The sequence below is a fragment of the Epinephelus fuscoguttatus genome, linkage group LG20 (genome assembly GCF_011397635.1).
Source record: "Epinephelus fuscoguttatus linkage group LG20, E.fuscoguttatus.final_Chr_v1".
Lineage (NCBI taxonomy): Eukaryota > Metazoa > Chordata > Actinopteri > Perciformes > Serranidae > Epinephelus > Epinephelus fuscoguttatus.
This window is the reverse complement of record NC_064771.1, coordinates 4860070-5347656: the sequence shown is the minus strand read 5'-3', so window position 1 is coordinate 5347656 and position 487587 is coordinate 4860070. Positions and strand designations below refer to the sequence as shown.

General features: G+C 40.5%; 6 protein-coding genes, 1 long non-coding RNA gene and 1 pseudogene across 12 annotated transcripts; 3 read left to right on the top strand and 5 right to left on the bottom strand.

Annotated features, from left to right (window-relative positions):
* Positions 1–1054: 1054 nt before the first annotated feature.
* On the bottom strand, positions 1055–255976 carry ryr2a (ryanodine receptor 2a (cardiac)). Its single transcript, XM_049562736.1, has 115 exons — positions 255668–255976; positions 183751–183870; positions 182279–182383; positions 164227–164301; positions 162602–162680; positions 160321–160433; positions 156277–156376; positions 155701–155797; positions 154084–154158; positions 151440–151596; positions 149525–149689; positions 147952–148073; positions 143071–143254; positions 139713–139848; positions 139348–139443; positions 137640–137758; positions 137144–137277; positions 136695–136936; positions 135205–135397; positions 132945–133149; positions 131883–131987; positions 128780–128883; positions 128439–128522; positions 126589–126748; positions 124987–125134; positions 124735–124838; positions 123561–123665; positions 123281–123455; positions 122665–122873; positions 122228–122404; positions 118401–118546; positions 118172–118286; positions 117735–117895; positions 116430–116589; positions 115869–115955; positions 114633–114764; positions 113820–113914; positions 113525–113700; positions 110307–110959; positions 107591–107791; positions 107070–107175; positions 106231–106374; positions 105396–105523; positions 104777–104922; positions 102448–102562; positions 101958–102090; positions 100425–100528; positions 99886–100021; positions 98419–98605; positions 97541–97652; positions 97313–97433; positions 96938–97107; positions 96559–96779; positions 95997–96087; positions 94512–94652; positions 93643–93806; positions 93376–93454; positions 92805–92894; positions 92221–92358; positions 92021–92098; positions 90779–90854; positions 90176–90299; positions 88424–88539; positions 87608–87672; positions 86510–86631; positions 86199–86248; positions 83172–83232; positions 80584–80822; positions 80191–80272; positions 78328–78458; positions 77620–77747; positions 77158–77350; positions 76831–76913; positions 75530–75687; positions 74021–74108; positions 71958–72050; positions 70465–70635; positions 70096–70155; positions 69698–69832; positions 69263–69375; positions 68748–68844; positions 68501–68607; positions 67040–67091; positions 65773–65823; positions 65567–65666; positions 64181–64260; positions 63423–63499; positions 60097–60170; positions 54243–54260; positions 45388–45468; positions 44994–45082; positions 43607–43735; positions 43069–43173; positions 36566–36647; positions 33011–33169; positions 32719–32873; positions 30674–30889; positions 30252–30524; positions 28549–28755; positions 28136–28447; positions 25092–25159; positions 24379–24529; positions 21537–21623; positions 19555–19824; positions 19197–19327; positions 18750–18792; positions 15204–15337; positions 13870–13930; positions 13146–13292; positions 12046–12180; positions 8761–8917; positions 6838–6902; positions 6572–6672; positions 5008–5059; positions 1055–3831 (listed from the first exon to the last, which is right to left on the bottom strand). Exons 1-115 carry the CDS (start codon positions 255713–255715, stop codon positions 3736–3738), a joined length of 14916 nt encoding a protein of 4971 aa, XP_049418693.1. The 5' UTR covers positions 255716–255976; the 3' UTR covers positions 1055–3735.
* On the top strand, positions 41629–42426 carry LOC125880368 (high choriolytic enzyme 1-like; annotated as a pseudogene).
* Positions 255977–260681: 4705 nt separating the features above from the next.
* mtr (5-methyltetrahydrofolate-homocysteine methyltransferase) lies at positions 260682–303262 on the bottom strand. The gene is made up of 33 exons (XM_049563569.1): positions 303098–303262; positions 298800–299011; positions 298407–298496; positions 296390–296459; positions 296184–296276; positions 295702–295808; positions 294006–294065; positions 293582–293676; positions 293225–293325; positions 292044–292105; positions 289810–289877; positions 289628–289707; positions 287661–287773; positions 287375–287515; positions 285984–286169; positions 285725–285904; positions 285115–285231; positions 283954–284094; positions 283776–283865; positions 282297–282449; positions 281793–281900; positions 280559–280659; positions 280208–280275; positions 279111–279231; positions 276406–276487; positions 275309–275407; positions 274196–274271; positions 273423–273578; positions 272368–272567; positions 271191–271391; positions 270871–271063; positions 265155–265267; positions 260682–263614 (listed from the first exon to the last, which is right to left on the bottom strand). The coding sequence occupies exons 1-33, from the start codon at positions 303135–303137 to the stop codon at positions 263525–263527; spliced, it is 3807 nt and encodes a 1268-aa protein (XP_049419526.1). The 5' UTR covers positions 303138–303262; the 3' UTR covers positions 260682–263524.
* Positions 303263–308779: 5517 nt separating this feature from the next.
* LOC125881230 (uncharacterized) lies at positions 308780–316312 on the bottom strand. 2 transcript variants are annotated; one of them, XM_049564309.1, is made up of 4 exons: positions 315755–316312; positions 312983–313115; positions 310476–310767; positions 308780–310376 (listed from the first exon to the last, which is right to left on the bottom strand). In XM_049564309.1, exons 1-4 carry the CDS (start codon positions 316108–316110, stop codon positions 310024–310026), a joined length of 1134 nt encoding a protein of 377 aa, XP_049420266.1. In that variant the 5' UTR covers positions 316111–316312; the 3' UTR covers positions 308780–310023. The 2 variants fall into 2 exon arrangements, with proteins under 2 accessions (XP_049420266.1, XP_049420264.1); XM_049564307.1 differs by having other exon boundaries at positions 308780–310767.
* A 2632-nt stretch (positions 316313–318944) lies between these two features.
* LOC125881035 (uncharacterized) lies at positions 318945–339431 on the top strand. The gene is made up of 3 exons (XR_007448188.1): positions 318945–319049; positions 319213–319256; positions 339405–339431. It is a non-coding gene; the product is annotated as an uncharacterized LOC125881035 (long non-coding RNA).
* Positions 339432–342908: 3477 nt separating this feature from the next.
* On the bottom strand, positions 342909–375047 carry bms1 (BMS1 ribosome biogenesis factor). 5 transcript variants are annotated; one of them, XM_049563864.1, is made up of 23 exons: positions 374949–375047; positions 371803–371983; positions 371359–371549; positions 369155–369234; positions 368126–368314; positions 367844–367986; positions 364530–364651; positions 364188–364381; positions 363903–364045; positions 362882–363414; positions 360685–360786; positions 359089–359240; positions 358683–358764; positions 357346–357425; positions 351511–351702; positions 351141–351329; positions 349507–349687; positions 348043–348101; positions 347625–347750; positions 345675–345822; positions 345327–345502; positions 343592–343753; positions 342909–343334 (listed from the first exon to the last, which is right to left on the bottom strand). In XM_049563864.1, the coding sequence occupies exons 2-23, from the start codon at positions 371973–371975 to the stop codon at positions 343107–343109; spliced, it is 3645 nt and encodes a 1214-aa protein (XP_049419821.1). In that variant the 5' UTR covers positions 371976–371983; positions 374949–375047; the 3' UTR covers positions 342909–343106. The 5 variants fall into 5 exon arrangements, with proteins under 5 accessions (XP_049419821.1, XP_049419822.1, XP_049419823.1 ...); XM_049563865.1 differs by having other exon boundaries at positions 371803–371980; positions 374949–375035; XM_049563866.1 differs by lacking the exon at positions 374949–375047 and having other exon boundaries at positions 347625–347747; positions 371803–371980.
* Positions 375048–423200: 48153 nt separating this feature from the next.
* On the top strand, positions 423201–430064 carry adoa (2-aminoethanethiol (cysteamine) dioxygenase a). Its single transcript, XM_049563935.1, has 2 exons — positions 423201–423793; positions 427250–430064. The coding sequence occupies exons 1-2, from the start codon at positions 423458–423460 to the stop codon at positions 427706–427708; spliced, it is 795 nt and encodes a 264-aa protein (XP_049419892.1). The 5' UTR covers positions 423201–423457; the 3' UTR covers positions 427709–430064.
* A 14430-nt stretch (positions 430065–444494) lies between these two features.
* On the bottom strand, positions 444495–447253 carry egr2b (early growth response 2b). The gene is made up of 2 exons (XM_049563913.1): positions 446905–447253; positions 444495–446587 (listed from the first exon to the last, which is right to left on the bottom strand). The coding sequence occupies exons 1-2, from the start codon at positions 447065–447067 to the stop codon at positions 445422–445424; spliced, it is 1329 nt and encodes a 442-aa protein (XP_049419870.1). The 5' UTR covers positions 447068–447253; the 3' UTR covers positions 444495–445421.
* Positions 447254–487587: the final 40334 nt, after the last annotated feature.

Here is a 487587-nt window from a genome sequence, read left to right as displayed (position 1 = left end):
ATCTGGCTGAAACTTATGCAATCTAGCAACCCAGCAATACAACTTACTATAGGCTATTGTTTGCCTGTTTATACTCAGAAGTGTTTCTGATATTTTGTACTCCCCATTTATATAAATTATTAGTAGTTGATTAAATACTATAAACACCTCAAGCACCACAAAACAGTTGAATCAACACATCTCTTAAACTGTATTAGTACAATTTGGTGAACCAAATAAACTGACAACTGTAAGTGTATATGGAGCCATCCAAAGGAACTGAATGCTTCTGTTAAAATGAAAAAGCCATTTGCACAGGACAAGTTGCTTGTTAAAAATCTCCACTCAATTTACAGTATGAAGTATGACCTCATTTGCTGCAGTCATTTCAGCCCAGATGCCAGGATAAATGTTGGTGCTGTACATTTCTGAAAACCACAGATTTCTGAATTTGTACATCTCATACACATCGTAAACATTTCTTAAGTGATGTAGTGGGATTACATGCACATGAGCTGAGTTTCTCATCAAGGGAGGAGGGGGAGGGGATGGTGTGACACCTAGAGAAGATGTCTGCCAGGCAGCAGACAGCACCAGACCACTTTTCAAGACTAACACAAGTGTTTTTTGTTTTTTTTTACACAAGTTTGGGATATTTCCAACCATGTTTGTTGTGACCAAACCTGGTATTTTTTAACATGGGTTAGGATAATGTTTGTAGCAACAGAAGCAGGTATTTCTAAACCAGAGCTTAACATGTCCAGTCATGTTTGTAACGTCAAAAGTGGGTATTTTTTAATGTGGGTTTGGGTAATGTTCAGCTGTGTTTTTAGCACCATTTTTTGAATGGAAATGGGATATTTCCAACCATGTCTGTAGTGACCAAACCAGATATTGTTTAACAAGGGTTTGGGTAACATCCAGTCATGTTTATAACATCATAGTAGTTATTTTTTGGCGAGAGTTTGGGACATGTCCAGCCTTGTTTGCAGTGACATGTCCAGTGTTTGTAGTGTCAGATGCGGTTGTTTTTAACAAGGATTTGGGGCATTTCCAGCCTTGTTTGTGGCGACCAAACCTGATATTTTTTAACAAAGATTTCCATAATGTTCAATCGTGTTTGTAGCAACAGAGGCAGGTATTTTAAAACCAGAATTGTGGACTTAGGCAGCTTTGTTTGTAGCGAGAAAAGAAGGTATTTTCAAACAAGTTTGGGACATTTCCCACCATGTTTGTAGCATTAGGAGGTTAGGGTTAGAGGATAACGGTTAACCCCAACCCTCTGGCAAAACCAGTTGTTTTCCTGAACCTAAACAAGTGGGGTTTTTTTGTACCAAAACCTAACCACACATTAACCACAGTGTTGTTATAACATAAAATTGTAACGTAAAGTTTTAACATATCTGCTACATATGAAACTTACAAAGATAACTGTGGTTTGCAGACACGTACAATGTCAACATGTATTTTGGCGATTGGAATGGTCATTTCAAGCTGAAACCTGACATCCCATAACTTTACAAGACAACTTAATCATCTGATAGTAATGTATAATTAAACAGAATTGATTAAAACATATCTTAAATAAAATTGTAACACCCCTTTTTCACTGCATAAAGCTATAATGCAAGCACAACTGAAAATTTAAGTTATTTTTAATGTGGATATTTATACTAAGGTCTGCACCAAATAGCGTAAGAACCAGTGAGAAATGCTATATTTGTGTTATATTATACATGTATAACAAATATAACACGTGTTATACATGTTATATTTGTAATAACAAAATCCTGAGGGCATTTCTCTCCCTGTCCTTCTTCCGTCTGAATTTCTACTTTCCTATAGTGCTCACATGTGGTATGTTTCTGTCTTTCATAAACATGCCATCACCCAGCTCTTGGTCTTATCCTCAGTCTCTACATCATATTCTCTGACATTCCTCTCTCCTCCTCCAGCTTGCATAACTCACCCCTGGCTTAGTAAGGCACTGTATCCTCCTGTCTCCACTCCTTCTGCTTTCATCCAAACATTGATCATCATCTGTCTTTAGCCTGTCCTCCTGATCTAACTGATAGGTTGCTCCAGCCCGGTTGATTATTTATCTTAGCTAATAAGCATGCGCTAACTTTGTCGGCAGCTATAAAGTCTGAAACAGACAAATCACTTTTTTGCTGCTTTGGTATTGCTTTCATAAAACTACATTGTTTGATTAACAAATGTACGGAGCAAGCCCTAATTAAGTAGCATTAATTGAAAAAAGACAGTCTAAAGCTCCGATAGGGACACCTAGAGGCTATGATGTTTCTTACACACCAAAATACTGTTGGACAGAACAAACATGCAGAATTTAGTTATTCTTAGAGCCTTGACCTGTAGCGGGGCTAAACAGTTGTCTGAATGGTGATGTTAAATGATGTGGTCAGTAAATTCCATGGCAATCTGACCAGTAGTTTCCCACATATATTGATCTGAACCAGCTTGTTGGACACTATCCTAAAACCATGATGCTACTGGGGCAAAAGATCAAATAAAAGAAAAAAAATTAGTAAACATTATGTCAACAATGGATTCAACCGTTTTGCAAGCATAGTTTTCGGGACATATATTTACTTCTGTTGTCTTAAAAAAAGATGATAACTTGCAAGCTGATGGAGAATCATGACTTGTTGACGTCCGTATGTTGGCTGGGTTTCCAGCTCACTCAGCTCCACTGGAACAAATGGACTGCTGATTATGTTGCTAATGATGTGAACACTTAGTTAAGGAGCCCTTCACACACAGTGTTGGCATGTACAGGGTGTGGACACGATATTAACATCTGTAAACTATATTTTAAGTCAATCCAGTACAACGGCTCTATTTGTAAGGATCAGGATGTTCAGTGTTTGTGACATTGTCATAGAGGTGTTGATTCGACTCTGTGGTAATTGTGTAGTTCGGTGGTGTGCTGGATTAGATTATGTAGAGGCACCTCACATCTTCCTGCTTGGCATGTACCACAAACTAAAAAAAGAATACCTCAGAGTTTAATCCCGCACCCCTTTGACAGTCTTAACAAAGCAGACCCATAGGCTTCTCAAAGGTCGCATTTATTGCAGAACTGTTGTGTTGGATTACAGCAGGGTTGTAGGTGTTCCTTCTTTGTGTCCACCCCCTGTACCTACATGCAACGTGCATTGTACACATGAAAAGTCGTAAACATCATCATACTAATGTTTGCTCTTTGTGTATCGATCATTGTCCTGAAAGTCTTTCAGGAAAAATTCTCTCTTCATTTTCTCTCCACTCTCCTTCTCTGTCCATCTTTGGGTCCTTCCTTTTGCTCTTGCTCCATTATTCCTTTATATTTTTTGCTTGTTACTGTGAATGTAGAATAAGATGAAGCAAAGAAGTCATCATCTGAGCCAAAAACCTTGACGTGCCACCAGTCACATATTGTACAGCATATACTCTGATATTTTCTATGTACAAAGTCAGAGTTAGAAGCATTCCAAACAAAGTGTGCTGGAAGTTGGGGCAGAGCTGGCGAGTTGAGTGTCTGGATGAGGAAGAGCTGGGAGGAAGGCTTAGGGCGGGGCCTGTAGAGGACGCTGGAGATTCCTCCTGGACTGGGAGCCGAGTATAGAACCCATCGTTCACTGGAACAGGGACTCCTTAGAGAGCAGTAAGAAAGGTTTGAGGGATAAGCAAAGGGAAGATGTCTGTAGAGGGCCTTGAACAGGTTACAGTATGAAAGCTTGTTGCCCCAAGAACAGATCAGTTGAGCTGATCTTCGTACTGTTTCCGGAAACAGTCACCTGCAGGGAAAAACTCCCAGCAACGCTCCTGGTACATCTTCCATACGTAAGACTCCTTTAAGACAGACAGATGGGAGGAGGTAGAAAGGGATTACATTATATACAACATATTTAGAGTCACCTACTGAGGTTAGTAACAGCAGTGTGAGCTTCAAACACTGAGCCACCAATGGCCCCAGTATGTGTTCAAACAAATTGTTGTAGGACCAGGGCAGAAGTGTTTCTACCTGTTCCAAATAGCCAAACTCTGTCAGTATGTTCACATGCACAGTTAAGTCAAGCTATGGTTATAGCTCAACTAGCCCATTTAACTGAACTACTGTCACGGGAGGGGAACGGATTTATTGACCCCTTTCAGCTTGTTAGTACTGGACCTTTTTTCAGTTGACCTACTACGTCTCAGACCAAACAATCGGCAAAGTTAGCTATGGGTAGCTAGTGGCAAACTGGTACCATGGTGAAAAACGTCACAGCCCTGTACATTTTGTCCGTCCAGAAATGCACAGCTCTGATGTAGATTTTGCCATTTTGTTATCGGCTACTTCTTCCTCTGTTACACATTTAATGCGATGTGACTCGGGTCAAAGCCTGGGGTGGAAACTGTGGAGCATGCACAGAACGCCTAGGCCAGTTTGGGTCTGACTGACTGTATACATGCAGGAGTAATTTGACTCTCAAGTCACATTATCTGAGTGTGTTAGTCCAACTTTGAGAAATTCAATTTAGTATGATTTCAGTGGGACTAGCATGTTTACATGTGTTTTTGGAAGTCTGGTTTTAGTTGGACTAACACAACAGGACTGACAGGATTTATTTTATTTGGAATATAATGGACAAGCAAAAGTCACCTACATTTCTTTATAAATCTATAAAGAACGATGATGTCTTTACATAGCCTGCCTTTCAGTTGTTTTTAAGGTCAATAAACACAGACAATATTTGACTGGAATCTCTCCTATTTGTCCAGGACACTATCAGGACATGTAGCAGCACCATTTTTTTTTCTACAGGAAACCATACAGAGGGGTGAGATTCCACTATTGGACATGGGTTTCAGATGCTGTTAGAGGATCTGACAGGCACTTTGTTTGAAGCATACCGAGGCTTTAACCATGCAAACAGCAAGGATCAGAAACACTGGAGGAGAATTTGAAGTTGAGCTGTACTAACTACATTACAATATCATAGTAATGTATATTTCATAAGACCAAAAGAAAAAAAGCTGTTTTACCTGGCCTGTGTGCTCTGTTTCATCTTTGTTGATGAGATACATCACAAAGAATCTGAAACACACACACGCACATACATTAGAAGAACATATCCACTGACAATATTGTCACACATACACCCACATGCACAAACATACACCAACAGAACCTGATGTTAAAGGGTAAATTTGGTGTTTTTCAACCTAGACCCTATTTTTCCATGTTAATGTGAATAGTGGGGACAACAATTTTATTAATTGGTCCAGTATTGAGGGAGATTGCTGCAGCCCAATGTAATCACTCAGGGCATGTTTGCACTGTCAATTAATGTCCACTCTGTTTGTTTTTGTCAAGAGCCTCAGGCTCAGGTTGTCATTCTAAATGTCTGACAACATTATGAAAAGGATCCCTACAGTGCTAAACTTTTTGTTAAAGAGTAAGATCCTTTTTGTTTTACCAGAAACACCCCTGAAATCCCTATCACCAAACCCGACAGACTCCATTAAAATAAACAGCTTAAAACACACTTCATTCAAAGTTGCCAGAAACAAAAAAAAAAAAAAAAAAAGCAACTGACAAAACCATTTTGGTTCATCTTTACCCTGCTCTGAAAATCATTAACTCTGGTTTTGTTGAAATAAACCCTTAATTTACCTAGTTAGAAGTGAAAATATACTGGCTCAATACTCGATACAAATTTATGTTTATTTAAATGAAGTCTGGTGGGTTTGGCGATAGTGGGGCTGTTTCTGGTTAAACAAAAAGGATCTTACTGCTAAAAAGGTCTATCTCTGTAGGGATCCTTTACATAATATTGTCAGACACTTAGAATAACAATTTGAGCCTGTCAGTTTATTATTGTTTATTGTTTATTTGGATCCCCATTAGTCTTCATGGAAATGAAGACTATTCTTCCTGGGGTCCACATTAGTGGCAAAAACAAACACTTTCAGTGGACGTACATTGATAGTGCGAACATGCCCTGAGTGGTAACACTGCAGCACGCTACGCTTACACTCAATACAGGACCAGTTCCAAAAATTGTTGTTCCCATTAATGTTGTAGACATAAAAACATGGAAAAACAGGGTCCATGTTGAAAATGACCAAAAAACGCCAGCACTTACTACTACAACTACTGGTTGTGCAGAGGAAGGTTTGAAACATGTCTAAAATCATACAGCTGAGAACTGTGTCCACTGTTTTGTTGTTTGTTGAGTTTGAACATTATACATTCAGTAACAAAGTGTTCTGACATAAATAACAGCACACACAACAGATTAGCCACATGTTGTAATGGGGGACATGTAGCGGAGTAGCATTCAGGATTGTGGGGGCCAGCTCCCAGAATCTTTACTGCGTACAAGGACCCTCAAACAACCACACTGGTGTTTAAATGATTTGTGTCACTGCTCGAAACATTCCCAGTTATAAATTGGAGGCAAAGACCAATGAGAACACAACATTTGTTGAGTCTTTCAATCAGGTGCATTGCACAAGGCAGGCATGATTATAAAATACCAGGTTACACTTCGTTAGAGGTACATGTACACACATACAAACACACAGAAACTCCAGATGTACTCACAGGTAGTTGGCTAGGTTGTGCTCCTGTAGCGTGTGCGTTTCAAAGCCATGTGGCACTGTGTCAAAGTAGTCATTACCTATTCCACAGATAAAACATTTTGTCTGGAAGAGAAAGATGGATGTTACGTGATTCTCGTTATACAAAACCTTTAACTGACACTCTTTACTTGTAACCATATTGGCTGTTAAAGTGCAACCAGCCAGTCACGTGCTGTATAATACTGCATTGTTTTAGGTGGTAGAGAATGTATGAGTGTGTCTTTTCACCTCCATGTCTTCTTTCACTTGTTCCTGCTGGTCCCTCAGCTCTCCAAAAGCATCAATGATCAACCCTTGAATGTTCAGACCACAGACGGTGGAGAAATTAACTAACCAGACCACAACCAACAGCATAAGCCCTTTGTTTTACTCAATAATCTTTAATAGTACTTCATGTAACAGTCTTCATATTACTGTCATACAATGATCACAACTTTATTTGGGTTTGTGGGAATCTAAAACAAAATGTTAAAAACAGCTTTAAAACAATGCCACTACAACGTTTAACATGTAAAATGTGACGCTTATGATATCATATTTGACTGATATAATCATCTGCTTGTAATTCTGGAATGAAAGAGAAAAAAATAAAGACAATTCATGCCCAAAACATGTCACTGCAGAAAAACACAGGTGGTTCTAATTAATGCTATTATTTTCACTTGTGTCTGCTGTGAAAAAGTCCTGCTACTTGTAGCTGCAATATGATGCTGCAATATGGCCAACTTTACAGCAGAAGTAAATATGCTTACAGCCTGGTACAAAAAACAGTTACGACCTCGATAGCTAATTTCCCCTGCTCCTGAAAACTGTATGGGGGTAAAGGGGTGCATTTTTATGACACACCCCTTTAAATGTTATTGAGGTGTAAAGTTACACAAAGGGCATGACTGCTTTGAGTGACAGGTATGAGCTGTTCACTGACAATTTGCTACCACGGTGACAATGTTGGTAAGGTTATGCAACCATAGCATAACCCCAGAGTCAGTATAGTATAAGTGCAGCCATTGCTGTCACTATTTTAATGTTTTGTCAGTTCATGACAGTAACATTTTAGTCCCCTAAAAAAGTGTTATTCAGCATTTGGTTGAACTAAAAGATGTTCAGTTTTTCTCGTATATGTACATCTAATTGGTTAATGGTTTTAAGTCTGTTTTTCCGCTAGCAAAGCTGACGTTAGCATTATTACTGTTAACCTTAGATGCACCATGCTAACCAAGCTAGAGGCCAGCATTAGCTCCACTCTCTTGTCCAAACATGGACACCTCAGGCTCCAAAAAAAACATACAAGATGGCGACCGTCAAAACACCAAACTCAAGGCTTCAAAATGGAAATCCACAAACCAGTGGCGTGACGTCACAGTGGCTACATCAGGTAGTTTCTACTGTCTACAGTATGGCTCTTTAATGTGGGCGTGTGTGGTTGTGCTGCTGCCGTGGTCCTGCCTGATGCCTCCTGCTGCTGCTGTTATCATTAGTCATACTTCTGATGTTATTATACACATATGATTATTGTCACATACGTATACTATCAGATATATTAATTATAATATTATTACTTTCATTACTGCTGTTGTAAGCTACTGTCACTACTGTCTGTCCTGCATCTCTCCCTCTCTGTCTCATTGTGTCATACAGTTTACTGTTAATTTATAATGCTGATCTGTTCTGTACGACATCAATTGTACGTCTGTCCGTCCTGGAAGAGGGATCCCTCCTCAGTTGCTCTTCCTGAGGTTTCTACCGTTTTTTTTCCCTGTTAAAGGGTTTTTGGGGGAGTTTTTCCTTATCCGCTGTAAGGGTCCTAAGGACAGAGGGATGTCGTATGCTGTAAAGCCCTGTGAGGCAAATTGTGATTTGTGATATTGGGCTTTATAAATAAAATTGATTGATTGATTGATTGATTGATTGACTGATTGATTAAACAAATGCCGGCATGACCCAGACTATGATGTAGGCTCCGGACTTGAGTAAATTCCACAGACCCCTTTGATAATTCTAACAAAGCAGCTTAAAACAAAAGGGAGTCATCTTCATGGGTTTGCACCCTTCTTTACTGATGGGGCAATGTGTGTGTGTGTGTGTGTGTGTGTGTGTGTGTGTGTGTGTGTGTGCGCGCGTGCACACACATGTATGGGTTGGACCTCTCACCCTGGATGATGGCCAGGAGGATAACGATGACAAAGAAGAAGAAGGTAATGTCAAAGATGATGCGATAGATCTCATACTCGTCACCTGCTGGGTCCTCAATCTGGTCACCAATCCCTCCACCTGCTCGTACACCAACATACATGTGGAACATGTAGCACTGTGAGAGGGTGAGAGAGAGAGAGAGAGAGAGAGAGAGAGAGAGAATTAACATGCTGGATTTGAAATGAGGACTAGTTATGATTTTTACAACTCACTGAAAGGTGCACACCTTTTTTTCCTTATTTTGCACTAAATTAAAGTAATATTTTTTTTTTTAAAAAAAGTGCGGGTCAGGATGACAGAAATGGGACTGACTAAAGAACTCTTTGACAACTACGTTTCAGTAAAAGGAAAATAAGTCTTTAAAAGTCAGTCAGTCTTCATCCGTGGAATGATTTTATTGTGTCAAATCTGGGTTATATGGTCTCTGACCCAGTACATTCAACAATGTTTCCACAATGAACATTTGCAGTATGACCACCATAATTTGAGCAACAAAGTACTATAACAATAATGACTTTAAAATGAAGTTAAAAGTAAGGGAATAATGTGTTAATGGGAAAACAGGAAAGAGAAGAAATCTTAAATCAGACATACTGTGTATATAAAAGGAACAAGAGTGCAGTGAGGAACTAACAAAAGGAGAAAGAGGAAAGAAGATTGTAAAACCCTAGTACACTGAGAGAAAGATGGAGGCTAAGAGAGGAACAAGTGGAACAGAAAAGAAGAGATCAGCTCAGATCCTCTCATCCTGCTGGGAGTGTTATTGTAAGAGATTTAATCACATAAAGGGAGGAGAGGAAAGAGCAAAAACCTGCCTGGGGCAGTGGCCCTTCATCAGTCTATCCCTCCATCCCACTAAGCCCCTGTCACCTTCCTGTACACCAGTTAAAACTGCCACCCGCGGCCCCTTAATAGGAAATAGAAGAGCTCTATGGAATGCTATGGGTGAGTGACTATAGGGGATTAGAGTGTGTGTCCTGAAATTTCCGGGTGACAGAAGGCCCCCTCCCACCCCCAGAAAACACACACCATAGAGCCCTTATATAGTATTTCTTTCAGAAGGCTCTGTAGCAGAGAACAGCCTCATTATAGCAGTGATTCACTCTGTCTTTACCTGCTTCCTCCCTTCATCAGACAAGATGTGTCTAGATATTTGATTTGACACGTTTATGCTTCCTACCTGATTAAGCTAATATGCATTAAAGGCACAGACCTTTTTGTAAATGTTTAGACTACTAGTAGGTAGTTTACACTACCAAAGATTAAAATGCACGATAAACCTATTAGCACTGTACCATGGCCTCTAGCATGAAGTCAGTGCCAGTATCGCTATCCTGTACCACATAGCTGGGTCACTTTTAACCCTCATACCTACTTCCTTTTCCTTTTCATATCCAATTATCCTGGGCTATCACTGGTACTGTACCCAAGGAGCCTCAAACTGAGCTTGCATCATAGAAAACAAACCCAGGTTAGTAACAATTAAAAGTCATCTTTCTTATGGTCACACGCACTGTTGCTATTCCTACAAAGCTAACAGATGCCTGGAAAAGAAACTGACAAAAGAAAGCATGTAATCTTACAGCATTTCAGCTGAACCACAGACAGAGCCTGAGGGTGAACACTGTCAGACTAAAAGCTCTGACCCATGACTTTCTGACCATAAATGGAGCTGGACCCTCTTTACAGACAGGCTCCTCAGGATGCTTCCTACTTTCAGTGAGGCAGGCTTTACTGATATTAGCAGCGAGAACAGCAGTGAGCCACGGCCCAGAGCAATGAGACTAAATAGTTGTGAAGAGACAAAATCATGGTCTCAAAAGGTAACTTCTGTGTCTTCAACCTGGACCCTATTTCCCATGTTTTTGTGTCTAAATGACTAATGGTAAAAGAATGTTTTTGACATTGGTCTAGTATTGTGTGAGAGTGCTGCAACCAGTAGCACCGAAACAGGCTGCAACGTAACCACTTGAGGCATGTTTGCACCGTCAATTCATGTCCACTAATAGTGCATGGTTTTGCTACTGACAGGCTCAGATTATAGGCTTGGGTGACATCATGGTATTAGGGTATACCAGGGTATTTAGAAGTTACGATGGTAAGATTTTCAATAACGTCAAAACTACAGATGCTCATCTTTCAGTAGCTGCATTGAGGATGATATATGTAGTGCACATTATGCACCACCAGAGGTCAGTGTTTTATTGGTGGAACATTACAGACTGGAGCTTTAGGGGTGGGTTAGCCCTGCAGACAAATGCAGTCATATACCACATACCCTGGTAGAATTTCAGGAAGGCATGAAAAAATAGATACCACCCAGCCAATCAGATTATTATAAGTGTCTGACAGCATCTCAGAAAGGATCCCTGGAGAGACAGACCTTTATGTGAAAGAGTAAGGTCCTTTTTGTTTAACCAGAAACTCTTACTCTTTAATAAAAAGGTCTATCTCTGTAGAGATCCTTTCCATAATGTTGTCAGACAGAATGGAAAATTGAGCCTGTCAGTGCCAAATACAAGCACTTTTAGTAAATGTAAATCGATGGTGTGAACATGCCCCAAGTGGTTACATTGCAGCTGGTTTTGCTGAGGCCGGCTTCAGGACTCTCACTCAGCACTGGAACAATATCAAAAATTGTTGAACCCATGAGTCACTTCAAACACAAAAACATGGGAAAATAGGGTCCAGGTTGAAAAATTCTGAAGTTACCCTTTGACATTTGACAACACCCAACTGCACAGATGTGAGAAATATATATATTCAACAAAAGCAATGGGCAGATTTTAGTTTCAGATTATTTCTTGAAAAGTCAGAAATGATCCAGGTCAGGATAGCCGTTGGTCCACATCACCGTTTTATATCCAACACTACTGCCTGTCACCAGTGCCACGTACACATTCATTCATATAACAGGACTGCTTCCCAGTGTCCATACATCTAACTGCTACCTGCTGAAAAACAGTATAAACCAACTTACCCTTCATCTACATGTTATGAATTTCAAGTTCATTCATTAACCTCTTGTCTTGTTACGTGTTACATCAGATATTTGTTCCTGTCCTCATTTAAAATGCTGTCATTATGTTCACAGCTAACACTGACCAACAAAGTAATGCCTAGATGCTGCCTTGAGCCATTAGACCTAAGGCAACTGTAGTTGCCATTCTAGTAAAGCACAATATGTTGGCAAAGTGTCGGACTGCACTACAGCACAGAAAGCTATACACATGTCACACTCACTGTCAGCATGTCGTCACACTTCATGTCTGGCAGTTCTCCATCTTCACTCTTGTTGTAGAACTTCCTGAAGAAGTTGAAGGCCACTACTGTGTATAGGTACACCACCACTGCTAACAGGCCAACTGTTAACACCAGCTGGAAGACAGGAGAGAAGACAAGGCTGCTCTGATGCACAACAGTCTGGGTACAGAAAAAATACAACAACATGGGCAACTAAAATAACAACATGTTTGTATGCTTTAAAAAATGTGAGATGGTCTCTAAAATACTTTATAAAATGGTGGTTAGTGGTTGATCTGGACACTTTGAATGTACTATTTCTGTGCTGGTGTTATTTAAGGTACTTTAAAACCCCCTTGTGGACAACAGTAGAAAAAACCTCTATTTGGCAGCAGGGTGGCTTTAACAAGCATGCAGGCGATCACTTTGCTTTCTTCCCTCAAGTTTGGATGTATGTACAGCAGAAATAGTCTGCAACACACTGGGAAGATACATTTTATTAAAGATAATCTGTCTTTAGTAGTTTTTATGGAGAATCGTTGAATGAGTTATTTGACAAGCTTTACATGTCAGCTACAATATGGATACAGTATATTAGGGGTAGTATAATACAGAGTGCTAAAAGGTGGTAACATTTAAATATATGATTGGAATGTATTTATGTAACATTTTTCATACTGTGTTGATGCCATAGGAGTAGGGAAAAAGAGTTGTTATATGTGCTGGTATGTAAAAGGCAGAGAGTGAGTGGGGGAAAATGCATTTAATTCCAGGGGCAGTGAGGCTGGAGATAGAATAGTGGCATCAAAGGCCGCCGCGTGTCCTGGAGCAGCATTTCTAGTTGCCGCCGGAGTGGGGTTGTACACTGAAAATAATGGGGGCGTATTTTTTGATGCGCGGCATTCACTGCCAGTTTGTTTTGGCCTTTACTGGACTCTGTTAGCTGTTTGTCAAGTCTGACAATGCAACATCAGACAAGGATTCTATGTTACTATGTTTAACACAGTAGTTGCAGGAAGGTGTTTAAGTACAGACATGCAAATGCTGTAATATGTGTGCATTTTTTCGACCATAGTGTAGCTGGGTATGTCGTAGTTTACCTGTTTGCCATTGTGTGTGACTGAGGACAGGATGGTTCGGAGTGTCTTGAAGCCCATGGCAATATCGAGCAGATGGGCAGCAAAGAAGAAGTTGTTATAGTGACCCAGGATGGACATGGTCATATACCAGGCCAGATACAGGAAGGACTGTATGGTGCGAGGGACAGTGAGGTTAGTTAATACAGTTACATAAGGACAATATCAATGTTCAGTTTCTGGCTGCATTTACATGGCTTTTCAATTTTGGCACAGATTAGTGTATCAGTTCATGAAAATATCACATGAAGTGACTGTTAATGATCCCAGAATTTGACGGGACCAAAACTTTGCATAAATGAGACAACAGTACGTTAGAAAAAGCCAGAGGTAAGCTAGTACTATATTTCCGTATATGTTGTTGATATGCTTCAATATCTGCATACTGCAACCTTCAGTGAAAGGCAATATAGTGTAATATATCGAAAGTGCAGTTAATTTGAATCAGAAATCGGAAAATGTCTGCAAAGATGGCAAATCAAGCCTCAGTTTGACATTTTATTATCATTCATTAACAGTTTTTTAATTTTTATTATTGATTAAATACCTCTGGAATGCCTGCTGACATCATGATAATATTTAAATTCTTAAATGTAAAGAGGCAATGTTTTTGAAACCCTGTTACTTCCAATCCACATAATGGAGCCAGACATGGCTGCTAAATGATTTTGTGCCTCTACATACTTACATTGTCTGTGAACACAACCCCCAGCTTCCAGATCTGGTACTTGACATCAATGGAGTTCAGCCTGAAAACAGATGGAGAAGAGGCTCACAGAGGACGATCATGTGTGAGACCATATGACCAACAGAGGACCCTGAGCCTCTGAAGAAGACCCAGCTTTCAGGGTGAATAAAAGTCCTGCTTGTAAAACCTGATACTATTAACTCCAAATCCCATTTCAAGTGTGTACAGATCAGCCTACTGGAAATGATTCATACCAATAAAGGAAAACAGGTCTATCTGTTCTCAGATTAGAGCTGCTATTCTGCCTCTTCATATTGTAACAGGTTGGTGGGCTGCTTTGAAAGAAGAAAATTTTGTCCAGTGTGTGATCTGAGATAAACAAAAAAATGAGTTTAATTTTGCTTTTTACTGCCCTTTATACTGTAAATTGTACCGTGAACTTTTAATAATGACATACAGGGCACGGGCGGCCGTGGCTCAGAGGTAGGGTGGGTCGTCCACCAATCGAAAGATCATCAGTTCGATCCCGGGCTCCTCCAGGCTGCAGATCGAAGTATCCTTGAGCAAGGTACTGAACCCCAAATTGCTCCCGATGGCTGTTTCATCGGTGTGTGAGTGTGTTAAAACTGAGTAGCAGGTGGCACCTTGTATGGTAGCCTCGGCCGCCAGTGTATGAATGTGTGTGTGAATGGGTGAATGTGACTCGTAGCGTAAAAAGCGCTTTGAGTGGTCAGTAGATGACTAGAAAGGTGCTATACAAATGCAGGTCCATTTACCATTTACAGAACACAAGTGGATATGAATGACTCAAGTCATCTGAAATGGTTATTTAAATATGTGTTCAATTGAACTGTCCCATTTTTCATGTATGGGAGGTCAGGATGACCTTGTATTAGTAAGCAGTGTATGGTAACTATGGTCGCTGTTTTCCTGAATTATATATTTATTTCTTGTTAAATAAAATTTAGTTTTCATTTATTCATAAGTAGTATTTATTGCTATGTATGTGCATTGACTTGAACAGCATAAAATTGACCTTTCTTTAATCATACAAAGAAAACTGATTAAGAATATAGATGTGGATGCACTTTGACTAAGTTTGTCCTGGCAGTGTACGATAACTATGGTCAGCCTACCGTGAAATGCTGCAGCCATTGTTAACATTATTACGCTTTGGTGTAAAATATTTTGTAAGATTCATGATTTAAAATCAAGCTTTAGTGTGCAGGTATGTATTATTACATATTTGTGTCTCATAAACACATAAACGCACACACGCACACATACACACATACACACACACACACACACACACACACACACAGAGTACTCACACAGCAGCCAATGAGCTGTCTCTCCTGGGCTTTCTCTTTTTGTGAGAGTCGCTGAAGTCCAGAGCAGCCTTGTCCATTCCCAGCAGCTCACTGATGCGGTCATGGCCGTAGAACTCTCCATATTTATCCATCACCTGAGGAGAAGCAGGGAGAAAACACTTTCCAGTAGGACAACATCTCAGGTAGAATAGACTGTATTTTTCGCATTGAACGTCATTCATACAAGGACAGATGACAAGATGTCATCTGTCAACAATACAACTACTATCCTCATTTTATGGCAACCAGTACATACACTGTGCTTTACTAGAGACACACAGGGTTTAGCCTTATTAATCTTCAATTTAATCCTTCCAGGATTACAGCAGTAATGTAAGTCATTTACAAAAGGAAAAAAAAGACACCTTATCTCGTTATGATGAGTTACTATCTCATAAGCACGACATCAGGATCTTGTGTTTATGAGAGAAGTTCTCATAGTTATGGAAGACTGTTAACGTATGAGGTTATATCCAATAAGTATCTTTCCATTTTTTCCATCAATTTTGTGTAACCTCTTATCCTTTGACATTGGGTGAGAGGTGATATACATCCTGAATGTGTCACCAGACTTTCACAGGGCTGACACACAGAGACAGACAATCCCTCATACTCACATTAACATCTGGCGGCAATTTAAAGTCACCAGTTAACCTAACCTGCATGTCTGTGGGCTGTAGGAGTAAGCAGGAGAACCCATGGAAACCATTCATTGTCCCCTGTCTTATCCTCTAGCCAAGATTAGCTGTGACTGAAACTATCTTTTCTCATAATTCAGAAAACATTTTTTTCTTTTGTGAATGCAGTGTGTTTTCATATAAATCACCAAAGAGGCAGGAATAGAAATGAAAGAGCAACTGGCTGCTTTTGTGGGTTTACTGAACAGCTGATCAGGCAGGAGAGGGCCTCACTGAAATGTGGCATAAATAATCATAACATGTAACATGTATGACATAACTGTACAGAGAAAAGAGAGATGGAGTGAGAGAGACTTTGTGTGTGTCTGTGCGTGTGTGTGAGTGTGAGTGTGAGTGTGAGAGAGGGAGAGGAGTTAGATCATGTCTGTCAGAGAGAAAGGTAAATGTGGCACACCTCTGTCACAATAAACTTTAATGTAGTTTGTGATCAGTGATGTGCAATTATTTTGTAATCTTGTTACCGGTTACAGAGAAGAAATTCAGTAAAATGTATCTACATTGGTGTGATACAACCAGCTGTATAATGACTCCTATGGTCTAAACCCAACCTAAATATAACAGTCAGTGAATATACAAAAAATCTAATGAACATCTTCCAACACCTGTCCTGAGTCTATGGTAGCTCAGTTATACGTGCTCCCTGTTCCACAGTTAAAAACTGAGTGGATGAGTCGAACCTTATCTGGGGTTGTATTCACAAGACATCCTGAATCTAAAAGAAGCTCAGAGAAGGTTGAGTTTGGAGAAACTCCTGAGAATAAGAGCAGCATCACAGTCCTAACTTTGGAACTCTTAAGTTTTTGGTCTATGAGTTATTCACAAAGCATGTTAATGCTAAAAGTAGTTCCCTCAGAGAACTGACCTCACAATGTGCCTTGTCAGCTGTGTAGATGTGAGAAAGGAGCCAGAGTTTGAACTTCTCATCAAGCTCTCTTTTTTCACTCTTGACACAACTATTTCTGTCTCTCTCCATGTGAACAACTGAGTGCAATATGTCTTTCAGGAGAGACTGTCTGAAAATGTGCGCCACTTTTTAAATGATTTCACTTCTCCCCCTCTTTAGAAATGCTGGCTTTTTGCCCTGTTGTTCGAATCACGTATAAACTTTTGAATTCCAAACTAGTTGGGCAACACGCTGTATGAACCACTTCTTTTCTAGAATAACCTGGCCCTAAGACCTGCCCACAGTCAGTGATGTACTGCAGGTAAGGTGCCTCATCAAATCAGTGCTTTCTAAAAACAGGGATAATGAATTTCTAATCCATATTTGCAAAAAATGTGGACAATACAGTAGAGCCTGACCAATATATCAGTATCGGTGTATATGTTGTGCCATATGCACTGATATGAACGTTTATGTTTTCTTTAATATATTTTAAGAAAAAGATGCTGATTTGTAATTATTAAATCCCCAAAGAAGTTGACTGTTATAGTACAATGATGTCATTTTTAACAGTAAGAGTTACTGTAAAACCTAGTTTAGATTAATGATTCACTATGAGACAAAACTGTTTTAGAACGTTGCAAAGAAAAGTTGCAGTGGTGTGAACTGGCCGGTCTGAGCTCGACTCAAGCCAGCTGATGGTGTCAACTGCAACTCAGGTGGTCAATTTGCTGACGGCTTGTTTTAGAACGTAAGCATGTCACCTGTTTCAACAGCCAATTGGCTTGCAGCGAAGTCTGCTGTGCAAGTCAAAACAATTGCAAACAGTGTGTTTGCTTGCTGCAGCAGGTGCTCCTCCCCCACTGAGCCCTCTGTTTCTGTCTTCATGGTGTACCAGTGTCAAATGGTGGGTCGCTGCTGCTGCTTGCTGTATGCGCTTATGCCTCCCTCACACACATTCTCATTTACTGCTTACTTGGTGCTTGTTATATATATTAGTGTGACGTATTTATTAATGATACAGTCCATCTGATGCTCGTTTTCTTTATGTTTTTCGCTGTTTCATCACTACTACAAATGCAACTGTGGCTCACTTTCACTATCCTCATTCATATTTTAACAAATTATATTCAGTCATATAATAAGCCTGAAAAGCTGGAATTCAGAACAAAAGTACAGAGAGTTGTTGCATAGAGATGATACACAATCCCATCTAGTTGCACTGGTGTGAACCAGCAGGTTTTTAGTTGCAGAAGGGCACATTGCATGTAGTTGCCTGTTTCAAGCCGTATCATCGTGAATCTTTGGTCGGGACTGGGAGTTGCCTGTTTCAAGCCGTATCATCGTGAATCTTTGGTCGGGACTGGGCTTTAAACTGTATAATATCCTGCCTCTATTACTATCACACGGCCAATAAATAAAGTATTGGTAGAGCTCTAAAATAGAGTTTCAGAAGTATTTATCTAACAAACAATCAGTCAATCAATCAATCAATCAATCCATCCATCCATCCATCCATCCATCCATCCATCCATCCATCAATCAATCAGTCTATCAGCCAATCAGTCCATAAATCAATCAATCAATCCATCCGTCTGTCTGTCCGTCCATTTAGATTTTCTCTGCTCTTCACATTTCTCTATATTGAGGAAAATGTTATTTCACATTCATTGACAAACAGGCAACTCATCAAACACTGAGGACACAGTGAAGAAGTTCAGGAAAGAAACATGATGTCATCCAACGCGGTCAACTCCGCCCCCTCTCGTAGCTTAGTCTTTGTTCTTCAGTAAAAGTGTCTCTCAGCAGCTTTGTGAATAGCTCTGAAGACGAAACTCTTAGCTGGAAACTTTGGGAGGACACCTGGTGGTAAGATAAGAACCTTTGTGAATATGGCCACAGGTCTACAAAAACAATGACTCCTACCTTCCTCTTCACAAACTTATCCCAGTAGTTGTTGGGGAAAGATCTGAAAATCAGAGGAGAACAGGCTCATGAGTCACATAAGATGGATAATTATGAAAATGTTTACAAAAAACACAAGAGAAATGCATTTGCTCAAACTTTCACTGTTGGTTTTCTCAGAGTTTGTCATGGACATGGTAATAGTTATTGTAATCATAATGTCCCCTCTGCCCTCTCTCCTTGTCGCTGCTAACTCTGTATATTGGAATGCACAAGGTACCTCTAATCTTTGTTTGCACTGCTGTGCCTGCAATGGGTTTTCTCAAACCTCATCTCGTGTTCTTGTTCTTCCTCCTGGTTCTTCAGACATCTTCCACTTAATGGCACTTGTCTTTTTAATGGATGTTGTAGCATATACTGTGCAACGTAAACTACACACTCTCAAACACACACACAGGGTGTACTCACTGTGTGTTGATTACCAGTCTGTCCCACTGTCCTTTGATGTCATCCTCAGATGGTTGTTCTGTGATATAAAGACCATCAAATTCCAGCTTCCTGGCCACCTCCTTTTCACGCTTAAAGATCACCAGTGGCACCTACACACACAGACACACACATGCACACCAATATAGTTGTAAAATAACAAACAATGTAATGTAATTACCGAAAATTCAAATCCTTGAATATGAAATGTCTGAAAATATCTAGGAAAACATTAAATAGGTAACTTTTTAGGATTTAGCTGGTTAAGGTTCTTATTAACAGCAGATACAGATTCCAACTATGTAAATGACTTCTGCTGGATCAACAGTCAGTGTCCTGCCTTGAGACAGTAGTATCCGATGATGCAGAAGAAGGAGATGACAGTGTGCAGGACAGCCAGGATCCGTAACATGGGCTCCATGTATCCACTGCTCTCCTCCAGGACAAAACGAACTGTGACAGGCTTCAGCAGCTCTCTAGCCTCATCCACCACGTCCTCCTTTGTCTCCAATGCTTCTCCTCCGAGAGGATCCCACTGAACGCCGCTGTCTGGTTGGCTGCTGGTGTACACCACCTCCCTTTCCTCAACCACAGACGAGGATGTAGAAACCTGGTAGGGGACAATTTATCAGTCTTAAAATAATAAATCAAGCTGAGTGTGTGAGAATAAAATGATGTAACTGATAACAGAATCACAAGCGGGATATAAAACGTGTAATATTATACTTTAGCCTCACAATAAAATATACTACCTTATAGAGCTAAGAATATTTAAGGGTTTTGTTTGATTGTCAGAGACGGCTTCATTGCCTTATAATGAATGGAGAGCATCTAAAGTGATGTAAAGTGATCCAACACAATTGTTCTTCCCCACATACAGCTTTTTAAAACTCCTTATGTTGTGTTTTGTTGAGACTTTGTCCTGCAGGAGCTGATTTGCTATTTTTTTTTTAAGATTTTTGCCCATATTTTGTGTTGCATTATTTTGCACAGTAGTGACTGTGTCCAACCCCTACGAATTGTGAGGGGTGAAAATAAACCGACTACAGTCCCAACCCAAGCTAATTTAATTGATTTTTTTCACCATTTGTAGGCAGGAGAGCCAGCTGTAAGTGCAGTATTATCATCATATAGAATTGATACTGCACATCCAAATTCTGTTTTGAGTTTGTTTTGGCTTGTGTGAGAGCTGTCAAGTGAACCCTGACAAAACAACTGTATTGAGATTGCCTGAAAAGTGGGCCTTAGTGCGGTTCGTTTGTGGTGTGAAAGCAAATGAACAACCCACAGGATTTTACGATAGCATATATGTGATCTTAACATAATTTCAAAACCCTTAACTACAAATAAATCCATCAGCTAATTGTGAAATCTGTCTGTGATCTTATAACTGATATTTATAAGGCTAAGTCACATTTTTTTTATATGGCCAAGTATATAACCTATTTATACAAATCATTTGGTAACCATGGTAACATGTATGGACCTCAGTGAGGATATTTACCCTGATTAAAAACCTGTGAAAACTGCTGTGCGTGTATCTGACTCTATTCCTTTTTGTTCATTTATTTATTATGTTAAAAAGTGCGTGACAGCAGTCCCACAGTGATGAGCCCTAAATCATTATTGTACGGGACACCTCCTTTTCATTTTGTCTCTTCCTGTTAGTCATTATTCAACATGTGGCTGACTTGCAGTCTAATAAAATAATCATACTCATAAGCACTTATTTCTTTGTGAGCTCTCTGTGACACCGAAGAACATAGGAACACACATCAGAGGCACTCAATGAGCTATCAGTCACCACTGATATCAGTCACTGAACACAGCTGCGTGGAAACATCGCTGATGAGAGCAGTGAGACTAAACCAAAACAGTTAAATTGTGGGCTGTAAAATGAAAACAGTGAGCTGAAAGAAGCTCTGTAGAACTGAGAGGAACGGCAGAGTTGGGTGATCGTTCTCTGTGGGTCCATTACTGTAAGCAACAACTTCCACTTTACATGTAGTCATCTGACTCACATATAAAAATACTGATAAATGCAACTTAAAAAATTTGTACTCCAAAATTTTCGTCTACATCTTCTAATCTCTCCCACTTGTACTGTCACTGTGGCAAAAATAAAATCCACGCAATGACATCAGGTGGAATATCCAATAGCATGAACAGTTATCAGCTGTCCTTTAGCTCATGACCATCACAATATCTTGCAAGTCCTCCATTTGGAAGTTATGAGCCTCTTTGTTAAAGGCTATTCCCACTAACCCCCCCTTTTGCCGCCCAATCTCTAACCTCATAACAACATCCCTGCTACGCCATTACCTTATAGAACAGGAGGATGAAATTGATTGCAAAGGCAACAAACAGCGCCAGCATCCTCATGTTGTAGAAATTCCTGGCAAAGTAGTTCTGCAGGGGAGAAAGGGAGAAGAGCTTTTAATGTGTTTTATATGTTGGACAACTAAGCAACTGCATATTAAGGCTACTTTTGGTTGCTGTAATCATTCCTCCTGTCCATATTGGCAATGATGAGATTCCTTCCGAACCAGATTCCAATGTAAGTGGTGGGGATCAAAATATAGTGTCTTCTTTCTGTGTAAAAATGACTTCTAGGGCTCACAGAAGTTAAGATGAGGCTTCAGCAGTCTGAGTTGGTGCAAATAAGTGGGTATCTATTAAGTCAAAACACACCGGCTGTGAATGGTACGCATCGAATAATATCCCCCAATTATTTCAAATGTACAACCACACACCAGCTGTGGCTAGACGCGTGTTGGCGCTCCTTGACGCGCTGCCGCACTTCATGCCACTGTCCTATTTCCAGCCCCGCCCCCTCGGAATAAAATGCACTTTCTCCCCTACTTGCACTCTGCTTATACATACCGACCCCCCTTGCAACTCTTTTTCTCTGCCCCTATTGCAGCTCAACAGCTGAGGTCAAGAAATATCTCAAGCTGAACAACTCGCAAACAGGACATTATAAAAACCATGGTCAAAAAGATATTGTCTGGCATAGTTCTTGTGATTGGCACCTCAGGTAAGAAATCAACATTCATTGGGGGTGTCAACATATGATTTTGAGCTAATGCAGAGAATAAAGAGGTACAGATCTTTACGTAAAAGAAGTAATAACTCACTAGTAATTTATCTTATTAATGTAATTTATGTGCACTTGTTTAATTTCAGCTCAGTGTGAGAGTCTTTACTGTGTTTTGCTGTCATTTATGGTTGCGCTATTTTCTCTCCACACTGTTTTGAAAAGGGCGGGACTCTGCTCTGCTCCCTCCACACACTACGGAGCAAAGTACAGGAGAGGAGAAACAGGTGAATTGAACGTTACTCGAATTAACAACATTTTGTCACAGGACATGATAAAAGCCATCATTGTTTGCTAACACAATACTATTAGCTACCACTTGTGAAATGTAAACACAATGCAGTGACACACGTCTACAGGCGATGTGTGCACGTGGTCATAATGTCAAGAACTGGAATTTAAATTTAAAATTTTTTACTTTTCTGCACTGAGACATAATCTTTCAAGAGAGAATAAGGATGTGTCTAAAATTTTATTTTTTTTCTCCAGCCCTGGTATCTTCCAAAGATTCCCTGGATGATGTTCCCATGCTAAGCTGCTGCGAGGGGATGGTAAAACAGAGAGGGTGCCCTGCTGCTTTTCCCGTTTCTATTTTTCATTTTATATTTTATTTTTTAAGTTTGGCCCATGGTATCAATTCTCAATTGAAAACGTGATGCATTTGAGTTTAATTCTGTGAGACTGCAGGAGCCTCTGCCCATCCCTCTTCTATTTCCCTTGTTGTCAGCCAAAACAGTTAACGCACACAAACCAAGGGCCCTGCAGAGCAGCATCCACGTGTCCCTGACCTGCCCTCATGGACAGCCAGGTAACAATAGTGTTTGCCCTAAGCCTCAGAATTGTTTGTCACTGCTGTGAAATTTAAAAAAAAAAAAAAAAAAAAAAAAAAAATCTCAATACAGCCACACTAATTTAGGCAATAACCCACCATAAAGCTTAACACCAATCGAGCCAATCTCCCTTCTCTGACTAATTCTGGTTCACCAACTTCCCATTGTGAGTGGAGACAGCTGTGTAACTACTTTCCCACTTCTATGTGTTTCTATAAACCTGAACTTAACATAAAATAATGTTTGTGCCTCTCACATTGCAGCTCTGATAATTAATTTAAGAAATCTGGCGTGGTCTGATGCTGCAACTGCTGCAGTTGTCTATTCTCTGGGATTCTTTAAGAATATTTAAAGCTGATTTAGAGGATAATTATAAGAATTAGTCGCGGGGGGGCTGGAGCCTATCCCAGCTACATCGGGCGAGAGGCAGGGTACACCCTGGACAGGTCGCCAGACTATCGCAGGGCTGACACATAGAGACAGACAACCATTCACGCTCACATTCACACCTATGGACAATTTAGAGTCTCCAATTAACCTAGTCCCCAATCTGCATGTCTTTGGACTGTGGGAGGAAGCCGGAGTGCCCGGAGAGAACCCACGCTGACACGGGGAGAACATGCAAACTCCACACAGAAGGGCTCGAACCGGCAACCCTCTTGCTGTGAGGCGAGAGTGCTAACCACCACACCACCGTGCCGCCCCAGTTTTCTTTTATACAAAACATTATTGTTTATCATTTTTAAAGCGGTGGATTGAATTTAAAAAATGTGAATTAATTTCATTTATGAGCCAACAGGAAAAAATATAAAAACAAGCCCTGCAATAACGCATGTATAGGCTGAAGTTAATGTCAATGAACCAAACTTTCCCTCAAAAGACTATTTTTCTTTTCAGCAATCTGGATTTCATATCTAACTGAAGAACTTTGATATAGAAATCATCAGAGTGTGTCTGTGTGTCAGAGCAACATCAAGACATTTCCACCGCAAACTGATGCAGGAAAATTCAGCAGAATGCAGAAAATTAAGTGGTTGATGATCAGATAATCCTGGACACTGGTCCTCACCACATTAGAATCACATTATGAAGGGGACCTATTTCTGGCCTGTATGAACAGGAGCAGTGACTTCAGCAACCAAAAACTATAAAACTGTGTGAATATGTTTATGACTGGAAAATTCTGAGTTAGCAGAGACAGTTGACCACTACCACTAAATAAATGGAAAAGTTGTACCAGTAGTTTCCTCTGGTAGGCTATGATCTTCTTCAAGAAGGCAGACTCCTGTAGATCTGGTTCATCAGACTTTGAGGTGTGGTGTCTTCTGACTTTTGGCTTCATCTTCTCATTCTTCTGTTGTTTCTCTTGTTTCTCTACATGTCCACTCCTGGAATCACGAGACAAATGACACTTACACACAGCTAACAATAAAATGCTGATTCACTGTGGCTTCCTTTGGAAGGCTCAGTAAATAGACTGGCCAATAAATGATTTTTACAATAATGGTCTTCAAACAAAAACTAAATAGTAAAGGTGTGTACATTTATAAGTCGCTACATCTAACTCCACATATTCCCACTGATCATCATGTTTCCTTTCAACAGAAAGCATGTGGCAAATGACAAGGTTGAAGTATTCAGAATGTACAATTGTTTTGTTTGTGGACAACATTATCTACAAAACACATTTGCTTTTGAATTCTTAACTCGCTCTAAAATGTGGTTGAAAGCTCTGGAAAAAAAAAATAGAAAGTGGATTGAGGATTATCTTTTCTTTTTTTTTTTGTTTTGGTCAAAATATTCTGCACAGTGAGTGTAGACTGGTTTTGGCTACGACTGTTATCTTTCACTCTAATGACCAACCTAACATGTAGTGGTGACAGGTTGTACCTCTTCTGTAACTGGTTACTATTGTAGTAATCAGATTACATAACAAAAATATGTACATACTCTGTTTTCTCAGGTTCACATTCTGTTTCTGCTGTTGCTTCCTTCTCCTCTGAGGTAGAGCTCTTTGACTGCAACAGAAAATATCATTAGACAGACCAGACAATTTTTATTTGTATTTATATACATACAAGCTGCGAAATTTCGGTTTATTTCAACCCGTCTCCTATCATCCTAAATTTGTTTCAAGTCACTAGTGACATAGAAATAATAGTTAGCATGTTAGCCGTTAGCCTAGATACAGTCGTAGCGTCAGACCTTTTAAAACTTGATTGAATGAGCATCCTTTCAAGTGCAAAGTTAGTCCACTAAACGAGCTTTTTCTCCACAAAGACCGCCTCATATCGTTAGAATAAATGTCAGAGAACATATAGAAAATGACATGTAAACATGTTGTCTTACCTTACCGGTGTGGTGCCATGTTTGTTGTTTACCATTTAGCTAAGGCTGCAACTGGTCCCATTCCTTGCAACAGAGGTATTCCTCTTCTGTGGGCACTGGGGCACAGCATTGACAGGTAACGTTACACCACCGATCTCCAGAGCTAAATCCTTCCAGCAGCCATTCCTCCTCTGTCGTCCTCTACCTGTTGCGCCTCTCTCTCTCTCCTCCTCCATTCTTCAGTTTCACGAAGCTCTTTGTCAGTGTATTCTGGCTCAAATAAATAAGGGTGGCCATCGCCTCTCGATGTGGAAAGCCTATATACTAACATTCCACATTTAGGTGGTCTTCAGAGTTGTTGTCTTACCTTACTGTGTGTTTACCGTTTACCTCTGCTTCCCAAAGCGCGGCCGAAATATCGTGAGAACAAGCAGCGATCTCATACCGTGCCTGAAATCTCGTGAGAACACGCCATAGCAGCTGCAAGGCAGAACTGGACAGTAGCCTGAAAGGTTCATTCATTTATTTTATGAAAGATTTATAGAATAATGGCTGACTTTTTGCCAGACTTTGACTTTGTGGAGGAGGAATTTGATTTTGCATTGTTTTATGGCCGCCCTTATTTATTAGAGCCAGAATATACTGACGAAGAGCTTCGTGAAATTGAAGAACGGAGGAGGAGAGAGAGAGAGGCGCAACAGGTAGAGGACGACAGAGGAAGAATGGCTGCTGGAAGGATTTAGTTCTGGAGATCGGTGGTGTAACGTTACCTGTGAATGCTGTACCCCAATGCCCACAGAAGAGGAATACCTCTGTTGCAAGGAATGGGACTGGTTGCAGCCTTAGCTAAATGGTAAACAACAAACATGGCACCACACCGGTAAGGTAAGACAACACGTTTACATGTCGTTTTCTATATGTTCTCTGACATTTATCCTAACGATATGAGGCGGTCTTTGTGGAGAAAAAGCTCGTTTAGTGGACTAACTTTGCACTTGCCCGTTCAATCAAGTTTTAACAGGTCTGACGCTACAGCTGTATCTAGGCTAACGGCTAACATGCTAACTATTATTTCTATGTCACTAGTCACTTGAAACAAATTTAGGACGATAGGAGACAGGTTGAAATGAACCCAAATTTCCCTTTAAAAGCCCTGAAAACCTATTTTCTCAATCAGCTTCTTCTTGTGGCTGATAGTATCCTTCATGAACACAAAATTGTTTGCCAAAGTTAGAATTATTTAGACAATCTGAGGCAGGACATTTATGTTCCTCTTCTTTATCTGTGTTTATGAGACTGCTTGGAAGTGGGTGGAACTTGAAAATTGGAAAAACATGTCACATAATTTGATGCACTAATCAGGATTTAGCAACATCTGAATCAAATTTGAAGACACTGATCTGCACACATAGTCCTAAAGATGCAGATTACAAGGGTTTACCATCATACCTAAGGGCATTTTGTTCCCTGGACTTTAAATGTGATTGTTTCTTATTTAGTCATGATTGTCAATGTCTGTCTTACGGTCGGTCTACCACTTTGGTTCAGACTGAAATGCCTCAACAATGACCGCATAGATTGTCATAAAATTTAGCACACACATTCATGTTCCCCTCAGGATGAACCGAAATAACATTTTTGATTCTCTTACTTTTCCTCATGTGCCATCATCAGGTCAACATTTTAATTTGTCCAGTAATTTGGTTTATGATTTGGTTTATGGCCAAATTACTGCAAACCTGATGACACTCCCATCAGCGTCATCTGTATTTTATGTTTAGTGCTAACAAGCAAATGTTAGCTTACACAAACACTAAACTACAGAAGTAAACATGGCAAAGATCACTCCTGCTCAACCTCAGCATGTCAGCATGCTGACTTAAGCATTTTGCTCGGAACACCGCTGTGCCTAAGTACAGTTTCCCAGAGCTGCTGCCACATTTGTGAGGAACATATTATCAGTTTGGTTTTCTAGCACCCAATATTGTACGACAAACACCACAACAACCAAACAAGGACAATATATGGGTTAAGACTGACCAACAGGTAACGTGATATGTTGGTCCCAGAGCAAGGCTAACCACAACAGCTAGCACTTGGAGTCCAATTTGTTTATGTATTGTGTAGTTAATGTTAGCTTCTTAGATATTCTTTTTCCGGATGGGTTTGTGTGGCAAGGACATTCACTGGGCCTCATTCATGAAATGTCCAGAACCTGGAACACATCAACGCTGATAATTAGCACAGGACCCAGTATGCACAGTTGTCACGCAGAAAATTTGCATCCAGAATTTTTCCTTTTCCTGAAAATGATTTTTGTCTACAGGTTGTATTTCTGTATGATTGACCACATCAGTCAATTTTTGAGAGACCAGTTGAAAATGACAGGAATTTAAGAAAGACTGAAAGAAAGAAAGAACGTCTGTCCGTCCTGGAAGAGGGATCCCTCCTCAGTTGCTGTTCTTGAGGTTTCTACCATTCCCCGTTCAAGGCTTTTTTTTTTGGGGGGGGGGGGGATTTCCTTATCCGCTGTGAGGATGGATATTGTATGCTGTAAAACCCTCTGAGGCAAATTGTGATTTGTGATATTGGGCTTTATGAATAAAATTGACTGATTGATTGATTGATTGATTGATAAGATTATGAAAAAATAACTGAAGACTTACGTGATGCCTCCGTCTGAGCTCAGGTGCTGCTGTGGGTGGGGTTGGGGGGGTTGGGGAAGGAACTGGGGAGTTGAGCAGTTCGGTCAGGCTGGCATTAGGGTTATGTGGGGTGATCTTGTATTGGCCTCCCTCTCTTCTTAAGTCAAGGCCAAAAATGTCTGACAGCAGCTCTGTCTCACTGGTGTTCACTGCCAGGTCAGCCAGGTCCTCTTTTGGGGAGCTGCGGTCAGAGGTTCTCCTCTCTCTGTCCTCCCCTTCACCCCTCACCTCATCCTGGGTGGGGTCAGGCATGTTGGCCAGCAGCTCTGACACCTGGAATAGGCAGTTATGTATTTAAGAACAGCTCTTATTGTGTTTAGTTTCAATGACCTGTGCATACACTGCTGTATTGTTTTAGAATTATGTGTAGTAACCTTTATAGTCTTGGCCCCCTCCACCAGATTGCCTCCCATGAAGGTATTGTAGAAGATTCTGCAAAATCCTCGGGCCACACTGAATGCCACATGGAGGAGGCCCAGCAGCACTGACCAGTAGAAGGACACCAGGGTGGTCACCATGTCCTTCACTGTCATGTTCTTTATCTTCTTCATCTGCTTCTTCAAACTCTTCATGGACAGGACCTGAAAAAAGAGAAAAGGTATAGCTGGTCCATTTAGTGGTACATAACTACTTACTGCTGAGTAGTGACAAGGACTGTTCAATGCCCAGCATTTACACATTGAACCGGTGAATGGTCAAGCTCCAAAAATAGAAATCAATACATGGCGGCAGATACTGTCATTGTTGACGGGCCACCACAACTAAATGAATGTGTGGGAATCTGTGCACATAAACATTTAAAAAAAACTCTCTTTCATACTTTTTGCTAGAGTGCCATTAGTTCATACTGCATGCCAATGGTGGCACTGGTGCCCAAGGTTGCCGACTCCTAGCTTAGCATAAGACTGGAAGCAGGGGGGGGGACAGCAAGCTTGGCATTGTCCAATCCTCAAATACACCTCTAAAGCTTACTTCCGAACACAGTTATCTTTTTTGTAGCCTATAACTTGTACAGAAAACAGAATTGTAAAAGCGAAAATTTGTGTTCAAAAGTTATGTGCTGGAACTATAACCAATATTTAAAGCTGGAGTAGGCAGATTTATTTTGGCTTTAATGGGCAAAAATTCCACATTAAACATTGACCATATTGTAATTCAGTTCCTCTTGGTTCTGTTTTTAGGCTTCAGAAAATCTAGCCCCTGATATGAGACCTTGGCCAAACACAGGTCATTTCAGAGAGAAAGTTGCTATTCCAGCACTGGCAACAGCTGTATACACTGCAAAGTTACTTTAAAAAAGGAAGACAGACTTATCAAACAGTTTAAAAGAAAGTCAGACAATGAACACAAGAAAACGTGTCAATATCGGCAAAGTATTTCAAAGATGGAGAGAAAATTGCTGCTAATAGTTTAGTCTTTTGCTAACTGGAGCCAAAGGGTCATGGCTGCTGTTAATCTAAGTTTATATTTATGTAGGTAACGTTAGCTTAAATCTTGAATCACAGTTTGCCCTTCAACTCATTCCACAGCAAACTTTCTGTTGCTGCTGTAACAAACGTTAGAACTGGTACTTCCACTGGCCACCAGTCACCAACCAATGATTCGTGTCCAGAGCTGCTGTCTGCTCTCTTGCGAAGCAGTCCACAGTGGTGGGGAGTGAGATGTAGGGACTGTAGGGTGGCTAGCAGCTAATTCTTGTGTCATTTGTGGTCTGATAGAAAGACAGAGTGGAGCAAGGAGGGGTTGAGCAAATGTGCTGTGTGCAACTGTTCAGTGATATAACATTAGATAAATCAATGTATGGGAAACACTGGGTTACTATGAAGCATGTGTAAATGCCCATGGTCTTCTGGTGGGAGGGGCTTAGGATACAGAGAGGAGAGCAGCAGCAGGAGGGTGCATTTCCAAATTCTGCCTTTTTTTTTTTTTTTCCTTTTCTAGATTTCTGCCAACCCCAGCTTTAACACACAGGCATGAGATTCTATCAATCTTCTCACCCCACCCGTGAAAAAAAAAAAAACAACAATCTTATTTTCAAAAATCTGTTAGCTGTGTTTGGGGCTGTGTGTGCTCTCACCTTTATCAGCAGCATGACGTTGTATCTCAGAGCCAACAGAGCCATGCGGACAGTGGTAACAGAGAAGAAGCCCATCTCAGGGTTCTCCTCGTCTGGCTTCTCTCGCTCACTCTCCTCTTTCACTGCTGAGCGCTCACCAGCATCAGACATCTGAGCCGCCAGCTGCATTTCAAAGATGGTATCCTCACAGAAGTTCACAAACAGCTCCATCTTTTCCTTCTCCCCTCCTTCATTCACCACATCAAAGATGAATTGACGCTTGGATTCTTTGACCTGGGCACAAGATATATTAGTGAAAACAAGGAGCTGGAAGGAAATTTGCAGATTTCTAGTCACTTTTCAGTCCTGTAACCAAATGGAGTGGTGTGACAATCAAATGACAAGTGTCATATTAATTGTTTGATGTGCTTTGCCATCTTTACCTGAGGTTTCTCCCACTGTGTGCGACTGGACTCGCTGATCTCAAAGTAGACCCTCTCAATACGCTTGGCACTGCCCATGATCTCGATCCGGCCCAGGTAGGGTTGGAAGTAGTTGAGGACACTATCTGCAAGCTCCAGGAAGGTCTGCAGCCGCGTGTCATGAGGCATGTGCTCCGATAGGTTGGTCAGCAAAACCGCCACATTGAAGCCAATATCCTTTTAAATCACAGTTCAAAGTGTTTTTTTTTCTCATTTGCATAAAAGCTTGTTTTTTCAGCACTCAACCTCTGGAAATCTTTAATAAAAGAACAGTTTACCCTAAAATCAAAAATACATATTCAAATTCTTACCTGTGGTGCTACATATAAATCTAGATTGTTTTGGTGTGAGTTGCTGAGTGTTGGAGATATCAGCCGTAGAGATGTCTGCCTTCTCACCAATATGCAGTAATGGAACTAGATGGCACTCGGCTTGTGGTGCTCAAAGTGCCAAAAAAATACATTTAAAAAATCCAACAACAATATCTCTTTCCAGAATTCATGACTGAGTTACTCAAGATAATCCACAAACCTTGATTTCAGCAGTTTCAGTTGCATCTACTCATGGATGAGAGGCTTGTGCTTGTGACAGCTTAAAATGTAAACATTAATAGCGTCCTCAGCTGAGCTGTAACGTTAGCTAGCTCAGTGGTGCTAGGTGAGCATCAGTACATGCATGCTTCCTTCTGCGTGGTGATACGGTTGACAGGTGTAGTTCAGTAGTAAGAAAATAGTTCCTGAATGAAACTGCTCACAACAAGGTTTGTGGATTATCTGGAGAAACTAGGTCATGACTTCTGGAAAAAGACATTGCTGTTGAGTTTTTCAAATGTACTTTTTGGCACTTTCAGCACCACAAGCCCAGTGTCATCTTGCTCCATCATGCTGGAGAAAAGGCAGACATCTCTATGGTAGATATCGCCAACACTCATCAGCTCACACCAAAACAAAGATGAATAGCACTGCAGGTAGGAGGAAAATAACTGTCTCTTGAAGCATTCTGATGTGATTCAAGAAACTGAAAAGTTGTTGCAGTATAAATTTAAACTACAGTATGTTGTTAATCTCTCCATAATGAGTGCTGTCCCACTTGAGCTCAGAAACTAATTCAATACTAAGCCTTTCTTATCCCACCTCACTGTAATTCAAGCAAGTAGAGCCATTGTATGATCCCCGGAACCAACAAAACAAAGGGGCTAATTAGTGTCTGATTAAGCTGCTAATACAGAAGCTCAAGAACAGGGGATGCCCCATGTTGGGTTCCCCATACAGTGTGTGTGCCACACTTGTGAGAAATACTAACTCGGAATCACCAGACCTCTCAGTGCATTTCTTGGCCTTATTAATAGGCGCAGACCAAAATACCAAAAACCAAAATAGACTTATGACCAATCAGAGCAACAAAATGTGACCTACAATCAGTCAGAGCAATGAAACCCTTTTCTGCAAACATTTGAGGGGAGAAATAGACAATGCAGAGACAGAATCTTGATTCATAATTGATCAGCGCTGCCTTGTTTGACACTTTGATCTGAGTTTTGTGAGCATGGTGCATATCACTGCACAGAGCAGAGACCAATGAGGCTCCTCTGTCAATCATTATATCAGTATTAGATAGATAGTTGTGATTGACCTGCCCAGGATCTGGCCAGTGTTTGAATGGGACGGGGACCAGACGCATCTGCCAGAGCAACTGAAACATGACCTCACTTTGTCTGGTTCTCAGGCTGAAGAAATACAAAAATTCTACAAATTACTGATTCTACTCTGATATTGCTAGAAAAAATATCCTCAACTCCTTTATCCAGTCCAACAAAGAGATAGAAAAAAGGAGACAGAAATAGAAATAAGCAGAGAGCTCTCCTACTAAACCCCCTCTGAGATGTTGAAACCATTCTCTAAGAATAGATTTTAATAACTGATTTAAAGGGCTTATAGTTGGACAATATAAGGCCTTTTAAGACTTTCTTAGAGATCTTTAAGATCTGTAAACATCAAGGCTGTTACCTTGGCTGGCTCATGAAAACGCTCCACAAATTCTTCATAGTCCAGGAGTTCATTCTCATCAGTCTCAGCACACGAGAGTAGGAACTCTGTCTCAGACTGAGTGTAGTGTTTGTGGCTCTCCATGGCCTTATGGAAGTCCCTCTTGGAGATGACACCTGTGAGTTCAATCATAAATCTATAAATCATCATCAGCTTTCTCCAAGTAACTTTGGAAATCACTGTACATTCATATAATTCTGATGCTTCCCCCCTGACAAACATGATTAAAGAAAATGTGTTTTTAGAGCCTTGCCTTTTCCATCAGGGTCATACTCCTTGAAGGCATCTGAAGAGGTCAGGTCTTTCAGCTTGAGGAACATGTCAAAAAACTTGAGGATCATCTCCACATTGTTGGAGGACTCTACTAACATGTCCACCATCTGCTTCCCAATGGTGCCATTCACCACGTTACCTGCCAAACACATTTCCCATAAAAGAAGTACCTTGACACCACAACATGCCAGATTTTGAACTATACACAGCAGAAAATACCTTGATCAAAGTGTTTGCAATGAGCATTTTGAGGTTTAAAAGGTGTTTAAAATGGTGATGGTGAAAAGAATAGGTTAAAAAGTAAGTTCTTTTTACAGACTATTTTAAGATGTTGATTGAACAGTTACATTTAGACCATATTTCATATTGATTTTCAACTGAGAAATTTGGATGTGCTTTCTTAGTAAGGCCCCAAAATGATGATAGGGTATTATTTGCACACTATAGAGGATGAAAAATCTCCTTATTGCAAATCTCGGTGAAATATGTTCTAAATGTGAATGTTCAATCAACAACTTTAAATAGTCGGTGGAAAAACTTTCACTTTTGAACTGGTTCTGAATGTCTTTTTCACTGGCGACCAACAGAAAAAGTTCACTGGGTTAATCATGTTTTCAGAACTCAATATTTGATGCCTGTTTGCTTATGACACTGCTCATTTTGTCGTAGGACACTGACAACATGACAGTCAACTGAATTAACAGTGACCTGCCACACTAGTTTAACAGAACAAGTTTCAGTTTGTCCGACAAGACATCCATCCAGAACAATGCATGGTAGTGGGCAAAATTTTAGGATGTGCTTAATGAGATGATTCAAAGCATGACATCAATTTAAGAAGTATCATTGTTTCATTTATCCTTGGAATGCAATGTCTTTTACTATGCAATATGAAAGTAGACAGATACGTCTGTTTCCTTTGTCACTGGCCTATCTAGCGCTATAGATAAAGCCCTCTGATAGCCATATGTGCTTTTTTGAGAGACGATCAAGACTTTGCAATAGTAAACTTAAAGTTCCCCTCCAAACACGTCTTATGCTGGGTTCACACTACATGACATTTTTGTCTGTTCCGACAGTCATAACAGATTAGGCGATTGTGGAGTCATAAAATCGTGCCCTGACTTGGCCGACAGACATGACAGACTGCAAAATGGTCCACGACCAATCATCCCTGGTTGTTTTTTTTACGTGTGATGTCAATACCATTATTTCAGTCACTGTGTCTGTTCATGTGCCAGCTGAAATATTATTGTAGTAACATAGAAAGCGCCACCAAATGGGAGGAGCTACATTTGAAGTACCATATGACAATTATGCGAGTTACCGAATCCTTCCTTCATGTTTCACAATAAAAGCCTGTTTTGAAAATGAAGGGATTCTCTCAACTGAATTATAAGGGGCTTTTAATTTTAAACAGATACAAGAGGTGTTAAGTTTAAAATTATGGCGTGACGCATTAACTTTATCAAGGCAAATGGGAGCGGATTAAAAGTAGAAGTAGAAAAATACAGAGGGAATGAGAAATAAAGACCAGTTTCTAATGTAGTCTGTTTCAAATGAAGGTGGTATCCTCTGCAGTTGTGGTACATAAAAGCCCAAACACTATTTGTGAATTGTATTACTTTACATCCCTTTCCACTAAGAAGAAATAACATTCTTTGCTAGCCTAATGCTAATGGCAGTACTAACTGGGTTGCTGAAGTGCCTCTGTTGTTTTACACCATCACTTTTCTTTTTTACTCTGTTGTGGTAACGTCCCTAAAGGAAATATCAAAAAGGCTGGAGTGTTGCTGACTTACAGTTGTCCATGGCAGCAGATCTCTCTGTGTTTCTATTGGTCAAAGTGACGGCTGTGACGGGAGATGTCGGGAACGACAAAAAGAAAATCAAACATGCTAGACTTTCTGTCGGGACGCTGTAAGGTGTCCCATACACTGCACCGGTTGTTGTCCACTATGACACACCACACGATATGAAACAATGGGTTATCCTGTACGATACTCATTGTTGTTCACGACCTGAGCCAACACCGTACGACGTAATGTCGGGCTATAATCGGGCTGATGTTGTGTATTGTGAACCCTGCATTAAAGAAACCTACGTAAAAATACTCTACTATGATTCATATTTTTTTTAACATGGCTTTCCCACATAAAAAGAAAAGAAAAAACTCTGAAAAGGAGCTGGAAGCACATCTACTCTTTCTCCCTCAATGAGAAATTTTGGAACCAGCCTACACCCTTGCCCACCACTGCAGCTTGCAGTAGGTGTCTCTTTCAGTTTCCACTTTCTCCAGCATTTAAACAGTGATACTGAGGGTGTCATCACAAGTTTCATCATAATACAATATTATGGATTCTTGGGAAAATATTTGCTGATTTCACAAAGTCTCAATTTCACAAATGATTTTATTTCGATTTAACTCAGGGGCCTGTGATCTATATGAGACAGTATCAGGAAATACCCCCCTTATCTTTTTCTTGGCTGCTTGCCATTATTTGCCTAGTGCTATGCTGCTGGCACTGTCAGTGTTTAGGGAGGAGGTGCAGTTGGATGGAAATGGTGACAGAAACGTGCAATAGGAACTCAACATAAAGGTATATTTTAAAGACGACAACATGTAGCAATGTTTTCACTTTTCAAAGATGATATTGGCTCGTTGATCATTTAATCGATACATTAATCCAGATCGATGTTTTGTTACACATGTAAGCATACTAGTGCTAGGTTAACTGGTGACAGAGCAGCCTTGGAGGAAACAGTCACAGCCAGACTCAGATGAGGAGTCTGTTGGACAACAAAATCAGAGACTACCAGATGTATCAGAATGTCAAGTGTAGTTGCACCTTGTATTTGTGTATGCTGCTTGTTAGCTTGTAGTTTACTGGTAGTGGCTTACAGAGCATTAGTTGTGAAACATACGATATCTGCCATGATGTTACATTGTGTTCACTTTGGTCCAGTTTACACTGGTCCAGAAACTATTCACTCCACCATGTTTGCTGTCAAAACTTTCACTACGCTAATGCTTTCTGTACTGACAGTTTGCTCTGTGCTGGAGGTGTGTCAAAGACTGTTTCCCCGTCCTTATGTGTTTCCTGTATTACACAGCCATTGGCTTTCATATCAGTGATGTACCTGCAGTAATCTAGCAATCTAGTAATCTAGTAATCTACTAATCTAGTGTTTGAATGTCATATTCTGAAGAAGTGAACAGACATCCTCCCCTTCAGTAAAGCAATGTGGAAACAATTCTCCGGTGACAAACTTTGCACAGATACAAGATTCAGTAAGGTGGTCAGACATTTTAGGGGACATAAATAGAAGAAAAACACATTTTTGAGTGGAGGGAGGCTTACAAAAACACTGCCAAGACTGATTTCACAAATTTCAGTAAACTGGGCAAATACCCTTGTGATGACCTCATGATCTTGTGCTCATGATCTTCTGTTTCTGTCATGGTGTCAGCTCTGTCAATAAGCCACAACTGCTTCAATATTTAGTACAGGAGTACTCATGGAAGCAAACTTACCCTCCAGCATAGAGAGCAGCATGACCACCATATCTTTCTGAAGATCCATTAGTTCCTTCAGTAACTCAATCTGACTGGAGTCCTGAGGTAAAAAAGGGAGAGAAAGAAAGAGATGGTTAAAGAAAGAGGGGGAAAGAGAACTCAATTTCTACCGTAGTTACTTTCTATAGAGAATTTGACCAATTTAGCCAATATTTATCAAGATATTACATTAGTGGCATGCTTTCCATAAGTCATCAGTCTAAAAAAATAACTTTTCACACTGTCTATTCTAAGCCCTTTTTACACACCCCCCACTTTTTTTTTTTTATTTTAAACGTACCTAAACCCAGGGCTATGTGATTCACACTGCACTTCTACCGGCCCTGGGTTAAATGTCCATTTAAACATGTAACTGATGTTTACATTGTAAAATAAAGAAACTACATCAGCAATGCTAAGATGTTGCATCAGCAGGGCTTAATGTAAGAGTGGTGCTGAAACATCAAAAGAAGATTATAGCTGCTCTGCAGCGATGGGTCGGGTATGGGCAATTAGGAAATTCTGAGCAACAAGCAGAAGAATTGGAAGACATTTAGAAATTTAGCAACACAATCTGCCTTTTGCATCAGCTGAGGCTTGAACTCACAACCTCTGAGGCTAAGAATCAATTTCTATCTCACTGAGCTAATTAGTCAGTGACAATTTCATATGTAGCTTCACAAATTGACTGAGCCAGACGTGCAGGTTTAGCAGCCGTCCATGCATGGAAAAGCAGATTGCAAACCACTGTAAAAAAAAATCAGTTATCGAAACAAAAATCTGAAAATACATACAGTGGTGGAAAAAAGTTTTCGGACACTCTTAAAATTTTACACAATCTCATATATTATCTCAAATATTATCATGAAATATTTATATATATATATATATATATATATATATATTATCATCATAATATATTTTTTGTGTTTCAAAAGGTGTGGCTGCATTAGACAGATACAAACAAATACAAATTATATTTTTTTGTTTATTGTTTACAAGAAAAACTAACAAAACTAAATTCTTGACAATTTCAATATGTCAGTTCTCAACATTGTCGGTATCAAAGTCAACAAATAACAGAGAATGTGTTCAAAACTGAACAAAAAATAAATAAACCATCACATCATCAAATTAATATTTAGTAGTCCTGCCATTGGCATGTAGTAGAGCTCTAATCCTGGCTGGCATGTTCCCCACGAGCCTTTCACACTGTTGAGGGGTAATCTTGTCCCATTCTTCTTGAATTACTGCTTTTAATTCTTCTAAATTCTTTGGTTTATGCTTTGAAACAGACCTTTAGATAATCCACCACAGATTTTCAATGGGGCTCATGTCCGGTGATTGAGCTGGCCACTCTAAGACCTGGATACTGTGCTCCTGCAGCCAAGTTCTACTGGCCTTGGATGTGTGGCAAGGGGCATTATCTTGTTGAAACATCCAGTTTTTACCTCGACAGAACAGTGCACGCGCAGAAGGGAGCATGTGGGTTTCGATAATGGCACAATACTTGGTAGAGTTCAATGTGCCATCACAGACAGTGAGATGACCAACACCAGCAGCACTCATGCATCCCCAAACCATGATACTGCCTCCACCATGCTTGACAGTAGGTACTGTACATGCTGGAGATAATGCTTCGCCTGGCCTTCTGCGTACCCTCACATTAGTAGGAGGAAGATAAAGCTGGAAACTGGACTCATCTGACCACAAAATCTTCTTCCAATTCCTGGCTGTCCAGTTCTTGTGTGCCTGGGCCCAACGACGCTAACCTCTGTCTCTCATTGATCAGGGGCTTCTTGATAGCCTTGTAGGACCTTAAGCCATGATCTAAAAGTCGGCCACGACAGTGCGGGTGGAACACTGGACACCAGTTTGGTTTGACCACTGCTGCTGAAGCTCCTGTGATGTCATTTGGCGGTTTTGCCTGCACATGCGGATCAGGATGCGGTCATTTCTTGCTGAAGAAACCCTTGGACGCCCAGATCTTGGTTTGTCTTCCAAGCTGTTGGTTCGTCTGTATTTCTGCAGAGTGTATCCAACTGCTGAAGGACTGCATCTGCACTTCCTGGCTATCTGGCGGCAGCTGTACCCTTCCTGGCTGAGAATCTTTATCTTCAGGCGTGTTTCCTGCGTTAGGTTCCTTGTTTTAGCCATTTTTGTGTCTGAAGAACTTTCAGATGTGCTGGCTTTATGTAGACATGAAGCTTGGCAACAAAAATTGTGTCTTTTAATAAAAAGAACGACCTTCATCACTGGTACCAAAATGACCCAATACTCAAAATTTCTTATGTATTTTTATGGAACCAATCAATTTTAAGTTTTTAATGGCTTTTTTAGGATTTATTTAGTATTTTGGCTGTGACTGTACTAAAAGAAATTGCACTTGAAGACCTAAGAGTGATTCTTAATGCAATATTTCACAAAGGCATGGGGTGTCCGAAAACTTTTTTCCACCACTGTATATTGCATCTAGACAGCATGGAGATGTTGGTAATTTATTTTAACAATGATTGATTTGCTTCATAAGTGAAAAACTGATGTTTAATTAGTTGAGCCATGTGCAAAGTAAGAAGCCTCAGATGGTTTCACACTGAAGTATTGACACTGGATCTTTGTGCAAAGTTTGGTTTATTTTCAAGCATGAGAAGGCAGATTTTCTCACAGAAAAAAAAAACTTGAAGATGCTGCACAGTGATCAGTCACGCTCAGGTAATTTTAAGCAATAAGCTGGAGCACAAGAACATGTTTACATTACAATGTGGATTCTGCACAAGTTGAGGCTCGAATCCGCAACCTCTGGAACCTAAGACGGTCATCTACCGCTCTGAGCTAATTGGCAAGTAGCAACTCAACAGTGGCTTCACAAACTGAGTAAGCCATTCACTGTTGTGTAGGAAAGCAGCCATCCGTGCATGGAAAGGCAGATTTCAAACCACTGTAAAAAATTCAGTTATCGAAACAAAAATCTGAAAATACACATATTGCATCTAGACAGCATGGAGATGTTGGTAATTTATTTTAACAATGATTGATTTCCTCCATAAGTGAAAAACTGATGTTTAAAATTGCCATTTTTACATTGACTCCAATTGTTCACATTAGAGCAAAATTCAAAATGCTGTCCAAAATTCAGTTTTTGAGATAAAATTCTGAAATTTGCCACGCATCATCTACCATGACTCTAGAATGTTGTCATTTTTTTCATGAACATTGAAGATTTATTTAGCAAGAATTTGCGTGTATATGTTTACAGTACCGTTTACATTTTGATGCACTGTAGGCTCAATTTTTGATAAATCAAAAATCTGAGAAACGTAGTTTTTGTAGGACAGTCTGAAGATGCTCTGTCGCAAGTTTGGTGTCAATTGAGCAAAAATTGTGGGAGGAGATAGGTTTAAGAAGTTTTACAGTTTTTGAAAAAAAAAAACAGAGTGATGAACTTCATAATTTTTAATAGGTTTACAAAAGTTTCTTCAGTATTGGGGCTACAGTTTGATGAAAGTTGTGAAGTTGTAGCACATATGGTTGATTTGTTATGAATTTTCAAAGTTTTGAACTTTAGACGCTTGCTGTAGTGCCACCATCAGGACTACTGGCTTGAGTTTACAGCTGAGGATATCTGGCATGAGACTGGACCTTTGTGCAAAGTTTGGTGAGTTTTCACCCATGGGAAGTATGATTTCCTCGGAAGAAGAAGAAGAAGAAGAAGAAGAAGAAAGAATAAGAAGAAGAATACCTAGGATTACAATAGTGTCCTGGCAGCTTAGCTACCCGGACCCTAATGAACAGCAGAGAAAGGAAAGATTGAAAAGAAGATGTCTGTTGTTTCACCTTTGAGCAAGTCTCTTCCTGAGATATTGTTGGTTTGGTTAGTAGTAGTTGGCATGGTTACAACATAAACATAAAGTACACTGATGACATGACCAAGAAGTTGTGTGATTGGCAACAAAAAAGGGACGCTAATTCCCTTAGGTAAATTTCACATTAGCAACTTAAACTCTCATGTTCAGTCAATTTGCAGGAGATAACCCCGCAAATTAAAAGCTAACCCTGCTCTAGAGGAGGGTCAGCAAGCCCTAGGTTAAAATTGGGATTAGCCAACTTGGAATGTGTCAGGATTGTACTAGTGTAAAAAAGCTTTATTTGCCTCAGGCTAACAGCTGCCTTAGCCTGGAGCTAAGTGCAGTGTGAAAAGGGTTAAATATTATAATGACATTCAAAAGCTTATTTTTTATTGAACAGCTGCATACTTGGCCAGCAGTGTTAAATTTGTTAATTAAAACTATGAGGAAAATTATTTGTCAGTGACCTTTTATTCCATGACAAAGACGAGACATCGAACAGCTAAAAATAGATCTCGATGATTAACACTTAGACAAAATCTATGTATAATTTTCATTGACAAGATGGGATGAAAATATTAATGGTGGACTATCAGGCTAAATGTTTTAAACTAGAGAGATGTTAAATGCTGTACTTGCAATTATCTCTTAATGCCCTATGAGCAGTATGAGATGGGAGGGCCAACTGGCTGTAAACTCCAAAATTACTTATTTGTAGTGTCAAAGTTTTTGAGACTATAAATTAAGAGATGTTAAGATTTTCAAATGATGTACAGTGCAGCTGAGAACATTTCTACACACAATTTCCACATCATCAAGTCATTGTTCAGCTCTGCTTATCTCACTTTGCAAAATAAGAAAATAAAATAAAAAGTTGGTTTCACATCTATGTGTAGTCTTTTTGGTTGAAAACAATTTAAGATGTCTAGTCAAACATGTCCACCCAGTAACCCCTCTGTGTTCATCCATCAAATGACCAGAGTTAACAAACCATGTTGAAACAATAGGTTTGTCTGTGGAGTCCTCCCTGAACAGATTTATTTAGGCCTAGCAGTGAGGACCCCAACCCATAATCCTCCTGCAGACACACCTGTAGAGGAGAGTATAAAGAGTCTGGACTAAACTGAGTCAAACATCGAGCTTCAAGGAGTCTCTCCGCAGCAGACTCTCCACAGAAGCTCCACAGCCACCCTGAAGATGACTCTCTCTGCCAGCCTGCTGCTGCTGCTCCTGCTCGGCCTCTCTCAGGCTCATTCTCTCACAGAGGAAGGAAGTGGAGCAGAGGTCCAAGTGGACAAAGAAGACACTGTCGACATCAGCACCAGGATCCTGACAACCAACAACGCCACGGATGAGATCTTGCTGGAAGGAGACTTGCTGGCTCCCAAATCAAGAAATGCTATAATGTGCTGGTCCCAGATCTGCCTGTGGAGGAAAGCCTCCAATGGCCTGGCGATGATCCCCTTCACCGTGAGCAGTGAGTTCACCAGCTAGGAGAGGCAGAAGATCGACAACGCCATGAAGGCCTTCCACAGCAGCACCTGCCTCCACTTCGTCCCCCGTCAGAATGAGTACGACTTCATCAGCATCGAGAACAGAGCCGGACGTTTCTCGGCTCTGGGCAGACAGGGAGGCAGACAGGTGCTCTCTCTCAATAAGCAGGGCTGCCTCTACCATGGCATCATCCAGCACGAGATCAACCACGCTCTGGGTTTCCGGCACAAGCAGACCAGGAGTGACCGCGACTACTACGTCAGGATTAACTGGGAGAACATCAACCCACAGATGGCTTACAACTTCTACAAACAGAACACCAACAACCTGAACACTCCCTACGACTACTCCTCCATCATGCACTATGGAAGAACAGCTTTTTCCATCCAGTATGGCAGGGACAGCATCACCCCCATCCCCGACCCCAACGTCCAGATCGGCCAGAGGCAGGGCTTGTCCTACTGGGACATCATGAGGATCAACCTGCTTTATGGTTGCTAACGACAAAACTTCCTATCCATTCTAATCCAAAGTCCTCATTCAGCATAACAATAAAAACAGTTTTCCACTTATCTATCCAGTTATTTATCAAAAACTACTAGAGCCTGTGATCATCATCAGCTATGGATTTCACTTTCTGTGACATCATTTTGTTCCTCATGTCTAAAATACCTGCTATAAAGCTGAATGCAAACTAAATAAAAATAATGTTGGGCAGCAGCATTAATCTGTCTTCATTCCCTCTTTCATTCTGCCATCTGTCCTTCTTCCTTTCCCCCACATCTTTAATTCACTGCACTCAAATTCATTCACTCTCTGCATGTAAATTAACTTCCAACAACAGTAGTGACTGAGTAAGCTATGGTGGAGCCTATGACGTAAGCGGTTTAACTAACATGGGTGTGATAAGCAAGTGAGGCCACATGCTCTCATGCACAGCCTGAATGACAGGCACACAGAGAGGGCTGGTACAGAGACAGACTTTAACACACAGATCAGGAGTAGCTGGGACCCACAGGATCCAAATGCAGCCCTCTATTAGCTAGTTTACAGTGGAAATGTGAAATCAGGGAATAAGGGTAAAGAGAGGGTGTAAGACAGGTCCATCGATCAAACTGGCAAGACATAATGACTTTAACTCACCTGAGACAATTTCATCTGCATATGAGCGAAGACATGCAGGAACCCAACCACAGCGTCCCACAGTCGACTATGGGCCAGACTCTGCTGGTTGCCAGTACACGGACCCTATAACATCATCAGCAACAATCACAATCACATCACAACCAACAAATACCTTTACTCAGTAGCTTTCCTACATTCAAATGAGCCACAGTTACAGCCTACACATACTGTAGAATATCAGTGTTATGTTGCTTTTTAGAGCTGCCCATTATCCTACAAAGTAGGATCACTAATTTCTTATCCAACTTAAAAACAGATGGTCATGGCTAACATAATAATTTTCTTATTATAACTGTGACTTTAAACATTTCCCCAAATTATGATCTGAAGTAAAAAAAAAAAAAACAAAAACAAAAAAAAACCTAATGACTAATCATGACTTTTAAACAACTTCACTTTGGATTATTAAAGACCTTTTCATCAACATTTGAGAATACTAGTTCATTCTACAGTATATAACAGTATTAACAATGACAAATACAGTTTTTTCTCATACCTGGATGTACTCTGTGAGTGTATTGAACACCTGCTTGGCCACATTAATTGCCTTGGAGAAATTCCTCTGGCCCTGCTCATCAATTACATCTTTCCCTGAATAATACCAATAGAAATCACTGATAGATTCCTAGAGGAGGGTCAGGAGGCAGCAGGGGAGGGGCAGTCAGACAAGGAGAAGAAAAGAAGACAAAAATTAGACAGATTAACTATTAATAAATTATTTGAAGACAGAGTTTCAACAGTTTTGATTATGATAATCCCTAGTATAGTGGTAACAGTAGCAGTAGAAGCAGCAGTATACCAATGTGGAGCAGAATGTATCAAAGTGTAATTTACATTTAAAAAGCAATCTCAGTAAAACAACCAAAAGAGAAACAAATAAAAGTCAGCCTGTTAAAAAAATTGTTTTGACTACCTTTTTTTTCATCAGGGTTGCTTTAGCCCAGGGGATTTTCTATCCAGTAAAACAAGTAACACACTGTCAGTTTGACTATTTTGTATCCCATGTCTTTGGAGAATAAAGGGAACAATAAACTGTGTTGCTCCAAAGAACAGTTTACCCTTAAATCAAAAATCCATCCACCCACAAACCTAGTTAGCTCAGTAGTTTGGTAGAAAGAAAATAGTTCCTACATGAAACTGCTCACAACAAGGTCTGTAACTCAGCAGCCATCTTTGATGTGGCCAACCCCTTTGTAGCCCCTGTTGTCAGCCATTTGCCTTTGGCTTTGTGTTCATACTCATAACTACACACACCTCTTTAGCTACCAGTTAAGATTTGTGTATTTTGTTTCTCGTTTGGTTATAGTTATTAATTTAATTATTAAACAGAGTTCCAAACTGATTGTTTAGTGTATTTTATGAAACAGATTTCATTAATTGGCTCTCATTTTTTCCTTCTTGGGAATGGTGCCACACAAAGTGATTTAATGTAAATTAAATCACATTATTTGACATAATTAATCATTTTTACCAATTCTGATTCTGATTCTATTTCTGATTGCCATTTTGATACTTTGAACCGTAAGATCCCAACAGTTACAATACAAGATTTCTTCCAGAAAGGGCTTTTAGGAGAGGCTTTCTGACTGAAAGCCCTGAGGGTGAACTTATCCCATGTGCTGTTTGTGTATGTTAGTGGAATCAGTTTAAAATAAACATTAAAACATTTAACCAGTTTCTATTATCTAAAATTACTGTTTTGTTTTTTTGGTGGCAAAAAGTAAAAAAGGGGGCCCCTGAATTAAAGTGAAATTGTATTGTGCCAGACATTGTGATGTCGGCAATAACCAATACAATATCATATTGTGATGAAACTAATGATTTCCACCCCTAAAAAATACATTCATATTAGAAAGTAGCAGGAGTGAACAAAAGGAGCTAACCTGTACTCTGAGGAGGTAGTCGACAGTAGAGATTATGATGTTGACCGTCGTGTTGTTGCCTGTTTGCGTCCTCAAGTAATTCTGGAAGTCTGAAACATGATATTGCAAAAGATTGCAATTTTGCGCTTGTAAAAAGTGTGGAAATTAATCAATAAAGTAGACGTAACATTTCTGTAAATTATTGCGTGACATTTTATGTAATGCCTCAGACGTCTGAATGAAATCCACACAGAGGAAAGCTTATAGAATCAAAAATATAAGGGATCATCTTCTTAGTAAATCTGCATCATTCAGTGGGTTAAAAAAGACACTGAAAAAAGTTTTGACATGTTGGTTGAAGAAACAAATTTTCCATCAGTTTTTTTTCAATGAATAACAGAACCTGCATACACACCTGAGTTGTGTCCTTCACAGAGCAGCTGCAGGAAGCGGAAAAGGTCACAGGTGAACTCATCATCCTGCATGACCTTCTCACCTGGCCGGAGAGAAGAAACACACCCATACACATACATGCACACACACGGACACCCACGCACACACATGCAGACACACATATGCACGAGCACATACATAGGTATGCACAAACGTACACACGAGAACACGGGCAAGTGCAAACACACACACATGAATGTACACACACATTCATATAAACAGACACACAAACACATAAAGAAAGTCAGAGAAAAGGGGAGACAGAAGCAGACGACATATAGGAGAGGGATAGACATACAAGAAGATGGAGAGTGAAGAAGTATTAAAAAGAGATGGTGCTATGCGAGGAAATCCCCCATGTTTTCTTTCAGTCAGTGAAAGGTGTAGGGTCATAATACACCATTCTGACCTAACGCACAAACACACACACACTCTTGGATGAACAGTGGGCAGCCACAGCACTTGGTGGTGGACTGAAGTGGGTTGGTTTTTAAACTGCAGCATTTTACAGTCAGGACTGGGTTTAGTTTATTTTTATGTTGTGTCAAAGCAGTTTTGATTAAACAAAAATAGATGTTGCTTACTGCTCGCCATTGTAGATTCTGCATAGATTACAAATACACTGGGAACAGCTGCTCTGACTGTGCTAAAATGCTGCTTCAAACCAAGGAATGCAAAAGGAAAAGAGGGGCAGAGAAGTGAAGATGAGACACGATACAATAACAGAAACATTAACAGAACACATCCATACAATATGACAACAAACTGGACTGGGCTGGGGGAGGAAAATCTGTAGGTCTGAAACAAGGCTGAAAGTGCAGTTTTCTTTTTTCTTTCAATGCAGGCAGTTTAGTGGAAGTACAACATATTAAAGACCCGCCCCACTAGAATGTCAGAGGTTTAGCTTTACTAATGGCACAAAATGTCTGAATTCGTGCTGACATTTGCTGAAGTAAGAATTTCCAAACCGGTTTGATATTAAACCAATTACTGGACCAGTACACCAAATTTTACCAATAGGTGTCGCACTTAACTCAGCTGCTGCTCCCAAGTATAACAGCAACAGCAAATAAGCGTCTGACTATCTCGTTGCATCGCATAATATTGGAGCTCTTTGTCCACACTAAATCCAATAAATATGCCCCTCTGTTACGTCATGTAAACAAACCACGTACCTATCAGCTGTGCACTCAAGATCAGACTGGAGACGTAAGGTGGGTGAGTATTTTCTATCTTCCTACCGTTGTAACTTCTTAAACAGAAAACACACAATTTTTATTTTGATATTTACTGGAAATATCCAAGTGGCAGTTCATAGAATGGCCACTTGAGGCTGACTCCAAGTGTGACAGTCTCTATAGATCCCCATGTTAAAATGCTGGCAGAAATAAACATGTTTACAGCTGGTACAGAAAACAGTTTGAGTGTCTATGGCCCTGTTTATACCTCATATTACCATGCGTCTCAGGTGATCAGATCAAAATTAGACAGTGCTAAATACACATGTAAATGGACACCAAAAAGATCTGTGAGCTGATTACTCAAACCACATGCCAAGGTGGTCTGGGACACAGCTGACCACATCTTCTGTAAACGCTGATGCTGTCCTGATGCGTCCCCTGACAAGGACTACATCATCAGTGCAGGATGTGGTGGTTGTTTAGGTGACTGTGCGCTAATGCTCTATTCTGTCATTGGACAAAGTGATGTGTGACTAGGCTATCTGTGAGGGGTACCTATTGTCTATGAGTCAGATCCAACCTTCGATCCTCCACAGCTCCAGCCTCTAGTCCAAGTATAGTCACTTCCGACTGCAAAAACCAAGATGGCCAAAACACTAAACTCAAGTGTTACACCCGCAAACGTAATAACAGCCCACAAACGTAATAAACCGCAAACGTAATACAAATCTGCAGCTTTGAATGTAACAATCCTGCAAAGGTAATAAATTTCCCACAAACGTAATAGCAGCTGCCTACTACAAACGTAACACACAATTTTCCGCAAATGTAATAACTATTATATTTGTAGGAAATTATTACCTATGTGGGAAGGTGAAAATCTAAACTGTAATAACTTCCCACAAATGTAATATGAGACTGAATAATGATCTTTGTGGTTGTTGTTGTTTGTTTGTTTACTTATACACCTACCAATAGTGATGCGTGTGTTGACAAGCAACCCGCAGGTTGGGTGGGGCAGGTCAGAAAGTGACAGAGCAGCGTTCTGAGTAAGTTAGAAATAACTTACAGACACACACACACACACACACACACACACACACACACACACACACACACACACACGGGTCATTCCTTGTCAGTTCACAGAATTACTCTGTGGCAGCAAATATGTCATTTAATTGGATTTATTTTATTTTCTTCTGCCTCTTGTTAATATGTATTTCTCTGCAGCATCTGGCCTGCAGTACATGTTCAGCACCTCGGACAGCGGCGCTGCGGGATGGGTTGGCTCTCATAGGGGGTCAGGTGCAGGTTCTAAGGTTTTAAAACCATGGTTTACAATAACTTAATTCTCCTCCACTCAAAAATGTGTTTTCTTCTTGTTCCTACAGATGAATGTTTGAGCCTCACTGTGCAGAATGATGTATGTGCAGAGCTTGACACTCAAAGGCTGTTTTCACATTTATCTGCTGAAAATGCTCATAGGATTTTAAGGGCTAGGGCTATGAGCCTATGTTGGTGGCTTATGTAGCCTATGTTTGAACCATTTAATTAAAATATGTCTGCATATCAAAAGCCAAAAACTTGAATATGTCGTTCATCCTTTGGAAGGGCTACAAGCATGATTTGTGACATCACAAATATTTTAGAAGCCAGTCATGGTCCAATGTTCAACTTACACAAGTGTGATGTGGAAACTTGAAGCCTCCAGTGCACATACACTGAGAATGGACTTAACAGTGAAACCTTTGGGATGAAGAATAAAATCGGCATATTGATAGATTCTAGCATTTTTAATAAGGGAGAAGGTGTAGATGTCATTTTAAGGATTTTAACAAGATAATTGAATTTTTTGTGGAAAAACTATATCATACATTATTATTCAAAGAGTGGGCGGCACGGCGGTGTGGTGGTTAGCACTCTCGCCTCACAGCAAGAGGGTTGCCGGTTCGCACTCCGGCTTCCTCCCACAGTCCAAAGACATGCAGATTGGGGACTAGGTTAATTGGTAACTCTAAATTGTCCGTAGGTGTGAATGTGAGCGTGAATGGTTGTTTGTCTCTATGTGTCAGCCCTGCGATAGTCTGGCGACCTGTCCAGGGTGTACCCTGCCTCTCGCCCGATGTCAGCTGGGATAGGCTCCAGCCCCCCCGCGACCCTCAAGAGGATGAAGCGTTTAGAAGATGAATGAATGAATTATTCAAAGAGAAACAGTTATATACGTTAAAACATGTCTTGAAGGAATCTTTAATGATTAAATTATCATTTATTTTCATAAAAAAAGATAATTGTGATAATAATCACAATTATTTTAATCATTATTATTATTACTATTATTATTATTATTTTTCTTTTAATTATTTCTTCCCCATATACACACATATACAAAATCACACATACAGTAATATAACTTGAACACACATGTACGCCCACAAACAGAGCAAGTTTTAACAGTACTATGCTACTCTTTTCTTGTTTTAATTCATGAAATTCATTAATTTTTGTTGAATTGATTCTTGATGCTTTGGCAATATTGTTGTTATGATATTTACACCAATAAAGCAAATTTGAATCTAATTGAATGAATAAACCACGAAGACTAAAAATCTGCAGCTTATACAAGTTGCTAACTAACGAGGTGCTGAACAGGTACTGCAGGCCAGATGCTGCAGAGAAATCCATATTAACAAGAGGCAGAAGAAAATAAAATAAATCCAATTGCTGCCACAGAGTAATTCTGTGAACTGACAAGGACTGACCTGTGAGTGTGTGTGAGTGAGAGTGTGTGTGTGTGTGTGTGTGTGTGTGTGTGTGTGTGTGTTTCTGTAAGTTATTTCTAAATTACTCAGAACGCTGCTCTGTCACTTTCTGACCCGCCCCACCCGACCTGCGGGTTGCTTGTCAACACACGCATCACTATTGGCAGGTGTATAAGTCAACAAACAAACAACAACAACCACAACGATCATTATTCAGTCTCATATTACATTTGTGGGAAGTTATAACAGTTTAGATTTTCACCTTCCCACATATGTAATAATTTCCTGCAAATGTAATAGTTATTACATTTGCAGGAAATTGTGTGTTACGTTTGTAGTAGGCAGCTGCTATTACGTTTGTGGGAAATTTATTACATTTGCAGGATTATTACATTCAAAGCTGCAGATTTGTATTACGTTTGTGGTTTATTACGTTTGTGGGCTGTTATTACGATTGCGGGTGTAACACACTTCGAAACGGCTGACTGCAAACCAGTGGGTTACCTCTTTCTTTGGCTTCAAATCCAAAATGTTGCCATTGCCATATTGGAGCAATTTTAGTATTCTTGAGCTCCCAAAAACATATGAACTTTCTAGTAAACCTACACAACGAGAGTTGCTTTTAACCACAAGTTCCTGAAAATGTTCCTTCCACTGCCAAACAATATCGCAGCTCACCTGCCCTGCTAACAATTGTCTGGGCCTCCCCTCTGGCAAATTTGCAAATCCTAGTAGAGCAAAGAAATGACCCTCCCTACTCTCACTCTGACTGGCTAGTGCTTCTTGCTTCGTTGGTTGGATTGGTTAGGTTTAGGCAAGAGAAGTGAGTTTGGTTAGGGTTAGAATGTCAGGGTAAGCCAATCAGAGGCAGGTTAAGGTGGGCAATTCCTTTGCTTTCCTTGGATTTGCAAATTCGCTCCTTCTGAGGAACATTTAGAATTTGCATCCCTCTGCTGATTTTCTGGGACCTTTCAGAGGTAAACCTAAAGTCCTTCTCTTCTGCACTTTCAGGCTTATTCCCGACACGGCAATAAACCAGATGAGGGGAATATATTTTTCACAGTTGAAAAAAATGATGAGACCATACAAACTTTTTATTCTTAATATCTTAACAAGGATTATAAATAGGATTCTAAAATATGGCAAGCTAAGGATGTGGTGTACAATAAATGCACATAAAATTTCCTCTAGTCAATCTGTCCAATATGTAAGGTTATAACACTATACACAGTATAATGCACGACTACAACTGCAACCAAATCATGAATTTAAAAAACAATACTGGGGTGAAAATAAGTCAAAACATAAAATCATATAAAACGGACAGGTTATTCAAATTAATGTTTTTCACTTAAGCAAAACAGTCATGAAGGACATGTACACTGACTACAGACCACAGCTCAGCCAGTAAACAGAGAGAAGAAGGTAGGAAGGAAGGAGAAAAAGATCAGATTTCACACCCCTTCCACGCACAGAGCAGCATGGCCAAAAACAGCCATTTTAAAGTCCAAAGTGCAACACTTACAAAGAAAAAGAGGAGGGATAGACCAAACAGAACGGATGATAAGGTGAGATGAAAAATAAGCAGGGCTGCAACCATCGCCAATTTCTATTTTTTTTTGTTTTGTTTTTTTTGTGGCTGTATCTATAAATTACTTAAAAATCTTTTTTTAAAGTTACACTGTTCTGAAATCTGTTAAAAACACTTGTCAAATGTCACTTTGAACAAATGCTCAATGTCCTCATCTTGTCTTCTCGTCCAACCTAACATAAGGTCAACTATAATGTAACAGTAAATAAATTATATTTATATCATTTTGTTCACCCATTCACATCAATGAGGCTATAACACCTCTCTGTATAATGCAAGACAGTTTAACAGCACCACAAACTACATCTTCCAAAAACCAACACCTATCTAAAACAATTATAAACCGAACATTACAACCTTTGTGAAGGGAGGATTTGGACTGTTGGATTAGACTGCACTAGTTTTAGGTAGGTAACATAATTCGGGCATTGCATTACATCATAAACTTATTGTGTGTGCTGACAGAAAGTTCCCAATTACAGCATTCAGTTGTGTTTTTGTCCACCAGATGAATGTACAATGACCAATAAATAAATAAATGCAACACCTTGTATTGCTCCCATTTTTTATCAGCTGAAATAAAAGATAATAGACTCTTTCTATGCAAACAATTGGTGTAGTTCTCTTGAACCTTATTGATGAATTCTTTAAATTTGTGTTAGTGAGCACTTTACCAGCAAAATTCATAATCCATCCACCTGACAGTGTGGCATATCTAGATGCTGATTAAACAGCATCTACAGATGTACCTTAGGCTGTTCACTATAAAAGGCCAATCTAAAAGGTGCAGTGTATCACAACATAATGCCACAGATGTTGTAAATGTTGAGGGAGCATGCCATTGGGATGGTGAATTGCCTTTTCAATTCACTACCATAAACCGTCTCCAGTGTCGTTTCTGTGAATTTGGCAGTACATACAACTGATCTAGATGGCCAGTCAAGGACCTCCACATCTGGCTTCTTCACGTGCAAGATGGTCTGCAGCCACAGAGATGGGCCTCTGGTACCAACAGTAGACCGCGGTAGTTAAACACCACAGTACTCATGATACCATAATGTTGGAGTACCGTAGTACTACAGTACCTCATGGTACCACTACTGTGGGATAAGTTTAGAGTCCAATCGCAAGAGGGTGAGTGTCCAATAACGGCACGCGCTGGCCATCTGGCACTCAATATGCTGCTGCAGTTGTTTGTTTTCCAGTGACATTTCAGGTATTAGCTGAGCTATTGAGTATCTTTAAACAGTGAAAGTTATTATTTATTTCGTTTTAACTTGTAGGCTAGATTTGTTTATATTGCTACAGTGAGCAAAAGAAAACATTCAGGAGCATGCTGTGCGAGTACAGATTTCAACCAGCAGCAGAAACGAAAGGCAAATCCTGCCGGTTGTGGGTTGAACAGGGGTCACAGACAGGAATACGGTGGAGCGCCACGACCACTGCAAGATAACGGTTTACCGGTGACCGAGAAGCCTGGCTCCAGGTCCAATAATTTCCTCTTCGTTGGTGTCATGACTGCCCAGAGGTACCTGAACAGTCGAGCTGTGGAGGCACACAGGTATGCAACGTGTCAGAGAAGAAACGAGCCATTCACATTTCTCTCTCTGTGGCAGGTAACGGCCCACAAACCTCACCGCACTTAAGGGACTGTTCTTTACTTGTCAGGGGAGGAGGGTGGCTGGTTGCTTTTTATTTTATTTATTTATTTTATTTTGATCCCCCCTATGTTAATCACTTATTGATGCTGTTTTTGAAGTATGAATAAGTCAATAAGTAATTCATTCCATTGAAATATCATTGATGTATTATAGAAAAGTGATTTATCTTTTTATAAATGACAAAAGGCAAATCGTACCGTGGGTCCCAATTTTGGTACCGTGACGATACCAGTTGGATTTACTGCCAAATTTTCACATTTAATTCAGTTAACAGACAATAGCTCTGGTGGATATTCCTGCAGTCAGCATGCCAATGACACGCTCCCGCAAAACTTGTGACATCTGTGGCATTGTGTAATGTGATGAAACTGCACGTTTTAGAGTGGCTTTTTAGTGTGACCATCCCAAGGCACACCTGTGTAATAATTATGTTGTTTAAACAGCATCTTGATATGTCATGCCTGTCAGTTGAATAGTTTCTGGACTCTGTTGGCAAATTGCTCATTAACACTGATTTAAACAATTCTGTGAACAATGAGAGGAGTGAGCCTTTTGTGTGCAGAGAAAAAATTACAGTATTAGAACCCTATTTAAACTCATGAGAAATGGGATTGTAACTCAAATATTTACTCTGATTTTAGCTGTGGTTTGGTCTCCTTAACCCCTGAGGGAAATATGTGGTGCTTTAGCTGCTAGAGTGTATAGTGTGTTTATCAGAGCTTTTTCCACTGTAAACAGCTGCCTGCTGCTGCTGGAAAACAGGTAGATGAGAGTGCTAAGGCGAACCAAAACAGTAAAGCTGCAGACCGTAAAAACCAAAGCGATGAGTTGAAAGACACTAAAATGCACAATACTGCAGAGAGTGCAGCTTAAATGGAGACTTGATCTAACATTTTTGTTGGCTTATTGTGGTCTTTTTGTATTCATTGCAGCCCTAAGAGAGTGAGTCAGAAAAGGGCAGAGATAGAGGCCGAGAACACAGATGGGATTGTACACTTCACAACAGATAACAACCAGCACAATAACCATCTCCAATACTAAGACAAAACAACCAGCTGACTTGAGGTTGACTACATGACCGAGAGGGTGGGGTGGAGGATGGTAAATATTAGTAATATTTAGAATGTGCCAGATACTGTACAAATCCTGAGAGGAAGGCATACATGGGTTTTGTTTTAGACAGCAGGTTGAGACACAAGCTACACTTTTACTTCTGCCTGGACATGTCTGGATTTTTAAATCTTAACATCTATATGGTATATTCCAAAAGAAGTCATCGTAATATCTGTTTGCTTATTATGAAAGAGGAAGATGTGACACATTTTACGTCATAATTCAGAAGTGGACTAAGACTTTAAACAGTATTAAAAGACCAACTACAAAACCAACCAGAGAGTGAGTTATAATTGGCCTAGTTAAATAAAAAAGGGGAAAAGAAGAGATTAGAATGGTGACGGTAAGGCAGAGAAGTAGCTATAAGCACAGAGCAGGTAAGGACGGGGTTTGAAGGTCTACACTCAGGACCTGGACAGAACTGACACAACAACTAACCAACCGTTGTGAAAGAGAGAGCGAGAGAGAGACAAACCAACACACAAGGAAATGGCAGAAGGCATAATTACCACGCTCATGAGTGATGACTGAGGAAGGGAAGAAAGTGCAGTAAACCAAAATGAGAAAAGGAAAACAGGGGGAAGAAAGAAAGAGAGAAAGAAAGTAAGAAACAAAGAAAGAAACAAAGAAAAAGATTACATATAGGGAAAAGAGCTTTAAAAATTCCGAATTAAGTTGTTTGGTCAACATGGGGAAAAAAATAATGTGTTGAGAGAAAACCTGTACAGCTTTGTAAAACTCAATGTGAGTCATCTTAAAGAAAATTTTAAAAAAATGTATACATCAAGACCTTTTTCTTTTTTTCTTTTTGAATGTGGATGGGCACTCAAAGTGAACCTGCTTAGTTATTAGGGCCTTTTAAAAAGCTGGTTAGAGTGATTACTTTGTGTTTGCAAGACAATGATGAGGAAATTATGAGTATAAACCCGTTATCAGCTGTGCCATGACTTTATGCTATAATAGGTGCAGTAATGATTGATACAAAGTCAGTTTAAGTAATCACTGGTTTAGGAAGGGTTATATCTTCATTCATTGCATACAGGGCTAAACAAAGATGACAACACCTGCTGTACAATAATTCAGTACAACTGGATGAACACCTCAGTAGCTGTCCCTTTCACCTCACAGTGTCTTTGCATCAGGTCTCTGTGTAGCACTGGGGAGGTCCCTCATAGTTTTGAAAACTTTGCCTCATATTATGTAGCAATCATTAAAATAAAGTGTTAATAATCTTTTTATCTTATCTAATTATTAAGTACTAAGAACCAGTAATCAACTAGTGCAGAGACTCTGTAGTCTAAAACTTCAACAAAAAATCCAGGGTACATAAAATGAACAAAGACTGTCAATTAAACATTTCTTTATTAAATCAGGAATTTATCCAAGGAGAATATAAAGTATATTTCGAAGTAATACTTCAGTTATTAGGTTATAACTAAGTTTATCAACAAGTTCTCAAACCCATACCGCCACATAGATCATTTGTTCCTACACACTAATATGACCCACAGGAGTGTTTTCTAAAATGCCACCCCTAGCGGTGGCAGGACATCAACATGTCCTCATACCTAATCAGAAGTTTTAGACACATGGTTAATGTTTAAGCAAGCAGGTTTAAGCAATGACACTGCTTGGTTTGGTTTTAGAAAAAAAGATCATGAACTACAATATTTCTTCAATCTGACTGAAATTATTCTGATTAGAAATACCAAGTTAACTGTTTACATGGACGCTAAATAAAATGACCCAGTGTTTACATGCGCCAAAGCATGCACTCAGAATACAACTTTTTTGACTTGTGCAAAGTGGTTCTGCTCATTGTTTCAAAATCAAAATACATTTATTAATCAGAGCACTCACATATGCCTCTAGCCGAGCGCTACATTTTTTTAAATTCATGAAAACCTCTGTCAAAATCAGCAGATGAAAGCTCAGAGAAACAGCTTTTGTGTCTGGTGCATGTACCCTCTCTGTCATCTAATGTTACCTCCATGTGGGGCAAATATACGCAGCAAGAATATATCTATTTTAATTGGAGGGAAATTATAGGATTAAGCATTTACATGGTTATTAGGTGCCTATGTTTTCCTATTGCATGGATTAACAAAGGTTTATACCAACCCTTTTAGCTCAGTTAAAAATTCCTTTTGACCAGGCTGCATCTGGCCAGTCTCTTCTAACTGAGGTAGTTACATGAGATTTTTTTTATCCTGATTGGGCTATTATTCTGATAAGTAGTGGAATAGGGTCCATATAAATGTACTCACGGTTTTGGTTCAAATAAATATGTTTGTTACGTAACTTAAAGGGTAACTTTGTAATTTTATCAGCGTAAAACACACTTCATTCAAAGTCAACAGAAACAAATCATAAAAGCCATCTTGCGTCGTCTTTTCATTGTTCCAACAATCTCCAATTGTTATTTGTTTGCAATAAACTCATAGTTGTCCAAGTTAGATGTGAAACATATGCTTGCACTCGATACACACTTAAATGACTGTTTATTGAAATAGAGAGTGGTGGGTTTTGCGATGGTGATTTCGGGGCTGTTTCTGGTTAAACAAAAAGGATCTTACTCTTAAACAGATGGTCCATCTCTGTCAGCATGATTTCCATAATGCTGTTACACACTTAACAATCTGAGCCTGTCAGTGGCAAAAACAATCACTTCTATTGAACATAAATTGATGGTGCGCTCATGGCCTGGGTGGTTACACTGCAGCCTGTTTCACCGTTGCCAGCTGCAGCACTCTCATGCAATTCATGACCAATTTCAAAAACTGACACAAAAACATGGGAAAACAGGGTCCTTGTTGAACTGAAATAACTGCCTCGCAGTTGTATGCCTTCGCAAACCAGTTAAGTCACAGTTACAGTTTACATCCATGTCTGTCCAGACTTATTTGTAGCCATGACAGTTGACAATTCATTAAATATTATATGTTGCTGCAAAGAAGCTACATAATCTAAAACATGGATACTTCACATACATCTTTATTCCAGCAGCTCAGAAGATCTATACAATCAGCAAAGCTTCAGGGTGGACAACCAAGATGAGTGTCACCAATTCAGTATCTGACCAAACATGTCCCCTAACCTTCATCACTTCATTTTATTCCATTAGAGATATGTGTGAAATTTTGTCATATTTAGCAGATGAATTCTTCAGTTATGGCCAAAAACAGGGTCACAGTGACCTTGACCTTTAAACACCATTCTTATCATTTCATTGCTGAGTCCAGGTGAACTAAATTCAGAGAAATTCCCTCAGGGAGGTCTTGAAATACTGCATTCACGAGAGTGGAACGGATGGACGGACAACCTGAAAACACATTGCCTCTGGTCATGGCTGTCACTGGCAGGCAGGCAAAAAAATACAGAAGTTACCCAATAACTTATGTATGTACATAGGCAGCTACGTTGAAATAACTCAGCAGAGTCCTGTGTTTGTTTGACCCATCCGTCCACCCCAGCCTTTGCCCCTCACAGGCTTTGTCGCTCATTACACTACATCTGTTGATCTGCTGGAACCCACAGGTAAGTTGTTGATTTGTGTAGCTTAAACAGGCATTAAATGTAACCACAGCTCACTCAACATGGCTTCTAAAGTCTTTTTTTTCTGTAGACAAAGAACAGCAGTCAAACTCAGTTTCCCATGGCCCTCCAGATTTTCACACCACTATGTGAAACCCTACCTATGGAGCCAAGTTCAGTCACCATTGGTCGCTGTGTCATGTGATCCACAACATCATGAGGCCAACAATACCTCAGCTTCTTTGTTTAATGCTTGTTTTTCTCCATGGACCTCCCAAAGGAGGGTAACTACTGCAGGAGGACCTGCCTGCCCCTCCTCCACTTTTCCTCACCTCTCTTCTGCCAGAGCAGCAGAAAAGACTCTCCACCATGGCTCCCCGATCACCACATGACCTGCTAAAAGCAGACACACAATTCTTAGTAGGACCTGACACTAGACAGGTTGGCGCCAGCCGCTACAGCTAAGTCTGTAGGCTAACTTTACGAGCAACAAGGAGCAACAAAGCTTCAAAGCATTGCTCATTCACAATGGACAAGATCGTCGGCTAATAAAGTATCACACCAAAACAGCAGTTTCCCCCCCCCCTAAATTCATGTACTGGGAATGTAACTACTAAGCATAGCAGTAGTACAACTTTACACAGCTAAGCACAACACTGTGTACCTTTTGTCAATATATATGTTAAGTCATTGATTTGATCCAACTGTGTTCACTGAGGTCACTGTTCATTTTATGTTATTATATTATTTACTTTACCATTTTGTAGTCTGGTTAATGGGTACCTGCTTTGCCAAAGCTAAGCTGATGTTATCAAACTTATGCTTCACATGGACCCAGGGTCTTCCATGCAACGAAACATCCTTTGTATTAACCTGCCATCTATATTCTACACAGACCATGCAAATATTCTGTAATTCGGCTTTTAGTCATAGTCTAACACACACAGAGGAGACCCAAAGTTTCCTATCATACATTTCCTTGATTCTATTTTTCATCTGACCGATCATCTGGCCATCTTTTCAGTTTTCAACTAGTCAGCTACTTCGTTTTGTAGGCCACACAGCCTTGGTCTCAACCCCCCAGCCACACACTTACTCTCTGTTAGTTAGGTTTATTTAGTTTAGTATGTATTTGTTTTGTATGTGTTATGTGTTTTGCCTTTTGCTTTGTTTTTTAATAAATGTTTTTTAGTAATACACATGCTGTCTGTTTAATATTACAGACCGAATGCTGCCTACTTCTGCTGTGTCGAGAAGTCCAAATCCTCCAGTCTTTACTAATGATATGGTTATATTGGTTGTAGTTGTTATCTTAATTATTAATCAAAGTTCAGTATAGATAGTTTAGTATATTTTATGAGCCTGAGATAATTAATTAGCTGCCATTTCCCTTTTTCTAAAGTTTGTTTCCCAGTTGGTGATTTAATGTAAATTAAATAATATTATTTAATATAATAAATAATCATTTTTAATAATCATTAATTATTTCTGATAGCCATTTTATTACTTCGAAACCACACCCCAGCCTTTGTTCCTTTCATAATTACACAGCCTATGGAGGTTGCCACCTAACAAACATAGATATGGGTCATAATAAGCTGCTTATACAAAACCTTATGTGGTCCTGTTTTGAACTTAATATACTTGAAAGTCCTCATGCCTAAAAAGTTTGTGCTCCCAGCAATTAAAAATGACCTCTTCCCTTACAGGTTTAATGGTGGTATGATAACATCACCCTGCTCCCATCTTTGCGACGTCAGAGGAAACAGTCATTACAGTAAATGCACAACTGCCAAGGGGTGCTTGTCAGGATAATGCTAAGATACAGTGAGTCATTTTAAGCATTTAAACACCCAAGGAAATTATTTTATGCAATATGGATGATTTGTTCTATATTCAATGTAAGTACACATGAAGGGACCCCATGCTGTCCTAAAGTGGAGATTAAAATCTTCATGTATAAGTGAGGTGAGAGGAAAGAGTGAAAGGAAGTCAGAAATGTCATTACTGTTACAGAATAACTACAGGTATTTGCCTTTTTTAAACCAGAAATTACTTAAAACAAACTCCTATATAATCGCTGCACCTATTGTAACATGATAACAACTTCTGCACCAAATAATGCAGTATCAATACCTCATAATTACCTATTATTATCCAGTGGTCAGTTTGCTGGTCATGACTGTATTTTAAAGTCTAGTACTACAAAATAGTAAAACAGAGGAGGATTTTGATTTGAGAATTTGAGATTTGAATTCTAAAAGTACCAGTATGCGATCTAAAGGATGATTGTCAACATTTGTAACACATGTATACACACAGAAGATGTAACAGGCAAATCAAAGGCACATACACATGTACACTAGGAAATCATACTTGATAATGCATATGAAAAACGGGTAGTATTGCATTACCACTTGGTAAAAATCAACAAATCGCTCAACCAAAGTGATGACAGGGTAAGTGGGACAAAGCAAAATAAAGAATGATGATCTAGAGGGTAAAAAAATAACCTTCATGTATTAAAAATAACATGTTTTGGAATGTTAACGCTTTAAAAATCTCAACAATGATATTTTCAGTTGGGGGTTTTTGCTTATCATTCCTCTATGAAACCAAGTGGCCTCTGGGTTTTTATAGGTAGCTTTAAATGTACCATCCTTAAGTTAACTCAAGTGACATTTATGAATTTTACCTGCACCTGGTGAAGAAAAGCATTTTAATATCAACCAATTATCTGTAAATCAGAAAAAGAGCTTTTCCTTCTTTTGCTGTAACCATTCAAAAATATAAACCAATGAGGTGTTAACATACTATGGGGAGGCTTACCTGATCCTTCCTCTGTCACCATCCCCAGTCCTTCTGCTTTGTTCTGCCGCTCAAATGCATTTAGATCCAGAACACTGAAACAAAGATAAGTTGTGAATCTCTTATTAGGGTCCAGGCAGCTAAGCTGCCAGAACACTATTGTAATTTTATCCTCTCTTTGCTGACCTTCCTCCCCCCTGCAAACTTGACCAGTGGCTGAGCACTGTCCTGAATACACCTTTGTCCAAAGTACCATCTGAAGGCTGCAATTTACATTTTAATGTGAAAAAAAGTCTTCTCTGATGATCTTGAAGTTTTTGCCAAATTTTACAAAAAATACTGCATTCTAATCACATTGACCTTGCCTTTACTGATAAAAAGAATAGCTAATGAAAATTTTAACTGCACCAAGATAGTCAGGGATGGTCAAAGACACAACACTGTAAGATCATTATAGTGTCTGACACTTACTTATTTAAGGAAGTCCTGATGTTTTATTTCTGTTTGGGGGATAATCATGCCCTAATTTCCCACAGTGCTTTGGATGATGTAAACAGGAATTGTAATGTTGACATGGATTCAGTGAATTACACTGTGGGCCTTGAGCCCTATTGTTACAAACAATTAAAGTATGCCAAATTAACAACTGGCAGTTCCAGTTTGCAATGTACCCAGTGGAGCCACAACCTATACATTACTGTCTTAATTTATCGATCAGTTTTTTGGTCTATAAAATGTCAGAAAATTTTAAAAAATGTCAATCATTGTTTCACAAAGCCCAAGATGACATCCTTTAATATCTTCTTTTGTCCATAACCCAAAGATAATCAGTTTTCTGTCACAGAGGAGTAAAGAAACCAGGAAATGTTCACATTTAAGAAACTGGAATCAGCACAGTTTCAAGGTGGACACTCAAGATTAGTGTCACCAATTCACTATCTGACCACATGTCTCCCCTTCTGCTCCTCAGTTATGAAGTCGAGTAATGGCCAGACAAGTATTTTTCAAGAACAATAACATCTCAAAATGAAGGTGACCTTTGACCTTTTGGAAATAAAACATCATTACTTCAAAATTTTATCCTATTAGACATTTCTGTGAAATTTTGTCATAATTAGTGTCACAGTGACCTTGACCTTTGACCACCAAAATCTATTCAGTTCATCCTTTAGTCCATTGACCGTATGTGCCGACTATGAAGAAATTCCATAAAGGTGTATTTTTTGAAGATTATTTTTTAGGCGTTTTCCCTTTAATAAAATAGCACAGCTTAAGATAGGAAAGGTGGACGAGAGAGAGGGGATGACACGCAGCAAAGGGCTTCAAGTCAGAACTGACTACAAAGGCCTCAGCCTGTATTGGGCACACACTCTACCAGGTGAGCTAGAGGTTGCCCCCATAAAGGTGTTCTTGAAATATCACATTCACCAGAATGAGATGGATGAGGTCACAGTGACCCCGACCTACCAAAATCTAATCAGTTTATCCTTGTGTCCAAGTGAACAGTTGTGCCAAATTTGCAACAAATTCCCTCAAGGCATTCTTGAGATATAACATTCACAAGAACGGTATGTACAGACGGACAGACAATGTGAAAAACATAAAGGCTCTGGCCATGGCTATCCCAGGCACAGAGACATATAAAAAAACTAAAAATAATGTTAAGTTTCTGAGGTTAGTTATGTAAACAGATTTATGGAGATTCATTCACAATGGACAAACTAATAATATCCCCATAAAGTACGAGACAGACTGAATCTAGACACATGTTTTTGTGCTCAGATTTTACCACATCAGGACTCAGAGAAGAGGGGCAATTTTGACACAGTCTGGCTCTAATTGTGTTTAGGTACCTGGATTGCCTCCATGAGCTGTGTATCACAGCCGCTGCTGCAGCTCCAACTGCTGAACAGTCTAATCAGCTGTGCAAATTTCAATTAATAGCCTCAACGTTTGTTTGCTTCAGTCACTGGACTCAACTGGTGTATATTTGGGACAGGCATCAACATGAGATGGGCCTTTAATGCCCAATCACACAAAACTCTTGCGCAGCAAAGATGGTATATAATAGTATAGTATACTGATAGTTTATTTAAGCCATTATGAATATTGGGGCGTCGGTGGCTTAGTGGTAGAGCAGGTGCCCCATGTACAAGGCTGTTGCCGCAGCGGCCTGGGTTCAACTCCAGCCTGTGGCCCTTTGCTGCAAGTCACTCCCCCACTCTCCCCCTTCACGCTCATCTGTCTTATCAATTAAAGGCTTAAAAATGCCCAGAAAAATATCTTAAAAAAAAAAAGCCATTATAAATATTACTTGTATAAGAATTAGGCTAGCAAATAACATATCAATTATGAATCTTTCTCGGGATGCATGATGCAAAGGTAGCATCTACATACCCTGACACATTAGGTGGTGGTATACACCCTGCCAATAAACACAGAAAGTAAGAAAAAAAAAAAAAAGCTTGCACAGCACGCTGACTAGAGATCCATTTTTTCAGTTTCAGAGGAGGACAACATGATTGCATCCTGGGGTCTAATTCCTGACCACCGGATTCCCCACCAAATCCGCAAAATTCCTGCTGCTGTTTAACAGGTTAGACGCTGGGTTGAAGGATATATATATATATATATATATATATATATATATATATATATATATATCTATATATATATATATATATATATATGTATATATAGTGTAATATTTAAATAGACTAGAAAAAAATAAATTAACATTTGAAGAGTCAGAACTGTTCTTTGTGTTTGTTGTGTTAACAGTGGTGATGTCAGTTAGATTTAGATGGATCAGGGCTATAGAATATCAAAATATCTATATTTTCTGAGCACATCTTAGCCTCTCTTACCTCCAGGTGTGTGCAAACTGCAGATTATAAGCTTCTTTTTAAAATACAGAAATATGAATAATTGGCTAACTTATCTGAATTTACAATGAGAGGCAGGTAATTATGGGTATCGGCTGGAAATAATCCATATTGTGCATCCCTAAATCTTTTATTTGATCTAGCTCCAAGAGACAACACATCTATGCTCATCTCATGTAGAGAGAGAGAACTCTCCTGCCCTTCTTCGGGGAGGGGTTGCCTCACAGTATGAATTGAAACATGGATACAAAGGAGAAGGTCCATGAAGAGCTCAAGGAATCTGACCCTCATTATTGGCCATTACTTTGTTTCTTTTACATTTAGTTATTAAGCACCCTTGAGTTAAACATGGTTGACTGCTCTTGGATTGAGCCTGTCAAACACCACACAGTCAGAACCCATCAACCAACCCACCTGTGGTATTTGTTTCAGTCTTGAAGCAGGAAGAGTTTGTAGAGTTACCTGCATGACTGCATCAGACCAGCCAGACTCTGAAAAAAGCCCACATCCTTTTTGTCTTTCAGATAATCCAACATTTTCTGTCCAAGAGATGGAGAGAGACCACAGAGAACAATGGAACAGCTGTATTATAAATTTGAGACCACATTCTGCTTTAAACAAGTACAGGAGGTGGACACGATAATATGAATACACTATGGTCTTAATCTCTCATGAAGAACAGCACCTCTGACAGAGTCTAAACAAACAATACACTTCACAAGAATACTGCTTGGTCTGCATATTTCATTCATATGTTCCTGCTGTTCAGTCCAACACAACCGCCCTGCCATTGCATCGACCTTTACGAAGCTCAAAATACTCTGTTTTTGTTGACATTGTCAAAAGTATTTACATTCAATTATATGTTCATTATAAAGGTCATATTTAAAGGTGGTGTTTAAAGGTTGTATTTACACACACAAAGGTGGCAGAGTATTAGGAATACAGTCCAGTATAACATCATCGCTTACTATGAGCTCAATACTGAAACAGATAATTTTGCTGAAACACATAATTTTATTAACAGTTTTTGATATGGACATTAGAAACATAAAAACTATAATAGAACAGCTGTTTTGGATTTACAAATTTACAGGTGTACCTAATAAGATGACCACTGAGTGTGTAGGGTTTTTTTTAAATACATTGCAAACAGTAACAAATATAAAATCACAATAAATGTGTATGATAGAAAAAGAAGTGACTGAACAGTGAAATACCTGCTGTACAGTAGAGTTTCCTCCATTAAGAATAGCTATGCCCAGCTTCAGAGTAGAGGCCACCATAGGACCCATCTCACCTGTGAAAAGGAACCACACACACAGAGGACACTAATTAGTCCTTTATCTGCCAGGGCCATTCAAAAGTCCATGTCTCACCCAACAATGAATCAGTGCACTTTAACTTTTAATTGAATATTATAGACTGTATATGAATGTCACCTGTTACCCACTGCTTTTTAGACACCTGCTTTGAAGCCTCAAATTTGGCATTTTGGCCATTTTGCATAACTTTAAGCCTTAATAAAATATAAATGGGTGAGTTATATAAAAATTCACCCCCCTACAGTTGTCATTAATTTTGAAATAAGCTATAGGGAATAAAACTGTTTTTCCTAACCAGGCTGTGAACATGTTTATTTCTACTGTAAAGTTGGGTATTTTAACATAGGGGTCTATGGGGAATAACTGGCTTTAGAGCCAGCCTCAAGTGGCCATTAGAGGAACTGCGGTTTTTGGCACTTCTTTGTTGGCCTTAATTTTTAAGGCTTAAAGTTGTGCATATTGCAACCTTGGTTATGTGATGTTTTGATGGCGTAACCTCAGATACACACTGTATGGCTGCTGCCACGGCTGTTGCTATTTTAGTGTTTTTTTTTTGTTTTGTTTTTTCAGTTTAGTGAAAGTCAAAAGACCAAATTAAAAGTGGACATCACAGTTACGTCACAGCAGTTGTGCACGCATACTAGTGGCAGAAAAACAGCAGACACCCGGAATAAAAATGTCTTCATGTGCCGCTAGCTGTCATAATAGGAATACAAAAAAAAAGATAACCTTAATATTTTTCACCGTTTGAAGCTAATCAAAGACCTTTATGGTTGCTAGAACAAAAATTAGTTGTCAAATCTTGGTAATAAACATTCTGGATGTGACTGCAAAGCACAAAACTGTATGCATTAAGAGATTTGTATGTCTTAGTTAATAATAATAGTAATTAAAAAATAGTAATAGTCTCTACGTTAATATAAACACAACTGCCTAAAAAAGTCATGTTCAGTGTTTGATTGTATTTTAAGACAAGTTTTTCCAGAAAGTACATATTGTGTTAATGGTTTGTCTGTTTTCATTCATTCATCTTCTAACCGCTTCATCCTCTTGAGGGTCGCGGGGGTGCTGGAGCCTATCCCAGCTGACATCGGGCGAGAGGCAGGGTACACCCTGGACAGGTCGCCAGACTATCGCAGGGCTGACACATAGAGACAAACAACCATTCACGCTCACATTCACACCTATGGACAATTTAGAGTTACCAATTAACCTAGTCCCCAATCTGCATGTCTTTGGACTGTGGGAGGAAGCCGGAGTGCCGGAGTAGGTATAACCAACCTTTGCTAGCGCTGATGGTTTGAAGCACCATCTCAGCAGCTCCACGGTCATGCAACCGAGCCTGCTGATACAACAGCTTCTGCTTCTCCATCTCCTTCTCCTATTTATGTAAACAAGATACATGTTGTGTATGCACATATACATGTTCACAGCCAAAACCATCATGGAGACTGACAGACAGACATGGAGAATGACTGATCACCTACTTCAAAACTCTTCACTTCCTCTCCATCCTCATCTTCTTCATCATGGCAACTCTGAGGGAGCAAAGATGAGAGTTAAATGTGGACAGCAAAGGGATGATATCTTGCAAAACAGATAATGTTCATATTTTGTGGAGTATTTTTAAAATATCCTTACTGTATATTTTTCTATCTCCATATTTATGTTTCTTGACTTTTCTCTTACTATCTTCTTACTATATAATGACGAAAACTCTGTCTGTGTGTGGGTGTGTCTGTTCTACATTTTTCTTCTCACTGACTTGGTCAATCCATGTGAAATTTGGCACAGTGGTAGAGGGTCATGGGAGGATGTGAATGAAGCAATCAATCCATCAATTGGCCAAAGGGGGGCGCTATAGCAACCGACTGAAATTGCAAACTTTGAATGGGCATATCTCATGTCCCGTATGTCGTAGAGACATGAAACTTTGCACAGAGATGCCTCTCCTCATGAGGAACAAATTTGCCTCAAGAACCCATAACTCCCAGTTATATAGATTTTCCGCCATTTTGAATTTTTTGAAAAACACTTAAAATTGATCTCTTCCTAGGAAGTTTGACCGAGCTGCATGAAACTTGGTGAACATAATCTAGGGACCAATATTTAAAGTTCTTACTTGGCAAAAGTTGGAAAACTAACTAAAACTGAGCTTCTATAAGGCAATGAATATTGCGGAGGGCGTGGCTCATCACGTAAAGGTGTATAACATCTCAAGGGTTTCACCGATTACCATGCAACTTTGTAGGCATATGACCACACATAATCTGAGGGGACCCGTCCATTATTGACCCGATCAAACAAAATGGGGGCGCTAGAGAGCTAATTTCTTATCTAGGCCTAACCGCCATATCGATTTTTACCAAACTTGGTAGATATGTAGAACAGGACATTTGTTTTTTTTTTCTAATTTTTGGTATGACTAAGTCATGGTATGGTATGCTGTACATTATCACGGAAACTGTCAATGTGTCATTCTGTCAGTCAGTCATTCTGTCTGTTCCATGTTTTTCTACACGCTGACGTGGTCAATCTATGTCAAACTGCACATAGGCATTGAGGATTGGCATAGGTAGAAGGTGACAAAGCTACTAATGGATATGGACTGGTACTTCTTTACTTTTCTCTTTACTGTTATGCATCAAACCACCTAAGCAAATTACTAGTATGTGAAAACCTACTTGGCAATACACCAGATTCTGATTCTTAGTAATGAAAAGGTTTCTAGTACTAGTATTAAGCAGCTGGTACCTTAGCCATGATGTCAGCATAGGCCATGTAGAGATTATCCTCATCCAGTTTACTGCAACAGGAAATACAAGCACACACATTAGCACAAGTTGAATGGCTACAAATACTTGGCACACATAACTCAACAGGTTTTATTATGTAGCTGCTTTTAAGAGGATAGTTAACCCTAAAATAAAACTATACATATTTTCCCCCTTACCTGTAGTGCTATTTATCAGTTGAGTTGAGCTGTTGCGCTCTGAAAAATAGGTGCTTGGGAATGCATGCATGCCGCGACGGCAACGTTCTGACGTTTGAGCACGTCTGCCATGTGTCTACATTGAAAACAATGAATCTGAGGGTGCAAAAAAGGTGGCATGTGTATGGCCCCTAATTGCGTCCTTGGCTGAGCTGTAACGTTAGCTAGCTCAGTGGTGCTTGGTGAGCTAGCATTGGATGCACGCATCATTCTGTGCAGTGATACGGTAACAGGTGTAGTTCAATAGAAAGAAAATAGTATCAACATGAATCTGCTCACAACAAGGTTTGTGAATTATCTTAAGTTACTGCATCATGACTTCTGGAAAGAGACACTGCTGCTGAGTTTCTCATTTTTTAATCTAGACTGATAATTAACACTATAGGTAAGAGGGACTAGAGCTACCGCCTTGCAGTTGTATGCCTCCAGTCAAGTTGCACTTACAATTTATATTCATGTCTGTAAAAACATGAATGCTTCACACACATCTTTACCCTAACCCCTAGTATTTTTTGTAAAATTTGTCATAATTTGTGTGTGAATTCTTCAGTTATGGCCAAAAAAAAAAAATTTGTGAGGTTACAGTGTCTGATCAGTTCATCGCTGGGTCTACGGGGATGTTTGTGCAAATTTTAAGAAATTCCTTTAGGGTGTTCTTGAGATATTGTGTTCACCAGAATGAAACAAATGGACAGCCTGAAAACATAATGCCACAGCTGTTGACAGCATGGAGGCATAAAATATTTTTGATTTTGGAGAAATGTCCCTTAAGCTTTTTTATGCAGCATTGACTCATATGACTATATGGCTATGCAAGGTACTGGTACTGTTGATCCAACTAAGAATCAAGCAGTGCTGAAAACAGCTTTTAGCTATTTTGAGCTAATGTTTTTGAATCAGTGCCGGCTGAAAACAATCAATGAGCAACCTCTCCCTGTGCGGCAGACTGTACCCACCTGATGTGAAACAGCAAAGACTAGAGAGATAAACACGTGACTGTTGAAGGGAGTTGAACATCAGTCAACAGTCAGACTGATCCAGATGCTTTTTTCAGGTGGTGGCAAGGATAAAACACCAGTAAATGCATAGCTTGAAATGGCCAGATAAAGACAGCCCTTCTTTTACTAGCCCTTGTAACTGTTAACATATTGACTGTAACTAATGCTGGAACAGAAACACTTGGTAGAACCTTGCACCTTACACATATATACATGGGAACCCACCACTTCTCTGTGAGGGCTGTTCTGCTGAACAGCTGAATGAGCTGATGCAACGGATCAATGTGTTTCACCCCCTCCTCTTCCTCAGATGGCTCCTGGTCTCCTGGTTTCTGAGATAAAAACACATTATCAATCACAGGCGACATTACAATACACTGAGAATAGCCTTCAATAGCCTCAGAGTACAAGAAATTCTGCCGGGGGTCAAAATAATGCAATTTGTCTTACATTTGTATTAAAATTAACTTACAGCGAGATCCTCTATGAGTTTATCTTCAAAGTAATGTTCCTCTGCCTCAATCCAGGACTTCTCATAGCCCTGCAGGAACAGGTTTACAGCCCGATGCCTAGTTTGGGGGAAAATGGGTAAGAATAAAAACTTCCTCACAAGATAGACCAGACCTACAGTTTACACACATGCACACTCTGTATATTAGAATTGCGGGATTTTTTAAATATTTCCAGCCGGCCACCGTCAGCCCAACAACCAGTGCTGATATGTGTGTTCTGTCCAGTTATTTTGATTTAAATGAGTAATGAGTTACCCCCACTTAAAAGGACAGACTATCACAGACTATTTTTGTGCACGCAGAATAAAAGGTTACATTGTTCTTGGAATGAAGAAAACAGTAGACGTGTTAAAAGAGAATATATAAAACAAATGACGATGAATTTGGCCAACTGCCTGTTGCCGATCTATTTTGTTCAACTGCCAGACCCTAGTGTATGAGTGCGTTAACTAAAAAACTACATATGTAACTGTACCTGGGCAAGTTATAGAGCGGCGCCATCCTGAAGCAAGCAACTACTGCTCTCTTCCTCTGTTTGGACAGCAGTTTGTGCCACACAGCCTTCTTACTGCGCTGAGGATGTTCAACCTAAACACACAAACTCAACCAATAACTATGGCAGTCTTTCTCCTAACACAGCTCACCATCAGACGTGCTTTTGTTTATTTTTGGCCTTAGAGGACCTTATCATTATTAAAGTTTCCCTCAGAGGTGGCTGCAAGAGGAGCACAAATATACAGTTCATCAACCCAAACGTGATTATATAGAGCTGTAGATATTATATGGGTAGTTCCAATTATTGAAATGCGATGTTGCAAATGTCTTCTGACCTGGGTCATCTTTTATTCTTCTAATAACACACACACACACACACACACACACACACACACACACACACACACACAAACACCTGGTCTAGGTGGAAGAGGACATGAGCGATCTCCAGGACTCTCTCCACAGTCTTCTCTGGGTCAGAGGTGTCCTCATAGTGATTGGGGAGGTCTCTGTACAGAGCCATCTGCCAACGAATAGCTGGGTCCTCCAGCTGTGCAAGACACACATACAGTCACAAACACATGCGTTACAATGTGTGTCAAAGATGTGGACCACTATGAACTTTTAGATCGATTAAATGTGGTAGATTTGAGCTACAAATGTTGTAGCTGTTACCATTTAGTCTATCCACTATAAAACATTTTTATTTCTCTTGTGTAATATAAAGCATAGAGTTACGTTCAGTTTATACCAAATATATATATCTACTTGCAGTACATACACTCTTAATTCTCAAGCTTAAAGTATTCCTACCTTTCCCTGTAAATGGAGATTATTCCTGATGATCTCTCGAACTTCTTCCTCCGTATCTTTCTGTGAACAGAGAAAATGCATGATTTTTTTGTGACACAAAGCCAACCATTAAATAATAGGCCTTGAATGACATAAAACAATTGTAATGAAATCATAAGCAAAAAATACATATGGCAAATTAAACATGTATGTGTTGGTGGTATGATGTAACTTGAACTATTTGACCTAAAGTAAATGTGAGGGATGTTCTTATTAATCTATGAAGTTGTATAAATTCATCAACTCAAACTCATACAGCCCCTTGTCCCATACATATCAGAAAAAAAACAGCAATTTTCACAGTCTAGTAGACAAGTGATGTTTTCCTACCTGGGTAAAGCGGTTCTTGGCCAGTGCGATGAGCTCTTGCTCTCCGGGGGCACAGATGTTGAGTCCAACAGGCAGCAGGCGCTTCAGAGTGGCAACTATAAGACTTGTCTGCATCGAGTATCGATCCCCCTTCCGCTTCATCTTCTTCCTCTCCTGGTCTGACACTATTCCCTGAGACAAAGTCAAACATCAGAAGACAATAAATGCATACACTGGTCTATTAAGTGTTGTGTTATCTTTTCCATTATTTTCATATACTTCACCCCCCAAATAACCATTTGTATATCATTTGTTTGAAATTTGATCATGTTTGACATTGTCGCCCATATTTAATGTTTAATAAACTAAACTTTACAGCACTTCACTGAAACCCCACCTCCAACTAGTGTTTTGGAGCTGTTGAGAAAGGAGAACTGTTGTGCAGCTGCATATTTTCAGGGGAATCACTGTTTTTGCATTTTATTTTGATAACAGTCTATTTTTATGATACTGCTTGTGACATCTCAAATGTGGCTTTGACTTGCAACTGAAAACATGTTTCCATTTCATAGAAAATACCGAGACATATATTGTGTATCGCCAGACAGCCTGTAAATACAGAGATATGAATTTTGTCCTTAATGCCCAGCCCTTCAGTGTGAGCAAAGAATCCAAAAACTGAGAAGATTATTGATGAATTGAAGTCATTGGGTTCACATGTAACAACAGCAAAATATACCAAAACACCAGTTTACAAACTCTCACACAAGTGGTGCAGTATAATCAAAGTCTCATTTTTACAGACTTATGCTAAGTACTTCCCAACAGACAGTCCTTTCTGATGGGGAAAACTTATCTATGCTTTCCTCAAAGCCAGACTCCATTGACAGAAACTGTAATTTTACCTTACTAAGCTGAGCTTCTGGACTGCCACTGCCTCCATCAGTTTGTGTTTGTTTTATTGTGTGAATTTGGTGAATCTGAACTAACCCTTTAAAACACCAAAGTCACACAACAACACAAACAAACTAACTGATTGAGGCAGCAGTAGTCCAGCGACTCCTGTGTTTAAATTACTGCTTTTGTCAGTGGAGTCTGGCTTTGAAGAAAGCATAGACAAATTTTACTTTCAGTTTAGTTTTTAAGAGTAAAGTTTTAGCAAACGTGCATGTGTTTGGGAGGTACTGAGCATACACCTGGATAAAGACAATGGATTATACTACACCAGTTGTTTAAGAGTTTGTAAACTGATGTTTTGATATAGTTTCTCTGTTGTAAAACATGGAGTTGTAGGACTTCAATCCATCAAGAATTTTTGATTTCTTCATTCACCATGGAGGCATGCAAGAAAATAAGGGTTTCTTCCAGAACACAGGGTGAGTAATTGATATACCATTAGTCATTTGGAGGGTGAACTATTCCTTTAAATGTGCACTGACACAACACAGAAGTGACAAGCAACAAACTTCTGACATGTAAACCTTGATTCATCCCTTCTATCCATGTGTCCATACCTTGGACATCTTACACTTGGTGTCAGTGATGAGGAAGGACATGTTGTTGATTTCATTCTGGACCACAAAGTTCTGCTCTTCTCTCTTGAAGTTCTGCAGAAAGATGACAACATTCATCACTCCAAGGTCTTACTGTTGTGCTGTCTGATGCTGTATAAGCTTCAGACTCTTGGGTTAAAAACAAGGTCACACACACACACACACACACACACACACATATATATGTATATATATATATATATATATATATATATATATATATATATATATATATATATATATACATATATGTATATACATACATATATGTATATACATACAGTACAGGCCAAAAGTTTGGACACACCTTCTCATTCAATGCGTTTTCTTTATTTTCATGACTATTTACATTGTAGATTCTCACTGAAGGCATCAAAACTATGAATGAACACATGTGGAGTTATGTACTTAACAAAAAAGGTGAAATAACTGAAAACATGTTTTATATTCTAGTTTCTTCAAAATAGCCACCCTTTGCTCTGATTACTGCTTTGCACACTCTTGGCATTCTCTCCATGAGCTTCAAGAGGTAGTCACCTGAAATGGTTTTCCAACAGTCTTGAAGGAGTTCCCAGAGGTGTTTAGCACTTGTTGGCCCCTTTGCCTTCACTCTGCGGTCCAGCTCACCCCAAACCATCTCGATTGGGTTCAGGTCCGGTGACTGTGGAGGCCAGGTCATCTGCCGCAGCACTCCATCACTCTCCTTCTTGGTCAAATAGCCCTTACACAGCCTGGAGGTGTGTTTGGGGTCATTGTCCTGTTGAAAAATAAATGATCGTCCAACTAAACGCAAACCAGATGGGATGGCATGTCGCTGCAGGATGCTGTGGTAGCCATGCTGGTTCAGTGTGCCTTCAATTTTGAATAAATCCCCAACAGTGTCACCAGCAAAACACCCCCACACCATCACACCTCCTCCTCCATGCTTCACAGTGGGAACCAGGCATGTGGAATCCATCCGTTCACCTTTTCTGCGTCTCACAAAGACACGGTTGGAACCAAAGATCTCAAATTTGGACTCATCAGACCAAAGCACAGATTTCCACTGGTCTAATGTCCATTCCTTGTGTTTCTTGGCCCAAACAAATCTCTTCTGCTTGTTGCCTCTCCTTAGCAGTGGTTTCCTAGCAGCTATTTGACCATGAAGGCCTGAGTCGCGCAGTCTCCTCTTAACAGTTGTTCTAGAGATGGGTCTGCCGCTAGAACTCTGTGTGGCATTCATCTGGTCTCTGATCTGAGCTGCTGTTAACTTGCGATTTCTGAGGCTGGTGACTCGGATGAACTTATCCTCAGAAGCAGAGGTGACTCTTGGTCTTCCTTTCCTGGGTCGGTCCTCATGTGTGCCAGTTTCCTTGTAGCGCTTGATGGTTTTTGCGACTCCACTTGGGGACACATTTAAAGTTTTTGCAATTTTCCGGACTGACCTTCATTTCTTAAAGTAATGATGGCCACTGGTTTTTCTTTAGTTAGCTGATTGGTTCTTGCCATAATATGAATTTTAACAGTTGTCCAATAGGGCTGTCGGCTGTGTATTAACCTGACTTCTGCACAACACAACTGATGGTCCCAACCCCATTGATAAAGCAAGAAATTCCACTAATTAACCCTGATAAGGCACACCTGTGAAGTGGAAAACCATTTCAGGTGACTACCTCTTGAAGCTCATGGAGAGAATGCCAAGAGTGTGCAAAGCAGTAATCAGAGCAAAGGGTGGCTATTTTGAAGAAACTAGAATATAAAACATGTTTTCAGTTATTTCACCTTTTTTTTGTTAAGTACATAACTCCACATGTGTTCATTCATAGTTTTGATGCCTTCAGTGAGAATCTACAATGTAAATAGTCATGAAAATAAAGAAAACGCATTGAATGAGAAGGTGTGTCCAAACTTTTGGCCTGTACTGTATATATATAGCATTAAGCAGGGACTTTGTAACAGCTCTATAGTGCAATCACTGTTGAAAACATTTTAAATCAGCTGCATGTTATTGTGTTTCTTTGTAACCCCCTGAGTGACTTTCTTACATGAGACTTGGCCCAGAAGATGAAAACCTCGGCCACCATGCGAAACAGCTCTTCAGCCTCTGGGTTGGACTCTTTCAGCCACCTGGCCCTGTCAGTATATCAAGACAGTTTAATTCATAGTGGCAATACTTAAAGGTTCCCTGTGGAGTTTAGACCTGTTATGTGCCAATGGTTTAACACTATACACTGATCAACAGGTAGCGATGACAAAGACAGGGAAGAGGAAGACTGGAAGCTAATAAACATGGATGTAAACACTGCTGGATTTAAAATACTTAAATCACAAATGTTTAATGGCGAAGGAAATACACTCAACATGTTTGCTTAACATGCTCAAGGATACACACAGTCTCATTCATGAAATGTTTGTAAATATGTGCGTAGATTTGCACATAAAAAACATTGGTTCTAAAAACCTACACCGCCTTCATGAGCCCTGTGAAAACCCAGACTTGATCATGGGCATGTGTGTATGTTCATGAATACCAATCAATTTTAAACTGATAGTGTACTCCTGCTAGTCAGTAATTAGCATACATCCCCACCCATGATCACCAGTGACCACCATATATGTAGGTGATAATTACTATGGATAGGTGCATCCTGTCAACCTGCGAACACAGAGCATACAAAGGAGAGATAAAGAAAGAAAAACGTTTCCGACCTTGAGATTGAAATTATTATTATTTTTTTAAAATATATTTTATAGGGCATTTTGCCTTTATTGTACAGGACAGGTAAGTGTGGGGGGGGACATGCAGCAAAGGGCCACAGGCTGGATTTGAACCCGGGCCGCTGCGGCAACAGCCTTGTACATGGGGTGCCTGCTCTGCCACTGAGCCACCAATGCCCCGGGATTTAAATCATTTTCTCTCTCCTGATTGATACAGGTTGGAAAGGGATGCCAGAAATGTAGAAAACACATGTATTAAGTCAATTTAAATAACTCATTCACATTTTTAATCTTTTGTCATGTTTTACTTACATGTTTCAAAGGCATTTATGTACTGTGAACATAACAGAGCACAATACAAATTAAAATTGTAATTTTTAATAATGCCAGGCAATATTCCTTATTTACACAAGCACTTCAAGCACTCAGAAGCATTCAGAAGCAGGTGTAGATTTTGTAAATACCTATGAAAAGATAAGAGCTACTAACATATTGATGAATTGCCAAAATACACGCTAATTTCCTTCTGCAAACAGTTTACACACAAATTCATTCTGCTTACATTTCATGAATGAGACCCAGTGTGTTCTGGTGAGTAACATTGAATTTAAACATAACTTCTATTTGTTTACAGAAAAACTCCACAGGGTCCCTTTACTGTAAGAAAAACAAAGTCCTTATATTGTAGACACAGACTACTAGTCCCCATATCCCTCATTCTTTCTTCAAAATAAATTAAACATGCAGCTTATCATTATTTATACAGAGCATCTACAGGACAAAAACATACAGGCAAGTATCACATTACAGTAAGTGATGTAATAAGCGCACTGTACCTGTTGTAGTCAACAAATCTTATGAGGAGAGGGTAGAAGGCGTACAGGTCTCTAACCAGTATGGTGAATTGGTCCATGATGAGAAGCTCTGTCTCTGACATCTCCCCCCTCCCCTCTGCCTTGCTGTGTTCCTCATCCATCAGCACAACTGCTGCTTTCTACAGGACACAGTAACACACAGCTTTCTCTCCATTTCAACAACAAATATACTGTCATCCTAGTGGTAGTATTAGGAGTAGTATTACAGTCCTACTTTGCAAAAACATTGCATTAGACTTACAAACTTACTGTTACATTATTTAAAGCTGGGGTAGGCAGTTTCATTTTTGGTGTCATTAGGCAAACATTCTATAATAAACTTAGTATAATGTAATTCAAATCGACTGAAAGAAAAACTGGACCTCTGCACCTCCTCATGACTCTTATTTTCCAGGCTTTAGAAAATCTAGACTGTGGCAGGAGACCCTGGCCAATCACAGGTCATTTCAGAGAGAGGGAGCTCCTATTGGCTGTCCTACAAATGCAGATGCAAATGCGCATCCCTTCTGTGAAAACCTGATTTAATGGTATAGAATCCTGCAGAGAAAGTTGCTATTTGCAAGAGCCTAAAATCACAGTGTGTCCTCTGCCTCTGTCTCTGTCGCTGCAGATCAACTCACTGGGAGGACAGCTGGCAGCAGTTCCGGAGACTGACCCCTAGTCAGCAGCCACAGCAACCCGACTGCAGCCAATGCAAACCCCACATCCTGGGGACTGGACAGCCCTGACTCCTCATCAGATCAGCAAGCTTTCTGTTGCTGTCATTACACAGGTTAGACCCAATGCTGCCACTGACCATCAGCCCACTGTGAAACCTGGCACTGAGGGGTTTGTGCCAGCAGAAATGGAGTTGCTGCAGCTGCTGATGAAAGTTCCAGTTTCAGAACTGCTGTCCACTGTCCTCTAAGGCAAGTAGTTCACAGTGGCAGGGAGCAACTGCTGTACAAGTGAAAGATTAAGTAAATCAGTGTATGGAAAAAGCCTAAACTACCATATGAAGTGTGTGCATTTGCACATGGTCGTCTGGTGGGAGGGGCTTAGGACACAGAGTGGAAAGCTGTACAGGGTGGGTATATTTTGCCAGGTTTTTTTGCCTTTCCAGATTTTTGCCTACCCCAGCTTTAAGTCACTGCTTGCACATCTCTGATAGCTTAAGATGGTATCAAATGAACATATGTATATACTGTGTGTGTTTTTTAAGTCCACCAATATTCTAATGAGCTAAATAACAATCTTTAACATAATAAAATGACAGGACTCACTTTTTTGAGTTTCTCCATCAGAGGCAGAAAATGGGTCTTGAGCAGCTGGGCTTTGGCCTTGCTGATGATTGGCTGAGAGAAGACTTTGAAGCAGGAAAAAGAGACAGGGTTTAATGACTAAGCATAAAAAAGAATTGTGTATATGTGTGTCGAGGTGACTGATGCGGTGTGGCAATTCAAACCTTTTCATGCCACCTGGAATTATATTTAAGACAATTATATAGAAAAAAAAAACCTGACAACATTACGTAAAAAATATGTCATTATCACTCACACACACACACACACACACACACACACACACACACACACGCACACAGAGTTTACCAGCTAGCCTTTTCATCCAGGCTCCTTCATCTATTCCCAGGTTGTTGTAGATGATCTTGAGGATGTTTCCCAGCAGAGTGTTCATGTGTTCAGATGTCACCGAGGTGCAACAGCTGTCAGCTTTGTCTGGATTGCTCTCTGGTCCATGCTCCCACCAATGAGACATGTAGCTGCACAACATCGGCAACACCACCTAGAGAAAATGGAAAAAAAACATGCTACAATCATAAGGTTTATGTTGAGTTTTGTTAACCTCTGTGGGGAAATCAATCTTCTGCATTAACCCACTGAGCTATTTAGTAGCAGTGGTCAGCCAATGGGCACCTCAGGTGTGGCAGCTCGGGTTTAGTGGTATGACAAAAAACAGAGCACCTTGAGGGAAACAAACTCATGTGGATAGGGGTACAACAGATAAAAAGTTGATGTGTATTTTCAAGTTTGTTAGTTAGTTATATGTCCCACCTCCATAACATGGGGCATCTGAGTGTATCGCATGCCAGACTCTGCCAGCTCCATGATCTCCTCCAGGCACTTGTCTAAGTTTGGGATCAGAGGACAAACCTCCCCCACCTGCCCTGGAAGACCTAGAGCTGAGAGGTGGAAAGACAATGTACTTAAACAATGAATATACACATCAATATATAGCTCAATAATTACACACACACTCACACACACACACACACACACACACACACACACACACACACACACACATACGCACAATTAACTTTGCATTTCAAGCAGAAGCTACGTAGCGTGCCTGCTAACACTATCACTGGTTTCCACAAGATGTTACTTTCTGCTCATGCCATATCAACACCTGCTGAGTAATTTCTGAACAGTCAATGCTGTGTTTGTCCTCCATTAGAAAGGAAGAGATCTATCTGGACTTATCAGTCTTTTATGGTTGTGGTGATGGTAAATGACCAGACTGCCATAACTAACAGCAACTGATGGTCGTGATATCTAAGTGCTTTAGACGTTTCTCTGTCATTTGAATCTCACAGTAACACACGATGAGCTCAGTTACTAAGACACTGTAATTCTCAGAGGATACAACTACCTCAAGACTTGTATTCATTGACTTGATGTTATTCCATCCTCTCATATTTGTAGAATTCAAGTGCACAGAGTGGCTAACATTGAAATACATATCATACTCATGCGTACCTGTTCTGTCTTTAGTTCCTTTGCTGTTGTAGATAGAGAAGCTGTTGAACTTGTTGATGTGAGGCTCAAGGAATGCAACAGGAAAGGCTCCTGAGAAGGCAGCTAAACACTTCCCTAATGCTGGACGCTGTCTGGAGAGGAGGATAGGATAAGATAGGATGGGATGGGATGGGATGGGATAGGATGGGATGGGGTAGGGTAGAGTAGGGTAGGGTAGGGTAGGGTAGGATAGGATAGGATAGGATAGGATAGGATAGGATAGGGTGGGGTGGGGTAGGACAGGAAGAAAGGAGACAAGAGGAAACAGCAAAGGAGAGGAGATAAATATTTTTTTCATTATTATTATTTCCATATCAATCATATATTGCTTTTGTTCATAAACTGTAATAATATGCAAGATTGCCTATTTTTTGTTAACATGCTAAAAACCATAAACTATTCAGACAGGCAGCTTTGTAATATTGTTTCGTAATATTACATTTGGTGATATTGTTTAATAAGTTTAGATTAGCCTTTCCTTTCTCTTGTCTTATACATTTAGGAAACTCAAAATTGTGAATTTGTAACTAAACCAGTGTTAACTGTGTTGGTCTTTCGTCAGCTATTAGAAATACCATGGATTGTTAATTGCCTCTGTTTCATCTTACTTAATCTGCTTCCTGTGTTTAAATTTCAACATCTTTATCTCCTGGTTCAGACACTGGGTTTGAAAACTGTTTGCCAGTGTTTTCCTCAAACTGAAAAGATGCCGTTAGGGACCATATGCTGACTCCTGTCATTTGCAATGCAAAGACTATTACAGGAGGAACATTTGTGCAGTGTGAAATTCAGATGAACTGAACACAAATAAACTGCAGGTAAACCAGATATAGTGCAGGAGGAGGCATTTGGATTTTATGAAGCTCAGCACTGGGTGTGTTTTTTACAAGGTAATAGTGAATTAGCAGTGATAATGTGTTTGTTACAAGTTTTACAGTCACAGCTGTAGCACATCTGCAATGTTAAATTAATTCATTCCTCTCATTCTGCCATAAGTATTTTACACACAATGAAATACTGAGCTTGCTGGGTAAAGAAGTAGAAGTACATCAGCACATTAATGGGGTTCTTATGCTGGTCTCTTTTCTCTTTTTAACACACATTTGGTTTCTTATTGGTTCAAACAGTTTATGGCTGTGCGATTTCTCTGTCACAATTACGCTGGGTCTGCTCCATTTCAGTATGCCTGTGCACCACTTAACGTGTAATGGTGATGGCCGATAAGTGCTTAAATGGAATGTAATCTGTCAGCCAGCAGCAACCATGTAACTGTCAGCTGACAAAACAAACATTAATGTCAGCCTACAGGGCAAAAACCATGGTAGCTTTCCCTGCTGACCAATAATTGCCTGTATGGATAGTAATGTTCACAGTATGATTTTATGTAACCTGGATGACATTCATCAGTTCTCTGTTTTATCAATCTCTCTTGACTTGTTTGTGTTTGCATGGGCTACGTGGTCATGGTGACATATATGCTGCGCTCGCCGCTAAAATTTAGTGGAGTGGATTACCTGTCAAATGGTGTGCAGACTCCACCTACTCAGCACAAAGCAGGCGTACACTGGCGTGGTAATGGTGCGGAATCACAGCATGCAAAGTTTGGGTGTTGTCATAGTAACATAAGATGTGGCTTTGTAGCTTTGCTATTTTCGCAGATGTTATGTTGGTATGCTGATTTTGAGTTGTATTCGATGCCCTCTGTAAACTCAAATACTCTTCACAGTACATGTAAACTTCCATACAAATGTGGAACAAACGTGATTATATGACAGGTTATTGTACCTTCAATATGGTACATGTGTACTGTAGGGTTTACTGTACCTCTCTACATAGATGCTTTTGTTGGTTCCCAGAAAATAGAGGCTGTTGAGGATTCTGTAGCAGGAAACCTGGACATCATCCACTGAGAGAAAGAGAGGTGAACAAAAAAAGATGTTTGCAGTTTACATTTCAGGGAGTTCTCTTCTTTGATTTTAATGAAAAATAAAAATAAAAACATTTTTCCTGTAAATGACCAACTATTACATTTTTCATCAGAACTGAACATGAAATTTCATGCTGGAAATGTGATATTACCCATTAGATACAATTTTTAACCGATATGTAAATACATGAATTTGTTCTTTAAGAAGAAAACATTTGAAACATTCACTGTTTGGATTTCACCGTCGATGCCTCAAGCCAACATAATGAGTAGCACAAGTCAATACGCACATATGAGGTCTTCTCCAAACATGTTTTGTCCAATGTGTTCGAACAGAGAGGAGAGGACGGGCAGCAGAGCGAAGGTGGTGTAGTTGATAATCTGAGTGACACCTCGTGGCTGCTCTCTGCTGTGGGTGAACTGGCCCAACTTCAGGTTCTCCTGTGTCTTCTCCAGATCTTCTGCTGCACTGTCAAAGTACAACCGTAATGCTGCCTTCACTGACTCCAGACCAGTCTTCATCACTGTCCTGATAAATGGGGAGAGATAGGTTTCACATTATCTTTACAAGACTGACATCTTCCAACCTGATGTATTCTACAGATCCTGATAGGGGCCGAATGGGCGTTTGCCCAGGCGCCATAGGGGGGTGTCGCCCAGGGCGCCATTTAGGCTAGAACTGCCACTGCTGGAAACTGTCGGGAAACTGTTCGACTTCACTGTGGCTTTTTGTCACCGCCTCCTGCTGCAGCAGCCTGATATTGTCCACTTTCCAGTTCATCTCGGACAAGCGCCCTGAAACTCATTCAAAGCTCTGGCTCATCACTGTGAGTTATACTCACATACGGTTAGAATACGGGTAGGATGGCCTGCTCTGGCCACCCACTCTCTCATTAGTACACCTTTTTATATGAGGCAATTCTTGAGCTGCTCCCAAATTACCTGTGTGTCAATGCAGAAAAGTGCCAGATAATCCTCTTTGCTTTCTCAGGACTTTTTTATGTACAAAACCGGAAAAAGTCCATTCGTGTATTTTGCACCCTTGGCTGCAAAATGACTTGAAACTCAATGAGTTAATCTAGCTAAATGCCTTTAAATACAGAATGAAAGAATCAGAGGCAGATTCCATAGAGGCCCATTTATGCTCAACGTTAAATACGGATCCGGATACGGACGGAGCCTTCTGTGTGTGCTCTGCATTCATTTCGTCCATATTTCTGCCCGTTTCTATCAAGCTTACGGATACGGGCCAAACGGAGCAGTACCACCGGAAACCGTGGGGGCAGTGTTGCTGTCACTATCCAATATGTAGCTCTCTCTCTCTCTCTCTCTCTCTCTCTCTCGTATTCTATTACTGCATCTTGCTAACTCAGCCATTCTGGATGTCACTAACTCGGCTTCTTCTCCGGAGCCTTTGTGCTCCACTGTCTCTCAGATTAACTCATATCGCAGCGGTGCCTGGACAGCGTGACGTGTGTGGTTGTGCTGCTGTCGTGGTCCTGCCAGATGCCTCCTGCTGCTGCTGCCATCATTAGTCATTAGTCATACTTCTACTGTTATTATACACATATGACTATTGTCACACATGTATACTGCCAGATACTAATATATACTTTCAACATATTGTACCACAGTAGCCAGAACTATAACTATAATATTATTACTTTCAATAATGTTGTTGTAAGCTACTGTCATTACCTGCATCTCTCTCTCTCTCTCTCTCTCTCTTTCTCTGTCTCATTGTGTCATGTGGATAACTGTTAATTTGTTATGCTGATTTGTTCTGTACGACATCTATTGCACGTCTGTCCGTCCTGGAAGAGGGATCCCTCCTCAGTTGCTCTTCCTGAGGTTTCTACTGGTTTTTTTCCCCGTTAAAGGGTTTTTTTGGGGGAGTTTTTCCTTATCTGCTGCGAGGGTCATAAGGACAGAGGGATGTCGTATGCTGTAAAGCCCTGTGAGGCAAATTGTGATTTGTGATATTGGGCTTTATAAATAAAATTGAATTGAATTGAATTGAAATAACAATTCAATTTCTCTCATCGGCAGCACTAGAGAAAAGAATTCTCCGTCCTCCAGTCGCGATGTATTTAACGGCCTCACCAACCACTGCCTCCTACAACGCTGCCTCTGTTTTTGTCTTTTATGCAAGAGGTACATTATCAATATCTCCTCCTCAGTCGCCATGTTTGTTTTTGAGTTTGTTGTTGTCATAAACTTTTGATGCTGGGCTGCCTCCTGGTGGATATATTGGTTAACATCCATGCCAACGTAAAGGGTGCATGGAAGTATGTGGGCAGTGACGGTAACATCGTTTGAAACGGACGTATACATTTTTGTACGTAAAGGGAGCATAAATGAGCCTTAAGATGTCAGTGTTTTTAATAGAGATGCATCTATTAGTCTACTGGTGACCAGAATCAGGCAATTTTCAGCTTGACCAGCAATGACCCCTGAGTGGTCTGTCAGTCTCAAAATTGTGTGCCGATTAAATTTACATGCATACCGCACAGCAGTTCTCGTGGCAGGCACAGCAGCACAGAAAGTAACTGTGCTGCTGCTAGCTGCAGTAGTGGGGATTAATGCACCATAGACTTGGTTAAGACTTCACCATGCTAACCAGGCTAGCAGCTAGCATAAGGGTTAGCTCCACCCTCTCTTACAAACATGGTCACTTCTGGCTCCAAAAATCCAAGATGGCATTGACCAAAATGCCAAACTCAATGCTTCAAACTAAGAGTCCACAAACCAATGGGTGATGTCACAATGGCTAAGTTAGTTATACAGTCGGTCCTTCAGCATCATCCCTGTTGTAATGACAAGGGGCAAACACACACACAGACATATAGGCTACAACTTAGTTAATGTCTTTCCTCACCTGGCATCCAGGCTTTGTCCCAGTATCTGCAGACAGTTGACGATGGATGTAGCATTGTTACCTGAAAAGTAGACAGGATCACTTAATACAGAGAGTGTGCACATACTGGGTAGGGTTTGAGGTTCCTGTCTGTCAGGTATGTGAAGAGTCAAACACTACAGAGCACTAACACAACAAAACAACAGCCCTGTTCAAACCAACACGTAAGAGTTGTCTGTCTGATGGAATACACATCTGAAGAACACATCTGTCATGTATGTTCTTCAGATAATAATACAGCAGAACATCATGTTCAAAGCAAAAATATGTTCTTTTAAAAAGTGATGATATTACAAGCTTATTAATTCCAGGCTTTTTTGCTGTCAACAGTACTGGAAGCAAAATCCTGACAGCCTGATAAATATCAATAAAAAACTATTTTTTTTTCCCACAAATGTGTCTGTCTGTTTCCAGTTGTATCAAAGGTAGAACATCTTTTTACTTTGAGGAGAATGACACGGTGAAATGCTCTCAGCACATGATATGGTATAACAAGTTTCACTACACACCACACACAGCTGCTGAGCAGAGGACGAGTATACACACAACTATGGTATCATGCATGCATGTGCACACACACACACACACACACACACACACACACACACACACACATACACACACTCCTGTACACACTATTTAAGGATGTTCTAGAGCTTTTTCATGTTCATCCTCTATCTGTTTCTCCCAAACACACTGCTGTCATTTATGATCACAGTTTAATATCAACAATAGATGCAGGATAACTTATTCTATAAACTGTCTCACATGGAAGAAGTTTCAGCGTGTAGTATGTTTAGATCTTTGCACAGTCCTCAGTACAGATCACACAAATATATATTGGTTTAACCAACTGTTAAAAATATAGTACTGAGTTATATTCAGTTTCTGAGGTCTGATTTTAACCTTTAAAGGTAAACTGTGGCGCTTTTGAATACCAGTAGCACTAAGTATCCATGTCCATACATGAGGGTCCCTGTTTCGTTTTTTCTTATGCACACAGCCAAGAAACACAGCAACGTGCCAAAAAAGGCAGGGAAGAAGAAGTCTGCTATCAAGTAAATATGGATGCAAACAATGCAGATTTCAAACTTCTTTAGAAAGTCAGCTTGTTTAAAGTTTTATGAGGGAAAAAATGCATTCAGCATGCTTGGTAGTCCTCAAAGGCACACGGGATGTAAACAAAAAGACTTACAAGACCTGAAGACCATGATAGCTTACAGTATGAATTTCGTCTTAAACAAGTGATGGATACACAATGGTAAATACGAACCTGATTAATAGTACTGCTCTATCATTAAAAACATAGCAAGAAAAAGTTCTGCTTATGCTTGGCTTCCATTATTTATACCTTGTTTAGTGCTGAGGTGCTTGACTATGATAAACACCAGGATTGAAAGTTTTTAAACAACACTCAGCCCTACCAGTGACAGATGACCAGCTGAATGCAAATATATGGAAAATACGAAATGACATGATGGTTCATGGACTTACATGATGACAAGAGGTACCAGAATGCACCCAATATCACTGGTCACTTTACACCAGCAATCACTTAATCAGCAGCATATGGGAGACTATGATGTAACGACTTACAAACTGCAATAACTGTTTTTTGTCCACTTGGGGCAGCGTAAACAAGCTGTAAACAAGTAATAACCAGTAACAAGAATGAGTAAAACCACATAGACGCCCATCATAACCCCAGATTTTTTCATTTTTTTCATGTTTTCAGTTCATGAAAGTTCATTTTTGGATCATCTAAAAAAGCCTTGATCAGCCTTTGGCTTTACTAAAAGACATAGTTTTCTGCCAGGTATATCTGTTTTAATGGTTTTAAGGCTGTTTTCTGCAAGTGAAAATACGAATTAGCATTATCATGGTTAACTATAGCTCTAAATGCAGTGTGTTACCTAAGCTAGCAGCTGGCATTGGTGTTTGCTATACTCTCTAACTTCACTTTTGGCTCCAAAAATCCAAGTTGTGATGGCCAAAATGCCAAACCCAGGGCTCAAAATGGGAGTCCACAAATCAGTGGGTGATGTCATGGTGGCTGTGTCCATTATTTTATACTGTCTAGTTTACATTACCTAACATTTTAGCTGTCCAAAAAAAAAAAAAAAAAAAAAGTTCAGTGTTTGGTTGTACTAAAAGACCCTCTAAGGAGTCAGGTATTCTGTTTTGCCAGTAAGTAAATTTGGTTTCAGTGATTTTAAGCCTGTGTTTTGCTAGTAAAATTTAGCATTAGCATTATCACAGTTAACCATAGAATGTAAATGGCCCATGCATTACATATGCACAATTCATTATGCTCTGCATTTCATCAGGGTTCCCTTCATTCACTTACCCTTGGCCCTTGGTATTATGTAACAGCTTGCATCAAACAGAGGCCTTCAGTTTTTCAGACAAATGGAATGATACTTATGATGGCAGCTGGGATTCCTCCAAGGGCAAGTGTCAAGGGGAAGTCAACAAGGGCATGTTGATCAACTAATGGAACGCAGCCATGATCACTTATGGCTCCAAAAATCCAAGACAGCAACAGCCAAAATGCCAAAGTCAAGGCTTCAAAACCAGAGTCCACAAACTGATAACTGACGTGACAGTGGCTACGTCCATCTTTTTATACAGTCTATGGTTGTGACTCAACACTGACATATCACCTTTTAAGTTGTAACGCCTAACATGTGGAGTGTAGATAATGGCATTTTTCTCTGAGACCAGGAACAGCTAGAGATAATGTGTCATTTGTTTTACTACAAATTGCAAAAAATAATTATAATAAATAAATATTAATATTATAATAACAACAATAATAATAAAGAGACTTCCCTATAAATCTTACTTTTTCTCTCAAGGACACATCTATAGCAAACACAGTACTCTGGGGCCAACATAATATGTAACCACTCGTACTGCAGTCATATTCACTCAGAACCACAGCAGAGAAGGAGCAGAAGTTGAAGCAGTAGGCATGAACGTCCTTACCAAATAAGGATATCCTATGTCTGACAAGAACTCCTAGTTTGCAGAAAAGACTGAAAAGATTTGATGAAAGGAGAGAAGAGGTAGAGAGGGAAGCAGAGGACGAGATAAAATAGTGTGAGACAATCAACCAAGAGAAAGACAAAGAGAGAGCAGGAGAGATATAAAGGCACACAGCCTGTCATACACAGGGAGTACATTAAATATAGCAGTCTCCAACATACATATTAATCAACAATAAAACATAAGTGCAAGCTACACCCTGCAATGCTGGCATGTTTGGATGTCTAATTTATGTCATTTGTCACACATACCTGGTCACCATCTCTTTCTCCTTGTTGGAGGCGTGGCCTCCGCTGCTGATTGGATGGATGGCTGTGGACAGGAAGTACAGCCTATGGTTTTTAAAGTACTGATCCACCAATGGCAAAACGACCTGAGGGTAAAATAACATAAATACAGAGAGTAATTACCCATCTGTCTGTCTTTTAAATACTAAACAATAGGTCTTAGGAATGGACTTTCCATGCAAAGAATTTGATTTCATCTCTAGGAAAATATTGATCAATACAACATACATACATTAAAAGATGTGATTTGAATAAAAGCAAATTAGATTAATTGAGATTATTTTAAATTTGATTGGTCAGAACCCAGCATTAGAATTAGCAGCAGTTTCCATAAGCCCTATGAGATCATCGGAAGGACTGTTACAACACATTCTCACTCTGATCTAGTTACATATCGACGTTTGGTCATGGACTTTCTACATCAACTTATGAGGTACAAGGTACCTTGGGTGCGTTGGTTGTTGACATCCTGGGATGCTGCATCAATTTCAGCATTTTCAGCATTATATGCATTGTCTGATTTCAACATACATGTTTTCACAGGAAATGTACAGTTTGCATACAGTCTCATTCAAAATAAACACACTATGTCAGTACAACACTGCGAGTTGATGTTTTTTTTTTCCTCAACAACAAATGCATGTGGTTACAAGTAGCAAACACACGCTTTTAGGGGGGAAAAAAGAGGGTTTGGCTGTACAGTCTTAAAGATAGCAAAAACATGGCCTCCCGGGTGAAAGTCCGTAGTTGTTGGACCCATCCACCACCCTTCCCACCCATTCTACTTGGACTTGCACCCCCTTAACTTATGTTGTCCCCTTTTTATCTTTTTTCGTTTATCTGACACCAAAAGTCATTGACCAAGTGCTGTTATTTGACAACTTCAGAGTGAGACTGGGTTGACTGCTAAAGACAGGCTTGATGATTACTGCTGGATAACAGTTTTTATATTGCACATCATCAAGCACATTGTTACAAAAAAAAAAAAAACCTCCAAGATTATAATAAACATACCCAAATACCTAACTGATTTATAAATCAAGTGAAATGATGAGTTCTGACCTTTCCAAAGAACTTAATCTGTTGTTCATGAGGAATCTTCTCTCCCTTTGGCTTTGTTCCCAGGTCTAAATGACAGAGAAATCACAATCAAAGACAATAAAGTCTGAACAGATTTGCATGGTGACATTCATCTGACACATTGCCTCGGGTGGTTGATCTAGGAGCAAGATTTTTATTTCATTATCAAAAATATTTAATTTGTGCTGCAAAGAGTCCATTGAAAATAGTAAAATAGTATAAGTGTGGCAGCCAATAACCCTTAAAGAGCGAGAGTTCTTCAGTTTTTAAACTGCACCCAGGGGAAGTACACTCAAAAAGTAAAATGTCTTTTCTTGTGCCATTTTCACACGGGACTGGGTACACCATGTGATATAGGAATTTATCCCGCACATTTCTTTTTGTATGTTTGTGAATGTAAGGCAGATGATTTCTGCAGGTATAATCACAAAAGAAGTAAACATAATATAGTACGTAAGTCCTGCACAATCTCTGCACTACCTTTCAAAAGATGCTCCTTACTATTAATGCCGTCAAGTGCAAACTGTATGTTACAAAAATTTGCATGGCCTTGGCTAAAAGACATGGTATATGTAGGCAAATTAAACGACAATAAATTGTGGGTATTGTATGACTACCAGGTAGTCACCAGCTTTGCACTCTGCTGTTATTTTGGTGACATGACACCTTCCTCTGCACCAGCCTTAATGGATCTAGACCAGAGTTCAGTTACACACAGCATTTGACATGAACACTGCACTACATTAATATAAGAACTGTCATTTGTTTATTATTGAATGAGTAACAGAAAAGTCTTACCAAACTCCATCATGTGTTGGTGTGCCTGGTCTACATATGTGATGAGCTGCTGCAGGAAGGTGTAGGCAAATCGTTTCTCTATAGCTGGAGTGTCCAACTCCTGTGACTTCACACCTCTGGAAACAACATACACACGCTTAAAGGAATGAGCTGCCACTGTGCAAAATACTCTGCCAGCTTAGCTCTATCAAAGGTGAAAACATACCTTCCAACAGCTGGAAAGCTGTCCTATCTAACAGTTGTGTCTTGTTTATCTAACATGTTTAGATACTTATAACTATATAATAACCAACAACAGCAAAGTGCACTGAATGCACACAAAATCTTAAAAGTCTGTAGTTGCTATTTATCATGATATAACATGGTATAACATACCTATTGATTTGTCTGAAGGTATTATTATTTAACTGGCTAGACCAGCATTTCCCTCTTCTTACACTCTCAGTGGTATGTTAAGCTAAACACATCCAAAACCTTTCACACACACAGATGAAATTGAGTTCACTCTAGGTCAGACATTACAGCAAACAAACACATTTCCTAAAATGTCAGCCTGTTCCATTAAATGTGTGAAAGAATACCCAGTAGAGATACACACTGTTATGCACACACTCTGTATGTCATCAGGCAAACCTTAATGCACACAGTGGGGGAAATAAGTTTTCAAGACATCAACATTTTTTTCATTAAACATATTTCCAATGCAACTTTTCACATAAAATTTAGACCTGTCATTGGAATTAACTCAATATAACCACAAGATAAAGGAAATGTAACATTCCAATCTGTAAAAAATGGTTATGTCCAATTAAGTGGAATGACACAGATAAAAAGTACTGCTGGAAGGTCCATCTGTGTCTCATCCTCACCGTCCTGGTGGACGGCAACAGATTCGTATCAAGAAGTGGGCACCCATGATTAGTGTCACCAATTCAGTATCTGACCAATTATGTTTTATGCTGAACATTATATCGCAGTGAATTTGACCTTTGACCTTTTGGATATGAAATGTCATCAATGACTTATGGCCAAAAACATATTTTGTGCAGTCACAGTGACCTTGACCTTCAACCACAAAATTCAAATCAGTTTATTTTTCAGTCCAAATGGACATTTGTGTCAAATTTAAAGAAATTCAATCAATTACAACATCAAAAGGAAGATGAATGTTGCCGTGTACCAGGAAATTCTTAAGAATCTGTCGCCATCCACCAAGACAATGAGGATACGGTAAGGGTGGACTTCCCAGCAGGACAATGGTCCACAACATACTGCAAAGAGATTGTCAGTTGGTTTAAGAGGAAGGAAAAAATGGCCCAGTGCTTGAATGGCCCAGTAAATCATCAGACTTAAAACCAGTAGAAGATTCGTGGAAGGAACTGAAGATTAAGGTTTACAGAATCTTCTAGATTTAAAGACTATCTGTGTGAATGTGACAAAATCCATCCTGAACAGATATTGACATTGCAAACAAAGATTTCTCCACCAAGTATCAAATAGATATCAGTTAGTGGGTTCAGTACTTTTTCTAGGGCAGATTTATTGATTTAATATCAATGTCTGGGTTAAATTTGCTGAAAACAGCTGCAGTGGAAATATGTTTAATAAAAAATGTTGACATGTTGAATACTTATTTCCTTCACTGTGTGTAGGAAACTTACCTAAATTCAACTAATCAATCACATTCAAAATTCAAATGCACATTAGAGTAACTGCACACTGTGTGTGTAAAGTTTTTAGTCTACTTCCTACCTGGACACAGTATAACCGTTGATCTGGAGGAACTTGAGAATGTCTTGTGCTTTTTCTCTGTCTTTGGATTTCTCTTTAGCAGTCAGTGTATCATAGGGAACCAGCAGAGGATGGTTCCCTCCACCTGGAGACAAGAGCAACACAGCAGGATGGAAAATAAAAACAGAACAGGATGACACAAAGAGGACTCTTGTTTATCTAAGCACCTCTTGTTAGTAAAGCTACAGGAACCTTAAAAGCATAATTATAGCTCACTGTATTAGTGGCACTGCCATCAGCTCAGGAAGTTGGCATTTTTCTGATGACTGACTGATCAGTAGATTCTGATTTTAATGCAGTTTTGAGCAGTGTTGAATTGTTTTGTTCAGACAAATATGTCCACAACCCTGATGCATTTTTTTGTTTCAACAGAATATAACAGAAACAAAATAAAGTCATTGATGACTGATAGCAGAAAAGGAAAATGTTTCGGGAAATGCAGTGCACACCTGTGTGTGTATGTGTGTGTGTGTGTGTGTGTGTGTGTGTGTGTGTGTGTGTGTGTGTGTGTGTGTGTGTGTGTGTGTGTGTGTGTGTGTGTGCATGTGCGTGTGTCATATTCACCTTTGGCTTCCAGCTCCATTTTCTTTTTTCTGGCCCAGATATTATGATAATTCTCTGCCAGCAGCTCTGCCATAGACTGGATAAACACAATGTTACATGTACAAGACTCTGTTTCACTGTGCTTATCAATTCATCTATCAACCCACAATATCTTTTAGGTTTTATACTAATATCATTAATCTTCATTAGTGCTACAGCAGCCCAGTTAAACTCAGGGATCAAACACATTTTTAATTTACTTGTTTGTATATATATTGTTTTATCTTTCTGTGTATAGCCTAGGGCTTTATAGCTCAGGTTGGTTGGTCCATTGTTTGGTCGTTTGCTCTTGTCCCACCAAATTCTCACTGGTCAGATAATTGCGGCAGTTACTTTAATAAGGCCGTGTTTCCACCAAAGCGTTGCTTTACCCAGCTGAAAAAAGAAATCTGTTGTTGTTGAGTGCTTGTATTTGTCCTCTGTGATGATTGGTCTATGCTGTATTTGTCCCACCCCTTCTCCACTGTGATTGGACAGCTGGTGACAATGAGGAGTGAAGCATTTCACTCAAAGTTAAACATATTTCAACTTTCGTTTTTAATCAGAAAAACTGATAACATTTCACAGAAGAAATTCAGTGTTTGACTTATCATTATGGATTTATTTTACTCAGTCTCAAAAAAGTCACAGCAGTTCAAGGCGGGATTATAAAGCTTCTGAAAGCCATATGATCACATCGGAACCCTTGTTGTAGAAGCAGGATGGCTAACGTTAGCCTCTGGGCTAAAACTAGTGAGTCTCTGCCTTGCATGCAGCATTACAGATATATTTAATGTTAGTAACATTATGCTGTGTATGACACTGGCAACCCCAAATTTAACTTGTAAAGTGACCAGTATGATAGATCTTTCTCATTAGTTCTGTTCAGCGTTTTGGTGGTGAGATAAACTTGTGCACAGCAGATCAGGTGGAAAAGTGTTAAATGTGCACATTTTTTTCCACTTCAGGCATTCACTTGCCCGAGTTAACTTGCTCGGGGCAAGTGTTAATGTCGAGCTTTGTGACAGAAAAAAAAGGCTTTTGGTGTACACACAACGCCACCAGTAGAGTGCACTTGGTGCAATGTGGTAATTTAGATAACCTAAAGATAACCCGTTCAGAATTTTAACCCCATCAGCAAACCAATTGGTCGAAGAGTCGGTGGAATTTTAGTCAACCAAGATTTTCTTTAGTTGATTACAGCTGTAGTGCACAGTAACCTACCTGCATGTCTCTGGACAGTGTAACATTGCTCATGTCGATTGGTCTCGGGCTGAAAGCTGGAGCTCCCTCAAAAGACAACTGTGAAAAGACAGGATAAACTGTATGTTGATGTCACTTTTCATGTGGTTTTCTATTTTTTATAAACATGAAGTAAATTTGTATTTGCAAATGTGTAACTGTGTGTGCCTATTTGTGTATACCTGGCTGGCCTGTGATATCCTCCTGGACTTATTGTGGAGGCTGGCAGGGTCGCCCTCTCTGATCCTGTCGATGCTCCAGCCCCACGACAGCATGGTCTTCAGAGACTCTCTGACTGACCAGCAATACGCCTCCTTATCCTGCAAAATGACAACCAATCTTTAGACAAAACCTGACAGTGAGTTAGTACCTCTCCAAAATATTTCACCTACAAAACTGCAATACACCACAAGATACTGTAACCTCAAGTGTCAAAGATACAGTATTTCCTTGCCATTGATCCTGAATGGTTTCCAAAAATAATGCTAAGAAATCCAGACTCATGTCAGGCTAGTGATAAATGGCACACTAGAATCAGGATTCCACGAGCTGACACTGTTTCAAAGCTGGCACTCATAGAATCTACCCAAATCCTGCAGCCATTTGTTGGGCCAGATCTGGCTCACATTTGGTTAACAGTGTGCTGTGACACAGTTGAGTGCTTTAACACTTACAGTAGGTACCTGGCTAGGTTAAGTCAAAATATTGCAATTTAGCTTAACAATGAGAACAGAAAGTGAGACTCAGACAGCTGCATGCAGACTACCTTCTCGGAGAGGCCTTTGTATGGTTTTAGTAAAGGGTGGCTCTTGGAGATTTCACAGATCTGGTCCCCATATGACCAGCCATTGGAAAACTATAAAACATACATATGAAACATTTTAAACTTCATTCAGTTTTCATGCAGAATGTAACTACTGAGACGTCAGTTTAGTGTTCCCTAAGTCAGTGTTTCCCAACTGGTCCAGCCAGGGGGCCAGATTTGTCCTCAGTCATTAGTTCTAGGTCCACATAGTTTAATACATTTAGCATCATACCTGCATTTGTCCAAGCTGTTGAGCTAGTTGGCTGTCTCTGTTAAGTAGCTGTCTGTTAGTCACTCACTTTACACAAGGTAACAGCACTTCAAGACAAAAGCTCTGTGCCAGAATTTCACTGTACTTAAAAATAAAGTGTGTTTTTTACAAACTTGACACCTGTCACTTGGGTTTCATTCAGAATGGACCCGTGACCCTCTTTTGGACCATGACCCACCAGTTGGGAAGCACTGCCTTAAAACATACCAGTAGCAGGACCACCACTTTTCATGTTGACTAGTGAACATTATGCGTCCTTACCCTTTCTATACACCACTTCTCATGGTTGTGCTCGGCATATCTGGTTACGAAATAGTCCAGTTTCTCTGGGACAGTCACACTGATAGGGAAGGATAGAAAAACAAAACGCAACAGAATTTAAATCTGATGACAGGACTTCTTTGGATGTTTTTGCTTTGATAAATTCCCCACTGTATCTTCATAAGAATCTGAATATGGATCCGCCCTAAAAAAATAACTTCAGAAACTGAACTTATTTAGCAAAGAAGAAATAAATCAGCTGTATACTTGGTAGTGTCTGCAGGCTGTGGAGTGAAATTTCCCTCTGAGTCCATGGATGACTGTTTCTCCATCATGGCCATGTAGTTGGACTCCATGTAGTCTGGAGGCAGAGCTCCAGCCACAGCACTGAGACATGGTAAGGCCAGCTTGAACAGTTCCTGGTCATAGCGCTACGTAAAAAAAACATATACACAGCTTTAAACATCACAAGATAGCACTGTTGTGCTTACACCACACTTCCTGTCCTTTTATGTTACTTTTCTTTTTTGCATTATTGCATGTACAGATACAATATGCAGCAAATCAATGATGCACTGATGGAAAAGGTCAGCCACAGAATTTGACGGTACCCTATGAGCAACCACAGCTATAAAAACAAAGAAATGACCTGTACTAATGTTATCATCACCACAGTATTCAGGTTTTTGAATGTTTATCAAATACTAATTTTACACTCTTTTTGACATTGAAGTTTGTCTGCCTGTGAAAACTGTTGTAATGTCACCTGTGTCTCTCGAGGAGTTTTGTCAAGTCTGAAACCCTTCTGATATCATAGTGATGTCAGCAAGGTTTTCAAAGCTTCAGCTTTGAGAATACATACTTACAACAAAAATATTGATTTAAAAACTGGGAGATGTGGGGTTTGAAAGATGTGTTATCTCAGATGGGACAAAACAATCATGATATCTTAGCCTCGATTGCTCAGATTTAGATTTTTTTTTTTTTTTTTATTAAATCTGTCTGTGTCTAAACTTTGAGGAAGTGTAACACAAAATTATGAGTACCCCCTCAACACATTTGCTTATTTAATTTTTCACCTAGTTTGCTTTATTTTCATTTCATGTTCCACAAACAGGCCTAGACTAGAACCTTACCTTTCGGGACAGAGCATCAAATATTCCCCAGAACAGTTTTCTGGAGAGATGAAGCTCTTCATCTGATGCAGCTCCAAAGCTGCCCCAGCCTCCAGCCAGGCAGTAATACTTCCAACAACGCTCATAGTGATTGGTCAACAGCTGGGGAAAGTCAAGAGAATATTCATCAACCATCTGGCTGGATTTAAGAACCAATTTCAATTCAACAGTGTAGCCCATGGTACACATTATCAGTACAAGATCACACAGAGATACTGATGCAAAGAAAAAGGATTGTGTTGTTGACAACTGTATGAGAATAAATATGTTTTCTGAATGTGTTGTAGAATGCAATTTTTATTAACCTCCTATATTACAATGACACATAATCACAATTTCATGTTGGAGTGGAGAATCTTGCTCTTTGTGAATGTTGTCTGAGCTGAGGTAAAAGAGTAGAAACGTGCATGTTGCAGATTGTAGTGTAAAATAAATATTCTTATTACAAGGGGTGTGTTATATCATAGTATTTACAATAATATCAGCATAATTTTTAAATATGATATGAAAACCATGATCCTCGCAATATTTCAACTTGTTGACATTTTGATGTCATACTGTTACACATGGTGACAACAGGCATGGCTGAAAGCAAAATTATTACCGACTCTGTGGTAGTTCCAAAAAGAGCAGCTTTAGTAGTGTGGAATAAACTGTGGTGTCCTAAATGTTTTATGAACAGCCCCGGACTTCATAGACTCTTTTAGTGAGTTACTGCTCAGAGGGAACTCATTCAGCCGCTCCTCTGGCAGCAGCACAGTGTCTCTCCCTCTCCTCTCTCACTGGAGTTGGTGTTGTCAACTGATTTTGTCATAAACCTTCGGTAATGTAAACCTACTGAGTCACGCTCACGGCTCGACAAAAAACTACACATATATGACTGCGAGATAGTTATTATAGTATAACAGTCTGTCACAGGTTACAGTGTGATGATTACAGGAGAAATGGCAGAGCATAAAGGTCCAGGTGGGAAAAAAGAAAAACAACTCAATCATTTAGGATTTTGCTAAAAGAAGGAAATCGCCTGTTGATTTATATACATAGATCCCAGGGTACATTTTTTTGTATTTGGGAACTGTTTAAATGTGTTATTTGTGGTAGATTTTATTTTGTTGTACTGTTGATATTGTATACAGAATCTGAATCTCACTCTGAGTTACTGTTGTTGTTTACAAACTAAAGAAATGAGAGACCATTTTTGTTTAGTTTTTACTGAATATTTGAAGTAAAATTGACTATAGCACTTATTTTGCAGCAATTCTATGTTCTTAAATTAATAATAAAAGTTTTTTTTTTACTAATTTCTCCTATCATCAAATTATCGATATTGCAAAAATACCCTGGAATATTGTGATATGATTTATGAGCCATAGTCCCCGTAGATTCAATTGAAAACCTCTGATTGTCCCTGACTGGGCAGAGATATAAGTGAAATTTGTTTCTCACCTTTAGAGGCATCTTGGTGTGTTCATTAAGCAGAGGAACGTCAAACACCAGCCTCCTCAGCAGATGCTGCATCATTGAAGGCCTCAGCTTACTGTACATGATCCAAATGACACACATTAGTTGGTTATTTTCACCGGCACACAGAAACAGTATTAAAAGAGTGGAACCAGAACAGATCTTTGGACAAATCAAAACAAGAAAGACAAATGGAAATTTAATACTCACAAAACACATAGGAAATGCTTCATAAAGATACATTAATGGAAATGAGTAGGGAATTTAAATGAGAATGTGGTTATTAGTTTAATCTTTTAGTTTAAATGGCTAAACTCAAAATATTACAGTGTGGCTGAGGTGTGTTCTAAACTGAAGTTTAAATATGGATTACTTGCACCATATTTAGTTTTATTTTAGTTTAACTATTTTAGATACCAAATCAAAAGCACATGTCAGAATCTTGCAGTGCTTTCCTGAAAGCTCCTCCTATGTGTTTTAACAATCATTTAAACTGAAGGATTCTGATGACTCTCACACATGTACATCAGTTTTGTCTCTGTCTTACCCACAAACAGCCAGTAGACACTCCTCTATAGCATCCCTCTGGGCCTTGGTAAGGCAGCAGCCTTTGGACAGGCGGTAAACCGTGTGGAGAAGGGAGTCGATCAGCGAGGCAAATGGCTCCGTTCCCGCAAACAGTGGCGCGCATTTGGTCAAGAGAGGCAACACGGCTGTGCACAGATACCTGTTGAGGGCGAGTGCCATGTCTGTGGCACTGAGAGCAACCTGACCCAAACACAGTGACAGAAGAAGAGAGAAAAAGGTAGAGAGAAGACTATAGTTGAGTGTGCCATTGGATTTGCTCTGGGAAAACTGTGCACTCTAAGGGCAGTGAGTGTGTTGGTGAGTAGAAATGACCACTAGTGACACAAACACACACTTACAGTGTCTAGGGAGGCAGCAGCTCTCAGGTCTGGTAAGAAGCCTACTTCCAGGAGGTGTAGCAGGAAGTTTTGGTCTTCTATACCGTAGACTCTGTCCAGGAACAGAACCATGGCCGCTTTATGATCTGGACAGAAGCCAGCTGACATGTCTGGCTCCACCACCAACCCATCTATGCATGTCGAGGCATCCCATAATACACATACACAAAAACACAAACAAACAAGACTGAAGTCAAGATTTAACCATCAACCAAATCACTGCTTTTATTGCGCTTTTAATTTCCGTCTTTGATCCCATCCTCGACCTGTTTAATATCAGGATTACTGTGAAATGCATGTCATGCAGAAAGTGTGGGTACTGGACAGTTTGCTTACCTTTATTCAGGCTGGGCATGGAGAATGGAATGCTGATGACTCCCACCAGGTCTTCAATAGGAATCAGAGACCTCAGAATGGCTCTGATACGGATCGCTTCACCTTTACCAGCATGGATTAACTGATAGAAAAAGGGTTGGGTTAGTGTATGTGTATCTATGAGTCTCTCTCTGTGTTTTTGTGTGCGTGTGTGTGTGTGTGTGTGTGTGTGTGTGTGTGGTCACTCACATGCATCTCTGGAGCACAGCGACCCAGCAGGTCAATGAGAGCAGCATAGAAGGTCATGATGGCATTTCCCATGTGGATGGTATCATCTTCCTCTTCCTCCAGCATGTCACTGCTACACACACACACACACACACACACACACACACACACACACACACACACACACACACAAGTTATTGATGCTACTAAATACTTCAGACCACTTTTATCTCAAACAGGGCAGGTTCTATAATTCCTCACTGAAGCAACAAAAGACCTACAGTGTGGATGAACAACTGATTTCTCTCCATTCAGTGAATGTAGATACACAGATCTGGGATGGATACTACTCGCCATTGTGGATTTTTGGAGCCAGAGGGTAGAGATATCCCAAACGCTAGCTGCTAGCTTGGTTAGTTTGTGGCTTTTACAGCTATGATTACCTGTAGTATTGCCTTTGCTAATTTCTGCTAGCAAAAAACAAGCTTACAACCATTAAAACAAAATGTACTGTATTACACATAACATTTAAACAGTCAACTGTCAACATGTTTATTTCTGCTGTAAAGTTAGACCTTTTAACATGGGGGTCTATGGGGACTGACTCACTCTTGGAGCAAACCCCAAGTGGCCATTAGAGGAACTGCAATTTTTGGCACTTCCCACAGTGGCTTCATTTTTTCAGCCCAAGAGGTTGTTGCCTGGGATATAACATGTGTTTTGTTTGGAATAGATAGTGTGTATTGTGGTTAGGGTTACAACAGCACTGATCTACTAAACTGTAAATGACACTGTAAAAAACAAGGCACAATTTAACTGTAAATGAGACTTTTTTTCCTAAAATCTCATTATCTAATATTGTAAGAGCAGATGAATGAGTGGTAAGGATGTTGTCTTACAGTGTCTTGCTGCTCTCAGATGTAGGAGAGGGACCATCTCTGGAGAGATCCTGAGAGATCTTGATGGCCTCCTCCATCGCTGCCAACAACCCATCACCACCTTCACCCCGGAGGGCCGGGCCAAAACATTCTGGTCGGCGAATCAGCAGCCTCACCACAACATTGGCATTCTCCTCCACACTTTCACCTGGCCACAGAATGGAAGTGTTCATGACAACATGCTGGGTGCCAAATATGTACATGCATTTAATTTTAAACCCTAAGCCTATTTTATAGGTATCTGCTTGAAAATTGCATACCCATAATGAAATGAAATATCTTTGCAACCACAAGGTCAATTTGAATACTTGTGTGGTGGTGTCATAGTAAAGGAAACACTTGTGAGATTTGTTAAGATGAGTAAATATCATTACATGTGTTATATGTGAAGAGTAGATAAAAATGGCACACAGCACAAATGAGACATTTTGAGGTTCGCCTAAAAAAAAAAAAAAGCATTTTCAGGATGAGTATCCCTTTGGAATGATGCAGTTGCAGCTCTAAACCTCTATCACATCATAGTACAATATGTGAACATTAACTCTGCAAAGGTTCATTCTGATAAAGTGAAGCAGAACAATATTAGACTTAGGACAGACAGAAAATCCAGACAAGCTCTCCAAAATTGCACCATGTTTGCATGTGATTTTTGTCATGTACAATCCTATATCTTTCATTTTTTTGTTTCTGTAAATCCCTAATCATGTATAGGATATACACATACAACTGTCCGTTTCATTTTTTGTTTTTTGTTCATCTATTTCCCACTTCAAACTGACCAATACACACCTACTACATTTGAAACTGAGTTTCTATTCTGAGCTTTGGAGGCCCGTATCTCTGTGACGGCTTGGTCGATTTGAATGATTGACACCTCGTTTGATTCCTTACAGCCAATAGAATGACGCTATACCCACCAAAACGAGATTGACAGCACTGTAACCCAATCAGAGTCAGCACAACGCATTGTGGGGAGATGTCGGCTGCTGTGAGTGGTCACTGTTGCTTATCCCCGGAACCTCTGGCCAACAAGTTTTCCGCTCAGATTCATTTGAATGACGGACAACATGTCAGTCAATGGGAATGAAGCGTGATTTAAAGGCAGAATGAGCTTTTCACGGCAAAAACAAGGTAAGAGAAATATTACAAATATATTTTGGCAAAAAGATTTCTGTTGTTGTTGTTCTTTGGCCTCTATCTCTCTGAAGCTTTGGTGTAGAGTTCTTTGGCACATATGTGTGGAAACAGCGGAGTCTCAGCTTTCATTTGAGATTAACGCCGTGTGTTTTGACTAATGTGTGATCGAGTTAGAGTCCGAAATATACCGAGTGACTAGTGAGGAAAAGAGACAACAGTTTCTTTTTGAAAAGAACAGCTTTGACTCTGAGGAAAAGGGACTTTTGAACTGAGACAGTTTCAATTTTTTACCGTTACAGAAGACAGCAAAGCGCAGGAAGTCGAGGTAGCGTTCACCCTCCACAGGGTTCCAACCAATGTCAGGGTATCCTTTACGCACCAGCATCACACAGCTCTGCAGCCCACAGCCAGCCAGGTACTGGACCACCTGCACAGGCAGACAAAGTGACACATTTTTACACTGCATGATTCACTACATCATCTCATCAAATAATATAAAAACTCTAACCACATATGAATGAGTAACAGGTTTATTATTGGGGAAAAAAAGACCAAAAAAAGCCATACAAGTGAATTTATTTTTTCGTTGTGTGTGTGTGTGTGGGGTGGGGTGGGGTGGGGTGGGGGGGGTCTGATAGACATGACTGGTATATACCATACATAGATTCTAATATGAAGTCCACTTCCATTTACTGTATATAGCTGGTGTACACTTACTGTAAGAAACAATACAAGTCAGCATCAGCACAAACTGTTGCCGAAAAAATAACAACATTTAATCAACAACTCTCTAACAAAGCTTCAGCAAAAGCTGGGTTAAGGTTTGTCACCTTCTCCAGGTCAGGCTCTCTTAAAGCCAGGGCCAGTTCATTATTATCCATGACTGATGCTGCAGCCACATCCAGAGGAGTAGATCCTCGCATGGAAGGAGATGCTGAGGAGAGGAGGAAAGAGAAGGAGAGGAAAGGGGAGGAAAACATAATTAATACAAGTACACCTAAGAGGAAAGGAGTCTATTACCAATAAAACAACAGAGGTGTATCTGTAGTTGCTTCATGGATGCTGCCGTTACCTCAGCCATTAACTTGATACACATTTGCTTGGTGAAAGTGTTGTTTTTCCTACCAGCCTCACTGAGCGACTGACAAAGTGTTGTGGTCTGTCTGTGTGTCTCAAATCTCATGCTTCTGTCCTAAACACTTAATATTTTGAGTGCAAAAGTGACACTGCATATGCAGAGTACTTCTGGTGCACTCAAAACGGCCCAAAAGTTGAGTGTGGAATGATGGAGGCTTCGGCTTCTAAACCTCAACAGTCGCCATCTTTGAGATGTAGTGAAAGCCTCTTTTCAACTTTTGACATAGTGGCTGGAGACAACAAGGAGCCTGAGCTGCCTACAGTGAACACCACCACATTATACAGATTTAAGTTACATGTTTTTTTGCACTAAGTACCAATAGTGTTGTCGAATAGAAGCCATCAGTAATGTTTGTTGGATCTGTAATGATTTGGCACCATGAACAACAATGTGGGTGCTATCGTTAGATTGTTAGCTAATGTTAGCATTCACTAGCTATCTAACTTGCTCCTAGCGGGGTCATCCCTATGTTTCCTGGGTTCTATGTTCCCTGCTTACCACCCAAAAAGGTTCTGTGTTTCCCGGGTTCTATGTTCCCCGTTCAACCAAAAAGGGTTCTATGTTTCCCGCTTGGTTGAGCAGGGAACATAGAACCCGGGTAACATAGAACCATTTTTGTGTAAGTGGGGAATATAGAACCTTTTTTGCAGAGTTAAGTGGGGAACATAGAACCCGGGAAACATAGATACGCTCCCCTCCTAGCTACGGTGACACATTTTAAGCAGCACTGATATTGTGGTGTGAGTTTTGTTTATGTGTGGGCAGAGATAGCAGTCAAATGTTGGTAATAATGCTCCGCTGTCTCTTTGCAATTTGCTGTTTACCAAGAAGACAAAGAAGAAGAGGCAGTTAAATAATAAAAAGACATAATTACTTCCAGTGAGTGCAAAACAACAGGGCGCAATTTGAGATAAGGTACTCTCCCAGCACAAGTGTTCAGTAATTGGTTGAACACATGAGCCAATGCAGGACCAGCAAATGCCATATTTAAAAACCTTTTAGCTGTGTAAATAACAGACAAGACCAAACACAAACAACAGCTCATAACAACAAAAATGTAAGAAAACACGGACAAACGGAATGACAGTGATGTCAAGGCTTTACTGTGCGTACATGAGACAGGGGAAATCCAATGCAGTATGACTTCTACACCAGCCACAGAGAGCTCAAGGGAGAAGTAAAAATGACAGAAGCAGAAGGTGCACTATAAATCACACATACTCACCAAGGCCAACACTGCTGTTCTCCAGCAGGTAGCTGAGGTGGTCAAACATAGCTTTCTGGTTCTGACGGCTGATTCGACAGAAGTAACAAAGAAAACGACAGCAGTTGGCCACCATTTTAGGAAAGGTGATTTCCTGCAAAAGAGACTTAATGTCAGACAAATTTGGGCAGCAATATCATATTTTCATCATAAATGGTATATTGTCCATAAAGTTCTATCACTTTATGTATTCATTTAAATATCTTTGCACTCTCAGTAAAATTTTACAAGTTCTAAACAATCCAGTTTTGAGACATCCAGACATCTATTTTTAGACAACGCTGATACTTAATGCTAAAAACAAGAGATAAACCACATGTACACAAAATGTATGAGAGCCACATTTGTGATTCAGTTAAGCTGTTTCTGGTCCTGGTTTCTTTCGACATCCTGATCCAGCTTCAGTACTTCAGTATATTTTCTGTCCCTTCAGCTTATACATACTTCATACCTTGGAGTCTCCTCCACTGAGTACATTGACCATGACCTCCATGACAGTCTCATGCATCCCCAGAGCTCTCATCAGGTTAGGATGTTGGTAGAACACCTTGTTGTTCATGATATCACTGTGGAGGAAGAGGGGGATGTCAGAGAGAAGTGAAAGGTCAGCTTAGTTTTTTTTTTTTTTTTTAAATCAAGACTCTAACAAGGTTTACAGTACAAACACTGACTGAGCATGTTATACATAGTACATTACACTTAAAGTAGAACAGAGTGACTTAACATAGCATATTAGGGTTGTGCTACATCTTAATCCAACAATTTTTGCTTTTGTCTTTGTATTTTTGCAATGCTAAGTATTTAAATTAATTCCAGTGTTACAAAACTGGTTGGTATTTTGTATCTCTCATGTTTTGCATGTATGGATCACAGGGATTTCTCCTTAATGACAATTTACAACAAAAAACATTGATCACAGAATTCCTCACATTCATTGATTCCTAACAGTGGAGTATCTGTCAATGTTTTTTTGGGGTATTTCAGATCTAATTGTTTCATTTTTTTAAAGATGCCAGACAACTGGTTCAAAATATAAACCATATCCTCTTCATTGTTTTTCATTATCTTTCACACTTGTAATTCAGTCAGTTTGGTACAGACTTAGGGAAAAAATCCATAGTTGCCTAGCACCCTGTATGTATTGGCAAAAAGGAACTGCAGCACCTTCTCTAGAAAAGGGAAACCGGGGACCCCTCCTGGAGCCAGACCTGGGAGGGGAGCTCGCTGGTGAGTGTCTGGTGGCTAGGCCATGACCCCTGTGGCTTGACTAGGCACAGCCCAAAATAACTACATGGAGCTGCTGTCCTGTGGGCCGACCACTCGCAGGGATAGGTTTTGGGATTGGGTGCATGGTAGGCAGCAGGCAATCACAGACTGGCTCACCTCTCTGGTAGAGCAAGAACTGGAATTGATTCGGGAGGTGGAGCAGTACCAATGAGATATACAGTAGTTGGGCTCACTTCTACCCATGGCACTGGGTCTGGCACTAAACTCCTGGAATGGTGCTGGATTCTCACCTTTTCCGGAGTGCCCAAAGTGAGAGGCGCTGGGCAACTGTGGGGATACTCATAAACCCCCGGCTGAGCACTGCTGTGTTAGAGTTTTCCATGGGGAATTATAGGGTCGCCCCTATGCCATTGCAAGTCACTGAGAGGAAGTCTGTGACTGTTGTTTGTGCTTATGCACTAAAAATCAGCTCAGGGTACCCAGACTTTTTTGAGTCTCCAGGTGGCATCTTGGAAAGGCAAACCTCTGGGAACTCAAGTAGTCTAGTGTACTCTAGTCTAGTATACTCAAGTATAGTTCTACTAAGGGACTTCAACGCTTGCATGGGTAACGATGAAGAAACCTGTAGGGAGTGATTGGGAGGAAGGGACTAAAACTGAGTGGTGTTTTGGTATTGGGCCTCTTTTCTAGTCATGGATTGGCCCTAACGAACACCATATTCGAGCATAGGGTGATTCATAAGTGTACTAGGCACTTTGACCACCCTAGGCCAAAGATCGACGATTGACATTGTGGTCGTATCATCAGATCTGCAGTCGTATGTCTTGGAAATTCAGGTGAAGAGAGGAGCAGAGATCTTGATTAATTGCCTCCTGGTAGTAAGTTGGATTATTGGGCAGAGGGTGTGCTCCAATTATCAATCACATTGCTTATTCTCCCTGGAAAAGTTTATTTTGAGGCACTTAAAGGAGGCTCTAGCCAAATGTTGAAACCCCAGATTCAAGGGAGCTATGGGAGATTGCCCATCCGGTCTATATGTGTTTTTGTGAACTTGGAGAAGGCTTAAGACCAAGTCTTTCATGGAGTCCTGTGAGGGTTAGGGGGTTGCTCTTGTATGAGCCATGTGGTTCTTATATAACCAAAGCAAGAGCTGTGTCCATATTCTTGGCACAGTGTCAAACACACTGTCAGTGGGTGTTGGCCTCTGCCAGGGTTGTCCCTTGTCATGATTCTGTTTTTGATATTCATGGAGAAGATCTCAAGGTGCAGCCAGAGGGAGGAGACTGTGTTTCGCAATTGTGCTGATCACTTATGTGTTATTAGACTAAACTGCATTTTACTACACGCTGTGCTGACACATACATGAAACATTTCTTAACATAACATGAACATATTTCAATTACTTATTGGTTTTATGATAGGTCAGTATAGACATCTGTCTGGGTGTTCTAACCAATAGAAAATCACTTGAAATATACTTTCAACAAGACAGAAGAGTGGACCAAAGAATATCAATCAGTGTTCAGGAGCTTGGCAGATGAGTGTGTTCTCACCCTAGCCCTCTGATCATCAGTTTCTCCTCCTCTCTTCCCATACGCACACTCAGCAGAGATCTAATCTGACCCAGAGCAGCCAACAAGTTGATGGTGTCCTCAATCGATACTGAATTTATAGTGTAGGTCTTCGGAAGGGCCCGCACCTGGACAAATAGAGACAGATTCATATCTTTTAAAACTTATTGCTAAGGTCGACACATTTCCTTTACTGTCAGAGACTTTATATTAATGTGAGAAGCTGTAGAGACTGCAGAGTGAGTAGGACTATTCTATTCACAGTGATCATACTTAAAGAGAGACCATGCAACAGAGTGAATTCTTCTTACAGTTACTATGATTTACTGTAACCAGTTACACTGTTCCTTTAAAGTCATATGTTAGTGTTACACATACTTGTTGAGAACATTTCTTTAATAATTGTCTCACATCTGTCTAAAAGATATAACATTTTCCTTTCCTTCCTTCTTGGATGTTGCTGTTATGTGGTACTGTATGTGCCTTGACCATCAGGCCCTGGGACATCCAATGTATGTAATTTTCTAATGTAACAGTGTAAACAGGGTATTCAGTGCTATGGTGTTTCTACTAAAAGGAATACACACAGATACAAACCTACCTGTCCCCCAATGCCATCATACTGGCGGTGCAGCAGGACAAACATGGCTCTGACAAGCTCTGGATCCTCAATAACTGACTCCTGAGCCCAGCGGACCATCGTATCTGAAATCAACTGCTGTAACGTACCTGCAGAAACAGAAACACATCTTTTTTTTTTTTTTTGCATATTTTTCACTTCACTGGGACTTATGAACAGCTCATACACAACACAAGTTGGAAATAACGGACTAACTAGAAGAAATTATATATTTATAAGGCTGCAGGTGCATGAAGAACATATAGACACAAATGATGTTTTTTTTTTCTTTGAGAGAGGGAGAGAGAGAGAGAGAGAGAGAGAGAGAGAGAGAGAGAGAGAGAGAGAGAGATGGGAAGATAGATAATGAGCAAACATACCAGGTCAGTAAGTACTCTTGGAAGACAATTTTTTGAAGACAAAAGAAGACTCCTCCAACAAATTTTTCCAAATTCTTTGACTTAATGTTACCAATGGGAATCCTGTTCATCCATATAAGAAAACCCTTTAAGTGCTGGTGGAGTCAGTTATATTTGTAACCTTCCACAATCAGGGAGTGTCTGATTTAAGATGTAAAAGTTGTCCAGCTGTAGGTAATGCTAGAAGAAAGGTCATGGGGTCATTCAATTTAAAAGGATTCTTCCATCAGTCATCTGAATGTACTCACCACATTTCATGGACATCTGATGATTTCCATGACAATTTATGAGACATCATCTGTGTGATGCCAGTTTTTTTTCCCTGAACCTAAATTGTCAGATGTTCACATGTACACCACCTCTGTCTGTCTGTGTATCAGGTGGTGCAGAAGACTTACTGGGTTTCCTGTCTTTTTTCTCCTTTGGCAGGTTAGCCATCTTCTTCTTCAGGTAAGCCACTTTCTCCACCAATGAAATGAGTCGACCTCGGATGGTGAAGTCACTGTCACCATCTATCCCTCTCTCCTCATCCAACTCTATACCTGGCCAAATGGAAAAATCAGTCCACAGCGCATACTGTATTTTTGCAGTTAATGAATATACAGTAGAGATGCACCCATCACTTGGCTGGTGACCTGAACAGGCAGATTTTCAGCTTCATCAGACATGACCGCTGACCAGTCACTGTAAGATATAGCTGATCCTGTGCACAACAAACTTAAATGCATGCCCCGCACGACAGCTTTCATTGTGGGCATAGCAGCACAGACAGTAACTGACTGTTGTCACAACCCATTCTCATTCCCATCAAATACCTATGCTTTGTCAGGCCCCTCATTAGTGACTTAATTTTTTAAAGCAACTAATGCACTCAAGTGACTTTTTTGTTTCTTTTAGATTTTTTTTTTTATTGGCTTTTTGCATTTATTTGATAGAACAGCTTACGACTGACAGGAAAGGGGGAGAGAGGGGAATGACATGCAGCAAAGAGCTACAGGTTGGAATCAATCCCAGGCCGCTGCAGTAGGGACACAGCTTTGGTACACGGGATACCTGCTCTACCAGGTGAGCTAGTGGGTGCCCCATTAAGCTACTTATTAAACTAACAATTGAATTTTCCAATGAAGAAAATCAGAATGGGCCCAAATTGGATTTGGCAGGTCAGACTTTTAAAAAATCTGAATTATTTTAGTTAATGTTTGGTTAGCTGTGTAGGTGAAGCTGAATGGTAGTTTACCACAGTGTCTCATTAGATCCTCATGAAAGTCGAGGAGCTGTTCCCGGATGTATTCGGGACAGGGACAATCCTGCTTCTCATCCTTAAAGTTCAGCAGCATGTTGATCTGCAGAAACACATGCGGGTGTGATTGTGATACAATTCTTGCTCATTAAATTCTTGAACAACAAACGCTACAATTACATCACAGAAATCCAACATACATCTCTTCATAGATTTGGATGTTGGGAGCATGTTCCAGCAAGTGTGTAGGAAAGATGCTATTTGACTTGGGGTCTACATTGTGTTTCAGTATTCATGTCTCCACCAACACTAGGAGCCAAAGCAACACAGAGTGGAAAGTTGTTGAGTCTGTTCCATGTAAAATGTCTTTAAAGTCTCAGCTTTCATTTCGCTTGATTGTCCGCTGTTCTTGAATACACATTGTTATTCTCCAATCAGCCCCAGTCTCTTGTACAACCAGTTTCTCTGCATGGTTCTGTCCTCAACCCAGACCCTCTCTCCTTCAGTGTTGTTCCTACCTGTTCCTGTGGAGGAGATCTAAACTCTTTGGTCTTCTTGGCAGTGAGGGCTGCAGACATATTCAGTGCCAGCATCACCTCATTGTAGCGGAAGCGCTGGTTGTCTTGGAGACAGGCCACAAAGTCATCAGAGAAGGCCACTACCGCCTCGATACGATGACGCACTTGGCAGTCACACAGGTACTGCAGCACATGGCACATCTGCACACACACAGATCACAAACATATGTTCGGTCAACTACATATTAACGATGGCAACAACTCTTTAAGATACATTGCATCCCTATGTCATCAAGCTTTGGTGTCACTGTCATTGCATTTCCTTACAGATTTAAAATTATTTGTAATTGCTCACCCTAAAGAGAAAATGTTGACATGCTACTTGGCTTCAAAGCAAGGACTACTGCAGGACAATTGTGCATCTAGCTGATATTTCAACATACACACACGACACAGTTCATTTCACTGGGTGTCCACACTTTGCAGGCTCACAAAAGGACAACCAATTGCATCTATCAAAAGAATGCATTATATCTAGCAAAGGGGTCAACCACACCTCTTCACTAAGGTCAAAGTTTCTGACCCTTCCTCCCTCAGAGTTCCTCTCAGAGCTTTCCTACATCACTCCTAAACTTGGACTCCTTACTTGAAATTTTTAAGACAAGTTAGGAGCTCTTGAAGTTCTCTGAATGTTTGTGAATACATCCCAAGATGTACTGTGATTTTTGAGTTATTTGTTGTTTTCTGTAACTTTAAATGCTTTGCATAGTTCATCACATGTATGACTTAAAGGGAAGATTTGTCAACTTTGATGTGGATGTCCAATCAGTTTTGATGGTAAATGTATTTAATTGAAGCAATAAATTCCTCAGTGTGTGCTTAATTGACTGTGAAAGCCAAGTTAACATCCTGCGCCGCCATTAGTTACAGCAGTGACATAGTTGGAAGCAGGAAGAACTACAGACTGGATTTCACCTCTGGGCAGCCAGGGGCTGTGCTCTCTAGATGATGCTTGTTCTCTTCACAAACTACCTTTGTTACCAACAGCAACAATGGGATCCCAAAATGTATATGCAGAAGATGTTATGGCCAGTGGGGACTCTCCAGAACCTAAGCTGCCAAGAGAAAAAAACAACTGGTTGGGCCTTTGTTCAAATTGCCCTCAGATGCCAACAGAAACTGAATCATCATTCTGCTGTATTGAATTTCAGCGTGGGCACATTTTTATTGAAAGCTTGTTGCCGACGCCAGGAGAGCCCCAAGAGAGCCTGTGTGTGCATTTTTATGCATAAAAAATTTGTTCCTCCCTTGAACAGAGGTGTTGGAAACCATCTTCAGGATCCCAATTAAAAACTGCAAAAGACAACTAAGACCAGCAGGGCATACAGGGCAGAAGACAATGGAGTATTTTTGTCACTTAACGCAGCATGTGTCCTATGTTGTTTTGCTATATTTGTGTGTTGTTTGGGCATCAGAAGCTAGGGCATTCATATTTGTGAACTTTTAAAAAAGGAGAAGTCTGCACACTCTTGTAGCTCCTCAAATGTTTATTGTAAGGATCAACGTTTCGATCAACATAGATCTTTGTCTATGTTGATCGAAACGTTGATCCTTACAATAAACATTTGAGGAGCTATAACAGTGTGCGGACTCCACCTTTTTTAAAAGTCTGCTTGCTTGTTGGTCCCGCACCTGTGATACTTTGGATGTGCGTACTCTACCCTACTTTGTATTCATATTTGTGAAAACATGGATGCTTCACACACATCAGCACAGAAGATCTATACAATCAGCACAGTTTCAAGGTGGACACCCACGATTAGTGCCACCAATTCGGTATCTGACCAAATGTTTTATGAACATTATGATGTTGGAGAAGTTGACCTTTGACCTTTTGGATATAAAATGTCATCACTTCATGTTATCCTATTAGACATTTGTGTGGAAATTTGTCATAATTAGCATATGAATTCTTGAGTTATGGCAAAAAAAAAAACATGTTTTGTGAGGTCACAGTGACCTCAACCTGAGACCTCCAAATTTGATTCAGTTTATCGTTGAGTCTAATTAAACGTTTGTGCCAAATTTGGAAAAATTCCCTCAAGGCCTTCTTGTGACATCGACTTCACCAAATGAGACAGGGGTAAGGTCACAGTAAGCCTGATCTTTGACCAACAAATTCTAATCAGTTGATTGTTGAGTCCAAGTAGATATTTGTGCCATATTTGAAGAAATTATCTTAGGGTGTTCTTGACATATTGCTTTCATGAGATTACAGCAGATGAGGTCACAGTATGCTTGACCTTTGACCAACAAATTCTTATCAATTCATCCTTGACTCAAAGTGGATTTTGTGCCAAATTTTAAGAAATCCTTTCAAGGCATACTTGAGATATTGTGTTCCCAATAGTACAACAGACAAGGTCACAGAAACCTTTTACCTATGACCAGTTCATCCCTGAGTCCATTCAAGAATAGGACGGATTTATAAGCTGAAAACATAATGCCTCCAGCCACAGCTATCACTGGCACGGAGGACTAGTGAGACACATTAGACTACAGTGAATTCTACAAATAATTTCTATCATCAAACTTGTGGCTTGCTTTGACATTGAAAATGATTTTAAAAAAGCACTGTGTCAGTAAATAAACCAGTGATCTGATATAATAAACAAATGTAGCAGCATCAACAAACACAAGGTTTAATGAGCGTCACCTGGAGTTTTACAGGCTCTGGTAGCTTCATCTGTAACAATCCTTCTTTAGGCATATTCCTCCCTCCATCCTCTCCTCGTCCCTCAGTCTCCCCCTCCTTCACCACCTCCAGCTCCATGTACGTGTCCTCCTGCCCTTCCCGTCTTTCAGAGAACACAGATGGTTCAATCAGTCTTAGGATGTTCTTTAGATCTCCACTTTGGAAAACTCCCATGATAAGCAGAGTGTAGAACAGCTTGATGAGGGGGACAAAGAGAAACTCAGTGCTGCCTCCTATTGGATCCCGTACGTGCATGCTTCCCTCCCGCACTGCCTCTGTTAGCATCTCAATGGTTTTCATTTTCAGTATATCTAAGGGGAATTCAGGGCTGTACTGGAAACAGTCTCCTGATCCGTTGTTGCCGTTATTGCGATATGATGGTCCGGTCCCACACACAAAACTTGGGGATGAGAAGTGCATTCTGGGTCTTAGGGAGGTGCTGAGGCCAATGCCTGGCAGGCCATGTTTCTTCTTCTCATCTGGAAACAGGGTGATGCTCTTGGTTTCTTCTGTCATGGGTACAATGTACTCATTGTTCATCATGAGACGAGCCGTGGTGTAGCTGCTCAGGTGGATGTCAATAAGGAGGTCATAGTAGCCTGCACGCAGCAAACCTGTGGATGAGGCAGAAACATAATTAAATATCAACATTCAACAAAAACATTTACCTTAAAACATTCTATTATCTATCTATCTATATGGAAATATATCTTTATCTACTACCAAGTATTGTGCGTGTACAGCAACCTCCAGGGCTGTAAAGTGAAGTCAATGCGGAGGTCCCAAAAAATGGCCACTTACCGCCATTTCCAAAAGTCAGTTAATCTCCACAAACCCCCATGTTAAAATGCCCAACCTTACAGCAGAATTAAACATGTTTACAGCCTGTTGCAAAAAAAACAAACAAAAAAAACCAAAACAGTATTACTCCCTACAGCTAATTTTCCCATTCATGTCAACTGTTCACAGGTGAATTTTTATTTAATTCACTTGCTTAAATCTTATTAAGGCTTAAAGTTACGCACAAGGGCGTGGCCACTTTGAGTTACAGGTCTGTTAACAAGTGTCTACCATGGCAACAATACTGGTTATGTAATGTGACCATGAACTAACTCAAGGTTTTAAGTTTTAAGTTATTGTAATATTTTGGTCACCCAAAAAAGTCTAAAAATGCTAAACACAAACCAGTCCACAGAGTCCACAAACCAGTGGGTGACTTCACGATGGCCAGTGGTCTACGTGTGTCTGTCAAAGCCTGATATATCTTTCTCCTCTTTGCCATAGAGTTGGACTTTCCTCCAAAAACTATTAAAAACACATCACTGAGCCACAATGTTGCACTAGTTCATTGGCATGAACACACATATTTTATTACATACAAGTACTCACTACAGCACCAAATGCTGATGAATCTGTGATTGAAAATAGTCCTGAACACACAATATAGTTCCTCCTGTTTGAGTAACAATTGTTAAAATTACCGTGTTTAGATGTTTAAGGAAATTATTGAGCCTTTAAATGGAATCATATTAGGGATAGACCGATGTGGATTTTTTTAGGGCCGATACCGATACCGATTTTTTTCCATCACCCTTAGCCGATGAGCGATTATGGACTGCCGATTTTCTTGAGCCGATATTTGGGGCCGATACTGCTTTGCTCCCTCAATTTACATAAAAAAAAATGACACAATGATAACAAATATTACAGGTCTCAAGTTTAAAATAAGAAACATTTATTGAACAGTAAAAAATACTAAAACAAGATGGAAAGTTGAGGTAGAACAGGTAGAATATTATTATTATTATTATTATTATCATTATTATCATTATTATTATTATTATACATTCAAATAAAAAAGAGTTCAGTGCTCTTAAATCTTCCAGTAATGTCTTTATAAAATAAACAAATATTTAAGCTGAAGCATAAATAAAACAACAACTACTGTACACAGTAGGATTCAACAGCTTTGTTCAACTTAACCACATACTTTCAAATGAAAAAAAGTGCCAGGGAAAAATAAATCTGCGAACCCACGCGCGTATCGGCCGATGCCGATACAAGTAAAAAACTCAAATATTGGCCCGATATATCGGCCGGCCGATGTATCGGTCTATCCTTAAATCATATATTCATAAGCCATTTTTAAAGATTCATGTCTTCAGTAAGAACCAATGGGCACGGTGCTGAGAGCCACAGACTGAATAGGGAAGTTGGTAAGTTTTGAGAACAGTTGAACACATTTCGGCTTGAGTCATGTGGGATTTGTTTACAATATAAAGTACAGAATAATGTGAACTTTATCCTTTAAGTATGTTTTCCTCTCATTTAAAGAGACTTTCTAGTGTTGTGTCTTTACATTGTAGAATTACCAAAAGGATCCTAATACTTCTTTCAGCTCTTCCTTCAACTGTGCCACACTACATTTGAGGTGTAAATCACAAGTTTCATCACAAAATGAGATCATATATTGATACTTTAGACATATTTGTTGATATCAAAAAGTCTACCATCATACAATTTCATTTCAGTTCAGTTCAGGGGCCTGTGATCAATATGAGACGATATCAGTAAATATCTTAATTGTCTTCTTCACAGCTGCTTGCAATCATCGGCCTGGCGCTAGGCTGTTAGCACTGATTGAATGTTTAGGAGAGAGGTGTGCTTGGATAAAATTGGTCCACTTTGCATCTATAATATTGGACCATTGATTAGTGAATCGATATATTGATCCAGACAGATGTATTGTTACATCTCTACACTACACCATGCAATAATGATCCATAAGTGACTGAAATCTCAGTTTACTATAGAGTAAACCAAGGATATTCAACTTGCTTTGGCTGGGGGCCAATGTATGTATGTTAAAAGTACAAACACAATTCCCAGTGTGAATCATTTATTTTTATTATGAATTAGAAAATGGTTTGGGAACCACCCGGCACTCTATCAAGCACCATATTTGTCCCGCAAGTTGAGTATCATTAGAGTGTGAAATTTTTAGGGAATAGTAAATGAGTGAACAAAAGAGAGTGTTTGGAAAAAGTCTTGGTCTATCCCAAGATAACACCTGTGACCTATGGGCAGGCCCTGAGTATTACCTGACCTCTACTTAATATTCTGGGACAGACTTTAATACATTACATGGATTTATTCTTTCTATATGCTGTGTGTGTTACCTGGCATGTATTTATTCTCTATAGCCTGCAGGAGCTGTGCTTCGTCTACGTGGGAGCAGAGGGCATGTGCCACCCGGTTGTTTCCCAGAGCACAGATTGCTGAATACAGTCTGAGGGTATGGTAGTGAAACTTCAATAAGCCTCTCTGTTCTGATAGCTCCAGGATATCCACCGACCTGGACAACAAACAGAAACCACATGAGACACGAGAGCAGGAGGTGTGTGTGTGTGTGTGTGTGTGTGTGTGTGTGTGTGTGTGTGTGTGTGAGAGTGTGTGTGGCTGTGGGTACTTCACTTGTTCTCCTCAGGTATGTGCAGAGACATAAACTGCAGAGGTTCGTTACACTGGACCAGCCAGCCGTGTCTGTCATTCACTCTAGATGCTGATACCTGAAAAAAAAAAAAAAAAAAACCTGTTAGCACTTCTTAGACAGCATACACTACATTAAATGTTGCTTTCCACCCACTCTGTGGCAGTTCACCCAGTATACTGCCCACACAGTATGGAACAGTCACTGCGCTGTCTATCAGAAAAGCATCAGGTGGGCTTGCACAGTAAACTGGAAGCCATCGAACTAGAATTTCCACCTTGTTGTATACAAAGTGCCATCACTTTATCCTTTTTGATATTTGTGTGAAATTTTGTCATACCTACCTCATGAATTCCTGAGTTAATACCAAAGACATGTTTTGTGAAGCCATAATAAACTTTGATCACCAACTTAAAATCCATTCATCTTTGAGTCCAAGTGCTAAATTTAAAGTAATTCCCCTGTGATGCTTCTGAGAAATTGCATTCACAAGAGTGGGACATACAGCCTGAAAGCACATTGCCTCGGTACCCAATTGTTCTGGCGCACAGGCATAGAATAGAAGGTGGAAGTTGTCCCAGTTATGACATATATATATATATATATATATATATGTGTGTGTGTGTGTGTGTGTGTGTGTGTGTGTGTATATACGTATACAATTATTGATTTACACATTCTGCTCAGAAGCCACTTGCATTTCTCTTTTATATCCCTAATGTCATCAGCCAGATCAAGACCACAAAGAAGCCAGAAAATGCAGACCTACTGTAAATAGGGAAGAATTGTTACTGTACCTTAAGGAAGTGGTTGGGGACACGACTCCATAATACAGGAGTGAGAAACTGGACATGTAGCCGTGGAGGACACTGAGGCACTGGGTTCTTCCTCTCACTCTTAAACAGACCAGCTGACAGAGGCATCACATTCTGACAGGAAACAGGCATATTACTACATACTACATCACACATGACAAAGCTGGACAGACCAAAGAGGTGGTCATATGGAGGCAGCACAAAGTGTCACTAAGCCAACATCAAACCAGAAAGATGTTGCAAATCTTAATAACAAATTAACAGGAGGATTTAACTAGAAATACCACTTTGCAGTTGTATGCCTCTGTAAACCAGTCAAGTTGCACTTACAGTTTACATCCACGTCTGTGAAAACATGGATGCTTCACATACATATCCCCCCCGGCAGCACAATAGATCTATACAACCAGTGCAGTTTTAAGGTGGACACCCTAGATGTCACCAATTATGTATTTAACCAGATATTTCCCCTTCTGTTCCTGAGTTATGATGTTGAATAATGGCCAGAAGAGTGTTTTTGCAGAACATTATAATGTCACAGTGAGGTTGAGCTTTGACCTTTTGGATATAAATGTCATCACTGCATAATTTTACCCTATTTACCCTATTTGTGTGAAATTTTGTCATAATTATATCAATTCTTGAGTCACAGCACAGTGGTCACAGTGACCTTGACCTTTAATCACCAAATTCATTTTTCAATCTAACTGGACTATTTTACCAAATTTGAGGAAACTCCCTCAAGGCCTTCTTGAGATATTGTGTTCACAAGAATGAAAAGAAAAAGAAAGAAAAAGAAAGAATGACAGATGCAAGGTCACTGTGACCTTTAACCACCAAAATCTTATCACTTCATTGTTGAATCCAAGTAGATATTTGTGCCAAATTGGAAGATTCCCTGAGGGCGTTCTTGAGATATTGCTTTCACAAGAATGGCACGGATGGCGTATGTACAGATGGATGGACGACCCAAAAACATAATGCTTCAGACCACGGCTATTGCCAGCACAGAGGCATAAAAACAAGTCTCAACAAGCAATTCTAATTTTGTTGTGTTTCTTGTGTATGTTTTTCTTAAAACTTTAGAATTTCAATACCTTTATTATGAAGCAGCAACACAAAATCCAGGTAATGTGTCACTGAGATTAAAAGCTCCAAAAGCTGTATGGGTGTGTGTGTGTGTGTGTGTGTGTGTGTGTGTGTGTGTGTCCGTCTCACCTTAATACGCCCCAGTTCAAACTGGAAGACATTGGGGCTGGTGGCCTTGGCAAAGACTGCTGGGAACAGCTTAGTACTGGGCTCCACCTGCGGAAACGTGGAGGTGCTTAGCAAGTTACTTACGTCCAAGTGACATTTAGTAATCTAGCCTGCAAAATGCAAGATGTGTTCATAAAGAAGGTTAATGAAAATATAGGTGGTTACATCAGGAAACCAAAGAATGTTTCCCTTTTGTTTGAGTTTTTCTTAAAGGAGAACATAGCCATATGGTGACCAGAGCACATGTATGCTGTTGCTGTAGAAAAACAAAGGGGCAGTTTGGTTTCTGCTGGACTAAGACATATTGACTAAGATGGGAATATTGTTTCAATATAGCTAGTGCCAGGGTGTAGGAGTGAGAGGGACTAACCTGAGAAGTAAACAAAAAACAGGAAAACAAACACAAAGCAAGGCAGAAATGAAGGAGGCAACTTCTGGTTTAATAAAGCAAAATGAAAGAAATGAAGAAAAGAAAACAGGAATAAAGGCCCAATCACCCGTAAAACAATATCAAAGATTTACCTGGTAGTATGTGCTGAGCTCTTTGCCGTTGGCTGTGAATGTCAGCAATCCATTTGTTGTGTCAACCAGACAGCCAATCTCTAAGCCGTTGTTGTTCCTCCCCTGACCAGGACTGCTGCTCTCTCCAGCCCACACCATGTAGCAATTACTGCGCTTTATACTGGAAAACACACACACACACACACACACACACACACACACACACACACCATGTAACAGTTACTGCGCTTCATACTAGAAAACACACACAGAGACCATGTAACAGTTACTGAACTTTATACTGGAAAACACACACATGTAAGAGTTACAGTGCTTTAAAGACCCTTTTACTGTTAGTAAACAATATGAGGGTTTTTGGTGGGCCCGGCTTCCCTGGAGGCAAAAGCAATTCTCCACAGACATTAGCTAGCACTAGCCCAACAACAAATTATGTTGGCTTGTTCCAGACAATGGAGGAAGATGATGCAAGTGGTGCATTCTGAAATACTCATTCTGAGTGCCGGAGTGCACTCTGGAACAAACTGCACTGTTTGTAAATTTGGAGCGCTGTCAGAATACATCGTTCGGTTATCCAGAGCACTCTCATTTTAGTGTGGAGCATCAGACTGAATTTATGAATGCATCACATCAGGTCATTCACTCTCTGTGACCGCAAGTGTTACTTGAAAAGGTAAACACTGACCAATGGGACCAGACTGGTTGCCCATATGCTCTCACTCTTATCTGTGGATGGATGATTTGACAGAATTGGGATGGCTGGCTTTGTGATTGATTACTATGACAATCTTACAAAGGAGGATGACACTTCAACGGTTTCCTCCAATTTGTTTTGCTACCAAAGCTAACATTAAGTAATGCCCTAAGAAGTTAGCATCCAATATTCCTCGTAATACCTCCCAAATTTCTGATTAGGTGGACATGATAACCCTATACAAATTATTTTTGTTGACGGGCAGTGGCGGCTGGTATGCAATAAAATTGAAGTTTTGAGCCATGACTCCTTCTGTTCTGGTTCCCAGTAACACAACAAGACGGCATTTTGTCTTTGTAGCCCACAGCACCGTGGTGCCAAGTTGTGTTTTGCCTCCAGCTAATAAAATGAGGCCATTGTGACGTTAGTCCCAACACACACCATGTAACAGTCACTGTGCTTTACACTAGAAAACACACACACACACACACACACACACACACACTACATATATATATATATATATATATATATATATATATATATATATATATATATATATATATAGTGTGTTTTCTATGGGCAAGCTATGGGCTGGCTGCAACTCGACTAACCTCTCATGAACTTTGCCCTTCTCATCTCCCAGGGTAACAGTGACAGTTCGGACGTTGTGCAGCTCAAAGCCTGGGTCATACTGATGAAAGTCAGAGGTTACCCAGCCCACCCAAACACTGCTGGGCTCCTGACCAGGGAAGATCCGCACAGAATAGTAGTGCTGTACAAAAAGAAGGGTGCAATCTTTCGTCACAACACCTGTATTATGAAACACTAATTCAATGCATGTAATTAAGACCCCTCGGGTAAACACCTCTTTCAGGTACAGGGAATAAACATAATTTGCCAAAATATTATTTTATTAATTCCACAATCATCTTGTGCATTTTTAGTGTTATGTGCGCTCTTAGAGTGGGGAGCTACTTGCCATCAGTAACATGTACATTACATCATGTGAGTTTTTTGTAATTTTTATTTTGTGTATCTATTATCTTACAGTAGAAGCTTGCATGAGGAATTCATATTCATCTCTGTCATCAGCCATCACTTCCTCTGACACGCGAGCAGATGATGGACAGCTGTTATCTGGCTTGTTTCTCTTTAACATGAACCTGGTGGATTAGATGGTTGATTAAGCCACATCAAGCTCAAAAACACAATATACAATGACAAAAAGGTACAAAATACTAAAGTGCAAAAGCTGCGTTGAGAAATCAGAGGGTTACCGTTGCTTGAGCTTGGAGGGCTTCTCCTGGTTATAATCTTTGTGGTTGTTGAATTCATCTCTCTCAGGTCCATTGGGACCATTGTGACCGTGAGAAGACTTCATCAGGACCTCAAAGTCTGACACAGTTTCAAAGTCCTCCAGCTCCTGCTAGAAACAGACAGTGAACACACCACACATATTTTCAATCATAAACACAACAGTACAGTTAACACCTTCAGCTGAATGTGAGCGGTAAATGGTGATGTGGAGAGGTTCCCAATTGTTGTGAATTGCAGAGATATATGAAATCAGCAAACTTGTTGACTGCTGGTGTCATTTTAGCTGTCATCTAAAGGTTTAAAGATATATAGTTAAAAACGGTGCTCCAACCTATGGGATATTTCTGTTGTGCTTATTTCATGGACTGCTGCATTGCTGGGTCTTTGATAAACCAAATCTATCTATCAACAGTCATAAAACATTATCGATGTGACTTATAGTGAATTACAAGTGACAAGTGTCAATGTTCTGGCTAGTTACACTAGAGGTTGATTGATGGGGCTTCTAATGCATTATGAATATCTCTACACATCAATCAATAATCAACTGTTGCAAGGACTCATAATATGTAATAATAGTCCATGCAGTATCATAAGTTATCACTGTAAGTGTTAAATGAAGTGAAGATGCACCTATAATAACGCATGCTTCATCTTAACATTTCACTGTTGGTGGTAAAGTGTAATGCATTTTCATGCATAAAGAATTAATGCTGCATAATAACCGATTAATGCCTATCATATATTGGGATAGTTTTAAAAGACTTTTGAAAAAACTTTCAAGTCTGGCACTTTTCACAATTGAAGACAATTTGTTAGCAAGTTAGCAAGCTTCTAGTCACAGAATCAGATTTTGCAAAGACTGGGCATCCTGCAGGGTCACTATTTCCAAGATTGCCAACTTACAAATGGAATAAAGTGGAGAGAAACTGTTGCAGCCCTCAAAATCCCCAGTAAGGATGCCATATGCTGTAACTAGCTAGCAAGCTAACCACTGTTCCCATCCCAAACAGGGTTACTTCTTAGCTAACTTCTTAGCAACTGGAATGCGTGCTATTAGTCCATGACCTAACTGTACATTTCAGCTAAAGACTTCTAGCTATATCCATCTATATCTCTACATAGTTATATGATAACGTGTGATTTTTGAAGCTAGCAGTCTACTAGCAAACATTCCAGTAGCTAATGCTAGCTTACAAGTAGCCCCTACAGCGGTTCGCTAGCTAGCTATAACATACTTACCAGGGATTTTGAGAGTTGTCCACTTTCTTCCTTCTTCACGCTTTCATGGTACAAATGGGAGGACATTTCAAAGAGGCAGTCTTGTTCACTCCACAGCTCCTTCTTTTCCACAGTAACTTTACATGTCACAATTCACAGTTAAAAACAGGACTCACATTCAGTATGCCAGGCAGGCAGGTAAAATCAACAAAAAGAGAGCTTTAATGAAATAAAACTGATACCAGACAAAGACAAAAACAGGCAGGCAACAAAACGAGAGAAACAGCAGGACCATAAACAAACCTGTAACAGTGGAACAAGGAACACAAAGAGGGAATTCAACAAGGGACCAACACAGACAGACTGACAAAAGAAAAAGGGAGCACAAGGACTAAATATATAAGGAGAGCAAAGATATAACGAGGGACAGGTGATAGCAGCGTTGATGATTAACAGGTAAAACAAATCAGGGCCTGGCAGACAATAATCACAAAGGCAGAGGCGGGAAGTAAAACCAGACACTACACATGAGGAATGAAGCTACAAAATAAAACAGGAGGTCAAACATGAATGAACAACACCAAAACACAACAAACAGAAACTCAAAACCCAGAAAACAAAGATAAATGACTACCAATAAAAACTACAAACAAAAACCCCGGACCGTGACAGTTCAAGAGAAATGTGGCTAAATCATAGACTGTATCCACCTTGATCCTGAGGGCGCTACTGTAGAAATGATTACGGGTGCAACTTCTGGCAAGATAATGTCCGTCACACCCATAAATCACGCAAGATATCATGATGGCACTTCAACCAAAGTAAAAAAAAAAAAAAAAACACACATGACAGTACAGTTGTATCAGCCAGTCGCAGTTCAGTAGGACAGGACATGCTTGGGAAACTGACTGTACATGTGACTTTGTCTATTTTCTTGTACTGTTGAAAAGGAGGAGAAAGAAGTTGTACAAGGCTGCCTCTTTGACCTGTCCTCCCATTTGTTGTTTAAGCCAACACATAAAATTTTTGTTTGTCAACTGATTTGGTAGATCCTGTTACCCCGCATCCTAACAGATTTTGGGGCCCCTGCTGGAGATGGATAGGGCCTAATACCTTACATACAAATACCATACAGAGAGAGACATGGTGGTATAGCGGGGGTCTGGTGGTCCTCCCCCAGAAAATTTTGGATGGGGTAGATGTGATATCCTGCATTATGGTGGGTTTAGGGGTAGCATTCTGGAGATGGGCATTCATTCAAAGTCACCCTGACTTGCAGGGCCTTCACAAGTGAACCTGCATTCAGCTCAGAGTGACTGCACTAGTGAAAACCACAAACTAGGACTTGCCTATGTGGCATATAGTCTATTACTTTGTAGACACAAGGCCCATTTTGGATTTAAAGCAAAATTCATGGTTGAAATGGTTGAATATATTTTGATTACGATCTAAACAAAATATTATTTTGGGAATAATAATATATTTTGTGTATTATTGTAGTCTAAAGAGCATTTCATGATATATTTCTAGACTATGCAAGTCTAAGAGTGCCTAAAACTAAGCCATTTCATTTCATTTTTGACATTTACAAGTCTTTTCAAAGTATTTAATGCATAGTAGGCATGAATAACTTATGATGCACCACAGATTCTTTTAAGTGCATGAAAATGCGTTACACCTTATTTACCAGGCCAACAAAGAAACATCATAATGAAGCATGCAGGATTACAGATGCAATGTACTTCACCTACTTGTATTTACTCATAATACTGCATGGACTATTATAGCATTCTATGAGGCCTTGATTGTTTAGGTGAGTATAGGCATTCATAATGCATCATAAGCCCCATCAGTCAACTTTTAGTTAATGACTAGCCAAGAGCATCCATTACACACTTGATGCTCTTGAATTTACTGTCACATCTACAATGTTTTATGACTGTTGATATAGAGCATTAGTAAGCCTAATGTATGTTAATAGCCATAGTGCAGCCATAAAGCAATATGAATGCATTATATTTCACCATGAATGCTCTCATAATGTACTATAGATGAGTTCTTCATTAATAGTGTTAGTGATTTTTTTTTTCTCCAATTTACTTTACATGCTAACTGATTGAGGCAGTGGTAGATTAGCACCTCCCATGATCTGCAAAATAAAATAAAGTTTTCTGAGTGGAAACTGGTGACTTTAAGATAATGGCTTGAGTTCCCCACCAGGAAGAGCTGTCTGACTGCAAGGTAAAGCAATGAAAATATTTTAACTATGATGTAAACTTAAACTGACTGACTTTTAAGTGGCTAAAAACTAGCCAATTGAGACAGCGTTTGCTCAGTGCTGTTTCATTTTATGTACTGGGCATGGGGGGTTTGAAACTTTGTGTTTCAGTCTATACAATGAATTTCACTGGGGCAGTGGAGGAAACAGATGGATTGTATTTAGGACTTGTTTTAGACACAAAGTTACCTGTCTGTCAGTGTCAACATACACACACACACACACACACACACACACATACACACACACACATATGAGTACATGTCAGTGTGTTTGTGGCACTGTTACCCTCTTTGGTGAGAAGAGGCTATCATTCGTTGGGGATCTGGAGAAGGATTCTGCACACTCTATGGGCATGCTCAGTCTGTAGAAAGTAATGTCAGTGTAACTGTTCTGTGAGCCAAATGACCTCTGGGTGACCTTTAGGCAAGGACATGACTCCACTGTCCCATCTATCCTTGTCACCTAAGAACAGAGGAAAAAATAAAACAACATTAGTTTTGTCTGTACTCTCATTTTTCAGCAGTCTATTGAACAGTTTTGGAGGAAAAAGCATACAAGACAAAAACATATTTAGAAATGTCTTACAATGTGTCTGAAGGGATTGCATGTCAGTCCATGTCTCAGGTCAATGCCATCTGAAATTCTACCAAAAAAACCCAGCAGATTCTACCAGGTGCTAGCTAAATGGGATGTGAGGGTGTACCACAGATGACTCCCCTCACCTCTATGTGCTGGTGGTTGGGTGGTACAGGAACAAACTGAGGAAGCCTCTTGCTGAGCCACATGGTGACATCTCGGTTCATATTGACAGCAAACGGTTCGTAGCCTTCCTGCAGGCCACAGATGGTGAAGTACTTCAGGGTGCTCACGTCTTTACCAAAGTTCATTCTTCCCACTTGACATGAACCAAGACTGCACACTGGGATAAAACCTGGAGACCAACAGAAAAAATCAAATACTAAGATGACGCTTTTTGTGCATTACTACCTGTGACACTATGTATAGAGGAACCTTTTAATGGATCATTTGTGCAACTCAGTATTCACCTAATCAATTGAGAAATTGATATATCCAGAGATATCCTCTGAGATATCCTTTGAGGTTGAGAGGTTGTCAGCTGGTGTGAAGATACATACTAAGCTTCAACACTTATAATAACAAGCACATAGTGACCTGTTTCTATAATTGACATTTGCCTTGTTTTAAAGGGTTTTTAAAAGAAGCAGAGGAAGAGGTTCCAACTGTTCTTCAGTATGATGGGGATCATTGTTAGGGCTACAAGGCTACAAAGCAGTGCAGTGTTAAAGTTGTGTGTGTCGTCAACAACGCAGCACTGACCTTCACCCACTTCAAAGTCCTTGAAGGCCAGCTCAGATCCAGAGTCATCCAGCAGCACTTCTCCATTAAGTGTGAACATCATGGTGTGTTCGTTAAGATCCACCATGCAACCCACCACGTCCCCTGTCTGCCAGGCACGCCCAAAATGCTCATTACCCTGGTGCCAACGCTGGACCTAAAAATAACGTTTTAAAAAATCCAATTTATGACTAATTTGGACCACTGCAGTGCTAAGAAACTGAACAAATGGAGTGTGTACAGCACAGGAAAACCCAGCCACCTTGAAACCATCAAAGACAAAGGCCTGGTCATCAGATCCCAGCTCCTGGTCTGGGAGGCATCCGGGCCTGGCCCAGCCCACCCTCATCTCTCCTGCTGTTAACACCTGAAAGAGAAGCATGAATGGGGTAATATCAAGTTTAGAAACAGTAAAACAACAGTAAAAGCTTGGTGTGAGAGCAATAGCCACACCCTGTAGTCTGTTGGACTTTTGTCATATTTGACACTAAACAAGATATATTGTCTTTGTGACCAAGAAACAAGTGAGAAATAGTAACAACAACTGATGAAAGGTTTTAATCGCCGATCCATGCCATAGTACTACCCAGTACACTTAAGATCAAAATAGGGCATGTGAAGGGTCTTAGGTTAAGCCAAATACTTTGTCACATCCTAATACTTAACATCATAACATACAGTACTGTTCAAAGTTTGGAATCACTTGCTATGTTGATGTTTTTCTTTTTTCCTTTAGAAATAGCTCTTTTAACAGATACAATTGTACAATCAAACGCCAAATTTAAAAAGTACATTTAAAATAGTTTTACCCCCCCAAAAGAAGAATTAAATAATTCAAATAATGATTTAGTTGATGTTCCCTCAGGATTGTATGACAGGGGAAAATACTGCCCAAATACCCTTCAATTTTGAATTTGTTTGCTGGTCCAGAAAAGCACAAGTGACCCTGGGTATTTTTGTGAGCCCATTTTTCTTTGGGCCCTCTGCAGTCTACTTAGTGTTTGGAATGAATAAGTTCAAGCTGTGAATTGTCAGTCTGTAGTATGTTCAGTTGATATTCTAATAGTTCTAAGCCAAGACTAACCTTTTTATTTTGAAGTTTGAAGAAGAGCTTTGTGAAAGCAACACCTGGCGTGTTAATTCCAGCTTGCTGTAGGCATTATTGTGCACTTGACACTGACACAAGAACCTCCTCCTATTCAAATCTACACACATTTTGATGCTAAGCTTCCAGAACCCTTCATACAAATAATATTCATTTGTAGGGAGGACTTTCTACAACCTAAAAGCACAAAAGACCACTCAGAAATGTAGAATGTTCCTTTCTTCAGCCATCTCTCTGAACCCAGTCAGGCTTTCTGGCAGGAGATTCCAAACTTTTTAACGGTAATGTATATTTCAGAGCAATACTACCATAGCTCTGATCATCTTCTTACCTCCAGCTCAAAGTACCACTTTCCTGCATTAACACAGTAGGTTTTTTCTGCTCTGAAAATACGGAACCTCTCAGCAGATACGTTGTTGTGGTCAGATTGAGCTGCTGGATAAAAAGAAGGTTGGGGGGGTTGGGGGGGTGTAGACAATGTAATCAGCAATCTCATGGGTACATTATCACTCAAAGAGTAAAATATACAAATACCCCTAAAAACTCATAGAATGAAGCCTTTCAATAAAGGCATGTATTGTACCATGGTCCTGGTCAGGAGCCTCCAGGTTGTATCCATATCCAAGCAAAGTCCTAACAGCCTCTCTCAGACTGTCTTTGTTGGACTTCTTGGTTCTCTCATCCAGCAGGATATAGGGGACCAGACGAGGGTTTCTACGATTCTTCACATCCTAAAGGGAGACAAAGGCCAGGAGAATATAAAGTCAATAACCAATTACTTAAGGAAAGCAGTGCTGGGTGGGGAAAGTGAAACAGTAGTGCTTACCCCTCCCTTATCACCATCACTGAGGTGCCTATGGGCAAGACAAGTTAATCCCTTAAAGTTGATCTTGGTCTCGAGACCACCTTTTGAACCTTTTAGTCTTATCTTGGAATCAACTGCATTTTTACTTGGTCTTGTTTTGATCTCAGACAGAGAGGACTCTGGATTTTATTTCAAGCCTGGACAAGACCACAACTGTGGGGATATTACTAAATTCCCTCTGCATCATTTGATTTAATTGTTAAGATCATGACTGCTTCAGATGCAACAAATAACTTGACTCATTTCTGGTTTTTAATTTTTGTTACTGTTAAGGGCTCTCCCCTTCCCACATACTCCAAGAAAGTGAATGCAGGACAAAGGAGAAAAAGCTGTGGCTGTCTGGGAGGAGATGTTAGCCACATCTCTGGCAATTTTTTTTTTGGCTTGGCTCAATTTGAGAAGTGTCTATGGTTTGCATGTTGCCCATTTTAACTTGTTAAATGCAATACAGGACGAACTGGTCTGGACTTGGTCTCAACTTGGTCTCAACCTGCCTTGGTCTTGATCTTAACTTAGTCTCAACTCCTCAAAGTCTTGGTCTTGTCTCAGTGTCGACACGCTGAGAGTATTATCAAATGGGGATATTGCCTCTGAAAGAAAAAAAAGCAACCTATGTATATTCTGGGCTACCTGTTTAAAGATGCAGCTGTCAGTGTCATCTTACAACTGATATGCCTTTTTGTTGCTACTGTTTTTTTCCCCTCTTAGTTTAACGTAGTGCACCTCAGTTTGACTTTTCAGGCTCAGGGTTCCTCCCTACTAAGATGGCATGGCTCATTCCTAAAAAAGGAGGGCGTATTTTCAAACTGTGCTGGACTTGACCTTTTCCAGACATCTGCCCACCACAACTTTAATGTTGTTACAGGTTGAGGTGAAGCTGATTTTAGGTGCTTTATAAACTGCTGAGTCATATAGTCCAAAACATTTCATCACTTGTCAAAATGTTGTGTCAAAAATGTAGTGGAGTAAAAAGTACAATATTTCCCTGTAAAATAAAGTTGAGTATAAAAGCAAGAGACACAAGCAACTAAAAGTGGTACTTGGTCTCGGGTAGACATACTTAGTTACATTTCAGTACTGCAAGTAAGACTTTAGACTTTACTCCTTTATGGTCTTCAGACTTGACTCAAACTCAGTCATAATGAATGACGAACTGTGCGACCTGTCATTGACCTTATGAATTAACACAACAACAACACTAACATACAGGACAGCTAGGGATTTATTGACAGTAGCAAAGGAGACCACATTGCTCCGTGTCAACACATTAAAAAACCCACACACAGAGCCAAGTATTTAATATGCATCACAGTCTCCTACCTGTTGGATGCCATAGGTCCAGCCCTGGCGGATGCGATCTCTTGCCCAGACGTTGTGTGCATTCTCAGCCAGTTTGTCCACCATGGCCTCCTGGGTGGAGGTCAGTTTGATGTGACTCAGGTCCAAAGGAGCAGGTTTATAACCACCGGACAACTCATAGCTGCACAGACAGATGTGAATCACTGAATTGTTAGCTAGCCAGCTGCTCAATAACCTTCATGTATTCATGTATAAGAGCCCTTCAAGACCATTTTTTCCAGTTTCTGCCTTATTCATCACCTTATAAAATGTTCCTTGTCTCAATCATCTTATCACTACGTCATGTAAGTATTATTCCACATCCTGTGCATTATTTACAGCTGTATGCAAAAATTTGGGCACCTCTGTTCAAAATTTTGTTTACTGTAAGTAGTTAACTGAGTAGAGGATAAATTGATTTCCAAAAGGCATAAAATTAGAGATGACACATTTCATCATCTTTTGCTTTGCTTCTAATCTTTTTTAGTTTCAAAACAACAAAAAAGGAAAAGGGCATGAAGCATGGTCAGTATTTAGTAGCACCCCCTTTGGCAAGTATCACAGGTTTTAATGCTTTTTGTAACCAGCTAAGAGTCTTTCAATTCTTATTTGGGGGATTTTTGCCCATTCTTCCTGCAGAAGGCTTCTAGTTCTGTGAGATTCTTGGGCTGTCTTGCATGTCCTGTTGTAGAAGCCATCCTCTATTCATCTTCAGTATTTTTACAGATGCTGTGATGTTTGCTTTCAGAATTTGCTGGAATTTAACAGAATCCATTCTTCCCTCTACCTGTGAAATGTCCCCGTGCCACTGGCTGCAACACAAGCCCAAAGCATGATCAATCCACCCCCATGTTTAACAGTTGGACAGGTTCTTTTTATGAAATTATACACCCTTTTTCTCTCCAAACACACCTTCCCTTACTGCCTTTAAAAGGTTCGTTTTTAACTTGACCAGTCCAAAGGACCTGTGTCCAAACAACATCAAGCTTGTTTAGATGTTCCTTTGCAAACTTCTGACGCTGAGTTTTGTGGTGAGGACACAGGAAAGGTTTTCCTCTGATAACTCTTCCATGAAGATCATATTTGTACAGGTGTCACTGCACAGTAGAACAGTGCACCACCACTCCAGAGTCTGCTAAATCTTCCTGCAGGTCTTTTGCAAACAAACGGGAGTTTTGATTAGCCTTTCTAACAATCCTACGAGCAGCTGTCACGGAAAGTCAACTTGGTCTTCCAGATCTAAACTTGACCTCCACAGTTCCTGTTAACTGCCATTTCTTAATTACATTACAAACTGAAGAAACAGCTACCTGAAAACACTTTGCTATCTTCTTATAGCCTTCTCCTGTTTTGTGGGCATCAGTTATTTTAGTTTTCAGAGTGTTTGGCAGCTGTTTAGAGGAGCCCATGGCTGCTGATTGATGGGACAGGGTTTCAGGAGTCAGAATATTTATAAAGCTCTGAAATTTGCATCACCTGACCTTTCCTAATGATGATTGTGAACAAGCCAGAGTTCTAACAATCTAATGAAGGTCTGAGACCCTGGTAAAAGTTGTCTAAGAGCTCAAATGTCAAAGTGGTTCAAATGTGCCCAAACGTTTGCATGGTGCTCCTTTCCTTTATTCACTCTAAAATTGTACGTAACAAAAATAATACACTGATCTTGCTTACAATGTTGAAAAATATATTCTATTTCTAACTTCACGCCTTTTGCAGATATGTTCATCTTCCACGTACTTAACTACTCACAGTAAATGGCATTTTGACCATGGGTGCCCAAACTTTTGCACGCCACTCTATTTTTTATAATAATGATAGTTGAGGTGACTTACGTTGGTGACAGTTTCATGCTCTTGACTTTCTCCACAGCATGCTCATCTGCTAGGCCAACATGGCAGCCTAAGGCCAGGAGAGTTCTGCAACACACACACAAACACAAATGACCAAACATGCAATCTGTTGTTCAGGTGTGTGATATTGACCCAAACATGTTACCATCACCCATACTCCAACATACTACATGGAGACTTACTTGGTGAGTTTACTGCCTTGTCAACAGAAAGAATCTTAGAGTTCGGTCATGTACAGTATGAACACAGGGCTTAATGGTGTCACAGATAAATATTTGCTCTAAATGCCATTTAATATGTTGCTCACTGCGCTAAAGCATTACTTGAGAGTCTCCAGAGACATCTGTAAGTTGTAGCTTCGTTCTTGTTCAGGAAGCTTGGAGAACTCCACCAGACAGGGGTGTTGCCGCTTGTTATCATCTCGCACCTGAAACACACATAGACGCACGTATAAAAAAGCAAAGGTTAGAACAGTTACAGAGCCTGTTGCTTGGCCCCCTTTAATCTCAGGACACAGAACAATGGGACACTTGGATGCATGTAGTTACACAACTGGAGTTACATCCACATCACTTCAACGTCTGTAGTGCTCCACTCTCCACAAGATTTCAGCACTGACTGCTTGGGATGTGTTGTGTAGTGTCTGAACTTATTGTGAGAAGTACCAGGCCCAGCATTTGACTGGGCAACAAGTGAGAACCCTTCTGGGGCTGTGGCTGTGCTGGTGTATCAGTCTGAGCCAGACAGCAGCAGCTGCACTGAGCACTGAGTGAGCCACTGAGTTGGATATGACTGACTGCCTGGATTTGGTGTAGATGTGACTGCAGAGCCTGGAGAATTCTGGATTTAAAGGAAGATGTAATGACCTTGAGTTGGAGGGCTGAAGCTCTGCCAGATAAGCATGCAGCCTCAGCCTGTTGGGAAGGTGTCGTGGTGGATAATAAAAATGAACTGAATCTCACAGAGGCAACTGTGACAATTCTAAAAGGTGATGTCGCCCAGTGTCAGGATTTGAGAGGTTCCTCCTCATGAGCTATTACTGCTGCTTTGGTGATAAACACGTCAAATAAGCTGGACTAGTCTGCTATAAAGTCATGGACTGGTGAGCAAGCGACTCAAGTGGGTGTGTTTGGCCCATTCAATGCAGTTCATATCCCATTACAACTTGTCTTCTTTTCCTTTCAAGTATGTCATCATTACATGGTGTTAGAAAGGACAGTCTTTTGTATTATGTTATTTAGGCTTGGTGATATATGACAAGGGACGGCACGGCGGTGTGGTGGTTAGCACTGTCGCCTCACAGCAAGAGGGTTCCTGGTTTGATCCCGGGTGTGGGAGGCCCTCTGTGGAGTTTGCATGTTCTTCCCATGTCAGCGTGGGTTTTCTCCGGGTACTCCGGCTTCCTCCCACAGTCCAGAGACATGCAGACTGGGGACTAGGTTAATTGGTGACTCTAAATTGTCTGTAGGTGTGAATGTGAGTGTGAATGGTTGTCTGTCTCTACATGTCAGCCCTGTCTGGTGACCTGTCCAAGGTGTACCCTGCAACCCTCAAGAGGATAAGCAGTTAGAAAATGGATGGATGGATATATAACAAAGATCAAATGCAACACTTGTTTTTTGCTCCCATTTTTCAAAGGTTGGAGTTAAAGATGCAAGACTTTTGATGCACTGTATAGATACATTTCTCTCAAATTCTGAAAAAAAGGTGTTAAATTCAGTGTTAGTGAGCACTTCTCCTTTTTCAAGATAATCCATCCACCTGACAAGGGTGGCATATCAACATGCTGAATAAAAAACATCATTAGTACACAGGTGTGCCTTGAGATGGTTAGTAATTCTTAGATCGTTCACTTGAACCTATGGAAAATGGGAGCAAAAACAAAAGTTTCTGTTTAAATTTTTGTTCAGTATATTTTGAGGCAATTAATAATTGTACAGTGTTGTATTAGGAAGGCCAACCCTTTTGCACCGTCTTATATATTGATATAGTTTTATTTTAAGGCAGTTATAGTCTACTGCAGTGCTGTCGTGATTCTCCTATTGAACTTGTTTTGTGCTGATATATGGGAACATGTAAGGTTTAACATTATATTATTGTTACATTGCAAGTACCTATGTGACAGTGCTTCTCAGGTTATGTTGCAGAGTAACACAAAAGTCATGTAACGAGTAGTAACAAATTATTTTCTACAGGGAGAAAAAGCAAAGTTAAGTGTTACTTTTTTAAAGTAACAAGTACTGTACTTTTTTGAGTTACAATAATAACACTGGTTGTCACAGACAGCTCTGTTATCCCATTCAGACATGACAGCACATTTAGGAACAAGATGCATTTGGCACCTGTTGTGATGTTACTGCTGGAAAACAGTAAGGCTGGATTGACAGATGTCCCAACCTATTTTTCTGTCGAGGCCCTCATTTTTATTAATTAATAAAATCAAATATAGGCACAGCCTATCCCAGCTGAGAGACAGACAACCATCCACACTCATTCACACCTATAGCCAATTTAGAGTCACCAGTGAACCTAGCCTGCATGTCTTTGGACGGTGGGAGAAAGCTGGAGTACCCAAAGAAAACCTACACTGACACGGGGTAGAACATGCACAACTCCACACATGGGAGGGGACCCACCTCCAGTTCAAACCAGGAAGCCTCTTGTTGTGAGGCGACAATGCAAACCATTGCATCCCTGTACCAGACCTTTGTTTTAATGAATCCTAATTTCAAATCCATTTTCTCTGCATTTTAATCATGTTAGAAAAATAATTATGTTGAGTTCTTTGAAAGGCACTGAAGCACTGAATGACAGGATGTTAAGTTGGACTTGTTAAGTCTTATTGGCTCACAAGCTGTATGTAAAGTGCTTAGCTTGATATTCATTTAGTCATCCACAAAGTTAGCATAAAAGGAAAGAGACAGTGGGTCTGATTATTCCTGTGGCTAAACAAACTGCTTTTTTCTTTTTACTTCTTTAGTGGGCATAGTGAACAGGAAAAAGGATTTATATAGACTGATCGGACATGAGAGGAATCTCACTAATTAGCTCAATCACATATTTCATTGTTTAACTTATCTTTTTTTCTTTGAGCATAGGATTACACTCTCATAAGCAAGTTAAAACAGCTCTTAATTAGTGGAACAAGACACGCATTTAATTTCTATCTCTGCATGTTCAACCTCTTGCAGCTTTAACATTAATCTGATGGCATTCAGTTCAGAGTTGTGCGTTGAAAGTGACCCGAAAATGTTACAAGTCCGACCTGCCAACTGTGATGACTTTTACATATAAGCATTTGGGGCACTTATTCAAACAGAGGAACATGTTAAATTGCCATCAGGTCAATGTTAAGCGGAACATGCCTGAAAGGGACTTAGAATCAATGTTTTATACATAGTATTGATCTGTTTGTCTGATACTCACCACACCGTAGGTCCAGCCCAATTCTATCTTGTTCATCACCCACAGTTCATGGATGTTTTCTGCAAGCTTCTCCCTGATCCTCTCCAAGTGAGGTGGCAGCACAATCTACACACACAGAGAAAAACAAGCTATGTAATCATTTTGGCCATCACTCTTCTGTTGCTTCAGTCTGGCTCTGCTCTGTTTGGTTTGATTGACAGAAAACACAATATCATGAACACTGGCATGGAAAAAACATTCAGTGGGTACAATCCGCACTAAAACAGATTCTGGAAAGGATACTGGAAGAAAACTGCCATTTCTTAAATTACATTGCGACCTGATGAAACAGCTACCTGAGAACACCTTGCTGTCTTCTTATAGCCTTCTCCTGCTTTGTGGGCATCAGATATTTTAGTTTTCAGAGTGCTAGGCAGCTGTTTAGAGGAGCCCATGGTTGCTGATTGATGGAACGAGATTTCAGGAGTCAGTATTTATAAAGCTTTTAAATTTGCATCACCTGGCCTTTTCCTAAAGATGATTGTGAACAAGGCATAGCCCTAACAAGCTAATTATGGTCTGAGACCCTGGTAAAAGCTGTCTGAGAGCTCAAATGTCTTGGGGTGCCCAAACTTTTGCATGGTGCTCCTTTCATTTTTTCACTCTAAAATTGTACAAAACAAAAATAATACAGTAATCTTGCTTAAAATGTTGACAGTCATGTTAAATCTTTAACTTCATGCCTTTTGAACATCACCTAATTAACTATTCACAGTAAAAGAAATTTTGACCATGGGTGCCCAAACTTTTGCATGCCACTGTAAAGGTGAATGAATTTACAAACTGATAAACCTAAATCAAAATGATCCTAAGTTCTAACTCCTAACTCCTAACTAATAAAGCAGGATTAAATAATATAATTCACACTAAAGAAATATTTAAAATATTATAGAAGATTTTGTCACTATTTGATTGTCTCATTATCTATTTATGTCTGTATTTATTCGTATGATTATTTATTTCATAATGTCTTATGTATATTGCACACTCTATGCTGCTAACAGGTGTGGCAGTGGTGTGTACCTGGCTGGTGTCCACAGGTGTGGGGGTGAATGCTGCCTGGCTCAAGGTGACAGTGGGTCCCAGCAGGTCTCTGGCTGCAGTCTGGTCCTGACTGGCCTCCAGTTTCAGTTTCTCCCTGGGTAACACTGCCTCATAGCAGGGAGCGTAACCTGGAGGGGGGAGGAACTTAAACTCCCCATGACGACCCCCGAGGAGGAAGCGCACCCTGCAGGGCGACAGATGACACGAGAAGGAATCAAGGAGGAGAAGTTATGTTTTGAAGGGTGTGATTACAACAACGCAACATTTTTTAATTTTCCAAAAATCAAAGGAAACAGTCTGTACAACCACCAAACCCAGTGAGTTAATTAAATAACTTTAGAACTTTTTTGTGAGTATGGCTGGTCAGATTCCAGCATTTTTGACAATTTGCAAACAAGTATATTAATAGAGGTATAAGCTATATGGGTAAAAATACATCTAAATAGCAGTAGGCAATACCACAAAATTTGGTTTTGATCCAACAGAAGTAATACAGGGCCAGAATCGATACCGATATGATACTTTTTATTACTGAATTTCAATTTATTTATTTTTTTAATGTGGGGGAAAGCGGTACGCCATCATTGATGTAGTACTTAAGTAACAGCAAGTGATGATCAACTGCAGTTTGAAAATGTAACATTACCAATGCTGAAGATCTGATTTGACTAAAATATTAATTTCACTAGGCTACTATATATTTGGATATTCTTTCAGCCTCTCTGAAAAGACTCCCAGTGAACTCAGAGGTCTGGATGCTGAGGCGTTTCCCTCCTTCTCCCCACTTTTCAGTTCTCTTTCTCAGGCTTTTTCCTCTTTCGTTAAGCCATCACTGCTATAATGTGTGTATGATAAAACTAGTCAGACTCGCACATACTATCCACATTGAATGTCTGGGGACAGTTACGGTCACACGGATGTGCATGCAGTTCTATTTATAGTACAACTAAGTGTATGCGTCAGCCCACAGCAGTAAACAGGAGGGCTGGGAGGTGAGCTTACCATCCTACTGCTGACATTGGTAAAAAGTGAAACAAAGAAGATGTTGCTGGATCCCAAGTAAGTTGATTGAGTGCAGACAACACAAAAGCGGAGAAGTAGATGTGTGCACGACAACGGAAAGTTGTTTGCACATACAGTTTTTCTCTTAAAATACAAATATGTACAGTGTAGAAGAGAGAAATAAATCCCTTTTTGGTATCGATCCTATTGACGCTAAGATCAATCTTCAAAATGAAAACATGTTATTTAGAGTATAGATATTTGAGGATCAATTCGCTACTAACTTTTAAATAGCCACAAATTCTATAAATCACGTACAGTATTGTAATAAATGCATTTTCTATTGGTGTAAGGTCAAAAAGAGTCCTATAGATGTGTATTTTTTGCCTTACCAATTCTAGCATTTTTTTACCACTGTATTATTCTTGTTGCCTTTCTATTTTTGTAGACTTACTTTTAATTAGTTTTTCAATAAACACTGTAAAATATGTTACTTAACTGTGTGAAACTGAACTTTAATTCTGAAAAGTATTATACAAATAATGTACAGTATATATTCTAATTAAAGCTGTAGGTTTTTTTTGTTGTTTTTTTTAATAAAAATAACTCTTGTCTTTGATGAAACTATCACTACAGACAGTAGCACATGAGACAGATAATGTGAAAAAATTCTGTTCTTCCTCCTTCTCCTAGTGCTTCTTATGGCATTTGCAAGAATGTACAATGCCTGAACAAAAACAGCCAATCAGAGCTGAGGAGTCTTTGTCATGATTGACATGACTGACAGCTACGTTACAGAGTCCTCGGCTCTGAATGTTTTCATTTAGGTGCGGGAGATTCTAGCAGTTGCCATTAGGAACACTAGCAGTTTCATGGACTGTCACATGTACTACTATCAGGATAAAATGACAATTTGAGCAAATATAAAAACATATGTTTTTAATATGCAAGTGTACCTCTACTGTAGGTAGAGGAAAATGACATCCTGTGTGTTTTAGCTGTAAATAAGCTAATTCATTTCACACCTGACCAGTCAGTCAAATAGGCTGCTTTATCACTTCAGTGTAACTTGAACTACACAAATATGGAGACCTGTAGCCTTTTTTGGCTTCACGGTGAAAGTGAGTCTCTGTTCTGCAGGTCATTTACCACCTTCATGAAGAATTTACAGTTTGATGGGGGGCAGACAAAAACTAAATTTCCATTTGGTGTAAACTGTTTGCAGTAAAGCACTGACTTGACTCCTGCGGAGAAGCTGGCCACAGGGAAGAAGAGGCCGTCAGAGTTGAAGTTCTCAAACATGCCTTGAACCGGCTGGCCGTTGATCCTGAAGGAGATGCTGGGCACACTGAGGTCCAGGCAGCAGCTCACCACATCCTCTGCTCTCAGAAGATGCTGATTAGGTGAGCTGACAGTCCGCGCAATGCAGCCTGCACAGTGAGGACACGGTTGAGTTTTAGTCTGCAATATGGGAGCATCTGAATTTTGAATCTGCCATCTGGAACAATCTGACTCCATATTCATAGAGCTGGGAGGTCATTTTATCTGAGTTCATCCAGTTTGCTTCCATATTTCATTAATAGCATTAAATTATTATCAAGTACTTGAGTACTAGCAGAAAAAAAAATAAAATAAAAAAACCTTACAAAGGAATAGAGTCCAAAATGAACACCTAAGCAAAATTGTGGGAAGGGATTGGGACTCAGTGCTGCACAGAATATAGAGAATAGCTGTGTAAACACAAGTTTAAGGTTACATAGCTAAAACTGCATACTCAGTTTATTCCGTTGAAATACTTCAAAACATCACTTGCCATTCTGCCTTTAACGTTAGATTGGGTGATATCTGAATGAAAACACTGAATGTTGTCATTTTTACTATTTGGATCTGTGCAGATATTCATAGATAGCAGTTTATGCACTGCATCCTAAGCAAAAATTGTAAACTTTTCATAAAGAACATGATGTGGCTGGGGGCAACATGTTTTTAGTTTAACCATCCGCACATCCCATTCTCATGAACGCTATATCTCAAGAACATCTAAAGGGATTTTTTTTTTTCCAAAGTTGGTACAAACATCTACTCTGACTTAACAATGAATTGATGAGAATTTGGTTATCAAAGGTCAAAAGGTCAAGGTCACTGTGACCACATCAGTGACAACAATGAACTGATTAAAATTTGTTGATCAAAGGTTAAGGTCACTGTACCCTCATAAAACATATCTTGGGCTATAACCCAATAATTCATATGCTAATTATGACAAATTTCATACAGATATCTAATAGCATAAAATGATGAAGTGAACATTTAATAATCAAAAGGTCAATGTTTAACTTCATCATAATGTTCTGCAAAAACCCTTTTCTGGCCATTATTTAATATCATATCTCAGGAACCAAAGGGAATATACTGAATTGGTGACACTAATCTTGGATGCCCACTTTGAAACCAGAATGTATAGTTTTTTATGCCTCTGTGCTGTGGCAACAGTCATGGCCTGAGGCCTGGGGAAAGATGTGTGTGAAGCATCCATGTTTTAACAGACATGGATGTAATCTGTAACTGCAACTTGACAGGTTTGCGGAGGCATACAGTAAAACCACTAGGCGGTAATTGTAATTCATATATGTTTTCTGTTACTTAGCCCAAAAAAAAAGCAATTACTCTATACGTTGTCCTAATACTTATTTCTAAATCAAGTACACACACACACACAGACCTCACCTGACCAAAGATGGAGTCCATCAAAGCCGTAGGAGTAGAGGTCATCACCCACCCCGTTGCCGCCCCACCCCTCACCCCCACTGGGGTAGGGTGCATAGCCACTGGTGTTAGCCCAGCCCACCCTGAGGTGAGAAGCCTCTGCTGTGACGAACGGCAGTGCCTGATCCACGATCAGCTCGTAGTACCACTTCCTATACTGAGCAGAGCCATCACTGACTCCCAGGAAGATGTTGGGACGCATGCTGTTGGGAAGATGAAACAGAGCAGAGACTGTTAATGGTCTGTCGGAAAATAACCTTCCACTGGGTTAGAATGGCAACTACTGTGTTGCCACTGAATTTTTTTATATGTCATGTTTCGATCCAGTAAATACTGCAAATTGTGTGTGTGTGTGTGTGTGTGTGTGTGTGTGTGTGTGTGTGTGTGTTTGTGTGTGTGTGTGTGTATACCTGCTTACGTGGTTGATCAGGCGGGTCTGCAGCAGCAGATCTCTTCCTGGCAGCAGGTTGTCACAGATCAGGTGCTGGTTGGAGCGCACTGCCACGCCGTGACACACACACAGTGAACACAACACATCCAGAACCTAAATGGTACACACAAACCACATAATATGTCAGTGTTGTAAACTATTGTCAAAGCATCAACACAGACATACAAAGAGACTGAACTGTAGGATTCCTGACAGATGTTATTTGGACAGGCTACAGCTCCATGTCACATGCTGTCTTCTTTGCCGTGAGAAATGTTTTGTTGCTCTATCATCCTGTTCAGTGAGTGCTCCCCTGGGACTGTTATTCCACGTGGGATTTTAAACAAAAATAATTTGAGAAAGGTGCCTAACTTTTGGTTTCAAAGTGTATTATGGAAGCCTTTTTGTTAAACTTAAATACATATAAATGAACAAATGTCTATGTATATCACTAACAATAAAGTAAGTGACCATACCTTGTGGTTGCGTCCATGCTTGTCCAGCAGGGATATGATGGATTTGATGTGCCCCTCTTTGATTATGTTCAGTGCCTCAGGACTCTCCACCAGCACACAGTGAAGCACCTCCAGTATACCTACAAATACAAAATATGTGTAGTATAAATTATTACGTGTACAGAAAGCATTCAAAACCAGGGGCCGTATTCAGAAATCACCTAAGGCTAAAAGTACACTCTGTTCTAAGAATAAGTCAGAAAGCATTTTAGTGGCTCCTGAATCACTGAGACCTGCTCACAAGTCAGCTGTGCGCCTAACTGGGCCTCATGCAGGAAGCTATTTTTGAACATTTTTTCTTCTCTTCTTTTTTTCCACAATTTGTTCTTATTTTGTTAGTGCGCATTGATTTCTGGGATCGACCAGTGTTAGCTTTTCTATTTGAAGAGAGAAAATTATGCAAGTGCTTGAGAGCACTCTTACCAAGATAGAAAAACATCTAATTTTCACAGTTTGTCCAGTGTAAATTTAATTGTTATATTTGGGGAACATTTTTAAAATGCATGAATATCCTATCATCAAATTTAGATTATAATGTATTTTAGAGTCATTATAATAATTGGATTATTGTCCCCTGGAGACCATCGAGGAGGTGGGTGAGAGGAGGATGTTAGCAAAGCTGATATCCATCATGGACAACACCTCTCACTCCCTGCATGAGACTGTCCGTGCACTGAGCAGCTCATCCAGCAGCAGACTGCTGCACCCACCTTGCACGAAAGAGCGCTACCACAGGTCATTCATCCCATCAGCTGTCAGACTCTTTAACAGCAACATCTGATGTAATGTAGCACTGTCAAGTCTGCTGCATAACACTGTATAAAATCATCGCTGCTAAGACCCTGTGCTTTTTACATACTCACTGCAATATTCCGCATCCATTGTGTATATAGTGTAAATAATCTTGTGTGTGCAGTTCATTCATTGTAGTGCCTTACTTTTTTTTATATATATATTTTTATATTTTAAATCCAGAAAGATTACAGTTATGTTACAGCGCAGCCAGGCAGCATTGGCTCTCTGCCAAGTTTTCCAGCGCATCCGCTTGAATACCAAACTGTATTTTGTGAATACAAACTATATGCTGATGTTGTAAATAGTACAGGCTATAAACAGTAAGCAACATCTAAAATGATCCTCACTAATAACAAATAATGAATTATAATGTATAGCCTAATAAATCTATACAGTGCGACTACAAGATGACTGCCGGCTGCTATCCAGTCCAGTACACAAGACACACTGGTCTCTGTGAGCTCGTACATCATCTCCAGGTAGAACAACTACTGTAAAACACTTGCGGATATTTTAGTCTTATGTCCTTGGATGTCCACACTTCCAAGGATTTGATTTGAAGGTTGTTGTGTGTTGTCATTCATTATACACAATATACACATTATACACGACATTATGGAAGGGTGGTAGTGATTGGCATGTCTGGGTCCTGCTGTACTGTGAGTTATAATTTTCAGTGTGTTTCTATTAATACACCTGCAACATCTACACCGTATCCCATTCTGCCTGTGCATCCTAAAACTGCCTTTCCCCTGCTGTTATCGCTTGACAAAACAGAAACTGGACCATCTGATTTCAATACTATCGCTTGATCATCATCCAATGGTGATAAGTATCAAATGTATATAGTGACCATCTCAATGAAGACACCTACCAGAAGAGGCCTCCAGTCTCTCCAGTCTGCTAATGAGCCAGTCCAGTGAACCGGAAAACTGAGCACAGTTCTTCCTGTTACCTCTGATCAGTGCAGCTGGGAGGAGACAGAAAAGGACAGACATGACTCAAGAGGTGTTGCTATTATGTGATAATGGTAACCCACAATCCTGCACACACATTTCTGTCCTCTGATTGCAACATTTTCTATTTTGACCTAATCTCTTTAAATAATATGAATAGCAATTTAATTTAATTCAATTTAATTACTTTCTGTAGAGCTCTTCATAAAATTCTACCAAAGATAATGAAATTTGTTGTAATTATATAATCCATCATGTTAATGCCATGCATGTGTGTGTATACCCAGTAGTTGGTAGAGGGAGTTGAGGATGGAGCTCCAGGCCTCTCCTGCCTCCCTTCCTACTGCTTCAGCAAAATGAGCTGCACTGCTGTAGACGTGAAGACGATCAATACACTCCAATACGAGGCTGATCATTCCCTACAAACATAGAAGTCATTGGTTTTAGTGGTTTATTCAGCTGGATTCACATCAGTATAATCAAATGAAGTGGACAAGAGAGAGACAGTGCATAGCAGGAGGCTTTAATTGTTAACACTGTGAAGACCCAGCTTCAGATAAAGGACAGATTCCTACTTGTCACATCCGCAGCTTTAAATACTTTAACAAGGCCACCCTTAAGGCAGATTTATAGCATTGGCTCTGAGCAGAGCCTAAGTACGTTCAAAGCACTGCAGTTTTTGTCACTTCCGTGTTGGCTTCATTTTTCAGGCTCTGAGTTTGCCGCTTGTTCAAAACACACCTAAAACACACTTTAAAAATGGCTTTGTAGCTACAATTTCAAACACAGGTACACTAGGGTGACCATATTTTGATTTCCAAAAAAGAGGACACTCGGCCGGCCACGACATGGCCTACTTAAATGATACTCGCAGTTTACTCAAAGATGCCTTATAATTTTAACATATTTAAAATTTATATGTATGGATAGAAAATTCAGTTATATTAGAAAATAATATCTCTCAAAGACAGAAATTCAGATAGGCCCCTATAGGGGACACATACACACACTAGAGTGTGGTGATCCGAGCCCGACAGTACCCGATGGGTCGGCCAGGGTTGGTCAAAAATGTAGCTATAAATTGTATTCAGGCTCGGGTCGGATTCGGTCAGCTTTCAGTGAAAATGTAGTGTAAAAATAAATAAAATCCTATTGTCTGTCCTGTTTATTGCTTGGGCACTGTTATTTACAGGACAACACCTGAACATAACACACACAGACACACATTGGCTGTTTGTTTCTACCGCTCCCCTCTCTGGAAGTCTCGGACCTCCAGCCGCCCGCCTCCGCCTTGATTAAACACTGAAAATAAAGTAAAAGAGGGAGACAGGTTTTTCCTATTTTATCTTATTTTGTTATATTTCTCCCTCTCGTCTCGCTGGAAGCGTCGGACCTCCCGCTCCCGTCTCAAACACGGAGGTCTCCCTCTCCGCTGAGCACGCCCAGCCTGTTAAATAGCCTGTAACCGTAACAACTGTGTGACACAAACTCAGTGCTTTGGTCATTAAATAATGTTGGGCTCGGGTCGGGTTCGGACAGAAATATGTGGCCCGTGCCGCACTCTAACACACACACACAAACACACGGAAAACCGGACATTATCATCAGTTTATAAAAACCCCCCGGATGGGACGTGAAAAGTGGACATGTCCGGGCAAAAGAGGACGTTTGGTCAGCCTAAGGTACACGAATCGGCTCCTAACTCAGAGGATTCACAGACACACTGACAAAATACTCGTCTTTTTCTGGATACATTTTCCCCACAAATACCATATGCTAATGTTATTAGTAGAAGGCTATGGCATTTTACATTGCATAAATTGGCCTCATGGCTCGCGGAGTTCTCCTTTAACCGTTAGTGAGGTACTGTTAAGTTAACACACATTAAACATGGCCTAATAGTGACAATTTCAATTCCAAGTACATAAATTGGCCTTAAATAACTCGCAGGATTCACAGACAAAGCACTTGTCTTTTGCTGGACACATTTTACTCACAAATACAACATGCTAATGTTATTAGCACAAGCCTATGGCATTTGACATTGTATAAATTAGCCAAGCCACTAACGGACTTTTTCACTACTCACAAGGTTCACCGACAAAATAACTGTTATACTGAACACGTTTTCCAAACAAATATAACATGCTAACATTATTAGTACAAGCCTATAGCATTTTATATTGTATATATTAGCCTAGCACCTAGCAGAGATATCCTCTACTCATATGAAGCCAGGATAAATCAATCACACACAAGACTTAAAACGCTATTTTGTGGAGGCCTTATCATCTTCACATTTTATTGTTTCTTATCTGTGAAATAAAAGTAAATAAAAACTTCATTTCCACTGAGGGGAATGGTTTCAGCTTACAAAAATAGACAGGATGTCTGTGTTGACGTGACTTGTAGTCATATTTCTGGGGAGGTGCAAGTCAGGCTACAGTGAAGGGTCACAGGATTCATCAACAAAACAATTGTCTTAATAATCTTTTTTTTTTTTTTTTTTTCTTTTCAAATTTGCTTTAAAAAATCACTAAATAAAAAACTCACTGGTGACGGACTTATAAATAAACTGATTACACAGCACTGTGAAGGAAGAGTTAAACGGCAAAGACCTTAAAATTAAAAACTGAGACATACAAGACATTTTTCTCAGTTTTGGTTGTGTGATAAATGTTTATTTTTATCTATACTGTTAAAAATTACTATATCTGAACTATACTGTACATGAAGATGGTGAAAATGGTGATAAAGAGATACCAGGGAACAAATCATATGGCTTAGAGGTAGCATGCGCACAGGAGATAAATTGATGCAGGAGTGAAATATAACTGGTGAGTGTGATGAAATATAATCATAGGTTAACAGCCATCATATATGACTTTCCCTTAAATTGCCACAAGGGACTTCTGTCGGCATTATAGAAACAAAATGAGTGGAACAGACATCAATCATACAACAGGATGGTCAGAGTAGCGGCCATTTCTATGTGAGTCGTTGCCATTGCAGCTATTGTTATTGCAACCAATGTAGCAGCAATGTAACCTCCAATTAAACAAACCAACTAAGGGCAAGTCACAAACTCACTGAGGTGGTTTTACAGTAATGACCAACTGAGCAGCCGAGTAGTGTGAAGCCTGAAGAGGCGTCTTTTGTGCACTTTCTCTGTTGCCTTGCTGTTTGAGAGGAATTGAGGATTGATGGGTTTAATTACTTCATATTTTATTGGTAACTGATCAAACCCTATTCCATAAATGAAATCATCAGCTTATTGTATACTTTAGGCAGAGAGTAAATAGAGTTGTCAGCCTAATGAGTGTGACATACTTAATGGCCCCACTGATGTGTGTTGTCACCATGACAACAAATCACAATTGCCATTTTCTGTTGAACTAATTTAGGTATGTGACCACAGCAAACAGTTAAATGTCATCTCTATCCATTCTATTTCTATGGTTGGCATAATCCTTTCATTTTAGCTTTTCTTTTTTAAATCTACCTTAGAAATTCATTTGTAAAATTATAAAACAGATTCTACTGCCACTTCATGACCTTGTTAAACAAGAGGCGAACACACACACACACACACACACACACATACACACACACACACACACACACACACAGACTCTCCCTACCTCTTCCTGAAAGAGGTTCTGCCGGTTCTTCAGAGCTCTGAGTCGGTTCTGCTTGTCTTCATGTTCCAGGTGATCTCCAGGTGGTTGGAAATAGCCAATCAGATCCTGCAGACTCAGACTGACTGAATCTATTGGTAGATCTAAGGTGGAGCTCTTCCCTTTTTTCCTTAGTGTGTCCAGACCCCTGGAGCATACAGAGCAGAGGACGCCGTCACAAACTGGCTCAGTGAATGTGACCAGTAAGGAGTTCACACAAAAGATTGAGTTAAAACAAACAGAACTTGTGTCAGGTGTGCTGTGTAGGTGTTGAAGGTGCAAAACCAAAAGGCAAGGATGCAGGGTGGACATCTGATGTAGGAAGGGAGAGAGCAAATTAACAACTGGGGCAGCTTTTATAGCATGGGAAGGCCCAGGTGAGCTTAATCAAGGCAGTGACCCTCCCATGTCAGCCAACTGCCTGATGAGGTTAGCCAGGACATCCTCCAAGACAGTTGGAGGGGTGTATGGGGGGGTCAGAATGACAATCAATGGTCACTGCTGCTATAATACTGGTGTCTACTACCTGATTATGTTGACTGAGACCTAAAATTTTAGTGCATTAGGATTTTTTATTCCTTTGTTGAAAGCTAATTTATATGCAAATGTTTAGCCAGTCAGTGTAATGAGTAGTTGGAAAAAAATAACATATTTTATTTCTGCAGTGTGTTTTTGCTCAGAACGACTGTGAGGATGTCGGCTCTCACTGTGTTCAGACTGAGTTTGCAGTTGGAGCTGATTGTTTATGCACACCTCCCTGCTGCTCTGCTTTGGTTTGATGTATGGATGTGATGATTACCCCGTCCACACTATTGTGCCAGACTTAATGTTTAAGATAAAGTTACATCAATTTAAATGGCTTATATAGGCCAAAAGACAGGAGTGAATTTTCTAAAAATAAACAAATAAATAAATAAAATTTAAAAAAAAATCAGCGCACTGCTGGTCCCAGCTGTGTTTCTCTTATATTTTCAGGATTCTTCCTCAGAAGGCCCTGCTCCTCACGTAACAGAAGACACACACAAACACCTACAGTCAGGTCCATAATTATTTGGACAATGATACAGTTGTCGTCATTTTGGCTCTGTACACCACCACAATGGGGTTTAAATGAAACAATGAATACCTGCTTAAAGTGCAGACTCTCAGCTTTCATTTAAGGCTTTTTTCAAAAATGTAGTATGAACCGTGTAGGAATGACAACCATTTCTTCACACAGTCCCCCAGCTTTAAGGGCTCATAAGTATTTGGACAAACTAACATAATCATCAATTAAACAGTCAGTTTTAGTACTTGGTTGCAAATCCTTTACAGTCAATGACTGCCTGAAGTGTTGGACACATAGGCATCACCAGATGCTGGGTTTCTTCCCTGGTGATGCTCTGCCAGCCCTTTACTGTAGCCGTCTGCACTTCCTGCTTGTGTTTTGGGTGTTTTGCCCTCAGTTTTGGCTTCAGCAAGAGAAACGCATGCTCAATTGGATTCAGGTCAGATGATATGACTTGGCCATTGCAGAACATTCCACTTCTTTGCCTTAAAAATGTCTTTGGTTGCTTTTGCAGTATGCTTCAGGTCATTGTCCAACTGCACTGTGAAGCATCGTCCAATGAGTTTTTGAAGCATTTGGTTGAATCTGAGCAGATAATGTAGCCCCAAACACTTCAGCTTTCTGAATGAAAGCTGAGAGTCTGCACTTTAAGCAGGTATTCATTGTTTCATTTAAAACCCATTGTGGTGGTGTACAGAGCCAAAATGATGACAACTGTATCATTGTCCAAATAATTATGGACCTGACTGTATCTGTGAGAGAGTTTTAGACATCTTGATGCTCTAACATGTTGGCTTAACCCTGTTCATTTATCATTTAGCATAGCATTTCCTATTCTCTCACAAAATAAATTACAGCAGTGACTACATGTGTGCTCACTCCTCAGACTCTCATTGACATGTCAGAACATCGGTTCACTGGAGATATCTTCAATTGGGACATTCTGCATGTTCTTTTTAATAAAATAACTACTTCTGTTGTCTTTAAAGAGGAGAATCTTTTTGTGACATTTTTTATATGTAGCGTTTATGAGAGGAGAGATTTATCTCTCTGTTTGCAGTGTGATGTAATACATGAAAGAAGTTGTTTTCAGACAAATGTTTCACAGCTGCAGTGGTATCTGGGCACATTTGACACTCATGTCGCAATTGACCTTTAGCTAAACCCCATCCCTTTGTGATGGTGCTTCAAGCTGTCGGAGTAAGCGTGGAGCCCACACTGTAACTAACTGCTCTCCCTGAAGAAATATTATCATATTTTGGAATAATGAAAAAGCAGTTCCAGAGAGAAGCAGACAGAGGGGTCTACAAAGTGCGCTTGAAGGAAATACCCAGGATGTCAAACTAACTCAGCAGCAACAACAGGTTAAAAAGACAAAGATAGTTAGAAGCTAAAGCCGAACTACAGGCTACAGATCACAGTGTAAATGCGACCCACCACATCACGGCTGATCGCCACAGAAAACAATGAATATAAAGGGAAACTTCGCTAATATTCAACCAGCTGTGTGGCATTGCTGTGTGTGCAAATGAACCATGTTTAACTTCACCCCCATGCCACTGCCAGCACCCTGACCTCTGCCCCTGGATGGGCAGGGAGACACAACGATAAACAATGATCATCTGAGCACAATGGGATGACACAAAGCTGGCTGAATATCAGCAGAGTTTTCCTGCTTCCTTTTACTGGTTCCTGTACAGCAGTATCATAATTATTAAAAGGCAAAAGCAGCATGTTTATACATTCCGAGGGTTCGATTTTGGTTTTGGAACAAGAGAGTAACGTATATCTTTTTCCAGCCTCTCCAGGTAACGAGAATCATTAATACACAACGTGCCCCAGGCACAACATTTAGCTCCGAATCCACAAAAACAGCCTGAAAATGAAAGAAAACTGAAACAATTGGAATATAGTCAATGCAGCACAGCTGTGTTGTTGTTGGACCCCGGTCTGAGCCAACCTGATGCTACATTATGATTGGCCAGTTTGCATTTGGGGGTAGGACTTAGCAAAGGGTCAGTTAACAGAATGGTACTGCACAGGGGCTGAAATGAGTTACATTTATTTGAATGGGCTTCGTGAGTTGGAACTGCAACATCAGAACTCAACAATAAGGATTGCCCAGTTGCCCAAGACAAGTAAAATGCCACAAGGGGCTAGTATATCTAGCAACTCCCGATCAGGCATGTGGTAAAAAAGAATTAAATAGATAATTTTTTCAGGAGCTGATGAAGCTCTGGAGTGAGCCATCTCGTGTCCTTCTCATTTCTGTTGAGAGATATATGTGTGCAGTACCTATAAGGCACTGGTAAGACATTGGCAGCAGGTAAAAAATAGTTTATGAGCTGAAGTGCAAGCGAGCATTCTAGTGATCCTGGAAACAGGACTGTAGTTGAGTGGCATTGCAGGATATAGGCAAACCTCCAATTATAGTACGCAGTGTGCCGCAAGTTTGAGAGCAAGATGGATAAAATGGGGTTGTTATTCATGATACTTACCTTTAATCTTTGTGGTTATTTGATAACTGCTAATAAATAAAACAATTTGTATAGGGGCAAGAAACAATTGACTTTGGGCAAGTAGATTTCTGATCCTTTTGCTGGACCGAGAAAGTGAAAGAAAAAAACATTAACACTGAACCCTGAACATGCTTCTTCCTAAGTCTGCAATATCTCACTGTGTGCAGCGATATGTTTGCTGCACACAGTGAGAGCAGCTGCTGAGACTTCAAACAGGACTACAGTGGCTTGTTGCTTTACATAAAAAAGGCACCCAGCAAACAAGCTGCGGGATCCTGCCACAGTTTCACTGAAGGAGCCAGTTCCAGTTCTCTCCTCAAATTAAAAGACACTAAAGCAGAATGCAGCAAGCGTGCTGCTTCTCATATACTGTGGTACATTAAGTGCAGGATATTTGCTTTCAATTAGGTTACTATCAGTGTCTTGCCTCATGTTCACTCCAGAGCAGCCTACATTTCCCCTGAGCTTCATTTTCACTACCATTTAAGGGAAATTAAAAAAGGGTTGTTTCTACACAGGTACAGTCACAATATGTTGTCACAAGATCACAGAGTGAACAGAACTTCTCTAGCATGCAAGGGGAATTGCAGCAGGCTTGTTATATAGTTTAAGTGCACACAGGTGGAGCTGGCTGGTTGTGTTAGTGCAGTGGTTCCCAACTGGTTCAACCACACGGTCCAGATTTCTCCTCTGTCATTAGTTCAAGGTACACACAGTTTAATACATTCAGCATCATACTTGAGTTTGGCCATGTCATAGAGCTACTTTGCTGTCTCTGGCAAGAAGCTGTCCAATATTCACTCACTCTACAGCATGAAACAGAGCTTCAAAATGAAAGCTCTGTCCCCTAAATGCCCGAATTGGCATGTAAGTGGGTCCCATATATTTCAAGCTGACTTCAGTCATCAAGAATCATGATGTTCCTGTTGAATTTCTCACAGCTGTTTGGATTCATGAACCCTCATGAGTAAAGCCCTTTTCACGAGTGCATCACAATTTGCTGGGATAAATCCCTGTCACTTTTAACTTTTCAGATTCTTACTGTATGCTGCTGCTGGGGTTTAATCCAACCTGATCCACACTGCAGCCTCCTCTGCTACTGTCTTATTCCCGTCCTTTGCTATGGTATCTCTTATCTTATTTATGCCATGTGTGTGTGCATATCTAGGTGTGTGTGTGTGTGTGTGTGTCTGTGTGTCTGTGTGTGTCTGTGTCTGTGTCTGTGTGTCTGTGTGTGTCTGTGTCTGTGTGTCTGTGTCTGTCTGTGTGGTAACCCACCTGATAAAGAGGTTGAACAGAAACACAGTACTGCGGATGACTCTGGCAGTGCGACTCTCTTCATGTTGTGACCGAGACAGTGTCAGCCCATCGTCCATGTGACCCTCATGGTGCATGATGGCCTGAAATAAGAATAAAAGATTTTGAAAAACACTGACCCCTACTTTTAATATCATGCTGAACGTCGTCAGAATAAAGCAAATTAACTGAATAGCTGATTCTTAACTAATAAACTGTTGAAATGTTACAAATACACAATAAACTATCTGTACTATTTTAAAGTGTTAACAAAATGGTTTCTTGCAAGACTATTATGTCAAACCTGAGCTGTGTCAGGATAAATCAATAAGTGGGGCAACATCAGAGAGAGTAATCCAGGACCCCTGTTGTTGGAAATCAAAGAAGCTGCAATTGTGTGTCAGTTTACCAAAATATCAAAATTTGAATTTACAGTCATACCGGCTGTTTTCTAATTGTGCTTTCACTTTTCTTTCTTGTGATAAGACCGACTTTATTTTGCAACAAGAGAAAAAAATTATTAAAGCATTAAAGGATAAATCTTGTCATCAGCTTTGGAATTAATAAAATTGTATATTTAACAGAAGTGGAATGATTCACTGTTAGCTCAAGTCCATCTCCCTCCCTTGCCTTCCTGACATTAGCTCCATTCAGACATTCAGACCTACTTCTTTGTCACTAGTGACATTTTTTTACCACATAGAGAAGATCTTATAAAACCACGCAAAGCTTCACTGACTTCTTTAAAGCATGGACGCAGGCACCTCTCGATTTTACTCTGATGTTAATAAAGGGTCATATGACAGCGTAATGCATTCACTTAAGATAAAAAATTTCTCTCTTTCTGAATTAATGAGAAAATAATAAAAAATTTCACAAAAAAACATCAATTCAACAAATGAATGAATGAAACCTTTACTGCCCTGCACTGAGATTTGCTTTGCACACATGAGCATAAAGAGTACCCAAACACACATTAACAACAACCACACATAACATAAAAACATGCAAAAAGCACAATAAAACATTATAAAAAGCATCATCACTGGAAATTTGACAAATGACATTAAGTTAAAGAAGTGCCAGCTCCTGACCTGTGATCAGTGCTTGTAAGCAGCTGAATGCTACAAGGAATAAATGATGTGATATCTCTTTTAGTCCACATCCTGGCCTTGCTATACTTGTATCCTGAAGGTACAGTAAGGGTGCATACTCACACCAAAGAGGGGGCAGCGGATCTGCTATGATCTCATGTGTTAGATTAATTGTGAATTCACAAAGTTAATGTCTTTTTAATATCTTTTTTTTAATAATTAACTCGTTTTTTTCATAATTCTGGCATAATAATCATGTTCATTTAGCAAGATTTCTCATGTGTATGGATTACACTTCTGTAGGGTCATAAATTCTAGTGGTAACTTCATAATCTGCTGCCACATCTTGTTGCTGCATCTTGGTTACTCCTTGGTATCAGTATGGACTGTAGTCACAAGAAAAGAGAGGCAGATGATAAAACCTTCTAAAAAATGCAGTATGCTTTAATGCAGCGGTGTACCTTTCTCTGCACTCCTCCCATGCGTGCACACTTGGCATCAACAGTCTGGTACGTAAGCCACAGGCAGGTGTCAACATGTTGGATGTAACATACAGAGTCTCCATACTTAATGTCAGGAACACCCATGCCATCCACCTCCTTCTTCACCCCAGGGTCCAACTTTTCCTGAAGGGGAGAAAAAACAGAATACTGTAATCAATACTGGATAAAAGTTACATGACAGACACAGCAGTGCCTTAATGGATCATTTCATGATTTAAGATTCTAGTTAGTTTAAAGCAGGGCCATGCGTTTCTAGTTTATGCCACCATGGCAAACAACTGTGTGCAGAATTCCGGGATTTAAAGATTCAGCTTCAGAGGTTTTACATGTTATACTGACTCATCACTAATATCCCTAAAAATGTATTTATGAATTTACAATACTGGTTAATACAAGTCAAATGGTAAATAGAGACTGTGAACACTGTGTCCATATCTGGATTCGTTTGACAGCATCATATCTTTATCAGCATAAACACTGGTAAATTTTTTTAAATGTATTTTTATGGTTTTTATATTTCTTTCTCTTTACTGTGCTTTATGTGTTTTACCATAAATTTAAACTAAACTCACCACAATATTTCACTTCCATTTAAATACTAAAGTCTGAAACAATTTTCTTGATTGTGGCACGATTGGTCGATAATCAATTTGTGGATCAACAGAAAATTAATCAGAATTGATTAAATGCAAAAGCATTTGAGTTGTTAATGGACAACAATCAGGATAAAGGATTACGGTGAGACAAAATAAGTGTAGTGCTTTCTGACAGGCACATTATCTTGTCAACGTATATAAAACCTGGAATCAAATCAGGGTTTGAATGGTGAGAGATAGTGGAGCATTTGATATTATACGACCCTTCTCTGTTTCAGCCGTAAATACTTGATGCTTGCATGAGAGTAAAGATAAGAAAAAGAAAAAAATATGCCACATGATGACATTACCACCAGCGCCCGACTCAAATACAATGCAGACCCCAGCTCCCTAAACACCTTAAGGACATCTCCGACAACCACCTATCAGTAACAAGGACCCCGCTGAGTCCCTATGCAGGCCCTGCACAGCACACCACAACCATCATCACTGCCAAAAAAAGCAGAGCACCACACTGCAATGCAGCCGCCGTGGCAATAAGCCCCAGCTTCCAGATGCAATATCTACACTCCTCCCGACAGGAGCAAGCTACACCACACCACCAGCGACCAAACACATCAAAGCTGCCTCTTATCAAGACACATCCATTGCCAATAAATACAATAAAGACATGAGGGGAAAATGCACACCAACTCCAGCGAGGCGCCAGCCGACAGGCAGACACAAACAAAAGGGAAAGCCACACGCACACAACGCCGATGAAGCACGAAGCACTATATTGCACAAACTAACTTGGGCCATTTTAACTTTGTTTTAACCTGTTTTGTCTTTTATGTTCTTCATTGTTTTACTGTAATTGCTCTGTTTCATCATTTTAGTATATTTTATTATTTCACTCTGCTGTTTTCACTCCGTATAGCACTTCATAATAATGAAAAGTATTCAGTAATAAAAGGGTGCTGTAAATAAAGATTTTATTAAAGTTATTCCTACTGTATCTACTGAAAGTGTGTGAACACAGAGCACTCTATCTACGGAGAGCAGACAGACAGTTATAGAAAGCAGTTATAAGTACATTAAGGCCATACCACAATCTCCAGTCATTAGATTACAGAGAGAACCATGATGTGGATGTTGTGATGCTCTACAGCCTTTAACACAAGATGATGTTTGGTTTTACTTGTTGACCCTCTGAAATATGCCCTTCCATTAGCTTCCGAAGCCATAATACATCATAGACTTTATAGACAGTGTTGTGGATGTTGTTGACTCTGTACCTTGGAGGACCTGAAGCAAAAGGCTGTCGACTTGACATCAGCTTTTTCTTTGTCCATCAGCAACAGGGACTTGTCTTCTATTAGACTCAGATACTTCCCTGTGGTCACATGTCTCAGTCTGAAAGGCTGACCCCAGCGGATATGACTCCCACTCCACCTGGACACACAAACAGTCAGAGGCAGAAATGCTTAAAGTACAAATAAACATGAAGAACCCTAAATAAAAACATATACCTGCAAAAACCAGCAAACTAGGCAGGGTTAAAAGTTAACCATGAATGAAGTTCCTTTAAAGCTGCACTTGTAAATATTTTTACAAACCATACATCAAATGACTATGTGTAATATGAAAGTTGTTACTCATAGGAACAAACCCATCAACTCTGTAGTTTCCTTCAGCTCCACACAAGGCTGGATTATCAGCTGGGCAAACCAGGAACCTTCCCCAGAGCCTCAGACCCTCAGAGAATGTAAATGGTCCTGGTTGATCATGTGGCAGTTGCAGTATTGTTAAAGGATAAGTTCTGTTCTTTTCAACATGGACTCCAGGTGTATGACAACATTATGGAAAGGATCCCTACAGAGACAGACCTTTTTGTTAAAGAGTAAGATCCTTTTTGTTTAACCAGGACCAGCCCTGAAATCACCATCACCAAACCCACTAGAGTCCATTTGAATAAATAGTAATTTTAGCATGTATAGAGCCAGCATATTTTCACATCCAACTGGTTGGTGATTTTTGGAACAATGGAAAGATGAAACAAGAGTTTCAACAACAGTTTTTGTGAGGGTTTGTGTGTGTGTGTGTGTGTGTGTGTGTGTGTGTGTGTGTGTCTGTCTGTCTGTCTGTCTGTCTGTCTGTCTGTCTGTCTGTCGAGTCGACTTTGAATAAAGTGTGTTTTACGATGATTAAATTACTGTTTATTTCAAAGGAGTCTGGGGTTGTACAAAAAAGGATCTTACTCTCTGACAAAAAGGCCTATCTCTGTAGGGATCCTTTCCATAATGTTGTCAGACACGAAGAATATTGATCTCAGTCCGTCAGTGGCAAAACCAAACACTCTTAGTGGATGTATATTGACAGTGCGAACATGCCCTGAGTGGTTACATTGGAACCTGTTTTGCTGCTACTGGCTGCAGCCCTGTCACTTAATTCTGGACCCACTTCAAAAATTGCTGATCCAGTTAGTCACTTGGGTACAAAAACATGGGAAAATAGGGTCAATGTTGAAAAAAATAACAAATTTACACTTTAAGCAATATGCACCACCAAAGCACAAAATAAACTGAAATGATAATGGCTTATAGATGGGCCCTGTGTCATAATGCACCTTTCTTATTTCAGTTTATATGTCTATAAATACATTTCTGTTTAATTAAATTGCTACAATCTAGTGAACCTGCAGGGTAGTATCACAGAATAGAAGTTCTGGTTGGTAAATTATTGTTCTTGATGGGTCATTAATGGCAACAAGAACACATACACAATGCACAGCTCATTTACTGTATCCCCCAGAGGCTCCTATCAGGTTCTGGTAATGACTCTACAGAGTGCTTTAGTGTCTTTCAGTTCATTGTTTTGATTTTACAGCCTAGAAACTGTGCTCTGATCCAGCCTGTTCCCAGTAGGCAGCTGTTAATCAGCAGAAAGAGTTAGCAAATAAAACCAGCTGGTAAACATAGTGGAGCAAATGTGTCTCTTCACCATGCTATGCTACATGAATGCTTCATCATCATATGTTACCTTCTCAAGCTTAAGTTGAAATAAATTGAGAACCTGAGTGAGGACAGGTCTGTCTCCTATTGAAAATGTGTGGCGCATTATGAAGTGCAAAATATGACAACAGCACCCGTTCTGTTGAGCAACTGAAGTATATCAAGCAAGAATGGGTAAAAAATGTCACCATCAAAACTTCAACAATTAGTGTCCTCAGTCCCCAAACACTTACTGAGTGTCTTAAAAAGAGAAGGTGATGTAACACAGTGGTAAACATGCCCCTGTCCCAACTTTTTGGAAACATGTTGCAGGCATTAAATTCAGACTAAGCATATCAGTTTGAACATTAAGTCTCATCTTTGGACTGTGTTCAATTGAATATAGGTCAAGAAAGATTTGCAAATCATTACATTCTGTTTTTATTTATGTTTTACACAGTGTCACAACTTTTCTGAAATCAAAGTTGTACAAAAGCTTATCATCACTCTAGACTGACCTTCACTGGTTAAAATATGGCAACCATTTAGTCAACTTGGGCAACCAAGGAGCTGCTGCCTGGTTTCCAACCATGTCTTAAACTCAGGTCCTGATTCTGCTGTTACTTAGCAACTACTGAAGCCATTTAAAGGTTGTTGACGTGCACAATGTGAGTAAAAGTTGTCATATTTTTAACAAGCGCTCTACCGTTCTGCATTCACAGTACAGTGAGGGCTACCAAACAATGCTGAACTCTTTACACTGTCAGGAATCACCAGCAGTGGCTTCAAGCAGCTTGACAGCAGACAAAAGAATAACAGCACTAACATAAAGTCACATTAAAACGACTGTGTATATTGCATATGTGTGGCGATTAGACTGTGTGGAGGTGCATGTCTGCTGGTGTATACATGCAAATCCATGTTTCCTGTATGCGTATGTTGTACTTACACAACCCGCAGTGTCTCCAATCTCCACAGGGACCTGGCATGACTGGATACTGCTCCCCCCTCATAGTGCACTGTCCTGGGGGGATAATGACACAATCACACTTTCATACAATTTTGTACTCTCTCCACTCATACCATTGTGCATCCTATAACTCACTTCTCCCACTGCAACTCCAGATGATTATGTATGTCTGAATATGCTACTACATGGATGACTCAGTACCAAAGCTCAGCAGACAGTCAGTCAGGGGAACACAGTCATTCTCATCGGCATTGTTAAACAACATGGCTGTCCCCTTTGGGAACATCTTAAAACTATAATTATTAATAGTCCTCCTTGTCTCAGTCACAGCAGAGAGCTCAGTCTGTAATGAGAGTTTCTACTTTCTCTCCCTGCAGGCTCTGGGAATTTCCTTTACAAAAGAGCTGAATACTGTGTGTCTAATGGTCTAAACTCCAGGGTGAAGGCAAGCCAAACTTCAACAGAGGAAAAGGCAGAATGCAAAACCGTAGAGGTAACTTTGACATTCATTTGAAACTGTAAGATCCTGAGAAACTAACATTTCAATTCGAAATGCTGAAATATTCTGTATGGCTATCTGTTTGTTAAAACTTTACTGAAACTGATATCCTACATCATCAGACCTTTTAAGTGAGCTGCTCTAAAATAAGACTACATAAAAATGAGTTACATGAAGACGCTGCATGACAGGTCTATAACGTCTGTGCTTCTATGCTGCGCTCCAGTCAAAGTCAGAGGTTGGGATTTCTCATTTGAAATTTACAACTCTTGACCTTCAACCATTCCTGGCGCACGAGGCCAAATGTAAACAAAAAACATGATTCATCAAATTTGGAATATTGTCATATTTTCAATAACAGTGGGATATTAATGTGCATGTAAAGAGAGTCAGTGTCATACTTCTGGTTCCCTCATGCAAACACTGTTAGCTGCTGCAGCTCCCTCCACCAGCCCAACCTCCTCCTGTTGTGTTGAAGTTTTTGGCATTGTGAAGTTGCTATGATCTAATGTTTATGTCAGTTCCATATTTATGGAAAAATCAGTGTTTTCTCAGTTGTATTTGGAAGAGCTTGATGCATTGTTTAGATTCTGTATATTTTGACAACCCCATCTCCTACGTCACAGCCAGTATGGACAGGTGGTACTATCATAGCACAGTCACAGATGTTCAACTTTATAGAGGCAGGTAGCCCAAACAGAGCCAGACTAAACAGTACAGTACATTTCAATCATGATCTGCTGGGAGAAGCATATGTGGCCTTACTGCACATAATTTTCTTTTAAACTTCTACTTGCAAAATCATGAGTATGTCGTTTTTTTCTTGAAGGATAATAAATTGTAGCCTCCAGGTTCTGGTACTGGGTCTCTTTATGAATGTATAACTAAATGACAGCAATTAAACAAGACATTTATTGACCCAGTGTACTACAGTTCCCCTGGTGACATGTGAATGTATATGTGTAATCTGATGTCTCAGCTGAAGCAGTGCAGGTAAACCACTTCATATAAAACCAGAGGAGATACATTTCATTAAATAAATGACAACCTTCAGCTCATATGCTATCAGTCCAGTTGTAATTTTCAGCACACATTACCTCCTCTGCTCGTCCCCATGCTCTCCAGATGGAACAGTTAGACATTCGTCCATGTGACCGTGAAGGAGGCGCAGGACGTCCCCTCCTATCAGGAAACCTGCAGAAAAGAGAGCAGGAAGGGAGACTTGGGGAATGACATTAGAGAAAGAAAGAGACATGGATCATACTACAGAGAAAAAGACTGTCAGATTTGCATCAAAGCACCAGAGTTAGTGAATTTAGAACTCATCTGAGTATTCTGATGAACCTGTCTGTGCTGACATGGGAGGAGGGCAGCAGTTTCAAACATAACATGGATTAGCACTGCTGAAATGTTTCACTGTATAATGTGATCACTTATCACATAATGTGAAACGATTTATGTTCTAAGGTTATAAAGATAAAGATAAATTGTATATTGTTGTAACAGTCAAAAACAAGTTCTTAAAGCTTGATTATTCACTGTACTACAAAGAAGCCACAATAACAGAATGTATAAAAACAAGAAGGTAAGATTGCAAAGAGCGCACCACAAGCTGCAAGCAAGAAAGAGAGACTGATGGAGAAGAGAAAACAGAAAAACATAGACAGGTGTACCTTGTGCTACTTCACTGCCAGAACAGATGGGAGCCACACTCCATAGTGTCTGCTGGAAGGCTGCATCTACATGGAGACTGCCATTACCATAGGACAGATGCTGCAGGGACAGAGACATAAGAGCCAAATAAAAAAACAAATTACTGACGCACCAGACAAACACTATGGCTCTTCCTGAATCTGAGTCCAGGGGCCAGATGTATAAACAATGCATACACACAAAAACATGCATACGCCTTTATCCACACATTGACTGGTATTTACAGACGAGGAATATGAGGTGAGAATGTGTGTATCAAATATATAGGTATTTCTTCATTCATTTATGGTGAACTGTGGCTGTGGAAATGAGGCTTGTGCATATGCGTTAGTTGTGAATCTTCACAGACTTTTATGCATCTGGCTCAAGGATTTAGTGATTCAGAAAGGCAGGCCTGGTCTGGCCATCAGAAACACCAGAGTGTGCCGCATTGCTCCTAGTGCATCAGACCATGCAATTGGTCTGATACATTCAGTGAGTACGTGATCAGCAATGCTTATAGTCTTCTATTGTTTTGTATTCTATACGGTAGGTGATCCGAAGATGGACAGTCAGGAGAAAGAAAGGGAGAAATAGCTGAGTTAAACTGAGTCCAGCATATGCAATAGTATACAACGTTGCATGTAGTTAGCTAAACTGCCTGAGGTTTTTAAGGTTTTAGAGTACTAATAATCTTTGCAAGTGCATGCTGCAGATTATGCAATCAAGCCTTCACTTGGATTAAAGTTACATGCAAAAGTTTGGGCAAAATTCTGCTTTCTGTGAGTAGTTAAGCAAGTAAAAGATGACCTGATCTCCAAAAGGCAAAATGTTACAGATGACACATTTCTTCATTATTAAGCAAGATTACTTTTCAATTTCAATCTTTTACAGTTTCAAAATAACAAAAAAGGAAAAAGGCCTGAAGCAAAAGTTTAGGCATCCTGCATGGTTAGCACTTGGTAGTGCCCACTTTGGCAAGTATGGCAGTTTCTTCTTCTATTCTTAGGCTCCTTCTCATGCACTGCTCATTTGAGGTCTATCCACTGATTCTCAATGATGTTTACATTGGGGGACTGTGGGGGCCATGGCAAAACCTTCAGTCTGCACCTCTGGAGGTAGTCCATTGTGGATTTCAAGGTGTGTTTAGGATCATTGTCCTGTTATAGAAGCCATCCTCTCTGGATCTTCAGCTTTTTTTTAAAAATGGTGTGACATTTGCTTCCAGAATTTGCCGGAATTTAACTAAATCCATTCTTCCCTCTACCTGTGAAATGTTCCCCGTGCCACTGGCTGCAACACAAGCTCAAATCATGATTGATCCACCCCCGTGTTTAACAGTTAGACAGGAGGATTCTGCAATTCCTTTGCTCATTGTGTCCAAAAAGTTCTATTGTATCTTCATCAGTCCACAGGACTTGTTTCCAAAAAGCATCAGGCTTGTTCAGATGTTCCTTTGCAAACCTCTGATGCTGAATTTTGTGGTGAGGACACAGAAAACATTTTCTTCTGATGACTCTTTCATGAGGGTCATGTTTGTACGGGTGTTTTCACTCTAAAATTGTGCAAAACACTTGCTTGAAATGTTAAAAAGCATGTTTCATCTTTAATTCATGCCTTTTGGAGATCAGTTCATCTATTATTCACTTAACTATTCACATTAAAAGAAATTTTGACCAGGGCTGCCTAGACCTTTGCATGCCAATGTAGCTGTAGCTGTGGCTACTTTTGTAAGTGGCCATCATAATGCTTTTTGTCTCTGTCATTAACATTAAACATTACTTGCAGCATTAAGAACAACATTATGTTGAGGCAGATATTTTTGGTTTTAGGCCTTCATCAGGGTCATCATGCAAGACTGTACAAAAATATTTTAATTAAGTGACTGTGGCAGAAACACCAGCAGCAACCCATGGAAAATTCACATTTACAGTATGGCTATAGTTGAGTTCAGCAGTGAACATACAGTTTTGAACCACTCAAATTCCTGAACTGTTAGAGAGGGAAAGGAAGTTTGTAACGATGGATTTGGTCCATTAACAGAGGGTCAAAGAGAGGCTCTATGTGTTTCTCGAGTCTGGCATACTGTTATATCCAGCTACAGTTCATCCATTGGTGCATACATACAGTACAGGCCAAAAGTTTGGACACACCTTCTCATTCAATGCGTTTTCTTTATTTTCATGACTATTTACATTGTAGATTCTCACTGAAGGCATCAAAACTATGAATGAACACATGTGGAGTTATGTACTTAACAAAAAAAGGTGAAATAACTGAAAACATGTTTTATATTCTAGTTTCTTCAAAATAGCCACCCTTTGCTCTGATTACTGCTTTGCACACTCTTGGCATTCTCTCCATGAGCTTCAAGAGGTAGTCACCTGAAATGGTTTCCACTTCACAGGTGTGCCTTATCAGGGTTAATTAGTGGAATTTCTTGCTTTATCAATGGGGTTGGGACCATCAGTTGTGTTGTGCAGAAGTCAGGTTAATACACAGCCGACAGCCCTATTGGACAACTGTTAAAATTCATATTATGGCAAGAACCAATCAGCTAACTAAAGAAAAACCAGTGGCCATCATTACTTTAAGAAATGAAGGTCAGTCAGTCCGGAAAATTGCAAAAACTTTAAATGTGTCCCCAAGTGGAGTCGCAAAAACCATCAAGCGCTACAACGAAACTGGCACACATGAGGACCGACCCAGGAAAGGAAGACCAAGAGTCACCTCTGCTTCTGAGGATAAGTTCATCCGAGTCACCAGCCTCAGAAATGGCAAGTTAACAGCAGCTCAGATCAGAGACCAGATGAATGCCACACAGAGTTCTAGCAGCAGACCCATCTCTAGAACAACTGTTAAGAGGAGACTGCGCGAATCAGGCCTTCATGGTCAAATAGCTGCTAGGAAACCACTGCTAAGGAGAGGCAACAAGCAGAAGAGATTTGTTTGGGCCAAGAAACACAAGGAATGGACATTAGACCAGTGGAAATCTGTGCTTTGGTCTGATGAGTCCAAATTTGAGATCTTTGGTTCCAACCGCCGTGTCTTTGTGAGACGCAGAAAAGGTGAACGGATGGATTCCACATGCCTGGTTCCCACTGTGAAGCATGGAGGAGGAGGTGTGATGGTGTGGGGGTGTTTTGCTGGTGACACTGTTGGGGATTTATTCAAAATTGAAGGCACACTGAACCAGCATGGCTACCACAGCATCCTGCAGCGACATGCCATCCCATCTGGTTTGCGTTTAGTTGGACGATCATTTATTTTTCAACAGGACAATGACCCCAAACACACCTCCAGGCTGTGTAAGAGCTATTTGACCAAGAAGGAGAGTGATGGAGTGCTGCGGCAGATGACCTGGCCTCCACAGTCACCGGACCTGAACCCAATCGAGATGGTTTGGGGTGAGCTGGACCGCAGAGTGAAGGCAAAGGGGCCAACAAGTGCTAAACACCTCTGGGAACTCCTTCAAGACTGTTGGAAAACCATTTCAGGTGACTACCTCTTGAAGCTCATGGAGAGAATGCCAAGAGTGTGCAAAGCAGTAATCAGAGCAAAGGGTGGCTATTTTGAAGAAACTAGAATATAAAACATGTTTTCAGTTATTTCACCTTTTTTTGTTAAGTACATAACTCCACATGTGTTCATTCATAGTTTTGATGCCTTCAGTGAGAATCTACAATGTAAATAGTCATGAAAATAAAAAAAACGCATTGAATGAGAAGGTGTGTCCAAACTTTTGGCCTGTACTGTATATGTGAATATCCCATTGGTTGCTGTGTATGCATATATGATTAGTTGTCTCCAACTTGTTTTTCGTCACACTTGACTAAGTTTTGCTCATTTTACTTCATGGTCTGACAGTCTTACTAAGAAGGAATAAAGGTTAAGAAATGAAGGAAAGAAACAGTTAAAGGGAAGGAAGAAAGAATAAAGAAACAAAGACACAAAGAGAAAGTGGTAGTAGGATTTAAGTAGTAGCAACCTCCTTGCACATATTGTCACACACAGCTGCTACTAACCAGATATCTTTCAGAGGAGACGCTGACCAGGATGAGATCATCTCCCACTCTAACCTTCTCCCCCTCTGACCGCTGCTTTGATGCTGGATGGATGGTCCACCAGCATGCCTCGCCTACACACACACACACACACACACACACACACACACACACACACACAGAGTAAGAAAACACACACAAAGCAAGCAATATTCCTTTAATAGTAGCTATCACCTCAGCCTCTGTACCACTTTGGTAGCCTACATTTGTCTTGCAGCTGTTCTGCTTGTACTGTAATTTTGCACCATCTTTACAGAAGCAGGTCAAGAACAAGAACAGGGCAGACAGTGTACTTTGCAGTGGCTTATTGTTCTGACTTTGTTCCAAAGTGTAAACTATAGTGGAGAAGCAGCAGGTCAGCAGTCAGACTGTCAGTTTGATCAGCCCACTCTCAGAGGAAAAAAACAACCATATGGGTCCACCCTGCAAGCAGCTTATTATGATTCATAATTATGTTTATTGCAAGGTAACGCCTTCTAGTGAACATGGTAATTACTACAGAAGCGGGGGAGGAAGTGATGTGACATAGCAAAAAAGGGGACAATGTCTGAGTTATGGTATAAATATCGAAGAAGCCCTTATAGGGAGGGATTGAGGGGTGGTGGATGGGTCAAATAAACATAGGACTTTTACACCGGAGACACATGTTCTAATAACTACACAGCCTAGTAGGCTAGTATGTGTAGAATGCGACGCTAGCAAAATATGTTACGTCTGTCATGTGACATATGTCACATTACGTTTCTTACAAAAGTACTTTCCTAAAGGTTTTCCTATACCTGACCAGCTAGTTTTGTTGTCTACATCTAACTGCATAGTTTTGTTACCTTAACATAATCGCATAGTTTTGTTGCCTTAACCTAACCAGATAACTTTGCTGCCTAACCCTAATCATGTAATTTTGTTGCCTAAGCCTGATCACATAGTTTTGTTGCCTAAACCTGACCAGGTAGTTTTGTTGCCTGAACCGAACCAGGTAGTTCTGGAGTTGAAGTGTGACCGTTTCATGATGTTAAGGACATGTTTAAACCGTTAGAATTTTAATATATGTTGTTTATGCTTATGTTGTTTTAAGGCCAGTCACATAAGTTGTTTTAGAAGACAGTAGAAATGAATCTGCTCTGTTGTTTACGTATGGGAGAGCATTGGTTTGAAACAGACAGAAACAACCTGACAGTTCCTAACACTTACAACAGCAGATCGGAGTTTCAGTGCAGAGATGATGAGGAGATAGTGAAAACAAAGCGCTGCTTGAGATATCAAACTGGGCCAACTTGGAGCCATTCCACAAAGAGGTCCTAAGCTAATGTAACTTATGGTCCAGTGTCCCTGGGTCCAATCTGAGTTAGCTTGATTTAATTGCCATCTGACATGGTCTTTATTTTTCCAGTTCTTTGGGGCAAACTAGTATCATTTTCTTAACCCCTTACCTTTTTCTGTTTTTTTCCCCTTAGAGGAGCAATGTGTACTAAGATAAAGACGTATATACTGGCAAGACTGGAATATAACATTTATGTTTTAATAAGTGTATAATCACCTGAAACTAAGAATTGTTGTGTGTTTTCGTAGGCTTAGAATGAGCATTTCATATCTACACAGGGAGCAGGTCCTCTTCCGTTCAGTCCGCATGTTGGGCTACTATGTTTCTACAGTAGCCAAGAACGGACAAACCAAATTCAGGCACTATGGAGGGCCTTTTGCTTTTGATGCCACTAAATCTTACACACTGGTTGTTTATAGAGCTTTACAGTTGGAAAATGATCTTAACCTAACTTCTGAAAGAAAAAATGTATCTGTCTATTTAGCTGCTAAACGCTCCACTATGTTCACCAGCTCATCTCTGACTGTGTCTGTCTGCTGTTTGCTGCTGTGCAGGTAGTGTACAATGGGCTTTTAGAGCTTTTTTCCTGGAAACAGCTGCCTTCTGCTGCTGAAAACAGTGTTGATGGGAGCTGTGAGACTGAACTAAAACAGTAAAGGTCTGGGCTGTCATACCAAAACCCTGAAAGCTACTTAAAAAGTTCTGTAGAGATGAGGGGAACTGCAGAGTTGGTAATAATTCTCTGTGGGTTTTTCACTTCAAGTAACACACTGCACATAATCTTTCTATTAACAAATGTTTAGTGCAGCTTTAAGATACAGTTCAGCAAATTTGACTACACAGCAGAAATTTATTAATAACTGGGGTTTTGTAATATTAACAAAATTCAAACACAGTGATAGCAATGTGTTTGACTCCTACCTGTGGTATCTTCCTGCAGTCCAACATCAAAAGCCAGTTTGTCTGTGGATGAGCGGGAGGTGGACAGACAGCACAGGTACTAAACAGAGAAACAGAATCCATTCATCAATCCATCTGATCAACTATAACATCTACCAGCTACAGTAGTAGAGTTCTCTAGAGCACCAGACAATTGGATTGATTTGTCTTGTCTGGAGTGTGTATGTGTGTGATTCTCTACCCCTGTTCTAGTTATAATTACAGTCTCAGTAACACACTGTTTTTACCGTCATAGTAAGTCTAACCCAGAGAGATACAATGTCTGGGTCTGAAATTTTATACTAACATACTGTTTAGTTTGCCAAAACAGTAGAGTTTTTTGTGTGTCTGAAACCTTAGTATGAGCCAACAGAACATGAATTGCGTGCTAGTTTTGATTAAATATTTACCAGCTGCAACAACTTCACAATGGCTGGTATTGTTTTCACCCCATGAATGTGTGTGTGTTATCTTGGTGAAATGTGGTCCTGGTGACACCAACTGTAGCGAGAACTACCACATTAGAAGTTTTGAGTACTTTGGTCGGTGTTTATGATTGTTTATCAACCCATTTTCAAGGCAATAAAGACACAACTGTGCAAGATGAAGTCATGAAACTTTACAGCTGTGTAGTTGAGATTAGAATAAAGGCTAAATTCATTTATGGGTGTAGTCCTGGGGAACGGGGGTAGGAAGAAGGGTAGGGGTCATTGCCCCTCCCACTTTGCCCCCTGGCCCACATTAGTTTTTAGTCATGGATTGCTGAGTGGCAGCTGGAGTGCATCCTCAGTCTCTAGATTTTAAATCATTTTTAAATTGCTGGTAGCACTGATATTGGCACAGGCTAATATGATTTTCTATTCAACTGGCAAGGAGGCTCTCAGGGAGTGATGTGGTAATTATAGCTTAGCACATCCAAAAAGATACAAACTACTATTTATTCCCACAGAAGTATGTTGAACGATAATACATATATTGGGTGGTTTGTATGCAATTTTGGATGCAGTGAGTATGTCTTGCACAGAAAGAAGTGTTTATCAGTTCAGTTTGCAGTTAAAGTTCTGTGGACAGTTCTGGGGTTCTGTTTAATTATTTAAATGATTCATTTAAAACAATTATATGCATTTCAATTATTCTGTCTTTGCTAGTCTGCTGTCATAAAGCATATTTAATAGTTCATATATAGTGAACTACATGTATTTAACAATGTCACCCCACAAACACCAGTACCCTTCAGACTGTAAAAACTTGGTAGGAATTCAGAATCATTTGAGTAATAAATCATTTAATGTTACTGATATCAATGATAATCTTAAATCAAATAATTTGATAGTTGGAGTTTTAGGATCTTCTCTTACAAAAACACTTAAAGAACCACCTGTAATTTGGCAATTGCATAAATGTTATTTGTGGAGCAAATATACCATTAACCATCACTCCCTGGAATATTATTCCTGTCAGTATGAGGTAGGTCCTGTCAGGTATGTTTTACTTACCTGTTAAACATGTCTGAATGTTCCCTTAATTATTTTAGTTATAACTGTTATTGTGGTGTGTGTGTGTGTGTGTGTGTGTGTGTGTGTGAGCGCGCATGCGTGTTTACTGACCATTCCACTGTAGGAGTGTCGCAGCAGGACGGCATGTCCGTACAGTAAGGTGCGATGGCCGCCACCCTGGGCCGTCTGACAGAGAGACATGGACAAGAGCAAGAGAGGAAAAACAGCAGAGTTACAAAAGACAGAAAGTCAACGAGAAAGTGAAAACAGCTAAACAGAGATATCAAGAAACAGTACAGACAGAGAGGTCAACAAACGGATGTAGACAGAAGAGAGAGGGAGAGGCCAGCTGGATCATTCCATTCTACAAGAATGCTTCTCATCTGTAAAGTTGTAGGGGGAAATGTTGCCCAAAAGTCTGTTCACTACAGTTTAATAAAGCACAAAAGCTTAACTGTAATGTCATCCATCTATCACTTCATCAATGTAGTCACGGCACTCTGTGAGGAGGTTCAGACATCTCTGTATATCACTGTCATAATAACATCCTGAGCTGATAGTATAATTACCATCATCAGGGCTGTCTAATGAAATAATAATCAGGATATGATTTGGGCCTTCACAGTTAATTAAACCTGATCGGGTGCACTATTGATGCTTTGTGTTTAGAGTGCTTCCTCTGGTGCATCAAATCAAATGCTCCCCATTCACAGGTAAACTGTCTGACCAATAGCAAGCTGTTTGATTCCCAAACAGCTGCATTTTACCACTTGAAAAACCTGCAAAAGTAATAAAAAATGTGTAAATACTTTTGATTATGTTGCATGCTTCATGTGCAGGTACTATAACTGACCTTTGTGTGATAAGATTTGTGTATTATACATCTGGTGGAGGTGTGATCTCTAGGTTTATAGGTTTTAGGGATCGAGCGATATGTTTTTTTTTTCAGAGCCAATGCCGATGCCGATTATTATGAAACAGAGATACCGATAGCCGATATTTACAACCGATATACAGTACAGGCCAAAAGTTTGGACACACCTTCTCATTCAATGCGTTTTCTTTATTTTCATGACTATTTACATTGTAGATTCTCACTGAAGGCATCAAAACTATGAATGAACACATGTGGAGTTATGTACTTAACAAAAAAAGGTGAAATAACTGAAAACATGTTTTATATTCTAGTTTCTTCAAAATAGCCACCCTTTGCTCTGATTACTGCTTTGCACACTCTTGGCATTCTCTCCATGAGCTTCAAGAGGTAGTCACCTGAAATGGTTTCCACTTCACAGGTGTGCCTTATCAGGGTTAATTAGTGGAATTTCTTGCTTTATCAATGGGGTTGGGACCATCAGTTGTGTTGTGCAGAAGTCAGGTTAATACACAGCCGACAGCCCTATTGGACAACTGTTAAAATTCATATTATGGCAAGAACCAATCAGCTAACTAAAGAAAAACCAGTGGCCATCATTACTTTAAGAAATGAAGGTCAGTCAGTCCGGAAAATTGCAAAAACTTTAAATGTGTCCCCAAGTGGAGTCGCAAAAACCATCAAGCGCTACAACGAAACTGGCACACATGAGGACCGACCCAGGAAAGGAAGACCAAGAGTCACCTCTGCTTCTGAGGATAAGTTCATCCGAGTCACCAGCCTCAGAAATCGCAAGTTAACAGCAGCTCAGATCAGAGACCAGATGAATGCCACACAGAGTTCTAGCAGCAGACCCATCTCTAGAACAACTGTTAAGAGGAGACTGCGCGAATCAGGCCTTCATGGTCAAATAGCTGCTAGGAAACCACTGCTAAGGAGAGGCAACAAGCAGAAGAGATTTGTTTGGGCCAAGAAACACAAGGAATGGACATTAGACCAGTGGAAATCTGTGCTTTGGTCTGATGAGTCCAAATTTGAGATCTTTGGTTCCAACCACCGTGTCTTTGTGAGACGCAGAAAGGTGAACGGATGGATTCCACACGCCTGGTTCCCACTGTGAAGCATGGAGGAGGAGGTGTGATGGTGTGGGGGTGTTTTGCTGGTGACACTGTTGGGGATTTATTCAAAATTGAAGGCACACTGAACCAGCATGGCTACCACAGCATCCTGCAGCGACATGCCATCCCATCCGGTTTGCGTTTAGTTGGACGATCATTTATTTTTCAACAGGACAATGACCCCAAACACACCTCCAGGCTGTGTAAGGGCTATTTGACCAAGAAGGAGAGTGATGGAGTGCTGCGGCAGATGACCTGGCCTCCACAGTCACCGGACCTGAACCCAATCGAGATGGTCTGGGGTGAGCTGGACCGCAGAGTGAAGGCAAAGGGGCCAACAAGTGCTAAACACCTCTGGGAACTCCTTCAAGACTGTTGGAAAACCATTTCAGGTGACTACCTCTTGAAGCTCATGGAGAGAATGCCAAGAGTGTGCAAAGCAGTAATCAGAGCAAAGGGTGGCTATTTTGAAGAAACTAGAATATAAAATATGTTTTCAGTTATTTCACCTTTTTTTGTTAAGTACATAACTCCACATGTGTTCATTCATAGTTTTGATGCCTTCAGTGAGAATCTACAATGTAAATAGTCATGAAAATAAAGAAAACGCATTGAATGAGAAGGTGTGTCCAAACTTTTGGCCTGTACTGTATGTCTGCTGTAAAAATCATACTTGACACAGAATTAACAAAAAAAAAAAAAAAAAAACACTGACAAAGCACTAGATTTAAATCCAATTTAGCACATATTTGTTCTGAGAACTTTTCCAATGAAACAGTACAGGAAGCTGCCAGCAGCACTTTGAAAAGAAAAAAAAGTTCATTTATATACATATCATATAGTTTTAGAAGAAGAATATGCAGACTTGCAGTAGTGCGCAATGACATGGTTAAAGTTTAATAGAGCACAGGAAACATGTCTGTAAGTACAAATGTATTGCTTTGAGTTTATTTGCTTATGTTATGTAGAGTTGCTCACTTGCACTTTATTGTTTGTCATAGTAATGCCGTTGTGGCGCCGATGCTAATTTCTGTTAGCACGTCTATGAAGATTTCCATTATATAGCATTATGCTAGCAGACCATGCGCTAATTATTTTTCCACATTTGTGGCACTAATGCCAGCTATACTTTGAGTTTACTTCTGTCTTCTTTTTATTAAGTAAAGGAGCTCCAGAACACGCTTACTTGATGACGATTGGCCTACATCTTTTTTTTTGTTTGCCATGGCTTACAGAGCAGTCTGCTTCTCCTTCAAGTCTGTGGCGCTGCATGTAGAAGCTTCAGTGTTGATTGGCTATCACTTGTGCCATGTAACCAATCAGTGCAACCAATCAGTAGGGACTGTTACACAGCCAAGAGTGGGGACTTCAGGCATATGGACGGCTGCATCAGAGCCAAAGGAGCGCATTTTAAAATAAATGTATTTTATCGGTTATCGGTGAAAAAAACGGCCGATGCCGATTATCATAAACATGCTGAATATCTGCCGATGTTATCGGCCATGCCGATAATTGGTCAATCCCTAATAGGTTTATTAGATTCAGTGTAAAGATCAAGGATGTTAAGTAGTGATATAAAATGTGGAGTAAAACTCTTGTTTCAATGACAAATGATGCTCAATAACACTGATTTCAATGTTAAAGGAATACTTCACCCTCAAAATGATCATTTGTATGTTAATTACTCACCATGTGCGTGAATTTGTGAAAAAAGCTTTGTTTTTATAGCATGCCTCCAATGTGCACAAGGAATCCAAAAACTAAGAAAAGACTTGATGAATTGAAGAAGTGGGGAGCTGCCTTTAACAACAGCAAAACATTCATTCATTTTCCGTAACAGCTTATCCTGCTGGGGGTAGTGGGGGAGCTGGAGCCTATCTCAGCTGACACTGGATGACAGGTGTGGTACACGCTGGACAGGTCGCCAGACTATCACAGGGCTAATACATAAAGACGGAAAACCATACATGCTTACATTCACACCTATGGACAACTTAGAGTCACCAATTAACCTGCACATTTTTGGACAGTGGGAGGAAACTGGAGTCCCTCGAGGAAACCCAGGCTGACACAAGGAGAACATGCAGCCTCCGCACAGAAGGGATTCCCCTCCCTGGATTCAAACAGGAAACCCTCTTCCTGTGAGATGACAATGCTAACCACTGTGCCATGCCGCTATATCAAAACATCTTTTTCCAAACTCTCACACAACTTAAGCAGTATAACCCAAGTCTAATTAATCCAGTCGTATGCTAAGTGTGTACTTCCTCAACACATGCATTTTCACTAACTTTAAAGTCCAGTGTGTAAGATTTAGGAGAATCTTGTGGCATCTAGCTGTGAGGACTGCAGACTGCAACCAGCTGAAACCTCTCCCTGTTGTTCCTTCAGTATTTATTGTTCAGCAGGTTTTTACCATGAGCCAAGTTATCTGCAGACGTCTCTTCCACTCCAAAAGCAATAGACCAGGTGAATAATACTGGTAAAAGCACAAAAAAAACAGTTTAATATTACAAATCAGTGTTTCCTCTACCTTGTTTGACATATCACAGATAGACTGCTAGCCCAACACCTGCAAATGTGTGCTCACCTATTTTTTCTCCGATAACTTCTCTCTCCTCTCTCTCCTCCTTTCACACTAATACCGACCTATCAAATAATGACCAAAAAGCCAAAAAAATAATCTTAGAAAAAAAACTTTCACCAATAAACGGGTAAGCATGCAGGCAAGCACATATTCGAACTTTGCTTGTACATACAATTGAGTTGCCCTGGTGCACTACTTGTCAATGTAACTGTTTATGTGTAAGCAGTTTAAATATTACAGCTTTAACCATGATGTATGTGTTTGGGAAGTACTGACCATATGACTGGATAAATAAGATTTGGATTATACTGCACACGTTTTATGAGAGATTGCAAACAGATGTTTTGATATAGTTTTGTTTTAAATCCAGACCCTATGTACTTCAGTCCATCAAGAATTTTGAAATATTTTTGGATTTTTCATTCACAATAGAGGCATATCAAAAAAAAAAAAAAAAAAACGCTCTTCATGAATTTAATATAACATGGGCTGAGTAACTGATAAACAAAGTTTCGTTTTGTAAGTGAAGTACTTCTTTAAGCACAATAATTACAGTTATTTTTGTCACTGTTCAATGAACTAGATAATGCCAGTAATACATTAAACCAGTGCTAGTGTTCCTCAAAAAAAGACAATGCTATCTATAAACCCTTTTGCTTCTGGTTCCGTCTAATCTGCTGAACATTTCTCAGAACTCCACAGTGCTGCAAATCTACACAGTGACAGTAAAGTCTTTGATAGCAGCAGGACTCTGCAGCACCAAGAGACTGTGCCATGTAACTCATGTCTTGCTCGAGTCTTGCTTTCTGACTGACATTTATCTTCTTAGCAGAAGGAGTTCCTACACAACCAACATATGCCTGTGTCTGCTGGTCTTGTACTGTCTCCTGGTGCACTGCAGTCATCCTGGCCTGCTCCTGGTGAACGAAGTGCAGCACAAGCCTCACAGAGCAGAGCTGCTTCACTTTCACACACACTAATGGATGTGTGTAGACAGCACTTATGGGATGCAGACTTGCAGAGTAAAAGCTTAATTAAAATACTTGATGGTGAACAAACTCGTGTTAGACGTGTCAAAGCAACAGTAGATACAACAAAAGAACACATTTTTGTTTCAACATATTCCTTAATATTTGCTTGTGCTCCGACTGAAAAGCAACATGGTGGAAGTTTGTACAGTGTTTTTGAGGCCTGCAGCAAATTTGTGACCAATTTTTACACTGAAACCAAAAAATTCACAAGTCATTAATGTCAGAAGTTAGAAAGACAATCTATCCTTTCAGCATGTACAAACAAGTAAAAGGCTTTTGAGGAGACACTGATCCAGAAATACCAACAACAATATCTCACATGAAAACCATCAAGAGACATGCACAAAGACCTGCTCGCTCTCAAGCGTGGTCATTCACAACAGCTATAATACTTTATAACATTTTGTATGGAGAGTCTTAGTGTTGGTGATAAATACCTGTTAAATACCTGTTTCATGATTTATAAAGAGAAACCAGATTAACATAGTGCGTTCATAGTGTTTACAAATGCATTGTCCAATCTATAAACAAATATCAAACAATTTGAACTAATGTAAATATTTATTAATTCATTCTATCTATCTATCTATCTATCTATCTATCTATATACATGCAGACAGCATGTTGCATGTTCTGTCGTGGGGGCTGCCCTCCATCCATCTATCCATTTTCATCCACTTATCTGGGGCTGGGTTGTGGGGGCAGCAGGCCAAGCAAAGCACCCCAGACGTGCCTCTTCCCAGCAATGCTTTCCAGCTCCTCCTGGAGGACCCCAAGTCGTTTCTAGGCCAGATGAGTTATAGAGTCTCTCCAGCATGCTCTGGGTCTGCCCTGAGGCCTCCTACCAGTGGGACATGCCCAGAACACCTCTAACAGGAGGCGCCCAGGAGGCATCCTGATCAGATGCCCAAACCACCTCAACTGACCCCTTTCGACACAAAGAAGCAACGGCTCTACTCGGACCTCCCTGCGGATGTCCGAGCTCCTTAACCTATCTCTAAGGCTGAGCCCAGCCACCCGGAGGAAACGGTGTGATGAAGCCAACAGAACCACATCATCTGCAAAAAGCAGAGATGCAATTCTGAGGTCCCCAAATTGGACCTCTTCCTCCCCCAGGCTGCACGTCAAGATCCTGTCCATGAATATTACAAATAGGATCGGTGACAAGGGGCAACCCTGGCGGAGGCCAACACCCACCGAAAACGTGTTTGACTTTGCGCCGAGTATGCAGACACAGACACACACCCCGGTATCCCGTAATCCTGCAGTCGCCCCAACAAGACTGTCTGAGGGACACAGTCGTAAGCCTTCTCCACGTCCACAAAACACATGTAGACTGGATGGGCAAACTCCTACGACCCCTGCAGCAGCCCTGTAAGGTTAAAGAGCTGGTCCACTGTTTCACGGCCAGGACGGAATCCATACTGCTCCTCCTGAATCCAAGGTTCAACATGGGTCGGAGCCTCCTTTCCAGCACCCTGGAGTAAATTTTTCCAGCGAGGCTGAGCAGTGTAATACCCCGATAGTTGGAGCACACCCTCTGGTCCCCTTTTTTAAATTAGGGACCACCACCTCGGTCTGCCACTCTGCAGACACTGTATCTGACCTCCACGTGTCACCGGAAAGGCGTGTCAGCCAAGACAGCCCAACGATGTCCAGAGCCTTCAGCATCTCAGGGCGAATCTCATTCACACTTGGCACCTTGCCGCCGAGGAGCTTTTTGACTACCTCAGCAACCGCTGCCAAGGATATGGACGACACTTCCTCATGTGGGATGAATGCATGTTACCTTTAAGTGGTGGGAGAAATATCAGACATCCAGCTTTTTTAGTGTATGCATGTGAAATTTCAAAGTGGAAAAGTATTTGTAAAAATGTTTTACATTGGTTCAAATTAATTGGTATATGTCGATTGGACAATGCATTTGTGAACATTACATATTGCATACAAGGCATCATACACATCCACAAATCTCTTCGTTATTTGTAGACCATGAAACATGCATTAGACATCAATACTCAGACTAAATTATTGTTATTCCTTCGCTTTATGCGTAATCGAACACTACATAATGCAGCCTAGTTTGTTTAAAGGGTCCTGAGGCCTTTCCAGCCTCGCCAGTTTGTTGTGTTCTGATGTTCCTGTGCTGTGTGCTCTCCTATGCTGAGTCATGCATTTGGAGTTTGTTGATGAGGGAAGAGGAGGATCTGTTTCTATGGTTCTGTCTGCCACTCCAAAACAGAGGGAACAGCTCAGTTTTTGGCCGTCCTAACTGGAATTTTTTCTCCAGAGGAATCGTCTGTTCGTATAATTCTCTTTGGCTCTCAGTGGGGACTGCCTTTGGTTCTGGCCTCATGGTAGGATGATGACGCTGTGGCTAAAAATAAATCAACATTTTGGAAAATTTGCTTATGTCATTAAAGTTAGATGAGGGGGTCAATACCACTTGGATGACTGGGTGCTACACATGGAGCTACAGCCAGCAGTCCATTAGCTTATCTTAGCATGAAAACTAGAAGCAGGGGACTGAGTGCAGTGAGTCTGTGGAGTCTTGTCATCAACTTGAGGTTGCTGAGCAACCATCTCAGACTCCGGGAAGTCGTTGCGCCAAGCCCAGAAAAATCAAGCCAAAAGACTAAAACTTGTTTTTACATTTTGTTTTGGTATGAATTAAACCAACTTGTTTATACTGGGCTTGTTGAATGTTTTTACTTTTTTTTCACCCATGGATAGAGCCAGGCTAGCTGTTTCACCAAACTTCCTGTCTTTATGCAAAGCTAACAATCTCCTGGCTCTAGCCTCATATTTAGCATACAGACAACTGAAAGAAAGTGAAAATATTAGATTAAATCTTGTATTATATATTATGTCCAAATTTTCCCTTTAAAATAATAATTTAAGCCTATAGGCAGATAGTTAGTATTAAGTTAATAAAAGTTAATAAAGTTAATAAAACCACTGCTGCTTCTTTGGCTAATATATTTTTTGCATGCTCCAGGCTGCAGGCTTTTAAGAGCAGATCTGACGGGTGTCACAAATGGAACATTTCTGATTTAATACTTGATTTTTGTGGTTTATGAGTAAACCAGTGCCAGTGGCAGGGCTCATGTGCTCATCACAGGGAGCAGCAGAGAGACTGATAATAGAAAGATCACACTGCACTAAACAGGCGAGTCCATGTGTAAGGCCACAGTTAGTTCAGACAGAGTGCCTGTGGTTCACATGTCTGTAATAACAGCAGGACAGCCCAGTGTCTGTGATTATTTCAGACGTGTCTGTAATAAAAAAATACTTTAATCAACTTCAGCACATAATTTTTACACCAAAGATCAAACTGGTAGATTTCTGCACACTGACATCTGTGCAGTGTTTCACTTTATTTTCAGCTTTCAGCCTAGTAGACCTTCATCAGAACATACATGAGGCAACAACTGTATGCTCTGATGAAGGTCTAATGGGCCAAAAGCTCATCAGTAAAGTTAAACCCTGCATAGATGTAAGTGTGCGAAGATCTTTTCTACTTGGACTGATGTTTCCAACACCTACCCAAGACTATGCTGGGTGGAGCGGTGGTTGTCCTGCGTACACCAAACTAAAATAGCACTACCATCAACAGGCCTGATTACAGTAGAAAATCAGCCCTGTTGCCAGAAGAAAATGTCGTCATCTTGTACATTTCTGTAAATCACAGATATATTACATTTGCACATTTTGTATGTACCATATCAATGTTTCCAAAGTGTCATAGTATATGAGCCGACTTTGTTATTGGGAGGTGGAGAGGAAGGTGGATCTTGTAACACCTAAGGAAGATGCCTGCCAAGCTGCAGACCACTGTTCAAGGCCACCAAACAATAAAAGCAGTTGTGATTTTGCTTGCCCCCCTGGCAGGATAGTGCCACGAAAATCGGTTGTCTTTTACAAAGATATCGCTGCATTTCCTGCCATGATTGTACCCCCAATACTGGTTATTTTAAAACCAAACATGATTGTTTTTGGGCTCAAATCTAACTACATGTTAACCACAGTGTTGTTGAAATATAAAGTTTCAATGTATCTACTATATACACTCACCAGCCACTTTATTAGGTACTCCTTGCTGGTACCAGCTCAGACTCCCTTTTGCCTTCAGAACTGCCTTAATTCTTCATGGTATAGATTTAACAAAGTGCTTCCGAGATTCCGGTCCATACTGACATGATAGCATCACGCAGTTACTGCAGATTTGTTGGAGGCACATCCATGATGCGAATCTCCTGTTCCACCACATCTCAAAAATAATCTACTGGTTTGAGATCTGGTGACTGTGGAGATCATCGGAGCACAGTGATCTCATTGTCACGTTCATGAAACCAGTTTGAGATTATTTAAGCTTTGTTAAATGTCTTGTTTTCCTGCTGGAAGTAGCCATCAGAAGATGGGTACACTGAGGTCATAAAGGGATGGACACAGTCAGCAACAATACTCAGGTAGACTGTAGCATTTACACAATGCTCAGTTGGTGCTAATGGGCCCAAAGTGTGCCAAGACAATATCCCAACAACATTGCACAACCACCAGCCTGAACCATTGATACAAGGCAGGATGAATTTTTGTCGTTTACAAAAATTCTGACCCTACCATTTGAATGTTGCAGCAGAAATCCAGACTCATCAGACTGCAAACATTTTTCCTTCTATTGTCCAATTTTGGTGAGCCTGTGCAAACTGAAGCCTCAGATTCCTGTTCTTAGCTGCCAAGAGTGGCACCAGGTGTGGTCTTCTGCAGCTGTAACCCATCTGCTTCAAGGTTCGACGTGTTGTTCGTTCAGAGATGGTCTTCTGCATACCTTGGTTGTAACCAGTGGTCATTTGAGTTACCACAGTTGCTCAGAGAACTGCCTTTCACTGAATATTTTCCAAAACAAAAGTTTCCAAAACACTCAGACCAGCCCATCTGGCACCAACAACCATGCCATGATCAAAGTCACTGAAATCCCCTTTCTTCCCTGTTCTGATGCTCAGTTTAAACTTCAGCAGTTCATCTTGACCATGTCTGCATGCCTAAATCCATTGAGTTGCTGCCACATGATTGCCTGATTAGCTTTTTTGCATTAGCGAGCAGTTGAACAGGTGTACCCAGTAAAGTGGCCATGAGTGTAATAACGTGCAAATGTAGCATATCCAAGGTTTGCAGAAACATACAACACCAACATTTTTCAGGCAACTGGGATGAGAAATAGAATAACATCAAATCCTTGTGGGCTTTTGCTCATTAAGCTGCATTTATATAAATAAGCTCTTAGTGGTCATATGCAGACCAAAACCTTGTGCATCTCTCAATACTCTGACTTATCTAAAATGTCTGTGGCTCTTAGCTCCAAGCCCACTGGTTACAACTAAACCAGTGTGTGTGTGTGTGTGTGTGTGTGTGTGTGTGTGTGTGTGTGTGTGTGTGTGTGCGTGAGTGTGAGTAAATGTGCAGAGCACCTGCCTCTATATCAGCTAGCACATCTTTCAATTACATAGGTGGATAAAGTCATATCTAAAATCTCCATTACCTCCAACAGGTTGACACTCAATAGATAACAGAAACACAAATGTGTATGGCAACTTTGCTAGTGCTCACACTGTTGAAGCTCATGACGGTGACTGCAATAACCAACATAAAGATGGTGACAACCATGACAAACACAGACATCGAGTGGAGGCACACCTACCCATATTTCCACCACTACATGCTGTGTGGAAATGAGAGAGAGGAGGAAAAAGTAAGTTGCCGTATTAATTTTACAGACAACACATAAAAACACACATCTATCCAACAGGCAAGACTGTTGGATGAGGAGGTCATGACAGCCCACTGAATAGAGAGTCTTGTGCTTTGATTTGATTGGCAAATATGTTCATTTCTTGTTTTTTAAAGTGAGACAGGAAGATTAATATCATTGTCATGTTTACGTGTTAAGTACTGACTACAGCTGGAGTCGTGACATGGTTAGCCTAGCTTAGCATGAAGACTTGAAGCTGGAAGAAAAAAACTGACCTGGCTCAGATGCTCATTGATATCCGCATGTCATTGTTATGGGCAGATATTGGCTTAGAAAATGAACAATCAGAATCGGCAAACATGCCTTTTCTTATTTTGCACAATGAATGAATATCATATACATTGAAAAGTAATGTATTTCACGTCTCTATCTGCTGGTGGGCCACGATGATAAGAGTATGCAAGCATAATATGATATTAATTCCACTACAGAAGAGACTTGATAATCACTAAAAGTAGGTGGGGGAAAATGTAGATATTTCAATATCGGTATCAGCAATCGGCCAAATAAGTTGATGTAAATCAGCGTATTGGATATCAGCAAAAAATCTAATATTGTGCATCCCTACTAACAATGCGAACAATGACAGAGTCGTCGCACCACAACTGTTTCTATATTGACAACTATATACCATATAAAAATTATGATCATGTTTTAAACATGGCTGTATACCTGTAGGCAACTCTAAGCAGAGCATTGTTTAGGTCTGTGACAAGATGATAAAGGGCTTTTTCTATATATTTGCCAAACTTACACAGAAAATGTGTTTCTACGCTGCAATTTTGTTTATGCTCTGTTTATCACAGGTTAAAGTGATAAATTTGACTTTGATAAAGTGACTTTTTATGCACTCAATAGATATATTTTTCACAAATTTTGGTTGCAAATTTGTTAAAATCCATGTTAGTGAACAATTCTCCTTTTCCAAGATAATCCATCCACCTGACAGGTGTGGCATATCAAGATGCTGATCAAACAGTATCATTACTACACAGGTGTGCCTTGGGATGGTCACACTCAAAGGACATTCTAAAATATGCTACAGAAATGCATTTTTGGGTCACAAATACCCCAAAGAGTCAGTCAGTATCTAGTGTGACACCATTTGCTTTCTGCTGTGTGACACGTCTCCTTCACATAGAGTTTGACATAAATTAAAACACACCGTCATACACACCGATCCAGACCATCCAAAACATGCTCAGTAGGTGACATGGGTGGTGAATACACAAGTCATGAAGAACTGGGATGTTTTCAGTGTCCAGGAGTTGTGTACAGATCCTTGCAACATGAAGTCATGCATTGTCATGTTGCAGCATGAGGGCGTGGGGATGGATGGAATGGCATGACAATGGGTCTCAGGATTTCGTCAAGGTACCTCTGTGCATTCAAACTGCCATCAATCAAATGCACCCAAATTTGTTGTCCATAGCTTATGCCAGCCCATACCATAACCCCACCACTACCATAGGGCACCATGTTCACAATGTTGACATTAACAAATTGCCCGCCTGCACAACGCCATACACACCATCTGCAATCTGCCCATTACAGTGTAAATCAGGGTTCATCTGTGAAGCAAACAATTCTCCAGAGTGCCAGATGCCAGCAAGGGTGAGCAGTTGCTTACTCAAGTTGATTATGATGACAAACTGCTGTCAGGTCAAGACCTGGTGAGGATGACGAGCATGCAGATAAGCTTCCCTGAGACAATTTCAAACAGTTTGCACAGAAATTGAAACCAACTGTTGCATCACTTGGTGGCTGCTCTCAGACAATCTTGCAGGTTTAGATGCTGTGGTTACGTGTCTGTGGCTATGTCGGTTTTTCATTCAGTTCACAGGCAACACCTCTGGTTGACATTCCCGCAGTCAGCATGCCAATGGCACACTTCCTTAGAAGTGGTGGCATCTGTGAACCTGTGCTGTGTGATCAAACTGCACATTTTAGTGTGTCCTTTTATTGTGACCATCCCAAGGCACACCTGTGTAGTAATGATGCTGCTTAATCGTATCTTGATATGCCACACCTGTCAGGTAGATGGATTATCTTGGAAAAGGAAGAATGCTCACTGACACAGATTTTAACAAGTTTCTGACCAAAAGAGATAAATAAATCCATTGAGTGCATAAAAAAGTGTTAGACATTTAAATGTCTAACACTAAATGGAGCATGTGGAAGTAATGAGATGTTCTTTTCTTTGTGTTCAAATCCATTTACTTCATGAAAAAAGCTCATGACTGCTGTGGGTTTATCCCTATGTCTTTAAGGCTATTCAAAATACAGTCACCTCTTCTTATTATCCGTTTATCTGCTTTTGGCAGACAGGTTGTCAGAGTGTCAGTAGTTGACAGACGTGTTTATTAGAGAGTGAAACCTTTTTATCTGTCATGGCGCATGGTAGGTAATCCAAAAGCTAAATCCATCAAGTGTAAAGGAGTGCTAAGCAAGGCTAAACACAACTTGAACAAGCAACTACTTGCATTGCGCCATTCAACCTGCTGGTACACACCAATGCAACAAGATGGGAACATATATCATCCCTATGCAACAACTCTCTGTACTTCTGTTTTGATTTCCAGCTTTTCAGGCTTATTTGTGACTGAATATATTTAGTAGCCTCTTAAAATATGAATGAGGATAGTGATAGTGAGATACTGGCTACACTTGCATGATCACATACAGTGATCAGCACAAGGGACAGGGCACTGAGTTGCAGTCGCCTTGAGTCGAGCTCAGACCAGCCAATTAACACTGCAGCAACTTTTTGCTGCAATATTCTAAAATAGTTCTGTCTTGTCGCGAAATTCTGTCTGTCAATCGATATAGCATAGTATCTGAATATTTTTGTGTGGCAATATCATATTGTCACACGGTGCCAAGTCAAGTGTCCATTTTTTTTTATCATATAAATTATCAATATGACAAATACAAATAAAACATTAGTTAGCCTACTAGAATAATATAATCAATTGCTTTTCAGTACACTGGGCACATTTTGCTGCTGCAAAAAAAAAATGCTGGAGTGAGATGAACAGGCTAAAAACTTAATCCTATTAGATAAAACAGATGTTGACAAAGTTTTGATTTGGGGATGTAATTTACAGTTGAAAAAAGGTAATAAATCACAATATATTGCAATTTTTTTTTTTGCAACACTCAGCAAATCGCAACGTATATTATATGTAAAATTGCAATAATATTGTATTGTGACTGAAGTATCATGATTATATCATATCGTGGATCCTCTGGTGATTCCAACTGCTAACACTACCACCTTTAATGAATATAAATATTTGATCTTCTGCCTGTACCCTGTACAAGGCTAACTTGCCCATGTCCTTTGTTTCTTTTTTTTGTTTTAGGCAATTACCAAACAGCTTCAGGTACATTAACTCCACCCTCTGGACAGGAATAGGTCTTACCCTGTTTTTCATGTAGCCCGGGAACACCAAGGTGGAGTGTCATCAAATCTGTGATGTGATCTGTCTAACACGGATGCATGTACTGTACTGTCCTGTATTGTATGTGGCTAAGTGTAAACAAAAGTCTCGTAAATTGCATCTGGGTCTGTAGAATTAGATGTTGCATATGAACACTTTAAATTGCAGGTGTAAATGGGGTCTAAGGCCTGCACAGGTATGACATTTATTGTGTCAGCAGGAGTCAGTAAAGATGTTGTGGTTCATCTTCTTCTTCTACTTATTCAACTGGAGTCAGCCACTAGAGGCCAAGTAAGAAATGTGTTTATTGGTCCCTATAGTTTGATGCTGTCAGTTGATGTGGTATTTCCTTGTGTCATTTTGCATCCCAACTGGAAATCTGAGTGAAAATCACTCCCAACCATTAAAGCAGCAATATGCCGGTCGGGTTTTGGAGCACACCCTGGCTCAAGACACACTGGAATATGCCTGGCTTAATAATGAACTACAAAACACATAATTCCTCTAAAACACACATTTGTGTGTGTGTGTGTGTGTGTGTGTGTGTGTGTGTGTGTGTGTGTGTGTTGCTGTCTCTCATACTCTGGTCTTGATGTCTCTGCTGACAGTGAGAAAGGACGAATTAATAACCATCCCCCACTTCATTAAAAAAACTGCAAGTCATGATGAAATTTGACAAGAGTTTCTATTAGATCCTCCTCCACCACAACAGTACTACATCTGCACTGCGGCTTAGTGTAGTTTTTCTTGAACTACACATGATTGAAACTGCTCATTTGAACAATTTAGATATGACACAGTATTTCAATAAATGTTTTAGTTTCCATTTTTAAGCTCAAATATGTATATGTGAAATCAACAATGCTGACTAAATTTTACTTTTACAATTCTTCTACTTATTCTATTAACAAAAAAAAACAAAAAAAAAACAAAGAAAGAGACAACCATAACACTACAAACTATATTATCCTCAGTGTTAAATTAACATTGCTCAGCTCCCCTAGGCCACATATTCTCTCACTTTGCAAATTCTATATTTGACAAATGAGCATGCTATGATACCATCTAGAATAAATTTTTAACTCTAATTTTAACTTTAAATTTTATAAATTACACCATGTCTGCAAGAGGAACAAGTGAGCCAAAGCCACTGCTCAGCCACACAATGCCCACAACCACTAAGCTGAAGAACGATCCAGACCGGCTCACAAAATGTACATTCTTGATGTCTATTCTGCTTGTGTTGATATGATTATGGCATGTAACTTAGTTCTCTATAATTAGACTAAAAAATCTAGGGAAACTTGTGGAACATGGTGAATATACCACTTGCACATATCTCCATGCTGAATAGCACATATTCTACAGTCAGAGTTTCACATCACACAAAAACCAAACAGAAAACAGTGTGTCCCTTATGAAATGGCCAAGAAGGAGCTGCAGCACCTCTCCACGAACAGGGAAAACAGGGCCCCCTCCTGGAGCCAGACCTCGGGGGGAAGCCTGCTGTCGAGAGTCTGGGCCTCATGGGTCAAGAACTACAGAGAGAACTACATGGACCACCACCTACAGTGATAGACATTGGGGTTGCGAGCACTATCAGCCAGGCAGCAGGCAGAGGCAGGGACCTAGGCTTGCTGATCCCTGGCATCACAGACATGGAGTGACAGGGAAGGAACCAGAGCACCTATAGGTTATAGTTATAGTCATAGTTGGGCTTACCTCTAGGCATGGCACTTGATCAGGATCCAAACTCCTGGAGACATACTAGACTCTTTCCAGGAGTTTCCTAGAGTTTTCTAGAGCTTGTGGGGACACTCACAAGCCTCAAGTAAAGCATTGCTGTGTGGGAGTTCTCCCCAAAGAACGAGAGGTTTGCCTCTCTGGAACTGAGAGTCATTGAAAGGAAGGCTTTGACTGTTGTTTGTGCCAGTGCTTTCAACAGCAGCTTGGGGGATCATGCCTTCTTAGTTTCTGGGTGGGGTCACGGAAAGGGTACCACCCAGTGACACTATAGCTCTGCTGTGGTACTTCAACGCTGATGAGGGCAACGATTAAGAAACTTGTAGTGCAATGATTAGGAGGAATGGCCTGCGATTTAAGCTTGAGCTGTGCTTTGCCAGACAGACCAGGTAAACCCCAAACATGTAGTGAGGGTGAACTGGAGTGGTCTGGTTGAGACCTCTGTCTCTTGAGGACTCTCAACTCCAAAAAAATTATCATGCATCCCAAGTGAGGTAAGAGACATGGTATGTAAGTGGGAGGCAGCTGCTAGGAGTTGTCAAGCAGGGCTTGGCTCAGAATGTGTTCAGCAGGGGAAGATATTGGGAATAATATATCTTCATCTTCTAACCGCTTCATCCTCTTGAGGGTCACGGGGGGGCTGGAGCCTATCCCAGCTACATCGGGCAAGAGGCAGGGTACACCCTGGACAGGTCGCCAGACTATCGCAGGGCTGACACATAGAGACAGACAACCATTCACGCTCACATTCACACCTACGGACAATTTAGAGTTATCAATTAACCTAGTCCCCAATCTGCATGTCTTTGGACTGTGGGAGGAAGCCGGAGTGCCCGGAGAGAACCCACGCTGACACGGGGAGAACATGCAAACTCCGCACAGAAGGGCTCCCACGCCCGGGATCAAACCGGCAACCCTCTTGCTGTGAGGCGAGAGTGCTAACCACCACACCACCGTGCCGCCCTATATATATATACTTATTATTTTTATTTTTATTTTTTTAATCGTTACACAGCTTTTTGCAGGTTACCAGAGCAGAGTACATGGTGCTACTGGCTTTCATTAGACCATGACCTTCAGCATGGACTGGAGTGGTTTTCAGTCAACCATAAAGCAATCAGCACAAATAGTATGGTGCTGTCTTCTTTTTGTTTGGGAGGATAGATTACAGTCAAACAGAATTGCATTTGTGCCAAACTGATCCGCAGCCTCTTACTGCTGCTTTTATATGTGCATTAGTGCTGGCAAGGAAACAAAAGGAAAAGTGTGTGAGTTTAGATAATGAGCAGATTAGTAAGCAGACTCACTCTCCCTGTTGCTCCTGGTTTCAACCACCTCCTCCTCTGTGTGTTTCATCAGGCTGGTGTCTTAGCCTGCCAGTCTCACCTGAAGAAAGCTCTGATCTGAAAACAACCTACTGTACAGTCATTCATCTCCCCATCCCTGGTTTGTTTGTTTGTGTGTGTGTGTGTGTGTGTGTGTGTGTAGGCGTGCATGCGTGTGTGCGTGTGTGTGTGTGTGTTTGTTTTAATGTGTGTTTCTGTCTCTTCACACTCACCCCCTCAGCCTTCTCCTCTGTGTTGGCCAGCATCTCCTGAAGAGCTCGTACCGACAGTGACTGCTCCAACACAAAAGTGCAGATGGACAGATCTGGAGGCACATTCTGGAACAACAGGAACACTTAGATTATTTATTGATGTTGACTTAACTTTTCTACAGGACAGTCAATTCTTCTGTAGCAACATTCAGGACTGCTGATCATTATGGGTGGTGTAAGATCAACAAAGAAGAAATGATTTGTTACTGAATGTATGTATACTTTATTAGAAACTTGCCCTTTTTCTTAACATAGCAATTTCTAACCACACACCTGTCTGATCTAGACCCTTACTGAACACGTGTGGCACATTATTAAGCACAAAACACAACAAAGACCCCAGGCTGTTGTGCAACTAAAGTTGTATATCAAGCAAGAATCATAAAGAATTTCACTTTAAAACTTCAATAATTAGTGTCTTCAGTTCCCAAACACTTACTGAGTGTTGTGAAAAGATGATGTCACACACTGCACACAAACATGCACCTTTTCCAACTTTTTTGAAACACGTTGCAGACATCCAATTGAGAATAAGTGTATATTTACAAAAAACAAAAGTTTTTCAGTTTGAACATTAAATATCTTGTCTCTGAATTATATTCAGTTGAATATAAGTCAAAAAGGATTTGAAAATCATTGCATTCTGTTTTTTTTTTTAGGTTTTACCCAACATCCAAACTGGGAAGGGGTTGTATTTTAACATTATCATTTACTTGCTGGTTTGGATCCCTTTGTCAAAAGGGATTCAAACCCTTGCACCCTTGCACCCTTGCACCCTTGCATGTAGGTGAAATAATACGTCAATAATGATGAAAATATTAATTACATTCTGTAAAATGTGAACATAGCAGAGAGCAGAGCAGAGCTGCAGAGCTGCTGTCAGACTCCCCATCAAGAGAGACACTGTGTGCTTTCATGCATGGGGAGCAGCGTAGCTTTGCTGATTATTTCAGAAGCTAATACTGTGCGCATTGTTGGTGTATTGCTGTTTTGAGGCAGCAGAAAATGATAGTTTTATTGACCAGCAAAAACCTAGTATAAGGCGTAGACTGGTTGTGGGCTGGTGAAATAATACTGCATTAAAATATGAAAATATAAATGACTTTCTCTAAAATTTGAACATAGCAGAGAGCAGAGTAGAGCTGCAGAGATGCTGTCTGACTCCTCATTTAGAGGAGCAGTGCAACTTAATTGATTACTTCAGAAGTTTAAAGTGTAGTTCTGTTATATTCTCTGGGGGATTAAGAGGCAAATTGTAACTCTAAACTGAAGACTTTTTTAATTAAAATTACATGAATCGCCCCTTGTGTCTTTTCTGGAGGAATTTGCATTGCCATCACTCATTTATTTGGGGATTTCCTTTACTGTGTCACCTGACTGGCATTCTGTTGTTCATGTTGTCTAAGGGAGTGTATTAGAGCTTGTATCAGTACCTTGGAGTTGGAGATGGATTCAAGAAAGCAGAGTCTGTTTCCAAAGCCTTCAGCAGCCAGACAGAGTTTCTGTTGCTCCTTATGGATTGTGGCTGAGCACTGCAGGACCACCTCATCATCCTAAACACACACAGAGGTACAGTTACAAATCAAGACACTCAGTGACCCAAAGTCAATAACAGAGATTTTATTTTACTCATTGTAGGTGGTGGCTGAAAGCTGCAGAGTGATGTCATCTGTCTGACCATCACAAACACACACTTCCACATCGAGCCCTACACAGTTTAGCAACACATCTTATCACTGTGAAGAGTCAAAATATGTACACATACACATCTTGTAAGTAAATAAAGTAAATAATAATGAAGACTAAAAGTAGAATTTCTCCAATTCAAAAAAAGTATGAATCAAAGAGACTGGAGCAAAGAGTTGTTGCACCTACCCTTCTCTAAATTTATGAACAAAATGCACAGTCGACAATACAATAAATATAAAAATAGTTTCTCACACACACACACACACACACACACATTATATGTCTATTATAATGTTCTGTTAACTGCAATCTATTTATAGCATGCTAATGAAGCGCAATTTCTGCATTCATTTCTGTTTTGTACAATGTTAGAGTGAAAAAAACAGTATGGAAGCAACATGCAAAATTTTGGGTACCCCAAGACATTTGAGTGTTCAGACAACTTTTACCAGGGCCCCAGACCTTAATTAGCTTCTTTGGGCTATGGCTTGCTCACAATCATCATAAGAAAATGCCAGTTGATGCAAACTTGAAACTTTTATATGTTTGGAAAAGGGTACAGAATTTCATTTTTTAAAGATATTTTTAGGGCATTTTTTGCCTTTAATTGATAGGATAGTGAAGTTTGAAAGGGTGAGAGAGAGAGAATGACATGCAGCAAAGGGCCATAGGCTGGAGTCGAACCCGGGCCGCTGCGGCAACACCCTTGTACATGTGGCACCTGCTCTACCACTAAGCCACCAACGCCCCGAATTTCATTTAAAAAAAAAAAAAAACCCTGTCCAACTGTTAAACACAGAGGTGATTGATCATGCTTTGGGCTTGTGTTGCAGCCAGTAGCACGGGGAACATTTTACAGGTAGAAGGAAGAATGGATTCACTTATAATTCCAGCAAACTCTGGAAGCAAACATCATAGCATCTGTAAATAAAAAAGCTCAAGATGAAGAGAGGATGGCCTCTAAAACAGAACAATGATCCTAAACACACCTTGAAATCCACAATGGACTTTCTCAAAAGGCGCAAGCTGAAGGTTTTGCCATGGCCCTCACAGTCCCCCGACCTAAACATCATTACAAATCTGTGGATAGACCTCAAAAGAGCAGTGCATGCAAGACGACCCAAGAAACTCACAGAACTAGAAGCCTTTTGTAGGAAGAAATGCAGAAAATCCCCCAAACAAGAATTTAAAACTCTTAGCAAGTTACAAAAGGTGCTTAGAAGCCGTGATACTTGCCAAGGGGGCGCTACTAAATACTGACCATGCAGGGTGCCCAGACTTTTGTTTCAGGTCCTTTTCCTCTTTTTTTAATTTTGAAACTGTAAAAGATTGAAATATAAAAAATAAATATTGCTTAAAATATTGAAGAACTTTAACTTTTTACCTTTTGGTGATCAGGTCATCTTTTACTTGCTTAGCTATTCACAGTAAAATTTTTGACCAGGGGTGCCCAAACTTTCGCATGCAACAGTGCATGTATCTGTAACACTACTGCCACACAGGCACACATTTTAGCAATTTCAAATGTTCTGTAAACATGATGATCTCCTTCTGTGCTGTTGCACTTTGCCAATATAAAACCAGATTCAGTGACATCAAATAAACAGATAACCAGGTCTGTTCAGTCTAGATCAGGCAGATAATCATTTTCCATTCTCCTCACCATGTGCATTTTAATCAGGGGTTAGATCAACAGAGACAACACAAACTATCAACATACGCTCACTTTGTTACAAACACACACACAGGCCAAATGTAGTGCACACTGTGGCACAGTGCGTCTTGTGGCTATAATAGCTTCCTATCAGCCATTCAGACAATAACAGCACTACAACATGTCCTGCATTAGAGTGTTACAATTAATTAAAAACCTGTCTGCTCACATGTCACAGCAGCTAATCCTGCTGTAACTGAGATCTAATCAGCATACATCTGTTTATCTGCCTAATGTCTGTTCACCCATACATGGGCATGTGTACTAAAGTCTTCTCAGGAACTTCTCAGGAGTTTCTGTGAACATCATTTTAAGTAAGTGTCTGTGTGCAATTAACCATGGTTGGACAAAGGATATACCCCCATCAACCCCAACTTTCTTCCGATCTCTGTCCTGGTCTTACGTTGGGGCAAAGTCATCCACTCCTTAAATTCCTTGGCCAGAAGACAGAGATAAACAATTAAGTGAATGATAACGGAGAGGGAGTATGGCCTCAGTGGAACAGAAAAACCCTGGACAAGAAACTATATGAGTCTTTGGAGTCTTTAGTGGAGGTGTCAGAGAGGAGGATGCTAAGAAAACCACTCAGTATTCTAGACAACACCTCTCACATCCTGCATGCCACTCTGGAGTCATATCAGAGCACACTCAGCCGTAGGAGCACCACAGAACACTACAGGACATCTTTTCTACCTTTGGCAATCAAACTGTATAACTCCTCCCCCTTCTGTAGAGCGGAGAGCTGAAACAAGACACTGACAGCAAGATTAACCTACAATAGGTGCACTACAACTTTTTGCTCCTTAAACACTATATAGTTAGTTTCTATACAATATTTTGACTGATACTATATACTGATACACTATTGTTTTAAAAACTGGGCCCAGTTGGTGGTCCTGTCCTGCAGAACCCACTGGTTCTTCTGGTTGCTACTGGTTTGTGAGTGTTTATTGTTGTTATTGTGATTTGTGTTACCGTAATTGTAGTATTCTCTGGCACAAGAATTTCCTTCAGGATAAATCAAGTTCTGTTGAACTGAGTTGAACTGAACTAATTTGAACTGAATTGAATTGAATCGAACTGAAAGATAGTGGACTGTGTCTTACCATCAGTAGGTCTGATATCAATACCTAACAACTATAGATTATTGAAAATTTAAAGCCCCTCCACCTGTAACCCCAAGTGGCCACACCCTAACTAACTTCAAGACTTATTAACATTTAAACTGGTGGGTTATATATATATATATATATATATATATAACCCACCAGTATATATATATGTATATATAAATGTACTCCCCATACAGTCTATCTTGAACTGGGAAATTAGCTATAGAGACCAAAATCGTTTTTTGTACCAGGCTGTAAATGTAAACATGAGGGTCTATGACAGGGGTCGGCAACCTGTGCTATTAAAAGAGCCATTTTTGGTCAAAAAAAGAAAAAAAAAAAAAAATCTGAAGCCGAAAAACAAATTTGAGCCTTGATGGTATCTAAATTAGCCTATCAACATTACTAATGGCTCCAAATGAGCATTTATTAATATCTTTTACCACAAGCTGGCTCCTCTGCAGTGGGCTTTTCATGATCATTTGCTACTTTAACTTTGCAGCGTTGCCGGTGAAAGCAAAGAAATCTGTCCACTCCGCACACCATTAAGTTCTCTGTTTTCTTTTTTTAAATTTGGAATCCATTAGTTAGACTGGCTAGAGAGACTAAAGTAAAAAGAGCAAAATTTAGAGGAAAAGGTGCCAGGTCATAAATGTATGATGCACATTTTAGTTGAAGAAATACTAACTACACTTTAGAGAAGAAATACACTTTAGGCCTAGAACAATTATGTACAAATTTTTTTAAAAAAGTTATTTATTTCCCTTTCTTTTCTTTTTTTTAACAAACCCACAGGGAGCCACTGTAGATGTGATAAAGAGCCACTTGTGGCTCTGGAGCCGCAGGTTGCCTACCCCTGGTCTATAGGGATTGACTCGCTTTTGGAGTCAGCCTCAAGTGGCCATTTGAGGAACTGACAAATTTTTGGCACTTCCATGTTGGCGCAATTTTTTAGCACTGGCAGTTCCAGCTTGGTGGGAACGCATGGTCAGAGTCAGTGGACGAAACACTAATGAGCATGTGCAGTGCAATCTTTGGGTCTGATATCCAGTTCCTATTATACATCCAGGGGGAATACCTTATATGGTCAGAAGGTAGGTGGAGCCTGCAGGACAAGCAGCTCATATCTAGCCTGAAAATCTGAATTGCTTTTGAAGCTCATGCTTCACTTGTGCTATACGCCCACCAAAGTAACCTAAAGTCTATATTCCCTTTTTAAGGCAATTCTCTCATAAATCAGCATACATTATGATGAATTAGGGCTTCCTTTGTTGTTTCATCTTTTATAAGGGCTCTCTACCACTGGAAGATGAAAACAGACTCAATGTGGCTGGAAAATGGCCACAGAGTGAAGACCTCTCCCAGGGGCACAATTCTAGTGAATTGTCTGCAGTGTTTCTCTCAGGCTGCAGCTTGATGATGTTGGTGAATATACCGTTCAAGAAGAATACATTTTAATACATACAGCTGGAAATAACTAAATGTAATAGAGTTCCACTGGGGAACATTGTAGTTGTCATAAGCTGCCTCTGGAATTCATCAGTCACTGTGGTTCTGCTTAATTATCTAGACATGTGGGCTGAGGGAATACCATCATACACACACACACACACACACACACACACACACACAGAGCCATGTAAGGTTTGTTGGAAGCTGGCGTAATGCCTTAATGACTATTCTAATGTCTGGCACATAGAATCCCTCCTGCCCACACCCACATACATGCAGACACAAGAAACTGGGAGCTAGCTGAGATATCTGCAATGGCTATCATTAACATGAATAATGCCTTAGTGACATTTATAGTGGATGACACACACGCACACACAGATACTGTTCCCTACATGAAGATGTCTGGTGTCTGTCAGCAGTAGTTTGCATTCCAGCCTTCTATGGAGAGAGAGAGAGAGAGAAAATGGAAACGAGACAGACGCAGAGGGACTTATGATGATCAACAGCAGTCGTTTTGAGCAACATGTAGTAATTGCAAATTTGTAGCATGTGTGTCTAAGTATGTAGTCCACTCACTTTGACTGCAGTGGAAACCATTAAATAATCATTGAAAGGACGTGCCTCAAGCTGCATTTTCTCTACAGGCCACTAGAGGCTGATCTGATGCCTCTATGATTAAGGTTAAGTTGGTTTAGGGATAAACAGGATAGGTCCAAGAAGGCAAGAAGCAAGAAGGGGTCAGACAGTCTTTCAGGCTGTAAACAAGCATTCAGTTTTGCCAGATTAGATACAGTACATTTTTATTTACAGGTAAAATAGATAGTGAGCACATCTGCTAAAACACAAATGGTGCTAAACAGCACCGGAAAGTGGCCCTTTTTGCTTGTAATCATAGGCAAACCTTTTTTTGTGCCATACAGCACCCATGTTTTAAAAGGTATTACAAAGTGCATTTTTCCTAATAATGCTATACTGTACAAACCTAGATGCACCAAATATGTAATATATATTGTTTGTAAATTTTTGAGTGTAGGGGCCCTTGAATAATGCCAGATAATACCATGGACAAGCCAGTATGCTTCTAAATGGCACCTTTACTTAAAATATAAATGAATGACTGTTAAACATTTTTTTGTGAAATTTTGGCTTAAATGATTCAGAACCCTGTACTAAATGCTTACAGAGAAACACAAAACAACATGTTTTTAAACCTGGAAAATTGCAAGTACCCAGGGGCAAATAAGTTAAGAGCCATTGCTTTTAAGTGTTAACCTCTGATAATGCACTGTTTGTAGGTCATTTTATTTATTGCTTTCATTCTTTCTCCAGTAAACTAAACTAAGCTGAAGAACCAGTAGAGAACTTCTAAAGAACCATACAGGGGCTTTAAAGGTTCTTGACTTATTCTTCAGCTTAGTTTAGTTTACTGGGGAAAGAACCAGTAGAGAGGTTCTAAAGATCCAGTGCTTAAAAGGTTCTTTACTGTTTCTTCAGCATAGTTTAGTTTAATGTATTGGGGTATGAACCAGTAGAGAACCTCTAAAAACTGTACAGGGGCTTAAAAGGTTCTCTACTGGTTCTTCACCTCAGTTTAGTTTAGTTTAGTTTTAGTTCATTGGCAGCAGTGCTATTTATTTATTTATTTATTTAGCACCACTGAGGTACCAACATTTTTGTACAGGAAAACTGCAACAACAAGTTATCCAAATTAAAGAGCATGTCTTTTCCACATGTCCCGTGGAATAGAAGTGTTTTCTGACCTAAAGCCTCTATCAGCAGGATGGCATCATTTGTCTTTGCCTTCCAGCACCATTATAAATCGCCGTTGAAAATGTAATCTGTTACACTATGTATGAGGCTTGGTTAGATTTAGGCACAAAAATAACTTGGTTCGGGTGAGGGAAACATCATCATTTGAGTTACTATTACTATTTACTGACTGACCTACCCCACCCCACCTCCTCTATAATAATATCACCTAAATTCTTCCTTCACTCATGACAGACAGCTAGAGGGTTTTGTCACATAAGTATCATTTTGTTTTGGTGCACCTGCTAAAATGACAGTTGTAATCATGGCAAGTCAAAGTTGAACCAGGAAGTAGGTCTAGAAGGTCTTAAGTGTGATGGATGTTCAAATTGGTGGTAATTTCACTGACTTTGTTTTGTCTTCCAAATAACCTGGAAGGTTTTTTCAGCTTTCATGATCGTCTAACTAAACTAAATGCTGCTATCTGCTATATATGCCCTCAAGAAGGCAAACCATCTCCATTAATATATCTCTTTTTTCTTTTATGAGATTGTCAAAAGCAAACCTACAACAAATGATATGTTCATTATACATAAAATATATAAACTATAAATAAACTATTTAAAAAAAATCATTTTAATGAATAATATCTTATTTTATTTGCTATTTTTGTCATATACAAATTTGCTGTGGTTACTGGTAATATGTATGTTGATGCTGTCTAATGTCAAGTCTGTTTTTGATCATGTGACCATACTATAAAATATAGGTAGCTGTTTCAACATAATAGTGTGCAATGGGGCCCATCCTAACTACCATACACCACTGTCCTGATAGAACTACATAAAAAAAAATCATGTTCCTCTGCCTCCTTGTAGTGCTTCTAATTGCATTACCACATGAAAACAATCAATCAGAGCCAAGGAGTCTCTAATGCAGCTGTCAATCATTTCAATCACTGCTCATGAAAGGCAGTCAAACTGTCAAACGAGACAGCACTGATCAAATATGGATCAAGATTCTGCTACTGCATTGTCTATTTCTTGCCTCAAATGTTTTCAGAAACATATTTTAGTGTACTGTAAAATGATTGGCAGCGGACAGATTATCTGTTTCATTACTGTGTGGATGAAGCGCAGTTTAAGCAAATACACAGTTATTTTTATGAAAGTTACCAACTGTAGCTTTAACAAAAACAATATTCATTTCCCCTAATCCTCACCTTTTTTCTACAGCAAAAAAGCAGTACGAGTTTATAAAAAAACAAATTACACTTAATTGCATCTTCCAAACGTTTTTGGAGGTAAAATGATCTGTTTTCAAATAGCAAACTCTGTTTGGCAGTACAGTATATTGGTTTTCTGTATGTGTGTGCACATGCACAACAGCGGATAGAAATACACGTTATCAACATGTTGTTTCTACTGTATTCCACACTGGGCCACCAGAGGCTGCTGCAAGAGCCTCAGCATCCTCACTTCCCACACCTGCTGGAGTCTAGAAATTCTGATTAATGTCATGCAAAGAGTGTTATTGGAAGTCTTTTCTTCAACATTGCAAAGGAGGCATGGACCTCATTACACCAACACGTGACAGGAGAGCTGGTCATCAAGTTGCACTCTGAAAAGCCTGGAAATACGTTCAGGGAGTGAATGAACGGACCATGCATCCATTTCATGTGAAAAAAATGTAGACTAAAAAAAGATGTGGGATTCATGTATGTAGTTTCAATGCACAAGCATGGACCATCTTATATTACACAATATAAGGGTTTTAAAAAACATTTATAAGTGTGTTTTATGTGTGCGTGTTAGCCATAGTGACAGAATGGCTTCCCTTGCTTGAGAAAAACACTCTCTTAGGCTGCATCTGCCCTCCTCCCACACATACAGAAATAGACTGACATAAATTAGCATGTCTTCTACAGTCTACACAATCATACACATATACACACACACACACACACACACACACACACACACACACACACACACTCATACACAACTGTGTGCACAAGCATAAAAGCAACCTGAAAAACTAAATCAGAAATGTGCGCACACACGCACAAAAGCACATTAGAGTGCATGGTCAGTGCTCAAAAGCAGCACAGAGTTGAATACACACAGTCTTACACAACAGCTTATTTAACAGTAGCAGTCAGTGGAAACATTAAATACAACCTTCCTGAAACACAGTGCAGGATTGGAGGCAAGGGAGAGAGACAGACACACAGAGAGAGACAGAGAGAGATGCCACAGAGGCCTGTCTGTAGTCCAAAGGTAGACACGCAGCATCACAGACAGACACCACAACAACGAATAATCCTCCTCTGATACAAGAGAGAGGGAGAGAATGAGATTAAGAGTAAGAGAACAAAATATTGGGAAAGTAAACAACACTGTTAACATCTATAATCCCATCCACTGCGTCCACCAGTTCAAAGGTCAAGGATAGCACAGCAATTTTCTAAAACAGCTGCTCACTAGTTTTTTAGCAAACGGTATTCAAACAGGAGGACATAGTGCACTTGTTGGGGACTAATTTTAGCAGTGGATTGAGTTTTGAGTGGTCGGAGGACTAGAAAAGCACTTTACAAATGCTAGTCCATTTACCAATTCACATTTGGTGCTCTGGTGAGAATTTCAGGCAACAAGTATATTGAAATAAAAATAAACTACAGTGTGTGTACTCAGGGTAATGACAGAACATGTGACCCAGTGCAACAGTGTGGCTCACTGATCTGTTTTTAACAGTTTTTGGACTACAATGGAGCTCTTTGGCACAGAGGAAAAAGATCAGGCTTTGATACACACACAATACTTGCTGGTAGAATGTTGGTTTGCAACAAGCGGCAGCCTCCATGGCTTAAAAATGAAGCCAAAGCAGAAGTGTCAAAAAGTTCTTTAAATGGCTCCTTGAGGCTGACTTCAGAAGGGTTTAAATCCTCATAAACCCCCATGTTAACTTGTCCAACTTTACAGCAGAAATGAACATGTTTACAGTCTGGTACAGTACAAAAAACGGTTTTGGTCTCCATAGCTAGTCCTATAGTTTTACAATTTATTCAAGCTTTATTTTACGCAAAATTAAGGTCTGGCTGCTTTAAATGACCGGCTGTCTGCCCATAAGTGTCCTTGGCTTCTCAGTCAGAGCCACCCCTCGGTCCTCCACAGCTACAGCCTCTGGCCTAAATATGGTCACTTCTGACTCCAAAACACAAAGATGGCCACTGACGAAATGCCAAACTTAAGGCTTCAAAACAGGAGTCCACAAAACAGTGACATCACGGTAGCTACATTCATTATTTTTTTACAGTCAATGGTCTGCCTATGGGATTTGGCAAAAAGAAGAAAACACAGAATATGACCAAATGTATCCTTTAAAGGTCCAGTGTGTAGGGTTTAGTGGCATCTAGCGGTGAGGTTGCACACTACAACAAACTGAAACTTTACCTGTGTGCCAAGTGTGTAGGAGAACTACAGTGGGATACACAAAAACATATCTAGAGCCACTGTTTGATTTGTGTGTTCTGGGCACACTCCATGGAAGAGGACCTACTCCAAATGTAGAAATGGTACATTCTAAGGTAATGATAAAACACAATGATTCTTAGTTTCAGGTGATTATACACTAATGAAAACATAGTTATGAGTATTATATTCAATTTCTGCCAATATATCCTCTTAATTTTACACACTGGACCTTTAAGTACACAGAAAGGAAGGCCCTGTCCAAATACCCGCACTTGCACCCTTGTGCCCCTTTACTGCACGCTCCCGCTAAGGGGCGCAAGTGCGTAGGGTGTCCAAATTGTCTTCTGTTGTTATCAAGGGGTGCAAACCTGCGCCCTTAATGTACCCCTTCCGAAAGTGCGCATCAGACTTCACTTCGCTGAAGGATTTTACCCAGAATCCTCCTTAGTGTCGTGACGCCGTAACACTGCACAGCTGGCCGGTACAACTCACCATCTTCAAACGGTAACTGACGTGTCCGCGAGCCATTAACTCCGACTGACAACAACCGTTAGAGGAACATAACGTCAAACAACACACTGTGTGGACTTAATAATACATGACAGGGCGTTAATAATGAAATAATATACAGTTTACAGTTGACCTCAGGTTTGTATGATAGTCCACATCACTTTACAGTTTTGATTGTGTCTTTAATTATTATTATTTTATTACCGTATGTCTTTATAGTTTATTTTATATCACAATTTACCACAATTTATCCAAGCAAAAAATGTTTCAATAGTAATAACGGTAATCTAGGCTACGTTAACGGTAGAGTAAAAAAAGATGTTACAGCTAATATACACATTATTAACAGGTAAATTCAAGAGTAAAATTTAATTTAATTTACCTGTTGGTTGGGCATCAGCATCAATACTTAGATCTGATGTAGATGCCGCCTTCTCCTGCAGCTCCTAATCCTCCTCATCATTTGCTGATTGTATCTATTTATCATTTGCAGCTGCAGTGCTGCGAACAACGTTATTTCCTCTATTGCCATGTTTCATCTCCTAGGAGACGGACCAGCTGGACCCAAACGGAAGTGACGTGTACGCAACTGTCCCAATTCTTCTTTTTAAACAGCGTCGATCCCTTGCGCACTTACGCCCCTAACTGCATTTTTGGCAAGTGCACTTCAGGGAAGACCTCAGGGAGCGAGTGCGGGTATTTGGACAGGGCCAATCAGGACTTTTTGCAGTTCCATTTGCAACGGGAGGTCAGAATTTGTAAGTTCCCTGTCAGAAATTTCAACTGGAAGCCCCCCGAAGTTGGATTTCTGACTAGGAAAGTGGCAGGAAGCTCACCAACCTCAACCTCAAATCCAACATGGCTGCTCTATGCATCAACAGTAGTAAAAAGCTGTAATAATATACTGTTTGGTCACAACTCTGTCTCTTTTGTGTCGCAATAAAACAGTCACAAACACAGTACTGTTCTACTTCTATCTGTGGACATGTTTCTATTGTGTTTGTGTGCACAAAATACAGAGTTATATGTTGTTATCAACTAATATTCCTAACAATGGCTAACCTGGCACCCAGTTAACTTGAGTGTGACGTAATTCCCAGCTTTAACTTCTAATTTCCAAGGGAAATGGAAAGCAGCTTTGGTTAGCTAAGCTTAGCTTAAAGACTGAAACCAGGGTAAACAGCTAGATTGGCTCTTGGTCTAAAGTGAAAAAAAAAACACCCACTAAAGCTAACTAATTAACATGTTGTTATTTGTATGTCTAGACAGAACAAATAGAAAAATGTAAAAGTTAAACGCTGGAGCTATTCATTGGTGGACAACAGCTGGGCGTAGTGGCCGTGTGCAGCTTGTTGGAGTCTTGTCGAACAGGTTTGCTAGGTTTGGTACCAAGTGCTGCCTGCATGGACACACTGCTGTTTGTGAAGAAATAGCTTCCAGAAACCAGGACACAATTTGCCTAAGCTTGGCTAACTACGTCCTGATTACAGCTCTGTATTTAAAGCACAGACATGAGAGTAATCAATCAATCTTATCTCAATCTAAGAAACTAAGCAAATCATATTTCCAAATGTGAATGTAAACCCATTATTTTATCTTCTTTCAGTTCTAATTTGGGCTCCACCAACCCCAGAGGAAAAAAATTCTGGTTAGTATAGTAAAGCATTTAGCAGCCAATCTTTAACCAAAAAATAGAAAGAGAGCAGAATGGACATTCTAGTTCATAGCAGGAAGGTCAGAGGGGCAGCCATCTTTATTTGTGTCATTGCAAAGAACTGTGACTGCTGTAGCGGGCAAACTTCTGTATAAACCTACTTGCTGCAAACTCACTGAATTGAGGTTTTGCAGTAACAACTAAACGAGCAGCAAAGCAGCACAAAGCATGGGCATACAGTTCAATGTCCGATCTACTCTCATTCTATTTCTATGTCTGTTGCTTGCTGATGATCAGGCCCAAATGGAATCTGCAGGATTTTTAATTGTTTTTAGTTATGATCCAAAATGAAAATCTGGGAAATTCTGCAGATTTTTTTTTCTCATAATGTGATAGTCACTATTGTTTTGTGATGTATGGTGGGAAGTGTCTTGTGACTTTGTTTGTAATGTAACTTAATGTTGGAGGAGCCAAAGACAATTTTCCACTCAGGTGGACAATAAAGTTAATCTAATCTAATCTAATCTAATCTAATCTAATCGTCAATATCCATTTATAACAACAATTGTTTTTAAACAAAAATAATATCACACAATACATTAAAACCAAAAACTACCTCAAAAAGAATAAATAAAGCTAAAAGAACTACTTAGGAAATTTTAGTCGAAACTTTGAGTCTGAAATTTTATTTAATCATAAATACTTCAAGAAAAAGTAAAAAGTTGATTTTTTTTTTTGGAAAAGTCAATCAACAAAATGTGGCACACATGGCCATTAAAATGGAAGGTTCAATATGGAGCAGAGACAAAATGAATTTGCCAATCTATTAACAATCTATTAACAGTAAATCTTATTTCTGACTTTTCTTCTTACTACACCACTAACTTTGATTTTAAGACTAACTGAACACAACACATGCTTGTCACACATATGCACAAGGAGCTGGAGGACACAGTAACAACATTCTGATTTTTTTTTTCTGTGGAAAATTTGAGAAAAATCTGCAGAAAATCTGAGGAGTTTTGCAGGTGCAGATTTTGTACAGGCCATCTGATAAGCAGTATTCTGCAGTGTTGTTTTTAGAGCTTTTTCTCTAGAAAAAAAGCCTCCTGCTGCTGCTGGAAACCGTAGTGATGAGGGCTGTGAGACTGAACCAAAACAGTAAAGTGTGTGGCTGTCAAACCAAAACAATGAGCTGAAAGAAACTAAAATGCCCCGTAGAGCTGAGGGGAACTGCAGTCGGTGTTGAAATAATTTTATAAAATACATAATATTACGACAATTTTAATGATAAACTTGCAGTTTTAGTGACGCATGCCTAATTCTGGCCTCATATCAAAGCTATAGAGTGACACGTGTTGAGCAACTGTACATCCCTCTCTGTCATGAACATTATTTAGGTGACACAACCCAAAATGAAGTCTGTATCAAATCAAAATCTAACAGACTGATTTCAGCAGCTTCTGCTGCTGTAAGCTACTGCATGCGCCAGATCAGCCTGCTGTGTGTCAGTATGCACTGTAGTACTGTGTGTGTATGGTGTTTGTGTGAGTTGTATTCCAAGTATCCAGTGTTATAGAGCATCAGGGATTTGGAAGACACACACACATACACACACACACACACACACTGACAGTGGGCAGGTCAGCGGAGGAGGGTTTAAAAGCTTGGCACAGAGAGAGAGTGAGTGTGGAGGAGGGGAAAGCGTCAATGATGTAATCTGAGAAAAGCAGAGGGAAGAGGAGAGCAGAGAGGGATACACTTCATTCTGATCAGAGACTGCTATACCCTGAAAAAATACTGATCATCATTCACGTAATTTTTATAATTCACATTAGGTTAAAGATGATTAGTTTATTTAAAATACTATTTAGTAAACTTTTGATCTGACCATCTCCTTTTTAACAGAATAAAGGCTGATGACATTACCTGATCTCCATATCACTAACTGTGATATTTACCTGTGATATTTTTTTTCAAATCAGTCACCTACAGTTATGTTCCTATAATGCTTTTCTTCAAACAGATATGACATCACATTACCTGTAGATTACCACAATTAAAGAAGCAACTTTTTTCCACATCCCCATTTGAATTACAATGAATCGTAAAAAAGAAATATTGCAATACTCAAGTGATTCAATTTGATAAGATGATAGTCACTGAAACTGTCCAATCAGTGAGTCACCTCTCAGTCTTTACAACTTCATGTTTCCTCCTCTTGATTTATTTGGAAAAGACGGTGTGAACATTAACTGGGCCAGAGCTACAAGGAAACGATGGATCATTTTTTGTTTTGGTACCGACCAAATGAACCGAACTACAGGCGTGAACGCACCTTTTAAGTCCAATACTACCACAGACAGCTCTGTTCTGCTCTGCTCTTCTTCTCTGTTGTGCCAGGGCTCGTTGGGGAATTGGATTTGAACATTGGTTTTGTCCTGGGCAACTTGACGGTACATCTTTGGGAGACCATGAGAACATCTCTGCAGATACCACCTGCTGCTGGACAACAGGTAAAGAGATAGCTGTATGATCTTTTCCCTGAGGTTTGCAGCGGTGGGTAGAAACACCACTACAAGTAATGCACTCAAGTAAAATAGTAGTTTTTCAAAAAGTACTATTTAGAGAGTACTTTTCATGTACTAACTATACTTCTGCTCTTTAATCAGTATTTTGGAGCCAGCACTTCTTTTTGCCATTTATACCTTTGTTAGAACTGGTAGATTAATCAGTGGTTGCGCTCATAAATCCAATCTGAGGCCCTGCACCAAAATAAGCGTGTTGTTGTTCAAACAAATAAAGCTTTCTTTTTCTATATGAATTAACTAAAGGTCAAGTTTAGCACATTCAGTGCAACTGGCAATCTGCTGCTCTGATTGTGGTGCTTTGTATAAATAAATGGTACTATATTCTAACAGCACTCCAAATATACGGAAAGTTCAGTTTGTGTCAGAATGCACTCATTGCATTGTGGGCCATTGTAACAAACTTTGCACCACAAAGATGAACATATTTCCACTGGTAACATTTAAGTTAAATTATGAACTGAAATTACTGCCCCACAGTTGTATGCCTCCATACAGAAGATCTATATAATCAGCACAGTTTCAAGGTGGGCACACAAGATGAGTGTCACCAATTCAGTATCTGACCAAATAGTTTCCCTTCAGTTCCTGATATATGATGTTGAATAATGGCCAGGAAAATATTTTATGCAGAACACTATGTCACAGTGAAGTTGATCTTTAAGCTTTTGGATATAAAATGTAATCACTTCATTATTTTATCCTGTTAGATGTTTGTGTGATGTTTTGTCATAATTAGCATATGAATTCTTCAGTTATGGCTGAGGTCACACTGACCTTGACCTTTGTACAGAAAATTCTAATCAGTTTATTCTTCAGTCCAATTGTATGTTTGTGTCAAATTTTTTAAAAATCCCTTCAGATGTACTTCAGATATTGTGATTTCGACAATGAGACAGATGCAAGGTCACAGTGACCTTGACCTGTGACCACCAAAATCAAATCAGTTCATTGTTCAAGTAAACATTAGTGCCAAATTTTTAGGAATTCCCTCAAGGTATTCTTGAGATAACACGTTCACAAGAGTTACACAGATGAGGTCATATAGACTTGACCTTTGACCTATGACCACCAAAATCTATAGCAGAGCTACAACTATAATTTGTTTAATTGAGTGGTTCCAAACTGGTGGTCCAAAAGTGGGTCATCACTCCATTCTGAATGGACTGCAAGTAACTCGCAAACCTGTCAAGTTTGTCAAAATAACACTTTATTTTTAAGTACAGTGAATTTCTGGCACAGAGTTTTTATTTTGAAATTCAGTTTCCTGCTGAAGAGTGTGTCACTAATGGACAGCTACTTTACAGAGACAACAAATTAGCTCAACAACATAGGCAACCACAAGTATGACGTTTGAACTTGAGCTACATAACTAATCAACTAATCTGGAAAATAATCAGCAGATTTGTCGATAATGAAAATAATCTTCAGTTGCTGCCCTAGAGAAAAGAGTTTCAGTGTTCTACCCACCACTAGAGGTTTGCATACAGTAGTAAACTCCATGTGACCCAATCACAGATGGGGTGACAGATGGGGCTAGGAATGAACATATGCATCGACTAATAGAAGTGTTTGGTTGATTATTTGATGCAATCCTAGCGGTACATCTTGTAAAATCCGCATCTGGCCAGGCTACCACGGACTGTATGGGAAACATAGTCGTAGGCTGTGATTAGGCTGCCTGTTCTTCTTAAACTTGAGATGACCCCCTTATTCTCTGTACCTGGATCTCACTGTTTTCGGGATGGTATGGTGTTAGGAACGTCTGTAGTACCTGGGTTTGATTGACCTTTTACATAGTCTGTTGATATGAGCTAAATGAGTGGTGTCCTTCTTATTCAGCCAGGTGCTATTTCTCAGAAAAAATTAACACGTGTTCCCCATACAACTAAAAAGATGGTTTGATCTTGTATCAGTCCCCGTGAACTAACTCACCAACTATCTGCAGGCCCTCATATTTATTACATGTATAATTCTAAACAGAGATTAATATATTGGATGTTGTGATTTCAACCTGAGGTCATGCATATGAGGGGCAAGGACAATGTTGTTGCTGAGGCATGTATTTATACCTGAATAATGTTTCATTATGTTCTCATTATTCACTGTTTGTCACCTTGCAGGCTTGTGGCTATAAAAGGAAGCATGTGGAGAGGCAGAGCTCTCTGTTTCATTGGTGGAGTTAATTTCATATTGTTCTTATTTATTAGTTTGGTCTCTAGTAATAATATTTCCATTTTTATTTGGGAGTAGTGCAACTGAACAGCTGTTTTGAAAGTCAATTTTCCTGGTAATCTTTTGTTGTGGCATGTTAATATCTTGTACTCTCTGGCTGAGCCACAGAAAAGCAAAAAACAGTTACTGCAAATTGCTCCAGTACAAACTGCTGAAATTGTAAACAACACCTTAGAACTTCATTTTAAGCAAGTGCTCCAATACTCTATACTTGTGGCATATACATGGTCTATATCAAAATGCTAAGATGAGCCTGGTATTGTGATATCCATCATCCATCCATCCATCCATCAGTTTTCATCTGCTTATCCAGGGCCAGGTTACAGGGGCAGCATGCCAAGCAAAGCACCCCAAGTCCAAACGAAAGAGCAGCAGCTCTACTCCAAGCTCCCTCCAGATGTCTGAGTGCCTCACCCCTTCTCTAAGGCTGAGCCCTGCTATCCCATAGAGGAAACTCATTTCGGCCGCTTGTATTTGCGATCTCATTTTTTCAGTCACTACCCAAAGCCCGTGACCATAGGTGAGGGTTAGGATGTAAATAGACGGATATACCACTTCACCCCCCTGCAGTCCCAACCGGTGAAAAGATACAAAATCCTCAAAACTCGAACAAGTAGACTGAGAAACAGTTTTATCCCCCAGGCCATCAGACTTTTAAATGACAGGAAACGGTAGCTGTGCAATAACATGACACTATGCACTTCATTGCAGTGCAATAACACAGCATTATGCACTTTACTAGAGTGATGTACTAGTCCTGTTTTTATAGATTATCAATTGGTTTTAGGTAGTAGTGATTGCTTTTAGACTTGGTTTTAAGGTGCTGTCATTGTTTTGTCTTGTTTTTTTTTTATTGGTGGAGCTTCCCAGACTAAAAATTTCACATGTATGTACCCAGTGCTACTAAGTGACTAATAAAGCTGAACTGAACTAAACTGAACTTACGCCTCAGCTCCCTCTTCACCACAATAGTGCAGCACAGCGCCTGCATCACTGCAGATGCTGCACCAAACCACCAATCTATCTCACGCTTCATTCTACAACACCTCAAGATACTTGAACTCCCTCGCTTGGGGCAGTAACTCTCTCCCAACCCAGAGAGGGCAATCCACTGTTTCCTGGCGGAGGACTATGGCCTTGGACTTGGAGGTGCTGACTCTCAGTGCCTGCTGGAGGTCATGGTGTGATGAAGCTAACAGAACCACATCATCTGCAAAAAGCAGAGACGTAATTCTGAGGTTTTCAAACTGAAACCCCCGGTATTATAATACTAATTATTATTTTTCTTGTCAGTCCATATGAAGGTGGGTGATGATATGAAGATTAACATCATAAAAGCTCCCAAAGAGTGAAGCCAAAAGATCCTGACCCCGCCCCCTCCATGTTAGTGGATGGGACATGGGTCAAAATCAAAGTACAAGTCCCATAAATTTTTCCTAAAGATGGTTTGTGTCTCTCTGTCTTCTGATGAGTTTGGTTTTAATAAGTTATTTGATGCTGTGCAAAGGGGGTGTGACATCATATTTGACAGCTGTGTGTGTCAGTTTATGTGCCAGTGATCCATGGCACTGCTCGCGACTGGGCTGGAGGGCCATATGGGCAAGAACTCAATACTACGACTCCTCATCCATACTGCTACTGCGCAGACTCTGGCTCCAAATGATGAAGATGACAGCACCCGTATCAAGAATACTTTGGCGTTATTTTTGTACAGTGGGAGGAAGTGGATACGTGGTGTCCATGAGTTGTGCCCACATAGCTGAATGCATCTACTGTAAGCTGCTTATATTAAAAATCTCAGCTAAATGACTGTATTTTAAAAAGCTGTTCTTCGTTTTACTTTTACATCAATGTGATTTGCTGTCTTTATGTTTAAGCTATTTGTACAAATACTCAAGAGATTCAGGAAGATGTGACTGCTTTTCTTTGATTTGGTTTTGACAAGAATTAAATCTTAAGCTAAAAGTCATGTCCCACTCATATGATTTCCCACTACATCAACACTCCACTACATGTTCTGACACAATCCCATCCAGCTGGCCCCAGAAAGACCACGCAAACTCACAATTGCCAGCAGGATTTGTAGGATTTTGACTTTAACCATACAACTGCTGCCAACATTTCTCTGACAGCAATAATACATCAGGCAAACACCACACACACACACACACACACACACACACACACACACACACACACACACACACACAACCAAAAAGAGGACTGGCCAGTGACATTCCTGGCATAATACCAAATGTCTCTGTAATTACAACAACAGAGGAGCACTGGCTGCCCCACACTAAGCTGGACTTCAAGAAGGACATTGATATTGGGAGAAAAAGTGATGCTGGCAAAAAAGTAAGAGACACAGATAAATGTGGTGGGGTTAAGGCAGGGAGGTGCAGCCAGTTGTTATGTAAGCCATGTCTTTATGTGGGAGTGAAGACATATGGCTGAGCTAAGAAGGAAACCATTTCACTGAAAGCATCCTACACTCCCAACAAGAAGGCATTTATGAGGTGTTTTTGGTCAGATTTGTGGTAATTCATCCCAGGGGGGGTATGAATGATAAATGGGTGCACGAAAATCAGACATTTCCCTAAAATAACAAAAAACAAAAATGTCCACATCATTGTGATTGCAGAAAAAAGTGAAGATATTACCAAAGTGGATAGGATTCCTTTACAGGGGACCCTGAATGTATGTAGGCCAGCGTCCATGGTAGTACATCTGATTAGGGATGCATGATAACATCATCACGTCATCAGTATCGGCTTATATTGTCTTTAAAATTAAATATCGGAATCAGCCTACATGATGATAATATTGGTACATCAGCAATATTGGCCAGTATCGCTTTTAAAATAACATTCAGAGTCGGCCAACATGCTTTTTCTCATTTTGCACAATGAATGAATATTACATACATTGCCTGTTACATGCAGTGTCTTTTCAAATTAGAGCTCAATTTTCACATGAAATGAACAGTTTCCACTCGGTATGCATACAGTCTTTTTCAAAATAAACTAGGTCAGAAAAACACCTTGTATTTATGGTAATTTCCTCATGCAACAAAAGCATGTGGTTAGGTTTATAAAAAAAAAAAAATCATGGTTTGGCTTCACATTCATACGGGAAGCATACATCAGGCTCCTGGGTGAAAGTGCAGTGTTTGTTGGCCCTATCAACCACCCCTGCAGCCTGCCCTACAGGGACTTATGTTTATTGAAGACGTTTCAAACTGTCGGACATCATACTGCAGCAAAAGGATGGCTTTTCTCACTGGCGTCTGATGTGGAAATCACTGACCAAGCGGCAGTATTTGACAACTTCGGAATAAGACAGTGTTCGACAATGACATCCCTAGGAATGTCCCCTCAAAGGCCAAAATTCCATTTGTACACAAAAAATATGAAAATCTGAAAGGTAGATTGCCATGATATTTAGTGAACATATTCTTACTCCTCAGAGGATGAATCCTTTCCATTTTACATACTTCATGTTTTCCTTTCACCTCTCTCATCATTTCTTGTAGTGCCTCCCTCAGCCCTCAGTAAGTAACTACTAATAAAGCTCTAAGAATAGCAAACTTGTCAGTATATTGTTCATTCCACCCCTCTTCAGTTTTCATACTTATTTCTGCAATATTACATCATACCTCTTTGAACAAAATCTGTCCCTTTCTATTCGTAAGCTTTGTTCAATTTTCACACAATAAAATATTAAAGCTCTCACATCTTGTCTTTTCAAAGCTGGATTGGATTTAGAAAGCTTGTCCGTTTGTCTGTCTGTCTTCAGACCACACAGGGTCAACAGTAGAGGTAGCAGGGAGCGGTTAAGGACAAGGACATTGCAGAGGGAATTGTACATTACAGATAAGAAGAAAACACATAAAAATAAAACATTTATTAAATGTAGTGTATGTTCATTGTATGGTGGAGTATTATGAAAAACTAATCCTGATGTTCTCCATACTGTGCTCTTAAGGGATGTCGGTGGGGTTGGTTGTGTTGCACTTGGCCAACGACAGTAAATAATAGATTCTTTTCCACATTACCTGGTCGGTCAATGATGTCATCTTTCCACTGAACATCAAAGTTCATTATCGACTCTGGAAATGGCATATCGACAAAATAATCTCAACTCGAGGGGCTCTGTGCACTTGTGTTAGACACTGTGACAATCACAGCAATAACATTTGCATATTTGCATATTTGTTTATATGGGTGTGCCTTTACCAAAAAAGTGACTTAAATATTATTAACACAAGCTCTCAACCTGCTGTGAGCAGATGAGCAGCAGAATGTGCAGGAAACAGCCATTCTTGGCACCATGATTGTAGTGCACCACTGGATCAGCTTCACCACACCCTCTATCACCCCACAGCAACACACCAAGATACCAAACAGGCACAGGCCAGGACTGTGCTCTGTGCTGTGCGGCAACACCTTGAGCTGGAATTTTATTTAACCCCTGAAAGTCGGAGATCGAATAGTCAGTCGGAGACCCCTCAGTCAACTGATATTGCTTCAAATCAGGCAGTCTTCTTTTTTGCTAGTCAGTGTGTTGTGCAGTGTACTTCTGGGGATACTTTAGTCCCCAGATTTTGCTGCAGAGTGAGCGCTCTTGACTTTCATGCTATTCTTTCGTACAGCGAGCTGCAGACATGATGCAGCGGCACAGGGGAGTAATGCCGGGTGCACAACCTATTTTTCCTGTTTTAACGGAGCATTTCCCCAACGCGACTAGGTTAATTGTCCATAGGTGTGAATGTGAGCGTGAATGGTCTGTCTCTATGTGTCAGCCCTGCGATAGTCTGGCGACCTGTCCAGGGTGTACCCTGCCTCTCGCCCGATGTCAGCTGGGATAGGCTCCAGCCCCCCCGCGACCCTCAAGAGGATGAAGCGGTTAGAAGATGAATTTCCCCAACGCATTCTCCACCCCCAGAACAATGCCGCGAGGTTCCGTCGTTGACGGACCTGGCCGGATGAGGGCGGTTAGCTAGTGTGCTGTCGGCGAGAGCTGTTAGGGAAGTCATATAGCAGAAGAGCTAGCAATATCTTCCTGCAAAGATCTCTCATGTTGTCTGTCACTGTACCAACTGAACTGAGAGTTGAGTAGTGTACTATTGAAAGAGCTGATATATAGGTGCGAAATGGGCTATGGAAATGAGAGCAAAATTCAAAAATATAGATTAATTATCAACCGCATAGAAATCAACCTATGGTCAACAATCACTTTTAATAGTGGAAAAAAAGCTTATGCTTATTTTTCTTTTGCATAAATAAATGAGATATTGTTTGTTTACTACTGTGATTGCAATTCATTTCCTACTTCAGGCACCGTGACGCTCCGTTTCTCCCATGTTATTAATGCCCAAGTAGGAAAAATCCAACACCTCCACAGTCCGATGGTTAACAGAACCACTGCCGTGCTGCGCGCCAGGTCCATTACTATCCGTCATTTTCACCTCCACTGGAATGAATGAAGTGCAACACACACTACCGCCGGCGCGGCGCTGTGGCCGTCAAGTGCCGCCCCCCAACACACATTGGCAGTGGCGCGCAGCAGCGACGTCGACACTAAAGTGTATTTCCCACCCCAGCCCGCTAGGTGGCTGTACCTACACTAGTTGCCAACGGTTGCCAACTGCTAGTAATGGAAGAAGAAGAGGAAAAACTTTGAGGCAACAACAACAACTTGGATTTCACGGGTGAGTTTCTTATCAAAATCGTCTTATTAAAAATTTGAAGCAACCGGAGTTGATACTACGGCGGCCGAGACGTACATAAAAGGCTTTTCTTGCAGCGCCCGCTGCGCTGGAAATAGAGCAGTGGGCTGAAGCAGAGCGGCGCGGCGCGTCAGCCGGCGCCGGTGTGGGTTTGTTCATAGAATATAATGGAGGTGGGCGTTTTGACGTATGGCGTATAGTGGCGGTGTGTGTTGCACTTGACTTCCGGTCAGCGTCAATCCGTCAATGCATTAGATTGTACACCTACAGTAAAAACTTTCCACCTTAAGCAGATACGCTCCTATTCTTGTGAATAGCTTCGTTTCCACAGCGAGCACCGCACAGTGTCTCTGGAGCGTCCCAGAAATGCCACGGTGCTCTGCTTCATCGGAGAAACGTGCCAGGTATGTTTTCCAGTGACTGCGCTTCCATTGCACGTCAAGCCACGTAGCTCAGATCGCACCAAACCTGAAATGGAACGCACACATTATCAGGTGAATTTCAAAATACAACACAATGTACGGACTTCGGATTGTAAACTCTCGTTTTTTTGAAAATCGTGAAGTAATGTTGATGTGAACAGCAAGGCGATCTCAAGTTAAACTTGTTTTCTCTCTTTCTCTTTCTGAATGAACTATTGTTTTGGTCTGGCTCACACTATCAATTGCTTTTTATGGTGTGATTTTGCAGTTCCCACATGAGTTTGCAGCTCCGCTATATGGCGCTCCAGAAATGCATCCAGTAGGCGAGGGTATGCGCCGTCGGTTGCTCCAGATCCACAGCGCTGGGCAGCACGGTGCACACGGAGTATGTGGAAATTGGGGGGTACATTAAGGCTCCAGGATAACATTATCTTCTGCCTTCTGCATTGAGGTGGTAAATTTACCGCTCTCAGATACTTAATATGACACAGTCTCTGGCTTTTGTGTGATATTCTCTGTTGTTGCACATTTCCTATCGGTCATTAGCGCTGTTAGCTTGTTTACTATATCACATGAATGCCACTGTCACGCTAAACATCACCCTGAGCCAGTTTTTATATTAAAAAAATAAATATTGAAGCCGACTCTGATTCAACTGACATAATTCTAAACACTTTTGAAACTGATGCTACATGACCAGAGAAAACACACACACACTAATACTAACATATACCATATACCTCATGAAATTTTATAAAGGTATGAAGGTATGAAAAATTAGATACCGCCCAAGCCTAGTATGGACTGTATTCACGCTGTCCCATAGTATCCAAAAAGGTTGCATTGCTTTGTATAATTTGCCTCTCACTCTTGTTAAATCATCCAAAAATCAAATAATGCTATTCTTTCAGTATGACTTTGTGTTGAGAGTGGAGATGTCATCATCAAAGCTTTCAGGCTAGATGATTACATATATCTGTTTTTATGAGTGCCAACTTAAAAAGACTAACACTTTGGAACGCTCTCACTTTAGTTTCACTTTCTGCCTCTCTAACCCAGCACTCACAGATCATCCTGCCAAAGGCTGGTGGGAGTACAATGCTCTCACACAGAGCCATGAGTGGCCCCTCACATCTAGAACCACTGAAGCCATTTTTGGTTTACTAGTGGTATTTTTTTTTTATTTGTCAGGGGATTTTAAACTGAAAATTATACTTATTAACAGATACAGAATCAAAGAATTTATCCTGTGTCATATCTGCTTCTCACTTCCTCAACTACCACCAGTGCATGTCCATTGTACATTATGCAGATACAGTAGATAGATCAATAGACTACGATCACACACAGCCCACACACACCTCCCACTGCTGGAAACTTGAACCCTAGTGCTCACGCAGAGGAGAGGAGAATAGATTTCATAAAGACCCTAATGTTTCAGCAGCTGTTAATCATTCTCCATGTTGCCAGCTACTCTGCACACAGCCATCTACTAAAAAAACAGAATCAGGTTTCATTAAATGTGTGTACACAGTTGTGGTGTATGGTATGATGTATGTATGTGTCCCTTTCTTTGCGATTATCTTTCATCACAAAAAAGCCTAACATACACAGCTGAACTGCAGTAATGATCTCAGCAGCATCAGGCATTTGAGAGACTGTATCAACTTAGTGACAACCAGATAGCCATAGCCAGGATCTGCAGTTGAATACAGATATGGGTATTATTTTTGATGTCGTCCTCCTTCAGTAACTGGTATGGCAGCACACATTAATAGTGAGTTACAAAATCCTAATTATCTATTTTCTGTGCAGCAGTCCAGGAACTTCTTCTAGATGCCCATTCAGCAACATGTTGTTTGTTTAAACACTTTTTTGTGGGATGTATTTAAGAGTTTAACATACATTGCATGCAACCCTGTATGGGGAGCAGTATTACAATTTGTGAGTCCATAAAATCCCAGACCTTATCTGAATTGTCAGGAGGGGGAAGAAGCAATAATGCCAGGATCCACAAAGAATATTACTGAGGCAACAATCTAATATCAAGACAATGAAACTGAGCTTCCTTGTTGTTGTTTTTTATCTTCTGAGTTTGTTTTGGCAATTAAGGTTAAGAACATTTGTTTTTATTTTGTTTGTGTAGAGTGTATATGATATGACATATATCTGTGATATATATTGAAATGTATCATATATTATTATCATATATATATATATATATATATATATATAGCTTGTAGTATATACAAATATAAATATTCATATATATATATATATATATATATATATATATATATATATATATATATATATATATATACAGTACAGGCCAAAAGTTTGGACACACCTTCTCATTCAATGCGTTTTCTTTATTTTCATGACTATTTACATTGTAGATTCTCACTGAAGGCATCAAAACTATGAATGAACACATGTGGAGTTATGTACTTAACAAAAAAAGGTGAAATAACTGAAAACATGTTTTATATTCTAGTTTCTTCAAAATAGCCACCCTTTGCTCTGATTACTGCTTTGCACACTCTTGGCATTCTCTCCATGAGCTTCAAGAGGTAGTCACCTGAAAGGGTTTTCCAACAGTCTTGAAGGAGTTCCCAGAGGTGTTTAGCACTTGTTGGCCCCTTTGCCTTCACTCTGCGGTCCAGCTCACCCCAAACCATCTCGATTGGGTTCAGGTCCGGTGACTGTGGAGGCCAGGTCATCTGCCGCAGCGCCCATCACTCTCCTTCTTGGTCAATAGCCCTACACAGCCTGGAGGTGTGTTTGGGGTCATTGTCCTGTTGAAAATAAATGATCGCCCAACTAAACGCAAACCGATGGGATGGCATGTCGCTGCAGGATGCTGTGGTAGCCATGCTGGTTCAGTGTGCCTTCAATTTTGAATAAATCCTCAACAGTGTCACCAGCAAACACCCCACACCATCACACCTCCTCCTCCATGCTTCACAGTGGGAACCAGGCATGTGGAATCCATCCGCTCACCTTTTCATGCCTCACAAAGACACGGCGGTTGGAACCAAAGATCTCAAATTTGGACTCATCAGACCAAAGCACAGATTTCCACTGGTCTAATGTCCATTCCTTGTGTTTCTTGGCCCAAACAAATCTCTTCTGCTTGTTGCCTCTCCTTAGCAGTGGTTTCCTAGCAGCTATTTGACCATGAAGGCCTGATTCGCGCAGTCTCCTCTTAACAGTTGTTCTAGAGATGGGTCTGCTGCTAGAACTCTGTGTGGCATTCACCAGGTCTCTGATCTGAGCTGCTGTTAACTTGCGATTTCTGAGGCTGGTGACTCGGATGAACTTATCCTCAGAAGCAGAGGTGACTCTTGGTCTTCCTTTCCTGGGTCGGTCCTCATGTGTGCCAGTTTCGTTGTAGCGCTTGATGGTTTTTGCGACTCCACTTGGGGACACATTTAAAGTTTTTGCAATTTTCCGGACTGACTGACCTTCATTTCTTAAAGTAATGATGGCCACTCGTTTTTCTTTAATTAGCTGATTGGTTCTTGCCATAATATGAATTTTAACAGTTGTCCAATAGGGCTGTCGGCTGTGTATTAACCTGACTTCTGCACAACACAACTGATGGTCCCAACCCCATTGATAAAGCAAGAAATTCCACTAATTAACCCTAATAAGGCACACCTGTGAAGTGGAAACCATTTCAGGTGACTACCTCTTGAAGCTCATGGAGAGAATGCCAAGAGTGTGCAAAGCAGTAATCAGAGCAAAGGGTGGCTATTTTGAAGAAACTAGAATATAAAACATGTTTTCAGTTATTTCACCTTTTTTTGTTAAGTACATAACTCCACATGTGTTCATTCATAGTTTTGATGCCTTCAGTGAGAATCTACAATGTAAATATTCATGAAAATAAAGAAAACGCATTGAATGAGAAGGTGTGTCCAAACTTTTGGCCTGTACTGTGTGTGTGTGTGTGTATATATATATATATATATATATATATATATATATATACATATATATATATAATATTATAATATATTATATATAACATTATATATATATATATATATATATATGGTGTGGTGGTTAGCACTCTCGCCCCACAGCAAGAGGGTTGCCGGTTCGATCCCAGGCGTGGGAGCCCTTCTGTGCGGAGTTTGCATGTTCTCCCCGTGTCAGCGTGGGTTCTCTCCGGGCACTCTGGCTTCCTCCCACAGTCCAAAGACATGCAGATTGGGGACTAGGTTAATTGGTGACTCTAAATTGTCCGTAGGTGTGAATGTGAGCGTGAATGGTTGTTTGTCTCTATGTGTCAGCCCTGCGATAGTCTGGCGACCTGTCCAGGGTGTACCCTGCCTCTCGCCCGATGTCAGCTGGGATAGGCTCCAGCCCCCCCGCGACCCTCAAGAGGATGAAGCGGTTAGAAGATGAATGAATGAATGAATATAATACCCTTCTATTAATCCAGGCTAAGGTCAATGATTTAACATGTCATATTCTAAAATTAGGGGGTTCTTCTGTGAATGAAAGGGATCCAGGAGGCTATGTCTCTGTTATCCAGATTAAAACAGAGCATTAGGGATATCATCTTTTTTATATCCGAGTGCTCAGAGAGGGAGAGACAAGCTATTGATTCAAGCTGCTTTTCTGAAGCAAAACAAAAGTTTACATGGTCTAAAAAAAGAGAAAACACTGCATGCCCTGCGATGTGACTACTGCACATCGCGATGGCGATGTTCAAATGATATATCGTGCAGCCCTAGTATGTATGTATGTATGTATATACATATATCAGCTACAGTATGTCATTTTTATTGTGTGCAATGTTGAAATGTGCTCCAAAGACACAAAGACAGTCAGTCAAGTGACAGAAAATAATGTTTAAGAGTTTTGCTAATCAATTGGTCACTCAAATTAACATGCCAAAACCATACATTTTAAAACACACTGTAATGGCATCAGCTTCAGCTACACCTCTGTGAATGTAGGATTACACCAGTGTTACATTACCTAGCCAACACTATTGCCATGGTAGTAACTTGGCAACAAACAGCACAAACCTGTCACTCAGAGCAGCCACACCTTTAATTATGCGTAACTTTAATCCTTAATAAAATATAAATAGGTGAGTTATGTAAAACTACATCCCCTGTACAGTTATCATGAAATTAGCTGCAGAGATCAAAATCGTTTTTTGTACCAGGCTGTAAATGTGTTTATTTTTTCTGTAATGTTGGTCATTCTAACATGGGGGTCTGTGGGGATTGACTCGCTCTTGGAGCCAGCCTCAAGTGGCCATTGCAGTTTTTAACACTTCTGCATTGGCTTCATTTTTCAGCCCAGGAAGTTTCCGCTTCGCCAAAACATTCACTAGTTTCAGCTTCTTTTATTTGAGAATTTATTTCATCGTGAATAAAATACTTTTCAATATGAACTGTTGGTTGGGCTAAAAAGCAACATGAAGACATAACATTGGGCTCTCAGGATTTGTAATGGGCATTTTTCACTATTTTCTGACAGATTATAAAGTCAACATTAATCGAGAATTATAAAAAAAATCTAGATAAGTCAATAATGTAAATAATAATTAGTTTAAGCCTTATGCGTAGCATATATTTAAATGAATCCCTTTCAAATAACTCCCTTTGTTAAAAAAGACAACTTTTTGATCATTCACATCATACTTGCTAACATATTTTAACTGTCTTCAAACTGTCAATCAATGATTGTGAAATTGTGATGGTGAAAAGGCCACAGTCCATAAGTTAGACATCTATGAATACAAGCACTTTAGCCACTTGCGGCTCGATTTATCTTAATGAGTATTGGATGTTTGATGAGACTGCGGTATTTGTGATGTTCTATAAGGATAACACACCCATCTGCCTTCTAATAAAACCATCAGATTAGCAGCTATCACTCTGTGTCCTCACCCAACAAGCCTGTCTACATCTAAACCTCTCTGTTCATCACACCATCCCATCCATACACACTACAAATCAGCTCATGGTGATGCACACACACACTTTGCCTGTTCCACTCTTCATTTTGCTATGTTTGTGCAGTGTCAGCAGAAAGGGCCAATTAAGCTGTTGTCTGTAATGCAATAAAACATTAATAACCATGAGGAAGAAATTCACTGAGCTCAAAAAGGTTGCTATCTGTGTCTAGACTCAAATCTGGACATCCAAACAGCCTGTGTTCTACTGTTGTGTTGCTCACTGGCACTACAGAAGGGAGATGTAACTCCAGATACACGATGGAATCAAAAGCCTTGGAGAATGTCTGATAAAAGACCAAAAAAAAAAAAGACTTTGAAATATCAGTGTGCAGCAGAAAATAACATAAATGGTATATATTACAATATCAAGCCATTTAGTTTCATACCCTTTTTTTGCTGCAAAAAATTAAGATTTGCTATTCTAGATAGAATTAATTACGATTGTATTGAATGGATAATCATAGGAGACACAGTGATTGAAGTCCAGCAAAAATGGCTTTAATCTCCTGCCATCATGTGATAATTAAATGTATCAGTTTTGTACAGGGATTTTTGTTGCACTATGCCCGCATGAAACAAAGCATTGTCTTGTGGCACTATCCCCAGTGGAAACACAGTGACAGATGGCTAAAAAACACCCACGTATAGTGGCTAAAAAGCCGCTGGAAACGCTGTGATGACTCTCTAAAAAGCAACCGTTTTGTTTGTGTGTTTGTTGGTTTCTAACAGTGGTCTGCATTGGTCTGCATCTTGGCAGACATCTCACCCAGGTGGCACACCATCCACCATTCCCTCCACCTGTCGATGTCAAAGTCAGCTCCTATTCTACATCACATTAGAAATGTTGATATGATACATATGAAATGTACAAATGTAATGTATCGGTGATGTATAATGTTAACATTTTCTTCCGGCTGCTGAGCTGCCAACTCTACAGTTGCCACTAGCTCTGGGGGTGATTTAGTGATGATTTAGTGACCTGTGATGAGGTCAAAATATGTCAAAGGATGTGTTTACAGCTTGTGCTACTGCCTCGGTGTGGATTCCTAAAAACAAAACAATAAAAACAAACAAAAATAGAATTACCACCTTGTATGTCTCTGCGAACTACTCAAGTTGCTCTTACAGAAGATCTATACAATCACCACAGTTTCAAGATGGACATCCAACATGAGTGTCACCAATTCAGTGTCTGACCAAATGTCTCCCCCTCTGTTCCTGAGATATGATGTTCAGTAATGGCCAGATAAGTGTTCTTGCAGGACATAATGATGATGTCACCGTGAAGCTGACCTTTTGGATATAAAATGTCATCACGTTATTATATCATATTAGACATTTGAGCAAAACTTTGTCATAATTAGCTAATTATGACCAAAAACACATTTTGTGAGGTCAGAGTGACCTTGACCTTTGACCACCAAATTCTAATCAGTTCATTGTTGAGTCCAGGTGTAAGTTTGTGCCAAATTTAAAGAAATTCCCTCAAGGTGTTCTTGACATATCACATTTAAGAGAACAAGATGGATGCAAGGTCAGAGTGACCTGGCCTTTGAAAACCTAAATCTAATCAGTTCATTGTTGAGTACAAGTGAATGTTTGTGCCAAATTTAAAGAAATTCCTTTAAACTGTTCTTCAGATACTGCACTCTACAGAATGAGATGAATGCAAGGTCACGGCAACCTCCACCTTTGACCCTTGACTACCAATATCTAATCACTTCATCGTTGAGTGCAAGTGGACATTTGTGCCAAATTTGAAGAAATTTCCTTGAAGCATATTTGAGATATTGCGTTCACAAGGATGGAGCAGATGTAGGTACGTACACGTACGTACAAACAGACAACCTGAAAACATAGGCTAACGCCAGTGTTAAGGCCACTTTGGCATTTTAATAATTCAATTTAATAAAATTCCCTTGAGCTGTTGTTAAAATATCGGTTTCACAAGAATGAGTAAGACAAGGTCATGGTGACTTTGACCTTTGACTTACAATCACCAACATCTAATTACTTTGTTGTTGAGTCAAGGTGGACAGTTGTGCCTAATTTTAAAAAATCTCACAAGGCGTTCTTGAGATATTGCATTCACGGGAGTGGAACGTAAAGACGTATGGACAGACCGATCAATGGACAACCATGTACTGACAGCTTGTAATTATGTGAGTCAAACAGTCTGAAGAAGTACAGTATCTGCTATGTGGTCTTTTATAGTCCTGTGGTGGTTCAGACTAGAGGACAGACTGATTGAAAGGTATGTATAATTGACTTTTACCAGTACCACACGAAACGTGCAAGTAAGCTCACTTTAGAGAGCAAATTTTCTTAAATACTTACAAGTTCTAAGAAACATGTACTTTATTTGAGTTTTTTTAATTTTATGCCATTTTGTTCTTCTACTGTGCTGTACTTCAGAGGAAAATAAAACTTTACTACATTTACATGACAGCTGTAGTTACACTTTACTATAAAGATTAATATTTGACATACTAAACAGAGTTTATAAAATATAATATAATATAAAAAAAATTCTGACCTGGTATCCCCATCATCTCTGAAGTCTGGGGGATGCACCAAATTGACTGCAATTCTGTCTTAGTTCTCGTTTGTTTGAAGTTGATTCTTTTGAAAAAAGTGACAGCCGCAGTGACAGATCCATCAAATTTTTGCCTCTGCTTCGCTCAGTGAGACGAGAATAGTCGAGCGCATAGCAGTTTGACTGCACAATATCCGCAGCATATGTGAAAATGGCATAGTGTTACGCCTCTGGTCACTCAGTCACTGTTGTATCTTACTATCAGGCTGCACTCATAAGCCATCTTAATCAGCTACACTAGGCTTCACATTCTAGTTGTTAAGATACATTTATTGTATGAATACTACAGGCCAATATACAGGTACAGTCAGAGAAACGCACTAATGCAAATTCTTACATATTTCATATACATGCACGTATCTACATTGTGTTTTACTCGTTGACTGAAGATGAAACTGTGACTGTGAGGTTCAAGTGATGACTCTCAGCTTTAATTAAAGGCTTTAACACCCAATCCAATGTGCTGGAGTATATTACTAAAAAAAACCATACAGTACAACTGCCCCAATACGACTGAACTGTACCAATACTACTACTACCTATAACAATAAACAATGCAGTTCAATTATTCACCTCATTTTCTCTATTTTCAATATCTAAAAGAATTAAGTTAAGTCTACATCATCTCTATCTGCTATAGACTGCAGTAAAAAAAAAAAAGCCTCTCAGACTTTTGGCAAACACATACACACACATGTGTGCATAGATCCATATTTTTTGGCAGCAACGGCTATTAGCATAGCCAACAGTTTGAACCCAAGAAATTAACGTGTGTGTGTGTGTGTGTGTGTGTGTGTATTGGCAGCCTGCCACAATTATCATCACAGTGCCATGGCCAACTGGGTAGACCTTGCAAACAAGCTGACATCAGCTAAGGTTGTGTTTGTGTGTGTGTGTGAGTGGTGAAGAGTCTGGTATTTTCAGCTCTCATGCCATGGTTACAATTCAGCCTAAATTAAACACATGTGAAATGTAAAAGTGCATCATATCAACACAACTTCTCTTAGGCAAAGACAAAATCAGTCAGATTACAGGAAGACAATATTAATCATGTTTTGTCCACCCCTTTAACATACTGTGCATGAGGGGGCAGAGAAACATTCCTCAGTAATATTCAGTCTAATCAAAAACCATCTGATCACAGAACTATCAACACTGTTAACACACAATGATTATTATAAACTTGACAAAGATGGATTTGTTGCATGCATGCTGTATTGCTTTGCACTGATCCTGCAGCAGAGGCTAACCACCCTTTACAGGAATACTTGCCTATGCTAATGCCTCAAAACAAAATGAAACTGTGATGTCATCACTGTCCCTACCTACCCATGTCAGCCAGCCACAATACATAAGTGAGTGGATCAACTTCCCAATCATTTTAAAAAAATCCCATTAAAGTTTCAATGTGTTCACTGGCTGAAGCAAATTTTAGAGGCAGTGCAAATGAAAAAAGATATGAGAAACGAAAAAATGCTTGTCATTACAAGTGTCTCATATTCAGGAAAAATCCCGATGAGATTAAGACACTTTCATTTATACTCAGCCAGACATATGCATGTCTTTGTTTTGCTGGGTACGTGTAAATTGGGCCGGCCCTCCTCCAGTCCACAAAGCGGTGGTAAGGCACCTGAAGCTGTTTGTTTACTCACAAAAACACCACTAAAACTTAAGCAGTTCAGTTACAAGATAGCATTTGCTCAAAGGTATCCACAAGCTAACACAAAGACATGAATGAATCATATTGGTGGATGAGGTGTAAAATAAAAGTTTTCTCAGGTTCTCAGTCACACCACTACCTCAGCCAGACAGAGCAATGCTCTCTCACCCACACAGGTCATTCAGTAGTTGACCTGATTGGGGATCAGATAAATGCTACAGCAGCTCGAGGCATCTTGTATTTGATCGTTTGTGTAGAAACAGCTGGAACTGTTTTTTTCTTGTTACTAATATGGAACTAATAGCAGTGTCATTTAAGTGTAACTTAAGCTGCTGTATCCCAGGGACAGAGGGGACAGACCATGGATGTATTAAGAACATCAGTCAATGTATCAGTGAGCAGTGGGATGCAATTATGTATGCAGATGACTCAACTTTGTTCTGTGCTTCATCAACATTAGTGGAGCTAAGAGAGACTCTATATGCTAAGTAACATGCCATTACTAAGCACTAAAATTAACAAATTAGTCCTGAACATAGCCAAACTAAATGTATTGGATTTGATAGTAGGAACGTTCTTGCTAACACCACTGCACATAACATGTCGATAGACGGGATATCAGTTGAGCAGGTCACTAAAACCAAATTACTGGATGTTAAAATAGATAAATTGCTGTCTTGGTCTGACCACATTGATTATATTGTTTCCGTGATGGAAAAGGGCAATGCAATTTCAAGGAAAGGTTCTAATTATGTTCTATCTTCTGTTACAATTGATGCTTTTTGTTCACTTGTTGTCATACCTGGAGTACCACCCAGTTATTTGGTCAAGTGCAGCTGAGAACAAAAATTCTAAATTGCACAGAACAGAGCAGCCAGATTAGTTTTCCACTGGTCTTTCCATGCTTATGTGAGTAAGATGCATAAACAATTATCTTGGCTAACTGTAGAGGCTAAATTAGAATATAGTCTTCTGTTAGTTATGCAAAATATCATTTGGAATAGCACACCATACTTCTTTTGGGAAAACCTAGTATACACTGGCTGTTTTCATTGGTATAATACACGTCAAGTGAGCACCGGTGATCTGGTGGTACTAATCCTACAAATAGTCTTAGGCAGTGATCTTATTTAGGATCCTTGTGTCCTGGGGGTAGAGCATACCTTCCTAAGCCTCTCGGTCCTGGCCTGGTGTAACAGGTACCTTTTCCCCAGCCTCAACAGGAAGAAATGGCACTTATCCAGGTGGTTGGGACCTTTAATAATTCTCCTGGCCTAGCGTAAAGTAGCACCAACCCTGGGCCAGGGTAGGTGCTGTTTAGCAGAACGAATCACTCTTTGCACGGCCTTGTGGTCCTGTTCAATGCTGTTTCCGCACCAGTGATGTTTCCCATCAGGATGATGTCAACAGTGCAGGAGAGGAGATTCCTCAGTATTTGAGAGGAATCTCTCAGGCATCTAAGGCAACACAGTCTCTGACTTGCCTTTCTCACCACTAAGTCAGTGTGCAGCACCCAGGCCAGTCCCTCAGTGATACAGACACCAAGGTATTTGAAGCTATCCATTGTCTCTACTAAAGACTCTTTATTATTAAGGGTGACATAGTTCCTTCCATGTTTCTTCCCAAAGTCCACTATCATCTCCTTAGTTTTGCTGACGTTTAGGAGTAGGTTCTTGTCCTGACAGCAGCAGGTCAGGTCCTCTTTCAGGTAGGCCTTTTTATTGCTATCTGTGATCAGGCCCACCAAAGCTGTGTCATCAGCAACGTTGATGATGGTGTTAAGAGTCTGAAGTGGCTACACAGTCATGTGTGTGCAGCGAGTATAGCAGGGGACTCAAAATGCAGCCCTGGGGTGCTCCTGTGTTAAGTATGAGGTTGGAAGAGGACTATGTCCACCCACTCTCACCACCTGGGGTCTGCCTGTCAGGAAGTCAAGGGTCCACATGCACAGTGAAGTGTTTATTCTTAGGTCCTTGAGCTTTGTGACCAGCCAGGAGGGAACTATGGTGTTAAATGCTGTAGTCAATAAACAGCAAGCTCACATAGCTCACACTGCAGATCTCATTCCTGTCCAGATGAGCCAGGCTGGTGTGGAGGATGTGTGCTATGGGGTCTTCTGTAGGTCCATTGTACTGGGTAATGATGAAGAGGTTTTAGCCAGCCATTCAGACTTCATCACTACAGAAGTGGGGGGTTCAGTTCGGTGTCTTGCTCAAGGGCACCTCGGCAGTGCCCAGGAGTTGAACTGACACCTCTCCAGCCACCAGTCCACACTCCATATTTGGTCCGGACGGGGACTCGAACAGGCGACCCTCCGGTTTCCAACCCAAGTCCCTATGGACTGAGCTACTGCCTAATGACTTCTTGAAGCACGTGGGTATGACAGACTGAGTCAGTGACGGGTTGAATGGTGTTGTGAACACCAGCGCTAGTCAGTCATAAGGGTGGTCGATATATTGACTATCCTCCATCTAGCACTGCTTGTTCCTTATGGGATGTATAAAATGACTATATCATGAACATCAAGTATGAATAGTCACTTTTTTTAAGACACCAGCATGAGACACACTTTGGCATTTCAGTTCCCACGCTCTCTCCTATGGCTCTGTCTCCCTCACACACACACACACACACACACACACACACACACACACACACACAAAGGAAGACTCGAAAACCTGATATGTCACATCCACACTCCTCCACCCATCCAGGTCACTTTCTCCTGAGCAGCAGTGTGTAAGCAGGCATAGTGTGTCTTTTGTGTAAGCAGGCGTAGTGTGTCTTTTCTGCAGAGCTCGCATTTTGTGACCATGGAGCACCAGTGCAACTTGCAAATATCATTAATATATTAACTAGAGAGCTGTTAGCTTGTTTTCAGATTACTGTAAATAAATCCTTACATTCATTCATTTTTTATCACTGTGTCTTGCCATATATTTGGCCCATCCTTCATGGGATTACAAGACACCACATTTAACGGTGCCACGGTAACAGTTTAACTTAATGAGTTTAACAATAGCGTGAGCAGATGGAGCATGTGTTATGTACCTGCAGGGCTCCAGACCACGACTCTTTAGTCACACTTTGCTACCAGTGCAACTTGCAAATACTATTAATGTATAAACCGAAGAGCTGTTAGTTTTCAGCTCACTGTGAATAAATCCTCACTTTTAAAGGCCCAGCGGCAACAGTTTAACTTTCTGCTAACTGCTAACATCTAACTGTTGACTGGAAGCTTCGAGTTTACAGCAAAAACATCAACACTTGCAGCCCGAGATGAGCCAGGTGCTTCAAAATACAAGCACTAGTAGTTCTCTTTTGAGTTATGAAATTATAACAATACTTTATAACTTAATAACTATAACAACAGTATTTTATTTAACTTTATTGTAATGGTACTTTAGCTTTATAATTACAGTACTTTATTTAATTTCATTATGACAGTAGCCACTTTATTTAACTTTATTGTAGCTGTAGCTCATTTCATAATTTTGTATTTTAGTAGTCTACACCCACTGATAATGTCTGGTCCTGCTGCTTTCTTGGTATTCACATGCTTGCAAGCTCTCCTGACATCATGGTCAGAAAGGGAGATGGGTGTGAAAGGTTCAACCACCCATCGATTAACCTCTGCCTCAGCTAGGAAAGATTAACAATTAGTTGCTTTTTCAACTGAAGGGACTGTGTGCGATTGTATTGTTTTGAGAGATTTCTTTCTGCTTTCCTGTGTGACCTTTTCAGACAAATGATAATGATGATCAGCTAATTGAATTAGCAATTTGTATAAATTAATCATTCAATTTATACTTGCAATCTAAGTGTAATTAATATTTAATTTACTAAGGTGGCAGTTAATCAAGAAATCTCAGACAGGAAAATGAAGTGAAGGAGTGCTGAATAAGTACAATCCAGTGTTGGCATTTGAGATCAGCAACCTAAAATTTAAAATGATATTACAGTGATGCTGCACAGAAATACTCATGACTTTATAAGTAAGACTGTAATTTAACACCAGGAATCTAATGCCAATAGCTATAACCTAAAACACAAATTTTCTTAAACACGTGAAATTTATTTTTTTCTACACAAACACTAGCCTTGTAATGCTAACAGTTGAAATTTAAGAAAAATCTTGGAGATTTTCTTTGTCAAGTTTTTCCCCTCAAATATAAAGCTCATTCAAGGTGCCTTTTGGCATTATGTCTTATTTCTCTTAGGGACTGAGATGCCATCCATGGACAGCAATATCCCCCTGTGACAGCAGTTAGCACTGCAGAGCTCTACTGCTGTTTTCTCTGAGCGCTATCATATATGGGACACTTCACATGAAGTTAGACTCTACAGAGTTTACTTGTGTCTTTGAGAGGCTGCAGCCAGCCTCTGGGACCAGAGCAAAATACAGCACTGCAGCAGCAACCTGTCAGTGTGTGTTGGTTCTATGCCATAGGTAGGTCTCCTAGAAATAGGCTGCCAGTGCAGCCAGCCAGCCATCCACACCTCACATCAGCCATGATGTATGAGATGCTACACTGAGCCCATTATTCAAACTCTTTGCATGCTCTGCTCTCCCTCTCTGACACACTCTCACACACACAAAATCACATGCTCACCTGCTCAACTCACATTATGTAGGTTGCTGCGACAACTGCTAAGGGTCACAGCACAGAAAAAAGAAAATCTTTATCCTACTTTTCCCTGTTTTAAAAAGCAGGACAACAGGGAGCACAGGGTTTTTGTTGTACAGAACAGGCTCCTATGAAAAGGCTGCAATGTGCACTGGCTTACACTGATGCCAGTTTCATTTTACCTTGGTTAGTATCTTTATTATCTAAAGACCAAATGAGCTGGTAACATTTTGTCATAAACATAATGAAATTTCATTTGTGATACAATCAAACAAAAAAGAGAGAATATTTATTACATTTTTACTGCTTTACTAACTGATTGGTCAACAACACTCCTATTTTTCACAAAGACTGGCCGGATGTAAAGAGGGCACTATAACCGCATACCCACAGGGGTAGTAACTTGAAATTCAAAGAGGTCCAGTTCTTCCCAGCAAAGGTCTGAACCTCATAATGTCTAAACTGCATGTAATGGTTTTTGTGTAAATATAGCAATCATCCAGGAGCATCACTCTTAACATTATAATTATAATTCCTGCAAGCAAAAGAATACCACAGTGGCAAGACCAGTTGTGTAGCAGAGGGTATACAGAGTATACCCACTTCTTTTTCTGGCCTGTTACAGTATACCCAACTTTAAGCCAAAAAACTATTGGAATATATAGGACAATATACCTACTTCCTCCTTAGAAACCTACATATCTACCTAATGGGTTGCCCTCCTCATCAACTACCAACACCACAACACTGTTTCCCTGTCAATAGTATTGATGGTGAAATATGGACAGAAATCTGGGCCGAGACTTCCTCCTCTGTGTGATAGTCATATCATATCATATCAATTTCCACAAATAAATAAATACCCTATCTGTTTGCATATGAGTGCAGATAAATTTAAAAACAGCTAATATAGAGTTAAATTGTAATAAGACGATAGCCGATGGGTTCTGAGATTGCATTTAGGCCAATACATTCCACCTCTACACACAGACTGTTTACCTGCCGGTGAAACGTGATTGGCTGCACCCAATGTCTATAACCACGATCATCTGGAAAAAACAACACCCTGCGAATATATTATTATTCCCATTAATTTATCAGAAATTGGTCATGGGTCCAGACAAAACCTCCACTTGGTCTTGGTCTGGACCAAGGTCCGCCATTTTGTGATACCAGATGTACAGCCCTGCTAGATTTTAGGCTGTAGCCTACTCAGGCACAGCAGTGCAGGCACAGATGCTGAATAATGTTGTTAACCAACATCAACCAAACTAGGATGTTCATCACCCTAGTTTAGCTTGTTAGCATGCTAAGATTTGAAAATTAACAGTAAACACAGAGTACAGCTGGAGCTGATGGGATTGTCATTAGCTTTGTGGTTAGCTGGTCATAAACAGAAGTATTGGACAAACCAAAATGTAGATGTGATGATGGCAATAGAGGTAAAGACAGGTGATCACCAAAGTTATTATAATTCACCCTTATTTATTCATCATGAATGTCTGAATCAAAGCATGGCAATTCTTCCAATAATTGTTATGATACTAGACTTTGAATGAAAAATGTCAGCCTCATTGGGACACTAAAGTCCCAATCAGTCACTAAAGTCATTAAAATTCTTTCTCTGAGGACCATGAATGCCTTTTAAACATTTATAGCAATCTATCCAAAGATATTTCAGTCCAAACTGAAGAGGTGGACTGAGTGACCAAACAACCAACATTACCATCCCTGCGGCAGGAAATAAAAGGCAATAGTCATTAGAATGACAAGGGTGAAAAACCCTTTGTGACAGGTCTCTTGAATCATTGGTGTGCTCAGCAAATGTCATGGTGTTCTGTCCATTATGGCCAGAAAAACACAATCCCAGTTAAAATGGATACTGTCCATCTTTTGCCCTCAGCCCTTCATTCTGTGTCCTCAGAGCAGATTTAAAATTCTATATGTTGATATTTTGACCTGAGGGTGGTGCTAGAGGGAAAACTATATGGAAATTATTCAAAACTGCAAAGTAGTTGCATATGGATGTGATTCTTCAGAGACAGGAATTGGGACTGGGTAGCTGTTCAGACAACAAGAAGAGTCGGTTTGTGTTTATGGTTTAGTAACTGCATCATTTAGTAACTGCAGCAAGAGAATAACAGTGTGACTTCACAATTACATGTCATGGTTCCTCAGTCACAGAGCCTCCTCTCATCTGCCCTGCGCTTTCATCTCATTTCATTTTTCTCCCTCCTCTCTGCACTTCTCGCCAGCCTTGTTCCTTTCCTCTCCTTTCTTCCCATCTACTCTGCACTAGAACATTCCGCTATGATCAATCAGATTACATAAGAGCACTGCAGTGAGAAGCAGCAAGGAAGAGAGAAACAGACTACAGAGAAGTGAGGGGTGCCATCTCACTTTCACTCTTTTACACTACTACTTCTACCCCCCTCACACACACACACACACACACACACACACACCTGATCCTATCTGCAAGTGTCCACACTGCAGTGAGGGTCACACAAAGGTGGTTCCTTCAACTGTAAGAAAGTGCATTTGGCAGCTTGAAGAAAGCGAAAAGCAGGATTCATTCTGCTCCAGAGCACAGAACGGCTATAAAATATCTAGAGGGTCAATGGAGCTGAATACCAATTACCCAACACTTACCAAACCAAGACATTTCTACGTATGGCGATTGTACCGCCTTAAACTGTAATGCACTACAGAGGGTGGCAGCAGTAGCTCAGTCCATAGGGACTTGGGTTGGGAACCGGAGGGTCGCCTGTTCAAGTCAAATATGGAGCATGGACTGGTGGCTGGAGAGGTGCCAGTTTACCTCCTGGGCACTGCCGAGGTGCCCTTGGGCAAGGCACCAAACCCCTGAACCGCTCAGGGCGCCTAACCAAGGCAGCCCCCTCACTCTGACATCTCTCCACTTTGTGCATGCATAGGTTCTGTTTGCCCCTTGGGGATTAATAAAGTATATATATATATATATATATATATATATATATATATAACTGCCATATATATCACTAGGATGACGCTGCCATCCATGGAGGACCCCCACCCAGCAGTGCAGGAAGACAGCTATCAGGATTATCAGAGACCACAATCATCCCTGCCACACACTGTTCTATCTGCTGCTGTCTGGCAGAAGATACCGCAGCATCTACTGCACTGGCTCCACCTGCTTACTGACTCTCTGTTTACATCTCAGTATTATTACCTGTTTATACCTGTGAACATCACAGTATATTTATTTCACTACCTGTTTTTATATTATATTATATTCTTATATTTTGCAGCTGTAATATTTTATGTTAGCTAAGAATTTCTTTTTTTGCTTCACCAACTCATTCTCATTCTCAGGTCATCAAATGGTGACGCTTTGCCGTGCCCCTCAGCATGTGACATCAACACACAGGGCACTACCATACCATCCGTATTTGAAGCACAGCTGAAACACATTGTATCACATGGTAAATGTTTTGGTAAAACCTTTTTCCTTAAGGGACCTCTTTCTTATCATTGATTTAAGTGATGACCCTGCCTAAGTGAGGTGTATTTAGATATTTCACATTAACTGATAAAAACAAAATTACAGAACAACTGATAAACTGTACGATTAACCCAAATAGTGATGCAGTCAATGCAGGAAGTTTGTGTAAAATGAGTGATTTGAATGAGTGTCGAGCAGATTATTTACCTTGAATGCTGCATTGGAGATAATTTTTCCTGATATTTGTACTACGTTTTCATGTTTTTCTGTCTGCATTTTGTATATATATATATATTTTTAATCATGCATACTTACTTTTAACATAAATACCTTTCTAATGCAAGAAATTTTTAAGTTGTGACATAGGAATCAGAGCTTGCTTCACTGGAATTGTTGTGCGTATCACTAGAATTACCGCTTTGCGGTTGCATGCCTCCAAGAACCCTTCAAGTTGCACTTACAGTTTACATCCATATTTGTAAACACATGGATGCTTCACACACATCCTCCCTCCAGCAAGACAGAAGATCCATACAATCAGCACAGTTTCAAGGGGGACACCCAAGATGAGTGTGACCAATTCAGTATCTGACCAAATGTCTCTCCTTCTGTTCCTGAGATATGACATTGAGTAATGGCCAGAAAAGTGTTTTTGCAAATATTATGATGTCACAGTGGAGCTGACCTTTGAGCTTCTGGATATACAATGTCGTTACTTCATTATTTTATCCTATTTTATTGTGCTCACAAAATGAGATGGATGCAAAGTCACAGTGACATTTAACAGCCAAACTGGTTCATCCTTGACTCAAAGTGGATGTTTGTACCTAAAATTCCCTCAAGGTGTTGTTGAGATATCGTGCTAAAGAGAGTGATAAGGATGCAAGGTCATGGTTACCTTGTCCTATAACAACCAAAATATAATCTGTTCATCATTGATTACAAGTGAACGTTTGTGCCAGATTTGAAAAAAATCCCTCTACGCATACTTGAGACATTATTGGATGGACAACCGTAAAACATAATGTATTCGGCCACAGCTATCGCCTCTGCAGAGGCAAAATAAAAAACTTGAAACACATGTGCATATAGAGATAATGAGCATGATTGCAGGCATGACCATGTTTTTGTACTTTGTCTTTTCTACATTTGAAATTTATAATACTGTTTGTAAACCAAAAATTCTGGCAATAAAAAATAACCAAAAAAAAAACAAAAAAAACAAAGAAAAAACATCACTGAAGCTGAAACATTAGCCTAAGGTGTGCTTTAAAACTCACTGCTTTGGTAAGAAAAGTGACTTCAATTAGCAAAACCATCTTAATGGAGCTCATGCAGTTTTACCACAGGCAAACGCTGTTCAGCCACTGAGGCTAATGAATTCCAGGTGTACAGAATCATTACATGAATGCACACAGCACGTAAAAGTAGCTACACAGCAGATCTTCAGAGTCAACATGGCAGATAAAAGAGTGACATAATAAGAACAGTTGTTAGTTCAGTTTTGTGAGGAATACAAACAAGAAGGCAATTCAAGAGGAGCAAACAGTTCATCCTTAGTTGAACGGGTACAGGGACGGAATTTGCTGGAACACAGATTTGTTTAAAGCCAAATATTTAGACTGTATACTTGATTAATGACTGGCGAGACAATTTCTAATAGCAGATTTTTAAAAAATGACTTGCCTGTGGGAGCAGTCCAAGTAGCAGAAGAGCATGGCAGCCAGACAGAACAAGAGCAAAAGCAAGATTTAACAGAAAACTAGAGCTAGACTGAAAAATGGCCAGGTCTCATCAGCCAATATTAGCCCAGTATTAGCTTATTACAGATTTATCACCATCTGTGTATATGTCAGCTGGTAAGTAACTATTAACTGCAGTACAGAAATTCCTAATTAGGTTTAAGGTAGTGCTGCACGATTTGATAAAAATGTGCGATTGCGATTTGAGTGGACAATATCGTGATTTGCGATTGCGATTGCGATTGCGATTACAGTATAATTTTAAAAAATGGTATAATTTTCTTGCTTGATTCAGTGTTTCCCCTACATTATATTAGGGGGGCAATGACCTGACCTGACATAGTTATTGTTATGGACAGTGTGTTAATGACCATCAAAAGACTGTGCACAGTCAAACACGCTGCTGGCACAGCAGCGCAGCACAGCACTGCGCCTGTGTTGCGGTTATTGTCTACTGGAAGTCACCAGGGACTTGCATGCCACCCAGCTGTCACACTGAGCTTCAGAGAGCCAGGGATGAGAACAGGATGGCAGACGGACAGGTGTCAGATCTGTGCAGAGCACCAGAACAAAAACACTGACACATCACAGACAGAATGAAAATAGCATCCAAAACATAAGTTTCACTGTCAGCAGTTTCTGTGACATGTGAAACACTTTCAAAACTAGCAAACTCACCCAATGCCACAGTGTCAACACGACATGCAGCATGTGAATGCATGGCACGTGTAAATACATAACCTATCGCCGCTCAAGCTGTCTTTTGCAATACCTTTATCGCGCATGTTTATATCATGATGAAGGTAGATTTTTGATATACTGTGAAGTCCTAGAGTGTGTGTGTTTGCCTGTGTATACATATACAGCAACATCGACTACATCGTCCAAATAATCAGTTGAATAAATACCTCTCTAAAACATTCTGAACAATAAATGAACATTTTAATCTTTGTGAAGGGAGGGTTTATTACAAAACTGTTGAATTAGACTTGGTTAGCTTTAACTAGGTGGACCTAATAAAGTGGGTACTGGGTGCAGATTTAAGCCCCTTTGGAAGCACATATGTCGACTGGAACACTGTGGTGATAACATGAGACACAACATGCTCACTGTACATCAGTACTGAGGGACTCCGAGGAAGGAATGTGGAGAACAGTCTGACAGATTGATTTGAACACTGGTCTTGAGATACAGCTAAGTCTGAACTGGCCAGACTGGGACAAGGCTTGTCTGGAGGCCTCAGTTTCCATGGTAACTTAGGTCAGACTGATTTAAACCTACATTATGAAATGGGATTTCTTAACACTTAGCCCGGTTTAACTGTAAATCTAGCTTTATTACACATCACTCTGTTCATGTATGTTTTCTGTCACTGTTGCACTGTTACCTACTGTATTACCTATCATGTCACTGCTGATAATACTGGGAAACCTTCATCCCCTGCTGCAAGTCTGACTCATGTCTCATCCTCTTTCACTCTGTTCATCCTTTGAACCTTTTAAAGGTCACCTTCAAAGCATGCTTCACTTTTAAAGCTCATGCCCCTCCGCACAAACACAGGCCTCTGTACCTGGGGCAGCACTGCTGTCTCTCACCTTCTGACCCTTTAATCACCCTGTTCTCCCTGTCTGACCGTGATACCTTCCTTTCTCCTTTATTTGCATGACTGTGATCCACAAACAACTTTGCAAAAGTTTGAGCTATGTATTCGGCTCGTATTCTCTCTTTCTACGCCACAGTCTGGAGTCTGGATATCTGTAAATTATCTGACCGATGTTTATTACAAAAGAGGGTTCCAAAATTATTCATAAAATAATTTTATTGTGATACAATAAACTTGCTGTTTACTGTTTGTCACTCAAATTGCTAAATGTGTTTTTTTTTTTGTTTTGTTTTGTTTGGAGCAGTAAAGTAGGCTGGATTATATCCTGCTGTATGATTCTCTTGGCTGTTGGAACATTTCTATCAGATGGGCATGGATCTCAGTATAATTATCCGTACAGAAAAGCAAGGCTCAGCTCAAGTACACTGACACATAATCAAGGATACAAGCGAACATAAACACTTATAGGAGTTGGTGTTATTCTGTTGGTGTTATTCTGTATTTTTCCTCTTATCAACAAATCCCATGAAAAGATCAACAATGTGATAGTATGTCTGTCTCTCGATACTTTCTTACTTCCCTACGATGTCTGAGGCTCTCATCACCAAGCCCACTGGTTTCGACTGAAGAGCATGACTCAAGCAGGAGGAAATGGTGTATGTTTGATTAAGTAAAAAATGAAATACACTGTGTTCATGGTAATTAGGCTTATCAAGATAGTCGGAGTTACCAGCGTTACACAGTGTTTGGACATACACCGATTACACTTTGATTGCAATACTTGCCACCACACCCACCATTGTTTTGCTTTGTTTAATAGAAATTAAACCCATTAGTTCATTATCACATGTTAGTGCCAACATTTATAAAAATAAAAATACTCTCATTTGTAAAATACTAAGCATGTCATCAATACTTAGTCAGATGACTGACGCCACAATTGAGCCTTCGCTAAGCCCCAGCAAAAACAAGTTAAGAAGATGAAGATAATTAGAGGCTAAGGCCAAACTATAGGCTACAGATGACAGTGTAAAACTGAACCGTTATATCACTGGTGATCGAGACAGAAGTCATTGAATATAAAGGAAAACTGCCAATATTCAACTAGCTGTGTGTCATCACAGTGTGTGCAGATGAACAGTGTTTGGCTTCCCCCGTGCCACCAGCCACCAGACCTCTGCCGCTGAACCAGCTGGAGCTCCGGGGGTAGGCAAACACTATTCATCTGCACACACTGTGATTATACACAGCTGGTTGAATATTTGCAGTGCTTCCCTGCTTCCCTTCACTGGTTCCTGAAAAGCAGGGTAGGTCTTTATGTAGTGTTATAATCATTAAAAAGTAAAAGTAGCATGTGCATACACTCAGTAGGCTATATCTTCAGTAGCTAGCAAGCCAACCCTACAATTTTCGGGGTTGGGTTTTGGTTGTGGAATGGGAAGTATCATTATTATGTGCCCCAGGCACAACATTCAGCTCGAAATCCACAAAAACAGCCTTAAAAAGTGAAGGAAATTTGGAGAAAAAAATGGCATGAAAGTCTATGGAGCACAGCCGTGCAGTTCTTGGACCCTTGTCAGAGCTGGCTGATGCTATGCTATGATTGGCCAGTCTGTGTTCACAGGTTGGGACTTAGTGAAGGGCTCTGCCAGAAGCAAGTTCGGACCTTACGCGCAAAGTAACAGTCATGGACATAAACGACTGGAGTGACTCCAACCTGAATTCTGAGGAGACCAAAAGGTTGACAGAGGAAGAAGCAGTCAGGGTGGAGAGAGCACCTGAGGGAGATGAAGAGGAGAAAGAGGCCACAGCAGAGTCCAAGCCGCAACTTAGACTCGCCACCAGACAATCAGAGATCTCCGCCTTCTGATAGTCTGGGGACACTCCTTTCTAAAGTGTGTTTAACACACCAGAGAAAACGGCCGGCTACAAAGCAACGCCTCTTGCATTTTTTTAAAAGGACACGTCCTCCCGGTTTATCAAACGTGTGCTCAATCCACAAGCTTGTCGAAATGATGGACTTACAGCGACTTTGTTTAAAACTTTTAACATAGTCGGACTATGTTTATGAGCACAAGAGTTCAGCAAGCCACCGAAGGACCGCCCTGCAGATTTACTATTGGTTTTGCAACGTAGGGAGATTTTTTTAAACTCTGAAATTGTATCCGCCCATCTAAACACAAAATCAGGGAGAGAGACATCAGTCTTTAGTTAAGCAAAGCGTCTAAAGACTGACTTGTGAGTCTAGCCACAACCCAAAGAAAGCTTCAGCTTGTTATAAAGAATAGCAATGCCACAGTCACACCAACTGTTTGTGTTCCATTTTGTTCAAAATAAGGGGAAGATCTAAACATCTTCAGTTGAAGATCAAAGTTAGGGTTTTACAGATTTTGAGCGTCATCAACAAATCTTTTCTTGTAAAATGTCCGTCGTGACTGGTAACACCAGTGCTGTCATAAGTTTATTAGGAGTGTAAATCACAGGTTTCATCACAATATGATATTATATTGATTCTATGGATAATAATAGGATATTTGCTGATATCACAAAGACTACCACAATTTCTATTTGATTCAGTTCAGGGGTTTGCAATCAATACAAGATGCTATCAGTTAATTTTGCCTGCCTAGCGCTAGGCTGCTAGTACTTTTTTAATGTTTAAGAAGAAGGTTTGCTATACATTAAAAATGACAACATGCACTGATTTTTCACTTTGCATCAATGACACTGGATTATTGATTGTTGAATCAATATCTCATTACACCCCTAGTGATTATTAACTGTGGCACCCCTAATGGAAATGAAGGAACATGTCACCCAGTGTAGTGTAGCTCTTTGATGTGTTTTTTGGACAACAATGGAGCTCTTTGGCACAGAAAAATGAGATATATCAGGCTTTGATACACACACAATATTTGTTAATAGATAGCCTACATTAATTGATGGTTTGTGTCTGCACATGGGATTTGTTGTTGAATAAGAAATATAGAGGATTTCAGGTACCACTTAATTTGAAATTCTACTTTGAAGAGATCTAATAATGCTACAACCCTGATTTCAGTCTTCTCCTTAGAAGCAGCTGATGAGACTCATGGGTACTTTAGAATCTAGAGCCATTCTATATCACACTGGGGGAAAAGACACAATTGGTCAGAAATGTAGATGTATGTTTCCCTTTCTTTTCCATTAAGTTAAACCATTTCCCCCCATCCACTGATTTTCCATCTCAAAACTGGAAAAGCAACTAGCATCACTGTGGGAATCTTACATCATGTCAAACATATGAACCATAACACCATATTTTTATTAAAACAATGTTCTGTAATACACAATGTGAGCGCTGCTGTATAACACAAAAAGCACACTCAGCTGTTCACTAGCCAGCATGCACACACAGTAATAACCACAGACACACACTGGCTCTAAATCACAGCAGTGCATTGACCAATATGTTGTCCAACATTAATTATGAATCCACCAATCAGCCTCACCACTCCTTTTGAATTATTCAGTAGTGGCACACAAGGTTTAATTGAGCCTGACCGGACCTGAAGAAGAGCAGTCAACCACTCCTGTGATTGACCGTGTGTGTGTGTGTGTGTGCGTGTGTGTGGGAGATGAGTGGAGGAGGGACAAAGACAGCAACACAGAAGCCTCCCCGTTTCCTGATCTGCTTTTAATCTGCTGTTGGTGCAAATTCAACACGTCCTCCATCTTTACCTGTTGTCTTGATAAATTCAGTAGACTATAATGCTCATATCCATCAGTATGACATGTTATATTTATCACACTGCTGCTCTCATTCTTTAAATACAGTTTTCATTCACAGAGCCTCTTTACCTGCTCCCACACACTCCACACAACCCTCCAAGCCAACAGCACAACAACCGTCTACCAACATGTTAAACTAACTTGCATGCTAAGTGTACAAAATACCCATGAAACCAGTGGAGGTTATTCTTCTTCAATAACAAGACTTTAGCCTCTAGTTTAAGTGCAGTGCTCCAGCGCATAACCAGTGTCCTAACAACCAATGTTACAGCACATCACTGCAGTGTGGTACACACAACACACAACTACAGCATCTACACACCACAGGAAATCACAGGCACCTCACCTAACCCATTCAGCAAAATTAGGGATGTCAGTTTTGGTTAATGTTGCCTAGGATAGCCTGACACCCATTAATCTTTAATTAAGTGGTTAATTTAAAAAAAAAACAAAAACAAAAAAAAAACACACACACACAAAATTATGTGAAATACAAGAGGCCTCCTGTTTGGGTCTGGCGCGCCACTGACTCAGTGTGCTTTAGCACTGCACTTTAAAGTGCTATCCATGTAGACGTGGTGCAGTTTTAATGTTCTGTGTTGTAAACGTCTTGCATTTTATTTCATTTTATGTTGGCTTTGCTGACAGAAAGCTGGTGAGCCACTTAAATATATGGAAACATAGTGCCCAGAGCCCACTCTCTGGTCTCTACTGGTTACCTAATGTTAGCCTTGGCCACTCTGCACTGGGCACCAGCTGGGTAAGGAGGGAGCTAGCCAGCAGCTGCGTTCATTCACAAATACCATTGGTAACACTGCTGGCGGCGGGTTGACATTGCTGCGGACACATCATGGCCACCCCCGGTCTCCCCCCAGGTAGCCCCGGGTGAGTAAGCAGCTACATCTTGTGCTGCAAACCCCTTTAGCATTGTTACCTATGTTAGCACCACTAACTGTGCTGACACTCCTAACCTAATAGCAGTCAATGCTAAATTTGTGGCTCAAGACTGACCCACTTACTCACCAGGGTCACCTGGGGGAGACCAGAGAGTGGGCACAATGTTCCCACAGCAACACTGTTGGGTGGGGATGGTGTTACTAGCGGAAATTGCCAAATTAGTGGTGTTTCTTGCTAGCTCCCACCCAACCTGGCTGCACAATGCAGAATGGCCAAGACTAGCTAACAAGTGGAGACCAGAGGGTGGAGTACCGGTTACAATGGTTCCATATGTTAAGACAATTAGCCAGCTGTCTTTTTCCAAGCAGACCCAGGTGGTGCATAGTGCAGTGAACTAGAGAGAGCAGCATGCGTAATCAGTCAAAAGCATTCTCAGTGGCGATCCGATAAATGGTCAACCCCTGACATCCCTAGCCAGAATAAATGCTGGCACTGTACATTTCTACAAACCACTAATGCATTATATTTGTACATTTGTACTAGGGCTGGATATCGATTCAGATTTTCCAGATCGATTCGATTCGATTTTCAAGGACTCTGTTCGATTCGATTCACGATTCAATTCGATTCGATTTAATTCAGTTTAATATTGATTCAGTCAAGTATATTTCAATTATGATACAAAATTTTCTTGGATATTAAGATATTTTCTGAGAACTAACAAAGTATATTTAACAAGGAACCCTCTGACCTGGTGCATTACTATTAAAAATACTGTTTACATTAAGAATTGACCAAAGCAGTACATTAGTCATCATGTACTTTTATTTAACATTACCTGACACATACAAAATAAATATTTTAAATTAAATCTAATCACAAGGCAGACAATTTAACCCTAACCAAAAAATGTAAACAAAGGACATCCACAAGTTTGCTGCCTGTAACCGTCTTATAAAGCTTTTGTGCAATACACTACAGTGGTTGTGATGCACACATTGACTGTATCAGAAGAGAAACAATGTAGGTGAACCCTGCAGCAAAGTGAACCCTCTTCCTCAGAGAGGATCTTTGCCTCCCAGTTTGTTCCTGGCAGCAGAGCAGAGTGAACCGTCTTTCTTCTCAGAGGATCTTTGTCCCATGAGAGCAGGCACTAACAGCTGCTCTCGGTGTCCGCAGTGTAAGCAACTTCGCTGGCGATTTGACAGTCACTAGAAGCACATTATGACCCTCTGTAAAAGTTTCTGTGTGGTACCTGTGTTGTACATGAGCTAACGTTAGCGGCTAAGGAAGGACTGAGAGACTGCCCGGTATGTGTGTGTCTCTGAGTGTCTGAGGAGCGTCAGTACGTTAGCTTGTTAGCCGTAACGTTAGCCTTGCTGTTTGTCATGTTAACGTTATCATCGGCAGCCCTGAATAGCTTGTAAAGCTTTAGCATAGTTAGTTAACACATTTGTTATCGGCCCATGTGTTTACTGCTACAGAAAATTAATAAATCTTTGGTTTATTTGCACAACGTCGCCTCTCTGCCGTCTTTTATCACGCTTGCTAACGCTAAGTTAACTTTACCTGCAGATCTGTATGAGGCACAAACAGGCGACAGTTAGCAGTGTGCTGATGCCTAGTGGTATTTTTTAATCTTTTCTGTGAAACTGATGTGCATTTAATAAACATGCGTACATTATTAGCGTTATATTTTTAGGGGAAAATGCGAGTGAGAAAAATGCACCGTAGACCCATGCCTTCAGTGGACGCGCTCCCACCATTGTTTGCTGCTCTGTCTTCATTCAGTGTCCGGCTGTCTCGCGTGATCTCTCGCCATGACCACAGGTGCTAAATGGTGATCTCGCTAAATGCTGATATCTGGGTTGATAGTACTGCTGCTGCAGTCTGCTACCGGCTGTACAACACGTCCACGGAGGAAAATAGTTATAGTAAAAGATCGATTTTTTTAATTAATGAATTGATATTGTGCCATTTAAAGGAAAATTGATTCGAATCGATTAAATCTTTTTTTAAACCCAGCTCTAATTTGTACATTTGTTACATTGCTATGCATTGAAACTTTGCTGCGGTTAACGTGGTTAGGTTTGGGCACATAAAAACACCTGGTTATGGTTAGCAGAGGATTATGACTTGGCTTGAAATACCTGTTTTGGGTGGCACAGTCTCAGCTGGAAATGCAGAAATGTCTCAGTAAAAAGCAACCGCTTTTTGTGCCATTTTCCCTGTAGGAAAAACAGCAATGGGGTTTCTAAAAATCACCCAGGTTTGGTGGCTAAAAAGCTGCTAGAAACATAGTGATGACTTGCTGAAATACGTACAACCAGTTATGCTGATGTTGGTCTGCAGTGGTCTGTAGCTTGGCAGGCCATCCACCATCCCCTCTATCTTATGATTAAAAAAAAAAAAAAAATCAGCTCATATACTCAACATATATATAGAAGAGTTCCCCATTAGGCCTGTAACAACAGTGCAGGCACACAGGCAGTTCTGTAATGCACAATGTGACAGTCATCTGACAGTACCTGAGGTGGAAAACATCCAAAAATAGCTAAAGAAGTTATTTTCTGCTTTTCAAAGGCAAAAATTAATCAGATCTTGTGTTCATTCACTGCCTTATCAAGAGCCTTCACTTTCAGAGGGAAGAACGGACAGCTCACATCAAACAAATACTGTATAGTCTCAGTTTTAACCACACACACAACACAACATACACTATCATTGAAATGTCAGACAGCAAGAAAACGGCAATAAGTGTAAATTGAGATAGAAAAAAATGGTTGGAAAAAACAAACAGCCTCTACGGAATTGTGATTGCCATTTTCCCACATTTTTTTAATGTTAAAGATTACTAACAAATTAATTGATTAATCAGGAAAACAATCTGCTGATTCATTGATGATAAAAATTTAGTTGTAGCCCTAAAATAAACCATGGAAAATGGTGGAAGATTTTAAGGTGTTAAAAAAGATTCTTCTCAGATAAGATCAGTCTATTCCCCTCATGGTGTGACTGGGGGGAAAAAAAGGTTGAAAAACCCTTGTACAGCCCCAGTAGCCTAATAATCAGACCAAAACTCTCCCTATATTATATTAGACTCATTTCAGCTGCATGGATAAATAAATGAACATCCAACAAAACATTTTCCATACAGCATGTGAATGAAGAGGACAAAGAGGAAAGTTCCATCTTAGTGTCCTCTCAGTCAATGCTTGTGCAAGTCAGATAAAATGGAGAAATGACCTTGTAAGACTTCCAGAGAGAGAGGCTGCGGTTGTGAAGCATACTGCAAATATGTTGTTTGTGTCATTGACAAAATCCTTTTATTGGCTGAATTTATTTATTATTTGGTGTGAGATTTGTACAGGGAGCATGAGAGTGTAAGAGAGCAGGCGTCTCTTATATTCACAGCAGGTAAAGACTTAACTATCTGCATTGCTTTTTTTGACTGTTTTTTGGCAAATGATTCGAAGCAATCCAAATCCAGCAAAGTTGAAAATGATTAACTTTCAACGATTGATATTAACGGTTAGCCGTTAAATTGGTTAACTGCCAAGAACATTTCTGACTAGTTACACTGCACACCCCCGGATCTGGTGGGAGCCAGCTAGCTGCATTAAGATGCAGAAACATGAAACCCGCTGCTCATCCTCCAGTCTCTGCTGGTTAGCTAGCATTGTCCACTCTGCACTGCGCACCAGCCAGATTGGGTGGGACGTAGCAGTTCATTCAGTGATCACCACTAGCAATACCATCCCCACTCAACAGCAACGCTGTGGAAACGTGCTCACCCTCACCCCGTCTCCCCACCTGGTCACCCTGGTGAGTGAGCAGCTCAATTTTGAGCCGCAACCCCCCTTTAGCATCTTATCACTGTTAGCTAGGTTAGCACAATTAGCAGTGTCAGCACAGATGGTGGTGCTGACATAGTTAACAATGCTGAAGGGGTTTTGTGGCTCAAAATGAAGTCACTTACTCACTAGGACTTCCTGAGGGGAATCAAAACTGCCATCCCTACTTTCAACCCCTCCCCTTTCTTTTCTGGTCAGCTCTATATTGCCTGGAATCCCTGGGCCCCCATGAATGCTGCTCAACCTTTCAGCCAATTTTTCCAGTGGCCACTCTCGGTATTGCAGCCAAAAAATTCCCTGTGGCCCAAAAAGCATTTTCCCCATAGGCCACCATTATAAAAGAGATGTCTGTAAAACTGTTGACACTGTTGTACATCTCAAATTGTAAATAAGGTCACTCACTTATGACTGTTTCTAATATGAATTTTTCATCCATGGTGGTTTTATATTTGTTAAACTTTCCTGGAGCCAAGAAAAGTGATTTAAAAGTTTGTGATGTCATCACGATATTAAGTCTATGAGCTGAGGGGGAACTCTGGGGTGGCACCAGCGGGGGGAAACATCACTGTGCATATTCTGTGGGCTGCATACCATGGAAGTAAACCTGGACGCTAGGAACTTTTTTTGGCATATGCGCCAGGCGAGCAACTCGAAAGAATCTCATGTCATTTTGACATTCAGTATCTAGGTATTATCATAGATCTTTAAGAATACCATAATGCCTTGCTAATCAATGTGCTTGTGTCCCATGGAAAATGAATGGTATTGTGTGGTTAGACGGAACACGAAGTGTGTTTTGGAGGTTACCCAATTGCACATAAAGTCAATGGGAAGTCTGTCTTTGTCTCTAGTCTCTTAGTAATTGTGCTGTCATGTCTGACTAAAGACTGATGACCTCTGTCTAAATGACAAATAATCATCACTCCAACAGTCAACCTGCCTCCAATGCTCTGTATTCCATGTCTGAAAAGTGCTCAAGCCCACTGGAGAGTAGTGAGTTGACTGATTGACATTTCTTTTACTCTTATGGTATGATCGACCTTAAAGCCATAAGGATGGTGCACCGCGCCCTGTCAGCCCTGATCACATACTGTGTGTGGGTGGGTTCTAGCAGATCTGAAATACAGGCAGAGTGTTTGGTTGATTGATAGTAAGGGAATGGTGTGGCTCAGAGAGAGGACATAACATTTATGAAACTAGGAGGGAAGTCATTAAACTTTCATATTGAGTAAAGGGCTCATCAGTTTCTTTGTGTGCGTGCGTGTGTGTGCAGTGCACTGACAGCTGATGGAGGACCATTGCTTTTTCTCCCCCTAATGCAACGCCCCCTCACCCCACCCTGCACCACACAGGACGATTTCTACACTGACTCCATCAGACGTCCCTGTATATATCTGGGCAAGTACAGGAAGTAAACAGTTACCATTACTGCAGTGGCATCTCCCTACAATAGGCGCACATTTGAATGCAAGCTGTCCTACAAAGTGTACAATTTTCTACTTATACAAACTTTAACTTAGGACAGAAACTAATTGTGAAACAAGTACCGTCAGCGAAGTTGACTAGGGGTTGTGGTGGTCAAGCAAAATGAATTAACTCAATCAACTAACTGTGGTGTTATTATTAAATTTAACATTAGTCGCCCTAACTAGGGCAATGACCACAAAGTAAACATCATTCAGGTAGCATCACAAACAGAACACAATGTAGTCAACTGGCTAACCAACTGGTGACTCTCAGCCAAACACATCATGGTTGCTCTTGTAGTGACAACAGCTATTGAAAATCCAAACAGAACATCTAGGTGTCCAAGTAAAAACCTAATATTTTACTTGAATCAATTTAAATACATACCCATCCAGGATATAATGCCAACCATTTATCACAGTTACTAAGGGCCATCACAGATGCCCACCTAAAAAGAAATCCCTGTCAGTTTAAGTGTATGCCGTTAGGTAGAATATTTTCACTTCTTTACCTTTATATCAGACAGTGATCTTTAACAGGAAAATGGAGCCAATTTCTTCAAAAACAGACTCCACTGAGGACTGTGCTCATGTGTGCGTGCTCGCGCGCGAGACCAGCAAAAGCACGTGAACACACATGAAGGCGGTGCCCATGTCTCACGGTCTTGCGCAAGCGCACACGTCAGCTCAGTGTACAGAGAGGCAGTTAGAACTACAGGCTACAGTGAGGCTAAAAACAGAGTTTAAATAGCATTTTTCCAAACAACTTTTTATGTCGGGGCTTCAGGACACTTGGATCACTACGGAAGAGCAGTATGGAGATATTTTGTGGTTTCAATTATGTGTTCTTGGACATTTTAATCTGGGTCGCCGTCAGCCATTAGGTGTGCAGTTGTGCTGCTACCCACTCCTCCTCGGATCTCCGCAAGTGATGTGAGGACTCTAAAACTTCACCAGAGCCTCCCTCGGCATGTGGGTGAGTAGATAATGGCTGAATTTTCATTTTTGGGTGCACTACCCCTTTAAGGTCTGCCCAGTTAGCATGAGCTCATAGCAGTGGCTAATATCCAACACAGAATCCAAACAAACTCCCAACAAACTCACACTGACACCAATATTTAAAAGAATATTTTAACAATCGCAGAGGACTGCTTTGTTTAAAAAGCTTAATTACATCACTAACGTCATTGTCATGTATGAAAACACCCAAAATGGACACCGTAAGCGGACAACTTGATGACTACAAGCGAATCATTTATATAACATTTGTTTAGGAATGATTCTTTCCCCAGCTTTTTGATACATGTAAGCAGTTGATCACTGTAATGTGATCCCTGTAAGTAGTTTGCCCTGTAGTATAAAAATTAGACAACACTATACTATCACTGATGTATAAACAATACCTACCACAAAAGCCATACATTTCCATTTTCAGACATAAACTTGTATTCATAAAAACAGAATGGCCTACATGTTTTTCTAGAGTGAGCCCAGTAAGCTATGGTGGAGTAAAAATGTGGAACAAATTGGGTATCACACCAGATCTAATTCAATTTGAATTCCTTTCATTTACATTAGAAGCAGCATTTGATTGCTTCGGCGGTGCGCAATAGTGCAGCGGCTGGAGCTCTCTTGTGCACCATGGGGAGTTTGCAGTTTCATTGCTTGCTCATATAATGACAAATAATATAGTTCTTCTTGATTTCTATGGGTTCATGCTCTTTTCAGTTTAAGCTTTATTTTGAAGCACTTTGTGAAGTCTGTTTCAATATGAGTGCTATAAAACTAAATCATTGATTACTTTTTATGACGATGACATCACTGCCAGTGGTGGTGCACAGGTATATGTGATGAATTATTAATACAGGAGCTATATAAAGCCACAGCTGTGTGTGATGGTAGAGGAAAACCTTATTCTCCATCTTTTCATTGACAGGTCTAAACGCTGGTGGAGCAGTCACATGTACTGATATACAAAAGGGGATAAGGGTGCATCTATGTCTATCTGTGGCAGTGTAGAAGGAAAATGAAGCTTGGGCATGTACTGTATGTGCTGGGATTTAGAAAAACAGAAGCTTACACTGACAGAATTTCAACTTCTTCATAGAATATATTTCACCACAGTGCAACTCCAGAAAATGTTTCCCTACGCATCAAATCTTTGTTAAACTGAGGCACTAATATTTATCTGTTTGAGTGCCGTGACTTTATCAAACACTTCTATAGAATCAGAAAAAAATATTTTATTCATATAGCCAAATATTACAAATTCACCTCAAAGGACTTTACAACTAGCAAACCTTTGTCCTGACACACCAAGCCATCGGCTGGCTGTGGCCTTTGTTTTTTACGGTGTGTCCTGCACTGTTGGCGCTAGTATGCCTTGTCCGCCGATTTATAGCTGATTCATAGACGGTGGAATCAGTCGGTGTGAGAAGGCACTCTGATTGGCAGTTAAGCTCAGAGCATGAGAAGAGAAATGGAAGAGAACAAAGCAACAAACCACTAAAAATTAAAATGGCGTGAGATTGAATCAAACTTGTTATATTAGGTAAGAATATGTTTTTGTCATTAACCTTATTAGCAGAAACAGTTTGTAATTGTTTGCGTAAATCTTCACTAGCCCACAATGTGTATCATTTGTTCTTTCAACATTGGGTTATGTTGTTAATGTGCTAACCTGCTAAATAGCGTCTTGAATCCATTCTGTCATTCCTTCTGGTTTCCCTTTTTGAATGATAAAAGTAAGACTACTGCCCCCTGCTAATGTGGAGAGTTATTTCCTCTCACGATGCGCAGAACCTGAAGTGAAGTGATGCAACAGGCGGCCTTTATAGCCACTAGTTCTTTGATGTTGGTTTAGTGTGTCTTGGCCTTAAAGCCCAAATTACAGATAGACTGTAGACATACACTCTCTAAATAATAAAATATTGAAACAGTTTGAATTGACAGCAAATATGCACCTACAATTTTGCTGAAAAAAAGTATTACATTCCTTTCATTTGACTAAAATGAGTGTTTTATTACCATGGTCCACTTCACATATGTTGTCAGTCTTAACATGGATTGCACATTTAGCTGCCATTAGGCCACTGGAGAAGCTTGTCCAAGTTCTAGAGGATTTGAGAACTACAATGGATGCCTCCAAAGTCTCTTATTTGATATTTCCTTGCTCCTCGCTTGAACCAGAAGTCATTCTAGTCGTCATCTTGAAGGCCATCTCAAAGCTCGTCTTTCTGCTCTGTGGAGTGGACACCCCTGGATCGAGGACACACAGAACCACCGGAAGTTTTTTATGAGCCAATACAGTGTAGATGATATGCCCCGTAATTGAATATGTTATTGATTAGACGCTGCAGCTGATCGGACTGATCTGGTACATCTCAACATCACTAGAGTTTCATACCGAAGTGAAGAAAAATATCAGGTTCAACTTGAGTATATCACTTCCAAGTTCCAGATTGACCATCTAATTAAACATCTATGTAAATGGTAGGTCTGAATGACAAAAGGAGAACAAACAACTGTCTTCATTTATTAGAAATATCTTCTTTTCATTCATTTTCATGAATTGACCCTTTGCTAAGTCCCGCCCCCAGACGCGGACTGGCCAATCATAACGTAGCAGTGGGCCGGCTCAGACCAGGGTCCGACAACAACACACCCGTGCTCCATTGACTGTAATGCAATTGTTTCCGATTTCCTTCATTTTCGAGCTGGTTTTGTGGATTTGGAGCTAAATGTTGTGCCTGGGGCACGTTGTGTATTAATGATACTCGTTACCTGGAGAGGTTGGAAGGAGATTTACATTTCTTCCCTGTTTCAAAACCAAAGTCAAACCCTGAAAAGAGTAGGGTTAACTAGCTAGCTACTGAAGATATAGCCCACTGAATGTATACACATGCTGCTTTTGCTTGTTAATGATTATAACAGGGAAAAAAAGACCGACCGCAGCTGATATTCAACCAGCTGCATGTAATCACATTGTGTGCAGATGAACGTTGTTTGACTTCCCCCGGAGATCCCTGCTTGTCCGGCGGCAGAGGTCTCGGTGCTGGCAGCGGCACGGGGGCAAAGCCAAACACTGTTCATATGCTCACACTGCAATGCTGCACAGCTGGTTTAATATCAGTGAAGTTTCCCTTTATATTCATTGTCTTATGTGGTGATCAGCAGTGATGTGGTGGTTCCCTTTTACTCTGTGATCTGTAGCCTATAGTTCAGCTTTAGCTTCTAACTATCTTTGTCTTTTTAACCTGTTGTTGCTGCTGAGTTAGTTTGACATCCTGAATATAGGCTATCCTTCAAACACAGACTGTAGACCCCTCTGTCTGTTTCTCTCTGGAATCACTGTTTCAGTTTCCCAAAAATATGATAATATTTCTTCAGGGAGTGCAGTTAGTTACAGTGTGGGCTCCACGCTTACTCCGACAGCTTGTCGGACCATCACAAAGGGACGGGGCTTAGCAAAGGGTCAATTGAAAATCAGAATATCAATATGCAGATGCAAATAATCAATGAATAACTAATATAACGGCATTCTGTACCTCGGAGCAGGACACAGTACACTGTATAAATACAGCCTACAGTTTAAGATTCATGTGCAGGTGTTGTTAAACAGGAAACAGGCTACCGAGAGGAAACACTGTTGGTCTGGCCCTACCTGTGTGCCTTTTTAGTATTAGTAAATTGCACATGTGACACAATCTGCATTAAAAGTCTCTGCAGCTGTTAAAGCCGACTGACAGCGGATCCAGCTGTGATCAGCTGCCGCCATAATCAGAAGCAGATATCGCTTCACGTTGCGCTTCAGAGAAAAGGATGTCTAATTTCTCAAAAAACATAATCCCTTATTTCCTCTCTCCTTAAATTGTTTCCTTGCATCTCTATGCATTTCTGGTGGAAGGGACTTCAACTGACTGGTATCAGCACAAATACAAACAGTGTTAAATGATACTGAGCCAGAATAGCCACCACATTTTTATGTTTTACATTCTCCTCGGCTCAGTATGTACTGCTTTATTAATACATCAAACAACAGTTGTTTTCATACTGGGTCAGCAGTGTATGATAATAAAAACTTGTTTTGCTCCACAGGCCGGTCAGCATGTCCTTACATGGGGAACTAAGCTCCCTTGATGAATTTAGGACAGTGCTGAAGTGGCAGAATGGGTACAGTAAGTTTTATACTAACACAAACAACTCTGCATGGCTGCTCCTAACCACAGCCTGAACCCTCCAAGCCATTCCTCCCTCTCATGCACTGCTCCAACCTATTCTAAAACCAGCAAGTATCACACTGACGGTGGTTACAGACACTTGTGAAATTAGTGAGAGCCTTCAACCCTAGCCTGATTCCTCAAAGTCATGTCAACAAAAAAACCTAGTTTTCTCACCAGCTTATGGAACATTAAAATACCTGAATACATTTTCCTAGGTGAGAGCTTGCAGATGACAAAGACCCAGGAAAGTGGGAAGTTTCCCTGTGCAGCAGGATGAAAGCATCTGCAGTTATAAAGCTTTCCTCAAGAGAAAAAGAAGATGGCATCTGTAAGGCACCTGACACATTTCAAAAGCCCGAACACTGTTTGCCTGCAGACAGCCTGTCACTCAAAGCAGCCCGCCCTTAATTATGCATAATTTTAAGCCTCAATAAAATGCAGAGACCAAAACTATTTTTTTTGTACCAGTCTGTAAACATGTTTATTTCTTCTTTAAAGTTGGGCATTTTAACATGGGGGTCTATAGGGATTGACTGGCTTCTGGAGCCAGCCTAAAGTTGTCATTAGAGCAACTGCAGTTTCTCAGTTTCTCTAACCTCGACAAAGTACTAGGTGTTTGTTTAAGCAAATAATTCCCTTACCTAACCCCAGCCAAGTCGTTTCTGTTGCCAGACCTAACCATAGTGGTGACTGATCAGAAAACAATATATGTTATAGCAGGGATGTCAACTGTTTTGGAGGACACTTAACACTTAGGTTCTCCTGAGAAGGGCATCACATCAGAAAATATGGTTCTTGACTGAAAGGGTATCACAACCTTATTTTGTTATTTAGTTGGAATGACTTTGACTTTATGCAACTGAATTAAAAATCCAACTGAAAATCAACACATCTGTATTATTTATCTTGTTATGAAGTGAAAATATGAACAGGGATGCACAATATTGGATTTTTTGCCATTATCTGATATGCCGATCTGTAACAAGTCATTTGACCAATAACGGATACTGATATTGGTATATCCACTGTTTTCCCCACCTAATTTTAGTGATCATCAAGTCTCTTCTGTATTGTAATTAACATCATATTATACATGCATACTCTTATCGTGATGACCCACCTGCAGATGGGAACATGAATACTAATGTCTTACCGATATTATCAGCTAGGGATTCGCGATAATACTGGTATGTCACTGGTATGTCACTGGTCTTGGCCAATACTGGCTTTAAAATTAACTATTTGAGTCAGACAACGTGCTTTTTTCCTATTTTGCACAATGAATGAAGATTACATACATTGAAAAGTATTCTATATTTTGCCCCTTCAGTCTTGCCTCAGCTAAACTCTGAGCATTGTAAGGTCACGCTTTTATGTGGCATTGTAGAGTGCATGGCCTAACAATATATTTTGTTGTTTAATTTGGAGGACTTATTGGAAAAATATCCTGATTTTGGTTAACTGTATTTTGTCATGTGAAATTGTGATTCCTGCTGCAAAATGTTACAATTAGATATTGTAAAAATAAATAATCATATGAATTAGGGTTGATACACTATAATCATGGCCAAAAGAGTTCCGGATAATGATATTATTGTGATATCTATTAAAAATTTGAAATTAATAATAATGATAATAATGTTATCAGTCTAATTCATCTTGAACTTTGTTTATTGTGCATTTTGTCACTTTGTTTTGGCAAGTACATTTCACTAAAAATGCGAGTGCATAGAGATGGAAAGAGAGCCGGTAAAGAACAATTACACATAATAGATAGTGAAAGGGCAACCAGGTGTTGGAGGAGGGAGATGAAGTGAGAGCTGAAAGAGACAGAAATTATTCAAGAGGCACTGGAGTATTTACATAATATTACCATATGTGTAGTATTAACATAATATCATAATATTTTATTTTTAATTATTACGGTTAGCGTCAATACACCCTTTATATGAACACATTCAAACACAATACATAAACATTAAATTGTGAAATACTCCAATAAATTGTTGACATTCAGATTATAAATAAATGTTATTTAATGATTTTTTTTAATAGTCAGTGTATTTCAGGTCATTTGTATTTGAGGCCTAAAGGGACTGAGTGTTTGATACTCATTAGACAGATAATAGGTGGAGTGTCCCTTTAATTGACCTGCAGTGGCTCTCCATTGGAAATCTCTGCTCAGTCCATTTGTGCAGTCTGCAAACACAGACATTTCTCTGTAACAGAGATTAAATGAACACAAAAACACGGCTGCTGCCATGCTGTTTGCTTTGTGCTGAGACATCAGCAGTCACCAGTAACCATGTATTGATCTGCATTCAAAGTGCACTTAGCAGGGAGTGCTGCAGGATTAGAGGGAGGGAGGGGGGGCGGGATGAAAGGTAGGGATGGAACAGAAGGAGAGGAGAGGAGGCAGAAAGGGGGAAGAACTCTACAGAGAAGGGGGAGGCAAAAAGCCAGTGTGTAAATTTACTATTGTTATTAGAGCATTTTAAATATAAAATGCACGTTTCTCTCTAAAAAGAGATAGAAGCAGCAGAGCTTTACATTATTGGCAGAAGCAAATGGTTGCTGACAGACAGATATTGGTAAAGCCAGTGGTGATGTAGAGAGAAGGCCGGGCTAATTTAAATTTTTTTTAGCTGCATTAGGTTGCTCACGTACCATATTCACTACTGATAATCAAGAACCTTTATCACAGTTTAACAGTATTGATTGTCTGTTTTCATTTAGATCCACCTGGGCAAAACATATTTAGTGTAGAGTGTACGGTCTAAGCCAAAGGGTCCCGCTATCCAATATCTAAAATATATGCATCTCCTGTTTTTTAATTCTTCAATTAACCCTATTTTGTTACTTAAATGACCCCATTACCTCATAAACATTTAAAAAAAAAAACATTAACTGAAAATTTCATTATACATTGTGTGCATCATGCAGGCAGCTGAAGACCCAGCAGGACTGCCTGCAATGCATTTTCATCATTAACATGCAGCCTCAATGGATGACTGTCTATAACTTTGAATCTAGTGTGGTCTTTGTACAGTTCACCCTGTTGCCTTTTTATGTGAAGAGAATCCGTGGATATACAGTATACAGGGGACAAAGTTGGAAAGCATTGGTGTTGCCATATGACAAACCAGATATGGTCTCTTGTCAAGGAAAAATGCCCAGCATTTACTTGTAAATGTGAGGACTGGCAGCTTTCTCCACTTTACATCATTGTAATGGAATCACTTTGGGTTTAGCACTGTTGAACGGGCAAAAATATACACTGAGGACATAACTCTGAGCTCTGGTAAAATACAATGGGCTTTTTTTTTGGCTATTTTCTCACATCTAATAGACATAAAGAAGTTTTTCACAAAACTGGGTTGTCTATGCAGTAGAAAGATGTAAATACTTTTAAAAATCGGTGCTACATGGCCGCAGAAAACAGAGAAAAAGCACTGTAGAATTTGATTTTGCTCAAGAGGTAGAAAACCTACAGCTATCAGAATATACTGCACCGCACTGAACCAATAAACACGCCTACTGGTGGGCAATGTGAGTTGGTTTTGGCCAGATTGTCCGAAAACAATGTGGCAACAAGCTGGTAACAAACGATCTCTTATTTATATATTATTACATATTACAACTATTAGAGTTGAACTGTCAGCAAAAATATGTTTCTGAAAACATTTTTAGGTGAGAAATAGCCAACACAGATCAGCATTTGATGAGCACTCTCTCTCTCTCTCTCTCAATCCACCTCTATACTCTTTGTGTCCTGTGTCTTACAAAAATGAGGAAGTACAATCTGTAGTTCGAGCAACAGCCCGAGAGTAGGGGTGGGCGATATGGCCCTAAAATTATAATGTGATATTTTAGGGTATTTTTGCAATAATGATATTCTTGATGATATGACAAATTAGTAAAAAAAAAAATGTATCAATCTAAGAACACAGAATTGCAACAGAATAAGTGATACAGTTTTATAGTTTGCCTTCAAATATTCAGTAAAAACTAAAAAAAAAAAACTCTTTGTAGACAACAACAGTAACTCAAAGTGAGATTCAGATTCTGTATACAAACAAACAAAATAAAATCTACCACCAATAACACATTTAAATAGTTCCCAAATACAAAAAATGTACCCTGGGATCTATGTATATAAATCAACAGGTGATTTCTTTGTCTTTTACCAAAATCCTAAATGACTGAGTTTTCTTTTTTCCACCTGGACCTTTATGCTCTGCCATTTCTCCTCTAATCATCATGCTGTAACCTGTGACAGGCTGTTTTGCTTCGATAACTATAACACATTCACATAAGTGTAGTTTTTTTTGTCAAGCCCCAAGCGCCATGTAGGTTTACATTACCAGAGGTTTATGACAAAATTCACTTAATATTTAACAATAACAATAATAATAATAATAATGATAATAATACAAAGTGAGAGCAGCCGAGTGGTAAGACATGACTTGTACTGATGGAAATAAGGCTTTGGAAATTAAAAGACAGGTTATTATACCCATCTTAAAATGTTTTTTTTATCTAGCCTTTATTTGTGTTTGTTACGTGCTACAGCAAGTGCAGCGATGTACTACAACCCCAGAAATTGGGACTTTAGGGGAGTTAATGTGCAGTCAGACTGATATTGACAGACCTATCAGGAGCCATTTTCAGGACAGCATTGAAGCTAAAGTTTTACAGCTACAGTATATATCAATGGCAGAGCTGATGACAGGTAGCCAGCATCAAAGCAACTCAAAAATACAAAGCTACCAGTGCACAGGTTACTGGTATAAACACAGACTATAGAAATGGACTGCTAATTAACAGGAAAACAACTGATGCATATGGAAGTACCTTTTAAAAGTCAGTGTCTTGGTAACAGCTGTCCTGTCTAGATTCCCGCAGCCTTCCATGTCATCACCATATGACACTGATGATGAATGAGTTTTCTGGTTTTGTTGCTCTTCATCGGAATCTATTTTGCCTCAGATAATAGTTTTCCTGTCTGTGCTGTGTCACTGGATTGTTCAGTGAGTGTTGCTATGCTGCTGCCTTTTGCTCTTGTCTCTGCCAATACCATTTGACTCTGATGAAGATGCAGTGCACGTCCAAACGTTAGTCACTTGCGCCTAATGAAGTATTAAATGAAACAGAGTGCTCCGGTGCCTTTGCCTGGGTTCAGTGCTATGAAGAGGCACTCATTTCCTCCCTGTCCTCCAGCGTTAAAATGTTCTGAGGTGGATATATCCATCATTTTACCTGACTTACTATCAGTGCCACTCTTTCAAAACCACACTGTATTGACAGCTTGAATACTGCAGCAGTACATTACATACTGACAAGATGTAATAAAGTGACAGCGGACATGTACTCTGTGGAAACTATGCATAGCCAATACTGCAATCAGGACCAGTAAATCCCCAACAGCACACACAATCACACGATGATGCACAGATGAATTATACACATTATTATAATCTCATCTTATCTGGACAAATGAGGGCACAAGACTGTGGTGGTGTGGGGATAGTGTGACTATTTAAGTATGACAGTCCTAAACTGGGATAGGCTACATAAAGTGAAGTCATTTTCAACGTGGACCCTATTTTTCCATGTTTTTGTACTCGGGTGACTAATGGAGACAACAATTTTTGAAACTGGTCCAGTATTGAGAGAGACCACTCCAGCTGCAGTAAACTGGCTGCAGTGTAATTTATATGGGCTTATTAAAAGTGTCTGACCGCCTGCATTTCTCCAAGGCCAAACTGAACAGAATATTCCCCTGTGTCTGCTACATGTGGCGAGTATAAATCAGCTGTGGGGACCTTAGGTCACCTTTCTGGTCTTGTCCTAAACTCAAAAAATTCTGGGCAGACATTTTTCAATTGTATAGCAAAATTTATAGTAAACACTCAGTCCCTGGCTGTCCTACTGTAATACAGAGTTGTATTATAATAGAGTATTGTAATATTCTTCTACTCTTTCCCCTGCATTGTTTGGTATAGTCATAGCAAAAGGGTTACTCTGCGAGAATGGAAATCAGCTTCCCCTCCTTGCTTTACAAAATGGCTAAATGACATGGTTTCTTGTCTACATCTTAAGGAAATATTGTATACTCTACCTCCCTCATCATGTTTTCTAATATCTGGTGATCATTTCTAAAAAATATCAAAAGGGTGAAGAGTCAAGCTGACTAACCACATAGGACTGTATTAGGGCTGTCAAAATTGCTCAAAAATGACATTTGAATATTCCTTCTAAAAATAACTCATAGGTTCGAACCATTCGAATTTTTTTTTCGCATTATATGTCCACAAGAGGGCAAACTAATACAAGGAAACATACTTGTATATGTATTAATACAAGGAAACATAACTAGCCTACTTGTAGGTATTTTTAGTTCAACATAAATGTCTTTGAAAACATTTACATACCTACACATTAAAACACATAAAACAATTATCTATAACATTACGTTAAATTACAACCGTGGACCTCTCGCTCCCCCCCCCCCCGACCCATCAGGCCACACCGCTCGCGGAAGCGCTGCGAATAGCCTCGAAGCGCCTCGAAGCGAAGCCAGTTTCCTTTTGGCGCCCATGTTAACCGATTGTGTCATCCACACCGGCTGCGCTGCACCGCGCAGCTCCGTGGCCGGCCCTGGTCTATTTTCTGCGCGAGCGAATGTGTCAAGCCGGGTGACGGAGACAACAGCTGGGAGCAGAACCGCTTGTCGACCAGCATGGAGAAATGCGCGTCTGATGTTAACGGAAATGCTCCGGCTCTTGCGCTGCGCCTCGCAGCACCTCCGCGGGCGGTGTGGCCTTATGCAGTGCGTTCGGTGCAATTCGAATTTAAATTCGAATTTAGAATATTCGTTGACAGCCCTAGACTGTATACAGTGTTCTGATTCACCAGGACACTAGGTCTCTGTTGGACCTTCCCTTACCACCCATGGTCCTTATCCCATGGATACCACAACCTTCTGTGGACTACCTGCTACCTGTCCTATATCTATTATATCTGAGTTTTTGTTTTGTTAAAATGCAAAAAAAAAAAAAAAAAAAAAAACACCTCAGAAATAAAATCTCTAACAAAAATTGGCAACATTACGGAAACAGACCCTACTGAGAAATTAAACGTTTTCCTACCTTTTGCTTGTCAATTTGTTACAGTGACCAAGTCTCACTCAAGGTGTAGTGTTTTCTGAAACTAACAAACAGACTGGATCAGCGAGAGAGACATTTAATTTCTCTTTAGAATCCTCTGTGTAATGCTGTCAGGCACCTAAAATAAGAATCTGAACCCGTTAGTGGCAAAAACAACCACTTTTAATAGATGTAAATTGAAGGTGCACAATTGTCCATAGAGATTACATTGTAGCCTGTTTTGCTGCTGCTGCTGCTGCTGCTGCTGCTGCTGCCTTGGCATCAACTAATGGGGATCCAAATAAACAAATAAAATAAGATACAGCATTCACACTATTGTTCTTCCAGTCTTTATTATTCTGACTCCTGACTTCTTCCGTACATTTTTTCTGTCTACTACTCCTTTTGCATACTTTAAGCTATACAAACCATTGCAGTTCAGCTCCAACTCTGCCAGTTTTACAACTTGTTTCCAGGTTTTTCAGCAGTGCAGTACAACACATTTGTGCTTTAAGATAGCTGTATTTTCAGGAATGCTTTGTAATTTTCTGCAGGAAATGCTTTTTTTGTGTTAAACCTGCAGCAATAAAATTGGGAAATACTACACACTCACTAAGGTTAGCTATCTAAGCTAAGCTTTTAGTAGTCTCTTGTCCATGAGTAGATGCACTCTTCCCTCTGCGCAGCAATATGGTTGGCAGGTGTAGTTCAGTAGAAAGAAAATAGTTCCTACATGAAACAACTCACAACAAGGTTTGTGGATTATCTTGAGTAATCGGGTCATGATTTCTGGAAAGAGACACTGCTGTCCAGTTTTCAAATGTAATCCATCTTGTTCCATTACATTGGACAGAAGGCAGACATCTCTATGGCCAATATCTCCAACACTCAGCGACTCACATCAAAACAATCTACACTGATATATAGCAATACAGGTAAGAGAACATATGAATTTTTGATTTCCGCATGGATTGCCCCCTCAAAGACTGCAGTACCATTATGTTAGGCTTTATTATTTTTCAGCAACACAAAATGAAGATTAACTAACATGCAAAAACTAAAAACACACTTATCTAAATCAAGTACTAACTTAAACTGCTACTGAAAAAAATAATTTTGAAGATGTGGCTTGATATTGAACATACAGCTAAATTAGCCTCTTTTTTTTATTTCTTTTTGGCAACTACAATGTCTACATGGTTAAAAAATATACAGCTCACCAGATGTCTTACTGGAGATTTAGCCACAGACTGTACCATGTGATCCCTGACTAATAATTATCAACCTTATGGAGACTTTTAATGTCACCTAATTTGGATTTATTGATCATACTACCTTGTTAAAGTGTGTTCTAAAGACATATCTATTTAGCTCAATTTTATGCACTATTGCATGCTTTTGTACCATGTTTTTGCTTTGGTCTACAACACATACTCACTGCTTGGTCTAATGATTGCTTTCTTAATGTGACCCTGAAATAATACTACAAATTTTCAACAAACATTAAGGTCCTAAAACTGAGACACCATGTCTACCATTCATCAGTTTTGAATCAAACAAAATTAACTGGCCCCTTCAGTCAGTATGTACAGGAATTAGGCATGATAACATTCTTTGCCAAGAGAGCAGCACATCATACTGCAAAGCATGGCTCCGAGGCTCAAACATGCTGAGATGGTGACTGGTGGCCTGTTGGGAGCCACTCTGTATAGTAACCACAAACCTCCACTGCAGTGCTTCTGTCCTCACTTCAAAGTCATGGATAAAAATCCGGAAATCAGCTCAAAGGATGCCTTTTTGAATACACTGGTTTCCAAATCTATCAATTTTCTGCTGATTATCAGGGCCCTGGAGGCAGGGGAATAATTATCCTTTTCCTCAGCTACATCAGCGGCTCTTCCTGGGGGAATACCACAATGCTCCAAGGCTAGGCTAGATATTTAAACCCTCCAGTATGATCTGGGTGTACCCCTCCCTGTTGGATATACCCAGAGGGAGGCGTCTGAGAGGCATCCTGATGAAACCAAACTACATCAATAAAAGCAAAAGGAGTTCGAGTTCTGAGATCCTCCTGAATGTCTGAGCACAGACAGCCTGTGAAGGAAACTCATATGGGCTGCTTGTATCAAAGATCTCCTTACTTCAGTCACTACCACAGCTGATGAACACAGGGGAGATGGGGAGCTTTGGTTTCAGGCTCAGCTGCCCTACAACAGTCAAGTCTCTCATGCCTTCATATATTCAATTGTGAAATTTACCATTTCTACTGAGAACATGGTATTTTGACATGACAAGTTTCCATGCGAGTAGCTGGAAATGTTTAGAATTGGGTCTAGCTTTGAAAGTGTCTTAAAATGCCAAATGCAAAGTAATTAAATTGCAATTATTTGGACAGATTTTTTAAAAAAGATGATTTTGCATTTTATTTTCACTGACAATGGTATAAAAATGATTATGTTATTTTTGCTAGGGTCAGTACCATAAATGAAACATGTTCCTTTGTGCCTGGGATATGATTTGTAGGCTGGGACATCACTATAGCACTACAAAAGCTTTATTTAAAATGGTGTTTTATGATAGATTTTACCTTTGTCCAAAAACTGTAGCTCCTGCAATCCAGATATTGCAATTGTGTTTTCAACAATATTTCATTTAAAAATTCTAATCACAAATATCACAGGGGGTTGACGTGTAGCAAAGGGCCGTGAACTGGAAACGAACCTGTGGCCGCTGTGGCAAGGACACAGCATTGGGTCTGTGCTTGGGTCTATGGGGTGCGTGCATTACTAGTTGAGCTAGCTTGACTCATCTTGACAACATGAAATTAAAAGACAGATAAATGAAATTTGATAAAATATTTGTAGCAAGTAAGACCTCAGAAATTCATATTTAAGATAACATTTAAGGCGTATGTTGATAAAATTGAATTTAAGACATTTTAAGACTTTTTATGGACCTGCAGACACACTGTTGAAGCAGCATTTATATATTTTATATTTATTTAGCTTTTGGGGGGCAGCACTTAACAGGATTTATGTACACTTTGTGGCAGCAAATAATAACTTACACATCCAACAGACATGGAGTAGTATCAACATTCATTAGTGTTTGTGTCAACCTGATGAATGTAAGTCCAATATCCACTCTCTTCTGTGTGAGCAAGTGACAAAACGTGTAGCCCAGCATGTGACGTGGGGTGGCAGCGGCGGCTGGTCAGTCCTTCAGCGATTCTCTCATCACCGTCCCCATCATCTGACGGTTAATGGCCCCTTGTTTGTGAGGACAAGGAAGGCACGCAATTCCTTGTCCCCCAGTTGCTCATCTTTACAGTGTCTGTCAGGTTTGCGTTTCCCTCTTGCAACTATTGCGTGAAATTTTATTGTGGAAAGTAAACAACACAGTGTGTGAAGCAGTGATACGGCACCATGTCAGTAGGATAAATAATAAGAGTGTTACTGACTTGGTTCACTTTGCTTCAAGGCACAGAGCTTTCATGTTTACATCCAAGTATCATTTGTGCTTCACTGCAAATCGAGTATGCCATTGGCTGCCTCCCTGAGTTAGTTAGCTAGCACAACCCTTAGCAAAGCTGTTAAGGGCAAATACTCGCTAAATGCTCAAAAAAACGCGATGCGAAAATTCTTATCATGTTCAGCGTGAACACAACATATAGCGTCTTTCACCATTCATTGTCTATGGAGCAGCTCCAGACTTTATACCTGATGACATCACAAATTTTAGTTTTGGCACTCTACTTTTGATTTGGGAGAGAATTGTTCAAGTTTACTAGTATTTCTAGACTGTCTCTGATTAATGGAATGACAGGTATGACTCTGAAAATGGGCGTAGTTCCCCTTTAAGTTGGGCATAAAATCAAAACAATGGGCTGAAAGACACTTGAAAAGCTCTGTAGAGCTGAGAGAAACTGTAGGTGATAATTCTCTGTGTGTACATTACAGCGCGTTTTAGATAAATATGACACAAAAATGTTTGAATGTATGTATATAGGTGCATCTTAAAATGCACTCTGCCTAAACAGCCTAATAAAGTATCCATAGCGCAACCTTATTCCAACATTTCCTTCCAGTGGAGTACTTTAATCTCGCTTCAAGGATTTTCTAGCATCAAGCCATGGCATCTTAATAGCATTGCAGTAACCTTCCTTCTGCTGTCATGATACTGATGCTGGAAACTGCACTGGCAACAATGGAATCTCAGCTTGGCGGAAAAAAAGGGTTAATTAGGCTTTCATTTTTAATTGCGCGTTATTATACCTACATAGTAATATAAATATTAGGACTGTGTAGAGTTATATGCCTGCCCCCTTCCTCTATAAAAAAAAAAAAAAAGAAAAGAAAAGAAAAAAATCCTCAGGTGCAGTGAATTCACGTGATTATTCACGTTCCTCGCATGTCCAATACAAGCTTTTCCTTCATGATGTGGCAAACATGAAATGACCACACGCGGAGGCACACACAATCCTGTGGCATTGCTTCAGTGTGGAAGCTAATTGAAGTGAAGTGAAACAGATGCAGCAGACTTCATGCTGCCAGTCTGCACCGCACTGCGCCCCGCTTCCACCCAACACACAACACCAGCGACTACACACAGTCTGCATGCTGCTCAACTCCTCTCTGTGAGACAATGACAGCAACTACAACAAACAGCTTCGTCCATCTCTCCTCTCCTCCCGTCTGTCCTTCTGTCAGTCATCATGTTTTCACACCTCTCCCAGCCTTTAAGTCCTCTGTCAGCATGATGCGGACTCCCTGACCAATGACTAGTATCTCGAGGAGCTGTCATCCTTAATGCGGTAAACTCCCTGCCCACACACACACACACACACACACACACACACACACACACACACACACAGAGGCGAGCAGAAAGACGCAGTAACACCCAGCACAGCGCCGGTCCGGCACTCGGCTTCAGAGCATCAGAAAAAAAGGACTTACAGTTCGCAGGAACTGGATTTCATCCTCGCCTTCTCCTCCTTCAGCCATGGTTAGCGTTCACACGGAGATGCTCGTGCTGTATCTGCTTGTGGACTACAGGCTGGGTGTGCGTGTGTGGCGGTGTATGCGTGTTTGAGACGGAGAAAGCCAACGCACAGTGGAACTCGTCTCTCATTGGACGGCGCGCGCTCACCGAGGGAGGAGCAGCACAGGTGTAAGCGAGTGTGTGCGCGCGAGCAGTTTGCCTCCTCTCTCGGCCGTTAGCTATGGAAGCTCATTCCCGCCATGAACGTTCACAAGTGAATTCATAGCAAGTCAGGAGTCCAGTGCCTTAATGTTCCCCACCTAGACACACTATCAAAATTGTGTCCGGGTACTTCTGTTTTTTTAATTTAAAGGGATAGTTCAGATTTTTTCAAGTGGGGTTGTATGAGGTACTTATCCACAGATAATATTAACCATAGATCACCTACAGTAGATGTCGGTCAACAAGCCCCCAGTTTGAAGAGGTAGGCTGAAGTCTGACATGGAAGCTAAGCAATGTACTCATGTGAATGGGGGCCAGCAACAAAACAACCTAACCTAAATATCCAACCTAAGAAAAGTCTCACCTAAAAGATTTCAGTATCAGTTTAAGTGTACACAACATTGAGAGTATTTTCACAGCTTTCCCTTATGGATTTCCAACTGGAAAATCAAGCATTATATCACTACCTCCAAAGCCAGTCTTATTGTGTGACTTTGACACAAAAACATAAACAAACTAACTGATCAAGGCAGCATTAGACCAGTGAGTGATGTTCAGTGAGCTAAAATTGCTGTTTTTGTCAATGGAGCTTGGTGGCTTTTTGGAGAGCATAAATTGGGAACTGAGGTTGTTAAAGGCTTCTTTGCCAGAACAGGCTGTCTGACAGAAAGGTAAGGCGCTGAAAACACTCTGAATATAGCAAACACTTTAGCTGATATTGATTTTTTTAGATGTGACTTTTATAGGTTGCAAAATGCATTTTGTTGTTGATCCCCAGCCTCAGCAGCACTTTGCTTAGCTTCTGTGTTGGACTCCAGCCTGCTTCTCCAAGCTGGGAGCCTGCCTATGTAATAGGCTATACTGTCTATTCATCAAGACCGCATGACGTCACAGTGTTTTCACGCTGCCATATTTGTGTCCGCTCACAGCAGTCAGGTCACAGGTCACAGCGTTGTCACGTTACCAAAACAAGTAGAGTAGGAGGAAAATCAGCGAGAGACCGAAAATGTATGTTATTTGAAGGATGCCAGGAATATGTTGTTCTGTTGGCTGTGATACCAGTCAACAAAGAAACCCCGGACTGCAGTTTTATTCCATCCCAAAGGATGTAGACCAGCAGAATAAATGGTTGGCTGCATTAAGAAGAGACCACTGGCAGCCAACAGCAACGTTAACTCCAGGTTGTGCAGTCAACACTTCGTGTCCGGTAAGTCCTCAACTCTATCTAATTTTTATTTTAGTCTTTGAAAACCCCTTACAAAAAACGCAAAACATGATTAACTTCAGATGCCATATGATTAACGGACAGCCTGACACTACATTACCTAACGTGATGTTAGCTACCTCAATGGAGATTCACATTGTCTTATGCTAACGTTATCTGATTACAGTACACTCAAAAGCTTGTGGTTTGAGCTGATGTCAGTCACTAATTAACTATTATTCATACCTACTCTTGTCGTCGTGTGGGTCCTTAAATATAATACACACTCACCGGCCACTTCATTAGGTAACACTTGTGCGGTCTAATGCAATCCAATCCAATGGTTATGCCATAAATGCTATTTTTACGAAGCTTATACATTTTGGGTTTTTGTTGACATTGTTAAAAAGGTGATAATTATACATTATGTGTATTATAGAGGTCATAGTGGATGGTGCTGGTGTACTGGAGTGCATATTGTGCGTGTTCTCATAATTTTGCCCAATCCATTAACATATATTGAGGGGGACAAAATATTAGGAACACTTTAATATATTACACTCCAGTATGCCAGCACCACCCAGTACAACCTTAATAATAAACATAAAGTTTAATTATCACCTTTCTGACAATGTCAACAAAAACTGAAAATGTAAAAAGCTTCATAAAGTAGAATGTATGACAGAGCTGTTGGATTAGATTGCACGGGTGGACCTAATGAAGTGGCCAGTGGACGGATGGACGGACACACACACACACACACACACACACACACACACACACACACACACAGTGTGTTGCAGAGGTTAGCGGACAAAATACTGTTGAGGGTACTAAATATGGGTCGCAACCAATAATGGAAATTTTCAACAAATATCGTTGTCTCTCCGTCTCATTTAAGTGTGAGGTGTGTACTGCCATAGCGAAACTTAGGGGTACGGTCAAATCGGACACAAATATGGCGGCGGTCTCGTTGACGTGACGTCACTGGTACCCATGAATAGATAAATACCCCATACAACCCCACTTCAAAAAATCAGAACGATCCCTTCGACTGTTACTTTTATTTCACAACAAAAGTCTAAATGCCAAAATGTTATCTTCCTCTTGGTTCCTAAAATATCTCAAATCCCAGAAAAAAATCCAAAAAAGACAAGAACATGACATCAGTGGTGGCTGTAGTAGAGGAAAAGTTTATAATTAGTAATACCAATAATTATAGTTAACTAAATACTTTGAAGAATTTTAATTAGGTATTTATAGAAAAAGAATATCTCATAATTTCTATACATAATTAGCAAAGTTATATACTCCAGCTTCCTCCATCAGTCCAAAGACATGCAGGTTTGGTTAACTAATGACTCTAAATTGCCCATAGGTGTGAATGTGAGCATGAACGGTTGTCTCTCTCTCTGTGGCCCTGTTTAGACCAGGTATTAACATGCATCTTGGCTGGTCTGATCTCAAGTGGACAGCACCAAATACAAGTGATCTGATCTTTAAAGCCACTTGCCAAGGTGGTCTGGGATGCATTTATCCATATATCTAGCGTAAATGCTAATGCATCCTGATGTGTCCTTGATTACTACTACATCATCAGTGCAGGACATGGTGGTTGTTTTAGTGACAGCGCTAAAGCTCTATAGCTTACCCATTTTATGTGGAGTTGGACAAAGTGTTGTGTGACCATCCATTGTTTTGCCCAACAGGAGGAGATGTGTTGACTTTTGCTGATAGCAATAATTCCAGATGTACAGACACAACTGCTATCGTGACTAGCAATCATGATACAGAGCAGCTGGCAAAAGTGTGGATCTGATAACTATGCATGGGCCTGGGACGAAATCTGAGCACAAGAAGTCAGCTGGAGACACATGAGAGACACAGGTGTGAATGGGGATATGTCTCAGCTGTCCACCTGGGTTCGGATCTCCCAAAATGCATGTTAATACCTGGTATTTACAGGGTCTATGTGTCAGCTTTGTGATAGTCTGGCGACCTGTCCAGGGTGTACCCTACCTCTCACCCAGTGTCTGCTGGGACAGGCCCCAGCCCCCCTGTGACCTCGTACCAGGAAGTGGTTACAGATAATGAATGAATTAAAGTTATATACACATTAGTTTATAAAGATAATAAAAACATTTTAAAGTGATTCTCTCAAACCTGAGTATTGCATCTCCATAAAGCTGAGGGAGGAGCAACCCAACCAGTAGAAAAAAATGGATGTTACATTTGTATGTTGTAATGTGTCAGATACATTAGAACTTTACATTTCCTCATGTTTCAACAATTTAAGTGTGTTAGCAGGTTAGGTTTTGGCACAAAACCCACTTGGCTATGGTTAGGAAAACATCATGTTTGGGCTTAAAAAAGTGTTTAGGGCACAATCCCGGTGGGAAACGGTGATGTCTTGGTAAAATAACACAACCGCTTTTTTTGGCACTATCCCGAGAGGAAACACGGTAATGTCTCAGTAAAAAATAACTGCTTTTTGTGGCACTATCCCTGGTTATACAACAGTAATGAGTCGCTAAAAAACACTCACGTTTGGTGGCTTAAAAGCCGCAGGAGACACTTGTCACTTGTTATAAAATGTTTCAACAATGCAAGTGTTAGCAGGTTAGGTTTAGGCACAAAACCCTCTTTGTTATGGTTAGGAAAAGATCATGTTAAGTTGTAAAAAACAACAGTTTTGGGGCACAAAGCTGTCAGGAAACATCGATGTCTCCATAAAAAAACAACTGCTTTTTGTGGCAATATCCCTGGTGTAAAAACAGCAACAGGTCGCTAAAAAATGACCATGTTTGGTGGCTAAAAATCCACTGGGAACACAGCGTGACTTGTTAGAAAATGACCAGTTTTGTTGTTTGTTGGTCTCACACAGTGGTCTGCAGCTCAGCAATTGTTTTGCCCAGGTGTCAAGCCATCCAGCATCCTCTCCTCCCCCTGATGACAAAGTCAGCTCATATTCTATGTCACTTTAAAAACACTGATATGATGCATATTAATTGTGCAAATGTAACATATGTGTTTTGCAGAAACATACAATGCCAACATTTTCTCCTGGCAAATGGGCTGTGACATAAAAACAGAAGGTAAAAGTGCTTACTGTTGCTTTATATGGGTCAACCTCCAAATTTGCAGTGTCCCACACTCCCCATAATACAACCAATAGCTTTTTAAGGCCCCTTCTGTCAGATAAATGCCCACATTGTTCAGACTCCATCTGTGACATAGAATCTGTTATAAATTTGCAGTCTCAAAACCCAATCTGAGATGACCTCAGATTACTCACATCATTACGACAATACTATTTTTCTAGACTTGACAAAGCTTGACCAGTTTCAGAAAATGTACACCTGTTTACACAGGTCAAGTGGTACAGTACCTCATGTGACAACTGAACTTACATTTTTGTGTAAAATCAGTTAACTGACCCTAAATAAAATACTATTTTTTCTTAAAGGCGGACTGCAGATGTAAACTCAGTGAAAAACAAACAGAGCATATGTTGAAATTATTTATTTTCAACAACAAAACAAAATATACAGTTCTATCTCTCCCATTTTACAGTGTTTGCAATGCCACCATAATTTATCCAGAGCCTGCAATACAAGAAAATAAAACTGATAAACTGAGATCAGCCACTGCAGCACATCAGGGCTTTTAAGACACGTGTGAAATGCATTCAGCCAGCATCTTATGGAAACCTGATTTAAATTTCAACCAGGCACTTTGTCTCATGTGGAGATTTTTTCAGGATCATGGAATGAGTAGATATGTTGTACACATAGGATATGCCTCTGATAATACCTGGTAAAATGCTGATGGAGAAGTGGTCGTACCTGGCTGTGTGAAAAGCACGGACTGTATAAAAGATGTGGACGTAGCCATCGTGACGTCATCCATCGATTTGCGGACTACTGTTTTGAAGCCTTGAGTCTGGCATTTAGGCCACTGCAATCTTGGATTTTCTAAAGCAGAACTGACCATATTTGTATGAATGGGTGGAGCTGTGGAAGAGCGAGGGGGGAATCTGACAGAGAATTTGTGGACGTTGCCATGGTAGCAACTTGTCAATCACAAGATAGCCACACGCTTAAAACTTGAGCTCGTGATTTATACCATAACCTCATTAGGGAAATGTTTACGGAGGTAATAAATAAAGTCAAAAGCAGGGTCATTTTCTCATAAATCTAAATACAACCAGACTTAATTTAACAACAAGCGGAGTTGCCCCCTGCTGGCCATTAGATAGAATACAGTTTTAAGGCAATTGTGCATTGGCTTCACTTTTCAGCCACACTAATTGTACCATTAAATAAAACTTTATTACTCTAAACCCCTGAATGTGTAACCATTAAAATAGTTCACTCCAGCCTCCATGCAAATGTTGATGATATTAAAACTTTTAAACAAGGAACAATAAAATAATTAAAAATCTGAAGGGGGAAAAAAAAACAAAAAAACAAAACAAAACAAAACAAAAAAACCTGAAATAAATACAATCTGGATGCAAACACCTAAACTTTCACTTCCATATACAAATCTAAAACTTGTAAACAACATTTGTCTCAGGTTAAATGTACTGGTGTAATAAAATGAATCTGCTTTTACATATCCACTTTGGTTTAAATTAAAGATTATAACATTATGAATTTTCATTATACATTGGGCTGTTTACTGAATTGGTCTGTGCCACCAAGTATAGAACTGTAGTTGAAAACTGTCATGTATTGGCAGTTGGCACTTAAAGTAAGAACAGATTTTTTGTCTGTTTTACTGATTCTTTGATCAGTAATTTCCTGAATTTTAATTATTACCTTTTTTTCCCCCTTAAGTTAATGTCTTCCTAAGCTGTTTGCACTAAAAGAATAGTTCAACATTTGGGGAAATACACTTATTCACCTCCTTTGCTAGAGTAAGATGGAAATATTGATATCAGTCTCATGTCTGTGTGTTTATTATAGAGCTTGAGTCTGCACATGGTTAGCTTAGCTTAGCATAAAGACTGGAAACAGGGGAAAATAGTTAGCCTTCTTATTTTTCTTTCAGAAAAACCCCCAGCACATTTTCCAAAATACTGAGTTATTCCTCTCTCATTTTAGTAAATTGAAAAAAAAAAAAAAAAAAAAGCAAGAACAATTTAAAGTACCACTGACAGTGAGTAATCATGTTGGCACAGGTATTTAGGGATGGGCATTTAATTACTCACTTAACTACTCAATTTTGTATTTATTTAACATATAGTTTACTTGCTGCTGTAATTAAAATTACTTCATATCTTATTACACTGTAGAGCCGTGTGCACTGCTTTGCTCAGCGCCTCCTCACCTCCTACTTATGAGACACTAGGAGACTACTGCTGCAGGAGTGTGAGCTCCATGCAGGCACAGCTAGTGAGAGTCCACCTGCGCGCGCACGCGCGCACACACACACACACACACACACACACACACACACACACACACACATACGCACACGCACTGTTAGCATCACACTGCTAACATTACCTAATGGTTATAATGACAGATGTGAGCCATTTCAGTGTCCCTGTCGGGATGGTAGCCACTGCTGTTGTGTTAGCTTGAGCTAACCAGGCAGACGCTGAGGTGACTGGGAGGAGAGCACTTCTGGACCCTCTGGTCCTTCAGTGCCGCTGCTAACCTGTGTAATAGCAGCAACAGAAAGTTTGCTGATTTTTCTCACATTAACTTTGAATTTATGGTTTTATAGGGTAACTAAAGCCTGGTTACTCAATTAATTGATTTCAATTTGCACTTGTTTTCTGTTGTTGGCCAATTTACATTCTATTCTTGCAATTATTAATTATATTTTTTTTGCAAGTACTCAAGTATTTTACAATTATATAATACGAGGACTCAGATTCAAAAATATTTAAAATGCCCATTTAAAGTATTGATTGGCTTTGACAGAAACCCTGCCCAGCAACCACTGCTAAAATAATAATGATCTCAACATAAAGCAAAAATAGTGATGATCATTTAAGCTTGATTGTACAGCACTACTTAAGACACACATGACTGTTATGTAGCAGCAACAGATTACTTCTCTCCATTTGGAGACTTGATAGAATGATCAAGGAATGATGATTGTATCATTACATACAATGTATGTGTATGCGTAGTGTTTCACAGAATACACAAAACCTGCAGAGACAGAGGGCCTAAAAAACCTAGTTTAACCGTTCTGAAATGTACTGTAAAAAATATTAAGTAAAATGATAAGACTTAGTGTGTTTTCACAAGTATAATATGGGATGTCAGTGAATCCCTTTGTAAGCAGCCACAGTGAGAACCTCTGAGAGCTACAGTGGAATGGTTGGACTGTAAACCTGACTGTGTGTGCGCTGTGCCCTGCTCTGATCCCTCTGAGTGATCACACTCTACGCCTCACTGTCATAACCCAGTACCGGAGCCAGCCATCTCTCCACCTCCTCCACACACAACTCTTTCCTCCTGGCATATTCCTCCACCTGAAGACAAGAGCACAGAAAATACAAGTTCAATCTGATTTTGTGTGCTGAGTCCTCTCTGTAACAAAACTCCAACAAGATATTTGTTAGAACTTAAACCAAAATCCCAGTTTGGAAACTTTGTTTTGTTATATGACTCGTGACTTAAAAGAGTACTCCAGTGATTTAGCACTGCACTGCTATAACATGGTGCAACTAAAATATGGACAGTTTCAAAAAGAAAATCAAAATCGATGCAGCAGAACCAGAGATATAAGCCCCTGCAAAACCCCTCTTCAAGACGGGAATGTCACACTGTTATGCCGTCTCACCCCTGCTGTGTAAAAGGGACAATTACAGAATCGGGAAACAGAGTTGTCTCACCTTTAAGCTAGCATCGGAAGCAGTAATGGCGCCGAAGGGATGTCTATATAAACAGGACACCTAGCAGGACGGGATCATGGGTGGCAGAGATGTAACGTTTTGACTATGTGTTATGTGTGTGACCCACCGTGGGAGGTTTAAAAAGTAGGTAATAGCAGTTAGCAGCTAACTCAGAGAACAGCAGCTGAAAATGTCTGCAAATTGGGAAAACAATAAGATGCCGGAGCTCCTTACACTCTGAGCAGAGGACAAGATCAGCCACCATTTAACAGGGATATTAAATGATTGTTATTGTCATGGTAACGCTTTTGTTACTGTTAGAAAGCATTGCCGACATGTGTGTTATATGTTACACTAGAGACCAACAACGATGTGTTACATCTTATGCCCATCACATCTCTTTTGCTTTTGTGATGCAGGCATGCTGTCTCAAATCACACACTGGAGCGGAATGATGCTGTGATTGTTTGTTTCTGTGTTAAAATACAGAAATGGCTTTGTTGCGATTCGTAATGGCCCTGTAGGACAATGTCTGTGTCTCATTTATGCAGTCGTATGCTCAGTACTTCTATACACATGCATTCTTACTACAATGCTACTCATACGCGTAAGTGTTTCACATTATAACATTTTAGCAAAAAGACATGCATTTAGGAAGTACTGAGTATACAACTGGATAAATGAGACATGGATTATAATGCATGAGAGTTTGTGAACAGATATTTGATACAGTTTGCTGCTGTTAAATGTGGAGCCTGATTACTTAAATTCATGAAGAATGTTCCCCTTTTCTGGATTCTTCATTCACCCTGGAAGCATCAACGTAACGTCATGGGTAATGGTCTGTCATTTTGTGGGTAAAATATTCATTTAAAGTTACATTAATATCATAATGTCTTTCTCCTGGCTTTTATTGCATGTTTTTTTTTATATCAGTCTGTGAGTCCTGTCCAGAGTTCTCCAAATAAAAAGGAATAGATGTGTCATTCAGTTGTAACACAAGTCGCAAACCAGTGGTAATTCTACTTTTCAGCTGAGAGCTGACAAATCACCAACAGTTTGAGCACCCTATGTGATGGCACAGTATTTGGGAGTTCCAACACTAACAGGATATTAACATTAAAAACATTTTCTCTAGTTCATTATAGGAGTTAAAGATGTGAATGGTTTTCTGTACCTGCTCCTTGGTGATCTTTCCCACAGCGAAGTAAGAGGCCTGAGGGTTGGAGAAGTAAAGTCCAGACACTGAGGCAGCAGGCGTCATGGCCAGGGACTCTGTCAGACAGATACCTACACACAGACAACACACACACACACACACACACACACACACACACACAGAGTTATTATTTACATATGCATACAGCTAAGAAAACAAATATCCACATGATAACTAACATACATGCACACAAAATGTCAAAGAGCACACATGCAGTAAAATAACATAAAAGCAGGTCAGGGTTTTATTTTTTACACTTGTAAAATCTGAATAACCTAAATTTGCTTATCAGCCTTAAAAAAAGTCTGAAAGTCTAAATTTCTTTTATGTATTTCATCTGACAACTCTTTTGAGCCTTTTGTAGTCTCATTTGCTTATATACCTTTAAAATGATTGTCCCTTTTCTGCTTTGTTACATCTCTCTCCCCCTTGTTTCATATCATCTCTCCACTGTTGCTTACAACGCACATGCACACATGCCAGCATAAAAACAGAGATGGGCAGAGACACGAATAGAGAGAGAAACAGAGAAACAGAGTGAGAGTTCTCTGTGGACTGAGCTGTGCAGTGTCTGCCTTCAGGCTGCCTGGAAGATTCATTAGGTACATTTAACTCTTTTTTTATTGTTATGCTTCTATGGAGAGAGTTCTGTTTGATAAAGCAGGATGACATGCAAAAGGGTTCCCCTTGTTGCAGGTGCACAGCCAGCCAAGCCATAACCACGTGCGTGTGTCAGACAGAGCCACTTATTCGTTTGAGGTGAGAGTGTGTGTGTGCTTGCTTGTGTGGGACCGGAATCAATAGCACATCGCTACTCTACTTGATAGTTGTAGTCTATTGTATGCAGGTGAGAATTATATGTGGGTGAGATGGTGCCTGATTGAGGCTGACTGATGTGTTTACAATACTGCAGCAGTGCTGTGCAATACAGACATTTCATACACCAGATGTAGGCTATATACTGTAACACGCACCTTTTGGCGCACATTCAGCCCACATTGGAGCCGGTCATATCAGTCAGCTGTCACTCTGTTTGCACTGTCAGATTAGAATCAAGTCTGCAGTGTAGTTCATATGAAGCAGCAACTTCTGGGGCTGAAAAATGAAGACAACACTGAAGCGCCAAAAACTGCAGTTCCTCTAATGTCAGCTTAAGGCTGACTCTAAGAGCGAGTCAATTCCTGTAGACCCCCATGTTAAAGTGCCCAACTTTACAGCAGAAATAAACACGTTTACAGCCTTGAACAAAAAACAGTTTCCGTCTCTATAGCTTATTTTAACATTCATGACAACTGTGCACGGGATGGCTTTTTTGGGGGGGCAAGTAGACTTCGTTGAAATTGTTTTAAGCCTGTTTTCCCTAACAAAACTTAGCATTAGCATTATCACAGTTAACCATCTTATATGTACTGTGCTAATTAAGCTAGCAGCTAGCGTAGGGTTAGCTCCTCCTGTCATGGTCGTTTCTGGCTCCAAAAATCCAAGATGGCAATAGCCAAAATGTCGAACTCGGGGCTTCAATACGAGAGATTTTAAAGTAACACAGGACTTCATGATCGAACAAAGGCTCTTTCTCTGTCAATGCTACGTATAACTTATTTATCAATTGATGAATTTCTATCCCTAGTTTTAGGATCCTGAGCACCCTCCTGCATTCAAGTTATTTAAAACAATGTCTGCATTTTTTCAGTACCATAGCCTACTCATTTGAAGGGTCAGTGAAAATGACTTTATAAACTCTCCCCACCCCAACACAGAATTTGTATTGCCTTAAACTACAGTGGACTTGCTTGATACTTTTACACTTGTTTTGTGTTTTGTGCTACAGCTCAGTGGCCTAGTGGTAGAGTGTCCGCCCTGAGACTGGGAGGTCGTGGGTTCGATCATACCAAAGACTGTAAAAATGGGACCCATTGCCTCCCTGCCTCCCTCCACTCAGCATCAGGGGTTGGAATTGGGGGGTTAGATCACCACATGATTCCCGAGTGCGGCACCGCTGCTGCTCACCGCTCCCTCAGGGGATGGGTCAAATGCGGAGAACAAATTTCACACACTCAGGTGTGTGACAATCAGTGGAACTTTACTTTACCTTTACAAAACTTTCAACCTCTGTCGCAGCAGTGCTATGTGCAAAAAAAAAAAAAAAATAAATAAATAAATAAATAAATACAAACCTGCAAAGTGATTTTGAAATTTACTGTTCAGGAAAACAGGCCTTGGGGTAAACATCATAAATGCTACTTTAGCCTCTGAACCTCTGCGTGGGCAGAGTGGTGAATGTGTTTGATTGACAGCTGAGCTGACAGGGACACCAAGACACAAAGTAAACAAACTTTGGCTGGTAACTGTGGCTTATAATTTAAGGGCAGACAGCACTTTTTCCCTGGATGAGCTTTGTTTAGTAGTTTGTTTAACAAGACAAGGTGCAAGGCAAGGATAAGTTTGATTTGATGAGGTATATTTGTAGTTATGGTATATAGATCTCTTTCTATGTAGCAAACAGTTGCCTATCTACATATTCAACAGAAACATATGCGTTCATGCAGAATTGGATTTGTGGCCACCTGATAAATGTAAGTCCATTATTCACTCTCCTCTTTGTTCTGTTTTCCACTGTTAACAGCTGCAAAGCCTGAACAGCAGACTACAGACTGTAAAACTAAAACAATGAGCTACAAAGCTCTGCAGAGCTGAGGGGAACTCTGCAGTCCACGAACATTCTTTTTGGGTTCCTCTCTAAGAGCCACCCCTTTCACATTAGTCATTTGATCCACTGCTAATATAAAATAAATGAGAAAAAGTCAAACTGAGATTCTTATTATTTATAATGTGGCTCCAAATCAACAAACCTACATGTAGATGCAAACCTTTACTTTCCATCTGGACTACACTGGGATGAGGTCCAACATCACATCCTGAGCCCCTCCCCCAGTATGTATATCAAATTGGACTTTGTCAGTGTTGTTATGATCACTAGAGACAGTATGATGAGTCTGGCAGCAGCTTGGCTGAGCCTGACAAGATGCAAAGATCTGAGGAGAACTGAACAGACAGATTGACTGATAGTTAAGGAGATACCATGCCAAACTGATATACAGTGTACTGTACACCCTGCCTTCAGATAGAGACAAGGTATTTGTCAGCCATAATACATCTCTCTGTGCTAATGCTGGCTCAGCCAAGCAGACACATTTACATTTTCACATCTGAAACTCTACAGATTTCCAGTGTGTGCACTCAGATATAAGCTGCATGTGCATTATATGCATTGGAATATTTTTTTTGTGGTAACACACATCAGTGTGGTGAGTGTGACTGAGTCTCCTGGCCAGACCTCTATCTACAAAAATATACATTTTTGGCATAGTCAATTTAGATTGTTAAATTAATATTGAATCAAAATGTGCAATTGCTATAATGCCCTATTGTGAACATTCAGTCCTAGTTTTAGTCGTACCCAGCTACAACTGCTGTTTATGAAGGTTGGACTGTGTGAGAAAAGTATTAAAGGTTCAGTGTGTCTGATTTAGGGAGACTTAGTGACATCTAGTGGTGAGGATTACACATTGCAACTAGCAGAAACTTCTCCCAGTTAGAATTCCTTCGGTGTTCATTGTTCCGGAGGTTTTTACGAGGAGCCGAATTATCTTTAGGGGTCTCCTCCAGGTGATGGTATTAACACTGAATAAAGCAGTTTCACTTTATGAATCAGTGTTTTCCTGACGCTTTAGACCACGAAAAAAAATAATAAGAAAAAGTGAATGGCCCTATCTGGAGCCAGTGTTTGGGGTGTCTGTTCTGGGCTACAGCAGAAACACGGTAGTGCAACATGGCGTTCTACATAAACAAAGACCCGCTCCCTATGTAGATATAAACGGCTCATTCTATGGTAATAAAAAAGATTCTTATTTTCAGGTGATTATACACTAAGGAAAAACATACTTATTATATTCCATTTATGCCAGTATATCCCTCTAAATCCTACACAATGGACCTTCAAGGCTTAAGTTCTCAAGTAACAGTCCATTAATGAATGAATTCTAAAAATGTTATTATAAATTGATTAATTAAATGTGCATTTACTTGATCCATAAATACACTCACAGTTAATGCACACCATAAATAGACCTAATGAAGGATTCCATTTCCTTATTTAGTCTTTAAATTATGAATTAATGGGTTTTGTTATTCCATTTACTGACACAAATGTGTCTGCCTCTCATATTCCACCTCACAATTTATTTTTCTCCTCCTCTAACATGTACAGTTATAATTTAATGATTACAAAAAACATAGGACTAGTATTCACCTAAAAGTAAAAGTAGTAAAATCTCCTGTTCTGAGGTTAGGACTTCTTGTTTGTTTCCATAGACTTATTTCACACTGGGTTTTGCCTCTCAACTGTTATACAGGTTATCCTCTTTTATTAGTGAAGGTTGTCAAGGCAATGCGAAACCTGAAAAAAGCACATGCCAGCCATAAATATCAGCCATAAGTCAAACTACTTTTTAAGTGACTTCACTGTTTAAAATAGTCAGAATAAAATCCTGAAAGTTTTGCTCGAGGTGTGCTGCAATCCCATGATCTTGATCAACTGACGTAAGGTGGTTATGAAACTCTGTCAAAGCTGTCTTAAGTCAGTCTTCTGACGTTCTGTCAAACTTAAACGTTTAATATGTTTTATATTTTTAAGTTTTTGGTCTTGGCTCATGCAAATAGTGACGTTTAATGACATGAACACTGTCAACCAATAGCTGCACTGTCTCCAGCACTGCAGCAGCAAAGCAGGTAGACAGTAAACTCAGAGGACTCTGGGGAGGCACAAGAACGTGGACAAGTCTCTGTTCTCCTGTACTGTGGAAAAGGAGGAGAAACTGGTGGAGTTGTGGAATTAACAAGAGTCTCTGTTTAATTTGGTGTGTACATCTGATCCAAAAATCAGCACTTATTTTAGTGAGAAATCTTTGTCTTTGAAACGGTTTGTCTCTCATGCCCATGGTCTCCTCTCACTAAAACATTGAAGCTAACCTGCAGAGGATGGTAGAGAGTTGAGACGACAAAATCCAAAAAAGTCAAATACAATTTGTCTTTATGGATTATAGTGATGACGAACTGACAAGAATACTTTTAACATATGACGCCTTTTATCTTGTGTTTCTAGAGATATATGTTTTTGCAGGCATATAAGGAATTGCTAATATTTCTGAAAGGCAGTCCAGCATAATATTAATCCACCAGGAGCAGGATGGGGAATAATCTCCAAATGAATCTAGTTGTAGTCTTGCAAATAGTGACCCAGTCTTTGCAAAATCTTAAAGTGTGTGACTAAAATCTCACATTGTCTTTAGATTTGAGAGCGTATCAGACTTCAATGCTTTCACAACGTCTCCATAGTTTTCTAGTGTATGGTACACAGTGTCTTCTATAACTGCAACAGTTACAATAAGCCAGCCATGTTTCCAATGTAAGGTCAGGGGTAGGGTAGAAATCTGATCAGTGACCTGCTGCATGTATATGTATAAAATGGAAGAAAAAATAAATGTGATTTCATTTTATGCGGTTTTACAGCTACTAAGAAAATATCGTCTGCGTCTCATGTGAAAAAACTATAACAGTATTGGGAGCCTTTCAGCTGCAGTTACAACAGTGACTCTCTCTCTCTCGATGCTCTCACCAGTCTTCTCCTGGATCCCAGCCAGGCTCCACATTGTGGTCTTCTCCGTGTGGTCAGGCTGGCTGGGGTAGCCGGCTGCAGGTCTGATCCCCTGGTATCGAATTTTGTGGAGGTCTGAGGCCTGCAGTGCCTCCTCCCTACTGTAACCCCACAGCTCCTTACGCACACGAGCATGGAGCTCCTCAGCAAAGGCCTGGAGGACGGACAGTAGGTTGGAGCAGAAACCAGAGAAACACCATGGCAGCATCAGTTAACATGCCATTCAGCACCAGTGATGCAATACTAGCTGTGATGGTGTTAGGAAACCGTCCATACTGTACCTCAGCCAGTCGGTCAGCCAGGGCTTTGACCATGATGCTGTTGTAGTCGTCTCCCTGAGCCTGGAACTGCTGACTCAGCTCCTCAGCTCCAAATACACCCACAGCAAACACACCGATGTAGTCTGTCACACCGCTGTCTATAGGGGCCACAAAGTCTGACAAACACAGGTAGGGCTCTGAACTAGAGCTGTCCTTCTCCACCTGCAGAGCACACACACACAGAAATGTGTTGCTGTTACTGTGCTACCATCCATTTCTGACTCCATCTTTAAGGTCACATTCAGAATCTGGATAAGAAGATATTAATAAAATCTGAAGTATTACATCTGGCAAAGATGTAGGCACCACACATCATCTAGCTGATGCAATCCACATAGTAAGGCAGCACTCCTCAATATTTTAGACTATTTAACAAAAAAATGGGTTCTCAGTAGGCCCAGGGTAGTGTACAATTATGCAGAAAGAAAAGATTTATGATAATACTGTTAGTTTCCATCAATTATATTTTCAGAGATTTCCCTTGTTTCCTTTTGGGCAGAAGCTGATACCAATGTTTTTGTTTCTGTTATTATTTTGTGTCAGGGAAAAAAGAAATCTTCATTGTAAACACATAACTGTTTTAAAGTCATTCAACCCTTTATTACATTAAAAAACATCTTTTATTAAAAAATAAATAATACTATACTATATACAAAAGAGCTGTCCCAAATACCAGTTTTGAAACTATTCCAGTCGCTTGTCGTTTTCAACGTCTTGCTAGCCTATCTGTAAGCCTGTCAGGTGTGGTCAAAGTTTTCTGACTTGTTGTACTGGAACGCGATCAACTCGGGTGTGATGTCATTCCCAGCTCTGACCTCCTACTTCTGAAGTAAATGAAACACAGAATTAATCTGGAGCCCTACTTTTTAGGCTACAAAAAATTGATGTGGCGCAACACAAAAACACTGGTCTCTGTCGGTAAATGTCATTCCTTTTGCCAATGGCAATGTGTGGCCGATAAATCATGCATCCCTAATAGACTTTACAGTGAAGGACAGACATTTCACAGCAGAGTATTCCACAACATTACAACCACCAATTAAGGCTGCTGCTATGGTGGATGTGAGTACCTGTCTATGACAGATACTGAACTTAAAGCAATGACATGAAATAGACAGCAGCTGTTAATAAAACTCACCTGTTGCCGTAAGCCATGGAATGTGCCGATGGGCTTGGTGTCACTGCGTACTGTGACATCATGGTTGTATAAATTAATGTCATCACCATCACTCTGGGCACGCCAGAACCCCACCAGGCCCCGCCCCTGCAGACTATGGCTGTCAATCATCTGATGGAGCAGCCGCTGGGCATCATCGAAGACTCGCCGAGCCTCCGAACCTGCACAGAACAAATGTTACAGTCAGGTCAGACATGGTTTGACTTCTGTGACAGCAAGGCTGGAATATACTAATTTTTTCGTAAGTGACACTGTATTGTATCAGTGTAGCTTAGTTAACATCCAGTAACATGTTACAATAATATCTATTTTATAATGTTGATCCACAAGGCAGATTTTTTCTCTTTCTTTTTGTGAATAATATGAATGTTCAAATATGAGCCAAATAAATGTTATTTTTAACAATGACAATTGGTTTAGAGACAGTGATACTGAGGGAAAGACAGGAGGCTGGAGGTAGCAGAGATGAAGATGGATGGATAGATAGGATCAGGAATGAGTACATCAGAGGGTCAGCTCATGTTAGAAGTTTTAAAGATAAAGTCAGAGAGGCCAGACTGAGATGGTTTGGACATGTTCAGAGGAGGGATAGTGAATATATCAGTAGAAGGATGCTGAGATTGGAACTGCCAGGCAAGAGGCCTAGAGGAAGACCAAAGAGGAGATTTATGGATGTAGCGAAAGCGGACATGAAGTCAGTTGGTGTGAGAAGAGGATGCAGAAGATAGGCTTAGATGGAGGCAGATGATTCGCTGTGGTGACAGTCGTAAGAAGAGTAAGATTTTTAACAATGACAACTTGAATATTTTGTTGCAATAAACCAGACGGAAAGACAATTTAGCACAGTACTGAATTATCTTCAACAACAGAGGTTTTCTTCTTGCTAATTAGTATTTACAAAACTGTGTATTGACATCTGTTTACAAAAATAAAATGTGTGAGCCAGATTTGAGTCACCACGTAGCAGGATAGATGTTTGTGGGGTGATTTCTGAGGAATCAGGAAAGAGCTCGTACCAACAGTCTTGTCATTGAAGATCTTGGGGTAACCTCTGTTGGGGTATTTCCCTCTCAGCTGCCACACATCAAAGAAAGGCTTCCAGTCAATGAAGTCCAGCAGACTGTTCAGGTCGTACCACTCAAACACATGGGTGCCCAGGATCTGAGGACGCACTGAAACGCAAAGACAAAGAGAGAGCGGGCTTGGCTTTTAAGGTCCATATTTGATTTACTTGTTTTTTTGACAAAAACAAATGCATGAGACATTGCTTAATGTTTAAAATACAAAGTAGATGCAATGCATTCAGGTTTCTAGCCATGGCTAATTTGCAACCCCTGTCCCTGGTTAGGCTTCCAGAATTAAAACAGTAAGTGTAGTCAAAGAGGAGACCACAATAAAAACAGCAACAAAAAACAGGCTTACTTCAGTTTTCATACAGAAAATAAACAACAGTTTTCACAAAAGTTGTCAAAAGTAGTGATACTATTCAGATACCACATGCTTAAAATAATACAATTTCTGTTAATTATAGTATTGAAAGTACCAAAGCTATGAAAAAACAAATCTACAGATCTACATTCAGATATATACATGAATGAAACATCTGCATCTGAGTATGGGCTGGAAATCCCAAGTTCACAATGGGAGACACCTCCAAAGGTGTCCTCTGTATCTGCTTGTTCCAGCACCTTATTGAGGCTACATGATATTTGTACTCATGACAGATACTGTATCAGTGTATCTGTGGTAGGGTTTTGCTTTAATGACTTTAGAATTGATGCTAACTTACCTGGTGTGGGCAGAGAGAGCCAGTCTACATGTAAAGCCTTCGCTCTGGCCTGGGAAAGAGATAGATACTGACGATCCTGAGGCAACACAGGGAGAGAGAAGATGAAGAGGAAAGCAAGGCAATTTTATTTAAATTACACATATCAAAGGAAACTCAATATGCCTAACATAAAATGAAGAGCTTACAGATATCCATCCAATTGTGAAAAATAAGATTATCATAACAGAGAAAAATGCACAGCTATATGAGATCCATAAGAATGACAAGGACATACAGCGGGGGTCTAAATTTTAGATTCACTCATATGGAACACTTACAGTATGTCATGGCAGTTTGGATATTTAAATTATTTCTGCAATTGCTATTTTCCTGTGACAGGATGATTGGGAAAATATTCTTTGTTACAAAAACAAACTAACTTCTGCAAATCTGATAAAATCTGATGGATCAAAAATATAGATAAAGTAAGTTACAATATAGAAGAAACACTTCTAAATGTCATTTAACTTTATGAGATTGCCTCTTGACTTCCACTGAACTACACCTGCTAACTGTATCACTGTGCAGAAGGAAGTGTGTATCTACTCATGGATGAGAGGCTCATGCTCGTGACAGAGTGAGATGTCATCATTAATGATGTCCTCGGCTGAGCTGTAACGTGAGATAGCTCAGTGACGCTACGGTTGTCAGGTTGTGTGTTTAGGTTGTTGTGTATCTTCAGGAGCTTCTACGACCTTGCGTCTTCCAGAAGCACATCTACCTTTTTTTATCCAGCATGCATAACACCTACTTTTCATTTCTTTTGCAAAAGGACATTAAATTTGATATCTATTTGACTTTAGAAACAAACTAGACAAATGAGGTAGATTGAAATTGCAGGAGAGACCTTAGAAAACTTTAAATGATTTTTTCCCCTACTGCAGCCATGTGCAGGGGCTCAGGTGTGTTTTCATGAGCCTGTAGGCTGCTGACTCGTACAGCCTGTATTTAGATGACACGTGGATGCAGTGCTGATCTCAAAGACGGTTGCCTATGTGGGTCACTGGACCCGGAACTAGAGAGAAACCTCCTGTAGTGCCTACCTCATTACGTGTTTCTACCAGCCATTCTTACCTTCAGGGAGTCATAGTGCTCCTGCCTGATATCCTCATACTCCTCTTTCAGGTCATCAAAGTACTCCTCCCTCATGGCCTCATCCAGGAGCTGCGAGCACTAACAGATGGAAAAAAAGAGACAATACACTCAGGCTTAGACTAATCAAACAGAGGCCCAAACATCTAACTAACATCATCTCTCTGCCCATCTTGTATAATAAGAGATTATTTCCTCCCAAGGAGGTTCTCTTTTTACTTTCCTCTGTTGGTTAGTTGGTTAGATGAATTTCTGATTCAGAATTTAATAAAATGTGAATCCATTTTATGACTGCTGCAAAGGAACATGTTTTTGTTGGGGATTTTTTACTGTAATTTAAAAATATTTTCTCATGAACTACTGGCCTTACTTGGTGAGTGAAATTGCACCAAGGTACAGATTAAAACTTTGACTTTATCTGATATGTAACAAAAAAATTAAATGTAAAGCATCATACAGCCTTAGTGGAGGCACATGCAAATGCTAGTTAACAATTCTCAGGCTTTGCATGTCATCATCAGTGCTGGGGGGATTACAAAAGTAAAGCATTATAGTACTATATTATGTTTATCTCATATCCTCTCCCTGACCCTCCCTGTGTCCATGGCGATCCATTTATTTTAAAAGGTCTAGGCTGTTGAATTGTTCTGTATCATCACACTATTATTAAGATAAACAGGGGATTTTGCTTCCGGTCACAGGTTGATTCAGAAAAGCTGGTTCATGCATTTATTTTTACTAGATTACTGAAATGCACTTTTTTGAGGTTTAATCAACTCCAGTTTGTTCAGATGCAGACAAAGTGTTAATTCAAACCAACGGGTGTGAACGCATTACTCCAAAATTAACTTCTCTTCAGTGTGTATTCAGTGAGCATGTGGACAATGTAGGAAAAATCTGAAAAGACCATTAGCTCATCAATTTATGCCTGCTGTAAAAATAAATGTGACTTGACTTATCTTGACTTGATATCTGTGTAGCATGTTACTGAAACAAAATCTATTCATATCACATTAATGCTAGAGTTAAAAATTGACAGTGATACTCTAGGCCCAATAAAAGTTCAAGTGATGTCTTACCACCACCACACTCCTGGAGGCATCCAGAACATGGACAACAGGAGAGCTGTAGCGAGGGGCAATCTTCACTGCTGTATGTGTCCTACCAAACATACAACACACAAATTACTGCAAAATAACAACATCTTATGGTGAGCAGGGAAGATACTACTTACAATAACTAATTACATTTTAAGAAATACAGCCATTAGACAGTTGCATGAAAAAGTCTGAGCACCCCTGGTCAAACTTTTGTTTATTGTCAATAGCTAAGCAAGTAAAACATGACCTGATTTCCAAAAGGCAAAAAGCTAAAGATGACACATTTCCAAGATTACCTTTTAATTTCAATCTTTTACATTTTCAAAATAACAAAAAAAGGAAAAAGGTCCTCAGCAAAAGTTTGGGGACCCTGCATTGTCAGTACTTAGTAGCGCCCCCTTTGGCAAATATCACAGCTTCTAACCACTTAAGCAGCTACGAGTCTTTTAGTTCTTGTTTGGATGATTTTCAACCATTCTTTCTGCTAAATGCTTCTAGTTCTGTGAGATTCTTGGGCCGTCTTGCAGGCACTGCTCTTTGAGGTCTAGCCACTAATTTTTTTTAATGATGTTTAGGATGGGGGACTGTGAGGGCCATGGCAATACTTTGAGCTTGTGCCTCTTTAAATAGTCCAATGTGGATTGTTTAGGATGACTGTCCATGATTGTCCATCCACTGAATCCATTCTTCCCTCTACCTGTGAAATCTTCCCTGTGCCACTGGCTGCAACACAAGCCCAAAGCAGCAGGGCATAAAATTAACATTTTACCTCATCTGCCACTGGCTAGTGACCTCCAAAAATTTACTGGCCAAACATATTTTTCACCAGCCAAATAAAAAAAATTGTGCCTTATTTGACGAAAATTAATTACCTTACGTTTTTAGTATGAAAATCCAACCCTGTCCTCTGTGTTTCTTTGGCGTGCTTGCGGCAAAGGCTGCAGTAGTAGTATCAGGATACCACGGCAAAAATGAGGCAGATGTGCCTTTTGTCATTTATAAAAAGATAAATCACTTTTCTATAATACATCAATGATATTTCAATGGAATAAATTACTTATTGACTTATTCATACTTCAAAAACAGCATCAATAAGTGATTAACATAGGGGGGATCAAAATAAAATAAAAAAAAAATAAAATAAAAATCAACCAGCCACCCTCCTCCCCTGAAGTCCCTTCATAAGTAACGAACAGTCCCTAAAGTGTGGTGAGGTTTGTGGAAATGTGAACGGCTCGTTTCTCCTCTGACACGCCACATACCTGTGTGCTGCCACCGCTCAGTTGTCCAGGTACTACTGGGCAGTCATGACACTAACGAAAGAGGAAATTACTGGGCCTGGAGTCGGACTTCTCTGTTGCTGGTAAGCTGTTATGTGCCGCAGAGCACTATAAGCCTCCGCCGTATTCCTGTCTGTGACCCCCGTTCAACCCACAACCTGATAATAGGGGCGCCCCAGCGCCCACTCCACTAACTTGACGTGGAAATGAGTGGTAGTCTAGAAAACTGGCGAGTTTTGCTTTTTTTGTTTGTTTCTTTTTCTTTTTTTTTTTTGGAGGGCGCTCACAAAGATTGCGCCCTGGGCAGTCACCCACATTGCCCATAGCAAAAACCGTCCCTGGACACAGCTGGCAGAAATAGTCAAAGCACATAAAAAACCCACATGCAATTCAAAATTTTCCATTGGCCACTGGCAGGTGTGCATTTTTGTTTTACACGCCAAACTCATTTTTTACCCGCCATTGGCGCTTGGCAGGTGTTAATTTTACACCCTGCAAAGCAGTCTGAAACCCTGGTAAAAATTTGTCTGAGAGCTCAAATATCTTGGGGTGCCCAAACTTTTGCATGGTGCTTCTTTCCTTTTTCTCACTCTGAAATTGTACAAAACAAAATAATACACTGATTTTCCTTAAAATGTTGAAAAGCATGTTTTGTCTTTAACTTAATGCACTTCACTCTTAACAGTGAAAAAAATTTTGACCAGGGATGCCTAAACTTTTGCATGCCACTGCATGTACGATAGAAATTATTTTGTGTAATGTTTTAGGAGTCAAATACTCCTCTGATCCTAAGCATTATTAAAGCACCATTTAACATCCTCTGTGGGGCTTTAGAGGGTGTAGCCAGCTTTGTCTCCTGTGAAGCACATCATCATGAGCTGCTTTCTTGCACATTAGAGTGGAGAGCTTCATCAGAAGGACCTAACACAGTGGATCATGCTACCTTCCATGATATATACGCCTCCCCTCTCTACAGAGGTGCATTTACCAACCAGTAGGAGTGGGTTGTGTGTGTAGTGTCATTTGTGACTGATGTAATGTTTGACCATGCCGAAATCACTGGAGTCACATTCTGACCATCAGTGGTGAACAAGTTTGGGGTTTTTTTTCTAAGTGCAAGCTTGCAAAGTTTTGCTGCACCATATATATTCCACTTATTGGTTTCCATAGTATTCATGTCTATACACAAAATCAAATATGACAACAATTTGCTTCATAAAGATTTGATATGTGTTTGACCAAAAAGTGAACAGTTGAGAACACCTGTTACCTAACGTAAATTTCTTGATTTTCAGAGACAGATATTTTTGCCTTGTCTAGGATTTCTGTGTGTGTGTATGTGTGTGTGTGTGTGTGTGTGTGTGTGTGTGTGTGTGTGTGTGTGTGTGTGTGTGTTTATGTTACTTTGATGTGGTGGCTCCTCCAATCAGCAGTGGTGTTGTCATTCCCAGTCTCTCCATCTCTTTGGCCACATGGATCATCTCATCAAGAGAGGGGGTGATGAGACCAGACAAACCAATGATATCTGCAGGAACAAAGCAAACAACCACCCCACATTACTGCTGTTGCTGCGTTGATAAAACAATAACAATTAATACAGCAATATTTGGATAGGCCAGAATTTGGAACGTCAGCTATAGGGCAAAGTCAGGTTGAAGTGTACAAGTAGTAAAAATGAAATCCAATAACCACCCATGATTTCCTTGTTAGGATGATCATTTCTGGTAAATATTGTTATGGTATGTAAAAATGTTTCATAAAAAAATTCAAACTACCACTTCTAATGTCAACAATGACTCATTACATAAGTATTTCAGTGCTGGAAAGATGGCTTTTACATAAAACTGGGCTGTCTATGCAGTAGAAAGACACAAAAAAATTCATGCTATATGACCAAAGAAAACAGAGACAAAGAACTGTGGCATTCACTTTTGCTCAAGAGGCAGAAAACGTAAAACTAACAGAGTGAACTGTGCCGCATCAGACCAATAAATACTCCCACTGGTGGGTAATGTAATGGGAGCTCCTCTGTTTTGACACAGAATTAATGCTGTGAATGTCATGTACAGCTCCTTTCACCTTTAGTGTTTTATTTAATTCATTATTAAGAGCAGTGTCCTTTTACTGTGTTTGACTGTTGATCATTTCAAGCATCTTCTTAGGAAAATCAGCTGTAAACAAGAAACAGCTCAAGGATTTGTTGCGCAAACATGCAGAGGAGTTGGAGGACTTTTTTCCACCCTGCGTAGTGTCTGCAGTCTTCCTCATAAACAATACTATCCCAACGGCCTCCAGAGCAACAAAAGCCAGTTAATCACTTGCTTCTGCTTGTACTGTGAAGCTTAAGTGCTGTGAGGCACAGTAATATCTGGAGGCCACTCAGATGAGCCCCATAACATTTGGACCACCTTGAAGCTTCTCTGTGATTAGACAAAAAAGGGAAGTGAGGGTTGAAATGACGCCCTGGCTTGAGTGCACAGTATTTGTGTTGTACACAGTACCTGCTTTTTGTTGTATGGCCTCTCTGAGGATCTGATCACAGGGAACCATCACACCCATGTCGATCACTCTGAAAAGCAAGAGACATCAAAGCACTCAGACAAGCTTTCCTCTTTTCATTTCTTTGATATATAATAGGTAATCATTTCAAATAATATCACGTCCTCATGAGATTACAGTCATATATACTAAAATTCAGTTTAAGCTCCAACATGGAGGCTCCTCTTGTTAAATCACACATTGTCAATAATCATAAACTTACAGTCTCCATTCTGACTGCTTTTTTCAAATGTCAATGACAAACGTATTAACTGCTATTTACAACACACTGTCATTCAGCAAACGGGTTTTACCTGAAGTTGTTGCAACCCAGCACCACACCTACGATATTCTTGCCAATATCATGCACATCTCCCTTTACTGTAGCCAGAACTATGGTGCCCTGATAGGGATCCTGCAAAGCAAGGAAAAATCATCAGAGAAGCTGAAGGACCAGAGAACTGAATGTTTCAGTTTGTCTGTCATCATGTGATTTTAGGCACTCTAAATACTTTATCTTACTTTTCATATTGGCTACAAGGAACCAATTGATTTTCATGCATTAAGTGCACTGAACTCCATTAAATCACTCGAACCGCTCCACACCACCAGCATTTGGAGTGAGTGAACAGCCACAAAACCAGAGTGCAAAATAACTACACAGCAGTCGGCAAGTTTCAGTTATGACTAGACAGAATTCTTAGTGCCATCTTACAGGTGAACCACACCTCTAATGCACAGCTAACATCTAAAATCTGCGACTGAACTCTGGTATTTTGTTTATGCTGGATTAGAATAAATGCCTTTTCAATCGACTCTTCATTGATATCATACCAAATCTAATAGGACACTATGGCTTATTATAGGAAACCATGAAAGAAAGGCTGTGATGCAGGTTATATAATCTTAATGTAGCCATCAAACTTTACAAAATTGAATAAAAAGAAATATTGGATTGATTACATTGACACATACTAAATAAAGGGACTCTGATCAAGGGCAAACAATATGATCTGGACAACCTTTTCACTTTTTAAAGCTTTCATCTATAAAAAGGTCACATCTTTAGACACATTAAGCTGAAGACAAAAAAGGGGCATATTTTTTGATGCGCGCCAATTTGCCGCTGGTATGTTTTGGCCTTTACTCATATTTTTATGCTAGTTTTTATGCCTCTATCAGGACTAAATGTTACAGATATGTACAATTATGGACCTTTGAGTATTGTGTAGCCTTTGGTAGGAATCCGTCACTTACACTTCACTTACACTGATGTTTGACAACAGGATTTCTTATAGTAATTTACCTTTGGATATGTTAAAAAGAGCATGTGATTATAAACTGTTTTCTGAGACATCCTTGTAAAAATGCTATATAAATGAATTGATTTTTGTGGTTCAACAGAGATAAAATACACTGAACTAGCATTATGACATTACATATAGGACTCCAGTGAAAAGAATTTTTGATCTTTGTGGGAACACTGTGGTCTAAATGAGAGTTGCAATAAAATGCAACTAAATGCATCCTTATTTAGTAGCGACTGACCGTTTCCTCAGTTGAGCCCGACAATGCCATCATCTCCTCCCTCTCCTTCTCCATGAAAGGAATCAGATAGCCCACCGCCTTCTTCATAACACGAGCCGACTTTATCACCTGCAAACACACAAGGACCTAAAAGTTTATTACTGTTTCAAAAGGCTGAAATACCCTGTAATCCAATATAAACAGAAAGAAATACATATTTTTTTTCTTGGAATTGATGGCATCCTAAAATTTGCACTTTGCTACACACTTTTGCTGACTGATGTAACATTGATTATTTTTATAGACTTCATCTTAATGCTTCTCAGTCTCTGGTAGGACATGACTGGGGGAAAAAATAAAATTTGGTGTGGAACCAGTTATAGAGTTGAAAAGTGATGCATATGAATTTTGCAGTTAGCAATCAAGGTGTGTCGTCATTTATGTGTTCAAAGTGACAAGCACCAAGAAACAACAGCTGAGCACCACAGGTAGACAGAGAGAAAAAATCCTGAGTTACCATCCTACCTGTGGAAGGAACATCTTCCCAGCTCCAAAGAGATCTCCCACCACCTTCATGCCGTTCATCAGGGGGCCCTCGATGATGTGAAGGGGTCGAGGGTAGCGGTCAACGAGAGCCTGACACTCCTCCACATCCTCCACCACATACTTGTCTATTCCCTGTCAACAGCAACACAGGCAGGAGCATTCCACAAGAAAAGAAATGAGAACATAAAACAGGTGAACTGTTAACACGACAGTTTATGTTTTGTTTTTATATTTCTAAAAATAAAAAAAAACAATAAACAGGAATTCTCAACAAAATTACTTCATTGTATACTTTTTTTTTGTTTAAAAAAATGTATAAAGAAAGAATAAGTAGACTATATGATGTCAGGTAAAATCTGTCCCCTTGTCGAAGGTGAATTACTGTGTATGGCTCTTGATTCTTGATTCTTTCTGAAGTTACTGTAGGTATTGGTTGATAAGTAACTGTAATTGATAGACCTTTTTTTGTTTATTTATTTTCTGAGAAAGTGTCCAGAAAAATTTCCTTTTCCCTACTCCTTTTTGGTCATCGGATGTGTTTTAGAAATAGAGTGCCACAGTCACGCCCCTTCCGGTGAAGTACATGGGACCTTAGATCGGAAAAAATATGAATGGCAGTGAATGAGGAGAGAAATATTATCTTTTGGTCCCATTTGAGTTGTTACATGAAATCCAAATATGTTGTTAATGAATTTAAAACATAAATTTTAAGGTCAAGAAAGTCATACTTTGTGGTAAAACTGTTGAGATATAAGCTTTTGAAAAAACGTAATTAGAAAAACTACACAGGAGGCAGTCGCATATGTGACGTCATAGCTTTCGATCGCTTCCTGCAGCTTGGAGTGACTGCAACCTGGCACAAAACACACAGACATCTTCAATCATAAATCAATTAATCATTAAACAGTGGAATTTCAGCGGGGAGGCCAAGCTGCAGGAAGCGAGCGAAAGCTATGACGTCACATACGCAACTTCCTCCTGTGTACTCTTGAGTCTTTCTAATTATAAAGCTTATATCTCAACAGTTTTACCACAAAGTTTGACTTTCTTGACCTTAAAATTTATGTTTTAAATTCATTAACAACATATTTAAATTTCATGTCGTAACTCAAACGGGACCAAAAGATAATATTGCTCTCCCCATTCACTGCCATTCATATTTTTTCCGATCTAAGGTCCCATGAGCTCTACCGGAAGGGGCGTGACTTCGGCACTCTATACTTCCTAACCATGTCTGAGCAGCCGTACAATGGTGTTGAGAGAGCAGGCTTGGCTGACTTAGTGTCAGCATGAGTCTAAAGCCCAGTTTGTCACTTTCAGAGCATTCTGATCAATGTAGCTGTAAAAAAGCTATTTGAATGTTAGTAATACCAGTGTGCGGAGGTGCTCTTGGAGAATTTAAACCAGTGTGAACATTCTCCCACAGGACTTATTTAACCTGATCATCAGATGTTTTACCTTGATGAGAGCGTACTCCAATCTTTCCTCCACACCTCCTTCTCTCCATTCATCTGTCTGAACCACCTTCTTCGCTCCTTTCGCGTTGTTCTGTAAACAAGATTGGTGAAGACGTCATCTGTTAACCAAACTAAAGAGACAACAAACTGGTGTACTATTTTTATGAATATGTGTATACCTGTGCATAGGCCAGAAGTTTCTCAGTTGCATCAGCGTCTCTGTTCCAAATGAGGTTTTCACACAGTAACAGCAGCTCTTTATCAATGTCATCATAGACTGGCAGGTTCCCCGCATTCACTATCCCCATATCCATACCATCCTGAAACAGGACAGAAGACCGACGGTGGTAATGAAGTAGAAAGACTGCCTGTAACACTTTTTCCAAGGAGATCAGACTATAGGGCCACTATGAAGTACCTTCTTTACCCCTTCTTTGCATTTGACACCGCTCCACACCACATCACACCGCTCCAGTGTGTGATTATAGACTGCATGCCAGCTTCGCAGAATCAAAATAGGCATGACAGGCGTAACATGTAACGCAACAGCATCGGCCGCTAGTGTGACAAATAACATACGCTTTGGCAGCGCTTTCTAACAACAGCAATAACATTAACATGGCAATAACCATCATTTACTGTCCGTTATCTCTTGGCTGATCTCCTCCTCTGCTCAGAGGGTTAGGAGCTCTCACACCTCACAGTTTTCCCAACTTGCAGACATTTTCAGCTGCTGTTTTTCTCCTCTGAGTTAGCTACCACCTACTTTTTACATCTCCTATGGTGGGTCGCACACATAATACATCTTCAACACATCACACCTGTGCCGTCCTGCTGCCTGATAGCTCAAAAGGATCAAGTACCACTATCCAGCCCTAGATGCAACCTTTACTATAGTCACCACCTTAGAAAGTAACATCATGACAAGAACTGTTGGTCAGGGGCTTTATGATACAGATTTCCATGGCTGAGCAGCCAGGTTGCAAAATCTTCTCGGGCCAACTTCATCTTGATGCCGAGGTGTTAAACAATCACATTAGTGTACTGTTTGACTGTTTACAGTTTGGGCAAATAGTGTAAGACTGACATGTTTTGCAGTTTTGGTTTCATCCTCCCAGTTTTGAGAATTTGGCTGTTTAGACTTATGCAACCACTTCAGTACTACTGAGGTGAACATGATATCATTTATTCAGAGCACAGAAAAATATTTTTGTAAACTCTTTCCAGGAAACACTGTCATCATTATTTACAATAAACCATAGACCTTACTGTGAATGTTTTTTTTTTCTATTTTCTAATCTAAATTCCATTGACAGTGAGCGTGGTGTGTCAGTGTTTACCTTGATAGCATGGTACAGAAATGCTCCATGCATGGCTTCTCTGATGGCCTCCATTCCTCTGAAGGAGAAGGACAGGTTGGACAGACCGCCACTCACCCTGGCTCTTGGTAATGTCTCCTACACACACACACACACACACACACACTTTTTAATCTTTGTGTTATCACCATATGCAATAACCTAGGGTAATTACTGGAGGAAAAAGTCAGCAGCAAAATGCACTCACTAATAATTGTTTAAATGATAATTTGAAAATAATCCCAATAAGAATCTAAAAATAATTTTAAAAGTTAAAGAGTATTAGGGTTTATTTTGCTAGGTAAACATGGCTTAAGCCCAGTTCAGACCAAACATTTTGTAACCAAACGGGTTGAAACAGGCAACTACTTGCAATGTGCCATTCTGCAACATTGTAAAACCTGCCAGTTCACACCAATGCACTTTGATGAGACAGTCTATCTAACACTGGTTCTGCACTGGGTTGTTTGATTGAGAGAAGGGCTGTGCTTGTGAAGATTTCTGACCATTTTGTGTTAGTTGAGATGGACCCATTTGCAGGCTAACGTGGATGGGTTAAATTAGTGTTTATTCTTCCTGACAGGTGTATTACCTTGATAACTTTGGTGGCTCTGATAAAGTAGATGGCGTAGTCATTGTGTTCCTCCATGCCTGTACCAATGGTGAGGATGTTGGGGTCAAAGATGATGTCGTTGGGGTTAAACCCCACTTTGTTGACTAGCAGCTTGTAGGCCCGGGTGCAGATCTCCACTTTACGGTCTGTATCTGTGGCCTTGAGAGGACGGCAGACTTGTTAGCAATATAGCGTGTTTTTGTGTCAGTGTTATGTGTGTGTGCGTTTGCCTCCTCACCTGTCCCTCCTCATCAAAGGCCATGACCACTACAGCAGCTCCGTAGCGCTTCACAGTGGCAGCTCTGTGCAGGAACTCCTCCTCTCCTTCCTTCAGGCTGATACTGTTGACTATACACTTCCCCTGACAGCATTTCAACCCAGCCTCGATCACTGAGAAGTTAGAGGAGTCAATACACAGAGGAACCTGCAGAGGAGAAGGACAGCCTCAATGCCTTCTTCTGTTTTACTGAGCAGATGAATTCATAGGTCAATCATTAAAAGGTTCATATGTTATATTAAAGGAGATAAAATGTAAGCACACATCTCAAGCTGATGGTTAATACTGTAAAAACCCAAGACAAAGTGAAAACAAAATATTTTATTAGAAATAACAAAGCTGGAAACTTGGCTAGCCCCACACGAGAGCCCCTGATGCAAAGGAATGCATTCATCATTTAGGCACCAATCAGACTTGACAAATAAGACTCCAAGTCTACAGCCATGCTTGTAACTCTGTGAGCCTCAACTGCGGCAGTACTGTGCTTTGAGTTTAATACTAACGCTGGCATGCTAACATGCTCACAATGCCGACGTTTAAAGCAAGTTCAAACTTAGACTAGTCGACAAGTCTAAAAGTAAGAAAACACTCACAAAACAGTCAAGCTTGAGCACTATTTCAATTCTAAAGTTAAACATAAAAAAAATATTGCATGTATCAATGGAGCAATTTGAAACAGTTAATCACATTTTTCAATTATCAAATCATGAAATCATCAAAAAAATTGGGCACTTTACTCCATGCATCATGAACATTGCACATTATCCTAAAACCATGCAAACAACTCATGAAATTAGAGTGAGCAAACTGTATTTAGTGAAAACGATATTGTTTGAAAAAATAAATCTTTAGGTAACATGCCTCATTATTACAATGACATTTTCACAGGGTGAATGCAATAGCATGAAACAATAATAATTTTAATAATAAGTCAACTGACTAGTTGATTAAACTATTGCCAGAAATACTAATCAACTAATTGCACACATCCCAAGCGAATATGCTTTTGTTTAACAGGTATGATGTTTACCACGCTCGAATGTTACTAGTTTACAGATGGCTGGTCATAAAGAAAATTACTGAACATATTACAATGTTAACCTGATGATGACACAACAGGAAAAGTCAAAGTTATCACGATTCATCCTGGGGAATGAATGTGTGTCTCAAATTTTATGACAATGCAATAGTTTCTGAGACATTTCAGTCTGGATCAGAGTCGTGGACCAACAAACATTGTCCCTAGAGCCACACTGCTGGCGTGACTAGAGAACCACAACTGTACAAAATGCTGCTGCAAAATCTTCATGAGAAATTATATGTGTTCATTTCCTCTTGCTTCAAACTCCTACCCGTGCAATGTCTGGCTCAGAAGCAATGTAGTTACAAAATCGGGCCATAGCTGTTGGCCCCTCCAGCATCCCCTCATCCATGTTAATATCCAGGACCTGGGCTCCCATCTCCACCTGGGCCTTAGCAATGCTAAGAGCCTCCTGGACAACAGAGAAATAAATAACAAATAAACAGTTATACACAAGCTAGAATTCCGTCTATGCTCATGATATAACTGAAATCTCTGAAAATGACAAATGACATAATATTAATAATAATAATAATTTTATTGGAAATCTTTCTCACCTCATAGTTTCCTGTCATGATCAGCTTGGCAAACCTGCGTGACCCAGCCACGTTGCAGCGCTCACCAATGTTAACAAAGTTGGTGTAAGGACCGATCCTGAATGGCTCTAAACCTAGAAATGAACAGACACTTTTATCACACAAACATCCCGCAGTTTGGACAAACAGGGATAAGGAGAGGGAGGCGAGGTTTTCAGCACCACTGTTTGATTTTTAAAAAATAAAAGAATGAACAATCTCCCATGCCTGGACATTTGAACTTTAATTGTTTTATATGTTTAAAACATGTTCTGTTGTAAGCTTTCCCTAGTTTTAAAACGGTGTACCGTATATACTCAAATAAAAGTCTGCATTGAAATAATAGCCAGGGGTGTGTTGTGCATGCACCAATAAAGGCTGCACCTGGAAAAAGACACTGAGGAGGCTGGAGTTACCTGTATTATGATTTAAATGACTGTTATCACTGATTATTCTTCTTTCCATTTTTTTTTCTGTTTTTAAATGTTGTTTAGCTACTGTGATGAATCTCAAGGCTTCCTCCATTTGAAACAATAGACTGTATATAAAGATGGACAACATGACAGCTGCCCAAATATAACGCAAAAACACTGCAATCACCCCCTGGTGGCTGGCTGCAGTTTTATTCATAAACCCAGCCCTAAAAACTCAAATTACACATCAAAATAATTTTTCTCAAAGATGTTTTATGTCACTTTAGCTAGTTGTTTCTTATGTGTGCTCAAGTGTTCATTTTTTCCAATATGTTTGGTTTTAATTAGCTATTTGATGCAATAAAAGGGGGCTTTGGCATCAGGACTGACAGCTGTGCATGACAATTTGTGTGCTAGCAATCAATGGCCATTCTTGCGATTGCAGGAGAGGAGGTGTATGGGTGGGAACGTGATCCTGCGGAGATGGCTACTGTGCAGACTCTGGCTCCAAATGTCACCAGTGCAAGATGGCAACAGCTGTACAAGGGATATTTTGGCTTTACTCTTGTACAGAGTTTTCCTCAGGAAGAGAAGCACAGTGGTGCGTATGACATGACTACTGTCCAAAGTTTATTCCTGACCTTGTTAACTAGAAAGTGGACTGTGAGATTTTTGTTTTATTTTTGTTAAACTACGTTACACTGAATCAATCAAGGAACGGGTAAACACAGACGAAGTGTTAAGTTGGGCAAGAGCAAATTAAAAAAGGAGGTTGGAGCACATGGAGGTTTCTAACAATAGAATTGAAAAACACAAGTTAAGGCCCGTCTTTAAAGGAGTTGTACACAATATTCAAAGTACATCTATGACTCGGAGGCTGATTAGGGTTGTTTGCACATGGCTCCCAACATGTAGGTAGCTGAGATAGCAGCTAATGGTGCCAACTTAATAAACAGCGCTAACAAAGGCAACGGTGGTCATAGAGCTAATGTTGTTAACCGGGGGGGGAGGAACCGGAGGTTGGGTCCTATGTCCTGCAACAATGCTGTGGATCGGGACAGAGTTATCAGCAGTAACTGCCATATGAGCAGCACTGAGTAGCGAGCCAATGGGATACAAACGCAGGGACTTATATGCACTAACATGCGCTGGTGGCTGGATCTACCGCAACATCTCACAGGGAAGTTTGGATAACAACACACACAGAGGAATTGTGACTTAATTCTCTGTTCAGGACGCCATCACTCCACCATATCTTTACACGGCAAATAGTGGTTTGCTACTATATTAATGTTCTGAATGTGGTAAACGCAACATTTAATATAAGTCTGCTGGTGCAACTGTAAAATGTATTTCAAGTCATCTGTTCAACATCCTCAATTGATTAGTTTATATTCATTATCGACCAGAACAACCAGGATTTTACTGACTTAGACATGAAAGTCTTTTTGGAAATGAGATTCACACATAGTAGAGACTGCTTTTCTGCCAAGTTTGACAGCAGTCTTCGCAGATGGTAACAGTTGGTTTTAATACCTGACAGCAGCATGTAGTCCTGATAAATATCAGCAGCAGGAACTCTTGGCTGACAGTGTTTGACTGCTTCAGATATGGCCCTGAATAAGGAGGAAAAGGGGAGGGAAAACTATTTTTAAAATGTTCAAACTTGCATGAAATTGAAGACAGACATGTTTTTTGAGGGAAAAAAAGACACTGACCTGATGTGTCCTGGAGTGGTCCCACAACAGCCTCCCACAATATTCACCAGTCCATCCACAGCAAACTCCTGCAAAGATAAAATAAATTTAAAGCTGCAGCAATGAGGCAGCCAGGCTCAGCTTGACTTACCTTGCACACATTTTTCATTTTGAATTTCACTTTTACTCAACCAGGACAGTCTCTTGAAACTAGTGGTCTTTTCCAGGAGACTTCAGGGTTGCAGTGGTGTGACACCGGATTTACCCCTCTGGGGATCAATAAAGGCTTATCTTATCTTATGTATGTCTAGCCCTGTTTACACTTGGTATTAGCATGTGTCTTGGGTGTTTGGATTACAAGTGGACAGTTTGAAGAACAGGTGGGGATGCGCCCAATGAGTCCTCAATGCATATTGAGATCCAACCGCTCAGAGCATGTGGTCTGGGCCACATATTCAGTCTGTCAGCAGTTCATTCATTCATTTTCCGTAACTGCTTATCCTGTTAGAAGTCATGGGGGGGCTGGAGCCTATCCCAGCTGACATTGGGCAAGAGGCAGGGTACACCCTGGACAGGTCGCCAGACTATCACAGGGCTTTCCGCAGTATTTATTAGGGATGCACCGAAATGAAAATTTGTGGCCGAAGCCGAATAATATTAAACGCGTGGCCGAATACCAAGTACCGAATACCGAATATTGTTGTTTAGTTTTTCATTAGTTTTTGCAGATGAACCCCCTCCAGATTAGTGTTGTCACGGTACCAAAATTAGGACCCAGTGTATGATACCAATGAAAATATCATGGTTCTGAGTAGTATCAGGATACCACAGCAAAAATGAGGCAGATGTGCCTTTTGTCATTTATAAAAAGATAAATCACTTTTCTATAATACATCAATGATATTTCAATGGAATAAATTACTTATTGACTTATTCATACTTCAAAAACAGCATCAATCAGTGATGAACATAGGGGGATCAAAATAAAATAAATAAATAAAATAAAAATCAACCAGCCACCCTCCTCCCCTGACAAGTCCCTTCATAAGTAACGAACAGTCCCTAAAGAGCAGTGATGTTTGTGGGCCGTGAACGGCTCGTTTCTCCTCTGACACATCACGTACGGTCTGTATTCGGCAGGCTCGGCTGTTGAGGTACTTCTGGGCAGTCCACACACCAAGAAGAGGATATTATTGGAGCCGACTTCTCCGTCGCCCTGTAAGCCGATGGCTGCCGTAATTGACAGGAACGCATTACTGTCTGTGTCTGTGACCCCCGTTCAACCCACAATCGGTGGGATTCGCCTTTCGTTTCTGCTGCTGGTTGAAATCTGTAGGTTGCTCGCACAGCGTGCTGAATGATTTAAGCCTGTTTTGCTTGCTCAAAACTATTTTTAGTCGCAAATGCGAGTGCCGTGACAGGCGGATCGCCACACTGCCGACATTTTACTCCACCCGTCAAGGCACGCAGTTTGATTGCTTTATCAAAACACGCTGCTATTATTCGACCTTGCTTTTAACTTATTCCACCGAATACCGAATGTGTGTTTTTTTTGCAATATTCGGTTACCGAATATTCGGTGCATCCCTAGTATTTATGCTAATTTGTCCTAGGCCACACTGAAAGACTGCCTTCTCGGCTGACGCCCTGATAGATATTAAATGAATGTTGTGGCTGCCCCGAGCTACTCTCCTCCCAGCAGACGGTCAGCTCAGTGTCTGCCCGTTTAGCACAAGCTAACGCAGCAGCAGTTGTTAAACTCACACTGACACCAAAACTTTTTTTCCCCAGTTTCGCACAAAGATTGATAAAGTATACATATCTAAGGGCATAGTCGCTTTGCGCGACAAGCTGTCCGCTCAGCACATGAGTCAGACCCACCCCTCGCTCGTCTTCAGCTCCACCCTCTCATCCAAATATGCTCACCTAAGGTCACTTCTAGCTCCAAAAATCAAAATGCCAAACTGCCAAAGTCCACAAACCAATGTGTGAAGTCTTGGAGAATACTTCCGTTGTTTTTATACAGTCTCTGGAGATTATATACAAGAAGGCTCACTGAGTGAGTGTTTGATGTTTGAAAGACTACAGTAGCGAAAAATAAATCCCTGATTTTCTTATTCTGGCAGTTCTAACACTGTAAGATATTTTGTAAAAGTGGTGACACATGGTCATCTTGGTCATCACAATGACCATGTTGATTTTAACATGAAACATCAGTTAAAAAAAAAAAAAAAAAAAAAAAAAAGGAATATAACCTTTAAATTAGACGCCGTTACTTCTGGGGTTTCGTCGTACCCTCCAAATGTGTTGGGAAGACCTAACAGAAAAAACACACAAAGACACAGAGCTCATGACATCATTACATCATCATGTCTGAAACATGATGCAACATATAGTAGGCCAAGGGTCAGTGTGTGCCACAGCTGCTTAGACAGAGCAGCAAAATCATTAACAGTGTGTTGACAGTGAGTGCACTAACCCAACAATAAACTTCCCTGCAATACACTCTGCAATCCACACTGGGTGAAACTCCAATCATTTTGTGGCTGTAGTTTACATCGGTGGTGGTGGTGTATCATTGAATTGCATTTGTCCCTGCTATATACAAATGTGTAGGACCAAATGTTAAATATACCATGTTCGCTTTTTTTTTTATATATATAATATACATTAATACAGTATATGGTAAATTGTGCATTATGTAAACATGTGTACCATATAAGCTCAGGGCACAGTTATATGGAGTCTGGAGTGTGCTGATGATACCATTAAAGACTTCTAAAATGTAATGTATTACTTAATCAGAAGATCATTAAATACAATTTCCATTTTTTTTCCATAGAACTATAAAAATAATCCCTTAGAAAAGGCTTTTACAATTTCAATCTATTTATGTTTCCTCTACATTATCACTTTAATTTAAAAACTTTTTTTTTTAAATTTAAATATGTATAAATTTTATGAAACCTTAAAAAAAAACAAAAAAAAACAACATTTAATTCAGTGTAATCCACAACACCAAGAACTTTGGTCAGCTGTTAAGCTCTGGCACGACTAATGCCAATATATTAAATCTAAGTTGAATATCTAATTAATGATTTTATCAATAAAAAATGAAAGCATTATTTCATTTTAAGTGTACTTGTAAATAATCTCCAACTTCTAACGGCCTTTTCAAAACATGACTATAATTAAACACTGAAAAAGTTGAGGTATGACTCTCAAGACTCCATACATTCTGTTTACTGCTGCAATGAGACATTCTAAGTAACTCTTTGAGCAGGGCAGCTACCTTTCATGTACAACTGTAAATGTGGTTGCAAAATTTGCATGTAAGCCCTGACCACTTCATGTAAAAAAAAAAAAAAATCAACCACAGATTTCAGACCTGTACTGCCTTAAAGACATGTAGTTGTTCAGACAGAGTGAATGTTACCTGCATTGGGATAACAGATAATGAAAGCTGTGGTGCTTTTTCCTATGGCCTCAATGAACGGTCTCATCTCTGTCGCCCCCAAGGCACAGTTAAGACCTATGCTGCAACACAGAAAGGGAAAAAACCAGTAAGACCAGAACTGAGAGGGTCAGGAGGAGGAGCTTCTACCCTGCAGCCACTAGGATCCTAAATAAGGTTACTGCTTAAGACAAAACCAGTAAGAAACCAGAGTTTGCATCAATATTGCAACACAGAGTGGAAGTAGCAGAAGTAATGCAAAAGAGTTATGTCATTGTCAGAACTCTGGTATTATTTGTATGTAATAAGTATAGTAATGTGTAGTGTACAGTAACTCACCATAGAGGGTTAGCATGAGCTACACTCACTACAAAGGCTTCTCCTGTCTGACCAGACAGAGTACGTCCACTCCGGTCAACAATTGTCCCTGAGATCTGTATAATGAGTGGGACAAGATGGCAAGAAGGGCATTGAAATATATCCCAACTCAACCTTAACCAAGAGCACGTTCACATCTTTTATCTTTTATATGAATTCGGTCAGAAACTTGATATATAGACAATTTGTGAGCACTGCACTCAAAATTGAAACAGGAAATTATAGTGTGAATATAACATATATTATAAAAAAAAAATTCACTTTTACATTAATTGTGTATGCTCACGTGCCAACCAAAAGAATCTGACTACAACCACTCCAGCCCATGCATCAACTGTTATAAGAAAGTATCAAAGAGCTCATGAATAAAATATCACAGACATACAAATATAGGTTTTCTTTCGTAGCTCTTTTCAAACAGCAGGTCAATGGCAAACAAGGCGGCCTGCAAAGGGGAAACATAGGTAGAGACATAAATTCATGTGCTTACATCAGGTTACATTATACTGTAACAGCAACTTTAAACTAAATTTTTAACATGTCCACAGAAAGTACTATTTTCTGATTGGCTGACAGGTGTCCATCAAAATTGTATATCAAAGAAATTAATACATACTGAACTTAGTATCTAAAAATGATAAAGACCAAAATTTTACTTGTTGAAATGTATTTGGCATATGCATTTTATGCCATAGAAATGAATATATTCAAAGAAAAAAGCATGTTAAGTAGGGTTAGGGTTAGCGCCACATCCACTTAAAGCTACAGTGTAAACCCCAATCCATCCATGACACAAAATTAAATGTGAAGTCTACACAAATGACTTAAACTTAATGTTCACTTGTCACAAAAACTCATCCCTTGTGAGCTTGAGATAATTTTTCATGTTAAGTCAACAATTTTTGAGTTTTGAGTTAATCTGACTAGAATTTATGAAGTCGATATCGCCTTATTAGTTTAATACCAATAAACAAGACTATCATTGTGAACTTAACATATTGTGGCGTGTTAAGACTCAGTGGGTGGAGTTTCCCAGCATACCATGAGACAATGTGTTTAAGGCCATAAGCCGAAGAGACTGTTGAAATGTGCTCTATATCACCTCCCGCCTGTATGGATATTAAAGTGTCTAACATAAAATTGTGCTGAGGTGAAATAAAGAGCAGTTCCTGGTTCAAAATTCACCATTTCATCAGTTAATTTGCCTTATTCTAAAAAGAATGTTGTAAAATTGACTCTGTAAAATGTGCACTCTATGTTTCTATGTTCATGTTCACATGATATAGAATTAAATGCTCAAACAACAACAAAAAAGAAGTTATGTTAAACTGGCATAAAATTCCTGTCAGACAAGGGTCATGTGACACATTTATTTTGAGTCTAGTGCACTCAAAACCTTTCTGGTACTGTATTGTATTAAACTACTGTAATGTATTGTAAAAACTAAATTGTATTATACTAAAAGTTTTGAGTGCAAGCTGTTTCCAAAAAAAATTAAGTTGAGTGAGTGCATTGGGGTTTACAGTGAGGTGGTGAGATAGCCACGATAAGCCTTGATTAAAGCCAAATTCACCTACTTTTCCTGCTTCGCCTCCTGTAATTAAAATATATAAGTGTTGGTAAAGTAATACTTTGGTAATTTGTCTGTTATCCAAAAACCAGCAGCAATAGCAATGTCGGAAAATAACACCTGTCAAAAAGGTAATTAGCCTAGCTAACTGTCAGCTTTTGTCTTAAGTGGAATTCATAATTTTGTGAGATTAAGTTATTCTTAATTCTTATATTTAAATGTGTTAAATTGTAATTTTTTAAACGTTAATCTCAAATTAATTACTAACAAATGGTTGATTTCATTTTTCCAAAGGTCCTTGTCAATAATTTTGTTCTCTTAAGTCTAAAAATACATCAAATAAGACATAAGTTAATAGTTATAGTACACCCAATCAACCTGAACATTTCAGACCTCTTCCTATCATCTGCAGCTTCTCTGTCGACAGCTCTCTGCCTTTGTATGGCAGAATGAATCATACAGAAGAAGTCAAATTAATTAGTAACATGTTAAAACCAATCAGATGAGATACCTTAGCATTGGCCGTATCAAAGATGGTTTCAACCAGAAGGATGTCTGCTCCTCCATCTAATAAACCTCTGACCTGCTCTGAGTAGGCTTCTACAAGCTCATCAAATGCTGGGGAAAGCACATACACACAAACACATTTCAGTGAATACAATAACGAGCTGTACAATAGGACAGGAGTTACTAATAACATTAACAATGGCTCAGTTCTACCAAGTCACAGCAGTGTGACAGCAAGCCAGCATGAACAATACAAACTGAACTGCTGTGGGTACCTTGTGGGTCGAAATAAATGTTATACACTACAATAAATCTTGTCTATCATGTGGGTTTCTCTCTCTTTCAAGGCTGGACATATACTGTATCTATAATACCCTGCATGTTCCCAGGCCCTTGTCCAACTCTTTTCCCCCTGAATCACTCAGTCACTTTAAGGTGTCCAAAAATGCACAAAGACAAAAAAAAAGAAACGTAAAGTCATCTTACTGATGTTCCTGTAGTCAGGTCTCTCCACAGACGGAGATACAGACAGGGTTTTATTGGTGGGACCCACTGCCCCAGCCACATAGCGTTTACAACCTGATAACACACACACAGATTACAGTTGATGTTACACACATAAGGAAATCCCAGACTGTCTGGCATGACACATTTATCTACTGACAGTGATATGCTGCTAAAGTTCAGCTGACCAGTTTGTTTGGTAACATCATTGGCTGCCCTTCTCGCCAGCTCCGCTGACACCCTGTTGAGACGATAAGCCTGCACAACAAACAAAAACACACACCTAAACACATCTACATGTTAAAGCAAGAAACGAGTTTGTGACTACTTAATATTTTTTATGACTATACAGAACTGGAAATACCCTCGCCTTTTCACTGGGGAACTGTACAAATCCCAAATCACATGACAGTTACACAAACATAGTATACAGATGTAGTAATACTATGAAGACAACCTCTGAAGGCCGATGCAGTACCTGCCAATAATGTCAGAAAATAAGGGTGAGAATAGGATAATGTAATTACATCTTCAACAAATAATTTAATTTTGTGTGTTAAGAGGTTTTAGGCCAAATTAGTGTTGTAATTTTATTATTTTTTATTTCGTGTGAAGAGCAGGGTTTACATTATCCGGTAATTACTAGGAAAATCTGTTGAAGTCCGACATATTTAAATCTCTCTGGTCATAATGTGCAGTGAAAATAATTCTCTCTTACACTGTGTCCTAACTGAATGCAACGCTAGCAAGCATCAGTGACAAAATCATTTTGTTTGCATTGTTTTCTATTAGAATGTCCTAACTAGCCATGGGCAATGCAACACTGCTGTTTTGAGATAAACTTTTGTCAAACACCCTGCTCCTTTTTATTCCTTTTGCTTGCATTGATATCACCGCAATGGACAAGAAATGGACAAGTCATGAATTCGAAATGAGCAATTAACTATACAATGCCTTCTTATTTTACTACAGAACCGAGAACTGAAAAAAATATTCTGCACCCTCTAAAACAGGAGCCTACCAAGCAAGTTGCGCTGCACAGCCACTGGCAACTACTGTTTAAGAGCAGCAAAGAAGAATTCATTTCTGGTAAAGAGTATAACATTAGCATTCAGCAAAATGTCAAATAAGATAATAAAAGAAAAGTTTTTTTGGCGTTATTCTCTGTGTGTATGTGTTTATGTTTTACGTAAGGTTTAACCAGAGCCAGACCCTACAACAATGACAGCATTCATTTAATGTCATATTTGTCATATTTAGCATATGAATTCTTGAGTTATGGCCAAAAACATGTTTTTTTTAAGGTTATTGTGACCTTTGACCACCAAAATCTAATCAGCTCATCACTGAGTCCAAGTGGACATTTGAGCCAAATGTGAAAATATCCCCTCAATGTGTTCTTGAGATGCCGGACGGTCGCAAGGTCACAGCGATGTTGACCTTTGACCACCAAACACTAGTCAGTTCATCACTGAGTCCAAGTGGACATTTGCTCAGAATTTGAAGAAAATCACTCAAGGTGTTCCTGAAATATTACATTCACAAGAGTAAGACAAATGAGGTCACAAGGAGGAATCAGGAATCAGAATCAGTAAGAGTAAGAGTAAGGAAGAAAATGCTATCAGAGCATCTCTACTACTCAACCATCTTTTAAGTGGTTACATGTCAGTATGACCTGAGCACACATCTGAGAATGTCCTGGTTTGTTTACATGACATAACAGTGCAAGCATTTGTTTTTAGGCTCAGTAAACAGATAACATTTGACCGGACTTTCTCCCATTTCTCTGGCACACTGAAATCCTCCAGGACACGTGGAACAGCACCAACAGAAACTATGGTGAAGACTTTTGCAAATTGACTCTATTGTGAAAATGGAGCCAAACATTTTTAAAATACCATAAGATGGACAAATATATGTATGTATCTGTTCATTTCTAAAGGTATGAAGTTTATTAAGACAAGAGGGTCTGTGTCTCAGTCATGTCTGCCAAGTGCAGGGAGGATATTGTAGTTTATGGTGTAGATAAAAAGAAAGGTCAGAGAACTAGACAGCTGTGTGTAGCAAAGGCGTAGTTTTATGAAGTGCCCAGTGATCAGTGGTCATTGAGTTCATATCAGTTAGTCTGTGTTTTTGACCTTTGTTTCTACAATCACATAAGTGCATTATGTGTCCAAAGTGGTGTAGCAGTGTCAGATATCATACCATGTGTTCCAGCCCATAGTCTGCCTGGGCGACAGAGGTGCTGCTGAAGGTGTTGGTCTCTATGATGTCAGCACCAGCCAGCAGGTAGTCCTTTAGACACAGAGAGCACAGGTTAGACACTGTGGACTGTTTTCATAAAGACTTAGCATAAAGTCATTGAAAATTGCAGAATAAGACATGCTAACTTTGAGTTTGTCAACTGTCACTCTGCCCTGCTTCGAGCAACAAAACAAGATTCCATTCACTTCATTTGTACTGTGTTGGGGGCAGAAAACTCAGAATACCACAGATATCTCAAAATCACAACACATAAAACTGAAATCAACTGCAAGGTTGACATTGCTCAGTGTCAGGGAGCCACAGTATTCTGGGTAAACAGGCCCTGGATAGTACCTTGTGTATTTTGTAAATGATATCAGGCTGTGTGATGGTGAGAAGGTCGTTGTTGCCCTTCAGTGGAAGAGGGTGCTCTTTAAACTCTTCTCCCCTGAAATCTTCCTCTTCAAGTTTATGCTGCTGGATCATTGTTCCCATACCACCATCCAGGACCATAATCCTTTGCTGCAGCACTGCTCGCAGCTCGGACTCCAATGGGCAGCTGCATCCTGGAAAGCAAAAAACATGGAACTTCATATTTATCTGTTCATTCACATTTTACAGTAAGACAAATGTTTCAAAAGAAATAAACAAACAACTGGAAAACATACTTCAATTGAAAATTACTAAGTGATAACATATAATGGGAGAAATAAAACTACCACTTCTACTGGTCCCACTCTTTGGGTGAAACTACATGATAAACTACCTGATTTGTCTTTATTCAAGGCAAGATGGCGGCAGGTCGGACAGGTGTTGCGGCTGCTCTGCTACTCTATGCGTTAATCCTGAAGTTTGTACAACCGGCAGACATCAAACTACCCCAAGGAGCTCTCAATTGTAATCGCTTGGAAACGATCTACAGCAATCATGACAAATTTGCCCCGGGATTCATCAGTATACAAACAAGATTCACACCGTCTTTGGATACAGAGAGTATGCCTTGGCTGTTACTTTCCTAATCCCACAGGAAAAGGACCAGAACGTCATGCAAACAGCAAATCAACGAGGCCCTGATAATAGCCATCTGCCTTCTTCTATCCGGGGATATTCATCAGTGTCCCGGTCCAAAGGGAACAGATGAAACACACAACCCTAACAACTTCACCTGCAACTCCACCGTTTCTCAGGTATGTAATACAGGAAGCTATGCATGTTCGAAATTCAGCCAGCAAACTTACCATGTACCACAGTGGTCTGTACTAGGACCACTTCTGTTCAGTCTCTATATAAATGACTTGCCCTCTGTGTGCTCTGACGTGGAGACCCAGCTATATGCTGATGATGTAGTGATTTATGTCCATTGCAGCACAAAACAACATGCTGCTGCAAAACTCACTAATGCACTGTACCACATCACAAACTGGCTAAACCAATCATGCCTTCAACACAACTAAAACTGTCAGCATGTTTTTCTCTAAAAATCCATCTACCACCTCAGAACCAGTCACAATGCTGTCAGGGAAAAAAAATGCAAGTTGTCTCTGAATATAAATATCTGGGCATCCTGATTGACTCTTGACTGTCTTTCAAATCCCATGTTAAAAAAGCATCGAGCCAAATTTAACTTATCCAACTTCCGCTTTATTAGAAACTCAATGAACACCAACGCAGCCAAATTGCACATGAACACAATGATACTATCATATCTCACATACTGTTTGACAAGTTACACACAGGCCAATAAAACAACACCAAAACCTCTCGAAGCACAGTACAAACAAACGCTCAAAGTTTTGGATCGCAGATCGAATAACTACCACCACTGCCTTATCTTAACAAAGTACAAACTTTTGAGCTGGGACAATTTAATCAAGTACACAAACCTTTGTCTTGTTTTTAAGATCATACATAACACTGCTCCCCCTCCACTTCAAACTTTCATCACACAGAGGTCAAGCAATAACCAGGCAACGAGAGGTGCAACTCAAGGAGACTGTGTCATACCCATTAGGAAAAGTGCCTTTTGCCACTCAGCATTTTCAGTGAAGGTGTCGCAGGACTGGAATACAGTACCAGTACACATCAGAGAACTCAGTTCATACCATTTGTTCACAAAACAGTTGAAATCATGGCTCATCAATAATCAAACCACACATTAATACTCAACTGCTGCCTCTGTCTGCTCTTTAACAACTGCCTGCCTGCCATATTCTTTTGCTTATGTCTGTCTTGCTGTTGTTTGTCGCAGTCTATGTTTTTTTTTTGTGAATTAGACTGCTTTGTAATTGTTACTGTCTTGCTGTTGTTTGTTGCAGTCTATGTTTGTTTCTTGTGAATTAGGCTGCTTTGTAATTGTTGCTTGTAGAGTTTTGGCTTGCTCTGCTTTTATGTTTGTGTTGCTATGTTTACCTGTTACTATATTTTTGCTTAAACTGCATGCAATGATATTGTTTTAAACTTGTTCTCACTTTTTTATTACTTAGGCTGCCAACTCAGATCTGGCCAGGGACTGCGGATGAAAACTAGCCTTTTGGCTAATTCCAGTATATTTACAGTTCACTGTTCAATAATATGCATTGTCCCTGATAAATAACCAAATAAATAAATAAAATAAACATAATTTTTCCGATAATGGTTGATTGTGATTGGGCACTGATCAGTTTCAAATAACATTTATTACAAATAACTTAATAAGTCTTCTAAAGTTTCTGGGTCTGAGCGAAAAAATGATGAATAATGTGTTTTTCCTACACGATCACCAGTAAACTGGTGGAGGGAATTTATGAATGCGGTGCTAAGTCCTACTTAAGTCAGCTTGTGTGTGGGTTTATTAGCCTTTACCCTGCCTCACCCATCCCCAGGTCCTGTCACGTCCTGTCAAAGCTTTGAATATTCATAGGTAATAATCACTGTAGCTTTAAAGCTCCTAAAACGGTATTCATTCCAGCCCTAGGTCACATCGGAGGTAGCAAAATTACAAGTTTCCAACACTACTTGGTTAAATGTAATCAAACCCATATTTAATGGAAATAAAGTTATTACCAGGCCCATATTTTAATCCCCCATGACCAATACTCTGCCTTGACACAACTCCACTTCACGACACTACACTGTTCACTTCATTAAAATAATGAAGTTCAGACAAGATTACAAAGAGTTTTATCCTGACCCAAGGGGAAAGTGTTGTGCAGCACTACAAAGTAGCCTGGGAAAGAGTACAAAAATAAAATATTAATATGATGAATTATTATGTATCAATAAACTGATATTTTTGACTCTGTAGGCACATTATGTTCCGTAATCAGAGACTTGTAATAATTGTAATCTGCAAGGGAGGAGAGTTCATTACACAGCTCTAACTTTTGAATAGCCTATCAGTCCATGGTGCAGAAAAGTAAAGAAGATTGTTTAGCTGCAGTCTTGTGCCAAGTTTTAACATTTCATTTGGGTACCCACACTGGATTTGCCTGATATCAGACAGAATTGTCAACTCATTACAATCAACTCAAACTTGGTGGAGTGGGTGGCCTCAAAGAGCTTGAACAAGGCAAACTCTGAATGTCACAAGAAGAAAAGCTAAGAGCTTTGGAAAGACTCTGCCATTCTAGTCTGACAGCTGGACATTTGTGACCGATATCAACATATGAGATAGCTTATCATGATCTATGAACCAGTATTTGATTTTTTTTTTACACTTACATAAACATTTTTTATAAGCAACCCTTAGATTTGGTTCTTAAAAGAACAATGTCCAAGATAAGAGTTAAGTGGGATATTTTACGGTGTAAAAATAAACTTGTCAGTGCTCTCTGGTGAACATACAGTCTGTGATGGAGGCACTGTTTCTAAGTTAAACACCAATATCACCTAATGTGGAAAATATAGCAACAACAGTAGATAAGAAACAGCACACTATAGCTGAATTTATTGATTTACGTTAAGTATTTGATACAATCAATCATTCCCAACTGTAAAAATGAATAATACTTAATCACATCTTCAAAGATAACTTGTGGTGTTTAACAGGGTTCAGTATTGGGACCTGAGTTATTTATACTTTATTTAAATTATATTTGTATGGTATCGAATGTCTTGAAATGTGTAGCACTTGGAGATGATTCAAATTTATTTTATTGTTAGTTGCAGCCTTCTTTTTAGACAAAGTCCTTCCCATTATGAATGAAATTTGAAGAGAGAAACAAACTTCCTTTCCATATGCTGCTCCTGTGCTTCAGTTAGCCCCTCTCCATCACCCCCCTCCCTCTCTCTAACCGTCGCCTTGTAAATCAGTCTGCAGACCTGATCGGTGACTTTCACTACTGCTGGTTGCTAGTGAGAGCTTCAATGAGTAGCCATCATACTGGTCAGACTAGTCCCTTTGTTACATGTCTAACTTCATTACCTGCTCTGTCATGTTGTACAAGTCACTGCTGGAATAAATGTTCTATCACAGACAAATCTACACAAAACCTACACAAAATAACATCCGGTTAAATTTCATTGAAAAGTAAGCTCGTGCGCACTTGTCACACAAACACATGCGGTGTTAAAAGTGGACAGCAGTGAGGTTAATATGACTGGACACAGAGATAGCATGACAGGCTAAGAGCTAACTGTTAAAGCTTGGTAAGCTAACGAAAGTAAATATTTACCCGCTTCTGAAGAGTATTTAATGATGTTAGTCGGGGCCATCTTGTGAGGAGCCAGCCTTGATAACAGCCCTGCAGTCCGTCTGAAGACCAAGCGGTGAATCTTGCAAGTCGACTTTTCACAACTAACCGGCTCTTATTTTCCCGGAAAGCCGCTCTGCTTCAGCTTCCGGTCCCCCCGCGGTAACATCTGCACTTCCGGTCTAAGTCTTTCACAGTAAAAGCCCAGCAACACGGCATCTAAAGTTTTTCCTTTACTATATGTGTTTAAATCATAGCCTAATAATTAAACGGTCTTTGGCTATGCAATTTTAAAATTGAGAGAAGCCAAACAAGTGATTTACAAACTAAATCAAAATTAGAAAATAAGATTAAACTATGAGGGATTAATTTATTTTTGATGTGAAAGCACCACCACGTGGCCAGTTATGAAACACTGTACATTTTTGGCTGTTATCTATGGAGGTGTAATGTATTCACTTGACTACATTTATATATTTTATTTATTCATTTTGTTAATTAACGATATTGCTTTATAGACTATTATCTCAAAAATCTGAGAATTTTTTTCTAAATTAAATATTCTCGTAAATTCTCATTGTTCTGAATTATAATTATTATTTCATTAAAACAACAGCAATTTATTTCCACAAGAACTTTTCTCATAATCTAATTCTGATCTTGTCAATTCAGAGGAAAAGGGGTAATGAAATCAAATGAAAACTTTCCTCAGAATTCTGAGTAGCAGTCTCCTTAACTCAGGAAAACAGAGCAGAATTATTTCTAAATTAAAATGCATTGCACTTCTGTAGTTAATTTAAAGGGGCCACTTTCATGCACACTTGAAACCAGCATTGCTGTTGCCCAGTCCAAAAAACATTTATTTTATAGACACTGAATAAAAAATATGTATTGTCGAGTGGTGGCTTTGGCTAGCCTGCTGCAAACACAAATGTCAGCTCAAGAGACTTTTTTCTTGACAGCGAGTTTGCAGGATACATTTATAAGTAGCCTACTTTATGCAGATGACATTGCCCTCTTGAAACATTAGTTTGTGTGTTGTAAATTCAACAACTGGCTGTTGTAGCCTGCGATTGGTCAGGCCAGTGGTATGAAGAGCAAATTAAATGCAGTCCCGCTTAAAACAATAGAAAATGTTTTCGATAAAGACCTGCGCTCATCCCTACTCGTGTATTGATTCATCATGAAAGATCAAGACATTGTTGCAATCTGCGCCGCGGTCTTGTAGCTACCTGAGAAGGTAAGGTAAGGTAAGGTAAACTTTATTGTCCCCTAAGGGAAATTCATCTTGGGCACAGTGCTACATTTCATTGCTTCACAGGACAAGATAAAAACATCATCACAGGGACACATCATCACAATGACAGTTCTATCACATAAAACAAACATGGACTACATTTAACAATCGTTTGGGTGCATGAAATCCTCCTGGGCTGTGACCAGCATGGAGAATTTCACCGTCTCGTGCAAGAGCTGCATCTGGAGCGTTTCCAGCGCTACTTCAGGCTGAACCGGGAACAGTTCCACAGCTTGCTGTCCAAGATCAGACCACTCATCTCCATGCATCGCACCAATTACCCCCGCCCAATCCTGCCCACGGAGTGCCTCGCTATCTCTCTCAGGTTCCTGGCCACTGGAGACTCATACCATACAGTAGCTTACAGCTACCATGTGGGCACGAACACCGTCCGCAAAATTGTGAAACAGGTCATCAGGGTTATTTGGGATGCCTTGGTTGGCGAGTTCAGTGCCGACCACAGATAACTGGAAGAGCATCGCTGAGGGCTTCCATCACTGGTGGGCCTTCCCTAACTGTTTCGGGGTCATCGATGGTAAACATGTAGTGATCAGGGCACCTGACAACTCTGGGTCCCTTTAACTACAAAGGGACCTACTCCATCATGCTCCTGGCGGTTGTGGATGCGGAGTACTGCTTCTGAGGGGTGGATATGGACAGCTTCTGGATGACCAGCGATGGCGGTGTCCTGGCTAGCTCTGCTTTCAGCCGGGCGCTGTGGGATGGGACCCAGGGCCTGTCACAGGATGCTCTGCTGCCGGGAGCTGAGCGTTTGGGACCGCAGCCGTGTGTTCATGGAAGATGAGGCTTCCCCACTGCGTTGTCACCTCATGCATCCTCTCCCTGGTTCCCAACTTCATGGCAGCCGCAGGACTTTCAATTTCAGCCTCTCACACGCAAGGCTGATTGTTGATAGTACCTCTGGTATTCTCTCATCCCAGTGGCGTATGTACAGAGGTGTCATTGGGATCAGCCCTGCAAATGTGGATGCCTGTGTGAAAGCTACCTGCATCCTCCATAACTTCTTGAAGAAGACCAAAAAGAGGACCCGGAGAACCCTGAGGCCACCTGCAGGACAACCAGGACCACCACCTGCAGACAGAGAAGCTGCTGCCCTGCAGCCAGTCCCCCGAATGGGCAGCAACAACTCAACTTGGGAGGCGCTCCTTGTCAGGGAGGCATACCTTTCCTATTTTTCCAATGAGGGAAGTGTTGCCTGGCAACCTCAGTGAAATGTGTAAATGCCCATCTACAAAAGGCTCTTTTAAGAGCCACCAATTACATTGAAAAGCATTACTTCCACACCTGCAATTAACATTCATGTTTAAATAACTGTTTAATTTAAAAGTCCTCAAGGCATCTATCTGTCCATCTATCCATCTATCTAGAGTACTTTACTCATCCCCAAATGCAGTAGTGAAATTATCATAACATAATAATCATGATTTCATAATTAATATAAGGAGTCAGTGTGCTACCAAGCAGAGCCCGTCAGCTTCTTAAGTTTTGTGTCATTAATATTCTGGTACTCTCGCCCCAGCAAATTACTGCAAAGGAGATTGCACTAAGAACAGCAGACTGGTAAAACATATGCAGTATTCTACTGTACACATTAAAGACCCAAAGTTTCCTCAAAGAGTACAGTTTACTCTGACCCACACTGGTGAATATAAAGACAGCCACATGTTGTAGAAATATTTCTTTAAATTTATTGAATTTACATGTATACAAGTCAGCAAATGCTAATAAAACATAATATATATGAAATTATTATTTAAACCATGTGCACATTTGAGGGATATACACTTTACCAAACAAACAAAACAAACTTGGAGGGAGGGAACAGAGCCTCACCAGAACCAGTTAACAAAATAATAGATCCGTAGTGTGTGTGTGTGTGTGTGTGTGTGTGTGTGTGTGTGTGAATGCGCAGGTGAGGGAGAGCGAAAAGGGAGCAGCTGACAACACTGCAAGGGTAAATAAGCACACCCCTCACAGCGTTGTCAGCTGCACCCCGTTGCTCTCACCCAAAGGGGCGACCTCACACCACTTCTCAAGTGCATGTGTCTGCACATGAAAAGACAAAAGACATGAACTTTAACTGTAACAGTGTGTATGTGCACAGGGTGCTGTCAGCATTGTGAGTGTACTCATCCCAGCTGCAATATGTTCTCCCCAACCCAGGTGTCCACCTCCTCAAGCCTGGCCTCGTACACCATTCTGTACATCTCAAATCTTAACCGTTGTCTGGTACGGACAGAAAAAGATTAAGAAAATCCTCTAGAAGGCTTTTAAAAAACAAGGAATCACTATCCTCTGGCGAAGGAGACACAACTGTTGCACGCCTCTTGCTTACAGCCTCTAAGGCTGCAATAATCTTCTCCTGTATTTCAGGGCTATGGCCACGGATGGGACCGCATACTTCGGCCTGCGGGGCCACGGGCCCGCGGGCCTGCTGCTCGCTGACGTTCCTTCCCTTGGATTTGGTGCCTGCTCTAGGCCCTGCGCTCTGTTCCCTGGTACCTGGTCTGCAGCCTGTGGTCTGGTGCCTGCTGCCTGGTCCAGGGTCCTGGCGGTGCATCCACTCTCTCTCTCATTCTCTCCCTCACTGTCACTCTCGCTCTCACTGTCACTGTCACTCAGACCAGCAGCCGCTGCCCGCCTCCAGGTTGCTGCTACTGGGGCGGTCTTCCATAAATGGATCTATGAGAGCCATGACCCTGCGAAAATCCAAGTTCTCTTACTGCTGCCGCCTGACCCACTCTTCTTCTCCTTCTCCTTCTTTTTTACTTTCCTGTAAGTATCATTCAGACCCTTTCATGTTCTCTTGCAGGCCTTCACTATTGAATAGACAACAGAGAGCACATAATGTGAATGATGCAACGAAAACCAGCATGCTAATATTCGCTTCTAGTTAAAAGACTTGTTCTCAAAATATCAACTTATCAGGTAAACCTACATCTCTGAACACTTCCTCCCAAGCCTGCTATTTCTTGTCTCTGTACCTATAGGCAAAGAGGGTGATATCATACAAAATAGGGGAACCAGCCGCTGTAGTGATAAGCTGCTCACGCGCCATTCTGGAAATGTGTGTGGTAGGGGTAGGAACTAAAGTTTTCGTCGATGTTCTCTGGGATCTGCGCAAGTGAGGGACATCTACATTCCGACTGGTTGCTGGTCATTTGCAGCTCAAACGCGCCATAGCTAATTTGTATAAAGTTAGCCAGTCTTCAACTTTCATTTGCAGCTCAATTTGCCAAACTGCCGCCACTCATCACTTTTGCAGCTCAAAACGCCTCTGGTCGCCACATGTGCACTGAGAAAGAATTAGACCTGTTGCCTTTGCAGCTCTGGCAGCTTTTGGTGTGAATGCACAGTTACACTGCCAGATTTTCCACGAATGTTGGGCTGTTTTGCCGGCAAGCTGCGAGCGTTTAGACACACACAGAACCGGAATGGGGAGTTGATCGGAGGTGCCCAATTTTCCGCCTCGTAGGGTAGTCATATTGGTGGAACCTTTATGGTTTAAAAAGAACGAGGCGCCCTTCCGCCACGGGAGGGGCAAAAATACAGTGTTATTACTATCCTAAAATAAAACTTATGACTTTACAAAGAAAGTCGGGGTTTGGTGCACTGTCAGTACCTAATTTTAAGTGTCTTGCCTTTCACCCTTTAATTTATTGGTTCATGGCTTAATATTAAGAGGAATTTGGTGGCACTGGTTCACTTGAATGATATTTTATTCACAAGCCTGTCTGTTAGATAATGCAGACTGAAATATGGACAAATAATAGCCTATGTGATTCAAAATTTTTAAAATTGTAAAGATATATAATTGGAAATCACAAAGTCATGTCAATACACTGATATTTTATAATAACTCATTAAAGTCTGGAGGACAATATTTAGCCTCTTCACAACGGTTTAACTCAGGTATACATTGCTTAGGAGACATTATAAATGACACTGATTTAAGAAGCTTTCAGGATTTGAAGGACACATACAAATTGTCAACCAACTCCTTTTTTTCTATATCTACAATTAGGTTCTGCCACACACACACACATTCATCCATTAATGAACTTAATTAGGAAACTATCTGGATTAGCTAAAGGATATGTTTCTTTCATTTACAATACTTTGTTAGTGCACACACAAACTCTAGGCATTCAAGCAATTTGGAATAAGAACTGATCTGAATCATCAATAGACTGTGCCAGAGTTGGGGAGAATGTTTCCTGTTTCTTATAAAACTTAAATCATACATTAACAAACCTGAATTTTATATTTCAAACTTATTTGACACCAAAGCGACGTTGCATGATGAATATATCTACTCCTCCAAACTGTACCTTGTGTGATTTGGGGACTTTTTTTTTTACATATCATGTGGGAGTGTCCATCAGTTAAAAGTTTCTGGGAACAAATAACAAAACGTCTACCTAACGTCTATCCGAAATTTTGGGCGTTAAGATTGGCTGCTCTCCAGCACGTATGCTACTTAATGATGATTCAAGACAGAACTTTAATCACACTCAAAGGCAGCTTTGGTTATCAGCTTGCACTGCTGCTAAAAAATGTTGGCGGTTAGGTGGAAGTCGTCACACAGTCTTTCTATTCAGCAGTAGAAACACACTTTAATAGACAAAGGGGACAAAGAGGGCAGGTTAAATCATGCTTGAGGCTAGAGCTGCATTATAAGAGGTATGATGTTATTAAGAGAGGGTCAGAGAGTTTTTTTTCCAGTTTTATTTTATTATGCCCTGTTTTGTTTATTTAACCGTCCGTCATTGCCCTGATATCTACATGTGTTGTGACATTGACAGCAGTTATTGGTTAACGTATACTTGCAAGTTGTGTCAAAAATAAAATACCAAAAAAAGAAAAATTAAAGCATGACGAGAAAAAAAGTGCAGTGCAGCCAACAAATCTGCAGGAACTGCGTGATGCTATCATGTCAATATGGACCAGAATCTCTGAGGAATGTTTCCAGCACCTTCTTGATTCTGTGCCACCAAGAATTAAGACAAAAGGGGCATGGTTGCCACTTTCGATGCTCTGTGAAGTGTACAGCTTAAAGTGGTCCTATTGACAGATACTTTAATCTCCAGTGAGGAGCTTTCCAGCTTGTTCAGGGTTGTTTTTGGTCTCTTTGTTGTCTTTCTCGTTAATGCCCTTCTTGCCTGGGCAGTGAGTTTTGGTGGGCAGCCCTCTCTTGGCAGGCTTGGTGTTGGGCCACATTTTTTGTCATTTTTTAATAATGGATGTAATGGCGGTCAATGGGATGTTCAAAGTTTCAGATATATTTTTAGAACCCAACCCTGATCTGTACTTCTCCAGAACTTCATCCTTGACCTGTTCGGAGAGCTCCTTGGTCCTCATGGTGCCTCTTGCTTGGTAGTGCTGCAGACTCTGGGGCCTTTCAGTACAAGTGTATATACAGTGAAATCACGTGACACTTAGATTGCACAAAGGTAGACTTGTTTGAACTAATTATGTGACTTCTGAAGCTAACTAGTAGCTCCAGGTCTTATTTAGAGGCTTCATAGGGTGAATATTTAAGTAGAGGTATATGTGTATCATAAAGCTGTCTGAAAACCACTGTGCTACACTAGCTGCTTTGCCCAAGTTGACCATTTTCATAGTTTGTTAAGAGGCATGCAACAGTGTACAGCTGGTTAATGTTGCCAAACAACTTCAGTGGTATCACTGTGTCAAAGAACTTGTGTTGCTTAACTTTGCTGATATGGCATTCCACATGTTCTCTGAGGTGTGCAGTGGCCTGGGTCTCTCTGACTTCAGATGCAGGCGTCTTGTCTTTACCTGAGAGAAATGCAGGCTTGTAGATCTTACATGGCACAACGTCATCCACAAGAAAGCCTCGGTCAACCATGATTGCCATCTCTGGTGTCAACAGCGACCCAATCCCAGATTGTCGCAGGATCTGTTTGTCACTGATTGAGCCTGGACACAATGGAGAGACAAAGGTGACAGCACCGTGTGGAGCAATTCCAATCAACCCTTTCAGGGTACGGTGTGACTTGTATGAAGAGAATACTTCACTTTGCAGCAGTAGTGAGGATGGGCACTGGCACTTCAACTCCATGCAGGTGAGGATGACTCTGGTGTCTGAGTACTCCTTGAATTCTGCTGGTAGATGTTCCCTGATCTTTTCCTCTGACATCCAGATCCTGACTGAACCCAGGACAGCATAGAGACAGTTGCTCCATGTGATTATTATCCGGCTGACTGTGGACTGGTGGATTCCATACTTGTGTGCAAGATCCCTCAGCTTTGACCCCAGTGCAAGATAGTTTAAGAACAGGAACATCTCATCTATGGGCTGGAGGGAATTCTGTTGAAGACAGCAAAGGTAAATTATTGAATCATTTAGTCATTTAAAGGAGCAGTGTGTAAGATCAAGGGGGATTTAGTGGCATCTAGTGGTGAGGATTGCAGATTGCAACCAGCTGAAACTTCTTTGGGTTAGAATTCCTTCATAAGACATAAGACACTTTATTGTCATTGTAGATATACAAGGACAATATGTTTGGTTACTGAGGAAGTACATATATTAAGATGCTTAAGTTGCTTAAAATTTTCATGTTACTTTTTAAAAACAGATGTCTAAAAGTAAATCCAATACAAACTAAATGTAGTAAGAAATAAAAACATTTTTTTCTGATACTGAAAAAGACACTAAAATTGTAATTATTGTTTTTTGCCTTTGCATTACCTAGGTGTTTAAGGGAAAACAAAGGCAGAGTGCAGAATGTACAATTTTAGTGCATTTTTGGGGTCATAAGATAAAATAATTAATCATGGTTTTTAGGCAAAAAAAAACAAATTTCTGAAAAACTAGTGCATTACCATTTTTCTACCTACAACACATTTGGCTGAGCAGTCAAGTGTTACTGTCGTCACTACAGTTAGCTTTTGTGGGGCAGTACAGCTCTGGGAAGAGGCTGTTCCTCAGTATGTTGGTCCGTGGGTTTATGGTCTTTTATCTCTTTCCTGATGGCAAAGGGACAAACAGACTGTGGCCCAAGTGGGTTGGGTCTTTACTAATACCACTAGCTTTCTCAGTGTTTTATTTAGGATTATTTAGGAGGTTTATTTCGGAGGTTTTTACCAGGAGCTGAACTATCCACAGAGGTCTGTACTTCTCCAAAACAAATGTATTTGATGATTAAAAGTGGTAAAACACTGAATAAAGCAGTTTCACATGGCAAATCAGTGTATCTCTGACACTGTTTGGCATGTCAGAGACAAGCCACTAGCCCAGCACTTGCTAAAGTGTGCTCACCTGTTTAAATTAAGATCCAGATATTTTTGACTTTTTTACCAGGAGCTGAATTATCAACAGAGGTCTCTTACTCTCCAGAACAAATAGGCTCTGTGATTTACACCGGTAAAAACACTGAATAAAGCAGTTTAACATAAATCAGTATTTTTCCAATGGTCTCGTCACAGAGGGGCTGCTAACTATAGTGGTCAATGCAAGAGTGCTAAAACACTAATGCCATATCTAGAGACAGTCAGTGCATTTACATGCACAGTTGAGTCGAGCTACGGTTATAGCTCAACTAGGTCATTCAACTGGTCTACTGTCCTTGTCCTAGTATACAAGCACGGGAGGAGAACCAATTTATTGACCGAAGTATGTCCGACTCCAACACGACAGGTGGTGATATGTCCCCTTTCAGCTTGTTAGTATTGGACTTTTTTCCAGTTGTCCTAACAAACTAGTTAGCTATGTGTTGTAAAATATTTTACTCTCTCAGCGGACACAGCATGAACTGTGTCTCCTCATCCTTCCAAAAATGCACGGCTCTTGAAGTAGATTTCGCCATGTTGTTACCAGCTTCTTCTTCTATTACACATTTAATGCTATTCGACTTCCTGGTCAAAGCCAGGGGTGGAAACTGTGCCTCCACCATAAATTAGTTACTAGATTTTTTAAACTTACTCTTTGATGTTTGAAAGTTAAAAGTTGAATACGAAATCCTGTGGTTGAAAAAAAGCCTTTATTTTTGGCCAAATTTTTATGGAGATATTTTATTTTATATTTTAATTTTTTGGAGATATACAGTATTTTTCCAGCAGAAGCGTCTGACACATGATGTGTCCAAGGACCGTCAGAAATGTGAAAATCCAATGATAATTTCTGTTTAAACAGTTTCTGGTGATGATAAATGATGTGATTTTGACAATTTTTAAAGAAAACATGCCTCCCAAACCCAAGGTAGTATGAACACAAAATACAATCATTTAAATTTGTATGCCCCAACCCTAAGCTAAAATTTAAAAACACAAGTTTCTTCCCAGAGCTTAAAATTTTTTTTGACACGTCTTCCCCTTTTGCACCACCCCCTCCTCCCTCAAAAATAACAAACAGTCACAACGCAAGTAAACAATTGAGGAAGTTTCATGGTGATATCTATTGCAGGTCTTTCCCTAGTCACCTGTAGTTTCTCCCCTTTCCTGAAATAACCTTAAATAGTAGCATCCGACACTTAAAGAGAATATTTCTTATTCCTTCTGCTACACAAATGCATTAAATATCTTACCACAGTAGCATCAGACTCTGTGACATCCACGCTTCTTTCTGCAGCTGTTTGGGCTTTAGTAACACGGACCATAAAGGGAACCAGTGGATGGATGAGATCCCAGAATCTCATGAGAGCGTCATAAGATGAAAACCTAAAGAAAATGATTAACATTTATTATAAAATTCCTTTCAAATTACAACTAGTGCATTTGTTATTTCACCCATTCTGGCAGATTGGGACAAATGGTGTGTCCTACCAAGAACCCCTAAAATTTTTTAAGGATTTATACATATATATATATATAATGTCTATAAATATGGGGCGGCAGTAGCGGGAACCGGAGGGTCGCCTGTTCAAGTCCCCGTCTGGACCAAATATGGAGCGTGGACTGGTGGCTGGAGTGGTGCCAGTTCACCTCCTGGGCACTGCCGAGGTGCCCTTGAGCAAGGCACCGAACCCCCCAACCGCTCAGGGCGCCTGACCAAGGCAGCCCCCTCACTCTGACATCGCTCCACTTTGTGCATGTATAGGTCCTGTTTGTGCATGTGTGTGTCTTTCGGACCTGTGTGTTAATGACAAAAGAGTGAAAAAATTGGATTTCCCCTCGGGGGGATTAATAAAGTGTATAAAATAAAATAAAATAAAAAATAAATGTGTTTTATAAAATATTTTGATCTGCTTTCATTTTTTTAACTTCTAAACTTAACTTGTGCCAGAAAACAGCCTTGTCCCAGACAAGAATTCACAACTTTAAACAATTGAAAATATGTTGAAAGTCTTCAAGATTTAAAACTAACAGAACATACTTAACAACGGTGTAAAAATCATCTTTGTTTTAAAATTATTTTTTTTTTTCAACAAAAACATAATTTAATCGGGCATAAAGGGGTAAGCTATATCCGAGGCTGTGCCTGTGTCCCACTACATAGTATGTCAAATGCAGTGTGCAAAAAATATATCCAGGATATTTTACTACATCCACTCCAATTTTGCAGTATGCAAGCCAGCATGCTTTTCTGGCTATTCTGACCCACAATCCTCTGCACAGCATACAATAGCTTGATTGAGCCCAAACAGATGACAGCTTGACAGCTCATATTAAGCTCATTGACAGGTGACTGACAGCTGTCAGAAGCCGCAGTGACAGATGACAGCACATTCAAGTAACTGATGTCCAGCTGAGTAGTAAAAGGAATACTGATTGTTTAAGTGAACAAAATAATCATACATATTACAAACAACAATATGACATAACTATAAAAATAACAATGACAGAGAACTGCAGATGTAATTTCACCATCACAAATATAATATGTTGGAATCAACAATCTGTGCAGTTATAACTTTAAAGTGAAACTACATACATTGCAAAGTAACAACAGCAGAGCCCTCAAGGTTGACCTCCATCTCTGGCGAACTCGGTAAGTGGGATTTGTTTTATCTCCAAGGTAACAGATGTAACAGCAATGAGGTCAAAGTTCAGGGCGTGATGTCATGAGAAAGTAGTATGTCTCGATTGTGTTTATACTGCATGCAACAGTGCATAGTTTTTAAGGGCAGCTGCAGTACCTACTAAAAGTTACAAGAAAAAGCATGTAATTCAGAACGCACCCAGGGACTCACTTCCTGGTTTCCAAAAAGGCAGGAATGCTGCCCAAGTGCTAGTAAGCTTTTTGTTTTTTGACAAATACCTTAAATAATATTGCTGCTGAGTAACAGCAGCTGTAACAGGTCAACTCAAAAGTATTAGGAGAACTCTTGGCAACTTTGAAAAATAAAATGGCTCATCACTTTGACTTGTTGTGAAATTAATAAATGTATACCTTTTGTCAACTCTGTAAGACATCAACTCCATCAGATCTTACCTCTGACATCCATGCTGATGGAGGTGACATAACTCAGTTCTCCTTAGTCACTGACTACACAAAAATGTTGTCACATTTTTGTATCCCAATGTTAAACTTTGATGTACTCTTCTATCCCTAGTTGTTGTTGATGTTGTCTGTTGAATTCTGACTGAAGAAAATTGGTCTTTAACAGTTTACTTATTTGAAAGTTGGTTAGTTTGGTTACAAAGTCTCTCATCTTCTCAGATTTGTTTTCCCAGAGGTTTTCTATGTAAACAATCAAAAAGAGAAGATTCGTGTTTAAAAGGGCTTTCTGTGTGCTTCCACGTTTATTTTTTATGTTTGTGTATTATTTTGTATTTTATATGATGTCAACTCTGTCAGTTGGCCGACAGCTCCATTTTAGAGAAATCACCTCAGTAATATTTTTTTTTCTGTTATACTCATTAAAATAAATGTTCAGCATGATTTATAAAATGAGTTTATGTCAATAAAAATTTCTATGTTACACCTGCTGTGTGTTCTTAGTGTTATAAATGACATTACATGTTTATTACAAAGACAAATTACATTATTAACAGGAAGTAATAGTAAGTGGACAAATAATGATATTTATTGATTGATCAAAAGATTTCAGAGTCTTTCATTACACAGTTAACTCAATAATCCTTTTTTTAATACATCAAAAATCATTAAATATTTCCTTCATGTTTTTAATATGAAGACTTTTTGTGTGCCTGTTGGAGTACACAAAATTTAAGTCTTTCACTGCAAAAAAATGTAATCACTGGGGGGGTTGGCTAATTACAAAGTTTATGGTAAAGACATTCATATTTTAAAATATATTTTTCAGGCATCATATGGTTTTATCAGTAACTTTATCATCAGTATTATATACTTAAGAAAAAGTAACAGAAACATTTAATGTAATGTGATAACTTACCTTGTGAAGAACCTGATGTCCTCGTCAGAGCCAGAGAACCGGTGGATGCCAAAGCGTTGCCTCATGGTTAGATCATTCATCTGTCGTCTGAGTTGGTGGAGTTCATTCCGCAGAGTTTCGTTCTCAGAGTGGATGAGATCAACTACTATATGAGCCGGAGCTAAGGCGTAGTCATGCTCCCTCAGACTGACGTCCATCTTTTCCTCCTGAGATGTCTCACCCTTCATATGCCCCCCGCTCCTCTCACACATCCCCAGTCTTTCAGGTTTAAATAAGTAGTTGTTCCACTCAAACAGCACCGGGACAGATAACTTTCTGAGTTTACGTCGCCCTCTCTCTGATGCTGGCTCTTTCATGTCCTCCACCTTAAAGGGAAATTTCGGTTTATTTCAACCTGTCTCCTATCGTCCTAAATTTGTTTCAAGTGACTGGTGACATAGAAATAGTAGTTTATGGCAAGCCGTTTTAACATTTAATCGCTAGACTGGATATTCATTACTGATATCTGCAACATAATTTTGCCTAGTCAAAACTCTTATTCAAGATATCTGTAATTAGATTTTTACTAGTCAAAACTCTAATTACAGATATCTGTAATTCAGTTTTGACTAGTAGGATTCAAACTATTTTTGCCATTCATGTGTATGGGGTTTGTCATTATAGATATCTCCAATGTAGCTGCGGATATCTACAATTGTTATTGCGGATATTTGCAACTGAATTGTAGATATCTGTAATTCCAGTTTGAGATATCTACAATTTAATTTTGACTAGTCATAATTCAAGTTCAAGATATCTTTAATTTTCATCAATTGAAGATATCGATATGGTATGGCAAGCCGTTTCAACATTTAATCACTAAGTCCGACTCTCCGGAATTACCATTATAGATATCTATAACGTCATTTTGACTAGTAGTAATGTCATTGTGACTAGTATGAATTTTAATTAAGATATCTGTAACGTCATTCTGACTAGTCAAAACTGAATTACAGATATCTGTAATGTCATTTTGACCAGTCAAAACTGAATTACAGATATCTGTAACGTCATTTTGACTAGTCAAAACTGAATGACAGATATCTATAACGTCATTCTGACTAGTCAAAACTGAATTACAGATATCTGTAATGTCATTTTGACCAGTCAAAACTGAATTACAGATATCTGTAACGTCATTCTGACTAGTCAAAACTGAATGACAGATATCTATAACGTCATTCTGACTAGTCAAAACTGAATTACAGATATCTGTAACGTCATTTTGACTAGTCAAAACTGAATTACAGATATCTATGACGTCATTCTGACTAGTCAAAACTGAATTACAGATATCTGTAACTGTAGTTTTGACTAGTCTGAATGACATTATAGATATCTGTAATTCAGTTTTGACTAGTAAGATTAAAACTATTTTTGCCATTCATGTGTATGGGGTTTGTCATTATAGATATCTACAATTAAATTATGACTATCTATAATTCCAGTTTGAGATAACTACAACGTCATTTTGACTAGTAATAATTCAGTTGCGGATATCTACAACATCATTTTGACTAGTCATAATTCAGTTACAGATATCTACAACATCATTCCGGCTATCTGAAACTCAATTCAAGTTATCTAGAAAGGACCATGTATATGGCAAGCCGTTTTAACATTTAATCGCTAGACTGGATATTCATTGCTGATATCTGCAACATAATTTTGCCTAGTCAAAACTCTTATTCAAGATATCTGTAATTCGATTTTGCCTAGTCAAAACTACAGTTACAGATATCTGTAATTCAGTTTTGACTAGTAAGATTCAAACTATTTTTGCCATTCATGTGTATGGGGTTTGTCATTATAGATATCACCAATGTAGTTGCGGATATCTGCAATTGTTATTGCGGATATCTGCAACTGAATTGTGGATATCTGTAATTCCAGTTTGAGATATCTACAATTTAATTTTGACTAGTCATAATTCAAGTTCAAGATATCTTTAATTATCATCAATTGAAGATATCTACATGGTCCTTTCTAGATATCTTGAATTGAGTTTCAGATAGTCAAAGTGACGTTGTAGATATCTTGAATTCGAATTATGACTAGTCAAAATGACGTTATAGATATCCGCAACTGAATTATGACTAGTCAAAATGACGTTGTAGATATCTACAACTGAATTATGACTAGTCAAAATGACGTTGTAGATATCTCAAACTGGAATTATAGATAGTCATAATGTAATTGTAGATATCTATAATGACAAACGCCATACACATGAATGGCAAAAATAGTTTGAATCTTACTAGTCAAAACTGAATTACAGATATCTGTAACTGTTGACTAGTCAGAATGACGTCATAGATATCTGTAATTCAGTTTTGACTAGTCAGAATGACGTCATAGATATGTGTAAGTCAGTTTTGACTAGTCAAAATGACGTTATAGATATCTGTAATTCAGTTTTGACTAGTCAGAATGACGTTACAGATATCTTAAATTAAAATTCATACTAGTTTGCTGCCGTGTTTGTTATCATTTAGCTCCACTGGGTCAGGTATCCCCTTGGGAATAGCATCTCTCTTCAGGAAAAGTTTAGATTGTCCCTCCTTGGTCGGTAGGTAATCATCTTGATCGAAATGATCACCGCAAACACGATGATCGGCGAGGCGCAGGCTATGGACTGGTGTTTTTTCATCAATTTTCAGTACAACTAGCCATAACTTCCTTATATCCGGATATTTGTATGGCAATCGATGAAAGCTGCGCCTATTACGCCACATTTTGTTTTCACAATTAGGAAATGCACACTTACGAACCATTTTACTTTGCCAAACTGATCTCTGACTTTTTGCCTGTGGTAGAATCCAGCTGTCCAGCTGGGCTATTAGAGCTGTTCTCGCGAGATGTCGGGTGCGCTTTGGAAAGCAGAGCTAAATGGTAAACAAACACGGCAGCACACGGTTAAGGTAAGACAACACGTTTACATGTCGTTTTCTCTGACATTTATCCTAAAGATATGAGGCGGTCTTTGTGGAAAAAAGCTTGTTTAGTGGACTAACTTTGCACTTGAAGAGTTAGCCTTGGACCAAGACGTTCATTGCCTCTCGCTACCAATGTGCAATACACCTCCCAACCGCTATCGTGGCGCAGTAGAAAGCCGGTGCACTCATTCATTGCAGGACGAAGAAGGAGTGAAGAAAATTTCAGACATCCGAGATAAAATGCATGTTTATTGAACAATAACGGATATACAAACACACGGCAACGCCCCGTACACCTTCCTAACATCTGTGCCTATGAGGTGAGTACATTACATGTTTGATTTGAACGTTTATGGAGACGTGAATCGGTCTAGACCGGGAATCCCCAAACGAAAAACGGGGTTCGTTTTCAAGACTTTCATGCAATGAACGTCTTGGTCCAAGGCTATTAAAAAGTATGCCCTTTCACTTACGTTTTAACAGGTCTGACGCTACTAGGTGCGCCCCGGCTGACATAATAAAAAAAGGTGGGTAAATTTTTGTTGCTATTCTCTTTTTCCTATATATGTCTGCATTATTTATTGGCATGATAGCCATTGCAGACTGGTAGCTTAGTGATGGTTATCATGCATTGAATATATGGACCCTTGTTGCGGAAACCCACTGACTGTGTATGGTGCCTGTTTGGTGCTATGGTGTTTGTTAACTACTTGCTGACAACTCATGCCGCCTAAATCAATCCAATATATTCTTTAAGATATTGAAGAACTGAAAAAATGGTATAATTGGCTACCCAGATAAAATATGAGGCTGCTACAACCTTCTTTTTTTAAAATTCTGCATAGGCGGAAGTTACATTTTAATTTTTCTCTTCTGTATCTATTCACATCAGAGTAATTATGTAATATTTACAGTCTCTTAGACACCAGATTTGAAGTCTCAAAAGTCTTACCTTTCACCAGGTACCAGATTTATGGATGTAGCCCTTATAGTTCTGGAGATATACTCATTTTTATATGTGTATGGTGTGTCAGGCAGAATGTCCATAAAACATGAAAGGTTTATTTATATCAAGATCCCTATGCCTATGGTAATAATAACCATATGATTCACCTGCAAGATTGATGTTTCTGAATTTAAGGAAAATGATAACATACTCATGAAACAAATCAACACTTTTTACTTTTGAAGCAATCATTTGAACAAAGAACTAGAAAAAATAGATTATGATCCTTATGTCAAAGAATGTGGAGCACACTAGTACAGTATTTAGTAAGTATATACTTTAGTAAGTATTTCAAGGCCCTACTCAAGATCAGTCGTCAGTTTCTGAGTCAGTCAGGTCTGCATCTGTGATAGTGCTGCACGATTAATCTAATCACAATCGCGATGTCAGGCTGTGTGATTACATAACCGCATAAAAGGCTGCAATTTGCGATTTAATGTGAATAAATGTTAACGTGTGCCTGTGAACGTGACTGCCTCTCCTACAGTGTGCAGAGTTTGTCGACATTACGCCCACAAGCTATCCTGGTGTGTGCAGCACATATGGTCACATGACCACCAGGCATGCAGCAGTGACCAACATAGCCTCTGTAGAAGAGCATGAGCACGACCAAAAACAGGCTGAGTTGGTGGCAGAAAAATGCCACCATACACCATGCTATCGCCATATAACGGCGATGATGATGATATTATATGCCATCATCATTTCTGGCCCAGCCATGTTCAACTGGGCTTGGGACTTGCAGCTGTTGCTGGAGACTACCTCTCCAGATGCCAGCCTGGTAGTTGGTACGCATAGCATGCATAAAGACACAGTCCTCACATGGTGGTAGCTGGCTAGATTCAAGCTCCCCACGCCGCGAGCAGAAAAGTTGGTAGAGGGCTGTGTAGATGTCCTCTGTCGTCGCAGGTGCTGAACAGTTTAAATTTAAATGCTTGCAGCCTCTTGAAGAGGTCAGGGGATACTTCCCAGGACTGCCCCAGCTCAAGGAACACTTCTTGGAAATGCTCTGATCTTGTGATTAGCCTCAAGGCTCGGAGCTTACCACATCCTGCAAAGGCACTCACAGTATCACATCCGGTGAATGCATACATGCCAACCAGAGCATTACAGAACCCGTCTCCCAGCCTGTGACGTAGTTTGGTGAAATCAAGATACCTTACCTGGTTCTTTGTTCCACATTTCTGGAATAAGGGACAAGAGATATCAGCAGAGAATGCCAGGCAGAGCACCAGCACATCAGTGTCATCAGCTACTACTACAACAGCACTGTAGCCTTCCTTTGCAGCTGGGCTGCATGCAAAATGATTCTTGTGTCAGCCTCCTCTTGGTTTGACTGCAGGCCCTCAACCTCTGCGCACTGATACTTGGTGATGTGCAAGCAGCTTTCCTCACTGGCGATGTACAGCTGCTTGTCATTCAGCTTGTGTCTCAGTTTGGGCGTCTTCAACTCAGCCACCATGAACCTTGTGAGGTTTGTCTTGTTGGCCGAGCTCCCAAGAAACCCTCTTCATTGCTAAATCCAGTGACCTGGTGCATTGTTTCAGAACTATATTCCTGTGGTGCACCCCCGATTCTCTCTCTCTGCATTCTTGATTGATTCCTCCTGATATACATCGAAAACCATTCATTCAGGACTGAGTCTGCAAGTTGAGAGAAGGTCTGTTCATTGCCCTTCATCTTCTGAACCAGACTCATCCCATTGATGATGGTAGCAGATAGCTCAGGGATGGTCTCTGCTGGTAAGACTTGCTTCTCCAGTTCCCTGGTCAGAACGGCTTTGCCATTGCCATGGTCACTCGCCAATGGAGACGGGACCCTGAGAAAAACCAGCAAAGCCGTTCTGGCCAGGGAACTGGAGATGCTTGATGCTGCAGCTGCTGTCCTGCAACTGCAGTCGTAGATACCAGCTTCTGGAATGCCAGTGCGTGAGCAATGGCTTGAAATGTGATAATCAACCCCAAGAGGATGACCTTGACTGACTCAGAAACTGACGACTGATCTTGAGTAGGGCTTTGAAATACTTTAAATACTGTACTAGTGTGCTCCACATTCTTTGACATAAGGATCATAATCTATTTTTTCTAATTCTTTGTTCAAATGATTGCTTCAAAAGTAAAAAGTGTTGATTTGTTTCATCAATCAATTAATCTTTTTTATCTATAAAGCCCAATATCACAAATCACAATTTGCCTCACAGGGCTTTACAGCATACGACATCCCTCTGTCCTTATGACCCTCACAGCAGATAAGGAAAAACTCCCCCAAAAAACCCCTTTAACGGGGAAAAAAATGGTAGAAACCTCAGGAAGAGCAACTGAGGAGGGATCCCTCTTCCAGGACGGACAGACGTACAATTGATGTCATACAGAACAGATCAACATAATAAATTAACAGTAATCCGTATGACACAATGAGACAGAAAGAGAAAGAGAGAGAGAGAGGGAGAGAGAGGGGGAGAGGGAGATGGAGATGCAGGACAGACGGTAATGACAGTAGCTTACAACAACATTAATGAAAGTAATGATATTATAAAAATATCATAATTATAATTCTGGTTATTGTGGTACAATATGTTGAAAGTCTATATAAATGTCTGATAGTATACATATGTGACAATAATCATATGTGTATTGTTACAGTCCGGCTCGGGGACTGCAACCGATAACGGGAGGGGAGACGAGGTTCCAAAACAAAAGTGACATGTTTATTGAAACATAGTAAAAATAAGGCGAACAATCAGTATCAGTAATCAGTAGTGTAGGCGGGTGTGGATGCATGTGTGTGAGTGTGCGAAACAAAAAGAAAACCAAAGAGCACAGTGTTGTGGAAATTCTTAACCGATTCTCTGCTGCTGGTGAAGAATGAAAAAGAGACTTCTGCCGGCCGACAAAGTTTTTATTCTCTCAGCTGAGAAAAGGTCAATCAACATGTGAGCGAGCGGTCAAGATGAAGAAAGACCCTGAGCAGGGGGAGAGCTAAACATTTATACCTGGAGACCGCCCCTCAGTGGCCTGGGAGCGTCCTTCAGGGGTCTTCACAAAGGTCTTTGAACAAGTTGCTCTTTGTTACCTTTTGGTCTGCTGTAGGGACCAGCATCCCCCCCCCCAGGGTGTTGTTTCACACTTGGGGCATCCTGCAGGGTTTTACATGTCATTGTGAGAGCAAGAAGTCTAGACACAATACACAAAATGGATGTTTGCTGTGGGGACCAGCATTCCCCCCAGGGTGATTTTCCACACCCGGGGCATCCTGCAGGATTTTACACGTCATTGTGAAAGTAAGAGGTCTAGACACAATATGCAAGATGGGGACGTTAAATTTACAATCACAATTCCCCCCTTTTGATTATCTATTAATCAGTAATGGCGAAAACAACAGTGATTAAAAAAAAACAACAAAAAAAACCCATAAAGCAAATATTACAAAGGTTGGTCACAACTTGAATATCCGACACATTAGTTCACGTGGATTTAAAATGCATCATCATAGCAGTTGTTCAGAGGGGAAGGGAGATACAATGTCAATAACAGTAAAGGAAGGAATAAAAATAATAATCATCAAAAGGGAGGTAAAAATAAAACAAAAGTAAAGAAAACAAAAAGAAAGAAAAAGAAATGTTTACCAAATGTCATCATCAAATTCAGAGTCTGAGCTGGAGTAGTGAGGCAGATCAGGGACAGGAACTGAAATTGAAATTTGGTGGTCACTATTAACGTTCGCATGGACATACGTGGAGGATTGAATTATCTTCCTGGTAAGTACAGTAGGCAGCCATTTCAACACACAGGGAGTTATGGTGCAGAGTAAAAAGAAAATAATTACGACCGGTACAATCATTGTTAGGAACCATGATGACCATTCTTGACCCCAAACCTTCAACCAAGAGAACCATGAATCATCTGCAGCTGGTGGGGGCCTAATGGCATCTTGCATGTGTTTGATAATGTTGGTGATGTTCTCGTATTCATCAGGAACATAGAAACAACAGGAGGCATTAAGTATCTTGCAAACACCTCCTTTTTCAGCAAAGATGATATCAAGAGCAAGTCTGTGTTGAATAACTGCTGTTCTAATTGCAAACATTTCAGTGTTGACTAAAGTAAGAGCTGCTTCAGTTCGGTTTGCCAGAGAGAGAACAGACCAGGCCAGTCCATTAATTTTGTTCAGGGCTGCAGCGGTTCCCCCTCCTAAAAATAGAGACCAGCCAACATTGGCATTGGGGGAAGTCAAGGATCAGCCAAAACATAACCGTCATATTTTGAGGGCGCCAGTGATATCTCTGCGATCTCGAAAATGTGTGGACTGAATGTTAGTGATAGTGGGAACCTTCTTAAGGAAGACTGTTGTATCTGTGGTAACTATTGATGGGTGGCAACAGCCAGACCATTGAAACTGAGGTGGCAAACCATGATAAGCTTTTCCACCGCAAGACCACATTATTCGGTTGGGATGAAAGATGTTTAAATGGACACGCAAATCTTGTCAGTGTGTTATTAGGCCACCTATGGGAGCAATTAGTTGATGCCGTGGTGTTTACAAATATTTTAGTTTGACAGCTTGACTGTCCTAGATGAGGCCCTAATGATGATGCCGAACAAACACAGGTCTCTGCATGTTGTAAGGGAACATCAAATGCCATGTTACTGGGGGTTGAGTGGGAGTCAGTGCAGGTGATTTTGGGGTGTGCTGTAACTGAGACATTTTCCCTTAGTTGTTGGCCAGCAATCAGTAAAGTCATCATTCCCAGAGGGACAGTACATTTGCCATGTTCTTCTCTGCCCCAAGGTTCCTTCGTGTGACCTTGTGACACAATTTTTGCCGTGAGTGGTCTGGCTTGCCATCTGGTTGTCAGAGAATGACAAACCCAACAGTCACCAGGGATCTTCAGTTCCTTTTTGTGTAAAAGGGCTAAGGCACATGCATTGTTGTCGTTGCACTGCCTGAGGGCTTGCTGCACTGTGTTCCCTCTGTGGTCCATGACGCGTTTAAATTGTCTGGGTGGTGGCTATCTATTTCAGGAGTTGGTGGGATGGACTTAACATTTGGCAACATGTTAAGTGGGCGTCATGTGAGTCACGGTGGCCCATTGACCACGATCCTGAGTTGCCTGTACATATCGGAGTTTGGATATTCGATTCCACACCAATATGTACCTGCATCAGTTGGTCTGACATTAGAGATGACGATCGTGCTCCGTTGGAATGTGGGATTTTGGTCATGTTGAACGAGTCTTTGTTTGGGGCAAGGATTTTGCTCGTGGCTGCCACAACCAAATGCCAATCGCGGTCCACAGGGATCTCTGCACAGGTATTTGTCATATTCGGCATAATATGCACGAATTTGACCAAATCGCAGACTTTCAGGATAGATGTTGCAAGTGAATGTTGCACTCTGCCCTTCAGTCAGGGTGACAGTCTTGGCGGGATCATATGTGTAGGCTTCTATCAGCATCGCTGAGCATGATAGGAGCAGTATCAGGTGGTGCATGATGTGATTCGATGGGATGAGAAGGTTGTTGTAGTTGGTTTCCCACGTCTAGCTGGTGTCTGCTGCATTCACGGAGTTGTCCCTTGTTGTTCTCCTCTGTGTTCGTCCGTCGTCCGCGTCGTCCGCGTCATCCGGGTTGGCAGTTGAATTCCTCCGTCGGCTCAGGATCCTCCTGCAGTGGCTGGCGTGGACCCACCTTGCTCTCGGACCTTTACAGCAGTGTGCGTTGTCAGGAGTATCTGGAATGGACCTCGCCACCGTCTGGAGTGCCAGTGCTTCCTTCTCAGGTCCTTTATCACCACCCAATCACCGGGCTGGAAATCATGGAGTGGGGTGGAGGCTGGTGATGGGAGGGCTGCTTTCACCTGCTGAGAGATGAGAGAGAGAGGATGATAAGTTTTGCAATACTGTAACATGTCATCCTCACAAAGGCCAGTGGAGGGAGTGGTCTGGTTACAGGCTCTACTCCTAGGGATGGAGGTCTGCCAAAAAGAATTTCAAAAGGACTCATGTTTACTCTGGACCTTTTCCTCATTCTCATGTGTAATAGAGCAATAGGCAGAGCTTTAGTCCATGGCAGTCCTGTTTCCTCACAACATTTGGCTAATTTGGATTTCAGGGTGCCATTTTCCCGTTCGACAGCTCCTCCACTGGCAGCGTGATATGAACAATGTTGTCTGAGATCAATTGCAAGGAATTTACTGATTTGGGTTATTGCGGAATTAACAAAGTGTGAACCATTGTCACTGCTCAATCTTGTTGGTATTCCCCATCTGGGAATTATTTCAGTTAACAGAGCCTTTGCTACCACTTGGCTGCTTTGATGTTTTGCTGGAAAAGCTTCAACCCATTTTGACCACATGTCAACCATCACCAGGCAGTGTTTCTTCCCTTCAGCTGGTGACAGTTCTATGAAATCCATCATTATATGTTCGAACGGCCTGTTTGGTGGTGGGTGTGCAGCGTGTGTCATTGTTTCGTTCTTACCTGCATTATGTGTCACACAAACCATACATGATTGGCAAAACTTCTGTAAGCTGAAAAACCTTTGGTGAACCAATGTTGAGTCAGGGCATCCAACATTCCCCCTTTTGACACATGATCCATTCCATGTGTCAGCTTTGCAAAATGGGGAAAGAAGTGTTTAGGCAGGCAGGGTTTGTTATCGGGGCCCCACCAAACGTCCTCTTTCTGCATGGCACCACAGCGTTTCCACAGCGTCTTTTCCTGTGGTGTGGCAAAGGACTGCAGTGCTGTGAGGGAGCTGGGAATAGAGACTGGGGTTGAAACAAATGAAGGATTAAAGTTGGCGGGTTGGAGTGCAGCTCTTTTGGCAGCGGCATCAGCTCTTGCGTTTCCTAGAGAGACGGAGTCTGAGTTGTTAGTGTGAGCAAGACATTTGCAAACAGCAATTGATTTTGGGAGCAGGATTGCATTCAGAAGATCTGCGACCTTGTCATGATGGAGAATGGGTTTTCCGTCAGATTTTAAGAATTGTCTGTGTTTCCACAGAGTACCAAAATCATGCACAACGCCAAATGCATATCTAGAATCAGTGTAGATAGTTACTGTCTTGTTGTGTGCCAGTTTGCATGCCTCTGTTAATGCTATTAGTTCTGCCGCCTGTGCAGAATAGTGAGAGGGGAGTGAATCTGAGAAAAGTGTTTCATGGTTAGTGACAACAGCAAATCCAACCTTGTTGCGTCCAGTTTGTGGATCACGTGACGCAGATCCATCTACAAACAGAACCAGATCTGGGTTGATTAGTGGAGTTTCTTGTAGATCTGGTCTTGGAGAGCAAACCTGTTGGAGGACGGTTACGCAGTTATGTTCCTCTCCATCATCTGGTGTGGGAAAGAGAGTGGCAGGATTTAACACATTACATCTTTTGGCAGTGATGTTAGGCATTTCTAGAAGTACCGTGTTATATCGTAACCACCGTGCTGTGGAAAGATGGGAAGTTTTTTGTTCAAGCAGAATCATGGACACAGCGTGTGGAACTAGGAGAGTTACATCAGAATAGCCCACAATGTCTCTGGATGCCATAATTGCTTTCTCCGGCAGCCACAGCTCTGATGCATCTTGGGAGGCCCGCTGCCACAGGGTCCAGCTTAGAAGAAAAGTAAGCTACAGGACGTAGCTTGTTCCGTGATCCTGCAGCAGAACAGAAGTCATACACCCATTCTTCTCATCTACAGTTTGAGTAAAAGGCCTAGTTGGGTCAGGCAGACCCAAAGTCGGAGCGGTTTGTAAAGCAAACTTCAGCTTAGTGAAAGATTGTTCAGCCTCAAGAGTCCATGTGATCTTATCCTGTGACTGTAGATTTTTTTTATGAATGAGGGAAGAGAGTGGGGCTTCAAGAATGCTGTAGTTCGGAATAAACTGTCTGCAATAAGAACACATGCCAAGAAATGACATCATCTGTTTCTTTGTGATGGGCTTGGGAAGGTTTTGAATCGCCTCGATCCTCTTTGGTGAAAGCATCTTACCTTCAGAAGTGATGACATGACCTAGGAAAATGACCTTCTCCTGGACAAATTGAAGTTTAGACAGGCTTGCCTTGTGGCCATTGCTTGCCAGACGTTTCAAGAGTTTGACCGTGTCCACTTCACATTGCTCTCTGGTCGGACTGCAGATCATGAGGTCATCGACATACTGTAACAGGGCAGTGCCTTGAGAGAGAACAAGAGATTCAAGACTCTGTCTGAGAGCTTCATTGTAGATGGTGGGACTTTCACAATAGCCTTGACATAGACGAGTAAATGTGTAGCCTCGCCCATTGAAGTTAAAAGCGAACCAGAATTGGCTTTCTGGATGGACAGGAACACTAAAGAAAGCATTAGAAAGGTCCACCACTGAAAAGAATTTTGCATTAGATGGAACTTGAGACAAGATGGTGTAAGGATTCGGAACGTTTGGGGCTCTGGGTTGGACTGCTGCATTCACTGCTTGTAGATCTTGAACAAAACGCCACTCCGTCGGTTGGTCCTTATCTCTGATCTTTTTCACAGGGAACAGAGGTGTGCGCACTGGAGAGTTGTCGCAAGGAACAATTACTCCTGCTGCTTTAAGAGACTCGAACACTGGTGTTATACCATCAATGGCTTCTTGCTTAAGTGGATATTGAGCTTTGCAAGGTCTGAAGTCTGATTTTGGAGTAATGACAACAGGTTCACAGTTTTTTATGAGGCCAACGTCATACTGACAGCCCACAGTGTCTTTGGGACTTCCTGTAGGGCTGTAATAGCTGCTGCTTGTTCTTCAGACATAAAGGAAAAACATTTAGAAGTGCTTTGAGGTACCAGCTGGATTTTTCTTTGAGTGTGCACAACAGATGTTAAACTTTTATAGTAGCACTGCAGTGTTGGTGAAAAGAAAATAGATCGATCAGATGTTTCTTGCCAATCGGCTGCTGCGCTGACATGCTTTTTACGAATGGGCCCAAATCATCCCAGTTATCTGATGTGTGTTTTTGAGTGCGATGTGTGGCACGGAATGATTTAGAGTGTACACATCACACTGAGCTGGTGTGAGGAGGACTGATATAGCGCATTTATGTTGTGTCCAATAAATGTGTATTAGTGTAAGTTCATCAAATTTGTCTCTTAACCAGTTTTCCTCATATGGTTCATCAAGTCCTGATGACACATGAGAGGTGCAGTGAAGGTCCTCTGGTGTCATGCAGTCTGTTGCATCTGTTAAGACCCTATTTCTGGCTTCTGTAACAAGCTCAAAGGCAGTTAAAGGTTGCAATTTCCATTGATATGCATACTGCAGGTCTAAGGTGTGGTTAACAAAAAGGTGTGAGAAATTTGGCTCTAGGTCAGATAGTCTGTAGACCTTCACGCCTGCTGGTGTTGAGATCAGACAAAGGCCCAATTTGCACATTAAGTCTCTGCCCATCAGATTGATGGGACAGACTTCAGAAAGTAAAAATGCATGCTTGAAGTTGGTATGTGGTCCATCCTCACATTTAAGTGGGACAGTGATGTTTTCTCTAATTGTCTGACCTGATGAACCAACAGAATACACATGATTCCCACTCAATTTTGGTTTTGTAGTGAGCTGTAAGGCTCTTATCACAGAATGCGTAGCACCTGAGTCAACCAAGAAGACAACATTTTGTTCTGAAATGGTCAATGTGTGTTGTGGAAATCTTTTGAAATGATCGGATGTGTACTGAACATATGTTAAAGCAATTGCATGTGTGTTGGCTGAGCTCTGAATGGATTGTGAGTTAATCTGCCCAGTATGTGTGTGTGGTGCAGTACCTTCCCCCGATCTCACAGGTTGGTTGGGCTTGTCAGCAGGAGTCCATCCTCTCTGGCAACCCCTGACCTTCGTCAATCTGAAGCTCCTTCTGAATTTTGTGATGAGCGTGCCGGGCAGTTCGTCTCCAATGTCCAACTTGTCCACAGTGATGACAGACATCGTTGGGAAATGCTGGATCTTTTTCCAGTTCTTGCCCTGGTCGCGCTTCTCTCTTTTGTGTCCGTGTCCTCGGGCTGTATTGTACATGGTTACTGCTGCCATGTGAAGCTCTTTTGTGTTGTCTCTTCCTTTTCTTCTTCTTTGAGATTATTTGGTCATGGGCATGTATGGCGTGTCTACGGAGTTCTGACAGGCGTGCATCATTCCAACCAATGCACGAACTTTTAACAGCTGAGGCAACTTCTGGTTTAAGCCCGCTCAGAAAATAATTGCTGAGGTGAATTTCCCACACACCTGGAGTATTGCTCGACGTCAGACTGTTCAAGGCCACTGTATGTGCTGAATATTTCCGTCAGGCGAGTGAGATATTCGTCAGGGTTTTCACCATCTCTCTGTTTGCAGGCGGTGATCCTCTCCATGTGGATTTTGACAGGAAAACTTGAGTAAATGCTTCACAGATACGAGTGACAAACTCTCTATACTGAGCATTTGATTCATCTTCCCAGGTGATGTGCTTACACGAATGTCAGCCTCTGGGAATTTTCCAGATATTTTCTTCCAGTCTGTGGGTTTCATTTTGGTGATTAATAGTCTCTTTAGTTCGTTTGCAGTTGGTTTAAACTCCTGGCAAAACGTGGAGAATTCCTCAGCAAATTGTTTACCTGATGCTGCGGGGTTGGGCAGGTGTTGTGAGGCTGCCGTGATGTCGGCGGAGGTCCAGGCCCGGAAAACCAATGTTGCTCCTTGTGGTCCAGACACTTCAACCATGGGCATGTTGAAGGCTGCATCTTGATTGGGATTGCGCAGTCTGTGTGCAATCGGAGATGAAAGACCTTCTATTGAGTTTTGTGGGGAAACAGGCGCATCAGGATGAGCTGCTCTTGAGTTGGTGTTCTGCTGTGTTCTGCTGTCCGCTTGTCCTTCTCCGCTGGGTGTTGTAGAGCAGTATGGTGGTGGGGCTGAAGGGGAGCTGCCGTCGAGGTCTGGGTCAAGCTTCAAAGCCGTCAACTGTGGATTCAGAGAAGAAGAGATCTGCGAGTCTTTTGTTCTTTTTGTGAATCTAGCATTTCGTCTGTTTCTTTTTCACACATAAAAAAGGCAGCTGCTTCATCACTGTCTTTCTATTACGACTTTCTGCTTCCTCCTTCCACATTTTTAAACATTCCATTTGGTTTTCCATTAACTCTAATTTCCTTATAGAAATTTTTCTTTTGCTTCTCATTAGTTGCTCTTTTTCCTTAAGTTTCGTTTCTAATGTTACATTTTTTACACTGAAGGATCCCCCTACTGGGAATTCAAACTCAGTTGTCCAGACATTTAAGTATTTTAAACTTTTATCCCCATATTTCCTTCTCATTACATCCACAACCGGACCCTCCAGAGGCCGAGCCTCAACGGAGTTTCTCCCCATCCCGAGTGAGGAGACCGTGCACGGCAAACAACACAGACGTCTCTGTGAGGATCGTTTCGTTTCTAAGGCACAAACAATTTAAAGCCCACATCCAACTGGGACTGGAACCCAAGGATGTTTCACACAGTTAACTGGGACTTTCACCCAAAACTGCTTCACAAGGATTCCAACTGGGACTTTCACCCAAGGATTCCTACGGTCAGGGCGCTTAACCCTGACGTCACGGTTGTGGATAAAATAAAGAATGAAAATATTATGTCGAATTAAACCCCTAATTTTTGGAAAGAAAGAATTTAAAAGTCAATGTTTCAGTGCTCACCAGATGAATTTTCGCTAAATTGAGTTCGTGGAATCCCAGCGGCGACGATCTGGGGCGTTTGCAGTCAGTCCTCCCTTCTCAGAAGAGGACTTGAGGTTGGAGGCTGGAAATCTTTTCCTTTCCAGGATGGCCTGTCACTGTCCGCGTCCCGTCCCAGACGATCGCTCGAGGGATCCCACTTCTGACACCAAATTGTTGTGGAAATTCTTAACCGATTCTCTGCTGCTGGTGAAGAATGAAAAAGAGACTTCTGCCGGCCGACAAAGTTTTTATTCTCTCAGCTGAGAAAAGGTCAATCAACATGTGAGCGAGCGGTCAAGATGAAGAAAGACCCTGAGCAGGGGGAGAGCTAAACATTTATACCTGGAGACCGCCCCTCAGTGGCCTGGGAGCGTCCTTCAGGGGTCTTCACAAAGGTCTTTGAACAAGTTGCTCTTTGTTACCTTTTGGTCTGCTGTAGGGACCAGCATCCCCCCCCCCCAGGGTGTTGTTTCACACTTGGGGCATCCTGCAGGGTTTTACATGTCATTGTGAGAGCAAGAAGTCTAGACACAATACACAAAATGGATGTTTGCTGTGGGGACCAGCATTCCCCCCAGGGTGATTTTCCACACCCGGGGCATCCTGCAGGATTTTACACGTCATTGTGAAAGTAAGAGGTCTAGACACAATATGCAACATGGGGACGTTAAATTTACAATCACAACAGCCGCGCCGTGGCGTCCCCCTCCGACGGCGTGGAGTCAACCCAGAGTCTCGGCCAGCATGGGGATAAATGCGCTCCACGGGGCCCAGGTGTAGCACATCTCCTGATGACGGTCCCACCTCTGCCGAACCTGGAACATAGAGCAGACCAACCAGCAACCTGCCCACACACACCCCCAACGTAGGGGGCGGGGCCGTCACACCCCCCCCCCCCATAAGAGAGGGGTTCCCAAAAGGAACGCCTCAACTGCTGGCTCCCCAAACACAACAGATGAAGACTTACATATACTTACATATTAATTACACAATCCTTATACCCAATACACATTTCTTAACTTTACAAGTACTACAAAACTCACACTGACCGTCCTACCGCTGATCCCTGGCAAGCCAACCAGTCCAATACCGTCCCCCGGCAACTCCGGCGCCTGGAGAAGCGGTTAAGGGTAAAAAGACCAGAGGGTTACACACGAGTCAAGCAAAACAATCAGGACCTGTAGACTCTCGACAGGGCATCGGCCACAACGTTTTCCGAGCCTTTGATGTGGCGAATGTCCAGGCAATATGACTGCAGGTACAGCATCCACCGCATCAATCTACGATTTGGGCAACGGACAGAGTGCAAGAAAGTCAACGGATTATGGTCAGTATAGACAACAAGAGGAACGCTTGAACCGACATATACATCGAAATGTTGCAATGCCCAAATGAGTGCGAGGGTCTCTTTTTCTATAACCGAATAGTTCAGCTGGAACGCATTGAACTTTTTCGAGTAGAAACTCACGGGCCGATCTACACCGTTGACATCTCTTTGCAACAACACCGCTCCGGCCCCCACGTCACTCGTGTCCACCTGGAGCTCAAAAGGACAATCCAACCGAGAGGCTGCAAGGACAGGAGATGAGCAGAGCACAGACTTAATGTTATCAAAAGCTTTTTGACACAAGGATGACCAAATGAACCGGGCATTTCCCTTTAACAGGTCAGTGAGGGGCGCTACCACAGTAGAAAAGTTCTTACAAAAACTGCGATAGTACCCTACCAGGCCGAGGAAACGTTGCAGCTCTTTTTTCGTGGTGGGGGCTGGATACTCTTCTACAGCACTCACCTTAGCCTGCACAGCGCACACTTTCCCCTGCCCCACAACTTTTCCCAGGTAAACCACAGTGGCCTTGGCGAACTCACACTTCGCTAGGTTCACTGTCAAACGGGCATCACTCAACCGAACAAACAAACTGTTAATACGGGCTAGATGTTCCTCCCATGTCTCACTAAAAATGACAACATCATCTAAGTAAACTGCGCATCCCTCCAACCCAGACACCACCATGTTCATCAACCGCTGAAATGTTGCCGGTGCATTCCTCAATCCAAAACTCATCACAGTATATGCAAACAAACCAGAAGGTGTAATAAACGCAGAGATCTCTCTGGCTCTGTCGGTCAGTGGAATCTGCCAATACCCTTTAAGGAGATCGAACTTACTGACAAAACGCGCTGCCCCAACCTGGTCTATGCAATCCTCAATTCTCGGTAACGGGTAAGCATCAGGTTTTGAAATTGTGTTTACCCTGCGGTAATCTGTACAAAACCTGGGACTCTTATCAGCTTTCTCAACAAGCAAGCATGGTGATGCCCAACTGGAGGATGACGGCCCGGCAATCCCATTTTCAAGCATGTATTTAATCTCGGCATCCATCACTTTGCGCTTTTCCTCTGATACACGATAGAAACGCTGCCGGATTGCTTTCGCGGTACCCACATCTATATCATGTTTCACCAAATGAGTTCGACTCGGTGTATCACCAAACAGATCAGGAAAATTTTGGATCACCGCAGACAGTTGAGGACTCTGCTCCTCGGTCAAATGTGCCAGCAACAATGGCAGATTTTTTAACGTCTCACTGTTTGACAGTCGGCGCCGCAGCAGCCCGTCATCGGGGCCCACGACCCCACCGTTCTCCCCCGCTAAGAACGGACTCCCTGCCGCTGCCACGGCTGACACCGACTCAGACTCACGACAATAATATGGTTTCAACAAATTTATGTGACAAAGTTGCGTCGCTTTCCGGCGGTTCGGTGTTGACAGAATATAATTTTGATCGGTCACTTGATGCAACACAGTGTACGGACCACAAAACCTAGCCTGGAAAGGCGAATGAATCAATGGCAGCAATGCCAGAACCTGGTCACCAGGACTAAAGACGCGCCGTTCTGCCTGCCGGTCATACAAGCGTTTCATCTTTCCCTGGGACAATAACAATTTACCCTTGGCCATCTCCCCCGCTGAATACAAACGGTGCCTGAAACCATTTACATAATCAATCAGGTTTGATGGAGGTTCTGACAACGGTGCAACCGCGAGTGGTCCACGCACTGAATGGCCAAAAACTAATTCATTAGGGCTAAAACCGGTGCTGTCCTGTACCACTTCCCTGGCAGCTAACAGGAGCCACGGCAGCCCTTCCTCCCAGTCCTGATTTAACTCGACACAATAACTACGCAACAACGATTTAAGTGTTTGATGAAACCTCTCCAGAGCACCCTGGCTCTGTGCATGGTAGGCAGAAGACATGTTATGTTTGACCTTTAACTGTTTCAACACTTGTGCAAAAAGATGGGATGAAAAATTTGAACCCTGGTCACTCTGGATAACTTTTGGTATCCCAAAGATGGAAACAAACTGTGACAGTGCTTTTACAACTGACCTTGCTGTGATGGACCGCAGGGGATACGCAGCTGGATAGCGCGTGCTTTGACACATCACTGTAAACAAGTAGTTGCTCCCAGATTTAGAACGAGGTAAAGGCCCCACACAATCGATCACTAAATGTTCAAACGGCTGTGCAATTGCTGGGATGGGATAAAGTGGAGCAGGCTTTATCCCCTGATTGGGTTTCCCCGTGATCTGACAGGTGGGACACGATTTAATAAAGTGTGACACATCCCTCTTTAATCGAGGCCAAAAAAAATATCGTAAGATGTAGTTGTATGTTTTACGAACACCAAGATGTCCCAACTGATCATGTGACGCTTTAAGGACATCATTGCGAAATTTCTCAGGAACCACAATCTGAAAAACTGGCTTTCCAACAAAGCTTACCCCATGTGGTGACCATTTCCTCACCAGGAGACCCTCCTGCAGCAGATAGCCACCAGCAACGCTTCTCTCAGCCTCCTTGGAGAGAACAGCGTCAAACATCTGGCTCAAGGAAGGATCAGCTTTCTGCTCTGCCCCTAGATCACTGCGAGAGACGGACAGCAAAGAATCAGGGACATTAACAACATCAATCTCATTCACCTCTTCTCCTTTCTCAGGCTCCTGCTGTGCACGACTCCTGGCCCGTGTCACAGCACAAGCTGTAAACACTTCAGGGAAACACTGAGCATTCTCATCCAAGCTACCAGTTACAATGGGTGAAGATGACACAATCGGGGGTGGTGGACCCCCGGCCCACACTCGGCTGCCAGCAAGACCGTTTCCCAAGATGACATCCACCCCTCTGATGGGCAGCTCAGGGCGGACCCCCATGGCAACCTCTCCCTGCACCAGACCACAGTCAATGCAGAGAGAATGCAGTGGAACAGGCTCAACATTTAATCCCATACCCCGCATCAAAACAAAGTCCCCAGTGTCAGAGTCTCTAGAAAAAGGCAACACAGAGCTCAAAATATATGAGTCATGTGCAGCTGTGTCCCTCAAGATTTTTACTGGTACACTGTTACCTCCCACCAGTGACACGCGGCCTTCGGACATGAATGCTGAGAAATCAGGTCCTCTGCCACACTTGAGCTGTTGAGGAGGAGAGACAACAGAGACAGGCGCCACAGACACAGCACAAACACCAGAATTTCCCCGCCGAGCATTAGCTTTTGGGCATTCAGCTTTCCAATGTCCCCTTCCTTTACAAAAGTTACAAATTTTTGAAAAATCGGACTGAAAATGTCCCCTTTCAGTGTACTCGGACTTACCATGGCGTGAAGGCCGCTTCCCTTCCCACCTGCCTGGGGTGCGATACATACCACCAGCCTCAGGAGCCCGGGAGTCACTCCCGTGTATCAACACATACTCGTCAGCCAACACAGCGGCCTCGGCGGCAGTCTTCACCTTGTGCTCACTGACGTAAACTGCAATGTGGCTGGGAATAGAATTTTTAAATTTTTCCAACACAATCATATCACACAAAGCATCAAAAGTATCCACTTCAGAAGCAGTGCACCATCGACCAAAAAGGGTGGCCAGATCCCTGGCAAACTCAACATGACTTTGTTTACCAGACTTCTCCCAGGATCTGAATTTCTGCCGGTAGGCCTCGGGAACCAATTCATAAATTTTTAACACTGCAGTTTTAACCGTCAAATAGACTCTGCTGTCTGCCACTGACAGAGCCGAATAGGCTTCCTGTGCACACACATTGCAAAAGAAGAGTACGATCAGAATCGGACCAACCCCTGCTCTCAGCTACACGCTCGAATAGAGAGAAAAAGGTGTCGGGGTCTCGTTCACTAAACTGAGGGACTAACCGCAGATTACTACCAACATCAAATGACGGACTGGAACCCCCAACGAGGTCACGGGCAGCTCCTCCAGCATGCAAGCTCAGCCTCCGTTCTTCCAGCTCCAGCCTTTTGAGTTTGGTCTCTCTCCTCAGTTTCTCCACCGCCAGCTTCTCCATCTCTGTCTGCAGACACAGCAATTCTTTCCTCTGTTCAAACGTCAAAGTCACATCATCACGAACACACACATCACTGTCCCCCACAGGACCAGTTTTGAAACACCCTTGGTCAAACAGATTGGTTTTGATAATATTTTTCATGTTTTCCTTCATTCTTTTATCACCAACATCCAAGTTAAAATATTCTGCAACATGGACCAATTGTTCACGTGAGAAGCCTTCCAGCAGCTCCTCTGATGGCTCTTTCAAAAACTCCTCCACACTCGCCATTGCTCAGCAGCACTCACCAGTCCGCTGCCTCTTGGCCACTGAAAAAAAACAAAACAAAACTGCAGCAGGCTGAGCCCCACACAGCCCCCCCATACAGCCGGAGCGTCACCGCAGGACTGTCCCTCTACCTGCCTAACCAGACTAGCTAAAACTCCCCCCCTAGTCTTCAGGCGCTAGTTGCGGTGGGTACTTACCACAGACCCGGCGAAGCAACCAGCAATTGGTGACCTGCAGTCTCGGCCGTGCTCCCGAGCAAACTGCTCCAGCCACTTTCACACCACACTACAACCCCCCACTACGAACATCAAAGGGAGTCTGCACTTCAGCCTAACAGAGACAGAAACAACGGCAACTTACGATGGCTGCGGCTGGCTGCCGGACCCACTGCCACAATGAAAAAAAAAAAAGAAAAGAAAAACCCGGCCAACGTGCCCACAATTACCTTGGCGCACCAAGCAGCGGCTTCAGCAAACAAACACACTCACCCTCGTCGTCCATACTACTCCCGAGCGATCAGCTGAGTGTTCATTCAATCACCGTGAACGGCAACAGCTGCGTGCTGATGTCACACTACAACCGGCTTCATTCACGAAACCCATGAAACTCTGCCCACAGGCCTCACCTGAGATCCGGAAAATCAACTGGGTCAACGATCCCGGACGAGCCCCCACTTGTTACAGTCCAGCTCGGGGACTGCAACCGATAACGGGAGGGGAGACGAGGTTCCAAAACAAAAGTGACATGTTTATTGAAACATAGTAAAAATAAGGCGAACGATCAGTATCAGTAATCAGTAGTGTAGGCGGGTGTGGATGCATGTGTGTGAGTGTGCGAAACAAAAAGAAAACCAAAGAGCACAGCCGCGCCGTGGCATCCCCCTCCGACGGCGTGGATGGAGTCAACCCAGAGTCTCGGCCAGCATGGGGATAAATGCACTCCACCGGGCCCAGGTGTAGCACATCTCCTGATGACGGTCCCACCTCTGCCGAACCTGGAACATAGAGCAGACCAACCAGCAACCTGCCCACACACACCCCCAACGTAGGGGGCGGGGCCGTCACAGTATAATAACAGTAGAAGTATGACTAATGGTAACAGCAGCAGCAGGAGGCATCTGGCAGGACCACGGCAGCAGCACAACCACACACATCACACCATCCAGGCACCGCTGCGATATGAGTTAATCTGAGAGACAGTGGAGCACAAAGGCTCTGGAGAAGAAGCCAAGTTAGTGACATGCAGTACAGCCGAGTTAGCAAGATGTAGTAACAGGGCATGAGAGAGAGAGAGAGAAAAGGAGAGAAGGTGCCCGGTGTATTAAAGGAGGTCCCCCGGCAGACTAGGCCTAAGTCAGCCTAACTAGGGGCTGGTACAAGGCAAGCCTGAGCCAGCCCTAACTATAAGCTTTATCAAAGAGGAAAGTCTTAAGTCTAGTCTTAAATGTGGAGACAGTGTCTGCTTCCCGGACCGCAACAGGAAGATGATTCCACAGGAGAAGAGCCTGATAGCTGAATGCTCTGGCTCCTGATCTACTTTTGGAGACTTTAGGGACCACGAGTAACCCTGCATTCTCAGAGCGCAGTGTTCTGGTGGAATAATATGGCACTATGAGCTCTCTAAGATATGACGGAGCTTGACCATTTAGAGCTTTATAAGTTAATAGTAGGATTTTAAATTTAATTCTGGATTTTACCGGGAGCCAGTGCAGAGAAGCTAAAACAGGAGAAAAATGATCTCGTTTCTTAGTTCCTGTTAGTACACGTGCCAGTGCATCCCTATATTCAACGCATGATAACCATCACTGAGCTATCATGCCAAATTGTGAACTAGAGATGTGTAGCAAGTCAAAAAAGCAAACTAGAAATTGCCCACCCATTTTATTGTCGTGGGTGAATTTTGGGGTCTTGGCTCATGGACTATAATGGCTAACATGCTAACTACTATTTCTATGTCACTAGTCACATGAAACAAATTTAGGACGATAGGAGACAGGTTGAAATAAACCGAAATTTCCCTTTATAATGCCTATTACAAACTTGTGTATGGTCCGTTACGCTTAAGTTCTCTCTCTTGATATTAACTTTCCACATCTTTCTTGTTTCATCATCAGAAGGAAAGGTGTGGAAACTAAGGGCAGTATTATATTTGGCAGACGCAGTACACAAAGGTACACAGCAGTTTTCAGATGAGAAACCCTGCAGTCTTTGATATTTTGTCCTCCTCATGATAAAAACGCAAATAAAAAGTACACTGTCAGTCAATACTGTTCCAATTAAAAAATGAAACAAGAATGAACAGTAATAATCACTCTTATGGAACTGTCTAATTATTTCTCGTTTCTCTTGTTCTCTTTTCCCCTTTCCCTAGCAATGGCGCTACAACTGCGAAAGTCGGAAGTTGCACATCTGGCTAATACTTTTAATGGAAGTAGACAGAGCGCAACGAGTCACACCATATGACCATGCCCAACGGAGGGACACTGGTGAATTGTAGGCGCCATCATTAAAATCTATGGCTAGAAAAGGCAACCAGGGGCTGAACCCAAAACGTTAACAAACAGGCTAGCTAGTGAAAAACATTAGACTTCAGCGTGAGAGTATCCTTGTTCTCCTGTGCATGATGTCAGAGCAAAGGTTGGGATGATGTCGGGACACAAATGTAACCTTTGCTTAGTAGTCAGTTTCAGTCTGTCACTTGCGTTTTGACAATTCTGCTTTCTATGATGCCTGAGTTTGTATTATTCACTGTTTTCAATAAAGTTGAATTGAAAGGCAGGGCTCAGCTCATCTTTTTTTTTTAATAATGTATTTTTATTTTTAAACAATTATAACATCAACATTTGTAGGTATGATACTCTAAGTAAAATTGTGAACTAATAACAAAACAAAACAAACACACCAACACACAAAAAACAACCAAGAAAATAAACAAAAAATAAAGTACACTGAGGGAGAAATCAATAAATACATTTAAAAAATGACATACAATAAGATAAAAAAAGGGGGGAGATTGTGATGATACCCTTATAGTCTTAAATGTACACATTCACCGTAAAAAGACACTTCTTGTTCTTTTCTGAAGGGCCTCTGGAACCTTCCAGTCAGTTATGATGCTTCCTTTTAGAATTAAGTCCCTTACATCACTAAGTGATTTATCAGTGGCTGCTATACATTTAAGAAACTGGTCTCATTTCTTTCTATTTTGGCACTGAGTCTTTCCATGGGAAGTACTCTGAAGATTTCTTTAAACCATTGTGTTACTGATGGAGGTTTGTCTTGGATCCAATTAAACAGTATACATTTCCTTGCTAGGAAAAGAAATTTACTCAGCAGCTTAGATCTCCAAGAGTCTAAGACTCCTGCTTTGGATGGCAGTCCCAATAAAAACTGTCCAGGACCTTTAGAAATATTACATTTCAGAATTGTACTTGGATCTTTTGCTATACATAACCAGAACTTAGTGATTTTAGAACAGTCCCAAAAATCTTTTTTTGTTTGTTTGGTCAGACCAAACACACCACAAGTTTATTTACAGAAAATAAAGAATACGATGCAACTATAATAACACTGTAATGGTCAGAGCTAGAGATGTACGATATTGGATTTTTTTTGCCATATCCGATATGCTGATATGTAACAACTCATTTGGCCGATAACCGATACCGATATCAATATACCCACTGTTTTCCCCACCTAATTTTAGTGATCATCAAGTCTTTTCTGGAGTGGAACTAACATCATATTTTACATGCATACTCTTATCAGATTGCGAAGGAATTTTGTTGTGTTACAGCCTTTAGCCTTGTTGGTCAGTAAAGGAAATGGATGATAACTATGCTTAAGGTAACAGTCGGGCAGCAGAGGGCCTAAAAGAGGCATCAAGGTCAGGCTACTTGACCTTTGTTATGAACACACTCCATCTATTGTCTTCCAGTTCTGGCAGAAGGAGTACAGCTGCCCAGATAAGGGTGCCTAGCCAGCTCGTTGCCATAGCTCCCAAGGTTATGGGGAAGAGAGACTGCCCTATGCTCCAAGCTCAACAGACGAGAGTCTCTTTTTAGATATATGTATTTTGTAAGAAACAGTCGGGTTAATTAAGAACGAGCCAGGTGAATGTGCTTGTTTTCTGAAGTTAGTAACCAAAAGAAACTTCACAAAGACAAAGATTGGTACAGAGTGACCCTATTTGGGAATGTGGAGTGACTCACAAGAGAATACTGTTTGGGTTAAATGCAAGAACTGGGCAAGGACACCTTCAGAATCTCTGGATGGTATACACAGTGTTACAGTCTGTATGTTGAGCTGTTATTCTCCTCGATTGAGTCTTCATTAAATACTGAGGTCTTCTTCAACTATTAAATTATCAGCTCTGAAAATTCACTGATGACGTGCCGATATTATCATGCATCCCTAGTCAGTGGCAAAATCGAAACAAAACACTTACAGTAAAGGTCACAGATTCTGTAAAGGGGTTAGTGGTCATTCATAATGTCATTAACCAGAGGCAAAAGGAACTCATTGGTCCTACTGCCTGACCTAACATTTACCCAACTGAAGACTTCCTAGGCAGAAACCTCTCGTTGACAACCCGATTACTGCTTATCTTTCCATTTACTGAGACAGGGACTGAATGTAACATCAAACAATGCAAAACTTTCAATCCAACAAAGTGAGGTACGGTTACTCTTTAGGTTACAAAAACATGTATAGTAATTGGTAGATTATGAGACGGTGGGCCCGCAGGCACAGACATCTTAAAAAAGGCACCCACCCTTTCTACATAGGAATCCGACAGGGCAGGGCTTCCATGCATTTTTACCAATGAATTTTAAATCTTTTCCATAACTTTTCCAGAATATTTTGCCCCGTTTCCATTTACTATGTTCTTGCTTGTTAGACATTCCTGATACCAACTGGCTGCATGATTATGGCCACTGCCAATAGATCACAATGGCACATACTGTACTTTGCTACACGTCAAGGCCACACCCCTTTTTGGAGGCCGAAAACCAAACATCTCGTTGGTGTACCATACTGACAGTATATATTCATGTATCTTTTATGCCTCAAATCTCAGTGTAAAGTCTCAGTTAACCCACTACACTGCAGCTTTTCTGCATTTTCCTGTTTCTGTCCTGATATGACAGCAATTCTTTTCCCCAAAAAGGGGGCGTGGCCATGGCGATGAAACAATGCCGGTCTGGATGTTGTGTATAATGTGATACTGCTGGCTTTTCATTTTATTGCAAAATATTCTATTAATACAAAACCATTTCCAGGCCTGGAAAACAGCATTTCTAATTGCATCCCTTTTCCAGGAATGTCATGACAATGGGAATCCTGTTCATGTCTCTTTTAGTTGTTTTACAGAATTTGGATTCAAACTGTACCTGCAGAGTTTGGTAAGAGAGTAGTAGCAGTGTGTCCTTGGGTGCAGGTGCTCACAATAATTACACTGAAGAAATCCGTAAACAAGGCTACATCTTACTGCATTAGTTGCAGGCCCACATGGAATCTGCGCCTGCAGAATTCCACTTCTGCAGATTATTTTTTTAAACAGTTATCTTATTTTCCATTATGGATCACAGCTGAAATCTGAAAAACAAGAATTCCACAGATTCCATTTGGGCCTATTAATAAGTTACACTTTGCATTTTTGCTTAGTATCATTACAAAGTGTTTTTTCCCTCATTTCTGTTATTAAAAAACAGATTTTTAATACTGTTACATTCAAAGCTTCACATTTTTAATACTTTCCAACTAGTTACATGGCATAAAACCACGACATGATGAGATCAACCTTAAAAATCACCCATCAGAGGAGAACTGCCCTCCAATATACAGGTAGATCATTTTGTTGACAGGACAACAGTTTCCAAAGACAGACATGTTTAATTAAATCCAGTTCCAAAAGTCAGATAACTTCTTTACAGCTGATGTTCGATATCAACACATCTAGAAAAATACAATAAAAATGATTCTGCAAAAGTTATGAAACACATGCTGTGAGTCCACAGAGCATCTCAGTCACAGTCGTCTGAGGTTTCATCATGAGTCCACCCTCAGTGAGTTAGTCGTCCTGGGGCGCCCCCTTCAGACTGGACTTCTGTTTCTTCTGGTCCATCTGGCCCATGACGCGGTAGAGTTTTTTACGTGCTTCCTTCTGTCTCTTCAGCTTGGCCTCCTCCTGTTTCTCCTTCTGCTGCAGGAACTCCTTGTGTTTGGCATGCTGCGCTGTGTGGGCTTTCTTCCTCTTGTAGTTGTGGACTGTGCTCAGTGCGTGGAGCAGAGCTGCCACCTAAAGGAACGGGTCAAAAAAAGAAATGCTTAGAGATAGCGCCATGTTTTACTACAGAGAGTAGTTAAGGTTGTCTTGTAGTTAAACAAACTGTGTCTTGTTTGCATAGTTTGGAACATCATTTCTATTAGTTTGATATTTTAATGGTGAGATCTGAACACAATACTGTTTCTGTTTGGCATAAATCAGTGATTAGCTTGAGGTCATAAATGCTCTCTCCTAACTATGGATAGAGCTCCTCAGATGGGTTTGCTCACCTTTTTCTCATGGGGCTCTCTGATGACACTGGGCCTCTGGAGATCTCTGGGTGTCTTTCCTTTGGGTTGCTGCTGTTTGGGTTTGCTCTTAAAGGGCAGGGCCTTCTGGAGCTCTTTGGGGATGTGGAGGCGGTTGAAGTGCCTTGGGGCTCTGACCACCGGCTGGAGGGTAAAGGGATGGATAAACACACATCAAGTCAGGATTTAGCATTACTGTTCTGTGAAGCACAGGTCTGCGGATACAGGGCTGTAGACTGCGACCACAGCTGACTCTTATAAACAGGTCTAATGCAGATTGAATGTGCATCAGCAGGTCCACCTTATATACGAAATGTCTGTATTGTCACTGAGCTGCATTTATATAAACTATGATAAACTCCTAACATCTCTCGCTGCATCCAGGCATCATCTGACTTTTTCTACCTTTCCTTGGAGTTCTTGTACTACTTAAATTACATCCAGTAACTACTATTACTATCAGCAGAACGTTACCAACAGACACAATGGGTGTTTTTGCAGCTTCAGTAAGGAGGACTGTGATGTTGACTACAACAGTTAGTTTATACTGTTGAGTAACTTTGTTGAATTTGAAACTAACCCTTTAAAACACAAAGTAGCACAATAATACAATTATGTTCTAACATTATAATATTACCGTATCAATCAATCAATCAATCAATTTTATTTATAAAGCCCAATATCACAAATAACAATTTGCCTCACAGGACTTTACAGCATACGACATCCCTCTGTCCTTAGGACCCTCACAGCGGATAAGGAAAAACTCCCCCCCCCAAAACAAAACCCTTTAACGGGGAAAAAAATGGTAGAAACCTCAGGAAGAGCGACTGAGGAGGGATCCCTCTTCCAGGACGGACAGACGTGCAATAGATGTCGTACAGAACAGATCAGCATAATAAATTAACAGTAATCCGCATGACACAATGAGACAGAAAGAGAGACATATGCATTGGCTTGGTGGCTGGCACGAGACACTTGTCAGAATAACACATGATAGTAAGCTGGATTGATACTGAAATATATCATTAATTTATGTCTCTGTTGGATTACTCTGTTGTAAAATGGCAACCAACTAATGAAAAACGTGTGCCAGAAAAAATGCTATATTATTGTAACTGAGTAAAATTTTTGACAAAGTATGATTTACGATGACGGATCATGTGGTGTTTCCTATGTTTGAAGGGGTAAAGAGGACATGACACCACTGACAGATGACCAAAGTAAAAAACACCATTACCTAAATGAAAATGATTCTTTGGGTTTGAATCCTGATGGGAATATTTGGGATCATGTACGTACATAACCCGACGAAATATATGATATAGGTCTAGTTGTTTTTAGACATTTTAATGTGGAAATGTTGCATATTATATCTTTTTTTAAAGATTATTTTTTCGGGCTTTTTGCCTTTAATGTTCAGAATAGAGTGAAATGGGGGAGAGAGAGAGAGCAGGGGGTGACATGCAGCAAATGGTCGCAAGCCAGAGTCAAACCTGCGACCGCTACGGCGAGGCATCGCCATTGTACATGGGGCGCCGCCTATCCACTGCGCTACCGACGCCCCAGCATATTATATCTTTAAGTGTATTTTATTTCAATTTCTGACCACTGTTTGACCTCAAAAAAAACCTGTATCATTTTATCCATACTGGAGACTAAAGACAGCACTGTGCTCATCTCAAATGAGAGACCTGTCAGACTGAGCCCACTCTACCTTATACAGAGAGTCTGTGTTGGGTTTGTTGCGGATGCCCAGGTCATGTTTGAGCTGCCCCAAAGTCCTCATGCCTGCCCAGCTGTCCTTCTGACCAACAGGCAGCAGCAGGGAGGTGACGGGGTTGTAGAGCTGAGGAACAGATACTGGAAACCAGGAGCGCAGGAACACGATATCTGCACAACAACACACACCAAAATGAAGATACAACTACAGAGGAAGCAAAATATCACTGACTTTTGCATCATGACTATGAAATAATTTTGGTAAAGATAACAAGTTTTACCCTATGTAAGCATTGTCACAAGTGTGCAAAATGACAACACAGGACGTCAAACAAACACTCACCGCTCATAAGCAGGCGGTCCTCAAACGTGGCTCTGTAAGCCCCTGGTGGTGTAGACAGCGCCTTCTTGATCTGACCTCTGACCCCTGATACTGTTCTTACAGCAGCACCTTCAAATTTAGCTACCTCCAGCACTGTGTTGAACATGCCCTGTGAGAGACAGAGAAGGAGTTCAACCCAAACACTCTACAGTAGTATCAATATTATACAACTGCTTCTTCACATGATGTCACATTTTTGGTGACATATTTGTCTTTTAGGAGTTCCTTTACCCGAGAAAATTTTCTCTTTGGGGAACACATGGTCAAACCATACACCCCAGCATGTATACTGCAAGCCACTACTGCCAATCAACTTGCTACTCCCTTACTATGAGGCAGGTTCATGTACTTACCTGATTCTAGCAAGTTTTGGTTAGTATCCACATGGCAAAACTACCACTGAAGAATGTTTCTTGAGCAAATTTCATCTCTTTACTGTGGATTTTTTCATCAATAATCTATCTCCTTTCACGTGTTTTTAGCTCTTACCTAAGAGCTGAGTGCTGTAGATTAACTGTAGACCTAAATGTTATTATTATTATTATCATCAATAAGGCATGCTGTGTTACCTTGAATTTGTCAAGAAAACATATTTCTTGCATGCCACCATTAATCTCCCAAAACAGATTCTGCAATTTACATTGCAGGAAGAATTTTTATTTTTTAATTTTTTTTTACCGTTGGATTTCCAGATTGTGCCACCATGGAAAAAAATCAAACATGTTGATTTATTGATTGATTGGGGAGCAACTTTAACCGCAGCAAAACTCTATCAAAACATCTGTTTACAAACTCTCACACAACTCATGCAGTATAATCTAAGTCTCACTTATCCACTCGTATGCTTAGTACTTCCCAAACACATGATTCTTCATTAAAATACCTTGATGAAGTCTGGCTATGAGGAGAGCATTGTTAATATTCACTTTCAGATCAGTTTTTAAAAGTAATGTTTTAGCCCTTGCCCTTTTTCCGTGGAGCCATGTGAGAAAAGGTTTTCTTGACAAATTCAAGGCAACACAGAATGACCAACTGATACACAAATGGTCATTTTGTGGATGAGGTATTTCTTTAACTTGCAGAATGCTGCTCCAGGAGCATCACTCGTCAAAGCTGCTTCAGCCATGGCATGAACTTTTGGTGATTTGCTGCCAGTGCTGCATTGGGCCATAAGAATGTCCTGCACATCTTTAACAATCCAGTCTTTTTTTGAGTGATTTACATGTTCCAGACATAGGTAAAGGTTCGCTTAATGTTAGCTTTGAGGCTTGCTCGCCCTGTTTAACCGGCAACACTCGACTATCATCACTCATACAAGCACGTAACCTTCACACTTTCTCTAGGCAGGTGGCACATGAAACAATGACGCAGCTGTAGGAGTCACACATGCACACTGCAGAATGTAGCCTATTTACTAATGGTAAGTAAAAAAAAAAAAAAAAAGTTTAAAAAAAAAATCAACAGAACTTTAAATTTCTATTCCTGCACAAAATACATGAATTCAGGGACATTCACTGACCCATGTTTATTTATGTCTACTTTTGAAAAACTTTCAAGGCATTGATTTTTTCCGTTAAATTCACAAACTTTAACAGTGGTTCTCAACTGGTGGGTCACAATTCCATTCTGAATGATTCGCAAGTGACTTTCAAACGTGTCAAGTTTATGAAAAGACACTTGATTTTTAAGCTCAGTAGACCTTTTTTTTAAGTACCGTTTCCTGCTGTAGAGTGAGTGACTAACGGAGAGCTATATGACAGAGACAGCAAACTAGCTCAGTGACATGGCATAACTCAGGTATGACGCTGAATGTATTACACACACTGTGTGGACCTTGATCAGCTGGCTAAGGAGAAATCTGAACCTCGTGGCTGGACCATTTGGGAACCACTGCTATAGAAGTTTCCCTACCTTTATGAAGCAAGTGTTCTTATAGATCTTGTAGGGGTAACCGATGAGCTTGAGCTTCTTCACGATCGTCACAGACTTGTCCAGATCCAGGATGACTCCTGTGGCTGCAATACGGAAATTAGCCTGCTGAAAGAAACGGGAATTTATAAGTAACCTACATATTGCCCCAAAGCCTTCAATGCATAATGCCATATGAGGTTTTTCAGACTTATATTTCAGACTAGTCATATGAGAGTTAGATTTTAAAAACAACAATATTGCCATTTTACCATTTGCTGTTGCCATTTGGGAACTGGTAATGATCTCATTTCTACTAGATTTTGTTTAATTTTACACTAACATGATCTGAAGAATTTAAATGGAACTAACCATTCACACTGAGCTAAACTGCTGTAACTAGAGGAAATAACTGACTTACTTTAGTTCCTGCTACTGTCTGCACAGCCAGGAAGCCGGTGCCCTGTGGTGTGATGGGACCTTCAATGAAACAAAAGGAGAGAGAGAATACTAGTAATTATCCAATAGAACTGATAAGATATTCCTTCTCAACAGCAATAACAGTGTAATTATACAGGAAGACATTAATTCTACTGACTTGACAGACTATGCTAATGGATCATAGACAATGTACCCTTTTGTCTCTATCATTTAAAAACAACACATTACAGTACATCAAAACCTTTAACAATGACTACATGTACAAATACACCAATAATCCAGCAATACTGTAACTAAAGTAGTGGTGTGTGTGAGGTAGATGTTAACAGCATAATCTGATTATGTTATATGATTGGTTGAAGTAAGTATTATGTGACATTTAAGAAACAGTCCACTGTCACCATGTTTGTTTGTTTTCAGTCTTTTGACTCTCCCCTCTGGTGCCATCTGTTGGATCTATCTATGCCAGGCATGTCCAAAGTCCATTCCAGGGGGCCACTGTGGCCAGCAGACTGACTGGCCAGCACCACACAATACAATATTGGTAAATCACTCAAGATCTCTTTGCATTTTTTCCCATTCACCTCACGATGGCAGGACTATCATACAGTTTTAGGAAGAGCTCTAAGCTACTTTTACAATATTTTTTTAGAGTGTGGAGGAAGTACAAAGCCAGAGCAGCAATTATACATCTTTATAAATTTGTCTAAGACTGTCTAAGTCTAAGAAGCCATAGATGGAATGAGCTACCTCCTTAAATTAAAGAGGAGTCAAATTTTCTGTCAAAGCAAATGTTATACAATAGCTGCTAGATGGTATTCCCCATAGAATGTAGAGATCTTAATATTTTTGCAGTTTTTTTTTTTTTTTTTCAATTAATGAAGAACTATGGAATACAACCACTGCCTTTTATAATGTGAGTTCTGTTTTTTGGGAATCTATGACAATTTTAACTCATCTGCTTTCTGGGGAAAAATGTGTTTCAAATGATTGCATTTTCTGATGTTCTACAGTTCTAATGTTTCTGTCTGTTTCTGTCTTGATGGAGACTGGCGGATTGTGAAAACACCAGGGACAACAATGGCAAAAAGTCCAAGAGTTAATTTTCTATTTCTGACAAAGTCTAAAATATGTTGTACTTTCTAAATCTATATTATATATATACTATTATCTATATTATGGTTTGATATTGTCAAACCAAACTGTATCTTTGTAGTAATTCTTACAAAATAAAAACCAGTAGAAGTATTGGTATTGTCTTAAAAATCCAGTATTAGCATAATGATGCCTTACTCTAACATGTAGCCCGAATAAGATTCTTATTTGCATGTTAACAAAGCCATTCCAAAAAAAAAGAAAATGTAGTTAAAGTCAATAAAAAAAAAGCAATTTCTTCACTGTACACCAGCAGTCAACAGTGTAATGTGTTCTAACTGTGTCTTACCCCAGATAGATGCTCCACAGTGCATGTGCTGCGGTGTGTATTTGAGCAGGCGATGACGTCCGTTATGATCCTCGATGTGGTAGAGGGGGATGGTCTGGAAGCGCCTCCAGCCTAATGATAGGATGAGGGGGTCCCGTGTCTTCAGGATGCGGTTATACCAGCGGTGTTTCTTCAGTCGCATCTGACATACACAGAACCATTTCAAAATATTACCAAGAAAGTCAAATAGTCAAATAGTTAATAAAAATCAATGGATAAACAGTGGAAATAATTAGGTCAAATTAATGGATTAACAAATAAAATGATTAGGTAAAATTAATGGATAAACATCGGAAATAGCTGGGTAAATTCAATGCATAAAGAGGTAAAAGAATTAGGCATAAATCAATGGATAAACATGAAATAATTAGCTAAAAATAAATGGATGAAAAATAGCAGCACACAACTCTAGTTAGCTAAAGACGCTAATGTTGGCTCCTCAGCTGAAACGCATCCATAACTACATGTTTTTGCCCATATTAAATAAGTGAATTCTACTGTGAGTGCAAATACTTTTGAAAGTGGTGCTACATGACCAGACAAAACACAGAAAAGGGACTGTGGCATTTCGCTTTTGCACAGGGGATTGAAAACCTACAGCTACCAGAGTGCTACATCGGACCAATACATTGGCAGGTGACGTAATGCAAACTCATCCATTTGACACACTGGAGGCTGGCTGGTGGCAAATTCTGTGATATTACAGCTAAAACATGTTTCTTGGTTTATACCTGATCAACACTGCTTAGTTGTTCAGCCTCAATTCTCACTGTGCAGGAAACAGTACACTACTTGTTCACAACTCTCGCTATTAGACCTAAACAAGGCACTAAAATACATTTGTGAAGACATTTTAAGTGAGAAATAGTGCAATAACATAATGTTGATTTATTTTCTATCAGCACTGCACTAGTTTTGTTGTTTGATTGGATTTCGGTTTGAGTTTAAGAGATGGAGAGAGACAGAGAGAAGGGCGGGTTTGTTTCTTGATCTGCTTATATACTCTTTGTGTTTATGGTAGTGACATGGGTGGTGGTCAATACATAATTGCAGAAGTACTACAGTGCCTGTAGTTCAATCAACAGCCCAGGAGAGACAGCAAAACTCCGCTAGATGACCCATTTTGTGTCATCTAGCGGAGTTTCACTGAACCACAGTTCATTTACACATAATACCAACACTGTTTTGATACAAAGCTATTTGAAAATTGGTGAAGTATCACTTTAAGACCTATGATAAACATTGCTAATTGACCCTCAATTAAAATACAGTACAACAATCAGTTCTCCCAAATTGTACACTGTTTCCATTTGAGCAAATTATTTGGTGAAACATCATCAACAGGATTACTGTATAAAATAAAATCATCTATATGTCTAATTCATCCTTTCATCTTCTCTGGCATCCCTGTACGGTTTGAATGACAACTACCAATGGCAAAAACTAAATGGGCTATGTAAATGAGCAACTGAATAAGAGTTTGTTTAAATCTTACCTAATAGCTGAATCACGAAAAAGCCTTAAAAGTTGTAAAAACATTAGCAACGTCTCAGGATATCCACAAGTACTACGAGTCATGAGCAAACAAAACATACCTGTAGGTATCCCACATTTCCCTCACTGGAGCCCAGTCCTCCGAGGATGATTGGATAATGGGGGTCGAAGTTGGTGACAAACTCGCAGGGTAGAGAGGCGATTTCTAATCTGACGTACATTCCTGGACGGAAGCCTTCGTATTGCACTCTGGTCTCATCATCCACATCCTCAAACTCTGCCCTGTTCAGCTGAGCACAAAATGCAGAAAAAAATCCTCATCATTATATTCTTACTAATAAGACAGGAATATACAAATCTGATTTATGTTTCCTCATGCATCCTTTTGAAATGTTGTGGAAGATTTTATGTATAATGAAACTCTCTTGTACATTACAGATCATGTCTCTACAGAAGGTCCAAACCAGATACCTCTGCCTGCTTCTGCAGCTCCTCCTTCAGATCATCAAAGTAAGTGGCATCTCCGTCGTCATACTCTGTATCAAATCTCTCCTTCAGCCTTCGTTTCTTCTCCAGACGCTTGTTCTTTTGAACTTCATCATCATCCACCTTCATCACACCTTCTTCATCACCATCATCATCTTCTTCTTTCTCACTATCCTGCTGGTCACAAGATGTACAAGACAAAACATCATCCAACTGAGAAAATCAAAGGCATTAATGAGTTGTCACGGGCTGTAAACCCTTTACCATTTGAACATTCAAACACTTCAAATCAGGTCAACTGTGGCTACTTAAACAAGGTACTGTAACAAAGTACGCTGTCAACTGTGTACTGTACAAGCTTGAAAACACAGAGAGTCACTGGAAATAGTAAGTACAGTATTTTCTATTTGGGTCCCAAAACACTGGGGTTTCAAATGAGCTGATTCAGATATATATGTGAACACACTGCTCCTTAGTTTATTCATCCTAACTCACAGTGCAGTCCGTAAGGTATTTGGGCACTTTGGTACATACTGTGTAAAAATGCAAGACTGGTGTACAGTCCTGACTTTCTGTTTTAATCCTGAAGTGTTTATATCCATATCTGTAGAAACTGAGAAATAAAGGCTGAATAATATAGGAAATCAATCTAATAGCATTTTTTTAGACTAGGATCTGTTATTTTTAAAAGTTTCTTATTTTCTCTATTAATCACCATACACGAGCAATAAATCAATAACCAAAACAACACTGCATACAGTCAACAAATAAACTGGTCTTCCATGTAGGCCAGGGGCCTGTATCACGAACCAGAATTAATGTCTTAGCAAGGTAACTTCAGGGTTAACCCTGGGTTTTCGGTCTCACGAAGCCGGTTCAGTTCTTATCGGGGTAGATCACCATGGTAACTTACTCTGAACGGCTATCCTGCTCCGGAGCAGGGTAAGTTCAGGGTTGAATCTGATTCTATAAAATGCACCACCCACTGGCCAATCAGCTGTTTGGAAAAAAATGACTCCGCTGACAGAAATGCAGCCCAGTCATGACAGGAAGTTTGATTAATTTGATTGTTTTTGATTTGAAAGTTTATTTTGAACATTAAAAAAGAAAAGAAAGCAACAACAGACAATGAAAAGATTGTCCAAAAAGGAGTGGAAAGAAGTCGGAATGTCAGAAAGAAACTGATAATTTGCAGATACTTAATAGCACCATTAATTAGTGCCAACATTTTGTTTTGTTGGAGGAAATGATCCCTGTTAAAGATAATGGGCCTAACTGACAGCTTTGCTGCTGGAAATGTGGAAAGTAGCCTATCATGTCTACACTTCATGGTGTTTGAGGGATTTTCCTTTTTGTTTTTTAAATAGGGAGACTAGGTATATTTTTGCGCAGCTGTTAATTTCTAACACAGCTCAATATCAGGATGATTTTATTCAGACTTTCAATTTGGTGTTGATATGATTTAATTGTGGCGTCAGCTTTAAGCTTTATTGTAGCATATATAACGTTATGACAAAGAAGACCAATTTATCAGACGCAATGATGTTAGACGATAATTGTAATACACGCAATTCATCTGCGCAGCATTGATTTCATGGGATTCAAGGGTGTGATCAGTGTCAGATGTACAGGTACAGGTACTGTAGCTACTTAAACCAGTGATGAGTCATTTAACCTACACATCATTTTATTTGCTACCTTGTGTTGTCTTGATTTTTCCCTCTCTCCTCCTCTATTTCTTCTTTCCTGACCCGTTTCTTTTCTTCTCTATTATGTGATTTCATTGATGTTTTGACAGGGGAATTTCTTTGATAAGCTTTTAGTAGCTTCTAACCTCTCCGGCACTTTTCTTTTTTTAATCTTGTAAATGTTATACTGTCTGTTTTTAACATTATGTGCTAATAAACTAATCTAAACTAAAACTAAACATTATTCATACTGTTATGTGTTGCCACGCATGTTTCCTCCTCCTGCAGCTGCCACGGTGTTGGCCTTTTCTCTAATGTTGCTTTTCTCCTCCTCATATTTTAGTAGAATTAATCTCTGATCCTCACGAGAAATACTTTTTTTCCCCTCACATACGGCACTCTGTGAGGACGCTCAGTGACGCTCAATGACGCTGCGCTTCTCTCATGATTGTGATTGGCCCACTGCGTGCGCATTCACGGCTCTTGATAAAGCAACCCTGGGTTGAGTTACCGAGTTGATATCCAGCGTCGTGATACCGATTATCCTGATTGCCATTGTTAGGGTTAGTCAACCCAGGATAGGTCTGGGTAACCCAGGAAAGGTTGATCTCGCTTCGTGATACAGGCCCCAGGCATGTGTTAAAATGAAATATGATGAACTGATGCATGAACTGATATGAATAACACTTCTTTATTTAGTTTTGAATTGTAAAAAGCTACAATTACTGAAACCTACAGTGCATATTTACTACAATTTGACAATTTTATTGTCAATTACTTCTCTACTCCGATTGCCAACACCTGTCTGCTATGAGTGCATCTTTGGTACACTGCCACTTGCCACTCTCTTTATCAATCAATGACATTCTCGCTACACACACCCTACTCTCTGAGCTTGGCTACTCTTACAAAAATATAACATAAGCATGTGGATTGCGCTTAAACCCAGCCTTGGCCATTTTCAAATGGCAGTACTGTGTGCATCAAAGCCAATGGTGGCGTGGCATCATACAAGCTGTTTTCATTATTTGCTTTTATTTGCATGTCACGGCATATGGGAGAGTGTGCATGCAAAGCCTACAAGGCCAGGTGTTTCCGATTCTTTCGGAAACACTTGGCCGAAAGGAAAGGAGTGATGACATCTTTCTGTTGGAACAAGTGTTCTCCCTTACTTACAGCATGCAAGTTCACTCTCTAGACCATTTTACATCCAAATTTAGATTGGTAGTAGCACAGCAATGCTGAAACTACAAATACTACCTCACAGCCATATGCCCCCGCAAACCTGTCAAGGTGCAGTTACAGTTTACATCCATGTCTATCCAGACTCACATGTAGCCATGACAATTGGCAGTGCTTCAAATATGAATGCTTCTACAAAAAAGCTACAAATTCTAAAACACGGATGCTTCACACACATCTTCCCCCCAGCAGCACAGCAGATGTATACAATCAGCAGTTTCAAGGTGGACACCCAAGATTAGTGTCACCAATTAAGTATCTGACCAAATGTGTCCACTTCTGTTCCTGAGTTAGGGCGCTGAGTAATGGCCAAGAAAGAGTTTTTGCAGAACATTATGATGTCACAATAAAGTTGACCTTTGACCTTTTGGATATAAAATCTATAAACTTCATCGTTTAATCCTACGAGACATTTGTGTAAAATGTTGTCATAATCAATGTATGAATTATTGAGTTATTGTCAGACATGTTTTATAAGGACCCACTGACCTTAACTTTTGACAACCACAATGTTATCAGTTCATCCTTGTGTCCAAACAGACGTCTGAGCCAAATTTGAAAAAATTCCATTGAGTTGTTCTTGAGATATCGAGTTCATGAGAATGAGACGGATGCAAGGGCACAATGACCTTTGACCATCAAATTCTAAACAGTTCATCGTTGAGTCCAAGGAGACTTTTGTGCCAAATTTGAAGAAATTCCCTGAAGGTGTTCATGAGATATCGTGTTAAGAAAAAACGATTGGATGGACTCACGGATGGACAAAGGGGTTGCCATGGCTATCACTGGTGCTGAGGCATAAAAATGTATTAGTATGTATTATTAAATATATATAATATTTATCATTACTCTATATACAGTACAGGCCAAAAGTTTGGACACACCTTCTCATTCAATGCGTTTTCTTTATTTTCATGACTATTTACATTGTAGATTCTCACTGAAGGCATCAAAACTATGAATGAACACATGTGGAGTTATGTACTTAACAAAAAAAGGTGAAATAACTGAAAACATGTTTTATATTCTAGTTTCTTCAAAATAGCCACCCTTTGCTCTGATTACTGCTTTGCACACTCTTGGCATTCTCTCGATGAGCTTCAAGAGGTAGTCACCTGAAATGGTTTTCCAACAGTCTTGAAGGAGTTCCCAGAGGTGTTTAGCACTTGTTGGCCCCTTGCCTTCACTCTGCGGTCCAGCTCACCCCAAACCATCTCGATTGGGTTCAGGTCCGGTGACTGTGGAGGCCAGGTCATCTGCCGCAGCACTCCATCACTCTCCTTCTTGGTCAAATAGCCCTTACACAGCCTGGAGGTGTGTTTGGGGTCATTGTCCTGTTGAAAAATAAATGATCGTCCAACTAAACACAAACCGGATGGGATGGCATGTCGCTCAGGATGCTGTGGTAGCCATGCTGGTTCAGTGTGCCTTCAATTTTGAAGGCACACCTTTTCTGCGTCTCACAAAGACACGGCAGTTGGAACCAAAGATCTCAAATTTGGACTCATCAGACCAAAGCACAGATTTCCACTGGTCTAATGTCCATTCCTTTCGTTTCTTGGCCCAAAAAATCTCTTCTGCTTGTTGCCTCTCCTTAGCAGTGGTTTCCTAGCAGCTATTTGACCATGAAGGCCTGATTCGCGCAGTCTCCTCTTAACAGTTGTTCTAGAGATGGGTCTGCTGCTAGAACTCTGTGTGGCATTCATCTGGTCTCTGATCTGAGCTGCTGTTAACTTGCGATTTCTGAGGCTGGTGACTCGGATGAACTTATCCTCAGAAGCAGAGGTGACTCTTGGTCTTCCTTTCCTGGGTCGGTCCTCATGTGTGCCAGTTTCAGATGGCATTTAAAGTTTTTGCAATTTTCCGGACTGACTGACCTTCATTTCTTAAAGTAATGATGGCCACTCGTTTTTCTTTAGTTAGCTGATTGGTTCTTGCCATAATATGAATTTTAACAGTTGTCCAATAGGGATGTCGGCTGTGTATTAACCTGACTTCTGCACAACACAACTGATGGTCCCAACCCCATTGACAAAGCAAGAAATTCCACTAATTAACCCTGATAAGGCACACCTGTGAAGTGGAAACCATTTCAGGTGACTACCTCTTGAAGCTCATGGAGAGAATGCCAAGAGTGTGCAAAGCAGTAATCAGAGCAAAGGGTGGCTATTTTGAAGAAACTAGAATATAAAACAGTTATATTTCAGTTCAGTAGTTCAGTAGTTCAGTTATTTCACCTTTTTTTGTTAAGTGCATAACTTCACATGTGTTCATTCATAGTTTTGATGCCTTCAGTGAGAATCTACAATGTAAATAGTCATGAAAATAAAGAAAACGCATTGAATGAGAAGGTGTGTCCAAACTTTTGGCCTGTACTGTATATTAGAAAATTCAATATAACCATGTCCCTAGAACTTGGTCCAATAAACATGTACAAACAAAATAAAGCAAAAGTAAATTTCTTGAAATGGGCAGAGAGGCAACGACAGTATGGGGTGGGGGAGCCCTTCTGTGTAAAGTTTGCATGTTCTCCCCATATCAGCGTGGGTTTTCTCCGGGTACTCTGGCGTCCTCCCACAGTCCAAAGACATGCAGGTTAATTGGTGATTCTAAATTGACCGTAGGTGTGTATGTGAGCGTGAATGGCTGTCTGTCTTTATGTGTCAGCCCTATGATAGTCTGGCGACCTGTCCAGACCCTGCCTCTCACCCAGTGTCAGCTAGGATAGGCTCCAGCACACTCATGACCCCAGACAGGATAAGCGGTTACAGAAAAATGAATGAATGAAAAAATGAATATATCATAATCATATAAATATTGCATAATGTGTCAATGGTCAGTCAGTGGAATATAAACTTGATTTCAACTACTCCACATAAATCAGACGTACCTCAGCCTGTTCCTGCTTCCCAGTTTGGCCCTTGTGGACTTCTCCAGTTTCCAAATCCTCAAAGTCACCATACAGCTCCTCTGGACACAGCACAATAATTAAAGACTGTACGTTAAGGTCATTTATGCTACCATGTGGTTTGTGTGCTTCAAAGGTCAGGAACAACACTGTGGTTCTCCATGAAGGGACTCTTTAAAGGGCCAGAGTGTAATATTTGGCATGGATTACTGTCAAATCTGAATCTGAATCTGAATATTCTACCCATTAATATGTTTATATAAGTGTATAATCGCTATAAAATAAAATTCGTTTGGTTTTCGTAGCCTTATAATTATGCTTATATATATAGCAAGGGCCTTGCTAGAGGTCACCATCTTGTGCCGCCATGTATGTACGGCAGCCCGAGCGGACAATCCAGACAGCCAGAGAACACGAGAATAGTGAAAGTTTTTTTTTTTAGTTATAAAGTTTGCAAATGGACCACACTTACCACACAACAGGAGAGAATGAACCCGAACCGTCATCTGCGAGGAAAAGAAGACGCAAAGGGGGGCAAAGAAAACGGGACAAGCAGCGGCAGAGAACAAACATTGGTGATGTTTTTCAGCAATGGAGGGGGTTCATGAAGGACAAAGGGTTCAATCCGACGCTGAAGGGGCATGTTTTCTGCTGGACAGGTAAACTACTAAAATAAATGCTACTATTTGTCAGCACGTAGTATAATAGCGTTACGTGTCGGACTCGACAAGTAGGGAGTGAGGAGGAGAATTTGTAACGTTACATCATCTCCAGGTAGAGCAATTACTGTAAAACACTTGCAAAAATTTTAGTCTTGTGTCAAAGGCATAACAGACAATAGGATAGCAGTAACGTTACTCCTGTGTACCCTGCTGATTGGATTCAGTACAGCTGCAGCCTATTTCAAATCACCTGTGCTGTGGACTGTGTAACAAACCTGATGAAGCCATGGGCGAAACGCGTTGTTTTGTAGACTGAGTAATAAAATAAGAAGCAATTCAGCCCTGTGTGCAGTGAATCCACTTTTGTTATCCTCGGAGGCCACCGTAACTTTGCCGACGGGAGGGGTGAGCACAGGCGAGCGAGTGAGCGCTGCAATCTAGAATTTAAACGCTACGTGTCACTGTTTTCAACCCATTTTACACACTGGCCCTTTAAAGAGCCCAGCTACACCAGTATCCTTCCTAACTGAATGTCAAAGTAACCCCCCTCACATGTATCTTGCACTGAGGGTTTTTAGCGTTTTGTTTTTCTACCACAAGTAAAACATTTAAATCCATGTGTTTGGGGTCGTGGGTTGGTTCTCTCTCCTGTCTTACCATCCTCCTTCAGCAGTGTGGCAGCATCTTGGCCCTCTTCCCACTTCCCTGTAACAAAGCAGTCCCTGATGGAGTTTAGCATCTGGAAAAAGAAAACATGGCACCCTTTAAGTATTTAAGGTTCATTTCAAGCTCTTTTTGTATTTGATGTTATATCAACAGCACATCAGGAACCCAGCACTCTAAGGCTACATTAACACTGCAGGCAAATCAGATTTGTCTCTTAAATCAGATCTTTAAGACAGACTGTCTGCATTGTTATTTGCAAGTGATCACATCATATTTGTGTCCAGACGTCACCGAGCTATCTACATAGGTTTGATGTGGTAAAGAAATAGGCGGTGGCTGGCAGTCTGAACGAAATCTAACTTTACCAGCAACACTAGTGTATTAATAACCACTGTACCTCCTCTAAGTCCCAGTTGTGGGAGGTGCTGGGGTTGAAACGGGAGCAGTCGACAGCATTTGCTTGGGACTTTTTGCTCTTCTGAGGGCGGCTGACTCGAAACAGCCCCCCCAGCTCCTCATCCTCATCCTCAGAATCCTCAGCCTCTACAACTGAAAACAAAAACTATGAATGTCAAGAAACACCAAAATTCAGAGGTATACATACAGTATTTGTATATTGTTATGTTGTTGAGAAATATTTTGACAGCACCTCTAACATTTATTGCAAAATGCCAAAATATGGCTTAATACATAGCTTCCACTGGTCACTTGGTAAAATAAGATGTTTTGTAGCACACTTTTGCTTTTGTTGGTCACAAATGACAAACAGCAAAAGACAGCTAACCATATTAGCAACAAACAGATGCTGTGTTAATATTAGGGTTGAGTCAAACAATCGGATGTATGTATGAGGATGTTCTTTCTAGGCCCCACTCATTTCCAGTTTAAAACCCATCCATTCCAAATACGGATACGGATACAGATAATTTAGTTGGTTAAACATGCAGATAATGGAGTATTCACTCATGCGCTTACTGTGGCAAAAATAGGAATATCTGAAATAATTTGATGACTTTGACCCATTTCCACCAAGCAGTCTGGTGCAGTTCAGGTCAGTTCAGTAGGCAACTTTTACATTCCCACTGTGAAAAGCTGTGGATGGTACCAATTGAACCATTCCTTACTGTCCCCATTTTTGGTCACCCCTCTGTTTAGGTACCTTTCACACAGATCCAGTAATAAAAGTGGACCTAGAAACACTGCATTCTGTGGATTGGTCAACAGAAGACGGTCACTCTTGCTAAGAGCTAAGTTGTGGCTGGTTTTGAGGCTTATGTAACCACTGCTCATACTGTTGAAAGTCTTACAAGTCTTTACATTAGTAAACCATAACTATAAAATGAAAGGGTGTTTTGCTGCCTCTCACAGCAGCTGTAGACTGAGAAAAAATAACTTAATTCACTGGGCCGACTGCCGGCAACTTTTAAGGTAGAAGGTTTACTTATAATGTTACTCAATGCACGAGTTGATGATGTGAATCCATCAGCACACCTGAAATTTCAATATGACAACTTTGACCATTCCATTGGTTTATATTGTCTCTCTTGGAGGACATATACTTTTTGTAATGAATGGATCTTCAAGCAATCAAAAATATTTATGAGTTTTGACCAGATTATGTGAATTGCCTATATTCTAATCCTCACTTGGAGAAAAAAAAGTGCTTCTCCAAAAAGAACCTCCCTTGCTTACCAAAGACAGACTTAATGCACAGACCTCCTATTTTTAACAATCCCTTCGAGAGAAAATCTCACTCTAGCCTGTTCTATTTTGTTCTGAAAATGTCGGCGTGCAACCCAACATCTTTGGCATGTCTATACTGACATCCTGGTGCTTACTTGTTGACATACAGTATATGCTAATACTAATTAGCGTTAGACTGATAAATTGGCTGGGCTGATATATATTGTAGATATTATCATATATCCTTATAATACAGAATATTCATAGAAATATACATCAATGTGCACATACAACCAGAGTGTCAGGTTACCTGAACCATAAACCAGTTTTCTCAGATTGGGGGCAGCCTCTTGTTGCCGTAAGAACGCTTCTGACGCTTTCTGCTGCAGACCCTCCTTCCACCTCAGAGCCCCTGTGGACAGAAACAGGACAAGGAAATCAACCGAGAGATGATATATACAATCACTAAACCTCCAGATGCTGCCTTCGGTACCATCGACAAACTTAGTCCCTTTGACTGAAAGCTTTACCTTTCCTGTCCTACTCAGCATGAATCTTTAATTCCAACAACTTTTCTGTGTGGTCTGAGCTAACACAATGAACAACAAGTACTGGTTTATGTACTGCTACATAGTAACACTGTGTTTTTCTCATCAGATTCAGTCAAAGATCACCAAGAGATTACAGCGAAAGTGTAATAAAAAATAGCTGAACAATAGAGCTGAACTTCAGTAACACCTGACAAAACATTCTCACCGCAAGGAGCATTTATACCCCTTTTTGACAGTCATGGGCTGGCTTGACTTAGCTTTGTTTGGTTTGGGCCATCAACCCAGTGCAGCAGGGATTTGCATTTCCATTACAACAGGGCTACCCACGTGAAGGTGTGTCTTTAACTGCTGACGGCTTGTCTTGAGCCATGACGTTTAAAAGCAGCAGGCTGATCCATGGCTAAAGGCACCCATTATTTTTGATGCATGCGTTTTTCCATCACAGCATAGCCCACATCAGGACAGGTAGTTTACCTGTTGGAGGTGAGCTGTTTGCAGAGGGGCAGTAAGAGCCTGTTGTCTGCAGCTCTTCATCAACATCTCACTGTGGCTGTTTCTGCTTTTACTCTTCCTCCCTGCAGTATTATTACTTGCTTTTATTGAAGAAAAGTCGCTAACAATGTTCTGCTAATTCAGTGATAAACACATTAAATTTCCCACAAATTCATTACAATAAAACCCTTCAGTTATTATGTTAGGTATAAACTTTTATTGTGAAGCAGCCCAATAAGGGAATGTTGAAGTTTTCAAGCAGCAACTTCACACAACTTGTTATATGGCTGACAGCGAACATCAGACAGCTAATGATTTTTTTATTGTTGATAAATCTGTTGATCATATTCTAAATTAATAAATTATTTTTTGTTCTATAAAATGTCAATAAATTAATGGTCTCATTTGAAAGCTAACACACTTACGTTTTTTTGCCCAACAGTCAGAAGTGCTTCTGTCATTGAGTTACATAAGTTTCAACACAATGAAATATTAGTTATTTTTATATTCACCAGAATATTTTCTTGAAAAAAGATGCAGTGTTGGCTATCGAGGCCATAGCACCAGTATTGGAAGGCTCCTATTGGCTCAAGTGAAGTGTCAATCACAAGATCAGGAGTTAAGCACCATCTTGGCATAGGGTGGTTAGTTCGTTTAAATGCAGAACAGCAGAAATTATGGATAATATGTGGGGAAATATGAACGTCTGAAACGATGCAATTGCAGTTAGTGGATAACTGGAGATATAATGTGTTCAGACTAAATATTTTGTTGGAGTTAGATTGTCTGAACTAATGTTAATCAGTGTGTTTACATGCACAGTTAAGTCAAGTTAAGGTTTTAGTTCAACTAGTCCATTCATTGGACTACTGTCCTTGTCCCAGTTAGTCATGTATTTAAAAGTATTTAATTCTTTCAGCTGACACAGCATGAACTGGGTCTCCCCGTCCGTCCAGAAATGCACAGCTCTAGATGTAGATTTCGCCATGTTGTTACCAGCTTCTTCTTGTTTACGTGTATTTTAAATGTCCGGTTTTAGTTGGACTGACACAATAAAACTATTTTATCTAATGTCATGTAAATGTACTGAGTGTACGAAATTAAGTGGGAGCTGTGGAAGCTGTGATTCAGTCTGGATAATATGGATCTGTGGATTATGATAACGCTTCAAAGGTAAGTTAGAACTGTTTGCTTTTTGTCTGACAGAAACATTTATTGAGTCTGCTGTGGTGGTTGTATCTTGAAATGGTGAGCATAACTGGCACCAGGAGGAACGTAGCTTTTCTTTGATATGTCATGAGTAAAACACAGCTGTTTATGTATCATAATCATCAAAAATTCACTTTAGGAGGACCTGCAGATAGGCTGTATAACTTTTTATACTTTGACGTATTTGAGCCAGTATCAGAAGAGAAAAAGTTGGATTAGTGAAACCTTTTGTAAAAATTTACACTGTGTATTTACCTTGCTCTTCCTCCTCCTCACTGTCACTTGCTGTTTCTTTCTTCATTGTCGCATCAGCTCCATCATCCTCTTCCACCGATTCATCTTCAGACTCTTCTTCATCATCATCCTCCTCTTCATCATCACTCTCTTCCTCTTCAGAACAGTGTCCAGAGTCTCCTGCTCCTACAGCCTCCCCCTCATCTTCACCCTCCTCCTCACTCATCTCCAGGTCATCTTCACTGTCAGCAAAAGCCGGCACCTCAGCGCTCTCCTCTAGTTTCTGTTTCTTCACCGGTGGAGCGTCTCTTGCAGTCTTTTCTGTCTTGTCACATTCGGCTCTTGCCTCTTTGAGAAACGTGGACAGGGGATCATTGTCTTCATCCTCCTCCTGCTCCCCCTGCTCACTGTCTTCCCCGTCACCATCCTCGTCGTCCTCATCATCACTGGAGCCGCTGACATCCTCCTCCTCTTCCTCAGTGAAGACCACCTTCCTCCTCTTCCTCTGGGTGTTAGGATCCCAAACACACTCCTCCTGAGGCCCCTTCTTCTCTCTAACACACACACACACACACACACACACAAAACAAGACAGTCTTTGTCAAATACAAGGCTGCGGTATATTCCCTGAAGTAGCAGAACATTTATGATGCTTTGTACTATTCTTTTGCCAATTGTGTGTGCCAACAAATTAAATGTGAATATTGACAAATTCACAAAATCTAATCATCAATTTCTACTCAGAATTCAGCTTTATTTCACCAACTGTGGTTGTGTTTCCTCATACATTTAGATACACAAACAATCACCCATATCGAGAAGCTCACATTCATTCCAATAACCTCTCTCTTTGTAATACACTGAATTCATTGCCATGTTGGTGGGAGCAGCTTGACCTTGTGTGTGCTTTGAAACATGGAACATTATCCTGCTGGAATTAGCCATTAGACTGTGGCCATAAGGGGTCACACATGGTTGGCAACTGACATCTGCCATACAAAAGAAGTGAGGAGAGAAAGACTGGAGCTGTGAGGTGTCTCACCCGCTCTGCTCGCTGATGTCTGTGGACTCCAGGGTGGCTGAGCCGCTGAACAGAGACACCTTACTGGCAGCCATCTTGGCATCCAGGGTGGCATGTGTGTCGATGAGTGACTGGACCAGCTCTGTGGTGGGCCGCACCTCCTCCTGGACCACCGCAAAAGAATACACATCACACCAAATACAAACAATATTGTAATCTGATTTAAATGGTAAGATTTGTAGTTAGTGAATACAAATACAAAAAGCTAGATGAGATGAGTGACACACTCTCATGCCAAGCACACACCTGCTGCTGATTGACGTGGTTAGCAGGCAGGTCGATATACACTGCATCTTTGTCATACACGACACCCCCGACGCCAGCCATGGGTGCATAGAGCAAACGCTCCTTCTCATTCAGTGCTCTCTTCTTCTGAGCATCTGGCAGGGCGCATGGGTCAGGCAGGAAGTTCACATCTGCTACCTGAAAGTCTCCTACACCTGCAGGGAGCAGCAACACACAATATATCATTGTACATGTTTCCAGGGAACTCTGTTACTCTGCTACTCTATTTCTCATTGCTGCTTTAAACAGCATGATGTTTAGTACTAAAGGTTTTTGCAGGGAACTAGTACTATGCTTATGTACCTGGAATATGGACCTGGCTTTTGTTTTTCAAATATGTCCCTCGCAGGTAGCCGTAGAGTGACACTGTCCGGTCACACTTGGGGTCCGTCCTCACCTTCTCAGGGTCAGTTAAGTCCTCCATACTGTTTGAGTGCAGAGAGGAGAATTGAGAAAATAATGATTGAGTGAGTATAAAGTCAAACAATGCAAGTACACTCACATAACTAAATACATCAGTTACACACAAACCGCTCCTTTCAAATAAAAAATGCCACCAAAACAGCTGTGTGGTTGGTCTTTATCTAGCACGCTTATCAATTCAGTGCTCATGAGATTCTTGTACAATGAAGCAATTTAGGTAACAGTTTCGTTGTCCGGCTGGACATTTCATTTTCATTTTTCATGTTTATTTGATAGGGACAGATACATATACATAGAGAATTGCACAGCCATTAACCAATACAATGTATCACAGCATTTGTAGCTACTGCTAATTTCCAATGCCCGTCCCTAGAAGGGCCTTTAAAAAAAACATACAAAACAACATACACATACACAACAACAAATACACATATTTATATACAGATACACATCATATGCATATTGTATACCTACCCTACCTCCCACCCCACCCACCTACCCACCCCTACACATGACTACATAACTGATTACCTTTTAAAAAATTCCTTCAGTTTGATTTTAAAATGTCGACAGTTTTGTTCTGTTTTAAGTTGGATAGGCAGTCCATTCCATATATTAGCTCCCTTTATGACAAAGGATGTCTGGCCAAAGGAAGTCTTCCGTTACGGCACTTCACACTTCCCTGCAGTGGTATTCCTAGTGACCAGCCCCACGGCCTGTAACGGTCGCATCATGTCACTGAGAACCTGAGAGGCCTGGCCATGTAAACACCTGTGTATAAGATTGGCATTTCCAAATGTAATATAGTTGTCAAAGCTGAGCATGTTCAGGTTCCTCAGGACGTGACAGTGGTGCGATCTAGAGACCTTTTTATTTTTATTTTTTTTTTTAAGATATTTTTTGGGCCTTTTAGCCTTTAATGGATAGGACAGACAAGCGTGAAGGGGGAAGAGAGAGAGGGAGGGAAGGACATGCAGCAAAGGACCACAGGCTGGAGTTGAACCCGGGACGCTGCGGCAACAGCCTTGTACATGGGGCGCCTGCTCTACCACTAAGCCACCGACACCCCTAGAGACCTTTTTATTGACAGGAATTCTGACAGTTACTAGACTCACAAGTCAGTGTTTGTGTTTAGATGGGCAGATACAATTTCAGAGTTTAAAAAATCTCCCTACGTTGCAGAACTAATAGTAAATCCGCAGGGCGATCCTTTGGTGGCTCGCTGAACTCTTGTGCTTGTAAACATAGTCCCACTAGAAACACGTGTAGCGGTACAAAATGGCTCAGCCACACTCGCAGAAAATGCTGTCAAAGTTAGTGAATGTTTGTCGCGTTTGCGGCGACACATTCTCGCCAACTAAAAGAAACAAACAATCTTTTACAAGGCCATGACTCATCCGTCCGGCCGGACTATAGAGGGAATCGCCTTGTTATTTACAAATACTTCCTGGTAGAAAACCAGCAGAGCTTTTCGATATATATAAATATATATAAAAAAGCTCTGCTGGTTTTCTACTGGTTTATAGACTTAATAAACATTGGATTAGACTAAACGGTGATACAGTGATGTGAAAAACGTGATTTTATATATATATATATATAATCACGTTTTTTACATCACTGTATCACCGTTTAGTCTAATCCGATGTTTATTAAGTCTATAAACACAATGACTAAACAAACATTACTATTTCTTAGCTGTTAGCAGTGTCTGTAATAGGTAATAACTCACGGTCCGTGAAAAAAATATTTTTTCCAGCGGATATCTTAGTTACAACATGATTGAGCTAGCAAAGCAGTTTTGTGTTGCTATGTGTGGTATTTATTCAGTTTTGGGAAATCACGATGTCTAGAAAGCATCAGTGGCTGCAGCTGACAGGGACAGCTAACAGCAGCAGCAAAGCTAACATCAGGACGTCATTTGTTAAAAGCCTCCCGTTGTCGGATACGACATGAAACTACTCCAGTTAGCTCAATCATGTTGTAACTAAGACATCCGCTGGAAAAAATATTTTCTTCACGGATGAGCACATGTTTGATGAAACAGAGTTAAATCTCTCGGCATCCATTTTCAAGCTCTCTGTGTGTTTGTTTCCTTGCGGACGAGAAAAGGGGGAGCGCACATTTCTGAGAAGGCGTGTCCTTTTCAAAAATGCAGGAGGCGTTGCTTTGTTGCCGGCCGTTTTCGCCGGTGTGTTAAACACACTTTAGAAAGGAGTGTCCCCAGACTATCAGAAGGCGGAGATCTCTGATTGTCTGGTAGCGAGACTAGACAGTTACTAATATTAATATCATATCAGAGATTGCTCTGTTTCATGCAGCTGTGACAGTCATGCCAGTGATCCAATATGCAAAATACCCAGAGCCAGGAACTGATACATCTAAATGGATTGTCATGTTCTGACTTACACCTGCATTTAACAAGTCTACAATGGCAGTCATTTAGCCAAGTTTGTTTTATCAGCTTTTTAAAACTGGCATGAGCAAAGAACAGGCCTGTTCTTTTTAGTCAGACTCAAAGGGTAACTTCTGAAATTTTCAGTCTAGACCCAATTTTCCCATGTTGACTAACGGGAGCAACATTTTTAGAAATTGTTCCAGCACTGAGTGAGAGGGCTGCGCTGACACAGGCTGCAATGTAACCACTCGGGGCATTGTGCATCATCAATATATGTCCACTAAAAGTACCTATTCTTGTCACTGACAGGCTCAGATTGTTATTTTAAGTGTCTAACAACATTGTGGAAAGGATCCCTACAGAGACAGACCAGAGTTAAGATCATTTTTGTTTAACCAGAAACAGCCCAGCCCAGTAACTAAATGAATGGATTTTTTATCATTATATTTAAATCAAGACTACATATTTGAAGTAAAAATGCTCTGTTACATTTGATAGTGTGGTGCAGACTGATATATATTTAATGTTACATTTAAATTCAAGATGCGAAGAGGCTGTAATTGCTCAAACCATGTCTTAGTATATACAAAAATGTGGTATTTAAAACTCTACATTAAAAAAAAAAACAAAAACAAAAAAAAACATGCGACAGTCGACCGCATTGAGGAGTCAATTTGATCACGGCTCTTTCACTTTACATCTTCAGATCATCCATCTACAGTTCACTGAAATGGATTATTTGGACGAAATCAAACTCATGTAAGTCAGCAGTACGAAGTCTTAGCTTATCACTCACCGGTCAGCCAGCACATAAGGGTGGGAGGTCTGCCACACCAGAGGACGAAACTTCATGACTGAGATGAAGCGGCCAAGGTTCTTCACTTCTTGAGTCTGATATTCACCGTACACCATACCAGACAGGTAGAAGAGCTTGGCCCCCTGACAGGTTCAAACACAACATTTTCGATCACAGTCATGCTGTCACGGTACACACACATTAGGGCTTCAGTGGACATGACTGTGTATGTGAGCAAAGGGGGCATTTGCAGTAGTAGGGATGTGATGATGTTGTGATTACCTGATAGACCTCAGTCCAGAAGCGATGTTTGAGGTTTTTCTTGGTCTTCCTCAGTGTCTTGTTGTTCTTGAATGAATCCAGGTGAGTCAGCACACCCATGATACGAGGGAAGCCATGCACCTGACAGATATTGAGAAACTCGAAAGTTTCCATTTCAAAGCCAAAGCTGGCGTCAATCAACATCAAAACCTGGAAGGAAAGAAAAACAAACAATGCATTTAGTTCAACTCAGTTTAGTTAATAAAACGTCATTCAGCCCTTTAGAGTCTATTAAAATCAAGTTATTGAGTTATGGTGCTGAATCACAACTACCTGCCTCGCTATTCACCAAGACTGAAGGAACAGTCTGTCAACTAAATGACATTTCTTTAACATTTACTGTTAAAGGAGTTGCCTGTGACATTCAGAACATATCCATGATTCACAGTCTGGGACGGGATTGTCTGCACATGACTCTCAACATGGAAGCTGCTGTGCCAGTGGCTAGCCGCTATCGGTGCTAACTCAACAAATAGCACTAACAACTGCACAGAGCTAACATCATCAACCTAAACACTGGAGGGTGGGCGCCATGCAGCCTCAATATCAGCAGTAACAGCTGTATGAGTTCAGTGCAGCACAACAGCGATAAGCTAGCCAATGGGATATACACACACACACACACACACACACACACACACACACACACACAGGAATTCACAAACGCTAATATGCACACATATACAGACAGTATGCACATATACAAACAGTCGACCGCAGCAGAGAACAGAGGAGCTCACAGAGGGAGTGTGACCGCTCAGGACACCATTACTTCACTATATCTTTACATAGCAAATTGTGGTTTTCTGCTATATTAATGCTCTGAATGTCACATACAGCACTTTTAATATGTCTTATAGAGAAAAAAAAGGCCAAACAAATTATGTACAGTTCACTATATCACACAAAAAACAAATACAATAAAGTATGTTATACAGCTTCACACATTTATTCAATATACTTCCTTTTACTGTGAACAGAAACACTCACCAGGTCAGCTACTTTTGCAAGGTCGATCATTGTATTAATGTCATTGTTACACTCCATGAAAGTGAGGCGACGCTTCTTGCCTAAAGAATACAAAAAGTAATCAATTCGACACAGAAAAATGATGATACATTATGGTCATATGCATAACGGTGCACAGTTGGCCATAAAAAGATCAATTATTGCCTAATGTCTCATTTGTCTTAAACAGACATTTCACAGACATTTCATCTTTGTTGTTTTGCATGGATGAAATGAAACCACAGAGCAACCTAACATTTTACACTGCTCAAAAAAATTGAGGGAACACTTAAATCACACATCAGATCTTGATGAACAAATTATTGCAGTTGAAAATCTTTACTGATGTACATTGTGGAATTTGTTGAGAACAAAATGACGTAACAATAGTCAACAGAAACCGAAATTCTCCACCCACTGAGAGCTGCATTCAAAATCACACCAAAAATCAAAGTAAAATTGAAATCACAGGCTGATCCAATTTGAATGAATTTTATCATGACAACTCGTCATGTGACTCAGTAGTGTGTGTGGCCCTCATGTGCCTGCATGCACTTCTGACAATGTCTGGGTGTGCTCCAGATTAGTTGGAGAATGGTGTCCTTAGGGATCTCCTTCCAGACCTTAGTCAGGGCATCAGTGAGCTCCTGGACAGCCTGTGGCTGTACTCAGCGGAGTCAGATGCACCGATACATAACATCCCATAGGTGCTCTATTGGATTCAGGTCAGGGGAACTAGAGGGCCAGTCAATGGCATCAATGCCTTCATCATCCAGGAACTACCTACATACTCTGGCCACATGAGGCCAAGCATTGTCCTGCACCAGGACGAACCCAGAGCCCAGTGCACCAGCCTACGGTCTGACAATCGCTCTGAGGATTTCATCCTGGTACCTAACAGCAGTCAGGGTACTGTTGGCTATGACATGGAGGTCTGTGCAATCCTCTAAGTGTATGCCTCCCCAGACCATCACCGACCCACCGCAGAACTGGTCATGCCGGATGACGTTACAGGCAGCGAAACGTTCACCACAGCATCTCCAGAGTCTTTCACGTCTGTCACATGTGCTCAGTGTGAACCTGCTCTCATCTGTGAAGAGAACGGGGCGCCAATGGTTGACACACCAGTAGTCTGCTGGAGGTCATTTTGTAGGGCTTTGGCAGTGCTCCTCCTGTTTCTCCTCAAACAAAGGAGCAGATACTGGTCCTGCTGCTGGGCAGGTGTTCTTCTACCTAAACGGTCTTGCCCCGCCTTACCTCTCTGAGCTGCTTCACCGTTACACGCCAACCCTTTCCCTCAGGTCAGCTGATCAGCTGCGCCTGGTGGTGCCTAAAAGCAGGCTCAAGCTCAGAGGGGACCATGCTTTTGCTGTTGCAGCTTCAAATCTATGGAACGATTTCCCGTTGCACATTAGACAGGCCTCTTCACTGTCTATTTTTAAACCTCTCCTTAAAACCCACCTCTTTTCTTTGGCTTTTAACACCATGTAGGACATTGATTTTATTTGTTCTTACATATGTTGCCTTGTGTGATTTGTATATGTTATTGTATTTTATATGCTATGTTTGTATTTGATTATGTTATTTATTTATCTTGATGTACAGCACTTTGGGCCTCTGTGGTTATTTCAAAGTGCTTTATAAATAAAGTTGGACTGGATTAGATTCTACAGCCCTGTCCAGCTTTACTCGTGTAACAGCCAGTCTCCTGGTATCTCCTCCATGCTCTTAAGGTTTTGCTGAGAGACACAGCAAATGTTGTCGTGACTGTACGTATAGATGTGCCATCCTGGAGGAGCTGGAGGAGCTGGACGACCTGTGCGACCAAACTGGGCTGCAGGTACCACCTCATGCTACCAGTAGTGACAATGACACTAGCAGAACACAAAACTAGAGCAGAATCAGTCAGGAAGGACAGGGAGAGAGCAACTGTCTGTGGCCACCACATGTAAAACCATTCCCTTTTTGGGATTTGTTGTGCTTTTGCCTCTTCATTGCACCTGTTGTCACTTTCATTTGCACCAAAGCAGGTGAAACTGATTCACAATCACTTGTGCTTCCTAAAGGGACACATTGATATCCCTGAAGGTTAACTGACTTGGTGTTATACTGTGACCAACAAAGAGCTTGATAGACGTAGTCTGTATCTAACCCATGAAGAGAAAGACATCAGAGGCCAAACTTACCAGAAACGATGGTTACAGGTCCACATATGTCTGCGAGCTTCTGTCTGGTGAAGTTTTTGATCAGGCAGCGAATCAGGGTGCTTTTTCCCACCTTGGGGGGTCCGACTACTACAATTACAACTGGAGGGGGTTCCAGGGGAGTCCGGTCTACAAGCGGGATGTGATGTTTTTTGGTCTTTATGTCCTGGGCCCTAAAAAAATATACATGAAGAAAGGAGTTTTGCAGCTTTGTTTCATTTCTCACATTTTTATTCATTGACTACACTGGAATTTAATAAACTATTGGTTATTCCCACTTTAGATTCATTAATGAATGAAATTATGTCAAATTGCTATCCCTTATTGGATGTGAGCATACATGCAATAGAAGTGGCATCACACCTTGGATGCCACAGGTGACTGTGTCTGAAAGATGTTTAATAATGTTCACTAATAGGAACTGACCTGTGGAACGTCTTGGCCATGCGTACAGCCGACTGAACTGCAAATGCTTTGGGGTTGCGTTTCCGTCCATCCTCTTCTGTGGAGCCTCCCTGCTTCTTGAGCTTCTTCCTCTCTGCCTTTGGCCCACTGTGCTTCTGCTGATGTCGCTTCTGTTCCTTCACTTTCCCGTCCATCCTGTCTGCTGAAGAACAAACAGTTTCACTTAAGTTTATCTTCACAGAGAGTGGGAAGGTCAGACCCCGATGACAAGGCCACTACTGGGATTTATGAATTGATTCACTGACCCTACAAGCACCTAAATGTACCAATGAGGAAGACATAACATAATAACAAATGTGTTTCGGAGGTATTACCATGCAGTGATGGCAACTGACAAAAATAAAAGATATGCTGTTTACTGTGATGAAATATGACAAGTTTGAAGTGTCTACAAATTGATTTTTACACTGTTGAAACATGAACATGCCTGGAAGACAGGAGAGAAAACCATTAATAAACCTATTAACTCAGGTTTTGTCAGCTGGAGCACTTATCATGCAAGATGACAAAAACAAGGCCATTTAATAATTCAGCTGTGATCTGATGCTCTGGCTGCTGACTGTATTCAACAGTAAAATCTTTCCATGCCTTGTTGTCATCTGCAATGGAGTGAGGTCTCTGAAATGATGGAGGTATTTGACAAAGACCTGTATTCATTTGAAGCTGGATTTGCAAAACTTGGGAAAAAACAACACCTAAAACTGTGATAGGAATATCAGTGTTAAACTCAATACAGTAATTCAGGTTAGCCCAGCTGATTTAAATAGACTTTTGGCAATTTCATCAGGGTCCACATCAATACCGCCAGGGTGCACAGAGAGCTTGGTAAAACTACTTTTTCTTCTTATGCAATCTGAGTATAAGATGAGATCCAAGATGTTACTTTAGAATCACTCCATTCCTTTAAAATTTTTAAAGGTCTTTTAAAAGCTCTCTTGAAGGAAACATGTTGCTGCTCTACAGTGGCATGCAAATGTTTGGGCACCCCTGGTCCAAATTTCTTTTACTGTCACTTATGTGACTTGGTTATGAAGTGGTATCATCTCTAAAAGGCATGAAGTTAAAAATGAAACATGCTTTTCGACATTTTGAGCAAAATGAGAATATTATTTTTGTTTTGTACAATTTTAGAGTGAAAAAAGGAAAGAAGCACCATATTAAAGCTTGGGCACCCCAAAGACATTTGAGATTTTAGACAACTATTACCAGGGTCTGAGACCTTAATTTGCTTGTTAGGGCAATGGCTTGTTCACACTGACCATTAGATAAGGTCAGGAGATGCAAATTTCAAAGCTTTATAAATATCCTGACTCCTGAAACCTTGTCTCAACGATCAGCAACCATAGGCTGCTCTACACATGACTGATGCCCACAAAGCAGAAGAAAAGTAATAAGGAGATAGCAAAGAGTTTTCAGGTAGCTGTTTTCTCAGTTTGTAATGTAATTAAGAAATGGCAGTTAACAGGAACTGTGGAGGTCAAGCTGAGGTCTGAAAGACCAAAAAAACTTTCAGAGAGAGCTGCTTGTAGATTTATTATAAAGGCAAATCAAAACCCCTGTTTGACTGCAAAAGACCTGCAAGAAGCTTTATCAGGCTCTGGAGTGGTGGTGCACTGTTCTACTGTGCAGCAACACCTGTACAAATATGACCTTCATGGAAGAGTCATCAGAAGAAAAGCTTTCCTGCATCCTCACCACAAACTTCTGTGTCAGAAGTTTGCAAAGGCAAGCCTGATGCTTACTGGAAATGAGTCCTGTGGACTGATGAAGTTAAAATAGAACTTTTTGGACGCAATGAGCAAAGGTATGTTTGGAGAAAGAAGGATTTAGAATTTCGTAAGAAGAACACCTGTCCAACTGTTAAACACGGAGGTGGATCGATCATGCTTTGGGCTTGTGTTGCAGCCAGTGGCACAGGGAACTTTTTACAGGTAAAGGAAAGAATGGATTCAATTATAATTCCAGCAAATTCTGGATGCAAACATCACAGCATCTGTAAAAAATCCACAATGGACTACTTCAAGAGGAGCAAGCTGGAGGTTTTGCCATGGCCCTCACAGTCCCCCTGACCTAAACATCATTGAAAATCTATGAATAGACCTCAAAAGAGAAGTGCATACAAGGCGGCCCAAGAATCCCACAGAACTAGAAGGCTTTAGCAAGAAGAATGATTGAAAATCCTCCGAACAACTCTTAGCCGGGATAGTTGCCAAAGGGAATACTAAATACCGATCAGGTTACCTAAACTTTTGCTTAAGGCCATTTTCCTTCTTTGTTATTTTGAAATTAGACAAGCCTGAATTAAAACATTATGTTGCCTAAAACATTGAAGAAATGTTTCATCTTTAATGTCATGCCTTTTGAATATCAGTTCATCTTCAACTTATTTAACTACTCAAAGTAAATGAAATTTTGACAAGGGATCCCAAAAGTTTTGCATGCCACTGTACATAGTCTTTGGCCTTGTTGGATTGTGTATGGATGTCATTGGTTTGGCCTGTGCTCCCCTCTTCTCTCACTATTTTCCCTTGTGTTGTGCAATGTTTTGTGTGTATTTTAATATGTGACATAGTTGATGTTTTTACTGCTTTAACTAATTGTGCAGCTGTCCTGACCAGGACTCTCTGGAAGAAGAGATCTAGTATCTAAATGGGACCTTCCTGGCTAAATAAAGGCTGAATAAACTAAAACAAAATAAATACAGTGAGAAAGGCAATTTTCTGTTAAAGCCATGTATATCATTACAAGAACAAACAAATGCCCATCCAAAAACCACGCTGCTTAAATGACTCAAAGAAAGGCAACAAAACACAACTTGTCTTGTGTACTCCTCAGCATGCCGTTTGTTAAACTCAGCTAAATAAAAACGGAAAATGACCATGTATTTCAGCTAGCTTGTTATGTAGGAACAAATGATCATCATTAACTCCTTTTCAGTGTCTGTTTATCAACGTGACGAGTGAGGGAACATCAGGAATACATGCTACAGTCTGTGTGACGTTGTAACTCCAGTTCGGGTTCTCTGCCGGTACAAACAGAAGCTAGCACTGGCTACACACACACGTATTAAGAGGTTCAGGAGAAAAGGAAATAATTAGTCGCAGTACCTGAAGAGAAACCTGTTGTAGTCTGGTCTCTGTCACGACTGATTTTCAGCAGCTCTCACATGTGTGTTGTGAATTCCGACCCGGAAGTATATGAAAGTGTCACTTCCTAGTGAAACGAGTGGAAACAAAATTCAAAGAGGTTCCGCACAGTAAGGAAGGCGACAAACCCTCGTCCGCAATGGCGCCCTCTGCTGGCTTGTTAGTGATTAATGTGGCCTCTTCTAGCTGAATGAAGACAAAGCGATGAGTGGGTGAATGTTACACTGCAGCATCAACTTGGAGAGAGAAAAAACATTTTTACAAAAACGTCAGCAGAGGGCAGCAACATCATCTTTTTTTAACTGACTTTCAAAGTGTGAAGGTTTCAAATTGAAAAAGGGTGAAATGTGAGGCCAGAGGTGCTGATACCAGGGGTGTAAATATCTACAGCGCAGGCAGTGTGGTTGCACTGGGGCCGGTCAGGTGGGGGAGAGTGGAGAGAGAGTGGAGAAAGAGTCAGCCCTCCAACAATATGTTGGGTGGAGAATGGGCCCAAGCGAATGATTGTCACCTTGGAAATATGCCTGTTTTCAAAGACGAATTCTCATCAAATTAAAAACTGTGCCATTTGCTATACATAACCTTGAAACAGGCCAACCCATATCCGTCATTTTTTATATTTTTTTGTCGATAGAATCTATAATAAACTGATATGCTTATTCTAAATAAACTGTAATAAACTATTCAAACCGTTAAATTACATTAATAATTTCTTATTTTCTTTGGTATTTTTTTGTGACATACAGACATGCAATGGTCATTGCTGGCTAATATGTATGTTGATGTGATCCAGTGTAGAGTCTCTGATCAGATGACGAGACGATATGTACACTATAGTGTACACTATTGAGCCAGTCATAAAACCGTACACTGGGGCCTGGCCAAACTACCTAACGCCACTGCGACAGACAGCTCTCTCTCTATATATACATTTCCAGATTTCCAGCACCATAGTTTATGAGAGTCATAGTTTATGAGAGTTATATTTATTATAAAGTCATGGGAGCCCCTGAGTAAACCCACTGTTGGGCAACAATGTGCTGCTGGGTCCAAAATATTTTAAATGAAAACCAAAAAAAAAAAAAAAACATAGACATTTATGTTACACAGCACAGACCTTGATTTTTCAGGAATAGAGCCGCAGTAAATATTTTACACCACTTGATGGTGCCAACAGACAAATTAAATTCCTGAGCTGCTACACAGACAGTATCCAACACAACTAAAGACTCACCAAAGAGATGTAATGATGCAATTGAGACGGAAGACATAGCAATGTATAAAGTAGTTACTCTAGTGCCAGTGAAGATGGTACTGAAAAACTACTCTATCCAGTGTTAAATTGAAACAGGCCCTGACCCAAATCTGAGTCCTTTATCTTATAACTTACCATCATAATTACAATCAGTGTCTTCATCATCATCCCTGTCTTCATCATTGTCATAACTGGCACTGTGTTATGAAGAGCCAGAAAAACCCTGAGCTGCCCTCCTGGTTTTCAAAGCCTTTGAACTCCCTCTCTTTAACATCAAGTGCTTGTTGACTTTTGGATGATCCATTTCCACCTTCCTCCTAATATGATGATGACTGTAATCATCATCTGGTTTGCTACATCTGGCATTTAACCCCACCCTACAAAAAATAAATGATCATAACACGGGATCAGAGCCAAACCACTGACAGGCCATTAGGGACTGCTCATTTTTCTCCTTTTAATTTAATCAGCTTTATACCAAAATGTACAAAGGCACCACAAAATATGTCATTTGTTCATGACAGTGACAGAACTGTCAAAATCAAAGAGGAGATCTTACCAGAAAAGGCTACATGTTCTGTAGAAATATTCTGTCATTTAAAGTGTACATCCTCAGTTGAGTGGAAGGTTTTTTAACTGTCAGTTAAAGAATAAACGTGTTAATGTGTCAGTTGCCGTGTAGGTGCTAAAAGCAGTTGAACTGTCAGTTAAAAAGTAGGACATGAATAGCAGTTTTAGGGAAACACCACCTAAATTAAGAATTCCACAATGTTATTTCAGTGGCCTGAGAAATTTCAGTTAATATTTGTGAACATGAGCTACTCTCTGTCAAAGGCAGAGACCAGCGGAGTTAGTCTCAAACTTGTGATGTTGTGAGTACATAGACTCGAGATGCGCCTTGCTGTGCCTGAAATCACACTTTGCACTACATACCCAATATGTGTACTATCATTTAACAAAGTTTTGTGGCATACAGTAGTATGTATCTTTTTTGGAAACACTGAGCTTTACTTACTACGTCACTTTGAGAGAGCCTCCTTGCTGGTTGGATACACTAGAGATGTTGTAACAATTGTCATAGCGGCAAAACAGCCATACTGCAATTCCTGGGGTCTGTCATGTGATGTCCTGTGGCCCAAAAAGACATTTTCCCATAGACTTATATAGGGAAAGAGACATCTGCAAATCAGTGGATACATTTTATTATGAGTGTCACAACCCTTCCTAAAATGACTCATTTCACTGTCAGGATTTGATCCATTTGGTCTGATAATATTTCAGAAGTGGAGAGGAGCTGCAAGTTTGAATCATTTTATCCCAGTTCAATAGCAGAGTGCTAAACCAGAAGTTAGCCATTTGGCGGTGGAAGTAAGACACTGTTGTGATAACGGTTGTGCGCCGCGGCTGCAAGTCTCTAATGCCCTATATGTGGAGCAGTTGAACCATTTTGGCTTCGTGCACCACTGAGCAGCTTTCATTTAAATGAACAGGGCCCTGCATTCATCGCTGTATCCAGTTCTCTTAATACATCCATGGTGCCAACCCAAGCTCTACCAGCATCTACTAACATCTACGGGAGTTTTTGGTTTTTCATCATGTCTGTAGGAGTAACAATACTTTAGCTGTTAGAAAACACAAACTATAACATTATGTCTAACGTATTCTCATAGAATGAGAACGTTACATGACTTGACTCATCTTGCTGGACTTGTTGCAGGACTTGACCATCTTGACTTCTGACATGACTCAGAACTTGAATACAGTGTACAGAGATCAGTATGAACAGTGTATAGAATTAAGGGGGATTTAGTGGCATCTAGTGGTGAGGATTGTAAATTGTAACCAAAATTAAAGGAGCTGTATGTAAGACATCTAAATCAAATAGTCGTAAAATCATCCTAATATGTCACAGAGACTAAGGAATAATGTTAATATAACATACTGATCTCACCGACAACAATAGTACAAATTTTACCGTCTGCAAATCATGTTTATGTTTTGAATTTGTGTTTTGGCCTGTTTCGCCACCCACCGCTGTCTACCAGTCACGCAGTCAGGAGAGTCTCAGCATCAGTTACAGTTACGACTGAGCTACAATGGCTGACGGTGCGACTAAACCCAAACGACCTCGTTATGTTTCCCAAAAATGCCAATACAAAACTCAAGGCAAAGTGAGGGTCTACAGGAGATGCTTTTTATGGTGGAGATGGCTGAAAGCGGAGAAGAATTTGAAATTGGATTTCGAAGTGGCTACTCCTCTCCTCAACAGGTAAGCTTTAGCCAAAGTTGGATAACTAGCATCATAGCTAGACGGGGATGGACATTTCGAACACTTTCAACTGTTATTCATTTTCGATCATACATTGTAGCCCATGTGCAGGTGGGTCATCGACCCGACTGATTTTTTTGAGAAACAAACGTTAGCAGCACGGCAAGCAGCATTAGCAGTGTCCCGTTACATAGCATTAGCAGCCGACGCCTCCTCCGCTGTATCCCGGCAGCAGCAGAGAAGCCGGACTTGCTCGAATGGTCCGCTGGAAAACCGAAGATCAAGGACGCGGCGACGTGGCCCTGCCACAGCAGCCACCCGTGGGCAAATAAATCGCTCCTGCACGGTAGCGGAGCAGATAGGATTCAATTCTAGTCAATGTGTGTGTTTCCACTGGCTGCGGCTGTGCTGCGTTCCTGTGTTCTGACGATTTCTGCTGCTTTGCCGAAAATTGCTAACGCTGCATAAACCGATAGGTCTGTCTGTCGATTCACGCTACTCTATCAAAAAATGCTACTTTGTGGCATAAAAGGCATAAAATAACTGTTTTCTTTTCTCATTTGTCTAATGTACAAAAAGTGTAATGAAATTAATATTTCATGGGTAGTGTATTTTGATGGATGAAATACTTGGCATCAAATAATGCTCCCACTAATCAATGCATTCATGTAAAACTACTAATTACCTCACTGCCACTGTAGGATTAATGGCAGCATATTTAGAGATATCATTTTAACATTTTTAATCAATATTTCAGGGTAGCATATTTTGATAGTCCAATACCACCCTATCAAATAATGCTCCCACTACTCAGTGCATTCATGTAAGACTACGAATCACCTCACTGCCACTGTAGGATTAATGGCAGCATATTTAGACATACCATTTTAACATTTTTAATCAATATTTCAGGGGTAGCATATTTTGATAGTCCAATAACATCCTATCAAATAATAATAATTTAATATTTAAATTAAAAAGCAAAGCCAGAGTGCAATCTAAAATCTGCATTCTTACATATGGTGCCTTTAAGAAATCCACAACAAAAAGTGACTCCACCTACAAAATTAGACACAAATATACACCATACATTTGTGGAGTTTGAAGTGGATACACTTGGGGATAAGGAATCCTGGTTATCCTGATGAAGAACCATACGCAAGATTGTTGCAGTAATCCAGTCTGGAAGTGAGAGTCTCTGCAACTGAAAAAGAGAGGGATGGACAGAGGTGGACAATGATGTTTTTGGGGATGCGTTTGATATGTTGGTCAGAGGAAAGGGGTTTGATCAAAGATGGCACCAAGATTACAGACATGGGGGGAGGTGAGCACAGTGAAGCCATTGATGTAGGCAGAAGTTATGGGTGGATTTGATAAGAGATTTAGGACCAATGATGATGACTCTGTATTTGTGGAAGTTTGTGGAAGTTGGTTTGAAGCCAGGATTTTATGTCAATGATGCAGTTGGTGAGGGTAGAGTGAGTGGCAGGAGTGATGGCTTTGGTGGAGATGTAGAGCTGAATGTGTCGACGAAGCAGTGAAAGTGAAGTCCATGACGCTGGATTTCTTGACCAAGGGGGAGAATGTACAGGATAAAACGGAGGGAGCCGAGAAATGAACCCTGGGGAACATCTTGGGAGAGGGGAGCAGTGGCGGATTTGCAGTTGTTTATGCTGATAAACTGAAATCTGTCTGAGAGATGGGATTTGAACCTGTATATGAAATGGGTGGGGTTTCAATCATTGGGGGTGGCTTAAAACAGAAGTACATGGGACCTAAACAGAAGCTGTTATTTTCAGCCTTCTTATATTGAGGTGATTATACACTCATGAAGACATAGTCATGAATATTATATTTTCATTCATTCATTCATTCATCTTCTAACCGCTTCATCCTCTTGAGGGTCGCGGGGGGGCTGGAGCCTATCCCAGCTACATCGGGCGAGAGGCAGGGTACACCCTGGACAGGTCGCCAGACTATCGCAGGGCTGACACATAGAGACAAACAACCATTCACGCTCACATTCACACCTACGGACAATTTAGAGTTACCAATTAACCTAGTCCCCAATCTGCATGTCTTTGGACTGTGGGAGGAAGCCGGAGTGCCCGGAGAGAACCCACGCTGACACGGGGAGAACATGCAAACTCCACACAGAAGGGCTCCCACGCCCGGGATCGAACCGGCAACCCTCTTGCTGTGAGGCGAGAGTGCTAACCACCATGCCACCGTGCCGCCCAATATTATATTTTATTTGCCCTAAATCCTACACACTGGATCTTTAATCCTATGAGCATCAGATATTTTTATATCAACAATACATTGATTAACCATGCATAATGTGAGAGGCGGAGCTTATACTAATAACCACACAGAGAATCACCAACTCTGCAGTTCAGTGAGAGTTCAGTTGTTTTAAATCTCATCCTAAAACTTTTTTTCCAGCTGGCTACCGGATTTGTAAACTACCCAACACTGCTATTTGATGCAAACTGCTTACGGAAAAAATGGTCAATGTATTTTTTCCCCCAGAAATAACCTGAAACAAACAGCTAACAAGCTTGTTTGTAACATCTGATGTACATTGTGTGACATTTATCTGAACTAGCAGTCCATAGGGAGTTCCCCCCTGTATGTGGGTGTATCTGAGAGTGTGTGTTTAGTCATAATAAAACAGGCCCAGCTCTTCCTGCATATACCCTGTGGACTGACTGACTGGATCTTTGCCTATGATGGAACTTATGTCTGCTCGCTACAGAAGGAAAAGGATGAATAGAACAGAAATGGATTTGATCACCATCAGATCAGTCGGAGCAGTTTTACCTGCTGAAAACCAAGGAATTATTGACACAACCTTTATAAGAACAAGAATGTTTTTTATCTATCATTATTCATAGGTTGCTTGAAAACTGCCAAATCTGCAGAGTGAAAGTTAAGTGATGTGGTTTATAGACACTTTGATGTTTGTAGCTACCATATGGAAAGTTTTCTTCCTCAGGATCATTTTCACAACATAAATTTTAACTGGAAAACACTGTTCACAGCTGACACTGTGACTTCTATAGCACACAGCTGGCTTTGATCCACGTTCTTGAGTACTGCAGTTAAAAAAAACCTTAGCTCTCAACTGTGTCCTGACCCCCAAAAGAGAGCCACACTGTGTTTTGCTGGTCATGTTCACCACCTTCACCATCAATCAATCAATCAATCAATCAATCAATCAATCAATCAATCAATTTTATTTATAAAGCCCAATATCACAAATCACAATTTGCCTCACAGGGCTTTATAGCATATGACATCCCTCTTTCCTTCGGACCCTCACAGCGGACATGATTCCACTTTCCCTCATCAGACCTGCAGTTTATAACCAGCCCTCAACGTTAATCTGGATGGATCTGTATGACCCTTTGCCTGATTCACAGACTTATGATTCTCTGCCTAATATTTTTAACTTGTTTGCCTGTTTGGACTGGCCTCCTGGCTTTGACCCCTGCCTCAATGTTCCCGTACCTTTCAGTAAGCCTTACACCGATGTTAATTTTGTTAACAAAAATTATGACCAGAATGCTTGTTAACCTTTTTTCCATGACTAAAATGAGATATCAACGAGCTACAAATAGATCTAAAACAATGACGATAATAAAAACAATGACAAAACCAATGTTTTGTTTTTGTTTATGAGATTATACATTCATTCTGTTCTGTTCTGTCTGTTCTGTCTGTTTTAACTTGTTTTCAGCAACAAGGGACTTTATCTAATTCCAGCAGTCAACACATTGAAGCAACAACATGAACTAGGAACAATTCTGTTGTTACAAAGACAGGACTAAAATGTTAGCAGTGGGCTATCAGACATTCAAAATGCATGATATTTTTCCCCAAAGGTGTGTTTAGTCTGTTTGTCAAAATATAAGCAATGCCATTGGCTAAATGGATTGAGGGATGTGTGCAAATTCCCATAATCTCATGTATAAAGGTGCTTATGTTCCAAAGCAACAACAAGGTAGTAACAACAACATGAGGGCTTCAATGCAAAAAGGCTTTGGTCAGAAAAAAGAACAGATCTATGGACACACTTAATAATTCGTCAGAAAGGACAACACAATGCACTGTTGTAATGGGAGACGGAGAAACGCTCAGTGGCTAGAAATTAGGTGTGGAGAATACAACAGAGACACTTGAAGGTGCACCACCCTGCTATTTCTGCCACTTTAAATTAGCTAACTGTAACATTAAATGAAAAGTCCTCATTTTAACTAAGCATAGGCATTTGCTAACATTAAATCAATCTTTCTAGCCGGTCGAATTCATTTCGATTTCTGATACCTTTATACATCATCAGTGCAGGATGTGGTGGTTTTTTGGTGACAGCATGCTAACACATGCTAATTTTCGCCCATTTTACAATGAGTTGAATAAAGTGTTGTGTGTCGGTCCATTGCTTTGCCCTATGGAAGGAGACATGTTGAAATCTGCTGACGGCAACATCTACAGCTGTACCAACACAAACGCTAATGGCCACCCTAATACAATCCTCCTCCCCCCATATGTGCATTGCATGTATATTATTGACCAACACTGCAAATGTTGAGTCAGTTTCTACTCTCCTTAATATTAGCTGTAGGCAGAGCTCTCTGCATTGGCACATGGCTGTGCAGCAGCCATACTGTTTTCATTCAAAAGAATGAGAGGGCAGGGTTTTGTCATGCAGAGCCAAAGTGGGTCTAAATGTTGCCTTACAGGCCTTTTCCACTACAGAAACTTAATGATCCATAAACTGATGTAGCCAGTGTTACAGGTTCTGATTTTGTTTCGTTGTATTCTCCTCACTTCGGGTGCAAGTACCTGAACCTGTTTCAGTTCCACACAGAAAGTGGTACCAAGTTCCAAGAACTTTCAGTCCTGGTGTGCTTTGACAATCACACCTAATAATGCAGGACATATGTTTAGAAAGGCACTGCAAGGAAGTTTGTTTCAGTATACAGGCATTATTCTGATTCAGAAAACCTAGCATTTTGTGTTTTGCTGCCTTGCTCTGCATTTGTCTGTGTGAACTGTAGATCATTTGTGGAGTGTGGGGAGTACATTTGGGTAATATTATTGTACTTATTATCATTATTTTTTTCTATTAGTGCAAATGAAAATCCACATTAGCACCACTTTTCCAATGTCGTCTGTCCCAAAACTGAACTGCACTTGCCTACCAAACAGTGCACAAAAAGGAAATGACCTTATCAGTGACATAATCTGAAATATTTTGCTTGTAAAATTCAATGGAAAACAAGGCAGAACCTAGAACCTAGACCTTATAGGTTCTTTCAAGTTTAAGTTATGGGAATCTCCAGGTTACAGGATGCTACGTTCTTATACTGGAAAAGAGCCTTTAGTCTTGTTAAAGTTCTACTTGTCTACTTTTCCATGCATTGTACATTAAGAGAAAAAGAGATCAGATGAAGTTAGAGAAAGATTAATCTGTTTTCACAGTATCACCTCTACCTGCTAGACTGTACTCTGTACACACACACACACATACACACTCACACAGCAATAAAGTGAGCTGATAAATTGGTCCACTTTCAGTGCTGTGGTGTTTGTGGTGGAATGATCCGTCATTTAGTAGAGATGACCTGATGTTATCAGAGAGTGGAAGAAAACAGAGGAGAGAGAGATGAAGAGATGAATGAGACCATAACAAATCCATAGCCAATATTTCCACATCACTGAGTCTGGCTGTATAACAATAAACACACATATAGTACACGGCAGCACTGTCTGTGGGTGACAAACTGGGTGCTGCATTAAATGAGCTGGTCATGGAAACTCCCTGCACATAGCCAGACAATGAAAAATGAACATGCATCATAATCAGTATATTGCAACACTATTGTGAATATCCTTCCTTAAATGTCAAGGGTTTCATAACTGTAATGTTTTCAGCTGAGGGTCAGAGTGAATTCCTGCTGTCTAGGACCACAACAATCAAAATATCTGCGTGCTAACATGCCCACAAATGACATTTTAATTTACTGCCGTAATGCAAGAAATGTTTGGGCACCACTGTAGTTTTGTTTCCTGTTAAATAAAGTGTTAGCATGGTAACACGTAAGTATTGCTAAAGGCCTGACACACCAAGCCAACGGTTGGCCATTGATCAAATTTGGGTCACTGGTAAGCGTTGGCCACCCTTATTGGTGTGATGTGTCAAGTACAGTTGGCCCTCTTTGGTGCTAGATGGCATTTTTTCTAGATGGCATTTTTTCCACCGATTCAACATGCTGCACCGACACATAGGAGCCCGTCGTTGAATGAAATCATTGTGATTGGCAGTTCAGATCTGGCACGAGAAGAAAAACGGAAGTGAGGAAAGTAAGCGAAGAGCTGAAGTTGAGAGGGAGTGAGACCAAAACAAACTTCTTACATGAGGTGAGATTATTTTGCTTTATCCATTGAGCTCTTTAGCAGAAAAGTTTCGTGATGGTTTGGGTTATTGTTAACTAGCGCATGGTAAATATTCTGTTATTCAGCATTGGATTGTGATGTTCATATGTGCTTGTTGGCCATCAGTTTGGTGTGTTCATGTGCAACTTTTTGGCTGAGACATGGCCGAGACACGATAGTAGTTGTATGACGTTGGTTTGGTGTGTCTGGGCCTTAAGGCTGATTATTGGTTTTGCAGGTTTTTGGTCATGAACCAAAACAAGCCTATTGGATTAATTAAAGAATTTAGACCTAATGATGGAGCTAGATGAAAAGTCAGGAGATCACCAAAATGATGGTAATTCATCCAGAGGAGAACATGAATATCTGTAGCTACCAAAAGCAAATGCCAGTCCATCCAATAGTTGTTAAAACATGTCACTCTGAACCACTTTGGCAACAGCAAATCAAAAATTAGGGCACCATCATAGTCAGGTGCTGGCATCCTGGGGCAGTTGCCAGACCAAAAAGAGATCTTTGCACACATCTCACAATCTAAAAGACAGATTACATGAATAGATTCATTTTCCTAAGATGATACAGCTTTGTGATTTTAATGACCCCATGACCCATGAGTTTTCTCTAGTGCAGAGATACTCAACTTGCTACCAGGGGGCACTTTTGCAAAATGACAGGAGGGCAGGGGCCAGTTAATAAACAAAAATTAATAATAAATTACAGTCCCTACAGGGGGCGGCACGGTGGAGTGGTGGTTAGCACTGTTGCCTCACAGCAAGAGGGTTGCCAGTTTGATCCCGGGTGTGGGAGCCCTTCTGTGCGGAGTTTACATGTTCTCCCCGTATCAGCGTGGGTTCTCTCCGGGCACTCCGGCTTCCTCCCACAGTCCAAAGACATGCAGATTGGGGACTAGGTTAATTGATAACTCTAAATTGGCCATAGGTGTGAATGTGAGCATGAATGGTTGTTTGTCTCTATGTGTCAGCCCTGCGATAGTCTGGCGACCTGTCCAGGGTGTACCCTGCCCGATGTCAGCTGGGATAGGCTCCAGCCCCCCCGCGACCCTCAAGAGGATGAAGAAGTCCCTACAGGATTTTGCAGGCTGTTTTTGGAATTACTGAGGCCTGAAGCATCTGATTTCACATAAGCTTTTCTAAAAAATTGCAATGCATGTTGCAGTGTTTTTTGTTGTTGTTGTTTTTTGATTACATTTGTGGGCAAGTGAAAAATTGCAAAAATAGTTTTGATGCTGTCTTTGAGCTTATTATTATGAGCATTCAGTGTTTCCCACAGAATTAGAATCTATTTGTTATGGTAGAGTGGGTGAAGGGGTGGGGGCATCAACAGCTGATCGCCAACGATCAGCAACGCAGTGCTGAAGGAGCCACTTTGTCAGGTGCTTGCCTCCTGCTCTCTCTGCCTGGTTAGTGCGAATTAAAGAAGCACAACGTGATCCTATCCCTACTCGTCATATTTTGCTGCTTGGGCAGAAGCCTCACAGCAGTGGTTAGCATCTGAGCGCCTGGAACCCTCTTACCGTGAGGTGACAATGCTAACCACCGTGCCACCAAGTCTCAAGTCAAGCCAAGTTTCACAGCATACAGACACTTGTTTTAGCTTGTTCATATCATCGTTTTCTATAACAGTAAATTTTGGGGGCACACAAAACAGGATTCTGGATTTGGTACTGTTGATTGTAACTGGACACTGTCCTGAATTTCACCAGATGTCTGGCAACCCTAAATACAATAAACATTGCAGCTTGTGGAGGTGGTTTGCTTGGTTTTACACTGTTAGTCTTGATTATTTCTATCAGCTGATTCAAGATGGACTGCAAGTAAGTGTGACACTGCTACTCGCTCCCTGAGACGTCACAGTCAGTGTTTGGCCAAACATCCTCCTTGCCGTATCCCCACTCTGCTCTCCCACACATTTGACCAATGTACACATGTCATGGAATGGTGGAATCTGAGGACTATAATAAGCAGCATGACTTTCAAAATCAGTGCTGGCACACATTTATCCACATACACACAAACTGAGAGTAAGGCCCTGCCAATCTTCCATGACCTATGAGCTGGCCTTGATCAGTCGCTTTCACTTCCTTGTTTTGAATCTGTGGATTCCCCTCGTGACACACACACCGCTTCTCCTTATGGCATAAACAACATAAGAAACATAAAAATGTGAAGCTTGCTGAATTCACTCCTTTTAAGGTAAAATAAAAGCTTGATGCATCTCATGTTTTGTAGCCCCACTGACAAACAGCAGTTATTTATTGTATGTATTCCATAACACTTACGAATTGACTCTGGGCAATGCTGACAGTGTTTTACAGAAAACAAATTGTCAAGGTAGTCTTTGTTCAATTCAACAGTATCAGCCACTGAGCAACAATTATATATGTGTCTTTGAATGCACATTGCCCCTCACCTGCTAATGATGCTGTCTTTGTCCCTTTCGAATTCAGTATGTTTGTGTAAACAAGTTCATACAGTGTGTCATCCAATCATGGCATCCTCTGGCTGCATGACACTGCCTCCCAAATGCTTTGTCTTTTGCGTATCTTTTTTGTCTGGATGCAATAAATCGTACAAAAACAGAAAGGGTGCACACATTCAGAAAGTCTCTTGTTGAAGGCATTTATTGGGTCGCATTCAGTTGTACTTGCGAAATGAAAAGTTATAAAAATTGACAAATGACCTCTCGAGACAGACTGACAGAAAGACACTAAAACCTACTCCAGCTGATTGCATCCTTGACTGAATTCTTTTCATACCTATCCAAAGTCTGTAACCATTTAGCCTCATTTTCACCAAGTAGTCAGATTCAGTTCAGTTCATTATGTATTAGAACAATTATTTTTGTATTTCCATTGTCAAAAGTTGTGGAATGCAACCATTCCATTCCATCCTATTGTTTTATCACTCCTCTGTTGAGGTACCTTGCACACTGGACCAACGCTAAAAGGTGGAGCTAGAAACACTGCAGTCTGTTGATTGGTCAAAAGAGAATTGTCACTCTTGCTCTACAAGGGATCAGTGTACAAAGTCGCTATTTTTAAATATCACACTGGGTGCAACAGAGACTGTAAACAATCCAGCCTGTTTTTTTGTTCTGAAAAATGTTGGTGCTCAAACCCATTCTGTGGACAATCAGCTAAGTGCAGACGTTCCTCTGCATCTCCAGGAAATACAGTAAGAGCTATTATTACCCAGTGACAACTCCCCTACATTTAAAAGTACTGTTTGCAGTGGAAATGCAAAACAGATATAGGGTCTAGGTACATATCTTAATGGGTGATGTACCAGTTCAAAGGGTGCTACCAACAGTGTCTAGTGGAAATGCGAGAGGGTGAAGATGTACTGTAGACAAAGGAAGAGGAAAGCGGGCATCTACTGCTAGCTCATCTAACACTACTGAGCTAGCTAACATTACAACACAGCTGAGGAGGACGCCATAAATGTTTACATGTTGCCAGTGGTGTAGTGGAGGGTATATGCAGGCATACGGCGTATACCCACCTCTCTTTTTGGTTGTTCACAGCATACCCACCTATTAGCCAAAAATCCTTTGGAATATAGGAGAGTACACCCACTTCTTCCTTCCTTCCGTCCATCTGCACATGTCCAGATTTAAAACAAAATGATTGAAATCAAATTAACATGTACACATGCAATGACTAAAGTAATTATCAGGCAAAAATCTAAGTTTGTTTATCAGATTTCTCATAATCAGATAACTGCCTTTTTCCAGATGAAAGATATCATATTATGCTATTTACACGCCCACTTGATCTCTCTCTCTCTCTCTTATTCTCCTTTGAAACCTGTCTTGCAGTGTTGAGCTGTCAGCATGTTCGTTTTTTTTTTACCGGCAGTGAGATCATAACTTTAAAAAATGTTTGAAAGAAAAGTAACCAAAGAAAATGTGTAATACTGAATATTTTGTTTGTTTACAATGTCTTTTGAATTTTGAAACCTGTTTTATTGACCTGTTTGTAATAAATTACTTTTTTTGGACTTTAAACATTTATCTCAGCATTGCAAGTTATTGATAATGAGAAAGTCAAGACTCAAGCCAGCAGCAGCCACATATAGAAAAGTGGATATACAGTGAATGTCTATACTTATGAGAAATGGCTTAACAACTAAGTATTTCCCGCAATTAAACTGGTAAACTGGTTTATAAACAGTGTGCTGTGAGATCTGCCGCTGCGCACCTCACAACCGTGCATAATAGTCGCGCGTAATGACCGCTCCTTGTCGGTTAAACTGCACGTCTTTCATGTTTGTCTCACTGACAGGTGGAGAGCCTACAGACAGGTACCCATTAGCTAGGCTGACAAAACGTCCTCTTTTGCCTGGACATATCCACTTTTCACGTCCCGTCCGGGGCGTCTGGGGGGTTTTTGTAAACTGATGATAACATCTGGTTTTCCGTGTGTTTGTGTGTGTGTGTTAGAGTGCGGCACGGGCCACATATTTCTGTCCGAACCCGACCCGAGCCCAACGTTATTTAATGACCAAAGCACTGAGTTTGTGTCACACAGTTGTTACGGTTACAGGCTATTTAACAGGCTGGGCGTGCTCAGCGGAGAGGGAGTCCTCCGTGTTTGAGACGGGAGCGGGAGGCCCGACGCTTCCAGCGAAGGAGAGGTAGAAACTAACAGCCAATGTGTGTCTGTGTGTGTTATGTTCAGGTGTTGTCACGTAAATAACAGTGCCCAAGCAATAAACAGGACACACAATAGGATTTTATTTATTTTTACACTACATTTTCACTGAAAGCTGACCGAATCCGACCCGAGCCCGAATACAATTTATAGCTACATTTTTGACCAGACCCGCCCGACCTGTCGGGTACTGTCGGGCTTGGATCGCCACACTCTAGTGTGTGTATGTGTCCCCTGTTGGGGCCTATCTGAATTTATGTCTTTGAGAGATATTATTTTGTAATATAACTGAATTTTCTATCCATACATATAAATTTTAAATATATTAAAATTATAAGGCATCTTTGAGTAAGCTGCTAGTATCATTTAAGTAGGCTATGTCGTGGCCGGCCAAGTGTCCTCTTTTTTGGAAATCAAAATATGGTCACCCTACCATTAGCTACGAGCCACTCCGCCATTGACTGCTCTTGTCCTGTCCTCTCCCTCTTCTTTCTCTCCTGTCCTGTCTGTCTATCACTAAACTCTGAGCTTAATCATTAGCTTTTAGCTTAGCAGCACTCGTAATTGAGTAGGTTTTTGAACAATGCAGGAGAAATGTTGCAGTTTATATTATCAGCCTGGGCCTGGGGCTTGTTGTAACAGTAAATGGGATGTGTTGTAACTTGTGTAAGTTAAACTGTGTCTGTGTGAGTGTACATCTTACCCCGCAATGTGGGCAGCCAGGTCCAGCCACACGCTGCTTCTGCTGCCAAGTACTAATGGCTTCTAGCCCTGCCTGTTGGAAAGAGTGTGGGATATACCACTACTAGGAATGGGAGGGCGGGACTAAATCTTTTAAGATTTAAATAGCCCATTATTGCGCAATTATAATGAGCACCGCTTACATTGTGCTTTCAATAAATACTACTGCATTGTTCAAAATTTTTTAATTGTGTCTCAAATTATTCTGGGGGGGAGAGCTTTACTGGAGGGGGAGGGGTCATGTCTTCCCTGTCCCCCTGGGATTTCCGCCCCTGAGCACAAGCCTCTCATCTATGACTGAATGCATGCTTCCTTCTTTATGCTTCTTATGCTTTGTAATACAGTTAACGGTTGTGGATTGCCAGTCCACAACGCCAGGGATCGGCATGCCAGTGGCCCCGCCCCTGCCCGGCACACAATGCACCCGACCCCGATTTCTATCCCTGCGGGTGGTGGGCCCACAGGGTGACGGCTCCATGTTATTACTTCAGGCTGAGCCCGACCACCGGCGAGCTCTCCCCCCAGGTGTGGCTCCAGGAGGAGGCCCCGGTTTCTCCATACCGGGCGAGGTACTCTTCTCCTGAGTGGTCCACTTCATCGAAGGTCTCTGAATCGCTCTAAGTTTGGTCCCTTCCCGAGACCACTTTGCCTTGGGAGACCCTACCAGGGGCTATTAGCCCCAGACAACGCAGCTTCCAGGTTCACAGGGACACTCAAACCCCTCCACCAGATGAGGGTGATAGGGTGAGGAGCTCTGACATCCGGAGGGAGCTCGGACTAGAGCCGCTGCTCCTTCGCGTCGAAAGGGGTCAGTTGAGATGGGCGCCTCCCGCTGGAGGTGTTCCGGGGACATCCCACTGGTAGGAGGCCCTGGGGCAGACCAAGAACATGCTGGAGGGATTACATATCTCGTCTGACCTGGGAACGCCTTGGGGTCCCCCAGGAGGAGCTGGAAAGTGTTGCCGGGGAGAGGGATGTCTGGGGTGCTTTGCTTGGCCTGCTGCCCCCGCGACCCAGCCCCAGATAAGCGGATGAAAATGGATGGATGGATGGAGGGTGTGGATTGTTAAAAAGAAAATAGTTTCTACATGAAACTGCTTACAATAAGGTCTGTGGATTATCTTAGTTATTGGGTCACCTACCAACACCTCTACTGCTCACTAACATGCCATATCTTTGTTTAATTAGTACACCGGCAGAAATGTAAAAACACTATTTGTGGTTTTAGCAAGGAGACACAAGCTATTTCTTGCCAAACAAGAGTTTATCATCTGCCCAGTGCCTCTGTGCAGCCTCTCCGGCAATAGTTGCTAGATGATATAAGCAGTGAGCACAGGTTTTAGTTTGGTCTCTGAACAGGCATAATAATAATACTGAACCTGACAGCCTCGCTGTGACAATCGGACTCCCAAAATCTGTGCACAGTCACTTGCTGTTGTTTGCCAAGAAATAGTACATAATAGTATAGGACATAAGTCCCCAAAAAGTACAAATTACTTCAGAGGCACTGCAAAGTGTAATGTTTAATTGATAGTGCATTTTGATGGATTTTTTTGCAGTACTTTCAGTTTCTATGCCTCTATGCAAGCTACATCTGTGGAGGTATGTCCGTACATCTGTAGATCTGTACCATTCTTGTGAACATGATATCTCAGGAGCTTCATATGGGTCTTTTTTCAACTTTGGCACAAAAAGGATGAACTGATCAGAGTTTGGTGCTCAAAGGTCAAGGTCACTGTGACCTCACAAAACACATTTTCCAGCCATAACCATAAATTCATACACTGGTTATGACACATTTTACATAAATAAAATGACGAATGATTTTCCTATGTCCGAAGGGTCAAAGGTCAACTTCACTATGACATCATAATGTTCTCTGGTCAGATACTGAATTGGTGATACTAATCTTGAAACAGTTTGAATTGTGGGACGTCGGTGGCTTGGTTGTGGAGCAGGCGCCCCATGTGCAGGGCTGTTGCCGCGGCGGCCCAGGTTCAGGTCCAGCCTGTGGCCCTTTGCTGCGTGTCTCTCCCTCTCCCTCTCCCCCCTTCACACTTGGCTGTCCTGTCGATTAAAGGCAAAAAATGCCCTAAAAATATCTTAAAAAAAAAAAGAAACAGTTTGAATTGTATCAATTTTCTGTGCTCCTGGGTTGAAGATGTGTGTGAGGCATTCAAGTTTTAGCCAACATTTGTATGTGGGGCCCATGTTGGAAGTAAATAGGCAGGTGTTCACGGGTTCCATACAGGCCCCATACCCACTTCCTACATGGGTGGGTTTACCCAAGTGGTCCCCACATTGGTTATGCTAGGGCTACCTGGGTACCAAGTGGATATGGGCCCACTTTGGTAAACCCACCCATGTGGGCAGATGTCATGGCGCTAATATGAAACCTGTGGACAATCCCATATGGGGCCCATGTTTCAGCCTATTTACTACTCACGTGGGCCCCACATTCAAATGTTGGCTTGGTTCTTTGCAGCAACATCCATATTTAAAGCAATGTTAACTGTCATGGCTACATATAAGCCTGGACAGGCACAGATATAAACTGAAACCACACCTTCACTGATTTGCAGAGGCATACAACAGAGAGGTGATAATTCTAGATTTTAAATTGAATTATTAATTTCTTCATCATCATCATCATCATCATCATCATCATTATTATTGTAACTGACCTTTAGAGTCAAACTATTACTTCCATTTCCTCTAAAGGTTCCCTGGACCTCTATGTATGGATTTATGCTTTAATGGCTTTATTATTGTGATCACAGGAAATGATTCACTGGGAACATTTGTGTGCATGTGGGTCAAGTCTTTGTGTAGTACGGACATTATTCAGATATTAGACTGTATTATCCAGTCAATAATAGAGCCTCCATCTATGAAAGATCATAATATCTATTTCCTGTCTGAGTCATGATCTGACCACATATACTGTACACACACACACACACACACACACACACACACACATACAAACACACACAGCATCCAAACAGCCTCTCTCACAAACACATAGTGTGCTGTCTCTCTACCTGAATCACTCTCACGTTTTGAAGTCATTAAGTCATCTTACGATCACTTCCTTGTTTTTCTTTCTGTGTTTGCCTGTCCTCGTTTTTATCTTCTGTCCTTTCCTCATCACCCTCCCTCTAAAGCTTGGATCATTATAGTAATTGTGATGTTTTTTTGATCTTCAGGGCCAAGAGGGACTGTCACGGCAAACACTTTCTTTGTAATTGTCACAACCTTAATTGGCTTATTGGGTACAACTCTATTAATCTGATTCTCCACGAAACTGAACAAATTTGATTGAATGATTTTCTGACTTTTGCCAAAAGTCTGCCTCGCTCGTCTGTCATTTCTCATTTCTGTCTTTGGTCTCTAATTAGAGCAACCCCAGTTAAACGCATTTGAACAACAAGGTCTAAAGCCCCGCTAGTTGCCCATAAAGGCAGAAATGTTCATTATACCCTATAATGTAAGAGTTACAAAAAAACCCCCAACATTCTGATGATTTTACTCTCCTTAAAGCTATAGTGCATAACGTCTACATGTCCGTAAATGTCCGTTTCACCCAAGCCACTACTAGAGGAGATGACACAATGCTGATTAAGCCGATTGGCTCCTCTAACATCTCGCGGTATTTTTCAATATATATCATTTTTAGTTTGCGTGAGAGTCTCGTAGCAAGAGGTAGCACGCAGGTAGAAAGAGAAAGCAACATGGCGGAGAACCCAAAGAAGCGGCCGAGACACGGTTCAGAAGTGGATCCTACCACCAAGAAAAAGCCTGGATGTTCGGCTGAAGGTCTATTAGCAAAGAAGGAAAGTGACCAACGGAGAAGGCAAACAAGGATTTGTATTGGCGTCGCTTTTCCTCGGTGGAGAGCCCTGAAGGAAGAAATTGGGCTGAGGGCAGACACAGATGTTGCCTTGCTGCTGTTGGATAAGTGACTTGGTTTAAAATTATATTATGAGTAGTATGTGTTGCTGTTACATGTACTGGACCTAGTACTTTATTATTTTCTTGGAAATGGTGCTATGAACGTAATGTAATGTTGGCAGCCTGGTATTTGCCACGTTGTGTAGCGTTGTGTACACGGTGTGAAGCGAGTATTACTCTGTGTACATGGAAGTGCCAGCTTATTTGTTGTAATAACGCATTATCCACTGGGGGGCGACAGAAGTTACGCACTATAGCTTTAAGATAAATGTGTACTTGATGCAAGTGGTTAATGGCATACTTGCTTTAGGTTTACCACACTACAGGTCATATTGTGCTTTATTAATACATACTCCACAGTAGTAGTGTTACATTCTTTCATTCACTTTGTGATACTGATCGAGAACCAAACTTTCTCCTATTGTTTTCACTCGTAGCAACTTCCACTGGCATGAAAACATCAAAGCTGACCAATCAAACTTCTGTAGCTACGGCGTCTAGAGCCCCGTTTTCACGAAGCAGTCCAGTACGATTCAGTTTAGTTCGGTACGCATTTTTTCTGTATCTACTGTGAAAAGTTGTCAATGTACCAATGGAATTGTTCTTTACTGTTCCCATTTTTGGTCACCCCTCTGTTGGGGTACCTAGCACACCGATGTGGTACTAGAAGGTGGAGCTGTGAACACTGCAGTCCATTGATTGGTCAATAGAGGATGGTCAGTCTTGCTCAGGGCTGAGTTGTGGCTGGTTTTGAAGCTTCTGTAACCACTGTTCATACCATGTCAAGTCCTAGCTTATTAGTAAACTATAACTATAAAATGAAAGGATGTATGTCTGCCTCTTTCAGCAGCTGTAGACTGAGAAATAAACAATTCTACATACACTAGGCCGACTGCCAGTAACTTTTAAGGTGGAATGTTTACCTGTAGTGTTACTCAATGCATGACTTGACGACGTGAATCCATCAGCACACTTTAAATTCAATTTGACAACTTTGACCATGAGTGGATCTTCAGGTTTTTAAAAATATATATTAATTTTGACGGGATTATGTAAACTGCATATGTTCTAATCCTCACTTGGAGAAACAAAGCGCCTCAGAGTGTTATTTTTTTGGCAGCAACACTAAACCCCTGAGCTTACCTGAGAGGGACTAAATGCACAAACCTGCTCTTTTTAAATATCTCATGGAGAAAGACTCTCACTCCAGCCTGTTCTATTTTGTTTTGAAAATGTTGGCGTGCAATCCCTTTCTGTGGACCACAAACGAGTTGCAGACTTCCCTCTGTGTGGAGAGGAAAATCCAACGAGTGCTGGACAGAGCAGTGAGTGACAACAACTTTGCCCACATTTAACAGTACTGTTTGCGGTGGAAATGCTAAACTACCTAGGGATTAGGTACCATGTCTGAAGGGTTATATTTGGTTCCAAAGGTACCATACCAAAAGTGTTTGGTGAAAAGAGGACTTATGTGTGTAGGCTCTGTAGCTATGCCATAATCATAATGAAGTCAGGGGACGTAGTTTATAGAGCAACCAAGTATTTGTAGGGTACGAGGGTGGTGTGGTGGATTTATCGGTCAAACAAAGACAGGACTTTCATCCTGGAGGCCAATGTAAGTCCTTTGCAGGTTCTATTCCCAGTAGTCTCCCTCACCAGACCTTTCTCAAGAAAAGAAAGGTCTGGCTGGGCTGACTCTCAATTTAAGAATGGAGAAGAAATGCCCCGGCTGCTTGTATTTCTTTCAACCAATAACAATTGTTTTGGGTGGTGCCACAGCAACGGTGCGCTTGCAAAAATATTGCTGGGGAGAAACAGGTTTTGGTGTAACACACCCACAAAAATATTGCCTACAGGACGCGAACCATGGCAGAAAAATGGCTACATCCCTGCAAGATCAAACACCGCAAAAGTTAGTAAAGGACGTGTTGAAAACGGTTGAAAACTGCTACACAACCGGAGGTGGTAGGGCGGGACTTCAGCGGATGGCTCGTTCCGCCCAATGAGAGGCTGATCTATGCAGCGAACTTCTGCCCACTCAGACTATATTCCCAGTAGCTGAAATGGTGGACAGTGGAACAATCAAAATAACTGCTGAAAAAAAATGCACTGTGTTGATGCTAGTTGCTAGACTCAGAGGAAAAGGGAAAGTAATCCTGTAGACTTTGCAACAACATAATACCACTTAGATACATTAGGGGGCAAATGTTGAAAAGTTGTCTGTTTGACATCTTCATACAAAAACCAAACCACCCTCAGCTGATGGTATTCAGTCTGTGTGACTGCTCTGAGGAAAGATGGCTTTGCTGCCTTTTGCGAGCTCAGTCATCTCAGGAATGTCCAACAGGAACCAGAGGACCAGGGATCCCCCTCACCTCTCCTCCACTGTCACCCAGCCCACAAAGACCTGTGCAGGTCCCTGTCCATCCATCCACCCTTCCATCCTCTAATACATCATCCATCCATCCATCTACCTGTCAGGCCCTGACAGGGCCCAGTGCGGCTGACAGACGTGAGCCGCCGTCAGGTTGAGTCTTCTCTTACGAGAGCCCCTCTTAGAGCTGTCCAAGGGCCCCGTAGGAGCCTGGAGTGCTGTGCCAGCTCAATCTTAGTAGTGGACAAAGTGATGAGAGCAGGGGCCGTCCCATCAGTCTCCATTATGGGACAGCGTTGTTGCTCCACTGTCGTGTTCCTGTGGTACTCCAAGGGAGATGCTGTCTCATACATCATCAGGGAACAAAGGGCCTGGCCAGGGGGGAGGGCTGGGGGGAGGAGGTGGGTCCTTCCTGCCCCTGACAAACACACACACACACACACACACACACACACACACACACACACACTTCAACCCCCTCCTCAAGTTCCATACTCATGAGCCCTCCACTGGAGGAGAGTTCTGTTCAGCTTGAGGTTTGTTTCCAGATTATCTTCCAAAATGAAATATCTTCTCTGTGATAACAGTAGATCTTCTCCCAGATAATGACCAACGGTTTAAGAATAAATATCAAACATATCAGTTTGGGGTTAAAGGATTGTTCTCAGCTGGCAAAATGATTTTCAAGTAGTAGTTTCGAATTTCCATGAGATGTCTGTGGAAGACTTAACTCATGAAAGGCTGTATAAAAAAAATTAAACATATGCACTGTATATGAAAACATTAGTTAAATTTTGTGGGGTTAAGTCTGGGTTGTACTGTTTTTTTGGACTTAAACATCTCGTGGCTAAATATAGACTAAACAACTTTAATTTCACTGACCCCCCACTCAGTTCTTTAATTATTAAGGTCAATTACAGCCATCAGCACATTAAAGGTCCAGTGTGTAGGATTTAGGGGGGTATATTGGCAGAAATGGAATATAATATATGAGTATGTTTTAGGGTTTAATCACCTGAAAATAAGAAGTATTGTGTTTCCGTTACCTGGGAATGAGACGTTTATGCTTCTGCAGAACCTGTCATGTTGCATCACTATGTTTCTACAGTAGGACGAACCAAATACCAACTGTATGTAAGGCCGTTTGCGTTTTTCAGGTCAACCACTGTTGTTAGCAGCTCCTCCACATTGTGCCTAACAGCATCGGAAAAACACTGATTTGTAACACAAAACTGCTTCATTTAGTGTATTGACTATGGTAGTTAAAATTTAAAAAATTGAAAACCTCCTGAATCTTAACTTATCAGAGGAAAAAGGTGAGCAAACTCATCCTCCAGCCTGTTATACTGACAAATGCCCAATCAGATGTGCTCATCATCATGATCATCATCATCAGCAGCAGCAGCAGCAGCAGCAGCAGCAACACACTGGTTTATATTAACACCTGCATAAGTGATGCTGCCATTTAAACAGACCGTGTTTAACCTGTGTAGTAGACCTGTGAGTCATACAGACTGGCCAGAAACACCACAGCTGTTGTGGTCTTTGTTGCTGGTTGACGTGTTAACCAACCTGCCATGAGATGACTGGTCATTACAGATATTTTTGGGGGTTCATATATTATACAGTGATTATGTGTTTGCTCTACAGTAACAAATAGAAACAAATTATTCCACTGCAATCTGTTAATAATAAAGTGAAACAAGAGCATTTTGTTTATCTGAGTTCATAAAACTAATCTCCTATATACTCTGATACATCAACTGTTGATCAAAATAGGCAAGGGCTAAAGGGTCAAGGATGACCACTTTTTGTAGCTGCTAAGTATAAAGCACTCCAGATGCATTATTTGAAGTGCACAGTATTTGTAGCTGGTGCTATGTTTGTAATTAAGGAGAAAGGACAGAGAAGACCCTCTGGCTGCTGAATGTGACAAGCAGAACATTAGCATAGCAATGGGCAGCTCTGCTGTCACTACTGTAGCTCAAATCAGCCCTCCCCCATTCACCGATGACAGTGAAACAGTCAGAGTACATCCAAAATCAGATGGGTTCTCTCTTAAAAATTTACAAAACACTCTCTAGATTATTCTGGAAATGTTGGCAGAAAGTAAATGGAGAACAGCATGTTCTTGAGCTTGTGTGAATATTTATCTAAACATCAATATCACACAATAGAGGTGTTGTAATTACAGCAGTAGTCTGACATCTTGGGTAATATGCTTGTTTTAGTATAGGGCAGATGGATGCAATGTTTGGAAGAGAAATATGTAAATGAGAACAACTCAATTGTGAAAAACACTATGATTATAGACAGCAATCAATAGCTCTATCTGCCCAACCTGTTGAGCTGTAATGTTTTAGGGAGTACTGCTGTGTATGTGAAAACAAGTGGCTGAAAGACTTCAGTGTTTCTAGTGAGCTGTGTGATGTCTGATAAATGTCCTCTAGTGATGTCACTTGAGTCAGCATCCATTGGATCTGAAGACTACAAATTCTGAAAGTTAACAAAAATCTGGAGATGTGGAGTTTGAAAGAAGCGAGCTTACCAGACCTCATCTCTACTGTAGGCTACATTAGCTGCTACTAGCACAACACCATGGGTATATAAAGGGAAACTGGGTGTAGTGTTGGGGGCGGGGCCCTTTCATTCCTATCAAAGCTGCTCAGCAGCACATGAAGACATAAATTATGACTTGCTTGTGTAAAATCACCCAGATTTTCTTCTCTGCTACCATGTCATTGGGCTTGGCTTTGCTCGCTTCCTGCCTAGCCCTCCGCAAACTGGTATGGTGCTGTTATTGTATGACTTTTCTAGACCTTTGACATGTTATCGGACGAAATATATCAAATCCCGATAATAAAACCAGTCATTTCATTAGAGTAGCCACCCGTCCCGTTTTTCCCAGAATTGTTCTCTTTTTGCATCAGCTGTCCTGGGGGAAAAAAATCTCTCCTGGGACACAATTTGTCCTGTTTTTTGGGGAAAATGCAGCAACAGCAGCAGGCCAAGGAGTCCATCCATTATCAGTGCAATCAGTGCAACAGGCCCCGAACAACGCATAGTGCATCCAAATTAACACCTGTTCTTCTCTATGGTTTTTCTCCGCAACCGTGCGTCATAGCGAGACATATCATGTGAAACAGCGGAATCGTAGCTTTCCGAATGTTTTCATGGTGAAAAAAAAAATGATAAAGTTACACTAAAATTATGTATAACAGAGCTTTCATACAGCTCTGCACACACACTACTCTTGGATGGATTACTCGCAAATGCAGGCTCGCACAGAAATGCCATGCATATCACATGAAAGTGCAGGAGCAGAGCTTTCCAGGGATACCACACACATCATTGTGCTGTCATCCTATCACGCTATAAATCCAGATCAATTGTCTACAAAATAAAAACCTGATGAATTTCTTTACAATCCATTATACAGATCTTGTTATCAGTCACTTCATATCGTGAGGAATATCATATCTTACCACGTCTTAGGCATGCGTGTGTTTCTCCCTGTCTATCCACATTTGTAGTCCGGCTTTCAAGATGCAAATATCTCCATATTGTCCAGTTGACACTCCATCAAACTTTGTATGACAACACCAGCGAACTTCACCTTTGCGCACCCAGACTGTAGCCTAATTATGCATGCATGACAGGGCCGTAGTCACCATACATATACATATACATTGAGGGGGACACGTGCATGCATGTTTCTTTCAGATAAAACACATTTTTGACTTGTGAATGAGTCAATGGAATTTCTTGCAAAATGGAAAAAGACTGGCAATCATGTCCACCTGGCACAAACCACATGTTTTGGACAGCTGTGAAGTGACAGAATGCCCCACCATCATGGTTCTTATATTACCAGATTCCAGAGAGCCTCCCCTCTTCATATATGGCAGAATATGTCAACTTCCAACTTGCTATGGTGAGATACATGTAAAAATGTAAGAATTTAGTCACACGGATTTGTTTTTTTTCATTGATATAAAAATTAATATAAAATACAGGCACATAGAAGGACATGAAATGATGGCAAATCTGGTCTCCATGTGTCCGAATTTTATGTTCATTGGTCAGTCTGAACTGGTAATAATGGCCGAGCCATCCGCCTCAAACATTTGGTTGAGTGTCCCTTTTTTTCCACAAATCCAAGGTGGCAACCCTACATTTCATAGGGGCTGTAAAATAGTCAGTTTAGCAATTGTGTTTCTAGATTTTATAGATTATTCCTCCACACCCCCCTGGAGGCTTGAGTCACAGTCAGTGTACAATAAAAGTGGTCCCCACAATATAAAATAGGTAATTACAGCCCTGCCCTGAGGTATTCATAAAAGCAGCTGTGTCATGATCCTAGGTTTATTCTGTTATCCTATGGACTTTGTTTTGGACTTTTCTGTTTGTGATCCTTGTTTCATGTTTTTTATTCATGTTTTATTTGCTTCCTCTTTTATTTTGTAGATTCTCTCCTCATGTGTCATGTCTGGTTTTACTTCCTGTCTTTGTGTGTTTTCCTGCCTGTTTTCTGTCACACCTGTCTGGTTAACCTTTGCCTGTTCCCTGAGTTTTCCCTTCACACCTTTTTTTGTATTAGTCTTGACTGCTACACCCTTGTTGTCAGCCAATCCCTATTTCACACCTTTTGCCTGTCTTCCTAATCCAGCTGTGTCTCATCCTTGTGATTAGTTTTCTGTGTATGTATGTCAAAAAATTGGACTTAAAACAGTGTGGAATGCCCACAGCCTGTCCAAAGAGCATGGATACCAAGAGGCGAAGCTCCATTGAATTTTTGCCAACAGTCACTAGGGGCGCTAACGCCATTTTGGACTGTAGAGCTTGGACTGTTGCGCCCAGACAACATAAGATGTCAAGGAGGGGAGACAAAAAGTAAAAGAAAACAGGGTAGTGCAATTAACTGCAACAACTATCGGTGGAACACTCCACACCTGGCCTTCCACCGTTTCCCGAAGGATCCCAACAGGTAAGAACTCCTGAGGTGTAAGTTTTAAAGTGTTTTAATATCAATTTAATATGCCAGTTTTCATGGGAAGCTATATGTATATATGTATATATAGGCCTATATATGGCCTCTTGGACCATTTATATCAGAACTGATTACTGCTTTAGCATTAAAATATATCATATTAAAATAGCTTATATATTATTATTATTATTATTATTATTATTACTGTCCCCTTACTGTACAAACTGTAAATAAATCTTTATTCCTGACTATGTGATGTCGCCATTAATGTGTTTCTAGTTAAAATATTGATTTTTTTTATTATTATTATTTGTTTTTTTGGTCTATTGGCTTATGGGGTGATTTTGAAGGAGTAATTAAGTTAATCTTCTCATAAGTGGTTGTAATATGTAGAGATGCCATCTCGGCTGTTTTTCTTTGTTTTGTTTTGTTTGTTTGTCTATATTTTGCTTTACAAAAATGTGAAAAAGCAGCTGTGACCAAGCTATCACAAGGTGAGTAGCACTGTAAGCATAATTAATAGCAATATACTTCAGTTTGTCTGTGTGTTTTTGTATGCAAGTGGGTCTGCTGCGGTCTGCTGACGGTCCAAAATGGCGGCGGTAGGACGAAACCATGGGGGAATTTGTTGCTATGGGGAGTTCTATTGAGCTTCGCCTCTTGGTATCCATGCTCTTTGGCTTGTCTGAACAGCCTGAACCAGCCGTAACTTTGGATTTCCCTATAGTTTGCAGTGCACTTGAATGCACCCTGTGAGGTGACACCTGAAGGGCACTGACTAATTAGTGTGGACTGTGTGTGTGTGTGTGTGTTTGTGTGTGTGTGTATAAACTGTGTTTCAGAGCTCACAGAGGACAGAGCTGGGCGAAGGACAAGACACTGCTGTGAAGGACAAAAAGAACCCTCTCCTCATCTGGAAAAATTCTCTAAAAAAGGAGCTCAGGCTAACCGGCCAACAGAAAGTAAGCTGCTGCGTGTGTGCACTCCCTCCCCCCTCTCACCTTGGATTTCCACATTATGATCAGCAGGCCATGGAAGGACCAAGCTGCCTGAACCTGAATTGACATGCTGAGCAGGAGGAATCTAATGACCAACCCCTGGATCGCCACAAAGGTCTGGACCACAAGTTCTCACCCAAAGCGCTGAGGTAACAGAGCCTCTTTTAACCTCTTTTGATTTTATGGTGACCCACCTGCCTGGACCTGTTTAACTTTTTGTATGTCTTTGTAGAGCCAACCAGCCCCCCCTCTGGTGACTGAAGGCTTTGCTGTCGACATCTGCAGTCCAGTCTGAAAGTTCTTTTCACTATTTTAAATAAATTGTGCTTTACTTCTTTTAATCTGTGGTTCTCTGTGTCTGGTTTTTGGTCTGATGTGGCTTCCAACTGGTCACCGCTGTTCAATTCATCCTGGGTTCTGTTCATCTCTGTTTCTCCTATGGTCCTCCTGTGTTCATCTGGCATCCCTTCCTGTTCATCGTATTTTTCTCGGTTGGTTTTCAGTTTGGTGTTTTTGTTCTGTTTTCTTTGGACTTTGAGTTGTCTCCCGCTTCTGGATGTTTTCAACCAGCTTCATTAAAGCTTGCCTTTTAACAACTTCAACCTATCTGTTGATCTGCACTTTGGGTCCGTCCCTGAAATGAAACGTGACAGGCTCAGTACAACACAACACTGTGGGTGACAGCACACACCACCATCAGACATACTGGAGTCAGACCGTTTACTCAAAGGTAATAGTTTCTATCAAAGCAACAACAGCAGTGACAAATGGGCTGGTTCCGCCCCATTGTTTTACACTTTACTCATGCTCCTCTGAGCCCTGACTGATGGAGATAAAGTTGATTTTTATCATCAGCTTTGGATGTGGAGATGGTTTTTCACAAACAAGTGTTTCCCAGACCAGTGTACCAGACTAGCCAACAAACCCCAACAATTCAGAATTATTATACAGGCCAAATAAGAGGAATACACAAATAACTAGTCAGTCATCAATAAATGATTAGCACCAGGGCCCTATTTCAAAAAGCAGGCTTAGTGAAAACTCTGAGTATGTTAAGCCTGAGATGAGGGGAAACTCTTTTTCAGTTTTCCATTTCACAAAGCCAGCTCAGCATATCCCTGAGTCAGTTACTATGACAACATACTCCATGAAGCAAACCTGCTTGGTCACAGGTTTGCTTCATCTCAAACTGCTGAGTGTGTGGCAGGAAGGAGAGACATGGTGTGACCTTTTTTTGAATGAATTTGTGGACATTGAGGCACAGTTTATTCAGAGGCTGTTGCGTAAAGAGAAGGTGATTAGACCCTGTTTGGGTGTCTATATGAAAGATACAATTTCACCTCACATTCTATCCTTTATCCAACAATCTGTTCCACCCAGATATATCAAATATTACACATTGTGGATTTACATTATCATCGGAGCAAATTTTATGTATTGCCCTTCAATTCTTCAGCAGCATCAGTCTTCTTTATTACATCAGAGACACTGAACACATCAACAAGGCAATGGTTTGTCAGACTGTAAGAAAATTGACTCTGGCTCTGAAAAGACTTTTGCCTGTTTTAGTGGTTTTCCCTGAACATAGATCAGAAAGGATTATCAAAGAAACATCTTGAGGTTCATTGGTGGCCTAGAAGTACAGGAGCTTAATCCTTGTTGCACCAGCGGGTTCAAATCCAGCCTACAGTCCTTTGTTGCGTGTCGTTCTCTCTCTCCCCCCTGAACGCTGTGCTGTCCTGTCATTAAAGGCAACAAAAGCCCAAGAACTAATTAAAAAAAAAAAAGAGGAATTGCACAGAACTGCAGGGTTCTCAGTGTTAATATGAAATTAATCTACGTGGATACATCATGCAATGATTCATGAACACTTGATATATTCAAAGATTCTGTGGTGTAATAGGCTCATTTATGGGACTCACAACACATCATAGTGCCATCTGAGAATAAAGGAGATTACATGAGTAAGACGTCACACACACACACACAGCAATTCAATTAACCTCAACCTAATATTGCAAGAATGAAGGAAGTATAAGCAGAACTTTTAGCAGTCTGTACAATATCTTTGTGTTTGTTTTTGAGTTGCTGCCAAGCGTGTTTGGGCCTAGTCGAACTAAAAACATGGCTCCACTGAACTGCATGTGAAAATGTACTCAGTAACATCTGCTTCAGACACTAATGCACAGGGGCACCTTTCGCGGTGCACCAGGCAGCATCATTTTAATACTGTTGACAATTACTAATATAAAGCACAAGAAAGTTCATGTTGGGAGGGTGAAATAGAAGGGAAATAAACCTACGTTTTACTTATGTTGTAAGTTTATATTGAAAAAGACTGCATGCATGTTACAAGCAGAAACTGTATATGTCCTGTGAAAACTGAAGTGCACTTGCATGTAACAAGTGTAAGTTAAAATGTAGTTCCTGAATGTCTGTAACTGACACAGGATACCTAGTGCGCCATATTTTGACATGTAGGTCCACTGACAAAGTGGTGAAATTTGATGAGATGGAATGAGAACATGGTGATGTACCAGAGCGTTTTTACTGTTGGTCTGTGTGTGTGCTTGTGTGCATTTGTTTCTGTGTGTGTGTTTGTGTGTATCTGTAGCATAGACTGTCATCATTCCTAATCCAGAGATCTCCAACCATGAAAGACACAAGGTGTGTGTGTGTGTGTGTGTGTGTGTGTGTGTGTGTGTGTGTGTGTTGGTGTGTGAAAGAGTGATCAAGCAAGAAAGAGAGCAAGAGGGAGAGAGAGAGAGGGAGAGAGAGTGATAAATGAGATAGTAAAAGTCCAGCCAACTAACACACACTGTGCTGCTAGACCAGTGATGAGACCAATTCAATCAGAGCAAAACTACAGCATCAATTTCTCAGAGTTACTGTTTCAACACTGTTAAAAAGGTCTATCACATGACTTTCATATTTCCCTTGAATATATACACAGCTCATTCAGAAAGTATTCAGATCCCTAAATTTAGTAAAATGAAAACTGAAATATCACATTGACACACACACACACACACACACACACACACAGCACGATGCTGCCACCATCATGCTTCACCATTGGGATGGTATTGTACAGGTGGTTAGTGGTGCCTGGTTTCCTCCAGATATGATGCTTTAAATTGAGGCCAAACACAGTGTTGGTTTCATCAGAGCACAGAATCTTGTTTCTCACAGTCTGAGAGTCCTTAAGGAGCTTTCCTGTGTCTTTCACTGAGGAGATATTTCTGTCTGGTCACTCTGCCTCAAGCCCAGATTGGAAGAGTGTTGCAGTGATGTTGCTCTTCTGGAAGTTTCTCCCATCTCTACACAGTATCTCTGGAGCTTAGCCAGAGTTACCATCAGGTTCTTGGTCACCTCTCTTACCAAGGCCCTTCTCTCCCGATTGCTCAGTTTGGCCAGACGGCAGCTCTAAAAGAGTCCTGGTTGTGTCAAACTTTTTCCATTTAAGAACTACGGAGGCCACTGTGATCTTAGGAACCTTTAATGCAGCAGGTTTTTTTGTAGCCACACAATCCTGTCTGAGCTCTGCAGGCAGTTCCTTCCACCTCATGGCTTTGTTTTTTTCTCTGATATGGATTGTCAGCTGTGAGACCTTATTTAGACAGGTGTGTGTTTTTCCAAATCTTGTCCGATAAAATGAATTTACCACAAGAGGCAGAGACATCTCAAAGATGATCAAGAGAAAATGGAAGACACCTGAGCTAAATTTTAGGTGTCATAGCAAAGGGTCTGAATACTTGCATCAGTGTAATGTAGGTGTGGACGTTTCCAGTTGTCTCTCTGTCAGCTCTGTTAAATTTATGCCAAATTTAGGCTCTTGTGTCTATTTTGCAAGTCTTGGTGGTGCTTCTTGTGGTTGGCTTTAGATGGTGGTTTCGTGTGGCTGTGAGTCACTCATCGGGATGAGGAAATCAACTCACCAGTCTGTTGAGTATTCTTTTGCTACTTCTGTTACCCAGCCAGATGAAGGTTTTCGTGTGTGCACATCAGTAAACATCAAGGAAAGATGGAGAAGAATGAGCACCAGCTGAACTAGCATCCTGCTAGCCATTGAACAGGTGCTGGAAAATAAATCTCTGTGCTACATCAGGACAACAGGACTTCAGGACCTGTAATGTCCTTTGAATCACTGAAACTTAGCTAAATCCCTGACAGCAGTCATTCAGCCAGGTGACTCTTTTTCTATATGCCGATCTGACAGAGCAGAGGACTCTGGAGAGAAAAGGAGAGGAGGTATGTGCTTAACGGTGAATAAGGACTGGTGTGATGGTGGAAATGTGAGGTGCTGTCCTGTTCCTGCTGTGGATCACTGCTATATTCAGAGACGGCAGCAGAGTGGTGCTTCCAGTGTTTGGGGGGAGCGACCATGTGGCTGTCTTGTTGGGGTCAGCATGTGTGGACAGTTAAATCATTCCACAACCAGAAACCATGGATTGCCAGAACCAGCTGGAAACATGGATAATTATAAAGTGGCAGCCAACAATGTAAGAAGACACAAAAGGGACTGAATTACAGAGCACAAAGGAGCTGATGGGATCATTTAACTGGAGTTGTACCTTGTATAATTCCATGTGATGTGATTGATTGATAACTATTTGAGTTTTTTGTTTTTAACACATCAGCAAAAATCCTAAAATTCTGTTTTCGTTTTGTCATTTTGGTGTAGTAAGTGTCGTTGGAAAAGGGAAAAATAAGTTTGAACGACTTGAGCACAGTGTTGGTGACTTTAATGGCGTTTTCCTGGATTGTGCTCCAGACTACATTATGTAGTGCAGACCATAGGGCAGCCTCTGATTAGCTCCATCTCTTGTGTCACTGGAGGTATGGGTTGTAGTTTACACTTTTTGACCTAAGCAACATGTCTGTATGGTCGCTCCCTCTGAACACGGGCAGCAAGTCAGCTCTGTAACCGCCTCTGAACAGCGTATAGCAGTGCTCCATAGTTATATTAGCAGGCTAGTGCCTTTGTAGTCACACCTGTGTTTGGCAAGTGAAAATATCTGCTGTGAAAAAGGCCTATGCAGCTTTACTTTAAGTCTCAGACAGGTTTTCCCAGTTAAATCAAGAGTAGTGGAGAAAACATGTGTGACACTGGTGGAAAACACAAGCATTACCAAAGTTTTACACTTACAAAAAGACGACAAGGTATGTGGGATCTTTGAGGGACCTTTGTTATGAACAAATACTGATTGCCATGTAAATATACACTAAATGACATATTATGACAAATGCACAATGTGTGCACATCAAGACCCCACTAAGAGCACCTTTCTATAGAATGCACACAGAAAAAACATTTGCATTTTGCATTTCATAATGAGATTGTATGTGTAGGCTCACAGTCCACTGACGGACCTTCAAAATCCCCAGAAAACCTTTGTGTGAAGAAAGCAGCTTTTTGAAGGAAAGAACAAACATTAGCATTGCATCGTCTCCTGCCGCTTCCACTCAAGTTATGCAGACATTTTTTCCGGCAAGCTAATGAATTTTCATCTTTGGCCTGAGTTGTTAGCGTTCTTTGACGGGCAACAGAGTTGGCTTCATTCTCAATGATGGCCTGATTCAATGAGGCCACAGGGGGCAACAAATAAAAGACTCCTCATGTTCTCAACCGTGGAACACATTGCAAAATAATGACAACTCTGATGACAGAGAACAGGCAGCGTATTGACTGAACACAAAGGCCACGTTGACTGGTCGCACTAAGTGATCCATAAGCAGCTGTTATCATTGTCTCATTGTCTCAATATGCTGATTCCAGAGGACAGAGGAATGTGTGTGTGAATATGTCCGTGTGTGTGTGTGTGTGTGTGTGTGTGTGTGTGTGTGTGTGTGCGCGCGCGCAAATGCTTGTTCAGTCATACTTGTATATATGAGCATATGTGAATGATTGTGCATATTATGCACCTGTCCTTCCACCTGTGTGCATCTCGGTTTACATATTGACATTATATGTGTATACGCTAAATATGCATCAAATGTGTGTGTGTGTGTGTGTGTGTGTGTGTGTTTGTATATTGCTATGCAAATTGCGGAGAGCCAGAGAATCACTTGTTTCATTCAGAGTTCCTTGGCTGCAGCTCTGAGGACAGCATGGTGAAGCTTGCTTGACTTCTCTGCAATGTCAGTCATGCACATTTTAAACAGCCAGGGAATAATGTTGGCTTTATGTCCGAGGAGTTACAGCAAATGCAAATATGATCTCAGACAAACGGGGGTCTTTGCAACTTTGTCCTCGTTGAAGGCATAATTCAAACAATATTGTTTTATGCAACTTAAACCCAGGATGGTGAGATGCCCTTTCAGGAGATGGCTCCAGCAGAGTTAGGACTACTGCATATCTCAGGAAAGACTACTTATCTTAGGAATCACTGCCATTTAGTCAAACAAAATGTCCCTTGCATGTTAGTCACCAAAAAAGTTTGATTTTAGCCTTTAATCTGTTGTAGGGTTCATTGATTAAAAGTTTTGTGTGTAGGATTTAGGGGGATATATTGGCAGAAATGGAATGTAAAGGGATGTAATATTCATAGCTACATTTTAGTTACAGCTGGTTGCAATCTGCAACCTCACTTCTAAACGCCACTAAATCCTAGATTTTTATTGACTTCCATATTGTCCATTGGCCTTCTTTAGATCCACTGGGCTGGTGACCAATGGGTCACTAATCTACTGACCCCTAAGCCCCATGTACACAGAGAAGGTGCTACAGGGCCACTAAGAAGTCCTTTTTTTATGCCTCCTTTGCATTTCTTACACAGAGTCAAATGAGTTTGTGATTTTAGACAGCATGCCAGTGTGATGAATGTGACATTTGACACAACAGCATCAGCCTCTAGTGTGACATAAAATATACACATCGGCAGCGTTTTCTAAACAAGAACAATGGCATAACATGGCAGTCATAATCATTCACCATCACTGTTATGGCAGCTGATGTTGTCCTTTGACTGGAGGGTGAAGAGCTCCCAGACCTCATTGTTTTCCCAATTTCCAGACATTTATGGGAGCTGTTCTTCCTCTTTGAGTCAGCTGCTAACTGCTATTAACTGCTGTTTAATCTCCCGCAGTGGGTTGCAGACGTCATCAAAATGTCACACCTGTGCCACTTATGATCTCATCCTGCTGGCTGTCCTGTTTACACAGACACCATTTCAGAGCTGTTACTACTTCCTGTGGCAGCTTAAAGGCAAACGTGTCAAGTTTGTAAAAAACACACCTTATTTTGAAGTATGATATATTCCAGCACAGAGCTTTTATTTTGAAGTGCTGTTTCCTGCTGTAGAATGAGTGAGACGACAAAAAGCTACTTGACAGAGACAGCAAACTAGCTTGACGACATGGCTAAACACAAGTATGACACTAAATATATTAAACTGTGTGGATGTTGAACTGATAACTAAGGAAGAATCTGGATCCCATGGCTGGACCATTTGTGAACCACTGCTCTAGACCACTGTGTTATGCTCTCTTGCTTTTTCTGCCTCCTGCTATTATTATACTTATATAATGTTCACCATTTTTTTTTTTAAAGAAAAAAACAATTTCTTTACAATTTATAAAACATTGCTCTAACCTAAAGTTCATTTGCTGCTATGCATGTCCCATTTGTGCTTTTCATTCCAAGTGTCACATATTCAGATGAAATGCAGATGCAGAACCACATGATTTTGTTTACATGTGTGTCCTTTAGCCAGATCCCAAACTGGGAGAAGTAGGATTAATACCAGATATAAACAACACATTGAGCTCCAGCTGCTGTTAAACTAGCTGACGTTGTGCCTTTTATAGTTTCCAACAGTTTACATTAGCATTTGCATTTGAACTGTAACTCAACACACACACACACGCACGAGTGTAATCTGGTCGCTGTACATTCGCATGGATATGACCCTGTCATTGTGTGACCTAATGATGTGCAAACACTCAATGAAAGTGACATCACAGCAGCTGAAGACTTGGTAAAGCTACGGGGACCAGTGCAAAGTGGACCACCATCATGTACGAGGAAGTTCAGCCCACGGTGTCTGTTATTGCACCACTGAAAGCTAAACTGTTGGATCATTTTTGGACCTCAGAGGAAGACTCCACTTTAGTAACAGAGATGAAGGAGATTATGGCCAGGGAGCTTGAACAGTGATATTGGGACGTGCAGGAGGTCCTGCACAGAGCATCTGTCTTAGACGCAAGGTTCAAGACGCTGCCATTTGTCAGTGTGGAGGAGAGAGATGCAACTTTACAATATCTCATATGTGAAGCTGCGGAGCTGTGAGACCAGAAGGTAAAACACTTTTCATGAATAATATTTTTATTATTTCTTTTAGTGTTTATAATGCTTTCCATTTGCTTTTTGTGTGTCTGTATGATTATTTGTGTTTTAATCATCTACAGAATGACAAAGTGGCACAGGTTGAGAATGCCCCTCCTCCTTCATCTGGTGACCAAAATGATCAATCTGCCTTGGTGCCTTTGTCCTGGGCTCAAGCCACCAAACAAGGTGTGTGTGTGTGTGTGTGTGTGTGTGTGTGTGTGTGTGTACAGTAGTTTTAATCTTAGTGGAAACTAAAATTCAATGTTATAAACAAGTAAAGAATTTATCTTCTGAAATAATAAATGCTTTTGGTCTGTGTCATTTAAGAATACGTTCCTGCTTCCAAGAAGTCAAAGGCACTTGAAGATCTTTGGTGACATCTTTGGCATAGTGGACCTTAGACAGACTGCCAGGACCTCAAGAAAGCTAGCCCATGCTGAAGTGGCAAAGTATATAGACACTCCATCTTTGATTCTGGGAGGTGATGTTTTAGAGTGGTGGAAAAGTCAACAGACTGAGCACCACAGGCCCCTGAATTGAATCAAATCAAAATCGATTGTGGCAGACTTTGTGATATCGGCAAATATTGTATAGTTGTCCAAAGAAGTGATATAATATTGTATTGTGACAAACTGGTGATTTACACCCCTAATCCATCATAGTCTTATTTTTTACAGTAGAATTGGACATTCACTGAGCCCCTCCTTGTCCCTCTCTTTCTCTTTCTCTATGATTATCAGACCACAACTGAGACAAGAATTAGCTGCTAGCCACCCATAGGTCCCTCCACATCGCTCTCTGCACTGTGGACTGTTACCCTGGCAGGAGAGCGGACAGCAGCTTGAAAAATTTACCATTGGTCTGCGGCTGTAATGGCTAGAATTCAATCAGCACAAATCCCCAATCATCGGGTGTCACAGCAGGCTTGTGGCCAGTGACAGCACCACGTCTAACCTGGAAAACAGCAGTAACGGAGAGTTTGCTGATCCAGCGGGGAGTCAGGACTGTTTACTCCCCCGGAGCTGGGGTTTGAGCTGGCTGGGTTGTTGCAGCCACTGACTGAGGATCTGTGTCCTCACCCTTTTCCTGGTGAGGAGAGTGAGGTGGGGATGAGTGTGGGGGAGTGGGAGAGACATAGATTGTTGTTGTGTTTAAACAGCCAATTTTGTATTATATTAGCCATGAGAAATAAAAAAAATACACCACACGAAAGATGCAGCCTTGTTGACAGTGAGCTGGAAGACAAAGGAAAGACAAGAGATAAGGAAATGGAAAATGCCATCATATTTTGTGGTATTCATTAGCAAGCTAGCTAACATGAGCTAACAAACTAGCTTTCTGTGTTGTATGTCTACCAACCCTGCCTCATTCCAAAGTCATTTAATACTGGCACCTGGACAGTGACTTCTGTGTCAGACATTGATGAAAAAAGTCATCCTTTTATGTAGGCGCTTGATAGCCTCATTGCCATAGAGAAGGTTAAAGGGGTGCAAAAATCACCAACTTTTACCTGAGAGGCTGGTGTTTGCTTCCCGTATGATGGTAAAGCCAATCCTTGTTACTTTTGTAAACCTAACCACGTGCCTCTGTTACCTAAACCTAACCATGCATGTGTTGGCTAAAGGTAACGACATGCATGTGTTGCTGAAGGAAAGAAAAAACTCAATTCATGGTGTTGTACTGACATAGTACAATTATTTTAATTAAATAATTAATTAAGAACTGTACATTTCCTGTGATAACATAAGTGTATTTTAAAAAGATACAATGCATGTAACAGTGAAGTTGACACGGTGTCCCAGAACATCAATAACCAACGCACCCAGGCTACCCTGCACGTCATATGTTGATATAGAAAGTCCAGGACCAAGTGACGATATGTGACAAGGTCCAAGTGAAAAATCTTTGGAACTATGCTCAAATTCAAGTTTGGGAGTTGTTAAGTTGATGATGAGCTCAATCAATACACACACCCCTTTAACACTATTATGACAACACTGTCCATCTGATGCTCTGGGGTTTCAGATGGAATTAGATTAGTTTACCACATGCCTTATCTAATGACAACAGGTCTCTAAGCAACATGGTCTTATCTTCTAGAGCAATGACTCTGTGCATGTGTCAGCTACACAGAAGTGTGTGGTGTGTGTGTGTGTGCATGCACGTGTGCGTGAGAGAGTGTGAGAGAGTGTGAGAGAGTGTGTGAACCTATAATGAACTGGCCTCATTATTTCTCAAGAGGATGTTGCTTGCTTTGTGTCTCCCTCACTCATAACTCATAATGCAGCATGCACACAAATGCACTCAGTTACACTCACAAAACAAATACACACATGTAAAGAGGTTCTTAAACCAAAACCCACACTCAACTGTGCCAGCTGTGCTGCATGTGAACACACACACACACACACACACACACGGATGTGTGCAATCAGTGAAGTACATTTGTTCAGAAAGTGTTTGTGATGCTGATGACTCAGCCTTGTGTTTTAGAGTGTTTGCGATGCTGGTGACTCAGCCCTTTGCTTTGTTGTTGGGTTAACCATACTTACTTCCTGCTCCAGATGGCAGAGAACACTACTACAGTCTGATGGGTCAGCAGCTTTTTGGCTTCTACAAATATGGCAACTGGACCCTGCTATCAGAAGTTACCCCACTCTCTACTGATATCAGTCAGTGAGGCTTAGAACAACATTTTCAGGGTCCTGGCAGTGCCCTGTGCCCTTAAACAGGTGGTATGTCCTCATATCTCACTGATAAAATTACATTGATTGTCCTTGCCTTCCAAATTGACCTATGTGAGTGTATTCTGAACTGGCTCTGTTATCAGATAGACAGCAAACAAACAGTGTAGTGAATTCTTAACAAAACAAAATGTCTAAACAAGGTGTGAATGGGTGAACTTGTTCATGACGTGTGCTCTGGGCTGCCATAAAGCAATGTCCAGTGTCTCTGGATTTGGCAATCCATTTATTCTCAAAACACAGAAGCGTTACAGCATTGTCCATATGTTATCAATATTCCATTCTGCAATTTAGTTTTAACACGCTACAAAGTTGACGCTTTTTCAGCATGCTTCCACAGCATGGTCAAAAACTGTTTGCCTCCGCATTCCCACACACCTGATTCTCATCACCTGGAGCCTACCTATATGCCCTTCACATGAATGCTCCACCCTGTGTTCAGTTTAATAACTGCTTCTTTTTTCTTTTCTTCTTTTTTACATGTAGTCACTGTAATCTAAAATGAAACAAAACAAACACAAAGAATGTTATTTTGGCTGCAACACATCGGCCCCTAAATATTAATGGTGGGGAGGCATAAACAATTCTATACATATCTACAGAATGGAGACAACAAATCATTTGAAAATAAATCAATGAACCAAAAATTCCTCTATAGGTCAGAGGTCACTAATAATATTTCTGTAATTACAACTTATGTTTCACCTTCTTGCAGAAGACAAAGTTTAGTCACTGGCCTGTCCTGTACGCGGATCTTGGTTTGCACTTGTGCACAACGCACCAGTCCTTTCCTGTTCGGGTAAGTCTGTAGAACTCTTTCAAGTAATCAGTAACTGCGTGGGGCTGTAGGATCTGCAATGAGCACACTATCTCCAGGCACAAGAATTCGTCTTTTCTTGCACCATCATTGACGCTCTTGTAGCAGAGGTAAGTATTCTCTTAGCCAGTGTTTCCCAAAAAGGTCAGAAAAGTACTGTACTTGCCTCCATCTTCCTTTGATGTCCAGATTGGCTTTCTCAAACAATCTGGGTGGTAAGACTAGTTTTGTTTTCATTGTGAGCAGGTGACTGGGTGTGAGAGCTTCCAGTTCATTGGGATCTTCAGATAACTTGGTGATGGGGCGGTCAGTTAGAATGTCTTTGACTTCACACAGAATGGTGGGAAATCCTTTATCATTCAGGGTTTGTTGACGCAATACTCATGTAAGTATTCATCTAACCATCCTTATGATGCACCCCCATACACCTCCATAGCAAGACGCTGGCCACTTAATAGCTCCACTTAATCCCTTCCTGTAGAAAAGCATCCTGTATTTTGCTGTGATTTAAAGCAACACGAGCTTCCCTCAACTCCTTTTCAGCTCCACTGAAGTTGGTTTCATTGTCAAAGTGTAGATGAGAGACCAGTCATCTTCTACAAACGAAGCTGCATAAAGTAGTTATACACGAGTCAGTATCCAATGAGTAGGCAACTTCCAGGTGGACTGCTCTGGGTGCCATACATGTAAAACTGACTCATTTTTCCAGGTTACGTCCTTTGATTGGTCCAAAATAATCAACCTCAATGATGATGAATGGAGGAAGATCTGAAACAATTCTTTCTATAGCCAGGTCGGCCCAACTTTCCTTTATGGTGCCTACAGAAGCTACAGTTGGACAGGATCTTTCTTCTTGCTGCGTTGGCGACCCAATATTTGCTCCACAATCTGGGGAGAACATGGTTTCTCCCACGTGACCCACCTGTGCATGAATCTGCTTAAGTATTAGAGAAGATGCATGTGTTCATTATACATGATGCATGTTGGTCTTTGGATAGGATGACTGGATGTTTTGTCTCCTAACACATGGCTGCCTTACTCAATTTCCCTCCAACTCTAAGCAAACCATCTTTCAGAGTGGGGTCCAGTTTGTAGATTTGACTCTCATTTTTCACTTTACATCTGCCAGATGATAATGAAGCAAACTCATCTGTACACCTTTCTTGTTGAGCGAAGCGAATGATGGATATCTCTGCTTCTGAAAGGTCATCCAGAGTCAAATTCTGTCCTCCAAATGCGACATCAATGTGTTGCATTTTCTGTTCCACTTGGTTGCCATTGATGTCAACATCCTCTTGACTCAACCTTTTTCTTTTTCTCTTCATTAACCTGTAGAGCCTTTCATATTTTCAGGATCCACACAACTGACCTCTTTAACCTTTTCCAGTCAGAAAAGTAGGTTGTCAGCAGATGTGTCGCACTTGGTGTGTCCTCAACAGTCACTGCATTGGCCATGAGTTCCTTTTTTCCTCCAGGTCATCAGAAGCAATTTCGGAATCCAAGCTTCTTGCTGGCCACTCCTCTTCTGTTTTCCACAGAAATTCAGGGCCTTCAATCCAGTTGTCCTGTTTGTCAACAAATGATCAACTGTGAATCCTCTTGAGGCTTTGTCTGCAGGGTTTTGGGTAGTATGAACATACCTCCACTGTTGTAAATCAGTTGCTCTTTGGATGGTAGCTATTCTGTTTGCCACAAAGGTTTAAAAATCTCCTGTCCTTGTTTCTGATACAGTCTGATACTGTCAGTACTGTCAGTCCAGAAACATGATTTTTAAGTGAGTACTGTAATTCTGCTCTGAGCATCATGTCCACTCAAATGGCAAGGACAGCAGCAGTGAGTTCTAAATGAGGAATTGTCACTTGTTTTAATGGTGCCTCTCTGGCTTTGCGTAGCATGAAAGAGACATGAATACTGTTACTGTTTTTCTGCATCCTGAGATATGTCACAGTACCATATCCACTTTCACTGGCATCTGAAAAGTGATGTAACTGGCCATGAGTGGGTCTTCCAAAATCTGGCGGCTTGAGGCATTTGTCAACCTTGAATGCTGTCACCTTAACCAGGTCTTGCAACCATGTGATCCACTGCTGATGGAGAGCTGGGGTAATTTGATCATCCCATCCATGACTCCTCCTACTGAGATTCTGGAGTAAGAGCTTAGCTGGAAGTGTCAGTGGTGCAAGAAATCTCAAAGGATAATAAACTGAGCTGACCACCGATATCGTCCCATGTCGAGTATGGAGCTCCATTTTGAACTTAAAAGTATCTGTGTCGACACACCAATGAAGCCCAAGGGCTCTCTCAATAGCCAGTTGGTCTCTGTCCAAATCCAACTCATGAAGAATCTTGGATCTCTGCTCCTCTGGAATAGATAGCAATACTCCATGACTGTTGCTCATTCATTTTGGCAATGAGCCTCCCTTATGGTAAACAGCTGACAAATCTCTGACCAATTTAACAGCCTTCTCCTTAGATGGCAAGCTCTTAAAACAGATGTCCATGTAAAAGTTCTGATTGACTGTGTCAATTACTTCAGCAGGTAAACTGTTCTGGTTATCTTCTGCAGTTTTTCGTAAAACATAACAAGCACAGCTGGGTGAAGACACCGCCCCGAACAGATGTACAATCATCCCATACTCCACAAAATCTTGATTTACATCCCCTTCAGGCCACCGTAAAAAATGCAGGAAATCTTCCTGGGCTACCTTGACTTGATGGAACATGGCCCGAACTTCAGACATCAGTGCCACAGGTTCTTGTCTGAATCGTGTAGGGACTCCTAACAAAGAACTGGTGAAGTAAGGGCCTTGTAGGAGTTGACTGTTGAGAGATATCCCTCTGAACTTGGCTCCGCAGTCAGATACAACACGAAGAGTTCCCTTTTTGGTATGGAAAAGTTCATGGTGTGGAATATACCATACCCTTCCATTGAATCGTTCCACCTCATGTTCAAGCACACGCTCAGCATACCCCTTATTGGTGACATCATTGAGAAAGTTTGTGTATTGCTGGCGGAACTTTCCATCTCTCTCAAACCTCCTCTTCAATCCAAGAATGCGCTGCTTGGCAATACAGTGATTGTTTGGCAAATGGACATCTTCCTTAAAGGGAAGTCTCAACCATCTTGAAGTTTGACTTTCATGATTTCCATGAACTTTATATCATCTCTTGACATCTCTTCTTTATCCTCTGATGTCTTTTCATTAAAATCACGATTGTACTGATTGTTAAGCAACACCCCCAAGTCTTCAATTGAGATCCTGTGAACAGTAGCAGCGGGGTGGCCACTCTCACACCGCTTATAACTGCTTCCTTGAAGGGGACCATTAATAACCCATGGATAATTTCCATAATCCCCATGACTGTTGACTACTTTCCAAGGTTCAAGTAATTTGGAGGCATTGCTACCTATCAACAACTCCACGTCAGCTTGAATGTGAGGAAAATCAATACCATCCAGATATGGCCACCTAGCCAGCTCCTCTTCTTTGATGATGTTATCAGTGCTCACAGGCATCCTCTTTTGTGTGTAGACCTCTGGTAGATCGTAGAACCATTCCCAGGTGAGATCTTAAATCTTCAGACTCTCCTTAAAAAAATGTGACAGTATCACTGAACTGTGCCCTGCGATTCAATCTTTCCAGTAGCTCACCTGCAGAGATTCTCCATTTTCCTATTAACTTGTATGGAAGCTTCAGGATCAATGTTCTCACATCCACTGGCATATTCAGTTCTCTCATGTACTTTATGTCCTCCAATGCACTGTAACACTCACGTAACAACAGTGCACAGGCTTGAAGAGATTTAACGTCCTCAGGCTTCACTTGTGGCCAGCTGAGGTCTTTCTCCATATATCAGTCCCTCCAGAAAACTGCAATTGCAAGAATTAATGCAAATTCAACGAAAGTCCGCAATATTTGCGGAGGCTTCCAATTTTTCAGAAGTCCAGTGATTTTTTCACGTTTTTCCGCATTTTCCGGGCTGCCGAAAGTCGTCACGTATTATGACGTCATATGAAATGTCGTCAGACGCGTCATCAAATGCGCTAATGGCATTGCAGTATGGAGAATTTGCACTGTTTAAATGCATACAATATGTGTTGAATGTATTAAAATGTTATTTTTACAGAAGATGTAGCTTACATGTTGTTTTACAGTCACATTGTCTGGTTTGAGAGCTACAATATTTACTCAGGATTTTTTGCAACATTATTGGAGTCCATGTTTTGAAACTAATTAAATAAAACTAAAGAAGAGAACTATAAAAACCATTTGCAGCTATTTTTGTAATATTCAGTATGATTATTATAAAAAGTGATTACATGACTTATTTTTTTGGAGGTAGTAATTAAAAAAAAAAATGCCGCAATTTTCATCGCAATTTTTGACAAAATTGGCCGCAAATTCAAGGCTTTTTTGCAGTGAGATCCTGGAGGGACTGATATATGCTGCAGTGATATTATGTTTGTTCCTAAAGTGTTCCTGCAGCAGATCTTTAGCCTTGGCATAGCCTCTGTCTGGAGTCATATGCTGATAGTTACGCACTAGCTCTCTTGGTTGACTTCTTGTGTATTTATTCAAGACATAGAGACAATCCCCTTTGTTGTTTGTGCCATTCGCCACACAATGTTGGATGGCTCTCATAAATGTTCTGAACTGTAGAGGATCCCCATCAAAAGTGGAATTTCTCCAGATGGCATTAAATGAGCAGTTTGTTGCTGTGTAAGCAGTTTTGTTATTACATTTTGCCTTTGCAATAAGTGGCAGACAGCTAATGTTTCATCCTGTCACTTGGAGAGACAGTTGAGGCTGTATGACATTTGGATTTGTTAGCTGTACGTGAGGGTCTGAAAAAGGTTTGCTTGATATTTTTTTCCACATACTGTTTTATTTAGTTAACTGTCCTGACTGTTTTGTGTTGCATGTTGTTGTTGTTTTCCTGTATGCATGTTGTTGTCCTTGTTGCACAGCTGGTTGTTGTTGTGAATCCACAGAGTGGTAGAGGTTTCCTTTAACCTTGCTCCTTTCTGAAAGTATGATTCCATTCCATCTGATTGTGTTTTTGAGAAAGTTTGTTGACTGGAGGCTGTTATTAGATATTGGTGAATTGAACTGAATTGAATTGAATTGAATTGAACTGAAATTGAACTTTGGAAGACAATGACAATGTTTTTGCCTACCTGCTGATGGGGTGTCAGAAACAATGGCTATAACTCTGAAAATAAAATCCAAGTTTTAATAACTTGTAGCTCTCCATTAATGAAAACTTAAACCTGGCTACTATTATCTTTCACATTAAACAGACCTCTGTGTTTTCTGCAGCAATGAAACCTGAATGTAACCATGTAATACCAGAATTCAACATTGTCACAATGTAGAATGTACAGGGTGAGAAAAAACGTTTCGACTAGGCCGTCTTCATCAGGGCAATACCCTGATCACGGTCTAGTCGAAACGTTGGTACATGAATAAAAGAAAACATTTTTGCATTGAGTGTTAAGCAGTGTTGGGCAGTAGTGTCACTACAGTAGCGGACGTTTGTAGTTTAACTACATTTCTCAGTAGCTTGGTGGTAGCGTCGCTGTTTTCTGAATCAAGTAACTTCTCAGTAGTTAAGCTCTTTTATTGATCACTTAGCGCGGTAGCGTCCACACAAGCTACATTTCCGAAATCATTTCTGAAGCTCAAATGAGGCGGGGATTTCTGTTATGGACTGAAATAAAACTGTCACTGCTACCACACAGAGTCACTTCCGCGTGAACCTGACGGGGGACAGCCCTCCATTCCGAAACCTCGCCGTTCCAAACGACCCCCACTCCAAAATTGATTTTCAAATCCATGTCGAGTTTCCTGCATCAAACACTGCCGACCGCACTCTCACAATTCTGAAACTCGTTGTACTACAAAAGCGTTCAACTCATTGTTTTTTATTGAAAATATGTCACTGTCTTCATTTATTATGTATAATTTTGCTAGCAGCAAACACATTTAAAGGAGACGCTTGTCAAGTCTTTTACTCGCGCAGTCCGTGGTGCTGAAATCCCCGCTGCAGCCGCCGCTCTCTGCTGACAGCAGACCAGGGGAGAAAAAAAGACATTTCTTTGCTCTGTGCTTTCAGAAAATAACCAGGGTTAGGGTAAGAAAGACCAACGGTCTGTACAGCAGTCCAACTGTGTTTGTCAGGGCATATCAGGCTGTGTGATTATGCGCAAAGTTTGGTTTAACGCATTGGAGCAATTTCATACAATTTCGGACATTTAACGTGATAAACTAATTTCAATTCAACATGGTCATTTGCTTAGAGGATTCAGCTGAAGCATAATGAGTGTTATATGTCATTAAGATGAAGTATTTGCTTGTTTTGTGGTTAATTATGCACATAATCCATTTGACCCCATCATGAATGGGATTTATATTCATTCCTGCAGAGGCAAAAGGATCAATGCGCAGCCTCCGTTTCCTTTGCGTCCGTCTCGTTCATTCAAACTTTGTAAACGCGGTTGGGATTTGTAGGGGACATGTGGATGCTGCTCACTATAAAGTGTGTTTACTAAAATGTGTTTACTAGCCTCATTTCTAGTCAAAACAAATCTCTTTACACTTAAAAAAATACTTGTTTCAAGCAAATTTTCACTTGAAATAACTATGAAAATCTGCCCATGGAGCAAGTTTTTTTTTTTTTTTTTTTTTTTTGCTTGCAATGAGAAAAAAAACTTGCTCTAAAAATTGTCTAAAAACAAGTTACATTTTTAGGTGATGAGTCTTATTTCAATTGTAATGAGATTTGTTTTGACTAGAAATAAATATTCTTCATAAGATTTTGAGTTTTTGCAGTGTACATACACATACATACACGCATGTACGTTTTTGACTGTGTTGTGACTGTTTGAAGCAAGTCTTCATTCTTGCTGTTGTGGTTTGAGTCGTGTTGGGAGTTAGTGCAGCTCACTGTTCAATAAACAACTGAACTTAACTTTTTTACCTGCCTATCTGTTTGACTGACAGTTTTATTGATCAGTAAGATAACACTGACTTGGCACGAAGTTGGTTCAATTTAGTAGAAAGCTTGAATGTAGTTGCACTAGTTACTTTCATTTTGCTGTAGCTTAGCTTGCTACATTTCTGAGGGTGATAGCTTTGATGTAGTGAAGCTTCATTTAATATTAGAGTAACTAGTAGCTTAACTCACAACACTTTCCAAGTAGCTTGCCCAACACTGGTGTTAAGGCCCGAACATACTCGGGCAGAACGTACACGGAACGGACTCCGCGAGGAATGTCCGCAGTCATTCGGGATTCCATAGTCGAGCGCACTTCCGCATTGTAGTTTCCTGTAAAAATGTCCGTGAAAAATCCCTGCGATGTGAAAAATACATGCCGAGCAGTCACTGGTGCGCGGAGTGGAGTCCGCGCGGTTGTAAAATCTGAGCTTTGCGCGCACAGGGCTTGCGGACGTCCGCTTTGAGTCCGCGCGGACCTCCGCGGAGTCCATTCCGCGTATGTTCCGCCTGAGTATGTTCGGGTCTTTAGAGTGACATCTGACATCTTTTTTCAAATGTCAAATTAACACACACACACATACACACATGCACACACACACACACACACACACATACACACACACACAAACAGGAGGAGACACAAAATAACTAGAAAGCGACACAAAATTACCCCAATAGACAAAAATTACCCTGAATAGACCCAAACATCTACAAAAAGATGCAATACAACCACAAGGAGATACAATATGAGCACAAAGACACACAAAACCACAAATAGATGTGTACCGACAAAAAAAAAAAAATAAGAAAAATCACTACAAAGTGTGTGTGTTACTGTATGTGTGTCTTGCTCCTGTTTAGGAGAGATGGTGGGGCCCTTTGCAAATCTGTGCCCAGAGACCTATTGTCTCATAATCCGCCCATGGTGACAATGTCTTATACTCTCACTACAGCTGTGTATAACATTTCAGTTCAGTGATTGCATCCTGCAACTGACCCTAGTCCACAAAAATATGGAGCACACAAGTGGTGGTTACGATGTTGTTTTTTTTTTTAATTCATCTATGGATTCTTCCTTGAATTTATTTATTTTATTTCATAGTTTTATACATTTGATTTATTTACTTAAATTATGTCTATTGTGCAGGTTTGCCACCGCTTCAGAATGTGCTCTGCAGGTGCATTCCTCTCATAGCAAAACCAGAAATGAAATGGAAAAGCTGTGGCTTCATATCCTGATTCTACTGAAGAATCACTTGTTTTCATTCTGTGTAACTGGTAAGAGAGAAGGCTGCCGTAAGAAGCAGAAAAAAAATAGAGGATGTGATGTTAGGCAGGGAGGGCTGCGGAAAGTTCAATGGCCTGTCCGGCCTTCCTTTGCAAATCTGTTCCATCGCAGGACACCTGGGAAATGTAGTTTCACTGAAATGCAGGCTATCTCTGTTTTGTATTTTTTTGAGTCCACTAATATAGGCCATCATTTTACACAATAACACATATATTTATATCAAGTGCGAGGTGATAATGCTGTGTTTCACTTATTAACTTGAATTAGTTTACTTATACATGTTTTAATAAAACTTAATTTCCCACAATGCTTTTAGTGTTGTGCGCAAGCTCCGTGGACGAGGACAAGGAGGCGAGTTGGTGGAAAATGACTGGTGGGAGGCTCTCATCTGGGGATGAAATTAGAAATTTCCACCATGAAATGCGTTTTATTTATAGCAAAGTCGCATTTTTGTCTTTTTGAACGTTCACCGCGCAGCACCAGGAGGAATTTGGTGACACTAGAGGATTAGCAAGGCGTTTAAAACAGTTTTTTATTACCGTCGGAGCACTTCCCGAGACTCACCGATAACCGTTAGTTTTGTTTTTTTCTGAGCCAAAATGCCGCGGGACAACAAAACTCCTCTTATCCAGAAAATAGCAAAGCAAGCCCATATCACCTTTAAAGGCTTAAAGTCTTCGGCCAATGGGGATAATAAACTCGTTGCGGACCAACAGAGTGAACTAATCTCCTTAGTGACCGCGGTCAGGGCTGCTGACCTGAAAATTGCTCCCCGGAAAACCAAGCCGAGCTCCGGGACAGCGGGGCTGCAGAGCCCCCCGGTCGCCTACATGCACATCTGCGAGACGGAGGTGTTCAGCATTGGGGTGTTCCTGCTAAGGACCGGCGCCTCCATACCGCTGCACGACCACCCGGGCATGAACGGGATGCTCAAGGTCTTTTACACCTTATTGTCTACTATATTGTAGCCTTTTGTAGCCCCAGAGTGACCCACTAAAAAAAGCACATACAGGTTTTAAATATTATTCTGTTTAAGCTAGCTACGGACAGTCAGGGAAATGCATATTAGCCAACAATTGAGACGTTTTGTGACGAAATAACCATCCATGTAATGATAGTTCAAGAAACATTTGGTCACGCTCTAATTCACCCAGGGTTATCTTTCAAACGAATTATAAAACTAAATGTGTTAGGAATGCTGTATGAGTTGTGTACCTTTGCCAAAACTGAAGCTAGGCAACTAGAGTCTATAGTAAATTTAGTTACCAGTCTTTTATCCCAGAAAGCATGGAATGTATTGGGGCCACCATGTTACTGTCACTATAACCAACACTTTACATACGCATTTTGCACTCTTTGTACATCAGAGGGCCCAGTGGAGATGGGCCCCTGTGCACACAAAAAGGACGTCCTCAACATAGAGCCCACACCACACTAGTAGTCATGCACCAGTATTAAGGCTAGATTAACAGCAGGGCAAAGTGGGCAACTGTCCTGGGGTCCCAGATCCCCAAGGGGCTTTAAAAGCCTCAGCTTCACCACATATTATGTGGTTTTGATAATTTTATTGATTGCAAATTTGTTGGGGAATTTGTATCACTGATTACATTATCAACTTAACTGGGTCGCGTTATTAGCTAGTTATGTGGCCATATCTTATAAAATCAACCTTAAAGAGATTTATTATTTCAGTCATTATGCTCACATTCTGCATATTCCTGAAGAAGTTGTATTTTATCAGTCGATCAATCAATCAATAAATCAATTTTATTTATAAAGCCCAATATCACAAATCACAATTTGCCTCACAGGGCTTTACAGCATACGACATCCCTCTGTCCTGAGGACCCTCACAACGGATAAGGAAAAACTCCCCAAAAAACCCTTTAACAGGGGAGAAAAACAGGAGAAACCTCAGGAAGAGCAACTGAGGAGGGATCCCTCTTCCAGGACGGACAGACGAGCAATTGATGTCGTACAGAACAGATCAGCATAATAAATTAACAGTAAACCGTATGACACAATGAGACAGAGAGAGAGAGATGCAGGACAGATGGTGATGACAGTAGCTTACAACAACATTAATGAAAGTAATAATATTATAATTAATAATAATATATTAGTATCTGGCAGTATACATGTGTGACAATAATCATATGTGTATAATAACAGTAGAAGTATGACTAATGATAACAGCAGCAGCAGGGGGCGTCTGGCAGGACCACGGCAGCAGCACAACCACACACATCACGCTGTCCAGGCACCGCTGCGATATGAGTTAACCTGAGAGACCGTGGAGCACAAAGACTCTGGAGAAGAAGCCGAGTTAGTGACATCCAGAATGGCCGAGTTAGCAAGATGCAGTAATAGGACACGAGAGAGAGAAGGAGAGAAGGTGCCCGGTGTATTATAGGGGGGTCCTCCTGCAGACTAGGCCTAAGTCAGCCTAACTAAGGGCTGGTACAAGGCAAGCCTGAGCCAGCCCTAACTATAAGCTTTATCAAAGAGGAAAGTCTTAAGTCTAGTCTTAAATGTGGAGACGGTGTCTGCCTCCCGGACCCCAACAGGAAGATGATTCCACAGGAGAGGAGCCTGATAGCTGAAGGCTCTGGCTCCTGATCTACTTTTGGAGACTTTAGGGACCACGAGTAACCCTGCGTTCTTAGAGCGCAGTGTTCTGGTGGGATAATATGGCACTATGAGCTCTCTAAGATATGACGGAGCTTGACCATTTAGAGCTTTATAAGTTAACAGTAGGATTTTAAATTCAATTCTGAATTTTACCGGGAGCCAGTGCAGAGAAGCTAAAACAGGAGAAATATGATCACTTTTCTTAGTTCCTGTTAGTACACGTGCTGCTGCACTCTGAATTAGCTGGAGAGTTTTTAAGGACTTACTAGAGCTACCAGATAATAGAGAGTTACAGTAAGTAAGGGTGGGCAGTGGGCACTATGATCCACATGTGAAGGCGGCTAGACAGCTGTCAGTCAGCAAAACCAACAGAAAATAAAATAAAAGGCAAGACATTTAAATAACAGAACATTAAATTCTCCCCAGTTCTAAATGGATAGCACTTAACTGCAAAAATGAACTGAAATGACGTTTCTGTGCTAAATCAAAAATGCCTTCTCCAGACCTGTAAACTACTCCTAATTGTTGTATGTAGACTGGCCTTAAATTGCTTTTATTATAAATTATACAACAGTTAGTTCCGGCCCTGCAATCTGATTGGTCGAGAGACGGTAAAACTGTGACGATATTGGAGTACAACATCACAGTTATTTCACTGTGTATGTATCAGTCCGCCTCATAGCTGATTGCAATCAACAATCAAATCAAAACTGACAGTTAGTGTCAGTTAGGTCAGCAGTTGAGTTGTAGGCTAATTAATTCATCCACTGTCAAACAGCCAAAAATATGGATTTATTTCCTAAAATAAGTTTTGAATTGAACTATGAATGGTCATCAGAGGAAGAAGAGGGAGAGGAGAAGCTGAATCCATCTGAGCACACATCCAGGTTTGTCAGTGTTTCATCAGCGGAGCTCAGTGACTTGGAGAAAAGCAACATAGTGTCAGATCAGAAGGCAGAGTCGGCTGTGCCTGTGAAGCGACAGTCCACCATGCAGTCACCAGAGACTTATTTCACCGGCATCACAATTAATGGAAATGTGCAGATAAATGTGTATAAAGAGTAAGTGCCTGGCGCACCATGTCTGTGTTACATAGCAACGGTGACATATTACTTAAGCAATATCACACTCGAGCTCGTGATGTTATACTCGTATATGGTCACGGCTGTGATTGTCTTCGGCACTCAGCCTGCGGCCTTGTGCCTATGACCGAATCACAGCCGTGACGATATAAGAGTATAACATCATTCCCTCTCATATGATATTGCTTAAGTAACATAACTAAATTAAAGTTTCACCTGCAGCAGTTATGACTCTGTATAGTCATCATGTTTTTGTCCACCTCAAAGAAAATGCACTGAGAGGAATTTTTGTTTTACCAAAACTGTTGCCACATAATTTAAGGAAAATAAATGAATGACACCAGAATGTAAAGATGGCTGTAATTTTGAGAATAATTATCCAGAGTTCTTCTTTTAAAATCAACTCAATTTTTGTGCGGAAATCCTGTTAAATCCAAGAACAGAGTGATATAATCATTTTAAAATCAAGTGAAACCTTTAATCATGCACCTCCTGTTCTCAATATGAGAATCAAAGGTGATCTATGTATAGTGAGAGGAGATTTTTTTCTAATGATGACAGTAAGACCTTACTTTACATAACAGTGTTTTATAATAGTCACCTGTACAAGTCAGTGCTTTGTCATTTATGGTGTTAGCGGTAGGATTATCTTCTGACTGTATCTTGTCTCTCGTTCAGGTTCTCTATGGGAAGGTGAGTGTCCGCTGTTTTGACAAGCTGGAAGATAACCTGACTGTCAGCACTGTGCCACCCCATTTTGAGCCTCCATTGGCTCCGTGCCAGATGGCTTCCCTGCGGCGCTCTGTACTCCGCTCAGTCTCTGAATACTCAGAGACCAGCGGGCCATGCCTCCTTACTCCTCTACGGGATAACCTTCACCAGATCGACGCAGTGGAGGGGCCAGCTGCGTTCCTCGATATCCTGGCACCTCCATACAATCCAGATGACGGGCGTGACTGTCACTATTACAGAGTCCTGCAAACTGTGGCTGAGGGGGAAACAGATGGAAAGACCAACAAGGAGCAGCAGGGAGAGGAAAAGGACAAAGAAGAGGAGACATGGCTGCTAGAAATCCCTCAGCCAGAGGACTTCTGGTGTGGTGGGGAACCATACCCAGGCCCTGCAGTCTCTTTCTGATTGAGCGGATGAACTATACTGCAGTATTTGACAGTGATAATATGTTGACATCCTTCCATCCACAAGAGGAGACTTTGTTTTTCCCTGTTCACAGGGAGGTCAAACATGAGGGTCGTTATTACCAGGAGCTCAAAGGGATTTGGTGCCTTATTCAGGGATGCTACAGCAGGGCAGAGGCTTCCAGAAACAGGGGCTTTAATTCTGACACCCTACACTTAATAAGGACCACTGAACTGCCTTCCATAAATCATCAATAATCTTGTCAGTACTGTGAAAAGAGTTGACACAAGGAATTTGCATTCCTTATATGGGATATTTCTTCATACTAGTATGTTGCCTTGAACACACATGAATGTCATTAGCCAAACATGCAAATGTTGGGGTGTCATTGGGATCTCTATCTTCTGTGAGGCTTGAAAAGCCTTTTTACATTATTTTTTCATTCCGCTGCAGAGGACTACACATCATGACATGTCTTAATGCCAAAGCCTGTAACTCAAGACATACCTGCCTTATTTGTGAATACTGAATGTATACTTACTGAGAGTGCCATTTCTATTGTACACACACTTTTCTTCTTTCAAAGTGCACACACTACATTATATATGCTTTGTTTTAAGACTGTCCTCCTCCAAAATACCACGATATAGGTTGTTCGCACAAGGAGAAATTCCAACCCATATTAATGTTTATTGTTAGGCAGGACCTCTAGTGGCAGTCATAATTATTATGGGAGCAAAAGAAGAAATCAGGCAACAAAGTTCACGGAGGGTGTGAGCGAGGGGCGGTGGATAGGTCAAACAAACACAGGACTTCCATCCAGGAGACTTTGTGCCCTAGGTAAAACCAAAAGTAATGTTTGAGTTATTTTCTCAGTATAACGTAGTATGTTGTAGAATGTCATGTAAAGTGACCTTCATGACATGTAAACTGAGAACCTCAATACATATTGTTATCTTTACGAAATGTCTTGAAATCCCCATGGCACATCTGCGTCACCATTTCCAACCAAGCACACCTCCTTCCTAAGCATTCAGTCAGTGCTAGCGGTCTAGCGCCAAGCAGATGACAGCAAGCAGCCGAGAAAAAGACAGTGAGGATTTTTATTGATAATGTTTCATATTGATCATAGGCCCCTAAATTGATTGAATCAAATCAAAATCGTATCATGGCAGACTTTGTGATATAAACAAATACTGTATTATTGTCCAAAGAATAAATATAATATTGTGTTGTGAAAACGTATGATTTACATTTTAAGCCAAACCATGGTGTTTTTTTCCAAACCTAACTGTGTTGTTTTGGTGCAACTGTGACAGTTTCATAAAGTAAACCACTTGTTTGGTGTCGTCCCATAATATGTATCGTGTCGCGGGATTATGAGGGTTATGAATGTATTGTGATACTGTAGGCAAGGTGACAGATTGCGATTCTTTAAATCTAATTTTAGGAAAACTGTCAAAGTATAAAGAACATACCACCATAGCACCTTTTACATTAATATGAGCAGTGGGATTGCATTTGTATTCATAACAGTCCCTGTAACATGCTAGCAATATGTTGCTGTCTTGGCGTGCAAGAGTCAACCTCTAAGATAGTTTACTACCCTGCTATCTAGTTTGGGGTTTTAAACACAACAGAAAATGAACCACTGCCACAAGTCTTTGCGTGTAAACCAATTATTAAAAATCGAGTGTTTTTATAGATTGATATAGTATCACATAATATTGTGATAATCAAGTATAATAACCCTTTATCACACATTTTTTCTCTCACACCCAATCAGTAGGTGCGCTAATTTAGGAAATGCTCCTATGGGTCATATTTAGCTGGTAGGAATATGACCTCTGTGGTCTAATGGGTTGGAGGACTTGTTATGTTTTTAATGTGTTTAAAGTTTAAAACATTGCAGATTGTTCCTACACAGATCTGGTTAGTTTTGGGGAAAAAGACGATGATTAGTTATTTCTGCATATTCTGTGATGGATTGTACTGTAACTTAATCCAGAGTGATATGGCCTATATGATGCATCATATTAAAGACTGAACGCAGTTTTCAAACCCAGTCCAGAAGATAGTTTATAGAAACATTTTACATTTTAAAATGCCAGCTGTGTTTTAGAACTTGAACACTATCATGGTATAAAGCCAACGCTATCTCACTTTCTTTGCTACCTTTTACATGTAACTTGATAAACACTATATCATTCCAATAGTATGTTACGTGACTTTAGTTTATGTTTGTGTAGACAGACAGCTCCTTTGGCCTATATATTAGACTTCACACAGGTTTGTGTGCCAGTTTTACAATGATTCTGTAACTCTGATGTTGAATGTATGTGGAACAATAAAATAGATGAGAAAAATCATGGAGTATCTCTTTTGTACGTCGTCTATCTAGTCTGGAAGTGTTAATTCCCTTGATTGCAGTCATTACAACATCCTGTGGAGCACCACCACTGGTGGAACTTTTGGCCTAGAATTTACCTCTTTACTTGGTAGTAATGGTGGGTGATATATTGAATATACTAGATGTATTGCAGCTTGTTTCTCGTGGGATGTACAAAATGACTCTATTGCCAACAGTATAACTTGTCACATTTCGTTGTTTTTCTCGCACACTTTCTTGCCCATCCAGATCACTTTCTCCTGAGCAATAGTGTGTGAGCAGTTGTTGTGTTTTTCTTATCTGTATGGCCCCAGATCGTGAATATTTAGTCACATTTTGCAACCATGGAGCACCACTGCAACTTGCAAATATTATTGATAAATGGACTAGAGAGTTGATAGTTAATTTCCAGTTTACAGTGAATCAATCCCACGTTTAGGCGCAGTGGTAACAGTTTAACTTGAGTTAAAGCAATAATGTGAGCAAACGGAACATGTGATATGTATCTGCAGAGCCCCAGACCTTGACTCTTTAGTCACATTTTGTGACCGTGGAGCAACAGTGCGTCTTCCAAATATCATTAATATATGAGGCAGTTGTTGTGGAAGCCATTGACTTGGTGTCTTTTTGCACCACTCTCCAGCACTTGGAACCATAAAGGACCACTGATTTACCATTGCTGACATATAGCCCGATCTTTGTTTTGATGCTATACTGTTTGGACTTCCAGACGTTACAGAGCCAACTGTAAGCACCTCTTGCTTTGTTGAGCCAGGCCTTGATGTCCTTTTGAGCACCATTGTCACTACTTATTAGGCTACCAAGTTATGTGAAGACTTCAACGTTCCTCCAAAGGCTCACTGTTGACGGTAGTCTGTGGGTGAACTGGTGCATTTACCCCCATCATTTTGGTCTTCCTCTTGTTGTGGTGGAGGCCACTTTTCTTGGCAAAGCTTGAGAGTCTGTCAGTCTCTGTATGGAGGTGGCCATGTGTTCAACATCAGCAAAATCAAGGTTTTCCAGCTGTACAAACATGCCCCACTGAATGTCATGTGTACGATCAGATGTTGTTTGCTACTTAACCCAGTCAGTGGTTATCATGAACAGAGGCCTGTAATGCAAAGCCAGTTCTACTTACCCAGGATATCTTCTCGCTATCTGGCTTGACCAACCCTAACATTGGCTGTCTGGATAACAGGTACTACAAAGCTTGTTATCCACTAGTTCAGTCGACTCTGGGTTTTCCTATCCAACCACGAGCGCTTTCATGTTAAACGGGCGAGGCTGTTAATTGCAAACGTCATCATCAGAGCCATGAATGGCTCTGATTATATGAGCCATATAATACAGAAGATCTAGAAACACTGAAAGCAACATCCAAAAATTAACCATCTGAGACTTAAATTAAGTGCAGGTATTACTATTGCTATCACTATGGGCCTATGTTTAGTTTAGTTATAGTGATAATACTACTCTGAATATGTCACATAAAACACTTTAAAGTAACACCAGACTGTTTATACAGCTGAAGTAAAGGGTGGAAAAGTAGTTAATGACTAATGAGGTCTATCTGAACAAAATGTGGCATTTATAATAAAGGGAGCCAATAAAATCTGTGGATTATTTTACTAATAAAATACCTGTTTTATCCCAGTTCTCATCACACAGGTGTCTCATGTTATTTTGAGCTGCAGTGATGGAATCAGAGTGTAAAAGTAGCAGCACTGTCACTGTGGACTGAAGTAAACTTTGTGTAATTTCAAATCCTGCTAAAATCATGTGTTTAGTGTTGTAAAGGATCTCTCCATTTGTTAGAAGCACTGTTTTAAAACCAGTGGAAAAAGAACCCTGGTAATATTAAATGATTCTACTGACCTATAAAAGCATATAGGCTCCTCTTTTTTGCCTGTCACGTCAGACTTTCATTCATGGATACTTTTTTCCTCAGTGATCTAACTGGTCAAATTTCAGGATGTTGACAGGTTGTGATCTGATACCCTGAAGTTACCCTGCTCCGGAGCAGGTTAACTGTTCAGCATAAGTTGCCACAGTGATTTATCCCACTAAAGAGAGAGCCAGCTTCGTAGTGCTGAGTTAACCCCGAAGTTACCTCGCTAACTCCAAATCTGCTTCGTAGTACAGGCCTCGGGATTGTTGTTAGCACTTTCATGTAGGAACTATTTTTTTTCTACTGAACTACACCCGCCAAAGAGCACAAACGGATGAATTTGACCACTGTTCTAAAATTTAATACATTTTTGATTCTTGCATTAAGTTAATCCAGCCCTTTTGAAATTGTCAATAGAGCCTTTTTCCATGGCAGACATTTTGACTTCACCAGCAGAGAAAACAGGTGTGATCAATGATATAATGATGGCCCTGTTCTAATTGTGTTCCAGTAAGCCATGGAGTGAGCCAGCATGCATAATGTCAGTGCCTTGGAACTGCCACACACAAATGGAATGCAGCCATCATGAATTAATGTAATTACTTACACCTGTGTTTTTCCTGCTATGACATGTCGAAGTATCTGCAGTGGAAGAGGTCCATTCTTGCTAAAATTTTGTATCCACACACTGTTGATGGGGATACAATACTAAACAGGAAGCAAGCTGTTTCTCTGCGTTGCTTTCCCAAATCATAGTCACATTTTTTTCTATAGTTTTTGTGTTTCATTTGAACCCTTGTGCACGTTGATACAGTTCTTGTTATTCACTGAGCTCTGTATGTCAAAATAAACAAATATAACCTGCCCAATTGACACTGGGTTCTCTGCGCTTTTTTACAGCAAGTGGCTAAATCAGGTGCCTCTCAGCCTAAGAACGGAAAACCAATATACACCCTAATTTAGTGCAAACAGACTAACATTTCAACACCACTGTGTCTTCGTTAGAGTCTGAGAGAGCAAAGACAAAAGGGCACATGCATATATAGTTAGCCTACAACAGGTGACCCATTCTCATTGGATAATTGGATGGCAATTGCACACGTGGGAGTTGCCAGGGCCATTATTATATTTGCTTCTATGAAGCTGTAAACTAATCACTAAATCTCTTAAAGCCAAAGCAAGGCAAGGCAAGTTTATTTGTATAGCACAATTCAACACAAGTTAATTTAAAGTGCTTTACAGAGGCATTAAAAGCAACAAGACACAATTTAAAACAATAAAAACAGTCAATTAAAAAGGGAAATAGAAATTGAGAATGATAGTGATAATAAAATACAGTAACATAAAATAAAAACAGGCTCAATACATTGCATCTAAGAACAGTAAGAAGTAGAATAATAAAATGCATAAATCAGCAGTGTGTAGTTAAAAAGTACGGGCAGTAGAATACAGCAGGTAAGTATTCAATCTAAGAGTACGCTTCAGTAAACAATAGTGTTTTTAGCCCTGATTTAAAGGAGCTGACAGTTTGAGCAGACCTCAGATCTACAGGAAGTTTGTTCCACAGGTGAAGAGCATAATAACTGAATGCTGCCTCATCTTGCTTGGTTCTTGTTCTTGGAACACACAACAAACCAGTTCCAGATGACCTAAGGGGTCTGGATGCTTTGTAGGGAACCAGTAGATCAAGCATGTATTTTGGTCCGAGACCATTCAGGGCTTTGTAGACCAGCAGTAAGATTTTAAAATCTATTCTTTGACTCACAGGAAGCTAGTGTAGCGATTTAATGACCGGAGTAATATGGTCCAGTTTCCTGGTGTTTGTAAGGACTCTGGCGGCAGCGTTCTGAATCAGCTGCAGCTGTCTGATTGATTTTTTTGTTAAGGCCTGTAAATATGCCATTGCAATAATCCAACCTACTAAAAATGAATGCATGAATAAGTTTTTCCATGTCTTGTTTAGACAGAAACCCCTTAATTCTAGCTATGTTTTTCAGGCGGTAATAGGCAGATTTAGTAATGAACTTTAAATGGCTGTTGAAGTTCAGGTCTGAGTCAATAACACACCCACACACACCAAGATTTCTGGCTTGATTTGTAGCTGTCAATGACATAGAGTCAAGGTGGGTGCTGATCTTTGCCCTTTCATTTTTAGGGCCAAAAATTAACACCTCTGTCTTTTCTGGATTTAGCTGGAGAAAATTCTGACACATCCAGTCATTGATTTGATGAATATAGTTACTCAATGAGAGTAAGGGACTGTAGTCGTGTGATGACACTGAGATATAGAGTTGTGTGTCATCGGCATACGTATGATAGGAGATGTTGTGATGTTCCATAATCTGGGCTAGGGGTAGCATATAGATGTTGAATAGAAGTGGTCTGAGGATGGACCCTTGAGGAACCCCACATGTGATCGTAGTTCACTCAGATTCATGGTTACCAATTGACACAAAAAAGTCCCTATCTTGTAAATAAAAAGACCCCCCCACACACCCCACAGTGACCACTCAATCACTCTTCAAAATTGTTGACAAAATCTTTAAAGAATAGTGCACATGCTCTGTGACATCCTTATTTTGACTTACTCTAATGTCAGAGCACTCTAAACATTCTAAACCTAAGAACCTGCTTATACAAGTTTAAAGACAGCTTTAAACAACATTTCAACTTTATTTTAGCTCCAATAATGGTTTAAAAATTAGGCTGTCTTACTGCTGGTGTTTTTTGGATTCCACTGTACACACAGCTCCTGCCGAGCTCATACAAACCCATATCAGTCTTGTTAAGCTGAATAAAAATGTTATTATTACTGATAAGAATGGCTGCCAATACTATGAGAATAGGCCCAAGTTGGGAAAACAGGCTCATACCAGGTTGCAGATCATGTGCCAAATGTAACTCAGGACAAACAGAATTAAGTCAGACATCATGCTTTTAGTTTCTTCTGTCGTCCTACTATCACATCTTGTGGATGACATGTTGAGGTAAATATTTGGAGAAGGACCTGACTGTAGACCTCACCTCTGGGTTCTGTGAGCCAGTAAGAAGACAGTAAGGTCTGTAGATGTAATGGGTTATGTTTGGACCCAATTGCAGCACACAGGAAACCAGGAACAGCTGGTAATGGCATTTAATATCGCAACTAAGCAGGTACAGGGCAGGGCAGGTAAACAGCAAACAGCAGCAAAGGGACATCCTTGCTGCAGCGGCTGTGGGCACGATTTCAGCATGTGGCCCTTTGTTGCATGCCATCCCCTCCTTCTCCCCCTTTCACATTCAGACTGTCTTATAAAGGCAAAAGCCAAAAGAAATCTTTAAACAGCGCTGCAGCAAAGTCTCTCTAAAAAGTCTCTGTCACACTGGCTGGTCAGACAGGCCAAACCGAGCCAGAAAGCAGGTGAATAGGTGGTGACGTTTGCCCAAACACACACACAGCTCAGTTCAGTAACAGGCTACGATACTGTGTAGGAGCAGGCAGGAGCTGTATACCATTCACCCACTCATACTCCACAACAGACTAGTAGGAATGAACATTCACCCTGCCATGTGCCAATGGATTCTACACTTTTTACTGAGCAGAGAACAAAATCAAAATCGGCAATAAAATATCCAGCCCCCTGGTTATCAACATGGGGACCCTCAAGGTTGTATACTTTCACCACAGCTCTTTGGTCTCTACACTAACAACCTCACATCTCACTCCAGCTCAGTCAAGGTCTTTAAATAGGCGGATGACACAACAATAATTGGCCCTGCAGGCGTGCTGTGTTTACATGGCAACTCGCACGAGACTTGAGAATTAGCACCACCACTAGCCATCAGCTAGTCTCGAGTTGCCATGTAAACACGGCATGCCTGCAGGGCAGGCTAACTGACCATGGTGAGAAAGGATCCTATAAAAGTGGAGTAAATTTTGTCTTTTGAACTAAATTTTGCATGCCGTGGCTTCAGGGCACTTTGATTACAACGGACGCGCCGTTCTGACGTTTTTGAAATGCATTAGCAGGGTTTTATTACATTTTCAAAATGTGGGTTCCATGCACTTCAAGTGTAGCTGTTATTCCAGCTAGCTGTTATCCTCCGATACCCCGAACAAGTTTTGTGGATTAAAAAAGTACACTGGACTTCTTGTCGACATGAGGGTCAGTAAGTACTGTCTGTATTTTCATTCTAAAGTGGCCATTTCCTTTAAAATAAATGACAGTCTTTGGTTTAATCTTATTCTCATATCTCTAGAAACCTCCAAAAAAAAAAGGAATAATGACACAGGGGAGACCGGGGATGGTTGTAACAAAGGGATAGTTGTAACACTCTCAGTTTGGCCAATTAGAAACGAGCTGTGGTGACATCATCAACATAGTCCATGCCCATTTAGAATTGGAGCTCACTGGTGAAGCCGCATGTCTCTGAGTTCAAATTTGTCTGTTCTAGAGCCAAAAAACAGTTTTTCAGGTGAGAAACCAAACATTTTCATCACAGTTGTTTTTTGCATAGTGTCCATTGTGTTGTATGTACAATTGTTTCGCTTACATAGGTTCAAGTAGTAGTTTCTCTAGTTTAATTTGATGTGTTTCATTAGTGCTAGCTTTGAAGCTAAATGCTAAAAACTGTTAGCTCTTTCATACCTGCTAGGCATGGGGAGGGTTGTAACAGTTCTTAAAAAGTGGGGATTTTGGGCCCACGAAGCCTGCACCCCAGGCAAGGACATCTACATTTGCCACAACTGCCAATCAGATTAAAATAGGCTATAGGTATTATGCCTTAGTTTGCTCAGATAATAGTTACTCTTTGAAAGTGTTTGTTGTTCAACTGTTCAAATGCTGTTCAAATGTCAAACTTTTTTGTATTTATGTTATACATTTCTATTAATTTTAATATTATAATTATTGTATTCTTACAAGTTTATTGTTCCTTCTTTATTATTCATTGAAGTGCTTGAATGCATTTAGCCTATTGTGAATCTTTTTTAAGCACAATAATTTAATTGTTACATCCATCCCCAGCTAGTGTTACAACGTACCCCAGTACTGGATATACCTCTTTGTATTTGACATTAATTTCCATAATCTGTGATGGTATAGTAGAGGTCAAAGTGTGTGTTATTTATAGCAGACAAATATGGGTACCACATATCAAAATTTAAAAGCTCTAACAAAAAACCCCACTGAGTTACACTTGCTCAAACAAAAAGTGTTACAATCATCCCCGGTCTCCCCTAGTCAATCAAGATAATCTAATCTAGACTATATTCTTCATACTGAACTACAATTGCCAACCGTATCACCATGCAGAAGAAAGTGGGAATGTACTTATGGATGACAGGTTGGCAGGTGTAGTCCGTTAGAAAGCAAATAGTTCCTACATCAAACTACTCACAACGATTATTGTTGATTATTTTGGATTGTGAATTATCTTGAGTTACCGGGCCATGATTTCTGGAAAGTGACATTGCTGCTGAGTTTTTCCAAATGTGTGTTGTTGTTTTGTTTTGTTTTTTTTGTCTTTTTTTTGTGTGCTTTAAGCTCCATAAGCTGAGTGCCATCTAGTCCCATTATATTGGAGAGAAGGCAGACATCTCTACAGCCGATATTTCCAACACTTGGAACTCACTCCAAAACAATCGAGATTGATAAATAAGCACTACAGGTAAGAGTAAAATTATATATGTTTGATTTTGAGGTAAACTGTCCCTTTAAGTAGTATTAATGTTATGTTGTATGTCAGGACCAATCCCAGAAATTAAAACTAAAAATTGTTTCTTATAGTGTGATTGGTGTAAAATCATGACGCATAACATAAACTTGCTGTTTTGTTTGATAAAATAGATATTGGTTTCATTAAATGCAGATGTTTCACTGATTGTAATATATCCTCTTGTTGTCAGTGTTTGATTTTAGTTATTTTTTATAGTATGTAAATTCATATCTGTAAACAAATACACAAAACACTGAAAGGTTTTTAGATTATTAAAGTAATGTAATGAAGTGCAGTATTGCCTTGTGCAACAAGCTAATCTTTGGCTAAATAACATTTAGGCCTAACATTAGTATTAAGTTCACTCCTCACTAATGTTAAATGTTAAATAAAAGATGTGAACATTGTACTTTCTTATGGGCTGGAATTTACTTTAGTTATAGTAAATGAGTTACACAGAAGTTACAGCATTGTTAATGTATTCATCCTGTACAAACTTAGTGTAACAGTAAAGCTATTTCCTTTATACAGTTCAATCAGGAGAGACTCATTCTGAGTAAAATAACATTTATTTACATGTGTCTCTGGTAATTAATACAATTAAAAATTTTCCATTGATTTCATTGGTACCCTAGTGGGTTATTCAGATTAGGTTCAAAAGAAACACCAGACTGTTGGAGGTGTGGCAGGGAGGTGGGTGACTTCGTCCATGCACTGTGGTCATGCTCGAAAGTACAGGCCTAGTGGACCAGAGTCCATGAGTACATCAGTTTGAGTTTCGTCCTGGTGTATACATGCTTGGAAATCCTCATTGACCATATTGTAAAACTCTTTGCAAACTGGATTCAGACAAATATTGTGAGTGGTAAATAGAAAATAATGAGAAAGTGGAAAGCTGTAGAAGGCCCATTATTTCAAGAATGGATCTCAGAAATGGGCAAGGTGGAATATCCTATAGCCTAATAAATGAGGTAGAAAAATGTAATGATAGATGGGGAATGTTTCTGCGGTTTCACGCAGGGGAGTCAGTGAACACACTTTTCTGAGCATAGGGGGAGTGATTTTGCTGAGTATCAGGGTCATAAAATATGGTGTGCATACATTGATATGTTTGTTACAAAATGTTATGTGTATTTGACAGAGAATTTGTCTGTAGTGCATACAGCTCTTGTTGGGACTGTGCTGAATGCAAGAGGGTGGATGTAGCGATGGCATAGCCAAAGGAAATATTTATATGGACACTTTAACATGGACACTATTTTGACACTTATCTTTTATGGACTATGAGTAGACATTTAACAGTAGTACGGTTGGAATCTGACAAATTTACTTTCATTTCATGTTGATACTGTCATTTTGATTTACTTTAGTTTATTGTTTATATCACTATGGTTTATTTGCTTTTATTTTATCTTTTTTGAATTTGAAAATCAATAAACTTTGAGTCATAAAAAAAACACAACCTAAACAAATAAAGGATATGTTAAGGATTGAGAAGAATGAAGTAAAATGAATGCAAAAAATTAGGGGACAAATCTGTGCTAGAAAATCTCCCTGTAGGACACTGACCCTCAAATAAAGTACAATCCAGACAGAGAAAGCTTCAACGAGAAGAAGAGTGAAAAGGTCAACGTCCGGACAGGCCAAGTCTTCTCCCACACTCCTCCACAATAGAGGATCTGTGGCAGGACTTGAACATTATTGTTGATTTATGGTTCTCACTCAATCTCAGTTAGTATTTGAAGACATTTGTGTAATGCTGGATATTTGACAAATATTTATACATGCTGTAACAGCTTAAATTTAAATAATTTTCTTTTTACATCGATAGAAAACCCTCCTATAATTGAAAGAGCAGCTTTTATCTCTGCTACTGTGTCCATCAGCAGCTGTATGTGTCCCTGATTAAAACTTTCTACATTCTTTTGTTACAAACCATACTGGTCTACTCAATTTATGGAAGTAAAGTATCATTTAACACATCTACATGTTTCAGAGGCCGACACTCACTGTCACTTAACTCCATGGGCCCTGTGGATACAGTGGGCCTGTCAGTCAGGTCAGTGGCTGTGACTCATATTAAATGCAATTATCTTCAATTTCCAGTGTGAAGTCTATCAGGCCAGTTTATCAGTATGGGGAATACTCACGAGGCTGCTTCAACAACAAAAGCCATTTACTGCAGCTGCTGGCACAGATTTCAGATAAGTTTGTCTTTTTTTTCCTTGCTGTATATTCCTCACTGATCTGGGTGTAACAGTCACCAAAGACTGGCTATATTTATTTTTTTTAAAAGATATTTTTTGGGTGGGTGGCATGGTGGTGTGGTGGTTAGCACTCTCGCCTCACAGCAAGAGGGTTGCCGGTTTGATCCCGGGCGTGGGAGCCCTTCTGTGCTTCTGCTCCAGCCCCCCCGCGACCCTCAAGAGGATGAAGCGGTTAGAAGATGAATGAATATGTTTTGGGCGTTTTAGCCTTTAATCAATAGGACAGCTTAAGTGTGAAGGGGGGAGAGAGAGAGAGGGAAGGACATGCAGCAAAGGGCCACAGGCTGGAGTTGAACCCGGGCCGCTGCGGCAACAGCCTTGTACATGGGACGCCTGCTCTACCACTAATCCACCGACGCCCCAAGACTGGCTATATTTATTTGAAAATCTTCCATAATCCAATTTCAAAATGAACATTCAACAAGATAATAAGAAAACTGTTGGTGCAGTAGTGCACACTGACCATTATGACCAATAAAACAGCTCCAACACTATTAAAAATCCTGCTATTTAGCATTGATAACCAGCAGATATGATTTAATAAATATTATTTAACACACTATAATGTAGTTGTCGGCAGAATTTAAGTGTCTACAGTGTATTTGTCAACAACTATAACTCCTCTTATGGGCACCCAGAAGAGTTATAACCCGTTTAATAAATGTTGGTTTTACTGTATGGTAATGCTAAATACGAGGGTTAGAGTATAATGTTAGCAGACTGTCTGTGAGGAGAGGAGGGGGTGGAGAACAAGGATGTTCGTTGTACAGTTCATGATGACCCTTTACAGTTTTAGTCATTTGTTCTTGTGGTTAAGTTGGCGTCAGAAGAATAGAGATGGTACAGATTACTGCAAGCTTCATGCAGCTTCTAAAAAAAAGTCTGACACATTGAGGAATGTGCTCTGCTCATTAGCCATCTTCCCCAGAATCAAACCTGAAGATTAATATCCCGTGCAGTTCTACTGTCTCTCTATTTTATTAATTTCAGATGCACTAAAAAGTGGAAAATTGAAATGTTATATGAGTAATACTTAGGCTATATCACTGTCGACTGTTGTAAAGCTAAGATTTTTTTTTTTCAAAATGCTTTAAAATTGTCAGTTTAGCGGTTCTAAAAATTCATCAGTTCAATTCAGTTCAATTCAATAGAGCTTTATTTATCCCAAAGGACATTATTACTGTACCAGAGAATGCTTCAATTACAGTAACACAAAATAAGGAAACAACAATTAAGGTTCACAGACCAGTAACAAGCAGAAGAACCTGTGGGTTCCCCAGGTCAGGGTCACACGCTGGACCCAGTTTTAAAAACAATAGAGTATTAAATATTTATCAAAATATACAAGATATTAAGTGTTTAAGGAGCAAAAAGCAAAAACGTGTGCCTAATAGAGTAACATAGAAGTGAGTTTTAAGTACAAGAGTTACTGAAAAAACTAATCAGTGTTACATGTTAAACTATATGACAATGAGTAGTAGTATTGCACCAGTTTGAAAAAAAAAATAATGCACTACAAGTGATCATGACATTGAAAAGTAATATTGCACATGATGTTGAGAAAAATATTGCCCCAGATATTGAAAAATACTATACAGCAGTGTCAGTGTCCTTTGTTGTAGCTCTCTTCACTTCAATTCCCTTCAGACCCCTCCAGAGGGTTGTAGAAGGTGTCAATTAAAAATGGCCCGCGCAATGTTAAATATGCAACTATAGCCCTGGTATATTGACTTGAAACAAAGGGACATAACATTATTATAGATAGGCTGAGTGGTTGTAGCTTGTTACTTTTTCTTACTGTTAAATTATGGGATTAACGACTCACTGATTGACCACATGTAAAACTTCAACCCTAACATGGCTATAACCTGAGAGAAGCAGTTCTGCTGTGATGTTAACCAGCTCACCACAGTGTGTCTGACCTGGACTCTGCTGCAGAAAGGGTTTCACATGAGTCTGACACTGCTTGACTTTAGTACTCAGGGGGAGCAGAGATTAAATGAGGTTTAGGGTTAAGGTACTACGCTATAGCAAAGCAATGGACACTGTAGCCCTTTCATAGTAGATAGTGCTAGTGACTTCTATAGACTGTCTGACTGCAGAGAGTTGAACATCAAAAAAGAAATGAAACACCTTGAAATTATTCATAATGGCTTCACAGTGCAATTTAGTTCAGAGAATGTTTAAACCTGCATAATTCTACAGCAGCAGGGAGATAGGGCTCCTATTTGTCCATACTTACCTTGATGACTAACCCAAAGTTAGTCCAGCAGGGCTGAAATCACATATGGAACACTAGCTCTGGACCATTTTTAATGTATACGTTCTGTTTGGGGGTGTTTGGGAACTAATTATTTAGAAATGTAACAAGTACACTGACCATTTCAGTGCAGTCTGGAACAAAAATCTTAGATCAGAGGTTCTCATAGTTTTGATGACTGAGTGCCATTTTAAGGAGCCAGCATATGACTGAGGATGGCATAATCAAAGTGCTCATGCTATGACTTTTTATGCCATTTTCATTACATACTAACAATTTACAAAAACTATAACAGTTGACAATAGCCTACATATCACTTGTATTATATTGGTTCTCCCTTTTTTAATACATTTAAAAGTGATAAAATAGAGAGGCAGTACAGTGTTTGACATTGTTTGGAGCCGCTCACAGCAGTTGAGCAGTGGACTGGACAAACCACACACAGAACTGCAGTGCACTGTAATACTGTAACCAGTACTAATAATATTAGCAAGTTGTTAAATGTATTTATGATTTTAATTACATTCACTTATGATTAATATTCATCAGTACTCAGGGGGATCTTTTCTCTGTAAACATATTTTTATTTAACTTTTTGCAGGACAAAAACAGAAACGATGATACACAATAAACTAAACCAACACCAAATACCAACAGCTCGACAAAACACACTGAGATTTCTAATGAGAAAAAAATACATAAATTAAAATTGTAGTTAAGGAAAACTGAAGTGGACAGCCATCCTTATATCAGAAAAGCATGACACACTTGTGCTTCAACTTCATACAAAGCTATAATTCCACATCCTTTTTCCAGACAAGTTCTATCAGCCCAGACTTCATCCTTTGAGATTTAGTGGTATATAAAGGGCTTGTCCTTAAAAGGGACATTTTGACCATATTTGAATGAAATGTAACAAGGGATGCCCCCCTCCCCATGTATTACAATTACCGGCTAGTCCAGTGCGACAGATCAACACAATAACAGAATGGGAGAGTGGAATAAATCAGAATGAGCTTTAAGATGATTTTTCACAGTTTCAGTGTCTTCATAAATTCATTAGTGAAATGGCACCACAATATCACAAATCTACTAATTAGATCTATCTACATATATCACTAAATTGTTGCCTACAATAGCCTCTCCTTATTACTTTACAGGAGAGATGTGTCAGAAAAGAGACTGAAAATCTGATCATGTTTTTCTGGTGTGATTTTTCTCCTTTTGTTTTTTTCACATAGAATTAACCCTTCTCATGCATTGGTACAGTTTAGAGCATTAATCTGGTTCTGTTGTGTAATGAACCCTTAAGTCACTAAGGTAAAGCACCATAAATAACTCTGCTATACCACAAGTGACAGAACCACATCCTGGTGTTTATTATTACACAGACATTAAGGCAATGGAAACAGGGGCTCACAGCTGCCCACTGTGGAGAGGTGTTTGGGTGTGAGTCACAATAAATGATAGTACACACAGAGGCAACATCAAAACATAAAAATACACACAGAAGAGAAAATGCTTTTTCAAATTAATTCTAGCTAAAATTCTGGAACGATTAACTTTTTTTTTTGTTTGTTTGTTTGAGTTTCAAAACATATAATTCCCAAATTTGTGGGTTTTAGCCACTTGAGAAGAGTTTGCATTCTGCAATTAAAACCTTTTATAGGCTGCTTTCAGTGTTTAAGAAGTATATCATACGTTAACCAATCAAAGCAAATTAATAAATAAATATACAAATGGTCCAGTATTTCTCCACCAAAACTCTATTCCTTGTAGTGTCAGGAAGGCTTAGAAACAGCATTTTGGCCTATACTAGGAAATAAACTCAAAGAAAATATAAATCAAGTGTTAACTACATAAATAAGATATGAAAAAAAAACACTTAGGGGGGCTGCATTAGTGGTACTTTTTTACAGTTTTTCTTAAGTCCTTGCAATAGCTCTACATGAATACTGAAGACATATGATTTATCTGTATTATTAAAGATTACAAGTTCTCTTCTGTCAACACTTTTGCATGTCTACAAATAAATGACCCAGATTATATTTGAAAAGGTTGCAAATGATCATCTTGACTCTTCTGATAGAGGTCAGTGGTTCATTTCTCTGATTTTGCACAAACAACAGTTCAGCCTGACAGTCTGCAAAAACTATTTATGTCTCTTTTGCTCTGACACAGTATACACACCAGATCACAACCTGTTTATAACCCGGTGTTATTATTTATATGTTATCTATGATTTGACCTACAAAGGGTGAGTGGGTGAAAACTCTGAGTCACAAGCGCCATGAGTGACGCAAGGTGGGATTTACCCAATAAAATTTCCAACATCAACAGCTCTACGAATCTTTTTTTAAATACAGATAAAAGAAATGTTTGCTAGTTTCAACCCAGCGATGTCTGGCTTCCATGAGCGCGTCTCGCCTGACACCGCAGACCGGTGTTGCGCTTTATATATGAGTAATAAACCAAACTGATACCGGCTGTATTTATCATCCACATATATTTAATAAGTCTGAAAAGACACATCACAACAAAAATGTCAAGTCGGTATGAGTTCAACATATTTACACTCAAACATTTGTTTAACACGTGAAGCACAACTGCTTAACACTTGAAGTTACACGAGACGAAATGTGTACAAAAATAGAATGTCTTCCAACTTTACATATTAAAGGACAAATATACATTGCATTAGAAGCGTCCTTGAATCAGTCAGTGTACAAAAAGACACACAGCAAGGCACTAAAGGGGAAATATAGTCATCAACAAGCATGTTAGAATGAACACTTTGTCAATTCAATAACTTAAAACACTCTTCTTGCTCCAAAACGTTATTGCATTTATTTCACATTTTAACGCGCACACTGTTGCGCGCTTAATGTGTGTTGGCGTTATAACAAAAAATCCCCTTTATATTACAAGCGCCCTTGTGTATTCTTATGCATTAATGGCTATATTTACTTTTAATTTTAGTAGACTGTACAGGCAAAGTGCATTCGTGTCAGTCTCTGTCAGTTCTGAAACAGGAATGGGAGGATGTGCGTAATTGCGCACGACTGCACAGAAGTTCTTGTTTCCCATCCTGTTGTTTAGGCTGCTATCTTTAGTTCAAATCAGTTTCAGAATCATTATTTAAATAGTTCTTTTCTTTAAGAGGTTAGTGTGCGTCACGCTGCCATGGTGACAACAACGTTTTCCCAGGAAAACTATGAACAAATCCCGCTAGTTGCGCTGATTGCGCCTGACGGCCGCTCCACCCCGGAGCTGCTGGATGAGGAGGAGGACGATGAGGAGACAGTGGAGGACTTCCTCTCCTTCTGCCGCAGATGGATTTTAGTGTGTCTCTTCCTCTCGTCGCTCCGGGCGAATTTGCGGCCGCAGAAGTCGCACGCGAACGGTTTTTCTCCCGTGTGCGTGCGGATGTGCGTGGTGAGGTGGTCGCTACGGCTGAAGTTGCGCATGCAGATGCGGCACTGGAATGGCTTGTGTCCGGTGTGGATGCGGATGTGTCTGGTCAGTTCGTCAGAGCGGGAGAACCGCCGGTCGCAGCCATCAGCCGGACAGGGGTATGGCCGCTCATGGATGGGCGTCTTGCTGGGTCTGTTCGGGTACTTTCTGGGCCGCAGGATCGGTCTCAGGGGCAGGTTCTGAGGGCTGTAGGCAGAGGGGAGCCTCGGCCCTCCCTCGGAGCCACCGCCACCCGGACCCCCCAGCGTAAAGTTCCTGATAGTGTTCAGCGGGGTCAGGGGTGGAGGGACACGGAATGTATCGAGCGGACATGGACCAAACGGTTTCCGATCTTGGATACCTCCCGTATGCATGTCCCGCTGGCAAGCAGGCTGGAAGAAGCCCGAGTAGTCGGGGATGATGGGGAAGAGCCCCGGCGCGTCTGCGCTGCCTGGCTGCTTGGGTGAGGAATAAGAGGGCGGTGGGTAGGAGGCGATGGGGCAGGTAGAGGTGGACAAAAACGCAGAGGGGTCCTGGTACACCTCCCCGCAGCCTGAAGAGGAGTAAGGAGGTGGTGGGGAGTACAGGTGATGGTGGTGGTCTATCTCTGGCTGGTTCTGAGTCGCCATGGTGCAGCTCAAATTTCCGGCAGAGAAGTGATTGGGAGAACCCGAGGAAGCCGGGGAGGAGGACGCTGAAGAGGAAGGAGGAGGAGGAGGCGGTTGGGCGACGTTGAAGATGCCCGAGACGATGTTGATGACTCCCTCGGGGTTCCAGTTACCTGGATACTGGGAGTCGATGGAGAACTTTCCCATGTAGGTGAAGGTCTGGTTGCGATGGGATGCGGGCTGTGAGAAGCCGCCGGAGTAAGGGGAGAGTTCCAGAGAGCGCTTCTCCACACTCATGTCTGTACTCATCAAACCATCTGCGGATACAAAAACAAAACAGGTCGTCAGTGAGGAAACAAAACTGATTAATTAAGCTGTTCACACCAGACAGGAAAGTGGGCTTTAAGTGAGAGAAGCTGTTGCGCTCCTGTTCCATTACGCACGGACTCTCATGTTCTTACACCAATATATGAAACTTTTTAGCGAACTTTTTTTTTTATCATGACAGATAAAACATTAATGATGCTTTTCTGGAGCAGAGTTGAAATGACTGCACACTCAGCATATAACATTTCACAGATGAAAAAGCAATATGTCTTCACCTCAAAAGTGTCAAACATGCGTGCCATCTTACCTGCTACATTAATCTGGTCGTAATGACCTCCCACATCGGTGTTGGGGAAGATAGCCACAGAGGTCGGCAAGCTGGAGCCGATGTCATCCACCGAGTACACGCTCTCTGGATGCACGAATCCCCCGAGATTTACCGGCACTTTCTCCAAAGTTTTAGCCGTCATTTTTAAAGAGAAACTACCGCGTCTTGTCTGTCTGTTGTTTTCCTTCAAGCTTTGAACAAGTAACAGTGTGTAACACCAGCCGTGCGCGGGTCACCACTGCATGTCTTTGTCTGTCACCGGGTGTGAGAGGATGAGCTCCGTATGTCTGGTGAGCTTCATGCGCTCTGATGATAAAGTCAACACCGCGTAAAGTAACTCTTTTTGGGAAGGGGGCCCTGGCACTATTATGTATATATGGGGAACCTTTTGAATGCGGCTGCGACGTCATTGCCCAAACATGGAGTGGGAGGGGTGATGAGAGCGGAGAGCTAGAGGCGCTGCCGGCGATGATTGGCTGGGAGGGCTCCGTGACGATTTCAAAGGGAATCACTTGTCAATGGAGAACCCGCTGCTCCAGGAGAGATAAAACGGACGTTTTTCCACTCGGTGCCAAACACAAAGAAAGTGCAATAAAACAATACAGCAACGAAATATTCCACAGTGAGCAAACACAGCTCTTATTTCTGTACGTTTCTTTCAAATATCATTCATTTTTTTAAATGTATTCTGCTATATCTTTTATCGAAACGCGCTATGATATCAAAAGAGGAATTCCGGTTGAGCTTCTTAACCCATAAAAGGTTGAATCCGGTAAGCAGGGGAACAGCCCCTATACTCCATATTTGGTTTCGATTCCGGAAAGTGATCATCGGAAAGTGACGAGTTTTACCGAGCTGAGCGAGAGAGAGAAAGCCGCCCTGGCATAACCACAATCAAATGAGACGGACAGAGGAGCGGAATTTACTCCTTTGGGTACGACAGGCTGCATGAGCTCGGAAACTTCTGTCAGTCTTATTTGACTATGCTCTAGGAAAGAACAGATCTGGTTCAATGACGAGTTAAATATAGTCACTTGGAGCTATTTACAGTCAGAGAAAGGAAAGCAATATTTATAGAGGCGGTGGTGGTGGGCCATGAGAAATAAACCTACAGGTGAAAATGGAAAGGTGACAGTGGTCCACATCATGAGGACAGGCTTGATTTATTTCTGATTTTGAAAATTAAAAAAAAACAACAACTTCACAATCCATCAGTATGGTGTTGTTTTCTAATAACATGTCATGATATAAAATTGTGATTTAATCAAAAATAATAATCAAGAAAATGAATACAATGTGGAGTTTGTGTCTTTTCACATGCTGCTGTTGCTTATAATGTTTTCCCTCATGAATAGTGTAATACTACACAGTTTGTTAAGATGTGTTTATTAGTCCTGGGAGACTTGTGTGCCCTCCTGTGGCCTCACTGGGAACTGTGCCTCTCCCGCTGTCTATCTCTCGTCCTGCTCTGTGAGCTGGTGAAAGTCCCTCCGTGGGTGGAGAAAGTTGACAGACAGAAAACAGATAATATTGGGCACTTCGAATGGAATATAGTTTCCATTTTGTGTGTATGTGTGTTTGTGTGTGTTGCACAGCCGCATCACACAATACCACTGTCACCCTGTCATCTAAATATAGGTTTAAGTCTGAGGTTAGGGTGTCAGACTTTTGAAAAGTCAAACGTTGACTGATAATGTCAGAAGAACCTTTCACTGACCCTGCTGCTACTGACACCTGATATCATGAGGACAATGGAAGTGTTTAACTGGAAGCTGTTCTTCAAGACATCACAATCGGCTTTAATGGCCAAGCGTGTGCACATACAAGGAGTTTGATTCCAATTTTACATTGCTGTCCATGTGCTAACTCACACATAAATAGACATAACAGCTAAGACCAAGAGCAACACAGCTGAACAAATAAAGGTAAACCATAGACAGGACTATTATATACACAAGTATTGAAAAAAACAAATGTATATATTTACGTAAATATACATAAAAAGCACCAGTGACCCACAATATAAATAAAGAGTCTCTAAAGGTCCAGTGTCCAGTTGTTAAGAGTATAAACAGTGCAAAGAAATGAATATTAAATAGGAGTTTATGGACAGTATATGACATATACTACAGTGTACTTAATATAGATATGTATGCACTTTGTTTATACATATCTTTTTAAAGTGAACTGCAAATTATTTCCAGAAAGTTGCAAGATGTAACTGTATCATTTCACAATGAATTACATTATTATCACCTCACAGGCTTTTACTGTGATATTTTACTAAATTCAGAATTTTATTGTGAAATTCATGCAGGTACATATAGTAATTTTACATAAGTACACTGCTAAATTACAGTAATATATGGAGTTTAACTGTATGTATGTTTGATGAATATGGGGCAGCTGCTGTGGCTCAGTAGGTAGAGCACGTTGTCCACTCTAGTCGAGGTATACTGAACACCAAATTGCTTCCAACAGCTGTGCCATTTGCGTGTAAGTGTGTGTGAATGTTTAACTGAGTAGCATGTGGCATCTTTTATCGTAGCCTCGGCCTCCAGTATATACGTGTGTGTGAATGGGTGAGTGTCACGTTTAGTGTGAAAGCGCTTTGAGTGGCCAGAAGATAGAAAGTCACTATACAAATGCAGGTCCCTTTACCATTTAAAGGAATACTTCACTCACTAAATGACCATTTATAGATCAGTGAATCATTCCATGTTACCTTGAATTTGTGAAGAAAACTTTGTTTGTCCCGCACACTTTTACAGAAGATGGCAAAGATATTGCCTTACTGATTGATATGGGATCCTGCTTAACAACATCAAAACTTTATCAAAACATCCACTTACAAACTCTCACACATACATTGTATCCGCTCAACCTGGTCTCACTCCAAAGTTGTCGATTACTGGCACTTAGGTAGTGACTTCCAGTGTCAGACACCAATGAAAAAAGCCATGATACATGGCCGGATGTCGTGGCTGTGTAACAGCGCCAAAAGTCTGAGTAGGGTAGGTGGGAGGGGTGATGGATGGGTACAACAGCCACCGACTTTCACCCAGGTAGCCAATGTTTGCTTCCTGTATGATTGTAAAGTTAAACCCTGTTAATTTTTCTCAAACCCAACCATGTGTGTGTGTTGGCAGAACTTAACCACGTGCATTTGTTGTTGAAGGAAAAAATGTCAATTCACGGTGTTGTACCAACATAGTTTATTGTGAAAGAAACTGTATGCTAACGCTACATTTCCTGTGAAAACAGAAGTGTATTTTCAAAACAGACAATGCATATAACAGGCTAAAATTGACACAGTGTCCCAGAAAGTCAAAAAAAACAACGCACCCAGGGTACCTTGAATATCATATTTGGATGTAGAAAGTCCATGACCAAACCTCTATGTATGACAAGGTTAGAGTGAGAATGTGTTGATCCGCTACATAATAATGCACAAATGTAACATTTATTTTGGTTATTGAATTGGCAAGGGAGAGGCATTGATGAAGATCATCATCTTGGTGTATTTTTCTGATTTCCACTTCTCCAATTGTGGCCTGAATTATTTGAATGCCCCCCTTTGTTTAAAATCTCAGTAAAAATTACTGTAACCTGCTTTGTTGTTTTGGTCTGATATTATATAGTGTTGATTTTATTCTCCCTTTACTCTCATTTTAGTTTTCAGAATTTTTCATTCTGTGTTTTACTGACATGATACGGCCCTTTTCTGTTTTAGATTTCTGCCTTCTGTGCAGGACTTACTACATGTACTAATGCTGTCTGACTGTCTGGAACTACTGCTTAACCATCAGCTTCACCGTCACTGCTACTACTGCCTGTGTTTCATACTTTTCTACTGCTAACAGCACAAATAATAATAAAAAAATGATGAGCGTGAAGGAAAGGTCACTGATATATCATCAATTCTGCTTTTCAAGCCTGTAGTTATGTGTCTTTACATCTAACATAAGGTGTGACTAATGAGACAACTGTTTAAATAGCTTCACAATGTCACATTCACACACACATCTTTCACATTAATCAGTGCACTAGTCAATAAACCCTGTCAATAACAGCTCTATTCATTTAACACATGCCCTGATGCTGAGCTGTGCCTGTGTGTGTGAGTGTTAGTGGCTATGTTATCAGCAGGTGGAAGAGGAAGTGGAAAAGAAAAAAAGACAGAGAGAGAGAGAGAGAAAGAAATATTCTCACAGGCATTGCCCTTTTAACTATTTCAGAAAGTACAGTGGAGATTGTGTGAAATAGTTGGGGACACATTATATAAACAGTCATACCAGAGAACTTTAAAACCTGTCAAGAAGGATATGGTGAGTAGGTGTTCGCAATGATTGTCCCCTACATAAAAAACAACTAAAAGCTGGTGTCTATTAAATGGAGCAAAAAGTAAGAGATGTCACAATACAAGATTTTTCAAAGCCCAATGCTACAGGAGTTTACTGAATAAGGTTATGTAGAGTCAGATTTTGTTTTAATCATATGGCACTTTCACTTTCAGTTTCAGGAAGTTACAAAAAGTTGTTGGACAGCCCCCAGTTCGAAAGTTAAGGGTGGGAGGAGAGGTTTCAAATGGTATCAAACATAGTTTGAAGCATAAGCCTACCCCAGGCTTTAGGTTAGCCAAATGTAACACTTTTTTTTTGTTGAATTTTTTTACAGTTAAAAACCATCTCATAGTTACATGCCTCTGCAAACCACTCAAGTTGCAGTTACACTTAACACCCATGTCTTTCTAGGCAGACTCATATATAGCCCTGACAGCAGACGATGCTTCACACACATATCCCCCCCATCAGCACAAAAGATCTATACAATCAGCACAGTTTCATTGTAGACACCCAAGCTTAGTGTCACCAATTCAGTATCTGACCAAATGTTTCCCCTTCTGTTCCTGAGATATTAAGTTAAGTAATGGCCAGAAAAGTGTTTTTGCAGAACATCATGATGTAACAGTGAAGGTGACCTTTGACCTTTTGGATATAAAATCTTATCATCATTTTATCATATTAGATATATGTGTGAAGTTTTGTCTTAACATAGCATATAAATTCTTGAGTTATGGCCGAAAACATGTTTTGCTGTTGAGGTTACTGCGACCTTTGACCACCAAAATTCTAATAACGTCATTACTGAGTCCTTTGCACAAAATTTGGGGAAATTTTCCTTTGATGCCTTTTCGTGATATATGTTGAGAGAATAAGACAAACACAAGGTCAGTGACCTTGACCTTTGATTATCAGATTCTAATCAGTTCATCCTTGAGTCCATTCACAGCCTTGACCACTGCAACCATAAAGAGTACCTTCAGTATTTTCTAACCTGGAACCTATTTTCCTACATTTTTGTGTCTAATGGAGACAACAATTTTTTAAACTGGTCCAGTATTGAGTGAGAGCGCTGTAGTCAGCAGTGGCGAAACAGGGTGCACTATAATCACTCAGGGCATGTTCACACCATTAATGTACAGCCACTAAAAATTCTTGGTTTTGCCACTGACAAGCTCAGATTATTATTCTCAGTGTCTGACAACATTATGGAAAGGATCCCTACAGAGGTGGGCCTTTTTGTTTTACCAGAAACAGCCCTGAAACAGCCATTAGACATTTTTTTCAGGGGACTTTTATGTCTTGATGCCACTTCTCATCCTCAGCTCTATATTTCCATCTTTTTAAATAACTCTGAAGTTCTTGGTAGGGTATCAGTGGAAACAAAGTCAAAACTCCATGAGACCTGGCTGATTCATACAGTATTTATCTTAAACAAATGTGTATGAACTGAAACACAAGGTGCTTTCGTATTGCTGCTCCACCACATGAAGCATACTCCTCCTGCTGCGCTCTCAGTCTACTGTGCGCTGACTTGGTAGGGGAGGCCAGAATATAGCTACCACTTTTCAGAAATGTGTAATAAATAAAAAAAACTAGTTAGTTAAATCAAAGTTCTATGTTGCAAATAAAATGGGCATTTTTTTTCTCATGCCCATTCATGACATAAATATGTTTCCATCACATTATTTGTGCTTTCCTGAATAAAATATGTGGATTCGGGTGCATCCCTAGTCTGTGCAGTCATATTGGAATTCATGCGACTTTTACATTACTCTAGATTGACATTTGCTTGAATTGAATGTCTCTCGATGTCAGTCTTGTTGAGAGGTACTGACAGATGTAGTTAAAAGTAGCCCTAGACATCCTGAAATCTTGGATGAAATCTGCTTCAGTGAAGCCATTCATGTCATGATCCTACCACTGCTGGCTCTGACTCTTCATCGGCACACACCTCTTTACAGATGTAACAGCCATTTATTTAAAAAAAATAAATAAATAAAAAAATGCCATAAATAAAAATTTGGCTTTACTTCTCATCATCCTAATAAACAGTTCACAAACTCGCTGGCTTCCACTACACATCAACCTAAAAATGAAAACGTACACGCTGACTTCAATGGCCTCCATGCTTACTTCTGTAAAATAGCGTGCTGCGTGATGTCTTTGTTATAGTTCTGTTGAGCATGCGGGTCAGATCAGGACAGAGAGCAGTTCACACTAGAATCTGATATTAAAAAATAATGTGAACAGTTAAACAAAATTGAGCAATAAATCTACGACATCTATTATGGGGTGTTTGTAAAGTGTCTCACGCTGAAAATAACATCAACATTTTGCCACATTTAGCTTCAAACAATGTTTAAAAAAGTATTGTGAATTTTTTAACGTCACCTTTTACCACATTTACAGCAATATTTGTTAACTTAGAAATATATTAAATAGTTAAATCTAAATATTAAATGTGGCGCCTAAATGTTAAATGCTAAATCTAAATATTAAATCTAAATGCTAAATCTAAATCTAAATCTAAATGTTAAATCTAAATATTAAATCTAAATATAAACCTAAATGTTAAATTTAAATCTAAATATAAATGTTAAATCTAAATGCTAAATATAAATATAAATGTTAAATCTAAATATTAAATCTAAATCTAAATCTAAATCTAAATGTTAAATCTAAATGTTCTGGGTGAAACTAAATATTTAGCTAATATGCAAATTCACACTGCCGGTCACCGGAAGTACCAAAATAAAAGCTCGAGATGGTTAGACTGTACTTATAGAATCAAATAACGAATTAAAACCAACTTATCGGGGGAAATGAACACTTGAACATACATTAGCGTGATGATTGATTGATAGATTGATTGTTCGATTGATTGATCTAAACTGAGCATGAATGCTTGCAGTGTGAACACAACCTGAACTCTGTGTTCTCAAGATAAACAAGACTACAAGTTTGCAGTCATGCAGGCACTATGTAGTCCTTTGACATAAATGCTAATGTCAATATGCTAACAATAATAGAACATTTTGTATGACATCCTACAAAATATGCATGCACAAGAGTTTTTATGATATCCTACAAATTTGCACCCCACAATTGATGTGATGTCCTTAACGTACAGTACATAATTAATGTTAAGTCGTGGATGTTAGGTTTATACAATAAAAGTTACTGTGGTTAGGTTTAGGAAAAGAAGCATGGTGAGAACGTACCCTGAAATGACTCAAAGGTCACTCAAATTTCACACGGATCCGAACATGTGACACCAGGGGAAAGTCCCAGGGAAAGTCATGTTTTTTGTTACCCATCAACCAGCCCAACCTGCCACCTTACAAGCATTTGGGACTGCTTCCTTGTTTACCGCCATCAGCGCAGTGATCACATGATTGCAGCTTTTCAAAATATGTGGAATATGTACGAATTTGGGTGCATCGCTTTTCATAGGAAATCATATGAAATCATTTTGCGTGTTCACATGCTAACATTTGCTAATTAGTTCTATGTACAAACTACAGCTGAGGCTGACAGGGATGTCATTAGTTTTGCAGGTATTTAGGTAAAGGAACATGGAATGGAGAGGGTCATGAGTGTGTGTACCACATGTTTTGTGGCATTGTATTGGACAGTCAGTGAGATAGTTCACTGAAAACCAAAAATGGTAACCTCACTGTGGCACTAGAGGAAAAGTCAGACAATCACTAAAATCAGTAGGGTTGATCCTCAGCAGATCATGAATGTCTATATTTCATGGCAATCTTGATATATTTTAATCTGGACCAGAGTGGTGGACTGACCAACCAACACTTACATTCATCAAGCCACACTGCTAGCATGGCAAAAGATAACTATTTTTGGATCTTCCCCTGATCAGGCTACTTCTAAAAAAAAGCATATAAGTGTGATGTGATAGTCATCCATAATTATCAGGCATGAGAGAGTTATGACATCACTCACATTTGACATCAACCCATAACAGTTATTGTAACCTACTGCAGCAGCAACCCAGGGAAAATCCCTGTACTGTCCCTAAAGTATACCGACAGCATTGTGACTGATAGTGTGCCTGTGGTTATCAGTTGTTGATCAAAATAGACAAAAGGCCCTATCTAATGATATTATAGAGACTGATGGTGTCCAGTGTCAACAGTTAGACAACAAAATCTTTATTGACATCACAGCATAAATATTTCATTATCAGGTCATAATTACATGACCTTCAGTACAAACAGAAACTATGCTGCATTCCAGCATATTTTAGAAAGCTGATTTAGAAAGTGATTTTTACAAAGTTGGAAACAGTTCTTTGTACTTGACCTTTCAGTTGTGGATGCAGTGGTGATACGGTATTTTCTGACAATACAGCATTATGGTTATCTTCCGCAAAAAACAATCTGGTTCACTTTCAAACGTTCCCACTCAGGTTATATCACTGCCATGAGTTAAATATGTGAGTATATACAATTATTTCCTTGACTGTTGACTTGTCACAGACATCAAGAAAAAACCCACACTGGATACAGTTTGCATTTGTAGCCCACATACTTTCTCTGTGTAGGAGTTCAGCAACTGGAGTGTGTGCATGCAAAATAATGCATTGTTAATGTGTGTTAGTGGGGTGAAGAGAGACGATGAGTGTGCAACTGTCAAAGTGAGAAAGCTAATTTGGTATGAATTTAAATCTGACCCATCTTCAAGTGACAGATCAACAAACAACAGTGGCTGCCCCCACAGATACACTGCTGACTTTCGGTGCCCATATATGGACCACTGAAAGGCTTAGTAAGGACTCTCAATGGCTTACATATGTCATATTAAATATCATCAGCCAGTCAGTATGATGGAGTATGTTCCTCCCAAACCACAGCTCCATAAAACAGCCCGAAAGCTTGACAAAATATTTTATTTGAAGTCTTCATCCATAACTTCTGTAAATCATTTCATCCTCAACATAATGCATTACCATCTACAAATACATGTATTCATGTAAGACAGAAATTTGTTTTTCAAATGTCATTCACTATTAGATAGGTCAGACTGTTCTCATGAACTGTCTGTATGTATACCTACAAAAAGTAATGCACCAGAATTGGTATATAACCCAAGTAATTGGATAGGCTGTGATCATGTGACCTATGCGCTGAAGAAGCAGGTTGAGGTGTTTAATGGATCAAACAAATACAGGACTTTGTCCCAGGAGAACAGAGTGTCATGTGAAAACCAAGGGTACAGCCTCACCGTGTTTCTTTTCTTTAACCTAACCTACTTTACTTGCCTAAACCTAACCTATGTAACTTTACATTAAGTACCTAACTTTATGTTAAGTATGTGACTTGACAACACCCAACCATGTTTGTTTTCCAAAACCTAACCCATGTAATTTTACATTAAGTACATAATTTTATATTCAGTATGTAACACAATGATGCCCAACCATGCTTCTTTTCCCAAACCTAACCTAATTTTTCGGATGTTTTCCTATGAAAAGCAATGGACCCAAATTTGCACATATCCCACGTATTTTGAAAGGCTGCATTCACACAACCAATGTGGTTTCAGCAGTAAACAAGGAAGCAGTCTCAAGTGCTTTTAAGTAGGCAGGTTGGGGTAGTGAATGAGTTACAAAAAAGTGGCCTTTCGATCAGGACTTTCCCCTGGAGTTGTGCGTTCAGATGGGTGACAATGATAACCTTCGTAACTTTACGTTAAGTACCTAACTTTATGTTAAGTATGTAACATGGCGACAGCCAACCATGTTTGTTTTCCTAAACCTAACCCATGTAATTTTACATTAAGTACATAATTTTATATTCAGTACATAACACAGTGACACTCAGCCATGTGTCTTCTCCTAAACCTGACCTATGAAAGTTTACTTGCCAAAACCTAACATTTGTAACTTTACATTAAGTACCCAACTTTATGTTAGTACATTCCGTGATGATGTCCAACCATGTATCTTTTCCTAAAACTATCCTGCATAACTTTACTTGCCTAAACCTAACCCACCTAATTTTATATTAAAGCCTCAGGCCTCTAGTTTCACAGACCAGGCGAGGCGGAGGCGCAGCGCACTTGCGCTTTGCCAACTGGGTGTGGCCAGGCGGATTTTGCAAGTTTGGCACACCGTGCGCGCTGGCGCAGCTACTCCTCTTTCACAGCTCCGTCCCTCCTACCTGCGCAAGTCAGAAAGATGGAGGAGAGAAGGTGTGGAGTGGGTTTTACACACATCACACCAATCAAATGAGCCCCTCTCCTCGCCTTTAAATGCGCCGCGCGAAGGCGTAATGAGAATTTAGTCAATTTGCCATGGCAGAAGAGAGCAGCAGCGTCAGATGGCCAAACTTTTCCCAGGAGGAAACGGATGTTTTGGTCCGGGACCTCCACGGGTTGATGATGCAAAGGTAGCCTGGGAGGAGGTCATCACAACTGTAAATCAATGTTGCGTTTCTCTCGTGCGCGCGCTCTCTCTTTCTCTCTCGCAGTCTCACTATGTTTCTTTTCTTTTGACTTTTCTAAGATGACAGATGCTGAATATATACTCCCTATCTGATGCTGTGGCTGTTTGTGGTTGGCTGAGAGGGATGTGAACTCATTAGTTTGCAGCTGTGTTAAGCAAATCAGGTTGGGTTTCCACGTTTGCCAAACGTGCCAAATGGTGCCAATCCACTTTGATCTGACATCAGATCTGACGGGACAGTCAATATAGAGATACATTATGTGCTGATTGCAGATAGTTGCATTGAACGGTGTTTTTTTGGGTATTTATTGCATTGTTAATGTGCCTAATATTCTGGAAACCTGCCTGTGAGGTTTTGGTGACGTGTGCACACTGTCCGCCGGTCAGCCAAACTTCCACTGCACCGGCTACGCTCCGCCTGCGCTGACAGTAGACCTGGTTTCAGCTGGCGAGCTTTTAGCGCACCTTCGGCGAAGCCTTTTGGCACAAAACTGTCACTGTGCCAAGCTGGATCTGTCGACACCTCCCCCTGCTCCACCACCACACCCATCTCAGCGCACCTTGGTCTGCCAAACTACCAAACTGAGTGCGCTTTGGGTTGCGCTGCTCGAAACTAGCTCTGCGCGGGGTTTGCCACCCTGCGCCACCCTGCGCTGCGCCGGGAAACTAGAGCCCTAAGTGTGTAAAAAGGTTGAGTAACAGTGACATCAGCAGTCAAATTCTAGATTGCAGGGCTCACTCGCGCTCACTCGCTCACCCCTCCCGTTGGGTAAGTGAAGGTGGCCTCTTAGGACAAAAAGCCTTGCGCAGACAGAGATGGCATCATCCACGAGTTTTTCGAGTTTTTCAGGAGTAGGCCTATAGCGATGAAGTGAATATATATTTAGGAATCTAATCCATGTTACGATATTGTAGCAACCCTGCAGTAAATGTTCTGTGAGTTAATGGCATGTTCGGGATTGAATGAGTATAGGTAGGGGGGCGGGGTGCGAGTGTGACAGGGATGAGGGCTGTGTGAGTGCACATGCTGGTGTGTGTATGAGCGAGCTGGAGGAGAGAGCAGGAGTGCACAGTTGGAGTTACAGCTAAGTTCTAACTCTTTTGGTGTAGTTACGGCCAACAGTAACCTGTACTGTTCAATAATAAACGGTGGTTTGCCGAATAACTGTGTCATCCTTTCCACACGTCCTGGCAGACGCTACAATATGTTATAGCTTACCAGTGAGATACAGGTTATCTGTGAGATATAACGTTACGTTAGGAGTGTTTTATCTCTAATTCTTTTGGTAACACGAGCAAACATTAGAACAGTAATGCTAAAATAACACATTTTATGTGATAGTCACGGCACAGTGCAGCAAATATAGGTTGGTAGGATTATAATATATGCGTTTCCAGAGTGTTCTTCCACAGGAGTTCTTTCCACCTGGAATAAGCAATGCCGATATTCACTCACGTTTTGTCCCGTCCTCGCTTATCTGATCTTTTTCTTTTATTTGGTGGCGTGGTTTCCTTCTTACGGGGCAAAACATATGTATGGTCCTCCATTTGAAGTGCAAAAGAATTATAAAAGTACAAAGCAGGTTCACGCAGAAGCACTCTGGATTGAGCTTCACCTTCTCTGTCTCCAGTGACGACAAGTTCTTGATAAACGCGAAAGGCGAAGCGCATATATCCCTTTCAGCCACTGTATTCAAATATGGCTGTGGGTACAGAAAGTCTTCTAACTGATTCTTTGGAGTGCTAGGCATCACTCGCCACATTTTGTAGACTATACAAAACACCTCATTGGAGGTAATATTCCAACTGAAGTCTGGTCTGAACTTTCCACCTGGCTGTTACCTCCCATATGTACCTCCAATAAACTATGAATCATACTATAGCAGAACCGGCCTTTTTAATAATGTTAGTCTGTCTTCCATTACTGGCAATAAAGCTGTAATCCAAACATACAACAGCATACGAAAAGGCACTGGCCACAAAACACAACCCCCCCCCAACAAGCTCCTTGCAACGTATGCTAAGGAATTGCGGCTATGCCTGGATCATGGGTCATGGTTGTGCTTCTGCTGTGGTCCTGTCTGATGCCCACTACTATTTCTATTATTATTAGTCATACCTCTACTTTAATTATACACATTTGATTATTGTTGTCACATGCATACACTATCATATCTTAATATATACAGTACAGGCCAAAAGTTTGGACACACCTTCTCATTCAATGCGTTTTCTTTATTTTCATGACTATTTACATTGTAGATTCTCACTGAAGGCATCAAAACTATGAATGAACACATGTGGAGTTATGTACTTAACAAAAAAAGGTGAAATAACTGAAAACATGTTTTATATTCTAGTTTCTTCAAAATAGCCACCCTTTGCTCTGATTACTGCTTTGCACACTCTTGGCATTCTCTCCATGAGCTTCAAGAGGTAGTCACCTGAAATGGTTTTCCAACAGTCTTGAAGGAGTTCCCAGAGGTGTTTAGCACCTGTTGGCCCCTTTGCCTTCACTCTGCGGTCCAGCTCACCCCAAACCATCTCGATTGGGTTCAGGTCCGGTGACTGTGGAGGCCAGGTCATCTGCCGCAGCACTCCATCACTCTCCTTCTTGGTCAAATAGCTCTTACACAGCCTGGAGGTGTGTTTGGGGTCATTGTCCTGTTGAAAAATAAATGATCGTCCAACTAAACGCAAACCGGATGGGATGGCATGTCGCTGCAGGATGCTGTGGTAGCCATGCTGGTTCAGTGTGCCTTCAATTTTGAATAAATCCCCAACAGTGTCACCAGCAAAACACCCCCACACCATCACACCTCCTCCTCCATGCTTCACAGTGGGAACCAGGCATGTGGAATCCATCCGTTCACCTTTTCTGCATCTCACAAAGACACAGCGGTTGGAACCAAAGATCTCAAATTTGGACTCATCAGACCAAAGCACAGATTTCCACTGGTCTAATGTCCATTCCTTGTGTTTCTTGGCCCAAACAAATCTCTTCTGCTTGTTGCCTCTCCTTAGCAGTGGTTTCCTAGCAGCTATTTGACCATGAAGGCCTGATTCGCGCAGTCTCCTCTTAACAGTTGTTCTAGAGCTGGGTCTGCTGCTAGAACTCTGTGTGGCATTCATCTGGTCTCTGATCTGAGCTGCTGTTAACTTGCGATTTCTGAGGCTGGTGACTCGGATGAACTTATCCTCAGAAGCAGAGGTGACTCTTGGTCTTCCTTTCCTGGGTCGGTCCTCATGTGTGCCAGTTTCGTTGTAGCGCTTGATGGTTTTTGTGACTCCACTTGGGGACACATTTAAAGTTTTTGCAATTTTCCGGACTGACTGACCTTCATTTCTTAAAGTAATGATGGCCACTGGTTTTTCTTTAGTTAGCTGATTGGTTCTTGCCATAATATGAATTTTAACAGTTGTCCAATAGGGCTGTCGGCTGTGTATTAACCTGACTTCTGCACAACACAACTGATGGTCCCAACCCCATTGATAAAGCAAGAAATTCCACTAATTAACCCTGATAAGGCACACCTGTGAAGTGGAAACCATTTCAGGTGACTACCTCTTGAAGCTCATGGAGAGAATGCCAAGAGTGTGCAAAGCAGTAATCAGAGCAAAGGGTGGCTATTTTGAAGAAACTAGAATATAAAACATGTTTTCAGTTATTTCACCTTTTTTTGTTAAGTACATAACTCCTCATGTGTTCATTCATAGTTTTGATGCCTTCAGTGAGAATCTACAATGTAAATAGTCATGAAAATAAAGAAAACGCATTGAATGAGAAGGTGTGTCCAAACTTTTGGCCTGTACTGTACATATACAGTAACATATGTACTACCAATGTATTGCATGCCTGTCTGTCCTGGAAGAGGGATCCCTCCTTAGTTGCTCTTCCTGAGGTTTTTACCATCTCTTTTCCCCCGTTAAAGGTTTTTTGAGGGAGTTTTTCCTTATCTGCTGTGAAGGTCCAAGGACAGAGGGATGTTGTGTGGTGTCAAGCCCTGTGAGCCAAATTGTGATTTGTGATATTGGGCTTTTTAAATAAAACTGAGTTGAATTGAAATCAAATTGAAATCTAACTTTATTTGGAGAGCTGTGGTGGGCTGCAAACTCTGGCCTCCCTCACAAAAGTATACTATGCCCCCACCCACCACCCCAACCTCCATACCCTTACTTCCTGCTTTGTTGCATTAAGGCTACAATACATCCTGCTCTCACCCTGATCACTGGTATTCCTTGGGATACTGTATTGACAGAACAGACCACAAAAGCATCAGATACAAAAGGGTTTATTCTCTTAGGACCCTGAATACAAGCAGCAAATGTCTTGGTAATGCAGCCAGTAGTTGACAAAATGTCTTGACTTGTCATCCCTACAGCCTGCCAGTAAGACCATAAACGTTGTGTTTTTAAAAGAAGTACATTAGTTGCAAATTGTTTGGATCATATGCACTTCCTGAAACAACATTCTGCTTTTATAAAATATGCTATATATAATTAATGCATTTATAGAATTAAAAGATTTATCTGGAATTTCTTAAATATTCTGGACTCTAATGTTTCGAATGTTGCAATTGCCTGTCCTCAGTTAACCCTTGCACCATTGTGTGGACCAATGCCTCAAACATTTTCTCTTAATGTTATGAAATAATACCTCACCCACATCACTCCCACCTAACTTCCACTCTTCCTGTCGTGTCAGTACATACTGTCTATTAAAGCAACAATAGAAAAAAAAATCCTTAACCAGAAAATAAATCCAACAATCAGCCTATCATCCAGCAACATTAATCCTAAGTAAAACAATAAAATCTTCTCTTGCCATATATTGACAATAGCAAATCCATCCTTTCAGAGGAGATTTTTTAGTAAAAGCATGTATTTTTAGAGACTTTTTGTCTGTCAAGGTTTCACATGCTCATTTTGATTTAAACATTCTTCTAACTTCATGACTTACAGCTGTTGTAGGTTGAAAACTGTTGTATATGATATTTGGATTTCACATCCATGTAAAATGAATGTAGATAAAATCACCCCTGTGGAGAGTTTAGGTCAATGAAGCAACAATGGAAATGGAATGACTTATCTGCCACCCCTCCCTCCTGCAGTACATGGAAGTCAAATATTGCCTTGAATGGGTTTGCATTGGAGTTAGTTTTAAGTCTGATGTGCCTCATAGAGACCCCAAAGGGTGCCTTTTGCATCAATATCACACACTGTGGGGAGTGATAAAGTGTCGCTGGTTTGACAACCTGTGGTAAGAATGGACTGCCTGATTCCAGCTCAGTGCTTAACACGTAGACATGAGGTTGACATTAATCTGTCATCTTAACCTTGGGAAAAAATAACTCCTTTCCTGAACTATTCCTGAACTGAACTAAAGAAATATACACAGTACACTATTATGAATGTTGGGAAATATATGCAATATTTGTGAATATTTATCTATTCTATTTTTTTTCTATCCCTGTCATATCTGTCTAATCTGTTATGATGCTACCTTTGTTCAAACTAGTGTGGAAAGACCTGTGGTAACAAATTCAAAGCCACAGTACACACTGACCTTGATGTAGGAAGCTGACACTTTGATCCAGAGCTGCTTTTACTGTGAGCAGCAGGTCCTTCAATGTCCTGCTCAAAGACACTTCAACAGGACAGTCTTTCTAACCGTCACACCAGTCATCACTGGAACACACACTCATGCCATTTTCCTTGAGGTGGAAGATCATTACCCCTAATTCTGAAAGTCACCACTCTTAAATCCATAATTCTTTCTTTAAAGCAGCGATCCTGCCACCATGACTATTAGCTTTGTTGCATCACAGACTGACAGCTTTCATCCCTTGCTGTGTGAAACATGAAAGCAAGTGAAAATGCTCTGATATCAGTCCAAGATAGAGGAGAAGAAAAGAAAAGAGAGAAATGGATAAAAGAAGAGCTGCTGAGTGGGATAGCTCTGTGATACAGAGACATGCCTTGTCTCAGTCAGCCTGAACAGCAGCTTTGTGGGGGGTAAAACTGCTATAATTCCATACTGTAACTGTTATTGTTCTGCATAACAGGGCTGAATCCATAATGCTATTCACAAGATTTAACATATAAACAAGAATTTGTGTAAGAACATTTTGCCATGTGACTACTTTAAGGGAATAGCTCAACATTTGTGGAATCACTAACTGTGTTCACTTCCTCACTGACTGTGTGTTCAGACAGAATGTGAAACAAACCTTAGGTTTGGTGCGATTTTATACAAAGTACACAGACAGACGTAACTACATGCATTTAAATTTGTACGTGTGGTAGCACAATTTGACGCAAAGAAGAGTCTGTGAATGTTGAAAATGTTTTAACTCTCAAGATGTTTTAGATGTGTTTGTATTGGGGATGGGAATCAGCAGAGGCTCCATGATACTATATTATCATGATATTCAGGTCACAATACAATATTATTGCCATTTTAAACATTTGCAATATGCTGAGTCTTAACAGTCTTTTCTCAATTGCAAATTATGCCCCCAAAAGAAAAATCTGTTTTATATAATAAAAACCTTTTTTAACAGCAAAATGTATCTTGGACTGAAAAAAACAATTAATTTTATTATTCTAGAAGGCTACCAAAAGTTTAAACTGTATTTGCAATATTGATAATTTAGGCTATAGAATAAAACATAAACTATACTTGGCATCTGTATATTGATACAATATTGCCACACGAAAATATTGCCAATATATTATAGGCCATTCCTTCACCATTCTAGGATTTGCTAATTTGCTTTAGGTACACTGGGCATGCTCATGCCAATTTAAACATGAAGCAGATTGTATACTCTGCAGTTGGTTGCTTAGTTACAGAAAATACTATGGTGAAATATAGGCCAGAGATTTCTTTGTTCTGACAGACAATGAGATGGAATCGTTACTGAAAGAGTAACATAGGAATATAAGGCAGTCAAGGTGACATAAAACAGATTAGGAGTCCTTACAAAGCAAATATGGAGACATATCAAAGCGGTACAAGGAGCGTTATCCATCGACAGAGGAAGCCATGGCGATGGAAAAAAAGCAGGATGACAACATCCTATAAAATAACTCAAAATTAACTTGGATTCAGACAGTCCTGAACACCATTCTCCTAGAGGAAAGTCCTGTTTTTTGTGACTCTTCCGCCACCCTAACCTGCCTCTATACACTGACTTTCAGTCTTTGTACTACTTCTGTTTACAACTTTTTACAACAACCAATAATTATCAGCACTGTTTCTGTATTTTTTCTACACAGTCATCTATAGTGCCAACGTCAGGGTATATTTTAGCTGGCCTTTGTAATCATGTAGTTGCTCTTTTTATGGTGTACTTACAGCATATAATAAACAATAATAAACATACTTTTTGGACTTTCTTTGTAGTAATCTCATTTTGTGTTTTATATTGCTTGTTTAATAGCTGTACATTTTTTATTTTATTTTTTTTATTTTAACTTATGTTGCTGCCTGTCTTGGCCAGGACACTCTTAAAAAAGAAGATTTTTTTTCTGTTTTAATCAAGGTTGAAAAAAAAAAAGAAATAGAAATAAAAAAATCTTTTTAACTAACAGCATATAAGTACTATATTAAGATAGACTTGGAAAAAAATCTAAATCTAACCTTTAAAATTATTTTTTCTGGGCATTTTGCCTTTATTCAACACTTCATTGCAGACATAGGCAACATTGGGAGCGAGCAAGGAAGAATGACATGCAAGCCCCCAGAAAAAAAAACTTTACTGAGGGCTGCCCCTGTAGCTCCAATTCCAAGTTCCAATTCTGTGTTCATGCCAAACATTGATATTCCAATATTTTTCATATAAAAATTTTAAGGGGCCTAACGGTCATTTTAACAGGTGGCACCCTCCCTCTGCACACAGCCCTATGAGACAGTTCCTGTTGAAACACCCCTGTCACAGAGGTTCACCATAATGCATAACAAGCCTACAACTAGAGGTTGACCACAAGAACACACACATATACAGGCAAAACATGCAAGCAAATACAGCCTATGGTTTCCTCTCTTTCTTTTTCTTTCCTTCTGTTTCTTCTACTTACAAACCCTATTTTTTTCCATCTAAAATATATGTGATGAGTTCAGCAGGTGTTTTCAGATAGTTTTTATGTCCTCCTAGTCAGTGTAAATGGTGTCAGTATACAGGCTGCATGTGTAGAGAGCCTCCCACCCTGCTAATACAAACATGCGGCCGCCCCTGTAAAGTTCCAGAGTAAAGTGTCATAGCTGTAAGTGTACAGTCATCGTCCCCGTCACCATCCACCTCTGCTCCACACTACACTGCAGTGCTGCTGTGGTCTGACTGATGTGACATCATACTGCATAGCACTGTTCCACTGTGGAAATGCCGCTGTCTTCAGTGCACCACTGTACTGATCCTGTCCTGTCTCTGTCTCTCATGTCCGGTATTGTTAGAGCACTTAGCACTGTAGGACTTAGCCATGGAACTGTGGTGTCGCTCTGGAGTTATGAGACAGTAGGAAAAATGTTCCAATATTTCTCTTGAATTTAATGTGTTCACTTCATAACCAGTAAGAAATCTAAGTGACCAACCCTGTCAGCTAGAGATTCTGTTCATATACTAGTTTATATTTTTCCAATTAAATTTTGGGGAAATGTAAGTGCTGTTTGGGTTATGTTTACTGGCTGTCTTTTTTTCCAGTGAATAAAGTGGCCCCTTTTTTTAACTGCAGACAAGTCAGTGGAGGCCTGTCTGTAAAACCCCATCCATCCATGGCACAAAACTGTAATGTGAAGTCTACATAAATGCACCGCAATATCAAAATGACATAAAAACTTAATGTTCACTTGACACAAAAACTCATCCCTTGTGAGCTTGACATATTTTTTTTCAAGTTAAAGCCACAGTGTGTAGGAATTTCTCCCATCTAACGTTGAAATCATGTATTGCATTCAAACGGATAGTGCCTCACTGTTTCAAACACATATTGCAGCAACGGTAGCCGCTGTGTACCAAAAAGCTATGATAACATTGATGTAACCATGTCATCCGATACTTCATGGAGTATTCATTCAGGCTCCTACACAGACACACACAACATGAGTTGACAAACCCCCTCCTCACCATGCTGGCTGTGTTTACAACGTAGGACTGCTGGGGCGGTCCAAACCAATCACGTCTTGTCTTTTGACAACTGACAAGTGTTAGAGACCAGCGCCGCTAACAGCGGCTAACAGCTGTTAGCGGCCAGCGCTGCTGTTAGCGCTGTTAGCTGTGATTACATTACCTTTCTCCTTCAGCAGCTCTTTCCACCTGGGAAAGGCTACCCCGATGTTGACCCTTGTTTTTTGAATTCGCCGGTCACATTGCCTTTTTGATTCCCTTTTGTGCTTTCTTGGCGACAAGGATTCCGTTTCCCATGATGCTGCATATCCATGATACTGCATTATGCTCAAAGAGTGGGACTTTGTTTTGCTGCAGGAGTGCCGGGGTAGTAGCGAAGAGCCTCTTGCTCCTCTCCTTCGGCTTCTCAGTCACGCAGTGCTGGCCTGGCTCTCAACGAAAATGCCGAAGAAGGGGCTGTATGTCCCTCGCTGGCGGAAACTCCCCCAAAAACCCTTTAACAGGGAAAAAAATGGTAGAAACCTCAGGAAGAGCAACTGAGGAGGGATCCCTCTTCCAGGACGGACAGACGTGCAATAGATGTCGTACAGAACAGATCAGCATAATAAATCAACAGTAATCCGTGTACAAAATGATACAAGAAGAGAGACAGAGAGAGATGCAGGACAGACAGTAGTGACAGTAGCTTACAACAACATTAATTTAAGTAATAATATAATAATAATAATTACGGCTACTGTAGTACAATATGTTGAAAGTATGTATTAATATCTGGCAGTATATGTGTGACAATAGTCATATGTGCATAATAACAGTAGAAGTATGACTAATGATAACAGCAGCAGCAGGAGGCATCTGGCAGGACCACGGCAGCAGCACAACCGCACACGTCACACTATCCAGGCACCGCTGCAATACGAGTTAACCTGCGACACAGTGGAGCACAAAGGCTCCGGAGAAGAAGCCGAGTTAGTGACATGCAGTAGAGCCGAGTTAACGAGATGCAGTAACAAGACATGAGTGTTAGCAAAGGAGAGAGAGGACGTTCAAAAGGCAAAAATGGTCGAAAACACATTGACAAGAAACACTGGGAAAAATGCTGGAACTCTCACTCAAAGGTAAAGATGATGTGGTAACAGAGGAGGGGAAGACAGGGACTTAAATACTCTAAGACAAGGGAGACAGTGAGACAGGTGAAACACATCAGGGTAGGGCAAGTAGTCACAAAGGAGGGAAACTTGACAGGACATGGGATCTGAAACAAGACAGTGGTTACCAAAATATAACAGGAAATGCAGTAAAACATGAACTCGGGAAGCTTGACGGGTCATGACAAACATTTCTTTTTTTGTATGAGGTCCTTTTTGTAATGTTGTCAGACTCTTAAAATAACAATCTGAGCGTGCTGGTGGCAAAAACATGCACTTTTAATGGACGTAAATTGATGGTGCAAACATGCAATGCGTCGTTAAAAGTTTCTCGCCTGTCAGCTGCAACGCTGTCGCTTAATACTGGACCAGTTACAATAATTGTTGTCTCTATTAGTCACTGAGGCCAGAAAAAAGGAAAAATAACAAATTTTGCATCTTGTGCTGCATGTCTTTTTTCTAATATTAAACCAAGACCAGTCTTTTCCTCACCCTTAACCAAGTGTTGTGAGTGCCCATAAGCATATCCATAAAAAACACTAATGTTATGTTTGCTCACACCGGGTACTAATTTGCGTGAGGAAATTACACATAGAGTCAATATGAGGATGTGATTAGATTTGAAGTCCTGCTGAAACGACATAAGCAGTACAAATGAAGTGAATAGCACAATTTTGGGTCATATGCTTGTTCGCGGGAGTTGAAATTCTGAACTTCAGCGAACAATTTGCACCGCAATAGCCAACCAGCATTGAGATCCTCCAGGGGTGTACAACACATGCATATGAAGTCCACACAAAATATTCTAGCGAAAATTTGCATTGCATTTGGTGTGAACACAACATAATGATGCTTTAGTGGTAGGACTGCATTTAGGAAAACAAATGAAAATACATCAGTATGAATATTTTGCAACATAGCAAATGCATGCATTAACAATGTTTACCATTATGCTGATAAAAAAATATCTGGACTGCATTACCTTGCTGTTAAAGCATATTTGCTGTTATAAATTAACAACGTAAACATTATTTTGTACTGAAAGTTAGTAAACCAGCTAGCTCATTGGGTTATTAGCTGGCTAGTGCTAGCATGGCTCTGGGTAGCTTTCATGTGCATGTGCAGCCTGTCAACTGCGGTATCTCAACAACTAGTACCACAAGTAGTCAGTGTGCTACTAAGCCTCCAGCTGGATGTGCTAATGAATATCGCTGCTCCACTTACTTGTCTGACCTGACAATGACATTTAAATTCAAATGTTAACTATAAAATAGACACTTCAAGTAGTGTGGCCTGGCCAGCATGACACACACATACACACACAGAGGCTGGCAGAGGGGAAATGTTCCTCCCTGCTAATGTATAATCACTGGGTGAGTAAATGGCAGGAGTGTTTGACAGAGACATTAAACACACACACACACATTAATGTGACAGATTGGTTGACAGAGCAGCTACGGCCACACTGATAGCCCAGTGTCAATGGGAAACCCTTTATACATTCTCCCAGTGCCTGAACGCAAATAATAATGAGACACACATGCACTTTAAATATGCATGTACATAGGTACAGCCATAGTAGTGGTGCATTAGAAGCAATGAAAGGATGGCACATTAGCACATCGACATACACACATGCTGTCATGCCATAATGAAAGCTGTGACTAATGAGGCCGTCCCCCATTTTACAGGCCATATTTATTGTGTCCCTTGTCACTAGCTGTAGATCATCTGCTGCCAGATCCTGCAGATGAGCACTGACAGCAAATTAACTGTGTGCTGTCAGGCTAATTCACACACACTTTAAGGTTTATCACAGACAGATTTACCAGAGTTACCTAACCTGGATATTATGACCTGTGTGCATGAGCATGTGTCTGCAAGCCTTGACTGCCAGTAGGTAATCGTATCAAACATACCGTGTCATGTGGTTTATGCTGGTTTAAGTCAGTTTAGAATATGAATCATTAAAATTTGTTCTACAAGACTTTTAAGATGAGTCTTGCTTCAACACCTTTTTTTTTGTCCTTTGCCTGTGTTGAATATGCCCATGTTGAGCCCATATTCCCCTCTGCCTGATGGAAAAGAGGGTGGGGTGGGGGGCAGCAAAATTTAAAAATACACCCTCCTCCTGCAGCTCTTCCCTCTCTGTCCTAAGCCCCTTCCACCAGATGACCACAGGCATATGTACACACTTAATGCAGTAACCCAAGATTTTCATACATTGATTTATTTAATCTTATTTCACTTTAGAGTTGCCCACAGCTCATTCACTCAGCCCCTTCTTACCTTGCTTTCTCTCTCTGTTAATCAGACCATAAATGAGACAAGAATTTGCTGCTAGCCACAGCATGGTCTCTCCGTGTCACTTCCCACCACTGTGGACTGCATCGCCAGTAGGAAAACAGGCAGTAGCTCTGAAAAGCGTTCAGTCAGTGGCTGCAAATGCAAAAATTCAGTCAGTGCACCCTCACCAATGCTGGGTGTCACAGCGGGCTGGTGGTCAGGGGCTGTGATGGGTCTGACCTGTGTATCAGCAGCAACAGAGGGTTTGCTGATCCTGTGGGGAGTTAGGGCTGTCTGGTCCCCCACAGCTAGGGGTTGCACTGTATGGATACGGGTTACGTATTTGTGGTACATTTCTAGAGACAGTTCTGCTCTCCTCCCGGTGAGGTAGTCTGTAGCGGTGGAGAGAGAGACGGAAGACAGTGATTCAAGGCTCTTGGTAATGTTAGCTATATAAACATGAACCTGAATTAACTACAGCTGTTAGCCTTTGGCTATGGTTAATAAAAGGCTAAACAACTGGTAGAATTTTGTCTTTTCTCTGAAACATTTTGCCAATATTGACCTGTGTTTTCTTGTGTTTGTCGGACTCTCTTTTAGACTCTTTTTGATAAGATCTAACTTTTTTGGATGTCTTTACAGTATGCTGGAGTAGCGACAATCTCTGGAGAATTCTCCACCATTGAACCCCCACCCCTCCCCTGAAATAATGTTTTATTGACCAAATCTCTGTCAGGAAACTAGATTTTTTAAAGCCTGAAAAAAAGGTCAAGAGGAGGTGCAGAAGTCTAGTTTTCTCTTAGCCCACTTGAATTACAGTATGTTTATATGGGATTTTTTTGCCACTGACATCATGATGAAACTGCCTACCCCAGCTTTAATGCCAGTATTCTGCATAGAAAACCCACAAACAGTGCACAGAGGGTGGGAGAAACAGTTAGGTAATGAGGGCCAAGTGGCTCATCTTTGCCCCAGGGCCTCCTCTTAGGTTAATCTGGCTATGATCCCAGTAATTACTCTGATGACTCCATTATTGTCATAACCATAACCAATGGCCAAAAACAAAACCTGACTCCATTAAAGTTTCCTCAGATGAAATATGAAGCTAATTTTAATCTCTCTGTATTTGCATTAATTTTTTTCCATCTGTGATTTTTGGGCACATTCAGCTGATAGACGTGTCTCGTGCCTGACAACACAGATGTTTGCTGTAACAACACACCAACTGTGTGGAGTCTGACTGTGTGTGACAGCTCAGACAGACTGATTTCAAAACTCACCAGGAACTCCAGTTGTTTCCTTTATGATCCTGCAGACCCTCTCCCTTCTGATACTATCATCTCTGCTCACTCAGTGAGTGGAGCCAAACAACCAGCACATGACCACTAGGTTTTTGCTTAAGCTGATTTTCACTAGAATTGAACATTTGTGCTTGTGAGTGTAAATAAACATGTCTGCCTGTTTGCATCTTTACACTGACTTTGTGTGCTCTTTGCTGATTTTAAAATATCACTTTGCATTGCTAAGAACTTCACTGGCCCCTGGGTGTTTAATCCCAAGTGCTAGGTTCATGGCACCCTGAGCCCATGGATGTATGATACTGGAATTTCCAACTTTGACTGAATAATCAAAAATATTACAAAAACATTTATATTAACTATTATTCAAACCAATACAATTGACATTAAGGGCATACAAGTTACATTTTTTCTAAATATGACTTGGTTAGTGGCAGAGAACAGAATGACTGTAGTAAACATTAACAATAAGAGAGAGCGAGAAATGCAGCTGGTACTGGTGTGTTGATACTGCAGAAAATGAGTACTGCTTAAAATATTCATAATTGATATGTACCAAAAAAATTGATATTTTTGACAACACACAGGTAGACACAGAATGGTAGACCAACCATGTGTGTTGTACTTTAACTGACCTCTTGGCTTTCATATTTACGTATAAGGGCTGTCAAAATAAATAATTTGATAAATTAATTAATGTGATTCTGTGATTAACTGATTTTGATTAATTAAGAAATATTAGTTTTGGTTCCATTAGAACGTAACATTTCAATAACACTTTTTCTTTATGACGTTCTTCAACTTATTTGACAAAAATGCAAAGTGCTCTGTGGTGTTTTAGTAATTTATTTAAAGTGACCTACCGTAAGCTGCTGTCTAACTTCCCATCAGGCCATAAATGCTCTTAATCATCAGCTATTCTTGAACAATGCTGTAAGAAACTGTGACCTGTCAACAATGCCCATCATATGATGCTCCTTGTATACAGTAGGTCATTGACAGCGGCGTGTTGAGACCACAGTGAGGCTGCTCAATCTAAACACAGAAGATGCTGATTGTGTGAGCAGTCCATTGACAATAGCTGAGCCACCACAAAAGCTTCTAAGTTTCTGCAGAACACTGAAAGCGTTTGAAAAGCCCCGGCATTAATAAGCCTCATCTGAATGTTTCGCATTTTCAGGAATGTTTCTCGTCCGCCTCCACAAACTCAGATGAGGAAACGGTTTGGCTGTGGGGACGTCCTCAGATAATGCAGCCTGTATTTCTCTTGTCTCGCCCACGGGCACAAAAATGTTTGCACACTGTGGCAGAGAAGTGAGAGTGAAAGCCCTGCCAGTTAAGAGAGGGGGAGAAGAGAAGGAAAAGGTGGGGTAGAGGGTGGATGGAGGAAAATACTTAAAAAAAATGAAAGGAGTGAAATAAATAGAAGGGGAGAGAGAGGGAGTGAAGAAGGCAGGGGAAAGGGAGGTAAGGAGGAAGAGGAAATAATGGAAAAGAAAGAAACTGAGAGATGCAGGGAGAAAGGAAGGAGAGAATGAAGGGAGCAATACAGAGGAAAGGAGGGAAAGGGAAGGAGAGGAGAGGGAGGGTAAGCAGAGCAGGGAAGGAGAGGAGGGTAAAAAAAATGTAGTAAAGGGAAACAAAGAGGAGGAAAGAAAAGAGGAAGGGGGAGAAATGGGGAGAATAAAAATGAAAGTAGTAAATGCAGAACTTAAAATGGCCAAAAACAAAACCCACAATAAACCTAATAAACCTTAAAAATGTTGAGAAGAAGAAACCCAAGGGGAGAAAAGAAAACATTAAAGGAAGCATAGACAAGAAAGCCGGGAAAGGAAGGAAGGAAAAGAAGAGGAAAGAAATTGGATGGAGGAAAGAAAACAATCCGATATGAGGGGAAATGAAGGGCTAGAGATGGAAGAAGGAATGGTGGGAGAGAAGAGGAAGGGAAGGAAGTATAGGCCAGGGTAGAGGAGGTAAAGAAGGGAGAAAAAGGAAGTGAAGAAGAAAAGGAGAGGAGCAAGTACAGACAAACAAAAGAAAGAAGAGAGAAACAATGAAGAGACTACCAGAGGGAAGGGGGAGGGAAAGAGAAAGAGAAGGAGGGGTTCGCTGACGAGGCCTTTGGGGTTTGATGGCCGAACGCTTGGCGCACCCACGCCACACCGGCCGCTCGATTACCAGTCTTTTATTTCAGCATCGGCTCCAGAGTGAGCCGGGCCGAAAGCAGCGGGGGCCTCGGTCCCCTCCAGCTCTCTCATCACAAGATCAATCAACATTTATCTGCTGCACTGACTTACATAATCCCTCTGTGTTCCAGTGTTTCTCTGCTAAACAGCAAATAAAGCTCCAAACCCCATTTGGAGATCTGGCCCCAAATCTGCCTGATGTTTCATGATTTGAATTTATTTAATGTTTTTGCTGTTTCATGTGTCGCTTTGGGTGGTAAAGTTACAGGACTGAAGAAAACTGAAAGTAATTCTGCTTTTTGTTTAATGGGGAACTCGGGGAGATGAATTTGACCAAAAAAGGAAGTGAAGTCAAATCCAGCTTCTAATGAATTTATTGTTATTCATCATAAGCAACAACACAAATGTGCAAAGACATCTGCATTGCCTCTGTCATGTGCCTGCATAGATGGAGTCAAACTTTACATTTTAATGCAGGTATTTCTCCCATTATTACTTACAAACTGACTCTTTGCATGTACAGACTTTTTATCTGGCAAAAGCAGCATATTCTGCATGTATTTTAGTTTATCCATTTCACACGCAGAAACACAAATCACATGACAAATATTGCATATATTGTGATATATTGCAATTTATTACCTTCTTTGAGCTGCAAATTTTGTCCCAATTGGAAAACTTTGTCAAGATCTGTTTTATCTATATAAGATAAAGTTTTTAGTCTGTTCATCTCACTTGAGTGATATTTATTGCAGCAAAATGTAACTAGCAGCCTGAAAAGGCCACTGATTATATATTATTATCATTATTCTAATAGGCTACCAAAAGTTTTATTTGTATTTGTAATATAAATGATTTATATGATAAAAAAAAATCAATACTGGGCGCCTGTGTGATGATACAATAGTGCCACACAAAAATATCCAAATACTATGCTGTATCAATTTTTTCCCCACCCCATTAGTATCCCTGTGTAATTTCTTATGAAGTGTCCAAAAAAGAATTATGTGATTTCATACTAATTAAAAGCACTGCTTCAACACAGTACAGTAAGTACCCAATCACTGAGGAACAAAAGAAAACCTAGAAAATAAAATTATAGATTTATTTTTTTTAGTATTTTAAAAAGCAGTTCTTCCTGAAGATTTTTGTGGCTATAACCTTGATGACCAGATATACTGGACAATTAATTTTAAACACAAGTAAATATTTATACATGTTGAGCTACTTGCATGTAGACAAATTGGAAAATCTTAAAGCATCAGCTGAGCTGCTCTACACGAGTTTACCCTTTAAGGTTATGCAGCAGTTACTGAGAAAAAAATTAATAGGAAATGTACTTCCTGAATACTGCCTACATTTTCTCTATAACTGATAGTGTTTCACATCGTCCTTTCTAGAAAACTTAAAAATTTACATTTCAGTTCTTGTCCTGGGCATTATTGAGAAGTGTAACCAAAATGAACTCCTGTACCATACATATATGGTATAGGATATATATATATATATATATATATATATATATATATATATAAAACCATACAAAGTGGTTATTAGTATTGTTAGCCAGTATTGTTACTGGTTTATAGGATACTGTTGTAAGATAAAGGAGAGTGATGATTATTGGCTGCAGAAAAGGCAAAAGGAAGCAAAGTGCTGACATTACGGTGCAGCGTGAAAATGAAGCCAGCGTGTTAAAACTCGGCTCTGCTCTCTCTACACTTTTCATTCACTCTCATTGTCTCTCTACCTTCATGTGCTCTCAGGGCCTGTCAGTGTCCACCCACATCCTCAGATTCCCCATGTCACCCTACACTGCCAGGACACCCCAAACACACACACACACACACACACACACACACACACACACGAAGTGGTGAGGATGACCATGTGGGAGATGGCTGCCTGTTTGGCCGGCATATTCTCTTTCTTCTCCTCAGGCCGTGGGAGGTTTCTGTTTTTCTTGGTAATTTAGTGTAGGTGGCTCTTTCCTCTATTGAGGCTGACCATCAAAGGAATCTGAGAAAGAGGGCACTGAAATAGCATGTGACAGTGGAGAGAATTACCATAATCTGATTGTTGCTATTTTAGAATAGTGCTTTACTGGAATTATTCTGCTGCTAGAATTAATTGTGATGATAAAAGTATTTTTGGAGAAGATGATGGATGGGAGGCTTTGTGTTTTTTATTTATTTTTTTTTTACAACTGTTTTTTTTTCTCAACAACAACCTAATTGTTTTCTCCTTTCCTAATTATTCTTCCTCCCAACACTCAAAAATATACAGAAAAAGAAGGCACATCCTGAAAACAATTGTTTGGCAACAGTGAGTGAAGCTATGGAATTAGTGACACTACACTTTGCCAGTGCTGTCAAATTGTGTCAGTCTGATTACTCTGACTTTGAAAAATGTTCCCTAAAATAAAACATTCAAATGCAACAAAACTTGAAACCCATACATGGAAATACATGTGAATATTATTTCGGAGTGTGTGAAAAATTCCCCCTTTTTGCTCCCTCTACAATCCACTCTGTGAAATGAGCCACTCACTGTTTGAAAAGAGAGCATTTCCATCTGTTCTGAATTCTGCTCACAGACAACATACAGTATGTTAATACCAACTAACAGCATGAACCCTGCGGCAGCAGAGGGAGAAGATTTGGTGAAAAATGGGCAAAAAGGCAAAAAGAAAACCCACATACAGATGCACAGATCTGTATATTAATAAGAACCACATGTAGTTTGTGGTCACAAATCACAAGAAAATTCCAAGTTTTTCACAACGAATTCAAGACAAAGTGGTAAGTGTATGCAGAGCTGCTGTAGCTACTCACTCTGTGATGCTGGTTGGCTTCTGGAGGCATCTACGTCCCTGCTTCTGGCTTATGGTGGACAAAACTCGGCTAAACACAGCCAGCCAGTTCTTCCACTGTCCTTGCTGCCTGGTTGTTGCCTCTGCATGCCAGGCCTACTCACTTTAGGTCTGTCGTGGTCAGTTCCATGGTTGGTGTCATTTCTCATCCCCATCTAAATTCTGTGTATGTGTGTGTGTGTGTGTGTGTGTGTGTGTGTGTGTGTGTTTTCTTCCGGAGGAGTTATGGGAGCTGCAAATATTGGCAAAGGAGGTCTGAAACAAAGTGTAATATCAAGTTTCAATAATGCGTGTGTCACAATATGTGTACAGCGGCATGCTAAAGTTTGGGCACCTTTGGTCAAATATCATTTACTGTGAATACTTAAGTGATTGTGTGACCTATCGCCAAAAGGCGTGAGGTCAAGGATGGAACATGTTTTTCAACATTTTAAGCAAGATCAGTGTATAATTTTTGTTTTGTACAATTTTAGAGTGAAAAATGCAAAAGTTTGGGCACCTCAATATATTTGAGCTCTCAGACAACTTTTAAAGGGTCTCAGACCATAATTACCTTGTTAGGACTTGTTAAAATCATCGTTAGAAAAGGCCAGGTGATGCAAATTTCAAAGCTTTATAAATACTCTGACCCCCAAATTCCACCAGATGCGTGCTGGTTGCATCTGCACTCCAGAACGGCGGTGGAGCTGATACGTTTCAATTCTAGTCAATGAGCGCGTTTCCACCGGCTGCGGCTGTGCTGCGTTCTCAGCTCTGTCACAGTTACGGCAGTCCAGAGCCCTCCGCAACAGATACACAGGACTTCTATTTTTGCCGAACGCCGGAGCACAACGCAGCAATTCAGCACAGAGCAGGTCGTGCGGGGCAGGAAGTTGTGCACAGAAACAAAATAAAACATCCGGTTAATTTTCAAAATAAAATACACAGTGTTCACTGTATTCACACTGGCTTCCCATTCACCTCTGTGTAGCAGCCTAGTAACTGGTTCATTTGGACAAACAGGAATGGCAGTAATTGAGAAATTGGAATATATGACTTCTCTGCAATTTTTACATTTAGCAAAGTCATTGAGTGGGCCAGATTGGACCTTTAGGCCTGCGGGCCATATGTTTGACACCCCTGAACTATAGAGACCAAAACTGTTTTTTGTTTGTTTGTTTGTTTTGTTTTGGCTGTAAACATGTTTATTTCTGCTGTAAAGTTGGGCATTTTAACAAGCGGGTCTATGGGGACTGACTCGCTTTTGGAGCCAGCCTCAAGTGGTCATGGTGAACCCGAGGTTGCTGCTGGTTTTACTACCAACCATGTCTAGCAACATCTTTCTACTCACCATATTATATCCATTAATCCATCCATCCATCCATCCATCCATCCATCCATCCAATCATTTTTATTTGCTTACCTGAGGCTGGGTTGCAGGGCAGCAGGCTGAGCAAAGAACTCCAGATGTCCTTCTCCTTACCAATGGTTTTCCAGCTCCTCTCTCAAGGTGTTATCAGGCCAGATGATCCCTCCAGCGTGTTCTGGGTCTGCCCTGGGGCCTCTGACCAGTTGCACATGAACAGAAAACCTCTGACTGGAGGCACCTAGGAGGCATCCTGGTGACATGCCCAAACCACCTGAACTTGCCCCTTTTAATGCAAAGCAGCAGCTCTATTTCGAGCTCTCTCTGGATGTTTGAGCACCGCACCCCATTTCTAAGGCAGAGCCCAGCCACCCAAGGGAGGAAGCTCATTTCAGCCCCCCAGTGGGACTCCTCAGAGGGACACCGTCATAAGCCTCCATTAAAGTCCACAAAACACACTAAGACTGAAAGGGCAAATTCCTCCTCAAGCCAAATTATTTGTGTTAACAATATTTTTACTAGCTAAACTCCAAACACACACTTCATACTAAGATATTACTCTGCTAGCTACCTATAGCTAACATTCAATAATTGTTTTACATTGTGAACCTTTACTTGCCAAGTCACAACACACTGGATGCAATTATGTAACCACCCCCAAGTTTGAGAAGAGTAACTGAAAACATTTCACCTGTAAAATGATAAATAATGATTTTTATTTCAGCATATCTTTACTATAACCAAATCCATATGACTATAACAGACAGGATTTGACATGACTTCCATACTGCCTAGTTGTGATGTTTAGTATCAATAAGTAGTAAAACTGATTTATTTATGTTACAGTTTCAGGATGTCTGTCAGTTGCAGAAACTTCCTCTCTAAACCCTCAACTAAAGAGAAATTTTCAGGGATCAAAATCCCATTTTTTTAAATGATGGCTATATAATTGTGCAATGAATCTCGCAGCTCCCATTTATCATCTGCAGCATGTCTGGATGATCACATGGGAGCAACCAAAGATCAGCAGGTCAGAGTTAATTGGTTTCTAGTCATTAAAGCGATCCCTTGCCTCAGTCATTAGACTGAGCCGGGCTCCACCATTGACATTTGACTTTTGCACCATCATCAGAAAACATTAATGCTAATGTCCTGTAACAGCTATAAAGAGTTAAAAAAAACACTCACTCATATCAGCGTCATTAGAGAAAGATGGAAAAAGAACTAATACTTGTCTGTTGTACACATAGGTATGAATGTAGGTAAGTACATAACCATACTGAACATGCATGTGTGTGTGTGTGTGTGTGTGTGTGTGTGTGTGTGTGTGTGTGTGTGTGTGTATGTGTAATTCTGACAGCCCCATCAATACCCATCCTCAGTGAGTTTGAGAGTTAGAGCTGTGACTGGAAATTATGTGGCTGCTCTGAACTAATGGATGCCTGTACTACAGGGAAGCAGAGTCTTATAGGTCAAAGAGTTCACTACCATTTTACAGTTGTGTTATGTGTCATCTTCATTTCACACCATGTTCAATGCAATGAGAGGGAGGGAAAAAAGACAAGCAGACAGAGAGACATGCCTTACACCTTCTCTGGTAACATTAAACACTGGCAGCTGTTTGAACTGGGAAAATGACACAGAAAGCCATTCATACCCAGAATTCAGAATAAGTAACCAACCAAGCTACATTATTTGATGGTTAATACCAAGGTAGTAATTATAATATTTGGAAATCACCAAAGGCCCCACAATGCGATATTATCACAAAACGTACATCACAAAACAATATTATTGTGATCTTCAATGTTGTGTGATATGCTGAGTATTGTGATAACAGAAATTGCAATATATTGCGATCAACTAGAAATGATGTCCCCAAAAAACCTCTGTCAACATCTGTTTTATAAAAAGATTTCAGTCTGTTCATCCCACTTCATTTTTATTGCAGCAAAATCTTGTGGACTGAAAAAGCAATTGATTTTATCATGTTAGATGGCCACCAAAGGTTTATTTTGTATTTACATTATTAATGTAATAATAATAATGAAAACAGTACTTGGCATCCATGTAAGGGGTCAAAGATTCAAAGGAAAAAAAAATGAAAGGAATTGTGGCTTGATAATAGTAATTTAGATGTCCAAATATTACACATATTGCTTTTTCATTTCATTTCATTTGCTTTATTCTGAAAATTAAAAAAACATATTTTTGTTCACACCTGCTGCCCCCTTGTGTGTTGTTCATTTTTACCTGTGCCTGTACTAGGGGTGGATGATATGGGCCTAAAATACTAACACGATATTTTCAGGGTACTTGCGATAACAATATTCTTGACAATATGACAAATTTGTTTAAAAAAAAAAAAAAGTTAAAAAATTAATTTGAGAAAATAGAATTGCAACATAAGTGATATAATTTTACAGTTAGCCTTCAAATATTCAGTAAAAATTAAATAAACAAAAAAAAAATTTCTTTAGTTTGTAAACAGCAACAGAGTGAGATTCAGATCCTGTATACAATACATATTAATAGTTCAACAAAATAAAATCTACCACAAATTACACATTTAAACAGTTCCCAAAAAAATATACCCTGGAATTTCTATATATAAATCAACAGGTGATTTCCTTCTCTTTTACCAAAATCCTAAATGACTGAGTTGGGGTTTTTTTCTCCACCTGGACGTTTATGCTCTGCTATTTTTCCTCTAGTCATCACACTGTAACCTGTGACAGACTGTTATGCAAAGGTAGCTATTGCACATTCACAGATATGTAGATTTTTGTTGAGCCACATGCCAATAAATTTCGCCATTATAGTTAAGTTGCCTGCAGTTTGTTAGCCACTCATTTTCTCAGCACACACAACGTTTCGTATATTCTACAAATTAGTGTCCCAAATGATGTTACATACTTAGCATAAAGTTACATACTTACCATAATGTTTTGTATTTAACAGTTACTGTGGTTAGGATTAGGAAAAGAAACATGGTAACAACTTACCTTAAAATGAATAAAAAGTTCACATGGTTCTGAACGCTGGTCTCCTGAGTGAAGTTCCAGGAAAAAGTCCTATGTTTTGTTGCCCATCCACCACCCCAAAGTCCCACCAGTGCATTGGTCATGTTACTGCAACCTTTCCAAATATGTGGATTACACACAAATTACTGGCTCCAGCGAAAGCAGCAAAAGCATGTGAACACACATGAAGGTGGTGCCGATGTCTCACAGTCTCGCGCAAGCACACACATGTGAGAGCGGTCTACAGAGAGGCAGTTAGAGCTACAGGCTACAATGAGGCTAAAAAGTTCAAATGTTTTTCCAAACAACTTTTTATGTTGTGGGCTTTAGGACACTTGGATCACTACTGACGAGCAGCATGGAGATATTCTGTTGTTTCAATTATGTGTTTTTTGGATGTTTTAATCTGGGGCTCCCAGCCTCCATTAGGTGGAGTTTTGTTGCTAGCCCCATCTCCGCAAGGGATGTGAGGACTCTAAAGCTTCACCTGAGCCTCCCTGGCATATGGGTGAGCAGATAATGGCTGAATTTTCATTTTGGGTGCACTATCCTTTTAAGGACCAGTAGTATAGCAGTAGTTTTTATTTAATTGTGCATTGAATCAACAGCTCTCAGAATGTTTGAGCAACATTTCATCACAGTTTACTTTGTTTCTACAAAAAGGAGAGAAGACCAACTGATAGAGAGAAAATGGCAAAGACATTAAGCAAATGGCATCATTAAAGCCAGTTAATCTTCACCTGTTGACTTTGTACTTGTGGAGCGCTCCATTCATCTTCCAGCACCTCCCAGGAGTTGGTCTGGTGTCAGACAGGCTAACAAATGACCTCAACTAATCGCTATTTAATTTACTACCAGCAGTCACATTGAGACATGACGGCTAGGTAGAGTCCAACTAACTATCTCCTCTGTGTATATGTGTGTGTGTATTGTGTTAGGCTGTACAGACATGGTGGAAGTTTACTCATTAGTCAATGAGTGCATTAATCATACATGGAGCGTCTCTCAGCAATGACTTGCTGTCCATCAAAATAATTAACCACTATAGCAGTGGTAATTAATGTCTCGCACAAGCCTTATGTCTTCACTTGTCTTCTGTGTTTTTGTTGTTGCTGCAGTTGTTGTTTTGCAACTAATGATGACCTCGAACAACACAAGGGTTCAATCAAAATGAGGTTTTTAATGTGTGGCACACGTCATATGGTTAAATAATCCATTTGACCACATTTTTGTGAGAAATGTGTTTTGGAATAAATCTCATGACTCCTGAAAGGGGTCAGACTGATTTATGTGCTGACTTTGGCCCTCTATGAGAGATCAAATGTGATCACAGTCAGATAACATGAACGTTCCTTTGAGACTAGAGACATTTAAATGTTTTTTTTTGCTCTCCTGTATGTCGTTGTATTAACCCTTTGAACTCTGAAATAGAAATGGTCTGCCATTGCCTATATTGGTATTTTTGCTTATTGTGATGTAATTTATTGGACTATCTATAAATGCTTTACACCCCAAAAATCTGTACAGCATAAGCTGAAAGATAATGTAAGTCAATAAACCTAATAATTGATAGAGGTGTGGAAATGTTTTTCATTAGATTTTACAAAATAAAAACACAAAACATATTGATCCAAAGGATTTTAAATGTAGACAGATAAAATAATAACAAAATATTTCTAAACACTCCATAAGTTATTTGAACTATGTGAACTACAGTACTAGCCACTTGAGTGACAGGCTGTCTGTGAGGCATCTCTACAGTCTATGAGTCAGATACACCCTTTGCTGCTGCACAGCTGCAGCCTCTCACCCATATATGGTCACTTCTGGCTCCAAAAAACAACATGGCGATGACCGACATGCCAAACTTGACGCTTCAAAATAGCAGTCTACAAAGCAATTGGTGATGTCAGGGTAGTTAGGTTCATTTTATATGCAGTCCATGTTTTTAACATGGTTTTGCACCACATGGAACATATGGTTTAATGACATCATTACAAACACACAATGTGATGACACAGAAGACAGAAGCCTTAGATTTCTGCTGCAAAAAAGAATGAATGTCCTAGCATTTAAGGTTTTTATTTGGATCAGTATACAGGATTATGCAAACAATGATCTCCCATAGCCATTTTGGGGAAATATGATGTAATTATGATTAAATGCCACATTTGCAAAACTTGTAAAGTAAGGTAACGTAAAGTGATGATGTGATGAAAGAGAGGGAAGAGGCCTGAAGCTGAAAACACTCCGGTGCTGCTGCATGTCATGTGACGTCAAGTGCTGCCCCTAGCAACACTGGAGGTGTTATTACCACTTTTACTGAATGATCTGTACCTCTTCCACCTCTGCATTAGCTTAAAATCATGTGCGGACAGCCCTTAATTAAGCTTGATTTCTCACCTGAATAGCTGATCTCCAGAGCTATGACTCACCAGGCAAAATCTTTTTGGCCACTGTCTTTATAATGACAGGATTGTGGGTTATTTAGCTCGCGATTTTGTCAACCTCAACAATGAGTCTTTTCTCATAGATTCTTTGTCACACACGAGACAGCAACAGCTACAGAGTTCTCCTTATATATCAGTGGTGAAGAGAGGAGTCCAGCTGCCATAGGAGCAGAGATAAAGAGCTGCTACAAGAACTGATATGTACAACAGAGAGCAAGTGGGGGGAAAATGCATTTAATTCTGGGGGCAGTGAGTCTGGAAATAGGACAGTGGCATAAAGTGCCATGGGGCTGTGCATCCGTGAGTGCCACATGAAATTAAACCCCATGTATCTGTATTTTTTCAACAACAGATATTCAGTGTATTTTCACTGAGTACTTGACACTTTAGTTTCAGTTAGTGGTGGAGTCCATCATTCCCACACTGGATTCAAGTTGCATTTAGGGGTGATTGCTCTGAGACAACAAGGGAGGCTGAACTTCCCTTAAAATTTCATAGAAGAATTGGTCAAATTTGCATTATTGAATTTACATTAAAATAAGAATTTACATTGCATTAAATGTGCGCCAGGATGTGTTTCTTATCATGACTATGGTGTTCAAATATCAGCTGTTTATCACCAGTTTTCAAATGCAACCTCCCTGCCATACATTCTCATGGCAGCACGGTGGACAGGGAGCCTCCAAGCATTCCTATGAGACAGCGTTAAGCGGGTTTTTTTTCATGCAGCAAAGCGAGACAGTCATTGGATAAATGCGACAAAATCATCACTTCCAGGGAGGCTCAGCTTCCCTGGGGACTAATGGAGCAGTAGGCGGGGGAGGACGCCCTGTGTAGGCATGATGATTGGAGGAATCTTCTAAAAGGCTGAACCCCTTTGTGATTGACAGCGCTTTTCCAATCCAATCCAATCCAGCTTTATTTCTTAAACAAACACAGCTGAAACAAATTGCTGTACATCAAGAATAAATTAAATATTAAAACATAGGACATAAACAAACAATAACACAATGAATCAAAACAATAAAATTCAACTACAAAGTACAATATCACACAAGTAAAAACAACAGTCATACCGTAAAAGTAATAAAACAAATAAAAACAATTTCATACAATAAAAGCAATTAAAAACAAAGAGAATCAGTGTCTCATACTGGGTCGCAGGCCAAGGAGTAAAAGTAGGTTTTAAGGCGAGTTTTAAAAATGAACAGAGAAGGAGCCTGTCTAACGTGGAGTGGCAGACTGTTCCACAAGTTAGGACCTACAACAGAAAAGGCTCTGTCCCCTCTGAGCTTCCTCTTAGACTTTGGTACCACCAGGAGCAGCTGGTCAGCTGATCTGACAGACCGGGAAGGAGTGTAAGGGTGAAGCAGCTCAGAGAGGTAAGGCGGGGCAACACCATTTAGAGATTTAAAAACAAATAAAAGAATTTTAAAATTAACTCTAAAATGCACAGGCAGCCACCAGAGTGAGGCCAGAATGGGTGTTATGTGCTCTGTCTTGTGTGTTCCAGTTAAAAGTTGTGCAGCAGCATTTTGAAGCAGCTGCACACAAGAGAGAGAAGACTGGCTGATTCCAGTGTACAGTGTATTACAGTAGTCCAGACGAGACGAAATAAAGGCATGGACTACTGTTTTGAATTGCTGCCTGGAAAGAATGGATTTGACTTTTGCCAACTGCCTTAAATGATAAAAGCAGGACTTGATATGATAGTGCAGGACAACTGCACTAACTTGACTATCCAGTTTAAAATCAGTGTCCATCCTAAAGGTTCATTCTCACTGCCGCAATGCGGAAATGTGGGATGGATTTGCAGAATATTCGTGCGGCGCTTTCCGTGTTTAAACCACACACAGGCGCGGTACGGACAGGTTGCGGAATTTCGCGTTGTTGTGTTCCAAGTCCACGCAGTGTGAATGGGTGTGGGTGAACATGGACAAGAGTAGCAGCGGCAGCAAGCTGGCAAGCTAACATTTTCAACTTTCCTTAGCACATACCACTCTCACTGCTGCCACCAAGCTGGACAATGGACTGCCAGACGTTGTCCTTCAATTCATTGTTCATAAAATCCTCCCATCTTTTATCATAAAGGACGGGGTGCTGTGAAACGAGATTTATCAACCTTTCTCCCATACTGTCCTGCCTGACTGGATTTTGAACTCTGCGCAATGTCACTATAAACAAACAATTTCATTGGCCCAGCTGTGTAGTTCCGCCGGCGAATTCCACGGGGGTCAAAGTCTGGGTGGAAACTATTGTCACCGCACAAAAGTTCCGCCGAGGTGTGTAAACTTCCGTAAGAACCCATGAAATCAGCTTTTATATTTTTCCACGAGAATAATCTGCGTGGATATTCGCCCTCAGTGAGAATGGACTTTAAAACCCAGATTCCTAACTGTGTGCTTCATATTTGGTGTCAAAGGGCCCAAGTCAATGGGGGGGGCTCACAGGATCCACTGACTTTCATGTCATTAAGACATGCAAGAAGTGGTTTTACTGAGAATGCATCCTTCTGCTTTAAAGGTTAATAGATCTGACTGTCATCAGCATAAAAATGGAAACAGATTCCATGTTTTCTAAGAATGGATCCCAGAGGAAGTAAATAAAGAGAAAAAAAGCAGGGGCCCTAAAATTGAGCCCTGTGGAACTCCACATGACAGGGGAGCAGGGAAGGATTAAAATCCACCAAGGCTTACACACATCGTTCTATCAGCCAGATAAGACCTAAGCCATTCTCATTGGTTTAAAACTGCCTATTCCATCTGATGCCAATTACTCTGTCACTTTCTATTGTGTTTTTTTCCCTTTTAATGTCTTTTTAATGTCATCTGTACGGTTTCCTTGAGTGCCAAGAAAGGCGCCTTCAAATAAAATTTATTATTATTGTTCTAGAGCAGTACCACAAATGCCCAGTAGGTGCAGTAAACGAGATGTTAAAATGTTGTGGTCCACTGTATCAAAGGCTGCGGTTAAGTCAAGCAGGACAAGGATCATATAGTCACCAGAATCACATGCTCTGTACTATGGAGGGTTTTGAAACCAGATTGAAAAACAGATTGAAAAGCTTTCAACTAAGACAATTTTCTCTAAGATTTTTGAGAGGAATGGCAGCTTGGAAATAGGCCTAAAATTAGCCAACACAGTCTGATCGAGCCCAGGTTTCTTAATCAAAAGTTGCACTCCTGCATGTTTAAAATTTGCAGGAACCACACCGGAAGATAGACTGCTGTTAATAATGGCAAGAATCGACTGCCCTATGCTCGGAAAAACCTCTTTAAAAAATCGAGGTGGGACAGCATCACGGGGGCAACCTGAGGGCTTAATATGGCCAACCACATCTTCTAAAAATGACAGAGTCACAGGCTCAAACTGGTTGAAAACAGCAGAACAAGGGGCAAAGACATAGGGGTCGGAGGCAGGAGCTGAGATGAGATGGTGGCGACCTTATCAATAAAAAAGTGCAGTATAGAAATATTATATTAGAAAAGTGGATAGCCGAACAACTTATTGATCATTTAAAAATCAGCCAAAACACCTCGCATCCTATGCAATTTGGATTCCGGGCCAACCATTCCACCGACTCGGCCATTTTTCTGTTATTGGAAAAAACAAAGTGCTTTTTAGATCAAAATAGCTGTGTTGGTGCTGTATTTTTGGATTTGAAAAAGGCTTTTGATTCTGTTAACCACCAAATTTTACTTAACAAACTGTCTTATTTTAACTTTTCCACTCAAGCTATCATGTGGATGAAATCATATCTCTCCAACAGAAAGCAGTGTGTACAGGTCAACGGCGTAAAATCCTCCTTGTTAGAGTGTTCTACTGGTGTTCCACAAGGTTCCATCCTTGGTCCGATTTTATTCTCTTTGTATATTAATGATCTACCCAATGTTTGTTGTGTTATCAACATTCAAATGTACGCGGATGACGCAGTAATTTTTACTCCGGCAAAAAATGTTGACGAAGCTGCTAACATTCTCACAATGTTAGCAGCAACTCAAATACAGTCCTGGTTGTCTAGTAACTCTCTGCTACTGAATACTAAGAAAACTGTGTGTATGGTATTCTCAAAACAACCAGTAAAGATACTACATTCCAATATTTTTTTAGGAGAAGA

Excerpts from the sequence above, each read along its gene's own strand:
- ryr2a (XM_049562736.1), bottom strand. The coding sequence starts at position 255,715 with ATGGCTGAAGGAGGAGAAGGCGAGGATGAAATCCAGTTCCTGCGAACT. Across the intron at positions 19,825-21,536 it reads TCATCCTCCTGTTCTATAAG|GTTTCTACATCCTCGTCTGT; the intron begins GTAATGGCGTAG and ends GTCCCCTACCAG. Across the intron at positions 13,931-15,203 it reads GACAGCTCATTGGCTGCTGT|GCTGAACTCCATTGATGTCA; the intron begins GTGAGTACTCTG and ends ATCTGTTTTCAG.
- mtr (XM_049563569.1), bottom strand. The coding sequence starts at position 303,137 with ATGGCCCCGACTAACATCATTAAATACTCTTCAGAAGCGG. Across the intron at positions 293,326-293,581 it reads GCTCATGCTAACCCTCTATG|CATAGGTCTTAACTGTGCCT; the intron begins GTGAGTTACTGT and ends TCTGTGTTGCAG. Across the intron at positions 280,660-281,792 it reads CGGGCTCAACTGAGGAAACG|GATCCCTATCAGGGCACCAT; the intron begins GTCAGTCGCTAC and ends CTTGCTTTGCAG.
- LOC125881230 (XM_049564307.1), bottom strand. The coding sequence starts at position 316,110 with ATGAAAGAGCCAGCATCAGAGAGAGGGCGACGTAAACTCAGAAAGTTA. Across the intron at positions 313,116-315,754 it reads GACATCAGGTTCTTCACAAG|GTTTTCATCTTATGACGCTC; the intron begins GTAAGTTATCAC and ends CATTTTCTTTAG. Across the intron at positions 310,768-312,982 it reads CAGAGTCTGATGCTACTGTG|AATTCCCTCCAGCCCATAGA; the intron begins GTAAGATATTTA and ends TGTCTTCAACAG.
- bms1 (XM_049563864.1), bottom strand. The coding sequence starts at position 371,975 with ATGGACGGGAAAGTGAAGGAACAGAAGCGACATCAGCAGAAGCACAGT. Across the intron at positions 369,235-371,358 it reads ACCTGTAACCATCGTTTCTG|GCAAGAAGCGTCGCCTCACT; the intron begins GTAAGTTTGGCC and ends TGTATTCTTTAG. Across the intron at positions 343,335-343,591 it reads GAGAGCCCCATGAGAAAAAG|GTGGCAGCTCTGCTCCACGC; the intron begins GTGAGCAAACCC and ends CCGTTCCTTTAG.
- adoa (XM_049563935.1), top strand. The coding sequence starts at position 423,458 with ATGCCGCGGGACAACAAAACTCCTCTTATCCAGAAAATAGCAAAGCAA. Across the intron at positions 423,794-427,249 it reads GCATGAACGGGATGCTCAAG|GTTCTCTATGGGAAGGTGAG; the intron begins GTCTTTTACACC and ends TCTCTCGTTCAG.
- egr2b (XM_049563913.1), bottom strand. The coding sequence starts at position 447,067 with ATGACGGCTAAAACTTTGGAGAAAGTGCCGGTAAATCTCGGGGGATTC. Across the intron at positions 446,588-446,904 it reads CGACCAGATTAATGTAGCAG|ATGGTTTGATGAGTACAGAC; the intron begins GTAAGATGGCAC and ends TTGTATCCGCAG.